This window comes from Lacerta agilis, chromosome 16 (assembly GCF_009819535.1).
Source record: "Lacerta agilis isolate rLacAgi1 chromosome 16, rLacAgi1.pri, whole genome shotgun sequence".
Taxonomy (NCBI): Eukaryota; Metazoa; Chordata; class Lepidosauria; order Squamata; family Lacertidae; genus Lacerta; species Lacerta agilis.
Window position 1 is genome coordinate 22,944,854 of NC_046327.1, and position 537,625 is coordinate 23,482,478.

The 537,625-nt window shown below is 42.5% G+C and overlaps 3 protein-coding genes and 1 long non-coding RNA gene across 12 annotated transcripts; 1 reads left to right on the top strand and 3 right to left on the bottom strand.

The window, feature by feature from the left end:
* Positions 1-10,525: 10,525 nt before the first annotated feature.
* PAX5 (paired box 5) lies at positions 10,526-230,745 on the top strand. 7 transcript variants are annotated; one of them, XM_033173036.1, is made up of 11 exons: positions 10,590-10,672; positions 38,972-39,137; positions 44,428-44,625; positions 51,899-51,981; positions 54,851-54,979; positions 94,332-94,507; positions 117,943-117,999; positions 128,581-128,710; positions 180,717-180,818; positions 217,712-217,798; positions 230,180-230,745. In XM_033173036.1, exons 1-11 carry the CDS (start codon positions 10,627-10,629, stop codon positions 230,254-230,256), a joined length of 1,251 nt encoding a protein of 416 aa, XP_033028927.1. In that variant the 5' UTR covers positions 10,590-10,626; the 3' UTR covers positions 230,257-230,745. The 7 variants fall into 7 exon arrangements, with proteins under 7 accessions (XP_033028933.1, XP_033028927.1, XP_033028929.1 ...); XM_033173038.1 differs by having other exon boundaries at positions 10,591-10,672; positions 51,917-51,981; XM_033173037.1 differs by lacking the exon at positions 10,590-10,672 and adding an exon at positions 31,054-31,206.
* A 3,465-nt stretch (positions 230,746-234,210) lies between these two features.
* Positions 234,211-326,718, bottom strand: LOC117060643. Its single transcript, XR_004428018.1, has 4 exons — positions 326,643-326,718; positions 286,594-286,777; positions 277,174-277,272; positions 234,211-234,333 (listed from the first exon to the last, which is right to left on the bottom strand). It is a non-coding gene; the product is annotated as an uncharacterized LOC117060643 (long non-coding RNA).
* Positions 326,719-350,244: 23,526 nt separating this feature from the next.
* MELK (maternal embryonic leucine zipper kinase) lies at positions 350,245-381,279 on the bottom strand. 3 transcript variants are annotated; one of them, XM_033173263.1, is made up of 18 exons: positions 381,181-381,279; positions 374,668-374,762; positions 374,039-374,124; positions 373,587-373,703; positions 371,505-371,648; positions 370,601-370,669; positions 369,226-369,318; positions 367,794-367,892; positions 363,973-364,041; positions 362,777-362,875; positions 360,996-361,082; positions 358,309-358,440; positions 357,095-357,226; positions 355,616-355,829; positions 354,194-354,290; positions 353,560-353,728; positions 352,158-352,261; positions 350,245-350,577 (listed from the first exon to the last, which is right to left on the bottom strand). In XM_033173263.1, the coding sequence occupies exons 1-18, from the start codon at positions 381,267-381,269 to the stop codon at positions 350,400-350,402; spliced, it is 2,073 nt and encodes a 690-aa protein (XP_033029154.1). In that variant the 5' UTR covers positions 381,270-381,279; the 3' UTR covers positions 350,245-350,399. The 3 variants fall into 3 exon arrangements, with proteins under 3 accessions (XP_033029154.1, XP_033029153.1, XP_033029155.1); XM_033173262.1 differs by lacking the exon at positions 381,181-381,279 and adding an exon at positions 375,681-375,803; XM_033173264.1 differs by lacking the exon at positions 381,181-381,279 and adding an exon at positions 375,098-375,151.
* A 22,851-nt stretch (positions 381,280-404,130) lies between these two features.
* Positions 404,131-431,975, bottom strand: LOC117061250 (cysteine-rich protein 1-like). Its single transcript, XM_033173958.1, has 4 exons — positions 431,791-431,975; positions 416,667-416,761; positions 407,743-407,797; positions 404,131-404,508 (listed from the first exon to the last, which is right to left on the bottom strand). The coding sequence occupies exons 1-4, from the start codon at positions 431,831-431,833 to the stop codon at positions 404,426-404,428; spliced, it is 276 nt and encodes a 91-aa protein (XP_033029849.1). The 5' UTR covers positions 431,834-431,975; the 3' UTR covers positions 404,131-404,425.
* Between the last annotated feature and the right edge of the window lie 105,650 nt (positions 431,976-537,625).

Sequence of the window (537,625 nt, forward strand, 5' to 3'; positions counted from 1 at the left end):
CAAATGATACTACTCGCCTACCTTTAACGGTAGGTCAGGGTAATAATATATGTGTAATGCTTTCAACACTTGAGTTGAGTTATAAAACAAATGTCAAGGGCATGATCCAGCCAAGGTTAAAGGTTATTGGAGTCCCCCTAATTCCAGTCATTAAATAAAACGCATGGTTAACTTGCCCGTTTAAATAAACAGGACCAAAATGCTTCAGGTTAGTAGCAGTAGCAGTGATAGTAGCAGCAGCATGCTTCAGATTATTATTAGTAATAGCAGGAGCATACTTCAGGTTAGTAGTAGTCATGGTCACAGTAACAGCAGCAACATGCTTCAGCTTAGTAGTAGTAGCAGCAGCAGCAAGGTGAAAATGAGTACTCCTTTGATACTCAATGGATCTGTTCAGAGGGGAATTGTCCTATCAGACAGTATTTCTTCCATCTTTTGGGTGCTGGAGGCAGGAGGGAGACTGTGGCGCTTTACACCTGACTTGAAACACTTCTTTTGTGCCTGTTCAAACAGGGTTTTTCCGGGGGAGGGTCTCTAAAGAGCTGACTATTGTCCTTCCCGCTGTGGAGTCCCTTCTCTTCCTCAGAAGATACTGACCTTGACCTCGGATAGACCCTACTGAGGAGGAGGAAGCCCCCGGAAGTTGTTTAGCTGCCCTTGTTTTTTTTCCCAGGAGGGCGACCAGTGGTGCCAGAGAAGAGCATGGGTTCACCCTGGTGATGTTTAGCATATTTGTGTTCACCAAACAAAACAAAACAAACAAAAAAACACAACTTGCTGAAAAGTGGGTCTGCGCCATCATTCTACCTTTTCTGAAGGGGGTGTCTGTGTGTGATGGTGGGAAAGGTTTTTGAACAGTCTTCTCTGCCAGATGGAGATGGGGGAGGGGGTGGCGACGAGGAAATAGCAAGACCCTACAGTCAGCTCCGGGACCTGTTTTTGAAATGCCACTGCGCAAGAAGAAGCAGGAACAATGAAGACATCTCGTGGCACCTTGAAGACGTGGCAAATGAAGCATTGGAATTGCCCTGCTGGATCCGACTAAGGTCCGTCTAGCCCAGCATCCTTCGGTTTCCAGTTCACCAGCCGGGCAGGAAGGTGACTTCGGGCCCCGGGGGTGTTCAGACGTCAACAGGAAGATCTCGTGCGGTTCCAGAGCGTTTCAGAAATTATGCTCCATTCATTGGTTTCATTCGCTGGCTTGTTAAGCCAGCTAACCTAAAGGTCACCTCTACTACACCTTGTCGCGGGTCATTCCGCAAGAGAATCCTGATAAAGGGACCATCTTTGTTCACAAACTTGTCTGGCACGGGCTGAGGTATAAGCCAGAGCCTCAAACCGATGCACAAACGCACAGGAGCCTTCCGGGGCTCAAGGAAACAAAGAAACTGTTTGGCAAACAAGACTGAAGGTATCACACTACGAATCAATCAGTTTAAGTTAACACGATTCCATTAACAACAGAATGCCTCTGAGCATGTGAGGAGTGCTTCCTTCAGCAAGTACTGACAGCTGCGGGCGTTCCAGAGGGAGAGCATTTCCACTCTGCAAAAGGGGCGCCCGTCAGTAATAACAATAAATAATAATAATAATAATAATAATAATAATAATAATAATAATAATAATAATAATTAATAATTAATAATAATAATAATTTGTACCCCGCCCATCTGACTGGGTTGCCCTTGATAGGGGCCTCCCCCACTTTTGGCACCCAAGTGGATGGGAACACCTCTAATTCCTAGAGGAAGGGGGGGAAATAGGGGGTGTTCATACTCTGGTTGTTCTTGTGTGCGTTTGCCGGCCTAATTCTAACAGCGAAAAAAACCCCAAACCTAGTCCTAAATGGGCGATCCTATTGGCTCAGAAAGAAAATCCCCCAGGAGCGTTTGTTCCTTCGGTTGCGAAGGGGTTTTCAGTCAGGCTGGATGTCATGTCTTTTCTGGTGCAACCCTGGGAGTTTTAAGGCCACTCTCGTTCAAAGAGGCGACCAAAGTGCAAGCCATGGGGAGTGGGGGAGCGGAGAAGAGAGAGAGAGAGAGAGAGAGAGAGAGAGAGAGAATGAATGTTAATCGCGAAGGAATTTTCTCCCACCCCCCACCCCCGCGATCTGGTTTCTGAAATCCGGGCGCAAAATGCTTCCCCTTCTTCCCTTCCATCCAGTCAACACGCGAGTTTCCACTGAGCGGAAATGTTCCTCAGCTGAAAGAGGCGCGAATGGCAGGGCTTCCTCCCCCGCAGAGTCGCTTTAATTAAAGTCACAAAGTCGTGGTTTATTCTCGGCTTGGCTTCTGCTCCTTGAATCGGCTTTCCCCGCCTCCTGCCTCTCCCCCCCTCCCCCCTTTCTTTTTCCCCGCTTCCTGGAGTTGACTCGGATGCAGTTGAACAGTTGCAGGGGCAGCTTCGTCCAGATGTTGCAGCAGCTTTTCAGGGGGACAAAGCAGACAATGCATAGGATAAAGCCATCTCCTAGGGGCCGAAGTCCCTTTGCCCCCCCCAGTAAATTATTTGAGGGGCAGCCTCCCAAAGTTGATGGGCATTGCTTACCTGCCCCCCAATATATTATTCAAGTTGGCACTCCTCCTGGACAGATGTGTGTCATCCACCCACCCCCCATACACTATGAACTATACAGCCTTCCCACTCCTCTTTTCTCCGCCCAACTTCCTTCTCTCTCTTCTCCCCTTCTTCAAACTTTGCCTTTGGAAAGGGTTGAACAACAACAAACCCACCTCTGGACCGGCCCTTATTTGACATCGGTCGTCTGAAAGGTCCAGCCGGCAGATCGGCAAGCCCACTTAAGTCGAAGTAACTCGGAGAGTGGTTTTATTTTATTTCATTTCATTTCACAACATCTATTGCTCGTTTTTCCACTTTGGGGGGGAAAAAACCAATTAATACCAACAAAACGGAAAAAAGAAAACTGCGGCGTCGGGGCCGTTTTTGCGGACCGAAGTGGTTTAAAGTCAAGCATTTGCCCTCAAGGGCCTAGTAGATTTGGAACTCAGCTCCGTTTCCCATTCCTAGCCAGCAGTTCTCGCCCACATTTTTTGCACCTCCGACTACATTAACTCCGGCTGGAACAGCCTTGGCGATTATAAGCTCCTCGGGGCAGAGACCTTCCTGTTCGTTCTTCCCACCCATTCCCACCTAAAAGCCCCGACGCACATAGATTAAGGGGAGCTGCGACCTCCTGGTGGTGGAGCACATTCTTTGTTTGTATGAAGCCCAGGATTTGACCCCTGACGCCTCCCCTTAAGAGTCTCCCAGATGGCCACTGCTGGGAAAGATCCCTGCGGAAGGTCGCAGCCAGTGAGTAGACAATACGGAGTCTGATTTGTAGAGACGGAAGGTACCCCAAGGGTCATCTAGTCCAACCCCCGCAATACATGAATTTTATGCCCAATGTGGGGCTCGAGCGCAGGACCCTGAGACTAAGAGTCTCATGCTCTACCGAGTGAGCTATCCCAGATGAACCAACGGGTTCGCTCAATATATGAGCAGTTTCCTATGCAGTACTACTACTATTAATTAATAGCAATACAATTTTCTTCAAAAGTCAGTTCAACGGAACGTAAACTTTTTTTTAAAAAATATGCAGGTGGGTTGTTGTTTTTACTTAATTGTCTGCCCTTCCTCCCCTTAAAAAAAAAGTAACTGTCAGTGAAAGGTGATTTTTGTGAGCTGACACTCCCCTCCTCCTCCCCCCTACCGTAATGTCAAATGTTTCTACCCGGGCAGCTATTTCAGAGTTTGCACCCACCCACCCTCTACCCTGTCTGCCTTTCTTCTTCTTTGTTTGATTTCCTTTTGTTGCTAATCTCCGGATATTTTAAACAATAACAACAACCCAACCCCCTCTCTTTTATCTTTTCTGAGTTAGCTGGCCCGCCTTACCTGTTTGTAGCGTGTGTCCGCTGAGCGGCAAAAAAGCCCTGATGTTTGGTAAATGGCAACGATTGCGCGTGTGCGCCCTGCGCCGCGCCACCTGCGCGGATGTGGCGGTGCTGTTCAAAAGAGGCCGAAGACTATGGTGCCAAGACATTGAGATCGTTACGACGCCGCTTGGAGGGGTTGAAAGGGTCAGAGAGTCTCAACAAACCCCTCGCCGCCGCCCCCCTCCACAGTGCAACTGTCTTCTTTGCTACAACAATGCGCAGGATTTTTTCCTTGTGGCAACTGGTGGTTTTTGTTTCTTTTAACTCGGTCAAGGTATTAGCTTTGGAAAAGGGGAGGGGATTCCTCGGGAAAGCACTTAACAAAGTATGTGCCGCCAAAGGCCATTCAGAAGCCTTTTTCTCCAAAGTGTTAGTTCCACTACTAAACCCAGGAGAGGATTGTTTTGTATGTGTGTGTTCTGAAAAGCCACTGAGAAAAGGAAAGGAAAGGGGAACTAGGCCCGTAGGCTGAGAATCGCTGACATTTATGCGCCGTGCATGGGTGGAATGGACCCCATTTTGGGTTTGTGTGATGCACATAACTGGGAGGCGAGCAAAGGTGGCTTAAAAACTTCTTGGTGATAGTGTCGTTGTTTACTAGCTAGGAGCTTGCCTTGGCCTAGGATGGCACACACCAGCTCAGCTGCAATGCAACCATGCAGTGCACAATGGGTCAGGGCGATCCTGTGCAGGTTTACTAAAAAAATAAGACCCACTGAGTTTAGTGGGGTTTGACCCTTCCTTGGTAAGTAAGTGTGCAGACAAGAGCCGTGTAGAGGGTGTTCTGCTGCGTCGGTAATGGCCTGTTTCTATTGTTATTCCTACGGTTAAATACAATCCTGTCAAGACGCTCTGGTATGTTTAACGTTCTCCTCCACTACAGCAGCCTTAGGACACGCGACTCCTTTATAGTCTTGGGAACTGGTTTGCACAGAGAGAGAACCTGTTCAAGACAGGCCGCGACTCAAACGCCCACTGGTCACAAAGGACTCATAGGTAATCTTGGGACAATCGTCACCTCTTGTCCTGTACAATTGTGAGAAATCCAAACCCATAAATGAGCCCACACCCAAGTCAAAGTAACTCCAGCAGTGGGTCCAGAAAATGTTTAGGTTCTTTGTGCAGAAAAGATATAGGTTCCGAGTTCCTTGATTCATCTACTAGTCCGGATTCAGTTTATCAATACCAATCTTATGCTGAGCTCTGTTTAGATCCTCTGTTTCCAGCTGTTGAGCACTAGCCAACCTTCCTTATGCATCTGGAAGAAAGTTCCACGGAATTCTATGGGACTTTCTCCTAGTTAGTCTATATTCTCCCCCGGCTGCAAGTCTATGTGTAGGCCCTATTTACTTGGGGAAAATACCACCAAATATAAGGGAACTTCTTCTCAAATGCTCAAAGATTGGGCTGCACACTCCCCACCCCTCTTAGCAAACAGGTTACTACCAAACGAGAGGAAGAATCGACCCAAACCAATGACTGTAGTTCAAAAGAGCTACTCCGCTTGCAAGCTTTGGATCTGGAATCCTCAAAAGGGTGTGAGTGGGAATCCGGATAGAAACTGTTCCTTTCTTGATGGGGGTAGGAGCGATTCTCTTGACCTGAGCCTGTGCTGTTGGCACCCAAGCTCTCAAGAGGCAACATCACACGCACGCACGCACTTATGTTTAAAAACAAATATTAGGAAGAAATTGTGGGTGCTATCAATTTATTTGAGGACTACCGACGGGTGGAGATGCAAACTACAGGTTTTTGCCCTTCTAGCTATTCAATGCGCAACGGTTTGCGCACACATTGAGTATCAATAGTTTAGGCAGAAAGGTGTATGTGAGTGCGTATAGGCTCCCACAACCTGACTGATACTGAGTGGGCTGACTCCTATAAATGCAAGTATACAAGGACATCTATGGATAATCAGCAAGCACGTTTCCGAACAGGCTTATACAGTATGGAACTTGTGCCAGCTGATATGCCTGTTACACGTAGGTGTGGGCGCGGGCATTCTATGCGCTGGTATCTTACATGGCTATAGGTCAAAATAGGTACAGAAATGCAACACATGCCTTCATTTGCAAGGGAGCAGTCAGACCATCAACAGTTAAAAGCGTAATTTCATTGGGACTGTCCCCCCACCTGATTCTTCGATAGTTAGTACCTTTTGTTTCAGTGGAATTTTATGCCACCGAAAATTGTATTTCTAGAGAGAAGCCTGCACCAGTTTAAAGCTAAATGCTGCTGCTTAAGTAGAATGCAGATTTATGCATTCACACGCAAATAGGTGTATGTATTGGTATCCCGAAATAGTCACATATGCCTTTATATAAACATCTCTCCCCTCCCCTTTTCAAATCCTAAACAGGTTTACTTTGAATCAGTCACACAGACCTGAATAAAGCATAAACCCAGCTGCCCCGATCCTAGCCATGTTTACTGTGAAGTAAGTGCTTTTGCTCCCGGTGAGGTTCACTTCCTAGTAAAAAGGCGTTAGATCTGATTGCACACGAGTGTTTTAAGGTGGGAATGAAACGTCTCTTTTACTCAGGTGCAATACACATACGTGCGTACACGACACTGCAATGCCAGAGATGCAGTGACGTCCAGCCCCGCTGGTGAGGAGCCACGAGGATGGATGTTGCCAAAGGAACTGTTTGCCTTCGAAAATCCTGCCCCCACCCGCGCCGCCCCGGTTGTTTTCATTCTTCCTTTCTGAATACCTTGTAACGCTCTGCAATTGGGGTGAGGGTTAAGTAAACAAGTGCAAAATCTTTATAGGGTTGGTTTTTCGGGGAGGGATATGAAAAACAAAGCAACTTCCCCCCTTGCAAACTAGGATCAAAGAAGCCAGACACTTTTTAAAATGGTAAAATTCGAATATGTTTTTACTGTGTTTAGAAACAGTTCCTCTTTACACAAGGAGCGTCCTTCATGTGACACCGCATTCTCTTATGTCGAAAGGGATGGTTTTATTTCAGAGTAACCAAAGCGTGTGTGTGTGTTATTTATATAATGAATAAACAAATAAGGCGACTGAGACGTTAGAAAAAGGGGAAGTAATGCAGCTGAAAACATAGGCAAAATATGCAGAAAGTCAATTCGGGCGGTTTTTTTTAAAAAAAACGCAAATCGCTGCGTCTCGAAATATTTTGATATCTGCTACTTTTGGGATACAACTGGCGCAATTCTCGGGACAGTTCTCCTGCGCAAGGCCCATTGTAGCGTGTTGGGGGCTCGTGGCTCTCCTTCGTCTCGCTGGCGGTGGGGTTTGCGCAAGAGCGTTTGGCAGAGGATTGTGTCCTGTGACGTGCAAAAATGTCCATCCGAGGGAAAGTGGGTCTGTGCTCGGAGGCGCGGTGGGGAAGACCTTGAAGCGTGTTGGAGATGTAAACATTAAACACCACGGTCCCAATACATTCGCCTGGAAACAAGGGCGCTTAGTTAGAACAGAGACGCCAATATTTTGATGGGGGGGGACATTTCCCCCTTATTTATCAATCTGGGTCCTGTGCATGTTTACTGGGTCCTAGGTCCTACTCCTACTACTTTCAAAGAGTAAAGGTTTGCACATTTATGTATTATTTTATTTATTATTACAAATGTAGAGGCCCTTCTTTCTCCTCAAAGGGAGCCCGGGGCGGCTCAAAATAATAAAATTGCTTAAAAAGAATAGACTGCAGCAAAGGAATTCTGCTTCAAGTAAACCAGATGATTCTTAGTTTTCAGGGGATACTCCTCCTTCCTCTCTCCTCATCCTCATCAGTTTTAATCGATCTTACCTACACCTAGCTCCATCTGTAACAAAGCAATTGTATTATTTTCATCTAATATAATATTTTCAAACGTGCGCGCTCGCATGTTATCATATGCTTGTGTAAAAATTCATTTTTAGGTCTAAGCTTTCGTAAGTATTGTGTGGGAAAGGCGGTTTACATATTTATGAAGTAAATAATTAATTTGTTTGCAATGGCATATGACCTACAAGCAACGGAGATTTATTGCAAATAAATAAATAAATAAATAGACGAACGATTTTACTGGTATGAGGGTTATTTTCCCGGAGTTTGCATGGATTTGCATCCTGGTTATATGAACAGAGTTCACTTGCAAGGAAGCATTATTGCAGATAAGCGAATCTCCAGCTTTGGGTTACTGAAAACAATACGACCATTGGTATCATTTACTGGGACCCTCGAACTGTTAGTCAATACCTTCCAAGTTCTTTTTCTTTTTCTTTAAAAATGTGATCTGTTGTTTCTCAAAGGCCTTGAAAAGATTTTTTGGGGGGGGCAGGATCTAGACAACCTTTAAGTCATTACAGCCCCATAAATATCAGTGGGAGAATTAAGCAAGTGCTTAAATATATCCTGTTTAAATCAATGGGCCTAATCCTACGTACACAATACATGCGAGTAAGAGCCCTGTTTGAATTACTTCCCAGTAAACTATTCCACTAAACAGTCGCAAGCTATGTAGCACAATGACTTGGAAGTAAATCTAGTTGACCTCAGTGGAAATTACTTTCCAGTAAACATGGGGCAGGACTGGACAGCGTAAGGACTTAAATTTGGCTGTGTTGTGAAACACACGCGCATGCTCAGCAGGCTTGTACACAAGCACACACCATGCACATTTTCCATTGGCAAATGTTTTGAGAGCATGATCCAAACAATTTACTATGCGTTTGCGTGGATAGGACTAAACCCTGGGGAATGTAGGGATCCCTTCATGGGTTTAGTTTTCTTTTTTTTGTTTTGGCAGAATATACTTTATACTAAACTCAGGCTATTTTCTTCCATGTCCCTGTTGACGAACTGTGCCTAAGGTGCCTTAAGGTGATTGAAGAAGGCGGCCTGCTGGTTAATTTAAAAGACCAAAAGACCCACCTTTCAATCTGTAACGGAGACAGGTAGCAGTTTAGCTCCCCAGCAGCAGGAGGAGGAGATGTGGGGGGAAGAATGCTTTTTTGCCTCCCTTTGCATGGTGAAGAGAATTATTTTGCATAAATGGACCGTTTGCCATTCTATCGATATGGGGTCTTTCTCACCACCAATATTGTTCATTCGCTCGGTCTACTTCGCTTTCCTAAAACTGAACTCACTGAAGCATCCATCTCTTCTGCACTCGAAGGGAGAGAGAAGTGTGTGTGTGTGTGTGTGTGTGTGTGTGTTTGTGTATGGTCTAGATTAAGAAACTATTTTGATACCAAGTTCAACTGTAATGGCAGACAGCAAAGAATGAGTGGCTTAGCTGCCTGGTGGAACAAGTAGATTTATTTTAGACAGGCATGAATATTTCAAAATTAATCAGGCCGACTATTACAGTGAAGGAAATTAAAGTGCAAAGCCCATTCCTTCCCAACCCCCACCCCATAGTGTCGTGGCTAATATTTAATTTTCTCTTTTAAAAATACCACCCCTTCTTTATTAGAATTGAAGGCGTGTGTGTAAGAGTCTTACAGCCTGTGTAAGAATCGAGCACCTTCTGTGGAAAAAGGCGGGACAGACGGTCAGAATACGGGCTATTAATACGTTTGGATAATACAGTCTCTCTCTCCCTCTCTCCATTCCTCCCCCCAACTTCCAACACGCGACGAATGAAAGAACTGAACGTTTTCCCATACATCCTTTACGCGGATAGATCTGAAAGTTACTTCCAGAGATTCCGTGCCTTTCTGTACAGCTATGTTAGGAGGCACTACTGTAACTAGTGAGGACGGGACGACCAAACATGAGTTGGCTGTGTTGACATATGAAACAAATAATAAAAAGAATTAAAAAGAGGACATTGTTTCATTGCACACGCCTATTGGAACATGGCAGCACCTAAAACACGCATTGGCTTTGTTGCGTTTTATAAACAGGAAAGCAAATAACACTTCATCCAGGGAAACTGATATTTCGACTTCAAAATAAGAAATATATAATTACTTTGGGTTTGTTTTTTTACGTGTTCTTTCTTCTTCTTGATCTCCATTCCCCACCCCCACCCAGGCGTTGGCTTCAATGGCAAGGGTTCCCCCCTCCCCTTTTCTCTCATTCTCTTATTTTTAAATTTGGTTCGGTTTTATTTTGGAGAGCAACGTGCAATTTTAATAACTCTGGGCGAATACGCTGCCAAGAATTCTCTCTCTCTCTCTCTCTCTCTCTCTCTCTCTCTCTCTCTCTCTCTCTCTGTATCCACCAGTCTCTATTTATTGTCCCATTTAATGGTAGTGAATGGGTTTTTAATGAAAAGTTGACCGGCTACTTTACTTTCTCCAAATCCTGTACATTTCAGTTAAACCAAGGGCGCCTTTTCTGCCTCCGCCTTCCTTCCACAACGTTGTTCTGTAAACAGCTCCAGTAACAGTTTAAGGCTGCAAACAAACTTTGATTCCTGCTACAACAGATGTCAGAGCTTCTTGAGTTTTGGCTGCGTCTGGGGACATCTTGTGATGTTTTTAGAGAACAGGACATGATCTCACATGGCGAGAAGCTCTTTAGTTCCTTAATCATTTCACGGTTCCTTCGGAGGCTTTCTTCCCACCTAAAACGTTTAGTTTCAGCTCACTGATCAGCTGCAAAGGCTCGACGGGGAGCGGAAGAGTTGAATTATTCCAACCTGCAAGCAGCCCCTAAAAAAAAAGGAAAAAAAGTGGAAACTTTTTTTTTTACCCCTCTCTGTCCATTTCACCAAGTCCTGAAAAATCAGAATGGAATTAGAGAAAAACTACACGACTCCCAGGACTGGCAGATCAGGTAAGGACTGAGATTATTCGTTTGAAATGATGCAAATGAAAACATTTTTTTAAAATAAAAAAATCCTAGGGTTTAACATGTGTTTCAAAAGCTATAGACACATATGCAGATAGAAAACCCCTGGTGTTTATAGTTTTATATAGAAAGCTGCCCGTTTAAATAATATTACTCAGGAGTAGTCGCAGGGAAGTTCCATTGGGGTTACTCTCGAGTAAATTGTTGACGGACTGCATTTATTTCTCGCAAAGCAAGTCCTGCCAAAAATCGGATTTAACTGAAGAAAATGTTATTTCGTGTGTCAATAAGAAGTTACGATTGAACGCTACAGTGTGACTGCTATGTGTGTGCCTTTTAGGTGCGTGGATGTACATATTCTGTCTGTCTCTTTCTCTCTCGATGTGCGTCGTAGAATTTTCTTCAAAGAGGTTTATGTGCATAAATGTCCCGGAGACAAAGGCAGTAACCGGATCCTAAACATATTTTAAAACTTGGAAGGAATCTCAACTGCCAAATCGCTAGGATTTCTTTCTCGTTTGGGACCGAGATTTCTTTTCCTTTCCCCCCCAAGGCTGCTGTGAATACAGCTTGAAATGCCCAAGTTGCAACCTGCATGACCGGAAACGCTAGACCCTTTCCATTAATAAAGTCAGTGGAAACCTCCGCTACGTCGGTTTAATTGGGGTGGCGCGGATCCGGCTGCTGGAGACTTCAGAGTCGACCCGGATTATCTGAAGCGGTGGCACGGATGCTACTACCAGATCCAGAATGCTGTCGGGCTGGAAAGAGCGAGCGAGAGAGACAGCAAGCGACCTGCCTGCCTGCCTTTTTGCTTTTCCTGTCCCTGGCTACCCAGTGGTGGCGTGGGCTGCTATGACTGCGGCTACTTTCGAGCTCTACGGCCCCTGCATACTAAATCCACAGCTATTTGGCCTCTGGAGCAGAGAGGGGTGGCGGTGTTTGTAAGGAGAGATTTCAGAGCCAGAGTGATATTGGGTCAGCAGCCGAAACAGAACATTTTTCGACAAGCCCTTTTCGAACATTAGGACGAGCCTGCCATGCGGCCTTTCTTGGGATCTTCCCAGCTCCTCATGGTCTCCTTTCTCTCCTTCCAGCGGGAAAGCCCCAAAGCTTAACTATGGGGGCGAGCGCGCGTCTGGAGAGTGCCCTGACAAGCTGTCTATAAATAATGTGATTTCAAGGCGATCGATGAGCCCTTTTATTAGTTAAATCGTCTGAATAATCGTTTCATCGATAAAGCATTTCATTGCTCTTAGCTCCGGGCCGGGCCAGGGTGGGGTGTTAGGGGGTCTGGGAAAGCCCACAAGGAAGGGAGGTGAAGAACTGGATTTTAAAAATATATATTCTATGCCACCCACCCCCTCCGCCACCTGCTTCTCCGTTCCTTCGGTCAGCAATTCCAAAGGTGACTTGCATGCTGAGCACCAGAGACAGCCCTCCCCTTGTCCTCCTCCTCACCCCCGGTACAATTCGCTAGCCCGTCTCCTGGCCATCCGATCTCCTTCCGCATTGGTTGGGTCGGTGGGGCGGCGAGAGAGGAGGGGCTGTCGGCGCAGCAGCGTCTCCGTGCAGTTCGCCGCGATCGATTACTTAGCAATTATTTTTGCACAGGGATGGAGCTGCGCGGGGGTTGATTCTCTGCGGGTTACGAGGAGGGCTGGTGGCTACTGCAGGCCAACTGGTCTTCTGAGCCTCAAGGCCTCTGTGTATGTGTGTGTAGGACAAGCCTGCGATAGAGATATCCCAACCCCACTGGCAAAGGGGGGGGGGCCGGCGGCGGCGGCGGCGAAAAACCCCACCCCGTCTCTCTCCTTGGATCTGGTGGGGAAGAGATGTTCTCAGTCCTTCTCCTCCCCCTATGTAATGTCGCCACCCGCGCCTGCTGCGCACTGGCTGCTGGCTTGGCTTCCGGGGCCGCTTGCCAAGATCTTTGCCTACCCGCCGTCGTACAAGTCGGGCAGTTGTTCCACCGCTCTCTTTCCCTGTTTGAAATCGCTGCTTGTCACTCAGGCACTCTGATTTGGGGGCGCAAGCCACGTCTCATTCCCTTAAAAGTCGTCTCACGGCAAAAAGTCGGCAAAAACAAACTCCCCTAAGGTTGCGATGGCGCTGAGCAAGCGCGCGTAAAAGAGGCCAATGCGCACATTTTGGACACTTCGGGCCCTCTTTCAGTTCCAAAGATCAGCCCAGGACAAGTGGATTTTAAGCCAAGTCGTGTCCCCCACTCCCGCCTCCAAATAGAGTGTGTCTAGGAAATTCTTCTCTGCTCTGGGAAGATCAGCTTGTTTGTTTGTATAGGGGGAGTAAAACGCCAGACATAACACGCGGCGTAAAGAGGGCGGGGAGGGTTGGCTGAAAGAGAGCAAAGGTCATGGAAAGGTGACCCCCGAGGTGATAATGATTGGGACACGTCGTCGCATAACTACTGTTGTGTTTTTTTTTAAAGCGGACAGGGGGGAGAAAACATGGAGGTGTATGGTAGTAGGACATTCTGCAAGAGGCGGAGAATACCTTTATAGAGTTTATTAAGTTCATGACGCTTAATCGAGCAACATAAGTAGAGAGACCTGCCCGGCAGGGTATGCAAACCGGATGGGGACAATGGGTGGAGAAAGCAAAAGAAGGACTAATTTTGTGTTGCCTACTGTTTGCTAAGAAGGAAGGGCTACTCCTTTTCCATACTGAATGAAGTCTACCCCCCACCCACTCCACTCTCTACTAGAAGCTTCAAAACGATACATACAATAGTCCCCCTCCCCCCTACAGTCTTCAGATTATTTACTTCTGAGTCGACGCTTCGAGCTCCGTTTAAGCCACTGGGACTAGCTTGCAACTATTCTCTCAAGAACGTGGCTCCATTACATCTCAGACGACGGGCTCAACCCACTGGGAAGTTCTGCTCAAAGCCCCACTGAAACTAAGGGAAGCTGCCCATGTGCAAAGCCTGCTCTTTGCCGTGGATTGTGTCTGGCCTCAGCCAATTTTCAAAGACACCTTTCCTTTCCCTTGGAAAGAGAGGGAAAGGCTTCGTGTCAATTTTCCATATTTGCTCAGCCACAGACGTGGTTATTTACTCCGAAGAAAAGTCCGCCGAGTTCGTGCCAGATTACAATAGGTGTTTTCCCCCCTCCCCCAGTAAAATTGAGCTAAATGTAAACATCCTTGGTTTTAAAGATCATGCTTGGGTTCAAATGTTCCTCTTCTGTGTCAATTCTAGACCTAGTACTTGGAAGGAAGACATATTCCTTGATTTCATGGAAGCGTGGCTCCAAGCCAGAGTTGCTGTCCCCTGGCTGTAATTCTAAACATGCAAATGGGATCCTAAGCTTGTGTATTCGGAAATAAAAGCTACTGAGTGCAGATGGGTTTACTCCTTAGTAAGTGTGGCGAGGACAGAACCTAAAGGGACTTATGTTGCAGAAATCACCTTGGATACAGGCCCCATTATGTGCACGCAGCTTTAACAGAGACCGTCCCATCCACCCATGCTCCAAATAAAATAAGTAGGTCTGATTCTTGGTTCAGAAGGCCTATTTCAGACACAGCCCCCGCCATAGAAAACCTCCAGCAGGACTGTGAGCTTGGTTGGGGACGGGGAAGTGATGCAAGCCCATGAGCGTGAAAACATAGGCCAGGGAAGCTCGATTGAGAGCCGCCCCGGATCGACGGCGTGGGGGCTATGGGGAGTTTACTTGTTCTCTGCACCGAAACTTTCTCTCTCTCTCTCTCTCTCTCTCTCTCTCTCTCTCTCTCTCCTTCATTGAGAACAACGCCGTGTTGATGGACAATCCCGGTGCCTCTCGTGCCACTGAATCCAGACAGTCTGTTAAGGGAGGCGCTTTTCCCCTCTGTGACCCGTGAAATAATCTATAGAAATGTTTACTTTCAGCTCTGATCTCACTGTCAAACACACTCCTGGGTGCAACACACGTGGGACCCACGCTTCCACTCTCGGCTTGGGCCATCCTGGGTGGGTAACATCGTTACTCGCCTCGCTTTGTAGGGTATAGTTCCTTTTCTGGTAAAAGAGAGAGAAGGGGGTGGGGGTGGGGATCTGGCTGCCCTTGAGGACGTTGGCAGGAACCAGTCCTACCATTTAGCTATGGGAGAACAGGAGAGGGTGTGTTAAGCGGTATCTGGGGCCTATGGGCAGAAATCAGGGGAGATTTCGCCTGCAAAGAAAATGCGGGCAGTCCAGATTTAAGTGGAAGGGGAAATTTCAACAAGGACGCGTCTTAAATCAATCTGGGAATGAGGGTGATGGAGGGAGATACTCATTTAGTGTGTTTGTTATTACATTACATTAACCAGGGACAGTGTTGATAACGGCAGGCGTTTCTACCACAAAAGGGCAAACTGTCAGCCTTGTTATTTTTTATAAAAGTAAAAGGATTTGCTGCTGTGACGTACACAGTACATTAGGTGAGGATGGTGATAACGGTGATGAAGATGATAGCTGGTAGCTTGCAAGATACAGAATGGTCGTTGCTGCTGCTGCTGCTGCTATAGCTATAGCTCTCTGCGTGCTTGGCACTTTAACAGAAGAAAAATATTCCTTGCACCGAGGACTGTACACTTTGGTTTTGCTCGGGCTGGCGGGGGAAGGGTGTCACTAACTGCGTAGAACCAGGGAGTTGGCCTTAGAGGAAAGTGTTCCTGAAGAATAATCAATGGTTATTATTGGAAACGCTGGTGTCTGTGTGGGCTGCAGCAGTAATGACACTGATGTGTCCCCCTCCCAGCAGTCAGGAAACGGTGAGCGACAATCTGACAATGCACAAACCACTTGCTGTAAAGGAGCTAAGATTAAAGTGATGACAGCAAGCGGGGATAACCTACAGGCCTACATCCCTCGCGTTCAGGTGTAACTGGATTGCGAGTCACGCGGGGAACGTGTGAAAGAAGATTGCCACCCGAGTTCTAAACATATTTACTCGCAAGCGGAGGATTTTAAAATGGAACTTAAAGGCTCGCATACAAATAGGTCGCGACAGACTACAGGAAAGCTCCTTCCCAACTAAGCTTCTTCTCCAAATATTTTTGCGCGTTAGTGCTGAGTTCTGAGCGCCAAAGTTCTCCAAGCGTAAAGATGGCGGCAACACCAGCCTGGCTGAAAATATCTATCCCCCCGCTGTTTCACACTCCCTTGACCTATGCAACCACAATGCTATTAAAGGTAAAAGTAATAGCCTACTAATACATTGGCTTCAGTTTAGTTTAGCATGGAATTTAGAATCTCTCTCTTCCCCTTTCTCTTCCCCTCAAACACACACACAACCGGGGGGGGGGGGGGGCTTGCATGTTCCTTTTTCCTTTCCAAAATAAACCCCGCGGGCTCCACTGCTCAATTGGCTACAAGGAAATACAACAGCAGATGCGCCAAAAAGTGAAAAGCGTGCCCTGCAATGAAAAAATGCGAAGGAGAAGGTGAAATATGAAAACGTTTCTTCCCAGGTTGTTGATTGTCTGAAAATGAGGGTTGATACAGAGTATCTCCTGTCTTCTTCCGTCCTACCTTCCTTTCTTATTTTGCTCAGTAAATCTTGAGGAGGCACGTGCACCCTGCCTTAACTTCAGAGAGATGATCTGCATATAATCCAATTAGTCTTGCTTTCTGTACAAACACAACGCGCCTGCAACCAGATTCCCCCACCCCTCGGCCCGTTGTTCAACCTGCTTCAGTTAATACTGTATAAGAAAAAGAAAGTAAGGAGGTCAAGACGGGCAGCAAATTAGGCGCCATTAACACCGAAGCCAATATTACATCAGAGAGGTTCTCCCATTGAAATGAATGGGAATAGTGCTCCCGCACTGGCCTCGTTTATCTCAGTGGGGCTCGCTGTCCTCGTTTCGAAACGTTTACATTTCTTATGGGCAAGTTTTGCAAGGGAGAGAAAAAAAAGGGAGCGTGTGTGGTGGGACTTCTTCAAAGAGGATTCTTTGAATAATCTGCCAAAGTTGCTTCTTTTCGTTAGGAATGGCTGTGACTCATGAGTGGGATCCCAATCCACAAATTAAGGGGAGGTCTGGCATGAAAAGAGAACGGTTTGAGACCTACCGGTATATTTCCTAATAGATCTCAGTCACCTGTGACTTTCGAATTCTGGAGCCAGGATTCCTTGGGAGAACTCATTTTCTGAATGCCCTCTTTGAACACCAGGACGATCTTGAAGCTAGGCGGTCGCTGGCAAAAAGCACGACTTTTTAAGTGGTGGCTCCAGTCCCCACTAATCCCTTCTCTAGGGTGTTTGCCACTGGTCTTGAGGCTCATGGTCAAGGTTATTATTCTGTTTTAAACGTATTTTCGTCGTTAACTCTGCTGCGATGGCTGCTTGCTCTTTTATCTCACTTGATTGCACGACTGTTGTTTAGTAACTCAATGCATTTTGTGTGTGTGTGTGTGTGTAAAGCCCACACTATTCAATGGAGCTTTCTTCCAGGGTAGTCTACAAAGGCCTGCAAATTTAGCTGTGGTGTTTTATATTCTCCTGCGTCTAGACAAAATGCCTGTACACTAATAGTAGTAAAGCTCATACCAAGAACAAATTTAGTTGGTCTCTAAGGTGCTACTGGAAGGATTTTTTTATTTTTTTATTTTGTTTTGACTATAGCAGACCAACACGGCTACCTACCTGTAAGTGGTAGTAGTAGTAGTAGTAGTAGTGATGGTGGTGGTGGTAGTAATAATACTAATACTTTCGATGGGGATAAGCAACCAAAACCCCTCCATGCATCTCCTCTGACGTTCCCCCCTTAAATCGGAGGGTTGCGTGAATCTCTCTCCAGCTTTATTTCTCTATGTGTAAAACCGAGCAGGATTCGCGAGGTTGAGAAAGAACTGTGCAGAAGGAGAGATGTGCTATGCTCTGGGTGAGGAGGGAGAAATAAGCCGTTTAAAGAACAGTGTAAATTCTGCCTACTAAATCAGTGCCGACCAAACCACATACCCTGGGGCACTTTTAAAAAGTTATTTCATCGGAGCATTCAACAAGAGCTTGGAAGGCAGCAGTCTGGGCACACCCTTAACTTGGGTTGGAAGCAGCAAATGGATTAAATCCATGAGACCTAAGAGATGTGGTGGGTCGTAGTGCACATCTCTCCGGCTGAAATCACTGGGACTTAAAGTTGCTTAATGAATGAATGAAAATCGGTCATTAGAATGAAGACTCCATTGCTTTCAATAGGGCTTGCTTCCAAGTTAAAGTGTCCTAGGCATGTTGGTTGCAGAACGTGATCATTATCATTGCTGCTGTTCAGTTGTTGAAGAGCTTCACCTCTCTAACAGCAGTGCTAGAATGACTGAAGAGACAGAGGGTTTATATACTAACTACAACATCACACACACACACACCATCATCATCAGAGGACACAGCGAGCGCTCTCTCACGCAGTTAAGCCTAAGCACTTGGGCTGAAGCTGTGAATTCCACTAATTTCAACACGATTGAGGATTTGGGTTCAATAAATAGGACACTGCCTTTAAATCAGCAGTCGTCTGATCCTCGTAGATACAAAGACGCGCGGAATTACAGCCCTCTGAGAACGCAAAAGTGTGTGTGTGTAAAAACTGGCCCTGTATTTTGTTATAGCAGCTCACACTGAGCATTATTTTGCAAACAGAGAAAGGGTAGAGGGGAAGGGAAGCCCTCCCCCCCACTCCGCGATCACGCCCCTAACATCTCTGCTTTCTATTTAGTCGAGTATGTACACGCTATGCGAGCAAAAGTGAAGTCGACAGGCGCTTTAGAAGAACTTCGGCATCCTCACCAAATCCCATCTAGCTGTGACAAGCGCATTGGGGAGCTGAGCGGGGGCAGGGCAGGGCAGGGCGGGAGGAATGAAGCCGTGCTACGCCACTTTTACAGCCCCACCACCACTATCATAATCCTAAACAGGTTTGCTCACAAGGGGGTCTAGGGAAGAATTCGAGGCTTAAGCACGAGCACACAAGTGTGCTGTTCACACGACGTGGAGTTCTTTTCTCGAGGACTTCCAAATGCCCAAGGCGTGGATGTAACAACCCCACGAACAAAACTGCTCTAGGAATGAAAAGACCTCTCGGTCTTTTTTTGATCTGGGGTGGCTCATTGACATACGGGTGTCATCCCTTCGTACTGTAGTGATGAATGTGCCACGCATGTATATGTTGCGCTTGGGTGTTTGCATTCAGAACTGTCTCTCTCTGTGTGTTTTTCCTCCAAGGATGTAGGCTATCTTGACTTTCTCCCGAGGAAGCTTGTCTGGAATCGGGCTGCACGGGAGCATAGCCAGGATTTTTTGGGAGGGGGGCAGGCCTTTTTGTTGGGGGGGGGGCAGAACCTCAGTGTGCTCTGTATTTTTTATTTTTATTGTTTTAGGGGGACAGATCCCCCTCCTTGGTTATGCCCATGGGGCTGCATCTTAGAGCTAAGTCTATCAGGGCTTCGCCCTTGTAAATTTTCCAGCACCTGCTTTGAAAATTAAAGGAGATAGTGTATTTGACCCCCCCCCATTCCCCCCACTTACACCCACAACCGATTTCTGATCGCTATTTGTAGGTTGCACTGAGGTCCTTTTAAGACATGGAGCACAAGTGTACCCTCTGGCTGAATCTGAAACATAAGGCCAAACCGGTGCCTGGAACCTGGTGGCTTATAATGTTATAAGGATCCTTGGAATATATTACTCCTTTTACCCCTACAAAGAACCTTGATTGCGAGTCATTTCCGTTAAAGAGGTTTGAACCTGACCAGTTAACATGCATGAACACAGCATGGGAGTGGAGAAGGGAAAGAAATGGAGTTTCGAATTATTTGTATCCAGCTTAGTCATGCTGGCCACATGACCCGGAAAAACTGTCTGCGGACAAACGCTGGCTCCCTTGCCCAATAGAGCGAGATGAGCGCACAACTCCAGAGTCGTTTGCGACTGGACCTAACGGTCAGGGGTACCTTTACCTTTAAACATGATACACATACAGTGCAATCCTACAAGTGTTTACTGAGAAATAAATCTCATTGTGTTCAGATGAAGCTTACTTCTAGAAAATTGTGCATAGCACTGCAGGTCTAGGAAGTTCAGTGGAAATCAATGGGATTTTGTTTCCAAGTAAATGTATTTAGGATTGGAGTGTCACTGTTCCCATTCAAATCAACGAGTGAGGCAAAAACGGAGGACATATCTCTCCCTTCATCCCTCTCTCACAAACACACTCACACACTCTTCTATGACCAAGTCGAAGCAATACCAGGTAAGCACCAAATCCCAGGACCTTGCAGGTAGGAAGTCGCCTAGGTGGAGAGAGGACTCCATCCAAAAACTTTGTTGTGAGGAATATGCAACTAGGGTAAACGAAGGTTTGCCAGACTGGAACTCCCCCTGCTGCTAGTTCCATAAGGCTGCAACAGTAAGTTACCCACCATCAGAAGGAGGATTGGATGGGCTTCTTTTTAGACCAGAGACATTGTTAGAACTGGCACGAGGGACTTGTTCCCCAAATGGATATTTTGGGAGGAAAGGCCTAGAGGACTCCAGGTTTACAACCCTGGGAAATGTGGACAGGCAGAGCTGGAAGGCTCTACAGTATTTGCAAGCCAACTGAGCAAGTGCACTTGGGTGGGAGTGAATTGCTAGCCATTGAAGTCAGATAATGCTGGTTGCTGCAGTGGGAGGCTGGAGTCCAGGGGTGTTGATGGGATTTGATAGGTGATATTTTAACAAGGATTTTGGCGTTCTGAAATGCACCTCTTTATATTTAAGAGCCCACTGAGGTCAGTGGGTCTAATGCCTTGTTCTCACAGTGGCTAGTCAGATGTCTGTGGTAAGCAGGACCTGAACACAAAGCACTTTCCCAATACGTTATTCCCAGCAACTGGTATTGAGAGGTGTGTGAGTGTTTCTGTTTCTGTGTGAATGAGGCATATTCCCTCTGACAGTGGAGGTAGAACATACCCCATCAGGGCTAGTACCTATTGATTGATAACCTTTTCCTCCTGGAATTTATCTAACCATCTTTTGAACCCATCCAAGTTGGTAGCATCACATCTTGTAGAAGCGAATTCCATAGTTTTAAATATGCACTGTATGAATAAGTACTTTCTTACTTTACATACATACACTTAAGTGGCTTTATTACCTAAGTAAAGCATATACTGAAAAGAACTCATACAGGTGTTTGAAAACACTGATACCACACAGGTATTGGCTGTGACTTCCTGCTAATTGTACACTCAGTAGAAAACAGTTACAAGTAGGTAGCCGTGTTGGTCTGCCATAGTCAAAACAAAATAAAAAAAATAAAAAAATCCTTCCAGTAGCACCTTAGAGACCAACTAAGTTTGTTATTGGTATGAGCTTTCGTGTGCATGCACACTTCTTCAGATACACTGAAATAGAAGTCACCAGACCCTTATATATAGTGATAAAGTGAGGAGGGGTATTACTCAGAAGAGTGGTGGGAATGGGTGATTGGCTGATGGGTATGGAAAACCTGTTGATGACTGTTAACGACTGCAGTTAGTCCTAAAGGAAAAAGCAAGGGGTGAGATGGCTAAAGATAGCTTTGTCATGTATAATGAGATAAGAATCCAATGTCTTTGTTCAAACCAGGTCTTTCTGTGGTTTTGAGTTTGGTAATGAGTTGCAATTCAGCAACTTCTCTTTCAGAAAACAGGTATGTCACTCTGTAATGTGTGAAAACAGGCTGCAGAATCCCTTCAGAAGTGATTAAAAACCACTAACAGTTCCATAGGAGCCAACTTCTAGGGGCTGAGGTCCCTTTGACCCCCATAATAAAATATTTGAGGGGGCTGGGGCCCACAAAAGTTGATAGGCAGTGCCTTTCAAATGGTGTGGGTGCCACAATTTGTGATTGATTATGCAGGGCGGGGCTTACTTGAGTCCCCCAATATTTTATTCAAATTGGCACCCCTGAATGATACAATCCTCTGTGTGCCTATTCCAGAGCAAAATTATCAGATGAATGTGCATAGGATTGCAGCCTAAATTAATTTAACAATGGACTTAAATCCAATGTGTTTTTGATCAGCTGTTTTGTGGGTGGTGGCCTAATGTAGCTGAACTCAACTGATTCAAAACAGAACCTTGAATGTAGCCATTCCCTTTCCTTGCTGAATAAACTGTTATTTTTAATTAATGTCCAGGAACATTCTATTATAACAGCAAAGTGAGGATTCAAAATGCCTAAGGCTGTTGTTGGCCTTCCTTATGCAGGTCACGGGCTGTTTCCCCTAACATGGGAGCAAAATTAAACAGTCCATGGTGAGGCTTAGTTTTAGAAATAATTAGACATAAACATACTCTAAAGTGTCACTCTCAGTCTGGACAAAAGTCAACCCAATGTTTTCTACGGGAAAAAGAGCAGATTTGAGAACTGATGCACATACAGCTTGCTGAAAATTTCAGCAAGGTGCTGACATGGAGTGGAGGGTAATATGAAATTATTAGCATTGACTCTGGTGAGAGCATATGGGTGCAGCAAGTTTGTATGGGGAGAGGCGTTCATCAATGACCGGAAGAAAGTGTCCAAGCTTGAATACAAAAGGGAACCATCTTCAAAGGCTGTTGAGCTGGGAAAGGGGGTGGGGAAAGAGGGAAAGAAAGGAAAACCGAGACACTGCTCTCTGTGCCCTGAGAAATCTTTGTTTTGTTTCATTTTCTCTCCCTCTTCATTACCTAAAGTTCCTTGCAAATGAATTACATGTTGAAAATTCACAGCCTGGTCCACATCCCACTCACAACGAAAGCACACTTGAACTTAAGAATACCATTTGACTGTGTTTTGTGGAAAGGGTGATCAGAAGTGATTTTGCTGCAGAAAGAGGCCTAGAGGAACTCACTCTTATAGTGGGTGTCTCCTCTCAAGGTCCTTGACAAATGCGGTTTGGGGTTACTATGGAGCTGAAAGATCACATTCTGAGACGTTTCCTTTCCTTTGTAAAAGTGCCCTTCACCCTCTGTTGTTGTTATTTAAAAACATGCTTCTCTGAGCTTTAGATCTAACTAGGAGTGTCATTTTAGATTTCATTCACACACACTCTCTCTGTGTATGTGTGTGTGTATGTGAGAGAGACAAGGAGCAGATTGAGTGGCAACATTTAAGGAGCACAGGATAGCACCCTGCATTTCAAACAGATGAACTATGTGCTAACATGAGGTATAAAAGTAACGTGCCAATGCTCTGAAGACAATTGTTTCTGGCAGTTAGTTTATCCAAGAGCAGGCCTTTGAGTCGTGCTCCCTCTGATAATCCTGTCAAACATACTCTGCCCTGCAAAAATCAAACACTGCCTATTTGATATTATATTCAATATTGAATATATTAAATACTTCTGCTCAGAAGTAAGTCCCAATGGTTGAAAAGAAAAAAAATATCCAAGTACATTTTAAGACCATTTTTGGGGGTGAATTTTGAAATGCCTCATAATATCAGTATATCACCCACACTCCTTTTGTTTAAGTCAACGGATTTGTGGCTTTGCCATAGGGTATAGGCCCATTTAATGTAACCACAGTAGAAGCCTAGTGAGTCAGTTTACCTGAAATATAAGTGATTTGGAAGGACAGCCAAGTGGCCTTAAATTTGAGGTGGTGTGTGTGCGCCTCTCTAAATTACATCCCTGGACTTGCTCTATTAATGAAACATAAGCTCAAATAAACAAATAATTGGTCAAAGCTACATGTGAGAAAAGCCCACCCCTGATAAAACACACAGTTGGAGGGCTATTTAAACAGTGAGGCAATTGTCTTTCTTGTGACCATATGTGATTATTCCTTAGGTTTACCTTCAGCCACCAGAAAAGCTCTTTAAAAACATGCAGCTTGGTTTGTAAAAGCCTAGGAGTCAGACCTTTTGGATAGGTTCAAAAGCAAATCTTTCCTATGCATCTTATCCATCCCTCCAAAAGATACCCCCTCACACTCCACCAGTACCACAAAAATTAGAAATAGAACTCCCATATATTCCAGGAGAACCCAAGAGCCTCCCTCAAAAGGGAGCAAACTCCTATATACTATCTTTACTCAGAGACAACACCTACCCAGACCAGTGGGGTGTGGAGTTTGCCTAAAAATTGTCTTTGGCTTGTGCTTCTTCTGAAGAGAGGAACACTCTGCAAACATAATGCATAATAATAATAATAATAATAATAATAATAATAATAATAATAATAATAATAATAATAATAATTTATTTATACCCCGTCCATCTGGCCGGGTCTCCCCAGCCACTCTGGGCGGCCTCCAACAAATATCAAAATACAATACAGAGTATTGCATAACAGCAAACACCCAGAGCACCAGCTCCCCCATTTCCTACCCTGCCCATCCAGAACTGTGGTCTTAACCATGGACTGGGCGCTTTGCCTCTCCTGCTGACATCCATCGGAAAACAAATTAGCAAGAATTGGTTTAAGGACTACAAAGCCATCTCTGAACTTTACGCACACACAAACTCCACCACTCTTTTCAAAACACACAGACCGTTCCCAGCACAATGGAGGGGAAACAGGTTTATTGACAGTGGTTAAGGACAGCCGCTGTCCAGTGAATCTGAATGGCTAAGATTTAAACTGTTCTAGCACCATTTTTTGCTGCTAGTATTAATCCGGGCACCACCATCATAATATTAATAGACCTTGTGGCATTTACTGAGAATTTTGTGGACGGATTATGGGCTTCAAACTGCAGGTGAGGGGTGGGTGGGTGATGGTTTTGTTGACCCCTGCCCCCGCGTAAAAATAAACCAGCAACAGCTCCCGAGGACTGGTGAGCTAAACTAAGTCTTTATCCATGATATGCTAGTTTTCTATGTGCAGGCAGGAGTTGGGGCGGGGCGGGATTAAACTTGTGGGAAAGTGTTGAAAATGTAGTAGTCCTCTCACTATCACCATTTTAAGCTGCAGTCCTAAAGAGCAACCTGGGAACTACGTGGGAACGTCTGAATAGAGGCGCTTAGGATCCTCTCTGTCTTCCAGTCGACTCTCTAAATCTGCATACCTTTTCGAGCAGCTCTTGTCGGTCTGATCATTCTTGGGGATGCTTGAGGATGGATGGATGACCATCAGAAAGAGAGATAGGCGTGTGTGCGTGTGCCCTGATTTCCATTGGCAGCAAGGGGCCAAGAAGAAGCCACACTTGTGACGCCTCGCCAGAGGAAGTTCTGTCCTTCAGATAAACCAACTTTGGCTTCTGACACCGCCCTCTTTCGTCTCTCTACCCCTCTCCCTATGGGCTCTCATTTCGTCTGCACTTCAGCATCTCCCCGGGGCGACTCGCCTCTTACGATTTCCGCGGAATTCACTTCCAGATCAGGACGATTAGGATCGCAGCTTCTTGCGCCCTCGATCTCCCTCAGCTACCGATCTCTGCGCGCACCGTGGGGCGATTAATTCTGGGAAGTACTCTGGAAAGAGAGCGGGGAACAGGGCCTACTTTCAAAGGCCTCGCGTTAGGAGTGAATTTCCCCACTGCCTCACAAACAACACCCCTAGATCCTGGGCGTGCTCCTTGCCAGGCGGACTCTTAGTGGTGGGACGCGCAAGGTTCTCGCGCTCATCCTTGCTAACTGGGAAAATGGGGCTGTTTTTTCATCCTTGCGTTGGATGGGCCGGCCGGCGGGGAAGCAACAACATCTTTGCTGGGAATGTCCCTTTCTGCCAAAGCCTCCTGACCTTTGCTGCCGCCGCTTTTCGCTAAGTTTGGAGCTCTCCCCGCACAAAAAGGTCAAAACTCAGGCCTCCTCGCATACAACGCTGCTCAGTCACAGCATCCCGAGATATCAAGAGCGCCATGTTCAATAGGCCAACCTATAGATGGAGGAACACCTCTGCATGGTGGCGAAACGTGCGCACAATTTGGGGGCCTTGCTGTCCACATTTCACACAGGGTTTTTCAGTGATCCTTCATGCTTGCGTCTTTGCTAGGTGTGTGCGTTACGTTTTTGTTTGTGAAGACATACTGTGAATTGTACGCTTTGGTAACAACTCTTTGTTCAGACAGACACAGAAATGTAGCCTGTGTTTCGAAATCGCCACACTATTAACTGCAGCTGTAGAAAGAGAGGCATCCTGGGAGGATGGTGTGGGGTTTTTTTGGATTTTTAAAGGAACTCCCAGACATGACTACAGCTGAGCAAGAGGCATTCAGATCCAGCTCTGCTAGAGTCAAAGGGGGGTGGGGTTCTTCTGATTTCAAAGGATGGGTCGTATTGACGTAAAAACGATACTTAACTGGTTTTTTTGGCGTGCAATCTGGGAGCGACTGTGCCTGCGGCCTCAAATATTCACCTGTGCTCCTTTAACAGATACGAGTGCAACAATGTATTCAACTAAACGCAGTACACTGCTAAGTGTGCATTTACGATGCTTTAATTAGGTGCAAACGCCCATTAATACAAAAACTTATATTACATCTCAGTGATAATGCTATGCTACCTTGAGCGTGTACGTGTGTATACTATGTGAAAACAGGGGAAATATAAAATGGCAGTTATACAAGACATAAGCATATTCACATATAGAAAGCCATGAAGGTTGTATAGGCGCAAGCACGTCATATGACACCTTGAGTCATATGACCAATATTGTTCCGTGTGTTTTCCATCACGTGTAGCACAATGCTTTAGGTGCAGACACTGTTATGCCTACTATATTACCGTAAATACATGACAGCAGAACAAATATGCGTCTGAATGTGTGGTCACACATATCCAGGCATAAAATCAGGCGCTATCCCCATTTGTCTGTAGCTCACTAGGAAACACTTGCACTTGGTTGGAAGCAAGTCTCATTCATTAATTTCTGTGGAACTTCGGCGATGCATTCGGATCCTAACAATGTTCATGCAGAAGAAATTCATTTTATTTCTTTTTTGGGGTTTCAGTAAGTCCTAACCCCTTAACAATATACCTTAACAGGGCTGTGCGTTGTTCCCCGCTTCGGGGGCGCGCGCCTGTATTTCTATGCACATAGGAATATTTTCAAAATATTACCGACAATGCACGGGGATCCAGTCCTCGCGTTTTTATTTTGTTATTTTGTTATTTCCCCCCACAAAGTAGAATGACAAAGAGCATAGTTACTTAGTTCTGCCATGCATATGAAACCATATCCGGTAATAACTGTACATTTCATGAATTCTGAATAAAGCAGGCGAAAAAAGACCGTATCGAGTCACTTTAGGGCGGCGAGTCATGTGCTATTTCTAAAGCCAAAGAGACGAGCGAACGAGCGCTTGCTCCCTATATTTAATGATCCTTATCTCGCTTCTCTCATTTTGAAGCCCGCTTTATAAAAGGGAGCACTCTGATTATATATCTATATCTATCTATATATATAAAATCTGTGTAGCGACAGTTTTAAAAACAATCGCAATAGAGTTTTAAAAATAAAACAGACTTAAAATGCTCACACACCCATCTTAATGGGGTTTTACTAAAATGCAAACCGTGACAAGTGGGACTCATTTGCTACTGGAGAGGGAACAAGTTCAGGACTGGGTGACTAGTGGAGACCTTTCGTTGCGCGCAGGGCACGAGTGGATCGCGTCCTCCGCCTCAACCGCCCGCGTCAGTGGCTAGGGCAGCCCTGAGGCCTCTTGCGAGACGGGTTTCCCCGGCTGTTGATGGGAGTTCAATGGCAAAATCGATGAGGTCGGACTTGGCAGGTGGTGAGACGGAAGGAGACGCGCTTGGAATTACCGGCGGGCAGCGGCGTCTCCAGGCGAACCCAAGACCCTCCCTCAAAAGGGAGCGAACTTTCCTAACCTCTGATGAAAGGAAACAAGTTCCTTTCCCCGAGCACCAGTGTCCCAGCTCCTCCCCACACACCTCGCTCCATTCTCCGCGCCTGAAGAGGACGTTCTCGAGGCTCCCTCTATCTATGGGGACCGAAGGAACACAAGGCTGGAGCTGAGAGAGGCTTGCAGATGCTTGGCTGATGCTCTCCATCTCCCAGCTCAAAGAAAGGGGCGACACAAAACACATTTCATTTTCCAACACACGTGTAAGCGTGCTCTTATTCCAGGGGTACCTACTTGAATAAAACATGGGGGGGGGATCACATTCACGCACACTATTTGAATGGCAATGCCCATCAACTTGGGAGGGACCCGGCTCCGGCCCCCTCAAATATTTTATGGGGGGGCCGCGAAGACCTCTCAGCCCCTAAAAATTGGCGCTCTCTCTCTCTCTCTCTCTCTCTCTCTCTCTCTCTCTCTCTCATACACACACACACACGTGTCAAAACGGATAAGTATATACCGATATTTAGCTCTCTCTCGCGGGTTCAACTACACGCAACGCAATCCTGCAAGTCTCACACCTTGCGCACAGGCAGTTTTTTCAGTCAGAACACATTCTTATACTGTACACAAATGCCAGGGCACGAGGAAGTACAGGGACATTTTCTAAGGCCTGGTTCACACATGCAGCGCGCCTCAGCCTCCTACATGACGACACCTGATGGCTGACGTCTGAACATATAAAGAGACTCCGTAGAGAAGCATCCTGACGAGGATCGGAAAGTGAAGCCCCGTCTGCGGTGATTTATCTGCGATAGCCAATTTTCACCTCCTGAAAATAATGGCTCTACGTGGCAGCTAGCAAGGGGGAAAACAAACCTTTCAGAGGCTTACAAATGTAAGCAAAATTTTTAGATGCACTTCTCTCTCACACACACACACAAAATCACACGTTTCCACCTGAACCAGGAAACGGAAGCTTTCAATGTTGGGGAGCCGGGGCGGAAGGTTTCTTCTCCCGCACAAAAAGGACAAGCCTTGAATAATGGGGACAGGAAGGAAAGGGACAAATGAAATGCACAGGCCCACTGCCTAGCCTTAATGAGCAGACCACCCTCCCTTTCTCTTCCACCTCTCCCATATTGTGTTTTGATCAGGCCCGTCGAGACCCTTCGCAACCCCAAGTTCAACTCCCGCCCAGCTCAAACACATCAAAGCCCGCATTGACCCCACTCTCTGCTTCCGCGCGTGTGACGGCTCCTGCATTTTGCTAGAGATTTCACTTTTGCTGGAGAAAAGAAGAACGAAACAAAAGCTCGTGTGTATGTGTAACTGTGTGTGTGTGTGTGTTTGCGCGTCCGGCCTTGTGACAGCCGAGGGAGCAGCAATCTTATATGCATTGATTTGGGTTTCACGGAATCCCTTGTATTCAGCGGGATTTACTTCTGAGGTTCGGGTTCCACGGACTGCAATCCTAACGCGTTTACTTGAGCGTAAGCCCTCACTGAGGGCAGTACTTCTGCATATAGTCAGGCTATTGATATACGCACCCCTGCACTATCTTTTTATCCCCCCCCCGCAGTTGCCTTCATCATCCCTCTTGTTTCTTACAGACCCACAGTCGCTTGGGGCGCGCAAACACACACACACAGCCCTCCTTCCCCTCCAGTTTGTCAATGAATCCGCCTCCCCCGCGGGGCTCCGCCCGCTGCCCTTGCTGATTGCTCCGCCGCTGACTAATCAGGCGCCTCCTCCCCCACCCCCGCGTTCGCTTCGCCCCCCCTCCCTTCGGAGCTCCCAAGCCCCGCAGCCAATGCGCGCAGGGCCGTAACTTTACTTTTCTGATTGGAGGCCGACGAGCTGAGTGACGGGCCGGCCCGGCGGCAGCGGCCGGCAGCACTTGCCCTCCCTGCCTCTCCCCCCCCCCCATCTCGGGCTCCCAACAGAGGCTGAAGCCCCCCGCAGCCGCTGTCCACATGAAACTGGGTCCTGAAAGCTGCTCTCGCCGAGAAGCGCGCTTCTCTGCTGAGGAGGGGGAGACACGCTGAGGGAGAGAGAGCAAGAGAGCCGCAGGACTGCGACGGCCGGCCGAGGAGGAGCGAGCGAGCCCAGCGCTCCTGAGCGGATGAGGAGAGATTTCCTGTGGCGCCTGGAGCTTGAGCGCCCAGGTGTGTGTGTGTGAAGGAGAGAGAGAGCGAGGGAGGGAGAGCGAGTGCGCGCGCGGGGTGGGTGGGTGAGGGGACCCTCCCGCGAGAGCTGGCCAGGTGGAGACATACGCGCGCACACGCCAGTAGCACACAGGCGCGCAACTAGAGCCGGCTCCCTTCGCGCTTGCCAGACAGAGAGAGAGGGGGAAGCTCCCTCCGCAGCCTGAGGCGGGAGAGCGCACGCGCGCGCTTGGCCATGGGAGAGCCGCGACGCCGGGCGCCCGAGGAGCGCGGCAAACTTTAAGCGCGCGCGGAAGTGGGCGCGTGAGGTGGCGAAGCGCGCCGCGAGCAAAACGCCGCCTCCCTCGCTCCCTCCCTCCTTCTCTCTCTCTCTCTCTCTCTCTCTCTCCTCGTCGCGCGGCGGGGATGCCGCTGGCAGGCTCCAGCCGCCGCTGCCGCCGCCGCCGCTTTCTCCTCACCTCCTCTGGCGCCTCTCCAAGCCCAACTTCCCGCCAACTTCTGGGGCTCTGAGGGCGCCCGGCGGACGGAGGTCGTCGCTCGCGCCTGCCTGGTTGGGGAAACAAGAGGAGAAGGGAAGAACGGACTTATTTTCTCCGCCGCTCGACGCCGCGCGGTTCTCGTCAGGACTTGGGACGCCCGCCGAGCGAGACACAGATACATACACGCCGAGGGAGACACCTGTCCGTAGCCTTCGCGCCCTCTCTGGGAAAGAACCCATCGCCTCAGAGCCGTCGCCGGAGCTGAGACCTCCAGCTTGGCTTGCCGGCTGAGGAGACGGAGGAGGAGGACGAAGGGGGACCCGCTCGCCCCCAACGCACCACCTCGCCTCAGACAAAAGACTGACCCGGGGCACTTCCCGCACCCTGAGGTAGCCCTTGCCTTCGTCGCGGTGGTGAAAAAGAAAGGAGATGCCTGTTGAAAAGTAGCCCTCGTGGATCTTGGCAGCTGACCTGTCCCTGCCCGCTTCTCTTTCTCTACCTTGGACGACCTCAGACTTGAAGAAGCGCTGGACTCAGCTGCCTGTGTGGAGACTCTTCCCCCGAGCTCCTCTTCATCTTCATTTCCCCCCTTTCTTTTCTTCTTCTGAATCACCGGACGGGATTCATGGCTTTTTCCTCCTGGAGGTGGGAGAAATAAGGCTTCCTCCGCTGCCGCGCAAGCCCGAGCCTCGTCGGAGCCCGGAGGCGGCCGAGCCTGGCCAGGGGGACGCGGGGGGCGGGGAGGGGGGAAGGGCGACGGCCGCAGCGGCGGCGCCCGACGAGCCCCCCCAAGCCCCTTCCGCCGCAAAGGAATAACTTCCACGAGGATTGCCGTGGTTCTTGGGCTCTCAGCTCGGAGGGAGATCTTCTTGCCTTTTTGAAGTCGCGCGGTGTTTTGTTTCCAATTTGTATCCAAACAACATTACTGCGAGCAACCCTCTACTTGACCATTACACTCGAAAAAACAAACTAACCACCCTTGCCCCAGACAAAACAAAACAAAAAGTGATCCCAGGGAGTTTAGCTTAAGGTGATCTGAAAGCAAACAAAACAAAACAAAAGCCTCGAGCTCCGTGGATCGGCTGCCCAGATGGAAATACATTGTAAGCACGACCCGTTTGCAGCGATGCATAGTAAGTAGAGGCGGCTGGTTCCATTTTTCTCTGTCTCTCCCTGTCTCTCTTTCTCTGGCGTAGAAGGATTGAGCTGGCCGCCGTGCCTTTGCCCCGCTCCCCGAAGCGGCCGCCCCGTGTTTATTGGTTTAACTGGGAGGTGTGGGAAGGAGGAACGGGCTGCGGGGCCGGGGATGCCTTTGGGCATTGCTAGGGAGGCACGACGACGGTATTTGACCTGCTCTTGGCAGCCAGGAGCGGACGAGGGCAGAGGGGGAGGGAGGGAGCGGGGCGCTTGCCCTGCTCGCAGCCTCCTCTGTCCAGTTTGTTCCCTTTTGTGGTTTCAGAGGAGTTAAAGCAAAACAAAACAAAAGAGCCACACGGACATCCTCCTCTCTATGCACAAACACACGTCTTGGGCCACAGTATGTAGGGAATGAATGGAAAACGTTCTCCCTTTTGCTTTAGGACACGATCCAGCCAGAGCGAAACATTTTCGAAGTCCAAGTGATTTCAGTGGGAGGGTTTGGAGCATGTGCTCTAACTCCTCCTTCTAGCGCTGAGGAACTTAAGAACAGGTTCTCTTCGACTGGGTAGTGTTCTGTTAAAGCATCGTCACCATAATTATAATCATCATCACTTTTTAATAAATAATAATAATAATAATAATAATAATAATAATAGTGATAATCATACATTCAGCAGAGAGTAGCCTTACCTTTGTCTCCAACGCAGATTAAATGCTGTTAGACCAGGAAACGAATGCTAGAGCTTGAGCAAAAGGGCAGCTTCTAATATAACAGGTATCCCTATCTATCCTAAATGCATTTACTCGCAGGTAGATAGCTTTGATTTCAAAATTGCTTACTTTTGCATAACGAATCTACTCAGCAGAGTGTTCCTATGCATGTCTACACAGAAATAAGCCTTACTGAGTTCCATAGGGCTTACTTTCAGGCAAGCGTGCATAGGATTGTATCCTTGCAGTATTTTTTTTAACCTATAGGAACCTTCCACAAGCAGGGTTTTCATTATTATTATTTTTAAACTATGTTTCCCCCCTTTCCTCCATCCACTTCTGTTTTTGTGTGTCTGACTTTTTCTCTGTCTTTGTGTGTCTTTTTCAAAGTTCAGGGTGGCCCTACTTGCCTTCCCCCTTCCCTGTTTATTCTGCAGTTATGCATGGGAGGGAGAAAACGCTTAAGAAGAAAATATAATCACAACGACAGTGACCACCAGGTTATTTTAACGCCTTTCTAAATAAAAACTCATTCCGTATATAAAATACAAACTTGGATTTAAGAGTCACACGCCCCCCCCCCAAATAAAAAAAAGTTTTGTCTGTAGTGTATTGTTGGCAATGTTTTCTTAACACAAGTTTTAGAAATAAAAATGACCAGCAGTTTTAAAATGCAGTATAAGGATTCGTTCTTCCTTGAAAATTAGTTTAAAAAGGCAAATATGTGAGGACTGAATAGGACAGGGTGTTTTAAAGGGCCTTAAATATTGGAAGTTGGCTGTTTAAGTTAGCAGGTCGTGTGTAATGTGTTTGCTTGAGATTTGTTGTGCTTGAGAGGGCTAGAGGAGATTTATCCATTAACACAATGTTATGTGAAATGACATCTTCTCTCATGGTGAGTTAAACGCCGGATTAGATCCAGAGATTTCAAGGAAATATAGGGTAGAACTAATCGCATTTCCCTTATGCACAAGGGCCTTTTAGCCAAGACGGATTTTCTTTTCTAGAAAAAAGGGGAAAAAATCCATGTGATCTATCTATCTATCTATTCATCCATCCGGCGGCGAGATGGATGTGATCTATCTAGCTATTCATCCATTCCCTACCCAATAAAACAATTTCATACTAGATCATTGGATGCATGTAGAAAGCACAATGCAGGGCAGGCAGGCTGCAGATTCGTTTGGAAAGTATACAAGAACCGTCACCTACAGAGAAAAGTGGTAGAGGAACACAACCTCCAGAGCTGAAATTGGAAAGGTTAAGGCTACTGATGCGCTCCCGCTCAGCTCTGCATCGGAGGAGAGAGACTTTAAAATACGAACATCAAAAGGGGTCTTCTCTTTACTCCCCCTCCCCCTCTCTCTCCTGGAGTTGCCTTTGTGCTAATTTGAAGAGAGCGAGAGAGAGAGCGCATATGCGTGGAAGCTACCAGGGGACTAGGGGTTTCCTCCATTAACCTAAATAATGATAAATCGATAACTTCTTCAGGAATTTAAGAAGGAAAACAAACGCGAAAAAGAGAGTGTGGAGGGGGTGGGGGATAGGACCATCACCTAGCGTCTTGTACTTCCCCACCACCCCAGTCCCTTCACGATCATGTTATTAAAGCTGCGCCGTCAAAAAGAAGCCAGTTGTTGCTCTCGTTTCCCAAAGTAGCGGGTGGGAAATGTTACTGATATCTTTACTGGACATTAAGACCAGAGCGCTCCTTTCTGCCAGGAAACGTATTTTGTTCTGCAAGAGGCGCCGAAACTTCGGTTCAAATGCGCAGAAGGGAAAAGAGCCCTCGCAGTTTCCTCCCCTGTCCATCCAGAAGAATCGCCTTCTAAACCAGACACAGCCTTTGATTGTAAAGAAATCCGTAGTGCTAGAATAATCTGTTTCCTAGGAATCTGTTTTAGATCCGCTTCGAACCATGGCAGCACTGGGCACTCTATTAGCATTCTCTTCAATGAGGGAACTCCCTGGAAATACAAACACAGAAACGGCTCGAAAGCCGTGCGCAAAAAGACACCAAAATCCCCTCCGGACAAATCTGATGGCTGCTAGTGGAAGTCTTTATAACAGCCTCGATATATGTTTTGGTCCCGGGAGGGTGGGTGGGAGCAAACACACGTTTTCTCACGTTAACCACCAGCAGGGTCAAAACACACAGGCAGGCAGGAGAAAACCTTCACACCCCGTGGGGGGAAAACCAGACCTTCGTAGGTGGACAGACAACCAGGGAGGAGTGAGCTTGCCTGCCTGCCTGCATACAACCTTGCCGTTTCTCCGACTCCTCCTCTCTTTTCCTTTATGGTAGTTCGCATCCTTACTCATAATTCACTGTGCATATTTTCTACATAGATGAAACTAGTTGATAGTCGGAGTTTTAAATCGCACGTTTCGCATACTCGATGCATTAGCTTGAGTTGACCTGACTTTTCAATTAGCATGATAGAGCTGGGCAGGCTTGGGGGAAGAGACCTTTCAGTTACTTCTGGTTAACGAGGAGATTAAAACCGGACAATCTCTCCGAGCTCACCATCCATCATATATGAAGAAAACTTTTTCTTCTTCTCTTGGCTGCCACTTCCTTCCATATAAAGTTTTTTTCTCTTTTAACTCACTATTCGGTCATTCGCTCCCGACGCCAACAGTTAGTTTACGTCTAAAGGCACATTGAAACACAGTCAGGTTTTGCAGACGGAAGAAAGGGCATCTGGGGTTGTTGATGTTTCAACTGACTTCCTCTGTGATGGCTCGTTCAAATTATGGAGAGCTCCCAAGCCAAAAATCTCAGTTGCATCAATATTTGCCACCCCATCTGCAATATATAATAAGCCTTGCTCTCTATAGTGTGCATAGGAAAGCTGGAGTGCGTTGAGAAAATAAAAATTAATAGAATAAATTATTCGGAATTAAAGCAATTATTGTGTGTGTGTGTGTGTGTGTGTGTGTGTGTGTGTAGCTAATAGTTGATCAACGTAAGGGATACTTTTGAGGATGGACTACAGATCAGGCTATGCATATGATCAAAATGAACCCCCCTTCAATGGACCAGATAACCAACTGGACCAGATAATGCCGGAGAGAGTTAATGCTTGGACGTACCAAAATAAAAACATGTGCAATAGCCAAAGAGAAAAAAAACATGAATTTCAAAACGCCCCACCTAGGCCTGTATGAGTGATCTTACCTTTTTTTAAAACAACAACCAAGTGACAGTGAAACTGAAATAGATAGTGTAGTGTATTAGATGTTTGTTTATTGATTGCTAATGCGTTTGCGCCCATTGGATGCGCATGCATGCACCCCCTCGCCCCACATAACCTTCTGTTATCTGTCATGCCCACACTTTAGTTAGGAACCAGCGTTGGCGATTCACCAGTCTTGTAAAACTTTGTATCCAAACAGGCGGACTGACTCATTGTATGCATATGTATAGATATTTTTTCTACTTTTCTTAGCGGTTTAGGAATCTATCTATCTATCTATCTATCTATCTATCTATCTATCTATCTATCTATCTATCTATCTATCTATCTATCGTCCTTGAAGGAAACATGGAATAAAAATATGATCAGTTAAATAAATAAAAACAGCTGCGTAGGACACAGGCACAGCTATATAGCAATACATTTAGCCATGGGTACACATACTTAATTCAGCCTGTTTTGCATGCAGATATCTAATACCGATCACTGGCAAGCACATGGGCAGAAAATGAGAAAGATTCATGCCGAACTTGCGACACCGGTGCATAGCATTACACACTCTCATATACACGCACACACAGACGCACCTAGCTTCCTTGTGAAAGTTTTTCGAGTAGCTAATTCTATAGCCGACATTTTTTGTTCCAGCTTTACTAAATCCATGCAACCTGATTTCTCCTGGGCAGACCAATTATCCCAAGAATACAAGCAATCTTATACTGGGCAGAACAACGAACAATATCTTACAAGAGCTAAACTAACTTACATTCTGAGAAAGAACTATCTGTTCTTTCTGTATCTCGAGTGTTTTAATGTGCTTGGCTGATCCTTGAAGCAACGAAGAAGGTCTCATCAGTTCGCTTTTCCTTTCTGAATTAATGCTTTTTTATTATTTAAGTAAATTGAAACACCGATAACTTCTATCTGATAATAGAGAATTTCTGCCTGATAATAAGGAAGGCACACACTGCAGTTTCCCCACGGATGGATCGTTTTCTTTTCATTTAAACTAGTTATTCCCTTTCCGTCCCATAAATTTCCCCCAGCTAGTAAGATGACCGACATAAATCCGTAGTCCCCTTTAACTGCCAGCAAGAGACTCAGGAATGACTTGTGCGTCGTTTCCTTAGCCCAGCTTGCACTTTGATGTCACGGGACAACTGCAGATCCAGCCCACCAAGGAAGAGAGTGCAGGTCGGTCAGGATTAACAGCAAACAACCCATCCAGGCCTTGGGTAGGAAAGGATCTTTTTTCTGGCATTCTCCCCAGTCCATATAGCTTTGGAATGGAAACTCTGACTGCCTTCTTACTCCCCTTCATTTTGTACTGGATGAAAACCAAAAGGCTTTAGGTTTGAAATTGGCCATTGTGGGTGGGGAAGAAGGTAATATTTTTGGAAGCAGAATATCATGTGCCCCTGTCTGTGTCTACTGTGTGTGTGTGTGTGTGTGTGTGTGTGTGTGTGTTAGTTTTCCTAAAACATCCACTTGTTTAAACTTTCTAACTCATTTTACTATCCATTAGCATTGAGCTGCTTAGTTTATTTCCTTAACCTGCCCCACCCTCCATAAGGACCAAGCATTATATACACTCAAGGTCCATAATTCAGGAAATGTGATACCTACCTCACCCCTGCAAACATTTTACAAAGGTGGAATATTAATCTTTTGATTTTGCTCCAATCATGTGCACTGTTGGGCTGCTTAAACCTTCAAACATCAATGGCACATCCAGGAGCAATAGCCTTGATTATTAGAATTAAAATGTTCCATAGCCTTAGTGAACCTTTATACACTAGGATGCGAGGAATTCTCCCCTCTGTTATCCCTCCTCTTTTTCTGTCTCTGCCTTCTTTTCCTCTCATAAATCGTCCTTATATTTGGATAATGTATTACAGTAGGCCTAACAGTAATCACCTGGTTGCAACTTTGTTGACTTGGGAGGCTACAGTGCTTCATTTTTTGCCCTTGCCTAACTAGTCCAGGTACTCCCAAGTTTGTTAAGTTCAGCTGGGTTTCATTTTCTTTCAGCATTCTTATCTGTTTCAGCTGGGAAGCTGGAACTACTCTACACTACATAACTTCTAAGAGCAGGGATATACGGCTAAGTTAACTGATAAATCTGACCCCTTTTCTGGTTGTTGCAATATTAACCAGGATTTTAAATAGAGATTGCATCCAAAGGTATAGCTAACCAAGACCTATAAGTACACAGTCCCTTTGCCTAATTTTGACTTTGCAATTTGTAATCTTTGAGGATTCTTATGCAGCCAGCATAGTGAACAATATACGGTATCTATTAAATAATGTTTAATATTGTTAAAGCACATCCACTGGGGAAAAAGTAATGACTGAAAACCATGTTCTTTCAACAGCTGAACCCTTTAAATTTTTTTAAAAAGCTCCTTCCTTCCTTCCTGGTCCAGACAGTATTTTAAAGCTCAAAATGAAGGCACCAATAAAACAAAGAAAGCAAAAAGTGGACTCACCAAACTTCATTTAATGGGCAGAACATATTTAGTCATAACTAGTCAGCTGAAAAATAAAAGATTTGGTTTTTAAAATGATGAGTAGCTACAGTAAGAGTCTGTGCTTGGTTGACACAAATTACTTTAATAATCAAGTAGTTATTGTGGATTTTTCATATGTTCTGACATATACCAAAGTTTGACAGCAGTTTATGAATTGGAGAATTATTGGGTTTAAAATAAAAGTGTTTTATATATGTAACTGGTTTGTTTAATACAGAAACGGTTTGCCTTGTCAACTGATTCTGAACAGTTCAAGTCCTCTGTAAATAGAGACATTAGCTTATTACTTTTGCTCAGTTGTTGCCAATGATGCTGGTTATTGCAATTATTTGTTTTCAACATTGCAATTTCTCTATTATAAGTAGTTTGCATGATTAACAATTTGGGAGTTAATTATATTTTCTCAGTTAGCTACATGCCATTATATTTCGCGCTCATTGATTTTACCCAGTTAGCTGCTATTCATCTAGTTGAGAACCATTTCACAACAGATAGATGTTTCACCTTGCTAAAGGAGAGTAGTGAAAATACACACAGAGAAAGAGTAATCTATTAATTTGTCTGAGCCAGGCTCTGTAGGCTCCTAATATTTAAAGAGGCTCTTCTACATTCTATCAGCTAGAAGTTATTGACCATACATACAGACATACATACATATTGAGGACATACATAATTAAACTGTGATTTTCAAAGTAAAAGTGAATACTTGGCAAATTTCATCTTTGCATAAATTTTGCTCATTTTGCCCATATTTTCCCCTTATGGGAAAATATTTGGGCCTTCTTTTCCAACCAAGTGAGATAGGACCCCTGATCCTAAGCACTTTTACTAGAAAGTAGGTCTCATTGAGCTTAATGGTACTTAAAAGTGAGTGTGCTAAGGATTTTCAGCCTTTATATCCACCCTATCAGTTAGGCATCATGAGTGATTTTACATTGCCTGATGATTTCAGGCATTGGCCTAAAAATAACTTTTGAGAGATGGTTTTGCAAATCAGAGGCCTGATTCTCATGCCACATAATCCTGGGTAATTATTGAAGTAATTAGAGTTACACAAGTGTAAAATTGCTATCAATGTCAAATTAGGTCTCAGTAAATAACATTGTTCCTCCTCCTCTCAGCAAATAAACCATAGCCATCATTTCAGAAATGGAGAACTGAAACTCTTGTTTAAGAATTTGCCCAGTGCTTGATGGTAGATGGGAATCTAAAGCTGAAACAGGCCTTATGTAAGCATCTTCTAAACAGTCACAAAGATGTATTTTTTTCTCTGCTTGTTTTTGTTTTTTGTTTTTGTTTCCCCCCATATGTTTCAGGACATGGAGGAGTGAATCAGTTAGGGGGTGTTTTTGTGAATGGTCGACCACTCCCTGATGTAGTCCGCCAAAGGATTGTGGAACTTGCCCATCAAGGTGTCAGACCCTGCGACATTTCCAGGCAACTACGGGTCAGCCATGGCTGTGTCAGCAAAATTCTTGGCAGGTAAAAGGAGATAAGTGAATCTCATTGATTCTTAAAGAGAAAATACCATGCTGTTTGTTATTGGAATGTGTTTTAAAAAACAGTTCAGTTTGTGACAAGGCAGATTCTTGGGAGTTAACCCAATGATGACAAGAATTTCAGAGAAATCCATATCTATATCTATCTATCTATCTATCTAACAACCAAATATAGGAAATGTTTTAGAAATATATTATTGAGAATATATTTAAGAAGTTATTGATTATGGAACTATTTATTATATGCTTCCTATGAAATATGCTGGCAAATCTGTGAGTCATCTCAGTACCATGGAAAATTATTATTTAGTGAGAGGTACCCTTTTTGTTTCTAAGAAACATTCTGTTTTAGCAATTCAAATAGTAAATACCGGTAGTTGAGGCAGAACTAAGTAAGCCACACTGGAACCCATCTGAAATCAACAAATGCTCGCTTAAAAATCAAGCCATTTTTAGTCATTTAATTATTTAATTTGCATATAATAAATAAAAATCAGTGTAATGATTAATAATCTTAATTACTGAACTTTAAGTGAACCTATCTATTCACAGTGGAGATGCTCTAAATCTGTAGCAACAGCAGAATACTTAAAAAAAAGAAAAAAAGAAAAGGGTAGCTTCTGTTGTTTCAGCATGCAAAGTACTACTTGACCTAGGCAGAGGAACAGTATGTTTGTGGACACAATGATTCTGAACATGCTATGATATAATGCTCCAAATTTTTAAATAAAATAATCAGGTAGATTAAACTGACGTAACTTGGTTAAGATCATAATAATCAAGTATTGGCTCTTGCAAATGAGAGTTTGTTAATGTACCATATTACTCTGCTTCCCATCATATTAATGATACTATTTTCTTTTGTCACACAAAGCATATACCATAATATATTAGTCTTTAAGGTACTGCCGGATTCTGTATTGTGTCTCCGTCCACCCATTCCCCAGTAACTTTGAATAAAATCTGGATAGGTTATTTTGTTATTTATCACTTCTTTTTCACCTGCCCAACCTAGGAAAAAGTTAAAGGTTTTTGGTTGCATTTGAGTAATTTCAGCTGCAATCCAATTCATGCTTTTGTGGAAGTCCCATTTCACATGGTGGGGATTACTTCTGAGTAACCATGCATAGATAGAACTCTTAAATTTTTATCACTGATTTTTCAACAGTATATAAATATCTTAAATTTCATTTTCACTACTATGACTTCTGTACTTCCATTGACTTTTTAATATAAAAAACCTATTCATAAGCAGTCGTAAAGATTTGTAGTTAGTGCTGCACAAATACAGTTTCTTTAGAAAGTTGTGCAATTTCACACTAACTAGAGCCAAATTCTCAAGTAAATTTGGTAAATTATGGTTCCTTATAAGGACATCTTTCCACCTCACTGCATAAAAAGGAACTTTTGACCATGGGTGCAAAACCTGACCCATTTATATTAAAATACAAAAATTCTGCAGTAAAATTAAACATTCTTTGTAGTGTTCTGTGCATATGAATCCTTTCAGTATCTCCATTCTCTGTGTGAAATCCTCAGAGTCAATAGTGGGATATAGCGAAGGTCAGCAGATACAAGTAGACCTGGATCTTTTCTGTCTTATATCTATTTGACAAAATGTCAGTTCACTGGATTAAAGGGAGGGAGTCTTGATTTTATACTGCCATGTGTGAAAAGACAAGAAACAAGCCAGAGATGTTCTGCTAATTTTAATGGAAATACTCTTGAGTAAGTAATCTCAGGACTGGATCCTTAAGCATTCTAATATTGTTGATATTTCTTAAAAGAGGCAAGTTAGGAAACTCAACGAAAAGCCTATCAAAGTGTCAAGATTGCACAACTGGAGATTTTTCAGATTTTTGTTTGTGATCCCGGAGCAGGCCAATATGTATGGTCTCAGGAATGTTATTTAAGTGCAGTTTCTAAGATTACCAGTGTCGATGTCAGCAGTCAGTTTTCTGACATTTTATCTTTGCTACTTCATCCCACCCCGATGGCAGTCACATCCAAGTTTAACTTTTAGCTTACTGTTTCTATTAGCCAATGAATAAAACTAATAAACAAGCAACTCATCACCAATCAGAAAGAACATCTAAAAAGTTTTACTGTTTCTGAATAGATTTGTCACTAGATATATTTGCATTGCTATGGAGCTAAGAATTGAGTTCCAGAGCTTTGTCATTTAAGTTGTCAACAATAAATTGGAATTTCATAGCTCATTATTTTCATAACTAATAATTACAGTTGGTAAAATGTCACTGTAATTGGAGCACTCTGTGTGAATATATATATATATGTGTGTGTGTGTGTGTGTATATGTATGGAACTCGCACAGAAAATATGCTTGATTCTACATTTAGGAATCAATATTTCTTAATTTACAACAGTTAAACACTAGCACAAAATAAATAGCAACAGTGGCAAACCTTTCAAAGATGTCAACACCAGCAAATTGTTTCTATATTTAATAGTTTGTTGCTGAGCCATCTTAACTATGATTGTTTAACTGATACTGCTTGTGAATATGATGGGATCTGTATAACCAATGCATTTTAGCCCAATAACAATGCCAGCATTCTGAATGTGGGTCTAGATTCTTCCCAAGACTGGACATTGCATTCTGGGACGTTTGGTTTCCTCAGACTATAAGTTAAGTTATTAATGGGTGCAGTTTGTCTTATGGTGGTGGTTTACAGCACAAATGAAATTATTAGTCATTACTTGGTTTGATAAAAGTTTGCTAATTTACCTACCCTAGCATTAGATGAAAATAAGAATTATGTTTGAATCACCTAGTAATTCACAATCCGTACAACCAGATCCACTTATTTTGCTGTACTGTTTGAGGCCCAGAAGCCAGTCTGATGCGGAATACTGTATACTATCATGTTTAAAATAGTAGTGACATTTTAAACTAATAATAAAAAAGTGCTCTCAGAGCAGGTCTATTCCAAACCTGATTAGTTTAAATAGTGTAATAGCATTAGGTAACACAGGGTTATGGCTTGAACGCTGACTTTTAATGAGCAAGTCCCTGGTTTAAATCTCACCACTGTCCTTTCACTCGGTGGCTTTCTTTCTGATCCTCAGGCCCTTGCTATACTTTTTATAGCAATTTTGACTTCACTTCACTTCACTTCACATGGTTCAGCTTATTGCAAGCTCCCAGACCATTCTCTGGGTGGGAAAATCAGAATTCAAATCCCTGCTTGGCCATAAAACTGACTGGGTGTCCTTGCGCCAATCACTCTCTCCCTCACCTACCTCATAGAGTTGTTGTGAGGATAAAATAGAAGGGAAAATGGCACCATGTACTGTATGCTGTTTTGAGCTCAATGGAGTAGTGAAAGGTAAGATAAAATAAGTGAGAGGTATATATAATAAATAAAAATGATTTCTAAATCAGCTACTGAGGGACAATGAGTGCAAAAGGATATGTAGTAAATCAACTATTTTCCATTGTAAAAATAAAAAGTACTCCTCATAAGCACGGTGACTGATGAGTGGTGACTTTCTTATTAAGTACTTTATGAGCCCGGTTCTATTGACTTTGATGAGAAGAATTTAAATTAAATTAATGTTATTTTCCTTAAATGGGTTGAGATCAGGTATGGCTGATTAAAACAGGAGAGTCCATGAAGGCATTTCTTATGCATTGTTTTGCCATACAAATGTACACTATTAATTATTTTATGATATTAATTGTATATACAGTGGTACCTCAGGTTACAAATACCTCAGGTTACAAACACTTTGGGTTGCAGACTCCGCTAGCCCGGAAGTAGTACCTCGGGTTAAGAACTTTGCCCCAGGATGAGAACAGAAATTGTGTGCTGCGGCGGTGGCAGTGGGAGACCCCATTAGCTAAAGTGGTACCTCAGGTTAAGAACGGTTTAGGTTAAGAACGGACCTCCAGAACGAATTAAGTTCGTAACCAGAGGTACCACTGTACATGAAAACTTTGCAGCTTCATTAGACTCAGTGCAATATTTCAGAAGGCTCTAATAGCAAGCTCAATCCAGCCTTCCCCATCCTGGTGCCTTCCAAATGTTCAGGACTACAATTTCCATCAGGCCCAGCCAGCACTGTCTTGTTGCATTAGTATTTCTCAGCTAAAGAGTTGTACAACAGACCATTTCTTCAAAAACCCAATGGGAAAAAAATAAACACAGGATGTAAGCGAGCTACATATCTTATTGGAATCAACAGCAAAACCCTCATTGATTTTAATTGTTCTAGAATCTCACTTCAGTGTCTTGCCAGTTGGTGAACAAGGATATTAGGCCCTGACCTAAATTTTCTGTAATGTAACCATGTCCATTTTACTGGTGCCTGTACAGTGGTACCTCTGGTTACATACTTAATTCGTTCCGGAGGTCCATTCTTAACCTGAACCTGTTCTTAACCTGAAGCACCACTTTAGTTAATGGGACCTCCCGCTCCCGCTGCGCCACTAGAGCACGATTTCTGTTCTTATCCTGAAGCATTATTTCTGGGTTAGCGGAGTATGTAACCTGAAGCGTATGTAACCTGAAGTGTATGTAACCTAAGGTACCAGTGTATAGGAAAAGTGCTTGGTAGATTCTACTTTCATTTGCATCAGTAAATTGCAATGGGTTACTGAGGAGAATGGTAGTTTAACGGTAAAGGCAGTAGTTCAAAAATTCTTCCTACCCTGAAGATAGCAGTTAGGAAAAATGTGTTTTAATTTTCGCCCTTCACAATTATGAAGAAAAAGGAATGTAAAAAAAGGAGAGAAATTCGTGCACTGTTTTGACTGCATTTATCTTTCCACGATATTGTTTTACCACTTAGCTGCAAAAAGATGGTAAATGTTAATAGTAATTTACTGCAAATGAGACCAATGCTCCCCACCCCTATTTAAGTAAAAAAATTATGCCAGTGCCGATTTCTTTTTATTATTGTTGCTATTACAGATTAATAACACACATTTTCAGTTAATTTTCAATTTTCACTTGCCCTTTAAAATCACATCATTTTTATTGCCTTCTGGCCATGAAGGAAAACACACATGCACCTATAGTTATATATCAAACAATCTATAACAGCAAATTTAAAAAAAGAATTAGGACACAAATCATGTGATGTTAAACACTTCTAAGTCTTATTGATTTCAGTGGGAGAATTAAATACATGGGTTGCAATTTACTAGGGGTCCATTACATTAGAATATATAATGGTAACGACCACTGAAAATATATTCCTGAATTGATTTTAATTTTTTCTCCCTCTTTCTTGAAATTTTGTTGTAGGTACTATGAGACTGGAAGCATTAAGCCTGGAGTTATTGGGGGGTCAAAACCAAAGGTCGCCACACCCAAAGTAGTAGAAAAGATTGCAGAATATAAACGCCAAAACCCCACCATGTTTGCCTGGGAGATCAGGGACAGGCTTTTAGCAGAGCGAGTATGTGACAACGACACAGTACCCAGCGTTAGCTCAATTAACAGGTAAGGATCTTTTGGATGGTACAATGGAGATGCATGTGGGCAGTGTTTCTTACAACTGTCTGAAAATGGAATGGGTCAATTTCTATTATTTGCAGGGCTCTTCACATGTTAAAAGGCATTCATAGCCATTTTGTGATCTGTTTCTTATGCAATGTTTGGTACATTGAGCAAAGCTGGAAGAAGCAACTTGTAAGAAATTTTCTGAAAGACAAGATAAAAATGAATATACAAAATAAATAAATACGAACATTTCTTTCTCCACAACACCCATTGTCTCTGTCTTGAATTTCCATTTTTCTGCCGTCCAAGACCCTGGTATTTGTTATGTGAAAACTAGGAACATAACTATTCTAATGAAAAAAAGTGTGAGTCTATAACTTTGGAATGTGGACTGGGAAATAAGGAAGAACTAGTCTAGGACAAAGTCCATGTGGTCATATTTTGCTAGATTTACTATCCATCTTTATTATTGATTAATTAAAAGTGAACCTGGGTAGATCAGTAGTGCATCTGCTAATAGAAACAAGTGTGGTAGAATCTAGAGTGTCCTCCAGTTTATTGATCTGTGCAATGTGTCTATTAAATCTTATGCAGAGGGATGATTAATTTTGGAAAATGCTTTTGAGATTCTTGCATACAAAGTGCTATCTTAGATTGTGTATTATGAAGTTTCTGTAATTTGTACTTGTCCGGTGCATGAACAGTCATGCCTATGAACAGTGTGTCAATTACTGCTTTTCTCAAGAAGCAATCACTGTCCCAATGTGCATAATTGTAGTTTATCGCATCAAAAGTTAAGTATATATTTCATAGGATCACATCCTTTGTGAATTATTATGTTAAATCTTGAGAAGCCCAAGCCCCATTAGTGGGAAGTGTCTCGTATTTGAGGTAGCAGCACAGCTTAAATCAGGGTATTTGGATTTTTTTTTTTAAAAAAAAATATACAACTTATTTTAAATTTAGAAAATTCACACAAGTGGAACACTTTTCTGTATTAGAAACAATAACCCCAAAGAAAATTTTCATGGAATTTCATGTAAATGCTCTAACTTTATCTAACAATAACACTCTATTTGTGTTGCTGGACATGTAATATATAGCTGCAAAATTATTTTATTTGTTCTTTTTGAGATCCAAGCATCTTTGGAACCCTCACTAAATACTTAGTAATTTCCTCATAGGAATTTAAAATGTTTTTTAAAGGGTTAGGGTACAAAAAATGCTGCTTTTTGACTGGTTACTAATCTAATTGCATATTTTCACCAGATATTTTGCAGTGAGAATATACAGCTTTGCACCTATTAATAATATGAAGAAAGTTAGTCCTGTTGAAATTAACAGGGTAATTTAAAGCACGTCCAGATTTTCACTATTATTGGATGAGATTCAATCACATACTGTACTGGCAAATTCAGGTTGTACAATTAAAGTTGTTTGGGAGGTCTTGCATGGCAAACCAGCTTCACCCTCCAGACTGAATTTTTTAAAATGAGGAAAGTGATGGGAAAATGTGCTAGAAAGTGTGGGATAAAATTTGCTGGATGCAACATCATTTAACTTCCCCACAAGCAAATAAGAATGAATGCTCAATAAATTGCTGATACCACCTAATATCCTTAAGAACTTTGTGCATATGAATAATGATAAATGTTCAATAAATAGGTCACCTGATATTGCAATTGATTTATGTCCCATTGAATTCAATAGATGTTAAGTGCAAACAGTTTCTTTCACTTTGGCTCCAACTTTTAATTCTAATGCCATTCAGAACATTGGCTTCTGTTTTCTAAACAGAATGAAATCTCAAGCACTTATATAGAGACAATAGAGCATAACCTAATTTATCTGCCTTTCCATATGCTTTGGTTATTTGGTATTTTTGTGCCCTGTTGCTATGATCATTGCAGGGCTGTGGGCAAAATTATGTGTTCAGAATGTGTCTGGCTAAAATGAAGCTGTACTATTTTTGCATATTGCAAAGTCATTTATTTAAAATGTTTGGCTAAAACTGAGAAGTAAAACAACAGCTTGGCCTGCAGGCCAATTAAGGGAAAGTACATGGACTTAAACCAATTTAGTCCCATTGATGTCAGTATGGCAAAGCTGGCAGAAGCCCAAATATTCATGGGTTGGTTTGGGCTGTCTGAACTAGTTTTTGTCTGAAAACAACGTTTATATCTTATGTGCGCTAGAAACCATCGGCCCAGCTCTGTAATCAGCTATATTCATACAGTGGTACCTCGGGTTAAGAACTTAATTCGTTCTAGAGGTCTGTTCTTAACCTGAAACTGTTCTTAACCTGAAGCACCACTTTAGCTAATGGGGCCTCCTGCTGCCGCCGCGCCACCACTGCACAATTTCTGTTCTCATCCTGAGGCAAAGTTTTTAACCCGAGGTACTATTTCTGGGTTAGCGGAGTCTGTAACCTGAAGCGTATGTAACCCGAGGTACCAATGTACTACTGTTATACTGTTACAAGGCATGTATCCTGATTCTGTGCATAACTAGCAAGTTACTTAACATTTTGGCTTCTGCTGCCTGCCACAAATGAAATAATTAATGAAGAATACTGAAAAAGTTATGTATCGTAATACATAACTTTTATATATAATAAAACATACCTGCTGATTCCGTCATTTTATAGCAGAGACTTTGAAGAACTGAGTAGGATTGCCATACGTCCAGAATTGTGTGGACATATTCGGAATACTGCACTTGGAAGCAGTGTCTAAGAGGGAAATCGCTTAATGTCTGGGAAAATCCGGATGTATGGCAACCCATGTCAAGTAGTGTCATTTTTGGCAATTTTCCTTAAAAACTTTTCTGTCCAGATTTTCCCTATTTGAAATATGGCAAACCTAGAACTGAGCATTATTAGCTTTCTTCCTTCTCTTCATCTGGAGGCCACCAGATTGGAAAAGGCTGCTTTGGAGAATATCATACATGAATAGACAGGTCCCTACCCAAAAAGCTTTAAGTCTAAGTTAAGTAGTGAAGGGGAAAACACAGCAGAAATGAGGGAAGGGGGAATGTAAAATAACTAAACAACAAAAGGAGAGAGGAATTTATTTATTGCACTGAAACCCATGTGGTTGCATTAAATACGGATGCTTAAACATAGAATGATGTATGTACACACACACACCCACCCACCCACCCACCCACCCACCCACCCACCCACACATTTCAATATAGAGCTGTGTCATGCGACTTCACATTAGTCTCTGGGCACATCAGAGAGGCTAAGGTAATAAAGGATGGATGAGAGTAAATGCAGGTACATGTATTTACATTTTATTTTTATTTCCCAAAATTCTCCTTTGTAAACTCATGGGTGAAAAATACAGAGTTTGGCTGTAAACCTTAGAACACCAGCTGTTGGTGACTAGCAACAAGGGAAACCCATTAACTTCATGCCCTGCTTGTAAGAACACAATCATACCTGTATGGCCACAGCTAGTAACATTGCTGAACTAGATATATACCTTTGGTCTTCAACTGCAAGGCACATATTATGTTCATAAAAAGAGCAGGCACGGGTAAAATTTTTGCATATTTTAGTTACTCTTGCTGTATTATTTTTGAATATTGCTGCCTAATTACTTAAAACGATTAGCAGCTAAGTTCCGAATAAGTAAGTCACAAAACAGGTTGCTACAGTTTGCATGAGATAACCCCCCTGCTGCAATCTGTTCAATCTCTCCCTTTCTGTTTCTTTTCATACACACATTTATGTACATATATGAGGGGCTTATAGGAAAGTTAATACCTTGTTGATTTTTGCATTTCAGAGAATGGCAATCAAAATTGAAAATCATTAATTTTGATTCCAAAATAGTGTTTGTGTAGCCACACACACACACACACACACACACACACACACACAGAGAGAGAGAGAGAGAAAGAGAGAGAATTAAATCTCAATCTTGAATTATATGTCTGGGACTTGAGATGTTGTTCTAGTTGTTCTTTTCTTTCAATTCATTCCTCTAGGTCTGGTGTTCGCAGCAGAGTCTTGATTCTACACCAATAATTGATAAAACACAGTGCCAGCTCAGCTGGGCCCCTGCTTACGTCATTTGTCTACTGTGGATATATAAAAAAATGTTTGCAAGATGACAAGTAAACTTGAATTCACCCCAGTGAATAAAATGCTTTATAGTTCTGGGAAGATAAGGTATAAGTGGAGAGACAATAGCAAATGGGCAGATATGTGCACATTCTGACACAGAAAAAGTGCATGCTTCTGTCATCTACTGCACAACTTAACAGTTTCTAGGATAGGGCAAATTGGTTGGTGTCCTTTGAAGAAGCGACTATGTCTCTTTCACTAAGTACATATTTCTGTATAGCAGGGAATATATTGATCAGATATTTTAATTTATAAGATGCAGAATAAATTGAAAATGTGTAAATAAATAGAGTTTGCATGGCAAAGAAAGCAGGTCCATCTGAATGTTATTTGAAAACCTAATAAAATCTAGCAATATTTAGGGATGATTCATAATTCAGGTGGCACTCATGTTTTGCATGTAGCGTTTGATGCTTGAATGCATGAAATGAGGATGTGTGCCTGTAAGCATAGGGTGGACACACAACAGGGAGTCACGATCATCAGTTCATTCAAGGCCAGTCTTCTCTAACCAGTTGCCCCCACAGAAGAACCTCCCCACCTGCCTTGACTAGCTTACACTCCACGTAGTATTGCTCTGTAAAATGGAGAAAGCTATGTCCTTTGTGGAAGCACAAAGCAGAAAGGAAACATATGGGACATTCTGTCTTATATATTAAAATAAGAAGTGCCAGGTTGTTCCCTGGCCTGTCTGGAAGACACCACCATTAAAAAAAAATACATATGCTTCTTTCTTATACCTAAAGAGAGAGAGAGAGAGATTACTTTAAATTAAGTGCTGTGTGAAAGATCCAACACCAGCACAGCTCTGAACTCTGTACAGATGGCATCAGAGTGATTGGTGTGTAGGAATTGCACCAGTCACCTGTTTGGTTCCCAAGGCCATTTACTCAATGCAAAACCACTCTACAGCCTTGTGTAAACAGTCAGTTGCATGCTGAGATGCAGGCAATGTGGAATGTAGCAGCTGATTTGCAGCAGTGCAGATACAGCCTTCAGACCTTCATTCTAGCTAGATAGTGTGCAAGGCTTCTAGTGGAGAAGCTACTGTACATTCAGAGAATACTTGCAGAGCAGACCTAAGAAGCAGAGGCTAGTGTTGCCTCATCTTCTCCAGACTGAAATTCTCAACTATGGGTTCCTGTTACTTTTAGGTTTGCCTCAGTTCCTACCCATGTAAGAAGGCTGCTCACTGTGTCTTTGTATTATTTACTGCTCTTACCTTGCTTTCTTCTAATCAAACTCTTCTAGAGGTGGGTTCTTTGCTGTATCTCTGCATTAGGTGTGATCAGATCAGCTTAGTCACCCATGATACAATGACAGAGCAGAATTAACCACCTTCTGCAGGACTCACTGCTCTGTTCCCTGGGCTTGTACAATCTAAAACTATCGGTATGTTAAGAGCAGTGTCTTGTGCTGAAACAGGCCTTGAACTAGAATTGGGGGTCACAAACTCTTAAAATGCAAAGCCTTTAGTGTACAGGAGTTTTCGGTTTTACTTATTTCTTTGAAATGTGCTTCAGCTTTCAAAACATTTGGAAACACAGTATTACTCAAAGAGGGTCCCATCCTGAATTGTTCATTAAGTATTAACACAACACTACAACTACAACCAAATGCTTCAGGTGGAACTTGGAGTAAGCCCATTGAAATTAACCAGCACAACTACCATTATGCCTATTAATTTCAGGGGGTCTACTCTGAGTAAACCTTAGTCGAGTACCACCCATCATAATCATCTACAATTTGGTAAATGGTGCAAAGGAAGAGGCAGGTAACAGTAATTTGGCGCTGTCACTTTATGAGTTGATGTTCTGAAATGCCGAAGAGGAAAATGTTGTGTTTTTTTTTTAAATGACAGGAGAGTGTTCTTCTGTGAACATACTAAACATGAAAAAACAAATCTGGAAGACAACCAGGCAAAAGCTGGGAGTGTGGCCAGGAACTCATCAGGCCACAAGCTGCCAGCTAAAATATTATATTAAAACAGGCATATATACTGTGTGGAGAATTATATCAATTAACTATGTGCTATTTGATAAAGGACCGCTCTATAGTGAGTGCATCAATCTTGTTCTTATTTAAATCAATGGCAAGATCTCCATTTGTGTCACTAGGAAAATATACAGAGAAGACCTCCTGTGTTCAGTGCTCTTAATGCATCTCCACGGTGGATTTTCTATTGTTAACAATTTTATTTATTTTATGCTAACTTCAGTTCTCCAACCCAGCATTAACAAAAGCCTAAACCATCTGTAGTACACACACACACACACACACACACACACACACATTTTGCTGCCTAAAATGTTGTGTTAGCAAATATTTTGAAAGTAGGAATGATTCTAGATATGTATGTGTAAGTAAGTTGGCACAAAACCTTAATTTATGGTGATGTTTAATGTTTAGGGCATTTCTACAAGTCTGTTGTGATCAGCCAACAGGAATGAGCAGAGAGAAAACACCACAGAATTACTTAGTTAATGAGACATTTCCTGTTGCAAGGGTTTAGAATTGTGCAGATTTTGCTCACTGAATATTTGGTGCTATGAGGAAAAGCAGCAATTACCCACAAACCCGCACCAGGGTCCACATTTTGCCCCAATCTGAATAAAGTAGTCATGCTTAACTCCAGTTGAAATTAATGAGACAAGGTATTATTGAGATCAATAATATGCATAATTATTATTATTGTAGTTATTTTATATCCATTGGAAGTCAATGGAATTTAAGTACTTAGATCTTAGATCCTGTGTTTTGGACACGGTGTTGTTTATATTGTATATTTGGCTTTGGTCCATTTGCTCAGCTGCAATTCTTTCAGTCTCTCTTGATGGGGTGATTACATAGATGAATTACAGTGAATGTCCAAGCATTGTGAATGATGGCATTCACACATGAAAGTGGGCAATTCCAGTTTTGTGAATGTATTAAAGTAGACATGCATTTCCCAACTTTTCAGCTATGGCTGATAACGCATTTAGGCAGTTCTCAGCTCAGTGCATCTTTTTAGTTTTCAATTTGGGAAATATAATAGTAATGAAGAGGAATAATTTTATTGGACACTCATCATGCTTAGTTATTGTTTACCTGCATAGCTATTTTTTGCTCTATTGTTGTATACCTAATAGTAAGTAGCCATTTGTCTATATGCAGGATTATACGGACAAAGGTACAGCAACCACCCAACCAGCAAGTCCCAGCCTCCAGTCACAGCATAGGTAACTTTTTTTTTTAATATACTTAAAAATATATAATGCAATTCATTCTAAAGAACTTTTAATCACTCTTATGGGCAGATAATTCTGCACAGAACACTTCAGCACACGTACTAATGCACCTTCTTTGTCATTCTCCAAGGGCTGAACATGGTAAATGAATTTTATAAATACTGCTAAAAGGTTTTGAATTTTACTGATTATTATGATAAATAGCTTTCACCATGAGACAGAAAATTGAAATCTAAACCAAAAAAAAAAAAAAAATATCATCCCACTAATGGGGGTCTATAGAATGTCAGATAATTAAAGTAATAAATCAAGAAAGGGATAGTTATTCATAACATTTTCTGCATCATTAGTCAGTAAGTAGTTTTGAATGTGTTTTTTTCTTCTATCAACCAACCCTTCCATAATTCTTTGTGCACTTGCAATTTTGAGTGAAGAGGTAGCAAAACTTTGAAAACTTTTTACTGCTTTTTCTTCTTTTTCTTTGACTAATTCAGATGCAGACCATCTAACTCTAGTCATTGAAGAGTGATGGACTTTATATTAGGGTTGTTTTTTTATGTGGAGTCTCTGACAGATGAGCACAACCTTGCTTAAAATAAGCCCTGTTAACTCAAACTACTTTTATAATATATTCAAGCTTATGTAGTCCTGTTGAACCAAATGAGTGGAGTCAAAGTACTTCAGCTTAACTGGGTTGCAAGGCATGCTTCCATAGACCACTTTGGTTTAATATTCACTGCCTCTTTTCTCTTCACTGCAGATTTTCAAATTTTTCCTCTGCCTAATCCTTTAGAACTGAATTCACTAAATTTTATCTTGAGAAATCTCCATATTTTCTGAGCTGTCAGCATTTTAGAATACTAACAACCTAATCCACAATCCAGCAAAAATGAAGTTCTTAGATTCAAGACAGTTTAATCTCAGTGATTTCAGTAGGGACTAAATTGGTTTAAATCCTCATACTTCATTAAAAATTATGGACTGGACTACAGGCAAGTAATCCTCTAACCATTTACTCTGGAATAAAAATCCTGAGTCCAATTTTAGAATTTTGAGTGAATCTCATGTATGAAGTGGTAACTCTCTCAACACGTAGGAGACTTCAGACAAATTGCAGCGTATATTTCGGTATTTCTGAATTGCACGAATATATAAGACATATGAGCGATGGTTTAAATAAGCCTCTAAACCACAGTTTCTTAAGTACATAAACTAGATGTCTACGAACCACAAAATTTAATATGAAAGAGACCACTCAAAACATACCCTGCATCGTAAGTCCAATTGATGCAGTTCTACCATATCCAGGATTCCCAGTGAACTCTACAGAGCTTCAAGTATTGGACTGGGCTGTCCTTACTACCGGTATTTGGCAGACTGAGGTGCCCATCTCAGGAGCCATATTTTGGATACTATAAGAGGGCAGCGAATTGTTAGTTATTTAATCAATTATTATACTTTTGGCTCTTGGTCTGGGTACCATTTGCACTGTGTTGAGGCAGTAGTTCAGAGGATCTAGTGCCCCCAATGCTATCTTCATCTTACTCAAGTCCCCAAATGCTGATACAGTTGCAGATTACCAGTCATATCATAGATGTCCTAGTATCAGGGGTCCTAGCAACCCCCAGATGCTTTTGACTATAATTCCCATCAACCTCAGCTGGCAAGACTATGCCTGATGGGAATTGTAATCCAAAACACCCAGCGAGCACCAGGTTGCAAGCAGATGCTTTATTGTGTTGGACATAAATGGTGGGAGATGTAGGGTCAAATCTCTGCTTGTCCAGGGGTTTATTTGTCCAGGCAAAATAATCATAACAAACTTTTAGACTGATGCTTATTGCAGGATGACACCATATATGTTGACCTGAATGCCTTGGAGATGCAACCAGCAATTTTTTGTGAAGTAATATAGCATAATGCTTAAGAACATGAGCTGTAAACTACTTATCTGTAGTTCTTATCTCATTTCAGCCATGACCTCTATGGCATCAATGGATTCCCTTAGGCAGCCACTTCTCATCTTAACATAGGGGTAATATAACACTAGCCTAGGGTACAGAGTTGTTGTATCAGTTACTGATAAAATAAACATGAATCATTTTAAGCAGTTTAGAAAAGTGCTATATCCTATGACAAGGGTAGCTAACATGGTGACCACCAGATGTCTTGGACTACAACTCCCATCATGGCAAATGGTTGAGAATGATGGGAGTTGTAGTTCAAGACATCTGGAGGGCACCACACCCTGTGGTATGGGTTAGTAAATGGCACAGTTCTCTACCACTGTTCTCATAGTATACACAGCTGACTCTCAACTTAGGCAGGGGTTATATTCCAGGGATAGTCAAAATCGCTTATAGACAAAATATATTGGGTGGAATGGTGGGTGGAATTGCCATTCTTTCCCCCCAGAGGCCCACCCCTCCCCCTTTATTTTTGTTTTTAAAAATTACTTGCCAAGACCTTGAAGCTGAATGTGCACAAGTTAAATGCACATATGTTGTGGGTCTACTGTGTGTATACAGTATATGAAAATAGACAGGGCAGAATATTTTTGCAATGCTTGATAGCTACCTGATGCTAATTTAGCTTGCTGCTGTATAAAGCAGGTCTTTCTGTCAGCAACAAAAGCTAATAAGATAGGGCTGGGCTGTAAGACATGGCAGAAAATGAAATTTAAATGTTCAAGAAAGGTATCCAGGCTGCAAATTTCCCTGTTCCCCATCTCCCAGCCTCCTGGTTGTAGGTAGTGGTATTGAAACACAACTATCAAAGATGGCAGTCATGGAAAAGTTGTTTGCATGGCTTCCTCTCTTGTGTGGATATGCGTACTGATTGGTTTGTTTCTAAATTACAGCTTCCACGGGTTCCGTGACACAAGTGTCCTCAGTAAGCACAGACTCAGCAGGCTCCTCCTACTCCATTAGTGGAATTCTGGGAATTACATCTCCCAGTGCTGAAAGCAACAAACGCAAAAGAGATGAAGGTAAGAATAAATACGTATTCCTTTCATATTGTTTTTTATAGTTTATAGAAAGAGTGAAATTTTATCCTCAATCTCTGCTGCAAAATTAATTATCTCCTTCTCTCTACAAACCTGTTTCCCACTTAGAGATACCAATTTTCTTTGTATGTTAATTTGAATTAACACACACATACACACACACACACACACAAGCAGATAGGAGCTAATAAATTTTTATATCAGTAAAAATTATAATTTCAAAATAACCCATTTGGAATTTAGGAGCCAAACTATCAACAAAACAGATTTGAAAAGGCTTGGAGTTTGTCTCCTTTGCTATACCATTTTGGAGGACACAGCTGCGAACTTTTTGTCCAGTGATGTGACTATTTTTATTTTACTTAAGAACTGGGTGGGAGGAAAAAAGCAAGAGATTCTGACATATTTCCTATCAACTAAAATGATAGGGGCTTGTGGCTTTCCAACACCAATTACTGTATGAATTGACAACATGGTAAAACACCTTCTGTTGCATAATCATTTTAATATGAGAACTGGGCAATGCCTCTGACTGTTCTTGCATGATCAGTTTGACTGAGGGTAGATTCACATTATGGTTTTTAATGCTGACTTTTTTATTTTGTAGATTTCTGAATAATTTAATGCTGTCTGGGTACAGAAAGCATTGTGGCAAATAGTGGTGGTACAAGATAAACCCTTTGTTTAAATAGACTTGCTTTTGTTGAATGAGGCTTTTGAATGGTTTAGCACAAGTTCATTAGCATCAGCTTCATTCAGCATTTCCTGGTTCTAGTCTTTCAAAAGACTTTTCAGAATGTGTCACATTTTGGATCTGTCTGTGCTATGACTGAAATCTGTAATTGGTTTGATTTGTAGATTAATCAACTGAAGTTTGGTTGATTAATTTGTATGACCAATTTTTAACAATAGAGGTATGAATTAAAAACATATTTTGGTTTATTATTTTCTTACATTTCCATAGCTTACCCATAACAAAAATTCTCAGCAGCTCATGAAGCAATATGTTTTGGTTGGTATGCTAATAAAACTGGGATTTTTTTTTTAAAAAGGGAAAATATTAATGATTATATTCTGTTCAAAAAAGGAGTGGAAGTTATGTCTATTTAAGTTATGTTTATACATCCTTAAATATCTCCAAAAAAACCTACAGTGAGGTTCTGATAATGTGCAATGTTATTCACATTAAACTGATCAGTTACCAATTAAAAGGCAGTAAGTACTATAATCAGGTAGTTTTTAAAATTCTAGTGTGCACTTAGTGTGCACAAATCTGATGAAAAGTCAACTCATGTTGGCTTTGGAACACAACCCCCCCCCCCATGTGAACAGACAGCGCTTCCTCCAGTTTTGGAGTGCTTTTACGTAAAGTGCACTCATTGGGCCCCCTTCCTAAAAGGGCCCATCTGCTGTCATTGCAATTAATTACCTTGCCCAATCTGTATAAGCTCCCATCCTATGGTGTGATCTTTGAGGATGCCCAGAGATGTCTACCCCTGATGCCAGTGAACTGAATTCTATGATTATAATAATACAAGTAAAACTAGGGTTTGGAAACAAGCTATTCAGCTGCCAGAAATAGTCACTTTGATGATCCAGTAATTCTCAATAAACGTGAAAGCACTGATGCATGTAAATGAAACTCGACCCTTCCACTGAAAGGTGTGGGGAGCCTGCTTGCAATGTGAACAGGGTGCACCCAATGTTGCTCTAGTGCAGTTCCGCTTTCTGCAGAGGAAGTGTTTTAGGTTTAGGGTTGTTTACAACTGTGTGCTCATCAGGAGTTCATAAATGTATAAAGCGGTTTGCTTAAATGTGTGCAGTGAATCACCAGAGAACTAACATGTTCATTGTTCATATCACTGTTCCCCAAAGGGTTTTCAATTGAAGTAAGTCACAAATTCAGCTGTGAGTCACAAGTTGCTGAGCAGTCCAGTTATGGATGTGCATGTGTGAACTAGTATTGAGTGCAAAACTTCTGAATTGGAAATCATTTTAATTATAATCTGTTCTCACCATCTGTTTTGATGGAACTTGGCCTAATCTAACAGTTCCACAGATATAAAACTAATGCTTAGCAAGCATTTGCTGCTCATTGAAGGTTCAAAGCACTTTACACACATCATGACAGCAATTATTGCAATCATTCAATAAGTTAGGTCAGTATTATCTTGCAGGCAGGAATAGAGGAGATATTAAAGGTGTACATAAATATATTTAGTGAATTTATAACTGAGGTGAGAATTGAACCAGGTTTTCCTTGGCCACAGCAGTGCTCTTCACCACAACACAACAATTCTCAACAGCACATAATAATATATAATTCATAAGGAAAAAATGATGCTTTATTGAAATTGTATAGCCTCATTAACGGTTCAGTTTGTTTCACCCATAACAAATAAGTTATAGACAAAACAGGCAGCATAGCTGATAAACAGATAATAGATAAAACCACTTAGTCAATGTACATTTATTATAACATCTACAAACATAACAATTTTCATTAACTGTGACCAAATGTAGGGGGGAAGTCCTCCAGATATACCAGGGGTCAGCAAACTTTTTCAGCCATGGGCTGGTCCACTGTCCCTCAGACCTTGTGGGGGCCCGGAGTATATTTTGAAAAATAATAATGATCGAATTCCTATGCCCCACAAACAACCCAGAGATGCATAAAAGCACACATTCTACTCATGTAAAAACACCAGGCAGGCCCCACAAATAACCCAGAGATGCATTTTAAATAAAAGGACACATTCTACTCATGTAAAAACACGCTGATTCCCTGACTGTCCGCGGGCCGCATTTAGAAGGAGATTGGGCTGGATCCGACCCCCGGGTCTTAGTTTGCCTACCCATAAGATATACTAATCCACTGATGTTTAATATTTCCTTTGTATTGTAGGTTAGGGTACATGTGCATACCTGCTACATCTACTACAAAGTAGCATTTTACTCATTTATTTTTGAGGATCAGTTTTTGGCCAGTGTGTATATGTTTTGTAGGGACAGAGCTGTTTAGGTATTGATGAGTACAGGTGTGCATCTTACTTTATAAAACTGCTTAAGATGCACTGGGTTGTATCCAGTTGGTTTCCTTTTCCTGAGAAGTGGCTCTTTCATCCAGCACAGCCTTCTGGTAGTGGGAGAGGGAAACCTCAAATCTGCTACAGAAGATTGGGAAACCATTTGCAATGGCTTGGGAAGAGGCATAGGGGGCTGCAAGGGGAAGGGAGAATCTCTGAAGATTTCCCGATCCCTATTCAGTTGATAGAGGGCTTAGCAGGATCCCTTAGCCTTATATTAGTGGAGGGGAACCAACTGGTTATAGAAAGATAAACAAATTGACCGCAGCAATCTCTTTCTCGTGTGTGGAATCCTAAAACAACAAAACATTTTCCTTCTGTTAGGTTCCTCTAACAAATTAAAAAAGAGAAACTTGGAAATGCATTCCTATTAATACATTTGGGAGTAAGCCCTGTTGAACTCAGGACATGTGTTGCAAAATGCCCACACTGAAAAATGGCTATAAATTTGGACCAAAGAGTTGCCCCAAAATGAATTTCCCAGTTTGAATGCTATCATAATTTTGGTGGGGGGAAAAGGAGGAGGATATGCTTATTTGATTATAGGGAGCAATATAATGCATAATATACAGAAGGGGGCAAAGTTAACTTTTTTTACTTTTCCAAAGTGCAACATTCGGCCTTAAATATCATTTTTACACATTTGATATATTCACAGCTCTGCTCAAATATGGTGGGAAATACTAGGCAGTAATTATGTTCTGCTTGCAGGTGCTGTGTGAGAAGGGCTAGCTAGTGGTATAGAACGGGCTCTTTCCTTAGAACTCATAAACTGTATCCATGACACACTATGATTCATTACCTTTTTCTGTTCACCTCACCATTGACATTCTTTAGCAGATGTCACCAGTCTTTAACTCAGTGGGTTGCATGCCTGGTAGCAACAGGGGCAAACTATATCAGACAATCTTTATTGGTTTATATAGCTGAAGGTGTCATTTCCCCCTCCTGTTGTAATATGAATTCAGAGCAGATGTGTCTTAGTGGGGGATCGGTTGTTTTCACTTATAACTAAAGGACACACTACTGGAGACTGACAAAAGAAGCAGAACATGGACAGCAACTAGACAATAGATGGTTGCTAAATAGAGATGAATTATTCACCTTCCCCCTTCTTAAAAGGCAGATACTTTTAGCCACAGTGGTGTTCTTGAACATGTTAACTTGCTTAAACTTTGCTAATTTTCCACTGCATCCCCCCTCCCCACAGTTAAGCATGCATATTGGGAAAGAAAAGCTATGAAAGAAAATGTAGTCATTTTATTTTATAGTTTCAAAGTTGCAGGGGAAGTCATATGGTATAACAACTGGTCATGTGAAAAGGAATTGTGGCTTATTATATGCTATAAAATTAGTAGAGAAATAAATGCTTTTAAAATGTTACAAATGGCTATGTTTTCAAGGTATTCAGGGTGGGAACAATGGAAATGAGTCTAATTTTAAGAGGATACCAGGTGAATACCTTCTGTGATTAACTTGTATTAAAACAGTTTGGGCTCTCTCTGGTTTTTATATAATATAATTTCTGCTGTATAATGCTATTTTTCTGTTCTTGTTTTAGAGTTAGTTTATAACTGATGTTTTTAAATTTTTATTCATGGTTTTTACCTCATGTTAGCCACCGTGAGTTCTTCTGAGGAAAGATAGTATATAGATATTTCACACAAGCAAACATATAGTACTCTCAAAGTACTGTTCCTATTAACATGACTAGAAGATACCTTGAATAGTTCACTTGATATTTTTCATGTCACCACCTGCCCACATAGAAGTTGCTAGCTTGATACATGTTTCCTACAAATACCCACTGTAGGGAATAGTTCCCATAGCATCTCAATATTAAATTGGTGGAATGCAGATTTTGATCATGTGAAAAACACACTCAAAAGTACTGTGTCAAACATTGCAAGCAAGTTTTTAGTGTGGAGAAGATTTTTTTTTTTTTACGTTTCAGTACTTCCCAGTAATAGATAGATGATAGATCCACTAATATACAAACATTTTCTGAGATACATGAATCCAGTTATAAGGGGTACACCAGTCTTGGTTGTACTAATACTAACAATATGATGTAAACGCATTTGGCCTTGATGGACCAAATTTTATCTTGTCAATTGTTCTTCTTGCATTAGCAGACCTGCCAAAGGCCTCAGAGAAGCTCACAAGCAAGGCATGATAGTTATAGCCACCTCCTGTTTGTCCTCCACTTCTCATATTCAGCCTTAGTCCTGTGTTACGTGGTTCATTAAGGCTGTGTACACACTGCTATTTACTCTGGGTACATTGTACTCTCATGTAACCCCCCCCCCCAAAAAAAAGGTAAAGGACCCCTGGACGGTTAAGTCCAGTCAAAGGCGACTATGGGGTTGCAGCACTCATCTCGCTTTCAGGCCAAAGGAGCCGATGTTTGTCCACAGACAGCTTTCCGGGTCATCTGGCCAGCATGACTAAACCAGAGCGCACGGAAACTTGCACTGGCATGCTTTTGAACTGCTAGGTTGGCAGGAGCTGGGACAGAGCAACAGGAGCTCACCCCATCATGAGGATTCAAACCACAGACCTTCTGACTGGCAAACCCAAGAGGCTCAGTGGTTTAGACCACAGCGCCACCCGCAGCACCTATGTCTCATGACGCTACCCATGATGTAGCGCTCTCCTGTATTTATATGAGAAAAACTGCTGTTTGATGTGTTTCCCTTCAAATTAGCTTCAATCTGAAAGCACAGATGACAGCTTCATATATAGGTGCTCCAGGGGGTGGGGGTGGTGGTCTGCAGGGGCAGGGAAACAAAAAATGGCAATATGCATCAGCTGAAGACATGCTGGCTCCCTCTCTGGTGTGTACAGCAGTGTGGAGATATGACTTGTAATGCAGTGGTAGGAAACAACCTTGTTGCATTTTAAGCTGCTAGTGTGTACCTAACCCGAGAGGAATAAAGAGGACATGGGAGCAGATATGGATCAGAAGGGATTTATGCATCCAAGAAAACTAGAGCCAATAATCAAACAAAACATTCTGCACAGTGTTTGAGCGTGTAGACATTCAGTCTGAGTTGGAATTAAATGCACGTGTCTAAGGCTGTATTTTTGTGCAATGCATTACATACATATATTTTCTGTTTCATTGTGGCCCAGTCAATGAAGCTGCAGAGATAGCCGCCTGTAGGCAGCAGGGAAGGAAATACTTTCAGTCCCCAAAGAACATGCCGTCCCATAGATTATCCGGTTTATCTGTTTATCTTGTCTGCTTGAGCAGAGTGTGCAGGGTATTCTATGCTTTGAAGGTGTTGACAAAGCCATCCAACTGGTCACATCCATTTTAATTTTGATTTATTTTATTTTGCAACAAGAAATAAAAGGTCCAAAAGGCAGAGAAGGAGGGGGGGTTTCTTTTTTCTTTTATGTTCATAACGTGTAATGTAAGGCAAGGCGGACCCTATGCCACACCTATTGGAAAACGAGGACAAGAGACTTCTTTAATGATAAGTTTTTCATTTGCAATCAAGTGCTGCTGTTGCTCCCTCTGCTGGCAGGAATGTTGGTAGCTCTGGAAATCCATCAGCATGGCTGGACTTTTCCTCTTCTTTAGAGACTTTAGGTCAGGGTTGGGAACCTGCAGGACCTCCATATCATTGGAGTCCAACTTCTGTCAGCCCCAACCACCATGACTAATAGTCAGGGATGAGGGGAGTTGCAATCCCTACATTGGTTTCTCATCCCTGTTTTAGCAGTTGCCCCTGCTTTATGGAATGAATATCCTGATTTTTTTTTAATGATGTCTATGATGTGGTGGACATAAAAGCTTATTCCAAGATAAAATTAGATTATCTTCTGCAATACTTTTTAGTTAGTGCTGCAAGGCTCTTTGTTATTTATTTATTTTTGCTTCAACAGACCAACACTGCCACCCATCTGAAATTTTGTTTTTAAAATGTTCACATTTTAAGCTCTCTGGAAAGTAAATTATATATATTTTTACAAATATATAATTTTCTTTCCAGATAGTTTCAAATGTGAACATCTTAAAAACAAAATTTCAGATGGGTGGCTGTGTAGTATGTTGAAATTTGTACGACAAGTTATATAATCTCTATTCTTACTTGGTTTTGTGAATGTTTGTTCTGTTCAGCAAAGTCCTAGTATGAGAGAGAAATGAGTGTAAGCTATTACAGTATACACAAACAAATGCTTATTTAAATAAAAAGGTGTGCCCCATCACTTGAAATTTCACTTGAATATCACTTGAAATTTGTTTAATAACTTCTTTATAAAGAGAGATGCTAGGGATAAAGTATGGACTTCTTTGTAATTTTCCTTACTTTATTATTTGCCTTCTGATTTCTTTCCTTTTTTCAGGGCAGTTTTTGCTGTGTGTGCACATGCATGTATGGATATGTGATCTTGGGTGTTTATATTTTGTGTTGCCAAGAATTCCATGTGTACACTGAAATTCTATGTATATATTGGAATGTGTATATTGTTGAGCTTGATTTTCTTATTGGATAAACAGCCTATGTCTTTTTTCAAAGAGGCATATGAGCTGCCACCTTGCCATTATTTGAAATTCTTGTTTTGGGTGGCTATATGATTATAGCCTCTGTCCCTGTAGAATTTGCTATGGTCTGTGCTTTTCACACCAGTGCAGACTTGTAGGGTGCCTCAAGTATCTCACTACTCTTGTGGAACTGATTCAAGCACATACCAGAAATTTACAGTGGATTAAAATATTCTGCAACAAAACCACTTAGAAATACACACATACTTTTTGCTGTTAGGAAAGTGATGGGGAAATACTCTGAAAAGTTTAGGGTGAATAAATGATTAAAGCAAGATGTATAAAATCCCTGGTAAGCAAATCAATATGAATACTCATTGATTGTTGAATAACTACCCTGCAAACAACTCAGAAGGAATGCTCAGTAAAGAGTGGGTATAGTCTAACTTTCTGATGTTGTGTGAGCAAATCATGATGAATACTAAACATGTTGTTTGAAGGAGCCTGTAGTATTCCAAACATCCTCCAAGTGTGTCTGGATGTTATATTTGGGGGCTGCCCAGAGAAACAGAGTATAAGATGCAGAATGACAAATATTAAATATCTGGAATATTATAATTTGGAAAGCCTGGATGATATAGTGGTTAGAATGCAGGACTTGGACCTGGCGGATGAGTGGGCCTGGGTTCCAGTTCCCAGTTGTGAGGAAACAATCTGGGTGACCTTAGCCTACCCTACCTCACAAAGGTGTTGTGAGATAAACTTCCACACAATTTAATTTGTATCTCACCCTTTGTCCAAGGAACTCAGAGCAGTGTTGCTGAGGTTCTTACTGTCTTATCCTCCATTTTATCCTCATGATCTTCATCTGGATTTGAAAAGGAAAAATAGGAATGGCACCAACATGAGAGGGGAGGGAGAAGGAAAGCTGGCATCTCAAAGGTACACAGAAACTCAACTGAGGGCACAGCATGCTGCATCTAAGTGTCCCTGAGGAAGAATATACCGGTAGTGTATATGAAAAGTGTCAAGCTATTAAATTTTTGTTCCTGGGCATCTTTGAGATTCCACCTCTCCTTTTTCTCCATCCCCTCCTCTGAATAGGGATTTGAACCTGGGTCTGTCTGTTCCTTGTCCCATGATCTACACTGCCCCATACTGGTTCTAACACTGTCCTCTTCCCCCAAGACTCTAGGATCCTAGAACTGCAGAGTTCTGCGTTCCTCTTACAAGACTTGAACTGCTGGTAATCTTCTGCGTCTTCACACTATTGCTTTAGTTCCTGTACTGGTTTGAGAGACCAGCAAGCAGGCAGGAAATAGTTCTTCAGTTTGGCCATCAGTACACAAACAGCTTCAAAAGACTAAAAGGAAGAAGGAACATTAACACCGGGGATTATCTTGCTACCTGTTAGCTTGCACATAAAACTCTTGCAGCAATCCTCTCCTTGCAAGATAATGTGCCCAATCTAAAAATATTGGCAGCCATGAAGAAAGAAAAATACAAATTCAATTTGTATAGTTAATAACACGACCAAAACAACAACAACATAGTGGGGATGTGGCTGGATTAGCCAGATCAAGCTTTTGAAAAACTGCTGTATTTCCTTTGACTATCTTAAACAGAGGCCCAGTAACTCTAGACAAATGAACAATATAGCAAATAAGAGCATCTATCTCATGCCAGCTTCAGTTTAGGATGCACAAAGACTGTATCCCTCATGTTGCAATGTGATTACTACCATCTGCAGGAGTGCAGTACAGACATGAAGTGTAGATAGATTTGCCAAGTTGCTAGAGCTGCAGTCCCTATAACTCAGGGAAAGGACCCTAGAAGTTAATGGATGGTGCCCAGCTGATTGGTGGCTGGAGCCTGTGACACAGTCAGGTGATTCAGGAATGCAACTTGACAGACACAGAAGTGGAGCCAATAGCAGATATTCTCATCATCCCAATCAAAAATTGCCTGGGCTGGCACCTGACCCTAAGATTTTACCCGGAGACCCTAGCGAAGGAGGCAAAAACATTTGAAACTTCAGATCCAACAACTTTAAGTGCACACACATGTGCAGTAAAAGAGGACACTATTAGAATATATTTCTTGGTGTGTGAGCGGAATGCTGAAATATTGGTAACAGAACTTAAATTTCAGCACAAAACACAATTTTTGACAGGATAAATATAAAATAGTTTTGGTCCTGAGAAGGCTTTATATTGTTTATAGTATTACATACTGATATGTAACTATTTCAGTATAATTTGCAATGTGTTGCAATATCCTAATTTGCCCGTTTGCCATCTGATGAAGAATTGACCAGTCCATAATTTTAGTGGTAGGTTTATTGTAGCTGTGAGAGACAGAATAACAACAGGAAAACCCCCAGAAACCCAGAAGACAAAAGTCAGAGATTGATGTGCATTATATTGAGTGAAATAAGTATTTGATCCCCTATCAACCAGCCAGATGTCAGGCTACCTGGTATCTTCACTGTATGTAACGAGCTGAGATTAGAAGCACCTGCTGTAAGGGAGAGGTCTGTAATCCCAGTTTGTTACAGTACCTGTACAAAAGACACCTGTCTACAGAAGCAATCAATCCAGCAGATTCCAAAGTAGCCACCATGACCAAGACCAAAGAGCAGTCCAAGGATGCCAGGGACAAGATTGTAGACCTGCACAAGGCTGGTCTGGTCTACAAGACTATTGCCAAGCAGCTTGGTGAGAAGGTGACAACAGTTGGTGCAATAATTCTCACATGGAAGAAACACAAAATAACTGCCAACCTCCTTCGGTCTGGGGCTCCATGCAATATCTCATCTTGTGGAGTTGCAATGATCATGAGAACGGTGATGAAGCAGCCCAGAACTACATGGAGGGAACTTGTCAATTATCTCAGGGCAGCTGGGACCATAGTCACCATGAAAACAGTTGGTAACACGCTACGCCGTGAAGGACTGAGATCTTACAGAGCCCACAAGCTCCCCTTGCTCAAGACAGCACATGTCTGCAGTTTGCCAGTGCACATCTGAATGACCTAGAGGAGAACCGGGTGAAAGTGTTGTGGTCAGATGAGACCAAAATCAAGCTCTCTGGCATCAACTCAACTTGGTGTGTTTGGAGGAGGAGGAATGCTGCCTACAACCCCAAGAACACCACCCCCACTGTCAAACATGGATGAGGACATATTATGCTTAGGGAGTGTTTTTCTGCTAAGGGGACAGGACACCTTCACCACATCAAAGGGACGGTGGATGGGACCATGTATCGTCAAATCTTGGGTGAGCACCTCCTTCCCTCAGCCAGGGTATTGAAAATGGGTTGAGGATGGGTATTCCAGCATGACAATGACCCAAAACACATGGCCAAGGCAACAAAGGAGTGCCTCAAGAAGAAGCACATTAAGGTCCTGGAGTGGCCTAGCTAGTCTCCAGACCTTAATCCCATCGAAAATCTGTGGAGGGAGCTGAAAGTTTGAGTAGCTACACAGCCTCAAAATCTTACTGACTTGGAGAGGATCTGCAAACAGGAGTGGGACAAAATACCTCCTGAGATGTGTGCAAGAAACGTCTGACCTCTGTAATTGCCAACAAGGGTTTTGTCACCAAGTACTAAGTCATCTTTCACAAAGGGATCAAATACTTACTTCACTCATTATAATGCACATCAATCTCTGACTTTTGTCTTCTGGGTTTCTGGGGGTTTTCCTGCTGTTATTCTGTCTCTCACAGCTACAATAAACCTACCATTAAAATTATGGACTGGTCACTTCTTCGTCAGAGGGCAAACGGGCAAATTTAGCAGGGGATCAAATACTTTCCCCCCTCGCTGTATGTTTAAAAAAGGTGTGATGGATATTGGCTTCTTCTTCTTTGATGACTCATCCACATGCAGGAGGAATAGTTTTTAATACTCTTTCATACATAGAAGCCAACCACAAAGCCCCAAATAAGTAGTAACAAATGCATGATTCTCCTGCTAACCCCCACCAGCTTTTTCTCATCCTTAATAAGTTCAAACGATCTTACAAACACTGTTTAATTAATCTGATATCCTATTTCTGGCCCTACATAAATAAATCCAGTTCTTTGGGGTGACAATAGTTTCAGCTTATTTGACAGCTATGGGAAGCTAGCTTTGCTGAGTGCATGTGTGTCAGATATAACTCCATCACTGTTGCTTTTCTCTCCTTCACTTCTTTTCTGTTTGTTACCCTTCCATTCACAACTGCTGTGTGTGTATATTTGGGGGCAAACCAGAACAAGATGGTGTGCTATCTGGCTGTGAAATGGCTGCTTTTGTGTCCCCTTTTGGCTAGCCTCTGAGAGGTTTTATGAATGGAACCGTGTTTGCCACGGGGATCAGGTTCTGTGAAGAGCTCATTAATGGATAATGAATTCTACCCCCCTCCTTCTCTTGGGAAGGAATGGTAGTGGTGCTGATGGTGGAGGGTGCAAACAGCAATGACAGGCATGATCTGCCGATGAATAGCTGCCCGCATTGAAAGAGTGACCGGGTGGCAAGCAGCACTGCTGCCGCTCTGTTCTGTGGCTGTGACTTTGATCTTTGGGAGTGTTGGTTTCTGCTAGGCCTCTCAGGGCCACCTATTGAAGCCTTCTTTCGCCTCCCCCAGGCAGAACCCCCCCCCCCATACAGAAACATGCACAGGATGCTCAGCTAAATGCTAATGCCTTCCATCTAATACCCATCCACTCCCCTAATAAAAGAGGAACGGAAAGAAAAAAACATCTTAGTTTATGCCTTATAGGCAAATAGTAGTGAGTGAGGGTTTCTTTACTGGAAACATTAAAACGTACACACACACACACACACACACACACAATTTTATTACATGTGTTCTGCTTTTTTTTGCACAGGCATAGAAAGTGGCGACTTAAAATAGAGCATTAAACACTTTCCTTCCTTAAACATTCAGAAATATTTATATGTTCATTTCCTGCAGTAAGCAATCCAAATCACACCATGTGGACACATTAAATTAGTTAAACTCTTCATGTACTTGACATTTAGTTGCTTAACTCTACAATATGTAAATTATCTGAAAACGACTAAAAAAAAAAGCACGGAAGCTTAAGGGGAGGGAAAATGGGGGTATTTTCTTATCTCTTTCTTATGGTGGAAACCTCTTATCCATTCTGTTGGTTATGATGTCAAAGTACTTCTCTTGGCTTACTTTCTCCACCCCAACCCCCAAACAAATAAGAGGATAATATGAGTGGATGGGGGTGCCACTTTATTAGGATGAAAACTTATTCTAGTAAATTAGTTATGGTTCTGCCTTATATTATATATACTTATTTTTTTTATATGAGAGGGACATGGGTGGCACTGTGGTCTAAACCACTGAGCCTCTTGGGCTCGCCAATCAGAAGGTTGACAGTTCGAATCCGTGCGACGGTGTGACCTCCCATTGCTCTGTCCCAGCTCCTGCCAACCTAGCAGTTCAAAAGCACGCCAGTACAAGTAGATAAAATAGGTACTGCTGTGGCAGGAAGGTAAACAGCATTTTTGTGTGCTCTGGTTTCTGTCACGGTGTCCCGTTGTGCCAGAAGCGGCTTAGTCATGCTGGCCACATGACCCAGAAAGCTGTCTGTGGACAAATGATGGCTCCCTCAGTCTGAAAGCGGAATGAGTGCTGCAACCCTATAGTTGCCTTTGACTGAACTTAACCATCCAGGGGTCCTTTACCTTTACCTTTTTACCTATTTTTATATGGTAGTGTCAAGGTGGCTGAATGGACAAATCTCGATCCCTGCCCCCAAGCAGATTACAGACTAAAATAGAAAGTGGAGTATACAGTATGACGGGGAAATCCTGGATGATAGACTGAACAGACTTTGGTAGTGCTTTTCTTTCTAGTTTTTACACCTCTTTAGAACCATCTCTAAACTTGGCTCTCAGTGGCTTGGTCTAGGATATATTCAAAATTATTATTTAAATCACTGTACTTTAAAATATTTCTTAGACTTATGAAAAGACCAAATTGTTCTTTAATTCCCTCAGACACATTGACTGGGAAGCAATAAAATGGACTGAACCTGCAAACAGGAAGCTTTCACTTTAAATGAGCATTTACCTGAACAGCCTAAATAGCAAATTTGCCTATCCACATTGGAGAGGCTGGTGTTGCAATTTTGTTCATTAGCTGAAGAGAATGAAAAGAGTCACAAATCATAAAAACATAGAAAACACTGGAATGCAATTATTTGAAAACAAGGTTTTATGAATTCCCAATGTGTGAACAGAGGATGGCAATTCAAGAGCACAATCCTGCTCTGATACAGCAAAGTAATTGCCATATTCTTATGTGAACCCTGGAACACATTATAATGAGCTCCTGATGACTCACCACCCATCAAGAAGAACCACATTCTGCATTAGCTATTGTTTTGAAGTATTCCTGAACGACAACCCCTAGAAGAATGTATTAATCACATTCTAGTCATGGGGCTACAAACATATGAATGAAAATCAGTAGGTTGAAACTGGAGAAAAAAATGTTGCTGCTGTCTCAGTGGCCTGAGTTGGAGGAAAGTTAGGGAAGCATAACAAGGCTTGGCTTGAGCAACAGTAAGAGGTCAAACTCTGTGAACAACAAACCTACTTGATTAAACAATGGGTTGACCAATTTACTAGGATGAGCAGATTCAGACACAAGAAAGGGCTTGTGATTTTATGTAGAATTTTAGCAGCTGCAATTTCCCACATTATTTTATCATCAACGCCAAAAAATATATTTTCTGTGCATCTATTAAAAGTTCAAGAATTATGTCAGTAATTATTGTGGTTATAGGATTTTTCTGTTTTATGTCAGAAGTGAATATTACTTTGAGGAAAAAATATTTTATGTTCATTTCCACACCTATTTCTGTTTCTTTGAGACTCAACTGTATAGAATTCCTCTTTGGACCACTTTACAATAACAACTTTTTATTTTTAATTTGTCATATAAAAGCAACAAATTACAGTAGTGGCATTAAGGGGTGAAGGGATGAAAAGCAAGAAAAAGGTAAGATTTATGTGCGCTCTGTTCTGTCCATATAAGTAAATTCCAAAACCTGACAATAGATTTAGTTTGACTTGTAAAATAAATCTAATCATATGTCTACTGCTCAGCTATGCAGTGCTAGTAGGCCTTACATTAAAGGAGAAAGAGATCAGCGTGTTCAGTGGCTGGTGCAGGCCCGTAAAACAGTTCCAGCCAAGCAACTTCAGTTTTGTAATTATGGGTCAGTTGACCTCTTAGTGAAGGTCAATTGGATAAAATCTGCTTTCAATGGGCCAAGTATACGGAGGTGAATTGTGACACCTGCTGCCAGGCTTGAGTGGAGCAGCCCAGAACATTACATTTTGCCGCAGCCTGCTGACATTCTCATTTAAAAAAGAAGCTTACGACATGACCAATTATGCATTTAGAACCCATTAAAAATTCTGCTGCAGGGTAGGTGTAGAATTATTCCTGGCTGTGCTCCTTTACTCTTTCTTCTCTCTCTGTTTAAAAAATAAGAAAGGGAAGCAATCAAACCAGAGGAGTGGTGTCATCTTTTGGACATGGACATCATATATAAAATACCAAAGGCATAAACAAACAAGCAAATATAGGAAGTGGCATGCTGTATATTTAATAATATATAAAATACAGAAAGTGGCAGACCAAATACTTAATATTTACTGCATGGGAACCCCCTGTTCATTGTGAAAAGTCTTGCAAAGTGGGATAATTTCGCATAGCAGATGTGACTTGCTATATAGGCAAGACTACATAGCTCTCATTCAGCTATTGCACATACCAGCCATGTCTCTTAACGGGACAAACCACACATACTACAGGCTGGACAATAAGTTATGGATATTACTAGCTGGGACTTGCCTGCATTTTACATGTGCCACATCCTAGCCCTCATATCCAGGCAGCTTATTATTTAAATCAAGCACATGGCTTTTGGACGTTTTCTACTCATTGCTTTGTGTTTCCTCTAGGCCTGTACCACCAAAAGGTGGGGAAAGAGCAGTATAGACATCTGAGTTGACTGTTGGCTTATGAGAGGAAAAAAAGTCCTTACTGCCATTGTCTTTAGTTAGTTTATAAACTTATTTATTTGGTCCCGAAAAGGGCCTTCATGGTGGCTTCTAACATTAGGGGCATACAATACAAAAACTAAAAAGTTAGAACATTAAAACAGACAGGCAAAAGATAGGCAGTAATTTTAAATGGGTCAAAGGCCTGGTGGGAATTCCAGAATTGAGGCACCACAACTGAGTTGGTTGGAACTGTGCCCCGTCCCAGCCAACTTACATCTGCTTGTTGTGGCACCCGGAGCAAGTGTTCTGATGAAGATTGTAGTGGGTTGGCTGGTTTATGTGGGAGGAGGTAGTCCTTCAAATATCCTGACCTCGAGCCATCTCTCTCTCTCTCTCTCTCTCTGTGTGTGTGTGTGTGTATATATATCTCCAAAGTATATTACCAGGGCCACTGTTCTGCCAGGCATTCCGGCATTCCTTTTTTGAGGCTGAGAGCCAGATACACACACTTCTCTTTCCCAGGCTTAGTACTTGGGAAAGACTTCTGACTATACAGATACTGGAGATTCCACCTGATACATGCAAAGTGTTCACTCAATTAAACAGCTATGGCTTAACTTTAACTTTGGCTGGACCATGCTAATTTTTTTTTTAAACCACAAAACTGTTTCTGCATTTTCATAATTTTCTGTTAGCATTTTTTGTTTTACACTTCTCTCACATAACCCCAATGCTTTCCCAATTAGCTTTCTGCTTCTGGTGCATTTTAAATACCTTTTGTTGTTGTTCACCTATGATATTTCCAGTGATTTGCCATTAAATTCATTCTTTCCCTGTCTTACTACTGACTTACATTTAAATTTCCAAAGTCTCTGCTGCTTTCTATAATCTGCTTACACAAGAGTCCACAATTGTTTCTGTGTTGTTGTTGTTTTTTAAAAAAAAATCTTAATTGAATTTGCTACTTGACTTTGTAGTTGGCAGGAATGCCAGTTTCATGCCTAAATATAGGGTCTGTACTACTTAATGAGGATGAAACTGCTATTTCTATGCTTTACTCCAATCCTTGGGGCAAAGCTAGAGACCTGTCACCCACAGCAGGCAGGGATCCTGGGGGAGAAGAATGGGCTTAAACTGAGGGGCAACTAATTTCTAGTTGTGGCTCTCCAGATGTTGGACTACAAGTCCTATTGTCCATGATCTGGGAGAAAATGGTGGAAAGTAATAGAGTGCCACAAAGTAAGCATGGGGATGGGATGGGTTTATATGCAACTCTACTTGGTGTAAAACACCCTCACTTTAAATGCAGATAGTGCAAAGGTGTTTAAAAATACACACAGTCCCCCTTCATGCGTATTTTGGCCCTATAAAAGCTAATCACAAAGAATTGGGGAGGGGGAAGAGAATGAGATTGGGACCATGAAGTTGAGGAAGAGGGAGTTTAACCTTTTCCCACTTTCCCATTTTCCTTATCTACATCATCCCCCCTTCCCACAAATTATTTTATCTGCTGGGGAAAACCTGAGGTATGCTTTGCCAGGAGACCAATAGCAACTTTTGAGAAAGGAATATTAGATGAAGAAATGGCACAGGTGGATTTAGGGGAGCACAACCGGTTTGCCTCCACTGGATGCCAAGCCAAGAGGGTGGCTCAGGGGGGCACTGCAACAATGAGTTAGAATGGAAGGTGAGATGTGGGACACACACCCACACCCCAAATTTTGGCATTGCAAAGGTGTCATTGAAATTTGAAAGCCCAAAGTCTGCCACTGGAAAAGACATGAGGGAAAGGGTTAAATCACTCCCCCACAAAATTGCAGCCCTGACCCAGTTCATTCCATGCCCCTATGGATGCTTCTTAAATTGTTATTTAAAGAAACATTCAGAGATCTGATCATGAATGTCCCATGTTCCATTTAATTTGGCTTGCTCATTCTGGTTCTTACAGTCAGAACCTATGAATCTTTACTGAGAGGTATGGGCTGAGGTCAGTTGTATGTATTCACTAATAAGTCTGATAGGACTGTTTTATTCAGTTTCTAGGGTTTGTTTCCTTATAAACACACACCAAGTATACACAGTGTTGCCCTTTGCTCGCCCTTTCTTGTGTGCATCTTTCCTCAGACACTTTAATTGATTTAGTTAATTGTCATTTTCTTCCATGGGTGTGTTGTCAGCTCCTATCCTGTCGTTGGTACTTGTCGTCTTAAGAAGGCTCCAAAGGGATTAAAACTATTAAAAAGAATTAGTGGAAATCCTAGTATTATTCCATAGTTGTGTGGTGTGTGCCTTACAGTCTGAACCTATGTTTTGTGTTTGGGGAAGGAAGGGGATAGGATAGCCACCTTACTACTGCAACATCACACATTGCAGTGTTGCACCAATGCAGCAAAATCCGTGCTTGCAACAACGGCTGAAAAAAGAGCAAAGAATAACAATTGACCAAAACCAGTAGTTCTAAACTAATTGCTGTAAGTAGCAAACAAATGGCCAGTGGCATTCAGCGCTACTTATGTTGCAATCCTATGCACACTTCCTTTGAAAGAAGCCTTAGGCTTCTAAGGCAGTGTTTTTCAACCTTTTTTGGGCAAAGGCACACTTGTTTCATGAAAAAAATCACGAGGCACACCACCATTAGAAAATGTTAAAAAAATTACCGGTAACTCTGTGCCTATATTGACTATATATAAAGTAATTTTTCAATTTTTCCCACGGCACACCAGGCAACATCTCGCGGCACACTAGTGTGCCGCGGAACAGTGGTTGAAAAACACTGTTCTAAGGGAACAGACATAGGACAGGCTGCATAAGTTTATTTATTTCCCGTAAGATTCTGAGACTATCCTAACTTTGCATCCAAAGTTTAACTTTCATGGCTCTCATCCAGGAAACTCTGGGCATTGTATTTCCATGAAAGGACAAGAGGTTTTCTTAACATTGTTTGACCTCTTACTGATAAGCTTATGACAGCTGAACTGGTTTTAAACTGGTTTACATCCGTACAGTAAATGTAACTGAAATAGGAGTGTGGAAAATGCGTGTGCGTGCACACACGCCCTTCTCTCCAATAAAGCAAATGACACTGACATAGTAGATTTAAAACTGTCACATTAATGCTGACTTTGTCAAAATAATGGAGTAAACTATTTGGGATTCTATAAACAAACAAATAGAGGTAATTAATTGGTATATAAATACATACTGAAATCACTTATATAGCTTAATGAGGAACTTGTACAGCAATGTGTTACCTCCCCTCTCTTCTTCACCAGTTTCCAGGCTGAGGTGATGAAATTAATTGTTTATATATAACACACTGACATTTTGCTTACAGCTCAGACCTGAATTTCTGCAGGAGCTGTTGAGAGGCAGCAGATACTTATGCTTTAGCAACTTGGTTGACATTCTTATGCTATATAAGTTGGGTGGGACGCAGGTGGCGCTGTGGTCTAAACCACTGAGCCTCTTGGGCTTGCCGATCGGAAGGTTGGTGGTACAAATTTGTGCGATGGGGTGAACTCCCGTTGCTCTGTCCCAGCTTCTGCCAACCTTGTAGTTCGAAAGTATGCCAATGCAAGTAGATAAATAGGTACTGCTGCAGCGGGAAGGTAAATGGCATTACCAGGCGCTCTGGCTTCGATCACGGTGTTCCGTTGCACCAGAAGTGGTTTAGTCATGTTGGCCACATGACCCAGAAAGTTGTCTGTGGACAAATGCCAGCTCCCTCAGCCTGAAGCGAGATGAGCGCCACACCTCATAGTTGCCTTTGACTGGACTTAACTGTCCAGGGGTTCTTTAACTTTTTTTACCTTGCTATATAAGTTATGCAACATGTCCAGATGGCTAATGAAAATTGAACCAATCACTGAGGAAATAGAAAACACACCTTTTGACTTTTCATTATTACACCTTGATGTCATGCCTATTACATATGGCTCAACTCAGACATCACTAGAAATAATGATTTGCACTAACCATACTTTAGAACCCCAATTATAGTTTGAGCCAACAAATCTAATTGTTGATCCATGGGTTAAAACTGCTTTTCTGCGTTCATTTTCTGCCCTCTCAGCAATAAGTCTATTTATTTATTATGTTTATGTTACACACTTACTCTGAGGAGCCCAGGGCAGCCCACATAGTTCTCTCCTACCTCCATTTTATCCCCAGAACAACCCTGTGAGGTATGATCGGTTGATGACTAACTCAAGGTCAGCTGGGGAGGATTTCAAGGTTGTGCTAAGACAAATGTTTCATCAATGCAAGTTTCCCTGACTTTCTATCTCCTCCCTACACATGCTGTTCTAAGGATTTTCCTAACCCCTGAGCTTAGTTGGGATTGGGGGTTGAAGGAGGAAAGGGAAAGCCTATTGTGTTAGTAGTTAAATCCAGCACACAGGGATTTGAACTTGCATCTCACCAGTTGTAGTCCAACACTTTAAGTCTATCATGCTGGTGGAGACGTATGAAGGCCTCATCCTTACCTCCTGCACCCTTTGTGGGGCTGCCCATCTGCCAATCACTGACATAAACATGATGTCAGGTAGCCCATTTTCCTTTGCTCATATGGTTGTGGATGCCTGGAACACCCTGCTTTCCCTTTGCAATCATCCGTGATGGGTTGGTACTTACAGAGGCACAGGGCATTGTAAGCACCAACAATGAGCTGATCAGCCTTGTCCGCAAATTCTGCTTCTGGCAGGGAGCTATGCCTTTACCTGCCCCAACCACATGCCCAAGATGAAGACAGGTGTAGGGCAGATGGATGTGGTTTGGCCAAAATGGACTTGCAGGCAGAGAACCAAAAACTCCAAACAGATTTAAATTGGTTTGTATTTGTGGTGTAGACTGGACTGAGTCAGAAAGAAAATTGTTGCTGATTTTGCCTGTGTTTTTGCTATAACATGATTTGTGATATGATGCTGGCACAATGGCTGTAATGTGCTAGTGCAGAGGAGTCTTTGAAGTAGGGTGCAAGACCTTTTTCCTTTACAGGGGAAAGGTCTTTGCTTCTTTCAAATAGCTTCCTTTGCTCATGCAGCAGGACAGATCATCAGGGTAGTTATGACCTTGAGGCAAATGGTCTATCTGTTACTGTGGCAGCCTGCCAGCTACTTTATGCTCAGAATCTTACAGCCTCTCTTGCTTGCCATGAGGGTAACTGTTCTGCCTTGCCGAAATAAATAACTGTTCTGTCCTGTAATAAAATTTATGCTGCCTTATTTTCCTGAGAGATTCTGTTTTGTAACTCTTCCAGTATTAATTACATTTGGCAAAAGCAGCTTATAAACTGCTGGCATTCAGAGTTTAATACATCCGCTCAGATTTCCATCTGATAATCCTTTAAAGAACATGGATATGTGATTTGTGCTATGTGACCCCAGCAAATGCAGCAATGGTTGGATTCCTGAATTAAGATTATACTTCTATGTGCATATTTTGTGTGAACAAACCGCCCAATCAAGCAGCAAGTTTTATGAAATTCATAATTTGATAACAGCGGCTATGTTGCCAGTTTATTATTTCAATGGTGAATGTGTTAAAAATATGCTCCTTACGTTATATTCTGAGGTTTTTGCTTGATACAGCATCATTTAACCTCCCCACAAACCAATCAGGATGAGTGCTAAATAAATAGCAGACATTGTCTAACTATCCTGCAAACTATGTGCAAACAAATCAGGGGGAATGCTCAGAAAACAGGTTGTCTGGAAGCCACATCATGCAGTATTCCATGAGGGGTGAAGAGAGGACTTGGTTCCCAGGATTGTTTGCTGCAGTTTTTGAAATGAAAAGCTCCAGAATCACCACATGAACCAGCGTAGTTAAGTGTTTAACAGCATATTGATACAAGAAGCTTAAATTGGCACTGAACCTCCCCTGTGCTAATTGATGCACAAGAGGAAACGGAGGGAAAGCATTTGTAATGCAAATGATCCAATCAACACAGTTTTCCAATTCATATTATAAACTTTATAGGTCTTTAAGCTGCATGTGTGAAAATGCCATAGGAGTGTAAACTGGAAAGTCCCTAATTCAGATTTCATTTAGGACCAGATTTACTAAGAGGCAGATTATGCATTTGCCCAAGGTCTGGATTTTTTTTTTTTAAGGCATTGAAATTGCTGAAGGGGGAAAGAAAGAGCAACCCTGTGACTAAAATTATCCCTTGTTTTAATAAAGAATGAGACAGTACAGAAGGCTGCTTTGTTCAACCAGTAATTCTGGAGAAGAGTTATTGACTCAAAACATGGTGGGCTAAAAACACATTTTTTGTGACCTTCTGAAGTTCCCTCTTTCATTTCTGCATCAGTGGCCTCTCTCTAGTCTGAACAAGAAACAATCTTTAAAGAATTATGCAAAGGAAAATGGAAAGGGGCAGTATTGTATGCACCAGGGCCCTCAACATTTTTGGACCAAAGAACACATTTAGAAATCAGAGAAACTGTCATTGGCACCACTACAAAATGCCTCAAGTCAAGGATTCAAATCATTCTTTCCTCCTGCCTTGCTGATTTTAATCACCTTGATTTAAGAAAAGAACAATCTTCAAAATGTATTTAAAAACCCTGATTCATGGAAATAAAACAAAATATAACTGCAAATTAAATTATCATAAAAACAGTTTTCTGTAATGCCCCAATGTGGAGTATCTAAAAGAACAACTAAAAAAAAAATCAACTGTAAGAATTTTAAAGTGAAAAAAAAAGTGGTGATGACGCTGGCACTGAGAAAAATGTAGTAATGGCAGAGAAATAAGAACACTTATCTATGCATAGGCTTCAAAATGAGCTCTGAATCAGGGGTTTCCAAACTGTGGTCCATGCACCACCAGTGGTCCACGAGCTTCATTCAAGTAGTCTGCAGCATGTCTGTAAAAATACAATTAAAATTCATAAAGCATCTAGCACAGCACAAAATACTACAATTGCTAAAACTGTCAGAAAACTCATTAAGTGGTCCACCAAGATCCTCAGCAATTTTAAAGTGGTCCATGGAGAGAAAAGTTGCAGAACCACTGCTCTAACTCGTGTTTGGCAGGATTCATCTTAAGCTTTTCTCCAGTTCTGCTTCAGCTATTGCCTTTGCTGCTTCGTTCTCTTCAGCTTCCGGTTATAGTATCAGTCAATTGCATTCTTTCTAGTGGAAAAGGTCATTTGAGAGCAAGCATGTAACTGTCCAACATGCAGTTCTTGGAATGACCTACTTTGGCTTAACAAAGTTCACTGAATTAGTTCAAAAATTTCAGAACTATACCTGAAAGCAGGGCTGGTGCTAGGGTTCTTTGCACCCTAGGCGAGACCACCTTCTGGCGCCCCCGCCCCCCACCAAAGCCTGCTTTAGCGGGAGGTGGGGGGTGGTGGAGAGGCAAGCAGCACCTTCTCCGCTGTAGTGGAGAAGCTGCTGCTCGCCCATCCTGCCCCCCGCCCCCGCCAAATCCTGCTTTAGCGGGAGCCGGGGGGTGGTGTAGGGGTAAGCAGCACCTCTCTGCTACAGCGGAGAAGCTGCTGCTAGCCCGCCCCGCCCCCGCCCAAGCCTGGCCAGTGCCCCCTCCATTTTGGCGCCCTAGGCAACTGCCTAGTTCGCATTAATGGACGCGCCTGCCCTGCCTGAAAGACGTTCCTATTATTGCCGAGTGAACTGAACGCAAGTTTGTTTAGGGTAGTACTTTGATTTCATATTCAAATTCATTCTCATGTGTGTCCTTTTTTCTTTTTAGGCTCATTGGGCCTTTAAGCATAAATATAATAATTGCTGGGGGAAATAAATTCAGTAATTAACATTCCACTGTTTCTGTGTTTTAATGTTTTCTTAGTTGTTTTAGTATATTTTGTATTTCTGCACAGTAGGTTGTAACATTGTGCATGCAATCTCCCTCCCCCTTCCCCTCCCTCCCCCCTCTCTCTGGATCATTTGTGACCTGAATGTGAATCAAATTACTTTGTTTTGTAAAGGGGTGAATGTGAACTAGAATTAATTCCTTTTTTTTTTACATGTTGAACTAGAACTAGAACTAGTTCCTTTTTAAAACAAACTTTCCAGTCTCTGCCAATCTCTGGATGAACAGGCTGAATTGCTGTATATTAACAAAATTTGGCTAGACAAGACACCATTGCATTCACCCAGTTCCATCCAGTGGCTTTTTTTTAGAAGGCCTGACAGGTTTGTGAAGCAGCTGCAGATAATAGCTTGCATTCTTTCCAATCTGGACTCCACTCTTGTAGTGGTGTCCCCCGCCCCGACCAACCTGGCATATAACAATAGCAACCAATGGAGCGAGGGGCAGCTGACTGCCTCCAGGAATTTGCTTGTTGAAGAATGGCCCAGAACAAGTGTTGGTCATTAATTGCCTTTTAATTTGCTCCAGTCACTTTGATTTCTCTTTTTTTTGTTTTTAGAAAGATTTTTTTTAATTTAAGTTAGATAGGGGAAAAAGATTATATTGGTATAACCCACTTTGATTTCTAAGATCCATCTACTCTGTTTATTCTTCGGAAATGCAAAAAATGAGATACATACATACATACACACTTTCCCACAATGTTAGTAGCTCTTATGGCACTCATCAACCTGGCAGGAAATCCTAAAATAATATTTAGGGCATATTTTTGTGCATTTTTTTGTTACTAGCAACTATACAGAATCTAATTCTATAGTGTTACAGCTGCAAAAACATATAGATATGGGCTGTATCCACTGCTAATCATACACAGAGCAGACTCATTGAATTCAATGAATATGACTACCATAGCTCCATCAATTCCAGTGGATTGCACTGTTACATTTAGTTGGCTTCAGCTCTCTGTCTGTACTTATAATCTGAACATAGCCAGTTGTTCAAACTTTCCTCGGTTCCTTTTTTTTGTTGCACATTGTAATAAATTGCTGGCACAATTAAGACCATTGGCTATTTTGCTGTAAAGTTGGGCATGCAGCCATCCATAATGGTCAGCTGTGGATTCAGAAGGCATTTTTTAATTGATATCTGCATTGTCATAGTAATGATAGGGTGTATGAGTGTTCCAATACTCTAGGTGCAACACTGATGCATTATGAAACCAATCTATAATGTTTATTAACAGGAAACTAGATTAGAAGACCATCAGCTATCTTAGTCCTTACATCTCAAGGGACTCTTAACAGGGCCATCTGCATCTAATTCCACTTTTGTACATGGTTTGTGTCTGAGCCAAGATGTTGCCAGTTAAAAGTTCTTTCTGCAGAGCTTTAAAAACCTGTCGGTGGCTCTGACCTGCAGCTGAAAATACATGGAAAAACCAGACCCACAGGCACTGGTAAATTTGTACACAGTGTTTAAGTCTTAAAAGTTAAGATGATCAGATGCAAAGGGGCTCTTGCCCATTCAACAGTTGTGGATAAGAAGGAGTTTTAGCAGGGGAGAGAAAAGCTGTAGCTACTGAAATTTCCTCTTCTATGTAACCAAGCTACAGCATCTAGAATCTTGTGATTATGTGCATCTTTCCTAGCCATGTATTGGATTGCATTCTGAACAAATGCAGACTACAGATCCGTGGTTGTGTCTATATCTGAATGCCTTTTGCTCTCAAGGTGCGTGGACACAGCCTGTTATATATAGCCTTTAGAGTTCACAGAGGCCACTGATGGTTTACACACAGAGAATTCACTTTCCCCCACCTGCCTTTTTCATTTTCCAAAGGCCTTTCATTCAGTTATCACACAAGAACACACTGCCAGAAGGCACTAGCCTCTCTTGATATCCCCATCTCCTCTTTAGATCCCCATCTTTTAAAGAAAAGAACAGTGTTAAAATAAATGACAGCCAGTTCTTTTCAAGTTTACTAATAAAGCAGATCTCATCAAGCTAGTTGCTTGTATTGGTGGTGTGGGTGGAGGGGAGCTAATGAAGTCGAAAGAAAAACACAGAAGCCTGATAGTGACATAGGTTTCTGTGTGTGTGTGTTGCATGTATTATATATATTATAACAAATTATAAACTGAGCAATCCTGGATACAATTGCATGGAGATGGCAAAGGTCTTTAGAAGCACTGATGGGCTGCCGATAGTCAGCTGAAACAAATGGTCCGATAGTGTGATACCTCAGCTCCCAATAACATAGGGCAAATGGCCTTCCAGGAGGAGATATAGATTTTCTTTTGAGATATGGAAAGGGAAATAAATTAAATTATGTTGGAACATATTTTATAAGAAAAGGAGAGGGAGGGAAAGGAGAAGGGGGGGAATACAGCGAGGTAAAAAGGGGAAAGTGTGTGCTGGGGGGGGAGGAGGGACACAAAGATAGAAAATCAGTTTTTGCAGGCATTTGCAATTTAATTGATATTTGGCGGCAGGAAGCCAATCAGTATAAGTAAATTGACGTTATAAGATAAAAATAATTGCTTAATGGGATACCTTCCCCCATGGCTGAGGCAGGCCAAATAAATGTAGCCAGGCACACAGAACCAGCGTGATGGCCGTTACTGGTTGCAGCCTGCTGCTGCCTTACTGGCAGGGTTCTGCTCGGGCTGCAGTTTATTTTTATGGCGTCTGCCTCCTCTCCCCGAGAGAAGGCAATGAGCGGTTTCACATTGATTGCCGCTCCAGCCAACGGCGGCCAAGAGAGAGGGCCATAATTAATGACTTTATTTGCCGGAGCACTGCTGAGAACAATTGAGTTTGTTATGGTAACAACTGATGCCAGCTTTCCTAGAGGCTCAGGGGAGGTGTTTTAGTGTGGAGTCCAGCCGCCAGAAGCCGGGCAGTGTACCAGATGATCCACATGCAGCGGGAATGCTTTGGCAGATGAAGTGTCAATAAGCCTGAGTGATTCCACCTTGTGCTGATGGAGCCAGGGGCAAAGCATGAGGGGCTGGGATGAAGCACTGCCTTCTCGGGCGCAGACTTCCAAGATTCATTATTATGATTCTTCTTCTTCTTCTTCATATATATATATATATATATATATATATATATATATATATATATATATATATATCCTCTGCTAGTCATTGTGGGAGAGCTAGCTCCTCTTGTTCATTAGTCTCCCTGTATATATATTATATCTGAGACAAAGCTACAGTTAAGAAGCTTGAGGCAAGATGTATCGATACTGCAAGACTTCCAGAGAAACAACACTTTCCCTCCTGCACCCCCACCCCAATACTGTCTAGTTACTCAGCATCTCTGCATCCTTGTAGTAACAAGGATAGTGTTTGAAAGGAAAAGGAAGCAAGCGACCCAAACAGACAAAACCCTTCTGTTGCCCCAAGCAAATTCCTCACTTTGGCTCAAAGCATAGCCCAAAGTGAATGTGCGCATGCCATATGTAAATGTTACATTTGCTATATATGAACTTTTTTTTTAATCTTTCAAAGGCCATTGCACTCTAAAGCAAAATGTATGCTGAATTCAAGCCATGTCTCTCGCCCCAACCATTCTATGCTGTAGTTGGTTCCATAGAGAACTAAATCATGAGAATCACCCAGTTGTTTTCAGATGGCAGGCCAGCTGACATAGACTGGGCAAGCCTCATTTTTCAGTCTTCCTGGTCACCTTCTGTTGGACTATGTGACACAAAATGAACATGTGAATGCACTCCTAGAGTCAGTCTATGCTACGGTCTTCAACTTTGGTTCACCTGCCATTCCCTCTCCTCAACCTCCACTGCCCCCGGCCCCAGGAACTGTAACTCTGTCACTGGGGCCAACAAAACCTTTAACCGAGAATCATCACCACCCCCATCAAACTAACCATTACAATTTGAAGGATATATTGAGGGAAGCAATAACAGTTGATTAATAATTAAAGTCATATATTTGCAGCACAGATAGGTGTTCAGGGTCTAACTGCACATTAGATTGAGATGTGTGTAACCAAACCACAGTGGCCCTTTCTACCTACCCCATTCCAAGTGCTGCTTCGAATGGGGAAGATGTTGTGCAGAAACTCAGTGGGGAGGGCACTTTCCCTTAACCCTTTGCTCACCTACCATTCTTTGTTCCAAATTCCTATCTCCAGCTACTTTACCTGCAAATGATTTTATACAAAGAAGTGTTGTCTTAGAACTGTGCATTTGGCAAAGCAACAAATTGCTCCACTCCTGAAGTGGCTTTTCCAGAACAAGTGGAGTAGGGTGGCTGTTGTTATTCAATCACATGCTTGCAAAGTGAAATGTGTCTTTGCATTAACATGCAAATAGCAGCTACTGCAGGGGGTGGGGGAGTAGGCAGGTCTGATAATTATAGAGATTGCAGCTGGTGTGAGGAAAGGAAGTCTAACTCTTTCCTTCTCTGCTCTGGTCTTCAAAAAAATATTCCTTCAAAGCTGCAATTTGCATCAGGAGGGAAGTTCCCACTGGCACTTTTAGTTTCTGTTCATGTTTGCTGGCAGCTACTAAATTTCACTTTCACAGCTTGCAGTGGCTTACAGTGAAATTTTTCATAGTAGAACAGTTGGGGCCAGATGCACTAGCTTGCGAGGGGGGTCAATGTCATGCATGTGGCCAGAGGCAGAGGAAGGGGGGTGCGGTGGCGGCAGGTTGCTCCGGGTATCACCACTGAGGGGGGTGACAAAAGGCCCGGCGGTACTCACCATGGGGCCTGCAGTGTGCCCAAGCCACGTGTCTCTCCTGGGAGTGACGCGGTGGCTTGGGTGCCTGCAGGCTCTGCGCTGCCCCAAACTGTCCACCCACTGCCTCCCCCTCAGCTGTAGGGCAGCTGAGTGGGAGGACGCAAGCAGACTCCTTGGAGGCCCCGTGGTGTGTCCTGCCCTGGCTGGCCCTGCCCCTGGGTGCAGGGCACGCACGCTGCCCCAGGCACCAAATCAGCTTGCTCTGCCTCTGCATGTGACATTATGATGTCACACACAAGCATTGTGCCTCCCTCCTTAAGCCACGCAGAAGCTTCCAGGGCTCTGACAGGAGGCTGGAGCCCTCCTTCCTCCTTCCTCCTTCCTAAAGCTAGATGGACTTTGGGAAGATGGTAGGATGGATCCTGGACCCATCGGAGCCTTGTGCCCCCCCTCCCGGGCTTTGGAAAGGAGGCACTAGGGGAACATTTAGGTGAGTAGCATAGTCCCCTTAGTCCAATGACCACAAGCCACTGACAGCTTGCACATTTAATCAGAAATGAGGTCAAATTTGTTCAGTTGGGAACTTTGAACTCTCAGGGTGGCCCAGCGGCAGCACGCAGTGTACTGGGACATATTTTTGGAGGGAAGGGCATGTGTCTTTCTGAATGGTGGTGTTTCCTACTGACAGGGGAGTACTGCCAGTGGGAGCCTCTACCTGTCCCCTCCTTTGGTGGGTGGAGCAAGGACCTCCATGGCAGCTGAGCCTGGCGCAGTGGGGTGGAGGGACACCTCTCCTCACTGTGTGCTGGATCAAGGTTTTTAATTGCTGTGCCCCTTGATTAATTAGCCTGGGCAAACAAGGCATGTGTTTATTTTGCAGGCTATTTTGGTAATGGTATGTTAGAGAATGAAAAAGGAAATGCAGGATGGCCTTTCCTTTCAGCAGTAATTGGTAGTACACATCTTTGCTTTCCCTGCTGCCTCTGTGATCTTTGGCCAATTAGATTTTGCATATTTTTGAAGCGCTGCTAAACTTGTGAAATCTGTTGGAACAGAAAAAAATGAATATATCAAATAGGTAAAAGGTAACAATACTGTCTTTAAGTCTCTGAAAAACTACTACCTGTGCCCAGCCTTTATGTGTTCCTATAGTAGCTTCTAAGTACAAAATGTCTTTTTTGTAAACTTTTTAAAAAATTGCTAGATCTATTAAAACTTTTTTTAAAAAAACACACACACACTGCTAGATTTATAATGAATCCAAGCCCAGGCCATAGCCTTTTCAGATGCTTCTGTATACAAATGGTGAGAAATTAAATTCATTGTATTTATTCAGGTAACTACAGTGAATGGAATATTATAGACATGAAAGCAAAAGGAAGGAGTGATGGAAAGAATTTTTATAGTCAGTCTAGTGTGATTTGTGGAGTTTTATTTCCTAGTCATTATGGCTGTGAGACCACAAGTATTCATGAGGGAAAGGGGGGGGGAATTCTGAGTTCTTATAAACTTGGACATAAGACAATAGACTTTGGTAGTGATGCTGATCTCTATGTATCTGAGACCAGCAGTGGTCCAAGTATATCTAACAGGTCAAGCTTTGAAATGAAGAAGCAATAAGCCAGTGAAATGGTACTATCACCGAAACATGATTGATCAATTGAATTCTATCAGAGACAGTGGACAGTGAGATTAACTCAGGCCTGATAGGTTCAATGAGTTAAAGCATGATGTTCATTTCAGCTTCATTTCACCAGTCTTTGCTTGTGAAATTGGTCAATCAATAGAGGTTGAAGATCATATATATATATATTGGTGACCATCTTATAGGGAATATAATCTAGTGTTGTCAGCTCCTGACTCCCGCTGCCTTCAGTGGGTAATGGAGACAGAGCTGAGACTCTATCAGTGCCATCAAAATGGTCTGATATCTTCTCCAAATGAAAAGTATTTTTGGATCTCTGATGATTTATCTTTCTTTCTCTCTCCCCAACCTCCCCCCGCTCCTCACTTTGATCTACAGCGAAAGCCCATACCCATCTTGGAGAAATATAGTGATTTCTTTAGAAAATATTTGTGCAATGATCAGCTGCATACACTGCAAAATATAAGGCTTTTTTGTAATATTATCCTTCAGAACAAAAAACAAAAACAAACAAATAGCACTTAGGAAGCACAAATAGAGCACGTGCAAAGAACTCTCCCAATGTTTATGATTTTTAAATCACAGCTTTGCTACTTAATAGAAAGTGGCTATACTGCTTGCCAGATAAAGGTGGGAGATTTCAGGACTGCAGTGCACTTTAGCTTGTAAACAAAGCTTCCCAAGTGGTAATTAAACCAAGTGTTTCCTAGTCTCAATTAGAAGAAAATGCAGCAGGAAAAATAATCACAGTTTTTGTATCATGGTAATGTCTTGCTTTCACAGTTTAAAAACCTGTAATTAACACTTTTGTTAGCTAATCTGCATCTTCTTATGAGGTGAAATAATTTGGTTATATTATCAGCTAATCAAATTGGACAGTGTAGGCCTGAGATTTGAAAAATGGCATTTTTCATGAACAAGGGCTACTGACATAGCATTATATCCCATTGTTTCTTTATTTCTTAAATTAGCATTATGAAAACCACTTAGGAAAATATAAGAATACTCTCCTAATGTTGTTTTATATCACTTATTTAGTAACATCAGAAGGGAATTTCTTACATCTTATTCTACTTTGTTGTATTTGGCTTTTCCATAATAATTGCAATTTCAAGTGGGGGACAAATATAAAAGATTTAAAAATGCATTTCAGCTACTATCTCTCTCCACTTTGATTTCTCCATGTATTGTAACTGCATTTCCTCTTAAATAATTGCCTTCTGTTACTTTCTAGAATGCTAACTGAGAGCCAATGCATCTCAGCAGCTACACTACAGAGTTAGATTTGACTTTAGCCCCCCCCTTTTTATGTGGAGCATAGTGCAGATGACCTCAAAATGGGTGCAGTCAGCAAGTAGGTTTGGGCAGCGGATTGGGATGATGCCCACTGCCTCTATCCCCAGGGCTTGTCCAAGACATTTTGCTGTCTGAAGTCAAAGACAATATGTACATTCCATATACAAAAGACAACTAGAATGGCAGTTGAATCTTAACTTGCACAGGAAATCTCCAGATTTAGGGAGGAGAAAGTGATTGGAGGAGAATGCCACATAATTGAGAAGGAATTAAAGAAATAGAATAAAAAAAATTGTAGAGTTGGAGGCACAAGGGATTCACAATCCACATTATCTTGAGTTATGGACAGCTCCTTAGCCTCGATTCTCTACCTAAAAAGTGGAGATAATAGCAGTCAAGTGAGGACAAGTTCAATAAATATTGTAAAGTACTTTGCAAATTTAAGAGCAGCATATGAATTATTGGTAACAGTAGTGCACCACAAGTTTTCATGAAGAGATTTCTGTTGCATGAGAAAGTTAAGTAACTGACATATCTTGCAGACATTAAACAATGTACATCAATCACACGAATCACACTCTCCAGGAAGCTGTTGGAAGGTGCTACAATCTGCCACTGCCTCTTTAGCATCCACCAGTAAGGCTGGATTAAACAGTACCGCAAGCTGCAAACCTGATCCTTAGTGGGGAGTGGTGTCCCACCCAGAACAGGGTGAATGGCAACTAAACCGATAGACCAAAAAACCCTTTGTCTTATCTGGTTTGAGCTTCAGTATGTGTGTTATTAGGGACGCGGGTGGTGCTGTGGGTTAAACCACAGAGCCTACAGCTTGCCAATCAGAAGGTCAGCGGTTCAAATCCCCTTGACGGGGTGAGCTCCCGTTGTTCGGTCCCTGCTCCTGCCAACCTAGCAGTTTGAAAGCACGTCAAAGTGCAAGTAGATAAATAGGTACTGCTCCAGCGGGAAGGTAAACGGGGTTTTCGTGCGCTGCTCTGGTTTCGCCAGAAGCAGCTTAGTCATGCTGGCCACATGACCCGGAAGCTGTATGCCGGCTCCCTTGGCCAGTAAACTGAGATGAGCTCCACAACCCCAGAGTCGTCTGCGACTGGACCTAACGGTCACAGGTCCCTTTACCTTTACCTTTACGTGTGTTATTGATTAGATTAATCTGCAGCTATCTGAAAATAGTGATAATTTGTTCAGAAGAGTGGCCAGCCTTACATGGTAAAAGGAGTATCACTCTTACTGCTAGAAACTTTTCAGGAGTTATGAGTGGCTAGGGCTTGAAGCTCTAGCATACAGTTGGGATTTGGTCTGCTCTTTTATATGAATTATTTGTAAAAGCCAACCTGCCTTGAGACTTAAAGATGATGTGGGCTGGACATTGGAACGAATATGACTACAATCCTGCGCATACTGACCTGGGAATAAATCCCATAGAAATCATTGAAATTTTAGGGTTTCCGTGAGGTCAAGGCTGCGTGACTGCACCAGCAGAGCTGATTCATGTCAGTGAGCCTATGCAGCCTCCTCCTCACTGCCACTCAGCCTTGCCTTTTAGCCCCATCCAGATAAACTGCAGTGATACCAGTGTTGGGAGGATGGCTCCACTTCACTACACAGACTGCTGTTGTTATTATGAAGTTGGCCATCTTCCTTATTTTTCTCCATTGTACATCCATATTTGAAGGAAGTTAGTATTAACATAGTTCTAAATAAGCAATGTTACTAAGGGCAAGTTTATGCAACAACCTTGAAGGCTTGTGCTCTGCTAGTGGAATTTTCAACTTTTTGTTTTAGAGTAGGCCTATCTTGTATTCATATCATATAATGAATTGCTTTGGCAACTTCACACCTGTTGCTGCTGCTGCTGTTTTGCAAGTACATTCTGCAGCAAGTCATTGATGCAATAATAGTGCTTTAGGGCTTATCCATACTAACCTTTCCTCTGCTCTTTCCAGGCACAATCTGTACTCCATCTACAGGCTCCACATTGGAGTGCCCCCCTTTTTGTTTTGCTGCAGAGCTTTTACCGCAAAAAACCTGCTCTCTAAAGCTGAATTAGAGCAAACGGCAATCCATGGAAAACTATAACAGCTGTTCACTCTGATTCAGCTTTAAAGAGCAGGTTTTCATGGGGAAGGCTCTGGAGTATAGCTCCTGGTGCTCAGACACAGAGATTTAAAATGTAGACCTTTGTCTGGAAAGAGACAGGAATAAAGTAAATATAGATAAACCCCAAGTTGTGGATTTATACTGGATCATCCACACATTGTTCCACTTTATTATTAGTTCTGCAATGGTTCCCCAGTGTTGCTACATTGTTGCCAGCTGGAGGGGTGCTCATACACTACAGCACAACAAAAGTGGAAGACCCCCCCCCCCCGGGAACATTTGTGTTATAACAAATTACAAGATTTTAGCAGATAACTATGGGTCATGTATCTATTGCAAATGAAGCAGTGTGACTGCCCCCAACTTTTTGTAGGAACCAACAGCATTGAAAGTGTATCTCATATAACATCACCAATAATATAATAAGCCCAAATAATGATGCATGCTCAGTAAAAAGTGGTGGGCCCCTCTCATCAGTTTCAAAAGCAGTTTGCCCTGCAGCTGTAAAGCTCCTTTGCTTTACTGGTTTTTGGATCAAGGCCTGTGTTTACTGAAAAGTAAATCTCCCTGAGTTCAATGGGAGCTTACTCCTAAATAAATCTACCTATGAGTATAGCACAAGTGCTATTGCCATGGAAGCATGCTTTTCCTAAGTGATGGAATGACTGGATGAAGAATTCCTTTACCGCTCCCTGGAGCATATTTATAATTTAAACTGTTAGAAGTCTGCCAACAGTATTTTTAATTATCAGAGATGTTCTGGTGTAGTCAAACAATGTCTGATGGTAATGGTAATTATCTCACATTTATGTGAATGTTGAAATGAATTACCATGGGAATTGAAAATTTGACAAATTCCCAGCATTCGTGATTGTCAAATTCAAATCGGAATTGTCACAAATTGTTCCAAATAACACATAACTTAGATTTTTGTTACAAAATTCGTGTTTTGGTTGCAAAACCCAGTTTTTTAGTTCCTGAAACTTCAGTTTTTGTGAATACAAAAATGTACTATTAATTATTTTAATTATTTATAGTGTTATTTCAAATTTAACACTGAATTAATTTCAGGCTTAAGTCTGTATGCTACTGTTCACTTACAATAGGCCCTAAAACTCATTTGAATGTTCATTTTTCATTATACCTGAAATACTTATAAGAATAGTATCAATAGCTTATTGAAACCTTCCTAAGGAAATGTAACAAGCTTTAAAAGCACATCACAGTAATGCCTAGCAGTTTCATTCATGTCAGATGATAACTTATTAAACTGCTATCCTTTTATACTAATTTAAGTCAAAATTAATATTACTATACCTGACTGAAATCTCAAAACTGCGTGCATGTGCATGACTATACACATGTGTATGGGTATCTATAGCGGTTGGTGTGGAAGGTAAAGTTTGCAAAAATAGGCACAGTTAATTAAAGTCTGAAACTGGTCAGCAATGTGACACTAAGCATGTGATCAGCTCTTGTGTGCTTGGTCTTTGCTCACTATATCCAGGTGACCCTCAACTTACATGGGGGCTATGTTCCAGGTAGCGCATAAAGCCAACATTGTATAAAGTCAAAATATATTGGGTGCAATGGCAGGTGGGATTGCCAAAGTGCCCCCCCACAAACATCTGCTCCTTTCTGCCCCCCTTTTTTTGCAAGGCGCGTAAAGCTGACTGAGTAAAAGTAAAAAAAACATGTAAGTTGTGAGTTAGCTGTAGCAGCTAGCACCTCCAACTGTGAATCTGGACTGCAGCATGGAAAAATAAGAAATTTTAACCCTTTGTTCCTACTTCAGTCATGATCCATATTTGGGCTTCCATGGCTGCTACTTATACAAGGGGGGGGGGGAGAAATGTCATTAGTATCAGTGTCAGCTTTCTTTCTAGGGACATTGGCAGCTGAGGACAAAGGAGGATCAGTATCAAGAGGACTGTAGTTAAATCTAATTCCCCCCCCCCCAATGAAACACCATGATCTGAAACCAGAACTGGTCCTTTCATGATAAAAAAACATGCAAGAGTCAGTCACATATTTAATTGCATGTCTAATTTGGCCATAAGGAAATAGTTCTGTCTGTCTATTTCTTTACCCACTTACCTAGTTAATACATGTGTAAAAAAACAGAACAAAGTGTTGGTAGGATCTATTCAGAGAGATGAAAAGCGGAATTATTCCCAAAATGGCACCTGTCAAATGAAAGTGAATTAAAGAATTAATTAGGAAATATCTCACTCTGAGAAGGTCATGTGTACTCTCAAAGCAATTTGTAAAACTGGATTGAGTTGAAATAAAGCCGGGAACTAGTGAAATACCCCCACAAAAGCAAATCAACGATTTCCCTAGATTTGTGCAACATGTTTGTGACCAATAATAATACCTTTCATTTGTTTTTTTGGAGCTGAGATAAGCATTTTGAAAGGGGTTGGAAACCTGTGTCTCTAGGGCACTAGGGTTGCATAAAACTTTTTTATGGAAGTGGCAAGGAGGGGGAAGGGGAGGTGCGCAAGGGGAGTTGCCAATAGAAGGGCTCCGCCCCCACTCACCTTTGTCTCCAGCCCTGTCCACTTTTTGGTCCCAGTCCTGCCATTGTGTAGTTCCCAACAGCTTACTTCTGAGGGAATGCAGCAGGGGGGGGGAATCCATTGTTCACCTTTGGGTTTGAGAGCAGGAGAGGTTGACTGACTATTTTTGTAAGATATTTCTGATAAATCTACATCTGAGAAATCTGGTGAAATACCTTTATTATGGAGGGTGTGTGGTATGACTGATGGTACACTTGGTGCTACAGCTCAGAGGTTAAACTCATATTGCCTAGATGTGAATTCTGGTTCCCTGTCCCAATTCCAGTTACTTTTTGTTTAGAACAACAACAACATACTCTTTTACACAAAACCCATTCACTAGAAGACTTGGTTCTCTCTGCCTTATTATGGCATTGAGTCCCATTACGCAGACAAAAATAATAATTCGGTAGTGTGACCTTCCCCCCACCCAGTACTGCTCACATGATGCTTTCCATTCCACTATTTTCTATACAATATAACTCCATCTAGTTCAATGAATGCATGGAAAATAATAAAAAGGTGACTGACTACCAGGTGCTGCAGGCTTGCTGTTTGATCATTCCTATGTTGTTCAGTCAGCAATAGAACTGTAAATTCTAGGTAATTAACCAGTTAATGGATTTAGCCCTGCAGAATTATTTTCATCCAGCCTACTCATATTTAGTAGATTTCAGTGGTACATACTTCTAAGAAAACATGTATAAGATTGCAGCCTTTGGGCACCTTTCCTCGTGATTACATATGTGAAAAAATAAGCCTGAACACTATTCTTTCTAAATGGAGATATCTACAAATACATAAATACAAAATCATTGCATCTGATGAAATGCTTTCCTCCCCATGAACATCCTATTGCTGCAGACAAGAGTTTATTTACCTTTCCAAAAAAAGCAGTGATTTACTCCCACATTAATTCAGCAATAAAGTACTTGATTTCTGTGCTGTCTGTACTACTGTTTCAGTGAGAAATAAACTACTGCTGTTCCTCTTTGCTTTGCCCATATAGCTGAGAAGCAAGATGTTGGCTATCTCATAATCCTATTCAGTAAACAAGTGAGCCTTTTAAAAGGATACTCTACCCATCTCTTTCTGCCCAGGAAGACAGGAGTAGTTACACTATTGCTGAAGTGTCCACACCATCTATTAGCATTTCAGGGGATACTGGAATAAATTATCGCTGAATCTTCTAGCAATAATTTAACAACTGCTAGGCAGACACATGCAGTAGTAGCAATCCTACAAATATATTCAACAGTCAATCAGCGGTAAAGTGCCAGGCTGTCAGAATGCCTCCAATGTTTTGGCTTCTTTGTGTTTGATTTCTTTTTCTTTGATTCTTAAAGATAGTGTTTAGAAGCTAAAGCAAACAAATATACTGGGAGCAACGAATTGCAACAGTTTGGATGACAGGACCATGCATGGAAGCAAGCCTATAATCCACTCTCTTGCCAAAACCTGATGACAAGACCAACCTGTGCATACTGGTTCACTAAGAAATTGTGGCTGGGGTTGTGATTTTTTAAAAAATAAACAGACCCCTGACCCGTATCCTGTGCTTTAAAGAACATTTTGAAACACAGACATTTACAGCGTAATTCTAAACTTGTCTACTCAGAAGTAAGTCCTGCTGAATGCAGAGGGGCTTACTCCCAGGTAAAGTGGGGTTAGGAGTGCAGCATTAGGCATGCCAGGAAAAGCTCCTACAAATACAAATATATATGGCAGGTTGCTGTTATAGACACTGGGGCAAGGGCAGAAAGTAGTGGCAAGTGAATTTGTAATATTGCTGCAAATGGCTTGGAAGCAAATGCAGCAGCAATTTGCCATGAGATGATGGCAACTCGTTTAGATCGCTTTAAAAGGGAATTAATACATTTTAATGAAAGGTAATTCTGCCAATGGCTACAAGCCAGGATGGCTATGTGGAACCTCCTGGATCAGAGACAGTACTGTATTATTTTTCCACTTTTACTCTAAAGAACTCAGAGAAGCTCATATGTGGTACACAGGGTATCTTCCATGCAAGCTACTTACTTAATCAGGTAGTCAGACCTGATCGGGTTCAGCAGTAGAACTGCATCATGTACCGGTACCTTCTGGTCATATCCCAGGCCTGAGGCTGTTTCAACTTCACAGAATCATAGAGTTGTAGGGTTGGAAGGGACTGCAAGGGTCATCTAGTCCAACCCCCCTTCAATGCAGGAATAAATGTGTAAAGATAATTTGCTCAAACTTCAACTCACATTAATAATGTATTCTGTATGTGTATAACTTTAGGTAATTGATGAGTATGCTCCATGAAAGTAACTGAAGGTGCAATGGATTTCAGTAAAGTAGAAGCACAATCTTTTTGTTTCCATTTCACCAGAAAAATGTAAATGCATGACTTTTAAAGCCCAATTGCAAATAATATTGGTTTAACCTGAAATTTTAAAACAAGCATTTCCATGCTCTGTTACCTGGTCGTTTGGTAACATGCAGCTTCCTACCAGACTTTTAATTTTATAAGCTATGGTTGATTAAACCCAGCACTCGTTCTGCTAGACATGATATAATTTGGGAATGTGGGAAAAAGATAATCTGCTTTTTATATATTTGCACTTTTCCGCCCTCTGTGTGCCATAATGTAATTCTTACACAAGTTCAAGCTTCCCTCAGTGCAAGTACCTGAACAAATTACCTTTTTGTCTCAAGCTAGCATGGTGAAAACTGAACAAAAGTAAAAACAATAATTATTATTGGTGTGTATCATCAGCATCATGCCCACATGTACAAAACCACCACAGAATCCACAGATTGTTTTGTGCCATTGGAAAAAATTTGACCATTGTGATTATGTTGCATGGATGTTTGAACAAGGTCTATTTATAATAACTTAGATCAGGTGTAGCCAATTTCTATATTTTTAGGGGCTACTCCATTCTTCAAACCAGGGGGAGATGTGACCAGATCAATCAGTTTTGCATTCATACCTTAGATATTTATCTCTTTCTTAAATTGAAGCAACAATGCTTCATTACTTCTCAAATGAAGACCAAGATATGGCAAGAAATAAATATTCACCACCACCTATACCACATTTTAGCATCCTGGGGGAAATTGCAGTAAATGTTTTTTTATTGAAAAGATCCCAGGTTGGGTATATGACTATAATATAACTACCGGTATGTTATATTAACCATGCAGTACTATAGTTTTACTACAAAAGCAGAGCATTGTGCATTTGGGTGATTTTTGATGGATTTAGATTTTCATGCTATTGGCTTCTATTACATATAATTAAGTATCTTCTATGATCAGCTATCCAGCTGCTGTATCATCTTAAAACAATTCCCCATAAACTCTTCAGGGATTAATTTATCTTCTGAATGTAAATACATAGATGTAAGCAAAGGTAACAGGAAAATGAAACAAGATACATTGTTAAATTGAAGCTGCCTATATTTATAATTTGTTATGCTATTAAAAAAAGAGAGAAAAATAAATTGTGATTATCACTGTAATAGCTATATATCTGTTTCTGTATTTTTTCCCTCTTGGAAAGGCATTCAGGAGTCTCCAGTACCAAATGGCCATTCTCTTCCGGGTAGAGACTTCCTTCGGAAACAAATGCGGGGAGATCTTTTCACTCAGCAGCAGCTAGAAGTATTGGATCGAGTCTTTGAAAGACAGCATTATTCTGATATCTTCACAACAACTGAACCCATCAAACCAGAGCAGGTAATATTTGGAGCTGAAACTAATCTGCCTGAGTTTTGTCCCCATATCTACTTCTAGGTCATCAACTCTTGTTTTGTATCTAGTCTTTCAAATTTGTCATTTAATATTTGGAACTGAATTTGATACTCTTCAGTATCTGATAATCTGTATCTGATAGTTGTTGGCACCCATCTGTCTCGAGACAATGGAGTGAGTCTCTGCAGGTGAAGTGAAACCTCTGTGTTAGCAGCACCAAAGTGACTTCCCTGGGGCACAAGATTGGGCAGTGTGTATGGAGGTCCTGCATTGCCCAGATGATGTGGTCCAAAGAAAAGAAAAGCATCATGTTTGACATCAGCTTTGCTGCAGGAGTTGCCAGAAAGAGGCACGCAACACACCATCCAACCTTCTTAGGGATTCCACTCTGGATTTGTGCAGAGTTTACTCCTTAGCCTTTTCTTCCCCATAAGATGTATCACAAGGCAGTGGAGGTTTAAGACCAGAGTTTCCCTTCTCCTAAATTGGCTACCTTCCAAGGTTGGTGAGCCCCATCTGCCCCTTACCTCCCTCTATAGCACGTGCAGAGACTGCCTGCTTGACGGTTGGATTCATTATTAGTCTTGCCCGCTCTATCTGTTGGAATCTATCTTCACTTTTTTTTTGAAAAAAACATTATTAAATTTTTATATTGCCATTCATCCGAAGATCACATGGTGGTCTACAACATAAAAACAAAAAAATACACAGCATAACAACAAACAAAAACAGTACTCCCCCACTTTTTGAAAGGCCATAGATTGTTTAATTAGCCAAAGGTCTGGGAGAAGAGGAATGTTTTTGCCTGGTGGCTGAAAATATACAGTGGTACCTTGGTTTTCTAATGTAATCCATTCCGGAAGACTGTTTGAGTTCTGAAACATTCAGAAGCATTTACTTCTGGGTTTATGGGATTCAAAAACCAAAATGTTCAGCAGTGGAGATGTTCGAAAACCGAGGTACCACTGTATAACAAAGGTGCCAGGGCAACCTCCCTAAGGAGAGCATTCCACAAGCAGTGAGCCACTGCAGAAAAGACCTGTTCTTATGTTGCCATCCTCCATACTTTTTGCCTCAGATGATGATTGCATGGTCTGGTTGGGAAGAGATGCTCCATGAGGTATTGTGGTCCTTGAGGTATTGCGGACCTGAGCATTTTAAGGTTTTATGGGTCAAAACTAGCACTTTGAATTGGAGCCAAAACCAAATTGGCAGCTGGTGCAGTTGGGCCAGGATTGGCGTTATATGTTCAAATATCTTGCCCCAGTAAGCAACCTAGTCACTTAAGTTTCTGAACAGTCTTCAGAGGCAGCTCCATGTATAATACATTGCAGTAATGCAACCTAGAGGTTACCAGAGCTTAGACAACAGAAGTTAGGTTGTCCCTGTCCAGATAGTTGTTCAGCTGGGCCACCAGCTGAAGCTAATGGAAGGCACTCTGTGCCACCATGGCCACCTGAGCCTCAAGTGAAAACAGAAGTACCCCCAAACTGTGTACCTACTCCTTTAGAGGAAGTGTTACCTTATCAAGAGCAGGCAACCTCCCTTCCATCCAGTCTAGGAACCCACCCACTAACGGTGCCTCCATCTTATCTGGACTGGTTCTCGTCCAGTCCCTTACTGAAAGGCAAGACAATGGTCCAACACACCCTACTGCCCCCCTGCTGATGTGAATTACACCACACTCAAAATTTCAATGGAACTTATTTTCAGGTGAGTATAAGATTGCAGCTTTTACATATTTTTACTTATCCTTAGGCAATAACTGATTTAATTCTGCCTGAATTATGCCCTGAGTAATTCCTCCTCATGTGCTGCGATATAGTATGAAAACTGCAGGATGAAGCAGATGTTTGGGCTGATGCTCTAAAAATGGAAAGTATACATTGACATAAAATTCCTAGAATGACAGTTCTGATTATCATTACAGAGAAATGATCATCCTCATATTAAGGAGAAAGGGTTTCTGCTTAATTTATGGGTTTGCACTGAATATAAATCTAATGCATTTGTACAGAAGCTGAAAACATTCACACAATAGTATGCTTCATGGAAATGTTAAGCTAATAAGTGCTCTGGTTTTTGCACATGTGTGAAACAGTAAAGAGTGAAATGCTTTTGTGTACCATTAGGTGGAGTTCACTTTGCCATTGGTGGTGGTGGTGGTACTTTAGCACAGCAGAAGCTCAGATCTCAGGGCGTTTTATTTTTATAAGAAATACACGAAGTTGCCTTTAGCCTGTCAACTTCAGAGTATTGAAACTGAATTTAGAGGAAGCAACATTTTGAGAAAAGGCACTGTAATAATTGTTTTATTACGTATTTCAGACAACTTTTTAAAAGGTTAAGTGGAAGTAGTGTCTGCAAGGCATATTATAATAGACCTAGTGAACACTGCAGCACACATCTGTTGAACAAAATCTGATAACAACAACTCATTTATTTTTCACACAAGAAATGTGTGGTTCTATAGCAGGCTAACCTTTTTATTGGCCCAAGGGCTACATTAACCTTTGGCCAACAGTTCTGGGGAGTAAATTCCAGTGCTGCATGTGACCAAAAGTGTGTGTGGTCATTGCATGCACCATATGTACTTACAGGACATACAGAGTTCCTTTTGCAGATTAGCTGTGGAAGGGAGTTGTTGCGCCTCTGTGCTCATGAAATTATCATTCTGATGTCTAGAGAGAGGGGGCAGTTTGCATCTCCATCTGACCCTTGGGCTGGGTGAAGGGATTTACATAGGAAGTGATCTTACTATGGGGGATATAAGAAGTGGATTCGCCCCAGTACCAACATGCTCTCAATCTTGTACATAAGTGAGCTGGAGTTGGTGTGAGCAGTGAGGTGACCAAAAATTCTTATGACACCAGAACATTCAAGGTGGTCATTTTGTTGTTATTGGTTGAGAAGATGTTTATAATCCTCTTTTAAACAATTGTCTGTGTTTCTGGAGCACATAGCTGTTAGCTTTGACAGTACTGATCACTGGGTGGCGATAGTGGTAGTATGATTTCAGATAGCTGTTCCCCCTTCTGTTGATTAATGCTGCTAAAGCTGATGGAAGCACCATTTTGTTTGGTGGAAGAAATCTCCTATACAGCAGCATGCAAATGTGTATGGCGCCAAAAATGGGAAAGACTGAAAAATCCTAAAGAAACTAGAAATTGTATGAGAGATAGAAATACCAAAAGGCTTCTGCTGTTTTCCACAAGCATTGGATTGGTCTAGGAATTTGCTCCTACCTCCTAGAGCTTACATAACAGTTATACACTCTTATTTACCTGAATGCTTTGGAGTAATAAATGGATTTGAAATAATATTCATAATAGACTTGACATATCTACCTTTGACATGTGATGATATTTGGTTTTAATATTGGGTACCATTATGCTTACCCTAGTGGTAAGAAGTTCCATGGGTGCATTGTTTACCTGGGCCTTGTTTCCTTTGGAAAGCTCACTGGGTGGCTTAAGGCATTTGTAATAGTTGAGTTTATTTACAGATACAAAGGCTGATCATAGGTAAGACCACAGTTTAAACACTGCAACAGACAGCCAAATCCACTAGCCCACACCAGATCTCCACAAAGAGGCAGCTCTTCCCAAAACGCACTTTCCAAAGCTTGCAGCGCCAAAAAAAATCAGCTGTCCCCTCTTAGTAGTCTTTCTTCCTTTCCAACGTAAACTGCATGGTCTATATTATTTCTTTTCATATTCAGACCTAAGTTACACCATCCTTACATAGGAATGGAGGAAAGAAAATCAGAGGAAGGAAAGCACCCCTTTCAGGACTTTTCAGATATATTCTAGAAAGCACCCACTGGCCATTTAGCCAGTAATCTCGCTAACAAGAGTATATATAGATCTCACCAATTGACCGACTTTAATCAATCCTGGCTCAATTAATCTACTCCTGATGAAACCCCCAATCTTAGCAATAATACTTTATTTCATTATGTAATATTTGATTAACAGTGTTTGATATTTAGAACTCACCAAGGAGTTCAGGATGGCATTCAAGATTCCATTCTCTCCTGTTTGATCCTCACAACAATCCTGTAGGTTAGGCTGAGACCTAGTGACTTGGGATTGCTTAGTGAACTTCACAGCTGAGTGAGGACTTGAACCTTGGTCTCTCCAAACCTAGCCAGACACACTAACTGCTAACACCACATTGACACTCTTCACATATTACATTCAAATGGTATTCATAAACTGACAGCTTTTGTCAGTTTACAGCTTGTGAGAACAGATATTTAACACTGGCCAAATAAAACTGGCCAAATAAAAACAACAACAAGAGTTGTTAACAAGTCTAAAGACCCAGAATTTTGAGGTAAAATTTCTGTGTTTTTTTTTTAAAATGTATTTTTATTGGCTTACAAAAGTATGTGCAATGTCTCTTTTTCCAAGTTACATTTTCTACAGATCAGTTTCATTTGCTGAGATGTTAGTTTTGCATTAGGAAGAAAAAGGGGGAAAGAGGTGGAGGGCAGAGTGGTGAGTGGCGGTGGGGTCATAAAATTTATCTTTTGAAACTCAAAATTCAAATTCAGAATTCCACACTCAAAATTTGCATACGTAGTAATACTGGGAAGTTGAGCTTACTGTAAGAAAGAATGCTGTTATAGACGTAGGCAGTGCTTTCTTCTTCTTCTTCAGGGAGTACTCAAGGGTACGCAGTACCAGCACCTCTTTTTTTTGTTGCTGTTAAAAAGTGTGGCACTTACTATAACAACTTCATGGCGAGTACCGGCACCTATTTTTCTAGAAAAAGAATGTTTTTGTTTGTGGGACCAAAAATACAAAAGTAACCTTTGTAATGAAACTTGTAATGTAGGAAGGACAAATAAACTGTCTTACGAGGCAGATGCAAATGACTTTCAGATCTGTAGATCTACCTGTGCTTGGCAGGGGAACAGATATATCTATCATTCCCCTTACAAAAATTTTATTTTTACCCATGACTTATATGTGTGTTCCTGTGAATGAAAATGTAGGATGCATCCCATTTTGTTTTCAAATGATTAACCTTAACTTTGCCTCCAGACTGAAAGCTAACAATAAAGGAAAGTGCAAATAGAGCTAGAGGGTTTTTGTTTTTTTAGACACGTTTGTAACAGTTTAGTCACTAATGTGTGTCTCTTTCAAGTAAAAAATACCTTTGGGTCTGTCAGTAGTTATCTTGGGGGGGGGAGCAACTTCTAAATCCAGCACAAGAAATCACATCAGCAGCAGAGAAAACCTTCCCATATTTACTCTCAGTAGACTATTAAACAGCACAAGGCTATTAATTTGGATCTTGAGTCTTCACTAAAGCCCATAAAAGTGCACAGTTGTCGAATGGAGTTCATTTTAATTTCCTTTCAATCACAGTAAATTATTCAGGTGATAAATCAGCTGGGGCAACCTCCTGGCTGTAATAGAAACCCTAATTCCTGGCTAATTATCCAGCCCATTGCTGCCAACAGATCAATACCGCTACAAAATGGAAAGGGCTAAGGCCCTGCAATGGGCAGGGTGTCAGAAAGACAGCTGGGAACAGTGACATGTGTATGACCCGCCTCAGAGTTCAAAGGTCAGGGGAGGTTAAACTGCTATGGTGTCTCCACCCCCCCTTTAAGGAATGCATCCTCTGCTAGTTGTTAATTTAATTCAGAATTGACAATATTTTCTTTAATTTTCGCACAGTTTTACAAAAATCTACAGCTGGTGAACCCACATTGTTGGATTACTCCTGACTAGCTACACGCATCTAACATGATAATCTACTAGATTGTTCATGTATATTTCAGATAGCACTTGCTGGGCATTGTGTGCAGTGGAATTTGGTTGGCTTCTACAGTGTATGTGTGTGTTTAGAGTGCAATATTTACTATGCTTCATTGTCTAGTATACAGATACCGTAAGTGCACGTAACCTATGCTAAAGAACTCAGGTCTTCTGATGATGTCATTCATTTTATTTATGATATCTAACCAGAAGGACTAATAATAATAATAATAATAATAATAATAATTTTATTAGTGGCAATATAGGAGAGTATCTCCATTTAGCATTGTTCTCCCTACACCACATAAATTCCTAAGATGGTAAAGATAATACCAGAACTAGATAGGATAATCATTTTTCTTGTCCAAGCCAGGAAATTTCAGATCTTTTTTGAAAAAACCCCCAATATATTCCTTCACAGCAGGAGTTAGGACTAGATGATTCTTGTGATCCCTTCCAACTCTAACAATTCTATGATTCTTCCTCCAATTTCCATGTAGCATTTACTTGTTTTACTGATTCAAATAATATAGAACTAACTGTTCCAGTGGCTATCTGCTTCTAGTTATCTGGAGCTATTTGGAATAACCCTTTGAAAGCTGGAGCATCCTAGGTAGCTTAAGACTCCTTTGGTCCATTCTAACCCTATCAGGGACGCGGGTGGCGCTGTGGTCTAAACCACAGAGCCTAGGGCTTGCCTATCAGAAGGTCGGCGGTTCGAATCCCCGTGACAGAATGAGCTCCCATTTCCTGGTCCCTGCTCCTGCCAACCTAGCAGTTTGAAAGCACATCAAATTGCAAGCAGATAAATAGGTACCGCTCTGGTGGGAAGCTAAACGGTGTTTCCATGCATTGCTCTGTTTCGCCAGAAGCGGCTTAGTCATGCTGGCCACATGACCTGGAAGCTGTATGCCGGCTCCCTTGGCCAGTAAAGCGAGATGAGCGCCTTAACCCCAGAGTCGTCCGCAACTGGACCTAATGGTCAGGGGTCCCTTTACCTTTACCTTTAACTCTATCATACTGATATTAAAATAGTTGTGAACAGTATCCAACCAGAGGCGTCAGCTTTTCAGAATGATTGAGGGGGCCTGATGTGACATTGCGAGGAGCCAGGCAGCAGAGCTGAATGCCCTGTGAACATTGAAGGGGCCTGGCCCCCTAAAAAAAGTTGGGGGTCCGAAAGTGCTCGGCCCTTAGGACCTGGCGCCTATGTATCCAGCTAACTTGACCTCTCAGCACAAGGACTTCTGCTTGCACAATGGAATTTCCCTTCCTCCCCCAGCATTCCCTCTAAATCTGTTCTGTACCCAGAGCAAACCCCCAAACCCCCAGAGCAGATTTGTTGGAGGCATGGGGCACAAGCCTTTCAGTACCTGCAACACAAGCCCTAGAGTACAATGTTGCTAACTGGCAATTTGTGCAATGTGCAGCTTGATGGACCACCACAGAAGATCAGGTTGTACCAGCATCAAAGGCCCACTTTGCATAACTAAAGAACATATTTGGTTCACAACAAGCAGGAGGCACTTTTCACATAACAGCAGGAGCAACCATTCTTTTAACTGGCCTTTTGCCTGTGAAAATTGTGATTTACAGCCAATTTAATTGTTTTGGTTGCATTTACTATGCAGAGATTAAAGTTGTATAAATAATCTATGAATGGTCCCTTTTAAACATGAAAGCTGAAGCCTTCAAGGGATCTCATGCCCCCCTCCCCCATTTCTGACAAGCTGCTTTTGTGTGTGTGTGCCGTTTTCTTGGAGGACTGTATAAAAATTTCCTACACATTGTACCATGTTGCAGCATGTCATGTTGGGTGGCATCAGTCATATTGTGTTATGTTATGTGACAGAACATAACACAGCATGATTGATGCAGCCTGGCATGTTGCATGACAATTGGATTATAGTAGCTGAGAAATATTATGAAAAGAATACCTGCTGGACCCATGTATGCAGCTAACAGGTTTTGCTTTTGAAAGGGTCTCTACATTTGTGAAACTGTTTAGGCCTCCTTTGTGAACTTAGAAACAGTCATGTGCTCTCCACATCCTTAACAGCATGATCCCTAAGACATGCCATTTCAGCATACAAGCTCTTCGCATGGGGCGTCCTCTAGTAACAGCTAAGCAAGTCCAACATCACAGGACGTGAAGAGTCATCTGCAGTGTAGTCAGATGTGCTGGATCAGATGTGTGGGTATGCTTCAATATTTCATTCAACACATTCTTATTTGTTTGCCTTCTTAGTAGCTTCTTATTCATGAATTCTTTCAGCAAATTTTCTCAAAATATTGAAATCAGAACAGAATTTTTCTAATTATTGGGTAGAATTAAACATGATAAAGCAATTGTTCTATCAGCTTAAGCATTTGGGCTTGCCAGTTGGAACAATCTCTCTTTCCTCCCCCATGTGTTGCTTCACAGTTTCTCCTGACTTCCCCAGAGCCAATTTTGGGAAGCACATGGGGAGGAGAGGGGGAAGCCCATTTGCTCTAGCAGAAGTCCTTGCTCAGGACTTCAGCTGATGGGATTCATTAGTTGATTGGATTCCTTGGTCGTGCTCATGGAATCTCAGGAGAATAAAGTTTGTTTAATTTTTGTGGTTTCACTAAGAATATGAACTATTAGCACATATATTTATATGCATTATTATATTTATTATATGCATAAAGTGCAAGGTTTCTTAAAGTAACCAGCATAAAACCAGATACATGTAACAATGCATATAACTATATACAATGATTTCATATTATGCTGCAGAAATATGGTACCACATGCAGTATGACTTACACATCTCAGAAATATAACATACAGATTTTCTGCAAATAATTTAGCAAGTACATAGACTTTTGAAAAAAGAACCCAGCAATGCACAATCTGCTCAGACATAAGCGGGCATTTTATGCAGGAGATAGTCCAATGCAGCTGAAACTCTGTCAGGTCAGAACCTCCAAATTCCTAGTGTAAATTCATTTACAATTGATACATCCCTTTCCATCCCTACTTCATGAATGAAGAGGGAATACCCACAGCCCAACATCCCACTCCTTCTGTGTAGTGGCTTGCTTATGAGGCAGATATTATGTGCTCTTTTCATATGTTTCTAGTAATTCTGTTGTCCTGGATTATATGTGTACCTAGCTCCTGACTGGATGAGAGGGTGCTACTCAAAAGGAAGGGAACATGCACACTGTCCCAGCTGCATGGGTTCAAGAGATATGCATATCATAGTCATGGCTGAACTTCATCTATTTAGCCCAGCTAAGTTTTGGAACAGAGCTTTCTCTTTCTTCTCATATGCTTCTATATTGGTATGGTTATTTATAGCAGAGAATACGGACTGTATGATTTCAAATGGGGGGTGAGAAACCTTTCTTTTGTCTGGTTGTAAAGCTGTTGATTTTTAAATTGGTCAATGTTCTGCACCCAAGAACTCACAAGTGGAAATTCAGAAACTCACATTCAGTTTTACACAAGCATGCAATCTCTCACTCATTTGTACATAGATGTGCAAACTTACGCAAATGTATATAAATATGCATTTTTTCCACACATGTACTTTCACTTACAAGCATGAATGCACGCACACACACACACACACACACACAAATCACTCATATATGTGAGCTTTTAGATACACACAAATCCTCTTCATTTCTGCCCACCGGGTTGTTTGAGCTTTCCTTGGAAACATTTAAGTGAGATGACATGACAATGTGTCTTTGGCCAAATCAAATTCAACCCAAATATATTTAGGGGCTCTGAACATGTTGGTAGGAGCTAGTTAGAAAGAAGACATTATTTGAGACGTAGGCCTGGGATTCCCTGCACCAGGTCCGCAGAGGCTATAGCTGTGATGGTCCAAGGGTAATCCAAGAGGTGAGGTCTAGGTCCAGTCCGAAGTCTAGGGAGTCAACAAGGGGTCAGTCCGATGAAGCTGAGGCAGGGTGCAGGGCAGCAAACTGGGCAAGGTCAGGAACATAGGCAGGATCTGACAAGCAGCGATGTTGCTCCCGCAACCTGGGGCGGGATCTGACCACCCTTTTATCTCTGCCGAGGTAATGGCCGGTCCCAATCCCCCGATGACTCACCACCCTGCCTCGCCTGAAGGCGAGCACTCCTGTGGCTACTCAGGTCCCTCCTTCTCTCAGCCCTGAGTCTCTGCAGCTCAGGAGACGCCGGAGTGTTACTAGACTCAGGGGCCGCCTCAGCCTCTGATGGCCCAGCTGACAGCAATGAGGTATCCTCAGCACCTGGAGCCAGGACAGGCTCAGGCCCCTGACTCGGTCCAGCTGGTGCTTGTTGCAGGGGAACCTGAGCAGACTGAGGCTCTTCAGGATCAGGCCCCAGACTAGGTTCAGCTGATGCCTGCGGCAGAGGATCCGACACAGACTGAGCCTCCTCCGGTTATGAGCCTGAGCTCGAGTCCCAGGCCATCACAAAAGCTTTCCTACAAAATTTTGTTAATATACACAAGGTATAAACTGCCATATGATCAGAATTCTCAAAGCAAACACAGATTAAAACAAACAAAATTACAACAACTGAACAATACAACAAATACAAAATCTCACTTTAGAACAGAGGAATTTCCCCCCCCCCCCAGCAGTTAGTAACGTATTCAGGGAGATTGCCATGTAAATGTTATGAAGCACAAAACACTTGCACAAATCAATGAGAAAGATTAGGGAAGTTTTTAATGTTTGATGTTTTATACTGTTTTTAATCTGTTGGGAGCCGCTCAGAGTGGCTGGGGAAACCTAGCTGGATGGGCGGGGTAATAATAATAATAATAATAACAATAATAACAATAATAATAATAATGGTTGTTGTTATTGTTATCATTATTGCTTGTTACATGTAACAGTTTATTAAACACCCCCATTGTGTTTTCCTTCTAAACCAATTACATGATGAAATCCATGCACAAGCATTAAAATAGCCCATTCCCAACCAATCAAAAGAAAACTAGAAAGATGATAGCTGTGAAGAGGACTGTTCTTTTCCTAGCATTCATATCTCTGACAGATAGCAAATGGCAACTCTATAAGTCCCCAATGTCATAGATAGTAGTGAAGGAAACAACGGACTCTGCACATGAACTAAGGCAGAGTAGTGATTTACTGGCCATCCATCAGATTTTCAATATCATGTCAGGACATAATATATGAGTGAGATGAGTACAATATAATTGCTCACATAGTCTTTGTGCCTTTGGAAAATAATAGAGCCAGGGAGATCATCCATGCAGTTTACAGTGTGTATGTGATGTTCACTGCTTGCACTCAGAAAATAGATATAGAACTGTCTGCTACTGGGCATTATAACACAGACAACACAATGCTGCTTTGTATGGATGCTTCACTTTACACAACATTGACCTACTTCCTGCTGTCTACATTAACCCTACAGGAGAGTGAAAGAGAAATCTATAAGCAAATAAACTTGCCTGTTGACTTGTATAATGGGAAGCTGTGATAACCCAGAGCCTACTAATTTAAACGGAAAGTCTTTGTGCTGCATTGCAATTGAGTTTTGAAAATGACAAGAAATATTGCACTCAGTCTCAGCTAACGGGACAATCCTGCTATATTCGTTCAAGGCATAACTCTGCAATTATCTGTCCTTTTGTTTCTGAATAGACCAGAATAGAATTCTCCCATGTTTAGGTCTGTAAATTGCTAATACTCTCCAGCTCATTTTGTAGGCATTTCCTACATTTATGAGGCAATTTACACTCCAAAGGAACAAAATTTTAAAGCAGCATTTCTCATATAGCCTTTAAAACATGGTGTATTGAGGTAGTGCTAAATTATTTTTAAAGACATTTCTACAACTTGGCAATATTATTTCAGACTTTGCTGAATGACTGAGGGGAAAATGTGTCCCAGCATTGAAAGCTGCACAGCAGAAGTGGTCAGACTTCATGCTTGTGAGATCAATTTTGGATTTTTTTTCTACACCCCATGGTCCAACAACTGCAAAAAAAGTGGCCTGGGGTGGCAGGTAGGCATAGAATTAAGAACTGGGTAATAGAGGACATACTCAGCCCAGTAATTTGTTTTCATTACTCAGAGAGCTCATATAGTTGTATTTAGTGTTAGTCAGACTCAGAGTAGACCCACTGAAATTAATAGACATTACTAACTTAATTCCTTTGGAATGTATCCAGCTAAGTCCTACTCAGAATTGATGCGTTGAAATTAATGAACCTAAGTTAGTCATGTCCATTAATTTCAATGGGACTACTCTGACTGTTTGACAGAGCCCTAACATTTCAGTGGATCTATTCTGAGTACAGCTCAGTTGGATGCGACCCATAGTATTTTAACACTTGGTTTCTTCCATACTTCCTTAGTTTTAGCAGCTTAATTTAGGAAGCCTAATTTATGTTGTTGCTATTGTTAAATAACTGAGAGTTAGTAGATCATCCAGGGGTATATTGTCACATTCCAATCTACCTTCTCCTTCCTGTGTTCTAGCACCTGTGGACACTTGAACATGGCATAATTTAGGATCTCCTGAAACCTTCATTAACACGAGGGTCTAATAATATGGCTATGTTGTACAGTGTTAGTACTAGATTTGGCAAAGCAGAAGCCATCACATTGGTTCTGACCATGACATTCTATGGATTTCATTAGGATTTAGAACTCAGAAACTGACATCATTGATGTCAGTTTTTTGTACAACGTGGTCAAGGTTTTGACCAATTTTGAATAACTTTACTGTTTTTGCTTCTCATTGTGTATTGACTTTATTAGTTTTACTCTGGTCTTATTGTTCATTTTTATGACTTTTCTGCCTGCTTTATTGTGTTATTTTACTTTTTATGGTATACTTGTGATGCTGTAGTTTTTGTTTGTAAAGTGAGTTCAGCTATTTGAACATTAGATTTAATTTTATTATCATTTTAAATATACAACCCCTTGAATGAAAGGTGACATATAGATGCCATAAACAAACAATGCTAAAGACTTATGTTTGTTCAGATATAGGATTCTGCTTTCAGAGGTAAAAATTCTACCCAAAATATGTTTCTTAATTATGTGCAAAAACCCATCAAAATGTTATGTAGGGGTTATGTGTGTGTGTGTGTGTGTGTGTGTGTGTGTGTGCGCGCACACACAAATTTTTATTACGCTTTCAAAAGTTTACTTCAATACATAATAAATTTGTCTCCCCCCCTTTTTTTACTTCCTATCCCATTTTCCATGGTGTTTTTGTTTCTCTCCCACTGCTGTTAGTTTTGCCAATTCAGTATAGTCCATCACCTGTAAGGGCATTAAATGAGACATGCAGAAATATGTTTAAGAGAAAGGAGTTAAACTGCAGGAAAAAAATACATCAAAAGACAAACCTGGAGTCTTTACACATAATAAAAAGCCCAGATTCTATTCTTAGTTGTACATCTGTGCTAGTCCTCATTCCATAGCTGTATTGTTCCAACCCTTCATAATGTGTATGTGTTTATGGATGGATTCACACAACCATGGTTTCAGTTACCGATCATTTGGTCATTCATGCAGCATTCTGATCACATGTGTCAGAACCTGTTTTCAAAAAGTTACTTAAGCTGAAAAGCAGGTTATAAATTGCCTAAATAAATAAATAAATAAATAAATAAATATGGGAATGATACTGTTCTTTCTCTCTTTCGCAACACACAGCTAAAGCTCTTGACAGAAAGAAATCTAGCTGTCCTCTATGAAAAGAGAGGGGTACTGCCAGTATGAGCTCAGGTTTAACTGTTTCTTGGAGTGCTTTAATATGTTGTTGTTCCCCCCACCTCTTAACAATTATATCTATCAGAGTTTTAAAAACAGATAAATGCTTCTGAGGACGGGGAAATTTACAAGATGATGCAGGGATGGTGCATCCTGTTTCACTGCTTGAGGTGAAACAGAGACATGGCACACCCCTGCCGCTGCCCTGCTGCTGCCCCTCTCTTGCCTGCATTGGCACCCGTGAAGTGCTGGCGTCCTGTGAGAACTTGTGACATCTCAAGTGCTTCATGAAATCTCATGAGATTTTAGTGAGATCTCATGAAATCTTGCCAGTAACCAGTGCCTCTTCTCCACTGATGGCAGAGGTAGAGAGGTAGGCAGTGGAGGTGAGGTGGGCACTGCACCCTGGGCGTCTGCTGCTTGAGGCGGGCGCCTCACCCAGCCTCCTAGTATTTATAGCATGCAGGCTTGACCAATCCAGGCCTATTTTGTTCATTGTCTGGAGAAACCCCAGCATCCATTGCAGTTAGAAAGTGTTTTTTTTTAACTCTTCCAAATCCAGGCAGGTTCTAATGCTACTTTTAGTCTTGCTCTAGGGCTCCTAGGCTTTACCATAAAGTGCCCCAAATCGTCTTAACTAAACTTTTTTGCTAGATGCAGTAGAGAAAGCCCGTCATTGTCATTTGCTACTTGCTTATGTCTTCCACCATACTCTTCTAGTAGATGCATCTCTCCTTTCTTCAATTTGTGGAATGACGTGTTGGCCTTTGCATCCATACACTTATTACTGCATAGTACTGTAGTTTAATTGCATAAAGACACATAGTATTTCATGTTACTTAGAAACAAGTGGAGATTTGTAGAAAATAAAACAAAGCCCACTGTTGTGTCTATTTTGCTCCTCTTTCTTTTCCTTTTCTCTCTTTCTCTCATATGTGTAGTTATATCAGCATCCTGATATTTTAACATCAACATTCCTTTTATCTTTATCCTCTCTCTCTCTTAGCATGATTTTCTCTCTCTTCCTTATAAACCTTTTCTATCTAACATCACTGCACTATATATTCATTCCCCACTTAGGTTCAGAAATTGTTGCCTCCCCCTGTTTTCTACCATGAAGCCCACAACAATGGCGAACAGCTAGATACAGTTTTTCAAACGTGTATACATTTCAAACCTGCTATTACTATCCTAAAATTCTAATGTTTGTCCAAAACTTTGCTCAAACTTCCCTGCTGTTGGCACCCTTTTGCATGTTGAAAGTGTCTTCTGCTCATAAAAGGGCTGATTTACACACTTTGGTGCATTATGTTGAATGAAAAGAGTGAAAGTATAACCAGAGATGTTCTTCTACTTATGCAAGAGCTTTGTGCAATATCTCCCAGAAATATGGATGCATGAGAACTGCTATAGAACCTACCGTACCTGCTATAACACTGTGTGAACTCTTGTTTAAATATTTGTAGAACAGCACTAGAAGGCACTAGTGCTCTTCTGCTCATGCTTTTTTGGAATCCAATACAAAATGTGTTCTGCACATGTTCAAAATGTATTCAGTATTGTCAGGTTCTTTTATCTTTATGCACATGCTCAGAAATGTGGGCATGTGCACTTGTTGCCTGTTTGCTGTTTCCCCCTTAAAAAAACATTGCCACCTGTTTAGGTAACTTTATTTATTAATAGCCTTTTTGAGCAGAAAGCTTGTTTCACTCATTTTCTGCCCACTCTTCCTAATTCCCCCACTATGTTGTGTTGTTACTCAAATGACCCTTTCCGGGCCTGTGCAGAGGGGGCCGGCAGCTGGGCCCACTTGCCCTGGGTCTCAGCGGACCAGCTGGGAATTGGCTGCTTTTTTGTTCAAGTTTGTAACTTTATTCTAACAAAGCTCCCACCCTGAGCCTCAGACAAGCTCTGCACTGGCTTGACCCTTTCCCTCGTTGTCACATGTGTTTTCTGACAGAGCCATTTCCCCAGTGCTCAGTCTTCTGCATGCACTGTACCCTCAACTGCCTGCCATTGCTTCTTTTATGTGCCCCTGGAGACACACCACCCTTGATGACTCCAGAGACCTACTCCTGCTGTCTCCTCCTACCTGTTTTTGCACCCCAGTACTTTTAAATGGGCCACAGCCCTAGCAAAGCGATAAATGCTTGATATTGCAGTTCATCTTACAGTGTGAAAGAGCTGAGTTTGAGATAAATTCTCTGGCCTTTTATTCAAAAAGTAAACAAATGTCAGTAGCAAACACTGCAGCCACAAGTGCCAATAATTTTTCTGCTTTTTCATGTATTCCAGTGTTCATTTTGGAAATCTTTGGTTTGTGTATGAGAGAGTGAGTGAGAGTGTGCATGTGATTTACGGATCTGTGGCCTGTCACATGTCTTTAAAATTACAGTGCCCATTTTCCGCCGAAATAATTTCTACAAAGAGTGGCTCCTATTACAGCAAGAGGAGCGTGGACGTCATGATTTATTATTATTTATGGTCCCAGGGCCTTGTTTATGCACGATGGGTTAGGTGCGCAGGATAGAAATGCCATTATGCAAATGACATTGAATGTCCTTACCGAGCCTAAATAATTTTTGTGTTGGACGATTAAACCTCATCTGTTATTGATATGGGCTGCAGTCAGGCTATTAAAGAGTCCCAACAGTACTTACTCCCGGTAATGGGAAAATTGAGAGGAAGAGGCTAAACAATTGCCTCAAGTGTGCTGTGATTGTCTGGTAGGAGTGGAACATAACAAACCTCCTGAATGGAAATCGTGTTCACTACTTAGGGATAAATAAAGAAGGGAGAACACGCAATAAATTATACTTTGTGATTTGAATCAGTGCACTAGAGAATTTGTGTACGTTCAATTTGTTTATCTAAATATTTTTTTGGGGGGGAGTTGTTGGTGGGAGGGGGCTGTGTTTGAAACTGCCAGTGATGGTCTGCATACAGTGTTATTGTGTTCTCTCTCTCTCTCTCCCTGCTCTGGAGAAGCGGGCTTGGGGGATGAGGGTGGGTGGGGGGAACTGGGGGATGGACTAGAGAACCAATCTTCTTAGTGAACAAGGGAGCTACGTCGTCATTGCTCCTTTCTTTTTTGACACAGCTGTGCGGTCACATTTTGATCAGTGTTGATAGCTTATGAATTCCAAAATTGACAAAATTTACAGAAAAATGAGGATAATCCATCTTCCTTAGCAGCCTGTCAGGAGCTGGCTATACTTCATAATCCTCAATTACAGATGCTATTTTCAGACATTTACATGCAGATATTAGGAGAAAATGAAAATGAGAAACAAAGAGAGAATGGAAATGCAGCTATTTATATGTATAAAAGAAAAACAACAGGTAAATTCTAGGCATTTAGATTGGATTTGGGGGTCCCTTTACAAAAGGCTCTTAGTGACTGTAATATATTTGCAGATTTTAGTAGGAAATGCAGCCTATATAGCTTCAGCATGCAAATAATAAGGTTTAGGTCAAAAACAGGTCAGTTATTCTGAAGTATCGGAGTAAATGTGTTCATGGCAGGGTGCACTAAATAATTCCCACTCTTTTAAAAAAGATCTCCAGGGAGTGTCGTGATTCTAATTGGATTTGGGTGAAAATGAAATACAGCTGCTAATTTTTTCCTCCAAAAATCTTCTGCAAAGGGGAGATTTAGAAATGTTTTGAGTGACAGAACACAATAATAACAGGATATTATTTCAAGTGTTATATGGAACTCCTGCATTTTTTAAAAAAAAGTCAATTGACAAATGTTATGTAAAACAAAGAAGATTTGGAATACTGCCATAATTGGCTGTGTAAATAGGATTTACCCCAAAGAAAAATTAGTGTCACTGATAGTGCAAGGTGGAATTGAAAATGTGATGTAAATGATAGATAGATGAGGACAGGGGTGAGGGGAGGACTCATTTTTGATAAATGGTCCATCAGATTCTTGCCAGTTCAGATCTGGGGGAGTCAAGGAGGAGGCTTTGGTAATCAAATTTCAATTCCTATAAAATTTAAGACAGAAGAGCACCAATGCTCATACAGCTGTACATGGCACAGGTTTTCTGCAAAACTGGGGAGATTAATTAGAGCTGCTTTGGATTAAAATCTTTGAACCATGTCAAATGTTACACCCCCCCCCCCCCGCTTTGTGGCCTGACAGCAGAGCTTTTGTAGAAAACCTGGTTGCTAATATAATCCTTATATTTCCCCCACTCAGTTTGGGCAACACAACATTGCTCATGGTTGTTGACGCAATGAAAATGTAGACAGTTCCAGTGCAACATACTGATAATTTCTAAATATGTTAATTTCTTGGGTTTAAAATACTTTCACTATATGTGTGTATCAAGAAGCACAAAAGCATAATAATAAATATATTTACCAAAATTTTTATATAGCAAAAAAGGGAGATTCTTTCAACAGAATAATTTTTGTGTTATTTTGGATCCAGTCATATTTGGTAGGGAAATGTGAAGAAATTGATCTTTGTGAATTCTGATATCAATTCTATATGCAGATAGAAACTTCTTTCTTGACTGGCACTCCCCAAGTAATCCAATGTTGTTATTGGCTCAAAAAGGTACCAGTACCTCTTCGTGAGCAGCTGTTGCATGCCGGGGTCCATGGTGCAAGCCCAATGGATATGCTTACCTCTCCTGCTGGCTGTGGGGAGTTAAAATTTGCCTGCCTGTGGAATTGCCCAATCACAGGCGGACAAAGTTGAGCATCATAGGGAGGGTGGGGCCCAAGTGAAGACCCACTGGGGGTTTTCACTTGGGTCTGCTCAATGGCCTTAAATAAGGCTTGCCTCCTTTTTCAGCACCGCAGTCGTGCTTTGTTCTGAGGGGCTGTTCCTACTTGATGTATTTCATAGGACAATCCTATCTCAGAATTGACCCCAGGACTGGCAGTCAGCGGGTGGGCTGACTGATTGTGAATTTACCCAATGCCTAAGCCAAAACACTTGCATCTGTAATCAATAAAGCTGTAGCCTGTTTCAATCCAAGAAAATTGTCCTGTGTCTCTGTGATCATACCAGCAAGACATCCAGGTGGCAGGCAATATGCACATTTTGAGGGGGAAGTACATTTGAGGGGAAATATGTTTAAGATATTATTTAACCCTGCAATCCTAGGGTCCCTTGAAAAGTGTCCCTCTCCAGGGCCGGTCCATCCATAAGGCAGGTGGCAGAATCCAAGGGGCACCTCTGCTGGAGAAGTGGCTGCGGCATCTTCTGGGTTTCAGAGAGATCTTGAGAGGCTCTTGCAAGATCTTGAACCTAGAAGCTGCAGTCGCATAACCCTGGTAAGTGAGGCTTCAGTGGGGTGGCAAAGGGTTGGGCTGGTGTGTGCAGTGCTCCTGCTGGGCAGTTACATTCCCATTTCAGATGGTGAAATTGGGACAGGCCTCCCTGTCCCTCTCCAAGCGTGGAAAGAGTTCTTACTTTGGAGAGAGAAATCCAGTGTTGAATGCCTCCTCCATGCTGCCACGGAAATCTCTACAGTCTTTACCAACATTGGAGCTCTGCCACCAATAGGGCTGAAGATGGGGTGTGGCAGCAGCAGATTAGGGGAAGGCTATAGATCTGAAGGCTGTAGTCCTCCAACCTGCCTTCAAACTAGAGAGGAAAGTACTCCAGTCCTGGAGCTTGAGTAGTGGATTTCCCTCCTATTGGGAATGAGAGGGAAATGGTTAAAGACGCCTATAGAAAGCGCACAAGCAATTGCACTATCCCCACTGACATTCAAAGGATTCTACCCAGCAACTGTCATTCAGAAGATTCTACCTAGGGCTTTCTTTTCAGTTCGAACTTGCCGGAGCTGAGGTTGGTGCCATTGTCATTATAAGAGAACGAGGGAGGCATTGATGGTGAGTTCTGGCACCTCTTTTTCTATAAACAATAGCACTGATTATACCACCTCTGATAACAGTTGAGGGAGGAACCTGTTGGAGCTGGACTTTTGCAGAGCAGGTAGAGAGGCCCTGAAGCCCCATCTATCTCACTCTCCCATAACCAGATGGAATGGCTGCTGCAGATGACAGTTATGGGTGAACATATGTGAAAGTGACATGGACCAGAAACAGAATGAGTTACACATCTCTAAAATACAGTAAAAATAGTACTATGTCCAATTTTGTGGTTCCAAAGTATGAATTATGTATTGATGAAAGACACCAAACATGGCTAACAGAGAGCATTTGGCCTCAAATTTCCAAAGAGATACATATTTGGGAATGAAGACCAAATATGTATGTATATGTATATGTATATATGTATGTATATGTATATGTATATATATAAGCCAAACAAGAGAAAATAAAAACTATTATTTTTAAAGTGACAGTTTCAATTTGAATACTGTTTTCCTTCTTGCTACAATGTTAAAAAGAATAACTTCAGTAGGCAAAGAGAATGGGGAACCATTCAAATGACTCAACGAACAACTACATTTGCAACCAGTAAATATTCCTTCTTCATATAAGTAAAGGGAAAGGTACCACTGACTGCTAGGTCCAGTCGCAAACGATTCTGGGGTTGCGGCACTCATCTCTATAAGCCGAGGGAGCCAGTGTTTCTCTGCAGACAGCTTCCGGGTCATGTGGCCAGCATGACTAAGCCGCTTCTGGTGAAACAGAACAGCGCACGGAAACGGCATTTACCTTCCCGCTGGAGCGGTACCTATTTATCTACTTGCACTTTGACATGCATATAAGTAGTGCATCACAAATTTCATGTATGTTTTTATGTGTCTTTCCAACAAGCTCCAAATTATTGTAGGCAATCATTACCTGATGTTGAATGTGTATAAACAAATTATTTTGCCTATATTTAAAATAGGGCATGGGGATTTGGAATTGAGGATACAGATACATTGGCTATTGAAATAAGAATAATGAATTCTTTGTGGGTATAATCCAGGGATTTCATGAATGATCTGGATAAAAAAGTGTTAAAATCTATGTGAGGAAAAGGGGAAAAAACTTACAATTTACAGTATTTACCTCTACTGTGATGTCACAAGGTCAGATGGGCAACCAGTTTTACACGGCAGGTAGCCTACTTAATATTCTGTCTGTTTGAGCAGGTCACTCACTGTTGGAAGTCTACAGTAATGGTGAAGTGCCGCTAATCTAGCATCTACTTTCACTTGCTGGAGATGAGGGGAGTGAATTTATAAGCCATGGAGAATGCGTTGGTCAGGGATCTAACCTTTTAACTCTCCTCGGCCTCCAGGGTCAGAAGAGTGTTTTAAACGAAAGCTTATATTGTATGTTGTTGACAATATTATTTGACCCATGTCTCCAAAGCCAAAATCAACATCTCTTTTGTGTAGAAATGTTACTGGAAAAAGTGATCTGATAAACAGTAAAGATGCCATTTTCCTTCTAGATCTTTTTATGTTCTGTTCCACATCTAATGCAAGTTTTCTACCATACTTGAGGAAAAGGTTTTGCGCTAAGCACTTAGGAGCCTAATCTCCCAGGAGCTGCACCTGCACATTTCCCATTCTTCTCAATAGGGCTTGTGCAGGAGAATATACCAGAACACTTTGATTTATATTATATTATTACATTATATTACCGGTATATTATATTACATTACCTGCCCTTTCTGCCAAAGTAACCCATGGCAGCAAACAACAAGTGATAAAACAAAACAAATTTTTTTTTAAAAAACACACATACACCTAAACATCTTTAAAACAATTCTAATGTAGATGTAGAGTGCCCCGTTATTTTTTTGGAAATATGGATAAATTTATAGATTCTATCTATCTATCTATCTATCTATCTATCTATCTATCTATATACATAAACACACACACACACACACACACACTCCATATACACTTGCGGAACACCCTGGAGCAACCAGGGCTGTTCATACTTAACCCTATCAGAAAATGTACACAGTTTGTCAAGGAGTGCCTACTTCATCCTCTACAACAGGTGATTGGTGCTGTGATAATTTGGAGAAAACTGCACACACAGCCCTGGGGCCTCATCCAGATAGTGATATGTGATCACAGCTTGCTCCTGCTTATACACTCCAGCCCCCGACCAAGCTGGATTGCATCACATTTCTTTTTATTTTTATTTGAGGGATACCATGAGGATAAAGGTATCCCAAAGGGCTGCTGGAAGCAAAGCTGGTTAAGATGCCCCCTTTCTTCCGTGTTAAAATTAAGTGCTGGTCAATCAACTGAATGTTCTATTCGCACTGAATATTCCATTTGAAGAATAATTTCAGTAAAAAGTTTCTCTAATTGTTCAAAAATCAAAATGATGGCTTTTTATTTAGACATTTCTGACAGTTAATTCAAACGTTTAATTTCAAAGTTGTCAGGCATAACAGCCTGCAAATGACATTTTCTGGGTTAAAAACCTGAGATCTTATCACTCCTGTTTCTGAGGGAATTACGAAGCTTCATTTTAGGAAGAATAAAAGAGGGCAGATTTCCCCAGTTTTCAAATACCTCTATATGGCACATATACACGTTTATTCAATTGAGTCTGGCAGGTTGGAGGAGAAACTAACATGCACATTCAAGAGGAGACTGTAGTTTACTAAAGTCATAGGGATGAATTCAGTGTAGGACTATGGCAATCATTCTGTCAGCACTAGTTTTTTAGCTTCCTGGATGCTCCCCAGTGGCAGAGCGTTTGTTATCACTGCCTGGGGCGTGTGTGCAGGGCGCTGCCCCCCAAGAGGGAAGGCAGGTGAGGGGTGGTAAATTTGCCGCAAGCTCTTCTTTCTCTGCCACCCAAAAGTGCAGCCGAGGGTGGTCCACTTCCCGCCTCCTAGCTATGATAGTGCTTCTCCCCCGTGTGCCATCCTGCAGGTTCTCTTACTTCCCGAAGCCAGTTTCAGGGTGTGTGGTGGGGGTGTGTGGGGAGAGAAGTGGAAGGAAAGCCATTGTGAATTTAAATAGTTTTGCATATATACTGGTAGTGATCCTCCTGCCCAGGTCAAATGCAGCCCACCAGCAATGTCTGATGTCCCTGCAAGATGCCCCTCCTGTTTTTTTCTGCCTGCTCAGGGCTGTGAAAATACAGCAGCTGGCAAGTGCCTTGCAGACCACAAGGCATAACTAGAGGGCTGAGTTTAGCCTTGTAGTTAACATCATGTGTTGGCTTGATGTATATGCTGCCATCCCAGGGCAAATTCTTATGAGCAGATGCAGGAGATTTAACCCTTAGTCAGGCCATGGTCTGCTAGTACATTTGGAGTACTGTCTGTGAATTTTGCAGAAGCTCTTGAAGCTCTCTGCCTGTTCCCTGAATCCTGAATCCCTTACCTCCAGAGACAGAGGTCAGATTTGGGTCCTCTTGCAAGCAAAGCATGTCTGAATGAGCTATAGCTTATCCCTAAGAGTATCACAGATTTCTTCATATATTGCTACCTCCTGTATGTGTATTTGGAGCATTCAGCTTTTTGCTGTGAAACATGTACCTTAGACTGGTGCAAATTGTGACCCACTAAGCTTAACAGAGCCCATCAGCCATGTATGGTGGCCCATCAGGGATTTGACAAACCTCTTGCTTTTGCTGCCTGCTGGGGTTATCAAGCACAATGGCAAACCACAATGCATAGCTAATGGACTGTGCTCAGTTTTATGGGTCACAATTTTTGCAGGCTTACCATCCTTTGAATGATATTCCTGTCACAAGCTTGGGCAGTTTGAGATAGCTAGGCCTGTATACCATAGCTGCAGTTCCTACTTCAGGTCACCATGCAATGCTTAACTATATGTCAGTTTCTTGTTAAGTAGATTGGGGCACAGGAATTATGGAAAAAGAGAGTGCTTTCATAATACAATATTTAATATATATATATATTTATTAAGTTCTCACTGCACTCTTTTTTTAAAAATATATATTCTCCTTACATTTCTGTTTTTTTTCTCCTTCATGCTATGGCAGTGGTGCTCCATGCTGATGAGACAATACTTGGTGCAACCCCAGGCAGTCATTTTTCAGGTAATTTCTTAGGATACCAAACTCCTGTCTCATACTTTTTCATGTATGAAGCAGGTCAGATTCCCCAATTATGGCGGGAGTACCCTGGCTGTACCCAGGTAGACTGGGGATCAGTCTAATTCTGCTCATGCCTACACCAAAGCCCATGCAGGTGGAAAAGGTAACATATACTTTTTTAAAAAAACTTAGGCAATTAGGATATTAGCATGAATAAGGCCCTAAGTGAGACTTGCCCAACTTTTTGACCCACTGAATTGCATGCAGGCTTGCCAGCTATGTAACAACTTCCTTGTTTTTTTACTTCCAGGCAGGTTTAAAAAACAGGAGGCTTATTGAGCCAATAGTGGACTGGTAGCTTGCATTTGGCTTGGTCTCCCTTAGTTAACCAATGCTCTTTCTGCACAGTTTTTTATGTAATGAATGCAGGGTGGGTTGTTGTTGTTGTTCGTAATATTTAACACAAAGGCCACATGGTTTAACATAAGGTTATTCACCTGTTGCAGAAAAATATTGCATTTTCCCAGCTCTCCAGGCATAGTTTGCATTTGGTAAAATGTAGTTCTCGTACCCCAGAGAGAGCATTCATTGCTACTCTACACAACCCTCTACTGAATATAGTTTGTGATGTCAATGGCAATGAATAGTACAGCTCTTAGAGTTGCACGGACACAGAATTGATTTCCTACCTGAGTTACTTTTTATGGTGGTGAATACAAGCGAGCATAGCTTCTCTGTTTCCACATCTCTATATAACAGTGCTCCAATGTGTTAGTTATTTAGTTATTTATTTGGAACCTATTCATTTTCCTTTTCTTGCACTGGATTGTTCTGTGTAGTAAATTTGTTTGAAAAGAGCAAACAGTGGAAGAACTGCCCTGCCAATCTGCAAGCAAGCTTCTGTCCCTTGGAATAAAACTATCCCCCATTTATTATATACAGGATATTGTGCTATTTACCTTGGAAAGGATTTGCAGGAATATTGTCCATAAAGCTAAAAAGTATGAATAATTTGGCTTATTGTACAGAAATACCCCAATTCTGAATGTTTAATGATGAGATAACTCAGGATATTAAAATAAAAGATATTTCAATATCAGCAGGACACAGTGGCTACTTATATATCTACAAAGCTATATGTGAGTGCAGGCAGGTGGATTTTTTAAAAAGAAAAAATCCCATGGCAACATTTCACATTGTTGAAGAGGCCAGTCACCTTTCAACTGGAGATATGGCTTGCCTCTTCGGCAGTACATGTGGATTAACTTTAGTGAAACATCCAATTATGTGCATGGTTCTTCTGCTTAAATTGTGACAGAAAAATGGTTTGGGTTTGTTTCTGAAATATAGGCCAATAACAGGTTACAGTATTTGGATTGACCAGCAGAGCTTTTGATTTGCATTTGATTAAGGTCCATAATTAGAACTATGGCATAGGGAAATGAGTCTTTTCTAGTAGGGTAGATAGATATTTTTGATTCCCACAGAAATATATTGTCTAAAAATTTGAGGGGGAGGGGAATATAATTATGTTCGTGACACTTGGGAGAGAGCCTCCCCAAGGTATTCATTTCCCATAAACTGTATAGGGGAATGACACTGGCTCCCCTTGCCTTTGTGACATTGGGAGCTGTTACAAATATACTTATCCTTAACACAGACTTATTTGTGTGCCTCATAACCAGCACACTTAGGAAAGGGTAAATATATCTGAGAGAGGTAAGAGCAGCAATGGGGCAATGATTGCTGATGTCACAAAAGCCCTACTATTTGCATGCCTGGCAACCAACATGTGTAAGAAAAAAGACAAAAGCTGCCATGGTTGTGTACATCTGTGCTGGGAGGGTTGACATGGCAACCCTCATGGTCTGATCCCAGCATCCTGGTTGCTGGCAGGGCAGTAAACAGTTGCAAGTACTACAGCTGTGTGGATTTCTTCAAGCATAAGGTATAGGAAGGAAGGAGGCAGTGGTACAATTGAGAAAGTGTAGAGAGATATGGATGAAGCAAGAAATAGATATGAAATGGAAGGAATGGTGAGTCAAATCCAATTGGGAATAGATGAGGCAAGCTGTGACCTTATGCTCATAAGTGTTCCACCATTTGGGCTGTGTATTATGTTGAGCACATTCATAATTACTAAGGAAAGGCTGAAATCCTATGCATACTTGGGAATACGTAAGTCCCATCAAATGGTCCTACTTATGTGGCTGCAGCTGTATGGGATATTGTATTAGAGAAGTGGCTGCCAAATGTCTTGGTATGAATGTGAACAGGGGTGCCAACTTAAATAAAATATTGAGGGGGCAGGTAAGCTGCATAATCAATCACAAGACGTGGTGCACACATACCATTTGAATGGCAATGCCCATCAACTTTGGGCTCCCCAGCCCTCTCAAATATTTATTGGGGGGCCAATGGGACCTTAACCCTTAAGAGTTGTCACCTATGAATGTGAAAGTGCCGATAGGTGTATTTAAGAAAGGGAACTGGACACATTCATGGAGGACAGGTTAATGGATAGCTTTAGCTATCATAGCTTCCACATACAGAAGCAGTATACCTCTATGGTAAAACAAGGGAATGGCAACCACTTCCACACTGAATTGTGAGCTCCCCAGTAAATCTGGCAGCCAGATTCTGTTGAAAACAGTATGTTGGACTAGATGGGCTTTGGTCTTATGATTTAGTCCCTCTCTGTGCAGCCTTATTAAACTGCTCAGAACCAGTTTGATGACAGCTGAAAGTGCATGTTCCTTGATAAACACTGAACAGCTACGTAAGCAAGTGACTAGACAAATATGGAACAAGAACAAGAGCTTAGGGCTATATGAAATGCCACTTCATGTTTAGCTGGAACAAAAAGAGCTTTTGGAAATCAAGACATCAGCCCCCAAAGTGATAAACACAGTTGCTAAACTGGATCTATGTATAGCCACAGGCTCCTGGCATGGGATCAGTTTGGCTCTAGCTTGTTTTGCATCCCTTTCTTAAAGCTTATAGCCTGCATAAGTTTCAAAAGTAACCTGTATTACCTTTGGAACATTTATTTGCCTTTTGTGGTAAGATGTGGGATATTGGTCAAGGGAAGCTTCTATTTACACAATCACGTCAGGAAGTCAGGGCATGTAACAATAATTCATTAAAACAGCCAATATAGAATAAAGCCACAAGAATGCACATAAAACCACACCATATTTCATGCATTAGCTTTACTAAGGCCATAACTTATTTTAAAAATTCATTGTGTATGCATGTCAGCAGTTTTGAGGTGAATTCATGAGTAAAATACCAAAATAATCAGCCAGGGCTTAAGACAGGCATCCTCAAACTTTGGCTCTCCAGATGTTTTGGACTACAGTTCCCATCATCCCTGATCACTGGTCCTGTTAGCTAGGGATCATGGGAGTTGTAGGCCAAAACATCTGGAGGGCCGCAGTTTGGGGATGCCTGGCTTGAGGAGCAACTGAAAGTAAAAGTTGTACAAAAATAGTACTGTTCCCCTTTTACACGTGTGTGTGTGTGTGTGTGTGAGAGAGAGAGAGAGAGAGAGAGAGAGAGAGAGAGAGAGAGAATTTGCCACACCCCTTCTCTCCTGGATAATGAGAAGAGGTGGTTTCCTCAATGGGGAGGAATGTACACATTGCTTTTGTCCCATTGTCACCACTGGCCAAACAAGATTTGTAGGTTTTTGAAATTCTATAAAAACATCACAAAACCTGTTCGACTACAGCTAGTAATGGAAAGTGTTGGAGATTGGTATATATATTGTAAGGTAAAGGAAAAGGAACCCCTGACCATTAGGTCCAGTCATGTCCGACTCTGGGGTTGTGGTGCTCATCTCGCGTTACTGGCCGAGGGAGCCGGTGTACAGCTTCTGGGTCATGTGGCCAGCATGACAAAGCTGCTTCTGGCGAATCAGAGCAGCGCACAGAAACGCCGTTTACCGGTACCTTCGCGCCGGAGCAGTACCTATTTATCTACTTGCACATTTGACGTGCTTTCGAACTGCTAGGTGGGCAGGAGCTGGGACCGAGCAACGGGAGCTCACCCTGTCACAGGGATTCGAACCACCGACCTTCTGATCAGCAAGCCTAGGCTCTGTGGTTTAACCCATGGCGCCACCCAGAGTGCAAAAATAAATAGTCTGTTAAGACTTAAGGTTTATTACTCCTGGCAAACAAAGACATTCTGAGTATAAGTTTACACTAACTGACTGGAGGAGAAAGTAAGTAAGTAAAGCCTGAGGGGGAAAATAAATCTTTGGAGAGTTACTTCAGAAGGAATCAGTAAGGGAAGAACAGGTTGCCTTTTTGTCTATTTTGTTCAGGTAACCAATTACAAGTGTTGTTGCTTTAGTCCCAGCAAAAAGATGGTGTGCATTTACAGATAAAATGCAATGATTAGTTCCATCATATAATCTTTGGTTATTTGAAGAGGGGGTGGGGGGAACTGGAAGAAAAGAAGAAGAAAATGTAAGCCTTTTGGCAAAATCAGTTGGATGCTGAATGCAATAATAGCTAGGGATGATCAAGGTATGCATGCAGGGGAGCTGAGGAAGAAATAAGGTTGAATAGAGCTGCAGACTTAAGAAGTGTAGAGAAAGATTTCAGTTCAAGCTTCATTGAGTGTGACTGTGACTAAAGGACTGAGTAGGAAACATTACTCTTCTTGCTGAGAAATATTATTAATAATTCAATTTCTTACCTATCCTTCACTGTAAAGTCCCAGGGCAGGTTACAGCAATTTAAAATGCAATATTTAAATCAGTTTAAAACAAACTACAACCATATCTATCTATCTATCTATCTATCTATCTATCTATCTATCTATCTGGTGTCAAAGGTCAGGATAAAGAGTTGTATCTTCTGAATACGATGCAAACTACATAAAGAAAGTGCAGTGCTCACCTGCCCATGGGGCTCAGTGAGGCAGTTGCCTCAGATGGCAGATTGGGGAACAGTTAGAAGGGGTAGCAGATCCATGCCTCAAGGAGTGTGCCATGCTGTTTATCACTTGTTCCTCCTCCTCTGTTACTATAACTCACTCTTCAGCCTCCTTTTTTCTCCCAAAGATGGAAGGGGAAGGGAGGCTGCTGTGTTGGGTGGGTGTGGTTTTGGCACTGGCAGGGGTGGTGGCTTGAGCAGTGGCGGTGACTTTGAAGGTGGTAGGGGGCAGCATTTTCTGTTTTGCCTTAAGCAGCAAAACATTGCTGACCAGCGCTGTGATGGTTCCACATGACCCTTTGTGGGGAGGGAATACCACAGCTTAGAGGCTGCCACAGAGAATGCCCTCTCCCTGGCAGCTGCTCTGAACTTCTGGGGGTTGTGGAACCTGAGAGTGTCTGAAGGGAAGGAGATTTGGAGCCTCAGTCATTCAGGGCTTTGAATTGGGCCCAGAAATAAACCAACAATAAATCAGAAACCTTGTCAATATTATGCAACTGATATATAGGTCAAACCTAAGAACATTGTGTTCAGTGATTTCTAACTTAGGTTATTTGGTAGTCTTCCCCTTCTGGGTCAATTCATGAAGTTGGGTAGGCTTATGCTTCTTTTTCCTGCACAGATAGTCCCTGAAATGGACTCTGTGTAGCTGGAGAATGGTATTTTTTCAGAGACTTGAAGGCAGTATATATTTTATTTATTTGTTGCATAAAATGTATACACCACTTAATTTGTAAAAAACAACAACAACCCTGAAAGTAGTTGACAAACTATTGCTTGCAGAGTACACATGTTCATTTTTTTTTCTTTTCAGAAAAAAATATCTGTAATGGTTCCACCTGCATTGCTGGAGGTAGTGTGCCTCTGAATATCAGCTTCTGGGACTCACAAGTGCAGAGAGCGCTGTTCTGCTCGCAGGTTTCCCATAGGCACATGGTTGGCCACTATTAGAATAGGAACTTTGGATTAGATGGACCATTTGCCTGGTGCAGCAGAGCTTTTCTTAACTTATTACATTGTTCTTCTGTCAATAGGTTTTACAGAGTTTTTCTCAATGCAATGCAGGAATAACATGGTATCACTGTATAGTTTACCTGAACTTATACATGTGACTGTCCACTGCCACAAGGGGGCTCATTATTTTAAGGACAGAGAGGCAGTTCAATAAAATAGTGTTGAGGACAGAATATGACAAAGTTAATTGATAGTGGAGTGTGCAGAAGAGGCAACATTATTGCAACTCAGGAAAGAATTTGCCGACAAAATGGGGTCTGAGAATCTGGCAGAAGGATTAAGAGGTGAGAGTGGAAGAATGAAACTCAGGGAACAAATAAAATATGTAGCAAGAAGAAGAAAAAAGGGTGATGCACAAGGAAATATATGCACAGTTGTGTGTATGCTGCGAGTTTACAGCAGCACAAATTAGCCACAGAATGTGGTTTTGTCTGTAGATTTCAGCATTCTGAGATTTTCAGTTTTCTTTCAAAAATGATTTAAGTTTCCAGTCCTGGTGTTTGCAAAGACATGGTAAACTGTTAAGTTGTTTTAAACTGTTTTAACATTGTTTTTTAATTGTTGCAACCCACACTTGGATCTTAGGGTGAAGAGTTGGTTATTATCACTATTACTATTGTGTTGGCTGCACCTGGTGAAATATCAGCAATCTAAAGAGTAGCCATTTTGGATTTCCAGCACTAGGGGTGGAGATTCAGTCACCTTTTATCTCCCCCATATTCAGATTGAAACATTAGGAGTGATGGATTATTTACATATAAAATCAAATTTTATTTATTTTTATAGTATGCAACTATTTTTGCAAACTTTTGGTGTTTTAAATTGTACACCCCTATGGGTGCTTTGAGGAAGGAAGTTTAAACTTTTGCTTGTGTATTTGTATTTACATATTCTGAAAATAAATGTGACAGAAATAATAGTGATGATTTCTGCTTCTTCTCCTATTTTCCCCCATTGTGATTTTTTCTATTATTTTAACAATAGTGTATGTTCCTTGAGTGGTACGGCAAGTGATAAACACAGTCCATATTGTGAACGTTGTTTATGCCACAAAGACACAGTTACATTGCTGTGCCTTATGATCTTGAGCAGGAATGACCAGCTTCTTTTGCCCAGGGAGGTCAGAAGCCAGTCAAGTTGTGAGGGGGCTAGATCCTCTGGCCATGAAGTTGCACTTTACACTTGTGCCCACTGGCCAGAAGAGTCCTCTTAGCAATTAATGTGAGGAAGCACAACACAAGAAGCTTCAGGGATTAATGCAGACATTTCTGGAACATTTGGGTTTGACAACTACTGACAACTTTGGAGAGAAGCTTGAGAGTGTCACTGTGTTTTGCCAGGCTAGCAATTCTCTAAGGCTCAACCCTGTCTCACTAGTTTTGCCACACAAAGAGAGGATGCCTCTGAGACCTCTGCCATATCACAGAAACCTGTTGGGTATTATGTCATGGTGCTCAGCACTGCTGCATTACACAGCATCCTGTTTTTGACATGTAGCAATTCAAATGCCCTTGAAATGTGAAGCATTGTTGTGCAGGAGAGTGGGTAATCTTGTAATTTATTTATTTATTTGTTTGTTTTAAAAAAGTTGTATGAGTGCTTTGACAGATCAATAATTGTTGAGAGCATGAGGTGGACTTAAGTTTGTTACTTATTATGGAGCTATGGGCATTCCCCAAAATGTCTATTGCAGAAGAAGCAGTGATTGCATCGCTGATGTGTAGTTCTGGTTTCCCCAGGGTATAATCTCTCTCTCTCTCTCTCTCTCTCTCTCTCTCTCTCTCTCTCTCTCTCTCTCTCTCTCTCCCCTCCCCCATTTGAAAGCATGCAAAACAAGCAAGACTTATCTGTTTAAAGAGACTTTTGTGAATCTGTGAATCATGCCGGGATGTTTCTCAAATCCCTGGATGTGGATGTGTCTGAAAAAACTATAGGCAGGAATTGAACATTGGGCTAAGGTGAATGTTCTGTCCACAAAAGCAATTCAGCTTGCCTGACAGAATGCTATTATTATTTATTTTATTTATTAAATTTCTATACCACCCTTCATCCAAGGATCGCAGGGTGCTTTGCGATATAAAAACAGAAAAAAAAATCCCCCCCCTGCCCCAATTTAAAAGGCCTTAGATTGCTTAATTAGCCAAAGGCCTGGGAGAAGAGGAATGTTTTTGCCTGGTGGCTAAATATGTGTAACAAAGGCACCAGGCGAGCCTACCTGGGGAGAGCATTCCACAAGTGGGGAGCCACCATAGAAATAACCCATTCTCATGTTGCTATTCTCCAGACCTCTTGCAGAGGAGGCTCACAAAAAAGGGCCACAGGTGATCACAAGGTTTGGTTTGGTTCATAGAGCCCAGGCAGTTGAGAATGTTACCCTCACCAGTAGCGTAGGAAGGGCAGGGCGTAGGGGGTGGGCCGCCCCGTGTTCCAGGGGTGGGGGGTGACACTCCCTGGCTCCTCCTGCCACTCCCCCACCACCCGGCACCCTGTCCATGCTTCTTTACAGATGGATGGGGTAGCCCCACAAGGCACCGCTCACTCGCTGGCTAGCCGTGGGAGCAGCAGTGCTGGCCTGTCTGTAAAGCAGCATGGACAGGTCAGCCCCACGACCCGCTGCTCGCTTGCTGGCTCATCATGGGAGCAGCAGTGCCGGCCTGGATGCACTAAAATTCCGAGCATGCGCAGTGCATCCAACGTGCGTTGTGACGCCCTGCCCCCAAGGGGTGCCTCCGCTCTGCCGCCCCGGGCAGAGAAGAGGCTTCCTTCACCACTGACCCTCTCTCCTCCCCCCATGTGTTGCTCTGGGGGTTCTGAGCCAATTTCAAGGTAGGGGGCACAGGAAGAGGAGGGAGGGGGAAAGCCCTACTGTGCTTGCAGAAATCCTTGCACAGGCTTCTGCTAGTGCGACTCATTAGTTGTAAAGGTAAAGGTAAAGGGACCCCTGACTGTTAGGTCCAGTCACAGACAACTCTGGGGTTGTGGCGCTTATCTCACTTTATTGGCTGAGGAAGCTGGCATACAGCTTCTGGGTCATGTGGCCAGCATGACTAAGCCGCTTCTGGCGAACCAGAGCAGCACACGGAAATACCTTCCCGCCGGAGTGTTACCTATTTATCTACTTGCACTTTGACATGCTTTTGAACTGCTAGTATCAAGCCAGTAATCTATATTATGAACACTTGTTGAGACTTGAGGGGAAATCCTAGTTCCTACCTGCTTAATGGCATGTGCCACAGAAATGAGTGAGATTCATTTCCAAGCAACAATGTATAGGAGGAATGGATTGTATGTCCTATTGAATTTAGGGCACTTGCTTTCATGCTAGCACTATAGGATAAGGGTGCAAGTATTTAACTGCAAACTTATGTTATGTTATGTTATGTTATGTTATGTTATGTTATGTTATGTTATTTATTTATTTCAATGTTCCTTTTTGCCACAAAGTTATATTTAAGGCAACTCACATGTCATTTAAAAATTAATGAAGTAAAAATATGATAGCAGTACAAACCCAAGAGCAGGAGACACAAACCATATTTGAAAGGAGCAGTAAAAGCAAATCAAAGCAGTAGAAACAGTCCACAGATAATAACAAACAATATCCATAATGAAAGACAATGACATTAATAATTATCAGCTACTAATTAATTTAACAGATGCCATTAAGCAAAAGGTCAGGCAGACAGGACAGCCTTTTCCGATACTTGTTACAGTCATGCACACTGCTGGCTTGCTACTCTTTGCAGTGATTCTGGTATTAGTTTGGTACTGGACAGGAGGCTTACCATCAGCTCCTTATTTCAAGGAATGGTACCTTATTTATGAACCTTATGAATTGGTGAGATGCACCATAACTGCAATAAGCAATTTTGATTTAACACATTACACAAAGTTTTGTTCATGTCCTGAGGCATGCAATACATCATTTTCTTATGGCCTCACAATCTTCCGTATTATGAAGCTCTTCAGGTGGCAACCTAATAGTAATGAAAGCCATGGCAGAGGAAACCCTAAAAAGCACTGATGAACAACAACATTGCCAGTACTTAACTGTATGTACCAGTAAAGCATGTTATTTTTCACCAATGTTGTTCTGCCAGAGCTAAATCCTTGTTTAGACATGCAACCATTTTTCTACCGCAGCAAGAGGAATTTTATGGAGTCACATCTTCATAGTTTCGCCAAACTAATGTTTTAAACTTGTGTTGGCCAACACAAATTCAGCAGTCCCCCAAGTGCATAAGTTCTCAAAGTGCCAAAGTGTTTTATTATGCTCAAAATGTTTTACAAGTTTTGCCTCTGATGAGGGAATTTCTTAATTCTGTAACACATGCATAACAAATTGTTTATGCGCTCTGAAAACTTGTTTTCTGTCGTCGTCGTCCAGCACATTCTTAGCAAGCTACATACGGTAGTTTAAGCTTACAAAACTCATGTTAGCATATGATCTAATCATAGATAGAAGCTATCCACATGACATGTGAAACAAATAATAATAATACTGTGTAAAATAATAACAATTTTCACAGGAATCCACCTTTATAGCTTGGTTTTATCATGCATTAGGCACTGATTTTTAATACTCAGTAGATGCAATAAGTTATCTCATTTTTTCTGCTCTCAGTCAACAGAATACTCAGCCATGGCATCACTAACTGGTGGATTAGATGATATGAAGGCTAATTTAACAAGCCCTACTTCAGCAGATATAGGAGCCAGTGTTCCAGGTCCACAATCATATCCTATTGTGACAGGTAAGGAAAACTAGATGATCTACCAAGAGCATGTTATTAACGGACATACTGTATGAAATGGCAAGTGGGATGAGCTTGTGGTGATGTAATAGGAGGTTTTGTCATTCCTTGTTGAAACTGTCTTAGTTTTGATGTTTGATATCTGTGATACCTATGATATGTAAGGTCCTAAGCAGCCCGTGTCCAGTATAGGTTTGCCATATAGTTATTATTTCAAGGAGTGATCCATTATTTGTTTGTGAGAGGCACCATAACTGCAACATAAATACATATTGGCCAAACTCCTAGGAAAGTCAGCTCAGTGTTACCGGTACATTAAATATTTTCTCGCAGATCAAATTCTATGGGTAGTGGCTAGATTTTTACCAGTGGCAGTGGAAGGATAATTTTTGGGACTTCAATTGGTACTGTGTACATTGTGTTTGTTTTTACTATTATTACTGGTCTATTGAATGTATTAAAATGATGATGGTGAACATTACAAGAGGGAGTATGGCCTAAAAAGTCTTACAAATTTTCAGACATAAGCTATTTTTTTATGGTGTCCTTATTTTGGAGCTTGGCAACTCTACTCTTTGAACGATTGATGGGAGAGGCCTTGCTCTGTATTCCCTTGATTTGGTGCTTGAAGTGGATTTTGGCGAGGGTGAGATGCCATCTAATTTTCTTTCAGGCAGACCTAAAAGGACTCCACTTCTTTTCAGTGGGTTTAATTGACTCTGGCCTAATTTGAAGCTAAACCATCCCAGTTAATTTGGGTGAGGGCAGGGCCGGATTTAGATGAAGAGAAGCCCTATGCTACTCCACTTGTGAGGCCCCTCCCAATCCCCCACCTTCATGACTAGAAGAAAATGGAAGAGTGTTATAAACAAAATTGAATGAAGCCAAGGATGATGATGGGTATTTAAAACTCTGCAATTCACAATTTGTCCTCTAAAGGATATCAGAAAACTTCATCAAAATTTGTTTGTCTAAGATTGTCACTTTCAATGTACAGAATGCTCAGTGCGGACAACATCTCTTGAGACATCATGGCCCTTAATTCATTTTTAATTCTTTTGGGCCTTGAAAAACTCCTCTCTCTCGATCCGTTAGTGACCATGAAGCTAAGAAATAGCCCCAAAATTGCTTCCACATTAGGAAAGATCATCTGAATTTTTTCCTTGCATATAATTTGATAAAGGTCTGTATGAGACAAAGAGTGCTCTGCTGTAAGCCCATGGCTTTGTCTCACGTACAGGTGAAAGTGCAAAAGTTCATCAATAAGTTTCAGGTCAATATCTTCTGGGTATGCTTCCATCAACAGTTCAACACCTTGCTGAATTTCTTGCTTAGATGCTATCAGAATAGCAAGAATGGGAAAACAATTGTGCAACATCACTGTACACAGTACTTCTTTTTAAATTGGCTTCAAGTGCATCTAATATAGGAATAAAGGATTTTATCCTAAACTTATCTCTTGAAGCAAGTGCATCTAAGGCATCAGGTACACTTCTGTCATTTCTTTGCCATTCCCTCACTCTTTGTCTCCTTGTTTTGTAGTTAACATTTGGCAAGGTGGCTTTTGCTTGTTTCTCAAGCTCGTCAAAATCTTCTCTTTAAAAAACCCAGAAGTGAACTATACAAACTTGCACAAGAACTCAATAACAGGTCTGATTTCTGAAGGGCTTTGCTGACCTTATGAAAATGACCTAGCACACAGATTAATATCTCTAAGATTCTGCAGATTTTGGCTGTGAACTAGGGCCCCACATTTTTTTTCCCAAGTTGGGCCCTAGAGTTTCAAATTGGGCCCCACTGGCTGGTCCTGAGTCTCACAGTTGCTGGGCCCGAATTGCCCTGCCCTCACATGAATGAAGTCTTGGGTTTGCAATTTTGGGGGAGGGGAGACTGTCGCTGGGGGGTGGGCAGGCTGGGGAGGCCCCCTAGATTTAGAGGCCCTAGGCTTCAGCCTACTTAACCTATACATAAATCTGGCACTGGGTGAGGGCTTCTCCTTTGCACTCACAATATCAAATGACCTGTTCAGCTTTTGCCAATAGTTGAAGACTTTCCTGTTCTCAAGAGCATTACATGATTATGTTGATGCTTGGTTTATTGGATTATGCTGATGATTAGCTACTGTTTCATTTCTAGTTCCTACATCTATAGCATGTTTAAACTTACACACACACACACACACACACACCCCAGTATTTGAATACCTGTTGTAGAAAATCAATCAACAAATTATTTTATAAATAAATAAATTACACTAGATATTGAGTTCAAGGGTTTCAGGCCTGCAGTTTGTATAGATGAATGGCTTTTGGAGACTTATATGAGAAATGCCTCTGTCCTTTTCATCCTACATCTCACCTAAATACATACAGTACAAGAAGCAAAGATTTGCTTTGCTTTTATGCTGGAAGTCCAGAATAGATGAAGAAGATGAGGATTTAATTAGCTATGTTTTATGCTGGTTTATTTCAGTGCATGAGCAATGAGGACCATGGGGGTGAGTTGTGGGAGGGGAGCATAGTTGCCTGTCCCAGGCAGATAATGAGCTAGAAACAGCTCTGGGCATGGAAATACACCTTTTCTTTCTTACTTGTGGTCCACATTTAGTGTGATCAGATTGAGTTTATTTTTAAAGGGATGCTTGAAATCCCTTTGGGGTCAAATAGGTTTGTATTTGGATACTATGTAGAATTGGAGACTAGTGATTACTTTATAGAGAAATGGACACAATGTAACTGGCACATTGATTAGCTGAAATGTTAAGAAAGACTTGATTGATTGAGAAGGGGCAAACAATAAGTCTTAAGTAATCACAAGCCTTTATGCTATACAAAGTCCAGAATAAATTATGCATTTCTCCACACCACTGCTTTTCTCTCTCCCCCCCCCCACCCCTTTCTGACTCATGACACCTTAATTCTGTTTGTATTTGGCTTTTTTGTTTGTTTGTTATTATTTTTGTTTGCTATGAGTTTTTTGGGGGGGTAGGCTATATGCCAAGAGCCTTCAAATCTCTGGATCCAGCAAATGTTAAAATCTATTCCTGGAATAGCCAGACTAGCTTCCTAGTGAAGTAATAGGCCATTAAGGAAACAAAGGAAGTGGCTCATTGCCAGATAACAAATGGGTGGGCCCCTCCCCCTCCCCCTCCCTCAACTCGCATGTAGTTAGAAAAACAAAGTTGTTTTAGTGGTTCCAACAGTGACTAACTGACATTTGTAGACTAAATTGTTATCATCGTTATTTATATGATAATGTACATAGGAATGAAAAGATCTTCCCATTTTGGTTATTTTAGTTTCTCATTTTTCTAATTTTAAATTCAGTCCTCCACATTTCTGCAGCAATTTGTGGGGTTTTTGTTTTTTGTTTTTTTAATCCTCATGAAATTTCAGTATTTTAGTGTGAATTTCTCCTTAAAAAACACATTTTTGCAAGCATTTCCCCTGAATATACTGCATTTTTGTATGTTATTTTCACTACAATATAAATTTTTATGCACATTTCCCGCTAATATATGGATTTTGGTAAACAATGTTTGGCTGGAGAACTGCAGTGCAAAATTCAGATAAGTGTGGATTTTGAAGGATGGCTATATTTTAGTTTTCCTATTTATTTTGAAAGAAAGTGTGGATTTGATAGTTTCACCTTTAAATATGAACTGAATTGAATTTCTTCCCCCATCCCTAAATGCATGAAGAGATTCTTTGCTGTTGGTGGTGACAATGATGGCTCTCCGTGTCTGTGACCACCTCTAGCAGTGGTTGGCTCAGCTGTCTGTCTATAATGGAGCAGTTGTATGGTCAGTAGTGCCTCTGGCATTAACTGACTAGCTGCTTGCCAGTCAAAATGAAGTTGGCACAGAAGGGCCTCTGGCAATCATTGGCTGAGCTGCTTTGATCTGGGAAGGGCTGGGCAGGGAGATATTTTAGCAGAGGAAGTGGTAAAGGAAATGGAGTTTAAGGAAAGCTAGACTGGAAGATAGGATGCTACAGGTGAATGACGGCAGAAGATTAAGAGGGAAAAGAAAGCTGGAAGAGGAAAAGGGAGCAGGAACAGTAGAGGAAGGCAAGATTTAGTAAGCCTCTGGGTATGTAGAAATCATTACCCTATTTTTGGGTGGCCCCATTGCACTCCTAAACTGAAAGGTATTCAGCCACCCCAAGCTCTCTATTAACAGCGAAATAAACATTGCAGCAATACTAATACTACTCTGAAAAGTGTTTTTGTCTCAATGTGCCACAGTTCAGTGAGCATCTTTTATGGTTAAGATCAAGAAAAAACATAATTACCTTAGTATTATTATTAAATGAATGTAAATCAATATTCAACATATTATGCTGTTGCTTATGTTAGTGAGCTACTCTTGGTTATAACACTACCTTAAAAATATACTAGAAATAAAAAGAAGCCTCGAAAAGGGCAAATAAATTAGGGTTGCCACCTTTCCTAGAGGGGAATAAAAATCTGTCAGTGCTCATTTGCATATGATTTATTTAAGACCATGCACATTATGAAAAAAAATCAACTGATTAGAATTGTCTGGGTCACAAAAAAGAGTCAGTTAAAAGGGAGACATCTACCCCCAGCCTGGGAAGAAAGAAAGGAAGGAAGGAAGGAAGAAAATTACTCATCCTTTTAAATAATAATAATAATAATAATAATAATAATAATAATAATAATAATAATAGTTAGTGGCATAGAAAGCCTTCAGTTAGATGGAAAATATTTAGCTTGGAAAGCTAATAAGCAAGCAAGCAAGCAAGCAAGCAAGCAAGCAAGCAAGCAAGCACCAATATACAGAAAGTGCTAAATTGCTTTTATTTCCTTTAAGCACATATTGTTGAATGATATGAATATTTACTCAGATGTAATCCTCAGGTAAGTGTGCACCAAATTGCACTGTTAAGAGGAAAAGTTGTACCGTAATTCTCTTCTATGTAGTGGGTTGTGCACAATCATCTAGTGCAATTGTCTTCAACTGGTGAGTTAGAAGAGCACTCACACCAGGTTTGTGGGGACTGCAGTCCACTTCCTCTCTATTACAACCACTCCATTTTCTTCCCCTGCCCCCCACTTCTACTCTGCTGTGCTCTCTTCCCTTCAGTGCTGTCCTGGTTGCTTCATTCTTGCCTTTCCCCTTCTATTATTCCTTTGTCTTCGCTCCCCACCCCACCCCTACTTTCCCCATTCTCTTTCTCCTTCCATAAGCTTGCCAGACAGGAAAGCCCTACCTATCCCCTTTTTTCTTTCTACCTCTTATTTTCGTTGAACTCTAGTGCCTGGTGGTAGGTACCTTTCTTGCAATGAATTATTGGCACTACTGTTTGTTAAGGTTGCTGGGAATTGTAATTCTGTGAGGGGTAAACTACAGTGCCCAGAATTATTGGGTGTATGTGTGCTTTGAATATGCTTTGTAGTATGCACAGAAGCCCTAGTCTGAATGTGCAAGGCATTTTCAGAGTTGTTAAATGACAAGATCCTCAGGGTCACTTAGTACACCTTTAGTTATGCCTTAACTTTTAAGAGAGCTTGAGTTTGCATCCTTATTTGTAAATTTAAAACATATTGTTTGACTATGGAGATTCTAGTAAAAAGAAAAAAGAGTAAAGAAAAAAATAGCACTGAGCACAAGTAAGCCAACTCTGCTTTAGATGTATAACAGAACCAAACTTCGTGAAAATCTGAAATTTCCTATCTTGGGCTATTTGGAGTTAGCAAGGCTAGCAAGAATACTGTATCTTTCAAAAATCACAAACCTGTATGTTATAACATCTTCATTTTGTATGGGAGACCCAAAAGTAGTGTTGTGCTTTAAAAAAGAAAGAATTGTAAATGGCACCAGAAGTCATTGACTGAATAGAGGAAGTAGTTCTGTTTCATGAAAATAAAACCGCTGAATTCCTTAGTGCTCCACGATTCAACACCCAGCAGGATATTAATGTGCAAAATGCTTAAAAGCCCCCATATTCTGGAATGAAGAGAGTTTGAGAAATGGGTTTTATTGTGGCCAAGAAAACTAATCTGGTTCTTTTGATAGGGCTGAGATCTGCAGTTCAAGCTTCAGCAGTTTTTATGAGAATGTCTAGGGACAGAGCTTGGCTTCCATTCACAAACTGACCTACGTCTAGTTTGTATTGTGAGTCCTGAGTTCTTAAGCCAACTCATAAAATAGTTTAATCAATGCAAAATAGGCTGAGAACCATGCAGATAAGAGAATTATGGCCACAGTGTTTCATTGTTCTTGTTTTCAAGCCTTTGGCTGAAGTAGGAAAGCAGCATCGAGAAATAATAATGTAAAAGATCCTCAGTGCAGCTGTGGTGTCAGTCTGAGGTTTGCATTTCCTAGCAGATTTGCAGATCTGATCTGTAGTAATATCATTTGAATGGGGGGTGGGGGGGAGTACTGTTTAGACATTGGCATTCACATCAGCATGTCCATAAAAATGGGCCTAAATTATGGTAAAAGGAAATTTTGATGACACTTTTCTATACTGCTTCATCCACCAACTTGCTTGTGGTTATGGACCACTGGCTGAACATCTGATTAGAGAACTAGTTGATTTCTCTCCATCGTTTTTATGCCACATTAAATATTAAGTTAAAAAAAACCTCGCTCTTACTGCCTGCTGCCACGGTTCATAAGCGTGCTCTCGATTTGCAAGCCAATGACATGTGCCCAGCTCATTACTGCTGTAGTCAGCATTTCCTGAGCAGCCCTTGATTGTTACTAATTACCTGCAGATGCATTTTCTCTGCTCTGCTGTGCTGACTTCAGCTTGGTCGCTATCACTTTGAGAGGACAAAGTGGCACTGAAATTGACACCTTTGCTCGCCTCTCCAATAAGGCACAGAGGGCAGATTGACAAATCCACAGGCAACTCTGACTGCAGCTGGTTGGAGAGTCACTTTGCATTAGCAGTGCCCAGAAATGAGTGGATGAGAGTGCTAAGCGACCTAGCAAAAAGGTACTATATGAGAATATTTCACTTCAGCGGGATCAGATGTGAACTGTACAACACACAATTCCAAATGGCATAACTGCTTTGTGGGTATGCCTTTAGAGACTGTTCAGACTGACAAACCAGGTCACTTAGTTCTTCAAGAAAGAGCATTTGAAGATTTGAAAAATCTCTCTTTCCCTAACACACTATTGCTATCACTTGCTGTGCTACGTTCAGTAGCCTTCTTGGATGAGTGGCTGAGCCAATCCACACAATGATCTAGTCAGTATAGTCTCATGTTTTTTTCCTGCACTGCATCACTTCAGAGTGTAGGTAGGGGAATCATATGTTTGAATACGTGCAGAAGGTTATCATAAATATGTGCAGCTTCCGCCATAGCTGTCAAGTTTCGGATTTGAAAATAAGGGATCAGCACCCTCACCTGTCCCGGGGACAGTCTACGGTTCTCAGGGACAGTCCATGCCGTGGTAATCCCCCCAGGCTACAAATTAATTTACATCAGGCTACACACCATCATCTTTCCCCACATTCATATGTGGGATTTGACTGGAATAACACATGACTGGAAAGGTTTGCAGTTCCACAAACATAGGTGTGCACTGCCTCGAAATAAAAAGTGAACAAAAGAAGGCTCACTAGGGGGGCATTTCTGAAAAAATGTCAACTTTGTAACCAGAGGTTCAACTGAATAGAATCTGAATCACAATCACATGCACCACAAGGCCTATGCAGCCTCAACTTAAGGTGGCTCCCGGCCTGGCTTTTTACAGGCCCCAGCTGACTGCACAACCTGGCCTTTGGAAAGGCCATATAGACAGATACCTTTAGCTTCTGCACCCCTCCTTTGCACACCTGTCAACACAACCACATAGGCATTTTCCACAACAGCTCTGCAGCACAAATCCCTTCTGCAGGCAGGCATCCGCACGCAAGAAATGCGCTCCGCTCCCCACAGCGGACCCATGCTCCCTCGCCCTCTTGAATTTCCCCTCTGCAAGCTGCATCCATGGATAGAACATTGCACCTAAATATTTCCATTCTGCACAACGCACAGCATTTGCACAACCCCCTCCTGACAGCACCACACATGGAGGGATAATTCCCACACACAGCTTGATGGGCACATGTGCAAACCCACCCCACCCCCCAATCTGCACATGCTATATACATTGCACATGTGTCATCAGGAGGAGCTGGAGGCAGGCTTTGGGAAGGTGGCAACAGGGCTCTTGGACTCCGTTGGGGCACCACACCTCCCTAAGCCAGGCAGAAGCTTCCCGGGCTTTGGGAAGGAGGTGCCAGGCTTCTGACAGGATGCTGGAGCCCTCCTGCCTCCTTCCCAAAGCTCCACGCTTTTGGGACATCAGGTGAGCCCGGCCCCTTCCCCAAAAAATATAGAGGGGCCAAAAGGAGCACCTAGAAGCCATGACCCCAGCACCCACCATAATACACATACCTAAATGCACAGAGAAAGAGGAGTTGGCATAAAGCTGGGAGCAAAGTCCCCTTGAAAAATGTCATATCAAACCACAGAGGGGGAGGAATGGCTGGATGTCAGTCATGTTGTATTACCTTCTATGGGCTTTATGAGGAGGACCCAGTCACCTACAATATTTCATTCACAACTTCAGTTTAAACTGAAGTACAGTGAGGGCACTGCACCTGGCTGAAATGCATTTGCCCTCTCATATAGCAACATGTGCTCTGTGGATTAATTATTGTAAGGCATGCTGAGATAATGTGTGTGAATACTACAAAGCAACATAACTGGGGGTAGTTGCTTTTGTTATTAATTTTCTGGACCCCCTTCCCCTTTTTGGGAAATTTTGGTGTTGATTTTTATCATCTTCAATTAAAAAATATTTGAAGGAGGCTGGTTTTAGTGAGAAATTGTGCTATTTGGGTAAAAAGATCAATAATTTCATATTTTAGTACACTCCACTGAATTAAATAGGGATTACTTCTGAGTAGACAGGATCTCTAAGGACTTCTAGGTGAATGCCATCCACCTCTGGTGACCAGATACTGACATAACATTGTATCATGGGCGAAATTTATACTACTTTCTATATGTAAACCTACATGAGTAATACAAATAACATTTATCAGAATAACCATAATATATTTTGCATTATGTTTAGTAATATGATATCTAGGAAGCAAATGTAAACAATTCATGTGTATCCTTGTAACTGGTGACGCAGAAGTCATGTTCAGATGCGGGGGAAAACCCCCTGCAAACTATAGAGTAAAGCAAATCTAGAACTGCTGGAGTTTATCAAGCAGGAAGCTACCTAGACAACCAGCAAAGGCTGTGAAATAACAAACATTTAAAAGGAATGGTAAAGGAAGGCAGGGGAATGAAAGAGAAGCTACATGAATCCATTTTATTATAAAATATGGTGGAGAGGTACCCATGTTTAAACTATTTCTGGAAGTACATCTGAATCTGGTTTCTGGCTCCATATTAGAATGTTACTGCCTTGGTCGTATTGGTGGATTATGTTCACCAGCAATAAGAGCGGGATCTGGCGAAGAGAGAGTACAACCTTGCAATGCTGATTCTTCTTTGATACCATGAACTATAGCGTCCTTCTCTGCGGCTTGGCAGCGTTGGAGATAGCATGTTGCAATGCTTCCATTCCTACCTGTCAAGGATACAGAGAAGTATGCTTGGGGAGAATTATTCCACCCTGTAGGAGCTGTCCTGCAAGGTGCCACAAAAGTTTGATCTTACCCCACATGCTGTTTAATATCTATGTGAAGCTGCTGTGAGAGGTCATTTTGGAGTTCGCTGTCATCAATATGCTGATGAAATCCAATTATCTCTCTCCATTTCTATCTCTGATTTCTAATATTATAAGGCAAAACTTTCTCTGTGCTTATGTACAGTTGAAGAAGTAACATGCTATCCCTCTCCTCTCTTAAAACGCCAAACTGTATAATTTCTTAGTTGGCAGTGCTTGGGGGAGATTGTGTCATTTGATTTTTTAAAGTATGTCTCCCCACCCTTCCCACCTGTTCAAGATGGCTTACAAATATGACAAGTCCATCTTATCCTTTTCTTCCAATTTGATAATCGCTTACATGGAAAACATATGTGAAAGGTTGCTGGCCAGCTCCAGGCACTCTTTCAAGAAACTGATTGAGATCCATTTCACTTGGGTTTCAGGCCAGTGGAATGACCTTTGCTGATTGGGGAGAGTACAGCTCTGTTCATTCTCTTGGACCTCTTGGTGGCTTTCAGTACTATTGACAATGGTGTCTTTCTGCTTAGGTGGTCCAAGCTGAATGTTGGAGGGTACAGTTTTGCAGTCCTTTCACTCCTATCTTGATCACCAATTTTAGAAGACGGTGCTGGGGAATCCATGGCAGTTATGCCTTGGGGTCCCATAGGGTTCTTTTCTATTCCCCATGCTGTCAAACTTCTACATGATGTCATCCGGAGAACTGAACTGAGGTGTCACTAACATGTGGCAGGCACCTAGTCTTTGTCTCTTTTTCCATACAGCCACTCAGTTGGGTGGTCTCGAAATAGGTGAGGTGAATCATGGTCAGATCACTTTTTGGTGAGGTTTGGACTTGCAGTGACAATTCTCCCCTGCAAGGGTGGAGGACCAATTAGGGTGGTCCACCCTTGGAGACTGATGGAATCTGACTGATTCCTGGCTGCTCTGGGAGATTTCCCAGTGGATAAAGCAGATGATCCTGTTGATGCCATAGTTTCACTACGGAATGGTGAGACTTGTAGGGTCATTAATTCTGAGTACCCTTTCCCAGCACTGTCCAGTTTGCTGCTTGGTACACCAAGGAGTTATGGTCAATGAAGCAGGTTTGAAGAGGGTTGGAGTGTAAGTGGCATATATCTTTCTTAGGAGTCAACCAAGCATGTGTTCAGAGTTATAATCAGGCCTACCATGTGGTGGTGGTGAGTGCAGCAAAGAGACCCTGCTCCTCTGCTTCCATTGCATTCTCAGGGAGCTGTTTGATGGAGCTGTTCCATGTGGTTTGGAAGTTGGTTACTCCTGACCAGGTGAGATGTGTGTGTGTGCAAACCTCTGGAGAACACAGCAACTGGCTGCAAGTGGATGGCTAAACACTTCAAGGATAAAGTTGCTTGGCTCCACAGTGACAGTATCAGCTGAAGTGCCTGATTTAACATTGAGCCCAGTGTTCTGAGATCATTTCCAGTTGATGTGGCCTGAGGATGTGGACAGGATACTTACAGTGATGTGCTTGACCACCTGCTCCATAAATTCTTGTTCATCCTGGCTTATTAAAGTTAGTTGGGTGGGGGGAACAACTGAATGGGCCAAGGGTGTGGTAAATGCATCCTTGCATAATGGAGTGGTGCCCACTGCCTTTAAAGAGGCAGTGGTGCATCCACTCCTCAAAAAGCCCACCCTAGACACAATGGAGTGTAACAACTATAGACTGGTCGCCAGCACCCCTTTCTTTGCAGAGTTGGTGAAGAGGGTGGTTGTGGAGCAACTGCAGGTATTCCCAGAAGAGACTGATTATTTAGATCTACTACAATATTGGTCCAGACCTGACTTTGGAACTGAATCAACCTTGGTTGCCCTAATGGATGACATTTATTGTGTGAGGGACAGGGGCAGTGTGATCCTCTTATTTCTGCTTGATATCTCAGCAGCTTTTGAGACCATTGACCATGGTATCCTCCTAGAACGACATAGTGAGTTGGGCATTGGAGGCACTCTATTACAGTGTTTCTGTTTGTATCTTCAAGGTTGGGTCCAGAGAGTAGCACTTTTTCATGATACAGCGCTATATAAATATTTTTATGAATAAGACAAATAAAAAAATTAAAAAAAATAAAGTCCTGCCGTGTGGTAGACTACATCAAAGCAAAACATGATTTTCACAGAATAGGCTTGTATGCGTTGGTAAAACTTGTATGTGTTGGTAAAACAATTTATACCACTTGCCTAGAGTGAATGCTTTTTTATTTCTTTCATGGCTTTCAAAAACAGGTTCATTCCATATCATCACAGCTGTTCTCCCCCCACACCTTATCTCTTCTTCATTCTAGTCATGATGAAAGGAGAAGAAAAAAGTTTAACTAACAGATAGTGCTCTGCTCCCTTCAACCCCTCTGGGATTGATGCCAAAGAAGCGAGGAAAGGGCCATTTATCATTTAGTTAGACCACCTTATTTGACCTGCCTTTTATGACCTATTTTTGGATGATGATCCAAAATAGCTAAATTCCTTTTGTGTCAAATTGAAAGTGTAATGTGAAAGTGAAAGGTGGAGGAGAGGGTAGAAGAAAAACAAAAGAGGGAATGAGAAATAACCAAGTTTATGGGTGTTTTCTTTTACATCAAATCTTTTTTGTTTTCAGTGTTTAAAATATTAAATTCCTTCTATTTCCATTTACTCTCACCACAACAGCAATGACCACCAAACAACTGTCCTATGACCATAGCCTTCAAAGTATATTGGGTTGAAAGAGCCAAGAATAGGAAAAGAAAAGAGAATGTAGGGGATGGAACAGAATGGAGTTTGGGAGCATCTGAGAGGGAGCACTGGGGGTTCGCTTCATTTTAGTGTACAATGGGACTCTTTATTTAGCATAGAGGTTCAAATGTGGAGACCACATTGATCTCACTTTTAAATTGCAGCTTCAGTGGCTGCATTTTATAGCACCGATTGCCATAGCTAAAAAGATTCAAAGAACTAATCACATGTAGTTCTCTACTACCAATGGAATCAAGAAGTTTTGTGTAAATAATGGAGTGTGAGGGAACCATCATAAGCCTTGGGCAGTTGTGTTGATTTACTGGGGAGGCACTTCAGAATAGGTGCAGGCTTGATTCTCTCCTTCTACCTGACTTCTGTGGTAGGCATGCTTTATAAGAGCCTCTCTTACCTTTGCAAGGAGCCAACGCAAGCTCTCGTTAGGGTACCTGAGCAGCTTTATGTGCACTTTTGGGATGGTGGATGCCAGCCAAGCTGATGGACTGGCATGCAATTTTTTTAAAGACCATTGAGCTGGTGGACAGTGATTGATGCAATGGGATATTTCCATAACTTGCTATGTTGTTTATGGTTATTTTAATTATAAAACATATGGTGATAAAATCTTAGGGAGGAATAATGAAGCAAACCTTTTTATTTTAAAGAAAAGTAGCAGCCTAAAAGATAGCCCATGTCTATATTGTAGAGAAACCTTTTACAACCACACTGTTCTTTGAAAGAAAGTTGCTCTATTACAGCCTCCTCCCCCCCCCCACAATCGGAGGCAGTATGCAGTTGCTCAGAATCAAAAGTGGGGAGATTTGTTCTTACATTGGTTTACCATTGTGAGAACAGGACACTGGACCAGGTGGGTCTTTGGCCTGATCCAGCAGGGCTCATCTCACATTCTTAGTTTGGTTGCCAAACTAGATGTGATGTTAAATGTGTGATGCAAAGGATGTGTCTATGTAATAATAATAATGATAATAATAATAATAGTAATAATGATAAAAATTGTTATTATTATTCATTTCATTTCTTTTCTGCTTTATATTTTTAAGAAAAATCTCAAAGTGCATATTAAAACATCAATAAAACAATCCAGAATCAAGCATTTCTGAAGAAAGTCAAATATAGAGTATACAGTCAAAGCAACATAATTAACAGAAAACTAAAATATTATGTTAAAAATTCCAGAATAAAACATTCCAAAGGAGGTCAACTACAGAATACATATTTATCACAAACAAAGTTAACAAAAAACTTAAACATTTCAAAAAAGAAAAATTGCTAAGTAAAGTCAAATATAAAATACACATTTAAAACAGCATAATTAACAAGACAATAAAATATTATCATAAACATGACACGGCTGTTTGGCAGGCACAAAAAGATGGGGCAAAAGAATCCAATAGTTAGGATCTGTTGTCAGGCATAGCGATGTCCCTCCAGTCTCACCAGGCGTCTCTTTAGTAGAGCTGGGTGAGTCTGGGTCCCGCCCCCTAGGCCAGGTGGAAAGGGCCTTGCAGGGAGTGGCCTTCAGCACTCACAGCTGGGCGATAATATTAATAAATTAAACTGAAGCCATAGTTGGGGATGCGGGTGGTGAACCACAATCAAATTCACAGTGTGCAAGGAGGAGGCTAATTATTTTCCCCACACTGACATCCCTATGAAATTTGCTCTGTCCCAAATTACTATTATCCTAGAAAGCAAGCTGCAATGGTGAAAATAGAAACTTTCCTCCTGGGTCATTAGGATCTTTGCACGGAAGGGAAAGGGTTAGACACCCCTCCCCCTCCCCCTGCACCACAATCTCAATCTTAGCCCCTCCCTGTTATTTTTTTTTTAAATAGTCCCATTAATTGCAATCACACAATGTCACATTTAGTTTAGCCCTTAGATGCCTGGTAATTACATACCTTTTTTTAAATGGATAAAAAGTGGGGTGGGGGAAGCCCCTAGCTCCAGACACTGAGCTCAGGAATCCTGGATTGGAGAACACACACTTCAGGTTTGGGCTTGGGTATAGAAGCCATAGCCCCTGGCAGTGAAAGCAAATACCAAGTTTTGTTCTGAAAAATCAAGGTACTGACACCTTCTTTGAACGCTAATGCTAAAATTGTAAAAAGGCTGATCATAGCAGATAAACAAACAAAACAACTATTTCTGTTGGGGCATTTGAATTATACTGAAATATAATCTTGTTGTGATACTGTAGAGTGTTGATCTGCACTATCGTATACAGTTGGATGTTAGTAGATGCCTTCTCCAAGAGCAGCACAATACCAGATTTACAGCTCCCTCTCACTGTACTTAATAGATAAAAGTGCAGATGCATTTTCCAATAATCTATTTGTCACTCCAAATGGGGCCTGTCATGTTAAGGACTTGGCAAAGAGGCACATAAACTCTCTTCAAACAGCAGCCAGTTTCAAAAACCAGAAGTGTCATATTTAAGTGTTCTTGTCTCTCCATTAGACAAGAACTAGGTTTCCAGTGTGGGACCTTTGCTGCCTTATTCATACCATTAGTGGTAAAACTGCAGCATATATTCCAAAAACAACAGAGACAGAGCAGGTTCATGGAACACCTGGGCAGAAACAGAATGGTTTTAGCTGAATGCAGCCCACCAGCAAACTGTGTATGGCAGCCCACCTTCTGGTTTTGTTCCCTGCTCCTGGGATTGCAAAAACATGGGTTTGTCAAGCACTTGGGAGGACACAATACATAGCTGCATTCAGCTTGGTGGGTCATAAATTGTGAACTGTCAACACAGAATTAGATGTGCTTTTGTCTGTCTTTCCTGCCACTGCACTACTGCAACATATAGATGGCTTGATATTTTTTGGAGAACATACTAGAAAGGATTTGTTTTGCGCTGACCCACTCCCCACACTTCCCAAAAGGGCCAACTCTGATCTTGGCTCAGATTTGTAATTTGTGGCCAAAAGCTGATACTGTGGTTGATAAAAAAAAATATAGTCACACATAGCAGACCTTCCAAGTGTCCGTATTTTCTAGGGACAGCTCCAAATTTACAGAACCCATCTCGGTTTCTGATTTGATCCCAGAACGTCCCGCTTTTCCTTAGGATGAGCCTATTTTCACCAGAGAAATGTTGGAGGGGATTGAGTTAGGCAACCTCTGAACCAAGGAGATAAGTAACTATACAACCTTTAGAAGACATCTGATGAGGTGGTCAATCAGGCAGAGTTATCCTGGGTCCCCTCCCCATCTGCAATTAGTGGTTTACTTCCACCAAGGAAATCTCCTGTCAAGGGCAGAGGGGCTAGGTGACTCATGGGCCAGGGGACATTCAGGGTGGCCATAGTATGAAGCAATAGGAGCTGAGCTGAGCAGACGATGGTAGGCCACAGAGCCTTTGGCAACCTTGGCCCTGTGTGACTCAAGGTAAATCTGTCTTGTTCCCTGGGCTGGAAATAAAGATAATATAGAAAGAAATGGTCTAGCTAATGAAGAAATTAGTGGTGAATGATAGTTTCTGAAATAAAAGAGTAGTACAGCACAAAAGGTTAAAGATTCCATTGTTTCCTTGAAATAAAATTTCTGGACAGAATGCTCTGTACATTTTTTAAAAAAACTTAGGCATACAGACGCTGAGTCATTAGAACAATATTTAACAGCTAGTCTAGAGATCAAGAGAACAATAAAAATCTCCTATGATGACAGCAATGAGAGAGGGTTTTTAAAAATAAAATAAAATAAAATAAAAACTACACTGGAAAGTAATAATGGGCAAATTCAATTGCCCAAATAATAACTATGTTCTGCTATGACTTTAATCTGTTAAGAAAGGCAATTTATTGACAACAGAACTAATTACTTTCTGGGGCACACTAAATGAAAGGGCACCTCTGACTAAGTCCTAAGTAACACACTGGGACTGGTTCAAAATTGAGCCACTAAATACTGACCTATCTTATAATTAAAGTTCAACACTTCTATTGGAAGGATCATATCATAAACCAGCACACTGACATTCTACCTTTTAATGATTTTTAAATGAAGAAATCTAGTTGGATGGAGCTAGAAGATGCAACATTAAACAAACCATAGAATAAAAAGGTCTTCCACAGAAACTGGAGCCACCTTTGGATGAGGCAGCTACAGTTCCTTGGCAGGCAGAACTGTTGCTTAGGGTCCCCATCCTGGAGACTTTAAAAATATTTCATATATCATGAGACTTTAAGGAAGGAGTGTAAGGTTTAAATATGTATGATGAGAGATCAAGAAATAAGGCCAGTGTGCTAACAATAACCAGTTTTGCAGAGGGGGTCATGATGCTCTGTACTATTTATAGCTTCCTGAGGACTGACAGTTCCATGCATAAGTAACCATCTTGACTGCAGACCACTTACTAAGTAGCAGAAATGAATATTTCAGAGTCCAGGCCATAATATGATCAATGCCAGTAGGAGGATATTTGACATTATTTGTGTGCATATTTTGTGAATCTGATATCATGTTAGGATACCTGGCAGGGAATTGTGAGAAAAGTGACCTAAGGCATTAAATCTCAGGGTATAAGTAACCCCACAGGGTTTACACTGGGTTAGCTAGAGCCAGTGTGGTGTAGTGGTTAAGAGCGGTAGATTCGTAATCTGGGGAACCGGGTTCGTGTCTCCACTCCTCCACATGCAGCTGCTGGGTGACCTTGGGCTAGTCACATTTCTTTGAAGTCTCTCAGCCCCACTCACCTCACAGAGTGTTTGTTGTGGGGGAGGAAGGGGAAGGAGAATGTTAGCCGCTTTGAGACTCCTTCGGGTAGTGATAAAGCGGGATATCAAATCCAAACTCTTCTTCTTCTTCAAAAGATATTGAAACTCTTATTCCTAATAAAACTGCCCGTAGGAGCCAACTCCTAGGGGCCAAGGGGTTTTTGCCCCCCAATAAAATATTTGAGGGGGCTAGGCCCCTCCAGAGTTGATGAAAATTGCCATTCAAATGGTGTGCATGCACCACATCATATGATTGATTATGTGGGGTGGGTTTTACCTGCCCCCCCTATTTTATTCAAGTTGGCAACTCTGAAACTGCCTGTGATGGCCTGGGACTCGGGCTCGGACTTGGAACCAGAGGAGTCTCAGTCTGCACCAGATCCTCTGCCCCAGACATTGTCTGAATCAAGTCTGGGCCCTGATCCTGAAGAGCCCCAGTCTGCACAGGTTCCCCTGCAACAAGCACCAGCTGGGCCGAGTCAGGGGCCTGAGCCTATCCTGGCTCCAGATGCAGAGAATACCTCGTTGCCATCAGCTGGGCCATCACTGACAGCTGCTCCACTACCGGCTGGGTAAGGAGAGGCTGAGGCGGCCCCTGGGTCTAGTAACCCACTGGCGTCTCCTGAACTGCAGAGACTCAGGTCTGAGAGAAGGAGAGACCTGAGTACTTGCAGGAGGAGTGCTTGCCTTCAGGCGAGACAGGGTGGTGAGTCATCAGGGGATTGGACCGCCATTACCTCGTCAGAAATAAAAGGCTGTCGGACCCCGCCCCAGGTTGTGGGAGCAACATTGCTGTTTGCCAGATCCTGCCTGTGTTCCTGTACCTGACCTTGCCTGGTTTCCTGCCTTGACTCTTTTGGACCGACTCCTCGCCGATTCTTCGAACTCTGGACCGGACCTGGACCTCGCTTCCTGGATACCCTCGGGCCAGCACACTGCCTCTTGCTTGTTTTGCTGTTTTTGTTGGCTGCCTCACACCCTGCACACCAACTTTTGGCCTCATGGGCAACACACCATATCCTTACTGCATACCAGTAATTCTTACTGCCAGGCTTCCAAGGACCTTCAAAGTGTAGTGCAACTGTGGGGATGATATTCATCTCTTTCTACACCTCCAAGAGGAGGAGGAAAGCTAGGAACAGTCCTCAGCTCCCTCCCTAGTTTCAAGCTTGGGGCTAGAGAGGGAAGTAAGTGATTGTTTTTGATCTCAGAGTTTTGAGGGTGGAGTGCAAGGTCTGGAACCAGGTACCATTCCTTGAGGGAGGGAACAACAAATTATTGGCTGTCCACAAAAGTTAGACAAAATGTGTTGATCCCTAGTTATATGGGCAGGGACTTGTTGGTTTTGCCTTGCCTCTCTGAAGTGTTCTGAGTGCCTTGGAGATGCAGTGGCCAAATTAGCCCCTGCCAAATAAGATCCAGAGATTAAAAGAGTGGCAGAGGCTTGTCAGTTCAGCCCTACATTACTTTTCCAGTTTCAAACTGCCTGTGGGGATGTGCAAAGCATAAAGAAGAAAAAGCCACAGCTCACTAGTAAAGGAAGGTCTCAGATTCAGCTTCTGATATATCCAGATACATCTGGGACATGTTCTTCCTTGAAACCCTGGAGAGCCACTGCCAGTCAGTGTAGGCAATACAGAGCTAGATGGACCAATAGTCTGACTCATGATAAAGCAGTTTCCTATGTTTCTGGATTACAACTCCCATCATCCTTGCCCATTGGCCATGCTGCCCCCCATGTTCCCCATCCCTGCTTTTGGGTAAAGTGTGGAAGGAGCTTGCCATGGGGATAATGGCCTGGCTGCTATGCTACATGACCAGGAGCCTGGTGTCGAGACAACCTAGGGGGGAAGGGCTATACTGTCTTTTATGGAGCAGCTCTGTAGTGGAGTAAGCAGAGTTGGACCTTAAGACACAGAACATAGAGACAACACCTTTGCAGGAGATTTCCATAGCCAAGTGAGTTCCTATGGGAGAAGGCAGTCCTTATTTATGGGTCACATACATGCTCAGAGATGAGGTTTGGTGTTCCCCTATCTCTTTACCTGTCTGTCTGTGTGTGCTCTGACACTGGATGCAGCATGGCTTTACAGGAATAGCACTCTTCAAGTGTCAGTGCTGTGGTCTTTCTGTCTGCCAAAATACAAACTTGTTTCCTGGAGGGATTCTTTCTTTTGACCTTTATAATTATTCCTGTTCAATCTTTCTTCGTGTTGTTTTTCCCTTCCCCAACCCCACCCCCCTCAAACTCCTGCACTCCTCTCCAGAGTATTAGGGATGTGAGTGAAATTGATGACTAGAACGTCTCCAGTCTTTATGATGATGAATGACTTTCACTGCCAAAGCTTTTATTGTCTGTGATTTGGGAAGAAGGGGGAACTGATTTATCATGGCTCACTGTCATGGCGTTTAATACAGTTATAAATCCTGACGTCACCCACTCTCCTGCAGAATGAACTGCTCTGGCCAACCACCCCTCCCTTCACCCCCATCTTCATTAAACTTTTATAGATTCTCCCTTTTCGCAGCTCTTTGCTTGACTGTCACTATTATACTCATCAGAGGGTAGCATTCAGATTGTAATTTAAAAGCATGGGAGTCCCCAACAGCCAAAATCTCCACCAGATGCTCAAGAGGGGAGGCAGAGAGTGGTGGGGAGAGGTGGGGCAGGGATCACATCAAATGGGTGATTACACTGGGCTTTCAAATTGCAATGCTAACCTGGGATTTCAGCAATGCCAGACAGATAAGAATGATAGATAAGGGCATTTTACATCACAGGCATCAAGTGAAGCACCTCTTGGTAGATTAAACAATCCATTCCCATGTTACCAGACTCTGATAAGGGAAAATAAGTTTAAAACGGACTTAAAGCCTTTTAAGAAACACCCCTCCATTATGGTTAACTTGTTTTACACATGTTGATAACCTCACCCCCAAATTTGTACCAAACTATGAACATACATTGTATTTCTGAAACCCAAAATATAATTATAAAAAAGTTTCTGAAATCATTATTTGATTAACATACATTTTTTAAAGGATTTATTCCTTGGTGAGTGGATACCAGCAGTTACAAAGAAAATAAAAGGAAACTAGTTATATTCTCAAAAGTGTTTAGCATTGTAAGTCACTTTGATTTACTTTTGTTTAAAAAAGCAACGAATAAGTTTGTTTGTTTGTTTGTTTGTTTGATTAATTAATTAATTAATTAATTATAACAATATTTACAAAACAAACATTTAGAACTGCTTTTCAGGAGCTGTTGATAAATGGCACAGGGTATAATCCATTCTGCTGACGCTGGAAATAGGGTGGTCAATGTTTGATTCTAAAAGAACGTGAAGGATTGGGAGGGAGAGGACAGGAGCAAATGGAGTTAGGATGAATTCTAGTAGATGTTGGTCAGAGCCTGGTGGGTTGTGATTGTGCAGCCTGGGAAAGAAATTGAAAAGGTTTTGCCAGTCCAGATTTCCCAAAAATGGTTGCTATGATATTCTTATACTACAATCCTATGCATGTCTACTCAGAAGTAAGCACCACTGTGTTTGCGATTGTAATGACCGCTCCCCACATCAAATGGGGGCGACTTTTGCGTGGTCGCGCGCAGCCCCCTGGATCCTATTGCAGCTCCTGGTAGTTCGGACTGGCCTCTTCCTCCCCAGGCTTGATACCTGGAGGTCTCTGCCTACCTCCGCCAATTGCCCTATCCCGCCTGGGGAGGCGTTGCCAGGGGACTGGCCAGGTAAAGGGGGAGGGACCACCCTGCCTACACAATAGAAGGTGTAGCTACCTGGGAGGCGGCAGTCAGGTTCCAGAGAATCTAGAGATTCAAGAACCCACTTTTGTCAATTGGGTTCTAAATTGATTACTGCTTTATACCCTCATCCAGATTATCTTCCTGAGCTGTTTTACTGGTTGGTTCAATGAAGTAATGGCAGTGTTCTTTAAAAGCCAAAGTATTTATTCATTCTAATTTTTAACATTTTAAAAGCTCTCGTTTCCACTAATGATTAATTAAAACAAATAAAATGTAATAAAAACAGTTAAAGCATTTAAACTAGAAAAGCCCCAACAACTACCAAGCAAGTCAGAACAAAGCCATTAACAGCAGCAGCCGCCAAATCAACCAAAGTCCTCCCTAAGCAGAAACTTTTTCACATTCTTCCTGATTGGCTAGACAGGCCTCAATAGGAAGAAAATTCCATATGGAAGGTGCTATCAGTGAAAAGGCTCTGTTCCTCCTTCACCAAATTCCTTCAGTGGGAAGAGAAATTCCTCAACAGTTTAACAGGGGCAAGTCTCCCTATTAACAGCAGCAGTAGCATGCCTTCATTCTTTTTCGGATATCACCCTTAAGTTTATAGGAAATGACTAAACCTTTATCAGTCACCTGATAAACCCATAGCTTCACTGGTCACTGTAAATTGAGGGTGGGGAACCTACGGGCCTTTGGATGTTGGACCCCATCAACCATAGACAGTGGTTGCTGAAGGCAGGGAAGTTTTTAATGTTTGATGTTTTATTATGTTTTTAATAGTCTGTTGAGAGCCACCCAGAGTGGCTGGGGCAACCCAGTCAGATGGAAGGCATTAAAATAAAATAAAATAAAATAAAATAAAATTACAGATGATGGGAGTTGTAGTCAATTAAAAAGTAACCTGAAGTCTAAGATGACTGCTTTTCAGTTGTGAGTTTTTCTTTTTCTTTTTCTGCACTCGTTTCCTAACTGCATTTGGCTGGCCCCAAAAACTAAAACTGGTAATCACCATTATTTTCACTGTGCCACCTTCTAAATCCTGCTGACCAAAAAAGCAAACAGGCATTGGTGCTTTTCCTGTATGTGGTGGCCTAGCAATAATTCTTGAGGCAACACCATCATGCATTCAAATCAGATGTTAAGGTTAGGGCTAAGTTTATTTCCCCCCTAAACCCCAATATTAAAACCTCTGTTCATTGCATTTAAAATCATTCTGAATTTTGATGTCTCTCCATTCCAAATTAATTCCAGAGATGCAGATCATAAATATTGATTTTTCTGAAATAGGAAATTTAACATGGGATCAACTCCTCTGTGACATAAACCAATTGAAGTTTTCATTCCCAAGGCTTTTGTTGTTACTTTAATCATTGACTTATAATATATCTTTCTGGTTCATAATTCTGACTCTGTCTGTATTATGGAACATTTCTTTAGTGAATTATTTATGCTAATTTGTAATTTTGAAGATTCTTCCCTGTGATATCCCATCCTTCTCCAAAAATATCCCTGGTGAAGGTAATTATGTTGTAGCAAAGGAAAATTGTGTAAGTACTGATTGTCTTTGGAATAAAAATCTAGGAACCTGCAGCCAAGACCCCCTCTTCCCCCAAATCACCACCCAGAGTGGCAGATAAAGGGCAGTGAGAAACAGGTTCTGAATCAGCACCATTTTATAGTCACATGTCAGCTAGCTGGGCATGTATATGGTTACAGATGCCCCCCCCCAATTTTCAACTAAAAGTATATTGTCACTTTCTATAGCAAAATGGTACTTATTTACCATCAAGGCAGCAGATCTTGGGAACATCCAGACTACAGATCAGAGGCACCAAATTCTGAGGGAGAAGGCGGGGGGGGGCATTGTATGTGTGATGTCAGGATGTTGGGAGGAATCAGGGGTGGAGCCAAATGTGATGGCAGCGTGGCTTCAATGGCTGGCGGCTCCTCCTCCTGCCTTCAACACTGGCCAGGGGCTGCTTTCCCACCCCTTCCCCTACATGACAGCACTGAAGCTGTGATGCACTCAGTTCTGCATTTGGCCTCCTCCACCCCCTTTGAACCTGGGGGGGAGGCATGTTTCCCCCCAAAAATATTGGGGGGGGGGCAAAAGGGCTCAACCCTTAGGAGATGCCCCCCCCCTGCCACAGGCTTAAACCTGTTCAGTGATCAACTCCTTTTCTCAGGGAACTCTGGGAATTGTAGCTCCGTGAGTGGGGAAGGAGTCACCTAACAATTTCCAGCACAGTTGTTGGGGGAAACCATGACAGTTAAAGTGGCATAAAATTAATGTGAATGTATAATGCAGATGAGACCCTAAACTCATTTTATTGTCAGTCATGTTGGTGCAATGATTGAAGTGAGTTTAATATGTGAAACTGCACGTCCAGAGTATTCCTTAAAAAAAACCAGACATGATGCAGCGCGCGCGCGCGCGCGCACACACACACACACACACCATTTAAATGGGAATGCCAATCAACTTTGTGGGGGCCCACCCCCCTCAAATATTTTATTGTGGGGGTTGAAACCACCATGGCCTCTAGGAGTTGGCTCCTTTGAGAGAGGATAAGATTCTTAAGACAGAGTGCTGTGTCATGAATGTTATGTCTTATGCTTCTATTCATTCAGTTTTTACATAAATGCATTCAGATGTCTGTAAATTCCTTTCATTTCACTTTGATATTTTCTTTGAATATTTGTTGAAAGAGGGATAAAAGTAGGTAGCTCCCAACCAAGCAACACCTAAGTCCTAAAAAAACCTCATTTTAATAAAATAAAATTGGAAGGTGTAAAAGTCCTTGTTGGGTACTGGGAGATGTCTGAGGGTGACATGGTTCCCATTTTGGGGACACCAGCACTAAGGTGATCTGGAGGTTGTGCTATTGTTCAGTTTGTTGCAAAACAACAACAACTGGATTGCAGTCTGAGAAAAGTTGGAAACAGCACAGAAAACCGCAGGAGGACAACAATTTGATGACAATATCGTGTAAATAATAGAAAAAGAAATGGAGTCAACAAAGTGTGGTACTTCCCCAGTAAACATTTAGCATGGAAGATTCCCAGCAAAATTATTACTTCTTCAGATACATAAAAGTTGCAAACTGTGTCACAGTTGTCTCTCACCCAACAGCCAGCTTGATTCTCCCTCCACCCTCCCAGTAACCCTGAACGCATTCCCTTTGTTTCCCCTCATATGTTAATGTCTGCCATTCAGTCTGGGGGAAAAAATTAAAGTGTTATACTTGGGGACAAATCCTGCTGATGAGCAAAATGTTTCCTGGTTGACCTAGGGATTAACCATGGAATTTGCTATTACAAGATGTGGTGAAGAATAAGGCCATCCAGTATCAGAGGCACCGTGCCACTGGAAATCATGGGAAACTGAGTGTCTCATTCCTGCTTCTGGTTTCCCCATAGGCATCTACTTGGTCACTGTGAGAGCAGAATGCTGAACTAGACAGGCTTTGCTCTTGATCCAGCAGAGCCCTTCTTTCATTCTTGTCTTGTTCTGCTATGTCCATACTGTATAACACTAGTGAGATGCAATACACAGAGCCTCTACTCCCCCACAGTGATTGCTGCAATATGCAGAGCCTCTGCTCACATTTTGGCAGCTCCTCCCTCCCACAACAGCCCCTCAAACCCCATCCCACCATATTCCAGAGGATCCCCCAACTTTCAGGAACACCTTTTCAGGAGGGCAGGGAGCTAGAGTCAGGAGCTGTCTAGGTTAGGCAGTACTCCATTCACCATGCTCACCAAGACAGTTAATCCTAATGTGCACCAGAGCACTCCTAAGATCCCTCCATGCCTGATCTAGCAGTCTGTGGTGGTCTAACAAACGTATCAGCCGAATTATCCCATCATCCCTGATGACTGAGAGTATGCAAAATGTGGGGAAAGGTGCTCCTGAGGCCAATTGAGAGAATCACCTGATAATTCCTCCTTAGTCCCCTAACAGGTAACTGGTTAATCCTATAATCATTTAAGGGATGGGTGAGTGCCCAAAGCCAAAGAGAAAGGGCTGAGGGGTGGGATTGTTTTAAATAGCAGCTGCTGCCCCCAAACAGAAACCCTACATATGAACATAGCTTGCACACCCATGTGCCTGTCTACCTTTTGAGGATGGGATTAGGATAAAGTCTGAGTGAGAGATTTTCTCCTACCAGACTGAATCAAACCCAAAGCAGTAGGACCAAATGTTGACTTCTAAGTAAGAATGACTGTTTGATTTATTTAATATTTATAACATAAAGGTAAAGGGACCCCAGACCATTAGGTCCAGTCGCGGACAACTCTGGGGTTGCGGCGCTCATCTCGCTTTACTGGCGGAGGGAGCCTGTGTACAGCTTCCGGGTCATGTGGCCAGCATGACTAAGCCACTTCTGGCGAACCAGAACAGCACACGGAAATGCTGTATGTATAACATACCATTCATCTATAGATTCCAGGGTGGGATGCAGAGCATAAAATAAAACCAGACAACCAAAAAACATAAAACAAACAACAGTAGACAATGAGCAAACCATGAATGATCCATCACATGTCACCAAATGCCACAGCCAAAACATACAGATCACTTCACATCATTTTAAACACAATGCTTTTTACAAGCTACAAGTCATGGAATGGTAAATCATCAAGTGAGATAGATATATGCATGTGTAAACAATATTTACTCTACCATAGTCTTCTCTATGTAATTAGAATCCTCTTTAAATTAAGCTGACCTTAAAAAGAGTGCAAAGGTGGATAGAAAATAAGAGTTTCAGGTTTTACTGTGCACTAAGGATGTCTAACAGAAGGACTGACTATGAAGCTTTTAGCAATCTCTCTTCTTCTGTTTAGGCTTTAAGTTTCTTCCTAAAATGTTAGAAATATGGAATATTAATCGATGAATATAAATGCCTTTGCTGCCAGTGCTAAAGAATTTTTACAGAAGCTACAGCTTGAGCTGCTCAAATTATTTTCAATAATTTAATTAATTGCCCCCCAATATCCCTGTAAACATAATCTTATTAATTGCATCAGGATTGCATAAAACTTTGTAAGTTGGTATTTCAAATGGGAGGTTATCTTTAAAATCTTTGCAGTTCCTAATACTGGTGGAGAGATACTAAGGACACGTCCTTTAAGTGCCTGCTGAGCTGCTCTTATTAAAAGTATTGCTGTGCCACTGAAAGGAAACAACAATAGAGGGAATGTGTTGCTCCGGCACGCGTTAAGAGCACTGATCAAACCACATGAGATCCCATTTCGGGCATAATGTGCATCAGAGGGCAAAATTAGATTGAGAAGTAAATGGAGCCTAAAATTTCCATAGCTTTATCCGTCAAAAAGCTGTTTCATTGCGTGGTTTTAATTCTCCTAGTTCTTCCATTCACTGCATATAGCATGCTGGCTGCAGTACATTTCAGAAATAATGGGGTGAAAAAAACCCATCTTTAATTTGGCAGTGGTGGTGAGGTGCATCAGGGCAGTTCGATACTGAAATGGAAGTAGATATGAAATAAACGGTGCACATTGCACAAATGCAGAAAATGGCCCTTCCCCATGAGTTTGCTCCAGTTATTAATATTTTATATCTGTTTGGAAGTTATTCGTTAGATTAAATTTTCATTTCATTCCTGATTGCAAAACTCAGAGATGAACATAGCTCATCTTGTATAAAGAAGATCATTTTGTGGCGTTTAAGCTCACCATTTGTGGTAAAACCAGTTGCTTTTCTTTTGTTAAAAACAGCTTCCTTTTGTTTCAGTTCTCAACATGTCTCTATGACGGGAGTAGGTGAACTGGACTCTCAAGTGAATAGACACATTGTTGTTGGGTTTTGTCTTGCTTTTTTGCCTTTGAAGGTAACTCCTGATGTCAGTTCAAAACTAACACAGATTGCCAAGCAAAACACCAATGTACAGGGGAAGAATTCCCTCCTGAAATTGTGCAAAATTGTAGTTCTGTGTAATTGACACCAAAGGGTTTTTTTATATATAGAGTTAGCATTCTTTACCTTTTCTTCAACATCACTTTGTGAGCTAAATTGTTCACTACATTGAGTAAATTTTTATGAAAGGCAGGGGAAGAAAAAGTTTAAATAGAACTGTCTTGATTCTACAGGGCCTTTGACGCAATTCTTATTTCTATTGTGTATGTGGAGGAAAATATATATGCTCTTTTATACATCTTTAATGAAATTAAAATGGCTTCCACAATCAGGCATAAGGGTCTCAGTGTGTGTGGCTCAAAACAAGCTTTGCATGCAGAAGTTCCCAGGTTCTATTCCCCATGTCTTTAGGTAGCACTGGGAAAGACTCCTGTCTGAAACCCCAGAAGGTCAAAGCCATCTATTGTTTTGTGCCAAATGAACTACTGGCCTTTACTGGGCACAGGTATCTGCTTACATTTTTAATGCAAAGAGATTAGAATCGAGTCCCAGTCAGCATCAGCCCCTGTATTACAAAACAGCCCCTGTTGCATTAAATGCAGTGACTCATAGTTATGGTACAACTCATGCAGCTGAATTCTAGATAAGTGGTTTTCTTTGGTCAGCTTGGGAACTGGACAGCTGTGTCCCCATTGCCAGGTGCAGTATGCTACTTTAGCAGCACTGGTACAAAATGCTTATTTCCAATGCAAGACCTAAAGTAAACATATAATTATGAGCTAACACACAGGATCCTTCCATTGAACAGTATCAAGCAAGAACATGATTTTACATACTTGGGAGGAGCTATCATAAAGTGCTTCAACCTTTTTTAATGTTAGATTTTTTTTACAGTATTTCTTGGTTAAACCACTGGAGGATCTCTTAAGGAAGTTAATGTCTTTTGTTTTGTTTTTAAATTAAAACTTCTTTTGAAATTATTTGGTGACTTAATCTCTAGTTCTGGTGCTTTAGACATCTTTTGGGGCTCAAGGGACTATGAGAGGCAGGAAGAGATGCAGTTCTTTTAGTGACATGGTGTCTAAACCCTCAAAACAGCTTAAGTGGACAAGGACTTTTACTATTCCACTGATGATCTCTCAGGTGAGGATGTGGGACTGAACAGCAGGAACATGCTCAGACCATGATGGAGGAAAGTCTTCACTTACTAGCAGCTGACAGCTGTTTATTTCAGTTGCATGTGCTTAGGTCCAGTATGGGGATCAGGGGGTTGTGCCAAATGTTTCACAGAAAATATGGGATTTGATGAGGGCAAGTTAAGAACCTAATAAAGTTTTATTAGGAATGGTAATGAGACTGTGGGCGACCACTTGGTCATCCCTGGTCATGACAAGCAGCTCTTTCCTACATATGTACCATAGCATTCTAAATGTACTTTGGGGTTGTGATTTGCTCAGAGCTTTGTCAAAATGAAACCTTAGCTTAGTGGAGGCCAGAGAAGTTCTCTGGCATTTGGGTACATTGCCACTGCTATTCCTACATGTGTGGAGGCCATTCAGAATGGCCTATGAGTTGTAAAACACATTCTGTAGTCCACTCTGGAATTTGGAAAGATTGGCATTAGTTAACCTCAGGGTTTGCCAAAATATTCTGAAACAGAATCTAGTGGTTCTACCAATCCTGACTTAAATTTGCTATGATTGACAAATAATACTTTCAAATTGTAAAAAGCTAGGGGCTGGGATGGAGGAAGGTTGTGAATATATTAGAAAGGATGTGGAAGGTATAAGAAGGAATGGGAAGATGTTGTAAAATATTGCAAATCTTGCTTTCTTTTTGCTAAATAGACATTTATGGCTTTTATGATATTTAATGAACCAAGTTAATTATTCCTTCTGGTACATTTAAGTAATATTTAGTCAAATAGTGCTTAGCACTCTTTTATTGTTTCATGTTTTGTGGGATCCCAGTATAAAAACTTTAAGACCTACTCCTTTAGAGCTTGTTTAAATAGTGATGAAAAACCAATTTAGTAAAACCATATTGATGATACATTTCAGCTTAAACCATTCTGCTTCAGAATAATAATTTTAAGTTATATGGAAACATAAAATTTAAGCTAAACAGTTTCACTACATTCCCCACATAGGGCACTGAGCCAGCTAAATAGAAACCAATGTCAATTTGTCTCCACCATCTTTCTTGCAATGACAAATGTATGTTTCATTTCCCTACATTTCTGTGTGGGTACAGCATGGCCAACAACTCTAAAAGGTAAGTTCCACACCTTGATGTTGCTGTTTTATAGCAAGAACAAATAAAGCAGCATCTGTTTGTAATTTGAATTTTACAGCTTTAGATATCAGCTACGAATACTGCTGTCAGAGACAAACAGCAACAGTGTTGGTGGGCACTGTGCATTTCAACACATCCTCTGCTAATCTTTCCCCCACTGCTCCCATTCCCTGGCTGCTAATTTCACGCAGGCACTTAAACATGATGGATAATTGTGTTCTGCTTATCAATGTTTAATTTAAGGGCTGTTCTGTCTGACCTGGATGCCCTCTGCAAAGAGCTATGCCTCATTATTGATTTCACGGTCACACCTGTGACATTACCTGCTTTGTAGAAAGAAGACTTTGACATTCCTGTGAGGCCATGGCAGCCGGACCTAATTGTCAGAAGAATAATCGAGCTAACAAAATCATTACAGCTGATCTGTGTGTTACCACTGTTTTATCTCTCTCCTAATTAGGTGCAAGAGAGGTAGCAGATCATAGTAAGCATGCTACACTAGATTTGATGGCCATACATATTTGCTGGGCAATGTGATAAGGGGAAAAAGGACATTTTGACAAGTTCATTTGGGTATTTTTATTTAATTTAATCTCCTAACATTCCCAGCCCTTTGTATGCCTTTGTTTTTGGATACAGCAGTATACACACAAACCAGTTGCTCTTGACTTGTTTTTGGAAGAAGAAATGTTAGTCTTGGATCCAACACAAGTTTTGCAATAGGAACTGATTTTTGGTGGTAGTGATCATTTACGAGTTTTATTTATAAAGTCAAATATTATATTAAGAGCAACATCAAACAGACTTTAAAACAGGTTGTTTGGAACTGCTAAATGGAACCTAAAAGGTTTTCTTCTTCAAAAATAAGGTTGCTTCAGAATAAATGGGATTCCAGAGTCATTTCTCCATGGCAAGATGCAACTGCTAAAATTCCCCCTTCTTTAGCAAATCTGCCTTAGCAAAGTTTCTGGCTATGGACTTGATGTGTCTGTTTCAAAGGATACATCTCTTTATGCATGTGGGATGTAATGAATCATCTTGAGTCTGGGGGCTAAACTACATGTATTGTTACCTCACATGTGGGGACCCCCCCCCCGATTCCACACACCTACCTCTATGAACTGCAGAGGCTGCAATTTTCAGTGGAAGACTCATTTGAGAGGAGTGGTCTCTTAACCCTTTTCCTTCTGGCATTTCCCCCACTAAAATCAACATTCTAATTGCTTTAACTCATGCTGTGGGAAAGATATGGGTAACACTTGTATTTTCTCCTGCTGGGGGAAGATTTTTTTGCAGAAAAAAATGCTGAAGGGGAAAGGGATTAAAAATTGCCTGCCCCTGTGTCAGAGTTGATCTTATCATTTAGACTGAGTGAGGTGCCTTCCATAGGCAGCTGATTTTAGTACCATTTAAGGGCAACAAATGGTCAGTTACTGAATTTATTATTGTTGTATTTTTACAATACAATAATTGGGATAAACACTTGGGGTTTATATGCTTCAGAAACCAAAATCACTTGGTTAGCTTGCACCTTGACTTGGTGTGGTAGTGTGCCATTTGCTATTCTGTCTCAGGCAGCAAAACATCTTGGACCAGCCCTGACTTATCTGCATCTTCTGCTTTGGATTTTGTTAAAAAATAAATAAATAAAAAAAATATATGTGAGCATCACCAGGATGTGGCATTAAGATAGTAACTGAAGTTTGTCATGGCCTCAATCAATTAGTTATGTACAGACTCAGTTGAACATGCTGCCACATATGTGGTCCAGAATAGTAATCTTTGTGTGGATACTGACCTGGAAATGCAGAACCAGGTCACATGGCATACCCCAGAGGTCCTGAAATCCAATCTAGCAATGAAGATGCATTCTAGTAGGGAAGAGACACTTTTGCCAGGCAGGGACTCAGCCTAGACTACCCAAGACAGTAGCTCAAACTCTCTAATGAGCTGTTTCACTAATACAGTATTCTCCAGTTTTTCTTTATCTGAGATACTAATGAGCCTACCAAGAGGGTACAGAATGCCAAAGGAATGCTATACTCTAGGCCAGAGTGTAGCCTGTTTGGGAAATCTGATCCTCATTGAGTAGTGGTGCTTGAATCAGTTGTAATCTGGTGGTTATCAGGAAAGTTGTGTGCCAGGGAGCTGTCCATGGTTTTGCATACTTGGTCGCATATTCTTTGTTGTTGCACTTTCTGCACATGACATGCTTCACTAGTTCTATTGTGGCCCCCTCTAATCATAGGGCATGGCAATATGCTACCACCCTACATGGCTTCATGCTGTTTCCAATTACTTTGATCAGCAGAAGATGAAGGAGAATATCATTCTGGAACATCTGCTAAACTCTGGGTCTGTAGGAGTGATCACTTTCAAAGAGAACTTCCCACTACTATTTTTCCATTCTGTAAAATAAGATAGCCAAAATTCTCCTAATTGCTTTCAATAGATGTTGGATTAGATTTTGGGTGTAGGGTTGCCATATTTTGAACAGCAAAATAACAGGACATATTTGCTGATTTCTACTTTTAACTATGGATCGTTATGATGACTCTCATTTGACAATATCCATGAAAAAGAGAACATGTCCTGGAAAAAGAGGACACATGGCAACCATAAAATAACTTTAATAATTTCTGCCATAATGTTTCTTGCAGTATTGATATGACTGTATAATGATAACTGCTTTCAAAGTCAGATTTGAATGCTTAAATGCATTCACCTGTATATTTGTCCAATGAACACTCAAAACATTACATAGATTTACAGTCCCACAGAGCTGTTTCAAATAATGGGGTATCTTGTCCATATCTTAGATCAAATGATGGGTTGTACTGAGCATCTAAAACAACAACAATAGCAAACAAACCAAAATGCATTGCCACTGAGCAATGCAAGTGTATTATATTTCCATATATGGGGATATCTATTTTTCAGCAAACTTTGAATCAAAGTTTGATCCTTCCCCTCTTAAAAACCAAGTAATACATCATTTCTGGTTTGAAGCACCATGATATACTGTTGAAGAATTTGAAGATGCATTCTTATCTCAAGTCTAAAGGGTCATGAGCACATCTATCCTGGTATAGCCTCTCACCACCAAACATATTGAAATTGCTGCTAGCTTTCAAATTGATCACCTGGTAAGGGAGAGGGGAAGTCTGATCTAGAGTGGGGTGAATCCATAAGTACACTGGCAGGTATTCAGCTTCCTGCTGCAATCATGGATCTCTAGATTGGAGTGAATACTATGCAAAAAATCCCAGGTGCTGCTTCAAGGTAGGGATGGATAGACGGCCTACGTCTGTTCCATTACATTTTCACTTGTTCCTCAATCATAGGTCCAAATGAGCACATGAAAAATCTGCATGTAAATTGTTCACACTCTTCCTGTAGAATATGCATTCCTCAATGTATTGAAGTGCTTTTCGATGTCTTTTCCCCAAAAACATTTTTTTAAAAGTAAAATGTATATTTTTTTGTGCACTTCTGGGGACTGAAACTGCATTAAAAAATCTGCAGAAACAGGAAATCCAATTGATAGTCATGCTCTGAACTGCAGGTTTGGGAACATCAAATCATGTTGGTCCACTGTGAAAAGCAGATTGAACAAATTATTTCCCCATTACTACTTCAAGAGGATCCCTCCATCCTGTGAAGCCTCTTTAATGTTCATCTTGGGAGGTACATACAGGGAACCCTGTTTCCATATGAAAGTACTCACTAGCTGAATTAGAGCTCTGGTTTTTCTATGAGAAGAAAAATAAATTCCTAGTCACCAGAAACAGATGAATGAAAAAGAGAAATGCAAGTAACAGAACAAGAAACTACACTGAAAGGAAGAAAAAATGAGATTGTTTGGCACATTGTACTAGATTAATATGACGGAAGTATTAAGGGCCAGAAAGAGATACAAATCAGGTTTAATGTTTTCCAAAATTAAGTTGGAAATCCAAAGAAGGAATGCCTAATAGAAAGAGGGAAGTGAGATGATTTGGCCAAAGCTGAAAGTACTTAAAATCCACAGATTTTAATTTAAAGTAAGATTACTATTGCATTTATGTCCTATTTGAAGGTTCTCAAAGGTAACTGGTTGGCCACTGTGGGAAATATGATGCTGGACTAAACTGGTCTTTGGTCTGATCCAACAGAGCTACTATTATGTTTTTTTTAAAAGGCTTAACTTTGACTACATAGGGTCCTATGCTTTAAAACATTGTTTAACTGTCCATATCCCATAAGGTTAAACCACAGAGCCTAGGGCTTGCTGATCGGAAGGTCGGCGGTTCGAATCCCCGCGACGGGGTGAGCTCCCATTGCTCGGTCCCAGCTCCTGCCAACCTAGCAGTTTGAAAGCATGTCAAAGTGCAAGTAGATAAATAGGTACCACTCTGGCGGGAAAGTAAACGGCATTTCCGTGCGCTGCTCTGGTTTGCCAGAAGCAGCTTTGTCATGCTGGCCACATGACCCGGGAGCCAGTAATGCGAGATGAGCGCCGCAACCCCAGAGTCGGACACGACTGGACCTAATGGTCAGGTGTCCCTTTACCTTTACCTATCCCATAAGGAAACCTCAAAAGTCAGGCACCTGAACATATAAAAAGGAAGAGAATTAAGATTAATTCAGGTCTGTACAAGTAGCAAAGCATCAATTTACCCACCATGTATAGTTTTCCACCAGGGACTAAATAAATCCTGTCTTACTGGAGCTACAACAGCACAAAGATTGTAGATCAGTGTTTCCCAACTGGGGGCCATATGGCACCCCGGGCAATCCCAGGATATTCCAAGGGGGCCACAGGTGAAAAATGCATAAATGGGGGAGGCATAGAGGGAAGTGAAAAGTGAAGAGGGGCAGAAATCATTTATTTATTTTGTTTAAAATCCTGATTGGCTGGCTAACAACTTGGCCAATCACAAGCGGGTAAGGGGATGGCACACTAGGGCCTAATGCTCCTTTTTGACATGTGCATTTTCTTGGAGCAGTCCTGGTTTGTTTCCGGTGGGAGAGGGCGATTGCTTATATGCTCCCATTTTGACCAGTAGAGCCCGCGATCCAGAACCCCCATGTCAGGTATGTGTGGTGGTGGGGTGACAGTGGGTAGGGCTAGGGGAGCCAGAGCTGCTTTTTGCTGCCACCAGTTCTGGGCTGGAGGAATACATTATACAAATCCTGTCCCTTGGACTGAACTCTTTTTAAAATACTGAGCATGGTGACTGATATTCATATTATTAAAAGACTTCTCAAAACTTTGATAATCTAGTAAGGCCAAGATGTACAATGCCACCCCCAATCAAAGAAAAAGGAGGGGACGGGACAACAACAACGACAAGGAGGGATGAAGATGGATGAGAGTAAAAGAAGCTGTATCTGCATTTTGGTTTTCAAAAAGCCCTGCCTTCAGCTGGAGGGATATAGGCATGCTGGAATATAGGCCAGTACAGAGTTCCACATGCCCTTTCATCTAGGTTTTCCTGCCGTTGTAGAATGACAGTGGAATTCTAACACTGACACTAAGGAGGAAGAAGCTGAGAATAAGTAATTTAAGAGGGTAGGCAGGTCAGGATTGGCTAAGGACAGACTGGGGTATGTGGGGCAGTGTCCCATTTACCCTAATGGACCAGCCTCCATGGCACACCTCAAACATTATATTCCTCTATATAGTCTCCAATACTAAGGTAGCCATCATTTCTATTTTTATTCATATCCACCACTATGAGATTAATTGTGTCTTGTTTATTGATTCATAACTAAACAAGAATATGAGGCACCTCTGCATAAGCATGCATTCACATACCACGTAAAATACATTAAAAGGCTGAGGCATCAGAATGAAAGCTGGCATTCGTGTTCAGGTCACAATTCTGCATTTCAAGTCTGAACTGCAGCTGAACCCCTGAAGCTTTTGGGGAATGGGGGAAGCAAGATGCAAATTCATTGTACTGTGACATATGAAATGAGGCCTCTTGAACAGGAATCTTTACAGTACTTCTGTAGTTTTGTGTTCACTGTGTAGCTTTAAGTAGTTTTACTGGCTCTGATTAGATAGCAGGAGCATGAAGGTTCATCAAACCAGGTTCTTTCAGAATCTGACAACTTTGTGATGGTTGTGAGTTGCACAAAAACTCGCTAGGGATTAATCTGTGACAATCAAAATCATTTTTACGTGTGACCTATTCTAAATCTGAACTCTGATCCCTAGGGAAGAGAGGTTAGTATAGTAATCCAATACACTGTTATGTAGTGCCTGATCATGGCCCCTATTGTGTAATTTTACCAGTAGCCATGAAAAAGGGAATAAATTCCCACATTAACTGATAAATGCCTATACTAGGGAATGTTTCTTTTTTCAGTATGGCATAATTTAGGAATGAAACAAAAAGCCTGCGTAAATAAATAACTGTAGCATGGGTAGGTAAGTGGGTTTACAACCATCCTACTACCACCTGCACCCCCTCCTCATTTTCTAATGTATCTTTTGCAGTAATTAATTACATCTCTTGTGGATTCCTTTCTTTCATACTGTTGCTGGCAATCAGGTAGATAAAGTGAAAAAAATTGTTGGTGCCCTATGGTATTAAAAGTGAAGGGTTTTCACACTGTCAGGGTAATGAATTCTGCAAGGGTTTGAAGCGCTTGAGTGTGGGGGGACTCTCTCTGTGTCATGTGTCTGGGAGTGACAACCCCCAGTGGTTAATTACTGCCACGGATGAGAGCTGAGCTGGTAGCAAAATGAGATAAGTTCATTATGAGCTAAATTTGAAGTTAATTGGATTCACATTTTCACCCATTAGTATACAAAGATACACCCAGAAAGGCGCTCACGCTCTCTCTCGCTCTTTTTTTTAGTGAGAAGACAGTTGTATGTAAGCAAGGCACAGAAAAAGACCCCATTGTCTTAGCTTTTATGTATTCATACCTATATAGTTCTACACCCCCACCCCCACCCCCACCAATGGATTTTTATAAAACCTTTGCTGCAGCCCTCCACTACTTTATAATGTTCAGCTGGAGGTCTATCTGCTCAGAGGCTAGTCCCACTGAGATCAATGGAACTTACTCCCAGGTAAATGTGCATGGGACTGGAGCCTACTCCTACTGAAGTTAATGCAATTTAAGCAGACAGACTGTGTGAACAGGATTGCGGCACACAGGGGCAGACTGGCTAGATCAGATCAGTGGTCTATGAAGCCTGATATCCAGTTTTGTGATAGTGTTCATTTCAGGATATTTTAGAGGAAATACACACAACAACAGAGTATATAGATTCCTGATATTTAGCTCAGGATACAAGAAATGAGTTAAAAATGGTAACATAAACCAGAACTTTGCATTATTTTCCAAAAATGACAAAACATTTATAGAATCATGTTTTATTCTCTTCTTCACCTAGAGGCACAATACTTGGCACAATGTTCTTTTCTTGCTGCAGTGATTTTTAAGCAGTTATTTAAAACTTCCATCCAGTGCCACAAGCACTTTTTAGAATGCAAATTTCTGCCAGGACAAGTCCATATTGTGTTCACCTTCTTGTTTCACATGCCAGCTAACATATATTAGTTATGACATCACAAACAACACTTAATTTTTATAGCTTGTTTGCTTATTGTAGAATGTGCAAAACTCTTACTCAGAACAGATTTTCATGAACAGAATTCCACTCATTCCACTGCTGTGTGTCTGTTCTTCATTTCCTCTAACCTCCTCTACCTTCTGAATATGTACTATGGTGGATTGGTGGGGGGACCCTCTGGAAGAGTGGGCATGAGGGGCTATAGAAGGAAGGTGGAAATCTCCTTCTCTCACAGTTCTCTAAATAAAATCGAAAATTCTTTCTAGTAGCACCTTAGAGACCAACTGAGTTTGTTCCTGGTATGAGCTTTCGTGTGCATGCACACTTCTTCAGATACACTGAAACAGAAGTCACCAGATCCTTAAATATAGTGGGGGAGTGGGGAGGGGTATTACTCAGAAGGGTGGTGGGAATGGGTGATAGGCTGATAAGTGTGGAAAACCTGTTGACGACTCTAAACGGCTGCAATTAGTCTTGCAGGGAAAGGCAAGGGGTGAGATGGTTAAAGATGGCTTTGTTATGTATAATGAGATAAGAATCCAATGTCTTTGTTCAAACCAGGTTTCTCCATGGTTTTAAGTTTGGTGATTAGTTGCAATTCAGCCACTTCTCTTTCCAGTCTATTTCTGAAATTTCTTTGTGTTAAGACAGCTACTTTGAGATCTTTTATAGAATGTCCTGGGAGATTGAAGTGTTCTCCTACTGGTTTCTCTGTCTTGTGATTCCTGATATCAGATTTATGTCCATTTATCCTTTGGCGTAGGGTTTGGCCTGTTTGTCCAATATAGAGAGCTGAAGGGCACTGTTGGCATTTGATTGCATACACAATGTTGGAAGATGAGCAATTAAATAGTCCTGAGATGGTGTGTTTGATGTTGTTGGGACCAGTAATGGTGTTATCCGGGTTTATGTGGCAGCAAAGTTGGCATCTGGGTTTATTGCAGGCTCTGGTACCAGTGTCCATGTTGAGTCCTGTTTTTGTATTATTGTGGGTGAGGAGCTGTTTGAGATTGGGTGGCTGTTTGTATGCGATGAAGGGTCTTCCTCCCAGAGCTTGAGAAAGAGAACTGTCATTGTCTAGGAGAGGTTGTAGATCTCTGATGATGCGTTGTACTGTTTTAACTTGGGAGCTGTATGTGATGACTAGTGGTGTTCTGTTATTTTCTTTTTTGGGTCTGTCTTGCAGCAAGTTCTCTCTGGGTATCAGTCTGGCTCTGTCGATCTGTTGTTTAACTTCATCAGGTGGATATTTTAGTTCTAAAAAGGTTTGCTGTAGATCTTAGGTGAGAGTCTCTGTCTGTAGAGTTGGAACAGATGCGGCTGTAACGTAGGGCCTGGCTATATACAATGGATTGTTTGGTATGTTTGGGATGGTAGCTAGAAGCATGTAGATATGTTTGTCGGTCAGTTGGTTTACGGTATAAGGTGGTGTCTATGTGTCCATCCTGTATTTTTATAGTAGTGTCCAAAAAGTGTATTTCTTGCATAGATTGGTTCATAGTTAGGTTGATGGTGGGGTGAAAGTCATTGAATGTCTTGTGGAAGGTGTCCAGGGTCTGTTGACCATGTGTCCAGATAATAAAAATATCATCAATGTAACGCAGGTACAAGAGAGGTTTGAGTGGGTAGGAGTTTAGGAAACGTTGTTCTAAATCTGCCATGAAGATGTTGGCATACTGTGGGGCCATGCGGGTGCCCATTGCTGTGCCGTTGATCTGAAGGAACAGGTCCTCACCAAATTTGAAGTTGTTGTGGGTAAGGACAAAATGACAGAGTTTCGTAGCAAAGTCTGCTGTGGTTTTATCTGAAATGGTGTTCCTTATAGCTTGTAAACCATCGTTGTGTGGGATGTTGGTATACAGAGATTCCACATCCATAGTGACTAGAATAGTATTGTTAGGAAGGTTATTCAAAGATTGTATTTTTCTCAGAAAATCTGTGGTGTCACGTACGTAGCTGGGAGCACTGATGGCATATGGTTTCAGAACAGAGTCCATATAACCGGAAACCCCCACTGTAATGGTGCCAATACCTGAGATGATGGGGCGTCCTGGATTTCCTGGTTTGTGTATTTTGGGTAGAAGATAGAAAGTTCCTGGTCGAGGTTCTGCTGGTGTGTTCATGAGGATCTGTTCTTGGATGTGTGGGGGTAGCTCCTTAACAATCTTGTTCAGTTCTTTTTTGTATTCTTCCGTGGGGTCTGAGTCCAATTTTATGTAAAAGGTGGTATTGGAAAGTTGTCTGTGAGCCTCCTGGATGTAATCAGTTTTGTTCATGATGACAACAGCTCCACCCTTGTCCGCCTCTTTAATTATAATGTCTGGGTTGTTCCTGAGATTATCTATGGCTCTCCTTTCAGCATGGTTTAGATTTTGTTGTAAGCGATGGTGTTTTCTGGTCACATCTGTTTGGATTCTGCGGCGGAAGCAATCGATGTACAGATCTAGTGTGGTATTGCGTCCATCAGGAGGGGTCCATGTGGAGTCCCTTTTAGTGTAACATTTTTTCGGTGGTGGTTGGTGGTCAATGTTCTGTTCATTAATGTGTTTGGAGGGTGGTGGATGTTCCCCAGTAGGTTGAGAGATGTTGTGTTGTGAAGATGTTGTTTGTTCTTTGTCTTGTTCTTGTGTGTGTTGGAAGTACTCCTTCAGGCGTAAACGGCGGAAAAATGCTTCCAAGTCCCCATAGAACTGAATCATCTGTGGGGATTTGGCAGGGCAGAATGATAGTCCACGTGAAAGGATCTCTACATTTAGAAGTTCTCTAAATGTTGTTGGACTCCAACCCCCATCAGCCCTAGGTAGCATGACCAATGGTGAGGAATGTCAGGAGTTGTAATCCTGCAAAGTTGTGGTGGTGGTGAGACACTTTTTTTGGCAGATCTGCTGCCAATCTACAACCCTGTCAGCTCACCAGGGGCAGGAGGTGAGGGATGGGAATGACATCCATCCCTCACTGCAGTGTGTACTCTTATGTTTGCTTAAACCAAATGTAGTGGTGCATATGCTCCACATTGTTATTGCTATTGGTCCCCCCTTTGATATGGAAAATCTTAATAAACTATTTTGAATCCCCCTACCTCCACAACTCTGCCTGGCCCAGGGCTGGTATAGTTTTAATCCATGGCCTCTTATAACATGCCCTGGATTTGTGCCCACCTCCAGCAAAGCACTGCTGGTGGGACAGCGACCACAGTACAGTTTTCTACTGCTGAAACAAGGAGGTCTCTGTTCACAAAGGGGGGAGGGAGTTCAGAGCATCCAGTGACTCCTCAGGTATCTTCCCACCGATTTGGTCTGTGACCGTTTAATAAAATTTGATTTGATTTGATTTGATTTGGGATCTTCCCACAGAGTTTAAGATTACTTCCTCAGTCATTTTTCTCCTGAAATTCAGAATCTCACAGAAGAAATTAGCTGTACCAAGTGCATGACTGTCAGAAGACAAATTATTGGTGTACAATCTTAGTTCCTTACTGTCTTGTGGTTTATTTGAACAATACACTGACTGATTTGTATTATAGACCTTCAAAACATAAATGTTTGTTGATAATTTTCAATTTTATTAAGTTTGTAATTTTTTGCAATATACAGGAAAGGGTTCCAGCAGTCTTCCCCCCACCCCTGCATATTTGGTGCAATCCACAGAATTTCTGTACAATCATAGCCATCTCGAAAACATTTTCCTTAATATGCTACTATGTGGCATGCTGTTATTTAAGACTCATTTGTTGGTAAAAGCTACAAGAACATCAAATCCAGGAATGAGAAACCAATGTCTTGTATGCAAACATTGATTTTGTCACTCACCACTCTTTGGTATTATTATAGTATATAGAGAAATGAGTTTTTGTAGTTCTTGCATAAATTGATGGGTTTTATTTTTGGTATTTGGTAGTGTTGCCATATGTCCTGAATTTCCCAGGCATACCTGGAATACTGCAGTCGGATGCAGTGTCTGGGTGGAAATAATCAAAATCCGGATGTATGGCAACAACTTTTGTGTCCAGATTTTCACTTTTTGAAATCTGGCAGCCCTAGTATTTGGTCATTGTGATATTCATTGCTGTTATTTTTAAAGACGTCAGTTAAATGGTATATAAGTATTAATTTGTTTAATATAACTTTTAAGATATCATATAATAGGAAAGTTGTTTTGATGAATAAAATAACAATTTTAAAGGATTTAGTGACTTGCTAATATTGTGTATAGCCCATGGATATATCAAATATTAGTTGTTCATTGTGCTGCTGACTCTGCATATCGTGGATGACATGCTTAGTTTTGAATAAATCCTTGTTGCTATTATTATTGTTGGCATTATAAGGCAGTATGACCCTTGCAGCAAGTTGTTTCATGTAGCCAGTGGCACCAGACAATGGAGACAGTGGATTGCTTTAGCTGCAGTCATATAGTACCTAGGTAGCAGGTTTCATTAGGACTGAAATGGGATGTAATCCACCAAAGTGAATTAGAATGAATAGGAATTGCATAAGAACACAACTGGCACAAAGCACCCAGAAGGGCACAGTGCTGTTTTTTTTTTTTTTTGGAGAACATCTTCTATGGCTCTCATTTAAATGTGCAGAAGTGCTTAGGAACCCCCCTTTTATAGTGTTTAATATTAAAGAGAGTAAAGTAGCAGTTGTAATAACATATTTGCGTTTTCACAGAAGGTCGAAAGCAGTTGATTATCAGCAAAATATAAACTGCCATTTGTCAGCTAATCAATTATCTGGAGGGCTCAGTGCTAACAGTAGACAATACTCCTGTTATGGATAGACAAGAGTGAGCTGTATATGTTCCCTCTGTCACTGACAATGACATACAGTCAGCCCTGTTTGAGCTGACATAAGGTCATCTTTTCCTTCCCAGTGAGACTGGGCAGCTCTAAGAACTGTCGGCTGGCATTTTTAAACTATGATATTACAAACTCCACTGGCTCCTGTGATCTGTTTTACATTCCTTTGTTACCGAGTTCCTTGAGCTTGTGGAGATTGAGTCAATGAATTTCCTGATTCCTAGACCCTGTCCTTTCTTCTCTTTTCTGATTTAATTTTAATGAACAATAAAGGCCAACATTTCTAGCTAACTGTTGGTTCAACTCCCAGTTCTCAGCCAATTAGGGGTTGCTAATAAGTAATAATTCAGCAATTGATTTTTATCCCTCCCACCCAGTTTAATGGGACTTCTCAGGACTGTGCCATGTTCAGTGTATTTGACTTCTGATTGAATCCTATATTTTAAGTGATAAAGTACAAGCTTGCAACTAATTTGACTGCTGCTGCTTCTACTAGTGCACTGTAGTTATTTAGCACCTATAGTGTATAGAGCATAGTTCATAACATAGAAGCTACATGGTTCTTGTCTAGACAGTTAGCATATCACACATAATATCAGGGTTCAGTGGCATTCTTCTTAAGGTGGATTTACATATTTGATTTTAATATGAGACTGGTTGTCTATAGCTTGGATTGCTTTTTAAATATGTGTAGGCATTAACCCATCAGTGACAGAAAAGTCTCCCTGTGAAAAACAAATAATCATACAAGTGGGTGGTTAGTGGGCTACCAATGGGTTTCTTAAGGACAACAGCTTACTAAAATACAACAAAAATATGAACCCTAAAAGAGAACTGAAAGTAAAAACATAAAATAAGGGGGGCAGGCAAAGTAGTGTGTTCACCCCCCATTATTTGTTGGGAGAGGGCCAGGCCCCCACATTGCTGAGGGGACAGAGGAGCCCAATAGTGGAGCAGCTTCAGTGAGAGAGGAGGAGCCACTGACTATTGAAGCCATGCCATGCTGGGCTCCGCACTCAGCCTCCTCCCAATGATGCAGCATCGTGTGCATGATGTCACACATGCACGATGTGCACTGGGCCCCCTCAATCTTGGGCGCAAGTTGGCGTCTCTGCATTGGACTTTTAAATATCTCTTTCCTCTATCCCATTGCTTTTTATGCCTACTTCCTGCGGCTTATCACATACCATATTTTTCCATGTATAAGATGCCCCCATGTATAAGACACCCCCTTTTTGGGGGGGCCCCCTCCAAATTAAGAAAACACCCCTCAGCACTACCCGTGTATAAGACGAGCCCCAATTTTAAACCTAACTTTTCGGTAAAAATAAATAGTTTTATACACGGAAAAAAACGGTATTTATTATGATTCATTGGGGTATATTAGTTGTACATACAATATTTTTGAAAAAAATATTACATTTATAGTTTATGTGTACAGTGTTTTACCCACCCCAAACTCTGAGCATAAGAAGGTATATATAGCAGTAGGTACATTCCTATCAAAATTAAATGTCTTAGGTATCAAACTAAGCATGTGATTTAAGTTAAATGGGTGGCTGCTACCAAGGAAGGGTCTTGTAGGTGGTGGTAGAGAAGTTCTGGAATACCTTCCCCAGGAAAACCTGGAATACCTTTACAAAATGTTACTATATTCTAAACCACTTGCTTTTATTCTTCCCTTTGGACATTTATATGCTGTAGATTGTTATATTAGCATATTGTGTTTTCAGTTGTATTTTATTGCTTAATGCTGAAAGCTGAGCCTTTGTGTCTTCTGCAGCCTTGATTAGGGATGCCTCAGGTGAGCCAGTAGTCTTGGGTGACTGGCAGATTGACTCAGACTCCTCAGTCCTTACTCAAAAGGCCTGAGCTGCCAGGCAGAGGCTCATATTCTTCTCAGAAATATATACTCTGTTTCTGGAGTATTCAGAGAATGTGAGGCATGATTCTTGGGTGAGGTCCCTATTAGAAGATACACTCAAGAGAGTTTTTGGGCCAGGTTGAGATTTTTCTATTGATTTTAATTCTGTCTTTATTTTGTGAGTAGATCTTTTGAGTCACCAGGTACTACTTGGGTCTCGTAGAACTCTGATTCATTTTAGTGTGGCCTGTGGCAGGATAAATATCCTTTTGGACTGTGCGCCCGATATAAGGAGCCGTTATTTATGCCAAAAATGCAGCAGATGCTCTATAGTACTGAAAACCCAATAGGCATACAGCACAAATCTGATACATTGTTGGGACTGACAACTATTGAATGTATGTATGGCTTTCTCTGCATTACAACCTCACAAATTATTTATTTCAAATCAAATCCTGCTGACATCATAAGAAACAATTTGTCGGTGGATAATTCTTGGTAGTGGTCTGACAAGTTGATTAAAGAACAATGACTGTTTGCTATGATCAACAGTGCTCTGAAAAGTAAAGCTTAGGTAGAGATAGAAATGTGGCAGTTTGAAAATGAACAGGGTTAACTTTGCAGAACCAGCCACGCTTTTGCTACCTCCAAGAAAAAAGAGTTCCGTTACAAGGATGGGATTGTTAACTTCTCTGTGTGCCCTTGCTGTTTGGACTTAAGTTTCCAACTAGTTCGCTGAAGAGGCGTTCTTGTTAACCCTAAAGTGAATGAAGCATGAGAGAGAAGGAGTGGGCTCTGGGGTAGGTGTGAGCCACTTGTGTCAGGAAAGCATTGGGAAGATAGGGTGGTTGTTGAAGCATCTGTATGACTTTAGGCTTTCAGTCTCTTGCATGTCTTTCATGAAACTTTTCTGAGCAACCATCATTAAAAAATGCAGGGTGTTTTTTGAGGGGCATGGGGAAATTATGAGTGTTTGGTTGCTAACATTTAATACCTGTCAAGTGTTCAGTTTTAGAAATGTGGAAAAAACTAAGATTACTCTCACCTACTCAGTCCTTCAAAAAAGACATTCAGTCAAGCCATCATCAACATGGCAGGTAGTTACTAACAGTACATGCCATAGAGGAAGGTCATTGCTGATTGGTTGGCTGATTTAAAGCCTACCCTTGCTGATTGCCTCTGAAACTATAGGTATGCCTGTATAGAATAATTTATTGTCATTATTGTTGTAATACACCGGGAGTGTGAGTATTAGAGTGTGTAGTAGCATAAACATTGCAAAGCAAATATCAGTTCATCGGTTCATTAAAAGTCTATTGAATATAAAGCCTCCTTATACCTGCAGCTTATTTTTTTCTGATTTCATTATGCCCAGGTTGTTGCTATACCTTACTCTGATAGCTTTTAAAAAACCCAGCCAGTACTTGACCTTTTCATCCAGTGGAACTGTTTATGGACTATTTTCTCATCTTGCATGTGTGTGTGTGTGTGTGTGTGTGTGTGATGTGTATATATAGCAAAGCCAATAATTATTTAAAGCTTTATTGTCTGCAGATTAATGTCCAGTTCTAAAAACTCAAGAAAAGCATGTGTTACAGCACTGCTGGGGCTGCATTATTTCAGAATCTAGGTGTGTAATACCATATTTGAATTTTCAGTGTGCTCTTTTCAAAACTCCTTGCATGTAAAACCTACTTTTCCAAAAAGAAGGTTGAACTAGAGCTCAATGTCCTGATACTCTTATCTCCCATGCAAGCCTGGCATTACCATTAGGCAAAGTGAGACAATTTCAGGCTGGCAGTGCTGGCACTGAAACAGGCAATGCTCCTTTTGACTTTGGAAGTGGTAAAGTTCCAGAATGTTCATACCATGTGCCCTTGCTGAATGTGTATATTGCTCTCATGGTAAGAAATGTTGCTGAATGTAACTGAGCTGTAATGGTTACGTTCAGGGGCGTTCTTAGCCCCTTGGCTGCCGGGGGCGGGAAGCCAGGAGACACCCCTGGGGGGCGGGGCGTGCGTGCGTCATGACGTCATGACGCATGCGACGCCCCGCCCCCAGGGGTGCCGGGCGGCGGATTCAGGAGTCTTTGCGCGCTGCAAAAACTCCTGAAGAAGCCTCCGCCCGGCGGCAGCACCCCTTTTTGCCGCGACTGCTCGTGCCTGCGGGAGCAGCCGCGGCAAGAAGGGGTGCCGGGCGGCGTATTCAGGAGTCTTTGCGCGCTGCAAAGACTCCTGAAGAAGCCTCCGCCCGGCGGCAGCACCCCTTCTTGCCGCGGCTGCTCTCGCAGGCACGAGCAGCCGCGGCAAGAAGGGGTGCTGCCGCCGGGCGGAGGCTTCTTCAGGAGTTTTTGCAGCGCGCAAAGACTCCTGAATCTGCCGCCCGGGCTCCCTTGGCGCAGCGCAAGTCAGGGCAGGGAGAGGGACGGGCCACCTCGCTGGCCCGCCCCTTGCTTCCATGCCGAGCTGCGCCGCTGCAAGGGGGGGCTATTTTCGGCGCTGCTGGGGCGGAGCCGCAGGTGCGGCCAGCGAGGGGGGGTGACACCCCTCCTCGCTGGCCACCCCTGCGGCTCCCCCCCCGCAGTGCCGAAAATAACCTATTTTTTATTTTATTTTTTAAAAAATAAAAAATCCCAGTGGGCGGGGCTGGCCCCCCATGTGTCACCCCAACAGGGGTGCTGCCCGGGCCCCCCCGCCCCCTCCGCCCCCCCTGCGACGCCCCTGGTTACGTTATACTTTTTTGGCCCCTAAGGATAATAATGTCCAAATATTGCCTTTGTTTGTTTGAACTTTTGACAAAGACAAGTGAAAATATTGTTAACAGTGGAAGATCTCTGATCTTACTTTCGCACAGAGGTAAATCATCTTCAACACTAGAAATAAGCTTTCAAAACTTTACTTGCAGAACTTGTTTCAAATGTTATAAAATAACAAAGATACATTGTTTTCAGTCCCAGTGTAAGCCTCTAAATATATTTTACTAAAAAGTAGCTTTCTAGCTAAAGATCAAAATACTATGTCTCCCTCTTTCTGCTTCATGCATTTTAGCTAACACCCAAAGACCAACAGTACATGGATTTATTTATGTGTTTGTGTGATGTAAGCAGCTTCATTTGGATATATAAACACTAGCAAAGGTAACAGCTTCTCTCACCACTGCCTTGTGATTTAACTCAGTCACAAGGTAGGCTACCACAATCCATATAGAAAAATACTGGCTACGTGCCTAAAGTATTCTTTATAGCAACTTGAATACAATGCAACTAAAATACAGCATGCTATGTAACATTAAACATAATTTCAGGCAAGTCTCTGACAAATTCCTTTCCCTTAGGTTCAATAGGTTTGAAACCTTCCCTTTCACTCCTTTCTTTTTGATAATGTTGCTTGCTCAGGTGTTAATATGAGCCTTGCAAAGCACACAGAGCTGAAGGAGAAAGTAAGAAAGAGTGTTCTTCCAACTTCCACCTTCAGCAATATATACTTTTCACATGGGGGAAGGTAATTACTCTTTCCACCCCATGATGAAGGGACAGTAAGTAGGACCCTTATTTTAGTTGGGGTGCTCAGAGGTTTCATAGACACCCTAAAGGTCCTCAAGGACATCATTGCAGCAGTTAGGAGTGTGTTGATGACTCCATGGTTACAAGTTCATAATATTTGTGACAGATCCATCCCAGAATAAACAAAACCGCTTATTAGAATCAATGAGTTTCAAGCTCCTGGTTTGTTCTTTCACAGATGAGTAATGGATATCCACAGGAGGTGAATGTTGAAATTTCTTTTATTTGACAACATATTTTAGCTGTTCACAATAAATGGTATGTTTTTGGAAATTGGGTATATTTAGGGCATTTCTTTTTCTTTCATCCTTATGTCCTTTAGGATGAATGATGACAGAATTCTGTTCAGATATATTCAGAACATAATGAATTTGCAGGTTGCATTCTACATTTCTTGTGCATATTTAAATAGTCCTTCTTATCATAGAGGTGTTCAGGTTGGATTCTCTTTTGCGTGGCCAGGCGGAGTCTCCCAAACACCATGCAGCCCCTGAGTGGAATAATGACACAAGACAACGTGCTATGGGATTAAAATTGGCCACAACTTTATTAAGATTCAGATGTAGGAAGACCTTGGCTCAGGCATTGGGCATTTATCCTTCCCAGCCCCCCAGCCGGGGGTCTGGGTAACTTCAGGGTTATCCAACATGTGTCGGGATTGGGCTAAGTCTGGAGAACATGTCTTCAAGCAGATAGCCCACCCCCCTGTTTGCCACCGCTGGAGGGGGAGGGGAATGACAATCTCTGGGCGTATGGCCAATTCCTACCCCCAAGCCCCTTTAACGGGAACCCTGTTATCACCGCTGCACTGGGGGCATGGAGTCACCGCCCCACCCCCACCCCCATTTAGGAAGATGACTAAAGGATTCCACACAAGGCCTGCAACTGCCACCCGAGACCGCAAAATCATGGTCTCGCCGCCAAGACTGCAAAATCACGGTCTCACCGCCAAGACTACCTACACCTGAAAAGACGCTTCGCAATCCGCCAACCATTCCAAAAGGCCATGCCTCATATCGCTCAGTCAATAATCGTTACCAGTGGGGTTGGCCTTAATTAATGCATCCAAATCTCAAAATTCGTGTGAATTCTGGGCAACAGTTAATAGAAGATCGAGGCAATACCCTCCAGCCACTATCCCTGCCCCTATTTGGGAACAATTCCTGAGAAACTGCTTTTCACAAGCAGATCTCCCATCTACCTCCTTGGAGCATCTGTTTCTTCATCTCCTGATTTGGCCTCCTATGGACCTGGAGGCAATAAAATATCTGATTTGCCATTTGAAAGTGGGTAAGGCACCTGGGCCTGATCTGGTTCCTGCTGAGGCCCTTAGGTCACCCCCCCAGTGGTGGGCCGAAGTTTTGGCCAAAGTATTTGATGCCATCAACACCACAGGTCTTATCCCCAGGTCTTGGAAGGAGGCTATTATTATTCCTATTCACAAAAAAGGACCTACTTCTAATCCAGGGAATTACTGTAATATTAGTTTATTATCAATCTTAGGGAAAATTTATGCCCGCTTTTTGTTGTCCAAATTAGCTCAATGGACGGTAGAGTCCAATCTAATTGGTCACGAGCAGGCGGGCTTCAGATCAAATCATTCTACAACCAATCATGCTGTAATTCTTTACCACCTTGCACAGAAATATTCTGCTCCTAGACGGGGACACCTATGTGCTGCCTTCATTGATTTGAAGGCAGCTTTTGATAGTATTTCCAGGAATAAGTTATGGGTGAAACTAGTTACTTGGGGTATTGACAGAAGACTGCTATGGCTTATGATCCAATTGCACAAGGGATCAGTTGCCAGAGTGAGACTCACCCCTGCAGGTGAACTCACGGATGCGGTGCCCATAAATAGGGGAGTACAACAAGGCTGTATTCTGGCCCTTCTGCTCTTTAATTTGTATATGAGCGACATGAGGAAGCCCTTAGTGGAGCCACATTCTAATATTCATGCTCCTCGCCTTGCAGACTATCGATGCCCGTTGCTTTTGTATGCAGATGATGCAGTAATTCTTTCCTACTCCCGAGTAGGCTTAAACAGAGCATTGAGGATATTTGCTTCCTATTGCCGAGTTAATCATTTAACCATAAATCATTCCAAATCCAAAATAATGATCTTTTCCAGTATCTGGAAACAGTACACGTGGAAGCTTGATGGTGTGGTGGTGGAACAAGTTTCTAAATTCCAATACTTAGGCATTTTATTTCAACAAAATATGAGATGGAATGCACAGATTAAATATCTCCTCAACAAAGCGAAAGCTGTATCTTATGCACTTCTTCAATTTTATTTTACGGACGGTGCCCTGCATGTGCCCTCGGGGTTGAAGGTGTACAAAGCGAGGGTAATTGCCGCACTTGCTTATGCGGCTCCACTTTGGGCTGTTTTGACAAATCTTTCCCCTCTCGAGATTATTCAAAACCAATTTTTACGTTGTCTTTTGAAAGTCCCATCCTGTGTGAGTAATGCAGCTATCCGTGTTGAATTGAGGATGCCTTCCCTAGAGACACTTCTGTGGAAATGTGTCTTTAGCTATTGGCTAACACTTTGGCTTAGATTACCTAATTACCATCTAGCCCAATGCCTTTGGCGTGATGAGTTTAGCAGCCCTTGGGCCAGTAAGATTCATGCTAAACTTTTATCTATTGGAATTTTGCCTACTGAAGTTTTGAATTATGACTTTGCCATAGGGGAAAAAATTATAAATCAAAGATTGGACGATATAGAATGGCAGCGTAATCTTATGCTTGCCAGGGGGTCATGCTCCCCGCGACAGTTGGGTGTCGTTCTGCCAACTCATGTGCCATCTTACCTATCATCTCTCTCTATTGCCAGTCATCGTTTTGCTTTTATCAAAGCGCGTTTTAATGTTTCCCCTTCAAATTCCCTTTTTCATAGATTCTCTAAATAGAACGATTGAAACACTTCATCATATAGTGTTTATATGCCCTTTATACTGTGCTGTCCGGAAGAATTTATTGTTACCATTAATTCACAAAATGTCTGGGCACCCGGCAGATTTCCAACTTACTTTTTTATTGCAAGATACAGATCAGTTTGTAACTTTACAAATGGCGAAATTTTTAACTTCCGTTTTGACATACAAGAGACGTAATGGGCTGCTGTTTAGGAGCTGAAATCTCCTTATAATATGTATCTAATTTTACATGCTTAATAAGTCTTTTATTGTTACCAATTTTAAATCAAACAGTGCATGTGTATTTCCCTTTGTTTTCTCTATGAGCTTAAAGCTGAAATAAAATCAATTGATTGAATCGTTACCAGTGGCTGAAAGGTGCACGCCATCGGGCCTGAAGAGTCCCTTCCTGTATATTTTGATGCTGGGATGCTTCACAATGTGCGAAGTTGCTGCACATAATGCTCTATTAATTTTTTTAACAGCGTAATTAAGCCTAATAGGTGTGTGGTTGTCACGCCATTGTAAGCGTGGAAGAAGTTCTGACCAGAATATAGTGATGGTGGGGTGTGTGGCATATAAGCTTTCCAAGCCTGCGATTGCCGTCTTTATCAAAACTATGCTCTTCTGAACAACCAGGTCGTTCTTGCCAAGGTGGAACACAACCGCATCTGGCGGGGGACGGAACACAAGTTTGTGATGCAACCAAGGCAGCAGCGCATCCCAGCACATTCCGTGGTGACCGAACCAGGAAATGTTGATCTTTGGCTGAAGGCCCAGATGTTCATCGGATAAGCCCGTGGTGGCATGGACCGCTGCCCAATGCACTATGCTGTGGTCGAAGATCCACACATATTTTTTTGGGGGGGGGGGCGCCTGAAAGAAAGAATTATACGGTGTTTGTTAATGCCTGCTGATTTTGCCTGATATAGCCTTTGAAGGCTGATGAGCGCCACCGCCCCATTGCCTTTATGTGTTGTTAATCACAAGTCTTAACCAAACCAGAATGGTGATGGGGGTGTCAAGAAAAGTGCTTATTTTATTATATGTAGTGGGAATATAAAATTGCAATATACTTCTGTAGTACAGTTTTTTTGCTGAAGTATCAAAAATGATAAAATAAAGTGAGCTTGTCATAATCTTTTTTTAGTCAAATAACTTGACTTGAAATAGCCAAAAGGTGGAAAGACTGACACACCAAACTTTGGTGTCAAAGAGTGTGGCACTTAGCTCTGTCAGGAAAGTTAATACATTAATTCAAACCCTCAGAAGAACAGAGTGTAGCAGATTTGCTTTTATAACATGGTATCCTTCAATTCAATGTGTCAATGATGGCCTCTCTCAGATGCCACACATTTCACCAGTACTTTTTCAATGGGTTATTGAGATAGCTCACACACTAGTTGTGTCCTTCATTCAGGCTATGTTATCTTCAGGAAGTCTTTTTCAGTCAACCTGTTTATTGAGAGCATTCATTCTGAGTTGTCTGCTGGGTGGTTATATGATGTCACATCAAATAATTGTTATCCCATATTTTCTAGTGCATTTCCTCATCCTTACCACTAAGAGAGCTTTTTTCTTTTTGAACTGGTTTTGTGCAAGGGTGCCAAATCCATTTAATTTTGCAACCTGAATTTGCTGGTATGCAGTTGAATTCTACCTGTAGTATAGCAATAGTCTAGAAGTGCTTCTGTTTCTATTTAATAAGATTATCTTTTACCTATACCTTGATTGAAGATTGTTTTGTTTTGGGGGTTTGTTTTGCCTCTTACATTAACTTTTTTAATTCTAGAAAAGGGTCCTCACATCACTCAGAAAAATAAATCTGTTTTCAATCCATTTGACATATCAGATCTGCAAAGAAACTTAAAAATAAGCGGGAACAAGTAGAGTTCAAAGCTGGCTTGCTACTAACCCCGTTTGTAGTACTGTTTGCCATTGCTCTCAGTCTCTTACTTTGTGGCAGCTTATAAAGAAAGGGAAATCTTTCTCATTTCTGCCAAAGCTAAGCTGGGGGGAAAACATCCCACTTTGGTATTCGCAGTACAGTTATGACAAATGCATGGCCTGTGTTCTGAGTGTTAAGGGAAATGTAAAAACATGTCTAGTTGTTGTGAATGCTCACATGGTGATTTGTTGGTTTGATTCTTCAGGTCGTGATTTGGCAAGCACAACCCTCCCTGGATACCCTCCGCACGTCCCCCCTGCTGGACAGGGCAGCTACTCTGCTCCAACGCTGACAGGGATGGTGCCTGGTGAGTTTCCATTTTAAAAAAGAAAGAAAAGAAAGAAACAGTCTTTTAGCAGCAAAGCCAAGTGCTGCCTTTGTGCTCTGCTTTCATACCATTGGCAGGCATAGTAATGGCACTGAATGAAAGAGGAGATGTAAAACAGGCAAACTGAACTACTGCCTTTCTCACAGTCTTTTAATTTCACCTATGCTGCTGTTCTATAGCTCAAGTAAACTGAGTTCAAGCTGGTTTAGGACTACTTGAAGTTAGAGGGAGGCTTAAATCCATATGCTTTGGGTTACCGGTACATAGGACTGTGGACTGGAAAATGAGAGAATTTATTCAGTCAAAACATGTAGGAAAAGAAGTGTCTCGCCTTGCTGCATGGCTGTTGGATACACATGATAAATTGTACATAAGGTTAATCTCAGAGTTGCCTCACTTCTCTGAATTTTTGTCATGTGAATCATTTTAATTAACTTTGCTATAAGCATTTCTTGCAATTGTGCCAGAGGAATCTCATACTTTGAAATTATGCTGCTTAATATGGGTGCCTGCAAATGATCTCTTCCAAGGCTTTTCACACATGAGATCTTAGCCATTAATGTCTCCAGTGAATCACCTAATGTTCCCTTATGTTCACCTTTGGTCTTTCTTATATCTGCTTTAAAAGAAGCCAACCATTTCCTGGGCTGTTATTTGATGTAAGAACATCTCAGGCTTGGGTATAATAATTGAAAGTGCCCTCTGCCAGGAGCAGGGCTTTCAAATTTTTCTGACAGTGGGAAAGAGTTGAAAAAGTTTTACTCAGTACTTTGTATCATCAGACTTTAATAATGCATGCATACTGGGCAGTATTTAGTAACATTAGGAACTGGTGAATTATTGCCCCATATTTAGAACTGTAGTGAAGTGGTAGAAATATTAAATTTAAGAAAACTGTTACTGTTTACAGAGAGGGACTGGTGGAATTTCACAAACATTTAGAAAAGATACTTCTCTTCCCAAACACTGGAAAACCACATTTTCAATTCACTGGGAAGAAGATTCAGGAATGTTCTATCATTGACAACAGCACTCTGCTTCCTCTGGCCATTCAGGCAGTCAAAGTTTATTGGTCCAAACACAAGTAATATAAGCAATATCATCCACTATTCTCCCCATTGCCATCAACTTTTTGTCCAGTGAATCTATGATGGATTCAATAATTGAGTCCCCCCCCCCCCGCCACCAAATTCATTGTTACCAACATAAATCAACCCCTCTGTTCTTCCCTAGCTCAAATTTAAAATGTAATCTGAAAATCCTGAAGATCTTCTCTGCTATAGTGCTACTTCACACAAGCACCTGGCTTTAGGGATGAATGAATCTATCATGTTCAGAATCTCCTAGTTTCTCATTTTTCCAATCTTAAATCCCATTCCCACATTCCTGCATCAGCTTTCATTATTTAAAAAAAGTTTTCAAGAGCATTTGTAAGCATTTTAATGTGCATTCCTCCTAATTTTTGCAAGCAATCCCCCAAAGTTGCATTTTGTATATTATTTGCACAAGTGTATAAAATACATTTTTCTACATGTTATTTCCTTGGTGAACTGCATTGCAAAATTTGGATAAGTGCAGATATTAAAGGATCGCTGCATTTTGGTTTGTGTGTGGTTTGAGAATGAATTAGGGATCCACATTAAAATGTGAATGGAACTGAATCCCACTGCCCAGCCGGTTACCTAGCTTATGCAAACTGAATGTTGTACCGGCTTCCTGAAATCCTCCTTCAGACTCTCAGAATCGGCATATTTTCTTACGGTCATTACACACAACATGGACTAATTGGAGAGTATGGTCATAATTCAGGCTGATGCTTTAGACAAATGTTCTGCATACTGGTCAGTCTCCCCCCTTTTTTTCTTTTACAGGACAAAACAAAACAAAATAAAAAATTCCTTCCAGTAGCACCTTAGAGACCAACTAAGTTGTGCAACACTACTTCCCCCCTCACCTCCACGCACCCCTAAATCTGTTCTGGGTTTTCCCCAACCCTCTAGAGCAGATTTGGGGAGAGGGAAGGGTGCATGTGGAGGGGGGAGCCCTGTTGCACAAGCATAAATCATTGCACTGATGGGACAGTTGCTTAGTCTCATGCTCTACCGACTGAGCTAGCCGGGCGATGCGACAGTTGCTTAGTGCTACATTGGATAGAAAACTATGTTTCTAACAACATACACCTACATAGATAAAGTTCCATGTTTTCTTTTAATAGCAACATTCTGCTCTACAAAAGTTAAAGTTATCTGCTGGTTTTAAAAAGCCTTCTTGCTCATTTAAACTAGGCTTTGCTAACTAGCATCCAAAATAACTTTTTGATCATCTCTTGTCACTTATCGTTTGGAGGGGCAGTTTCAGAAGCCTCTTATGAATGCATGCAGTCTTTTATGATTTGGCTCTGAAACAGCCGACAGATCAGCTTTATTACATACACATCAGTGTTTGTACTCTAATATGACTGAATTATTCTGTCCTGACATTTATACAAGGAGGATTCATTTCATCAGTTCTCAGAAACTCACTTCTAGACATACTGATCTCCTGTAATTTTCAGAGCATATGCAAAAAGTGGATACAATAAATCATTTAATAATTAGCCATGAATTATGCCAATGACTAACTAACATGGGGTACAAGATACAAAGCGAGTAAGGGAGTTTTTGTTTCATGTTTTTTGACATTGCTATATAGCTTGATCCTCTTCTGCAAAGTGCTCTTTTAATTTCTGTAGTACAATGGTATCTCGGGTTACAAACACCTCAGGTTACAAACACATCAGGGTATAGACTCCGCTAACCCGGAAGTAGTACCTCGGGTTAAGGACTTTGCCCCAGGATGTGAACAGAAATCGTGCGGTCGCAGCGGAAGGCCCCATTAGCTAAAGTGGTACCTCAGGTTAAGGACGGTTTCAGGTTAAGAATGGACCTACATTAAGTTGGTAACCATAGGTACCACTGTATTTGCCAAAGGATGAACATTGCATGTGCTAGGTAATTTGGAAGCAGAATTTGTGATAGGCAGGTCAGAACTGGGAGGCCGCTGATATGGATCCAGGTGTCCCTATAGCTCAGGTGTCCCCAAACTAATGCCTGTGGGCCGGATACGGCCCGAGCAAGCCAATTTTCCAGCCCCCGACAACCCCTGCCACCCACCACCACCACCCGCTCTTATCGGTATGGTGCAGCTGCCCATCTCTGCGTCGGCGTGGCACCGCAAATAGCTTGTGCGCATGCGCAAAGCGTAATTTCCAGTGCACTTCCGGGTCTGCGGAGGCCCGTGTGCATGTGCACAAGCTATTTCTGGTGCCGCACCATGCCGGAAAAAAGCGAGTGCACGTGCGTATGGGCGCGCGCTCCCCCGCCCTCCGGCCCGCCGTCCGATCAGCGCCGGAGGAACTGGCCTGAGACCAGGCTAGCTAGCTAGGAAGGGGCTGCCCTCCCAAGTTCCATCGCAGCTGCACACCCCAGGCCCCCTCAAGCATGGGGGCAAGGTGGCACACCTGATCACATTGAGCTGGTGCATAGTATCAATCACTTACGGCATCATCATGGACAATAGGGAGTGAATTTAAGCCAGTTTGGATGGTTTCTTCACCCCATATGACCACCATAGAAAAGTTCCTGCTCATGGCAATAGTACATATGGCAAGGATATTGTATAAAAGTTTATTATTGTATGCACAGTCCCTTTTCTGTAATAACCACATGCCACTACTGCATGCTTCTGGTAGCAGTGGTAAAGGACTCCTGGATGGTTAAGCCCAGTCAAATTCAACTATGGAGTATGGCACTCATCTCCGCTTTCAGGTCAAGGGAGCTGTCGTTTGTCCACAGACAACTTTTCCGGGTCATGCGGCCAGGATGACTAAGCCGCTTCTGGTGCATGGAACACTGTGACAAGTGCCAGAGCTCACAGAAACACTATTTACCTTCCCGTCACAGCAGTACCTATTTATCTACTTGCACTGGTATGCTTTCGAACTGCTAGGTAACAGTAGTGCTGGTATGCAGCTACTACTCATGTGAAGAACTGCACCATATATGGTTCTTTCAGATGTTGCTCTCCTGAGTGTTGGCATGAGTAAGGCAGTTTCCATTCCTGCAGTCTTCCCTTGGGAGAGCAATGTCTAAATTGGCCCTCTGTGGCATATAATTGGGAAATAATATGAAATGTGGAGCATGATCCAATAAGCAGAGAGGTTAGTATGATATACATAAATACTGCATGAACCTGAATTTGTAGATGGCCTCTCAATGGTTACATAGCCCACAGTTCCCAGGCTGGATGTAAATTATCTCATTTAACATGTCATTACATATGTGCTTCTCAATGTGCATGCACTTGTGGATATTGTACTATTATTCTCCCATGTATTAGATTCTCACAAATGATTGATGGTGTAGACCTATGGTAGATGGTTACAAACATGCTTTTTGTTTTGGTCTGCTCATTTACTTAATGGGATTTAGAACCAGTTCTAACATGACAGCATTTCCAGTTGTTGTTTTTGCACTCGAGTAGCTAAGAGGCAATGCATATATTACTGCTTTGTGGTGTGGTTGCTTTTGCAAAAATGTTTCCCAAGGTGAGATCTCGTGGTAAATCACTAGGAGTCCTTTAGGGGAAGGAGCAAGCTTAGTGGTGGAGCAAATATATGTTTTGCATGCAGAAAGTCCCTGATTCCATCCCTGGCATCTCCAGGCAGGGTTGTGAATGTCCTGCCTGAAACCCTGGAGAGGTACTGCTAGTCAGGTTGGATAGTTCTGCGCTAGATGGACCAATGGGTTTGACTCACAGCTTCCTTTATTCCTATGCACTTTGAGAGGCAGCTTCCTTTATTCGTATGCACTTTGAGATTTTTAAGGAAAAGGGAGGTGTTAAGTATAATAAGTGGAGCATTTGGATTCTGGAAAGACAAGCAGAGCTATTGTTTGGTTTATTTCTTTCTCTTTTTTTACCAGACTCTGGCAGTAAGTAACAGGGGGTGGGTGTCATGCTTTGCTTGTGAGCTTTCTGAGGCCATATTGCAGGTGACTGTAGGAGACAGGTGGACTCTTGGTTTGATCCAGCATATTCTTGTTAGTCATTTGTATCACATGTATCACATTTATCACATGTTCTGTACTTCCACTTGAGCCACATTGTGATGCAGGCAGATAATGTGATTAGTGCTTTTATGAGAGTGTGGGGCATGTGCAGGTGAACAGTGTTGCAGCAGCAACCACTTTACAGAAGTAACATGAAAACTGTGTTTAAGGCTGGTTGGCCCTTAATGGCAGTGACACTCACACAGCTTCTTCCTATACCTTTCCCATAACATGATCAAGAAGGAACAAAAAGGGTCGAGATAAATAATGTCATTTGGTTCCAGACAAACATTCATTGGCTATGTAGAAGAAGAAGAATTTGGACTTGATATCCCGCCTTTCACTCCCCTTAAGGAGTCTCAAAGTGGCTCACAGTCTCCTTTCCCTTCCTCCCCCACAACAAACACTCTGTGAGGTGAGTGAGGCTGAGAGACTTCAGAGAAGTGTGATTAGCCCAAGGTCACCCAGCAGCTGCATGTGGAGGAGCGGGGAAGCGAACCTGGTTCACCAGATTACGAATCCACCGCTCTTAACCACATCACGCTAGCATGTAGATATGGCGGGAGGGGATATGACATTTGCATGAATAAAGTATGTATTTGACCCCACCCACATAATTCCTTCACAAACACTTTACTGGCAGCACATCATGGGAAGAAGCTACTGAGTGTGACCTATGTCCTTTTGGCTCCAAATTTGAATTGGTCCTTTCGTTATCTTCATACAGTGATTAGTTTGTGCACTGGACAGACGGTATACAGATCCAACCAGTTGTTTTGTCCATTCTTGCTTTGTTCCCATATCATGGGAGATAAGGGTTTATCTGTGTGATGTTACTGGTTGGATTAATGTGTGGTGTTATGACTTAATTTGTTGAGGATTCTTAAAGCAAGAGGGTAGCTCTAATATTTTGTTTCTTCAGATCATTTCCAGTTTTTGTATTCTATCATCTCTGATTCCTATTTTGACACTGAAACTGTCAAACCATTTCATGGATGGATATGTAAAAGCGTGAGTTCTATTACAGGTTAACAAGGTTTGAGGATGCATTTTTTATGGAATCACTGAATATGTCCCACATAAATGTTCCACATTTTGTATGCTTTTTGTCTTTTACTGTGAACACAGAAGGCAAGAATAGTCAAAGAGATTAATTCAATGAACCATAAAGAACAAAGCAATATATTTGCCTCTGCACATCAGTTATGCTAGTAGTTCAATCAGAATACATAGATGGGATAAGATGCCTTTAAAACAGAAGATACTGTGTAGAAGGAGGATCCAATGTTACAGACTATTACCATACAGTAAAGCAGTTGTGGCTAACCTGTGGCCCTCCAGCTCCCATCATCTCTGACCACTGGCCATGCTGACCGAGGTTGATCTGGAATTGGAATCCAACCAGTGAACTAAACCAAAGATTTTCAGAGGAAATCTAGTGTTTGTTCCCTGAAAGGTTGTCAAGGGTTCAAAAGTGAGAAGACAAGGAAGGGCAGACAGTTTGTCCACCATTGTCAATCTTTCCTTACAATGCACTGTAAAAAGCGGTTGGTGGAAACAAGTCAAGGTAAATGCAGCTAAGAACATTAGAAGAGTGGGCTGGATTAGCCCAATGGCGTATCCAGCCCCAGTGGCCAACCAGATGCATGTGGGAAGGGAGCAAGCTGTACATGAGCACATGTGGTTTCCAGCAACTGTGGCATCCAACTTTGGGGGGGGGGGTAGAGCATAATCAGCATGGCTAGTAGCCATTGATAGCTCTCTCCTCCATGAATTACCGTAGTTTAATCCTTTTTTAAGGCCATCCAAGTTGGTGGCCATCACTGCCTCCTGGGGAAGTGAGTTTGATCATTTAACTATGCGTTGCATATCTAGAAACAGTACCTCTTTGTCATGACTGGAACAAATACATAGTCAGAGTACATGAGGGTAGTTGAAGTTTCACATTACTACAAAATCTCCTTAAGCATTTTGATCAGGGGGACAATAGCATGTCCCCTCCACTAAATTATTCCTGAGCCTGGTATCACCATCCACAATGATTCTGTGGAGGAGCCTGGCTCTTTTTTGTTTTCTCGCTTGCCAGACTCAATGCCATCTTTGACATAAAGAGTAACACCACTGGCAGTATGCCCTTCCTCGTCCTTCCTATAGAGTTTATATCCACAGAGATTTGCTGCTAAATCAACACCTTAAAAATAAACAAATTTACACTAGAGCCCAATTTAAATGATGTATGAAGTGTAAGCCACAATTTGCAAGGAGATACACCCGCTCACACGCACACACACGGATGTAAACAAGGGGAAATGTAAATGTACATGGCAATGACATAAAAATAAGAGTATGGCTATATCCAATGGTGCCATTCTGCTTGCACAACAGAGTCTGCTTGTGCGACAGAACTTCTATACCCTCTCTTCTCTGCTGCAGTTCCCTGTGCACCCTCAGAAATCTCCAGATGGTTGGGATACCCTCTGGAGTGGCTTTTGGGGATGCACAGGGAGAGAAGAGGAAGGTGAAGTCCCATTACATGAGTCGAACGCTGCATAGTCAGTTTTGGATACAATTCATGGTCTGTGACAATACAAGTAGAGCTTAAATGTATGCAAAATAAGCAGAGTGATTCTTCACAATAGACCCAAAATTATAGAATTGAACTTATTGAAAAGAGGTGCTGTTTGAGCAACACATGACTAAAATATATTGAGTGCACAAAACTAGTTAGCAACCCTTTTGATACTGGCTAATCCATGTTGTTGTTTTTTTAAATCCTACCTCCTTAATCTTAGTGTTTAGTACAATTTCCCTCCTAACCTTCAAGTGTGATATGCAAACGGTGAGTTAATTTGAACAAATACCTACCTACACCTGAGGAGAGCTTGCTACGATTTCCTAGCCCACCAAGGGTCAGAAATAAAAATATTTACATACATACATGGGCTGGGCATGTCCAGTATGAGGAGGAAACTGTATATTTTACTGTTGCTTTCCAAAGAAATGTGTAACTTCTAAAATGGCAGGAGCAGCAACACTGGATATTGCTCATAAAAGATTTTTCTTGTTTTGTGATGTTAATGCCTTTCATTCAGCAAAGGCTGAGCAGCACCAGTAATTCTCCTTGTTGTTTTTACATGGAGAATCAGATACCTCTGAGTGACTGGTTCAGATCTGCATAGCAAGTGTGCTCTATGTGTACATGCATGCACTCAATTCACTCCTCTCAGGTTGGAAAACATTGTCCTTTGCAATTTCTATCAAAGTACTCATGCATTCTATGCATCATAATATCACACCATGAAGCCTGCTTTCTTTAGGTGTTACTTTTGATCAAGGAATTTTGTCTGCAGAAGTAACATGTTTTTGACTAGTTGTATTTTCAGCATGGAAACTTTCTAAACATCATGCAAGCTTGTCTTGCCCTGAGGGCTTGTCATGTTTTATAATTGAATTGGAATAAGTTTATGCTTAAATAATCATGCTTGTTCATTTAAATATTTGTTCTGGTTCTTGTATTGGTAAAGCTGAGACAATGGCCCCTGTTACCCTCTGGATAATTTTTTTTTATTTCACTTGTACCTTCTTCCTTTCCCTGGGGACTAAGGTTTTGGCCTCATTCCTCATGCTTTGCCATTCACTCGACTGTCATTCTCATTGTCCTCTTGGGGCTCTAAACGGAGGGTGACAGGAAAGGATAGACCGTCCGGGATAGTGATGCTGAAAATATAGTCATTAATGGGACTCTGGAAACCCAGATGTCCTTTCTGAACATTGGTAATTTGTTTTTAATGAAAAACCATGCAGTGACCCTGAACAAATGAATTTCCTTTATATGAAGTCTATGTGTGCAATTACCCGAATAAAGGGATCTGAAAATGATCAAATTCAAACCTAGGGTTCACTAAAACACACAGTAGCTACAGCCTAATACCCTTTTGTTTGAATTGCTGGGTCAAAAACACACAGGATTCAAAAGACCTCTAGAACCACATGCATAGGAGTCAGGGGTAAGTAAGAAGAAAGGGGGAATCATATTTGAGAAGAGTAATCAAGAAAAAGAGTTGTTTTCATTATTAGATTCATTCAGTTGTGAAACTCCAAGCATTTTCACTTGTGAGGCTTAGAACGGTTCTTGCTTCAATGGACTTTTAATACAAATATAAAAATCTATGTTGGCCAAAACTTAATTCAAATGACAAATGACTCTTTTCTACATTAATAACAAAATATTTATGTAAATCAAATGAGGCAATTTAAGTCTTAAATGTGAAAAAACTCTACAATTCAACCAAACCTATAAAGAAATATATTCTCAAGCTTCCCCAGAAAAGAAAATGCACCACATATTCTCTCTGGGTCCAATGCAGTTGAGTTGGACTTGAGGTCTCAAGAACATAGGATATCCTATAGCATCTGTTTCCTCCATGGACATAAGAACACAGGTGGCTGCCTTATAATGAGTCAGATGAATAGTCAATCTAGCGCAAAGTTTTTTACACTGACTGGTAGCAATTCTCCAGGTTTTCAGATAGGGAATATTCCCAGTCTGACCTGGAGATGCCAGGGATTGAATGCAAAAACAATGCTCTGCCACTAAGCTACTTCTCTTGAGAACATTTACATGAACATAATATCAATTGTGAAATTATAAAGTAGTGCTTAGCATTTAGCCACTTTGAATCTTCCAAGATGCCTAGGAAGTGAAAGCCACCTATGCTTTTCAACTGCAGGAGCCAGTGCTGACTCCTAGTGGCTGAGGCGGCAGTATTGGGCACCAGTGTTTTATTTTCCTTCTGGCTTACATAACTTTTACACGGGTGTGACTTTATTGAATTTAGAATTACACAGATATGAGTGGAAGGAGACACATGCTCTTTTCAATCCAACTGTTCTCTGTCCCAGCTCTGCTTCATAAACCGATAGTGTGACAAATGGTTTTTCAACACTCTTGTGGTGGGAGCTTATATTGTACTCCAGCAAAAGCAACATTTTACAGGCTCTAAGCACTAACTGTGCAAGCTGTATGCCTCTCTTTCTCATTTGCTCCAGATAGATTTTCTATTAAGTATAAAAACAGAAAATTCATGGTCAAGGCGTTTGTGTTGCTGTAAAGTGAGCTGCTAGTAGCTTTTGGAGTGTATTCATGTAGGAACTTAAGTGCTACCTGGCAGGATCAGGCCAAGGTCTGACTAGCATTCTGTCTCCCAACACTGGTCATCCAAATGCCTCTGGAAACTGATGAAGAGGGCATGACAACCATTGTTTCTCCCACCCCCTTGCTTGTAAGTAGTTGGTGATGTACTACCTCAAAGGATGTAAACTGGATTTACCAATCCTTCAGACTCTCTAGGTACATCATTGTGCCCCTGGAACAATTCAGCTGGCTTTTGTGGGAAAGTCATAGGACTGAGGTAGTGTTCCATTTGCTATACTAGATATCAGGCTATGAAACATGATATCCGCCTAATTGTACTCATTTTAAAAAGACAACATATGAAACAGAACAGTAGAATTGGCTTCAAATCTTTGCACAACCATGATACATACTGAGTGGGCTTGGGTCTTAGTCTAACCTACCTCACAGTGTGCTGTGAGTACAATATAGGATCATCATATGTGTTCTGCCTTGTCATGAGTTCCTAAACTGCTATAATAATTTTTCAGAAATCATTGTCCTGTTTGCATCAGGAAGATTAGGCAACAACAGTGTCAGTAAAGACACTTAACATCTTTTTCCAGATTCTATTTAAAGGCTAGTAAAATCAAGTCTCTTGGCACTAGTAGGCTCCAAGTAAGGATCAGCACAGACTTTTTTCACACCAGATTTAACTCATAACCCTTGATCTTTCCCCATATGGTTTACAATTATTTAATTGTGCCCTCTTATTGTTGTGTACAAGGCTAAACTTTGTCCTCCAGAGGAATGCTGCATAGGAAACAAAATTGGGAAATTAAAAAAGAAGCGTATTGGCAAATAATTCAGCTTCTATTGGAAAGTAGAGATTAATTTCCTACACACTTCACTACACTTTGTGGTTTAAGATTAGGGACGTGATCCAATTCTTGGTACTAGTTTGGATTACATTTTGATGGTCTCATCACCCATATCATTTAGCTTGAGTTTTTAGTTTGCTATTTTTATGTTTTCAAAAATAATGTTACTGTTTGTTTTTTAATTACCATTTCAGAACTGGCTGAAAACTCAATGAGCCAGTAACTGCCCACTGAAGTATGCATCTTGCCTCAGGGTTACTGTCTGTCCAAGTGAAGATGAGGAGGTGAGGGACACGCCACCTCTCTTACTGTTCTTTAGCATGAGGTGCAAGTAAAACCCTTTTTGGTGACATTGACTGCAGTTTCTGGCTGTAGTTTGGCTAAGTCACAGGGGGCAAAAAGTGTGGGAAAGTTTAGCAATAAAATAATGAACACATTTCAGCAGTACCCAGTTAGCAAATAGTTAAGATCAAATTTTGATGGTGACTGGTAGCTGACTAAATCTTATTGGGACAAATGTTGTCACAATTGAAAAATTATTTTGTAAAACCCCACCTGATGTCTGGGAAATCCACAGAAAGTCACTTCAATCAAGACCAGACTTGATTGAAGTGGCTTTCTGTGGATTTCCCAGACATCAGGTGGGGTTTTACAAAATAATTTTTCAATTGTGACAACATTTGTCCCAATAAGATTTAGTCAGCTACCAGTCACCATCAAAATTTGATCTTAACCAGTTTGAGGCTTCGTCTGCTTATAACATCCCTACTTAGATTAAAAGCCAAAACATGTAATGTAAATTAGTCTTGAGCCACTTAAGTCTAGTCCAAACCATTTATTTATTTAATTTGTATTTCACCCATCTCACCTTTCCAAAGAGCTCAAGGTGGCATATATGGACCTCCTCCCTCGGCATTTTATACCCACACAATAACCCTGTAAAGGCAAGTTAAGCTGAGAGGCAATGAGCTTTGAGGCTGAGTTGGGATGTTGACCTTGGTCTCCCAGATGCAACTCTTTAACCACTACACTACACTACACTGCTGTATGATGTAGTACCACTCTAATGTGCATAATAGTACACATGCAGTGCCTCTGCAGTTTTCTGGGATTCCCCCCCCCCTTTGCCTTTTAGACTACTTTCTGGGAAACAAGCAACAGTCTGATGTACCCGGGGCATCCAGAAAACCAACCATGCTTTAGGGTTGTGGTTAGAATGCTTAAGGCACCTGTTATCTCTGTTTGCTTTTAATGCAGCACTGCCACAATAATGGAAAAAAAAACTCAAACCCATTCCTGGCAGCAATAGCAATAGTAAAAACAAAACAAAAAAAAACACCCAAGGGAAAATCTTTTCTCTCTCTTTTTTTTTTACACCATCCTGTTTGCCACACAGGGGGTGATGGTGATACTTTTTCAGGACCATGGTGGTTGGGGAAGGGTTAAACCTCTTCTCCTTCTGCATTGCAGTCTTGATCCATATCCACCACCCATGCTTTTAATTTTTTTAATTTAATTTTAAAAAGAACGTATCATCACTTAAAGCAACACATATAAAGTAACACACACGTGGAGCTTCAAAGGGGGGAAATGCAACCATTTCTGAGAATTCACCTCTAGATACTGGCACGCATTATCCAGGCCCAAACAGAGAGGGGGTCATATGGGCCACTTGGCCCGGGCCTCCGATTCCAAAGGGGGCCTCGGTCAGCATATTCACAATCGCTCACCATTATTTAAATGTAAATACTTAAAATAATCCTTTTCCCTATGTACTTTTAAAAAGCACTATTGTATATCTATATTTTCCATTTTGTCTTTATATGCAGATATGGTTCAAACCTTGAAATAAAATTATATGTCAGCATAACTTTTGTGAAAATTATTTATATACTTACTTATTTATAAGACTTCGGAGATCCCCAAAGTAAAAAAAAAAGGGGGCACATTATCTACCTGACCCGGACCTCTGCCTGGCTCTGCAAGGGCCTGGCATTATCCCCGAGGTCAGGATATGTTAGCACAAATATAAAGCATTCATCCTTTCGGCCATGGAACTGTTTACCTGGCGGAAGTATTTTGTAGTTAAGCATTTGGCAAGGGAATGCTTCTCTCTAGGCCACTGGCAATGTGTATTGAGGGTACATGGATCAGAATATAAGCAATAGCAGAATATATGCAATGACAGAGAAAACATTTGTATGATCTCTTTGTGTTGCTGCATGCCATATAATGAGATGCCAGGTATTCAATACCTGACAATTATGTCCCTAGACATCCTCAAAGCTTTTGATTGCTTAGAGTGGAAATACCTATTAACAGTACTAACTAGCATGAAATTTGGCCCCAACTTCCTACAAACCCTGAAACAAATATACTCCCAAGCCTCAGCAAAATGCAGAATTAACAATATGGACTCAAATACCATAGAAATCCAAAGAGGCACAAAACAAGGATGCCCACTGCCTCCCTTCCTATTTATCCTGGCTCTGGAACCCCTAGCAATCCGAATCCGAGCAGCCGCAGACATCAAGGGGGTGGAAATAAAAGGCAGAACCTATAAACTAGGGCTCTTTGCAGATGACCTAATGGTCACAACACCAGACCCCTTAAACACAGCAACCTCCCTAATCAGAGAACTCAACACATTTGCAACGGTGTCGGGCCTACAAGTAAACTTTGCAAAATCAGAAGCCATGTGCTTCAACACCCCTAATCACATCCAAAGAGAACTCACTAATATAACCAAGATAAAACTCTGTCACACCAAGTTCAGATATCTAGGGGTACAAATAACCAAAAACCTCAATAAATTATACCTCCACAACTACAAGCCCCTGTGGCAACAAATAAACAAAGACTTAAAGAGATGGAACAACATGAATTCCACTCTCTGACAAAATAGCCATGATCAATTTGATCACCCTCCCAAAACTAACCTACCTGTTCCAAACTCTCACAATCTGGATTCCCCCAACCCAGCACCACAGATGGCAGAGAAAACTACACTCTTTTATCTTCTCACACAAAAAACCAAGAATAAGCACCAAATACCTGCACCTCCCTACCTCAGAAGGAGGATGGGGAATCCCCAACATAGAAGCATATTACAGTGCCAACCAAATATGCCATATAATCCCATATATACTAGAAGATGAGACAAAACAATGGATACACCTAGAGAGGGACACAATTGAAAATATTTGCACCACAGCATACCCACTCCTCCCAAACAAACTAAGGAAAATCCCCACAACACTTAACAGGTACACACAAACTATGTTCAAAGCATAGAAAACAGAAACAGGCAAACTATCCCCAACCCCATCCCCACTAACTCCCCTGGCCTACCACCCATTATTCCACCATGCAGCTCAAAACCTCCAAACAAAAACCTGGCAAACCAAAGGCCTATATCGCCTAATAGACTTTTATATAATAACAAACCTCTGTCAACACAGGAAATACAGGACAAACTAGAAGACACACAAATGCCCTGGTTAGCACAACACCAACTACATGCCCTCTTAAACAATCCAGCAGTAAAATCGGCAGCAACTAGACCCCTAACAACCTTCAAAAACCTCATCCTAACGACAAAGGGTCACGGCAAAGGGATGGTATCAGCAATATACAAAATACTACTCAAAAATCCCACAAACTCCCTAGACGCAATCAAAAAACAATGGGAGGATGACATAGGATATGAAATCAACCCCACCCAATGGACCAGAATGTGGTCTAACCCCCCCTTTAAATCCATATCAATGAAAAGAAAAGAACTCACCCTGAAACTAACCTACAGGTGGTACCTAACATCAAGAAAATTAGCGCTAATACGCCCAGGAACCTCACCAAAATGTTGGAGAGGGTGCACCTCCACAGGCATATACCTCCACATGTGGTGGGAGTGCCCCAAAATCCAACTATTCTGGACAACAACCATATGAGAAATATGTAAGATAACCAAGCAAGTGCTAGAAATCACCCCATAATTAGTCTTACTAAACATCTTCCAAGACAATAACTCCCACCTACACCACAAAGAACTCATAACCCACCTACTGTTAGCAGCCAGAAACATCATAACCAGACACTGGAGAGACCCATCAGGAGTAAGCATGGACCAATGGTACCAAGTAGTATAGGAAACAGCCTTACTAGAAAAACTAACTGACATGGGGACAAATAGAAGAAAACGCCTTCACCCCAGTATGGCTCCCCTTCATCACACACACAGCCCAACAAAATCATGACAAAAATCTACCGACAGCATACAAATCAATATGGCTAACCTGATCAAAAACACTCACTCACCCCACTCACACAGGAAACCAAAGACCACCACAGCCAACTACAAATGATCAATCCCACCTTACGCCAACCCCGACCTCTCTCACCACCAATGGAGCTTAAGTGAACAACAGAGAACCTGCACAAACAACGCTGACACCAAACCCTACATATATTAAGTAAAATAGAAACATAATCACCCCACCCCACCCATCCCCCATCCCACCCACCTCTTTCCCCCTTTTCATCCAATGTCTCAAAAAACGAAATTGACTTGTAAAAATGTTACATGGAAAAAATATGAGAGAGACATTGCACTGCCTTTGTAAATAAAAAAAAACAAAAACTTTTTTTAAAAAAAGAGGGAGCTGTGGTTGACTTCCTGTGGTCAAGGCATGTGGTTGACTTCCTGTGGTCAAGGCTGCCAGGGTCAATGAGGGGCAGCAGACAGTACAAGAGTACTGGAAGTACCCATCAATGATGCCTGAGAGCAACTAGTTGTCCAGACTGTGAACTGGACCAGCAGCTGAATCTTTCTTCAACAGGAGTGATGCACCTACAGGGGGGTGTACTGTGCACAGCTCTATCCTTAAACAGAGTGGAATGTCCTTGGGGCTAAGGAGGAACAGACAGTGGACAGCTGTTGCTGCCCCTGACATCTGTCGCCTGAAGCAGTTGCCTTACATTGCCTATTGGCAGGGCCACCCCTGACTGAGAGTGCAGCAGAGGCCCTGTTATAATTAAGACATTTGTGTGTGGTGTACATATTTGTGAGCTGTCCCATTTTACTCACAACAACCCTGTAAGGTAGGTGGGGCAGAAAGAGTGAGTGACTGGCCCAAGGTAAATCTAGCATGCTTCATGGCTGAGTGGGAACTGAACTCGGGTTTCTCCTGTCCAAGCCCAAAATTCTGTTCACTGTACCAAACTGTGTATCTTGAAACCTATAGCAGGAATTGGAGCAGAGTTTGGTTTTTCTGGACCATTTTCCCATTAGGACTCTCTTCCCACTAGGAAACAGTGGGTGCCTGGCCTGCAGGGCTCCTACTTCTAGCTCAGAGATGCCAAGCATAGGTGAGCCTTTGTGAAAACTGGAAATAAGTCCCATATTCACTTTTAATGCTACATGTAGCTTTGTCAAAATATGAGGCCGGCTTCCATACAAACTTGTACTTTGTGTGTGGAACACTGTCCCTGGTCTCTTGGTCTTTGATGACATTCTGACAATAGATTCAGACAATATTGTTTTCAGACATTTAAATACATCTTGATTTGACTTTTTAAAATTCGGTTCACTGCTGCTCTTTTAACTGTTTGTGTGTGTTTTATTGCTTGGAGCCAAACTGAAAAGCACATTTCAGATATTTTTAATCTATTCATAAAGATGGGAAGAGTTGTGGGTGACATGGCAAGCATACCATCATAAGCCTCATTAATCAGATTAATTCGCCTGACAACTTCCTTTGCTAATTTGCTATTTGAATTGCAGTGCAATCCTATGCATGCTTACTCAGAAGTAATAAGGGCAATAAGTCCTACTGTGTTCAGTGAGGCTCACTCCCAGTCTGCAGTCCTAACCTCACCTGCAAGGAATCCCTGTTGGATATGATAGGACTTCTAAGGGCTCATCCACACCTCTGCTTGCCCCACTGCTTTCCCCTGGGGCAGGGGTCTGCAACCTTTAAGACCAAAAGAGCCACTTGGACCCGTTTCCGAAGGGGGAAAAAAAACTGGGAGCCGCAAAACCATTGCGACATTTAAAACAAATATAACACTGCATTTTATTTTAAAAAATCCGATTTAAATTTTAAAAAATCCGATTTAAATTTTAAAAAATCCGATTTAAATTTTAAAAAATCCGATTTAAATTTAAAAAAATCCGATTTAAATTAAAAAAAAATCCTTAAAAAAAAAATCATTCATTTTTATCCACCCTGGGGACCACTACCAGGTCACAGCCTGATCCAAGGTGGGTTGCAACAGCATACAAATATTTGATTTGTTGTTTTTTTTAAAAAAATGAGTCCTCAACTGCACACTTGTGTTAAATGTTTGTCCCATGTCTTATTGAAGACTGCTGGCTTTTACAATAATCTTAGTGTCTTTTACCCTTAATATTCCAGACCAGAGGCTATGTTCACCTCTTCCAACCTCCTCTCTTGCTAAATAAAGCACAGAATTGCACCAGAGAAGCCTGTGATGTTTGTGCTGACTTGCATACAGGTGGCTGTAGTAGTTCGTAGTGTTCAAACCTTTTTAGGGGAGTTCCCTGCCCCCTTAATGACAATGGCGATATATTTTGCACATGAACACAGATCCAAGTTAGGACTCCTCTCTTCCACGCCAACAGGTGCTTTGTCAAGGCTCCCCTAACACACACTCAGGACAGAGGAAAAACTGCAAAATGTCCTGGCCTTGCTCCGGGGCGGAGAGAGACGCGCGCCCGCAAGAGCGCGGTCTGAGGCTGCGAGCGGAACCAGGAGCGAAGGAGGCAGCGGCAGGGAAACAGGCGCCGCTTCCTCGACCATTTTTAAAAAGAGGGCTTCCCCCCTCGCCCGCCACCCGCCGCCCCTGGCCCAGCCCGCAGCTGCCTACCTCGTCGTCACCTCGACGCAGCAGCAAGCAGCCTTCCGAGAGGAACCGCGGCCAGCCCTTCCCCGCAGTCCCACTACCCAGCCGAGGAGTCCTGGCCTCCAGTGCCCGTGCGGGGACACGTCTGAAGGCCCCCTTCCTGCCCCCATCCCGTCCCGCCTCCCAGCTGCCTCTGGATGCCGCGGGGTCCCACATACCCGCCGACCCCGGAGCTCCCCTGTCCGCCCCAAGGCCGCCTCCCACGCTAGGAAGAATCCTGGAGCTGGGCAGGGTTGGTCCCGCCAGGCAGGCTCGGGGGGCGGCCTCTCCCATGGGCGCCTGCTTCGGAGGCGGAGGCGGGGTCTTCAAAGTTCCCCCTCCCGCTCGCCCAGCTCCATCTCTTCCCGAAGGAGCGTGCGCGCCTCAGGCGCGCTCCCCACCAGAGCCCTCGGCTGAGCTGCGCCACCTCTACTGCGTCCCCACCGCCTCCGAGCCCCACTGCCCCGCTGTTCAAGGCCAGGTGATCCTGGGTACGCCCCTGAGCAGCGCCCTCAGCCTCCGGAGGGCGGGCCGCCGGCCAGCTGGAGGGCGGTCGCTGCCAGCTGGAGAAGTGGGCGGGCGTATCCGCCCCGGAGCCGCGGCAGCCGTGTAAAAGAGCCGCATGCAGCTCCGGAGCCGCAGGTTGCTGACCCCCGCCCTGGGGAAACCCATGGTTTACCACCAAAGCAAAAGTGTGGGTGAGCCCTTAGTAGACATGGTTAGGATTGTGCTGTCAGTATTTGTCCATAGGTAGTATATACAACTTTAATATGTTACAGTAAGAAACATAATTTTTGTTTTCTTGATGGTGTTACAGAACTGGGAGGGGTCCCCCCCAAACTTTGAAATTAATAAATGCTAGAATTTGGGGGGCAAAAGGAGAAGGGGACGACAGAGGATGAGATGGTTGGACAGTGTTCTTGAAGCGACTAGCATGAGTTTGGCCAAACTGTGGGAGGCAGTGAAAGATAGGCGTGCCTGGCGTGCTCTGGTCCATGGGGTCACGAAGAGTCGGACATGACTGAACGACTGAACAACAACAAGAATTTGGGGTTATTTATGATAAGAGGGGAGAATATAAACTGTAATGGAATTCCTGGGTAGCCTGGTCGACCTAGGGCTGTTAAGGGAGCCATTGTGGGTCGTTAACAAGACAATGGCACTTCTAGCCCCAGGTGTGACCAGCGACTGGAGATTTGGAAGGTTGCCAGGGTAACTGCTCTGGAGAGGGCAAGGGGCTTCTGGGAAGAAGAAGGCAGGAGGAAGGGCGGGATCCATCTTGGCAAAGGAGAAGGAAGGACTGCCTGCAATGCTCTGGGCCATGCTGTAAGATCTGGACTACCTCCATGAAGACTAAAGGTGTAAATATGTGAATAAAACCGTATTTCTTAAAGCACGGCAGTCTTTGCAGTGTCTTTCATTCTCCAAAGGGAAACACACCCTGTGTGTGCGCGCCTGTGGCCCCATGTGCTCTTGCCACTACTTGCCGGAAAGAGGGGGAGGCACTGGGCTTTTGTAACAATATTTTCTGATTTGTATAGAATCAATATAATACTGCATTTAGTATAATGCCCTCATATTTTTTATTATTATTATTATTGTTATTATTATTATTATTATTATTAAGTAACTTTGTTAGAAACAGATAGGGTGACTCCATCTTTCACAAGCAGTATTATTTTTTAATGAGGTAGATTCTCAGTGGGTATAAAGTGGCAGAGTTCTATTTTGACTTATGTAGACCTGTGCTGATTCACACCACTCGAGGACTTGGTAATGTATACAGAAGAGCTAGTCTACTTTTCTTTGCTCTGTATCCTCATTTTTTCCTCCTCCCTTTTAAAAGTGAAACATTATGCATATCTAAACATAAGTAAGCAAGGCAAAGTGTGTATAAACAAAAGCCTCCATATTTAGAAATGGGGAGGAGGAGAGAAAAACATATTGTATTGCTCCACTCTTTGGAAATTTCTATGCATTTGTAATAACAAAATTACCATAATTTGCTCGTTAACGCAGCTAGATCAGTCAAGCATTGTTCCAAACATGCGGAGACTGCTCCTCACTCTAGGTCTGCCAGTGAGTTAAGCACGGTGAAAATTAGCATGCAAATAGCCCTAATTCAGTACTCGAGCTGTCAGATTCACATTCAGTGGCTTGTTTCCATTTGAAATCCCTGACAGGACCGGTTTATGCAATCCCACCCTCAAGTAGTTCCAGCCAGAGGAGGCACCAAGGGGGCACTTACTGAGTGACAGTTTGGCCAGCTTCAGTCAAATAAATCAGTCACGTCAACTGGTAGCAGTGAGCAAGCTACGCTGGAGGGGAAGGGGGAGAAAGGGCCAGAAGGCCAGCCTTTTCCAGCAGACCCAATAACCCAAACTTTCTGTGGCCCATCAAAGGCCTACAGCAGGGAACATAGGTCTCTTGGTGCTCCCTAAACAATTTGTTTGAAACATTGCCTGTGGGGGCAAGGGAGTGCATCAAAAGATTTTTGCACTCAGATATTGATTTACACAATGTGCACCACAAAAAGACTTCCCATTCATAGGTGTTTAGTACTAATAGGAGAAGGCTTGTGTTCATAGTAATTTCTTTTTGCATCAAGTTGAAGACGCTTGCCTTCTTTTGCAGCAGCTAAGTTCATGCAGAGTAACTGAAATGGCTGCCACATATTAGTAAAGAAACAAGGGGATGGTGGTGGAAGATTAGTGGGGGGGGGGAGGCCCAATTCTGGTTTTTTGCGCTAATTAGTTTGAATGCAGTCACGTTTAAAATGTGGCCCATTGTCAAACACTTAGGCTATGCCTCAGCAAAGTTCTGAATTTGGTATAGAGGGAAGAGAAGGGGTTGCTAGCATTGTAGGTCTTTGGACACATAATTCAGATGAGCAACTGCTGTAAGCACCACCCCCTGCAGACACTTTTCTCCCCTTTTCTCCTTATTGGCTCCCACAAGGGGACAGAAAGAGAAAAAGATGTGAACACATAACACTTTGCTTTCCAGGGGACCTGAGTAAAATAGGATCCAGTTGAATTATTCTGAAATTTAGGGAGCTCATAGAACTGAAAGAGAAAGCTCTATGTATTTCTAGAGGGAGAATAGTGTAGCCACCCTCACCACCTCATGGACAAGGAGGCAGTGAGATTGAGAGGGTGGGGTTCAGAGGCTTTGTAGGCACCAGGGTAAGACCTCAAAGGCACCATTGGACCCACAGGCACCATGCTGACAACCCCTACGTTAGGTTCAAATTCTCAGTCTGCCAAGATGTTTACTGGATGGTCTTGGACCAGTGAGTATTTCCCAGTCTAACCTACCCACAGTAGAGTTGTGAGGATAAAAAGAGGGAGAAGAACCATGAATGCTGATATCCTTGGAGGAAGGGTGGAATTCAAGTGTAATGAATAAATAATAGTTTTGCCTAAACGTTGGCCTCTTCCTATCAAAAAAGAGCAAGAAACAGAATTTCCCGTCCCATGGACTTGGGGTAGGCTCCATAGATTTTATGTAAATTATAATACTCCCAATTACTTTAAATCTGACATTGTCTTGGTTTATGCAACCCCTGACAACCAAAAGCCAATTTAAATAAAAATGTATACCCCACTTCCAGAAAACACCAGTAGTTGGGCTTCGGTGAATTAATGCTCATGCCATTATCCTAGGAGGCTTAGTTTGGTCAGAATCGAGGATACACTTCCAGAGTTAATGCTAAATACATTACTTCTGGTAAATGAGCCACTAGAGGGCTGTGAAAATTTGTGTTCGGGGCTTTTTAGACTTGTCTGCCCATGTACTATCTTAAACCAAAGGGGTGCATTGGTTGCCAGATGTGAATCCCCTCCCCTGCAGTTCCCCCACCCTACTAAATAAAGTCCCCACCACAAATTCCTCATATGAAGTTTCCTCTTGCTCATCTGGTCCTGACAATTTAGGAGTGGGAAAGCAAAACTGTTCAGCACTAGCCAATCTGCAATTCCAAATTTCATATTTTGTGTGGATAAAAACAATATTAATCAGCTTGCAGATCACAATCAATACAACCCATAATATTTATCTTGGCTTTACATTTTTCAGACCCTTTGAAAAACCTGACCTCCCTGACTGCTCCCCCCCCCAAAGTGAAGTAGTTGGAGACTAGGAATGATATAATAAGCAGGGGTTATATTATTTGATATTTATTTCACTAAGTATACTAACATATTCTTTCTTTTCTATCCCCTCCCCAGGCAAATAATAATAATTGTGATCAGTAGATTGAAATAACTTAGAAACTTCAGGAACTAGCAACATTTTAATAATTCCTGTTTTTTGCTGCAGAGCTGCAAGGAACAACAATTACCTACCAGTGACTAATTAGTTGTGGATTAAGGTGCACAAACCTTGCTGTGAAGCCACTGTTCCATTCTTGACCTGTGCTGCCTGCCATAAAAATTTAATGTTGCCTTGGACATCTTTGTGAAATATCTCAAGAACGTCTTTCCAGGGAGACAAGTTAATACTACATCTGCAGTTGCTATAAGCCTACTGCGTGTGTGTTTTAAACATATCATTTAATTTTAATATAACAAAAAGTAGGTTGTGGGAGAGAACAATAAAGTTGGCTATGCCTAAACTAACATTAGTTTTCTAAATTGGAAGATAACTAACATGTCTGCTTATATGATTGCAGCTGCTATTTTTCCTTCTGCGGTTGTGTTTTTAGCACTGTTCAGCTCAGAAAGGTCTTAAGATTAGTGGACTGGATGGTAAGCCATAAAAGATAACTTGAAGCACCAGTAGCCTTGAACTATATGCAGTTGGCTTCTTGGCTTGGGTTCTCTTCATTCCACCAGGTTTCTGTTATGCCTTCTATATCCCTATGCTCTCCTTTAAGAGAAAGTGCCTCAGCTCACCCTGCTTGGCTTAGAGGCTTCTAGCATTTAGCATATAAGCATCTATATATGGTGTATCTCTCCAGATGTCTTAGAAACATGTGAGTGTTTTACTTTAATTCTCAGAAGATTTGGAGTACCTTACTTAGGGTTGCAATACGTCCATAATTTCCCAGACATATCTGGAATACTGCTGTCTAGCAGTGTCCATGAAGAAATCGATGAAATGTCAGGGAAAATCCAGACATATGCCAGTGTCGTTTTTGCTGATTTTCCTTAAAAATAGCTCAAAAACAGCTTTTTTGCGATTTTGACAAAATAGCTAAACAACTTTTCTGTCCGGATTTTTGCTGCTTGAAATATGGCGACCCTAACCTTACTCATGTACACTCAAATCCAATTTTCATGGGGATTAAATTAAATGAAATTAAAGGCTGCAGTTTGACACACACTCTCTATGAGTACATCTTGCTAAACATCGTGAGACTTCTGAATAAACATGCACAGGTTTGAACTGTTTGTGATAGTGGGGGAGTTGCTGATGGATGGATAGGATCACTTGTTATATCTGATTGGCCACTTCACCTTCCTGAAGCATATGGACTTTGCCAGTTTGCTGCTATGCTTTGCCAAACCTTCAGGATTGGTTACTACTATAATACATAGTGTATGGTCTTTCCTTTGGAGATTGTCCAGAAACTCCAGATGCTGCAGAATGCTGCTGCCCAATTCCTGACTGGGGAGGGTTGCCAGGAATACGTAACTCCCATTCTTAAACAGCCCCATGCTCTTCCTCTTCATTTTTTTTTTAAAATATGTTTATTAAAGATTTTCTTGATTTACAAAGGTATGTGCAATGCCTCTCTCATATTTTCCCCCCATGTAACATTTTTACAAATCATTTTCGTTTGTTGAGACATTAGGAAGAAAAGCGGGAAAGAGGTGGGCGGGGTGAGAAAATGGGTGGGGTGGGGTGACGATGTTTCTATTTTACTTAATATATGTGGGGTTTGGTGTCAGAGTTGTTTGTGCAAGTTCTCTGTTGTTCGCTTGTGCTCCTTTGGTGGTGAGAGAGGTCGGGGTTGGCGTAGGGTGTGACTGTTCATTTGTGGTTGGCTGTGGTGGTCTTTTCACTCTCTCAGACAAAATAACCATGATCAAAATTATCACCCTCCCGAAACTAACGTACCTATTCCAAACCCTCCCAATCTGGAATCCCCAAACCCAACTCCGAAGATGGCAGAGAAAACTACACTCCTTTACCTGTTGATGAAATGCCAATAACACTGATGCATGACACATTTTAGAGAGGAAGTTCCAAAATGCAGAGAAGTCTCCTTGAATACAAGAGGCTTCCTCACTAAGCAGACATACCAAGGATCTAGAGAATCAGTTTTATCAAGGAATACCTGGAGCTGGCCAGCAACTACACATTTGAGCACACACTGCCCAGGAAAGGAACATTAGCCACTTGTTGTTCATATCTTCTGGGTACAATAAAGATCCCCCCCAGTGGATGTATTGCCATTTCCTTTAATGAAGGAATTGGGAACCTCTTATTCTCCAGCTGTTATTGGATTACAGCTTCCATCATCTCTGACCATTAGGCATGATGGCTGGGGATGATGTAGGTGGGAATCCAACAATCTCTCAAATGTTGTTGTCCACCAGTGCTTTAAAGTCCCTGCAAACTTCCACCCATTTAACTACTTAGTAATTTGGTCATCTAAAGTCACTCTAACATGTTACGATATTGTTTGATGCTGCAGGTGAAGAACATCTTGTGTGAACCAGCCCTAATATATTGGTAAAGTTATTTTATAGTTGGGATTCATATTGAAAGTGGCATCTGATAGCACAGAAAGACAGATATAAAAGAGGTAAATAAATAAATGTATCTTAACAAAGTGGTAAATGTGAGACGATTGTGGTATTTCTGTAACTAAACAAATTCTGTTAAGGAATTAGAATGGCACATGGGTAGGATTCTTTAGAGAAAATGATAACAGGACTGTGCTGCATGTGAAAAATACGTAAACTGAAAGCCCAACGGCAGTTCTAATCACTGGCTTTGGATTTGGGTCACAGTTTGCTTCAAACAGTGTTTCATAATGTTGGACATAATTACTTTGCTTTATGATAGTATAGACTGGCATTGCAGCAGCTAAAAAATGTGGCATTGTCCTGGCATTTCCTATGGCACAAATGGCTAGATTTAAAATACCAGTAGTTCAGATTAACAATTGCAGGGAAGTACTCTTCTTAATAGAGGAACTTTGCAGCTTTTTAGTTTATCCACTGAAACTTTCCCTCATTGTATTTAAGTCCAATTGCAAACAGCCCTCTTTTGTTGTTGTTCAGTCGTTCAGTCGTGTCCAACTCTTCGTGACCCCATGGACCAGAGCACGCCAGGCACGCCTATCCTTCACTGCCTCTCGCAGTTTGGCCAAACTCATGTTAGTCGCTTCGAGAACACTGTCCAACCATCTCATCCTCTGTCGTCCCCTTCTCCTTGTGCCCTCCATCTTTCCCAACATCAGGGTCTTTTCCAGGGAGTCTTCTCTTCTCATGAGGTGGCCAAAGTACTGGAGCCTCAACTTCAGGATCTGTCCTTCTAGTGAGCACTCAGGGCTGATTTCTTTGAGAATGGATAGGTTTGATCTTCTTGCAGTCCATGGGACTCTCAAGAGTCTCCTCCAGCACCATAATTCAAAAGCATCAATTCTTCGGCGATCAGCCTTCTTGATGGTCCAGCTCTCACTTCCGTACATTACTACTGGGGAAACCATAGCTTTAACTATACGGACCTTTGTTGGCAAGGTGATGTCTTTGCTTTTTAAGATGCTGTCTAGGTTTGTCATTGCTTTTCTCCCAAGAAGCAGGCGTCTTCTAATTTCGTGGCTGCTGTCACCATCTGCAGTGATCATGGAACCCAAGAAAGTGAAATCTCTCACTGCCTCCATTTCTTCCCCTTCTATTTGCCAGGAGGTGATGGGACCAGTGGCCATGATCTTAGTTTTTTTTTATGTTGAGCTTCAGACCATATTTTGCGCTCTCCTCTTTCACCCTCATTAAAAGGTTCTTTAATTCCTCCTCACTTTCTGCCATCAAGGTAGTATCATCAGCATATCTGAGGTTGTTGATATTTTTTCCGGCAATCTTAATTCCAGTTTGGGATTCATCCAGTCCAGCCTTTCGCATGATGAATTCTGCATATAAGTTAAATAAGCTGGGAGACAATATACAGCCTTGTCGTACTCCTTTCCCAATTTTGAACCAATCAGTTCCATATCCAGTTCTAACTGTAGCTTCTTGTCCCACATACAGATTTCTCAGGAGACAAATGAGGTGATCCGGCACTCCCATTTCTTTAAGAACTTGCCATAGTTTGCTGTGGTCGACACAGTCAAATGCCTTTGTGTAGTCAATGAAGCAGAAGTAGATGTTTTTCTGGAACTCTCTAGCTTTCTCCATAATCCAGCGCATGTTTGCAATTTGGTCTCTGGTTCCTCTGCCCCTTCGAAATCCAGCTTGCACTTCTGGGAGTTCTCGGTCCACATACTGCTTAAGCCTGCCCTGTAGAATTTTAAGCATAACCTTGCTAGCGTGTGAAATGAGTGCAATTGTGCGGTAGTTGGAGCATTCTTTGGCACTGCTCTTCTTTGGGATTGGGATGTAGACTGATCTTCTCCAATCCTCTGGCCACTGCTGAGTTTTCCAAACTTGCTGGCATATTGAGTGTAGCACCTTAACAGCATCATCTTTTAAAATTTTAAATAGTTCAGCTGGAATATCATCACTTCCACTGGCCTTGTTGTTAGCGAGGCTTTCTAAGGCCCATTTGACTTCACTCTCCAGGATGTCTGGCTCAAGGTCAGCAACCACATTACCTGGGGTGTATGAGACCTCCATATCTTTCTGGTATAATTCCTCTGTGTATTCTTGCCACCTCTTCTTGATGTCTTCTGCTTCTGTTAGATCCTTTCCACTTTTGTCCTTAATTGTGGTAATCTTTGTACGAAATGTTCCTTTCGTATCTCCAATTTTCTTGAACAAATCTCTGGTTTTTCCCATTCTGTTATTTTCCTCTATTTCTTTGCATTGCTCGTTTAGAAAGGCCCTCTTGTCTCTCCTTGCTATTCTTTGGAAATCTGCATTCAATTTCCTGTATCTTTCACAATCTCCCTCGCATTTTGCTTGCCTTCTTTCCCCCACTATTTGTAAGGCCTCATTGGACAGCCACTTTGCTTTCTTGCATTTCTTTTTCATTGGGATGGTTTTCGTTGCTGTCTCCTGTATAATGTTACGAGCCTCCATCCACAGTTCTTCAGGCACTCTATCCACCAAATCTAAATCCTTAAACCTGTTCTTCACTTCAACTGTGTATTCATAAGGAATTTGATTTAGATTGTATCTTACTGGCCTAGTGGTTTTTCCTACTTTCTTCAGTTTAAGCTGGAATTTTGCTATAAGAAGCTGATGATCTGAGCCACAGTCAGCTCCAGGTCTTGTTTTTGCTGAGTGTATAGAGCTTCTCCATCTTTGGCTGCAGAGAATATAATCAATCTGATTTCGATGTTGCCCATCTGGTGATGTCCATGTGTAGAGTCATCTCTTGTGTTGTTGGAAAAGAGTGTTTGTGATGACCAGCTTGTTCTCTTGACAGAACTCTATTAGCCTTTGCCCTGCTTCATTTTGAACTCCAAGGCCAAACTTGCCAGTTGTTCCTTTTATCTCTTGACTCCCTACTTTAGCATTCCAATCCCCTATAATGAGAAGAACATCCTTCTTTGGTGTCATTTCTATAAGGTGTTGTAAGTCTTCATAGAATTGATCAATTTCAGTTTCTTCAGCACTGGTAGTTGGTGCATAAACTTGGATTACTGTGATGTTAAAAGGTCTGCCTTGGATTCGTATTGAGATCATTCTATCATTTTTGAAATTGCATCCCAGTACAGCTTTCACCACTCTTTTGTTGACTATGAGGGCCACTCCATTTCTTTTACGGGATTCCTGCCCACAGTAGTAGATACGATAGTCATCCGAACTGAATTCGCCCATTCCTGTCCATTTTAGTTCACTGATGCCTAGGATGTCAATGTTTATTCTTGCCATCTCATTTTTTACCACATCCAGCTTTCCAAGGTTCATGGTTCTTACATTCCAGGTTCCTATGCAATACTTTTCTTTACAGCATTGGACTTTCCTTTCGCTTCCAGGCATATCCGCAACTGTGCGTCCTTTCGGCTTTGGCCCAGCCGCTTCATCAGCTCTGGATCTACTTGTACTTGTCCTCCGCTCTTCCCCAGTAGCATGTTGGACGCCTTCCGACCTGAGGGGCTCATCTTCCAGCGTCATATCTTTTATATGCCTGTTGTCTTTGTCCATGGAGTTTTCTTGGCAGGGATACTGGAGTGGCTTGCCAGTTCCTACTCCAGGTGGATCACGTTTGGTCCAAACTCTCCACTATGACCTGTCCATCTTGACCTGTCCATAGCTTCCCTGAGTAATTCAAGCCCCTTCGCCACGACAAGGCAGTGATCCATGAAGGGGGCCCTCTTTTAGTAATAGATTTTAAAGCTATGTGTGTTTTAACTGCTATTTCATAATGAGAATACATAAAAAGCAAACTGTTTTAGTATACTTAGTTTGCTAAATGTAGTATTTAGCTCTGTTCTCCATGCAGCCATGCATATCTCAACGCCCTGGTTAATGACTACTATGGGGGGGGGGATTATGAGCCATGTTCCTCCCAAAAGAGAGAGAGGAATGTTAAAGACAGAATACAAAAAAATCTGTTCACTTATGGAACTTAGTTATATATACCGGTACTTTGGCAAGTTAATATTTAATATCATTATCTCAAAATTGGCAAAGCTTAGGATTTATTTTTAAAGAATAGCAGAAAAACAAGTTAGCCAAATGGCAATTCCACCCCCCCCCCCCAACATTTGAATCTGGGAATTTTGTTTCAGATATAAGCACCATCAATTTTATTAATATTATACTAGGGTTGTGGATACAATTATACTTTACAAGTGGTTAAATGGCTGCCTCCATCCCTCTGTCTTAGAAATACAAGGTATCTTATGAGAAATAGAGACAATTTTTGTCATATTTTTACATCTTTTAATTATTATATGTACACTTCTATACATATAATTGAAAAAAGGAAGTGGAAGCATACTGTTACAATTTCTACAAGTATATACTAAAAGACAGAAAAGTGGGTGGGAATCCATTCTTTCAACATGTTTTAAGAAAGAACAATTAGTACAAGATAGTGGAAGAGTTATAGGGAATAACTAGAATTAGAGTTTCACAACTGTCTTTTTTAACCTGGCGATGTTATTAAATGCCAAGTTAGTATCTACTAGGTGTGTGCATCAGCTCTATGCGCAACCTGAATTATGAGGCAAGTGGGGGAGATTTAGGTGAGGTTTTCACTTGTCTGAGTCAGATTGCACCATTAACAAGGTCTGTGAAGTCAGATCTTGGGCTGTTTTTAGATTCCCCACTGCTGGTTGTGGCGAAGAGCTTTGGATTAATTTATCTAATGTTTAATGTTTGGCCCATTATATTTTGTTGGAAGCTGCTCAAAATGGCTGGGGCAACCCTGTCAGATGGGTGGGGTACAGTAGTAATAATAACGACGACGACGACAACAACAACAACAACAACAACAATAACAACTATTATTATTGTTATCACCACCACCACCATCAAATGATTCAGACCAGATTCATAAGTTAAACTGGCAAGACACAAAGTGAATGCAAAACAGATTGAGTTTTTAGTTTTGTGACCAGTAACGATGTCTCAGGATTAGTCAAGCCAAACACAGGGTCATCCTCACTTGCCTCCATTCTAATGTGGTCTCCACTTTGAGAGTATCAGTATTTGAGATGTATAAAATTTTGGTTCTTGAATCTAAAATGCAGGTTCTTTATTTCTTAAGTTTGGGGCTGAAACTAGTTTGGTCAAGAGCGCTGAGGGGGCAGGGGGTTTGATAGTGTTGCATTTTTAAAATCTGGCTAGATGAAGAAAATGTGGATGGGGCAGGGGATGGCTGCAAGAAGCAGCCTTGAGGAGCTGCAAGGGTCTATGTTGCTTTGGGGTGGGTGAGTAATGCTGCTTTAAAACTAGAACTGCCTGTCTGTGTTTCTGTTTGCATTCCTCTTTTTCTGTAAATTTGTAAATATGCAGGTACTTCACTAGTCGCCTCATAACAAAACTTACCCTGCAACATTGTCCTGAAACTTCCAACCACTCCAGAAAGTGGTGAGTGTAGAACATTATAAGTCTTAAATACTGCCAGCCAACCAGACATGTATTTTTGTTGACCAAATTTGGATCTGACAAGCCCTGTTGTCCTGTACTGCCACAATTTAAATGAATGATACTTAATACTAAGTCCAGCAGGTTGTCAGCTAGGTCAATGGTCCTGAATCACAGTTATAATAAATCTTGACCTTTCTGTAGAAAACATTAGAAGCATTTTTTAGAGTCATGGGACATAGGCAATGGAAATCATTGTCCCGTTTCTTTGTGTATTATTGGCTGAAAAACATTTCTGCATTGTAGGTGTGTGACATGATAATCTTTAAAAAGGTGCTGTCTTAATGAAGGGCATAGCTGCATAATCATTAAGAAAAAACCCTCCACAATGTATTGAACCATCGTTTTGCAAAATATTTCATCTTCCTAATCGTCTACCTCTCTCACCACCACCCCTCCCTACAGACAAGCACACACAACTCCCCTGGGTAGCTGATGCATAGTATTGCTTTTGACTGGGCTGATCATTAAACAGTGCTGTCAAGAAGTATATCTGATGGGTGCAGGAGTATCTGCTGGAAATCACGAGGCACTCATGCAGTGTTCATTCATCTCGTTTAGTTTCACTGTACTCCTGCTCCATTTGTCTGTCCAAGGCCTGTGATGCTAATAGGAGGGCTGGTGGCTTTCCTTTTAGTCTCTTCCTACCCATTCTGTTTTGTGCTTGCTTCCCCCCCCCCCCCCCGCCCCACACCGCTTTTTTCCCCTTTGCATGGCTGATGGATATGCAGAGTATGTGGGATGAAGCGAGCAATACTGTCACCGAACTGATGGTATTCAGTGACTCCTCTAGCTCTTGGCTGGTCTGTACTGCAGGAGCCTGACACCCTGACCACTGAGGCATAAAAAACAGAGAATTGGAAGCCTCAGCCTGTCAGGCACTAGAGCGTCCCCCAGAGAGGCCTAGAGATGTGTGTGTGTGTGTGTGTGTGTGTGTGTGTGTGTGTGGAGAGAGAGAGAAAGAGAGAGAGAGGATAGCAGCGGAAGGAGTAGAGGTGGAAGTAGTGGTGGGAACAAAATCAGAGAATGAAATGTCAGCTTACTTCAACTGATACTTGTGCAGGAGTGTTGATTATTGTTAGAAAAGTGAAGTTTCCTGCTGTACAACACACAGGCAGGAGAATGGCAGTCTGGCTATTCCTGATTAGCTAGCTGCAGGAGTATGGAGGAGATTTACCTGAGCCAGAGGCGGGGAGAGTTCATGAGACCTGCCGTGGGCCTCCCCCCCCCATACCATATGGTGATGATGGAATAACTCCTCTTAAAAAGCTCCCCATTATGTGAAGAGGTGGCGCAAGAAACATGCAAGGTCCTTTAGGAATGGAGTTGCATTTCAGATATTGAGAATAATAAACCTGTTTGTTATTGTAGCTCCCTTTTAGGGAAATTGAGGCAAGTTCTGAACTTGCGTTCTTTGTTAGGGTGTGCTGGGATATACTAATATCCCACTTGCTTCCTTTATGTACTAGGTTCACCAAGGAGTCAGGAATGAGCAAACTGGCTCACATATTGCCACAGCTAACTCTATGGGCTGTACCGATCCAGTTTGTGCTGTATGGTGTGTGTCTGTGTGTAATGCTTATGTATGTTAAAGATATAGAGGTAACGTTTGTATAATGACTATTTAATTTGTAGAACATGGTTAATCAAACCTTGCATGGAATAGAAGCAGATACCTGGGAAAGTGCTGTATGCCAATAGTGCAGCAATGAATCTCTTCGCAGTGTCATAGCATACGCCTCCTCTTTAAGTGTGTGCTGATGTGTTTTGCTTGTTTCTCAGTTAATAAATTTAGATGCTGTGATTATAATGGTAGCCATAGCCTAACTGGCAATAGCCCTTGGGATTGGTGCAAGAACATGAAAAAAAAGTTATCTTGTCCCTGAAAGTCCTTACAGATTTTGCTCAAAATCATATAAAAAATTTAGTTTACACTTTCACACACAAGGGAAAGCAAAATGTTTTCAAGTTTTAAGGCCTAGGTAGATGTTCCCATGTGTTATCACCCTAGTAACATCTAGCAAAAGAAATGTGTAATGTAGTGTCATTGCCTTTTGCATTTCCTTGCTCTCCCCAAGTTATAGTTAATGACTCGAAATGGACTTAGGAGATGCAGAAAGTAAGGAAGGCCAGCATGTGATATGTGGGGAAGCCAATGGGTAGGTGGGATCCATGCATTCCTTGATACATCTAGTTACACCATGATTAACACATCTGTCTTTCGGGTTTTGTATGTGATGCCCTGGCAGTGTCAGAACTGGGGGGGGGGGTATGATTTAAAGCCAAATGTATCAAATTCACACTTTCTGTAACAAAAGGAGAACTGAAATACAGATGTCCTTCAAAATCTGATATCCAAATTTTGCAATGTTGGTTCTCCAATCAAATAATATTTGCAAAAATGCATACATTAGGGGAAATGTGCATAAAATGAATACATTTGCGAAGATAACATATGCAAATGCATTATATTAAAAGAAATTACTTGCAAAAATGTGTGCTAGTCAAAACTGCATAGAAAATATTATTGGGAGAAATGCTGAAGAATTTCCAGTATATATGTGTGTGTGTGTGTGTGTGTATGCATGCAAATTGGTGCAAAAATGCAGAGAACTGAATTTAAGAGAACCAAAATTGATCCCTAGTCAGAACATATGTTCTTTAACTGTGAGATGATGTCAACTTTATTGGGCAGCCTGACCACTCATGAAGAAGGCCAGTTTGTAGGACAAAACACTTTTCTGGACCCCCCACCCATCCCCCAATATGGAGGACAGAGTGGCCTCCAGGATTAAAAATATATAGAAAATGGTCACCTCACCACTGATATATGAAGTTACATCTTAATAGTATTTGTTATATATCAATGTCAATGTGATTTTTTAAAAAAAGTAATTAAGACAATACCAAATTAGAATATGTTGTGTTAAGGGGACTTCTGCTTCTTGTTAATGGAGAACGGAGTGCAAGTCCATTTGCTTGAGCCCCATGGAGAGAGGGGGAAGCAACAAGACAAATTGCACTCCCTAAAAAGCCCCAGGAGGCTTTCTTGAGGTCCCAAAGGGTCCAGCGGCTTGCAAAAGGCTCTCAAGTGACTTCCTAAACTCCTGTCCGAAAGGAGCGGGGGGGGGGGGGAGCGGTGAATGAGCCAGCAAACTTTGCAGTATCGAGTCTCTGTGGGAGCAAAGTCTCGAGCTCCAACCTGCAGCAAGAATCCTTTCAAAATAAAAGATTCCAGCTGAGCGAAGGTAAAGGAACTAATTTGGATTTGGATTTAATTGGTGGACATTTCAGCTAAAGACAGTGGATGTAACAAAGAGGTCCATCCCTGTTGCCTGAGTAACTTCAAACTGCATGAAACAACTTGCAAGTGAAGAAGTTACAAACCTTTTTTGGATACATTGAGACATTTTCTTCCCAATGGGCATATAGCAATATAGGCGATTGTGGTCAAGGCAGAAAGCTTACAAAATGTATCTCCATGTTCAGATAACTTTTACATAATAAATAAAACGAGAAGGCACTGTTCCCCAAACACTTTAGGTAAGGAGATAAGCATGTTACTCATCCAGACACTTAAAAAACATCTTGTTATCCCATAGGCTTTGCTGCTAAAGCCAACTGCCAATGGGACAACATTTGAGGGAGCCACTAGTAGTCTCAGAGGAAGAGGGGGTCAGTTGCATGTTGAAAACTCAAAGGAAAGAAGACAGGGTTTGAGCTGAGCAAGCAGGGAAGGGAAAGGAGTCAGATGTACAGTTTTGCTAACAGAACCATTTGTAAGATTGGAATATTGTTTAAATTTGGTTCTTATGCGGGGGCACATTGCAGGTTTATTTAGGTATTCAATCTAGTTCTTGCCTTCCAGTTAAAAAAGAAACGTAAACACCTTTCCCCTACATGGTGCTGGCAGTGTGGCTGAAGCAGAAAAGATCACGTGAAAGGGCCCTTTTCTCTTTGTGAAGTGGCTCCTAGGGAGTTTGGGCTGATTTATCCAGTCCAGCTATGCTCCCCCCACCCATGAAAGAGCTTGTTTTGATGGCACAGCTAAAATCAACCTATTTTACTTCATACAAAAACAATTCCTACATTATTTTCATGCTCAGTTTAAGTCGTGGTCCATTCTGGGACTTTACCATCTCAAGTTTCTTTTGGAGATGGGGAGTCATTGTTTGCACATCACACCTTACGTCAGTTCCTTCTACCTCACAAAGAGATATATGGGGCAGCTTCTAAAAGCAATGCTCCCCATTAAACTGAGGTCAAATAGTCTTGTAGATGGACCATAGCAGCTTAGCCAGTTAATATTTGAAGTATATATTTTTATTGGTGGGGAAGCAGTGTTGATTCACCTTCAGACACATCCTGAACTATCTTGATGAGGTTTGAATGTGAAGTCTGGTAAATTTCCTGACTCCCTCAGCCAGAGTTAAAAGTACATGTGTACACAAAACTATGTGTACCTTAACCACATATTGATATTAAGTATCAATAAATGACCTGTTCCATCCCTGTCATGTCAAATTTCCTCCCAATCACCCTTGATTAGAATAATTTGTGGAGAAGATGTGAAGCACACCTCTTACTACACAACCCCAGGTGTGTGGAGAAAAAACTGTGAAAAATTACTATGTGAACTAGTCCTTTAAAGCACTTTCTGTTTTATCATGCACCTATGATGGAGGCCATAAAAATGCAGGATACAGATCAGGCAAGCAGAGCCTAGGCAAAAACACTGTTTTGAAGCTATGATGAAAGCATGATTGTTGTGGGAGGAGCCAGTGGATAGGTTCCCTCCCCACCCACATAGATTCATTCCACACAGATAAGTTGACTAAGCAGAGTTTGGGTCATTTGCCAGTTTCTCTTTCTTGTAAGTAAGTAAGTAAGTAAGTAAGTAAGTAAAGGAGTGTCATGTTTTCCCTTGCTGTCTTGCTGGTGTTACTCTAACACAAACTTCTACAAGACAACTGATTTTGTACCAACACATTTTTAACCATAGTCTGAGTGAAACATGGTTGAATACCAACCATAGTTCTAAAGAAAAATAATAGTACACAACCCAAGAGGAAAGTGGCATAGTACACACACAGGAAAAGAAGCTAAAGCAGCGACCCTGGATAGAACACACATCAAAAGATGTATCTAGCCAGTTCAGGGGACCTTTGCAGGCGTCACAGTGTGAACGGGGATGCACATACAGATGCTCATTTGTATTCTCAGCTGCTACCATGCACAGTGAAGTCTACTTTCATTGGTGGAAGGATGTGTCTCAGGTTCAATCCCCAGCAACTCCAGGCAGGGTTGGGAAAGTCTCCTGTATGAAACCCTCCACTGCCAGTCAGTGTAGACAATATTGAGCTTGATGGATCAATGGTCTGACTTGGTATGTTTCTATACACAAATCTCCCTTACTGGATTAGTTAGGCAGTCTTTTTGCTATGCCAAATAGTGAACCTGAAAACTTGAGAAAGAAAATACACAGTAAATATGAAAGTTCATGCTGTTGAATTTTATTCAGAAACTGCCATTCAGATATTCAAATGCTGTCAAATCAATTTTGGGATTTGTAGACATGGAAATTAAAGTTATTTTCAACTCCATTTATTTGCTGCTTGCTTGTGAAAAGCAATCTAAGACAAAAACTTTATTTGAAATTCAGGTGTGAAAATAATGCCTAGAGAAAGCTTGTCTCCAACCTTGTGGTCAACAGGTATTTCCCCCATATATGCCTATATGTGCAGTTAACTTTTATAGATTTTCATCCTGTTTCTTCAATACAAGTATTTCTAAAGTGGCTAGCAATACTAAAGCAATCATGGGCGTACCCAGGGGGGGCAGGGGGCAGGGGGCAACTGCCCCCCCCCCGAAGTAAAAAAATAAAATAAAATCAAATGGTTATCGGCAGCCTAAAAGGGAAAAAAAGCTCAAGACTGGTCTTTCTCCCCCTCCCAAAATCTCAATAACAATTGAGCTCTTCCGCTCTTGCCGAGGCAGTTGGGCACTCCGTGTGTGTGTGTGTGTGTGTGTGTGTGTGTTGTGCCGGCTGTTTCCCTCTCCCTCATGCCGACAAAGAGCTGGCGTGCCTATCAGAGACCAGATCCTAGCCTGCACCCTGCTTGGTCAAATGGGGATGCAGGCTGAGACTTGGGCAGTGTCAGGGGGCAAATTCATCGTTGCCGGGATTCATCGTTGCAAGGGAGCTTGGCAAACTGAGTTCCCTTGCATGGTGAGTAGTTCCTTTGCGAGGACTGAGGATCCTGGGAAACTGAGTTTTTCAGCCATTTGGGGCTTTCTGTTTGGGGGGGAAAGTTTTTCTGTTTTTTGAAGCTGTTTTTGTTTTTAAACCTGAACGACTATGGCTTGCGCCCCACCCCCAGATAAAATACTACTAGAATAAGAACAGCAGGTGCAACTGCAGTATAATATCAGCATCACTAGCAGTTTAAAAAGTCTTGGAAAATGAAAAAGGTATTTGCCTTGCACCAAAGAATTGTGGGCAGCAGGCAATCCTCTCTGGGGAAAGCATACCACACATTAGGCTCTACTACCAAGAAAACTGTCTCTTACTATCAAGTCATCTGCTAGAATTCAATATGTTTCCATCAGTCAATTACTTTAATCTTGACCTTGATTATTAAATTTTATATAATATTCCCTTTCTTTTTGAATGCAGGGAGTGAGTTTTCCGGAAGTCCTTATAGCCATCCACAGTATTCCACGTACAATGATTCCTGGAGATTTCCTAATCCTGGATTGCTAGGTAAGTTTCCTCCATTACAACTGGACCATCAGCAACATAGTTCAAAAGGCAAGTGGGGGGCAAGCAGGGGACTGCCATACTGGCTATAACTGGGAAAGATGAGTAGTGATGGGGATGGATGAATCAACCATTTTCACTTTCTCTTAGCTTTTCATTTCTCTATTCTAAAGTGCAGTCACCCACATTTCTCCATCAGTTTGTGTGTTGTTGGTTTGTTTGTTTTTTAAACAAAGTTATGGGAATTTGTCAGCATTTAGTGTATATGTCTCCCAATGTGGAAATTTTTGCATGCAGTTTTCCCTAATATATTTTGTATGTTAGTTTCATTAATGCATATTTGTTTTGCACACTTCAGTATATGGACTTTTGTATGTACATTATTTGGTTGTAGGGCTGTTTCACAAAATTTGGAGAAGTGTGACTTCTGAAAGATAGATATGTTTCAGTTTGTGTATTGTTTCAGGAAGTGCAAATCAGGAAGTGCACAAAATGTGAATGGAACCAGATTTCTCCCCCATCTCTAGGGAAGTTGAAATCTATACACTTTCTATGCACCAAAAGAGGGTAACCAGTGGAGTTACCAACCCAAAAGACAGTGCAGCCCTCTCTAGCCTAAAGAATGTAAAGCTTACTTTGAACTGTATCATATAAATTATCGCCACCAAGAAAAGAAAGAGCATTCAAATCCGCCAGATTTTAGCTTGACAATGAACAATTTATTACTTATGCTTCCAAAGGCACTGGTGCAAATGCAGTATAGCACATGCAGTACAGCACACATTATATGCCATTATCTTTGAAGCATATAAGGCCACTTTCTGGAATGACTTTTCTATAGCTTCACATCCTTTCATTATCCGTGCTGAGCAGCAATCTGTAAACTCACAGCACATTCCTAAATAAATTTAAACTTTACTCAGAAGCCTTTCTGATTTCCATGGGATTTACTTTTAAGGAATTCTGTTTAAAATGGAAAGGTGTATATTTACTATAACTCTGTAGAAGATGGAGACTGGAAAAAGTTTTGTTTGCACATAATGGTGAACCAGTTTAGCATTATGAGGATGAACTCCAACAAGCCTTGAATTTTCTGGCTCCCCTCTACTCCCTCAGCACAGCCATTGGAAGCTTCTGCTTTCATTTAGACTAATAGGAGTTTAGTATTACATATAAGCCCTCAATGGTGGCTTATCTTAGTTATGGTTTGCTGTAGTAAGCTTGCTTCACAACCCATGGTTAATTAAGATTAACTACAATATGTTTACCTTTGAACTTAACAACAAGCTGTAGTTAATTTAAAATGAAAGAGCAAAAGTTATTTAACCCCTCCCTGCAGCCAAAATGGAGAAGGGTAGAGCATGAGAGCCCAAGGCTTCCTGCAGGTTGTCTTTGTAACACTGGTTATGTACAAATTCAGCCATATTTATTTTGGAGTTGAAGGCAATTTCAGAGTGCCACACTGGTCATGGTGTGTAAGTTAAGGGGAATGTAAATTGAGCAATTAAAGTGCATAACAACTGGCCATTGTGCACACTCACTAGGCCTCATGGAAAATTTGAACATAATTATTCTATGAAGAGGGAATTATGCACATTTCCCTGTCAAAAGAAATAATTTCTAAGAGAACTTTGGAAATGTGCATGTGACTGAAATTTGTATAATCTCTGAATTTTGTACATTTCCTGGACAATATGCACAATCTCCAGTCTGAATACAGAGTTTCCAAGAAACATGCATTTTTTTCTATTTCATGTGCAGAAGTGTACAATCTCTGTTTCCAGGATGCCTGTAGCCCAATGCCTATTCTTACATGGCCCACAATACACCCTCCCGCTGAGCAGCAAAGAGGTTTAAGGGGGGGGGGCTCCAGCTAAATATTAACTTTTTCTGCAGGCCAGCCCCCTTTTCATGACTTTGAGCTGTTCCCCAGCTTGCTGAGCACACAGATGGACATTATCCCCATGTTGCTATTAAGGAAGGGAAAATGCTTAATAGCACCATGGAGTCAATCACCATGAGAATCACAGGGGAGGGAAGATTTAAACATTTAGGAAGGGCTTAAGGGAAACCTGGCTGGGAGAGAAAGAGTATAAAGTACAAAATTCAGTTGTTATATGCACAGTTTCCAAGGGCTGTTGGAGATTATGTATATTTACTGGGAAATGTGTATGGAAGGATTATGTGCACTTCCTAACTCTTATATACCAGCTTGATCACTGAGATCATCTGCAGGAACATCATTGGTTGTCCCCCAAGTTGGTAAAGCTCATTTGATAACAAGAAACCAAACCTTTCATGTCATTGGTCCAGTATTGTAGAACACTTTGCCAATGGAAATTGAGCCAGTGTGTTCTGTTTCAACTTTCAAAATACTCGCTGAAAACTATTCTGTACCATCAGGCTTATGCAGGCAATGATGAATGCATATTGCGTATTTTTAGAATAGCTAGATGGTTTCTGATTTTAACCTTTTTATGTGGTTTTTATTGTGTGGTGTTATAACTGTTGTAAACCACTCTAATACTTTTTATGAATAAACCACTCTGATACTTTTTATGAATAGTGGTAAAAAATAATATATACAGTCGTACCTTGGATCCCGAATACCCTGGAACTCGGATGTTTTGGCTCCCAAACGCTGCAAATCCGGAAGTGATTGTTCCAGTTTGTGAAGGTTCTTTTGGAATCTGAACATCCAACGGGGCTTCCGCGGCTTCCGACCGGCTGCAGGAGCTTCCTGCAGCCAATCAGAAGCCATGCTTTGGTTTCCAAACATTTTGGAAGTCGAACGGACTTCCGGAATGGATTCTGTTTGACTTCCAAGGTAGGACTATATATAGAGAGAGAGGGGGGGGGGGAATTCTCATATTCATTAGCTGGTTATTATGCACATTAACCACTCAACTTACATTCCCTTAACATATATATTTGCTCCACTTTCATCTCTGCTAAATAATGTGAAACTCTGGAAAACCTGTTTAACAGCATAAGAAATGTGTCCAGCAGGAAGCCAAAACTTTTCATAAGCCCATTTGAACTCCCTTAAGAACTATTGGCAGTAATCAGTTTTTGTTGTGTGCTATGCTTTATAGTGTTTGTTTTCAGTTTTTAAATTGCAAAATGCTGAAAGGAGAATAATAGGGTATATGAATCCATGCACATACTGATTTTGACCGGAAAAAAGTTATTTCTCCATATTGAGATCCAACTATATTTGTGCCATATGGTATTCAGTATTTATGACACTATAAAAGAAAGAAGTTTAGTTTCTTAAAAAACAACAACACCTTTCTTCCAGGGTCTCCCCCACCTCCCGCATTCTCTTGCCTGTTCATTTTGATTTCCGTTACAAATGTGCAGTCCTGTGTATGCACGGCATGTTTCAACAACATACTTTTGCAGTTAGGCAGGATCTCATTGGTTCTGGAAAATCTCCTGGCAGGCCCTTGGCTTCTGCTATAGCAGATCCCTGAGTAGCACACCCACTCCTTCACTTTAATAAGGAGGATAAGCAACATCCATTTTATACTACTGTCAAAGTCTGGCCCACCCTGACCTTACATGTGTGTAGCACATGGTGATTAGAATTCTCCTGCATAATCTATGCGGATGAGGTAAGTAAAATACCAATTAATTGTCACCCCTCTAGCAGAGAGATATTGTGCCTTAGAGACTTCCAGATTTATGGATGTCAAGGTTGTTATGTGCGACCTCTAGCAGAGAAATAATTTTGAATTTTTGTCATTTTTTAAAATTCAGTTTCTTTGTTTTAAGTAATTGAGTCCCTAAGTAATTGAGCCACCTAAGCTCTACCCATCGCATTCCTTGCCCTTAAATCCTTTGGGAGTAATTGATGGCTATAGCATTCTGCACTGCTTTTTACATTACAAAATTGCCATTTACTATGCTATAGCTAAGGGTCTTTTTGTTGCTTACGGCCCAAATGGGAAGCTGTTTCCTATTACCGTTTTGTTACTCTACTCAATGCTAGTTTCAAACCTCTGTATGAAAGCCATAATCCCATGTAGAGTGGATTGAAGTGTCAACTGTGAGGTTCAAAAAGGCATGGGGGGCAGCTCTTAGGGCTGGTTCTCACACACATGTACATAATTTGACTTCTCGTTACTTGGCTATGTAGCACCTGGGGACCAATGGCAAACCCCTGGTCTACATGTATAGCACAGTGAAGTGGTATGGTCCTGAGAATGGGTTGTGCCACTTTAGACTACAGTTTGAGAGGATGCTTTGAAAAACAACAATCTCCCACATGTATAACTCCCTGCAAGTAAAAAGCTAGCATATCACAGAGACAGGCCATAGTTCCCTGCAATACCAAACCATCCAACCAACCAGAAATCACTGTCAGGGCTCCTCAACATTCCTTACATATTGCTGAAGACTTTCTCCCCACTGCTGTATATTTTATTCATATGTTTAGCAATAGTCTGCCCTGCACTGCCCGCTGAAGGTTTGTAACTAAACTGATCATAACAAGATTATTTTTTAAAAAGAAACCTAATAATGTTTAACACAATGCTTAATCACAAAATTAATCTGGTTATACCTATAGATAGCTTAAAGTTCAAGCTAACTCAAACACATTCAGCAATATTTATTATCTGCTGGACAGTTATGGGGAGGGGCATTTTGCATCTGAGTGCATTCCTTTCTGTACATTACCTTCTAGAGGCCTCTGGGAGGACTGAAACTTGAAGATCTCTAGTGGATGCTTGTTTACTGCCCACAAACAAAATGTTGCCCCCTGTGTCTCCCCAAAAGGCAATTGGGGGGGGAATGATAATAGTTATTTGCTGGGGGGAGAAACAGAACAAATTAGCACTGCTGGAGGGTAAATATGCAGGCTAGAGATGCTGAGAAGGTAAAAGGCTGGCCATGTGTGGCTGTAGCAGTTGTTAAAACTAATAACTGCTACAGCAACTTGGTGACTTGTTACCACGTGGAAGCCTTATTTATTTAGGGCTCTTGCATAAACTAAGTCAAGGTTGCATTGATAGCGTGTTCATGGCTGGCTGGTACAGCCAGCGCAATGCCACAGGACTTGGTGTTCTATCAGCTGCCCCACATGGCAAATGCTTGTCAGCACATCAGCACATAGCACTGTGTTATAAGATTGTTAGTAAGGCCTTTGTCATGACCTCCATAAAATATTACCCCTTTCTGATTTGTACTATTTAAATTATACAAAAATCACTGGTTCTTGATACAATTTGAGGTTGATACCATTATTTTAATATCATGGATTAGAATGCTGAAGTTGGACTGCAAGGCTTGTTTACTGTGTGTTTGCAGCTCTTTGTGTCCATTTAATTTGCCTAGTCCACATGACTTCACCCTCAAACAACACAAATCCCAAACCTTGCTCTGCTACTCTCCTTTCTACATCTGCTGCTTCCTCAGTGTTTTTTTCTGGCTGTTCTTGTAATACTTTCTGGCTCACTCTTGAATGGAGGAGCATAGCCTTGTTGTTCTTTTCATTCTCATCCCACACATTTGCACAAAACCAGAACCCTGCACAAGTAAACCACATTAAAAAAATATCCACCAGATATTGGGAAGCAAACTGAAAATGGTGCTTTTCATTTCTTTTTTCATTATGCTAGAAAAGATTTATGGCATGCTCCTGAAAGGATTGTTGTCCCATTTATACATACGGTATTTCTTTTGATCCTTCAGTTTTGCACAACACCAGAAAAGTACAAAGGCAAACTACATTAGCTTTATATATATATTTATTTTGATCTGTTAAGTTTGCACAAAACCAAAAAACTGTGGATGTGTGTGCTGAGAATTTACAATTGTCTGAATGTATGCTTTTGCTCAGTTCCCAAAACAAAACAAAACGAAGGTGCACACATAGCTATTTGTGCACATGCCCTATTGGTACTGAATTGGCATAACAGAATTAACAATTTAGAAGGAGGAACCTTGACCAAAGGGAAGACCCTACTGGTATGAACAGGAAAGAGTGAAGTTGCTCCTCATAAACTAATTCCAATAAAACTGAGTGTGGACTAATCCAGTATAATTCTAATGGGGGGAAAGTGGATTAACAGCTAAATAATGCTCAAATGTGGATAAGGCCTTAGATGCCTGCCTTCAAATCCCTACACTTAGTGCAAGCTCCTTGATAGCACAGTCCCAATTATGTCTACCCACAAATAAGTCCCACTGAGGGTTACTCATGGGCAAATACAGGTAAATATAGAACTCCAGACTGAATAGACTTTGGCAGGTCACTATTTTTCAGACATATTATAGGGTTGAGAAAATAGAATAGATAACCTACATTGGTGATCATGATCTTGTTGGGGAAATAGTGTTGTACAAATGGGACAGACCAATATTGTTCACTTTCTCAAGGCACCTTAATTTCTATTCTGAACAGTGGGTCCCAAAATATTGCTCTTTGTGCTTTGCGTGGATAATTTTCATTTCTACTTCCCCCACAATAGGAGGTTGTAAAATGAACAAGATATAACTTAAGTTGAATTTAAATATTACACACACACACACACACACAATGCCCAGCCAAAAAATTCATTTTCCCCCACAACCTGAACATTGTATCAATTATCTTTCAGTTATAGGACATTTTGTGAAAAGGATTTACCTAACAACAAATAATTTTTTTAGGACAAATGCTACCCTTAATTTAGAATTTTATATTTTATATAGCCTTCCCACTTATCCGTGATAAAGCTTAACTCAACCAGTGTGGAACATCCCTCCCCCCACCAATTATTTTAATGCATAGACTAGAAATGCTTTAATATGTTTTTGTCTTCGAGTAACTTTTCTAATGAGTGTGATAGATTCCCATAGCATTGTTTACTCCCCAGCCTGTTCTTCTGAATGCCATACTTGAGGGCTACAGCAAGCAGAAAGATAGATCAAACTGAAGCAATCTAATCAGACTTCTGATATGTATTTCCTTACTTCACTGTTTGGAATGTCATCTGATAAGCACATCAGTTATAAGAACATCTAAAGATGACATAAATCATGTTGCTGATGTCAGTAATCTCAGCATAATACTATTTGTACTATGCAGGGCCTGACTGCAACCCATCACTGTGGTATATGAGCGCCTTCCTGTGGCTCCTTAAATGACCTGACTGGCACCTGCCATGTGTCATAACTCACGGGCTCATTCATTTCAGATTCTAGTAAGAAAATGCTCAGTTGTGTTACTGAAGCCTAAGGGGTTTTCACAACTAACTTTGCTTGAAGCAATCAGGCCTACTAATTCAAGCCTAGAAATTTGAATTTAGCCTTGAACTATGCATCTGCATTTACTACAATCGTACTTTTATTTTAACCACTTTCCCCCCTCTGTATTTTGCTTCCACTGCACTCTCCTCTTTGTGTAGTCTGTTATTTTCAAGCAACTTCTTGAATTAATTTCTACATTTGTACAGCACCAGACGCACATAGTACTGCAGAAGCAATAATTAGATCTTATTGCCTGACTTTATTAGTTTTTAATGTCCAGCTTTTCTTACTTGACACAGCTATGAATTTAGAAATATTTGAGAAAGCTGTGTACGGCATACAAGCACTGAAGTAATAATGGCTGCCTTGGTTTTTATGAACTCTCTCTCTCTCTCTCTCTCTCTCTCTCTCTCTCTCACACACACACACACACACATACCCCAAGAGGTTTCAGTCACTGAAGCCTAGCGAGCTTGCGTGTTTAAAGTCTACTTAATACAAACATGCTAAAAGTGGATAATAGCAACACAGTCTAATGAAGAAAAATGATTCAATTTCATGCTGGTTTGTTGTAATAACTTCTTTACCATTTTCACTCATTACTTTCGACTTGATGTTGATCATGGCGGATCTTGTTTGATGCACTGTTCTCTCTTCTGAACTGATGTGATTTGTGCACATTGTGAAATGTAAGTGAGCCTGACAGGGCTCCCTTTTGGCTACACCTGAGCTATATATATAGCTGTTGTTACAGAGGACGGGGTCACAAGATTGACAATATTGGCATGGCTTCATATGAGGTGAAAAGGTTTGAAACCAGTCAATTAGGATTAGAATCAGTACTTCTATGGGTTTCTATAAAAGGATTAGAGAACAAGTATGAGCCAGAAATGACTGTGTCAAGAAATAAATTGATGATAATATGAATTAAAGGGAAAAATGACAGAAGAATGGACAAGTTTATTCTAGAGGAGAGTGTAATGACAGGGTGAAAGAGTGAATGTTTTGCAATGTGAAGTTTTCATTTTTCAGTTTAAATGCAGGCCTTTTTGATTTCACTACAGAAATGTGAATAGGAGGGAAAAGTCAAACCCTAGAGATATATAAAACGCTGTCAGGGAGCTGCAGAGAAAAATTGTATTTTAATAGTCAGATTATGTTAAAAATATCACATGTAAGAAATGAGACAGAAGGTCAAATTTGGAAGATAAGGAAAAATAGTGGCCTATAGAACCATTTTCATCCAAAGGAAGTTTTTCTTATACTGTTTTCCTAGTCTTTACTCATTTTATTTTTTTCAAATGTCAGTTGCTAAAAAACCTTTGATCCTGACTGAGACCAACTGCTGTGTCAAAGTAAAGTTCAAACAAATATTTCTGGGTGTGGAAGCTGATAGAGGCAAGCACTGAGGCAAACAGTGGATAGCTCTGTTCAACAGAATATTACTATGGCTATATGCTTCATTTTACACATGTGCACTTAATCTCTCATCAGTTGATGCCTCCCAGCTGAAAGCGTCAACCGTGTCTCATTGAAATATATTGTGTATACAAAACTGGGAGATCTGAAAATTATATTTGTGGTAGTTAATACAGAATAGTTCATTCACACATATTGTTAACTTGAGTGTCAAACAAGCTATAGTGCATGAACCCTGATACTAGATATAGATAACCACATGCCTAAAATGTTACATTCTCTCCTTCCCGTCCCACCTGGATCTATTTTCCAGTGGATGCTGGTCCATTAGAGTGAATGGAGCATTGTCCCACCAACCCCAGTCTGCAGCCAGCAAGTCCCCACCTGCCATCTGCATTTCCAGTCCCAATGAGCACTAACCACCACTGCTTTTGTCCACTGACATACCTGCAGAGGTGGGCAAGCAGTTGTGGTCCTTGGAGTCTGATGAATTTGTTTTACATTTTAAAGATAAAAATTACTCACATTTCTTCTGACCCCAGATAATGCTGTTTTACCAGCCAGAGAGGGATATAGCTAGGGTCCCATTTAACCATGTTGCCTTGGATAGATTTCAGCAGCAGATAAATCTGCAGTCAGATGACATGCAAAACAATTCTTGGAGGTTTGAGAACTACAACCTGTCCTAGAGAACCCTGCCCTTCTTTGGCTATTTTAAAAATTAATCTGTCAGGTTAGGACTCACCACATGAACCTCAGAAGTAATTAATGCTTTCTGAGTGTAGTGCCCACTACCCTCAAAGAGGAAGCAGTTAGACTCAGTGGTGGTCTGCTGGGCAGTGGAGCTCACCTGACTTCCTGCTGCTTGTGTTGCTACTCCAGGAGGTAGAGGGGAAGAGGCAAAGTGGCAGTGTAGTCAATGCAGTGCAAACAGACCAGTAGAAGCACTGAATTGGTTCCACCAAAGTACTTGCACACCACCTCCCCACTCCATTCAATTTCCCAATAAGAAGCAGTGACACAGGCTACAGGTGAGGTGAGCCATATCCTGCTGACTGCTAGTGGTTAGACCCATGTTTAAAAAGCAAACAAATTTGGGACAACTATTGGCCAGTGTCTGGTTTCTGATCCGGTAGAGAAACAACCTTGTTGACCTGGTGGATACGTTACCTTGGGAATGGGTGTGGGCTGTGTGGCTCTGTTAGTTCTCCTCTAAAGATCTGGCTGTTTGCATCCACTTTGAAACTTAGCTGCTGCTATTCTTTATTTTTTTAAAAAGATTGAATTTTTATTGTTAAATTTGTATTTTATACTTTTATTTTATGATGTGAAGCACCTTGAGAGTGCTGTATGACCTGAAAGGCCATGTAAAAATACTTCAAACAAACAAAAAAATTAAGGTGGGGTCAGAACCATAAAGGTTCAAAATATGGTAAACATTGCAACATAGTGTGGTGGCTGCTTTAAAAACTATGAAATACAATGTTGCATAAGCTTCTGCAACAGGAACCTTATTGCTTTTGTAGTAGCACATTCTGCAGCAAGTGTATTCTGAGCTTGCAGTTCATCCAGGGAAACCTCAGAACATTCTCAGTGAGCACAGATCAGTTTATTACAGATATTTTCAAGGAATGCTTGGAAAGATGTTACTTATTTACTCTTGCCCCTACTGTGGCAAGCATGGCATCTGATGAAAGGTCTTTCCTGTTTTGAAATATGTGCCAATTGCCTCCCCTTAAGTATTATATAGAAAGTCTTTTTCATCAGTGCCGTGCAACGGTGCCTCTAGTCTCCTTTCACAAGCTCATCTGTTTGAAATATTGGTCCCTTACACATGTCTTGAACTTTGTGACTTCTCCATGATGTCTGTCACTATAGTATTGATTTCTCCCTGTTTCTCCTCCTTTAAAACTGTCAGTAGGGTAGGTTTGCTGGTTAGCAATTTCATTGCTTTTACAGTATGGAGAAGATGTATATGTTTTGATTTGAAAACAGGCTTCTGAGAAAGTTTGAGTCATTTTTAAAAAAGAATTTGGAACACACATTCAAACACTATTATCATGCTCTCTAGAACATCTTTCACTTCTGTTGTAGAGATTTATTAAGCTGCCATATCTAACTCCCATGTTTATTGTCTGCTTCTAATGGACAATTTATTGTTCAGAAAAAAGCATGTGATATAGGCCTCAAAGGATGGTGTATTTTGAATTCACTTTCATGCAAAAATCTCATTGCATTTGGAAAGCTAGTGCATCAGGGCAGGCATTCTATCAAGTACTTTCTAAGCAAAGGTACCCTCTTTTAGTTTGCATTCTTGTGCTGTTTACTTGTTTTTGTTCTTCAGGGTATTTCTGTATGATTCACCATTACCTTTATCTTATGAATCTGTACCAGGCTATTGGAACTTGTTTGTTTGCTGTTTGACCATGGCCTAGTTCAGATATCATGCAAGGCAAAACCAGGGTTTAAAAGGAATGTGTGAGCATGTGGGCTCCTGGTGAGGCAATCACATATGCTTTTCTCATTTTGCTGCTGCACCATGGTGAACAATGCCATTGCTTAACACAACCCAAAACTGAAACTCTGTAAGGGGTGGACTCTTACTCAAAAACAATAAATAACCAAGGCCTGCTGATGTATACCTTCATCACAAAAAGCAGTCACAAACTAGGGATGGGGCAGCTGTTAAGTTGAATCTGCTGTTCCCTAAGCCCAATGATCTACCTTAGAGCTTCTCAGTGTAACATGAAATGGAAAAGGTAGTGCAAGTAGCTCAGACAATGACAGAGCCAGAAGCAGGCAGAAGAAAAAGACTGGGATGGATCTGCAGCAGGCAGAGGCTGAAGATCCATTCCAGCATCCCCCCCAACCGCCTGCTCTCTTATCTGCTTCCGTCTTCTTCCCTTTTTAAAAAAAACCATTGGGTGTGCCCAGACACGGCTTTGGTAACAGGGATAGTTGGCCTATCACTAGTTTAAATCAATCCACCCACTCTTAGTAGGTATGCATGCTGCTCTAGGGACAAGTGTGGATTACTGATGTGCAATTTGAGTCACCTGGGTATATGCTACAGTTGTCTGTATTATTTATCCTGTAGGTTTTCCTGGCACCTTGTGTTTACATTCTGATCTGAGAAACATGAACTAAGTAATATGTTAGGTGCTGGACAGGACACTGAGGAGGGTGGTTTTGTTACTCTTTCTCTAACTCCTTCATTTGCTTGGTGATGAGTAATACCTTTTTTGATACATTTGACAAAATGGTCAAAGGCCTGGAAACGATGCCTTATGAGGAGCGGCTTAGGGAGCTGGGTATGTTTAGCCTGGAGAAGAGAAGGTTAAGGGGTGATATGATAGCCATGTTCAAATCTATAAAAGGATGTCATATAGAGGAGGGAGAAAGGTTGTTTTCTGCTGCTCCAGAGAAGTGGACACGGGGCAAGGGTTCAAACTACTAGAAAAAAGATTCCACCTAAACATTAGGAAGAACTTCCTGACAGTAAGAGCTGTTCGACAGTGGAATTTGCTGCCAAGGAGTGTGGTGGAGTCTCCTTCTTTGGAGGTCTTTAAGCAGAGGCTTGACAGCCATCTGTCAGGAATACTGTGATGGTGTTTCCTGCTTGGCAGGGGGTTGGACTGGATGGCCCTTGTGGTCTCTTCCAACTCTATGATTCTATGATTCTACCTCTGAAGATTTGTGATTTACACAATGGCATCTCTTCTCTTCTAGGCTCTCCTTACTATTACAGTGCTGCAGCCCGAGGAGCAGCACCTCCAGCAGCTGCTGCTGCTTATGATCGCCACTGACACATGGAACCAAGAAGCACTTATTAAACACATTATGCCGGATGACACAACTGGTACCACCTAGCATGTAACTGCAGAAATCAGACTACAAGGATGGATAACAGAAAATACCCCACATGAACCAATGCAACGATTGGAATGCTATTCTTTCAGCTAGGTGAACTGCTTATTACTGTTTTTAATCACTGAAATTCTAGTGACCTTAACTGAATCTCCCATAAAAAACAGAGCAAACAAAGAATCAGTTTTGCTGACACTCCCTGTGGTTTGCAAGATGCAGTAGCCATGTGATACGCACAGTCTTCTTGCTTCTGGACTAACTAGCTGGTTCTCTGGTTCTCCTGACCATGTCAGGGGAACCGAAGCAGTTCTAAATATTGAGCAGTCCTCCACTGAATGTCTCTCTTTAATGTGCATTGTAACAGGATGCGTGATTCAACATGGACTGTATGGGTTGAAGTTTATTTTAGGGAGGGGGCATTAAGGGGGGGGAATGGTCTGCTCAAATGACAAAGCACCAATGTAAATAACTTGCTTCTTTGTGTTACTATGGAGTGGTATAGCATAAACAGCAACAAGGGACAAATGAGGAGTTTAAAATACAGTGGGAAAATGTGTTTTGATACTAGTGCACTGACTCCAAGAATTCAGTAAGCTTTAAACCAACTTTGAACCAGGTTAACATTCATTGTGGCTATTTCTGGGGCTGTTGTTCTTTCTTGATACATAATTCAAATCTGATGGTCATGTGGGCATATATGCACCATATGTTGGCATTGAACATGTGAGCAAATGACAGACATGGGCAATTAGTGACATTTTAACTGCTGAATATTAATTTATGCTTATTTGCAGTCACTATTAGCAAAGTTACACACACACTGGCTGTAGCTTTAACTAAATGTTACAGAGGAGATTCCATATAACGAAAGCCTTATGTATATTGCAATTGCAGAAATTTAAGGTGGTGCTTTTTCCAAACTGCTTAAACAGTGGTAACTGGGGGCCACTATGAAAGCCACACTAAAGTTCCCCTCACATTAATAAAGGGGCTGCAGTCCAAGGTTGCTCAGCTCCCTGACCCAAATGTCTATGTGTTGAGTTAGGGTGGAAGGATCTGTCAGTATGGGTTTCCTCAATTTCTCCAAAATTAAATTTAGTCCTCCACATTTTGCAGCAAAATTTTTTTCTCTTTTTTTCAGTTTGCAAGCAATTTTCTGTAATATAATGTCACTAATATTCATTTTTATTCACACTTCCCTCTAAAATGCACTTTTGTAAATGTTGATTGAAGAACCACAACACAAAATTCAGCTTTGACGGAAGTCATGTCATTAGGGGATACCTAAATTGCTCACATTTCTCAAGGCACCTCGGAAACAACACAACATACAGTGAAAAAAATAAATTCATCTGAAGCTGCCATAATTTCACTAGGAATGCATTTACCTGTACACCATGAAGTGTGCAGATTCTCATCTTCAACACTGCCCCCAAAAGGAACTAATAGTTCTATGACATTTTATTTAATGTTCCATGCATCCCAATCCATACAGAATGAAGTTTACAAATGGTGGAAAAGATGGGCATCAATCAATTGTGGTGCCATAAAATTCCCTTAACTCAAAAAAACAGTCATTTTATTCCTCTTAAAAAAATAAAAAAATAATGACCCAGTGATGGCCTGTCTAAAGAAAGGAAAATTACAGGGAAAGAAACAGCTCTTTTCACAGAAACCAATGGAATAAAAGTTAAATGGTGTTAGTGAATGTTTCATGTGGCTGCCTGACATGTGTGTCATTTCTGTACAAATATTTCAATTTCTTTCTTTTGTTTTTGCATTAGTTAGGCAATCTTATATCCACTTTCCTGGGAGAAAGCCCTATTTAATACAATGGGATCTCCTTCTGTTTGAGTAGACCTGTGAGCAATGCTCAGCACCACATGCTTTTGCACTGCTTCTCAGGCAATCCATCACTTTCAAGAACAGTAGCTCCGAGTCCTGTTTTAAGATGAAATGTGATGTCTGACTGGGGTCCTGGAGCCTTGCTGACTATCTAAAACGTGTCAGGAGGAGAACTTCACAGAGAGTTAAGTTCTTAGCCCTTCTCACATCCACCAGGTCTTTCCTGATTTGCCCTCCTTCTGCCACCATTCCCCAGTCAAAGTTCCTGGGTGTGTGTTAGCTGTGGCTGTGAGAAAGATTACTGTTGGAGAGAAGTGCAGTAGAGAGATAATGGATGAACGATTAAACACCCCCCTCACCCACCTGCTGTTCTCTTCTTCAAATCAGACCCTCCCACTACTGCTCTTTACATGTTTGCCAGACCTGTTTCTCCACCAAAACTTTGATTTGTCCCTTAGCCTGTAAAATTGCAACTCCTTTTTGCATCTTTTGCTTCAAATAAGCTATTGAAGAAAAACTGCATTTTCTGTTGATCATATCAGAATTTCTTATTTCAACATTTTGATGTAAAAAATGTTACTTGGTAATACAAACTAAATATACAGTACACAGATAGCCAGCAGATTAACTTCAAGCCCTCCAGGAGTTCACAAGAACAGTGCAGAACTGTGAGATGGATGAGATTTTCTGTAATGCCTTTTAGTCCCAAAGAGGACCTCTGGGATATGTTCCAGAGGTAGGCATGCCAACAAAAGCCATATCTCATGCATTTCCCATATTCTATTTGCTGTCTAATAAGATGCATGCATAAAACTTTCATTGTCCAATTCCTCATTTCCATAATAGATTGCTATTGGTCCCTATTTTAGAACTATAATATATGAAAGGGATTCAAGAATATTTACAGCAACAAAATTAAAGAGGCCTTAGTATAAAAAGCACACACATTTTAATAAAAGTCTAACTGCATAATACTAGTGACATTTTCAGTATCAAAAGCCTGCATGGCAATTACTGGATGTTTGTCTGATTCAGTATGTTCATTGCTAGCTGGAATGAAAATTGATTTACAAACCTATGTGTGCCCATTCAGTTTCATAGCTCAAGAGAAACACATTTTGGCCTAACTTTCAATGTGTTTGTATGAAAGCAAGGAGAGGGTTGAAAACAAGAGTTTCATCTGTAACTGAAGGGGAAATTATTTTTCCTGATATTTAAGAATATTTCAAAAGATTAAGAAGCTTTTACTACCAGAAACAACTGGGTGCTATTTTAAAAGTCTATGTTTCTCCATACTTCATCTTTGCTGGCACTATTGTAAGCCTTTATTTGTGAAAAACTGTAGTATTTTTTACCTGGGGGTAAAATCAGGAACAAAACACAGTTCAGTTGAATTGGGCATTCAGTATATAAGCTTTAAAAGTTCTATTAGCCTGTGCTTTAAAAAAAGATAAAATGGAGGGGAGGGGGAGTGTGAACAGGTAATCTGGAATTTTAGCACATGAAGAACTTTAGCCAACTACTCTTTATTTCTAGTTAAATCGAACAATTCAAACTGTATGGCCAGAGGAGTTACACAAAATTTGGTTTATCTTTATACCAAGTATGCTGCATGAAACTTTAAGAAACTGCTTTTCTAGACACAGTTCATTGGGACCTTTTGTATGAATGAAATTGCAATCCTAGACCCACTTCCCATAGAGCAAGGGCCATTGAACCTAATGAGACCTACTTCTGAGCATCAGTGCCAGGGCTTGTTCCATACTGTGGGTGCCCAGGGCCATGGGTGCCATGCAGCATGCTTGGCCCTGGTGCTGAAATTTGTGGGTGCCCACTCCCTTCATGGGGAATTTTGTGGGTGCTCAGGCACCCAGGGCCCCAGTGTGCCGGCACCTATGCTTCTGAGTAGGCATGTAGAGGATTGTATTGTGAGACTTACACAAATTCTAGGTAGGCTGTGGCCACAATTTTGGAGGATTGTGGGTGCCCTTCCACTATGTACAGAGGGGTCAAAGCAAGGCTCAGATTGCTGCAAACTCTTGCTTCCCACCTGCACCTTTGGTCTTATTGAAATAAAAAACTGACCAAGCGGTCCTCTTTGTGCCAGTCTTCTGTGTGTAGGTAGATTTGATTTTGCATGGCATTCTCAGCAGACACACACAATGTACAGTCTGCAAGTGTAAAAAACAACACTATGATATTTACAGGAGTGGCAGGAATTTTAACATGGGGTGGAATGGTCTAGATCTGCTGGCTTCACACTAAAAACAACACCTATCCATTAGATCTTTTCCACACTTTCCATTTGCCTTGCTCTTAGTCTGCGCTTTAATGCTGTGTGACCGAGTTGCCTCGCCCCCCCCCCATGAGCTTTCCCTGCAGAAAAACCTGCTCTTTAAGGAGGAATCTGAGTAAATGGCAATTTAAACCTCTGATTCAACTTTGAAGAGCAGGTGTTCCCAGGGAAAGTGCCAGAACAAAAAAGGGGGGTGCTTCAACCAATTTCTAGCCCAAATTGGTTACTTTGAAACTATGGATTAACAGTGAAGGCAATGTTCTTACAACAGGCTCTCACGTCCGCTTTTTAGTGCCATACCAAATGGTTAAGGTGCCCATAACTCACAAAGGCAGCCACTCCTCAAGATAGCAAACCAAGAACCTTTTCTTCCTCTACCACAAATGTGTGGCTTCTAAGGGTCAGCTAAGGTAAGCTTTTATTCTTCATAGGTCCAGACAGCCAAAAACACCCTCACTTATTCTGTGTGGTAATGTTAAAATGCTTTTTACTTGCTGAGTATTTGGTGTTGCCATACATATTTTGCACGTTGATGGGGCAAAGCATGATAAGGCGCATTCAAGCATTATCTGATTTGGCATGCTGCCCCAACACAACTAGGAGCTTTTCAACAGCTTGTGGTAGATCAGGAAGACCTTTATGTATGCAGCCTTTGAAAAATCCACACTACTGGTTCTGCTATCACCTATTGACTAGGTTCTAGTCCCTCACATGTACAGTTGAAGTACGGGAGCAGAGCTTATGAGAAAAGCAGGGTGAACATGCTGGAGAGAATATTCAGCAAGAGCAGCCTGCAGCTCTGTTCCCATTCAGAGATGTATTGTACACTCCAATTTCTAAGGTTACCATTGATAAAGAATATACACCTCCACCCTTAATTCTAAGTCTACAATGTCCACTGGGCTTTATCAACATCTGAAAAAACAATTATTCATCACACCCCCACAACACATATTTCAGTGATACTGTTGTTGTTTCAAAAAAAAACTTGTCATCATGCCCATGCAACATTCATTTTATAATGTTTCCTCACAGCCAGTTGAGACAATCATATTTATTAATATATGATAAAATCAGCAATGTAAGATAACACAATGAGGACAGATGAACCACCACATTTACAGCTCGTTCAGCCCTTTGCCTCTCTTGCAACCCCATAAACATAGCAGGACAACAAATAAGCATTCATTTGCTAACACAACATGTGCTGAGGTCAAGCAAGTGCACATTTGCATATATCTTTGACAGATTCCTAGGATCTAAACTTTTTCGGATATTGAAAGACTTGCAGGGAGCAGATGTACATGCATGCACAGGAGCCAACTCCTAGGGGCCATGGGGACTTCAGCCCACAAATAAAATATTTGAGGGGGCTGCCCCCCCATGTTGATGAGCATTCCTATTCAAATGATGTGTGTGCCCTGTATCATGTGATCAATTATATGGGGCAGGGTTTACCTGGCCCCCCACAATACTTTATTTAAGTTGGCACATCTACATGCATGTATGCCCACATCATAATATGATAATTTGTTTTTGAGGCATACATTCATTGCCCCAACCATGTACACAAAATTCCCAAGTAAACAAGTGTGTGGACCAGCCCACAACAGTATTATTCTGTCAATAGAAGCAAGTTTATTGAGGGAAAAATATTATCAGTTGCTAACTATCAGGTCAACAGATACTCTTGAGATCCAATTCAAGCTTTACCTTTCCAGTTTGAATGCTGCCTCAGCATGGTCTGCTCTCCCACAGTTCTATTATGTATGAAACACTGTGGGACAGCAGGGGCTAAAATGGTTGCACCCAGTGCTACTGATACTGATATCAGGGCGGCCAATTCACAACTCAGAATGCCCTGAAGGTTACTTTTTGCTGGGTGTGAAGGAAGAAGGGCACTCTCCTCTCTAACATAAATGCCATCATGAAAAGGTGGTCCTATCACTGTCCTCACTTCTGGCACTGGGCACTGAAAGGGGAAAAAAGGAGGGGTGACTTTTAGCTGTGTTAGCTGTTAGCAAAAACAACAGTCTTGTGGTACTTTACAAACTAACTAATTTATTAAAGCACAAGCTTTCATGGACTAGAATCAACAAAAGCTTATGCCCACAATATATTTATTTGCTCCTGAGGTGCCACAAGGGTGTATTGTTGTTTTATCTAGCAATTCTACACTCACATTAGTGAAGATAGGTCAATATATATCAACTAAAGATCCAGAAAACGTTTGGGGTTTTAGTAGAAGTCCTGTAACCACTGCCTTAACGGTGCAAAAGAGAACACATTTCTCTTCTAGAGATACTTTGCAGATGGCTTAGCACTCAGTGCCCTTCTGTGTTTACAGTAGTATCCCAAGCTTAACCAGAATATTATTAAAGGAGTCCTATTGTTTATGGAAGGAAGGTTGGTGGCAAATATCTCCAGTCCTGAAACTGCTTACTCTGAGAGAGTCCCTCCAGCTTTAACTGGGAAGTACATGGTTTGATAGTGAAAGCAATCATTTACATCTGTTGAATATTAATCGGCCACTCTCAAAAGATCTGGAGGTGTGACTCTCTTTTGATAAGCCCTAAAAAGAGTGGATGCTTATCTGAAGCATCTCCAGTTCTTTTGAGGTTTAACTTTTCTATACCCTTTCCCGACCTCAAAGCTTTTTCCAGTGGAGCTACATTAAATATATTATTTCTCAGAGAGAAAAATGTATACTTTATATAATGTATCTTTATATGATCATATTTTTACAGCTTCTCTAGAAGATTTTAACCAGGATAGGACTCCTTTATTAAAAAATATTGGCAGATTTGTAGTTCAATAAACTTCGTATGTAGAAAACTGAATTTGATAAACTTTATGAAGTTTTAGAATTTGAATCTTCAATTCCTTCTGGAGTGTTCTGTTGTCAGTATTATATATATATACATATAATTAATTTTCAATTATTAAATTGGTTTAAATTTTTTAAACTATGTTCTGAACAAAAGTTGGCTTTTGGGGCATGGGGGCATTAGACAAAGGAAATAAATTAATTTTCTAGTTTTTCAATAGTAAAGTGACTTGTGTCACTTTATCTGTTTCTAAGGTCTCTGAATGTATGGGGCTTCCCTGATTTTAGCCTACCCCAAACCAGCAGGAAGTATTTAAAATCTCTCCACTAAAATTAACTATGCTGAATAAAGGGGTCCACAGACCATATCTGTGGACCCGCCTGACAATGTATTTTCTCATTTATGGTCTGATATTTACTCCATCATATTTTCAATTTCCTTGGAACTGAAACAGGGAGGAAGCTCATATATGAAACCACACATTTTTTTCCAGCTCAGGCTGCAACTATTGTAATTATGAACGTGGTAAGCTAAACTTTCTGAGTAATCAATAGTCACCTTTTAATTGTTACACTGTATATACCAGAAGACACCTGAATTTGTGTGTGTGTGTGTGTGTGTGTGTGTGTGTGTGTGAAATCTGGTTCCATCCTACATGCTTTCATTTTATGACTGGTGTCAACATGACAATGCCAAACAAAATACAGCATGCAAGGCACAGTACCAGAAATATCATTAATGTCAGATAGCTTAGTTAATCTATATTACAGTCAAAGACCAGACAACAGAAATAACAATAATAACAGCACCAAGGGACAGAAGCAGTAGATGCAATCAAAAGTTTCATATATACTTCTATAGCACTCCATAAGTCTATGATGCAGAGTCTAAAATCAGTATTCATCAGCTAGCTTGGCTGTCAGATCATGTGACCATCTTTACATACTGGACAGCATCCAGACTTGGTTTCTGATGAAGAGAAAAGCTGCTTCCATCCATGGGAGGCTTCTAATTCAGCAGAGGAATCCCACCAATGGAAAAGCAATTCCAGAATATGATTTTGTTGGTTCTCCCTTCCCCTGCAGTCCCCTATGCCCCCTCAGATCTACTCTGGAAGGTTGGAGGTCTCTCTGGAACAGCATGAGAGATGACACTGAAATGGCAGGGGGAAGGGAAAATTGGCCAAAAACAAATGCTTCTCCTCTCTTTCGCTGGCAAGAACATCCTGAGTGAAACCTGGTTCAGTGGATGCCATGAGAAAACTCTGGATCCAACCCATTGTTCCTCTTTCAATATCATTGTGTGCTCTATGTTTCAATATAACAGCCAAGACAGTACAAAGAGCATTTGTTGGCCACTGTTTGCATCTTTGTGTGGATGCGTACACATCCCTATTGGAATTGGTCCAAAGTCCATTACAATCCTGGATTTTCTGGCTTGTTTGTGAGGTCTGCAATTACACTGCCAGTCTTTGAGATTTTTTCACCCTGCCTTGCAAGGCAAACTTAAGTCAGGTGGGCACTTGCATGCACATCACCTTTTTTACTCCTTGTTTTTGTATTAGGAGGTAATTATTGTCCTGCTGCAAAGTAGCTTTAAGTCTATCTCCAAACAATTCATAGAGGTAATTCAACTCTGAAGGAGACTCACGGAAAGCCTAAGTGTAATGTGGGGGTCTGAAGAGGTACATAAGGGGTCCCTGAATGCTCGGTTGTGTCCAATGTGATGCTAAAACCATTTCCGTTTTCAACAGCAGATGCCTATGCCATATCACAATTAGCTTTTGAAAGCTCCCTTCATTTCAAAAGTGACTTGCCATAAAACACTGGAGGCTGCTACCTGAGAAACACAAGCCCAAAGCCTTCTTGGGGGCATGGAACTAGTTGCACTGTGCTTTGGATCCTGGCCAATGTAAACAGCTGGCAACTAATAAAGGATAAATCTAATTCTCCCCTGGAACGAATCCTGCAAAAAACATAATGCATGAACAAACCTCTTCTTTCTTTTGTTTTGCTCAGACCTGTATTGGAAAAGACACTGTCCTGGTCTGTCACTTTCTAGTGGCCTTTAAAAACGCAGAAACATGTTACATTGCAAATGGATTCCTTTCTGAGTGAATGCTAATTTTTTTTCAAAGACAAACTCCCTTTATTAAGGGTACCCAGCATCAAAGAAATAAATGTTGATTGTATTCACCAAAGTCTCTGATGGCTGTTTAGAAGCTTACTTTTGAAAACCAACAAAATAGACAAAACAAATAAAAATACATAAAAATACAATTGAATTGCCTTTGAACGTAGGAGATGACTCTGTCTCCACACAGATAAAATTGCTTCTTAAAATGTGTATGTTTTGTATTCTTTTTTTTCTAGTAGGAAAAGAACTTGACTTGAAATCTTGGTGTTTTTTTCTTAGTGTTGTGTGTTGCTTTTGTGTGTAATAATATTTGAATGTAATGACAGCAGTGCCAATTTGCCAAAGATGTCGAACACTTTGTTTTGTTTAATTTTGTTTTGGGTTTTGGGATGTTTTTGTTTGATTTTTTTAAGCTGGGTGGGTGTTTAAGGTGTGGGTCAAAGGGAGGGGTGTTTGGGGAATAAGTTGATTTCTTTTTGCTTTGGTTCTCAATTTTCTTGTCAATACTGGACTGTGACTTTTATTCTAAGTTAAATGGTTGACTGCAAACATTTTATTTTAGATTAGTTGAAGAAACATGCAATAAGATTGGCGTAGTTTCAATATCTGTGTGTCTTTTCATGAGAGTGACTGTTACTTGTGGACATTTTGATTTTATGTAACCTTTATGTGAGATAATTATTTGTAAATATTTACCATAATTTTATTGGTTCCAAAAATAAAAATAATTTTTTTAAGTTCAAATGATATAATGCTGCTTTTCTTCCATAGAAGAGTGAAATGGGTTGACAGCAAAGAAATAAAAAAACTCTTGATATTAGCTGAACCACTGGATTCTAAATAATCTCTCAGGGCAAATTTACCCTTCAAGTAAATATATATGTATTTAAGTCCCCCTCCCTGGAGAAGAGTCTCCGGTGAAGTCAGCAGTGATTGGAACACTGGTGTCTTGTTGTGTTTCCATTAAGGTAAGATTGCCAGTCACTGCCACCACCACTCATTTGCTATATACTTTCAACAGCAACTTGCACTTTGGTTTGGTGGCTGAATTCCACTTCCTAACAATGATGGCTGGTCCATCAGGGCTAATGGGGCACTGTCCCACCAACCGCAGTCTGTTCTCAATGGCGGACCTATATTTTTGGAGCTTGAACTGTCACGGGGCCCCTTTGCAACAGCATCAAGGTCTGTGTAACCACTGTTATCTTCTTCAGTGGGGTTGTTCCATGACAGATCACCACACCTTTACAACATCTGTGCTATTGACTCTCAAACTTTGGGTTTGTTGAAATATATACAATAACAAATGAACCAGTTTGAGTTTCTGCCACTCAAATTGGGTCTGCTAGGCAATGTGGGCTAAAGTTGCTTCTGGGGTCCCTGCATGATTTGGATCCCTTATCTTCCAGACCAAATCCCAAAGAAGGAAAGCAGACTGTATAGTCCAGGAGGCCCCTAAGAGACTCTAATATCCAGTCTGCTAGATGGTGCATGTCACCTTGGAGCAATTTCTTCAGCTCCACTACCTGAACCTGTAATTAATATTAAATTGACTTTAAAATAAAACATATGTTATTACACAAAAGCTTTAGTTAATGAAAAATTAATTATTTATTCTCAGTGAATTATGAATAATCAGATTATTTAAAGTTGACTGCCTTCAAAATAAGGGAGGGGGAGCAATATTACACATTACTAGTCTTTCCCCCAAAAGCCAGCAGTTTCGTCACACTTTCCCAGTGTAAAGGAAAATTTAGCAACCTGTGCTTCTCTTATAAATTAACTGTACATATAATGTGCCAGAAGGGTACCTTTACATTTATTTATTTATTTATTTATTTATGAATGAATGAATGAATGAATGAATGGAAAGGGTCCCCTTATACCACTTTGCTTCCAGTTTATCCATCCACACTGATTTTAGTTAAAAAAGGATGATGCTCCATAAATCACACTGGTAGGAAGGGAGTTATGCAAGAGCAGCACCTTTTCTTTCTGCAGTACTGTTTCCATTTACACAGGGTTTTCAACACAGCAGGCCCAGGTGGGCTGTGTCCAAAAATGTTTGATGAAAATATATGTTTAGAAATTTACATATAAGGCAACATTACATATACTGGTAATTTCAACCTTTGGATGTGTTTCTCAGATAGGCAACAAATCCTCCTCCACTTTACTTAAGATTCTCACTACTGCACTCCTCGCACTTCCAGAATCCCACCATCCAGTTGTGGAGCTGGATCACTAAATGGCTGCTCAACCATGGGTGGTACTACAGAGTATAAAATTGTTTACTGGTTAAAGTTGAAAGTGCACAAAGCGGGGGAGATGGAGGTTAGAGAAGAGGCAGAAGTGAAGTAAAGCTGCAGGACCACCCCTAGCCAAAGGGAACACTTTTGCAAAGTTGTTTACAACGTGACTAATTAGAAACATCTTAAACACTCCAATTGGTGTCAAGCTAGTTTGATAATCAACATAGTAAACAGTAACAACAGGGGTCAGCAAACTTTTTCAGCAGGGGGCCAGTCCACACATTCTACTCATGTAAAAACATGCTGATTCCCGGACTGTCCGCAGGCTGGATTTAGAAGGCGATTGGGCCGCATCCGGCCCCCGGGCCTTAGTTTGGGGACCCCTGAGTAACAACAACAACAACAACAACAACAACAACAACATGATGCATATGCATTTTGGATACTGTTGTGTAACCACAGATCAAAAACCTATCACTAGAAACACAGTGAGTGCATAATAATTGCCAGTGTGACTACAGCTTGAACTGGACATTATGCCCACTAGTTGTATATTAAAGGTAAAGGTGAAAAACTGTCCACTTGCTATCAAAGTAGGCTCACATTGTGTCCAAATCATCTCAGAGTGCTTTCACAACACATTCTCCACTGTGCTGATCCTGACCAGTTCGCAAATTAATAGGAAGCTAATGGGAAAGATTACAAAAACTTCATTACACAGCACTTCATGCAAGCCAGGGTTCATTCATTTGATCAAATGCACCGGAAAATACCCTCCTGTATACATGCCATCGCTTTGCCACATTATGGAGCCTTGGCTGAAATGGGACATGGAGGGTGATTTAAATAGTGCTACTAGATCTGAAATATCAAAACTTTCAATAATTCAACAACTGGAAAGCTTAAAAAAATAATAATCTCCATAGGCAACTACTGAAGTAACAGAGCTGTGAAATCAATCAGATAAATTATGTATTATTTACCAAAGTCAATAATTCATTGTCACATCCTCACAGAGTAGTAACCAGTTAAGTATAACTACACTGATGCACTCCTATTTTGGGAAACAAGCAAGGCAGAGAAAACTGCCTACATGAAATCCCTTCTTTCTCATGGCTGAACTGGTCAACCCCTAAAATGAGATTTATCATACCCTAACAAACTGAGACACAGAGAGATAATTTTCAGGTCCTGGTATGAAGAGCTGCATCATACTGAAAGCTCTGCAGGTAATTGAGATTCCCATTTCTGACTATAATTTTTATACTTCAGATATATTTCTGTCAAGCAAATGTATGAGTGGAGATGTCTATTGGTTCTGCTTTGTTCAGTCTGCTTCCTCTCCTAATAATAAAAACCCCTCCCTAGAACTTGATTTGAATTGCCTTTTTAGAGCAGTTGGAGGTATCACATCTGATTAAAATACCCTGTAATGTTTCTGCCTGAGGTATAGAGGACATTTCCCTCCCTTTAGGTGTCCAATCCCATGCCGCTCCATTCCTCAATGGATGCCCTTCTAACATGCAAATAGAGAAGTTTTCTTACAAATGGGTTTTGGGCATTGTCGTTCAAAGTGTACATGAATACGAAACTGTAAAGAAGAAAAGAATATTTGTACTTCAAACTCCATAATCAAAGGAAATACAAACCAATGAAAACTAAAAGGCAAGTAAGAACACTGCTGTTAACTGGATTGGACACTTTTTAAAAATAATCACATTTTCAAACTGCAGACCAAACACTGGAAGGCTGGACCAAAAAAATAAATGAAATGAAAATCAATGTTCTACTCCCCATCTCATATGTTAAACATCGTATGGGTTTGGAGATAGCTTCTTCAGTGGCAGAGCTTCATGCTCCGGCACCAGAGGCAGAGAGCAGGCGGGGGTGGGGCTGGCGTGCGCCCCAGGGGCAGGACTCACCACCCAAAGGGGTGTGGTACGCGTTCTGGGGGTGTGGTGCGCCGCCTGCAGGGGCATGGCGTGCATTCTGGGGGCATGGCATGCCGTCTGCGGGGGCGTGGCACCCAGCGTGGGCAGGGGGGGGCAGCCATGATAGAACCACACTGAGATTGCACTGCCGGGGGCGGTACGCTCCCACCGCCCCCCTCTTCCTCTGCCAATGAGCTTCTTATAAAACTGTCCAGAGCTTGTTTTAAACCAGGCTTAGTTGAGATCACCATATTTTTCACTCCATAGGGCGCACCGGACCATAGGGCGTGTGGCGGAATAAGGCCTGGTTCATCATGGGTTAACCTATCACTCCCATGTTAGGTAGGTGTTCCCTGGGAGGCGGAGCTACTGGGCATTCTAAAAGGAGGGGGAACAACCTAGAAAGGCAGTTGGGGGTTTGGCAGTTGGGTGTGGAGGTTTAGAAAGAGAAACTGCGAGGTTAGGCTTTGGGGAATGGGAGGAAAGGTCATTTACCATTGCTAACGGGATGCAGGAAAGATTGTAACTGAGCTGAATTATATAAGAAGATTTGTACCAGTACTGACTCAAGATATCCATGTTTTCAAGTTACCTTAATAAAGTTAAAAGTGTTTAAACGTTCGCTGACTGTGGCAGTGCGTCAGTACCTCTAGAGGTGTGGTTGAGGGGAAAAGCACGAGAGGTTTCCTTGAGGTAAAAGGGACGGGTGGCTTATTTACCTAACACACAGAGGACTGGGCAGGGAAGCCAAAGGTGCCACGCAGTTGCCAGAACGAAAGGGCAAGCTGCAGCAGTTTGGGAACCCAGGGCGGGAGATCCCAAGGTGGCAGGAGTTTCACTTTAAGAACGTAAAGCACTGAGGTACCCCAGAGACACTCCCATATAACCAATGAAGGATTCATCCTAGTGGACAGTGAAAGCTAGGGAGAGTCACGGTTGGGGAAGAATCGAAAAGGGTGAGGGAGTGGGATCCCTCACATTTATTTGGTGGCAGCGGTGGGATTCGAATACAAAGCCCACACGCCAAGTTTTGTGTGATTTTGATAAGATTTTCCAGTCAGGAAAATGGCACATTTGAGGAAAGCTAAAGAGGCAAAGGGAGATGAGAGAACAGAAGGATCTGAGGCAAGGGAAGATCCGAGTTCCGAACTGGAGTTAATGAAACTTAAATTAGAATTAGCCAAAGTTGAGGCAGAAAAGGAAAAGGATAAGATAGCTGCTGAGGAGAGAATGCAGTCTGAAAGAATACAATTAGCCAAGGTTGAGGCAGAACGAGAGAGATTCGCTATGGAGAAAGAATTGCAGTTGGGAAGACTGAGGCTGGAGGAGTTACGGCTAAGAGTGAAAGCTAAATGCCCTCTAGTGGTCAAAGCACAAACTGCAGCTGCTGTTGCGAAGCCAGTAAAACTGTTACTTCAAACGGATATTAAAAACCTTCCGCAGACGCCAGTCCAGGAGCCAACATATAGTCAAACAGAGGCTTCTGCAAAAGTTATGCAGGTCTGGAGATCTGAGGAAGAGGTTAATAAGGAATTTTTGGAGACTGTCAGAGTAAATGGACAAGAGTTAGTGGGACTACAGGACTCTGAATCGGAAGTTACTCTGATGAGATCTAGTTGTATTCCTAAGGAACAATATCTCCCAAACCAATCTTACAGCCTAAAAGGTATATGGGGACCGGAGTTTGAGGTGCAGGTAGCAGAAGTGAATATTCAGTATCAAGATTTTAATGGCAAGTGGACAGTGGGTATTTGGGATGATCTGGAGGTTCCTGTCCTGATAGGCAACGACCTAGCTAAACAGAGACCTCAAATACATGCTATCACAAGAGCGGAATCAAAAGCCCTTGTGGGTTCAAATCCTGCCATTAATGCATCAACCACAGAGCCTGTGGGAGAGGAAGTACTGATTACGCTACCGAATGCACAGGAATCTAACACCCAGTTTTTAGTGGAACAGAGGGAAGATGAATCTCTGAGAGACTTGTGGGATGAGGTGCAGGGTCCTGACTCTGAAGTGACTTTAGAGAATCCCTGCCTGTTTACTGCAATAGAAGGGAGGCGTCATAGAATAGCCAAAAGGAGAAAAGGTGCAGCCAAGTGGAAAATGAAAATAGCCAAAAGGAGAAAAGGTGCAGCCAAGTGGAAAATGAAAATAGCCAAAAGGAGAAAAGGTGCAGCCAAATGGAAAATGAAAAAAAAAAGTTGGTTTTGCCCCGGAAATACCGACTACAAGTTTTACAGTTGGCACTGGAGTCACCCATGGCTGCTTATCTAGGCATTAATAAAACCAGAGACAGAATAAAAGCGTGGTTTTATTGGCCCGGAATGGGACTGGAAAGGAACCCATTGGGAATGCGGACGTCTTAACCTATCTTCAGGATCTACAAAGTGATTTACAGGAACTCAAGGAACTATCATCCTGTAATTTATAAAGAGCACAACTACGTCAGAAAAGATGGTACGACGCACACGCCAGAGATCGGAATTTCCAACCTGGTGACCAAGTCCTGGTGTTGAGGCCCAGACGACAGCGGAAGCTCGAGGTTTCCTGGGACGGACACTTTAGAGTGATAGCAAATGTTATTCCAAATTAGAAATGTGTATAAGTGCCAAATTAGTTGTTATGGTGGAAATAAGATACAGGAAAAGGTAAATTATTTGTTAAGTTATGTTGCAACATAGAAGTTGTGTACAAAAGGGAAATACTATGTTGTTGGTTTTGATTAAGCTCCAACACATTGCTTCGGCATTGTTTAAAATGTATAACTATGCCTATGCAATGACTTTGGGGGTGGGACGAATGTGGCGGAATAAGGCCTGGTTCATCATGGGTTAACCTATCACTCCCATGTTAGGTAGGTGTTCCCTGGGAGGCGGAGCTACTGGGCATTCTAAAAGGAGGGGGAACAACCTAGAAAGGCAGTTGGGGGTTTGGCAGTTGGGTGTGGAGGTTTAGAAAGAGAAACTGCGAGGTTAGGCTTTGGGGAATGGGAGGAAAGGTCATTTACCATTGCTAACGGGATGCAGGAAAGATTGTAACTGAGCTGAATTATATAAGAAGATTTGTACCAGTACTGACTCAAGATATCCATGTTTTCAAGTTACCTTAATAAAGTTAAAAGTGTTTAAACGTTCGCTGACTGTGGCAGTGCGTCAGTACCTCTAGAGGTGTGGTTGAGGGGAAAAGCACGAGAGGTTTCCTTGAGGTAAAAGGGACGGGTGGCTTATTTACCTAACACACAGAGGACTGGGCAGGGAAGCCAAAGGTGCCACGCAGTTGCCAGAACGAAAGGGCAAGCTGCAGCAGTTTGGGAACCCAGGGCGGGAGATCCCAAGGTGGCAGGAGTTTCACTTTAAGAACGTAAAGCACTGAGGTACCCCAGAGACACTCCCATATAACCAATGAAGGATTCATCCTAGTGGACAGTGAAAGCTAGGGAGAGTCACGGTTGGGGAAGAATCGAAAAGGGTGAGGGAGTGGGATCCCTCACAGGGCGCACCTCATTTTTAGAAGAGGAAACAAGGGAAAATTTTTTTTCTGGTTTTCTTCCTCTAAAAGCCCTGGTTTTTTGAGGATCAGCTAAAAGTTTTGCAGCTTTTTTGCAAAGGGAAAAACCCTGGTTTTTTTTTAGGATCAGCTAAATGTTTTGCAGCTCCTTTTCCAAAGGGGGAAAAGCAAAGAGGAAAAGCCCCATTTTTATGGGGTTGAACTCACATTTCTGCAGCACAAAGGAAAGGGAGCCTTTTCTACAGTTTCCAGACAGATAATCTAATCAGCCAGTCACATGTCGCTGGGGAAACAAACAACCTCCCTCTGCAGCACATTCAACAAAGGAGGGCGGGGCTGAAAGGCAGCCGGGGACTCTTATCTCTCTCCCAAACTCTTGCTGATCCTTTCAACACTCCCTTTTCTCTTTGTAAAATAAAAACCATGATCCTCTTTGGGCCCCTGGGCAATTCAGCTCCAGGGACCACCATTCGCTCCATAAGACGCACAGATATTTCCCCTTACTTTTTAAGAGGAAAAAAGTGTGTCTTATGGAGCGAAAAATACGGTATTTCAAAGTGAAACTAAATTTATCAGAAATTCTCCTCCTAGCTACGTCCTAGCCCAACAATTCACTCAGGCTTGTTGAGTTCATCCAGATGATGCAACTGGCATGCAACATGTCAATGAGGTACTCAGCTACACAACTGCAAATAAAACATTTGAAATGTGTTATAATGTGCAATATACAAATGTGACACTATACAAAATTCAATGTATTTTTCAAAACTTTTTAAAAGCATTTTATATGTGTGTAGATTCATCCTATGACCTGCTGATAGTTCTGAATTGTCATATTCATTAGACAGAGGGAATTAAGGCCTCATAAACAACATTAACTGATGAAAATTCAACAGACACCTGAATCATTAATTATTTTTTAGGGGAATTTCCCACAAAAAAGGGAAGGTTGACGGCTATGGTTGTAGTCCAACAACATCTGGGGACCCAAGGTTGAGAAAGGCTGCTCTAGGGTCTTGCTCCTGAACCTTCCTCTTGGAAACAAAGTACAGGATCTGATGGATATTAAGCCAGTTGACTTGGACATTGGCTAATTTTACTCTCAGTTGTTCATCCGTAGGGGGGATTAATCAGGATTGCCATACTTTCCATGTGATAGATATACACCTGGTGAATGCATTAAGGAGTTATGCTGGAAGGAAAGTTAGTGGAAAGTTTGTGTCCACACAGGAACGTCCACTGATTGTGGCAGTTCCATCTTTACTCAGGGCTTGTCTATTGCCTGCTATGGGATAAATTGAAACAACTGAAAAGCTTCATAACTCAGAATATTTAAACTGTTTTAGAATGTTTTTCATTTATTTATTCATAAAATTTCTACACCCCTTGATTGTAAAAAAAGCACACCTCAAAGTAGTTTACAAAAAAAGAAGCCTTTGCTTGGTTTTTGCTTTTAAATTGTGCATCCGTTTGCTGTATGGGCTCCTTTGGAAGGAAGTGTGGGCTATAAATTCAATAAACAAAAATTCAATAACTAATAATAGGTTTTTTCCCCAGATGTGAAATTCACCAACATCATGAATTGTCCTTTTGTATAATAAATCACAGTGAAGTCTGGTCTGTTTATTCTGAAAAATAACGTTGCTAATAGAAGTCTGCCATTTTCCAAATACATTTTAAGCACACGCACACACACACACACACACACACACACACACACACACGTTGAACATTACCCTGATCATGTTTTAAACCCACTTTTTGAATCCCACCCCCTAGGAACTGCTTCACATCTGCTTTATCAAGACCATCCAAACTGCCAACAGTCATCAGAAAAGGTCAACTATATGATTTCGGCATTTAAAAAAAATACTTGCACAAATTGGCTTGGATCACAGTAGACAGCAGGCTTCATCAGCCATTATTTCTGATCAATGCAAATAAGATGGATGTCACTCAAGAGAGAGGGATTGAAAACAAGCCGTATAATCCTCTGAAAGGAGTGTGTGGAGGGGAGAGGGAAATGAACATGGTACTGATTCGCATCTAATCCAGTGTTTCCCAAACTTCTGAAAACTGGAGGTATACTTCACTTTCATATCCTAAAAGGTTTACATTAAGCATGTGAAAAAATAAAAATTACCTTTCTACAGAGGAACCCACCCCCTGGTGTCTCTGCATGAGTCCCTGCCCTGATAGGAAAAAAGGCGAGCTCAGTGGTAACTAATGCAGAGATACAACAAACAGCTCTGAGGCATGGAAAGAAATTGTGCTGCATCTCTGCTTCAGGTGTGATTGGTTCATTCAGCTGCCCTAAATGCAAAGACACAACAGAATTAGCCACATACACACAGAGAGAAGAGACAAGCTGTAAGGAGACACTGCCAGAACATACTCTGGGCCCCATCTTCCTTCATGCGTGGGTGCTATGGTCCTCCCAGCTTGTATGCCCAAGGACATGGTGTAGCCAGCATAGTGTAATGGTTAGGGTGTTGGACTAAGACAAGGAAGACTCAAGCTCAAATCTCCACTTGGCCTCTGGCCAACCATACTCTCCCAGCCGGGACAACTTCAAACGGCTAATTAATGATTATGATTATTTTATCAAATTTACATAACATTCTCTAAGAGTCTTACAAAGAGAAATACAAAACAACATTTAAAAGTAAAAAATAAAGTAATTAAAACAATAAAAATTGATAAATCAAAATTTTATTTCTGATGAAAGAAAATGGAAGGGACATCATATAGGTTGTCTTGAGCTCCTTGAAAAAAAGGTCGAACAGGATATGTATACATAACTAACCATTCAAAAGTGTGTTTGACATATTTATTCTGAAACACACACCTCCCCACCACAGTCTATTTGCATGTTACCCTTCTTCAGAGGAGCAACGTCTTCTCTCAAGATATGGGTTGGTTTAGCCAGTCTTCCCCATTTTGCAATTTGGATAGCAATGAAAGCAGCATTAGATTGACTTCTCCATGTGTGGTCTTTCCATTTGTTCTGTTGATACTAACAATGCCTCTTGCTTATTCACCGGTAGTACAGTAGAGTATATAAAGCAATAATGCATATTGATCAGACTGTACTGAACACCAATTATTCATTTTAAGGAGAGCCCAGTACCTTCTGGGAAATGCATTCTTGCCAAAGGCACATTAGGAGAAGGAATTGTGTGACAATCCAGTGAGCTGCTATAAACACTGTGTGCAAGAAAACAGTTACTGACCCAATTCCATGATCCTGCTCATAAAAAGTTGGGTAGAAAGATGGTTCGAAATCCAGAAACACCAGCTGAACATAAAGCTTGAAATGCCACAAAGAGCTGAAAAATGTCTATAAATCCTTCATTTAAATGTGATATGTCTGCTAGGAGAGAGTGATCCAGGGAGCTACTGAAAGCCATCACCATGCATTTGAAATGAATTTTGGCCAATATTTCAGTGTAGAGTGGATGGTTTTCATCATAAAACATATTCCAATCAGTCTTATTCAATTCTGAAATTAAGCCTTCTACACTTCTGTTAAGCCTTCTACTGATGCTTTCATCATCAGTTTTTTTTGTCTTTAAAAATGTTTAGGGGTTCTCTCATTTTGACTCAAGAAAATCACCATTTTATAGTTCAAATTGGGAAAAATGAATGCAGTAAATGGCCAAAAGTACAAAGATTCACAAAATGTTTAGGGGTACCCCCAGAAAAAAGCACTGTCCATTCACAAAATGTTCAGGCGTACCCCCAGAAAAAAGCACTGTCCATCATCACAAACATTCTGAATGCGTGCCGTTTTCTGAACCTTCCTCTTACCTCACCCAGTCACATTTTTTGTGATCTTTTACTTTTCAAATAATTTCTATACGACTGGACACAGTGACCCAGGAATACAAATGTATTAAAATTGTCTGCAAAGCTCTTAGGACTCCTCAAACCATGCACCTTATTCTATCCAGACTCAGAGTCTAAACAAAATGGAACCATTGAGAAAAGCAGCAAAAAATAAGGTGGTCAAAATTGTCAAAAGATTCAGTTCAAATGTGGCCCCTCTCTTCTTTATGGCTGGGAAAACAAAATCATTATCTTAATATTATCTTTATCAGGTGACTGGTATGACCCCTACCTTAGACAATTTTCTATTTCTATTTCTATCCAATGCTAGTCATACTCAAGAGTAGACTCATTGAAATTAATAAACATTACTAACTTAGGTCCATTAATTTCAATGGATTTACTCTGAGTAGTTTGTTGGATTCAACCCCATGTGCGCAATGCAGTCCCTGCTGCAATAATGCTGGCAAACAGAGGAGATACATTTACCGTACACTGCATCATTAATGCTCAGTGTGTTAAGTGGCCTTTAAATTAAACTAAGTTAAATAAACCCTTCTTTAATTTCCTAGTGAATCTTTTTCATTAACAGACACATTAAGGCTAAGCTCATTTACATATAGCTTATGCAAGCACATGATTCTGGAATGTCCAATTAATGAGACATAATCTGACTTGGAATGGGCAATTGGCACAAGGGGTTGTGTTGAGTTGTGTAGACACCATGTCTGTCTCCAAAGGAGCACTGTGGCTCCAAGTCCTGTGCAAATTGGGTGAAAAGAAATAATGTGATAACTGAGCAGTCCAAGACTAATGACCCAGCTATAGAAACAAGTAATCCATTTCAGCAGTTGAAGAAAAAGCAAGCAGATCAACAGCACACATTGGTTTGTACAAAGTAGGGACAAAGGAACTAGCTAGGTGGGTGTATCAAATTTTGCATAAATTCACATATTGAAAGTAAACATGTAAGTAATGCGTTGGGTTTAGAAACTCAATCAAAATGTGAGATATCCCCCTGATTTGGTTTGGGGTCCAATGTGGTGATCCTGATAGGGCCCAGATCAGAACCAAACCAATTTTGTCCATGAACCAAATCAGGGGCCTTGTCTAGTCCTAATGTTTAATTAGAAAGGGGGAGGGAGACATACAGACAGAGACTCTTGCCCGCATCATCTCAGGGTCATGGGTTCAACCTGGGAGGAAGCATCCTCACTGAGACTCCCTCAAAGGCTCAAAACCAATGGCTGAGTTTAATGGGGAGCCAATGTGTATTCCACTGGGGCAACATGCCCATTAGAGAACATGGCCACAGATGCAAGCACAGTAGTTATAACAGATTTATGAAATAGATTTTACATTACCAATACCTGTGTGGAGAAACAACACCTGTGAATGAGAAACCAAGGCTCAACAGACAATGTAGCCAGGATTGTGATGTCACAATACTTCAACATGATGGTGCATTTCATTAGAACTTTCCCATGTCATCTCCTGTCGAAAGAGTTTCTCTGTCTCACATCTGCAAGGGCAATCTAAAGCACTTCACTGGCTATTAACATGAGGTGAGTCAAAAGAGGGTTAATTTCAAAACTTTCTTCATTTCAGCAGCCTAATTTAAAAGGGAAGAAGCCTGTTGGTTGTTGCTGCCGCCACTGTTGATGTTTAGCAGTTAAACAATTAGGAATTGGAACACTTTTGATCTACTGTAAATCACCGAGAAATTTACCAGTAGATCCCAATGTCTACCTTCTCCCCACCAGTATAATTGGCTTCCAAAGTATACAATGAAAGCTAACAGTTTCCACACATGCACGGCCTAAATTAGAGTTTGGACAGAGTACTGAAGATGGAATTATCAAATGAGTTAAACAAGCTTAACCCCTCTGGAATCAATGGTCAAGAACATTCAATGTTGAATTGTACCCAATGAAGTCATGATGGAGTCAGATGCTTCTCTTTACTTCATATATTTGTCAATTCTGATCAATGACTTGAGTCTTCCCAAATTTTACATGCATAAGTGGCTATTTTAAGCCTCACCAAGCCAGCATATCCCTGTTTACCATATGACAGATTAATACTTTTATTTCTATTATGCAAAATCATTCCCCCACCCCACCCCCAATCCCTGGAAGTCTCTCTTCTTTCTTGTCTCTACGTGCCCAGCATGCCCTAATGACAAAGGTTGATAAATAAAACCAGAAGGCAGGGGACTGTTTGGCTCAGTGACTTGCCCACTTCTGGGAGGAGGGTTTTCAAATCATTGACTAAAAATAATTCTGATTAGATGACTATAAAAGGTGAAAAGTGTAATAAGTTTAGCGTCCCTGCCTGGGAACATCAGAGGCACACAATCTCTTGAATATTGATCAGGTCTGAAAGAAAAGCCAAGGAGAAGAGAGAGGAGGAAAACCAATACTTCTTTGGACAGTGATAACTGCATAGCATATCCAGGCTTCATCCATAGGGAACAATGCAACACAAACCCATTAAAATCAATGGTAAGGCTGACTACAATGCAACATGCATTTCTCCCTTGACTTACAACTTAATGTCTCTGACATACCTCCACTTTCAAAGACAAAATTCTTTGGCATGAGGAACATTGCATTTTATTATAATACCAAAAGGCAACTTTTGCACTTACAACTAGGTGGCTATTGTCAACACCAGATCATTATTCCAGTGGGCGTTGAACTAAGTGCTCATTCATAGTGATTCCTGGTCAATTAGCACTTGAAACAATAGTGTGCTGTTGTAGGTTCCTTAATTTATAGACAATTGGCTATGTAAAAAGAGGTTGCACAACTTCATTGAGATCTGGTAGAGTGTCCTGGTTAAGAGACTAACTAAGAGCTTATCCACACTTCCCTTCACTCTTTCCAGGCCTGGTCTGTGCTTTAAAGCTCTGTGCCAGCTTTAAATCCACGGAAAACACAAATTGACGTTTGCTCTGCTTGAGTGCTACAGAGTAGGTTTCCACGGGGAAAGCTCGGGGGCAAAAAACAAAACACACACTTTTAAGCATGGACCTGTGCCTGGAAAGAGAAGGGCAAAAGGTAAGTGTGGTTCAAATCTTGCTTCTGCTACGAACTCACTAGGTGACATTTGAGAAACTACTTTCTCTGGGCCTGAGCTTCCCATCTGCAATAATTGGTGTGTGTGTGTGTGTGTGTGTGTGCTTCAACATTGACTTACCTTACAAGACTGGTTGTACAGATTACAAGTAGGTAATATATGTGAAGTGCTTTGAACACTCGAAAGTGTTATTCAAATACTATCACTGCTGTTGCTGTTGCTACTACTACTACTACTACTACCAGTGGCGTAGCATGGGAAACTAGGGGGCAGTTGCCCAGGGTGGAAAATTGTTAGGGGTGTAGAATTTCAACACCTGGTGCTGCCTCAATACAGTTGTGTACTTCTGTCACTGGGTTCTGTCGAAAACGGCTTCTCCATGTGAATCAGGAAATGACATCTCCAGACAACGGAACGACTCTTATCTCTGCGGCTGCAATGTCCTCGGTGATGCAGACGCCATTAGGTAATTGAATGTGCATATGTACTCTATCCATTTCCCTCTTTCCCACCCACCCTTCCGCACAGCCCGAGGTGCCAGTAACCCATGCTATGCCACTGACTACTACTACTATTGACAGCTACTCACAGAGGCAGTACAGATGACAGTGGATGGCCCTTACCTTAATTCCTTCCCTGAACTCCCAGAATGATCAAGCTAACTACTTTTCAAAATGCACTCTTGGACTACATGAACCTTAGAACAATCTCATCCAGCAAAGCAATTCTCATGCTGAAGAAGCAAGCACTTCTTTCTCAAATCAGATGTATTTATTTTTTAATCACTAAAGCTTACTGAGCCCTTCGTCAAACAAGATGGCTTTTTTTTTTGGCTATAAATAAAATCCACATAGACACACAGCAGCTTTTTTGGTATCCTTGATACCAAACAGCTGAACAGCTGAACCTTGGGTATGCTGAGAGTTATCACATTTATGTGATGCAAACATTCCTTAAATTTTCGTCCATACAAAAGATGTGAGATCTGTATCCCTATATATATATGGAACATGCCATTAAATCATGACTAGAATTCAAGTCTAAATACTGTGTTTCTTCAAGCGAGTCTGCATTTGTTAATACAAAAAGGGGAAAAAAATGTATTCTGGTATAAAACCCTTGAGATGGCACATTTCATTTCCAGCGGGTCATAGGAGACAGCAGGCACTGTTAAATTTGTTCTATTATTCACGCATGTACACAATAAAAAAAAATGGCAATACAATTACCTATGCAAAGTCCACGATACTGTGAACTGTCAAAGGAGGCTGGGAGGCAAACTACCAGAATTTAAAACAAAATATTACCATGAAACACACTCGATCTGACACTGCAAAGCCTTTTGATAGTCCTAAACATATTGAATGCCCAGTGGAAATTTAGCTTTTCATTCCGGCCCAAATTTGATTAAGCATGGCAGGAATGGAGAAATCCCTTTTCAGCAGCAGTCTGAGGTCACCGTTGCTTTCAGACAGGTGCAGAAATGCAGCTCAGGATGCAATATCTAAGGCATAATTTCCAACAATTTCTAATCCAACGCACAACAAACAGCAGGGCTCGTCCAAGTTAGGCTGCTATTAACAACCCAGTCGAAGAGTTGATGGTCTTAAATATATCCATCTGTTCAGGCAAAAGCTCTGTTTGAAACAGTGGAATTTAATTCCAAGTCATTTAAGATCTAAGTGGCAGGCACTCCCATCATCATCATTTCATTTGTATGGCGCCTTTCCATAGTCAAAACAATGCTCAAAGCGGCTTACAACATGACAAGATTTACATAATTATCAACATAACAAAAGTCATAAACAATAAATAAAACACATCAAAAGGTACACACCCAAATGGAAAACAATTTCCACATAAATCATAAAATCCAAAACAGAAAATTACAACGTTAATATTAATAACATAGATATAAAAAAATAGACACAGTGTTAAAAAAGGAGCCCTCTCTGTCGAGCAGCAGCAGCAGCAGTCCTTAGCGGAGCCTGTCAGGCCCCACCCTAACTTCAAAAAAATTAAGATCATGGCCACTGGTCCCATCACCTCCTGGCAAATAGAAGGGGAAGAAATGGAGGCAGTGAGAGATTTTACTTTCTTGGGCTCCATGATCACTGCAGATGGTGAGAGCAGTCACGAAATTAGAATACGCCTGCTTCTTGGGAGAAAAGCAATGACAAACCTAGACAGCATCTTAAAAAGCAGAGACATCACCTTGCCGACAAAGGTCCGTATAGTTAAAGCTATGGTTTTCCCAGTAGTAATGTATGGAAGTGAGAGCTGGACCATAAAGAAGGCTGATCGCCGAAGAATTGATGCTTTTGAATTATGGTGCTGGAGGAGACTCTTGAGAGTCCCATGGACTGCAAAAAGATCAAACATATCCATCCTTAAAGAAATCAGCCCTGAGTGCTCACTGGAAGGGCAGATCCTGAAGTTGAGGCTCCAGTACTTTGGCCACCTCGTGAGAAGAGAAGACTCCCTAGAAAAGACCCTGATGTTGGGAAAGATGGAGGGCACAAGGAGAAGGGGACGACAGAGGATGAGATGGTTGGACAGTGTTCTTGAAGCGACTGGCATGAGTTTGGCCAAACTGCGAGAGGCAGTGGAGGATAGGCGTGCCTGGCGTGCTCTGGTCCATGGGGTCACGAAGAGTCGGACACGACTGAACGACTGAACAACAACAAAACTCATACTCACTTAGGTGGTTAGAGCAGTTTACAAAGGATCTATTCTTATGCAGCTCTAAGAAAACCAGGTGCTTGCTTGCTACTAACCAGCATGGATTCTTAAGAATATGCACACTAGATCATTTTGCCCTAAACTGATGCTCTACAGCTCTTTTAGATGGCAACCATCAGCCCTTAGACTAGCATGATCAATGGTGATAGGAGCCGAGTCCAAAACATCCAGAGGGCACCAAGTTGAGGAAGGCTGTGCTAGACCAGTCCTTATCAAATTGCCTTTTCTGGCTTCCTCAAGGTTCAACCTTAGAGAAAACCCTTCCTTTATTGAGCTCCCTGTATTTCAGCCAGCTGCCCTTGAACATGCACTGCCAAAATGAATGAAACTTTTGAAAACTTCAAAAGGTTGAGGCTACTGTGGTGGATTTCCTAGACTGGCAGGGGGTTGGACTGAATGACCATTGAGACCCCTCCCATCTCTGATTTAATGACTTCCTGTTGCAGAAGCCAAGCTGAAGAGCCTGCAGTCCCTGGGAGCCTGTTCAAACATTGGTGGACACTTTCTTGTAATCTTTTAGTTATCTTTAGAATAAATGTTAAAATTAATTGAAGTTAAATACAATGACGGTTGCTATGTTGAGAACATATTATTGGGCTAAGGTTGCAATCTCTCAAACACTTGAGAGAAAATGCCACCAAAGTAAATACAGCTCAAACTTCAAGTTTTTTAGGATTAACATATACTGTACCCATATTTTTTCAGCCACAGAAAGGACTAAGAGCAGCTTTGAAAGAGCAATTTGGATGGAGAAAAGATTTCCAGCATGCACACAAATCCCTCCCACAAAATAGTAGCAAGTTTGGATGCACCCACTGTCCTTATTCCAAAATATGTCAGGTTCTACAAGAGACTGACACATACCCAAATGCAGAAACCCAATCTGTCCCCCCTATCAAGGGGACCTAGATTTCCCATTTCAGGACCTCTCAGTCCAGTTGCTTGGAAGGAGGAGTGTAAATCCCAGCCACATTCCTGCCTGGGGAAGGATTAATTCTTGCCTCTTGCACAGAGGCACACCTATTATGCTGAAAAGTCCTGCTAGAGGACACCGTCAAGACAGCAAAGGACAGAATCCTGGTCTTCTGATTGAACCCCAAGACCAATTCACTTGCCAATTAACACCCTGTTGATAGGAGCAACTGCCTTTCCTGCCACAGGTTTATTTAGCAGGAAGCACATGCTGATGCTGAGATGATTTTCAGTGTGTTATATCACCTTTGCAAGATAATCAATAAAAATTTAAATGAGAAGAAGTTGGTTGGTTCTTTAAATCCCATTAAACTTGAGCACCAATTTATAACCCTCTGCAGAATTAAGTGTTTTTAGAACACCAGTACTGTGTAATAGCATTTGCAAAACACTCGCTGTCCTTTTGTTGATGTGATTAATCATTCCTATGGTATGTTTTGAATATTCCAGTTGCAGGTTTGCAAAACTGTGTAACTCATTTCATAAATTTTGTTCTTGCTGGATTGGTTCCACAGGCATCCTCATTCTGCCAGGCGAACAATGACGGCTGCTTCTTATTTGCCCTGTTAATTCTGCAGTTGTGAAGACTAAAGACAGTCATTCTATGTGGTACTAAATTTATGTATTGCACGAATTTAATCTATTCTTTAATACATCACACACATGATGCTTGCTAATCCAAAATGAATGTAATAAATCTGAAATTTCTAATGTTACTGTGAAATAACGCCATTGATAAAACAGCACTTTGTACGCAACAAAGATTTTCATGTTTTATTGGGGAGGGGGAGAAATATGTAAATACAACAATCAACTCCAACATAACAACTAAAATAACTTTTAATTGTTTTCCCTTCCCTTATATTTTCTGCATGGCTGACTTTGCTTACGGCTTTGTGAAAGGCCAACTCATCAGTTTTAGTTGTTAATCAAGAACAGTAATTGTGTAAGTTATAAACATACAGAACGATACTTTGCCTAATAGGATAACACATCCCAGAAAATGCAAAGTGGTGGAGTTTTTTCGTGCTAATAATTTGTAAGGCTTTTATTTGAATAAACAAACTCCCAAAGAGGCATTTGAAATCGAGACATTACGAGTTTTTTCCATGTACATTTATGAAACAGAGGGTGCCCATTCAGAAAAAAAGAAGCTTGTCTTGCAGATCTGAAAAACGGATTCCTTGCTGTGCTCCTTCAGCTTGAAATCTGTCTGGTGCCAAGGAAAATCAGGGAATACCCCTAGCATGAAACTAAAGTAACAACTATGTTATCAGTTTCGGTGCTAAAAGCATGAGATGCCTCATGTGGGCGACTTGCTGAAGCAAAAGAGATGCTGAATTCTTCTTATACTTCATGACTATGAATGGCAATTCAGCCAAGATACAGGTACATTTAGGATGGGTTGCATCTCTCTGCTGTTGTGCTTAGGTCATGAATGTGATCCTGCTTAAGTCAAACCGAAGTGAAGCAAGGAAGTGCTTAAGACACATTTATCTCAGCTAAAGTCAAATCTGTCTCATTCATACTCCTTTTTCTGTAATTGAGAAATCAAGGAGGATCATTGATGTTGCTGAGCTTTGACTAGCTCCTTTTGTTTAAGCTCATGATTATTCTAGCTTCCTGAGTTGAATGGATAGCTGGCCATAACCTTAGCCACGTTCACACATAATGCAAAGCAAAAGCCATGACTGACACAAGCCAAGGTTTATAAACTAACAACCATGGCTTATTTTTTTGATATATTATGTTAAATTTTATTAAATTCAAAAATTTTATTAAAACTTTTTTACAAAAACAACAACAAAGTAACCAAGGCTCATCACCATCATATTAGTATACTGCCCTATACCCACAAAATAAATGGAATTCCTGCTCCTCCCAAATAAATGGATTTCCAAAGAGAAAAGACCTGGCTTAACTCCTTTTTCCTAATCCACTTCAAATGGGAAAAAAGTAAAGCTACTGCCTTGGTATGTTTTGGGAGGCCGAATCCACCATTTTGGATGCTGGCTGGCCCAGCCTCTCTCAGTATGCTTATATTGGTGGATTCCCAGCAAAATACAGAGCTTCTTTTCACTCTAACACCCATCATAATGGCAAGCTTATACGCCACCTCCTGGGTTCTGTCTCTTTGTTACAGTCTAGAATTCTCAGTCTAGAGTACAAAGGCAAGGCTCCCAGGCAACATCTGGAAGGTGAGTGTAGTTCTTAACAGGTCACATTGCTCCATGGGACAAATTAAGTGGGCTGAGGGGGCCAAACCCAGCTCAGACCCTTCTGGGAAGGATTATACACAGAGACACATCCTCCCTTCTTCCTAGTACCCCACCCTTTAATTTAAAGGATGTTCCTCTACTGCTGTTCCTATCTATCATGAAGGTGAACCAGTATTCCTCCAGGTGTTGTCAGACATCAACTCCTGTCAGCCCCAATCATGCATGGCCAATTGAAACAACAACAATGTTAACAAATACAGGTTTGGAAACTTTTGTATTGGTCTAATGGTGACCCCAATTACAATTTCATTATTAACAGTAATGTTCAAATGCAATGCAAGGTTTGGATGCGGTACTTGAGCACTTAAGTAAAGCCATATACTGGCATCAACTCATAGCCTGACAGAGAATCTACTGAGTTATTAAATGGATTTAAGTGGATGAATTCTGGTGCAGTCTGCTCAGCAATGCATGAAGAAAAGAGTTTGAGGTGTAAAAAATGTCAAATAGCTTTCTCATATGCATTAAACTGTTAATAAAGATAAAATGATCTTTATGTTTTGGGTTTCTAATGTCTCTTTTATGAAAGTAACCAGGAGCTTTGATTCACGATTCGTTGGTTTCCGAACGGTGTGTCATTACTTAGAACATATCAAGAATAACTTGTAGACAAGACACGGAGCCTGGGGGAAAAGCTGGCAAAGTGAGCTGGAATACCTGCAGCTTTTGATACTGTGGCTCACATGTTTGTTTCTCAGTGGCACCATGGACTGGTGGTCATTTGTGGCGGTAGCAGGAGTGAGGGACAAAGTTACAGTGCCCCCAAACTGGACAAAGTTACAGTACCCCCAAACTGGAGCAGAAAGAAATCACTAGTCACAAAACTGATCTCTGTCCATTGGACTGAAGTGGGACTGAGCTAAGTTTCAAGGCAAAGGACTGTTCTGTTCTTCCCAACAAAGGAGGACCAAAAATACTCAATGGCATAGTGGTAAATTTTGAGGAAGAGGAGCTCATTGTGACAGCCCTCATAGCCATGTCTCCAAGGAGAGGACAAAAATACAGCCAAGGGAAACCTGAGTTCACATCCCAATTAGCCATGAAGCTCACTGGGTGATCCTGGGCCAATGACTATCTGAATCTACCCTACCTAACAAAGAGATCATGGGATGTATTTAACTAAATTTTAGTGAGGGTAGACCCACTGAAATTAATGGACCTAACTTAGTCTTGTTCATTTATTTCAATGGACCTACTCTGATTTCATTGCATGCACCATTTTGAGAAGAGTTCCATTCTTCTTGATTTAGCGGTACCGAAATATTTATTTATTAAGTAAATGGTCAGATAACATGCCAATTATGATGGTGCACACTCCTCAGCGCATTCTGTTTGTTTGTTTGTTTAAGGAGTGTCCAGATTGCCCTTCAGTAATCTGGGAAAAAATGGTCAGGGAAAGCAAGCGTACAAGCAAAATGCTAAAGCAATGTATAAAATCTGAACTAAAAGTGACACAGAGCAATAAAAGACAACACTAAAAAAAAAATCCAACTCACACTTTACATGATGAAATGTCTAGGAGAATGAACACTGTATAGTTTGTGCCACAAGGTAAGCCTTTCTTAGGAGGGCCATGACTGAAAAGCCACCCCCTCAGTCAGCACCCACATTATTTCAGATTGTAAATTAGCCTTTGCAAGTTTAGTTGAAACATTTGATAGCAAGGAATAAAGAGTTAGTTAGTTAGTCAGTTAATTCTAACATTCATGGAGCTCCCTTACTCAATGAAAAATGTCTTCAGGTTTTCCCAGCAATGCTTTAAGGACTTCTGAAATATCTCACTGCCAGATAGTGCTATAGATGCGAGACCTATGCAAAATCCCAGGTCATATTTTGAATTCAAGTCAGCCTGTCAAAGTAGAAAAAGACCCAACTTCATTCATTAAGGTTCAATTAGAGCTTAAAATTAAATTAATAACTGACAGACCACCTTTGAATGACACTGGAAGCATAATATGCAGGGGCACCATTTCAGATTTTAGAAGCGAGGACCAGGCTCTCATCAAATCAGCTCTTGGATTTACTTAAGGTTAAACTATGAACAAGCACAACACCTCATTTGTTTATGCTGTAAATTCTGTAAATTATCAATCACATTTTTTTATTAAAAAGGTGTCCATAAGCAAAGCTCTGCTGGATTAGACGCAAGGACCATCTACTCTAGCTTTCTGCACTACCATTAGCCAATCAGGTGCCTCTGGGAAGCTCAGAAGCAAGACATGTGCACCAATCACATCCCCAGAAACTGGTATTCAGAGGCACGCAGCTTCTGATACTGAAAACAAATTGCTATCAATAAGATTAATAATAATGATCATATTGCTCATATGCAGCTTTATCCAATCATTTTAAAGTGACTTATAAATAACAAACCATGCAATATAACCTATGAAAAACAAAATAATTTAAAGCAAAGTATAATTAAACAATTAACACAATCCTTCCATTCCCTAATATAGTTCCACTCATCACAGGCAGCTCCCAAAGGAGGAAAATATATCCCCAGCTATGGCAAAGCAAAAGCAAAATAAAGCACTTGAACGCTTGCAAGATATAGTCCGGGAGATATATAGCCATTGTGTGGCTATTGACAGCCCCCGAGAATTTCTGTAATCCCCTTTTAAAGATGTCAAAGTTGGTGGCCATAGGTGCTGTGTGAAGAAGAGCGTCCTTTTTGTCCAACATTACTCAAGGGGATGATAAATAGGAGGAAGCAGAGTGTAGGCACAAACTGAAAGGGGGGGTAAGTAGTGAGATTCTCCAAGGACATGTATGTGCTGAGACCGGTGCTATTTAACTTCCTCATATTTTGGAGTGAGCAATGAAATGGCACACCAGTACCACCCCTCTTGTTATCACATACCATCCGAGTTTGCCATCAGAAGGAGAGATGGCGTGATCAGTCACATAGTGTGGCAACATCTGCATGTTGGAACTCCCTGTGTATCGAGATCAGGCAGGCCCATTGGCTGCACAGTCGTACCTTGATTCCTGAACGTATTCCGTTCCGGAAATCTGTTTGACTTCCGAAAACGTTCGAAAACCAAGGCACTTCCTACACTCAATCAGAAGTCACAGAAGCAGTGTCGGACGTTCGGCTTCCAAAGAACATTCGCAAACCAGAACACCCACTTATGGATTCGCGGCATTTGGGAGCCAAAATGTATGAGTACCAAGGTGTTCAACAACCAAAGTACAACTGTATTGTTTTCAGCGCCTGCTTAAAACATTTTGTTTAGGCAAGCCTACCCAGACATCTTGAAGTTACATGTGTGTTAACTTTTTAGCTACTGTTTTAATATTTTAATAATCTATTCCTTGTTTCTAAATACCCATTTTTGACTGTTTCTTAACTGAGAATTTAAACATTTTATATATATTTTTGTAAAGTGCTTAGAAGCTTGTTTTTTCCCTTTCAAACAAGTACAGAAATACAATCAAGCAGTGCTGGATTTACATATAAGCTAAACAAGCCATAGCTTAGGGCCCCACTCCCTTGGGGCCCCCCAAAATATTAAATAATAATAATAATAATAATAATAATAATAATAATAATAATAATAATAATAATAATAATATACTTCTTCTTAATTGCATTTCAGTTCAACAATTACATTGATAAAATATATATGTTTTGTTATGTGCAAATGGCTTTAGATACCTATTAGGTCCATAAATTATCATATAGCATATATTTTATACAAAAAACAGCGACATTTTGTTGTTGACAAAGGACAGCTGGACATATAAATGGGCCCCATTACCTTCAGTAGCTTGGGCCTCATCAAACCTAAATGCGGCCCTGCAACCAAGTAAATTAATTTTGTTAAATAAATGTATGTGAACTACAGTGTGAACTTCCAGTAGCCTCATCTTTAAAAAAATAGGCTATTGCAGAGCTTGGAAAGGTGCAGAAAAGGAGAAGGAATTGGAGTACCTTCTCAATGGAGAAAGGCTGAATGGCATGCCACTTTTCAGTTTAGAAAAAGCCAACTAAGGGAAGGAAACATGATAGAAGTTTATAAAAATTAAGCATGGTATGGGAAAAGTGGACCAATATTTTCTTCCTCTTTCATAACACTAGGGCTTAGGTACCTTCAGCGAAAGTGACAGCAGCAGATCAAGAACAGACAAAATAAATTACTGCTATATATGATGCATACTTAATTTATGGAATTTACGCCTGATATTTCCCCCTACGGTTGAGAGGCAATGCTCCTGCACTGATCCCATCTCCTATCCCAGGGCAATTTTGTCTGCAACAAGCAACACTTAATGAGCCTTGGCAAATCTACATAATCCGTTCTTAAAAATAAAGTAAACTAGTGGGCCATTGCAACAAAACATCTAGAGGAGCCAGTAGAAAAACCTAAGAATTGAAATATGAACCTCCATTTAGTCCCTCAATCACTATCCAAAAAGGATATGCACAACATTTTTAAGAATTTCAACTGGAATTGCAACATGTGGAATCAAAACACTACCTAGCTAAATCCAGAGTAAGATTAATATACTGGATTCACAGTTTATTGCAGCATCCTGCAACTTGTTTCTGGTGAATGGAGAATGAAATAACATTATTTCTTTATGGAAGAAGTCCTGAACGGCTTGGGACCCAAAGAAGCATTGACTCAAAACACCATTGAAGCAGCATTGACTTAAACACCAAAGCGCTCCAGAAGGTCCCCTGTGCCCCACTTTGAGCACCAAAACACATGGCTCAAATGCTATGCCTTGCTTGCTTCTTGTCAGAAATCTCCAATCATTCCAGTGAAATATTATGGACCATACTTCTGTGCAGGAAGAGGGCAATGTAAGAATTTATTGTTTGAAGTGACCCCTACAGAGTGGGGATAAGTTCGATTCAGTTTGCATTTAAAGCTGAATCTATTGACTTCATGCATTCAGAAACAATATAAAACTCAAAACATAGGCAGCCTTTAAATTCACACTTATCTGAATTTTGCACTGCAATTCTCCAATCCATGTTTGCAACAATGCACACATGTGAAAGCGAACATAAAAATGAATATATTATTTAAAATAAGACACAAAATGCACAATATTAGGAGAAGTGCCTTGCAGAAATGTGTCCATTAGTCAAAACTACATACAAAAATGTGTTTATTGGGTGAAATTCACACTAAAGTTTCATGAGGATTATTTTTAATTAATTGCAAATGGCTGCAGAATGGAATTTAAGATAGGAAAAATGATAAACAGAGAGGACTGAAATGGACAGATCATTGCCTCTCTACTGATGACTCTATTTGTGACTTCACTCAGAGTTCAGCTAAGAATTGTTTTTATGTTTTACCAAACAAAAAGCTGATAACAATTAGATGCAATACCTATTGGTACTTGGTTTTTGTTTTTATTTTTCTGGGAGGGCTCCTGAAATGGACTTCAGTCTCCAAGCCAGACATGGCAATGCAGTTGAAGAACATCACCCACCCAATAAACAGCTTGTAAAGGTCTAAGTGTGCTACCAGAGGTGGATGAGGGAAAGGTAGGCAGCTCTATGGTGGAAATTATCCATCTCTTTTGGAGCTTTAAGGGGAGGATTTTCACCTGCTCCAAAGCCTTTTGATGAAGAGAATGAGCTCAGCATGGTGAAGCTACACCTAAAAATGTTGACTCATGTTATTGAGTGGAGGGAGCGTGATGCTCACACAAGCATTGCCCATAAATGGGTAATTTTCACACTGGAAAAGCTATTTAACAGACAGCTGAATTATGCAATTAGCACACTGAAACCAGCTCCAATTAACGATACATCTTAATTATCTATGTAATGTTATTTATGTTCCACTTGTAAAGTCCAGTCTGGTAATTAGAATTTGAATGTTAAGAGAGAGAGGATTTGGGGGAGGACGGGGGAGGAGGAGAATGCTTTGAAGCAGAAACGAAGGAAATACATACTTTGAAAATGATCAGAGATCTAAAGATGAATTCTTGGGACTCTCAGCACAAGGCTCATTGGGCTTTCTGAATTCCCTTATCCTAAAAAGAAACTTTCCTTAAAATAAAAGATTGAAGAGTGCAATCCTAGTCAGCATATCCTAGTGAGTTCAATGGGACTTACTCTTAGATCAGTGCAGCTAAAGAAGGGGGGGGGAAATAAAATTTTAATTCACTGTGAATATTTCTTCCAGAAATTGGCAGCAGAGGACTTCCGTCTGTCACCTCCTTCCTGCTTCTTACTAGGATAGATATTTCAGGTTCAAGAGATTCCTTTTTCTTTCTTTCTAACAAATGTTACCAAGTTCTTTATTTTCTGTACAGCATGCTATATTACAAAGTTTAGGCTACAGAGTTATCCATTTGTACTTCTGTTTGGGATCACATTCTCCTCTGGAAACACATTGAACAGACACATTTTTCTTGACTCTGAGGGGAGGGATTCCTGAATAGTAAGAAGGCCCCCATCACATCCTGGAATGAAAATTCATGCTTGTTACAAGTCCATGTTAGTTATGACGCCCACCATCTTCCTCTGGTAGGTTAACCTCGGTCATATGTCTGGAGTTCTACTATGACACATTTTGGAGAGTTTGATCCTGTACTGGAGTACCTGTCACACACAGGAGTAAATAACCACCCCACTTTCTGATCTAAAGCATCCAGATCTGGATAACCTATCACTGCACAATTCAAATTTAGAGAACTCAGATCTGTTCCCAACTCTTGATGTCCAGGTAGAGTAACTATGAGAGATATAGGCCCTCCTAACCTATGGTAAGTTGAAACTGGAGTGCATTTCCCTGGATTTGACACTTGCTGGGTCTGACTCTATGGTAGGAGTCATGGAACCAAGATCAAGAGCTGGAGCTCAGGTGTGAAATTAAGGCTTCTAGTGTTGCCACTTGAAGACCAGTGCCCTAAAATTGGTTTCTGCATTCAGGTAAACACTTGAAAAAAAAAATTCCATCAAGGTCTTACACCAATGAAACTATCTACTGCCTCAATATAATTATGTTCTGACAATTCATTTTACAGTATTCTCACTGTTGCTGTTTTACTGCTTGTTATTCGGCTGTTGTATTTTTTTATTGTTGCATCTTATCCTGCGTACCACTCCGGGTGTTATTTATACAAAAAACTGGGATGATGATGTTAAACAAACAACAACAAACAATGGTTTTGCTCATCTTGCCATCACCTTCCCCCCCTTCTGTTTCTCCTAGGCTGCTGCCCCCCATTTTCTGGCTCTCAGCAGGAGATCAAAGGACAAAGAGGCCCTATGCACATAGCCTGATACATGCCACGGTGGCCTCTAGTGGCCACACAGCACAAGCTCATGTCACTCCAGGAGCGCAAGAACATTCAGCTGTCAGCAGGAGATTTCTAAGGATTGTAGGATAGCACTGGAGGGGGAAAGGCGTGAGAGATGGACTCAGGATTATTTCATGCAAATAAGCATGCTTCAACTTTAACATGCTTCCAACATCTTGTCATTCTTATAACCTTAAGGGGTAAAGTAAGGTGCATCTCTGCACAGCAGCCTTTTCAATGTGTGCTTATGGGCAATTCTAAGCACAGCGTAACAAAGGTTCTGCTCTAAAGGCAAGAGAGTGGGTTCCTTCTTCATGCAGAGGTGCAAGCCTTACAATAATCCACAGGTGGCAATAGGGACATTTTTGTTCAAGTGTAATGCCCCTTCTCACACCAAAGATTACTACTGGTGCCATCACCACACACCTCAGCCCTAATGCACACCTGAAGGCGTTCCTCCTTCTGCTCCTCCTTCATGCATGTTAAGCTTATCTGCACATTATGGTATACGTGGGTGGCACTGTGGCCTAAACTACCGAGCCTCTTGGGCTTGCGGATCAGTGGTCAGTGGTTCAAATCCCCGTGACAGGGTGAGCTCCCATTGCTCTGTCCCAGCTCCTGCCAACCTTGCAGTTTGAAAGCACACCAGTGCAAGTAGATAAATAGGTATCACTGCGGTGGGAAGGTAAACAGTGTTTTCATGCGCTCTGGCTTCTGTCATGGTGTTATGTTGCACCAAAAGCAGTTTAGTCATGCTGGCCACATGACCTGGAAAGCTGTGGACAAACGCCGGCACCCTCGGCCTGAAAGCGAGATGCACACTGCAACCCCATTGTCGCCTTTGACTAGACTTAACCGTCCAGGTGTCCTTTACCTTTACCTGCTTTATGGTGAACACAAGCAGAGATGGGAGGGTAGCATGTGTTGTCCCTGCTTATGATCTCTGCACATTTGAGGAAATGTCTGCATAGGACACACAAGTCCACAGTGGCATGTATATCAGCCTCTTTCCAAGTTTTCAGCTGCACAGAAAGAGACCCTTACACATGCAACTGTACACATGTAAGAAGACCAAGGTGCCATCTTCTCCTGAGGATGGAGGGGGCTCTGCGTAATGTCCTGACATTGTGCACATGATGTTGCGTGCTGTCAGGACATTGTGCATGGGGCCCTCTGAACACTGAGGAAGGACGGGCTTCTACTAATAATAATAATGGGGGAGCCCCCAGTGCCTTGGCCCCCAGGAGTGGGCCCCCTTGTAAGGAGGTGTTAATCTGAAGACAAGTGTGTTCTTGCTCCTCCACCCAACGCGGTATCAATCATCATGTATGAATTAGGGCTTCTGCAACAGCCTGTACCGCAGATGCTAAAAATTGTTTAAAAAAAAAATTATAGCTTTATTATTTTAAACAACACTCATGCTAAAAATTGAAGTAGCTCAGGTGTCAAAGCTCAAAGCCAGGGGAAATAGGTCCATGGAGCATACAATGGAAACTACAGAACGAAGGTTCCAAATGCACCTTCGTGGGGAGGGAATTCCAAAACTTTGGGTCTGCCACTGATAATGCCATTCCCCAGTGATGTCCCCCCCCCCTTCTGAGGGTGGTCGAACTACTACAAAGAGCCCCTGTGCTGATCTTAATGCAGACTAGATTTTGAAAAAACAGAGAGAAATTATGCAGATTTCCAGTAAGTTGCAGAACTCAGTTTTTTCTAGGCAGCAGCTGTAGTTTTCAGATTATGCGTGACTAGCTAACAATGCTGATTCCAGTATTTGAGGGTTTAAATTTTTCTTTCTTTCCCTTTGGCACATTTGCTGTTTCACTTTGCTGCCATTGGAAGTCTCCCCCTTCCCCTTACAGACTATATATTTGAAACAGAAGGCAAGCCTGACAAAAGCTTTACGAGACGATACAATTCTGCTTTCACAAACGGTGTGGACAAATAAGGACAATCCCTAAAAAAGGTATGACCTCTATTCCACAGGATGCTTCACACATATAGACAAAGAAACAAGCCAAGAAAACAAAGGTTTTCGTTTTTATATCATGATGTGACGCCTCTCCTAAGAAGAAGAAATAATATCCATCTCAGTTTATGACAGAGAGTGCATTTCACTAGGGAAATGAAGTAAGGTTTGCAAAGTTATGTGCCTGCAAAACACAGACCCGACATGACCAGTGGTCACAAAGATAAAGGCTGTGACTCACCGATTCACCCCAACAGCCGCAAAAGTTGGGAACCGTGACTGACATTTCAGTGAGTGACTAGAATAAACTGCAAAAGTACAGCAGAAGGTTGCTGAGTAGTGCAAATAAATGCAGATCTGTTGGAAGTCAACCACATGCACCAACCAAAGACCTGGCTCTAGATGTCTGGCTTTATATTTTCTACACTCAAACAAATATTGGCCACCGATTGTATTAACTTCCTTCCCTACAGAAATCAAAAGGTCACCACTGACATGTATGGAAGAAAGTAGAGGGTCTGCAGTAAAAGGTGGGGACAAAAGTTCTCATCTGTGGCTGAAGGGCAGTTCAGCAATCCTTGATCTGCCCCCTTGCAAAAGCTTTGTCATGCCACTGAACTGTTTGTGCCTCTGTTGGGGAGTGCACATAGGGCAAGACAGACCTAAGCCCTAAACACTGTCATATAGAACAGCATACCCTCCAACACTTCTATGAAGTGCTATTTTTCCAGAAAAAGAGGTGCTGGAACTCACCATGAACATCTCTTGGAATGGCAATGGCACCCACCTGAGAAGTGCTAGAACTGAGTTTCGTTGGGTTCCAGCTGAAAAAAAGCCTTGGGGATGTCCTATTCCACACCCTCCAACATTTATCCAATGAAAATAGGGACATCCTAAGGAAAAGCAGCACATTATGGGATCAGATCAGAAACTGGGACTGCTTCTGTAAATCCGGGACTGTCCCTGGAAAATAGGGACACTTGGAGGGTCTGGGACAAGGGCTTCCCAAATTCTGGTCCAAAGACCAGCAATTGCCTGAGAGCTTCATTCAGGTGGCATGCGTCTGTGAACAACAAAGGGGAGAAGGAGCTGGTCACAGTGACTGCGACTGCGAATAGTGGGTGCAGCACATCAAGCATTCATATTGACTTTTAATTGTATTTTTCTCTATTATTATGTTTTAGATTGTGATCTGTGGAACTCAAAATGTAATGCAATAAAATACAATGTAAGAAAGAAGCAATAGAAATACAATTCAACATCATATGGCATCCACCTCAGCATATAAGAATTGCTACATCAGGCTGAAAGGTCATTTATGGAGTCTACCAGGACCCTCGGCAATTTTCTAGTGGTCCATAGAGGGGAAATGTTTAGGAACCACTGATACAGAATGTCAGCTAAAGCCAGATCCCGACAATCCATCTTGCTCCGTGGTGTGAAAGAAACAGAACCAAGCACATGGCCCAGTGGATAGGAGCAGATTTGATTCTGAACAGCTGCAGCAACTTGAACCCCCATCCCAGTGGTGTCATTGGAGTGCATCAGTTTTATCTCTCCTATACAAGTTAATGGTTGATATGCTGCACTAGGTGAGGCCCACCAGAAGGTCCCAGTTGGATAGTTAATTATGGTTATTCAAAGGGACTGAAGGAAGCTGGATCTACTCATTTTTTGTAGGCCCAAATCATAAGCTGGTTATTGAAATACAAGCAAACAAGGGCATGAATAGGAAAATGAAAGAATAACATAGCAACAGTCTAAGGGTGGAGTCCTTAGCACCAACCCAGTATTTATTCTTTATTTATTTATTTATTTATTTGTTGTATGTGTACCATGTTCTTCTGCATGTGTGTGTGTCTATATCTTTATCTATCTCCTCCACTCATCCATCTAGAGTGGCTTTTGTTGTTTAGTTTTCCAAGTTGTGTTCAACTCTCTGTGACCCCATTAACCAGAGTGGCTTACATACAATCAAAATAAGACAGTCCCTGCTTGCAGGTTTATCATTAAATACACAAAACACAAAAGGAAAAGTGGCAGGGAAGAAAGAAGGGTGGGGGGAGAGAAAGCAAATTTAGGTGCCATTTTTAAAAAGTTAAATAGCAGCTCTTACAAATGACCAGCTTGTATTGGCATAATTCAGGGGCTGGAGGCTCCTGCTGGGAGACTTCCGGCGCAGGCGCCATTGTCAGAGGCTGGGAGCTGTCTCGGCTCCGAGACAGCTCTGGTTTCCCCGGGGGCTAGGAGTCCTGCAACCGAGCTGCGGGCTTCGGGAAGCCACGGGAGGAGCGTCCCGTGGTCAAGGCTCTCCGGCGGGCCCCTTTGTGCCGTCCCGTTCTCGGGCTTCCCTTGTAAAAGGGAGGCTCGAGTGAACGGGCTCCGGCGCGGGGCTGTGGAAGCTGTCCCCAACCGGGGGAACTAAGCGGCAACCGGCCGCTGGCCTCTGAGCGCTCCGTTCTTGCTCAATTTGGATTGAAAGAAGAAGGAACCCATAAGTACGGATTATAATTTGGACTAAAATTGTTCTAATTGGCTTGCGGAGAGAAATGTAAAAAGAGGAAGTCTGTTTCTCTCCTCTGCGGCAAGATCAAAGTAACACCGGATCTGGCTGTTGCTACTTTTGACTGTTTTAAAGTTATATGTTGATTCTGATTCTGACTTTCTAAGAAACCCCTGTTAGGGGCAGACTGAGAATTTTGAATTATTTCTTCCGACTGACTGTGGAATATAATAAGAAAAAGTTTACCCTCTGATCAAGGGGAAATGGCGGCTGAAATTTGAGATGTGAAGATGGAAAAGTACTGAACTTTGTTATTTCCTGCCTACTTCTGCCTATTTTGTTTTGGTTCCCACGGTGCTTCCAGACCCAGCAATGACTCCAGGACAAAGAATTTTTTTACTGCAACTACAACTTTTGCAACAGAATGTCATTGATAAATTTGCTGAGATTGGAACTGCTTATAAGAACTTTGCTAAGGAACTCAAAGAAACAATTAGAGAAAGTTATTCTCCAGGGATTTCATCTGAAGTAGAGAAGACACAAGTGCAACAAGAAGAAGGGTCTCATGGACGTGAGAGGTACGAGACTGGATATCGAGACGGTATAACGGCTTTCTGGGGTGGGAGCCCAGAAAAGCAGGAACAACAACCCTGGGAATTACAATTTGATTTGGAGATTGGAGCGGAGATACCTGGTGGCAATGTACAACTTCTTTTGAAGAGTTCAGCAAAGATACTTGGTGACAATGGTTTGGTCTTTAGGTATCAAGGAAAAGAGGACATTCTGGACTATGGAAAATGTGATATCTTGAAAGAAGGAATGGTTGCAGGACAAGGAAGATTTGGACTGGGAAAAGGCTGGGGGGAAGACTGGTGGGAGATTGAGATGGGAAGAGGGAAAATGGTAAGAAGGGGGGTGGGGTGAAAGAATTTATGAGATTTATCAGGAAGGCTATCCACGGTACTCCGACGTCAGAGGGTAAAAACCAATTTGGAGAAGGGAAGAAATATTTAGATCTTTTATGATAATGTGTTGATTTAATATTTTATAAGGTAGGAATTAGAAGTAATAAGAGCAATAGTTCTTTTGAGTTAAGAGAGAAAAAGGGATATAAGAAGTTAAGATTTGCAATATGATGTTTATTTGATATTTAGAAGTAGAATGATATAAGATGTTGATTTGAAGATTAAGAATAATGGTGAATGATTTGTTAAATTAGTTACAAAGTTACTAAAGTAAATTAGAATTGAACGCAGGAGAGAGAACGGGGGAAGTCCCCCCCAAATAAGATTTGAAATAAGACCACAATTAATAGATTGGTGTGTTCCTGTGTGTGAGGTATGTATTAGTTTTTTTATTTGATTATGTTGTTTGTTGTGTTTGTCTTTATTTAGAATGATTGTTATTATTTGTTGTTTCTTTTGTTGTATTTCTTTTGTGTGGAAAAACCAATAAATTTCTGTGGAGGCTCCTGCTGGAATTGGTGCTTCAACAGAGCTGACGGAGTGAGCCCTGCTTCCCATCTCTCCCAATCTCACAGTTTGCTGGAATGGCTGGTTCCAGGCGACACTTCAGCAACAGCAGGCCTGATGGACCCAGCCTTCATTATACTGCAGACTTAAAATAATCTGACCCCACCATTTCTCATAACTATACTCCCAATGGCTTTTTCTTTGCTCCAAAACAGCTGCTGAAAGTGGATTGGAGCTGTATCTGTCTTTCTGAGTGATTTGTGGAGGCAAACCTGACTGGAGCCCTGTGAAAGGTTTTGCCACAATTGTTAACTTTTCACGTACTATCTATATTGTAACACATCGAGACTACAGTAGTGGCATTTAAAAGCAAATTCGGGAAAACATTATTTGATCGTTTTCTTTCATTTCCTTATCTGGTTTGGCAGTCAGTGAACAGACATCAGTTGTGTATATGAGAAAAGATTCTTTTTAAAAAGGACTCTCTGCGATTCCCACACAAACTGAAGAAGCGGGGAGGCAATAAACCTATTTTTCATGTCCCTTTCCTGTTTGTGAAAATGTGTTCCTAGCTCTTGCAAAATTGCAATCTGGGAAAAACATGAACCTACTGTAGGCAAGCAATGCTACCTGCCACAATGTATTTATTTTTCCCTATTTAGGGTGCTAACAGCACCACCCTGATGCCTTGGAATGGCCAAAATATAACAAGGGCCCATTCAAACAAATAAAAATCAATAAACCATAACAAATATTAAAATCCAACTCACTTATAGCCTGAATCTCAGCTACCCAAAGGCAACTGGGAACAACATACACAATCACAACTGAGGCCTAAGCACATTTATTTGGAAGCAAGTTAATTTACTACTGCAGGAGAGCTTTATTCCAGTAAATATGCTGAAGACTGAGAAGGCTTCCAAAAATGCTCAGGCTTTGGTATGCCTCAAGGGAAGAGGCTGAACTCCAGGGCAGGAGTGGCCACACAGACTGGATCCCTATGGGTCTTTCAGTGCTCTAACATCACACACAGACTGTCAGCTCCAGAGAGCATCCAACCTCATCCTTGGGGTACTTCTAGATGAAAGATTTCAGAGAACAGAATCCTAAAACACACCAAAACACCCACAACCCACATGGAGACAGTTGCCAGTCCCTTTGTTGAGTGCCCCAGTATGTTTATTCTGAATTGCCAAGGAGGTTTTGGTTGTTTTCCAACAACCTGTTTCTTGAGCATTCATCCCAATTTGTTTGCACAAAGTTGATGGGGAAGTTGGACAGCATCAGCTGTTTACTAGGCATTCTCTCTCATTTATTTGTGGCAAGGTTAGATGATATATTGCATCAAGTGTTATCCCACACTTTCCAATGTATTACCCCATCACTTTCCTTAGTGTAAACAGATTTTCCTTTGGGGGTAGGAGCAGGCAATAACCAAGAGCTCCAGGTTATTGCACAACCTGCATTTGCCAGTATGGCATCAGATCTGGGAGCATCCTTCCTTCCCTAAAAGCCTCACCTCTTTCCCAGCCAGCTTGGAAACAAAGGACCTCAGACAGGGAGTTCAGTTACCTTACTGGCCTCTCCCGTCTTATATTGGAAGATGTTACCTAACTGCTGCAGATAACATTGTGCAGTTTGAAGCAATTGGATGCATGAAAACCCGACTCCTTTTGGAAACTGAGCATTGGCAGATGTGGGGAGGTATAATGAGCAGGCTCATTAAAAGATTTCCTCCAAGCCAGGGGAAGGTAAGCAGGTAGGGAGTGTCGTGGAAATTCTACTCAATATTGATCCAGAGCAGATTCCAATGTATAGTTAGCAGAGTAAAAACTTAAACACATTGCAGGATTCCCCAAAAATAGACCAGAGGCAATTGTATTTTATCCAGCAGAGCTTTACTGCTACTGAAGGCAAACGAGCATAATGGTCACAAATCCAGTATATTCAGGATTGGCACTGTCCATAAGAAATCCAGTTGCAGCAGACTTAACTTAAACTTACAATAACTTATAATAAGTTTAAACCTTAACACTATATACAGAACACCACACCAGACGGAAAAGAAAAAGAGAAAAGGTGAAGCCCAGGCCTCCTCTTATAGTCAGCATGACCTTGAAGAAGAGATAACAGAACCAGTTTAAGCCAGCTGTACTCAGCTTCTCTGAAGGTATAACCCAAACATCATGAACCTTCTGCTTGTTTCTTTCACACAGAGAAGCTTCCAGAACCCTCCTGAATTAAGTAGAATAGGAAAGATCTCTATGCATCAGATCAATACTTTCTGTGCTAAGAAATGCAAACTGACAGGGAGCAAGGTTCCAAGGCCCAGAAAGACATCCAAATTACAGATTGAGAAGGTTAAAAGTTTTAAAAGCTTTTAAAAAGGCTTTAAGAATAGCTGATAAAACCTTTTTTTGGGGGGGGGGAGGAACAACGCCGAGCCTCTTTATGCAATTCCCTGCCGAGCTGCCATCTTCCTCTAGTTAATTCAAGGTCAAAATGGAGCGTTGTCCAGACCCATGAAAATATTATTCAAATTTTACTTGCCAAACTCTTCAAAATACATCAAATGATAAATCAAAAATATAAATACAACATCTTGTGCTGTCCAGCACAGGCTCAGCATCTTACAAAAAATGAAGTAATTCCAACAGACTTAAGAAGCAGAGGTCTGTCTCTTCCCACAACATCCATTTTTGGCCTGGAGCTTGTTATAATAATAAAAAAACTGCTCCTTTTCTCTTATAGGGTACCCACAAGCCCATATAGAGTCCTTTTGTAGGTTCTCTATCGGTAGGAAAAAATAACAGAGGCCAACCAGAGAAGGAAAGCAGTTAGTAAGCATGATCTTTATTAAACTGTTGCAACAGGGTGCTCTCACACACCCCGCCACACGCAGGAGGAACCCAGAACAATGGTGTGCAAGCCCTTATATAGACTTTTGAAATTGCCACCCTTTAGCACAGGACCATCCCCCAATGTATCATACATACATCACAGAAGGGGCGGTCTACAGCAGAATCCTGTCTGGCAGGAAACCTGTTAATGGCCATTGATTGCTTTTACCTGGGCATCCTAGCCATTATTTTGTGATGGTAAGTACTCAGTTTCTGAATCCAGATCACAGGCTCACCCTTATTCATACACAAATATGCCCTTAAGAAAGGATTTGTGAGCAAAGAGACAATGGGAAGGCTTTCCCATTTCCTTCCTCCTTGCAGAGAAACATTTGAGGTCAATTTGGGAGAGTCAAAATGGTTTCAGGATTGCTCTCCTGTACTATTTCATACACGTAGTTTATATACTTATGTATGTGTTTGCCTTGTAGATTTATGAACATATGATTTATATATATGAATTAGAATTGCTATAATAAGCTGTTTTCTCTCTCTCTCAATCAGAGAGGCTCTTTTAAATAGCCTTACTTCACAGAGCCTTGAGACAAACAGGAAGCCAACTCCCTTCAAAATGGAGATTTGCAACCCAACACCTTCATCACATGATCTAAGGTTACAGCACTCACATGTTGGCTACCAGAGAACAACAATAAATTATCAACTCAGCAAGAGCTCAATGTGCTCTTCTTGGCTTTTCCCATAGAAAATTCCCATATTAAACATTTTCACCAATGCACATTTCGGCATTCTCATTTCATTGGCAATTAAACCATTATACTTAACTATAACTGAGGGCTCACAGGTGGTTGGGAGAACTTGGCTATGACCCAAGCCCAATGTTGTCTCATTGTCAGCTTGGAATCCTCAGAAACTGAACACTCTTATTTTAATTCAGAATGCTCACATGCGTGGAAAGAACCAGTAACCTTTTCCCAAGTTTTAGGCTTATTCATCTCAGCCAGAACTCTCCTGTGCTATGGGGTGGGGTGGGAACCCTGGTTGGGGCAACAATATTAGCAAAGCAAAGCAAACATTACCTTATTTCTTAGTTCTCTCCATTCTCTTGCTGTTGCATATGGCAAACTGCTGCTGTGGAGTTCTTACGCACAGGTGATAGGTTCTTTCATTCAATGAATCTAGGGGGGGGGGGGAAGAGGGTTGCAGGTGAATATAGTTAGTTCCTTGGCCAAGGGGAAGTATACTTGAAGAGGAAACTTCCTATGGAGCAGAGTGGGAGGAGGAAGCCAATGTGGACCTGGAGGCCCAGGAATAAGCAGAACTCCTTGCCTGCTGTACTTAAATAAAGCTGTTCATGTCTGAGTTTACCTCAAGTGCTGGGAGTTTGTTTCTAAGAAAAGCAGCCCTCCTGGGCAACAACACAGCAGGTAAAAAACAAAAACAAAACAGACTCCTGCTCCAGCTGGGGTGTCTCCAGAGTGATTGAAGACCGAATGCTTTGTGGGAAACAGCCCAGAAGCAAGTGAACAAGTGAGAGAGAGAGAGAGAGGGAGCATCAGGTGCCTGTTCCTGCTCTAACTGGGCTTGTTTCGCTGTCTTGTGTGGAGCGTCTGTTTTTTTTAATGTTCCCACTGCACTTGATTGATCTTGTAAATTGCTTTAAGGTAAAAAAGCAGGGTGTAAATTTGATAAACAAATGAAATCATACCTAGTCACATCTCCTAATACAGTTTGCAAGGCAAACTTTTCGTTTTACAGTAAGTCCGGAACTCATGCAGGGGTTACATTCTGGAGATCGCACCTAAAGCCAAAATTGCATATACTGTAGTCAAAACTCATTGGGGTCAGTGGCAAACGAGATTGCCAAAGACATTTCCCCCAGAAGTCTGTCCCCTTTTTAATTTTTTAATATTTTTTGGCCATGCTCGTAAAGCTGAATGTGCACAAGTTAAATATGTGTAAGTGCAGGCTCTCTCTCTCTCTCTCTCTCTCTCTCTCTCTCTCTCTCTCTCTCCCCCTCTCTCCCCCCCCCTCTGTGTGTGTGTTACACATACCAAGTCTGCCATTGCAACCACACACTCAAGGCCTTTTCACATGATGCTTCTGGAGCCGAGCTGATACAAGAAGATCCCTGGTGCAGCGGACCCAAGACCCATCAAGTTCAGCATCACAGTGGCCAACCAGATGCCTGAGTGAAGAAATACTTCCTTCTGTCTGCCCTGAGCCACATAGATGATCCTTAGATAGGTTAACTACCCACATTATATGTATATAAACTGCTATAAACAGTTTTTAAACTGCAGGAGTGAGGCTTCTTTCTATTCATCGGTGCTGTTACTACCGGTAGCAGTACCCAATGGATATTCAGAAAAATCACACAATGAATGTGCATATATCCATGGCTTTTATACCAGCCGCAACTCCCCAGAACTCAGTTCTGGCACCTCTCAGGTGAGCGCCATTGCCATTATAAGAGAACAAGGGAGGCATTCATGGTGAGTTCCAGCGCCTCTTTTTCTAGAAAAAAAGCACTGAATATATCTCTACCACAGGAAAAAAAACTGGTTACGCTTTGGAACAAGAAGGGAGAAATTTTGGATTTTAGCTTTTAGCTCCTTATTGGGATGGAGGAGAAGTTTGATTCAGTTCACATGTAAAGGTGAACGTACCTCATCCTCACCTTCCAGAACTTGCAAACTAAAACTCGGGCATCCTCCAAAACTTACACTTCCCCAAATTTTGCTATGCAGCCAGATAACGCGTACAAAAATGCATATGCAAGGTTAAAGTGTGTATAAAAACACATATATTCTTGAAAGTAAAATACACAAATGTATTGTATTTGGGGAAATTGCTTTGCAAAAATGTGTATCTTGGGCAAATTTGCATATAAAAATGTGCATATAGAAGCAATTCACACTAAAATGGTGCATTTTCATGAGGACGTTTTTTAAATGCAAACTGATATGGAAATAGATTCAGGTAGGTAGCCATGGTCAAAAGAAATAAAAAAAATTAAAAAATATCCGGTAGCACCTTAGAGACCAGAACAGACTTAGTTGGTCTCTAAGGTCCTACTGGACAATTTTTTAAATTTATTTTGATATGGAAATGTAAGAACTGAATTTAAGGCTGGAGAAATCAGAGCCTGGGTTAAACCAAAATGGGCAGAATAATCTATCCCCAGCTCTTGAGCTATAATGAATTCCTGGTTAGTCAGGGATAGAAGTCCAAAAGAAAAACACATCAACATATGCCCTGTGTGCAACAGGAGAATGACAAGAACATTTCTATGTCTCTGAAAATATAGCTCCTGTGTAAGCCTTAGCATAATCTGTCTTGAGCAATAACAACATTTGGAGGAGGAATTACAAGGAACGATTTTGGCAATCTGGCACAGATGCAACTCACTCCTGATACACATGACGGATTGCATTTGTTGGCTAGGCTGTTGTGGCACCACTAGCTTCCTCCTGCAAATTCAAGGGTGGTTTTTTTTTTGGTTTTTTTTTACTAGCTAGAGATGAGAAGGGGAGGGGGGCAGAATCTGGGTATGCAAGCCTTCTGCCTTCCCTGGACAAAGGTCTAGGCGCTTAAAGTACATTTCAGGTCAAGACAACCAATTTCAAGGCAGGGGCTGTACACAGGTGGCGAAGCCCTTACCATAGAAATAATGTGAATATTAAGTTAATCAAAGAGCTTGCATTGGAAGGGAATTAAGAGGAGTGGATTTTTTTAAGGGGAGGGGAAAAAACAGCTCGTAACAAGCAATCCATGTCACTTTTTTCCCTCCTGCATACTCTTGCTCTGTCCCATTTGTCTAGCAGTAATCTACATTTCAAATGATTACATGGGAAGCTGAAGTGGTAGTGACAAGGATAAACGAAGCTTGTTAAACTAATAGCTGCACTAATGCCCAAATATGTGAACTTCCCAGAGTCAGGCAGCATCCGAGGCTGCCGGAGCTGTCAGCCTCGCTCCCCCTGGGCTCGTCCGCCAGCGGCTGCCACATGATGAATGGCCCTGTCGAGTAAATTCATCCGGGGCCCAATTAAACAGGCAGAAATGAACTAGAGCCGTCAACCAGGGAGAGAGAGAGAGAGAGAGAAAGCGAGAGAGAAAGAGAAAGAATAAGCCAAAGACAGAGAGAGAGAGAAAGAGGAGGCAATAAAAGAGAGAGGGAGGGAGGGAGGGAGAAGAAAAAGGGAAACATATTCTCCACAAAGTCAAGGAAGCGCCAAGGCAGTGAAGTCATTCTGTCAGAAAATGGCCATTTAATGCTTTGCCGAGCTCACGACAGATATGTCATCTAAAGAAGCTTTAGTGGAGTCCCAGGGCATTTCATTTATTAATTATCAGCTTCAAGAGGGGGATTGGAGGTAGCCATGCTCTCCTCCTCCCCTCCTTTCCTCTCTCTTAAGCACTGTCAGCTCCCAGCCTTCCTCCTGTCAGAGCCTGCACAGGGCAGCTGCAGAGAGCACAGAAGTTTGGCCTACATGGAAAAAGCATGGTGATGGGGAGAAGAAAACAGGAAAGTTTCCCCCCTTTCCCATTTTTTTCTTATTACACTGATAGGTGGGAACCCCTCTGCAGGTTTACTAAAAATTCCACAGATCCCCCCCCCCCCGCATGAGTAGGAATTTTGCTGTAGCTGTAATACTGTGGCATTGTAATGATGGGGAAGAGACTGAGGAATTTTGCCAATGCTATTCATTTATATACCAATCCCCAACCCCTCATGTAACTGAATTCAAGGTGTACATGTTATTTCTAGGCACCAGTTCAGACACTGACCTGATCCAGACCAGCTTTTAAGTTACCTGTAAGTAAGGTAACATTCTCATGTGCCTTCCAACCATATCCTAGGATAGATTTTCACTTTTATCAACTCAGCCTTACATATACTGATCTGTGCTTGTTAGAGTCTGAGCTTGTATTCTGTTCCTTTTCTGAAAAGACTGAAGGGGAATACAGAAAATGGTTTACCGCTTACTTATTATAGTGTGGATGTATATACAAGTTAAGCTAGACGTCTATAAAATCCTGTCCGGTGTTGGTGGTGATAGTTTTACCATGTTTCTGCACCCAGTGAGAGATTTTGGGGAGCAGAGGAAAAGTGTGTATATATGTATATCCCAATAGTTAGCAAGATGTTGCAGGCAACCATTTCACCAAGTGGATTGATGCAATCTGTAGTAAATTATCAAATAGTTCATCTATGTATGCTCTGAGAGTAAGTGAAGAATTTTTAGAGTGAAGAGCAGAAGGTAAGTGTATGTGAAGATAAGATTATGGGAGTTTCCCCATGATCTCACTTCAAATTTATTTGCAAATTTGGTTGCTTAAAATTCTTCAGTCTCTGAAAATGCATTGAATATATACTTCTATTTACCAGCAGCCTCCTACCTAATGTTGCTTGGGAATTCTAAGAAACCGAAACAACAGTAAAGTTTTGAAAGGTTCAGTCCACCATCTTGATTCATTTTTTAAAATAATTTTTATTTGGTTTTACAAAATCAATCACACATTTAACATTCTTGAAAACATTATAAATCAAGATTTTTTCGAATCTTAGGACTTCCCTCCTTCCCTCCGTGGATTCTTTAAATACCTAAGTCAACTGCATATTATAATTAGTCCACCATCTTGATTCAAAATGGTGTCCAACTGTATTCAAACATAGACAAAAATCTGCTCCTTGATCCCAGGAAACACCATGCAAAATTTGATTACAGTATCTTAAGAGATGTCCAAATGCATAGAGAAGAGACAAGCAATTGTCTAAAATACATAGTAGAAGACATCTTATGAGATGTAGTATTTGATATTTGTAATATCTTCTATACAGGTGGCAACCATTTCATCACATTCCACTGATATGTGCATTGGTGGTACATATTTCTGAGCAAGGGTGTCAGGGGAGACAGCCTAGCTGGAATGCACTCAGGGCTCTTTTTTGTCTGCCTCCTAGGCTTTCCTCTGAGATCCAGGAAGTCCAGTTCCTGACTCATGCATTTTCCTCAGAGCAAATGGGGTGTTAGAATAATAGAATTGTAGAGTTGGAAGGGACCACAAGGGTCATTGTCCAACCCCCTCAAACACAGGACTCTTTTGCTCAACATGGGGCTCAAACCCATGACCCTGAAATTAAGAGTCTCATGCTCTACCAACTGAGCTATCCACAGTGTTGTGGGTAGAGTATATCAGACTGGGACCAAGGAGACTCAGGTCCAAATCTCCACTAGGTTATAACACTTGCTGGGTGCCCCAAAATGTTATTTTTATTTCAGTCGATTGCAATTGTTGACAAACCAAGTTGCCTCAAGGAATGGAAAAAGCTGCGAATTAAACATAAAATTTTGATTGATACAAAAGAGTGGGCTTTGCCCTGCCAGATCTACAATTGTACTATGAGTTGGCTTGCTTGTGTTGACTAAGGGAATGGATTGTATTGGAGGATACACATATTTTAGACCTGGAAAGCCACAATATGAAATTTGGCTGGCATGCATGTCTTTGGTATGGGAAAGCTAAAATATATAGGAGTTTTATGAACCATGTTATCAGGAGAAATTTGTACAGAGTCTGGGGAAAAACACAAAAATTTGTTGGAAAGAAAAGCATCCCTACGGTTGTCGCCGATTGAAAAAAATTACAATTGAAAGAATAAACATGGATAGATGGTGAGCAACCTATAGAAATCTATTCAACTTTTCAGGAAGTGAACCCAGATTGAAACCACTGGAAAAGTAAGGAGCCAAGGTACTGATTGGCTAGAATATCACCAATTACATGATATGTTTAAATTAGATGAGAAAAATGGCTTTTTGGACCAAAGCTCACAATCTGAAAAAGAGTTATTGATGAACAAGGAATAATTATTGTCCAAAATGTATAAACTATTATTGGAATGGGAAACAAAAGATGAGATGGATAAAGCATCAATGACCCATTGGGTAATGGATATAGGATATAATATAAACTTAAACCTCTGGGAGAAACTTTGGAAGAATGATTGAAATTTACTGCATGCTACACACTGAAAGAGAATTATATGAAAATGATCCATAAATGGTATTTAACTCTGAGTAGATTGGCTAGGATGTACAATGTGGAATCAGACTTATGTTGGAAATGCATAGAAGTAGAAGAAACTTTTTTCCATATGTGGTAGACATGCAAAAAAGTTAAAGTATATTGGGAAATGATATATAATGAGATGGAAAATGATTAAAACAACACCCCCCCCCAAACCAGAGGCATTTCTGTTAGGTATTGTTCAGACAGAGGTTCCCAGGAATCAGAAGAGCTTATTCATGTATGCAACAACAGCATCTCGGATTTTGTTAGCCCAAAAATGGAAAGTGAGAGAGGTCCCTAGTAAGGAAGATCGGCAACTTAAGATAATAGAATATGCAGGTCTAACATGTAGAATAAGAGAACAAGAGGAGTGGATTTTTTTTGTCGAGTATATTGAAAATAATTGTGCACAGTTAAAAATGCTGGCAGTTTTAAAGTAATTCAACAGTTTAACATATTTTGAACTGATGTAAGATAGGAAAACTAAATTAGATGGATACAATAATTAGATGGGAAATTAGATGGAAAACCCAGCCAGATGGGCAGGGTATAAATAATATATTAACAACAACAAGAACAAAAATAAAAATATACAGGAATGGTGGATAAGTTAAATGAACCTTGGTAGGGGAGGGAGGGAAGTCAATGAACACATGGTTTAATAAAATATTTTAATTTGAAATGTAAAATTTGAAAATTTAATAAAATTATTATAACACTTGCTGACTAAGCTTGAAGTAGTCATTCTCTCTCTCAGGCTAATCCACCTCACAGGATTGGTGGTGCGGGGCTTATTGGAGGAAGGGAGGATTGTAATACACAAATAAATAAGGTGACATTTGGTTATGCAAGAAACTGAAATTAGCAGAAACTTCAAAGTGTTTTAAATGAAAACAAGCTATTTTTATACACCCAGTTCCTAGGAGTCTGATTCTGCAAGGCCAAGGAAAAGTAGCACCATGACTGTACGTTTGTGAGCTGAAAGCTGGCATAATCACACTATATGCTGTCTCTGGACACACATCAAACACATTCAGATATGAAATGGGAGGGGTTTTTTATCCTTTGTGGAATCTATTTGTGATTGGTGGGTGTGCAGGGGGTGGGGCAGGAGAGAAATCAGGGCAGGGAATATAATAAACATCGGTGGAGGAACCTCATGGTGGCATACATGGTTCTCTCCTCCCTCGTTTTATCCTTACATCAACTCTGATAAGTTAGGCTGTGAGATAGCGACAGACCCAATATCATTCAATGAACCTTATGCCTCAGAGGGACTCCACAGCTCCAGCACTCTAACCATATTGGTGGTGCTACTCTATGTAGGCTGTGATGCTTGGAAGCACAGGAAACTTGAAGAATCTGATGTTGGAGCAGTTCTTAGCTTCATGAGGAACTGGCTTCCCTTTGTATGTGTGAGTGTGCATGATGGGGAGGACAAGTTTCTAGTCCTCATGGCTGTGGAGAAATGCTTGACGGTATGCAGGCAATCCCTGAATTAAGATTTTCAGCGGTTGAGGTTGTAGCTTCATTTGTCTACAGGGCTCCTTTGCCCTCCCATTACGACAGACCCAGAACAAATAGGGCAAAACAGGAGAGAAATTGTACAGATTGGCCAAATTTGCATAACTGATGCACTGAGTGCAGCTTTTCTTGGCTTGGGATTTGAATTGTTTTTGCATAATATTGTACTTTCCTTTAGTACAGAAGACACAAAGCCCCAGTTACAAGGCATCCTGTGAGCCAACCCTTCACTTCTATTACAGAGCTCTTCCTTTGTGGAACAAACAAAAGGTGGCAGTTCAGTCAATAATTTGTCTTTGCTGCTCTGATCCCCTGGAGTCTCTTCCTTATTCTGGCAAGAGGTGTTCCTCTTTTCTCGGCCTCAACTCCCCTTGCTTTCACAGCAATGTTCTTTGGTCCCAGAGGGGCAGCCATCCCATACCTCTGGAACTGAAACCTACAGACGCTCTCTCCATGGATCAGCCAGCAGGAGGTGTGTGGCAGTCAGCAGAGCTTTTTACTGCCTGCCCCAGAGGGACCAGAATCCCCAAACTCCATCTCTCAGCTCCGATTTCCTGGTTGGCCACCCATCCCTAAGCTTATGCTGACCCCCAGAGCTGGCTAGCACACTGCATGTCATGTTGTCAGGCTCACCCTGTCAGTAGTAGCCTATCAGTGGGCAACAATGCAAGTGACACTCCACATCACTCGCTCTCATCAGACCGCCTTGCGTTCCTGATAAATAAACAACCCTTTGGATGCTTTGGTGTTCTCTCTCTCTCTCTCTCCCTCTCCTTGTTGGGGGTGGGGTGGGGGAGATCAGCTTACATATTCGTAAATGTATTTTGGAGCTGTTTGCTTCGTTTGGAGCACGCTCTGAAAAACGGCCCCTGTTTCATTTTCCTTCCAAAATAACTTTTCTTTCTAAGCAAGACTGATAAGAATGCTGGGTATATGAGAACAGGCTGGGAAGAGATAAAAAGACTCCCCCCTTTTGCCTTTAAAAAGGTGAAAAATTAAAAATATACTTGCTTGAAAACACATCCCAGCCAGCTCAGGCAGCCAGACGGCAAGTTAGCGGTGCGTGCATTACCCATGTTTACACTCTCATGTTTCAAAAGGATTTCCTGTTATAGGACTGGAAGCCCTTGTATGAGAAGAGAGGGACTGTTTCTTCTGTCTGTTTTTGACCAGAAACATTGTCAAAATGCAACAGGGAGACGATGAAAGAGCATTTTTGTGCTCATGCTATTTATGTGATCTTTCTTGATGCAGAAGAAAACAGGGAGGAGAGGCATTTGTAATGTAAATGAGCATTCTGTGCCAGGCATGAGGCAAACCTAAGGAGATGAGTAATTATATAACATTTAGGAAACATCTGAAGGCAGCCCTGTATAGGGAAGCTTTTTAAGGTTTAATGTTTTACTATGCTTTTATATGTATATGCTGGAAGCCACTCAGTCAACCCAGTCAGATGGGTGGGGTAATCATCATCATAATCATTTATTAACTAATACTACTACTACTACTACTACTACTAGTTAGATACACCACTTGAAGTCTCATTTGAAAATCCCACAAAGCAAGGAAAACCCATACATATGGGAATGTTAGCTAATTTATAGATGTTCACATTCCTTCCTTCACACGCCCGCCAAAAGAAACTTTGCTAAACCTTTCAAGGCGGTTCTAGCACCTGTATAAAAAACTTGCCCAGAACTCTTGCCTGAAGTTTGGCTTGAGCTGAAATGCATTGGCATCTCCTGCTTGTGGACTCTATAAGGGCACCTGATTGGCCACCATTGGAGGATACTGGACTAGAAGTATACATTTATTTGGTCTGATCTCCTTGTGTTCTTCTTATGTTCTTCTACTACCTACCTTGATGTATACACAATGCATTGGACAATACTTACTTTTGATTTCTTGGGTGTAACAGGTAACAAATCCCACACTCTGGCATCTTCACAGAGTGGACAGTTCTGGTGCAGGGTTTCAGATCACGACCAGAGGCATTTGGGGAGGAGAATATGGAAGAACGTGCACCTGCAGGCACCCAGGTTCCAAGCCTTATTGCTTAGTTTTGTGTGCTGATTCAACCTAGTATGAAAAGAAATGAAAATATCAAGTTGTATTTCACATGTGCACATCAGGAAGCTCAACCCTGGATCGGCAGCTGGCTTCCCATTCCAAGGAGGTGAGTCAGCAGACAGATACTTCCCCTTTTTTAATGCTTGCTTTTTTAATGTGTTGATTTTTCATATTGTAATTTTATTGTATTTTATGTTAATCTTACAATTCTTGGGTGCTACATAGGAACTGTCCTCTACACCAGCCTTCCCCAGCCTGGTGCCCTCCAGACAGTGCCTTCCAACTCCTATCAGTCTCAGGTTAGGGAAGAAGGTTACTACACAATTTGGCATATAAAGCTGCTAACCCAAAAGTATAATTAAAGGCAAACAAGCATGTAGATCCAGGACCAGCCAATACTGAGCTACTTATCCAGGACACTTTTAGAAGAGAACTTCCATCTCCTGTAAGTCAGCACAGCCTAGATTGAAAACGATGTTGTGCTGTTGTTTATCCCTTGCACACCATCATTTTCAATCTAGGCTGTGCTGACTTACAGGAACATATATACAGGTTTGTCTATCCACAAATTTATTTTTCTATGGGGGAGCGGGGTGTATTCACCAACTGCTGTGGAGATGCTGGGAAAGCAGTGTGTTGGCAAGACACAGATATTGGCCAATAGGGACCTACCACTATTTTGCTGCTTCAAAATGAACCATGTTGTGTAGAATCTACCTGCCCCTAATATCTCCCCAGGACAGTAAAATGTATGTGTAGTTGGGAGTTTGGCAACAGGGCTATCAAATCAAACCACCTCCATTACTCTACAAATGTTGCATCTTCATCTTTAAATGTACAGGATTATTTGCTTTAACAAATGCCATCTTTCTTCACAGTCAAGATTTTTCATTTCTTTTCTTTTAAAAAAAATCTATTCACTAAAATGCTAATGATAGGCAGTGATTAGAAACTGCTGGCTGCTTGAGTTTTGAAAGTTCCCTGCGGGCTTCACAGACATGGCTTGTAACTTGTCAGTTCTAGAAATGTTCCCAACAAATCACACAGTACTGTATGTATTTAAATATATATTTCATTTCCTTAATGCTTCACTGTCTTAAATCCAATAGGGACGCTCACGTTAAAGTGATGAAGACCACAATATTGGTTGCGAAGTCAGATTTGATCGAAGTTTCTCGTAGCAAGATGCTCTTAAGATACACAGAGGAAAAGCAGCTGGCAGCCACAATTAGGAATGCTTATCTTAAATAAAGCCTAGGATTGTTTCAAAGCAAACCTGTCAACAGTGACTGGATTTTGAATGTGTTTTTAACATATAGCAATGGAAGGAAGGTAGCATCAAAACCGGTGTTCATATAAAGCATGTTGTCATGGGTCATTTTGTTATGCTGTTCATTTTTTTCACTTTACTTTTGGCTTGGGTCTGTTTGGGGCCACAGATGGGATATTTTGCCTACCTGTGTTGGTGGCAGCTGAAACTGGCTGGTACTCATTTAAATAGAAAGAAATAAAATAGGTAATTATTTTGTTTGGCAAAAAAAATCAAGGCTGCAATGTCCTTTTGCTTTGGTCAGCTGATTGTCGCAGTACCTACTTGCTTGCCACCTGCTTTTTTGTATATTTGTTAATAAACAGATGTTATAAAACACTACAAGTCTTCAGAATGCTCTCCTCATGAGGAAATTGATCCTGTAAAGCTACCCTGAGACGTCTTACCATTTGGTAAAGGTAAAGGTAAAGGGACCCCTGACCATTAGGTCCAGTCGTGTCTGACTCTGGGGTTGCGGCTCTCATCTCGCGTTACTGGCTGAGGGAGCCGGCGTACAGCTTCCAGGTCATGTGGCCAGCATGACTAAGCTGCTTCTGGCAAACCAGAGCAGTGCATGGAAACGCCATTTACCAGCAGAAATTAGTATTCTCTCAAAGATGTTATGTTTCATAACCAAAAGAGCATTCTATTTATTATTACAAGTCATCCATAGTAGCTACTGTTCCCATTATCTAGAAAGGATTAATGGAACAAAAATCAAAGGATAATACTCTGCAACTCACTATCACATCAATATAGTATCACATCAATATACAGTAATGCTTGTCCCCCAAAAAGGTTTATCCAAATGCATCTGGGAAGCTATATACTAAGCATGGTGATGCACAACCATCTTCTATACATTGTTCAATAGTATACTTTCTTTGAATACGGGGATTTCTTTTTTAAAAATTACCATTGTGACTACTAATTATATAGTCACTCCTCACCAAATTCAATTATCATGAATACTAGTCATGGTTATATTTACCTTCCATGATTTTAACTTCTTGCTCAAAGCTATCCAAGATATTGGATTTATTTTGCTTAGTCTGAGCCTTAAAAAGCACATAGAGCCTGAAAGAGGAAATAAGAGTGTCACTCTTCCAAATTCCTTCTTCATCTCTATGGAACTTGAGGATAAAAGGAATCCACCTTCATCACCTCTGACCAAGGACCTGTGAGTGGGTGGAGGCTCAGAGGTCTCATGGACACCAGGGGAAGACCATTTTGGTGACCCCTGAGCCAGGGGCACAATCTATGCTGACTGATCTATGATTCAAGAGGGATCCTCCTGAATCCCTCTCCTTGTCTCTCAAAATGGAGAAATTGCAAAAAAAACAAAAACAACAAAACCAGGGCTTCCTAAGAACTGGGTATTAGCATGGACACCCACAGGTCATGTTAATCCACATATGTGCCTACATAAATGGAACTGTGATTTGCACAATGTTTTTTTAGAACTACACACTCAGGGGCATAGCAAGGGGGGCGTAGGGGGCGCTCCGACCCAGGTTCCATAATGGAGGGGGTGACAAATTATCAAGGAACAATTACTGCCCTACTAGGGCGGTTCATTAAAAAAAACTTTTTTAAAAAAAATGCCTGCTCCAAAGGTCTTATCTTACTATACTAGGGATTATGTAGCTATATATGAAATTTCATGCATGTCGGTTAATATCTTGACCCTCCTCCACCAAAATAGCTGTTCACTTGGCTGTTTTCCTATGGAGTGAAGGCTGAAATTTCATTTCAGTGGAGCACTTACTGTTCCCAACCCTAACCCTGTGGAAAGCCATCTATTTAGACTTTAATTTGATTTTGAGATGTTTTTAGGAGGTAATTTAATTATTGTTTGATTTTCTACCAATGTTATGTATCTGATGTTAGCCACCCTGAGCCCGACTTTGGCCAGGGAGGACGGGATATAAATAAAGGTTTTTTTATTATTATTACTTGTTATTATTCCTTTGTAAGAAAATATGAAATAACGTAAAACCAATTTTGCAGGGGGGGATCAGGGGGGTGACAAGAATTTTCCACACCAGGTACCACCTAACCTTCCTACGCCTCTGGGGGGGTGACAAATTTTTTTTTGCCCCTAGGTACCAATTTACCTTGCTACGCCCCTGTACACACTACAGAAGAACAGCAACCTAGAATTGTGTCCATTACTAATATAATCATTTCATATATCACAGCCAATTTTCATTTGTAATAACAACACATGCTCACAAGCAAAAGTGTTTTAAGAAAAATAGCAGCTGGGAGAAAAAAAATGCCCCAGATGAATTCAGAAAGGAGTGGCCTGCTTTTCTGTCAAAGTTGCAAAGCGTTTCAACACCAAGATTCAACTTCTTCTTCTTCCCCATTTTATTTCCATTTCTTTCCTTTTAGGATTAGGATATGCTGCTATATTTGTGGCTGAAATGCTTAAGGAAAAATATATAAGAATGAATGAATGAATGAATGAATGGTGTTGGTGCATTTTTAGATACTCAGCCCTGTTCCTCTTTCTTCTGCAAATGAAACAAAGGGAATGAATTACAATCATTGGTGGGATGGGTGGGGGGGGGGAGAGAAAGGGCAAGCAGTCACATTGCTGATTAAAGAGGAACAAAAGCAGCATGTTTTATGAAAAAAAGATTATATTGCTCATTAACTGTTTCGGATTTTGTTAAAGTACAGACCATTGTAGAAATAAGACAATTAGTGAGAACACATGAATAGATGATCCTCTTCCCAATTGTGCAACAGTAATGAGAAGGAACAGAGGCTTCATAATGAGGAGAGGGTGTGTGTGTGTGTGTGTGTGTGTGTGTGTGTGTGTGCGTGTGCGTGTGTGCGCGTGCGCATAGGTATAGGGATAGATAGATAAATAGAACTTCTAATCATCCTTCTTCCCTAGAACTGAAAGTGCTTTAAAATTCTCCATGTAGTTTTCTTCATTATGTAGAAGTGCCACTGCAGACCCTTGGCAAGTGTCTGGATCTTCTTCATTCATCTCTCCACCCACCAAGCTTCCTTGTTCTCCATTTGTCAGCACATACAATCTTATCTATATTTTAAAAGTGTATTAGAGGGTTTGAAAAGTTACAGAAAAGGGCAATTACTGCTGAAACCCTTTAGCATACTTACTTGGGAATGAATTCCATTGTTGTGTAAGATTTGTTAGAGGAAAAGCAAATGCATTTCCTTCTCTTGAGTTTGTAGTTAATGCATGTGGTACTTTAAACCACATGAATGCACTGTTTGTCTAGCAATCTAATCAGCATTGGTTTGTAGTCTTTGCTTTATCTATGACTATGTTAACACCATCCCTAAATGCTGAACCATTTTGTTTGTCAACTTGTTGAGACAAGATGTCTGCTATTTCTCACCTATAGTTCCCACCGAGATAAATCTGCTCCTGCATGAATAAAGCCTTTGAGCTCCAGAACTTGTAAGCGATTATTCCAATTTAATTCACTCAACCTGCAAGGTCTGCTAACAAGATACATATCTGAGCAAACATGTACAGGAGAATAAAGCTAGCCAATGATCAAAGAGATGGGACCTTTTTTTTTTTTGGCCTAAAATGAAATACTGTATTTGGGTGGAGTGAGGGAGTGAGACCACGAAATCTTCCTAGGGTCCCCATCATCCTAAATCCCCCTTCACCAACTCACTGCTCCTTGGACATAGGGGTGGGTGGGTGTCCTTTCTCTGCATGTGGGGAGGGAAGAAGTGACCAAAAGGGGGGGTACCCATAGCCTTGCTCAAATAGCCAATGTGCCCACCAGCCTTAAAATTACTCCAACAATCATCTATTTCTTATAAATAATCCTCAACAGCTGTAATCTAGTGCTTTAGATGCACTTTTTTCCTTCCATTTGTGACCCTTGGGCTTGAGGTCACATCTAAAGATGTTTGGTAAACTCAGTGGCAAAGCAGATGCACAAGTCCCAACCCCAGTCTCTGTTATGCCCAGTGAATAGTAAGGATGGGAGGTTCTGTCATTTTGGGTTCTCTCAGCTTCTCATTTTCCCCACCTTAAATTCAGTTCTCTTATTTACTTATTTAAAAAAACAAAAACATGAAGAATTTTCAGCGTGTAAGTGTGAATTTCTGTCAATAAACATGTTTTTGTTTGGACTAATGTACACAGTTTTGCAAACAATTTATCATAATATAATGCATTTTTGTATGTGATTTTTGCTAATATCTTCATTTTCCAGTCAAAGTTGACGCTACTGGGCTTCTTGATCTGACAATGACTCCTTAAATGAGGACTATTCCATATTTTGAGTACAATAAACAGTATTAGTGGTAACAAATAGAGTTGTTGAACTCTAGATTTATTCTAGTAGATAACTATTTAACAGAGAAATGCCTAGTAGGCAGTTCTTTCCAAAAATAAAAAATAAAAATAAAATAAAATCTGGCACTGTTTGCTTGTCCAGAAGGAACAATAAAGAAGTTGTCATTGTTGATAATTTTTACCCAGCTCTTACACTGCAGCAGCAGGCGTAAGCCCAGGCTAATGGGGAGGAACAACAACAAACAACAACCCACCTAACATTTAGGGAAGACTTGAAAGACTTCCTTTGGACATGGTCCTCTGTCGCCAAGCTCTGCAGCCAAGAGGCCGGCTGGACTTTTCAAGCTAATTTTTGGCCACCTGCCACTTACAGGCTGATGAGTCCAATGCTATAGGTTCCCGGCAGGCAGAAATAAATTGTAGGGCAATCTGTATTTGGCTAGCCTTTCGTTACCTGTCACCCTCTGCCTGACTGCATCCTTTGAATTGTATTTTCCCTGGCAAGTTTTCCGGCACACATCCCCTGTCCCTGATGCAGCTGAAATTGGCAAATTTAAGCAAATGCCAATAATTCTACCCCATCCCTAAATCTCTTTTGTCGTTGTCAATGGACCTGGCTCACTAATGATTTCTTAGTGTTTCAGCCTGAATGGCTTCCCATAGATTTTCCTTCTTTTTGGGTTAGGCCTGGAATTACCATTGGGTATGTTTCTGTCATACTGTTCTTTCCCCTTGCTTGGGTCCCAGCTGCTATCTATATACATTCAAGGCTGCAGAGGGGAATTTGGTATTAAAAGGGCGAAGAAGGTTTTATACTCAGGCCACATCTTTATATGCGCTATGCTGCTCTAACACGGCACTTCATCAACTTCTAATTATGTCTGGTTGACAAATTTCTAGCTCTTTCAACTGGAAATGGAGTGTCTTTTGACTGAGCCCATTAGGGCTCGTAATTTTTGATGGTGGGGCGGCGGGGGGAGGAGTTGCTTAAGTGACTACTTATCCTCATCGTCCACCCCCCCCCCCGGCCCGCCACCCCAAACACTTCCACTAAAACTAAGTTTATGTAACTGTGAGCCCAGGTTCATTTGCTTTCTGCATAGAGGTCCCTAAGAGAGAGGGAAGGAAATTATATTCTACGTTTTAAGTTGTGTGCGGTTGCTAAATTACATTTGGAGTGCATTATGTTAACCGTTAAATGGAGGTGGGATTGGGAGAATAAGGTTAATAAAGTGACTAAATCTGACAGGGGATGTCACTGAGGAATAGCATTTCTTAAGCCCTTGCTTCTCAACTGAGAAGACGGGAGGGGGGAGGAAAAAAAGAAAGAAAAAACCACATCCACACACATTTGAATAAATAGTAAGGGGCAAAACTGGTCAGAATTTCTCAGAGCCTAGTAAGCTTAGGCTTTGTGTTCTGCACTCAAAAAACCATCCTCCTTATTGGGGCTGCGAACCAAACTAAATAAATTTTAATAATGTCATTCTATTAGCTTGAATCAATCTGTGAATTGCATTTGCTTAAGGGTAGGAATATTTCTGCAGAAAGAACCATTCTTTACTTATTGTTTGATGATGCACATGGGGTGTCATAGCAGGCATAATATTAGTAGAAGCACTCCTCTTGCAAGAAAGAGGAAGAGAAATGCCTCCTTTAAAGATGGTATTAAAAATAATGTCTTTAATTTTTTTTTAAAAAAATATATCTGCTGCCCTAGTTAATTGGGGCATGCCTTTTTAGTCCATTTCTGGTGGTGTTTTTGTGTGTGAACGAGAGACACTGTGAAGCAACTGCCACATCTACTGCCCTGCCATTCCTGCTGTGAGGAGAAATCCTTTTCTTTTTCCCTCTCTCTGACTGCAATGCAGGGAATTAACTATGATGGTGAGAGTTGTCCAATCGTGGGACAAATTATCTTGGAAGGTGGCCGACTCTTCTTCATTGGAGGTTTTTAAACAGAGGTCAGGGATTCTTCAGCTGGGATTCCTGCATCGCAGGGGGTTAGACTAGGTACCCTTGGGTGTCGGGGTATGGGTGCTGGAGCTCCTCGTGCACGGCCTTGGACTGGTTATGCACGAGGTACCAGTTGCGGGGAAAGCGGCCAGCGTTCCGCGTGCTTTGAGCACGGTCGCCGGCCAAGCCTCACAGTCTGAAGGATGATGAGTAAGCCAATTGAAGACTCTGGTGGTGTGTGAGTTCCTAGTTGCCTTCTTTAGAGAAAAGTTGCCTCGTGAAATAAAATATATACCCTGACTCTGAATAGACGGACCAGTTTAAAGAAATAAAAATTTTACTTTACTCCCCCTTTTAACCCCAAAGGAAGACAGACACCGGTTGTATCTTTAGTGGCTTCGGCAGAACCCGCGTAGGCTCGTCCCCTAAGCTAAGTTCTCCTAAGCTTAAAGACCCTGCGCGCCCAATCTTCCGCGAGGCTAACTAAATAAACTAAAACCGAAATATCTTCCGCGGGCCTATCCCTAGGCTAACCTAAAAGAACCTAACTAAAACTAAAACCGAATGATCTTCCGCGATCTAACTCTAACTAAAGAAAAACCCATCCAACCCGTCCAGCCCGCTCCTAGCCCCTTAAACTAAACTTGACTTCAACTAAAACCCAACTAAAAGAACATAAGAAGAACGTGCGGTCTCGTGCTACTCCTCCTGCCTAAGCGGGGTGCCTCTGCCTTTTATTAGGGAACAAACGTGACATCATCATTAGTACTTTAACCAATAAAATCACTGTTGCTGCCCTCCAAAAGGGCGGGAAGCAAGTTTAACGCTCATTAACAACTTTGAACATGACCGGATCTACAAAATAAAGGCGGATTAATCTTGTAAGTGAACCACACTATTCATTAATGCTTTCACTTTCACTTTCACGCGCAATTATACCAAAAGTAGACCTTGAAAAACCCATAAAATAACCAATTAATTATGAATCCATGGCGGATCCGTGAAACGTATTCCGACACTTGGGATCTGATCCAACCCTACAATTCTGTTATTCTGGGAGGGAATACACTGGGACAGACAAATCTCTCAATTTCAGTTCCCCGAGTTTCTTACTTTTCCAATTATAAATTCAGTTATCCACGTTTCCACAACAATCTGCAATTTTTAAAATCAACTATAAAAAATATACCCTCATGAAAATATGACAGGGTTTGATTGGGAATTTCTCTTAATAAACATACTTTTGAATGCAGCATTGACCAATATACACATTTTGCAAGATAGTTCCATCAAGCAAGCTGAAATGGTAGATCAATACCTCAAGAATTTCCTCTCCCTCCATGAACCAACCCAGACCTTGCATTGACCCCCCTGAGGCCCTTTCCCATGTGCCCATGTGGAGGGTGTCAACACAAGAACGGGCCTTCTCAGTGGCAGCTCCCCAAGTCAGTGGCGGAGTAAGGCTCCGCGGTACCCGGGGCGGCAAAGGAAACGCCCCGGGGGCGGGGCGTCGTGACATCACATTGTGACGTCATGACGCTCCGCCCCCAGGGCGTTTCCGGGGGTGCCGGCGCCGCTTCTGCAGCCCTCTTTTAAGCCGAAGAGCTCGCTTTTAAGCTCTCCGGCTCAAAAGGAGGCTGTGGAAGCGGCGATCCGATGACAGAGTGTGCCTGCGCGCGCAGGCGCACTCCGTCGTCGGGCCGTGCGCTGCCGCTCCCAGGGTGACGGAGGGAGCGGCAGCGCGTGGGAATGGTGGGAGGGGCTGCCTCTTGTCACCCCCACGTGCCACCGTTCGCTCCGTTGTCCCAGGAGCAGCAGCACCGCACACACCGTGCGCTGCTGCTCCCGGGGGGACGGAGCCAGCGGCAGCGCGTGGGGCTGACAAGCGCCGGCCCCTCCTGCCACTCCCCACGCTGCCGGTCACCCCGGGAGCAGCAGCGCTGCACGGACGGGGTGCTCCCTCGGCCGTGCGCTGTTGCTCCTGGGGTGACGGAGGGAGCGGCAGCGCTTGGGAATGGCGGGAGGGGCTGCCGCTTGTCACCCCCATGCGCCGCCGCTCGCTCCTGTCGCCCCGGGAGCAACAGCGCACGGCCGAGGGAGCACCCCATCCGTGCAGCGCTGCTGCTCCCGGGGTGACCGGCGTTGCCTGGGGAGTGGCGGGAGGGGCGCCGCTTGTCGCCCCCACCCGCCGCTTGTCGCCCCCACCCGCCGCTTGTGGCCCCTGTCGCCCGGGGGCGTACCGCCCCCAGCGCCCCCCCCTAGCGACGCCCCTGCCCCAAGTATGGAACACTCCCGCAAGGGAGTCACACAAGGTACCATCACTATGGTGCCAGGCAAAAATGTTTATTTTCTGCCAGGACTTTGGTCTTTAATTATCTGTGGTCTCCTTTATCTGGTGGGATGCTTTGGTCCTGCATGAATGTGCTTTTAGCTATTATTCTGTTTTAGTTCTATGCTGTTTTTCATGTTTGCTATTTTTTGTAAGTTGCTTTCAATTACTTTTTTTGGTATGAACTAATAGGTTCATGAATCTTCTTCCTCCTCCTCTTCTTCTTTCTTCTTCTTCCTCCTCCTCCATGTTAGCAAACTAAGAAGTCACTTTGAGCCTACCCTGGTGGACAGAGAGGTTTTCTAAAGTTGGTTTCAGTCTTTCTGATGGTACATCACCAGAAAGTACTCCAGATTTTGAGTAACTGACCTTTTCCCTACAATAATTACCAATGAGTGTCTGGCCAATTGTAACAATTCACAGAAAAGCCCTGCTTTGGCAATGTCCTTCCCATCCTCTGTACACCACCTTCCCTACCTGTCCTGCTATGATAGAACAGTTTCAACTCTGAGATTTGACTCAAATAAAAACTGACAATGTCGAGACATTTTAAGTACTTGACTACAAAGGGTTCATGCAATTATCTTTTGTCAGAATTCATTTTGTCAGCTCTGTACAGTGCTAATATCTTTAGGTAGTCTGGAAAGAGAGAGAGAGAGAGAGAGAGAGAGAGTATGGGGAGTGAAATGCCAAGAGAAACAACTTCAAGTTCAGGGTGATCTGTGATTAAAGTGAAACTACTTGGGTATGCTAAATTACTATCAGAGATTGAGAGAACTTCAAAGATAGGTGGGTCTGCTAATGATGTCAACCTATTAAGAAGATGGAGATGGAATGTGTTGCACCAGCACTGAAGCCAGAAGCAAGCATTGTGTGGATATACCCTTGTGAATCAGGCCTCAGGTGGGGTCTGTTATTTTAATATACTTATTCATTGAAATGCTTTCTGAAGAAAGGAAACCAGGTGTTTTATGAAAGATCCTGGTTCCACAGCTGTTAGAAAGGCTGCAGCGCTCCCTAAACCTTGGAACAATGTTTTTAAACCTCACTGCAAGAAGTGAGGTTACAGGGAACCAGGCAGAGGGCCTTTTCAGTAGTTGTGCCCACCCTGTGGAATGCCCTCCAATCAGATGTCAAGGAAATTAACTATACAACTTTTAGAAGTCATCTGAAGGCAGCATTGTACAGGGAGGTTTTAGTATGTTTTATATATATGTTGGAAGCTGCCCAGAGTGGCTGGGGCAACCCAGTAAGATAGGTGTGGTACAAATAAAATCATCATCATCAAACTGTGTTGTGGCACCCTTATGTGTTGTAAGGGATAATGGACCTTGAACAATGAAGACAAAATGTTGAACACATCTACTGCTCCATGCCACTCAAAGTGGAGTTGCCATGTGCAGGAATTATTCCCCCCCCCCCCCGCCGCCACCTTTCTGCTTACATATGGGGAGTGATGTCTTTCTGGAGTAATGAGGCACCCGAATTCTCTTCTGCAACTGTGCCATAGCTAACATGATCAGGGCAGGAGAAGCCACAAACATCACCATTGTTTTTTTTTTCCCTTCAGAAAAGTTCAGGGCAGCTTATAATGGACTCCCAGACAGTCCATGATCCAATCACCAAACAGGGCAAAACCTATCCAGCTCTCTCTTACAATGAACAGCAACCTGTACCATCAGACCATTTTGTGAGTTGGCCTCTTCTGTACTATTTGAATGTTGTCCTGTGGTGGGTGGCATGTGTTTGGGGCCACTGGGTGTCAGTGGCTGCTGCTGGGATAGCTGGAAGATTAGTGTAATGTCTAGAAGCCACTCTTAAGTGCTTAAGATTTCACAAAGCTATATAAATGTAGGAGTGAAGTGCCATGAAGCATACATTGCTCTATGCTAGGAAACCTCAGAAGAAACACTGGTGACAGGGCTCTCCCTTCCTAGGATTAATGAGGAGATGATTTTCAGATGTGTGCTTAATGACAGTCAGAGGAGACCTTGGATCTGCTGGGGTGCTGCACTAAGATTGACTGCTGACATCTGAGTCTGGCAATGGATGCTTGTATCTATAAGCTGCCCATAGGGTCAAGCATTGTCTAAGGATATTGTAGTGGTTGGCCTAGCCCTGATTCAAGGAAAAACCAGATTACACCTTTTTAAAAGAAGGACATTGAGGAAATAAATGGCCATAGCTCAGTCATAGGGCATCTACTTTGCATGCAGAAGGTCGTGGGTTCAAGTCCTAGAATCACTTGGTAGGGCTGGGAGAGATTCTTTGACTTAAATCCTGAAAAGCCCTTGCTAGGGTACACAATACTGAGCTAGAGGGACCTGTGATCTGACACAGCGTAAGGTAGTTTTCTATGTCCCCAAAGAAAAACCCCCAATACATTCACATTGTGCATGCAGTTAACTTTCAGTGCTTCCCATTATTTTACTTTTACACACACACACACACACACACACACACACACACACACACACACACCCCTCATAAAAGTGCCGGGATGTGCATCGATCGCTTTTAAAAATTACTTACTGGTAATTTTCAGCCATTCTTCAGTTAACAGATAATAGGGCTCCTCAGGATACCAAGCCCCATATTAAACTATCACTTTCTGATGACTTTTTTCACAAGCCAAAGGTCAGCATTGAAAAGCGGGGGGAGGCTAAAAATTCATCTTACTTAGCATGACCTCCTCAGGTTAGGTTTGAATTACATTTCCAGATGGCCTGTGAAAATCTTTCATGTCTCTCGCTCCATTAGTTGGTACGTTTAGCAAAGGTTGGGTAATGATCAGACATACTCTTTTAGTCATGAACAAGAATCTGCTAGCAATTGTTCATATATAGAGAAAGAGACACACACACTTCTGTTGTCACTATCAGGCGTTCAGGTGCTGAATGCTGGGAGGGTCAGATGCCAGCGGTCAAAAATGCTGGAGGGGGGTGGAGACAGGAGACAAGCAAGGAGAAAGGTTGTAGATCAGCAAGGGAGTATATTTAGGGTCTTAGTCCTTAGTGTCATTGGGTTTTGCCATGTACAATGGGGCTATAAAGGCCAATGAGCTGACCACAAAGCAAAGGAAACGACTGGAAGGAACCCAGAAGTAGTATGCTCTGGAAGCATGCAGGGCAACTCTTGTTTGTCTCACTGACAAATAGTTTCAGATCTTATATAGTCAGCAGTGAAAATGGATTGGCAGTCCTGATTCACCTGCCTCTGAAGGATTCTGGAATTTGCCTTTCCACCAGACAAAATGTCAAAACTGATAGAGCTAACTCCAACCACATGCTCAGTAGTGCTGAAGTGAGCTGCAGGAGCAATACAGTTTCTGCTCAAGTGCTGGTCCACGGGACTGTTCATTTCGCCCTTTTGAATGCAAGAGGATTGATTCAGACAAGCTACTTGTGCTCACAAAACTGTCTCAATACTCAGCCTGTGCAACTGGGGTGATTTAGGTACACTTCACATAGGATCATGAAAGCAGAAGTGGCTGGCATGGTGGGCTGATGTCAGGGAGCCAACACTCTGCCAACACTGACATTACTGCAGCTTACCAGGACCGGGGGTGGGTGGAAGCAGTAAGGACTGGGCTGTGCAAGTGCCCTGGTGGCACCAATCTGGTGCTCCCCTTGGTAGAGCTCTGATATTGCCACTGTCTTGCTATTGCCCTGCATCAGCAACATGAGAGCCAACTCCTACGGGGCAAGGTCCCTTCACCCCCCAGTAAAATATTTGAGGGAGCAACCTCCCAAGTTTATGGGCATTGCCATTCAAATGGTGCACTCCATAATGCCATTGATTATGGAGGGTGGAGCTTACTTGGTCACCCAATATTTTATTCAAGTGATGCTGGTGTCGGGAAGGTGACTCTGTGGCACAACTTTGCCACACAAGTGACTCCGGAATGGGAGTCAAATGGTAAAGCTCTTCCTGGGCTGTATACAATGGGTTTTCAAGTGTCTCAGAAGCCAAATGTTTCAGTTTTCAAACGCCGAAAACCTTGAAGTAATTGCTTCTGTTTTCGAACGCGCCTCAGAAGTCAAACAGTTTCCAAGGCGTGTTTCTCCATTTTCTCAGTTGTGTTTGCTGACTGCCCATTGCACTTCAGCTGTCGAACGTTTTGGAGGTCAAATGGTCTTCTGGAACAGAATACATTCTACAACAGAGGTACCACTGTACTACTTCAGACAATATGTTGGGGACTGGATGCTTCCTCCCCAAAAGCCTCTCTCCATATTGAAGCTAGTATGTCAAGGAGAAGGGTTCAGCCTGCACTTTTCCCTGACTTGCTAGTTTTTGATATGCAATTCTTAAGTGAAGGAACATTGAACCATGTAGAACATTTAAACATGCAGAAAAGGGAAAAAACTGCCCACGGCAACGGGATAGCTCAATTGATAGAGCATGAGACTTTTAATCTCAGGGTCATGGGTTTGAGCCCCACATTGGGCAAAAAAATTCCTGCATTGTAGAGGGTTGGACTAGATGTCCCTTGTGGTCCATTCCAACTACAATTCAATGATTTTATTTTTTTATGACCCATGTTGGCCAGTGCTAAGCAGATGAAGCAGCAGGTCGGCCACTTCTCTCTATTGTTCTTCATTGGGGGTTAGGATTACAATTCCCACAAATAAGGAAGCAAATAGATACTGGTTTAATAGAAAATGAATGATGGGACACTCTAACGTTGTAAAATGGGGGTGTAATTAAAAAAATAAAATGAAGCAAGTTTTAAATATGTAAACAAATTAAAATAAGGAATATGCTCCGAGAAGGAGGGAGAGAAACAGTTATGATGTTAATAAATGGCATCAGATAATATTTAGTCTCTTATGTTGCATTCTCCTTACAGCCTAAAGTGCAAATGGTTCCCCCCCTCCTAACTTCTTGCCACCAGTGCTGCAGAATTTCTTCCCATCACTCAGAGTGAAACAAGAGCCTACCAGCAGCAGTGAGGGTCATTTTCAGTTTCCCACCCGGCATGAGAATGTATTATTCTGGGAATGATGCAAGGGCACAGTCCTGTAGGGGCAAAAATGTAATGTTGGTATATATCACAGTATTGCTACTTTAAGAGAATCCATCTTGCTAATAGGGTGACCAGGTTGCATGGAATTTTAGCAGGGGCAGCTTATCATGCAGGGAGGAGGTGGGATGGGGAAGCTGCACCCTGCTGGAATTCCCTCTTTGACGCATTCTGCACAACTGCTCGTTTTACTTGCACTCTGTAAACGGACTGGCCATATGATGACGAATGACAATTTCTAGAGGTCAAACAGCACTGAAGAAAACTTTAAAGTGTATTAAATAATTTGCCACCAAAAGATTTAAATGACAAAAATCTTCCCTATTTTTAGAAAGCTCAAGTGGACTTCATTTTTCAGAGGTACATTAAAAAGTGGAAAGCTTGGAATTCAGAAGCTGAGGGTTTTTCTAGGCAACAGATACAGATAAAACAAATAAGTTTTAGCTACACTTGCATTTTCATAGTTATAAAGACAGTTGTTGCCTGTATTGGGGTGTGTGTATTCTCACTATATTTGGAATGTTCACAAATGCATTAATTTTCTAATCCCTTCTCTAGCAACTAGTTTCTTCTAGGAATGAGAAAACTTGCTAAAATTGGTTTCTTCTGTATCTGCAGATCATGGCAACAGTCTAGCACAGAGTTAATAGTGTTCCATTCTTTCTGTAAGTGTGAGTAACCACACTGGAACCTTCATCCAAAGATCTAACTAGTATATTATTGAATTAGGCACTTGTGGTGGACATGCCCAGGTGGCAAATTTTGGGAAATAAGTATTTAATGAGATAAGGAAAATCACACACCCGCATGTCACAAAGTCTTCAGAACTTGGGTTACTGAATCTTTATTCAAATGAGAATCAGGACTTGGTGAATAAACTAACTGGATTTCTCTTTGTGGCTGCATGTATGGTTGTAGCCACATTCTGGAAGGACTTAAAATATGCAGACCGGAATGCCTGATACAAGAGAGTATGGCAAATCTGCCCTAACAGGGAAAAAAATGATTCACAGCTTAAGACTGGCAAGAGGAATAAAGTACAAAGATACCTTTGCAGGAGAACAGTAGAGCTTCATTTAGTTTACAAACTCTCCAGAAAACCAAGGGCCATTTCCAAAGATTTCTACTAACTTGTAGCTCACTTTATAATAACATGCTTTACAGGGGCATGCTGTTATTACCGGTAGTTCAGGTGTATGCATGTCATAATGTAGTTTGGGGGGTCACTAGGGAAATAACAGAAAAATAGAAATAAAATATTACTGAATTAATGAAAAAGCACAAATATTGCAGTTTCTCCAATTTGTCTGGGTCTTCCACATTCTTCTTGCATGGCTTCATATTTTTTTAAAAAAGAAATTTTGCCTTTCCAGCAAGTCACAGACTCCTCAAAACCCTGACGGGCCATTCCGTGAAAAATGAGCCTGATAAGACTGCTAGATGAGCGCTGGACTTTGGTGAGGAAGATTCCAAACGTGCAGTCTAACATTTTTTTAAAAGCTAAAGACAAAAGAAGTTTATTTTATGGACCTTCTTTTCAAAAGTCCACCCACGTAGTCTTCACAGAAGTGTTAAAGTTAAAAGTTTTCTGATGATTGTCCCACCCATGACAGCATTTTTTCCTTAATTTTGTATGGTTAAATTCATTAAACTTAATTCCTGATTGCATAGTTGTAACCAATAAACATTGATTTAAACAGATATGCTGAGTTTATCATTGATTCACCTCCCAACTCACAGAGTTTTTCCATAAATCAAACTTCTCTCAAGCTCCATGTCCTTTTTTTGTCCCACCCGTGACAACACTTTTAACATTTAATAAAATTGTCAAAAATATCCATAAAAATAATAAAAAATTATTAAAATGTTCAGTATCTTATTAAGAACATAGTTTAAATTTTGGTTGTTAATTTTTATGTATATTTACATTGTTACACATGTGTGAATACCAAAAAACATGGTCAAAGTGTCCCACCCGTGACAATGGAATGGCCCTGACCTGACCTGGCTGTAGTTGTATATAGCAAGTTCCATGGTGGATTTATGGTCCATGGGGCCCGTGCTCAGCTCTTTGGGGGCCTCTATTCATTCAGCTAAATTAGTGTCTCCCAAACTTGGGCTTCCAGCTGTTTTCGGACTACATCCCTGACCACTGGCATTGCCAGCTGAGCAAAAACAGTTGGTGACCCAAAATTGGGAAACACTGAGCTAAATAAACATGACTATGGGTTTATCAACACTTACGTTTCCTTGCACATTTCTGGCATAGGTAAATGTAAAGGTACCCCTGACCGTTAGGTCCAGTCACAGATGACTCTGGGGTTGCGGCGCTCATCTCACTTTATTGGCCAAGGGAGCCGGCATTTGTCCGCAGACAGCTTCTGGGTCATGTGGCCAGCATGACAAAGCCACTTCTGGCGAAGCAGAGCAGTGCACAGAAACACTGTTTACCTTCCCGCCAGAGCGGTACCTATTTATCTACTTACACTTTGACGTGCTTGCAAACTGCTAGGTGGGCAGGAGCTGGGACCGAGCAACGGGAGCTCACCCCGTTGCAGGGATTCGAACTGCCGACCTTCCGCTTGGCAAGCCCTAGGGCTCTGTGGTTTAGACCACAGCACCACCTGCGTTGTGCTTTAAAGCTCTGTGTTCAAGCACCATTTCCTCCCCCCTCCAGAGCTTTCTGGCAATCTGCTGAAAACCCAAATAACCATTTGCTCTGATTCAGCTGCAAAGAGCAGAGTTTTGTAGTCAAAGCACCAGAGTAAAAATAGTTGAGGCACTTAGACATGGAGCTTTAAAGCACAGCCCTAGAATCACAGCAAACCTCTGAGATGGATTAGGCTAAATCCTAGAATCATAGAGTTGGAAGGGATCCCAAGGGTCATCTAGTCCAACCCCCTGCACTGTAGGAATCTCTACCAAAGCATCCATGAGAGATGGCCAACCAACCTCTGCTTAAAAACCTCCAAGGAAGGAGAGTCCATCTCCCAATGGAGACCGTTCCACTGTTGAAATGCTCTTGTAGTCAGAAAGTTCTTTCTGATGTTTCTGGTAACTTGAATCCATTGGTTCTGGTCCTAGCTTCCAGGCCTCTGCCTGTAAAGAGCCGAACAAAAGCTAAGTGTGGATAAACTCTATGTATGCAAACATAATGCAGTTAAACACACAACTTAACAACATGGGCTATCTTCTTTAGAATACTTCTTTAGAAGAAGAGGAGTTTGGATTTGATATCCCGCTTTATCACTACCTGAAGGAGTCTCAAAGCGGCTAACATTCTCCTTTCCCTTCCTCCTCCACAACAAACACTCTGAGGTGAGTGGGGCTGAGAGACTTCAAAGAAGTGTGACTAGCCCAAGGTCACCCAGCAGCTGCATGTGGAGGAGTGGAGACGCGAACCCGGTTCCCCAGATTAAGAGTCTACTGCTCTTAACCACTACACCACACTGGCTCTCTTGAAGGTAATGGTTCGCAGGAAGGAATGATCCTGAGCTAATAAATGGAGATTTGCGAGGGCTCCCCTGCATGGCTAACTCTCTTTCCTGCACAGCAGCAGAATCTTATGCAGTTGGGAGAAACAAAATCCTGCAGAAAATGGGCCGGGAATAGAGTTTGAAACCAGAGCTTTCAAAGCCACAGCTGGAAGCCTTGCCACTACATCAAGGCGATAATAAACCGTAGTGTAAAACGCACACCGGCTCTGACACAGCCATGTTCACAAACTGTCTGAAACAACCCCCTCTGCTCTGCTCGAGAGTTCTATCACATTAACTCCTCTCATGTAACCACAGCAACACATGTTAAGAACACACTGCATGGCTTTAAAAATGCATCTTTTCTAGGCAGTACAGCACCTGCGGGCCCCCTTACTTGAGGAAAGCCTTAGGGGGTCTTCCTTGGGTACCAAATATCTCTGCATCCTATTTACTCCACCTGCTTAATGTTGTTTATAATGAGCAGGTACCCTGAGTTTGCCTCTGAATTGATATTGCCATGGCATCACCTATTGGCATTGGTTTTATTGTTCAGCATCCAGAATTGTATTTTATTTTTAAATGGCCAAAATTCAATTTTAATAACTCCCTCTACAGACATGTTTTTTATTTTATTTTTTTGTAAACCTGTTTGAGGTTTTTGTTTGTTTCTGTTAACAGTCAAGCAGTGCATAAATTTTATGAAATAAATGAATGAATGTTGATTGGGCAATAGGGAAGAGTAGATAAACTGAGGACATGGTTGTGCCATGTAGCATAAATCAGATGGATGGATGAACATTAAAAGGTAGCATGTTACTCCTTGAGTAATTCATATTGTGTTCAGTTTGTGACCCTAGCTGTCTAGCCCTTTGCACATATACTTTGAGCAAGGTAGGACTTACCAAGTAAAAATGCATACCATTGGGCACCTGTGTTGTTGTTTTTGGGGTGTGTATGTTGTTGTTGTTGTTGTTGTTGTTTGTTGTTGTTTGCACCTGCTTAAAACATTTGGGTTTTTTTTTTTATAGACAATCCTATTTGGAGATACAGTGGTACCCCGTGTTACGCATGCGATCCATTCCGGATCGCGCTATGTAACACAGGCGTGTGTAACACGAACGCCCCCCAAAAGAGAAAAAACCAGTAGTGCGATTTGAGCATGCGGAAAGTGTGCAGAAGTGTTCTGCGCATCTGGGGGTCGCCCGCGCGCTCTGGAAACGCTTCCAGGTTGCGGGCATTCTTAACTCGAACGTCCGCAACCCAGGGTGTGTGTAACCCGGGGTTCCACTGTACATAGATGCTGACAGGTTTTCATATTTTTTAATGCTCATTTTAATTATCTGTATATGTTTTTCATTGTTTAACTGCATTAATCATTTTTTATATTTCTTGAAAACTGCTACAGTCAAGTGGTACATAAACTGTGTTAAAAACTAGATAGCTAGCTAAATGGAAGTGACAATTGCTGCCCCATGTCAGATCATGCTGTCACAGGTACAGTATATCTGTTACCCAGAGAGTTTTCCTTCTTAGCTCGTAGCCCCCATAATGCTTACTGAAATGAATGTGACTCAAGCTGTAATCTTAACTAGGGAATAATATCCACCCACCCCTGTCGAAACCAGTGGGACTTTGGATTGGATTGCATGCATCCTTAATCTGATCCAAACCAACAAAGACAGCAGATGATTCCTCCTGATGACAGGTGTGTTTGGGTCAGGGCCTATCTTCTGCAGCCGTACCAGAGGACCAAGATGTCTCTGGAGAAGTGCAGAAGAAAGAATGGGAGAAGGAAAGACACTGCGAGCCCTTGGAAAGGGGGAGGGGAGGGAAGAGAAACCCTGAGATCCATCAAACACGTATTTGTCTCATTAAAAGTGTTTTTAATTTATAATGCCCTGGAATGTAGTTGTCACCCAGCTGTGCATCCATGACAATGTTGCCTCTCTCTCTTCCCCTTGCCTACCACCCTCCTGCTCTGTCTCTCCCCCTTCCCCCCCCCCTTCACTCAGCCATTCCCCTCTCCCACCTCACTGGGACTGCCATCAATTTCTTCTCATCAGCTGCAGTTACAGTAAATGGATTCATTTGTGGGCAATAGAAGCCGAGAGACAAAGGTGACAATATAATTAAGGTTTTTAATTCTATGCCTGAACAGTTAAGTCCAAAACTCATGATAATTAGCTGGCTGTAATGAAAGATCTTTAGTCGTTATTTTCCCTTTGTTTCCTGTAATGGTTCATTTTGGCCAGCCACATTTGTCCTTTTAATCTGAATTCTGCTTAGGCTGTGCTCTTGTCACTCTATTTATACCCACGAAGTGCAAAAAAGAAAATAAAGAAGTGTTCACAGCGCAGCAGAGCACAGCTATTTGCACATACATGGGGTGCAAGCCTATTCCCAGAAATGCTACACAATAAAACTGCTAGTCAACGATTTCCATAAGCGGTTTAGTCCAAATTTTGCTAAAGTTGGTACCTGGATACATGTTACACTCACCTGTGAGAAGTTGTTTGGGGTGGGGGGATGAATTATCAGCATGAGATTACAAGAAGCAAAGCCCACCAGCCAGAAGAACATCTATGTTCTCTTGATAAGACTCAGAAAGGTACAGATACATACAAGGTTGCCTGCACTATCCAATGGGTACCCTCAGAATCCCCAAAAGTTAGGGTGTGGCTACTTTTCACATGGTAAGGGTAGCATGCCGTCAAGCTCTGAGTCACAGCCTGAAATAAAGGAGGGTAAATTTGAGTTGTGGCTGCTTTGTCCTACCAATTTCCCATTGGGGGTTAAGTGCAACTAATTTTAGGTGGATCAAGACCATATGCCATTAGCACATCTCTGCCGGATCAATGCCCTGTTTCCAACAGTGGCCAAAAACAAGCAGGATATAAACACAATAGCCCTCTCGTGTTGTTGTTCCTCAAAGACTGGTATTCAGACATGTTAGGAATAAAGCAGTAAGGCATGCAATAAGCTACCTGAACCACTTGGGGGCGAAGGACAGGAAGACAACCTGTACTTCCCGGTTCCTTCTCTGTTAGTAACTACTGCTTGTTGGTAAAGCAGATCACATCCTTCTTGCTTTTTCTCTGAGTTAAGTCCGCCTAGGAATGAGTCAGCATGTGGCTGTATTAACTTCTTGGCTCCATCTTGGCCGTTCCATTGAGCTATGGGAAAGGCTGTAGCTCATTGGTAGAACATCTGCTTTGCATGCAAAGGGATCCTGGTTCAATCCATGTAAGGCTGGGGAGAGACTCCTGCCTGAAATTCTGGTGAGCTGCTTCCAGTCAGAATAGACAGTACTGAGCTACATGGATGAATGGTCTGACTCAGTACTGTATAAGGCATCTGCCTATGCATAACAAAACTATGTAGGCAGCAACCAATTCAGGCGCATCCAATTGATGTGTGATCACTGATGTCCTTTTGGACCCGGAAGAAGGTGGTATGGGGGCGTAATGAGGCAGGGCAAACTTACAGAGCTGTCAACCTTCCTTATTTTTTGCATTGGGAAACGGCCATAGCTGTCAACTTTCCCCTTTTTTGCAATGGGAAACGGTGCTGGAATAAGGGAATTTCCCACAAAAAAGGGAAAGTTGACAGCTATGAACTTACACACATTCTGCTGATGCGTTTGGGGGCCAGGAATGGAACCCCCACCTGAAATGGTCACCGCCTGTACTTAGAATGGCTTTGTTTGCCATGAGTGATAAACCTTAAGTTTCCTTTATCCAATAGTCTGACCAGACTATTTCTTTCTGACACTGCTGCAATATCTTTACCAAACTCCGAGAGATATATCACCTCTGATACCGGAGGTAATATACAGACATCATGGCTTGTGGCCGTTGATAGTCTTATCTTCCATTAATTTGTCTAATCCCCTTCAAGGCCATCCAGTTTGGTAGCCATCAACACATCTTGTGGAAGCCTTGTTACTATAGATTAAACTTCCCATAGGGGATTTCTTATAAAGTCCCTTCCCTGAAGACCATCACAAATCAAATGCCACAAAGCTTTCATATTCCCTTCAGTCAACCACAATGTTGTTACAATTTATTTATATACAACCGACTTTCCAAAATGGCTTCCAAGTGGTTGTGGTTTCCGAGTTTTTTCACTGCAGTCCATTCACACAGTCAACTACAAGTCATTGCATATGATATGATGAGAAATCAATGTTGTGCATCTGTCCAGTGAGTTCAGCACTAGTATGGACACTCAGTAGAATCAAGTAGTAAAGCTTTTCGTGGATGCAAACAAGAGACATCTACAAAGAACAAAGTCCCTGCACATAGAAAAATAGTATGGCAGTGGGAGGGCTAGTTTGAACCTTCTTGACACACTAGTTTTCTACATGTAGGGGATTGCTGCTTCTGACTTTTTGTTTTGTTGTTTTGCTTTGTTTTGCTTTGTTTTGTTTCGTTTCCTGGGACACATATGGTTTTCTGCCTTCAGTGTGAAGTGCTATAGTCCAAGATAAAGCTTTAGCACATTGTTTTGCTGGATGTATATAAACTGCTGAGTTGGGAACTACCGGTACTGTCACCCTTTTTCATTTCTCCACCACACATTTCCATTATAGGACATGGTGGGATGTGACCTTGAGCTATTTAGCTCACTCAATCATTCTAGAGCACGTACGCTAGATTTTTCAAGACTACTAATTGCCCCTTTAACATCTGCTTAGGCCATATTCTGTAAGGTTTAGAGCAAATGATAAACCTGGAAGTATTCTTCTCTGGCACGCCAGGAGAGGGGAAAATGGCACAGTTTCATATCAGGATTAGCCACCTGGACCTCCTCACCGAGGGAGCGAATCAGGCCCCTTTTAATTTTTTTTTTATCTGACACTAAGCAGGTGGGTCAAGAAGCTTTATTCTATTGCACCTAAGGCAAAAGAACTGTGGGCATTTGGCAAATCTGTATTGAATAGGAGTGAGCATGAATGAATGCAAATTTATTTATTTTATTAGGCCATTTATATCCCATCCTTCTAGTGCAAATAAAACAGTGCAGATTGAAACATATAAAATTACCATTTCTTAACAACAATCTAAAACACAATCACGAAAAAAAGACACAGGGTCAGCAGTCTTAAAAACCATAAAGACATCCTCTGGCTGCCAGAATATGAAGGTCTCTAGTAACCAGTGTAAAATAGTGAGGGAAGGGGGTGAACTGCATTTCCTGGAGCAAGGAATTCCATAACTTGGGTGCAACCACTGAGAAGAGGAAACAGACTGAAATTAAGAAAAGTGTTGCATAACCTTTGTATGTTAATAAATCCAAAGTTGTCCAGAGAGGCATCTCACTTTCATTTCTGTGTAGTCTCTCCTTTCATAGCTTAATACTTTTGTAAACCAAGAAATCTTTAATAAAAATATATTTTAAAAAAGAAAAAAAATTGTGGCTCCTTCCCCATCCCTGCCGAGCATCCCCAGGATAGTAAATGACAAATCCCCAGGCTGTAAATTACAAATTTTGTACCCATGTTTGAAAACTGCCAACTAGAGATCTGGAGGGAAAGGTGTGCCTAATGTTCTGTCAAACTCTCCAAGAGTTTAGTGCAAAGGTTTTTATGGTCCAGGGCAGGGATCAGCAACCTTTATCAGCCGTGGGCTGTTCCACCGTCCCTCAGACCATGTGGTGGGCCGGACTATATTTTGAAAAAAAAAATGAAAAAAATCCTATGCCCCACAAATAGCCCAGAGATGCACTTTAAATAAAAGGACACATTCTACTCATGTCAAAACATGCTGATTCCCTGACCGTCTGCGGGCCGGATTGAGAAGGCGATTGGGCCGCATCCGGCACATGGGCCTTAGGTTGCCTACCCCTGGTCCAGAGGAACATCAGAAGCTGCCTTCTACTGAGTCACAACATTGGTCCATGTAGCTCAATAGAGTCTGCAAGGTCTGGTGGTAGCAAGGTTTCAGACAGGGTACCCTGGCCATTCATGGAGATGCTGGCGGTTGAGCCTAGGACCTTCTGTATGTGTTAGGGAATGTGTTAGTGGCTAGTCTAAGATTTCTAAGGGTGTGGCTCCTCATAAAGCAGTAGTTGATCCCAATGGCTGATATTTTGTATTCCACAACAAGTATATAGGAACGTTCTGTCTAATACAGATAGATGTTGAGGCATATGGGTGTGGGCTTCTCCAGTGATATGTCCTTTTTGGTTTGAAGTTGTCCATAAAATTTTGCCTTTGACCAAATTCTTGATATTTGCAGTTGGTCATGTGTACTTTAAAATTATGTTCACGTAGTATGGGGATTAACAGCAGGACAAGATATGTGGATTTTGCAAGCCCTTAATGGTCTCTAAGAGGCTTCTACTTTGAACTTGGAAAGATAAATAAATACACACCGTCTATCATGAAGTGGTCTGAGGACCTTACTACCACGGCTACATTTGAATGTATTTCATTTAGACATTAATTTCATGTTTTATTTGGACATCTGGGGGGCTTAAATTATTTTTTACGTTTAACCTGAGATGGATGTACAGGTGGTTAATGCATCTTTAGTGCAAGCTGATGGTTGCTGCTGCTGCTATTCAGATATTCTTTCTTTTCCTTCATTATATTTCATTTTTAATAATCTTATTTTATTTCACTTTCTTCAATTTGCTAATAAAAATTAATTTAAAATAATAATAAATATCAGTTTGGGAAACACACTGGGCCATTGGAATAAAAAAGTTCACAGATGCAGTGTCTGAATTAGGAGGAAGGTGGTTTTTTTTAAAAAGAAGAAGAAGTAGAAAGAGCAGGAATCCACTGGAAACTGTGTCACTCCTTTTCCCACAAAAACCCTTCACATGAAACATTGGGAGAATTTTATGCAACAGTAACTTTGACTTAACACATAACACCAATAACATTCCATAGTAAGGCCATTTTGGCACATAATTTGCCCTTCATGACCCTGCCTGTAATCATTGATAACACTTTCCCGTTGCCTTAAAACCGGTAGTCTGTGGAGAGGAAAACTGTGCCCCCTAAAGCAAATACTGACAAATCTTGACACAAATAAGAAGAAAGCTTCCTCTTTATCGTGTAATTTCTTAACTCGAGCTGACTCCCCCCCCCCCTTTTTCTGCTTGGCTGAGAATAACATTTCAGCCAAAAGGTCCCCCTTTCAGTATTTCCTCCTCTCTGTCATTATTACCAAATTCCAAGAATATTCTGAGGTTTTTCAGATCAAAATTGGGTAGCTCTGTTGGCCTATTATAACAATCTGTAGAGAGGTCAGTAAAATATTAACTTCAGTAAAACCAATTAATGTTCACACTGTCAAATGTGAGATTTCAGGTTACACCGCCTTAGGTTGGATGTTCAATGTTTTTTTAAAAAACTGGAGAATTACTATTACTGTTATTACTATTACTACTGCTACTTATGTACCACTTACCGGTAATTGACAAAGTGGTTTCTAAGTGTTTTCCAAGTTAAAAGTGATAATCAAGAAATATATAAGCACACATAATTAAAATGCACAATCCATGAAAGCATGCACACATGCAATTAAAGTGCGCAATAAAACAAGCCCACTAAAATAGTTTAAAAAGTAATTGAAACAGGAGATTTAGGTCGGGAGATCAGGGGAGTTATTTTTGAGCATTACAGCCTTTTGGCAGAACTAGAGTTGGGATTCCCAGTTCTTCATCCTGCAGTGAGGGGCTGGACACACACAAAGACAATGGGGCCAGTGCAACAGGTCTTTCCCCACACTTCCCACCCCTCCCCACCACTCAGTTTGCTCTAGGGGAGTCAGGGGAGTCCCCAGAACAGCTCTTGGTGGGAGGGGGCATATCACTTCATCAGGCATGCAGAAATCCTTGAACAGACAGAGTGATCTGCTTAGCACTATGTAAAATTCCTCTCCTTATATAAAGGAACAACCTGCTTGTTGCCAGCTTACACTGTGCTCCTCAGAAATAGACAGAGCTGTAAACTTTTCCCTTTTCTTGCGAGGAATCCTATTTGGAATAAGGGAATTTCCCTTTAAAAAAGGGAAAAGTTGACAGCTATGGAAATAGAGTAACTGGGACGTCTAGGTTACAAACAGTATTCCTAGCTTTCCCATTCTAATTTAATACATCTGGTGAGAGAGATACCCTTGGTCTCCACTGAGCTCTAAACAAAATGCTGATAAATCCAAGCCTAGCAATTTCACACTGGAGGCAGTTCCCTTTGGAAGGAGGTAAAGACTCAGTAGAGAGCGAAGTTTTGTTACACATGATCATCCTAGCTTGTGGATACCATTGAAGTGTCACCCTACTACTACTACTACTACTACTACATATCATTTAAATAATAAATATACAATTAAAAATCAAGAAAAGCCATTACCAATAGACCTTACCTGATGCAACAGACTTTGATTTCTAATAGCTTGCAAGCAACCTTATTTTTTTAAAAAAATCTATAATCCCAATGGGATTTTCTTCTAAGTAGACATGTATAGGATTGCAATATAGACTGGCAAAAACTGGCCTTGAGGTTTTGCAAAGGTGTGCTGTTGTTTCTGCAGGTAGTGGCTCTGCTTTTAGTCTAGTGTTGCCTTTCCATATATCTGCCTGCTCTTCCCTGCCCAATTTACACATTTTTAAAGAAGTACATGTGCATCTACAATATTTTCTTTTAAGGAAATTGTAAAAGGTTTGGCTGAAACTTCCTAGCACTTGGGCAAGTAGAGAGCATGAAACAGTATTTTAAAATTGTAAAATGATCTAAATCAGCAAGCTATATTTTTTCTGTGTCCTTTGGATATATATATATATATATATATATATATATATATATATATATATATATATATATGTTAGTACAGCATGTTCCCTTGCCCTTGATCCTCTAATGGAGGCTGAGTGATTAATTATTTTGGCTTTTTATGGCATCCGTGTTAACTTGCTGCTGCACATTCATACTTGCAATTATATAAGTGAGAGTTAAAATAAGAGAGACTTGAATTATTGAAATATTTATAATCAGAGATGTTCAGAGCAGAGGGAGAACCAAAGTAGGCAGGCAAAAGTTAATGATTCAAAGATAAAATACTGTGTTTCAATAATCTAAAGGGAGTGTGGCAAATATGAGGATATTAAAAATTAAGTGTTCGCTGATGAGATGAAAAGGCATGGACTACTAGACCCTTTGGTGATCTAAATCAGCTTCATTCATTACCTCAGCACTGTTAAAAATATGTTTGTCCCCTTCTTTGAGTTGCTAATAAACCCGTACCTGAAAATTGCAGGTTCTGCACTTAATGAAAGTCTTGCAAGCTTTGCAATTATGAACATGGCCAGAATTCTGATGCACCTTTTCTATTGTTTCTGGTTGTTTCCCCTTTTTTGCATTTATATAACCTGTCCTGGACAGTAAACATAATCACACTGATCCAGTAAGGGAGATCTGTGTGTGCAGATAATGAGCATATACATCTGCATTGTGTGCAATACCTACCAGGCTACCCTTTAGACTTGATGGGTGAACCTGCTTATATGTGGGGGTACACCTTATCTAGGGTCACACTTGTGACTGGAGCTGGACTGAGGTCCATGGGTACAATGTAGTAGTATGCACAAATACTATATTTCCTACATATGTTTCAAGTCCCTGTGAAATGAACAGAGCAATATATTGCCATTTGGCACAGTGAAGGTGGGTTCTGCCCTGCAAAACCAATCATTTCCTGGGATACAATCTGATATATGGGCACAGGGCACTCTGAATTAGGGCAAATGTGGTTAGTATTTTATTTCCATCTCAAACAATCTCCCTTTATTTTAGGTATCCTGTACTTTAAAAATATTTAAGAACAGAAGCATACCCTCCCAAGATTTCTCTGATGAAAATAGGGATGTCCTAAGGGAAAGTGGGACATTCTGGGATCAAATCAGAATCCGGGACAGCTTCTGTAAATCCGGGACTGTCCCTGGAAAACAGACACTTGGAGGATCTGCAGAAGCACATAAAAACAGCCTGCTTGATCAGGCCAAGGGTCCACCTAGTTCTGTTCTCACAATGGCCAACCAGATGCCTGTGAGAAACCCACAAGAAGGGCTTGAGCACAACAGCTCTCTCCTCGCCTGCATTCTGTATGTGTGTTTTAAAAGAAGAACACTGTGTGCCCAGGCAGTCTTGGGGCCAATCACCATGTCTCTGCTTAAGCTATCTCACAGGGCTGTTGTGAAGCGGGGAAATGTTCCCACCCTTTGGAACATTTGTGGGACACCCATGTCATAATTAAGCAATGAAAATGAAGGGGGTGGGGCCTAAGAATGTTGGCCTGTCAGAGGTCAATGGCTAAATGGCTGAGGTGAAATTTGAACCAGGGGCCCTCACAGTTTATATTCTAGTTACTACATTTGTCAACTTCCTTGTATTGATTTCCATGTTTAGTGCAAGATATTTCTAAGGAGGAAATCCATACATGGAGATTATCCCTTGATTGCTCATTATTTTAATTAACCAGATTACCTGTCACATTTCTATTCTGTCCTCCTCAGGATGGCTTGTGTGCATGTTAAAAAATCATTTTTCACCCTCACAGCAAACCTCTGAGATGGATTAGGCTAAATCCTAGAATCGTAGAGTTGGAAGGGACCCTAAGGGTCATCTATTTCAACCCGCTGCACTGCAGGAATCACAACTAAAGCATCCAATATAGATGGCCATCCAACCTCTGCTTAAAAACCTCTAAGGAGAGTGCACAACCTCCCGAGGGAGTCTGTTCGACTGTCAAACAGCTCCTACTGTCATAAAGTTCTTCCTGATGCTTAGTCAGAATCTCCTTTCTTGTAACTTGAAGTCATTAGTTCAAGTCCTACCCTCCAGACCAGGAGAAAACTAGCTTGCTCCATCTTCCATGTTGACAGCACTTACGATATATGAAGACTGATATCATATCTCTTCTCAGTCTCCTCTTTTCCAGGCTAAACATACCCAGCTAGGGCAATCTAGGTTTAGGTTAAATACATGGCAGTTGCCCAAATTTGCCACTACATATCTTGCTCCTTCCATCTTCCCCTCCATTATGTCAAATAGACCTTTCCTCACAGCGTGCTGCGTATCTCCACCCCTGCTCTGCAGCATAGCCTGCTAATGACAGGTAATTGAGTGGGAGAACATGGGGTATCATGATTTCACCACAAGTAGTAAGTTCCACTGGGTGGTACAGAGGAGGAATAAGATACATGGCTTCTTTTTTCAGTGGTCACTGCACATTTACCACAATGGTTTGGCCCAGAAAGAATGGTCCAATATCAAATAGTGAGCTTTATGGATAAGCAAGGATTTGAATGCAGCTGTGCTTGTTCAATACTTGATACTTTCAAACTTGCTAGGTGAGTCCACTATTTTTCTTCATACCCACCTGCGTTATTCCCCTCAGTTCTAATTACACCACCTTCTGTGTAAAAATTTAAAGAGTGTCAGGATTGTCCATGTTTTTCTGTTTTTCTAGGTTCTTCCCCCCCCCCCCAAAAAAAAACTGAAGGTAGGCAAGAAAGAGCAATAAAATCATATTTGGATCACCTTGGCCCAATAAGTCCCCCTCCGTTCTTGTGAAAGAGTTCTATTTTCACCGACTAGTTTATGCAGTCGGTTATAAAGCAAATTAAAGACCACCGAAACTTAAGCTCTGTAGTTTCATAAAAATGCTCTGTTCTTGTCAGATCTCTACCAGCAACGTCATAGCTCACTGAGCAATTGCCAGCTTCCCACTACATCTCCTGAGAGCTGTCACACTCCTCATCCATCATAATTGAGGCAGTCCACCTGCTATGGGGTGGGGGGGGGGTCAACCTTTCAATTGTAATGATTGCTGAGATGCGATAGATACCTCTTGTCATCCCCTTCATTTTTATGTTAGTCTTGGATTTGGAAAGGTCAAAATGGAGGCTTCTGTTCTGATACTTTTGGTGGGTTGGCTTTTCCTGATGGCATCGCGGGGTTGAGTCTATCTACTATCATCCTCTCCTTGTACAAATTCCTTTCCGCAGAGGATCAAATGCAAACTAACTGAATTATTTTAGAAGATTAGGAGAGGATTTCCATGTGCAGCACTTGCTTACTCAAAAGTAAAACCCATTATGTTCAACTGGGCTCACTCCTTAGTTCATTGTGTTTAGGATTGGTGCCTAAGAAACGTCTAGGATGGCGTTGCACATGCCATTTGGTGTGTAAGGTTCTAGACAGTCTATCCATGGACAGTTCTTTTCATCTAAGATGTAAAATGACATTTCCATTGGTGGAGCTATTCTTACCAGCATAGTGAGTGGTTTGTGAATTCTTTCATGGACTTAAGAACTCTGAAAATGCTTTCCCCATTTGAGTAACTTCGCAATCGCTTTGTTGAAGTCAAGAGCAGTTTTTTTAAAAAAAAGAAAAAGAAACACTTGTATACATACATAAATTCAAATGGTAACTGTTGACATATGTCCTGATCCTTTTCCATAGCTTGACCTTGATGTGAATGTGACATAAGGAAGCCAGAAACTGCACATATATTATATAGGCTAGTGCCTAGCAACCCAAATTTTGATTCTACTTAGAAGTATCTGAATACTCCACTGACCTTGGACTTAAATATCCAGTAATTTAATTTGATGCAACAAACTTGTCTTCATCTTTTGGGAATAGTCGAAGGCCATTGGGATTTCTTGTTGACAGAAGTTATCCATTGCACAAACACAATACTATTCTTCTCACAGAGACATTTTTACAGGAGGGCAACCCAGGGCAGGTGCCCAGGGTGGCAAATTTGAGTGGCAGCAGTAGGAGTAGCACTGCGTCCTACCCCCCCCCCCTCCATCACCACCTTCCAGAGCTTGCTTGTCCCATTTATTGTTCCCGACAGGGTCTTACACCAGCTGCTAACCAAAGGATTCTGGAAAAGGAAAGAGAGCAGCAGCAGCCAGCCAGCCAGCCTTTCTGTTTGTACAAGATGCTTAGAGAAAGAGAGAGGGCAGGAGGATTGCTTTCCCATCTCTTCCCCCCCCCTCTTCCAAACTAAATTTAGTCCAAGTGAGGTGGTTTGTTATTGCCGCCACCACTTGACATGCTACTCCTTGTTTTCCAAGCAAGCTTGGGAAAATAATTCAACTCTGCTGGTGCACAAGGGGAGGCTTAACAGAGGTGGCTTGCTGGTTGCACACTAGCATGGTGAATCTTCCTCAACAGCAACGTGGTCCAGCCAAGACCCCCTTCTTTGGAGGTCTTTAAGTGGAGGCTTGACAGCCATCTGTCAGGAATGCTTTGATGGTGTTTCCTGCTTGGCAGGGGGTTGGACTGGATGGCCCTTGTGGTCTCTTCCAACTCTATGATTCTATGATTCTTCTTGGTGGAGACGAGGATGCTGAGTTGGCCCATGCAAAGGAGGCAGTAGCCTTGAGGGACAGGGTGGATCGCCAGTACTGCCTAATTAATATTACCGTATACATTGCTGACTGGGAAGAGAAAAAGACTTAGGTACAGACTATGTGAAGGACTGCACAATATGAACCTGCCCAGGTTATTCTGCTGGCAGCTAAAGACTATTTTATCCCAACAGGCTTTTGGGAACTGACTGCTTTTAAGGAAGGGATCTTATTGTGCTGTACTGTAGTTCTCTCTCCCCACCTATCTGCATTTAAATAGATGTGGGTGTTTTTGTTTTTGCATTGTTTTAATTCTATAGATAGAAGGTTATGGTTAAAAAGTATTAAACTATGTGCTTTAAACTGTGCATGTTTTATTGGTATTTGTTTTAATTTTTGTGAGCTGCCTTGAGGCAGAATGAAATAAAATAAAATAAAATAAAATAAAATAAAATAAAATAAAAATTTAAAATAAAAAGGCACTGCTGAGCAAAGGACACATGCCCCCCCAACCCCAGCATGGCATGCATGGCACATTCTGCATGGCAGGGGCTCCCTGAAAATGATCTCACACAGAGCATCCCTTCCTTATTGCCTGAATGAGAGTTAGTTCTTCAGCCAAGGCTAAATAGTTTCTCCTTGCAGCAGAGGCAGCACATCCCTTCTGCTCGGTGGCAGCATTGGCATCACTATATCACAGCCTGTTCATAAACAAAAAGTGGGAAGCCTCTGTGTGCATGGAGCTCCACATGCACATCACAGCCTCTGAATTAAATAACTATTTGCTTGTTCATCTGCTCACTGGATTGACCTATATGCTAACAATGGATAACCAAAAAAGCAGCATTAGCTTGGCAAACTGTCCAGGGGATGTTTTTTGTATATTGGAAAGGTCTAACTATGACTTCTTCCCCCCCACCCCACCCCACCCCATTTTTCGCCCTTTCCCTTTTTGCCTTTTGTCTGTAATTTATGGTAGATGCTTCCTTGAGGGTCTGCTTCCTTCCTCATGGTCTGTAAATGTTATGACATTCTGATCTTCAGAGCCTTTGCATCTTATTAGATTTATCTTTGCATATATTAAGCCTAACTGCGGTGAAATTTATGATAATGGTGAATTTTACAAACTGCATGGAACAGGAAATATGTAAGTCACAATTTACACACTTCTTGCTAATGCTGCAGTATTTGCAGGCTGATACATATAGTGCTTTTCGAGCAGTGTTTAAAATCACATTTAAATCCAGGAATAAACCTGCTTAAACCCTGAGTTTTGAGTAATTATCTAAGGCCCAATTCTTCCTCATATGAAAGCACAGCACCCACATATGGAGCAATAGGTGCACTGGCAGGCAGGCAGGCAACATATAGTATCCCAGCCCAGGACATTGGAATGTGCCATCTATAGCAGCCATTGAGTCCTTCCCTCTCCTAGTGTGAACATTACTCAAGTGGTGGTGCCTACTGTCTCACTTATAATTAATCCAGGGGTGGCTGTGCCTGTCGTTGGCTCTTGCTTTATCGGCTGCTGGTCTCTCTGCTTTCCACCCTCCCATTCCCAGTGGGCTTCAGCCACCCCTGTATCTCATGTATTCCTTGGAAATGCTTCCCATGCATTTAAAAGTGCAGTAGCAGCATTCTCTCCTGCAGCACCTACACTGTTAAAAGGTAGCGCCTCCACTCCCATCGTCCAGCCCAGATCATCCAGCCCCAGAGGCCTTCTGGTGGTTCTCTCATTGCAAGAGGAACCAGGCACAGAACCTTTATGGTAGTCACGTGCCCCCTGTGGAACGGCCTCCTGGCAGATGTCAAACAGATAAACACCTATGTGGTTTTTAAAAGAAACCTGAAGGCAGCCCTGTTCAGGGAAGTTGTTAGTGTTTAATGTATTGTGTTTTTGCTATTTTTTTGTTGGGAGCAGCCCAGAGTAGCTGGGGCAACCTAGTCAGATGAGCATCATATTATTATTATTATTATTATTATTATTATTATTATTATTATTATTATTATTAATGTAAGGGAGTGAAGCTTTTCCTGCATGCAATCCACTATTCTCACAGTAGATCTATGTTTAAAAAGGGATGAGGGAATTGTGTGTTATCACATAGAACCATAGAATTGTAAAGTTTGGAGGGATCCTGAGTATCATCTAGTCCAACCCCCCTTCAATGCAGAAATATGTAGCTGTCCCATATGGGGATCGAACCCTGCAACCTTGGCGTTATCAGCACCATTGTCTAACCAACTGAACTATCCCATGGCTGGTAAAAAGAACTGGGAAATGTGATCTTAAGAACCCCTTGTTGCTCTTTCGCAGGCAACTTTGCTCATGATTCAGGACGTGAGTGGGAGGCTGGGGAGAGATTTCACAGTGGGGGTAAAAGATTCTCAGTAAGGTTCAGAGACCCCTGTTGGATATCTTCAAGACTGAATAAAAACAGTTTGACGGCATTTATTATGGTTACTTCTTAATTCTCCTTAACTATTAACTCAAGTCAGTTGCCCTCTTTCAAGCAAACACGTTTGTGCCTTTGGCATGCATATACCTAATGCAGCCTTCCTTAACCTGGTGACCTCCAGGTGTTTTGGTCTAAAACTCCAAACAACCGGGCGTGCTGGCAGCGGCTGATGGGAGTTGGAGTCTAAAACATCGGGAAGGCACCAGGTTGTGGTAGGCAGACCTAGCATACATCTATTTCGTGATTTATAACAATAAATTATATGAATCATGAGTTGCTGGTGGGATATGAGATTGCCTCCTAACCTCCCTAGAGGGGACTCCTTTTGGTCTGGATCTGGCTGAAGGTGGCTTGTGTAATACCCTACTGATCATTTCTATAGAGAGAAAAGTGCAGCGATCCTGACCCAGGCTACTGTGACCACACAACTAAGGCATATAACACAGTGCAACAATTTGATTGTCAGCTGTGAGTTGGCAACACTGCAAGGCAAATTGCAGCCGAACCTATCCATTTACACTAATGATGGGGATATTCATATACTGTAGACTTGATATTTTTTGCAAATAGGAACAGGTAAACAAAAAGCACAGGTAATCCATTGCAAAAGAGTCTTTTGTTTATTTTGACATCTTACCATTTAACTTTAATTAGGTCCAAGTAAACAGTTTACAGTGGTTAATTTATTGTGTGCAAGATGCCTCACAATATAACTGTATGTCATTTCCAGTTCTCGGAAAACTATTTGCCAAGTGAAGCTATTCTGCAAAGTGATCTTGTAAAATCTTTTGTGTTGTGAACCATTATCTATGTATGGCCGCTCACCAATCAGGTTGGGTTGGTTAGGCAGACTGCATGTTGCAGTGCGTTTCCTCAGTGCAAGCAAAGCACACCACAGAGCAGACTCTCCAAGTAAGAAGTGGCACAAATCTTCAAAAAGACATTTGTATACATTGACTCATTGGTAAACCCAATGCCTTTCTGAGAATCAGCTGTGTATATATAAAAGTTTCTCAGATGGCTGTTATTTCTTGGGTTGGGAAATTGACGTGCTAAATGCAGTCACACATTTATCATCATATCTACTTTAGCCCACATTCCCCACTGGGGGTGCAGTTCAAGATTCCCTTTGCTGGCTTCAGCTTACTACCCTACTAGTCTGCCTTTGAAGCTGAGATGCTTTGGAGTCCTTAGCCTAACCACACCCCAAGCCACCTCAGGGTTACAAAAGTCTTGAACAGATGCGCCAAGCAGAGAGGGGGAAGGGCCCCAATACTTTAATGAATGGGCTGGGCCTCCTCAAAGTTCTGCAGCAGCTGGGATAGATTAATTGAATTTTTATTTGTAAGAACGACCATTGCCTAAAGCAGAATCGATGCTAAAGTTTAAAGCAGCAAACATGTGACCAGTAAAGCAGTGAAACAATTAGCAAGATCCGGTGGGATTTCAAACTCACAGTAGGTAGCTATGGGATTGAATACAAGGCTTGTGACCTAGGTTTAGTTCCCTTTCCACTCAAAATTCTTGTCAACTCCTCCTATTTGGCCTCTTTGGCCAAATGTGAACCTTTGGTACTAACTGGTTAGGACCTACAAATGGATGCCATCCCTCCTGGGAGGGGAGTTGTTAAAAATGTATTAAGGAGAACCTCAAAACTGACTGTTCCTCATTCCTGTCCTCCTGACTCGTCTCCAGAAGCAGGGTCACCCCTTCTGAGCAGTTAGTAAAGGTAAAGGGTAAAGGGACCCCTGACCATTAGGTCCAGTAGCAGACGACTTTGGGGTTGCGGCACTCATCTCGCTCTATAGGCCGAGGGAGTCGGCGTTTGTCTGTAGACAGCTTCCGGGTCATGTGGCCAGCATGACTAAGCCACTTCTGGTGAACCAGAGCAGCACACGGAGACGCCGTTTACCTTCCCGCCAGAGTGGTACCTATTTATCTACTTGCATTTGACATGCTTTCGAACTGCTAGGTTGGCAGGAGCTGGGACCAAGCAATGGGAGCTCACCCCATCGCGGGGATTTGAACCGCCAACCTTCTGATCGGCAAGCCCTAGGCTCAGCGGTTTAGACCACAGTGCCACCCGTGTCCCAGGTCTTCTGAGCAGTTAAGACACCATAAATGTTAGGCTCTGCCTCTCTTTGAAGTGTTTTCACTCCAGCTAGTCATTAAAAGAGCTTGTAACTAAGAACTGCAGTCTTGAGTTTGCATATAAAACTTTTAGAAGACATCTGAAAGCAGCCTGGTATAGGGAAGGGTTTTTTTTTTTTTAAGTTTAATGTTTTATTATGTTGGGAAGCAGCCCAGAGTGGCTGGGGCAACTCAGTCAGAAGGACAAAAATAAAGACATCCCTATTTTCATCGGAGAAATGCGGGAAGGTATGTAGATATATATCATCTCAATGATCTGCTAGTTTCCAAACGCTTCTCACAGGCATAGAATACACAGCAATCTATTCCTATAACCTGTGAACAACTGTTCTGTTAGAAACTGCCTCTGCTTTTTTGCTTTTTTTATTTTCTCTTGCTGAAAACTGCTTTCCTGTTTTCAGGTGAACTACAGACCCCTTAAAATCCTGCAGATGATAGAAAAGATCACCTCATGCCAGACTGCTTCTGTCTGATAACCTTTTGTTTCTTCCTCCTTAATCAAATCTTACCTTGCTCTACACTGCCATCTACTGGGTGAAGTAATTAGCACCAATGTTACAGGTACTTTTGCCTTGCAGTACTGTAATAATAAACAGCCACACAGCAAACACCTGCAAGCCTACCTTATTTCATGGGTATTTAAAAAGGCATAAGGAAAGTGGGCAGCTTTAACAATTCCACAAGCTACTGGTAACTGTCCAGTAGTCGTGGCTAAAGATCAGGAAATAGCAAAGGCCTGCCTCAGCGAAAGATAAGCACTTTTTAAGTCACATTGATTTCAATCAGAGAGTTAACTACGTGCTCAGGCTCTCTCACTCAAATCAATGGGATTTAAAACTGCCAAACTTTGCCTGGATTGTGCCCTATATTTTGGCCATGCTCTGTGAAGAATTCCTATATGTGTGTGCAGCTGTAAATGAAAACATTGCAAGCAATAGTAAATGGACATTTCATTTGAAAAGAGGACAGATAAAAAGAGAAATTGTGTGCACAGAAAAGAATCAGGTTGGTGCAAGGGACAGCTAACCTTTCCTGCTAATAGCAAATCCAGGTGATGAGAGCCAACAGGATTGAAGCCCAAATGGGACCACAATGAGAATTAAGAGGGAGGAAGGGAGAAATATGGTGTTTGCAAAGAAGTAATTAAAGGGGGGGGGGAGTTCAGTGAGGATTAAGCATGCTCAGTAGCCAGATAATGTTTTGCATTAGCCAGGGGAAATGGAAACAGGAGAAATAAAATGCCCTGCTCATAGCTTATAGGCTAATATGTACACATTAGCGGCTTTAAATGCAGTGAGGTCACTTCCCCCACCCACTGCATTTCAAGTTGCTTTTTTTGTTTGCTGTTCACACCAGAAAGGGAACACGGATTAATTTAGGACTGCTATATGTCTGTTATTTCAAATTCGGAATTGACGTCTGGGCGGCACTTTGTCCTGGATTTTAGGCAAGTCAAAAAATTTGCGACTTTCCTTAAAAAGGCTCAACAATTTTAGTGGTTTCCTAAATATATATATATATAAGTTCTATCCATGGATAGATGGCCATCCAACCTTCAATGGATGAGAGTTCACAAGCTCCCGAGGGAGTCCGTTCCACTGAATGACCGTAAGAGAATTGTGGAGTTGGAAGGGACCACAAGGGTCATCTAGCCCTTTTTGTTCAATTTGGGGCTCAAACCCATGACCAGGGGATTAAGAGTCTCACGGTCTACTGACTTAGCAAGCTCTAAGTTTGTAGCCTCTCTTGCCCCTTGGTATAGAATTAAAGACTGAACTGGGCCTCTGAGTATGTACAGTACAAAAAGAAGGGCTTTTTCAACATCCCTGTCCATCCTGGAATGGAGGGAGGTTTAAAGAGCTCTTTGGTCTCTTAGCTCTCAGGAGAGTGAGTCAGTGGGCTGAGATAATATTGTTGGTTCTTCAGCCCTGGCTCAGTTTGAAATATTGCTCTGTAGATAGATAGATAGCGCTCTCTCTCTCTCTCTCTCTCTCTCTCTGTGTGTGTCTGTGTGTGTGTGTTCACACATACACACATTGTTTGCTGCACAGGGGGGGAAATATATTCAGTGCCTTCAATACACAGATTGGAAGAACAAGACCTTCCAATTCTCCCCAACTTCCCACTTTTTCACAACATGAAAGAAAATGCTTTTGAGTTTTTCAGAAGCCCCTAGGATGAGCAGGCAACTGCAGGTATATTTTTCTGCTAGTGGAGAAGACACATGGAATAACATTTATCTCCAGAAATCCCCTGTAGGTTTCCTCCCACAAATGCCCTGCACACCTTTGGAGTTTCATCTGTGGCTCTGCTCAGTTGAAGTATATGAAAGCTAGCAAAGAATACATCAGAGAAGAAAGCACTGCCACTAATTGCCTTGTTTACTTATTTTCCAGGCGGCTGCCAGCTATACTTAAGGCTGTAACTGCACTGTAGGATAACTTAGGTTGCAAATGGGGTTGCTTGCCATTCATTCTCTAAAATTAGCTTTGTGGGTTCCCCCCCACTTTAAATACTGCATGTGCAGCTTTAAAAAAGAAAAGAAAGGCAAAGGCTACTAATATCAGCTGCACTGATGGAAGGAACAGAGGAGTGAGGAGGCAGATGAATATAATATCAGCCTGCTCCAGCTGAATTATCCCTCTGCTACAGAACCATCTACCATCGCATATCCTGTGGGATGGTTTCCAGAAGAACAAGACAGAGAGACAAGCAAGACCTCAGACCCTGCTGCATGCACCTGGACTATCTCTTCCTCCCCACCAAGGGTCATTTTTACTTACTTACTTACTTACTTACTTACTAACTACTTACTTAAGCTATTTGCATACTACTCAATCACTGGAATTTCTAAGTGCTGTACATTAAAAAAAAAAAAAATCAAAAAGCTTGCCACGTGACGTATCAAATAAAATGAATCCCCAAAACTCACAATGGTGAAAATCAATTAAAATTAATAATGAAAGCAAACAATTCCTTAAAATGCCTGCTGGGTTAGAAAAATCTTTGTCTAGCGCCTGAAGTTCAACAGATTAAGGCCACAACCTTATCTGGTTACTTTAAAATAGTACCGCATGTCTCTTTAAACGAGTGTACATTTTATTAACTTGTTGCTGTCACTTTAAAGCCAACAGTTTATAGCCAAGTATTCATGTTATATTTTAAGGAAGTAGTTAACTACCCTGTTAAAACACTTCAACCAAATTGCCCTTTTATTCTCTCTAGCCAGTTAAGCCTCACCAACATGATAACTGCAGATTCAGCTGGAAGTCTCTTTTCTAACCCTTTATTGACCTACTGAAGTACAAGTGTGTCTTCATGCACGAACCAGGAAATCTTCCTTCTAGTACTTCTTCCAGTTCCCAGAAACCAACATCCCAAACTGCCTCTCACTTTGTTCCTCAGCTGAGCAGACAGGTTCTTCCCTTGTCTCTTCAGTCTGAGTCAGGTTTTTGGGCTATTCCCCAAAGACTTTGGACACCAAGCTGCCCTACCTTGCTTCTCAGGTCTCCCTTCTTCTTCACCTGTCCTGGTCATCTGCTGCCTCCTTCTTCTAGCTGATTCTGTAACACCAACAGCTGCTCTTCTGGCCAGCACCTGGCTATATATACACTTCTTGTGGCCCTTCTGCAGTAGCCCCAGCCAATCACACTGCCTAACTGAAAATTCTAACCCTGCATCCACCAATCAAAATATGCAGGCTTTCAATCCCTCTTTTGCATACTGAGAATTCTAATTCCAACCTTCCTCACAGGTGTCAGTTGATGCCTCAAGCAACAGTTAAACAAACTTTCACTGGACCAGAGTGAAAACTTCCTGCATCAGATACATTACAATACAAATGTCAGAACACATGAAACAATACCTGTTAAAACCTAATTCACTTACACAGGATTTCTTCAACCAGGCCTTTGTGGCTGATTAATATTCCACAGCCTTTTAAATGGGTTTGTGGGAGGGAGGGGTTATTGTTTCTATTTTAACTGTTAATTTGTGCTTTTATCTTGTATTTTTATGTTGTGAACTGCCCTGAGATCTTTTGCTGAAGGGTGCTATACAAATAATAGTAATAAAATTAATAATAATAATAATAAATCCACCAAATCAAGAAAAATACGCCTAAGCAAAGAAGGTATATAGCAGTTTCAAGTTTCCCCCCAAAATACTGAATCCTAGTCCAATTGAGTTTGTAATTATCCATTGGTGTCTCTTACTTAGGGCTGGTGTTTGTGGGTGACCAGTAGCTGTGAGGAATCTTTGGCCCATCCTGATACCCCCAAATACATTAGCCACAATCCAACAGAGTATTAAGCATGCAGAAAGCCATTGAAACCAAAATACCATTATACTGAAAGCCATCAGTAGCATTTATCTTCAAAAAATAGTACTACATACTTACCACAAACAAAATACAGAAAAAATACGCTTCTGGTCTTCTGTGTCTCACATTTCCAAGCAGCTCTTTTTTAATGACTTCAGGGTAGCCCATCCTTTTGTTACACTCACAACAACCCTGTGAGGTGGGCTGGGACTGAGGGATAGTTATTAACTGGGTGAGAATTTGAATCCACAGTCCAAGTCTGGCGCCGTAACACACAGACACCCATTTTGACTGTTGCAGTACTGCTTGGAAATGTCACTGCGTCTGCAGCCTCAACCAAAAGACCAGGTCCAAGAAATGCAAGTCCATATTTTGCGAGCCGATATGCAAATTACATCAGTGACTTTCTTTAATAAGGGAATTTGCCAACTTAAGCCCTGTTTATATCTAGCTTTCCATGGTTGTCTGTGTTGTATTTCACTACTTCACATAATGAATTCAAATTGTCCCATGTTGGAGCAAATGCTTGTAAGTTGCTACTATAACATTATGGTCTTTCTCTTTGAATCTGTTTTCCAGTTTCATGTACTCAACAGTCAGTAATTCTGTTATAAAACCTTCTGAAGTACAGGTATACCGGTAGTTCTTTCTTTCTTCAAAATTAACATCATCACACATCAACAATAATGAGGAATTTTTTTGTGGAAGTTTACAATGACCGTTCCCCACATTAAATGGGGAGTGACTTTTGTGTGGTTGCGCGCAGCCCCCTTGGACCATAGAGCGGCTCCTGCCAGTTCGGGCTGGGGTGGCCTTCCCCAGGCTGGATACCTGTGGTCCCCGCCTACAACATCTATTTTTAAATGACCAAATTTATCACAAAGGGAAGATGCACTGATTAATTTGAGTTGCGGTCTACCAGTAGTAGCTGAAGGGTTAGCTTCAGTGTTTTCTTCATCCCCACATTGCCTCTGACAGGAGTTGCTATTCTTGATTTATTTCCAGCAAATAAACTTACAAGGGATGCTTGCTTTGAAATCATGATCTGCATATAACCCAGCTGGGGAAAAATAAAACTTAACTTAGTCTCTCCCCTCCCCTCCCCACCCCACCCACAACTGACAAGGCATAGAAACACTCATTCCCCTTTTTAAGCCTTGCTTCCAGGCCCGGCAGGGCATCAGCCAATGACTGGCCAGGCAGTGAGGCACCACCCTCCAAGTGGGGCCTCTGATTGGCCCATTCAAATTTGCCCTCTTTGGCGGTAAGATCGCCTCTTGCTACTGCCGGCAGAGGGGAATTCGCCAGCAGCAGCTGGCAAACAAGCATACTCTAGCTGCTGAGGAGAAAGGTGGAACATGAGGGGGCTGCAACCGTCGCCCCCCATAAACATGGTAGGCACCCATATACTGCTGCTAGGGTGCTGATGACCCACTAGGTGAAGCCTGGAGTAAGGAACCATTCTGGGCCACTGAGGCCACCATGGCTGGAGTTATTTGGAACAGGGACTCAGACACATTGGCATAGCCCCATCGAAGCATGTGCTGGATTCATTTGAGTTTGTGCCTGGGGAGCACAATAGAAAAAAATCTCAGCCTGTGTTAATAAAATTCCCATTAAACCTGGGAACAAATAAACAGTTGAACAATCAGGATAACACAAACTGAGTTCCCAAACTACCCAATAGTTCATCATTTTACCAATCCCACCACCAAATTATGCTATGGATGGCAACAGGAAAAGCAGAAAACTCTAGGTTCTTTCTGCCATGATTTTTCCAGGCTCCACAAATATAATCCACCATTTTATTCCAAATCACTCGGTTCCATCCTGGCACCACTTCTGACCTCACTAGATCCCTCCAGGCTCAACCAGCCACCAATCAGTTTCTATCCTTCTTTCACCTGTGTTGGCTTTACCCTCCTGGCTTGACCTACTGGAGCTTCAGCCACAACTACATGTCCTAGCATCCCTAGCAGTGTCACAGAAAGATGCTTGGCTGGATATGCCCAAAGCTACTGTCTATGCCTACCCCTTGCTCCAAGACATGCTTGATGCAAGCAGAAACTGCAAACTGGGCTGTGTTGTCTCCAATCCCACTCACATGCATGGCCAGCCCCACCATTTTTTTTGAGGGGGACAATGACGATGGCACACAATTATTATTGATTGATTTATGTGTTTAAAATCCACACTTTTATATAAGTATATCAAGGCATTATACAACATATAAGAACAAAATCAGCAAAAAGCATCCATAAAAACTTCCTTAATACACCAGCAAATAGTGATTGCATAAAAGGAGAATATACGTATTACAAAGTCCTATCTATAGTTTTCAAAAGTTGTTTGAAAGAGGGGAGGGGGGTGGTTCTTGTTTAATCTCTGCTGGTAGAAAGAGTGAGAGGACCATCTCAAAGAGCAGGTGCTGAAGGCAACAGACTCCTGGCCACCCATCCTTAGCCTTCTGGCCATTCCCCTCTGTTGGAAGGCAAACCTGTGGCTGTTGCACAGTTTGTCTTGGTCCTCCAAAACTAGCTGGCTTCCTCAGGTGCAGTGAAGGATTCTCTCCCTCTACCAGTGTTGAAGGAAGATGGAAGGGAGGGAGGGAGGGAGGGAGGAAGGGAGGAAGGAAGGAAGGAAGGAAGGAAGTTGATTTCTGCATGTGGAGTGAGGGGAGGGCGCAATCCTTTCGCTCAGGCAGCAAAATGTCTTGGGCTGGCTCTGCTCCCAAGCATTAGCTCAGGGGTTCTCACCTTTGAAAGGACCCCTCAAATGCTTTCAAGCATCCCTATTTACCATACAATAAAAATACCTTTGGCAACCCCAAAAGACAACCGAGCCTCATTGATTCAAACTTCTGAAAAGCCCCCGGAATAGCAAGTGCATTGCAAAAAGTACTTTAATCTTCCCTTGACTTCAATTAAGTTAAACTTATGGACTTGCAAGCCTGAAGAGGTTTATATTGGAATCAAATATCTCAACAGGCAGTTTCCCCCGATGTTGTCTATCTCAACCTTTCCTATACACTTGCTATTTTAAAACAAGCTGCAATATCAGTCCTGGCAGAAGCGCAGACACAGTTAACACAGAACTCCTGCTGAAGTTAAATGACCCATCCCTCTCTTCAATGCTGTGTTTTTTAAAAGCTGACATTGAACACTTGCATTGCAGCAGCTTTCTAGCAAATTCTCTCTCTGGGATCTAGAAAAGGGGCCAGTCTTTTGAAATTATATATGCAACACTTTCAGGCTTCCCACTCCCCACAAGCAATCTTGATTTGGCTACCACTCTCATTTTTAGCTGCTGCTAGTTTGGTGCCCTGTCCACTGGCAGTTTCTCCTGAAAAGTCCCATTGTGTCAGCAAGGTTCTAGAAGAAGGCAAGGACATGGGAAGGTGGGTGTGGGAGAGTCCCAGCAGAATTGAGACCAGAGCTTCCAAATATCATCTTCCCTCTCACCACAGTGCTGCTTGCACACCCTTCACCACAGGGATGAGAGTGTGGGGATTTGAACCGAGGCATCACATCCTCTGAACGGCCAGAATAATTTTAATGTCAAAGTTCTGGAAATGGTTGAGATAGTAGAAAGTGTCTGCCCTAGACATGGGGTAGATTTTGGCCAAATGGAGATGTGGGGATAAAGCTATTTTAGGTATAGTGGGTAGCTCCTGATTCAAAAGGGTTGTGTGTGGCTAAAAGTGGGGATGGATGAAATAGGTTACTGGTCTCCAGGTTTATTAATTTAATATACTTTGCTGACTCTGTTTCACCAAAGAGAGACAGTCCCCCAAACATAAACAGATTTCATACCATTATTCCAAGATTTATTTTGCATAGTTTAGTGAGGAATCCTACATATGTCTACCGAGAAGTAAATGTAATTGAAATCTATCATTTAGTCTATTCTATCATTTCCCCTCTTTTGATTGGCATTCTGGATCTGATGTTCATATGGAGGGACATGTTTTACAGCATATCTTCTGCTAAATTCAATACCACGCCCAAGGAATACAGAGAGATAAAAATGAACTAAACAACTCTGTATGTAGCACCTTAGAGACCAACTAAGTTTCTTCTTGGGATGTGCATGTAGTTTACAAAAACTCATTAACAATAATGTACAGCATTCCAACACCTTTTATTACATGAAATCTTAAATAATAACGTTGTTGTTATTGTTTAGTCATTTAGTCATTCCGACTCTTCGTGACCCATGGACCAGAGCACACCAGGCACTCCTGTCTTCCCCTGCCTCCTGCAGTTTGGTCAGACTCATGTCTTTGTCCATGGAGTTTTCTTGGCAGGGATACTGGAGCGGCTTGCCGGTTCCTCCTCCAGGTGGATCACGTTTGGTCAAAACTCTCCACTATGACCTGTCCATCTTGACTTGTCCATAGCTTCCCTGAGTTATTCAAGCCCCTTCGCCACGACAAGGCAGTGATCCATGATCACATAATAATATACACAATGCCAAAATAATGACTTGCGCAACTCAGTATCTCAAAGCCAAGCAGTCCAAATATTTCTGAAATAAGTCCATGAGAGAAACTCTCTATGTGTATACTTGTGCTGGTGCAGTCCCAATGGAACTCTGATGAGATACCCAGATTTCAGTCTCTGTTTCTTGAATCTTCTTCTGGTCGGCCCCAAAAGGAACTATACCATGACAATTCAATGCTCCATCAAATAGATCAGCTCCAACCTTGGAATGGCACTTTGCAAATATATGCCTTTTCAAAAAAAAAAAAAAAGAGCAAACACATGAATAAGAAAGAAAGATTCTCAGGAATCTGTATTCTGTGCCCGATATATTCTGGATCTCTGCTCTGCTCCTGCAGTATCATAGTATACATGGAGCCCTGAAAATAAACATGCATTCTGGGGTTACCAGCATGGTAGAAGCTCCTGATAAGTGAAAACTCTTCCCATCCATTTCCCCTAATCTTGCACCCAACTTCCTTTGGGCAGCAGGGACAGTGCAGCATTCCTTGTTGGTGGCAGGTTCAGAGGCGAGGGGCACAGTGTACAGGGGATGTGCTGCTCTTGGGAACTCGAGACAGTTCCCCCTCTGACAGGTAACTGATTGGATTAAGAGGCCTGCCTGACAGCATGTCTGTTCAGCCACGCCGGCTAATCAACTTCCCTATCCTGCCTGCTAATAAATCCTGCACTGGGGACCATTCCGCTTGATGATCTCTCCTTGGGGAGTTTTTAAGGCTTCTTTCCGAGAAAACTACTCTCAGTCTATTAAAAATTGGAGCTGTGCAGTTGTCAGGTAGTCCCAGGGAGTCACGGGAGGTGCCCATCACCCAGGTGGAGGTACCTATTACATATTCAAGCAACAACAGTGGGGGGAGAAGAATGGGGCTATCTTGGAAGAAGCAGAAATTACAATCAAGTTGATAGAACATGCACCCACTTCCCCCCCCCAGCACTGATGCTGTCACATCAGAAAGAATGACACATAAATATATAACAGTACACTCGTAACACAATAGATCCCAAGGCAGAACATGTGCCTGGCCTGTTTACGGAAGGATTAAGCAAAATGTAATTGTTCCTTGGCACAAAGATGCAAAGACTGCTGCTGGTGTTTTCAAAGCCAGCCAGTTTTAAAGAGCTAAGAGCAAGCTGTCTCTTGACCCTCCAGATATAGTCTGTTGGCCTAATAATCCAGCGATATGAGTATTTGACTTGATTTGCTTTGCTTTGCTGTTGGGGGGGGGGTGAGAGGGCAGGAGAGAGACTTCTCCCTGTAATACATTTTGCTGCGGTAGGCTCCTGAAGGATGCACCGTATGAATAAATTAGAAGGCAGTAATTGTCAGATCTATAATATCTGTATGAAAGATGTATAAATAAATTAAAGTTTTAATTATTTTACTGTATTGGCCATTGGAGAACAAGATGGGAGGGTGCCTAAAGACAAGCCAAATGTAACTAGGCAATAGGAGAGAGGGGCTTCCATCTCTGTTTAACTGCTATGGATTTATTCTCCTCCATTGGCACAAAGGAACATTAAAAACCAATTTCCCTTGTTGCTTAAGATTAAAAAAAAAGTTAATGAATTTTAGTTCATTGACAGCTGCCTCTCAAATAGTGTGCTGGGGCCTGTGGTTCTTATCTCCAGTAACCTAAAGTCAGGAATGTTGGGGTGTCCCCCCCTTTTCTTGTCATGTTCTTTTTTTAAAAAAAAGCCAAAAACCTTTCACAGTATGTTTTAGGCCAGGCTTCCTCAACCTCGGCCCTCCAGATGTTTTTGGCCTACAACTCCCATGATCCCTAGCTATCAGGACCAGTGGTTAGGGATTATGGGAATTGTAGTCTCAAAACATCTGGAAGGCCAAGGTTGAGGAAGCCTGTTTTAGGTAGACAGGCATGTGTTCCAAAATAAGATGTCTATTTGACAGCCATTTGGTAAATTGCAAATACTTAAAGCATAGGTTGGATCTACATTGATCTGTAAAAACATTATTAAATAAAATGTGTTGTATAACTCTCAATGCAATTGAAGGCCCGCTGCTCTACAGCGCCCTCTGGTGTCGCATTTTAAGAATGCATTTAAACATCCAGTGTAGATCCATCCATAGAGAGGGATTCCATATGTTCTTTGAATCCAGCTCCCATCAGCCCCAGTAAAGGCTGCCAATGGTTAGGGATCATAAGCGCTGTAGTCCAACATCTGGAAGGCACGGCAGAAGGCCTATCTCCCCACTTAAAGAGCTATCCAGAGGATATGAAAAGAGCAAACCCCTTCTTTAAAGAACAAAAGGGAGGGGAAGAAATGACCAAATTCATGAACCTCCACTGCTTCTTCTAAGAGCAACCTACAACTTCATACAGTTACTTTTGCACAATGGTTGACATAGTTACTATTGTTGGGCTGAATAATATATTTGCTGGACTTGATGACACTTACTTAGTTTCCTCTGTATAATTAGTATAAGCAGGGGTGCTGATAAGTGCTTATCAGATTTGGGGATAGGCCTCCAGACACACCCTTTGCAAATGCTAATTTATGTGTACTGAATGCAGATTTAGACTTAAAATGCTACAGAAGGCAAGGCATGTAATTTCCTATCCAAATCACACCAAATAGGTTCTTCGATTAATTGGCACCCCACTCCAGATCAACCCAAATCAGTACATCCTCAATTCATGTACCCCAGTTGATTTCTCAACAGATTCAGGTCCAAATCTGAAGAAGTGTGCATGCACACGAAAGCTCATACCAAGAACAAACTCAGTTGGTCTCTAAGGTGCTACTGGAAAGAATTTCCTATTTAGGTCCAAATCAGTTCAATTCCTCTTCCGTTACATCCATTAATTACCCACCAATAAGATCTAGATGAAGTCACATTCAGTTAATTTATTCCTCCAGATTAATATCCAACTCTGTAACCAAGATCACCCCTTAATTCATATACTCCCTGAAATTCATTACCTGCCTAGAAACACTTAGGAGAAAGATTTGAGGTTCATGTGCCATAGACTCACCCCTAGCTGCACCTTTTAGTGTAACTAGGGGCGGCGGGAGACTGGATTTGCTCAATTATGACAGATCCTTAGTTGACATATTTTTTTACATATTCCTAGTTTATAATAGTCTACTTATTGCTGCCTGCTGTAGTGCACTTTATTGTTATATTGGTTTTAGTTACTCTTTTATCTTGATTTTATGTGTATGGTTGTTGTTAGCCACGATGGAGAGATGTAATAATAATATCTACTAAGTTATCTGTTTTGCTATTCATTTGGCTTGTTATGTGCTAAGATATTGCAACCAAACCATGTATTTGTTTCTTTATTTATTTAAACCTACTGGAATAGCTGTATAGCCTAGTTTTGTTTACACACACACACACACACAGACACGCTTGATTACTAAATGTTTGGTGCCTGGCAGTTGAATACATGAACAGACTATGTACAGTGACATTGAGGGATATGTCTGTGATATTAGACTTGTCACACACTCGTGGAAAAAAGAAGAAGAAGACTGTCTCCTGCAACAGCGGGGAGTCCAACGAAAAGAATGAGAAAGAAGCTGGTGAATAAATAGATAATTACAGAATAAGGTGGCAATCCTACACTCACTTACTTGGAAGAACGCCCAATGGAACTCAATAAGACCAACATCTGAACAGACATGCACAATATTGCATTGCAAACATTTTAAAGCAACTGGTAGTGTCTTTGCCCTTTAAATTTACACACAGAGGGTTTGAGACCCATTGGCTACCCTCACCTGGTTTAGCTGGCCAGTCAAAGCCATTCCTGGGGTGTGGCTCTGTCACATGCTGACAGCTTCTAGGAGCCACAGGTGAGAGCTGAGTGCAGGGTGGGGGCCAAAGAGAAACAAACCTGTACCTGCTAGATATAGATGTACTAATGCCCACTGGCTTAAAAGGGGATTAGAGAACTTCATGGCAAGCTGTTGGTCATGATATCTAAACAAAATACCTACATTCACGGGCAGTGTACAGCTGTATACCAATTTCTACCAGGTTAACAGCAGCGGCTGTTTTCATGCCTTGCTTGAGGGTTTTCTGGAAGCACCTATCTGGCTTCTTGGAAATGGGATGGACTCTTCATTTGATCCAGTGGTCTCTTACATTTTTGGTCAAATTCTGAGAAGAGCTTTTGATGTCGCCTGTGCAAGTAAGAGTTACTGACCAAGTGTGTCTTATCTTGTCTGAGAACCAATGTCCTTTCTTCGCAAACACACAGAGTACAGTGACTTGGTTGAAGTAAGCATTGAGGGTTGATGAGAGTTGGAATCTGGAGAGCACCAACTTCAGCATAAATGATGGCTGAGATACATACATAATGGCTCATAAAGACACACTTGCTGAATTCTTCAGTCAGCCCCTATGCAGAATCAATGGATACCTTTGAGAAGACTAGAGAATGGTTGTTCCAGTAGGTGTGTCCTTTAAAACAAAGCACCCCTCTCCTCTCTCTTTGGCTCTCCTTTTCTTCCTATTCTGAGAAAAGAAAATTCACAAGACAGTAGAGTAAAATCTGAAAGACAAACACTAAACCATCTTTTGGATGAATGATGGCCTCTTAACCCACTTTGCATATTTATTGGCATTTTTCATGGTCTCCAGCCTTTTAAAATATCAGAATGTTCCACTTTAAAAATCTTATTTGCACTTTTTAGTCATGGAAGGATATTGTAAAATGCCTTATTCGCGTCCATTGATTTTGTGCTTTTAAGGGTGTCATATAAAACTCTTTAATAGGTAAAAACCAACCTACCTGAAAATGGATTCTATATATCCTGTAACAGATTAATATTAGTATACTTGTGTCACATTAAGTGAAAAAGCAGATCATAGGCAGGGCTGGTTGTTTGCCATGCATCTGTGCACACAGCATTTAGGATGTAATTTGTCATCGCTGGAGCTTTCATTTTCTTTTTTAAAAGCATGTTTCTAGCCCTCATGGTGGTGAAGTTAGCAAAAGGCAGCATATATAAAAGACTCCTTCACTACTATATGGGTGATAAAGCTTCAGGGTCTAGGGTGGCAATGTCCATTCCTCCTCACTTGAGCTCCTTGAGTTACTTCTGCTTTCACTATGTCTGTGAGGCATCATTTTATGTTATGAGTCGTCAACAGGTTTTCCACACCTATCAGCTGATCACCCATTCCCGCCACCCTTCTGAGTAATACCCCTCCCCACTCCCTCACTATATTTAAGGGTCTGGTGAGTTCCGTTTCAGTGTATCTGAAGAAGTGTGCATGCACACGAAAGCTCATACCAAGAACAAACTTAGTTGGTCTCTAAGGTGCTACTGGAAGGAATTTTTTATTTTATTTTGTTTTCATTTTATGTTAATCATTGTATTCCCTCTTTACATTGCCCCCGTCCATTTACCATGATTGCATGTGTTAGGAAAGAAAGCACAGTTAGCCCTCACTGAAAACCCTCCAGGTAAACACACCTTAATGGTGATGGGCTCCAGTTTTAACTGGAAGGGCAAAAATAGGCTTACTGAGCCTAAATGCTAATTGATCCCCCAAAATAAATTGGTGCATGCAAGAGACGGAACTAATTTTTCTTCATGTAAAGATCCACTGATGTGTACTTTCTGCATATATCTTTAGTATGCTGCCCTTTTAAAGGATTTCAGCTGTTGGTTTCTGGCTTTAACTATTAACCAATGCTTCCTTCTTTGATATGCGAAGGCCTTCCCTGACTACACTGAACAATTTAGAAAGCTGTTAATAACTCTTCTTCAGTTGTTGTTTTTTTCCTATGAAAGCCCCCCCCCCCCACTTTTGCATCGTTTACCATAGAAAACGGCATACAAATGATGAAGATGATGACTGAAAATGTGCATCAGTGTTAACTCTTTATTCATGACACACCTGGTTTAACTTGTTTATTGAACCATATGCCTGTCTCCCCAGTGGTCGATTGAATTTGTTGTATAGTGTAAAAGTGGTATAATCTTCAATGTGAGTAAATAAGGACTGATATTCCTTAATTCTATTCCATAATTTTAGGAAAGCAGAGATTTTCTGATAGAGTCTCTCTCTCTCTCTCACACACACACACACACACCCTGGTTTATGTCTGGTATATTTTGAAAACTTAGGCTGGCCATTTCTTTAAAAATCATACACACTTTTCTGCAGAGAACAAAATCATGAATATTTTGTCACCATGCACATTATAAACAGAGGCCATGCAAGTTAAATATGCTTTCATTGCCTACCATATATAAGTAAATTGGGTATAGTGTGTGCTTGCGCACTCACATATACACATGCATGCATGCATGCGTAAAGACAAAATAGGATGAACAGGGAAGGTATGGATCTCTACTGATTGTAATGCCACCTATATTTACAGGAAAATATTGGGGCATCAGAATGAAACTTCTGCTATTCTCAAAACTCTGTTTGCATGTTGATCTCCTCATATCAGTGGAGACCAGAGCATGGTGGTGCCAAACCTTCAGCCAGTGGTTAGGAGTGCCTTTTAGCAGCTTCCTCTGGTCCACAAGCTACAGCCATAACTGGATCAGAATAACTTAGCCACTGCAGTCCATGCATGGGAACCTTGACACTGGTTTACTCTACGTGGGGCTGCCACTGGGCCTGGTTCAGAAGTTCCAGCAAGTTTGGAATACAACAGGCTGACGGGAGCAGATTGCAGACAGAATGGAACATACTCCTCCACTGTCTCGATAAAATCGGGACATCCTGCTTATTTGCATGACAGCATGGTGCCCCAAGATGTGCATTTTTTTTTAGTGCTGTGATTTCACTCTGAAGAGGTGCTTTTTGGGAGGCGGCCGTGATCTCAAATGGGTCACATGACTCACACGGGAACATGACCCCAGAAGAGGCATGTCCCAGTATTTTGCCTCAACATGTTGGAGGGTATGTACCTTAAGGACTGCCTGAGCCCTTATATCCCAGCTCAATCACCGAGATAATCCGGAGGAGCGCTTAGTTGTCCCCCATGTTACAGAGGCCTAAGTGGCCACAACTGGAAGCTGGACTGTTGGTATCACTGCGGCAGAGATTTGGCAGGGATCATCACTTCTGACTTGAAGATTTCTTTATGCTGAGAGGCATATGCATTTCACTTTTTTTTCTTCAGTAGCCAGTCATTTAATTATTGCTTTGTACTGTTTTTAATGGATTAAAAATAAATAAATCTTTTAACATTGTTGTACATTTCTCCCCCGTTGGTGTGTGGCGCAGGTGGCTTTTGAGCCTTTGAATCCAATCTGCTGCTCAGAATCCAACCCTCTGTTTTAGGCCTTACTGATTTCAGAGTTCCAGTGTTGGTTGGGCCAGGACTTCAGAGGATCTGGTGGTGGTGGTTGGGGATAAGGGAGCTTGTGACATCAGTTCTGACCCTCCAACACTGAAGCAGTAGATTCAATCTATCATATGATGCCTGGAGTGCCCTCCCGGGCACCAGGTTGCCACCTCTTAAATGAAGTCAAATATACAGGTATTCACACATTACACTCGGTGAGTGTACAATCTGTGTGCACAACAGCTGAGCTGTACAAATGAATGCATACACTTTTACACGTGAAGAGAAGAGACAACTTGTAACTGTGTTCAGTACAACGTGCACAGGTGCATATTTCAGATAGCTGGGGAGGAAGAAGCTCTCAGTCCTACCTTGGTATGAGAGGGTGATATATTGCAATGGAAAAGGTGAACTGCCACCTGAACAGCAGCATGCTGGTCTTTGAGAAATATCTGAGCATGATCAATTCATTGGCAATCAACAGACAGGTGTCTCAACTTGCCAATTGTCAGCATTCCATCTTTCTGACAAATGAAAACATTGCAGTATCCCGCCAAGGTACCTGAGATCAGCCTGCAGCCGATTCTGCTTTACATACAGGCAGATTCAGAGAATGAAAATTAAAAGAATGTCGCTGCAGGAAATTGCCTGTGAATACCTCAACTCGAATATAAAATGGCAAAGAAACAGAGTCCTCTCTCACATTGGACAGCGGCACTTTATTGTGATGAGATGCCATCATGATGGCACTCTCATCAATAAAGTCATTTCAACCTTAAAATTAACATCTGTTCTCAAACATTGTATCATTTCCTCAGATCCATTATCCATAGTAATAGTTATCAGGGCATAGGCTGGAAGGAAAAAATACTAATTCTTTCAAAATAATTCCCAGGTGCCATTGTATGTCCTAGATGGTAGAAATGGAAAACATGATCACCCACTGGGAGAAGCCACAATTTAATTTAAAACCTTTTACAGGGTTTGAATAAACTAGCCGTAACTTTGTTGCTCAGTGATTTTCCTCCCCTTCCTCCATTTACTGTATGTTTAATTTACACACATTTAAAATGAATCTTTTGATCCAAGTTATATTATAGACCTGTAGTATTTGTGACCCAGCTAAACCAGCCTACCAACCACCTGATTTTGCCTCCTGCCTGGGACTGCAAAAAAAAAAAAAGGTTTCCAAGGACCTGGCAGACTACAATACATGTCCAGAAGGCTGTGTTTAACTTGGTGGGTCCTAAAGTAGTGCAGGACTCTTGTCTTGCTTTGGAAATCTGTTGAATTTTAGTATCTCATCGTGGCAATAGCTGAAAAGTTTGCAAAGCTGGAATTCAGTTCTGAAACCACTAGGATCACTTCATTCATTACTTTTAGATGATATAAAATTTAGTGGCCCTCTTCTAGGAGACACTTTACCAGGTCCTAGTAGTGTGGATTTGTGCCAAGAGTCTTGCTGAAGTCAAGATATATTAAATCTCTGGAATTCCCATTATCCACCAAACCAATTATTCTATCCAACAAAGAAATAAGGATGGACTGATACGATTTGTTCCTAACAAATCCTGGTTGGCTGGTTGTAATCACTCTCTTTTTCTTGTAGACACATACAAATCTATTGTTTTGCCATTCCTTTTCTAATAAGATCCTAGCGATAGACGTTAAGCTGATGTAGCTATAACTTCCAACTTGAAGGCAGACCTTGCTCCTGATCCATGTACTGTCATGCGCTGCTGCATGTGAAAATCTCCCCTGCTAAATAGATGGTTGGCATTGTCAAATGACACAGCATTGGCCAGCTGTTGGAGGTAGAAGAGCCTAGAATCTGTTCTCCCATGCCTGAAAAGAATTATCTGTGCATAATTTAAAAGTGCATCTTTCAAGTTTCAGCTATAAACAGATTGTAGGGGTGGGGTACTGTGCAACAAAAGAGCTTTCCTACAACGATATATTATATAGTGCCTGTTTCGTTTTGCTATTAGCAGTTAGAAAATACTCCAGCTCTACTAAGCAATTTGGATCAGGCAACTGTAGGTTATTGATTGGATGTCTGTCATGTGCTGTCACAGCACATTGGCCACACATCCCACATCATGTGGTCTGTTAGGATGAAGAATTATAATGTGCAACAAACCAATGGACAAGGCTTTGGCTTTTGTTCATGGCAGCCTTGCTAGAGATGTACAGCATCCAGCTTAGCTGCAAACAGTTTAGAGCAAGCATAAATTCCCACCTCAGCCAACTGGTGTCAAGTTGTTTCCTAGACAGAACTGGAACCGGGAATCTAAGAAGCATAGCAAAAACAACTCCAGTTTAAAGGGGGTGACTCTTAAATAAATTGACTTTTGAAATATTATACCGACTTTTGGCGGTACAGTATAATATAAATTATATTATGCATATTTCCTGCTGGTGCAGGAGAAACTATATAATATAGAAAGGAAAATCTATGGATGCCAAGATCCAAGTTTGGGGCAAGTACTCTTTGGTGAGGGAACCCCAGCAGAGATTTAAAATCCCAAAATATACAGCAAAGTACAGCACGTAAATATAGGCTGTTAGATCTTTAAAATATGTCCTTCCAAGTTCCTTCCAAAGTTCCCCTCTTTCCCTAGCATAGAAAAAGACCACACATTTGGTAAGTTAAAATTGGTTTGCTTACAAACTCTCCTTATTTGGAGCGAATTGTATTGAAGTAAACAAGACTGCCTTCTAAGCAAATGAGTTCAGGATCACCCACTGACTATTAGAGCCAAGATAAATTATTAACAGACCATATGACATAGCAGGTTCTCCACTGCACCAATTCAGGATACAGGTAGGGGATAAAACGATTGAATATTCACAAATATGAAAATAACCCATTAAGCCAGGCTTCCTCAACCTCGGCCCTCCAAATGTTTTTGGCCTACAACTCCCATGATCCCTAGCTAGCAGGACAAGTGGTCAGGGATGATGGGAATTGTAGTCTCAAAACATCTGGAGGGCCGAGGTTGAGGAAGCCTGCATTAAGTGATACAATGGGCGAAATATGTGGGACATAATATACTAATGACAGATTGGGAGAGGCTATGGAAAATAGATCTGAAATTTATGGCATGTTCCTCATTGAAAGAAAATTATATGAAAATGATGTACCGGTGGTATTTGACCCTGATAAAACTAGCAAAAATGTACTATAGGGCAAGTACTGATGCTGGAAATGTAAAGGAAAAGAAGGTACCTTTTATTATATGTGATGGACCTGTAATATAACTAAAATATTCTGGGAAATGATATATAATGAAATGAAAAAAAATGATTAAAATAACTTTTGCTAAAAAAAAAAAAAAACACCAGAAGCTTTTCTATGAGGAATTATAGGTACAGAGATTCCAGAGGACTGGAGGGAACTGTTTATGTATGCTACAATGGCTACCCGGATGTTACTAGCCCAGAGATGGAAGGAAGAGACAGCCCCGACCAGAGAAGAATGGCAAATCAAGTTAATGGACTATGCTGAAATGGCAAAACTAACTGGGAAGCTCAGGAATCAAGATGACAAGAAATTTTAAGAAAGAATGGAAAATGTTTTTAATGTACATACAAAATCACTGTAAACAGGTCAAAACATTAGCAGGATTTTAAATACACTTGTAACAGAACGCATAGATAACTTAGGAAGATGGAAAAATGGAGAAGTATTGATATGCAGTTGAAAACAGAATCAAAAGGACCCATGGAAGGGATGGGGGGAAGTGAGGAGATTCAGAGCAATCTTGATATTTGGCTCTTGGTATTTTATGTTGTATGTTTATATTTTTGAAAATCAATAAAAAATTATATAAAAAAGAAAATAACCCATTCAGCTAGCATATCATGAAAAGGCCCAGAAGCCTTCTTCCTAGTGAATCTGCTGATCAAGTGGCTTGGATCTGTAACACTGCAGGTAAATTCACACACAGCCTGGGGAAGCAGCTCGTGCCCAGTCTCCAATGGTGTAACCATTGAACTTCTCGTACTTTTGCCGTTTGCATTTACACAGCACCATAAATGCACAGAACCGGGGTCCTTTGCCTATAGGAAAGACTGCTTCCTTCCCCGTAGAAGAATGCAACCTACGTACTATCCTCAACATAAATGCTTTGTTGACTCAGGAGGCTGAAGACATCTATTACCATTCTTGTTTGTCTTGTGATTTGGATATTGGAGAGTGTTCAGGGAACGCGAGTGCTGTCATCTGGGGTGCTTTTGTTTTAAAAGGGCATTTGTATCTGGAATAGGGTTTCTGGTAGGATGAACGACTGGAGCAGAACCATATGCTTACAATGAGCAACAACAAAACATCCCTTGCAGAATTCTCCCTCCCGTTTATTCTCCCATCCCCTCCTCTCAGCATGGCCTGCCTCTGATTATCTCATTTCCAAGTGGGGTGATAGCGCCTGCCGCAGCTGGTTTCACACCTTATTTCCACCGAAGAAGCAAATCCAGCCCTTCCTTCCCTTCTATTATATAGCCAAGGAGGAAGGGGTGTGTGTTTGTGCAAAAACCAACACCGCACCAAACAATGAGCCCCTTTTGCGACTGACACAGCTCCATGGTTTTGTGTGAGTGTGCCTTGAGAGATTCAGCTGCCATACTTCGAGGCCTATTTGGTAGATCTTGTGCTAATTCCCCATGATGAAAAGCTACCCGCCTCATGGGAACTACCTACAGCCTTCAACGCCGGCCAGGTCTGGCCGTTTTATCATGCACACCAACCGAAGACATAATCAATTCCCCAGTTGGCACTTTGCACTGAATACCCACTTTTTCAGCTTGATAGCAGGACTAAATTAGTTATTTAGCAACTAGACCCCTAATTTAAAGTGAGCAAGTGGCTTGACAAGCCTCATTGTTCAAGGCCTCTCCCTCCCCCACTCCTCCACCCCTTTGCTTCCCAAGAAGAGGCCCCGCAAATCCTGGGGAAGTGATAAATAGACAATTAGAAAATAGATATATTTTGTTAGATCTACAAAGCTCCCCAGTGCTGTCAGATGTACAATAAAAAGGACTCTGCTAAATTGGTGGGCAATGAACACCATCTGTACCACCATCACTCCTACAGACACAAAGCCATATGCGGCCATTTACGGGACATCCCTGAGAATAGATTGGACCAATAAGACCAGAGGGAACGGAAAATACTTGACAAAGTTGGCTGCTCTTCATTTAACAAGAATAAAATATCTAATGGAGTGTAATGGAGAGCATCAATCACCTCTGGGTAAACCTCCGTTTTAATACTTTGCTTTTAGCTGTTTGTTTGTTTGTTTGTTTGTTTGTTTGTTTTAAAAAAAGGTTTTCTCTGGAATAAGCCAGGAATTAATATCTTCAGTGGGTGGTAAGATGGTCTTCTTGAGTGCTAATAAATGATGTGCAGCACCCAACAGAAGTGATCCAAAACAAAATTTGATTTGTAAGAGCAAGAAAACGAAAAAGCAGGAAGACCCCAAAGCATTTGAAAAAAATGTGGTTAACATTTGTAAGTTGCTCTTCCCTGCTAAGTCAAAGTTGTTTTAATTGTTACTGGGGAGAGCAAACAGAATGGGCCCTCACAAACATAGTAGGCTACAGTGGTACATCGGGTTACAGACGCTTCAGGTTACAGACTCCGCTAACCCAAAATAGTACCTCGAGTTAAGAACTTTGCTTAAGGATGAGAACAGAAATTGTGCTCCAGTGGCGTGGCGGCAGTGGGAGGCCCCTTTAGCTAAAGTGGTACCTCAGGCTAAGAACAGTTTCAGATTAAGAATGGACCTCCAGAATGAATTAAGTTCTTAACCCAAGGTACAACTGTATTGATATTATTCCAGCTTAATTTCCACGGCTTCGGTCAGAGAATTCTGGGATTTGTAGTTATGGAGAATTCTCTATTAAGAGACTCCAACCCTCCTTGCATAAATAAAGTTCCCAGAAATCTCTGGAGAGAAAAAATTAGTACAGAATTGCTGTCTGGCATTGGCAGGCCAAGATCTGAGGGGCAGGAGCACTGGCTGAGGGGAAAATGTAATGACTATATACCACCAGAGCTTCCCTATTTTAATAACAGCCATTAAAGGTAAAGGTAAAGGTACCCCTGACCGTTAGGTCCAGCCACGGACGATTCTGGGGTTGCGGTGCTCATCTCGCTCTATAGGCCGAGGGAGCCGGCGTTTGTCCGCAGACAGCTTCCAGGTCATGTGGCCATCATGACTAAGCCGCTTCTGGTGAACCAGAGCAGCGCATGGAAACACCGTTTACCTTCCCGCCGGAGTGGAACCTATTTATCTACTTGCACTTTGACATGCTTTCGAACTGCTAGGTGGGCAGAAGCAGGGACCGAACAACAGGAGCTCACCCCGCCGCAGGGATTCAAACTGCTGCCATATTTACGAGGTCTTATTTGTATGTTTTGATAAGATCACCTTTTAATACATAATACTAAGCCATGGTTTGTTCAAAAAAACCTGTGTGTTAACCACTAATTGCCCCACAGATGCTCGTTTCTCCAAAGTTTGGTTTGTTTTCCAGCTGGTCTTGCCTTCTGAGTTTTTATTTTGGTGTCAGATGGAAAGGGTATGCCAAACCGCAAACCAAACAAAGGTTTATAAGTCAGCAACAAACTATGGTTTCAGACGGATTTGTTGTCTGTGAACGAACCAGTTATATGTAAACATAGCCCAGCAGCTCAACACTAAACCATAGTTTAGTGTTACACGTGAACCAGCTTAGTAGAGGGCCAGAAAAGCATGTTATGACTGATGCCAAAAGGACCTACCAGCTAAGGCAAAGGTGTTATTTAAAAAGAATTAGATGCCCTCTCTTGAGTTTAGTCACCCTCTAGCAACAGCAGCCAATGTGGCAATTCCTTATAGTTGTACTTATTTCTAGAAGTCAGATACAAAACCAGTTCTCTAAAAACCCTTGTTTTATTTCTTTATATATGTCCAGCAATGGCTAATTTTTTTAAGCCTAGGATAATTCAATTTCCCAAAAGTTAGCAGATAAAACAATATTTGGTGTTTTTTGTAAGAGCAACTTTGTAAGTTTTTTTCAAAAATACATTTCTAAGATGGTTTATTATCATTCAGCTTTTTAAAAAATTGATGTGGAATGAAACAGACTCCTGACCTTGCTCCTTGAGTTAAATGTGATGACTTTCCTTTAATTAAAGGATATGGCACAATCTATTTTCATGTTTTGTTTATTATATTATGGTGTTTAAGTGTTTGCCTCCTTAATTCCTGCTCCAGTATAGTTATTTATATGACTTAGACCAGCTTTACTGCATTCCCTGGGGTAGATTGTTTACTACGTGGAAGTAAATCCCATTGAACTTGGCAACACTTATGTCTGAGTAAACAGGTATTTTTTAGTTTTACTAGACTATAGTTACAGTTTTAATTTAAATTGAAATGGCTGTGTAATAGCTAGACAAATCATTCAGAAATCCCTAGAGCTCTTAATTGTAATTCTCTACTGTCTTGATGCATAAATTTTCTTTCCAAGTGCTCATTTTGATAAAAAGAAAATTGCTCACATATTCTTAAAACATCTGACCATTCTTTAAAATTTTTTTCAACAGTTCAGAATTAAAGTTTACCTTTAAATATAAATGTTGGAAATAGCAGCTTGTAATAATTGAGGGTTGGTGGTGTAGAATGGATGCACTGGGTGTGAGACAATGGTGTTTGATATTTATTTATTTATAAGATATAAAAGAAAATAGGAAAAATGCTTTCAGTGTTTGCTGTAGAACTGTTACTGGTAAGAACTAGTCATCTCTTTCCATTTCAATGGATGTCGCTGCTCTTAAAATAAACTGTCAGCAAAAATCACCCGATGTAGACTGCAGCACTTTAGGCTGCAGGTGGTGGAAATTATATGTTTGAATCGGCTACATATAAAAATCTCCTCACACTTAATTAACTAGCAGGTCAGGGAGAGTGTTATAGCCTACCCTTTCTTTCCAACATGGGTATTTTTTTCATTCAGCAGAAAGTCTAATAGATAGAAAGCGTTAAGGTATAGTTAAGCTTCTTCTAGCACCAGCCGAAAAAGCTTTGGTCACAGAACAAGCAGTTACACACCTTTTGCTAGAGCTGGCTTCAGTTCTGCTACCTTTTAAAGGGATCAACAGGTTAAAGCTCTGGGCAGGAGCATCTACTGCCAAAAGTATTAATGGGAAAGGAAGCAAACCGCAGCCTTGTTATCTTTTTTGGGGTCCCTGCAATAAGGGCTGTTGGCTTTCAGACACACGATTTGAACATCCCATACGGCATCCTGACTTGTTTGTTTCAGAAAACAACGCACAGCCTTTTCATAAATTATACATGTCAGCTCAATAATTCCCTCAGGTTAATATATTGACTTAATTAGGTAAAACAAAAGGTGGATAATTAGACTAACACCCTCAGCTTCCCCTTGATTTTGGGAAAGAAATCTGTTTCGCAGTAGTTTTATTTATACTCCAAATGTTAGTTTTTAAAAATATAGTCTCTTCTGATGGTTAACATGAGCCTTCTCTCCCCCCCCCCCCACCAGCCTCTCAAAATGTCACTTTGCTTTGTTTGGCAGAAACTTTTAGAAGTCTAAGGGGCAGTTTACGAAACTTTAACATGACACATTTAAAGTGGTACCTCGGTTTTCAAAAGTAATCCATTCCGGAAGACCGTTCGAGTTCCGAAATGTTTGAAAACTCTGCACGGAAGCCTCAATACAAAAAACTCAATACGGGAGCCGCGTGGCATGTTCGACTTCTGAGGCAAGTTCGAAAACCAAAGCATTTACTTCCAGGTTTACAGTGTTCAAAAAACGAAATGTTCGTCAACGGAGATGTTCAAAGACTGAGGTACCACTGTACCTCAAAACGGCTGTTAGCAGCTCCCAGCAGGAACAGGCAAGCCAACTGCAGAAAGGAATGTTGTACTTCCATTCCTCCTTCTCCCCTTTGAACAAGACTGTGAAGGGAAGAAAATTTGGTACCAGTGTCCTGTCAGCAGACTTCTGCTTCCATGAACTCTGAATCCAACCTCACAACAATAAACTGTCAAAAGTAAAGGTACCCCTGATTGTTAGGTCGTCGCAGACGACTCTGGGATTGCGGCGCTCATCTCGCTTCACTGGCCGTGGGAGCCGGCGTATAGCCATGTGGCCAGCATGACTAAGCCGCTTCTGGCGAACCAGAGCAGTACACGGAAATGCCTTTCCACCGGAGCGGTACCTATTTGTCTACTTGCACTTTGTGCTTTTGAACTGCTAGGTTGGCAGGAGGAGGGACTGAGCAACGGGAGCTCACCCTGTTGCGGGGATTCGAACCGCTGACCTTCTGATCAGCAAGCCCTAGGCTCTGTGGTTTAACCCACAGCGCCACCCGCGTCCCATCAAAAGTAAAGCATGCTTTTAAAACATTGTACTGCTCAAAAGGGTTAAGAGAGGAAGGCCTTCTCCCTTTGGGAGAAACACACACACCCCTGATCAAATTAACCTCCCGGAGGAAGAAATTCCACAGCTAGAGAACCAGAACAGGGAAAAGCCCAGGAAGTCGCCAATCCAGCTTCTGAAGATGACAGCCCAATGAATGGGACTGCTCTCTCTCCCCCCCCCACTCTAAGAAAAAGAGTACATTCAAACAGAAGCAGATGTACAAAAGAAGCATCTTGATCACCTTCTCGATTATCCTTTTGTTGCAGTAATTCGTTCTCTACCAGGAATATTAGGCACAAGAAATCGGCACCATAACGGAAAAAGAGGAACCTATTTCACACATCAGAGCGTGTAAGATAACTTGAATCAATTATCCCCTGCTTGTTTTTAGTTTAAAAGAGGAAGAACAGAATATACTGTTTCCTAACACCATCAGGGGTTCAGAGAGGTTGCCTTCATTTGTTTCAGTTAAACTGAACAGTTTTGTGATGATCAGGTCCATCACATTGGGAATACCACAATTCTTCACAGTGCAAGATCGTGTGTGGCTAAGTGGGGGGGGGGGGAGAGAACCCTAATTGTGTAAATTATACAGACAAAAACAGCAACAAAAAAAATCAATCTATACGATTGCAAGCTAACAGTATATTGATGCAAGATTCAACCAAGTTTTTCTGCATCGGTCCAAGAAATTGAATCCAGGATCCTGCTTCCAAAAGTGGCTAGGCAGAAGTGTGCAAAGGGCTTACAATTAAATGAATGCAGTAACCCTCTCCAGCTGCTTTGCCCAAATATCCTATAATCCAGAGGTAGCTACACTGTGGACCTCCAGATGTTGTTGAATACAACTCCCATCAGGCTCAGTCAACATAGTCAATGGCCAGGGATGATGGGAGATGTGATTCAGTATCTTGAGGGCCACAGACCAATCCCCCTTGCAAAGCCTCAGAATATGGGGGTCTGTTTAGCTACCATAGCCATTGATAGACCAGTTCTCCATGCCTTTATCTAATTCTATTATTGAAGTTAGCAAAGGCCATAGAAAAGCTTCTTTGCCTAGCCTAATGGAGGAGTGTATTGTATCTTACTTGATCATAGGAAACTGCTCCATCTAAACAGCATTTCCTGCCCAAGGCTCCTCCATGAACCAGGTGATATTGCTTTAAGACTATGAGAAAGACATTCTGAAATGCAGGGAAGAGGGCAACTCGGCTGTAGTGCTCATTGTATAGCAACAAGGTTCATGAATAAATGACAGTAATGTTATAAATTTATTAGAGATGTTGAACACAAAGCAAATTGGAACTCTGAAACATAGCAGTGGCCCTGTTTAGCCATTTCAGTAAATGCAGCTTGAATTTCTAATTCATTTTCTGTTAAGTGATAAAACAGAATTGGAACACTTTACCTCTTTCCAAATGAGAGACAGCACGCTGGTCACAAAACTGTTTGAGAAGTTTGCATTTGCCAAGTCACAGTTCAATGTTCACAATCATTCGAAGAAACAATTAATGTACAAAAAGCACATTAAAGAAAAAGAAACAAAGGCAGATAATGACATGGGAGGTCAATGTTTATTCACAAAGGAGGTCCTATTTAAAAACAAAAAAATACTAGTCCTTGGGTTAGATTAGGCAAGCTTACTAACAACTAAAACGAACATGGCTTAGGTTGGTTAAAACTGTCCATGTTCTCACAGTGAACCAAGAGTTATAGCTTGCAGCTACATAGGATATCTTCCACTAGTCTTTTGTAGACCCATGCGTCTCCTTTTAGCCGCTGCCTCCGAATGCCCACTCCTTCAGGTTTACTTAGCTGGCAAACTTCCAGCTCAAACTGCATTGTCACTTTGCCAAAGTCTGACTGGGTCTGGCACTTCAGTTTATAGCTGTGTAAGACAAAGGAAAGGGGGAATTAGTTCAGGTACTTACAAGTCAGGGATTGCAGGGGAAATAATTCTAGTGACAAGAGCCAACTTTTCTGCACACGATATACTGGGCAGCCAGTACATTCAGTCGGTAGAATAAAGCGGGAAAGGTTTTTTCTAAGATGTGGAGATTAGAGCTTGGCAATATTACAAGTAATTGCTGGAAACCGGTCTGATGGTCAAACCGCGTTACCAGTTTCAGACTTTTTGAGCAGGTGATAGTTAAACTGTGGCTCCCCGGCCACCACCAGCACAGCCCTCTTCATTCTAGTATGCCTGCACTGTGCTGGCAGCAGCCAAGAAGCCGCAATGTATCGCCAGCTAAAATTGCCTTGATCAGCTGAGAAGCGGGCAGTTTAAGGAAGCCTGCTTCTCATCTGATCAAGCCCCCCCCCCCCCAGCTCCCGTGAGCAGGAGGGCAGGATGGTGGTGTCACAGCTTGTTTTAACTGCTCTGCTGAGGGGCGGGCAGGTGCGCAGCTAACTGCACCTCAGCGGAACAATTTAAAGAAGCCCCCCCCCCCTCTGGGGACTTGATCAGCTGAGGGGTGGGTGGGAGGCTGCCCAGCCCTCAGTTGATCAAACCCCCATTTAGCTCCTGCTTGCGGGAGCCAGAGTGGTATGGGGGCTTGCAACTTCAGACATCGTGATATATCAGTACATCGCAATATTTAGATGCTGATATATCACAATGTTGAAAAGCAGATATTGCCCAGCCCTAGTGGAGATACAGGTAGGGAGCTCTATGTACAGAATGCATCCACCCACCCTTTGAAAAGAAACTGTCCCTGAATTTCTAGCTCTTTGTGCAGGAAAGCCACCCCCCCACAAGGGGGCACTAACATGCCACCCGCCTGAAGGGGTTCTGTGGGGCAGGGGGATAGCATTTTGACTTAGTTCTGCTGATTCTGTCGTCTGACCTGATGCTCAGTGTTTTATCAGGCAGCTCATAAGACAATCCAGAAGAGGAAGGTATTGATTTACAAGATACGACATTGATTGTGGCCCTTTGAGTGTGACACTTCTCCACTTGAGGTTATTAAAGGCTGCTTACATTCATTTGATCAGTAACTGACTCAGTTAATGATCAATCAAGATGGGGACCAGGCCTTTAAAAAAGAAAGAAAAATAGTGCTACGAGACAAAGGCATACATATTTTAAAAATTGACTGTGATGTGTCCTTTAGAAAGATATCAAGAAAATGTTCTTTCTGCCAAGTGGTTGTTTGCACTCATTAAATTGCAACTTGGTTTGGGGAGAAATAAACCATGAGTGCAGGTCTGGGTGACAAGCCAAACCATGGCTCGCTTCACAGCAGCAGAAGCAGGAAAGAGCTAAGTACATGTAATTTCAGCAGGGTGCCAACTAACTGCTCGTTCACATTGAAGCATAGTTAAAATAAAACTATGGTTTAGTGCAACATGCAAACCAGGCCACAATTCTAATGTAGAATGAGCAAGATAGCAGCTTGTTAGAGGACAGAGGAGAAATTATCTGATAAAGATACCAGACTGAAATAAGGAAGGAATATTTACGCTTACCCCTTCTGTACAAATTCAACTTGTTTTTTGGGAAGGATTGCAATGATTTCCTTCAACAGCTCATCTGGATTTAATAAGTTTGTTGTGGTCACATTGTAATGAGCCTAGAGAACAAACACATTTGGTGTACGTTTAGGACACATTTTCTGCATTTCACGTTCAAACACCAGCTACATTATTTCAGAAAGAAATGGGAAGGAGAGGATGAGAAAGATGTTATGAGTCTTAACGGTCCATAGCTTTGACTTAATGGCAGAGCATCTGCTTTGTACACAGAAGATCCGAGATACAATCCATGTCCAGGTAGGGCTGGGAGAGATCACCATCTGAAATACTGGAGAGTTGCTGCCAGTCAAAGCAGCCTATACTGAGCTGCATAGATGGACCAATGGTCTGGCTTGGTATAAGGCCATTTCCTCTGCTTCAAAATGTTGTTCTTTGCTACATTAAGTGCCATTCAAAGTACTGGAAGAACCATTCTTCCCAGCATGTTTAGTAGGCTTTAACTAGGCATAAGGCCTTAAGGTTCTCTTTTGTTTAAATTCAATGTTTCATGCCAGACTTTTATGCACAAAAGTCCATAGACGTTTGACATTCCCAACACCTGCAAGGAAGCCCTACCCAAATGATTTCTATGAACCTCAGGCCTCACTTTACTGAAATAAAGTTTCTTACTGTTCTAACCATAATCATATTTGCTGCCGTTTGCACCTTGAACTTTAAAAGTGAAAGAACCCAGAAGTTTTAATCCATGGCATGAAATCCCCTGCAAGCACCACAGAACTGGCACCCACTTGCCTACCACTTGTTAAGCATGACATTTGGGCCTTTGTCAGCTTTTTGTGTGGCGCGGATCAGACAGGCTACATGGCAAGAGCCATTTAGTAAAACAAGGGTATTCAGCTGTAGCTGAATCTCTGCAACCAAATTCCAAAAGTTGATAGTTGCTAAAGCTGACAATCATTTGGACTTAAATCTGCAAGTAACCTTCCAAATTTAGCCTTTTCAGCAACGAGAAAGCTTACTGGACTGTGAATTTAAGTGTAGCACAAAAACAAAGTTTTTCGTTAGTGCAGGGGGCACACTTGAAAAGCTTGGAAGACAAGGCAACTCAGTCCAGGATGTCATGTGCAGATGGCGTTTAAGCATTACACAGTGGCTGCTCCAAGTATGCACACTGCAGAGTTGGATACCACTAGTTTTTTTTTCAGTTAGCTATTCCAGGATGAGAAACCACTTTATTAGACTTTAAAAAACAACAGCAACAATGTCTCCAGTACAGTGAGGGCTTGCTGCTTGGGGAATCATAACCATAGACCTGCATAGCCCAAACAGGCATGTATGCTTACTGATACATCACTGATAAAAGAAATCCCAGGTACTGGTAATTCAGCAAACTTACCTTTAATTTCCTTGGACCATCTTTGGTTGAGCCTCTCTTTTTGTTTGGTGTAAGCATTGTAATAACTTTATCCAAGCCTCTTTCAAGGCTCCCAAACACCTTGGTTCCTTTTCTCTTTTGACCACTTTCAAAATGAGCTTGGTTCAAGTCCACTTCCACTGAGCGACACCTGTCATGTTCAGAGAGAGCAAGTGCACAGTTGTTTTCAGTGGCTGGGAATTGACAGTTTTTAGATACATCAGTAAAAAGGTCTTTCAACTTCTGCTCTTTTGTGGGGGCGGAGGGAAGGAAGAGGAGAGAAAGGGGAAACTGACAAAACACATGGCTAAAAGGACCTGCTGCACAACAGTAATTTGGGATTTTGAGAGCGAGTTGTATATATGCTCCAATTCTCTGGGGGCACAAGAGTGAATTTTAATTATGGAAAACAGGAATGCATCCAAGACTACTGAAGTGTGTAATGTAAGATTTTTTTCTGCAGCTTTTTAATATTTGTTGGTAAATGTAGGAACGGATTTAAATAGGTTATAACAGAGCAAACAGATGCCATTGCAAAAAGCTTTCCACCATCAATACAAGGATTAAGATTGTACAATAGACTACCTGAATATGCTCAAGTTAACCGGACATTTACCTTCTCTCAGGGCTAATGACTCCGGCTTCTAATTCACCTGGTTTTGTAGAAGATGGTAGCTTAACTGGGGTCTCACTGGTGGCTGCTTGACTTCTCTCTGCAAGAAGCACAACCCAGTTTTGAGTCTATTTAGAAAGATGCATTATCAGCCCTTCTTAGTCCCATGCTTAATCCCATATTTTCATAGTTTGGTAGAAAAGCATAGCCATTCTTGAGTATCTCCCCCGCTCCCCCGCAAAATCAATTTGTAAATGCAAGGCTCCTCCCCTAACCAAACAGCCTGGAAAGGACCAAGCATCCTCAGTGGGCCCCCTAGAAGGAAATACCCCACTCCCCCCAAAAAAGAAATATTGAATGGGATATAAGCCACAGATCAGAGCAGAGGGTGGATTTTAGAAGAGATTTGAAGGAAGAGATTCTAAACAGAAACAAGAAGCTGAATTGATGGTAGTGGAGTTGGGCCTGGGGAGCATGCAGTTTCAACTGGCCAATACAAAAAGATGTGATAGAAAGTCAGAAGTGTTTGGCTTCAGGGGTCAGCAAACTTACTGCGCCTTGGGCTGGTGTCTCCACTGCCGATTGCGCGGCGGGCCGGAAGGTGGGGGAGTGCGCGCCCATACACGTGCTCACACGCTATTTCCGGCACACTTCCAGGTCGGAGGAGCACCGGAAATAGTTTGTGTGCATGTGCACGGGCCTCCTCCGACCTGGATGTACACCGGAAATAACGCTTGCGCATGCGCAAAAGCTATTTCTGGTGCTCTCCGACCCAGAAGTGGGCAGCCGCACCGTGCCGGTAAGAGCGGGTGGTGGGGGTCGCCATGGGCCGGATAAATGAGTCCCTCGGGCCTTAGTTTGGAGACCTCTGGGCTAACTGCACAGTAGTTTTCAACAGCCTAATAATTATGAATACAGTGAAATACTTTTTAAAAAAGTGGTTGTGGAAATACCGTGAGCAAACTGTTACAGGTTTATTAAAATACGTAGGTACTATCCTACCCACCCACCCACTTCTGCACAGTAGGCCTCGTTAAAAAGTACCGTCATTAAGATAATTGATTAATTAGGGCTTCCTGCTCATGCCCCCTTGAAATACCCCTCCCAGGAAGGATAGGTACAGAAGTGCTATTTTGTTATTTGGCCTAGAGGCAAGATAACCTACAGCAACAACTGGACACAGGACAAGTGCTCCAATACACCATGAAGCAGGAAGTCTCGAACACAACAATTCCACACACCCCAGTGTCAGATGTTAACCTGTAGTTACTGCCTCGAGCCCCACCCTCCAATCTAGTATTTGTTTCATGTAAACTGCTTGGAGTTTTGGAAATTAAGTGGTAAATCCTGTCCAATAAAAATAAATCGTATTTGTTAACAGTTTTCTGTTTCCAACAGCAACCCCTTCTCATTTCCAAGCCATACCTTCAGGTAGAAATGCACGATTTGGCGTTGTAAGCACTCTCTTCTCATTCATGACCCAAGTTGGTGTCTTTGGAGGAGGAAGAACAAATGGCTCTGGCTTTGCTGTAGAACAAGCACCAGAGTTTTCTTTGTTGGCATGCTTCTTTGAGGCTCTTCTCCTTGGCACAGGAAGCAGAGGCGGTGTGAACTCTCCACCATCCAGGAACAACTGAGGCTTTTCAAAAGATAATATTTTGAGGAAGGGAACCTATTTTTCCCATCCCAGACAAGTCACACGTGCAGATCAGTACACTATTCACAGCAGGCCACGACCCAAGCCATCACAGGTATGTTGGCAACTTATTGTCTTCATTAGACACAGCTTGGCCTAACAAGGCAGGATTAGCTGTACCTGCTGCATGTTAAAGGATACAATTTCTCCCATCCCTTACATCACACCATTTGACTTTACAAAGAGGCACACATGTGTTCTCTCACTGACTTTTTGCAAGAAGAGACAGAAATGTTCAACTATTGCTACAAGGGGTGTATCTGATCACACCTTGTAATTGATTAGTGGAGAATGAGCAGGATCGTTGCCCATATTTTCCATCAATCCATCACTATCCCAGACCTTTGCCAATGCCAAAGTTGTTCACAGCCAATTCAAGCACTGGTTAAGGTTTTTATTTGACTCATCTTGTCGCTATTTGCACTCCTGCCATAAGAGCCCCGTAACGCATCACTCAAGTTCTGTAACTTCCAGTTGCATCATGTTTATGTTAGCCTAACAATGCCCAGTCCCACTTACTCTGCACTGGAACCATCCCATTCTTCTTTGGGAAAGCTCAAAGGTTTGGTCTCCACCTAGACACTGACTAGGCCACACCTGCTTAAGTTCAAGAATGCTAAGGCATCAGATGCTCCCCAACAAACTATGGAAGCTGCCTTATACAGAGTCAGTCCATTAAGCCATCTAGCTCAGTATGGTATACACCAGAGACAGGGCCAACATTGTGCTCTCCAGATGTTGCAGGCTACACCGCCCTTCATCTCCAAGCACTGGCTGTAGTGATTCAGGCTGATGGGACATATCCACAACATCTGGAGGGTGCTACATTGGCTACCCCTAGCCTAGACTCACTGGCAGCAAGTCTCTAGGGTTTCAGGCAGGACTCTTTCTCAGCTCCACCTGGAGATGCCAGCAATTGCATTTGGGACTCTGTAGACACAGCATATGCTCTACTATTGAACTATCTCCTTCCTTATTGGAACCAGATACCACCAGTCTGTTCCACCCATGCTAAATATGCTTTTTCTTCTCTCATGGTCTACAGAAGTAGGACATACCTAACTGATAGCAATGCCCACCTCTCACAGAATCTCGGACACAAGCTGTTTTAGGTAAACCACAACCTCTAAGCCAATACCAACGTTTTAAACATCAGAGGCAAGCATAATTTTAAAAAATCTATAATTTAGTTAATAAGTACAAGATACCTGCTTTGTTTTGGGTGTATTGCAAACAGGCTGAGATTCCTCACAACAGGCTAGGAATTCCATGGATCCAAACCCACATGCTATTTCATTTCCATCTAGATTCCCATCATAAGACAGGGCCTTTTTGAAAACCTGTTCAAAGAGGTATAGTTCATTTCATTAAATAACTGCACTTTCAGAACCCTTCTCAGTTCATTTTAAATGTCTCAAAGACATTACAAAAATAATAACCCAGGCTTTTGGGTACGCACGCTTATTTGTTTCAGTGAGGTTAAAGGAAAAGCTTAGTGAACGACGAGCATGCCATGATGAATTGAGTGGTTCAACTTGATTAACAAGTTCCCATGGTTCAACGTTAAGCTGTCTTCCTACCACTTGGTCATTCTGGAGAGAGGGATGACTCCTCCCCTTGGAGAGGAGGCAAAAGGCTTCAGAGGACCTTGTCTGATCTTCTGACAAGGCATCATCCATATTAGGAATGTCCTTCAGCAGCATTTGGCAAATCATAACATTCAAGCCTGCCTTGGTCCCACTGTAATGAAGGCTTGGGCAATACAGCCTGCTTCAAAGAGGAAACTGCACTTTGCGTTTGGAGGGTTCTGTGGCTAAAACCCATTTTATTCTTGATACTTCTGTCACACCCTTCCTTTCAAAAGGTCATAACCACTCAGATACCACTGCCAAGCAATCTCCCATCCATACAGGCAGAGATTTGCTTAGATTTAAACATAGGTATTCCTGGGCCTTTAGTCACTTCTCTGGGTTCCAGCTCTAGAGAAGTGCTGTGAGCTATCTCCAATGTAACAGTGACCCAACTGACCTCAACTGGAAGTTAGTGTTGTCAGCCCCATGCTGTGGAACACCCTTTTAGGAGAGATTCATCAAGCACCCCCACTTTTGACTTTCATCTATTGAAGACACTTCATTCTAAACTTTTGTTTTGACTACCTGGTCACTTTAATAATTATTTGTATTGTTTTTAATTTTGTTTTATGTTTTAATATTGCATACCCTCCTGGTATGTTATGATATGGTTTGTAAAAATATTTTCATAAATAAATAGTTCACTCTCTAGCTGAAACTTCATTATACTACTTGCTGCCAAGTCAAAACACCCAGCAAAGGCTTGTTTAGCTGCACCATTCATTGGGGGGGGGGGATGAAAACCCAGTAAGCTTTAGGAGCAAGACAGTGACAAAATAGGCATCACACACCTTCTGTTCTCTGGATGGAGTGATGCTAGCACCTTCTGTCGTTACATTTGGAATCCTTAGACGAACAGGTTTACCATGTGCTTTCTTTGATTGAAGCAAAAGGTACGTTGCAGTCACATGATCATATTTCCACTAAGAATACAAATAGATCTGGGTTACTTTCTCAGCCATCTTCTTGAAAATGAGGGGACAGTGGAGGGTGGACACACCTAAAACCACTGCCACATTCCAGAAAAGCTTAAATTGCATATAGTCTAAGTATTATTTACACCACCTTTTAAAAAAACACATTACTGTAACTTCATTGTGTTCAGCGCAGAATTTTTGTAAACTTTTCGTTCCACATATAGTCAATAGGTTTTTCCACAAGAGAACATAAAAGACATGTTGTCACTGGTACCATCATATCAAAAAGTTTATCTGAGCAGAACTCCAGGACAGATATTTTTAAAAAGGAAAATTGGAGAAAAGGCAAGGGAGTCCTATGCTAAGTGAAGGGAATCTTGCAGTGCCAGATGATGGAATAAGGAAGCAACTAGAAAGATTTCGGAACATAAATACTTTCCTCAAAAAGCACCAGAAAAGGCTGCTCAGCTAATGCCTTGTCCTTCCCCCACTTCAAAATCCCCCTCCTCTTTTTTTCTTGAAGTCAAAGTTCTGAATATATAGGCTAGTTCTAAAACAATTTTTGTCTTATTATAGAACCGAACATAATTATCTGAAAAATTAGGTTTATACATCTCTTGCTTTTGCCTTTTCAACAACTTTGGAAAAAACCCTTTAAAAAACCCTAGCCATGTTTATGCCCATCTGAAATAAGTTTAGCAATTTAGATTCAAAACTCCATTAATTCTGTCTCCCCCCCCCCACACACACATTATGATCACAGATTTCTGTGAAATTCACCTTCTGCTTCAAACCTCTACTGCATTAATTTTATAATTGTAGAACAGTCCGTACTTTCGAGTCAATGTGCCATGAAATATGCAAATTCTTACCATGAAATAAGCAGTTGATTGCCATGAAGATGCTGCCTGAGCAGCAACAATTTAGGTTTGCAAGTTCTTCTTAAGAGACGCAAAACACAAGAATTTCTACTTACAACTGGTGAAGTCTATTGACGAGGATATTTGCAAGAGACCAATTGCTTATGTCAGTGGCTTTGAACTGTGTTAAGGGAAATCCTGTGGTTCCCTCAGAAGCCTATTAGGTTTCTCAGCGGGATCAGTGATGAAAACAATTCCCTGAAGAGTCAGATTATTGCTCACCAACATATATTTCAAGCAATGTAGATGTTGGAAATTGCTGGAGTATGTTCTGAGAGATGCCAAAGAGCACACCCATCACCCTTTGTGAACCAACTGGCCTGGCCAGATTCCTGGCATGCTCTGCAATATGGATTTCATGGCTGATATGGAAAACATTCTTTTAATAGTAAATAACTTGAAGACAACCAACTTAAGCCAGTGGTTCAAAGATCAGATCTAATCAGATTAAATTCTAAAACAAAGATATAGTTTGGTGTATAGTACACAGAATGTGAATATCGGCAGTTTATCATTAATTTTTGTGTATGCTCCATTGCAGAAGCATATAAAAGGCACCTCTTCAGAAAGGTTTGCTGCTTCTGGGTAGCAGAACTGCAAATTTTTTGATCTGACCAGCAAAAAAGTACCAGCAAGAAACTTATTCCATGTATTTGTATGTTAGTGTCATAAGCAAAACTCAACAATGAGGTTAAAGATACACATTTTCCAAGCATCCCAATGCATCTAAATCTTGAATGAGTTCTCCAGATGGAAACATGAGATAAGGAATGTTACTTCTGTTCATAGCCAACATATCAAGTTATGTCCTTCTGTAGAGTTCCAGTTGTTTCCAGTTTTTATCTTCATGGAACTCTGTCGCTCCAAAGAAGCTTGTTCAGAAAAGTATGTGTCTGACAAATGATTCTGGTCATGTTTAAGGTATAAACTTGGGTTCCTGCAGCAAGTCTCTCATAGGCTGGAGCCTAATTTTGTGACAGGCTGAAACTAGGGGTTGATTCTGGCAAAGGTAGACAAAGGTAGAACAGGCTAGAGGCAGATGACATGTTCAGAAGATAGCCTTGAGTCAAAGGCAGGTTAGATATGAAGTTCCAGATGAGATGGGTGGTCTGTGCTATTAACACCCGCAGATGAATAACATTTTGGGGAACTTTGGTTATAACTGGAAGTAAAACAACAGAGAGAACTAACCAAATTACATGGCCTTAGCAGGCTGAAAAGCTGCAGTTCAAGCACATGCCACCATACAGGAGGCACTACAGCACAGCAGAGACCGGGCAAATAATTAGTATGGGAGCTGTCCTGGTGGCTTAAGGTGTAAGGTGCCTAGACTCAGCTGCTCATGTCTCCCAGCACTTTACTGTCTCAATATCCCCGCACAAGAACCAAGAGTAAAGTCTTGAAAAACCCTAACCCTCTCCCAGTCCTACACTGCAGTGGATGACTGGTAGCAGTAGGCCTATTCAGTAACAGTTCTAAATTTAGAGTTTGAGGCAGCTACAGTCACAGATGTATTAAGAGGGTTTAAACTATGTAGTTATAAAATAGAGATGTTAGTTTTGAGACACACTCTACAGGATTGAATATTAGATGTGTGAACAACTAAATCTCTCAGGAATTATTATTAAAGTCAAACATTACCTCTGAAATCATCTCTGCCATACTTTCTCTGCTACATTTGTGATACACCGAGAGTTCTGTTATGCAGTCTTCATCAAGATGCCCAAGCTGGGAGGGAAAAATATGTTTAAATATTGGTGTTAAAGCTGCCGATACGTCCACCCTCATTTTTTAAAGACCTGCACACTGTTGGCTCTTTTCCATCACACACTTTTCCATTGGATCATTACGTCTACTCTTAACTTTCAGATCTCCAGAACATTTTGCTTTTAAGTATACCTGCCCCCGTACTTATTTACACAATTTTGTTTGAAAAAATACCCAAGTGGTCTGTAATCCTTGATTGCAAAATACCCATGGGGAATCCAATGCATGGCATTATGTTGATATCTATTAACATTAGTCATCTGCACACTTTAGAGCTGGAGGTGGGGAGACGACCCTCCACTTAAAATGGGGAGAAAATATAAATATTTGGAACAGGGCAAGCATTTCTGAAGTCAAGAGTTCAATTTCCTATTAGTTTTTGCAGCCCTATTTTGTGTATTTTTCATAGTTCACAGCAGAATCGATATAGTGTCAGGTGTTTAGATGTCGAGAGCTAGTATGTCACAGATTGTTCTTACTAGCAGTTATTTCTGGATTGAAACCAATTCTGAATGATCTCCTATTGTGCCTGGTGCTACAGCATACTGTTATTTTGCAGTCCGAGAGAGAAGAATTGAAACAAAATATGTTTAAGTACATGTAGCCAAGCATAAATAAAGGTAGAATGTTCTAGTATAGAGAAACAGTGACACTCAATGGGCAGTGGCCGGTGTGAATAATTTCGTCGGGCTCATCGCCTATATGCACAGCATCCACTAGATTTCAAATGGACCTGCTGCTTATTTGGCTGCATAGAAAGGTCTCTACCCAACACCGTGGAGAGCCTCTGCTGGTCAGAACAAACAATGCCAGGCTAGATGGACTAAGTCAATCAGCTGCTTCCTATGTATGTATGTATCTATGTCTGAATCCAATGAACAGCTCTCCCCTATTGCAGGCCACTTTGCCAGGCTTTCGTTGGCTCAAGTCACATCTGCAAAGGAAGATCCATTTCACTCCTGGCTTAGAGTCAGGAATACAAAGGAAGAATTGCGAGAGCACTTATGCTTCTTCATTATTAGTTGTGGCTTGAAATTTCCTGCACCTGACATCAGGCACGGCATCAGAAGCAGAAGGTCGGTGTGGTTTGCGGCGAACAGACTGGTGGTTCTAGCTAGGCCTATGGGCCAGAAGGTCCCCACCACTGAGCTATATGATCATGTGTTCAATGCTGACTTAATGAGGAAAAATGCAACGGCAATTTAGTTATATAATATGTATGAAATAATAATATGTCCTATCTCTCTTATCACTGCTGTTGGACTCCAGTCAAATCAGATTGTTTTGATACATATATATGGCTCATTGTTAAGTGTGTTGCATATGCTCTTTAAAACTTCATAAGGGTAGGCATGTACAGAATAAAGGTGCAGCTTGCTCTTGAGCTCAGTCTAGAAACCCACAGGAGACTTGTATTAACCACTGGTGCAGACAGTACACACAAAGCTTAGCAGCTGGCTGCATCATGCAAGAACACTGATTTCTTTCACTATAAGAATTCTGAACTCTTTTAAACACACAGCGCTCTGTGAAAGGCCTAGAAGATTCAGTTTAGTGTTCCATTTAGGAGAGACACTTCACCTTGTTACCATTCCACATTAGCCTAGGTTCAGCTTTGTTATATTGCTCTTGTTCAGATGAATTCGTTTACTCACAGGGTATTTACTTTGCCACTGGACAGCAAATGAGTAGCCGTGCATGAGCCATGGGTGACTTAAGAGATGCTTAACCATAATCCGTTTCTTTGGGTCCACCTAGTGGGTAAGAGTAGAGGTGCATTTCAAGAAACAGTTACTTTAATCACAATAAATAACTGTACCATATATTTTAGCAATCCTCTGCTATAAGGATGGAGCTGTGCAGTTAAGCAAAAGGCTAAATATAGTTTTTCCAGGACATTTCTGAAGGGTTGTCCTGATAACTATCATATCATGAAGTTCTTGTTCCAGATAACAGGAACAAACCGTTCCATCAGCCCTGATTTCAGGGGTGTAATGTTCCATTCATTTGCTTTACTACTATTTAGAGAGTGTTAAGAAACTGCAAAATACTGTTAGTACCAATGTGATGTCTGGGTGAGGCACAAGGATCAGTAACTTGCATCCCTGCAATGGGCAAGAGAGTCTGGTCACATCCATCTTAATTTCCCACATTTGTTAAGCAGCATGGGATTTCTCCCCCTTTTTAAAGACAAGGTGGGGTAAAAGGAAGAACAATAGTTGCTTTTTACTAAAGCGACCCAAGCTGAAGCCTTCATGTATTTCCCTCCTCTCCATATAATAAAGGTGCAACGCTATAAGAAGTGATGAGACAAATTCATGGTGGATAGGGCTGCTGACAGCTATTAGCTATGACGGATGCAACCTCCAGAGGCAGCATGCCCCAAGGCCAGCAGCTTGCATATGCCCTAATGGTGGGCTTCTCAGAAGCATCTACCTGGCCACTGTGGAAAACGGGATGGACCTCTTTCAGGGCTCTGTGGACTTAAAACACCAACGTTCCTTAAATCACTGCTCCTATTAGAAGACCATTCCAGAGAAAAGATGACATTTACTAGAAGTAGGGCAGAAAGAGAATTTTCTTCCACAAGATGTGGAGATGGCCACCAACTTGGATGAATTAAATCTATGAAGGATAAGGCTATAGGTCACTGACAATGGCTATGTTCTCCCACCACGGCCAGACTCAGGAAGCCTCTGAATACCTGTCACTGGGAATCAGGGGTTGGAAGAGTGCTGTTGCACTCAAGTCCTGCTTGTGGACTTTCCATAGACATCTGGGTTGGTCACTGTAAGAGCAGAATACTGAACCATTGGTCCATTGCTCTGGATTTTTCTTATGCTCTTATTACCTGCAACATCTGGTGCAGCAGTAGTTCACTGGCAGGCGAGAGCCATTTTGGTGTCTCATATTTCCCCCTCTGTAGAGAAAGTATTTTAGCATTAGTTCTAGTTGAATTAATGGAACAACCATCATTTGAACCAATCAGAGTTTTCTACCACCCCCACAACCAAAATATAGGGTCCGTTTTAGGTTTCAGGGTTGATCCTGAAAAGTAACAGCAACCCAGCCCAGCCTGACCTCCAGTGGGCAAGTTGGTAGGAACATTAAATGGACTAATGTAGGTATCTACGCAGCGCAAGATTTTACTCCAAAAGCAGACCAAAAAAATAAAGTATGGAACCTCTCATCTTTAGGAGAGTGAGCTCAAAGAGCGTGAATGAAATTCAGTGTTAATAGTCAGTGTAATACCCAACTCTCCATATGATTGAAGCTTTCCACAGTCTACATCATTGCACTCAATCATTGCAGACACCACCTCACTGCACTGGATGAGTCAAGGATATTATGTTCTGCACATTTAGTGCCCAAATATAAATGTAGCCTAAAGCTATAGTTTTTGATCAGCTGCTTTACTTCTCTTGCTTCTGATAAGTCAAATTTAAGAGGGCTGGATGTGAAAAACTAGAAGTGATTTTAATCTGTGAGCAGCACCCATCCATCTACTGAAGAGCAGATGGGAAACTACTGAAAGCTGTTCCTGAGAACATAATATTTTGCTTGATGACCAGGTAAGCGACAGAAGGACAATCCAAAGGCTCAAGACCCACAATATATCTTGTAGTTTCGAGTCACAGACCTGGACACCTTAAAAAGATCTTCATCACTCCTTGTTTACAGGCATTAGGGGGCCTTTCCCCTTCCTTCTCCCATCTAGTCATTTCGTGTGCATAATACATTCTTAGTATAACCATTTATTTTTAAGAAACTTTTTACAATAGCCTCTGGTGCCTTAAGCTTACTGGAACCAAGCTCTATGAGAATTTTAAGACCCTGTTTCCCAGCAGGGATGGTGGCCCCCCAGAAGTTGCTGGACTACAACTCCCATTATTCCTTGCTACTGGCCATGCTGGTTGGTGCTGATGGGAGCTGGAGTTCAGCAGTATCATGTGAGCCTCAAGTTTCGCTTCCTTGCTTTTGGAGAAGCAGTAAAGATGCCTTTAGTGGGAGGAACAGGAGGGTTGTGTCTTCCTGCCTCTTCAGAGCTTCTGAACAACAATGCAGAGCTCATTTACCAGGGGCTCCCCCTATACTTCCAGATTTGATTATACTGAGCACCATGTGAAGAGGACTCGGAAACTTCAATTGGTCCAAAATGTAGCGGTTAGATTACTGGCTGGGTTTCCATATAGATTTTTCAGCTAATGCTGAAGACACACCTATTTACTCCAGCCTTTGACAGCTGATGTGTATATTTTCAGGACCCTGTCCTACTTTTTGTGACTGTATTCTTTCTAATTCTATTTAAAACTGTTTTTATCATTGTCTTTAAAATTGTTGCACCCCACCCTGGGACTTTAGGTGAAGGGCAATTATTATTAAGGTTAGTTCCCTCCCTGCACCCAATTTATATTCAATGCCCACCACGAAGTCACCAGGCAAGTCAGGCTCCCCAGGTGCAAACTTCCTTCCTCCATACCTTCTCCTGTATTGTGGACCCTGATTCTGAGCTATGCAACCAATTGATTCCCCAAAGCTCTTATCAATTCTATCGAAGCCTGCATCTTTACATTTTGTTGTTAAATATACTATATTACCATGTAATTGTACATTGTCTTAAAGCAATGTCTCCATGTGTTTATTCATTTGAAAGGTCTGGGTCTTCATTACTAAAGATCAGAGAATCTTCTCTTAGGAAAAACATCCATATTCCAAGGGCAGACACAATAATCACCAACAAACGTAAGGGATGCAAAGGACGGGGCACACCTTTTTAATAAGCTAACATGTAGCCATATCATTGACACTGAGCAGAGCAGGAGAGTTGTCTTTTCTCCAAAGCTAGAGAAGACTAGAAATGAGGTCAGGACATAGAATACATAGCTGTCAACTTTCCCTTATTCCAGCGCTGTTTCCCACTGCAAAAAAGGGAAGGTTGACAGCTATGAAATGCATTTTGCATTTTGGGAAAAGCTAAATTAGGACCCTTCAGTTTAGAAGAGACAAACGTAGTAAGATTCAAACACATGGATGGGAAATCTGTGAAATGTTTAATCTCATGCAACTAGAAGATGTTGACTGCAGATCATCCCTAAAAGCCAGTTACATAGGAGTTTGTTTCAGAAGAAATCTAGAAGTGCCTACACAACTATAGTATGAGCCAGCGGTACATTGCATAATCTAACTTTATCTAGTATTAGCTCACATATTAGCTGCAAGTCAAGTTACAAGAGGCAGCTGGCTACCTAACCCAGGCCTTAGAATAGCCTACTTTCATTATAGGGCCAAATCAGGAAGCCCTCAAGTCCAGCACAGCAGAAACACTCAGACTGCCTTCTACAGAATCAAACCTGTGGATCATCAAGTCCAATGCTGCCTACTTTAACCGGCAGCAACTCTCCAGGGTCTCAAAGTAGACGACCTTCACCTGCTACCAGAGATTCTGGGACAGCACCTAGGACCTTCTGCATGCAGAGCGTGTAGCCATTGAGGCTGAAGGTGTTGAGCAGAGTAAGAGATTACCCCCTGCCTAGTGGCAGCACTGAGAGTTGTGATCAAGTTAAGCACATGCTATTGGCCAAACCTTAGGGCCATTTTGCAGGCACACTGCTGGATTTACAGCCGAATATGATTAGGCCCAATTGATCGGCACTGTGTGTCAAGCTATAGTTGCACAGGTTTCTTAGGTGCTGACCTGAACATTTATCACAACTGAGATTTAATGCACTACCCTATCTAGAGCCAGATAATACAGAGTGTCTTGTCACCCATATGCTCCCCCCGCCCCCCGAGAAACTGCTTCCTAGCAAGCAAGGGGCAGGCCGGGGGGAGTGGGATGCTACAGAAGGCCTGTACCTTCTGTACTTCACAACATGGGGAGAAAAATCACACCTCCAAGACTAATGTATGCAGCATAAAAATAATTACGGTGGTGCCTCAGGTTACAGATGCTTCAGGTTACAGACTCTGCTAACCCAGAAATAGTACCTCGGGTTAAGAACTTTGCTTCAGGATGAGAAGAGAAATTGGGCTGCGGCGGTGGCACAGCGGCAGCAGGAGGTCCCATTAGCTAAAGTGGTGCTTCATGTTAAGAACAGTTTCAGGTTAAGAACGGACCTCCGGAAAGAATTAAGTTCTTAACCTGAGGTACCACTGTATACACCTGGCTAAGGTGCAAGAGAAGAAATCATCCTGGGCAGATTAAATCATGTGGGTGCTTACAACTGAATGAGTCTTTCTGCATGCCAAAGCTGCTGCCCTGGCCTCTTGCCATGATGAGAACTTTTAGGAGATTTCCCAAAAGGCTGACTGAAACACAATACAAGAACCTGGGTGCCTTTCTGCTAAGATAGTGGATAGTGTACAACAGACTACAAGAATGTTTGGGGTGGGGGAATCGAAGCAAGAACATACCAGCATTTAAATGCCAAGATTATCCCAAGGTGGGCCTTTTGAAAAAAGCCACTGGAATATCTCAAAGGAGCATCCTTAGGCTTCCATGAGAATCAGCAAAATCAAGAGAACAAATTTTAAGAGCTATGAAAGGGCTTCTTGCTATAAATCCCCCAAACCCTGTTGGAAACAGGTCTCTCCCACGGTAGCTGCTCAAGCATCCTCCCATGAGCATGAAGACCCAAATCCTGGAAATAGCACATATGCCAGAATACATACCACTATTTTCTTGTAGAGCACCATAACATTATCATCGTCGAATGGTAGAAATCCACAGAGCAGAGCAAACAAAAGCACTCCCATGCTCCAAATGTCAGCCTGGGATGACAAGTAGGTAAGTTATAAAAATATAAAGTTCACTTTGTGCACAAACATCTCACACAGCCCTAATACACAATTATAAACAAAGTCATGTTCACCTCTGAACAGTATGGTAGGTACTGGCTATCAACTTTTGATGTTAACTGCCCAACCCTTGGGGTCCAGAGTTTTGCTGGCCACATTCACCTTAAAGGTTGTACTGCTGCACTCTGGTGAGCACAAGCCCCAGTCTCTCGCCCAACCATGAAGCTAGAGCAGTGATCACCCCTGCAGTTGTGTGGCACTTCTTGCAAGCAAGCCCTACCTTACAGTAACAAACCCCAGCTTCCTTGCAGCTCCAAGAGGTTTTCTTTGTGGGTGTGTGAGGAAGAGACAAAGGCTTTCATTCTGTGGTCCTGTGCCTTCAAAGCATTTCAGCAACAAGCCCCAGCCTTTGTCGCCAGCTTTCAATGTGTCCCCCCCCCCCAAGGATAGTGTAATTGCAGGGACAATGCTCATCCTGGCTGCAAGATGGGGAGAGGAGGTTAGTTAGGAGCAAAGTAGGGGATTGACTGCCTCACAATTTAAAACAGGGTGAGGTCAAGAAGAAGCCTCTGCCCCATGGGCCCTGTTGTTGTTGTTTTTGTTGTTCAGTCGTTCAGTCGTGTCCGACTCTTCGTGACTCTTCTTGGCAGGGATACTGGAGTGGCTTGCCAGTTCCTACTCCAGGTGGATCACGTTTGGTCCAAACTCTCCACTATGACCTGTCCATCTTGACCTGTCCATAGCTTCCCTGAGTAATTCAAGCCCCTTCGCCACGACAAGGCAGTGATCCATGAAGGGGCCATGGGCCCTAGCACCCATAAATTTGTCAGAACCCACTGAGTCATTGACGACAAAGGCCAGACAACATTGTGGACACTGCCACTCCTCTTATACTGCAAAAAATAGATTTAGCCTATCAGCGATGTATGCCATTAGAGGAGAGGTAGAGCACACAGAGTGTTAAGACAAAAGGTTCAAGACTGGCAGGAGGAAGGCTTTCCTGTTCCATTTGGAGGGTGCCCACATTGCCAACTCCATAAGGTAACGGTAACAGAGGAAGATAGTGCAGAAGAGGAATAAAAGATGCAACAGCACTGAAGGGATGACCAGACACCACGACCGCATCTTTGCAGAAGATGCTGAATACATTATTATCCACATACACAGTTGTCATGTATGCCCCTTTAAAACTGCTCCAGCTTCAGAAAGTTAACAGACTTTGTTACATTTTACGCAGCAGCCATTCTGTAAAGAAAATGTGTACGCAAGAGTCAATCGAGAAATGTTAAAGAATCTACTACAATACCTCTGAGCCAATGTAAGCTTTGCCCTGAATCAACTCTGGTGCTGCGTAGGCTGGACTTCCACAGCAAGTGCTTAGATGGTAATCCAGACCACCCTACAGCAAGAACAACATACCTGTAGTAAGCTACATCTGCAACAGGATACATTTTGTATTTCACCTAGAGATGCATGCAATTGACAGTGGGCATTGTCAGCCCAAAATATCTAAGATGTTAAAAGCAAAGTCGGATTGCTTCCCCAGTTCATAATGGGTTAAACCAACCTTTTTGAGTCCATGGCTCCCTTGACCAACTACATTCTTTCTGTGGCACCCCTGATATGTCACGCCTTGCCTGGAGAGCTGGCAGCCTCTCACCCTTTTTCGAACACCTTCCCTTGTGGTGTGTTCCTTCAGCCTCCTCTCGTCTCTTTAGGAATCCCCTAGGCAGCAGCAGCTGCCGCCTCTTGTCTATGAGCTGCTCCCCCTGCCCCAAAGAGAGGTGCCTCCTCACACTCCCCCACAGGGACCTGGGAAACACCCCCCGGCCAGCCCCAGAGGCTCCATTCACCTGGGGAGCTTGTAGCCATGTCTGCTGCTGTGCAGACCTTTGGGAGGCAGAGACATGAGAGGACATCAAAGGAGGAAGGGAAGGAAAGAGGGACAGAGGCCAATGCTGCCCGTGGCACCCCTGACTATCATTCAAGGGACCCCAGGGTGCCATGGCACACTGGTTGAAAACCACTGGGTTAAGCTATTGCATTCTTCTTTCACCTTTCAGCCACTCTACAACATTATATATCTTAAGTTTGTTTGCCAACTGCAACTCTGACACCCTAACCACCTTCTAACACTGTTCCGTTTTAACCTGCCAAAGTACTCAAACCCACTTAAATACAATTTAGCACACATAGGGCCGGATAAAGAAAGGAAAGAGCTGTCTAATAACAAGCTTGTGTTCAGGACCCTGGGTTTCCAATCCTTTATCAACAGAAATTCAACAATCTGCTGAAGCCAGCAGCCCAAAATTCTGCAATATTTACATGTTTTGAATTGCTTCAGTATTGTACTGGGAAGAGCCACAATATAGGAAAGAAGATAAACCAGGATATATTATGGAGGAACATGTCATCTGAATGCAAACCAAACCACATCACACCTTTCAGTATGAACCAAGTGAATGGCTGGGCTTCAGCATGCCCATGGCTGAGCAGAGCTATTTAAATTCAGCTTTAATCAGAATGCATCTATGGAGCAGGAAGGAAAGACAGGAAACCTCTGACATGGTTTGGTTTGGAGATGAAACAGCAATCATCTCACCTTGATGGCAGCAATAGTATCCCGTGTTTTCTAGTGTCATTGGCAAAATGGCGGAGTTCATTACTTTGCACAAACTCACCAATGGTTTTGCACAGAGACCAAAGTCGATCAGCTTCAGGTTATGCTCGGCATCAATCAGCAAGTTTTCCTGACAAGAGAGATTGCACGTTAGAAGCAAGTAAATTTACACTGCAACCTTGTGCTGTAAATTGTTGACAAGGAGAAAACAAACTTCAGTCAAATTCCCAACCCTAAAAACATACATCGATAACAAAACCAAGGAATACCAGCTGGTCTCTTAGCTAGACTGAGCTAGAGAAAGAACTGGAAGAAAAACAAAAGGAATCTTTATGAAGCTTGCACTAAAATATCTATGACACTAATTAAGATGAGTGGGATTAGAGGCACAGAATGCTCAGATGCTCTGGGAACTAAGCTGTTCACAATGCAGCTTCTATAAGGGATGAGAAAGATGTCAGTTTGGCTGGAAGCCGATACAAGTCTTGAGGAAACCAAGGCAAGTAATAGCTAATCAAAGGAAGGGAAGGGCTGTATGTTCTGTGGAAAGCGAGAAGCCTAGTTCCTAAGTTTTAGTTAAGGGATGGTGGTTGAAGGAAGTGAAACAAAGTAGACAGTGCACCATTTGCCAGAAGCAGTTGGGCAGGCAAAGCTTGGAGGACCATAGATTGTGGGCAAGGGAGCATCATCTTGCTAGGTGCAAAGCCTAGACTGCAGCATGGAAGTTCTGCCAGCTGTGGCTTCAATGTCACAACAGCACTGTGACATGTCAACCACAAAGGTGTGACAAGAACAAAAGAGCAGTGGATAGAATGGCAGTGAGGCCGAATGTCAGATACTGGCTTTTTTGGCTGCGGGCTTCTTTCATGCAAAACAGAAGGAGCAGTCAATCCAGCAAACTATTTCGAGTCTTGCATACAGCTAGTTTATTCCTAAAGAAATCAGCTTCAACCTTCCACACTTACCGGCTTAAGATCCCTGTGAGCATACCCCTGACTGTGTACGTATGCAATGGCAGCTACAATCTGGCGGAAAAAGATGCGCGCTTCCTCTTCTGCTAAGCGATCCTTAGCAATGATGTAATCAAACAGCTCACCGCCAGGGCAGTACTGTAGTGAAAGCAGAAGGCAACAGTGTTTGAGAGGCACTGGCTAATCTTGAAGCCAACAAAACAAGCTGATAAAAACTGTCAGGATCTAGAAACCGGGAAGCTGTCAAAGATACCAAATCAAGTTTTCATTTATGAAAAGGGCAAGTTTCTATCCTTCTGTTGATCCCTTGGGTTGGACATTTAATACGCAAAAGGCCAATGTCTATACAGTCATACCTCATGTTACGGCCGCTTCAGGTTACGTGTTTTCAGGTTGCGGACCGCGGGAAACCCGGAAGTACCGGAATGGATTACCTCCGGGTTTCACCGCTCGCACCTGCGCAGAAACGCCAAATCGCACTGGTGCCTGTGCAGACGCAGCGCTTCAGGATGCGAATGCTGCAGGTTGCAGATGTGCCTCCGTCACTGATTACGTCCACAACCTGAGGTTCCACTGTATTTCCAGGCAGTTCCTGTGTTCTCCCGTCCTAGCACAATGCAACCCACCAGAATAGCAGGTTCCGGAAAAGAAGTCAGCAAGGGCTCCACAGGTAAGGAACACATTTCTGGGAGAATCCTATCAGTGGCATGCACTTCCTGGATATACCACAAGAAGCAGATTATTAAAGGGCAAGAGACCAGCGTGAGTGTGCATACCAAAGCATCTATATGAAGAATATATACAATGAAGAAGTATGCTTCTTACGAAAAGGACACAGCATCCTTAATTAGTATTTGGGAAGGTCTTCTAGAGGCTCATAAAGCTGCTTTTAGGGCAGGATGCAGCCTGTGGGGATCCTAGTTGCACCCCCCACACCACCCCACAGCTGAGACCCAGTGAGGAATGTGTCTTCTGTACTTAATTTTAGTCACTCAAGAGCCTTACTGCTCCTCTTTCCCCTGTACATTTAACTCCTTCCTAATGTCAACTGCCTCCCTTTTCTCCACACAGGAAAAGAATTTTTGTTTGTGTTTTTAAAATGCTATGTTGTGCAGTCAAGCAGGTTAACAAATCCATGTTTCTGTATTTGGTAGAGCGCTATCATTTTGCATTGCCTTTATGGCATTTTATGTTTTCTTGTGTTTATATCTATTGTTGTACGCCATCTTGATATTATATATATGAGATGTGACAATATAAATAAAGCAGCATGAATTATTACTATATCCACTTTGCAGAATGCAGGTTTAGAGAGGAAATTTTCTATTGTGCCTAATTCTAGAACTCCATGACTGAAGTTTTCATATTATTTATTTATTGAATTTATATACCATCCTATACCCAGAGGTCTCAGGGTGGTTCACAGAACAAAATCAAAATATAAAACCACAAAATATATAATCAAAATAAAAACAACCCAATAACACCCCCCCACAGACACAAAAACTACATTTTAAAAGGGCATATGAACATAGGCAAGGAGAAAAGGCTGATTGTGTTGTATTAACATGCTGGAAGACCTTACATGCTTGGAGCTTACATGCATGCAGGTTTGCTACCAAAACACAAGGCGGCATGAGACACTTTTGTCCCCATCCTGCTATGTCCCCAAGACTATAGACACTTGATCCCCTCCCTAGATAAGTTACAGAGAAGAGGGGGCTTCCAAGAACCTGACACAAAACTCTGGGCCAGCATTCTTGTTGGTTTGAACAGTGCCAAAAGACCAGTTGCAAACTAACCCTGTTAGGTTGTATAGCTGCCACCACTCCTTAGTCCAACAGCTTGGGACAGGAGACCCTCAAAGCCTTAATCAGACAACATTAAGATTTCAAGGAGCAAGAGTTAAAAGTTCTGCCCCAATGACAACATACCAAATGCCTCCCACTGTGAAGGACCAAGAGAAAGATCCTAAAAAGATGCCAATAGTTACTGACAGGGACTATTTCACGCTCCTGACATTTTAGCCTTAAGCAGCGAATATTTTAAAAAGCAGAATGAGTTTTCAAATCTTACCTCTAGAATCATGAATATCTTCTTTGATGTCTCAATCACCTGGTATAACCGACAAATGTTCTGGTGGCTTAAGCTCTTCATGGCTTCAATTTCTGTTTTGACGCGAGGCAAATCATCCTAAGAGATGAAAGGTTTGTGGGATTTCCATATAATGGCATGCCACAATAGATAAACTTCCTCTAGACTTCCCCCGTCCCATCCTGTTAGATCATGCTTATGAGATTGTATTTTAAAAGCAACAATTAAATGCCACTTTAAGGTCTCAGTTACGGAAACGCACTGTCCAGGTAGTACTAACAATGCTCAACATAGATCCAGAAGCTTTGATGCAGAGCTTGAAGTATGAATTCCCTTATGACCACAAATGTACAGTTTCACATTAACAAGTTGTACAATTAGAACCTTATTTGTACAAAGAAAACCCATCCTTTTCCAGCAAGAAAGTCACTCACCCCCAGAGACAGCTTGTCCATTATTTTTATTGCAACCTGTTCTCCAGTAAGTAGGTGACGAGCCAGTTTAACCTTTGCAAAACCACCTACAGTAAAGAAAAAAGGCAAGGCTACAGATTTAACATTGGTGATCAACTCCCTACATGGTACCATCTCTGTTCTTTGTACTTCTGCCTCAAAACCCTCTGTGAAACCTTGGCTTAACCCCTTATCTACAACTAACATCCAGCCTAGATGTTTCTGAGTTAACATATATTATATCTTGTACACTTAACAGTCCCACAATCCCCTCTGTTGCTTCACACTGTCCACATTGAGGCTGGAAGCTCCTCATACAGCTCTTAACCAAGAGTACAGCCAAATTCATTTATTGGGTTGCTCAGCACATCAAACTAGTGGGACTGACTTCTGCAAAAGCGTGCTTAGAATTTGCAGTAAATCTGAAAGGAAAAGCAATATTAAATACTACCTCCCTTTAACAATCATCTAAATTGTTTTCATTTTACTGTATTCATGTTGTGAACTACTTTGGAGGACTCCCCTGCTTTCTGACCAAACAAATCTAATAAGCAAGCTAGATTTTCTCTTTATTTAGAATAGCTTCCATTTGAAATCATCAAGGAGCATACCTGTACCAACAGTTTCGTGTAGTTCATAATACTTGAGTAGCTCCTCATAGTCATCCATAGCCATGCTGAGAGGCAAGACTTTCTCCTTTAGGCACCTGAGAGAACAGAAAAGCGACCATTGATGCCAAAAAGGTCATAGCAGCAAAACACAAAATACTCACTATAAGTACAATATAAACAACATTTATATTTTTAATTTAAAAAAAGAAATATGAACTATACCTTTCATCTAAACTGACTTTAGGGCAAATTCTACAAGCACTTTCAAATACTTGAATATATTACTAACACATTATGTTTTTTTTAAAAAAAAAAAACATGCAAGATATACCTCATAAATACATTAGTCAATCTTTGTGAAAACCTATCACTAAAAAAAAGAAGTGACAGGGTGGGGGCGGGGAAGAAGAAGGGAAAACCAGATGATTACCGGAGGGGATGGAAACAAGGCCTCTGGATCTTATTGGCTGGACCAGACCTCCCTGTCAAATCAAAGTCAGCACAGCAGGCAATATTGCCTGCTTGAAATGGGCAAAACTAGCTCATTAGGTGGGGTGATTAACGTAGTGCCCTCCAACTGTGGACGAACTATAACTCCCACCATCCCCAGCCATTGACTATGCTGGCTGGGGTTGATGGGAGTTGTAGTCCACACATCTGGAGAGCCCTACTCCTTGTTGGACCACCCCTGTCATAAGGGATAGTCCTGCTCATGCCCCAATGACATCACAATATACCCTTGGCTACCATCACCAAGCCTCCCTCCCCAGCATACCACAGCCTGATGCAATGCAGGAGTCCTTCTGGTTAGCAGTCAGAGGCAATGACTCGCTGAGTGTTTTGGGTTAAAACGCGCGTCAATTAAAATACAGTACGATGTTTTTCCCCTTGCTAGCAGGTAAAGGCAGGTCTGTCTGTCGGCTCGCCTTTTATCGAAGCCGCGGAGCCCGCCCAACGCTCGCCCGAGGGAAAAGGCCCATCGAACTCCATAGCGCTTAGCTCGCATTACTTACCAGGTTAAAATCACAGCAGCCACAAAACCCCACAGCCAACTATCGCATCCGAGCCGAGAGCAACGGCGTCCCGGAGGCAGCCAAGGATTTAAAAATTCCCGGACGGCGCCAGCACTTCCGCCCTCCATCCAAACAAACGCGGCGTTCTGGCCGGAAAAGGCGGACCTGGCCGAAAGGGCCCATGGGAGGAAGGTCAGGAGAACGCAAAAAGATGGGGGGAATATCGGCCGTTGGTCCGCCATGATGGGTGTTCCGTGTGGTGCTTTTTTAAAAGACTTTTTATAGTTTATTTACAGATGTAGTTTTGGGCATCACTTGAGTTTCTTGTAAAACAGAAGCTTCCTTAGCGAACCGAATTTAGTAACGGGGAGAAAACGCCTTGCCAAAGTTAATGGCCGTTGAAAGGTTGCTTATTTCAGTGTGAGAAATTCAGTAAAATATGTTAAAGCGCTTAATTCTACGTGGATCGTATTTCTAACTGATTGCTTACTAAACAAGCATGGGTTAATTTAGCGGGATTTACGAGCAGCAGAGACGCACACAGCTGCTTTGATTCGTTGTCAAGTGGCTTAATATTTATGAAGACTTATCCTTAGGATGTTTTTAAGCACTCAAATATAATTGGCAACTTGTGATCAAATCTAGTGTTGCATTTTTATTTTTGTTTTGGTCTGACTCCTCCCTCTAAGGAAGTTTGGTGACGAAAACTAGTTTTCAACACTGCAAATTTCCCTCATCACCCCTTTGCCCTGTTACGTTGCAATTGTCAAATTCAGGGGAAGTTGTTGTCAGTTTCTCTAATGCCTTTGGCTGTTGCTCTTACACGCCCCTGCTCGTTGCTCTGGTAAAACTGAATGCTTTCCATAAATCTCAATCTCTCTCTCTCTCTCTCAAACTGAATGCTTTCCATAAATATCTCTCTCTCTCTCTCTCTCATCTTCTCATCTCTCTCTCTCTCTGTGTGTGTTGTGTAAAATGGAAAAACAGTACTGAGCAGCCTTGAAAATGAGCAATTTTTCCCAAAGGGAGAAAACTAGGATTTGCATAATTTCGATAACTATTTAAAAAGCACAGGTAGTTGGATTTAGCTTCCTTGGATCACCAAAAATTTCACGAGGGAAATGTGCTTGTGGTCTTCCACAACAACAAGGTATTATTTTATACATCCTAGCCTAATGGGAAAACAAGTTTTAGTGGTGTGGATCGTTTTTCTCTTAACGTTGCTGTGCTTTTTTTAAATTCCTCAAAGGGAGTGTTTTACCAGCATTTTTACATATAGACCAGCTGGTGGCCAGTACACTACTGTTCATTTGCTCAACCAAACTTCCCCAGATGTACAGGTCTGCAAGCCTTTACATTACTGTGCTCTATCTGCACAACCATGATTAACAAATTTGCAGCTCTATATTTTAACTGCCTTTATAACAGTTTCGTTGTGCACATTCCAAATACCTTTGGCAGCAAAACTAAGAGTTCTCAAGCATCTTAATAGCATATTTTACTGTGTTGTGAACTTTCATAGACAGGAGACAAGACAAACAAAAATACCTGCTTAGCCCTCTGTCGTTCCATGGAATCAAAACTTTCTCTCCAGTCAAATATCTATGCTGCAGGGAAATGTAATCTTTTCCAACATTGCAATGTCCAAGCCACTGGTACAAGGGTCGTTTCCACCCCATCATGTATTTTACAGCTTGGTGTAATACATGTCAATGACATCATTTCCTTGTACCGTATATAAATTACATATTATTACTGGACTTCTTCAGAAACTGAACGCTTCTAGAGTGATGTAGCACAATCTGAGAGCTTTACAAAAAATTTGAGTCACTGATTAAAAAATTAATACAAATCTGTAGTTTTATATACTTGGCTGTGATAATTAATTGTTTGCAGAGGCATCAAACAATGTAGCTTGCAACTGGCTTTGCTTTTTCTTCTTCATCACAACCTAAAGGATACTTTACCCCTTTAAAAGATGTGGTAAAAGGCATAATCCAAGCAGTGGCATGGTACAAACTTTGGCTGGTCTGTTCTATCCTTCCCCTCATCGCTCAATTAATTTGCTAATTCCTTCCAGGGATATTTAATTACAGTTAGATCTGTTCAGTTACTGGGCAATATTTGAATCTCCTAGAATTCTCGTACATGTGCAAGTGTCTTTCTGACCATTGGACTTCATGCCTGTCCAAACTCTCTTTTATTGTTTTGATACTCTAATTGTGTGAGCTCTCCTGGAACCAGTACCTCTGAAGGGTGGTATATAAATATTTCAAATAAAGTAAGCGTGCATGCTTACCATAAGCCCTCCTGCCTGCAATTCTATGCTTGATTACCTGACACGCATAAGAGGTAACAGCCCGAGATGTGTATGAACAAAGGCTTTATATTGATTATTTTTGAGGGCTGTATTAAATCATACTTAGTGAAACGCTACCGTTGCTTTGCAGTAAAAATACATTACAGGATAAAGAACCTTTCTGTGATCTAAATCAGGCTCAGCTCTTTAATGGTATATAGTTAAAGGAATATACTAATGCATTTCATTGCCTGACCCCATTTCTTTTACAGCAGGTGAGGCCAGCATACTTTAAGGCCATTGTTGTATTCATTTTCTCTTTTACAATACCATTATGAAATATCATTCTCTAATTTGAAGTTTTAATTATAGCCTGGGGTGCTGCTCCCTTATTTCTGTTTGGTGAGAGGGAGCTGTCTTCTTGGCTCAATCACTTGCTCTCTGTAGAGAATATAAATTTTAAAATGTATCATTGGAAGGATTTGCAGTCTTGTTTTAACTGTCATTGCCTTCTCTGGTCCTTTTTCGTTAGCACGGTATTTGCACTTCTCAATCACTCTCTTTACATCAATAGTCACTTAATAAGTTACCCGAAATACTTGTTGGGAATGATTTTATGGTGTAGGCACTGACTATATGCAGTTCAAACTACTGGAGTAGCTGTGGGGAGGGGAGGCGAATTCATATTGGGGGTCATTAGGAAACAGATTGAACATAAAGCTTCCAATATCACGATGCTTTTTATAGAAATGTGACTGCACTTGGAGTGTTGTGTCCAGTTCTGGCTGCCTGGGTTGATAAAAGAGATTGTCGAGCTTGAAAAAAAGGCAGCTAAAATATTAAGGGGCTGGAGAAGCTCCCCTGTAAAGAAACATTAGAATGTTGGGGGCTTTTTAGTTTAGGAAAAAGGGAAATACATTGTGGCATGAGAGATGTGAATGAATTGGAATGTGCTTGGTATGAAGGAAGTGGATAGGGAGATGTTTCTTTCTCAATACTAGGACCTAGGATCATCCACTGAAACTGAATGCTGGGAGAATCAGGAAATGCTTCATCCCATAGTGCATTCAGGGCCAGCCCACTCATGGGGCAAGGTGAGGAGACCACCTCTGGTGGCAGAATCCACAGGGGGTAACCAATTCAGATGTAGCTCTTTATTTCCCCATGTTACTGATGTAGATCTTCACTCACTCTTCCTTGTCGGTCAGGGAGGATGGGAGCCATTTTGGGGTTCACTTTCAGTTGCCACAGTGTCTTGGAGTGGTGTTTGCCAAGTTGGGTGGTTTAAAAGGGGAGTAAACATATGTGGCAGCTAAGGCTATCCATAGGAACTGTTCTTAATTTTGTTATTTTTATAGTTTATGCTCATCTTGTGTGAGCCACTTTGGAAAGTTATGCCCTAAAAGGCACCATTAAATTATTTCTACAGATGAAAATGAATAAAATATAGATTTTTCCATCAATGCCAAAATGCGGAAGAATGGACATTCCTTTCAACATACGGCAAAGGAGATGGAAGAGCAGAAATCCATGTAAGGTCACGGGGAGAGAGGGACCAAGGGAGTTAGTGGTCCTCACCTGGGCCACACCAAAGGAGCCAGGATGAACTAAGAGCCTAGAAGCAGGGGTGTAGCAAGCCGCTTGGCTGCCGGGGGGGGGGGGAGCCAAGCGGCACCCCCGGGGGCAGGGCGTCACTCCGTGCGAATGACATCATGACGCATGTGCACGGAGTGACACCTCCGCCCGGGCCAGCAAGGAGGGGTGTCACGCTAGTGGCTGGTGTGATGCCCCTCCTCGCTGGCCCGCCCAGCTACGCCCAGGGACCCCAGCGGCGAAAAAAAGCCGCTGAAAAGGTGTCCCCCCGGAGGATTGGGAGAAGTTATGGAGGGAAGGTATCAAGTTTACGGCATCTAATGCATTAAGAGAGAATGTAATGAAAATGTTATACAGATGGTATTTGACACCAGTTAAACTTGCTAAGATGTATCATAGATTGAGTAATAAATGCTGGAAATGTAATAAAGTGGAAGGTACCTTCTATCACATGTGGTGGACGTGCCCAAAGGTTAAGGACTTCTGGGAGAAAATTTATAATGAGCTTAAAAGAGTGTTGAAATACACTTTTTCTAAGAAACCAGAGGCCTTCCTATTGGGCATAACCAACCATGAGATATCCAGGAAAGATGTATGCCACAACAGCTGCTAGAATTCTGATTGCTAAAATTGGAAAGGTGAAGAGCTCCTGACCGTAGAAGATTGGCAGATGAAGCTAATTGATTTTTTGGGAACTCGCAGAGCTGACCGCGAAACTCCGAGACCAGAGGGAGGAGAAGGTGGAGGAAGACTGGAAGAAATTTAAGGACTATTTGAAATATCATGAAAAATTGATTTTTTTGAAGTGAAATCAGAGATAGATAATAGGCACAGCTAGTCACTGTTAGAGAAAATAGTAAATAAGAAAGTAAGATAAGTTTGTTTGTAATTAAAGTAATGATGTTTGAAATATATAATTAAGTTTAAAGAGATAGAGATAGAATAAAATTTGAATAGTTAAGGTGAATGATTTATAAATGGATATAAGTTACTAAAGTAAATTAGAATTGAACGCAGGAGAAAGGACGGGGAAGTCCCCCTTAAAGAAGATTTAGAATAAGATTAAGATATAAGAAGATGTTGTTGCTTTTATTTCTCTTAATGTTTTGTTTTTCTGTTTTTCTGTATTTGTATTTGTTTGTTATTATATGTTTTTGTTATTTTTTGTTTTCATTATTTTGTAAAACCAAATAAATTTTCTTTAAAAAAAAAAAGAAAAAGAAAAGGTGTCCCCCCTCTCAGTGGCTTTTTCACCGCTGGGCTCCCTGAACGGAGCCGGGGAATGGAGAGGGACAGGCTAGCGAGGAGAGGTGACACCCCTCGTCGCTGGCCCGCCCCTCTCCATTCCCCAGCTCCGCTCAGGGAGCCCAGTGGCGAAAGCCCCCTTTCAGCGGCTTTTTTTCGCCGCTGGCTGGAGGCGCCAATCGCAGGGGCCAGGGCCCCGCCCCAAGTGTCACCCCCCCAGGGCGCTACCCAGGGCGGCATCCCCCCCGCCCCACCTTGCTTCCGCCCCTGCCTAGAAGCCTAACCAAGAATATTAAACTCCACTGGTTTATTCCTCCCCCCTCAAACAAACACCCTGTGTGTAGCTTGGTGATCAACACTTACTCTGAACTCTTTCTTAGCTGCTGTGACAGTAGTGTTGATTCAGTCACAGCCAAACAAGGCCGAAAGTTGGCACCAGCAGGATCCACCATCAGGAGTGACCCCAAGATGCTCCTGCCAGCAGCCAAATACAAGACAGTAAAAGAGCAACATTAGAATGTTGCAGCCTCCATCACAAAGAGTTGGTTCAATTTGAAACCTGCATTGTCATGACGACCATGTCAACACTCAACAGCATTGCAATTCCGAGCAGCAACTTTCCATTTTATTGTTAAAAATAAGAAACCAAGCAGATGCAACATAGGAACAAATTTCTCTCCAGCCTTGTAGGGTTGTAATGGACCTTCCAGTAAATAATGAAGGTTCATTAATTAATAAAGTCAGATCCATATCTTCTATAGATGGCATCAGCATGTCCATTTCTGCCCGTTTCAGAGATTTCATAACTACACCCAGATCATTGGCAAAGTTGGGTTTTCCCAATAGCAAGTTCCAAAGCATTCTGCAGGTATTAATTGCATGTCGAGACCCCGCAACCACCTCGAAGATGAATAAAGACACCAGGACACAGAATATATGGTTAATGTTATTGGGCAAATTTTGGCCACAACTTTGTTGGTTACAGAATGTGAGCAGTGATTGGCTTAGGCATTGGATAGACACCTGACTCCTGCCCACTGTGCAGGAAGTCTGGTAAGGTAAACCACCGGTAAGGGGAGCCCCATCGATGCGAACCAACTCGAGCTCCCATTGGGTTCCTGAAGGGGTCGTGGGCATGGCCCTAGCCCCGCCCCAGGCTTTGGACGAGATCCACACCCCCGGATTCCTTAACGGAATACCCTTAAGCTTGGGAGGGGCAGCAATGGCCGGGCCTCCCCTCCCCCAACATGAGGTCATCCAATGCCTAACCGTAAACCTTCAAAGTTGTGACAATTGCTATGAGGTAAGCGAAAACCAAAAGGCTAAGTCAATCTGCCAAGTGGAAAAAAATCCTACCAGGCCCTGACACAAGATAGGCGACCAACCGAAGTCCAAAGCAAGGCCAGTGAAGAAACCTGAAAGTAGGGAGGGCGGGCAGAAGACTGAAGAAGTGAGCCAAGAGGAAGTCCCCTTGCCTGCGCCCTTGTTTAAATGGGTCCCGGCCACGCACCACAGCCAGCCGATTGTCGGTTGCTGACGATGTGGCTGGCTGGCCCAAGACATTTGCTGCTTGACGCAAAGGACAAAATGGCACCCTTCCATGACGGACAGAAATGAACTTGATTGGTAGTTGGCTTTACTTCCACACTGATCATTGGACAGGACCCTCCATTGGAACTAAGGGCAGACTGTGTGGAGCACACAGATTGGTCCTCCAACATCTTACCACCACTCCACCTTGCTCCCCACCCACTGCTTGAAGTGGCTGCCTCACTCTGTCTAATGGTAGAGCCATAGAGTTTTCTATCCTCAATTAGCATTTAGATGATTAATCCTGAGAGGCTGAGTTTCTCTCATCACTTTTCCATCTGAATCTTTACGGGCACATTATCTGTAGACATCCAAATGAAAGGGATCAGAATTATCATTGGTTGCCAATGTTTTAGAAGAGACATTCGTATCTAACATAATGGATACTGATCTCTGCAGGGTCTTGCTATTTAGCAACCCTCGTCAGTAACAAAATGCATTTTATTTTGAAGATGCATAAGAACCTAGCCATTATCATCATCAATGTCTTTCTTTAGAAAGCAGGGGGCAGGAAGATGTGTCTGTGGGAGTGGTGGTGGCGAGAGACGTCTGATTGCACTATCATTGCAGATTGCAATGGGCATATTTATTCTCACTCCTGAAGGGAAAATGTTCGGTGGTTCACTTTCACCTTTATTACAGCTTTCATTAGCCATGATTCACGATAAAGTCAATGCAACAGGCAGGGTGTGCTTTTGTTTAATGCAGGATGCCATGACCCACACTGCATTTGGATAACTGTTAACCATAACTACCCACTTGTTGGTGGGTACAAATGAGAACATCTTCAGCCTGTTCCAAACCAATTGCATGGGCTGTGACAAGCCTTTGGACCCATTTCAAAATACTAGGTTTTACCTTTTGAAGCCTTTCATCCTGTAGAGCAAGCATACCATAGACCTCTCCCTTTACTAGTATGCTCACCTCACCCGCTCCAAGTGTTGGAGATTCATTCCCCGTGTCTGCAGTCATGGGATTCTTATCTATCACATGACGGTATGTGTTTTCATTCCCCAGAGTGGGAAGTGACAAAGACAGGATGTTTGTGTTACTGTGTTCCCTGAAGTGGGACTATTGTCCTTTGTCCTTTCTCTTTGCGTCTGATGCTAGAGAGAGAGGAGCCATGTTGCAGTGCTCCATGTGTGTTTATATGTAAATAAAGGTAGATTAGCCAAAATGCTGAGTTGCTGAGTTCTGTTACGCACTGTGCAATCTTGTGGATCTGTAAGCGTGCTGATAATTCTTGGCATCAGTCGCTGTGATGTTCAGGCTGAAGAAAGCTTTTGAAGCTCCAACAATCACCCAGGAGGGAGGGAACATGCCAGTCGGGCATGTGTCTCTGCCAGGGTCGTACTCTTGTGTAGGGAATCCTAACACCAAGACCCTTCCATTCGGGAAGTATGGCTGTCGCCTGTATTGCACAAAGCAAGGCTTTCTGCGTGGTTGAACTGATTCCCTAGGACAACCTCCTCCAAGATGCCAATTGTTGCTTCCACCAATGGATAGCTCAGTTGGTAGAGCATGAGACTCAAAGAGTCATGAATTCGAGGACCATGTTGGGCAAAAGATTCCTGCATTGCAGGATTGGACTAGTTGACTCTCTTGGTACCTTCCAACTGTACAGTTCTAAGATTCTAATATTCTTAGCTTCCCTAGCTTTAGCCTTCAGGTTTTTATACAAACCTCAGTTGTTTAGAAAGGACTTTGGCTGGAAAAAGGAATGCATTGTTGCTTTGGTAAGGGAGCCACGTTTCTGCTTTGAAGAACTGTCAGAGGATAGTCCTCTGTTTTGAAATAGTCCTCTCTTTGAAGGACTTTTGAGTCCAGACCTGGTATAAAGATAAAGCATCATAAGAAAGGGAGAACAAAGGCACTTTAAATTGCTCTTCTACAGTAGCACATGGACAGCAAACTGAGCAGGTATAGATGTTGCCAGGCCAGTCTTTCCCCTTACGGGGAGAAGGGTTACATTTCTGTTTAAATTATAGGGATTATTTCCAGATTTGCATCTATACATTTGAACTAGCCAATTTAATGCAAAAAATGTGGTTTATTTATCTATTTATTTAAACTGGACAACATTTAAACTTGCAATATTAAGAAAGTTAGACACATGGGAACCATAAGGACAGGTGGACCTACAAGACCATTTTGTTGTTGTTGTTCAGTCGTTCAGTCGTGTCTGACTCTTCGTGACCCCATGGACCAGAGCACACCAGGCACCTATCCTCCACTGCCTCCGCATTTGGCCAAACTCATGCCAGTCGCTTCGAGAACACTGTCCAACCATCTCATCCTCTGTCGTCCCTTTCTCCTTGTGCCCTCCATCTTTCCCAACATCAGGGTCTTTTACAGGGAGTCTTCTCTTCTCATGAGGTGGCCAAAGTACTGGAGCCTCAACTTCAGGTTCTGCCCTTCCAGTGAGCACTCAGGGCTGATTTATTTAAGGGTGGATAAGTTTGATCTTTTTGCAGTCCATGGGACTCTCAAGAGTCTCCTCCAGCACCATAATTCAAAAGCATCAATTCTTCGGCAATCAGTCTTCTTTATGGTCCAGCTCTCACTTCCATACATTACTACTGGGAAAACCATAGCTTTAACATAGTCAGTTATATATGCATGATATTTTTTAATAGCACAAAGTGAAGAATGCAATGATACAACACTGTTTTTGGGTTGCCACCAAAATTTTCCTCAATGTAAGTTTGAGGAAATGTTGAAGTTCTGCTCATGCAAAAATCCATAGGAATTTTACAGTTCAATCGAAAAAGGACTGCTGGAGAAAATTAGTGTAGTTTCTCTAGGAGTGCTGCTGCTAAAGTGAAATCCGAGGCCAAAATACAGAGAATTGGGAAGATGAAACAAACCAGTTGTTGGATGCTCAAATGAAGGTTGACACAAAGTGTTTCTCAAAGTGGGGTAGAGGGTGACACAACTCTAACTCATTTCAAATAACCAATGGGTGAAAATATTTGTTTTCTCAGGTATGGTTTCTTCTATTTTATACCAAAGTGGTTCATTTCTTAGTCCATAATCTGTGATGTAAGCTACCTTTCTAATTGTAGTTTTAAGGCAGACCAACCAACCACAGCCTATAAGATAAACAGCAGGTAGATTCCCTTGCACCTTTATTTCCTGCATCTCACCCCCCTGCATTGTTTTTGCCTTGAAAAATGACTCTGGTGCACACTGGCCTGGCCTACAGGGAATCTCTTGGTTGTATTACATTACCAAACGCTGACTGGTGTAAGTCGCGCAATCCATCAATGATCAAAGAAAGCAAAGGCAAATCCAAGAAATTTCTTGGCAGAGGGTGTTTCAACAAGCATGCTTGCTCCAGAGTCAAAAGAAGATGTTTTAAGATAGTTCCTTAAGAAGTCTTGCCACCTTTCCTGCCTTAAATTTCCCACATGCTTTTCACACCCATGTGTACAAAGCATGTTAATCAAAAAGCAACACCATGGCACGGTAAAAGAGAAATTCTATGGTTTTCATTTGTATAGTTCCTTTTAGATGAAGGCAGCTGCAGTTGCACAAATATGAATGTTTGACTGCTTCTAAAGTGTTAGCCAATCCCACAATAGCCTTCCCCTCTATATCCCTGCCTGGCAACAGTGCTCCTCAGATGGGGCACATATGCCCTAGAGGTGTGCAGCCTGTACTAGAAAATGGGCTTTTAGTGTTGCAGCTCCAGCTCTCTGGAATCAAATACCAGCCGAAATCACAGGCACTCAGTGTGATGAAGTTAGGTGCCTACGGAGCACTTTTTTTTGGTAATGCAATTCCCAGCCACTGCAACAGAGTTTACCCTTGACAGGATAGCTCAGCTGGTTAGAGTGGTGCTGGTGATGCCATGGTTGCAGGTTCGATCCCCATAAGGAGACATCTGCATTTTTACATTGCAGGGGGTTGGACTAGATAACCTCAAGGTCCCTTCCAACTCTACAATTCTATGATCTATGGAAGATCAGTTTTGTATCTGATGAAATTGTACAGAGGTCAAATTTACATGTATCGCTCTGTCTGCTTTTTCCCTCTGACCCTGGCCACAATTGGCTTGTGCCCCTATTCTGAAGGTTGCCCAGAAAGGAGTATGGCCCACAAACTAATTCCCACCTCCCACCCTGAGAACAGAGGGCTGTCCTTTGACATCACTTCAAACAAAGGACTGTTCTCTGTACAGTAGAACACGTGGCCAGCTTAATGACCTTTGGCCAGTTTTGCAATCTAAACATTTTTCTGATTCATCTGTTAATTGTAACTGCATGTTAATTGCGACCTCCTTTTTCTCTACAAGGTAATCCTACTGATGAGTAGCAACAACAACTTAATGACTTCAGTTCAATCCCTTGCCTGTCCTGTTAAATAATTTCAGGTAACCAGTCAAATAACTGCCTCTGCCTGAGACCACAGAGAGCCAATACCAGTCAGACCAATGGGCTGCCTCAGCACGAGGCAAGCTTATCCATTCAGTAAACAGTTAATTTTTTAATTTTTAATCTGAGCAGCTACCCTGGGAGGTTTCTCTGTGAAATGTGAGTTCTGTTATCTTTGTGGGATTGCCTCAGAGCCTTCACATGGCTCAGCTTTGTTCTAGGAATTACACGATCAGCACGATAGCATTGCACTCAAAAGAAAATACTGCCCCACCTTTAAAAAATAAAATAATCCTTAATTAAAAACACGATGGATTTCTAAAGTATGCTTCCTGTTAGGAACAGCACGCTGAAAAATAGCAGGGTTCAGATGGTGCTTTATTTTCACTGACACACAGACACCGCCAAACTCTATTTTGTTCATGGAGAGTACAGCTTAAAATACATTTTGGTTATGCATCCAGAGGGAACTTTCACAGAATTGTCCTGTGAAACTGTTCCCCTCTAGGGAACTTTCCGCAACCCAGGTATCAGAATGCTTCTTCACACAAGGCAAACAATTTGCTCCTTTTGATGACGACAGCCACCCTAATAATTTTGTTAAAAAAAAATGAGACTGTATGAAAATGTGTTGCATAAAACCTGGTTGTCCAATTCATCAGACCTAGGCTGCTCTTTGAATCAGAGCAATCTTGCTAGATCCATGCTGGTAGAACATTGTAGAAAGACAAGTCGTGCAGTTGGAATCCATATCTACATGCAAATGAGATAGATTTGGCCACACCATGAGGTGAGACTAGCTGCAGGTATTGCTAATGTTGTGTCTTGGGTTCGTGGAGCAATAAGTCCAGAGACACTTCTTCGTGAACAGCTCTTTATTGTAAGGATAGGACAAGACTGGGAATAGGGGGTAGGGGAAGCTCTATTTATAGACACACTGGTACAGAGGGGAAAGATACATTTAAGCGGGAACCAATAATATTCAAACGTTCCGGCGGGACCCAATCAGGCTGTGGATTGTGCTGTACTCTTTAAATTGACCAATGACATTACTCCACCCAGCTGACAGACTATCTTACTTAATACACAACAGCTATGATGCAATGAAGGGAGAGAGAGAGAGAGAGAGAGAGAGACCACATCTATACCATACAGCTAAAGCATTCTTATACTACTTTAACAGTCTTTCCCCAAGACTGTAGTCTGAATTTCTCAGAGGTTACTTACAGCCTGTTGTGCCACATAGTAAGGCTTTGTAGAGTGGAACAAGAGAAAGAAGGCTGCGCAGATTTCTCTTTCTTGATGGTGGCAGCAGCAGTCATGAAGGGGAGAGAGATGTTTCGGGTGGCGGCGGCAGAGGTAGGGGACATCATCAGGGCAGGGTAGTTTTTGCCACCCGCTTAACCTGCTACCTGGGACACATGCCCCCCACTTGCTCCTCACCCTCTTGATCTGGGCCTGCCACCCCCCCCAAAAAAACTTCTGCAGTTCACCCTGGTCTTATTTCAGCCTTTCATTTGTCAATACCCGCTTCTTCTCTTTGTGCTGTAACACTTTAATGAGGAAAGGAAGAGTCTCTAATAAAGGGAAATTAGTTTCCTAATCTCTGGCTAGTGCCCATGGATAATTGTTTTTAAAATTATAGTGCAAAGCGTGTTCCCACCCTTCATTGCCCTCTTTATTATCAGCTGCAGGGGGAGAGAGGGAGAAAGGAGAAAGGAGGGAGCGCTAAAGCTTTTTAAATGGTTCATTAATTTCCCATAATCTGTATTTTTTTTTTTTGCGGGCCCATAATACATTGGCAAAATTGTCATTTTGAGTGATTTTCAGGGAAGCGTTGTATCTGCTTTGCACTTTCACTCATAATATTTTGCTCTTGCGCTGAATAAATAAGGGGGCAATCCTAAATATGGGAAGACAGTGTAGATTAACCACTTTAAGAGTAATCTGGTATAAATTATGTCAGATCCAAACTGTGTGCAGGAGCCCCTGGGAATGTGACACACCGGCTGACCTAGCCTCAGCTCGGCAAAGAGAAAAGAAACCAAGAAAAAACAGAAATGGGGCCCACCTGTTCACATGCAGGGGCCCGTAAAGGCCCTTATTGGGTATCTACAAACTGTGAAGTTGCTCTGAGAGAGCTTATGGGAAGGGCCTCAAAGTCTCTAACACATGAATTCAAATAAACAGGGGACAGAGAGTGAAAAGAATGTGGGCTCCTACAACGAGTCACCATGATAACAACAAAAACCTTTATTGAACTAACAGAACTGAACAACAGGGGCAAAGCAACTGCTTATATACATTTCTGAAGGCCTGGGCCACGCCCACTCTCAACATGATTGGTTTTCTAAACTCCCAAGCTGCGAATCATAATTCAGAGTTTAAGGGCCAATGGCAGTAGCCCAAATCCTGAAGTGTTCTGTGACTGGATATCATGTATTGATTTAGAACACAAGGGCTCAGGATCCTTACTCCAGACTCAAGCTCAGGCAAACACAGACCGTTGAATATGTAACACAGAGCACTTGTGGTGTCCGTTGCCATGCTCACTGCAGCAGCTAACCGGCCCATGCCACAAGCATCCATGCCGCACACACTCTGGAAGTTACACAGCCTCACACAACAATAGCATGACACAGCAAGTGGGTAAACATGTGCACGTGGGGCACACTAGCACGCCCACATCACACAACTTGCAAGCTCCCCAAACACAGGCTGGCTGGGCTCAGCTGAGCCAAGATGGGGGAGCTATGCTGGCATGTCTCCTACTATGCTCAGGTGGGGCCCAAGTTCCACCCAACATTGGGGGGGGGGATAATGCGTGTGTGATGTCATGCACATTACGAATCACCCTTAAGGCCTGCCACTGCTGTGGAGAACCCAGTGACGCCTGCTGCTGCAAGGGCCCAGCCCCTCAAGGTGGGGGCTCAGTCCCATCCCAACAGAGTTTTGGTGGGACTGAAGACACCTCAGTCTTGTACAGTTGGTGCCTATGGGTGGGATTCAATCACATACGAGCCAATTCAGGTTGCACAGTTAGAGTTGATTTGACACTCTTGCTCAACAATCCTGCTTCTCTCCCCATCAGATTTTTTTGCAAGAAGGAAAGTGATGGGAAAATGTATCGAAAAGTGTGAGATCGCTGCATAGCACAATGTCATCTCACTTCCCCACAACCAAATCAGAATCAATGCTCAATAAACAGCAACTGTTGCCTAACGCTCCCACAAACTTTGTGCAAACAAATCAGGATGAATACTCATAAAACAGGTTGTCTGGAGGTGACCAAGGTTATCCTTCCCTTGTTATGATTCACATTGTGGAAATTATTTGCAAGAGCCTTCCTATAAATAAAGCTAGAACCCTCAGGTGACCTAGTTAATTCCTATCGCTTACAGAATTGATATGCAACCTGAGATGAGCTAAATTTAGTAGTGTTTATGTGGCAGGTTTTCAAAAGAACATCTGGCATGTGATAAATGTCTGTTTCCTCCACCTTTTTATGGTGAGCTTGCTTGAAAATAAAATAAAATAAAATCTCTGATGACGCAAGTAGAAGGGCGGAAGTAGTGCTGATGTGATGTGGAGGTGATGATGAGTTCTCTTTTCTAAAAGGCAACCATCTTACCTGAAAGCTACATATTGTCATTAGCTAACAGTGCTTAGGTAACAGAGAACAGCCAATGAGACACGGTCAGTTTGGACAGACAGCACAAATGAATGAGTTTGATTGAACATTTTTATGGCCTTCAAGCAAGGCAACACTTTTCTCTACTTCAAGGATGAAGAACATGGCACCCTTCAGATGCTGTTGGACTTCGACAACTTCCATCAGCCCCAACTGGCATGGCCGATGGCTGGAAATGATAGCAGTTGTAACTCAGCGACACCTGGAGGACCACAGATTCCACATCCCTGCACCAATCCAAAAATGCATAGCTGGGGCAATGTGTCCTGTTTTGTCGCCTGAGAAACAGAGAGGGAAGGGGCAGTTGCGGGAAATGTGGGGGGTGGTACTGAAGATGGCGTCGGTAGTGGAAGCACGGCTGGAGCTCCCATGTAGCATTTTCATCAGTGAAGTGCCACCCTGCTCTGCCCTACTGCCCACCCTGCTTCTGTTGGCATTGCCTTCCTGCCATCCACAGCCACTAGTGGAGAAGGAGAAGCGGCTCGGGCATCGGCCACTGATTTCTAGTGAGATCTCACATGAAATCAGCCCCGATGCTGGTGCTGCTTTGCAGCGGGTGGGGAACCTCGGAAGCTTTTGCTGCCTGAGGCAGCTGCTTCACTCTGTCTCATGGGTAGGCCGGCCCTGTGAATAGCTACTATACAAAGCTCATTGATGTGTTCTAATAGCTTGGAGGTGTTTCCTCAATGACTTTTGAGGACTGGCACACTCAGCTGCTCTAGTGGGGAGCTTGAGCAGGAAGAGTTTAACAAGCGTGCTGCGTGGCACTCCACATGGCATGCCCAAACTTGCCAGCATTCCCATCTTAATGATGGTACATGAATGATGGGTGAGCTTGGCTCCTGGCTTGGAATTCTGCTAGTTTTTGTCACCTCCACCACAGGTAGTAGGGCAGTGGAGAGCCTTTTTATTATTAAGTGTGTGGGTGAGGCAGGCTCTTGCCAAGCAATGGGGAGGCCCATTGTGGGCAGTTTCCCACAGTCAGAGCCAGACCTCCCTGCACATATCTCTGTGGCTGGGTTTGGTAGAGATCATGTTAGGGTATTTGAATGTGTGTGAGATGTTTGTAAGATCCCTAGGTCAGGCTATAATATTACAGAAATAAGATTTATTGCTGGAAATAGATGTGAAGCAGTAGCCTACTTGCCACGAACTTATGGATTTCAGAATGAGTCTTGCAGTATCTAAGATTTTGCTGACCAGTAAATTTATGTTCTGTCAGTTAAATTGGGACTGAAATACCAGTAAACACCAGATTCCTCCAGACTGCATTCAGCAGCCCCCCAAAACCCCTCAGGCTCAGCCCCATACATGCTAGGATCTTCCTGGGCTCTGCTTTCTCTGACCCCTTGGCCCCATCCAATGGCCTCACATTTATGAAATCACAAGCTGGCAACCCCAGTATTATTTGTGAGTTGAATCAGTTTGATTGAACCCTGGCGCTTTCTCTACAAGACCAATTCTCAGATGGAAAATAGGTGTCATTTTATTGAATGCAAGGAAGCAGGAGCTGTTAAAATACTGCTTTTGGTCTGACCTTGTGAGTCGAACAGATTGAGAGCAGGGCATCTGCCAGCATCACACAAAATGTATACACAGATTCACTGTCAGCTGATTGAACCATCAAAGCAAAAGGCAGCTGTTTTTATAGCTTAGCTATAAAATGCTAGACTGTTAACATCTACAGTAGTGTCTTTTATTATGTTGGAGCATAGAGCAAGCCTAGTACTCTCTCTGCCTGCAGGACATATGTCCAGTGAGAGACCAGTAAGTTTGGCTTTGTTTATCTGGCTAGATGGCACCAATGCAGCTGGTAAGTTCCCTCCGGAGTAGGGATGAGGGATCAGTTTGATTTTGCTTGTGCTCCAATGAGGAACTACCAAGTTCATACTTCTTGAACCAATATGCAAAGCTGAAACACAGCTGCCCTTTGAAATTTGCACCTCGCTGAATTTTACAACGCACTTGTCCGACCAAACAATGCATATAGAAATGCTTACATGAACATGTCCAAAAATGCATATATTAGTTTTTGTATGCTTTATATGAAGGGAAATTGCTTGTAGAATGTGCATATTAGTCCAAACTGCCTGCAAAAATATTTTTATTACAAGAAATTCACACTCAATTAGTGACAAATTTCCATGAGGATTTCTTTAAACAAAAATGAGGTAACTGCTGCAGAAGGTGAACAGAATTAAGATTGGGAAAATGAAAAACTGAGAGAAACCAAAATCAACAGGTCCAACCATACACCTGAGTCCCAATATTTAAAGATACATGTACAAATTATCAAAACTGAAAAATAGGCACCTGAGCTCTTTATAACATGGAAGGAGACTCCCTAGGTGGCCTCGACAGACTTATTTTATCCTACCCATATTTTGGAAGGATAATTACACCAACACATATTTTTATGTTTATCTTTTATATATTTTTCAAGAAATAATATAAAATAGTAGTCAAAGTATATTTTTAATGCACTTGATTACCTGTGGTCACAATAATTTTTATTTTTTTTTGTCTGCCCAACTGCTATGGAGAGCAGCTGCACCACTCATAATTTGCCAGGTTAAAAGGATACAACCCTGCTTGGTGTGATCAAGAACATCCTGCATTTGGGGATAATGCTTAGAGAAGCATTGGGAATGTAATTATGAGGAATCACACTCACACAATGCGCTTCCTTTACAAGGCATATTCCATTTCTCAAGCTGTAGCAACAGAAATAAAAGATTAAAGCCAGCTCTTTATTTGTGTTTAGCAGATACCCACAATGTTGTACTTAGGCCATGTTTCAGATCTCAGCAAGGAGGACAGAATTTTCGCCAATTTTCTCCTCTGAAGAGCTGGAAGAAATATGCACATTTCTATTTTGTGCTGCCTCATGTTCAGCGTGCTCAAATTACACATGCAATAAACTAGAGCTACAACCAATGTTCTCATAAAAATGAGCCCCGGAATTCTCCTGTGTTAATCTTGATAGTCACTGAATACACACACACACACGTACAAATGATATGTGATTTTGATTTCAGTCTAAAACATTTGACAGTATTTGATAAGTAGCATGCAATGACAGTATATTTCACTGTTGATAGCTACGCGGTGAACTCCTATGCCTGTTTACGCAGATGTAAGTCTTGCTGAATGCAATAGGCTTTATTGTTCTGTTACATTACTTATTTTATTTATTTAGCAAAACATATATACCCAAGTTGTAAAAAACCACAAGAAAGGAACACCCCCTGGGGGAGGGGACAAAGAGCACACCAGCATGCCATTGTAAGGCATGAATTACAGCAGAACCCTAAAGAGATGACGTCCAGTGCTTAGAGTTATTTATTTTATTAAATAAGAAGACCTGGGAGACCAGGGTTCAAATCTCTCAACCATGTAGTTGAGAGCCAGTATTGTGTGGTGGTTAAGAGTGGTGGACTTGTAATCTGGGGAACTGGGTTCGCGTCTCCGCTCCTCCACATGCAGCTGCTGGTTGACCTTGGGCTAGTCACACTTCTTTGAAGTCTCCCAGCTCCACTCACCTCACAGAGTGTTTGTTGTGGAGAGGAAGGGAAATGAGAATGTTAGCCACTTTGAGACTCCTTTGGGTAGTGATAAAGCGGGATATCAAATCCAAACTCTTTTTTTTTCTTCTTCATTGAGCTTGGGTCCGTCACAGTCTTGGTCCAGTGGCTGACTTTGGGCTTTCAAATTTCAGCGGTGCCATGTGAGACTCCCTCCAGCCTCTCACCTTACATTCTTAGTCATTGTTGTGGTACCCCCTGCAGTGTCCTCTGGATTTGGCACCCAATGCAAGCAAACCGGTCGCGTTCCCCTAAATCTGCCTCTGCTCAGACTTAACTTGCAGGGTTGTTGTGAGCATAAAACGAGGAGGGGGAGAACCATGTGTACCTCCTTGAGCTCCTTGGAGAAAAGGTGGGATATAGAATCATAGAGTTGGAAGGGACCCCTTAGGGTCATCCAGTCCAACCCCCTGCAATGCAGGAATCTCAACTAAAGCATCCATGACGGATTGCCACCCAAACTTCTGCTTAAAAACATCCAAGGAAGGAGAGTCCACAATCTCTGGAGGGTTGTGATGATAGACAGGTAGATAAAATAAATTGTAACCATATGAAATAAAAAGTTAATAAAATTCAAACATCCCTACCAGGAATCCAGCTGTTTGCCTGTTATCTCAGTGCATTGAGCAGAACACTGGAAGGCAGAAGCAGGCTTAGTTTATGCTGATAACTGGGTAAAATACTGCCTGCTCTGCCTGCACATTTCCCCTTCTACATCCATTAGGCTGGAATAAGTGCACGTGGAAGGTTGGAGGTGCAGGGGGAGAGGACTGGTTCTTGCAGACCCCTGCCAGGGCTATTTTCCAATTAGCATGTTCCGATTAGCACCTGAGGCAGATCCAAATTGCTGCTGGCATTTATATTTTCAGCTGACATTTCTCTTCTCTTCCAGTAGCCTTTTGTGCAACATGAAATCTGTTTTGCATCTAGCAGGATGTAATCTAATTAACTCTGCACAACACACCCCGTACTCCATCTTAACCCACAGGCTTTGAAGTTTCCCCGTCACCGTCTTGCTCTGAAACGTCTTTCCCTCCCTCCGCTTTTGTTTTGCTGTTTTCTTATACATCGAGCCCGAGGAAAAGTTTCGGGAATGCTTTTGCTCATTGGCTTGTGGTTTTAATAATCCTGATATGTCACACTGGGGAGCTTGCTTGCTTTTATAGCCCAGGCCCTTTCCGTAAGGCATTGGGAGATGAGAGAGCTGGCTAGCCCAGGCCAAAAAGAAGGAAGCATCACTGCTTCTGGGGCACCAGCTCAGGAAGGTTGGAATAGCTGTGGAGCCAAGCATCTGCTGCCTCGAATGATTGCCTCACCCTGGCTAATGGTAGGGCTGGCTTGGCACAGGATAACGTACTATTCAGTGTGCACAAGATAACCTGGAACTCCATGTTGAAGACAAGACATGGTACCAGGAATGAAATGTATTGTAGGAAGGTAATATGGAATAGTGGAGGGCTCTTCACGCTTTATCTCTCTCCCGAAGCATCTGAGAAATGGAAGAGGGAGAAGTTTAAAACTGCCATTTCCCCTCTTTCAGGCTTTTATTCTAGATAGGATAAGACTGGATTAAATGTTTTGGCTAGCGTTTTGATGCTGACAGTGTTGTATAGACCCTGCAAAAAATAAAAAAAAATATGTGCATGCTCAAGGAGAGAGGCTGGGGCAACCAGGCCAGATGGGCAGGGAATAATAATAAATAATAATAATAAATAATAATAATAATCAATAAATAATAATAGCACCAATCCCACAATAAAGACCCACATGGAAGCACTCTGTATGCACCTTTAATACCAGCATAATTACTGGTAGTTTCTGTTTGTTTCCTAAAACAACTGCTCTGGAGAACTCCCACTTAAGTATAGCAGGGTCCTTAGGTGGGTTATTCATAAACACAGCTAGTTTTACTAACTACAGTGGTTCCCAAATCGCCCTTAGTAAATTCTGTCTGTGCGGCCTTTGATTGCTTTCCCATGTTTTAGTAAATAAATCTCTAGCTACATGCAAGACTTACCCTTGTTTCTCATATGGAACACATTCCTTTATACAGTCCAGTAAACATCTCACTGGATCCAACAGTATGTTAATCTGGACCATGCCTGTGATTACAGCTGTTACCGTCCTCCAGATTTAGTTGATTCTTTCTTTGCTCCTGATACTTCCACCCCATGTGCCAAAAAACAAATTACCTTTTGTTTGACTACATAGCCAACAATTCCCTTCCCCTTCTTTTCTACATTGCAAATGCCACTGAGTGGCAATTTGAACCATGTTTTATTTTACTGCCACCTTCACCACCAGATGTTTTGGACCACTGCTTGCATCACCCCAGATAGTACATGCATACCCCTCAACTGTCCCGGAACATCCCATTTTTTTTCTTGCAAGAGCACGGTGGACATTTTGGGTGCTGTGATCTTGCATGATTTCAAGCCGTGAAACCCCCTCCCCGCGAAAAGCACCTTTTCTGGGGCCATGTTTTTTTCAGGGGGAAATCGCAGTGTGAAATCACTCGAGATCGCAACGCCAAAAATAGCCGCCATGCTCTCACAAGAAAAAACAGGCAGATGGCATCCCAGAAGATCCCAGTTTTTCTCCTTGATATGTTGAAGGTTATACACATGTTGCCAGGAACTCATGGGAGTTGTAGTCAAAACCACCTGGAGGGCGTTAGGTTGGAAAAGACAGATTTACTGCCATCACAAATTTAGACTTCTTAACAAATATATATTCCACATTTCCCGAGAGGTTTCACATTACAAAGTCTTTCCCCATATCTTGATGTTACTTTCCTATCTTGTTTTGGCTGCCTAATCATGATTTAATTGTGCATCCTGAATTTCCCAGTGTGTGATTAAATCCCACCCAAACATAGTGACTTTCTGGGAGTGCCCCTGGAGACTGCAGTCTTCACTTTAACTCCCCTGCTGCTGGTGGAGATCTTGCAACAGCCTTGCATTCAGCCCGGTTTCTTGCTTATGCTCATCTGCTCCTTTGCCTGTTGAAGTGGGAGATGGGACAAAATTGCAGGAATTGATCAATGGCAGCACCTCTCAGTTCAGTAGGAGAGTTAAAGATATGCAGAATCCTTGGGGCTGCAACCTGACAAGCCCACTACCCTCTTGGGCTCAGCTGGGAGTGGACTGGAAAGAGGAGGACAGAAGCTGTTTTGTGAACACTGCAGGTGCATTTTGATCACTGTAGAACAGTGTTTTTCAACCACTGTTCCGCGGCACACTAGTGTGCCGCGAGATGTTGCCTGGTGTGCCGTGGGAAAAATTGAAAAATTCAAGAGAATTACTTTATATATAGTCAATATAGGCACAGAGTTAAATTTTTTAACATTTTCTAATGGTGGGTGCCTCGTGATTTTTTTCATGAAACAAGTGTGCCTTTGCCCAAAAAAGGTTGAAAAACACTGCTGTAGAATGCCAGATTCTGCAAAGAAGAGCTATGAGCACATTAGAATGTTCGTGTTCCATTGTATTTCATGTTACTGGTTACCTGCATTGTATGTTTCTTGCATACAGTATTGTGTTTCACAGTACTTGAAGTGTCACTATTTATTTATCTGGTCTGGTGCCCCTGAGAGCCCAGCGCCCGGGTGCCCCGCACCCCTAGCGCCTATGGGTAAGCCAGCCCTGATTCAGGTAGCATTTCATCAGATTTCTTTGTTGAAAATAGCGATATGCCCAGTGCTTTTTTCTGGTGGGACGCAGGGGTACGCATACCCCTCAACATTTCGTGAATCTAAGTTTGGCTTCATTGAGGGGCAGAATTTCAAAATGAGTAGAAAAATGAGAGTACCCCTAAACATTTTTTTAAGAATAAAAAGCACTGGATGTGTCTATGAATGTGCTATGTGTTGCAGCCTACCATTCGGAATGCAAACATGCCATAAGCATTGTTAGAATCTTAGCCAATTAGACACTGGGTATCGAACTACAAGCCTGAACCTGTGATTCTGTGCAAAACAAGTTGAACTCTACTTCCCGGTTTAAATGAAGCACCTACCAAACCTCCATGTTGCCTCAATTGAGCTCTCGTTTGTTGACTCTCCCTCTGCCTTTTACTGAATCCAGACACCAGCTCTAACCAGCTGAATCTACACAGAAAGTTGCCTCTTGCCTCCACTGTTGTTCACCCTCGCTATAGAGCACTACTTGTTGGCTCCCAGTATCTTTCTGAGCACAATTCAAAGTGTTGGTGCTGACCTTTAAAGCCCTAAAGGGCTGTGGGTAGGAGCATCTCTACCCTCGTCATTCAGTCTGGACACTGAGGTCCAGCACTGAGGGCTTTCTGGTGGGTCCCTCACTGCGGGAAGTGAGGTTACAGGGAACCAGGCAGAGGGCCTTCTCAGTAGTAGCACCCACCCTGTGAAACGCCCTCCCATCAGATGTCAAGGAAATAAACAACTATCTGACTTTTAGAAGACATCTGAAGGCAGCCCTGTTTAGGGAAGTTTTTAATGTTTGATGTTTTACTGTGGTTGTAATTTGTTGGCAGCTTCCCAGAGTGGCTAGAGCAACCCACTCAGATGGGTGGCATAGTAGTAGTAGTAGTAGTAGTAGTAATAATAATATAATAATATAATAATAATAATAATAATAATAATACATTTTTCAGAATAGGATTTCTATGGTTGTAGGCGATGTCGTGCTTTTGCTGGTACAACCTTCTTTATATATTTTTTGACAACATAGAGGATATTGTCCCATCTTTGGTTACAGGTGAGGTTACAACAACATGGGTCGTGTTTAACAGCTTGACTAAGAAGCAGCTGTTTTTGGAATTTGAATGGAGAGAGGGAGCGGTGAGAGCTTCAAGCAGCTGAAATAAGGGACATCAATTCATGTCACCTGTCTGACACCCACTTGGATCTGGAGGTCTCTTGCATGCTGACCAAGGAACAGAGCATGGGGTATTTGCTGTGACTGTTCCTTCCTGGTTGGGGGAGGGAAGAGGTGCAGGAGGCTTCCAGGTCCCACTCAGTTCAGGTGGTAACTTTGCAAGATGCATACTTTTTTCATGCCTTTTTGGAGGGAGTGTTTTCATTTCCTTGCCCTCCGCCCTGCCCATTCTGATTCAATTCTGTAATTTTGCCACTTCATTGGTTTGGCTATTGTTGGAACTAAGGTAGGAGCTGACCATGTGTGACTCTTGCTAGCTCATATGTCCTGCCTGTCCTGGGGAACAGAAGGGATTAACTCATTACTGTCCTGGATGTCTCCTGCATGAAGGGAAATTCACGGTAAGCAACCAGTCCTGATCTGCTGTCAGTGCTTAGGATTCTTTCCTCACCACCAGCCCTAAGCTTTTCTTGTAATTTTATAAATAAACCAAGTATCAATAGACACCACAAGACTCTGGTGTTCTTCCTCATCCATAGGAAATTGAACCCTGCAGCACCACCCCTGGAACTTATCATCGCTCAGAGATATGAGGCGTGTGCAACGTACAATATAAGCAAGACATAGAAAGGAGCTGCCTTTGATTGAAACCAGATAAGGAATAGCTTGAGGAGCAGATGTTCCCGAGCATCTATTCTATGGGTTTAGAAATCAAGGAAGGGCAAGTGTCATTTTAGCACTCCTTTCCCATAATTTTGTTAACACGGCATAACATTCCTTGTTAAAACAAATTGCTTGGCTACTGAGTCTTAAGGGAGACAGGTTTAAGCAGTGTTCAAAGGTGATGGTGGAAGAAATGGGACAATTTGATTTCAAATTTGTCCAGACTCCATTTAGCCCGTGGTCCGTTGACGGTTTTATATCCCTCTGAACTGCTTGTTAAGAAAGTAGAATTAGTACATTCGTATTTTGAATTTAGTCAGTTATTCTTACCATGAATAGAACAGCATTACTGTAGGGGGCCTATTTCCATCTCTAGCCCTGACCAGTGTCTGCCTCTTCCACTTCAACAAGAGGTCCTGATTGAGTGACTTTAAAACAAAAAACAACTGCATAACTCTGCTCTGTACAGCATCTTGGGATTTTTTTTTTACATCCATTGAAAAGTGGAATGGCTCAAGAACCATGCTGAAGAAGTGTGCATGCACACGAAAGCTCATACCAAGAACAAACTTAGTTGGTCTTTAAGGTGCTACTGGAAGGATTTTTTTATTTTTTATTTTGTTTCGTCTGAAAAAAAGAGTGAGATTGCATCCCACCTTTTCGTACAACCCACTTTGAGCCATGAGTATAAGCCATTCTTCCTTTTAGCAAGTGACATAAGAAGTGGAGCTCACATCCTCTGTAACTTGTAGTGCTGTAGAAAGAGTGAGGTGGAAAGGAGAAGTTAAGTGTTTGCTGTTAAACGTAGCGCTGTACTGAAAACATCTTACATTTTCTCACCAATCATTATCAACGAGCAAAGAAAATGCTTTAAAAATGATCATACAGGAGAGAATTTTTCTGATGAAATTCTCAAGGTATTTCAAAACAAAAAGTGGAACACCTTCTGTTGCACTTACATTACATATAAATCAGCATGTGCAATAGTTGTGCAAATCTCTCTCCTTTTGTAATGCAATAAATGTTGCAGTATATCCTCCTTCCATCCTTACAGGAGTACTCCTGTTCCAGCCAGGGCATTTTACCCCCTCTGTTTTATGTTTGTTTTTAACAGGCTCACAACATTCTAGTCCTCACTGAGTAGGGTTTGGGGAGGGTCTTTTTTGCCACCTTGGTTCTTTTTTAATTCAATGAAAAGTTGGGTTGGGGTTTTGTTTTGGTACTTCTGCAAACCTTGGGGTTCTTCTGAGCATTCTGATACATTCTTCTTCATTCTCAGGGGGCCTGTTTTGTTTACCTTCCTGTGTTCATTATTACAAGGAGTTAGCCCACTTTTGAGATGATGCTTCCAGGTCTGCTGCAGGTGAGCTTGCCATTTCAGCTGAAACTGAAGACCAGTCCTGTTCACTTCCATGCAACTTCTAGGTGTGGCAGTGAAAACCTTATTACCTATTTTGTAAAAATGTGCTGCTCATACTCATGTTCCTTGCTGGCAGGTTTTGTGGCTTGGCTCAACCCCAGGTATACTCCACAATAAAATAAATTACCGTTGTTTAATCACCGAAGTAAATTACCCACAGAAAATTATTGTGTCACCATAATAGATTCTCTCCTTGAAGAATAGCACCTTAGAAGAATGCTTTCAATAATTCCCCCCACAAGTTATGGTGTGTCATAATTTAGCTATTATGGTTACAGAAGCGATAACAACAGCTTTAATATTTCACGGTGTTTTTACAGTGTCTTGAAGGATCCATTTAAAAACCTATTAGGAATATTTTGTAAGCAGTTGTGGTATTTACTTTCCTCTGTCCCTAGACCAGCAGGTACTTGTCTCTAATATGAGCCACAAAACATCCAAAGCCATGCATCTTACAGGTCCGAAAACTGAGCATCATACATTTTCAGAAGGCCATATGGTTGAAGGAAGGTCCAGATGTGTACTTTTGGATAACTAGGAAGGCTGATTAGGGAAAGTGGAAACAACAACAACAACAACAACAATTTTATTTATACCCCACCCTTCCCGATTTAAAAACCAGGCTCAGGGCGGCTAACAGCAAATATAAAACAATGATTAAAAGCGACTTAAAAGACAGCTTAAAAACAGCATAAAATACAACATAAATGTAGCCTCCATGTCAATAAAATTCAAAAAGAATAACAAAAGGATATAGGCAGACACCAAGAAAATTAGCACAAATACGCCCAGGAACCTCACCAAAATGCTGGAGAGGATGCGCATCCACGGGCACATACTTCCACATGTGGTGGGAGTGCCCCAAAATCCAAACATTCTGGACAACAACCATACGAGAAATATGCAAAATAACCAAACAAGTGCTAGAAACCACCCCAGAACTGGCTTTACTAAACATCTTCCAAGACAATAATGCCCACTTACAACACAAGGAACTCATAATCCATCTACTCTCAGCAGCCAGAAACATCATAACCAGACACTGGAAAGACCTGTCAGGAGCAAGCATGGACCAATGATACCAAGTAGTATGGGAAACAGCCCTACTAGAAAAATTAACCAGCAACCTAAAACTAGCACGGGGACAAACAGAAGAAGATACCTTCACCCCCATATGGTCCCCCTTCATCACACACACAGCTCAACAAGATAATGACAAAAACCTACCGACAGCATACAAATCAATATGGCTAACCTGATCCAAAACACCCACCCCCCACTCACACAGAAAACCAAAGATCAACACAGCCAACCACAAAGGAACAAGCACGCCCTACACCAATTGCGACCTCTCACCGCCAATGAAACACAGGCGAGCAACAGAGAACCAACACAACCGATGCTGACACCAAATCCTACATACACTAAGGAAAACAGAAACATCGCCTCCCCACCCCACCCTCCCCCATCCCACCCACCTCCTTCCCCCCTCTCTGCCTAATGTCTCAATAACCAATATTGATCTGTAAAAATGTTACATGGAAAAATGCGAGACATTTTGTAAACCAAGAAAATCTTTAATAAAATATTTTTTTAAAAAAGGATATAGGCAGGAAGACCAGCTGCACAAATATAGGGTGGGGGATCGCTGGTTTGCCAGTAGTACGTGTGGAAAGGATCTAGGGGTTGTAGTAGACCACAAGCTTAGCATGTCAACAGTGTGATGCAGCAGCAAAAAAAGCTAATGCTATTCTAGGCTGTATCAACAGAAGTATAGTGTCCAGATCAAGAGATGTAATAGTACCACTCTATTCTGCTTTGATCAGGCCACACTTGGAGTACTGTGTCCATTTCTGGCTGCCACAAGTTAAGAAAGATATTGAAAAGCTGGAATGTGTGCAGAGGAGGGCAACCAAGATGATCAAGCGTCAGGAGACTAAACCTTATGAGGAATGGTTGAAGGAGCTGGGTATGTTTGGCCTAGAAAAGTGGGGATAGCCATCTTCAAGTATTTAAAGGGCTATCACATGGAAGATGGAGCAAGCTTGTTTTCTCCTGCTCTGGAGGGTAGGACTCAAACCAATCACTTCAAATTTACAAGAGAAGAGATGCTGAAAAACATCAGAAGAACTTTCTGATGGTAAGAGCTGTTTGACAGTGGAACAGTAGGCTCTTCTTCCTTGGAGGTTTTTAAGCAGAGGTTAGATGGCCACCTGTCATGGGTGCTTTAGTTGAGATTCTTGTATTGCAGGGGGTTGGACTAGATGACTCTTGGTGTACCTTCCAGCTCAAGAATTCTGTGATTTTGGAAAGAGTACTATTTACCTTGCTCACAGTAGGCAGGGCAGTTGCTGATCTTGTGTTTCTGTTATCTGTTTCTCAGTTCAGCTTGTGGTTGTCTCACTGACAACATTGGGGGGCAGGCTTGCGTTTACAATTCTCACTAACTCTCAGTCTTGCAGGTGATTTCTCAAGATGAAGATGGGCAGAATACTCTCACAGGAGTTGCGAAGGCTGCTATGTGTGTCTCGGTTGAGCTATTTTGAGCTATTTTGTCCTGCGTATCTGTCCCACACAAGGTAGGCATGGCTGTGCAGATAACATTGCCCATATTACCTGCAGCAATCAAAATGTTCCTTTGGCCACATGTACTTTTCCACCAGCTGTTCTGTACTTCTTCTCCCTGTTCCATATCTCTGTTGAAGTCACCCCATAAACACACCACTGGCCCACATCTGTGTCGAATACACACAAAAGTCCAAACCGCATTCACTCGACCCATATTCTTAGCATCAAGAAGTGGTCAAGGTGTGACAGAGCTTCCAGTTTTGCAAAATGAAATGCTGGAGCATATGATTATTTTGATAGTCATTGTTTGTGAGCCTCTAGCATACATTTTATTACATCCATGAATGAAAGACTCATTTGCAAATCTGAAGCGGCTGTTTGTGTGAGATACTTCTAATTTGCACAGGGTTTCACTGCTGTCCCTCTGAATATTTCTCAGTGACTGTTTGTGTTGCTTATGATGTTGAGCCAGTTCAATTATATCTTTGGTTTTGGGTCTGTTAATTCAACTTTTGGTTTCCCTGGCTTACATGATGCTTTGCTGAATGAAGGACACAAAACTGCAAAATGCAGGTGTTCACAAGTGCTTTATTATTCAGTACCAACATATACAAAATAGGCACATATCTTAGTCTAAATAAAGTTACAGATGCTTTGCAAGCATTTATACATTTCAACAATGTTCACTATTAACCTGTTACAATATATTATCACAGCTGCTATGTTAACCAAAGGTAGGGTGAACTCTATTACGGAAGCTGTCTGACCTTGTTTAGATTATTAGTTATGTTCAAGCAACACCCTTTTCCAGCTGACATTGCTTTATAAATTGCTACTTCTACAGCATAAGCAAGGAAAGACATCTATGAGCCCTTTCGGATTTCTGCTGGAACCTTAGGAGAAGGAGATGCCCCAAAGGATGAGCGGGTAGTTGATGGTCTTGTTCCTTTGCAAATTAAAAAAATAAAACATTTTAGAAAACGTTGTTTGGGGGGGATCGTATTTTATTTCACCTCTCTCTCTCTCTCCATAAAGCAAAACTCACATTCAAAAGTCGGATAATTAAAAACACAAATGCATGCTGTAGAACATGGTGCGCAAGCCTAATCTGCAGCACTTCCTTTGAAATCCTTATCAAAGATTTCTCCTGCCAGGAAATTAAACCTGCTCAGAGTTCTGCAGAAGCATTGCCAAAGTGTTCAATTAAAACCTGGACTCGGCTGAACTTCCAGGTCTCACGAGAAACCAAAATGAACATAAGCTCCAGTATTATTTATATCGTTTGACATAGGAAGCCACAATCTGATCCCAGTTTATACACCTATGGGAGACTGCAAAGGATTATGCTCACGTTGCGTAACGTTGCACATTGTGCCAATATAAGTAGCCTAAGACTGAGGCAAGATGTTTCGGTCAACGAGAGTAATCCAAGCACACAGTGATGGTCCCCATGAAAGAGCACAAACAACACCAAGACCCAGCAAATGAAAATTGGCTCACTGTCTTGATTCATTGGGGGGGGGGATTAGTAAATAGGTCTAGTTATTGTACGTCTATTTGGCACATTGGAATCTGAGGAATTTACGTATAATATATACTGGTATTTAATGTTTGTATGCTGCACTGTGAGAAAATTAGACAAATTAACAGAGAACAGGTAGTACAGGTCTATCAACAGGCATTAGCCATGATAGCTAAAGAGAACATCCTATATACAGGTATGGTGGAACACTGAATCCCACCACATGGACCACACTCAGTGATCCTGAAAACCATTACTTCAGCCTGCAGGTGTAGGTTTTCAAGTCAAGGAGGAAGATGGGCAAGAATACTTATTACTAAGCTTTCTATGTGCAGGGAGTTTTTAGATAAAATAGTGCAGTAATGCAGTCCCCACTTGCAGCCAGAAATAACACAGTCCTGGAACAGTTCTACCACGTGATGTTCAGCAGAAGTTGGGCTGCAGCTCAGTGGTGGAGCATCTGCTTTGCATGAGAAGGCCCCAAATTCAGTTTACTTGTCTCCAGGTAGGATGGGAGAAACCTCTTTAGAAACCTTAGAGAGCTGCTGTCAGTCAGTGTAGACAGCTAGATGAACCAATGGTATGATTTAATGTAATGCAACTTCCTATATTGGTCTGATATGCTGGGTGGAGTTCAGAACTTAGTGCAGGAAAACAACGATTCAAATTGGAAGGAATGGACCTCAGCAACAACCCAAAGGAGCTTCTTTTCTTGTTTAAACAAGGGTTGTTAACTCAGGATAATGGCCCTGAACAGACATCTATGATCTCTGAAGTAAAGGCAACCAACCTCACATAGCTGACTCAAAAAGCAATTGAGAGAAGGGATATAAATATTTCAGCCATGAAACAAGCCTCGACCTTGAACACAAGATCAAAACCCAGACCTAGGCATTGCAAATGTGCATGCTAATCCATGTACTTGAAAATTTAATTTGCTGCTTTAGAAACCTGGATGCAAACCCAGCCACGGGTCACGGACAGCATAAAGTGGAAGGACCTAATTCTGAAACAATGATGACAAAGACATAAAGGGCCTGAGATAATTTAGGTTTATCATATGATTAAATGAAACTCACTCCAGGCCCTTCCGTGTTTATTCTCATTATTCCACCACATTCTGAATGATCAGATTCCAAACTTGACTCTTTACAAGAAGTCAGAAACAGGTTCTTAAAACGATTTTTTTAAAGAAAAAATGTGTTTACATACAAAGCAGTTTACCTATCGGGTCATCAGAGTGTCTTTCCTGCCCCTGCATCCTGCTCCTGATGGATACCAAGCAGAAGAACAGAACTGTTCTAGACCTCTTTCCCTCTTCCCTCCTGGGGAGAGCTGGGCTCTCCCGCCGCCACAATTGGAGAGCAACATATGGTATTACGTTCCACTTGGCTGCAGCGAGGAAAAGGCTTGCTGACTAAGTGGCAGGCCCACCGTGTATGGAGGGAGAGGGAATTAGCAGCTCGTTCCTTTTCACCTTTCTCACCCCTTTATGCCAGATGCCAGCACAGAGCGAAGGCTGGCTTCTGGCCAAGCTGATGCAAGTGAAACCAAGCGCCTTTTCTTTCTACACACCCCAAAACTTTCCCTGAAGCAAGAGGCTGAACTTTCACGGAGGCAACTAGGAACAGATTAAAACGATGAGTGGTTTATAGGCTGTGTACACACCATACCTTAAAGCACATTTCATCCTGGGAACTGTAGTTCACCCCCCTCACAGAGCTACGACTCCCAGCAACCTTAACAAAACCGTTCCCAGGATTCTTTAGGGGTAGTTGTGCACTTTAAATGTATGGTAGTATCTTTCAAGAAAAGTGCTATATAGTCCATTTGGGAGGGGAGTTGATGATGCAAGGATAAATGGGGGGTTTGCTTCAATCTGTGCAGGCCAATCTTCCCATCTGGTGTGGGCATGTGATGGCCCAGTCACCTGAATCATCCTACAAGCACAAATTGCTAACAGGACTCTCTGATGGTCGTTCTGAGAAGATCCCAAATGACTCGTTGCAGGATGATTGTGGATTTAATTTGGTGGTGTTTTCTTTTTTGCCCCGACCCTTTTTTGCACAACAGCGAGTTGCCCCAGCTGGGAACTGCACATCATCCTCAAGAGTTGCATGGAGCCAGTTCAATGGAAGACAGAGCAGCATTGCATGATGGGTCTTCGCACAACCTCCCTGCTCTCTCTCTCTCTCTCTCTCTCTGAATACAGTATATGAGAGGTGAACAGGTTTGCACCAGCTGGCCGTCTCTCTCTGCCTCACACCGCCACAAAAATTAGTGGCATTCCTGAAAAAGGAACCTATGCGCATAAATCAGTTTATGAGCAAGGCATTTCCTTGCAATCAGGAACCCTGGGCTACTTCCAGGCAGGCAAAATGAATTTTCATTGTAGGATAAGAGGGACGTGTGGATGGCCCTTCTTTCCTAAAAGTTGTTAAGTGGAAGAGCACAAATACATCTCTTAATAATGGTGCATTGGCCAGCGGCTTCCCTCCAAGAGTCCTGGCATTGTAGGGTGCTGAGAGTTGTTAGGAGACCCTAATTCCCACCCCAAAGATACAATTGTCGGAGTTCTCTGTGAAAAGGAATTGACTCTGAGAATTGCAGCTCTTCTCTGTGAGTGCAGGACAACTGGTTAATGGGACAGGGGTTTACCTCTGGGTCCAAAGCGCTGAAGGTAGCAGTGGGTGCAGTAAGGTTTGTCATCATGCTGTGAAAGTAGAACAGAAGAAGGATTAGTTCTCCCAGATTTGCTAAGGACGCTTACATGTCTCTAATGCCATGCAGGCTACTGTACAAGACACAGCCTGATGCAGAAGTTGCTGCCCCCCCCCTCACTTGATGGGAACTTGCTGTAAGGTGATAGGATCCTGCTCCCTTGGTTGTTGATGGCCACTGGCTGCTCAAACCCACCTGGGCTGGAAGAATGCTTTTAGTATTTGATTGCCAGCAACAGAGGGTCAAAGCGGCTCAAGCCTGGGAATTGTTCCAGCAATATTGCTAAACCGCAGGAAATTGTGGGATATTGGGGAGGTAGACTGATATGGTTGGGACTAATTATACCAGGGCACGTGCTTGATTTGCATCAGCTTAGCCTGTACGTTTGTGAATAAACAGCTAGTTATAAAAGGCACCATAACTCTCCACTATGCAAACAATCACTGCAACAGGCTGCCCTTGCAACTTCCTATCTTATGGGTGGAAAACAATATGCAAAGTTGGCTAGGAATGGGCATACCAGCCTATTTTTAGCTTATGTCATTTTCCTATGTGTTGATTCATAAGTCTGTTCCATCCCGTTTCTGCATTAATCTGCACTTTTTTTAAAAAAAAATCCACACTTAAATCCATATTTCATCTCAGTGTATGCATTTCTAAATGCATTTTATAGTAAAATATGCAATTTAATACCTTTTTTTATAACCGCGAACAGCGTCACAAGATTTGGAGAGGTGCAAAATCTGAAAGATAATTACATTCTGATCTGCACACTAGTCAGTGTGGTGCGGATCAGGTCAGTTCACACTGGAATTCACAGAAATTTAATTCCTCAAGCATCCCTAGATGTATCAAATGTGAAGGCAGGAGCGAAATTAACACAGAACAGTGAATCCCTGGTGATTTAAGAAAGGCTTTATGAAAGATGTTGATTTAGAGCTGAGATTTAAAAGCAGAGAGAGAAAGATGTCAAGCTGAATGTTATCCAAAGTTCAGCTGTTTTCTGCATGCGAGCTTCTGACAGTGACAGGGATAATATAAAATGGAACTCTGTGTGTGCTTCCGCTGCCTTGAAGGATATCTTGGGAGAAGGGAAAGGTAAGGAGTAAACCCTACACAGATGGTGTCCCTAAGATGGTTGGGTGGTGCCGTGTACACCTCCTTCATGCAATCCTGCAGCCAAGCTGGTGCCAATGTATTGCTCTGCTTTCCTTTGGACCACATCAGTGAGGCCGACAGGGAAGTCTTGCTGTCTTTGCAGCCCAGAACCTCCATACACATTGCCTAGGCTTGCACACCATGGAAGGTCACTTTGGTGCTGCTAACACCCCCGGAGGTGCACCCCATTGTCTCTTGAGACAGAAGATGCCAACAGTAAGCCTTTTACACCTGTCTCTATAGCCCATCCCTGCTATAGACAAAATGGGCTGTTGCTCTGGTTCTGTTTTAGGCAACTCCCTATGTTCTTATAAATCAATTTAATTGAAATGTTACATATAGATTTTAACATTTTAACAAGGAGAAATGTAAAGTACTACACTTGGGGCAAAAAAATGAAGGCACAAATACAGGATGGGTGACACCTGGCTTGAGAGCAGTACATGTGAAAAGGATCTAGGAGTCTTGGTAGACCACAAACTTGACATGAGTCAACAGTGTGATGCAAGCAGCTAAAAAAGCCAATGCAATGCTGGGCTGCATCAATAAGAGTATAGCGTCTAGATTAAGAGAGGTAATAGTACCACTATATTCTGCTCTGGTCAGACCCTCACCTGGAATACTGTGTCCAGTTCTGGACACCACAGTTCAAGAAGGATACTGACAAGCTAGAACGTGTCCAGAGGAAGGCAACCAAAATGGTCAAAGGCCTGGAAACAATGCCTTATGAGGAACAGCTTAGGGAGCTGGTATGTTTAGCCTGGAGAAACGAAGGTTAAGGGGTGATATGATAGCCATGTTCAAATATATAAAAGGATGTCATATAGAGGAGGGTGAAAGGTTGTTTTCTGCTGCTCCAGAGTAGCGGCCACGGGGCAATGGATTCAAACTACAGAAAGAAGATTCCACCTAAACATTAGGAAGAACTTCCTGACAGTGAGAGCTGTCGGGAGTGGAATTTGCTACCAAGGAGTGTGGTGGAGTCTCCTTCTTTGGAGGTCTTTAGCAGAGGCTTTCTTGGGAGAAAAGCAATGACAAAACTAGACAGCATCTTAAAAAGCAAAGACATCACCTGCCGACAAAGGTCTGTATAGTTAAAGCTGTGGTTTTCCCAGTAGTATGTACGGAAGTGAGAGCTGGACCATAAAGAAGGCTGATCGCCGAAGAATTGATGCTTTGAATTATGGTGCTGGAGGAGACTCTTGAGAGTCCCATGGACTGCAAGAAGATCAAACCTATCCATTCTCAAAGAAATCAGCCCTGAGTGCTCACTAGAAGGACAGATCCTGAAGTTGAGGCTCCAGTACTTTGGCCACCTCATGAGAAGAGTAGACTCCCTAGAAAAGACCCTGATGTTGGGAAAGATGGAGGGCACAAGGAGAAGGGGACGACAGAGGATGAGATGGTTGGACAGTGTTCTCGAAGCTACTAACATGAGTTTGGCCAAACTGCGAGAGGCAGTGAAGGATAGGAGTGCTTGGCGTGCTCTGGTCCATGGGGTCACGAAGAGTCGGACACGACTGAACGACTGAACAACAACAAGAAGCAGAGGCTTGACAGCCATCTGTCAGGAATGCTTTGATGGTGTTTCCTGCTTGGCAGGGGTTGGACTGGATGGCCCTTGTGGTCTCTTCCAACTCTATGATGCTATGATTCTATGATTCTAAGATATACACTGCATATAGGAATTATTTTCTCTCCCTTTCAATAACTCAATACCCGCTGAAAATTGCTTTGCAAGTTTGGATTGCCTGTTGCTTCCCCACAAATGTTTAAATCCAGCCAGGTCATTTTCTCCTTGAAGCCTAACTATTACCTTAAGCCAGGTGCTAATAGAAAATTATTTATAGTGTCTGCACGAGGTATATGCAGTGGGACCCTTCTAACAGTCAATGAGTAGAAGAGACAGCCCCCTACCCTTTCATATTATAATGTCCCACCCCCAATCATTCAAAACATACCTTGACTCTAAAGCTATTACAATGCATGTCCATTATGCCTCCCCCAAATGTTCCTGTTAATGGGATTTAAACTCTGGCGAAGATGTGGGTGTGATCATGCAGAGTAAAACACATGGCTGTTACACAGGAGGGCAGGATGAGGGTTTAATGGCAGAATGGAGTGTGGGAAGCTCTCACAGCCTTCACTGAGAGATCATAGTTAATAGCTTGCCATTATTCCATACTTCGCTTTGCTTTTTATTCAAAGAAGAGCTTGTTCTGCACTAGGGACAGGGAAGAAATATGACAGAGGTCACATTTAAAGGTTAACCTACAGACCCTCCAAGTGTTCTTATTTCCAGGGTCATCCCTAATTTAGAGAAGCCATCCCAGTTTCTGATTTTATCCTGGAATGCCCCCGCTTTTCCTTAGGATGTCCCTATTTTCATTGAAGAAATGTTGGAGGGTATGGAGTTATCCAACCCCCGAGCCATCTGAAGGCAATCCTGTATAGGAAAGTTTTTTTTTTTAATATTTAATGTTTTATTATGTTTTTATATTTGTTGGAAGCTGCCCAAAGTGTCTGGGGCAAACCCAGAAAGATGTGTGGGGTATAAATATCATTATGGAATGGACGTCCCTAATTTCATCGGAGAAATGTTGGAGGCATGAACCTATCAAGTTTGTACTTGATAGGCAGGCATCCTTCGGAATTTGCACTTATCCAGATTTTGTGGTGCCATTCTCCAGCCAGCGAAGGTTGCATATATTAGGGAATGCGGACATGAAAATGAATAAATTAGGGGAGAGTCGCATTAGGTTGAATTATATTTGGGGGAGTCGCTTGCAAAATTGCATTTATCAAAACTGCATACAAAAATGTTTATTAGGAGAATATTGAAATGAAAGTGCTGGTGAACTTCCATGATTTTTTTTTAAATAGCAAATGCTATGGAAGTATGGGAAAACTACAGTTAAGATAGGAAAAAAATGAGAACCGAGAGAACCAAGACTGACAGATCCTTTCATCCCTAGTCTGCACTTAACAGGGCCAATGATGACATCAGAAATGCTCTTTGGGTACCTGCAGAGCAACCCCACCCATAGGTCAGCCTGTTCTCAAAAGCTGGAATGCCTTGGGGCAGCCTGACCTGGATGCTCATTGACAGGTTACGCTCTGTTCACTAGAATGGTACCTGCACCGACAGCATGTAGCAGTTAATTTATAAATGGAGAATAGCCAGGACTGAAGCCTGACTTGAGCAATAAGATCTGAGCAATCTGCAAGCTTTGCCTCTTCATCCCAGATTATGTCTCAGATTCCCCACAATGGTGAGGAAGAGGCACTCTTCACATGCTCAACGGCACTATATAATTATGTAATATTCTACAAGGCTGAATCAATTAAGACAGTCTGAAAGCCAGGTAAGCGAGGTGCTGGTTTTTGGGAAGGAGGTGTGAGGGCTCTGACAGGGTCCTGGAGTCCTCACACCTCCTTCCCAAAGCCTAGTTAGAGCTTGCCCAGCTTTGGGAAGAGGTGTGAGGGCTCTAGGATCGTGCAAGAGCCTCATGCCTCCTTCCCAAAAACCGGTGCCTCACTTAACTGGCTTTGGGAAGTCAGCATGAGGGTGGTGTGTGTGTGTGGTGTGTGTGTGTGTGTGTGTGTGTAATTTTGGCCTTGCTCCCCTCATCCTGTGAGACAAGGCATATGAAGATATGTTACATCAGACATCTACTGTGACTAGCTCTCCAGGGCCTCAACGGGGCTCTTTCCAGCACTGACCTAAACCAGCCATGGTGTTAACCTTTGCAGTTTCCAGAACAATATGAAAAACTGAAACACAGCTCATTTAACATTTGCACTCATCCAAATTTTGCACTGCAATTCTGAAAGAACATTGTCAACTGCAGCACAGCCCATCCTTTGAAATTGCACTTATCCAGATTTTGGGAGGCAATTCTCCAACCAGAGAAGGTTCACAAAAATGCATATGCTGAGGGGAAAGGTGCATAAAAGTGAATATATTGGTGAAAAATAACATACAAAAATGTGTTATATTGAGGGGGGTGTTGCTTGCAAAAAAATGAGCACATTCATCATAACAGCATATAAAATATATTTGTTAGGAGAAATTCACACAGATTTTCATGAGGATTTTCAAATGAAAAATTTGCAAATTGCTGCAAAATGTGGAGAATTGAATTTAAGATTGTAAAAAAATGAGAAACTGAGAGAACCAAAATGACAGAACCTTCTATCCCTAATTGACACAAATGGTTTTTTTATGGGTGCTGATCATTAGTGGGATGTCAGCTGGTGGGCAGGGAAGCTCACCCTCCCTTCCCTCCCCTTCTCTGAAAGTGCTTTTTGTTTTGGGAAGAAATCCTCCACCAGGTGCCAACAGGGGATTTCCTCTGAATGCAAATACCGGTAGTAGGTTAAAAGGAAGAATTTATCCCAAACAATTCACAAAGCTCAGCAACCCAGACAACGCAAGAGGCTTTACTGGCCGAAGGAGCCGATGTTTGTCCGCAGACAGTTTTTCCAGGTCATGTGGCCAGCATGACTAAACCGCTTCTGTTGAAACCAGAGCAGTGCACGGAAACACCGTTTACCTTCCCGCCAGAGCAGTACCTATTTATCTACTTGCACTTTGACGTGCTTTTGAACTGCTAGGTTGGCAGGAGCTGGGATAGAGCAACGGGAGCTCACCCCGACACGGGGATTCAAACCGCTAACCTTCTGATCGGCAAGCCCAAGAGGCTCAGTGGTTTAGATCACAGTGCCACCTTCATCCCTCTTGGTCATTCCTTACCAAACCCCATACTGCCAATACCAGCATATGAAAATGTCTAGTGTAATAAACAATTGTAGTGAAGAGAACCATCTAGTGCACTTTGTGCACCCGCAGACCTCTCTAAACAAACTGATGCTTGTTAGATCACATATATAGCAGGCCTGTATTTTTTTAAATCTAGAGCTCAATGGTGCAGAAAAAAAATCCAGGGGGGAGGGTGTAACAATCTCAGGAAATGATCCTGCAAATGTAAGTTTTTATGCTGCATGACTTGATTCCCCCAAGGATTTCAAATGTGGCTGAAAAGATGCTCAGTATTTTCCCCCTTATCCTGTGGCACATGCTGTGCAAATATTAGTGCTGTTCCATATACAATGAATTTTTCATACATCCCCATGAAGATAACTTGATTTAATGCAACAAAACTGGATCAGACATTCTTCGGGAAACCACTTTGCAGCGATGGTAAGCTGAAATCTCTGCTTGGGCTTGCCCTGGAAGAACCATATTAGAATCGATTCTCTTTTCCATTACCGAGCACAAGAAAGCCATTGCTTCGCAGGTCCCTTTCCCGAATCAGAATGAGAATGTTTCTTGGTTGTTATCTACCCTCCTGACTTCAAGTGATTTAGAGTCGAGATAATACTTTACTGCTCAACTAAAATTTCTGCACAGATGTCTCCAAGTCAGCTGCATCTGAACTACATAATGTTATCACTGACCTGTGTCTGCTGCAATGACTGCAGGAAGAGGTCCCAGGTTCAATCTGTAGCATCCCCTGGTGAGCTGGGTAAGACCCCTGTCTGAAACCCTGGAGAGCCACTGCCAGTCAGGGCTGACAATATTGAGCTAGGTAGACCCATGGTCCAACTTGATGTAAGGTGGCTTCCCATGTTCCTCTGTCTATGCCTCCAACCCAACAGGGTAATTTAGAAAAAAGATGCTAAGGGCAGCCATTGCCAACCTGGTGCCCTCTATATATTTTGCACTACACTTCCAATCACCCCTGACCATTGGCCATGCTGACCAGGACTGTAAAGTGTTGTAGACCAAAATATCTAGAATGCATCAGGTTGACGAACACTGGTTTAGGGTTGTCTTGCAGGCAGTTTGCACTCATTGGAACTCAGTCTGTGCACCTTTTCTCTTTTCATTGCTGCCATGGCCAATATTACATTTTTTCAACTTGTCATGGTGCTCAGAGATTCATCTTGGAATTGCTGAGACCAAGGGTGGTTCCCTGTACCATACACCACCCGTCAGACTTGGCAAGACTTTTAGCTAGTCTCTGTGCAAAAAAAGGGGCTTCCTGACGGACATGATAAGATGGGGCTAAGCAGATGGGGGCACCCTCCAAACTCAACAGCTTCTTTTGTCTATGAGACAAAAGAAATAGGACACAATCTGGTGCATACTTAAGAGAGAGCAACATTTTGGCCCCCATCAAAGTACTGATGTCAGGATCCCACCCAACCATAATAAACCCTAGGGAGACCTATTCTGAACGTGTCATAGATCCCACTGAAAACTCAGTACCACTGCTGTAGTCCTGAGGCACCTCATCTCATGAACTTTTCAAATGGCCCTCTTTCTCAATAACTTCTCTGATGACAACCCAAGTCCTGCCTTGGATCTCAAGTTCTCCTCTTTCACTCCCTGGACCTCAAGAATAAAGCCTTCAATGGTCCAGGTAGGAAGTCCAGAGTTGGTATAGAAGTTCTTGTTTGGCTGCCAGAAAGCTTCCTTACCAGGGGTTCCCTTGAGGGAAGGGAGAGCAGGAAGGGAAGAAGTCAGAGAAGATCGAGCTGTGAGCAATGATAAAGCAGAAGGGCTGGTATAAGCATCTTAATCTCTGTTTGCCTCTTGCTGGGATTACAGATCCCTGTTTGAGCTCCATGCCCATTTCCCTTTGAAACTTCCTTGCTTCCAATACTAGGCACTGGTCATGGCCAACTAGTGATGGGGGGTCAAAGGGCATACTTAGGTTCCACCCTGATAGGATCCCAGAGTGATCCTTTTCCTTTCTCCTATAAACTACATTAGGAGGCAAAACCCACCTGCCATCCTATGTATGGCCTGGGCCAAACCTGACAAGAAACTCTGGGGCTGCCTACATCATCACTGTATGCAGAAGGCCCCAGAATCATTTACAGGTAGGGCTGGGAGAGACCCCAATCTGAGATGGACTACAAGTCAGGCTCATTTTAAGGCAGCTTCTTGTGTCCCTATGTACAGAGGTAAAGATGGGGGGGGGAGAAGTTCTGTTTGGTCCTTATATTAATGCAAACCTACCTAATTCACAGTACCCAAAACATACTGCAAAATGAAGCGCAGCTGTCCTTCAAAATCCTCACCAATCCGGATTTTGCGATGGAGTTCGTCAAACTTCCAAAAATGTGTTCAAGAATGCATGCATTTATTATGGGTAAGTCTACATAAAAATTCACATCCTGGTGAGCATAGCATGCAATATTAAGGGAAATTGCTTGCCAAAGCATGTGTATTAGGCAGAAATGTGTGTCCATTAGAAGAGATGTGGCACACAAATCTGATTTGAGGACCTTTGAAAAAACAAATGTTTGTGGAAATGTGCCAAACTCAATTTGAGATTGGAGAAAGGAGAGACTGAAATTAACTGGTTTGCCCACCTCTGTAGGGAGATCCATTGCATGCCCATACACACTGGGAGCCTTGCAATATCTCCCCTCTGCACACACGTATACCCTCTGCACACACATGTACTCTTGACAGGCATTTTCCCAGTTTCCAAGTAACCATAGCCTGTGCATCCTCCTTCCCGTCTCCCCAGCCATCACATTAAAGCACTTCTAAGCAGCCTTTAGTGGCAGCAACTCAATCCCAGGCAGGCCTTTGGAAGCGGAGCCCTCCACCGGGAGAGACAGATTGCTGTCAGGGTGTAGCAAGTCACTGAAGCAGACAGATGGGGCGATGGTTTGTTCCCTACCTCGGCGTGCTGGCCAGGGCTGAGCTGCCGTTTGCAATGGTAGCACTTCAGACAAAGGGGATGGTAGTCTTTGCCTAGAGAACGCTTCCGCTCAGCTGTTAAGAGAAGGAAAAGGTATGAGTAATTATACTCCAAGCACCTCATTAATGGAGGAGCATATGTGGAATGCAGCTTTGATCCACGGAATTACTTGCCAAAGTAATTTCAGAATGAAAGGAGTTGTAGAATCTTTTCATGCAGGAACAATTTGCCATTTCCCCTCCTGTTTTAACACCTTAGTTTTTGCAACATGAATCTTTTTTGAAGTTTGTTCAAACTTTACATATTGGATATTTCATACCTTGCCAAGACAATAAAGGAGCTTTCATCTTCACTTCAATCGCGTGTTGTTTTTCTTTTATATTTTGCCATCTTTTGCACACACAAAAACAATAATATAGTTTACTCCAGGTCACAAACTGTTTAGTATATATGATTTGTGTTTTCCAATTAGGGGGCACATAAAGCCTTGGAGATGTTCAAGGAAGTTCTTCTGAGTGCTCAACCAAAGGAACCATTTTCTTTGCAGGCCTAAAGCTTTGGTCTTTATGGTATGGAAGGAAAGCAAAACTGAAGAAAGCATTGGCAGTTTTTTACAGTTTTTTTTTTGCAGCGACACAAGTATGTTTTATTTTTCTAGTTAGTTAAATTATTACATATACAGGGTGAGTCCTTTAAAAGAGGCCCCATGGATACAGAGTACATATGTTCCATGGGGCCTCTTGTCATATCATAGAATCATAGAGTTGGAAGAGACCACAAGGGCCATCCAGTCCAACCCCCTGCCAAGCAGGAAACACCATCAAAGCATTTCTGACAGATGGCTGTCAAGCCTCCGCTTAAAGACCTCCAAAGAAGGAGACTCCACCACACTCCTTGGCAGCAAATTCCACTGTCGGACAGCAGAAGACTTTTTAAAAGACTCACCCTGTATAACCTGCCTTTCCTCCGAAGTAGGCATGATTTCCCCCCTTTTTTATTCTCACGACAACCCTGTGAGGTAGGTCGTGCTGAGAGAGAATGACCTGGTTGTGATTCAGCTGAGATATGCACAAACCTTTTGTTCATGCATGGATCCCATTCACTGCTCCACTTTCACACCCCACAGTTAGACCAGGGAGTTTCTAATTAACCATTGTTTCCCACTGTGTTCAGACTAGAATATTATGGCTATCTGCTTCAGAACAAGCCATGCTCTTAATCCAACTTCATATCATACTTTAAGCTCCTGGCTTGTACCAAAGCAGAGTCCAGAAGGCTCCATTGACCAAAAGTCAATGCCATCGCCTTGTCTCCCACTTGGTGTAGCAGGATCCAGCCAGGTTGGACACAAAGCACACTACAGTGGTACCTCGGTTTACGAACTTAATCCATTCCGGAAATGTGTTCTTAAACCGAAACTGTTCTTAAACCGAGGTGTGCTTTCCCTAATGAGGCCTCCCGCCGCCGGTACCCTTCCACCATTCGGCTTCCAGTTTTGCAGAGTTCGTAAACTGAATAGTTCATAAACAGGGCTGTTCTTAAACCGAGGTACCACTGTATTAAGATCAGAAGCAGAACATGTGTGGGGATGCTGAGCCATACTTCCACTCTGCATGTCCTGATCATGCCACTGCTTATTCTTAGGCTAAGGTTGCAATCCTCGTCCTACTTACCTGGTTACAGGTAGGTAGCTGTGTTGGTCTGCTGTAGTCGAAACAAAATTTTAAAAATCCTTCCAGTAGCACCTTAGATATCAATTAAGTTTCTTATTGGTATGAGCTATCATGTGCAAGCACACTTCTTCAGATACTTCTTCAGATACACTTTTGTTTCAGTGTATATGAAGAAGTGTGCATGCACACGAAATTTCATACCAGTAACAAACTTAGTTGGTCTCTAAGGTGCTACTGGAAGGATTTTTTTTTTTGTTTCGCCTACTTACCTGGGAGTAACTTCTGAGTAGGCACAGTCTGCTTACCTACTTCCAAGGGGCGGTAGCATTGCCTCCCACCAGCCGACGGAAGCTGCCTGGCTGGTGGAATCCTGACTGGCAATGGGACAACTTCCTTTCCAGCAGCCAGGAAGATTAAATTCTGCCTTCCTGCCTAACTGGCCAATCACAGGAGGTTCTCAGTAGTGGTGCCCACCCTGTGGAACACCCTCCCATCAGATGTCATGGAAATAAACAGCTATCTGACTTTCAGAAGACACCTGAAGGCAGCCCTGTATAGGGAAGTTTTTAATGTTTGATGTCTTATTGTATTTTTGTTGGAAGCCACCCAGAATGGCTGGGGCAGTCCAGTCAGATGGGTGGCATATTATTATTATTATTATTATTATTATTAGTCACAGGTTCCCCATCACACAGCATAAGTCCATAACAAGCAACAAATCTTTACTAATGGAGACGTTCCATCCTGACCCCTTCTGCTCACATGCTATCACTCTAAAAAAAAAGTGGAAGGAGATTTGTACTAACATGAACTCATCTAATTTCCTCTGACACAATATTTAAAAATTCATGTATGTAGCTGCAGGATGTGATGCTGCCGCGACAGAAATGTAGGTTAGGCATGGGGGTTGCAAAGGTTCACAATGAAAATCCCCACCTCTTTAAGCCAGGCAGGATCAGGTCTGAACTTCTGCTCCTAGAGCACCCCCCAACTCTCCTTTCAACTTTCATAGGTCTGTACCCCAAGGCAGAGGAAACCAGTGCAAGTTCACGTTTTGCTTTTTGCTTGCTTGTAGTTATGAGCCAAACTAAGCACACTGCTTACATACAAAGGAGCCTCATATCGAAAACAGAAAGATCAGTGCTATTTCAGGTTTAGGAAGGGAATTGAGGGTAGGCAGGTTTAAAAGGAAAAAATGATTATTCATTTAACCTTGCTATACATTTAACAGGCAGACATTCAGGCTAAAACCTTAACTTACCTGGGAGTCTGTGCGAGAGCAGACCAGATCATGGCAGGGAAGGGACAATTTTGTACTAAAGGCAGTTAAGGTGTGGAGATAGAAATGTAATAATGACCGTTCCCCGCATCAAACGGGGTGTGCATTTTGTGTGGTCGTGAGTAGCCTCCTGTGATCACGGTGCAGCTCCTAGCAGTTGGGTCTGGCACCACCTTCCCAGGTTGGATACCTGTAGTCTCCACCCACTCAAGCAGCTGCCCAATCCCAGCTGGAGAGGTGTTGCCGGGGGGGGGGGATTGGCCAGGTATTAGGAGGGATTAGACAGTACACACAATAGGAGCTGAGTCATACCTGGGAAGCGGCCGTTGGATTCAGAGCTTCCCCACCCACCACTCCCTCATTTAACGTTTACTCTGCAGGTTAACCATTTTATTCCCACAGGCACGCAGGCGCTGCTATGTCAAGGTCGCTGTTGAAGGGCCGGAAAGGACTTTCCCTGCATTGGCAGGTTTCGCCTTTCCCGTAGCAATTCGTCACAACTTTGGCGGTTGCAGGCCTTGGACGGAATCCTTTAGTCATCTACAAAATGGGAGGGGCATGGGGCGGTGACCCCGCCCCCATTGCGGCAGCAATAACAGGGTTCCCGTTAAAGGGGTCTCAGGGGGAGGCATTGGCCCATACACCCAGAGGTTGTCATTGCCCTTCCCCTCCAGTGGCGAACAGGGGGTGGGCTATCTGCTTGAACATATGTTCTCCAGAGTTAGCCCACTCCCCACTCATGCTGGATAACCCTGATATTACCCAGAACCCCGGCTGGGGGGCTGGGAAGGATAAACGCCCAATGCCTGAGCCAAGGTCTCCCTACAACTGAATATTAATAAAGTTGTGGCCAATTTAATCCCATAGAACGTTGTCACGTGTCGTTATTTCCCTCAGGGACTGCCTGGGGTTCGGGGGACTCCACCTGGCCACGCAAATGAATACCAGCTAAGTAAAGGAATATGGGAAAACTTCTAAATAATCCAATATTCATTGTGGTAGGACCTACACTTTAAAATTCCATTCCCATTGATATGCTATATTGTTTTCAGCGCCAGCTAAAACGTATTTTGTTTAAGCAAGCCTAGCCATACATGTAAATTTGACGTGTTTTAATATGTAATTTCATTATATAATGCATGTTTTTAAAACTGCTGTTTTCATTTAGAATTTTTTTTTACAGGTGAGCTTGTTTTTAGCACCTGATTCTCTCAGTAAAGTTAATGTATATTTTATGGCTCATGCAAATCGCTTAGAAATTTTGATGATTAAGCCATATGTAAAACCTTTTCAGTAAATAAAATAGCTAAAGATAAAATGCTGCTAATACTTGAGGTTCACCAGTGTAAGGGGGGAAGACGGATGCACAATGCACTTGTGGGCTTTGCCTCTGCTATCAACGGGTTCTGCACATACTCTGCACCATAGCCGATATATTAAAATATATATTGAAAACCTGCTGCAAAATATAGGCAAGCTCTTATCCAAAATTACTTTTCATTGAACAGTTGAAAGCTGGAAAAAAAGAGAAAAGTAAAAGAAGCTCTATCGGTTCCCAATCCAGATTATTTTTATCTTTCATCTCATTCCTTCCCTTGGTATGTACCTTCTGTGATTAATAATGGAGCCATCTGATCCTGGAAAATAAATCTGTCAGCGGTTTTGTCCCATCACCTTCCAACAGGATGTGCTGGGACTTATTAAATGCGCAACACATCAGTCACACTCTAAAAACACCACACTCCCCTTCGTTAAGCTCAATTGCCGGGGATGCTACTGAAGGCCTCCACACTCAGCACAGTACGTCCTCGCCGCCTTAGGGAAAAGGCTGTTCTGGAACAAACTGACTGTTTCACTGCCCTTGCTGAGGTGAAGCATTAGTAAGCAGGTGAGCACATCCCTCAACAGAAGCCCATACGCATCCAGAGTCTGTAGAGGGCTCCACTTCCTATCAAATACAAATCCGACGCCGAAAACAGTGCATTGTCTCTATTCAGCTGTGCCCACAAACTCCACCGTCTGCCTCGCTTCTCCTAAACCACCCTCAGGTCCAGTTCAAGGACATTTTGCAGCCCGGTGCGAGGAAAAACAAATGGAAACCCCCGCCCTCTCCTTGCCAACAAGTCAAGTTGCCATAGTACCCAAGGCCAGCTGAGTTATTTTGGCACCTGAGGCAGGAAAATCCCCCAACTGCCTCTCTTCCCAAGAGTACAAATACAAGCAGAACAAATGACATAGGTAACAATTTGCTGCCATTTTCTGAACACCTAAAATCAGCCACCTGAGCATCCTCACTTCACTCTGGCGAATGGTAGGGCCAGCCCTTCTCCCAGCAAAAAAAGCAGGAAGTTGACCTGGGATCCTAACTGAATTTTCCAGTTTGCTTCTAACCACAGGTGCTGGGTTGCCCACAAGATGGGGGCAGGACAGCGCACGTCGTGTGTGTGTCACGTTGCGTGATGTCACACACGTCTTCCAATGTCCTGCAGGCTGGACTGGCACGGCCTAGCAGAAATCTGTACTGGCCTGGCCTTCACATTGTCAAGAGATGCTGTGGAGGCCAGTGACAGTGTAACCTCATGGCAGGCCACGCCAGTCCCTGCAGCATCTCCCAACCCCTCACAGGCCAGGCCAGCCTTCTGCCGATGCCGTGACACACTTCACTTAGCAGTTCAGCCTCTTCCACTCCCTCACAAATTCTTAGCAAGGGGCTCAGCCCCCTGAATATTGAGGGGGCTGTTGACACCTCTGCCCCCTAGAGTTGGTGCACCTGCTTCTGACCTGTTGAAGAAGAAGTGTAACATTGCAATTGAAGCAATTTTTGAAGCAGAGTTGGGGGTTGGTTGGGGGACAGAATCAGGACTCAGTTTCCCTTTCTGTACCACTGATTGGTGGGATTCCACATTGTTTTGCCCAGCATATTTGTGCAGTCACAGGGTTCACAGTTATCTGGACTGGGGTTGATATTGCATGACTTAGAGGCAAGCACATCAAACTGGTACTTTTTCACATGCTCCTAAACTGATGACATCTGTATTCATTGACTTCTATTCAACATCAGAATTTACAAATCTACTCAGGGCCTAAGAATTGTGCCTGCTAGCAGTAACTCCCTAAGGTAGACAAGAGAATCACATTAGATTGTATGGCTGGATCTCTCAACACCTTTTTCTTTTGCCAGAAAAATCTGCGTGGAACTGCTCATTAAAGCAATGCACCATGTTTTATTGCCCCCCAACAACTGCAACATGGGATCTGAGAAATGCACCTCAGAATCCCTTCTGACATTGCAAGGGATCTTGGGGTACAGTGTGGATCACTTGCTGCTTCATCCTCTTGCTGCATTGAAAGGTATGGCCACCGAAAGCACAGTGTATGGGTTACACAGTCAGGTTGGCCCCATAGCTGATTTCAATGTTAGCAGGTCAGATTTCCTGGGTAAATGTGCATAGGATTGCTCTGTTAAGTAATCTTGCCAGTGTTCTCCACCCCTTCCCATGACACCCTGGGTATAATATAGGGTGACTTACTTCAGGGGTCACCACTATGGCACACAGAAGAATAATACCTGCAGGCACTGAGATGGTAAACGCTAAGCAGATTATGCAAGTGAAATGACAGAGCAGTTACTGACGCTAGAAGGGCCCACTCTCTTACACTCTAATTTGGAAGAATGTTTAGGGAATGAGAATTGGCAGGGACTACTGCCCCATTGGCGTCACTCCTGCTTGCTTGTTTGTATCCTGCCAGCCATGTAGAGCTGGCATCAGGCACGAGCTTCATGCTGTGAAGGGACTTCCCTCACCCGCTATGTCTGGATGGGGCAGAAAAGAGCAAAAAGGAGCACCCCATTAATTCAACTGGTTGTTGCCTGCCAGCCTTGTGGAGCTGAAGGCGGGTCTTTACTTTGCCCATGGAACAGCTTTTCTGAAGGTGAGTCACTTTCTCTACGTGTGTGTGATTGGCAAAGAGGCAGATATGTGTGTGGAGTGGGGGGGCAGAGGTGTGAATATGTGATCTATGTGTATGTTTGGTCTGTGTGAGAGGGAGAGATGTATGTTGTGGGGCTGATACTGCATGGGTGTTTGTGTGGTCTGCAAAAGAGAGAAACAGATGCACTTCAGCAGAGAGGGAGATATGTGCATGTGGTTTGTGTGTGAAAAAGAGGGGAAGGTTTGTGTGGTCTTTGTGGTTTCTGTGTGTGAGAGAGAGATACACTTGGGTAGAGCGGGGGCAGATAAATGTATGGCTGTATATATGCGAAGTGTGTTTGTATGAGTGTGAAAGAAATGTATGTGTGCCTGATCTGTTTGTGTAAGAGAGAGAAAGCAGCATAGCTGACATGTATTTTCCCCTAGCACTGGCGAAATATCCTTATCATTATTAGACAACAACAGCATCATTCTATGTGGGCAGCAGGGAATCCATATTGTGAGATCTTCACAATCGGGACAGGTGACTTCCCAAGGTAGAGCAACAACAACAGCAGTACTTTCTCTAATGTTATGTTATGTTATGTTATGTTATGTTATGTTATGTTATGTTATGTTATGTTATGTTATGTTATGTTATGTTATGTTATGTTATGTTGTTATGTTATGTTGTTATGTTATGCCATGCCTCGCCTCCACGGCAACCATTTTGTGACCAGAACCCACACAGTACTTTCTCCAAATTTGAAATGTGCCCTCTGGTCCGAAAAGTTTGGTAACTCTTGGTCTACCTTATAAAGATTATTGAGTGATAATTTGCACAAAGTGCTGTGACCACTTGAAATGTGCCACATACCGGTAAATGTTTGTCATCATTATCAAGTAAATTGACAAAATCACAGAAACACCCCACATATGGATAATTGTATAAATTTATTGTTTAACAAAAGAAGACAACGTGTAAAATAAGTATATAATGTCCCCCTTTTCACCCCACCGAAGTACCATCATTGCCTGTCCTCATAACCATTCAGGCAAAAGATTTGCTCATGTTCTCAATTTTGAATCATGTAAATTTTGAATCAGCGGCTTGTATCTTTAAATTTTAAATCTCGAAGTGGTCTTTGCAGTATATGTTGAGGCATGCTTTGCTGAAATTTTCAATAATGTAATATATTCCATTGTTCTGTTTTTCACTCACTGATCACTATTTTTAATATTGCAAGTTGAGTGCCCTGTAAGGAAAGAAAGCACCCAAGGACATACATAGAAAAGGCAAAGTAACAGAAAAAACCAATTTGATTGTTACAAATGGGGTGTGGGAGAGAGAGAACAGATTATCCTAAATGCATATATACCTGGGTTTAAATTGCTAGTATCAATGGTCAGTTTAGTTCCTTTCTTCCTCTTTGTGCTTCTCTTGTCACCCTAAATATTCTCCTGTCACATTCCTCCTTGCAAAGTCAAAATACTGGCAAGCAAACAAGCTTGTAAGGTCATGTTGTGCCCATAAGCATTCATTAATGGAAGGGATTTCACAGCCAGGACTCAGATACACAGTCATTTCTGACAGCATTTAGAGTACCATTAGCATGCCGCCAGTATTAATTACTCCTGATAGGAGTATTTACTTGACCAAACACCGCAGCAGTGGTAATAACTACTGTGGTAGTGGGGAACCTATGGCGATATGAAAATACTACCAGCGGTAACCATTTCCATAGCCATCAAGACTTAATTACACCCTTGATTTAGCAGGAGTGTAATTAATATGGGTGAAATTTGCAAATGAGTTAGTTCTATCAGATATTATTCATCCCACCTGTAACAGTTTCAGGGTATCGTTTTACTTTCGCAGCTCTGTGAGTTTGGCCTCATGACTCAGGTTGTAAACAAGGATGGAAAACTTTTGGCCCTCCAGATATTGTTGAACTCTTACTCCCATCAGCTCCAACCAGCATCGCCAATGCTCAGAGATGATAGGAGTTGTAGTCCAACAGCATATGGAGGCTTACAGGTGTGTTGTATCAACAGTGCTATTTTTCTAGAAAAAGAGGTGCTGGAACTCACCATGAATGCCTCCCTTGTTCTCTCATAATGGTAATGGTGCCCACCTGAGAGATGCCGGAATGGCGTTCCGGAGAGTTCCGGCTGAAAAAATAGCCCTGTGTCTCGGCCCTATGAGGAACTGCCGAGTCTTCTCTCAGGAAGTGTGCCGTTTAGTTTCAGTTCAGCATTAAAAGCAGCAAGGTTCCCCATCCCTGTTCTAAAACAATTAATGGACACTGGGAATAATGGAAACAGGCAGAAGAGTGGATCACAATATCTGAGGGCTCACCTATATTTCCACTTGCCCCATGCCTAGAAAGCATGGGTCTGAGTGGTTTTTTTCTTGTCCTGTGCCTTCTAGAGACAAGTAAGAGCCATTTTGCCTTTGCCTTTGCCCTCAGAAAACAAGCTCTTTGGCACTAAATCGGAACAAACGGCAATGCACAGAAAACCTGAATGGTGATCGTTCTGATTCAGTGCTAAACCACAGTTTTAACCAGGGGAAAGCAGCAGGGGAAATGGAAGAGCAGATGAGCCCTAAAGTGGCCATCACAGTATCCACCTTTCTATCTATTCAGCTACATTCTGTGTTTACAGCATGTGTGATTCTGAAGGCTGTGTTCAACCACAGAGAGACAGTGTGTGTGATTCTACTAAATCAACCCAACACAGCTGTTACCTGTGAGAATTCCAGTTTGTGAAATCATTGCACTAATATTTATTTTATCACTTTTGAGGAGAGTTTTGAGAGAGTGGGGAGGAGAGAGAGAGAAATAGTAAGTCTTGAGAAGCCAAGAGCTGGCACCAGAAAGCCAATTGGACAGTTTATTTTTACTGGAAATCTACAACCTGGAAAGTTTCTGAAGTAGAATGAGAGCACACAAAAGCTAGCTACAAAAAGTATCCTGCCAAGTGCCTTGTGACAGTGCCAGCCTTGAGTCAGCCGTTTTCCCAGTCTGGCATAAACAAGAGCATTGAAACAGTGCTATCTTAAGTGCTCAAAGCACCACACATAACTTATCTCAATGATCTTTACAAGAACCCTGAAGGTTAGCTCTGTGGCCCCCATATGACAAATGCAAATTGAGAAGAAAGGGTGGGGGAGATGTTGGGTGAGATTCATGAAGTTTGAACCAGGCATTCCTAGGTGCTAACTCATTCTTACAAACCAAGACTGTGCAATTGTTACAAAGTTTACTTGAGTAATATAATGCCCAAGAAGGTGAGCTGTTGATCCAGGAAGATTCCTGTTCAAATCTTGGCTCTGCCATGAACTTATTCATTGTCCACATAGACTCTTCCCCATCTTCAATATGGAGATTATAACATTGACCTACCTTACAGAGTTTTTGTAAGGACCACTGAGCTACCAATTTGAAACACTTTGAGCACACTCAAAAGCACCCTACGAAGGGATGGTGATGACAGAAGAAGAACTTTGAACACCACAGAAGTTCAGAATAAAATAAATGCCTTTCAGACCAGAGAGGGAGTAAGACATTTCAAAGGATGGAGAATGGGAGGACACATAACCAATCCCATTCTCAGGCATCCCTAAATCGATGGTCAGACCAGATGGTCAAGTCACATAACATAAGAAGAGCCTTCTGGATCAGGCCAATGGCCCATCTACTCCTGCACCCTGTTTTCACAGTGGTTGACCAGATACTTATAGGAAACCAGCAAGCAAGACTTGGGCGCAACAACATTCTGCCCACCTGTGATTTCCAGCAACTGGTATTCGGAGGAATGGTGTCTCTGAAAGTGGAGGTAGAATATAGCCATCATGGCTACCAGCAGACAGAAACCGGTGCATGTACTCATCACCCCAGGTTTTCTGGAGCAATGCAACATGTCACCTGTTTACTCAACCATCTTGCATGCCCAAATTGGAAAGAGAAGGGCAAGGAGATGACAATTGGTTTTCTCATATTATTTATTAAGCGCATCAGTGGGAGTCTGATGGTGCACTGCAGAGGTGGGGAACCTTTTTTTAACCTAAGGCTGGGCAACCTTCTGCAGGCCATATGGTGCTAATGGGTTTAGCCAGATCCAAAAACTTGTCAGAACAACTGGATGTGGCTCATTTTCCCTGGACCATGAGCTTCATCCCAGTCATGCAGATGCCAGATATTCCTAGACCTCTGTCCACACACAGCTCCCCCCATGTAAACAAGAAGCACTATTGCAGTTCAAGGACATATCCCAATGAGGATACAGCTGGTAGGGGAGGAAGTCCAGAAAGGAGCAGCCTGGGGCCCCCAGTAGAGTGTCCTGGAGGGTGACATTTGGCTCTGAGGGTCTGCATACCTCCTGCAGTGAAAGGAGCAACCACACACTGGTCAAAAGGTCTTTTGCTGCACAGCTATTGAGCTCCCAGGAACATCCATTGGCAACTCACTTGGTGAACTGTGGGCCGTGACTGCATGTGTCTCAAAGGAAATCTACATCAGGTTGCACTCATTTTAGAGCTCTCCTTTTGCTTGTGCTCTGTGGTTTGTAAATGTTTGCCTCTCATTTCAATGCTGCTGCTTGACATCTTCAGTGCTTCCTGTTTGTGACCTGCTCTTCCTGTTTCTGCTACACTTGCTACCTTCTGACTGTTGTGGCTTCCTGAATGCCCAGCCTTGCATTACTTCCATGCAACCAACACCTTGCCTGGTTTTCCCTCTGAGCAAAACAGGCTAGTCCAGGGGCTCCCAAACTGTGGCTTGTGGACCACCCGTGGTCCACAAGCTTCATTCCGATGGTCCACAGCATGTTCTCATTAACATTCATATAGTTTTTATTGCTCCTTTTATTTCTGATATTGTATTTAATTGTATTACAATGCTAATTCTGTGGAATTCAAACTGCAATGCAGTAAATTGCAATATAAGAACTGAAAGAAGCAATTAAAAATGCAATTAAAAATCACACATCATCTAGCACATATCACAATTTGCTATGACAGGGAGAAAAATCGTTAAGTGGTCCACCAAGATCCTCAGCAATTTTCAAGTGGCCTGTGGTGGTGAGGGGGTGTGACATGGGAACCACTGGGCTAGTATACAGAGGCCAGGAGTGTGTTTTGAGAAGGAGCTGAGATGTTCTGGGTTCAAATGTATGTTCATCAGTGAACACACTAGATGGTTTTAGGCAAACGATACAGCTTCCATCTTCTCACCTCCATCTTTAAGACATAGGTCATAATACCAGCCTAGCTTACACAGTTGTAATAATGATTGAGACAGCTGTGGTGACTTTGGGTAGTTGGGAAGAGTGCAATACTAATATCATGTATTATTAAATAGTGGGGGGGGGGAGTTGACCATGGGGTACTTGTAAAAAAGAAGATTAAAAAAATAATAGACTGAAGAACAGAACAAAATACAGTGGTACCTCGACTTACGAATTACTCGACATACAAATTTTTCGACTTACGAATGGACATCCATTGGCGGTTTTAGATGGGGTTTACTTGACTTGCGAATTTTTCGTTTCCAATGCATTCCTATGGGGAAATCGCTTTTTCCGACTTACGAATTTTTCGACCTACGAATGTGTATTCGGAATGGATTAAATTCGTAAGTCGAGGTACCACTGTAATCTTCTAGGACTGATAGTGTAAGGTGACTCAGGGAGCTTCTTCTTTGTCTGGGGATTTGTATCCCTTGTCCAAGCCCAACCCTAGTCCACAACCACTCCAAATTCAGGAGTAGTGCTGCTGAATTCCACTATAACTGGATGCCAGGCCAGATTCCTGGGATTTAGTAGAGGCAATCCAATTTCTGGGGCAGCCATTTCTGAGAGGCCTTCCCTGAAAAGCCCTCCTAGCATGTTTCGGGGGTTGTGGTGCTTCATGGGTTGTAGGCTAGAAGCAGTTTGTCTCCAGGGTCTGCCAAAGCAAGCACTTCGAAGATTTCCTACCACCTGAATCCTATAATTAATTCCCAGCAAAAGTTCCCAGCAAAAGTTTGGCTTCACTATCTGTGCTGTTGCTGAGAAGAGCCATAAAATGGGAAGAAGCAACTCCAGACAGGTGTTTTAGTGTTTTAGTGCAGGTACGTTCTTCAATATGCTGTTGACACAGCAATAGTGCATTAGTTGTGTGTTCATTCTTCTTTAGTTTGTTCTGGGATGCTTCCCCTGTGCTACCACATTGTTGCTGTCTAGAGGGGCTACAGCATAACCAAAGCAGGGCAAAAACTAAACCAGAACAGTTACACTCTAAAAAGTTGTTGGGTTTCAGGAGGAAGTTGTAGGATATGCACTGCTTGGAAATGAAGTGTTGTGACCACTCCACAACTTTTGCAGGCCCAAACAGAATTGAAAGTAGGATTGTGTGTGACCACTCTGACAGCGTCTTGAGCACAAATGATCATAAATGAGCAAATAAAATGGATTTCTGTAGGCACCCTACAAGTGACCCACAGATTTGTTTTTCTGCTTGCTCCATGCCCTCTTCCCATCCTATATGGTAGGTCCCTGTTGAAGCAACTACAGAATTTTGCAGAGTAAGAGAATGTGACTTAGCCAATTTTGCTATTTTAGCTATTGGAGGCTTCCTGACTTTGCCTGTACGGAATTACAGAAGGAGCCCAGTTCTTTATCTTGCTCATGACTTCAAACCATATGCAGCTTTCTTCTGATATATTTCACGAGAAAGGTAATAACCTTCTGAAATGGGCGTATTGTGCAACTATTTGTTTTTGTTTCTTTCCTTAGTGAAAAAACAGAAAGACAACCACAGAATGTAATAACCAAGGAAAAAAGTATAAAATACTCAGCCGTGACTAATCCCTAAAACGAGGTAAAGGTATAATAAAGATATAACCCAAACTTGACTGAACACAACTCCAAAAAATGGGGTGAGGGCCCCTAAACAACTAAGTGGAATTAGACAAATATATATATATACTACTCAAATGAAAACCCTCATAACTGAAACCCTAGTTTGGGTTATATCTTTATTATACCTTTACCTCGTTTTAGGGATTAGTCATGGCTGAGTATTTTATACTTTTTTCCTTGGTTTGTTTTTTTCCTTGGCATGGGTGGAATAATTCTGCATAGCACCCAAATTAGCTTCAGGACGGGAATTGCAATTTTTACAGAAACGAATAGTTCTCAGTGCCTTTGTGGGGTGGAGTTGAAGGAAGACTGATGTTCGCACAACAGAAGCCATACAGAGCACTTCAAATCTAGGATCAGATGTACACTCTTTAGGGAAAAACAAAAGTGGAACAATTCGGCAGTTCTGTTGAAAAAGTCCAGAGCTCAAACAATGAGGCAGCCGTGTAGGGTTTGTTCTTCTTTTCAGAACCTCCCCCCCCCCACTTCTTTTGTACGCTGTGTTAAGCTTCAAGGACCGGAAAGAGAATTGGCAAAGAGGTTGTGGCCACATAGCAGGCAGAGAGTCCAGAAGCAAAAGGACAAGGTTTTCCTAATGTGAAAGAAGACATCCCAAATTTCTCCATATCCAACTCTTTCATGACAGAAAAATTGCACCAAAGTTATTAAAGGAGTATTGAAAGCTGCCTTATACTAAGTCAGACCGTTAATCCATCTAACTCAGGATTGCCTACACCAGTGTTTTTTTCAGACTTGGATCTCCAGCTGTTTTTGGACTGCAATTCTAATTCCCATCATCCCTGACCACTGGTTCTGCTAGCTAGGGATGATGGGTGTTGTAGTCCAAAAACAGCTGGATGCCTAAGTTTGGGAAACATTGGTCTACACTAACTGGCAGTGGGTCTCCAGAATGTCAACCAATCCTCCCTGGAGATTCTGGGGAATGAACCTGGGACATTCTGCATGTAAAACAGATGCTCTGCCACTGAGCTATAGACACTTTGTAGATCCTTTTTCTTTTCTTTTCTTTTCTTTTCTTTTCTTTTCTTTTCTTTTCTTTTCTTTTCTTTTCTTTTCTTTTCTTGTTGGGGTAACCCAACAAAAAAAATCTGGATCTGGAAGCAAGTTAATATGAAACCTAATCTCAACACTTACCCATACAAATACACTTTCCCCCCTCCCCCCAGCCATCAGTCTTTTAACCATGAATCATGAATTGAGCCTTTCAGACTTACCATCCTCACCAGAGCCTCAAAGTACTGCCCTTAATTTCTAGCCTTATGAACTCACGAGAGAGCTGCAGTTTAAATACAGTGAGGAGAGAGAAATAAACTTACCAAAGTAGACTGGTTTTCCACACACGGGGCAATATGAAATCATCGTTCGTCTTCCTTCAGGCCCCTCTCGATGCTCATCAGCACCGTTTGAATCAACAGGAGTCTGTTCGCTTGGACTGACAGGAAAACCATGGCTGGGCCAGGGTGGTGAGCAACATGCTCTGCACTTTCAGTCAGGATGTTGTGGTTATAAGTAAATGAGTGAGCACATTGTTGTGTTAGTGACAGGGCTGAGGAGAGGGAACCAAGCAAGTAACTTCTCATTTAAACAAAGGTATTGCCACACCTTCATATTCTTTTATTTATTTATTTATTTATTTGCTTTATTACATCTATACAAAAGAAAAAAGAACATTGAATAAAAAACAAACTAACGATAACCAAAGAATAGCAATGTTAAAAGATTCCATGTTAAATTCTTCCTAAAAAAACCCACAAAATGCATTCAATTAATGCCTTCTTATATTCCCAATAATTCAGTTGTAAATAATACAAAGCAAAACATAACATCCAATTCCATATTCCATATTCCAGCTTCATATTCTTGCCTTCTTTGTGAAGCCCTTAGAAATTTGATTTACACTTAAGCGGTATACAAATCTTGTTAAATAAAAATAAATAAATAGATGATCTTATGGTTCCTACCCCAGTTTCCCAACCCAACCATGTTAAGGATAGTAATTTAATTCACTGATATTGTAAATGCTTGCATGCAGGGGCGGAAGAAGGTGGGGGCGATGGGAGCGCACCGCCCCCATCGGCGTGATCCCGGTGGGGTTCCATTGCAGCTGCCCCCCTGCCCACGCTGGGCACCCCGCCCCCGCAGGCTACGTTCCCCGCCCCAGAACGCGTGCCCCGCTACAGCAGGCAGTGCACTCCACCCCCAGAACGCATGCCACGCCCCACCCCCGGGATGCTGCCAGCCCCGGCCCCGCCTGCCCCCTTCCCCCAGTGCCGGAGAATGAAGCTCCACCACTCTGCTTGCATGCATTACTATGTGTTTAAATTTGATTGGTTGGTAACTGAATTCTAGAGAGTTCTCCAGTAGTTCTCCATGGGCGGTATCCAGTGAAGGGGAGACTCCATTGTATGTGAAGAAAGACAACTGTCTGATGGGAGGGCGTTCCACGGGGCGGGCGCCACTACCGAGAAGGCCCTCTGTCTGGTTCCCTGTAGCTTTGTTTCTTGCAGTGAGGGAACTGCCATTGGGCACTGGGACTACTATGTTTGCCTTGGATTACCTAAACTGACAAGTGGATGAGGGGAAAGTGGTCCTGTTAGTTCCCCTGGAGGCTTTCGATACCATCCAGACAAGAGGACAGAGGTGCTGTTGGTAAATAGAAAGTGTGGCTCAGGGTCCAGGATTCAACCTCTTCTGGAAAGAATTGCACTCCCATTAAAAGACCAGGTCCCTGGATTCTCAGGTGGTCACAGTGACAAGAAGTGTGTTTGGTGCGATTGCTTTTAGTGTGTCACTTGTGCCCTTTACTGAGCCAGTCTGATTTTGCAACAGTAATCCATGCTTTAAGTCACATCACGTTTAGATTACTGTGATGCGCTCTTCATGGGGCTACCCTTGAAGAACATTCAGAAGATTCAGTTAGTGCACATAAACTAGATTGCTAATCAGTGCACGGCATTATTACAATATTCAAAGATCTGTACTTCCCTTGGAAGAGGCATTGACTGTTAAACCGATCTGCGAATTGTAGTTCTCCACGGGGAATATGGTCTCCTAACAATGCTCAGCACCATGCAGTTCCCAGCGTTCTTTTGGGGGGTGCCATGACTGTTTAAAGTGGTATGATAGTGCTTTAAATGTCTAGCACAGAAGTGGCCTGATTCAGGGGTGAATAACCTGTGGCCCCATAGATGCTGTTGAGCTACATCTCTAATCAACCTTGACTCTACTGGCTGGGGCTGATCAAAGTTGGGGTCCAGCATTTGGAAAGCCATAGGTTTTCCCACCCCGTTCATAAATTCCTTCCCTTTTTTAATTAAAAATTTTTTTATTCAAAAGTTACAATACATTTTTGATCAATATATCCCTTCCACTTCAGTGATGATGGCAGCATTAAAATATACTGTTCTTCTTCAACAAAAGAGAAAAAGGGAGACCAGATCATGTCAAAGGTATCATTTTATGGAAATTCCTTTGATTAATCGCCAATAGTATGTGAGGCATTCTGATGCTATTAAACCCAAGCCTCTATTGGTGTTTTAGAAGTTTCCTTTCATTGTTGGGCAATAACTAGTCTAGCTGCTGTGAACAGGAAGGAAATTAATTCTTTAGATTTAAGGGTAGAATGTGGGGTCAAATCTAATGTAATTAAGGCAAGTGCCAAATTAGGAGGGATAGATTGTTTAGTGATTTTGGAGGTCAGGTTAAAAACTTTTCCCCGAAAGGCATGGGCCACGGTACACTCCCATCAAACATGAAAACAGGAACCTCGTTCTCCACAGCCTTTCCAACATAATGGTGAGCTTAAAGGATTTATATCTGCAAGGGGGTCCAATGCCACCGAAAGATATTTTTAAGGGAAATTTCCTGGAGGTGAGCCGAAATTCTTTTTAAAGATGGATTTTGCCATATTGATTCCCATACTTTTTCACTTGTTGAAATTCCTATATCCGTTTCCTATCCCAGAGAGGAGAGTTTCATAACACAACAGAATCAACACCCAGCTGGTTAACAATAGTATAATCCTCCCCGCTGTGTAACAGGACTTTACAGATAACCAGCTTTCCGAGTGTTGTTTACGTGTGTGCTCCGCTTGATAGATGGTAGAGTGTATTCACCCTACATTGGAAGATTGGGCTGAGCAAAGGGTAAAACTGACAAATGGGGAGTTGGTGAGGGCAGCAGGAGGCCGAGACAATAGTGAAACTGAGTCCATCAGTGTCTATTTGTGATTTGCATATGCTGCAGTGAAAGGAACGTAGCAGCTGGTGACAAAGCTAATGAGCCATGGTTATATAATGAAAATTAGTTTGCTATCGCAGAGAGTATAGCTGAAGTCAGGCTAAACCTGCAACGTCTTAAAGGTCTGTGTGTTTTCTCCAATACATGGCAATGCAGCTATTTCCCCCTGGTATCAAGGCTGCCTGGAGGGGCAAATGAGATGAGGCATTAGAGTGATCTATATTGGATCACCTTTTTTCTTTTAAATAGCTGTCATAGGTGCAAGGGGATGGGATTAGGACTATGGCATTGAGGGAGAGGGGAATAATGTTTACCTTCTGGACTATGTAAATATCCTATGTGCAAGCATGCATGCGTAGACACACTTGCCACATTCGGGAAAATATACAGTGGCTGTACATCTTCCTTAACAGGAAAAACGGCACTTTGTGAGGGGAATGAGATTATAGCTGTGCACACACTGGTGGCTTGAAACACAGCAAAGCCATTTCCCCCTGCTGTGTTACAAGTTGCATTTTTGCATTTTTACAATTGTTGTACACACCAGAGAGGGGCTTGCATACCCTCAAACATTTTTCTGGTGAAGACAGAGGTGTCTTATTCAATACTGCTGCTGCTGCTGCTGCTGCAGCTGCTAATGTTATTATTTATACCCCACCCATCTGGGTTGCCCCAGCCACTCTTGGCAGCTTCCATCATATATCAAAACATAATAAAACATGAAACATGGGGGGGGGGGGACTTTTCCCTATACAGGGCTGCTTCCCATTCCCGATGTCTTCTAAAGGTTGTATAATTACTTATATCCTTGGCTTGGGGGTCACATAACTCCACACCCTTCAACATTTCTTCGATGAAAATGTGGGAATGCTTAGGAGTGTGGATGATGATATCTTACTTTATATATCTCCTCCCAGCTTGTGTTAACAAGCTCCAAACTTAGCAGAGTTTCATTCCCTTTTAAAACACACACAGAGAGATGTGCTTGCACAGGCTTGCTAAAGCCTAAAATAATATATATATATTCCTGGTATAATTCCCCTATATCCCTCTTAACTAAAAATCACAATCCATTGCAATCCTTCAAAAATACACAAAAATATGTAATACTGGGCCCATAACCCTTTGTGGGTATGATTAGGAACGTGGATGAGGATATATTGTCAGGTATATCCTGTCCCAGCTTGTGTTAGCAAGCTCCAAACTTAGCAGAGTTTCATTCCCTTTTAAAACACACACAGTAGATGTGCTTGCACATGTGGGATGTAAACACAGAGCAGCCAAACACAACACTCCTAGAGAGGACATGAAGGTAACTCAGTCCTCCAGGCTTAACTTCCTGTTTACCTGGACTGAGTTACAGGAACCAGAAGTGGGTGTGGTCTTACCTGGGAGGAAGATCCCAAAGAAGACTCTCCATTTTGCCTCATCCTTTGAAGAAGCAGGATGCTCTCTCAGCCTGCAGCTGAGAGAAGCAGAAGTGAAGCCTGTTCCCTTATGGAATCAGCTTCACTGCATGTAAATACATTTATCTAAGTTTGTCTGCCTCTTTTTGCCTGTACTGTGACTCATGGATGTCTGTAAGTAAACTCCTTTTATATCTTATAATCAGTATTGTGTCTTTCTACTTTTAAGAGGGAACAAGGGGAATATACCAGGAATATAGCTGGCTTAAGCAAGCCTATGCAAACGTTTTTCTGCTGTGTTTTAAAAGGGAATGTAAACTCTGCTAAGTTTGGAGCTTGCTCACACAAGCTGGGATTGAGATATATAAATAATATATACTCATCCACACTCCTAAACATTCCCACAAAGGGTTATTGGCCCCAGTATTGCATATTTTTGTGTATTTTTGAAGGATTGCATTGGATTGTGTTTTTGAGTTGAGTTGGATTTTTTTTTGAAAGTACTTCCTGGTGAGCACATGTTTTCTTTGTCTTTGTTCTTTTGTTACTGTGCTGAAAAGGGATTAATCCCCCTCCCCTCCCTCAGAGTTTACAGTACTCAGAGGCAGTGAAGATTTATTTGAGTTTTTTGTATTTTTGAGCATTTTTGAGTTTTTGTTTTTGGAATTTTTGACAAATTTTTGGATTTTTGAAATTTTTTCAACTTTTTGAATTTTAAGATGGCTAGTCTAGCTTTTGATAGTGAAGCAAGGCCAAACTATATGCTGCTGAACGACCATAATTTTGTGCACTGGAAGCAACGCTTAATGGTATATCTGAGTGCAAGGAACGTTCTGCAGGCTATAAAAGATGAAAAGCCTACAGGAGATAAAGAAGAAGATTTAGCCAAAATTGAAGCCTGGGAAAGGAAGAATAGCGAAGCCAAGCACATAATTTTAAGTGCACTTCGCGATGAGCATCTATCCTTAATAAACATTGAGGATGATGCATCCCAGATTTTAAAAGACATTGAGCGGATTTATGGAGCATCTACACAGAACTCCTACAGGCATTTGCTAGATAAATTGCTCAAGTTAAAGATGAACTCCAGAGAGCAGTTCACAGAGCATGTTAAGAGTTTTTCAGAGATTGTGCAAAGAATTGCTCTCACTCCTGAAGCTCTTAATGAAGTGACTAAGGTGACTTTCTTGCTAGCATCGCTAGGACCAGCATTTTCTTCATTTAGAAGCCTAATGGATCACACAAAAGATCTGACTTTTAATGAATTAATCAGCCACTTAAGAGAGGAATGCAGAGAAAGCTTGGATTCTCAAGAACGCAACTCTAGGAGAGGTGACTGTAATTATGCTTCTAAAGCAAAGAATTCCCAGACCTTTCAGCAAAAGGCAGAAAGGAAGGAAAGATTTAAGTGCTCCATGCTGTTACAAGAGAGGAGTTTAGCTGTCCAGAATTATGAAAATGTGCATAATACGTGGATTTTAGATTCTGGAGCGAGCTCCCATTACTGTTTTGTAAAAGGATATTTTAATGAATTAAATGATCAAGAATCTGAGATCGAAATAGCTGATGGCCGCATTTTGAAGTCGGAAGGTGCAGGTTCTGTGCATTTGGAATTCAATGTAGATAATGAGTCTTTTAGAACCAGAGTGTCTGATGTTCAGTATGTGCCAGAATTGAACTGCAATTTACTCAGTGTGTCCGCTTTGGACAAGAAAGGCTTCAAGATCACATTTGAGAATGGACAATGTAGTGTGACCAAAGATGGTGAAGTGTATGCTGAAGCCAGACTAACAAATGGGGTTTATGAGCTTAATGTTTCAGAAAAGCAGTCTGCAAAAGTCGCCCATTCCAGCCAGAAGGATGAAGCAGATTTAACGCTGTGGCACCGAAGATTGGGACACAGAGACAGAAACGTCATTCTGGATCTACAAAAGAAGGATCTTGTAAGAGGTTTGCAGGTAAAAGGGAGCAACAACCAGGCTCCAACAAAATGCATAAGTTGTATAACTGAAAAGGCTGTAAAACCTTCTTTTCCACGTTGTGCAGAGCAAAGAAGTACTAAAGTTTTGGACATTGTGCATTCAGATCTATGTGGACCAATCAATGTTCCATCACTTGGAAACAACAAATATATATTGATATTTCTTGATGATTTTTCGAGATATTGTGTTGCATACTTCATCAGAGAGAAATGTGAGACAGTAGAAATGTTCAGAGACTACATTGCCATGGTCAAGAACAAGTTCCAGAGAGCTCCAGGTGTGTTGATGAGTGACAATGGAGGTGAGTACTGCTCACGTGAAATGCAAGATCTCATGTCCAAGGAAGGTATCATACATGTAACCACAGTCGCATATACCCCACAACAGAATTCGATAGCCGAAAGGAAATTCAGATCCATTATGGAAATGACAAGATGCATGCTAAAGGAAGCATCCTTGCCCCAAAGGCTATGGGGAAATGCAGCCCATACAGCCGTTTATCTCCAGAATAGATTGCCCACCAAGGGGGCAGAGCGCACACCATTTGAACTTTGGCATGGAAGAACGCCTAATTTGTCACACATACGTGTGTTTGGTAGTCTGTGTTACTATCACGTGCCCAAGGAACACAGACACAAGCTAGACTCCAGAGCACAGGCAGGTATCCTGGTTGGGTACGCCTCTGGAGGAAAAGGATACAGAGTGATGGACTTACGAACTGGTAAGGTCAGCGCACAACATGCAATCTATTTTGATGAGCATGCAAAGGTTGACACAAGGAAGACTGTCATTGACTGTTCCAAGGAGTCAGAATGGACTCAAGAACTTATACACTTTCTTTCTGTAACCCCACAAAGTACTAATCTGCCTTCTAGTGTCATAGCGCCCCCTACAGGTGATGCACCAGAAGACGCAGAGGACCAGAATCCTGGCGGCTCCAGAGACGAAGAGGATCCAGAAGGGGACATGCCAGCGTTGGAGGATGATGAAGAAGCTGATGCGGTTCAGGAACCAGAACCAGAGGTCAGACGCTCATCCAGAACCAACAGAGGTGTTCCACCGGTAAGGTTGTCCTACCTTGCAGGGTCGGCGTCACCACAGGAACCTTCCACATGGGAAGAGATTCAGCGGATGCCAACTGCAGAAGCTAGTCTCTGGAAGAAGGCCGCGCAGGAGGAGATGGATGCACTGCATCAAAACAAGACTTGGACCCTCACAGAACTACCTCCGGGTAAGAAAGCCATTGGTTGCAAGTGGGTTTTCAAGGTTAAGAAGGGGTCAGAAGGGGAAGTGCAACGCTACAAAGCAAGACTAGTAGCACAAGGCTTTTCACAGAAATATGGTGAAGATTATGATGAAACGTTTGCACCAACTGTAAGATACAGTAGCGTGAGAATGCTTTTGAGCATAGCAGCCTCTAAGCAAATGGACGTGCATCACATCGATGTTTCGACTGCGTTTTTGCATGGGGAGATTACAGAACAGATTTATATGAAACAGCCTAAGGGTTTTATAAAACCGAATGAGGCTCATCTAGTCTGCAAATTAGAAAAAGGACTTTATGGATTAAGGCAGGCTGCTAGAGCTTGGAATCAGAAATTGCACAGTATGCTGGTGCAACTTGGATACAAGCAAGGAAACGCTGACAAGTGCTTGTACAGTAAGTCAAATAATGGACAATTTTCTTATATATTGGCTTTCGTTGATGACTTGATTATCGCAACATCTAATAACAGAGACTATGTGCAAATTGTGAAACACCTCAACAAAGAGGTGGGAGTCAAAGAACTAGGAGATGTCAAGTACTACCTAGGAATCCAAGTGGAAAGAGAAGAAGACGGATCGTTTCTTCTCAGCCAGCGACAGAAAATAAATGAACTGATTGAATGCATGCAGTTGCAAGATGCAAACACAGTTGCAACGCCCATGGCCACAGACTTCCTGAAGAATCAGCAGGATTCGAAGCTGTTGCCAGATAACAGTGAATATAGGTCGGTAATTGGTAAACTTTTGTATTTAGTTACCACATGTAGACCTGACATAGCCAATGCAGTGGGGATTCTTAGCAGGAAAGTGAGTTCTCCCACTGAGCATGATTGGGCTGGTGTGAAGAGGGTGGTGCGTTATCTGAAGGGTACAGTGAACTGTAAATTAAGGTTGCCAGCTGTCAGTGACCCTAAGTTGGTGGGGTACACTGATGCAGATTGGGCTGGGGATAATGCTGATTATAAATCCACAAGTGGTCATGTTTTTATGTTTGGGGATGGACCTGTTGTGTGGGGCAGTTATAAACAGAACTGTGTAGCATTATCTTCCACAGAAGCTGAATATATTTCTGCATCGGAATCGTGCCGAGAGATTGCCTGGCTGGATGAACTCATCAAGGACTTTGGTTTGGTGAGAAAGGAACCTGTCAGTTTGCTGGAGGACAATCAGAGTTGCATAAAACTGACACAGAGTGAAAAGTTCCTTGCCAGGACAAAACACATAGGTGTGAGGTACCATTATATACGTCAGGCAGTCCAGGATGGACTTGTGGAACTGTCGTACTGCTGCACCAATGAGATGGCTGCGGACATCCTGACGAAGCCCCTCCCAAGAGAGAGTTTCCAGAATCTACGTGTCAAGCTGGGACTCTGGGTGGTTGAATAAAGTTGTATATTTTTGTATGTTGTGTTCGTCTGAGAAGGGGTTTGTGGGATGTAAACACAGAGCAGCCAAACACAACACTCCTAGAGAGGACATGAAGGTAACTCAGTCCTCCAGGCTTAACTTCCTGTTTACCTGGACTGAGTTACAGGAACCAGAAGTGGGTGTGGTCTTACCTGGGAGGAAGATCCCAAAGAAGACTCTCCATTTTGCCTCATCCTTTGAAGAAGCAGGATGCTCTCTCAGCCTGCAGCTGAGAGAAGCAGAAGTGAAGCCTGTTCCCTTATGGAATCAGCTTCACTGCATGTAAATACATTTATCTAAGTTTGTCTGCCTCTTTTTGCCTGTACTGTGACTCATGGATGTCTGTAAGTAAACTCCTTTTATATCTTATAATCAGTATTGTGTCTTTCTACTTTTAAGAGGGAACAAGGGGAATATACCAGGAATATAGCTGGCTTAAGCAAGCCTATGCAAACGTTTTTCTGCTGTGTTTTAAAAGGGAATGTAAACTCTGCTAAGTTTGGAGCTTGCTCACACAAGCTGGGATTGAGATATATAAATAATATATACTCATCCACACTCCTAAACATTCCCACAGCACAGGCTTGCTAAAGCCTAAAATAATATATATATATTCCTGGTAAAATTCCCCTATATCCCTCTTAAAAGACTGCACACGACACAATGTATCTTAAATGAATAAAAAGAGTTTACTCACATTCTTCCTGAGTTACACAGCGTTCTCAGAAGGCAAGCTTGCTCAGTAAAAAGTATTTACATGTGGTTGCTACTTCCATAGGGAAAAGTAGCTCCCTTTGTTCTCTTGGCTGAGAGCCAGGAGAACATGCTTGTAGCTTCTTGGAGAGACAAGGAGAAAATGGTGACTGGTCTTGGGATCTTGTTCCCAGGTGAGACCACACCTACTTCTGGTTACAGAGGAAGTTAACTCAGTCCAGGTAGCAGGAAGTTATGCCTAGAGGACTGAGTTACCTTCATGTCCACTCTAGCAATGTTGTGTTTTGACTGCTCTGTGTTTACATCCCACAGAAAATAGGGACATCCTAAGGAAAAGCGGGACATTCCAGGATCAAAACAGAAACGGGGATGGCTTCTGTAAATACAGGACTGTCCCTGGAAAATAGGGGCACTTGGAGGGTCTGGATTTGGCATGTCTTCACCTGATGAGCATTACCTGATATGTCTGCTATCCCCTTCAGCCCTCCAGTCCACAATTAAGCTGTTAGCTGTGGATGTGCTGTCATCAGCACATGTGCAATGACTGTTTCAAAGGTACACACCTCCGCTTAGCTGTGGCTTACATTTTTGCACTGGAGGAAAGATGATTTGAGGGGGGCAGAGCCAGTCTGCTGATGAGGCAGGGTGAAGCACCCACCTCATGTAGTGGAAGTGCAAGAGGTGGTGCCCACACTGCTTCCACCACTGCTGGAATGCACCCCCTCTCTTGCTGGTGAGAGGGAGGTGGTCCTGTGCATAGTGCTGCATAAAAATGAATATGGTAATGAAAACATTAATATTAATACAAAATGCATTCTGTTAGGGGAAATGGCTTGCAAAAATGTGTACGCTATTGAAACTGCATGCAGAATGTGTTTATTCGGTGAAATTGACCCTAAAATTCAGGTGAATTTTTATGATGGTTTTAAAAAATTGCTGCAAAAATTTGGAAAACTGAATTTAAGATAGGGAAAATGAGAAACTGAGAGAACTGACATTGACAGAGCCTTCCAGTCCTAGTTGTAACATATATTTGTGGTATTTTACAAAGCTCTGGTGGCTTTTTTGCCAATAGACAGAACATCTAATAGATGGAAAAAACGTCTGATTAATTCTTTCTCGTATATTTCTCTTCCCTGTCTTAACAGTCTACACATGCCTTTGCCTGCTTCTGGTCTATGTTTCCTTTTGGTCTATGTTTTAAAGAAATGAGTTCTTCCCTGTCTCCCCCCCCCCCAAATCCATTATTTTATAGCAAGGGTAGATGATCAAGTTCCTTCCAGGCTCCAACAGCCCTAGTCAGCATGGCCAATGACCACGGATGATGAGAATTGTAGTCCAGCAATATCTAGAAGGCCACGGGATCCCTAGATCTTTTAAGGTCCTCAGTGTCACCCTCAGCTCATACCACACGAAAGCTCATACCAAGAATAAACTCAGTTGGTCTCTAAGGTGCTACTGGAAAATTTTTTTGCTTTTGTTTTAAATAAGAATAATTACTTAGTGTCCCTGATATTTCTATGGAAAAGGCTCATCCTCTGCCCTTGCTTTTCTTCTGCTTCAAATATGCCAGGCTATGTGAATGGGCATAACTGGCCCAGTCCAGCCCGTCTCTTGCTCACCAGAGCAGGCAGAAGCCCCTACCTCTACCGCACGTCCGGCTTTGAGTACAGAGACACCGACTCAGACCCTCTGAGGGCTACAGATCAAAGGGGAAGGTGACATTTGAGCAGGTAAATATTTTGCCAGAGAGAAACATTGAATATACATGGGCTGCCCCTAGCTCCTACCCTCCTGGGATGCTGGCTTGATTGATGTATGCAGCTGAGCAGAAAAGGCTAATAGCCTATTGCTTCAGAATTTACGGTTGCCTAGAAACCTTCCCTTTGTTGTTTCTCCTTCCTGGCAGTGCTTAGCTCTAGGACTCTTGAGCAGCTTACCTGATACATGGCTCAGGCAAGAGCCTGCCAGCCTCTTAAGTGTCCCTCTTTATTTTCACAGCCCACCATTTCTGTAGCTCTAGTCTCCTGAGCTGGTGCATGGTTACCGTGGGAAGAAAATGCTAAGTAGATCCTTCCTCCTCCAAGCAGCAAACAGCACCAATGACCAAAATTTGCCCTCCAAAATATGTTTCCTCAGTTTTGGGTGGCTAATTGTCTCTTGGATACATGCAGAATATTTTCTATTCCACAAGTCAGGCCCAAGACTGAGCATGAGAGGGATGCCGTTTCCAGGAAGCTCCATCTGGAGACAAGGATGGAGGAGAAATTTGGTTTGCTTTGCATTTAAATGCATTTTACCTCATTTGCACTTCCTGGAATAGTACACCAACCGAAATGCAACTCTGAAATGCGTACTTCTCCGAATTTTGCCATGCTGTTCTCCAATAATAAGAAAAAGCATGTCAATGCATATGTTAGGGGGAAGTCTGCAGCAGAATGCATATATTATTGGAATATAACATCTAAGAATGTATTACATTGGGGGAAACAGCTTGCAAAAAAATGTGTATAGAAAGAAGCGTGCACCAAAAATCCGACGGATTTTCATGAGGTTCTTTTTCCTCAAAAATTTGCAAAGTGCTAAAGAAATGAGGCAAACTGAATGTAAGACTGGAACTACAACACACTGGGAAAAAGCGAAATTGAAATATTCATCCATTCCCAGGGGTAGGTGATTTTCATCAGTTCCTTCTTCCCCCTGCAGCCCACTGTGTCTCATGAAAAGTTCCTCTGGAGGGCTTGGGACATGCCAAGCAATGTAGGACGTAGCATGTGGAGCTGAAGGAGTATTGGCAAAAAAATGCCTCTCTATTTCTGCCAGAGGTAGCCTCCACTTGAATTAGAGTCCCTTCCATGAACAGAAAGAGCCCTTCCGTTTGTTGAAGGGCACATCTAGATCTAATTGTATTTGAGAGTTGGCAAGCAGTGGTACTTAGTTCTGACTGAATCAGATTGTTGACACGCAATGGTATTTGGAGCCAGACAGTTGCTCTCAAAGCCACCAAGACTGGGTATCCATTAAAACACTGGATATCACATTTTGGCATCACAATTTTGCATTCAAAATACAAATTCAAGTTAGGAATTCAGAATTTTCAGAATCAAAACCTGAGTGGTATGGTTTCAAATTTTGAATAGTTTTGAATATTTGTTTCAGCTTAAATATATCTGATGTTGCCGATATAGTGCATCAATGTAGAAAGAGGGAAGTGCCATGCAGATTCTACTGGGCTTGGACTTGTAGCTGTAGCTTTCTCGTTTAACAGTGTCCCCAGTAAAGGCGTGACCCACTCCCACCTTTGCCCATGTCCTTGACTAATATGTAATAAAAATATACCTCTGCACATGTCCAGACTGCCTTTCCATCACTATAGAGCAGCCACAGCATACCCAACCCACAGATTCACATACTTAGAATCAAATGTAAACTAAAGCATTCCATATTAATTTTAGATGAGAGGTTTTCTGCTGTATGTTACGCTCGCTTCCTTTTCTACAATAACTCACTACATTATTCAATTGGGCTCAATGCTGAGGCCTCCCAGGAGACAGCAAAATCTTTATTGACTTTGGGAGGCTTGCCAGTTACTTCAAAGGCAGGGTGTGGATCTTTATTTTGCTATATTCTCAAGGGTCCTCTGGTTTTGCATGCTAACAATACAGAGACAATGTCTGTATATCCATCTTCCCTGGATTCACACCATGCAAACTGTCTTGCTCCTTCCTTGCCTTGGTGAATTTCTAATTCATTCCAAAGCTGTGGGTGGGGGACTCCCCGGTCCTGAATGGGGTAACTGTGCCCCTAAAAGACCAGGTGTCCTGGCTGGCTGGTGTGCTGGCTGAGACCCGGCCTTCCTGCCCACTGTCTCGCCAGAGTGATACATGCTCTGATTATATCTTGCTTGGACTACTGCAATGTACTCTACAATGTGCTCTAGCTTTGAAGGTGACTCAGAAACTACAATTAATCCAGAATGCAGTAGCTAGATTGGTGACTGGTAGCGGCCACCGGGACCATATAACACCAGTCCTGAAAGATCTACATTGGCTCCCTGTGCATTTCTGAGCACAATTCAAAGTGTTGGTGCTGACCTTTAAAGCCTAAAGGAGTGTCTCCATCTACATCATTCAGGCCAAACAATGAGGTCCAGCTCTGAGGGCCTTCTGGCGGTTCCCTCACTGCCAGAAGTAAAGTTACGGGGAACCAGACAGAGGACCTTCTCAGCAACAGCACCTGCCCTGTGGAATGCCCTCCCATCAGATGTCAAAGAGATAAACGAACCTATGACTTTTCGCAGGCATCTGAAGGCAGCCCTGTTTCAAGAAGATTTTAATGTTTGATGATTGTGTTCCTTTATATTCTGTTGGAAGCTACCCAGATTGGCTGGGGCATCTCAGTCAGATGGGCAAGGTACAATATTATTGTTGTTGTTGTTGTTGTTCCTACACCCAATATGAACACAATGTCACGCACACATGAAAGAAAATACTACATTAAGCTTTGCAAGACATTGCTTCAGAATGTTGTGATTAGGACAGTGGGGTCTCTTGGCTGTCAAATGGAATCAGCCATGACTAGGAATGGAGCAGAAATTCAATTCAGTATGAATTTAAAACTGAATTAATCCAAATTGCAGTTTTCAAAACAATATGTGAACTGGAACACAGCTATTCTTTGAAATTTGCACTTTATCCAAATTTTGTGATGCACCAACCAATGTTTACCAAAAATGCATATATTAGATGAAATTGCTTGCAAAAATGTGTACATTAGTCAAAACTGCATATAAAAATGCATTTATCAGGACAAATTCACACTAAGATGCTGATGAACTTCCATGAGGAATTTTTTTTTTTAAGGTTGCAGACTACTGTGAAATGTGGAGTACTAAATTTAAGACTGGAAAAGTAAGAAACAGAGAACTGAAATTGACAGACCCTTCAATTTCTAGTCACAAGAGGAGTGTCTTCACATTTAGAGGCAATGCCTAAGAATGAGAGTTGAGGATGTGCAAAACCTTCATTATCATTTCTGCAGAAATTGGCCCTTCACTGTAAATAAATGGCATCACAAAGTTGGGACATTTATCTGCCGAAAGGGGTGTGATTTTTTATAGTGCACCCTACTCTTGAAATGTTTCGTACCCAAACTGCCAAGTGTCTATCTCATGTGGTTCTGAACAGGATTTTTGATCTTTTTAACCTTCCCTGTTTAATACAATAATGGACTTAATTACACTGCTTTCTTCCTGTCTTCCTTCAGAGCTATAATTGTGCAAAAACTTTATTTATTTATTTATTTAGGACACTCATCTCTATTAGAAATCATGGATTGTCACTGCATCTACAGTGTATCTTGGATCAGCCAGTTGACTTTGGTCTGCCACTATCTTTTACTCCACTTAAATTTTTTTATCTTGCTTTGTAACCATCTCATCTGAGGCTTTTGCCTGGCCATGTTAGAGACAGAATACTGGTCTATATAGACCTGCCATGACAATTCTCATGATCACCCTGGAGTCTTCTCTTTGCCTCTTCCATATTATAATTGTGTGGTTGTAATAATAATAATAATAATAATAATAATAATAATAATAATAATAATAATAATATTCTACCCATCTGGTTGGGTTTCCCCAACCACTCTGGGCATCATCAAACATCATCAAACATCAAACATGAAAAGCTTCCCAATACAGGGTTGCCTCTTCGGTCTGTGCCAACCTCATAAGGACTAATGTCCTGCCAAGGTAATACACAAAAATGTCCCAATATGTGGTACATGATGGTGCTAATGCTCAGTTGTTGCTGTCCAGCCGTGGACTTTGGGGAACGTAGGAAGCTTGATCTTCTGGTTTACCTTCCATTATTTTGGATACTTGTTAGAAAATGTCCAGGACTATTGAAGGTGAAGAATCAGACCAAAGCAGTGTGACTTGACATTAAAGCTCAGGTGAGATGCATCTGTGGAGAACTCTGCCCAAACTGCATTGTTGGGACTCAAGCAATGTACACATTAGCGGCTTGAAGTGCAGAGAGGTCTCCCCCACCCGTTGCACTTTATAAAATCGTAGAGTTGGAAGCAGAGGCGCCATCTTCTGAAGAACATTGAGGAGGCCTGGCGTGACGTCCTGAAGTCGCACACATAAAATATTTTGGACCTTAAGCTGCCTCTGTGCGGTGGCTGGAACTGGGGATATCTCACCTGAGATTTCCAATGATTTACACCAGTTTAATTTAGGATTATACTTATGCTATACTTGCTCTGCAACCATTTGCTGCCCTTTTATGACACCCATAATTGGTTGCCTGAGGCAGCTTCCTCGCTCTGCCAGGTGACAGGGCCGGCCCTTGCCAGAGAACAGATGTCACTAATGAAGATTCATGGCTGGGATTCCATCACCCACCACTTCCTGAATGTTTGTATGTATGCAATGTTGTACCTTGCTATGTTGCCCTGAAGGCTCAGGAAGAAATCTTGCTTGTCTAGCATGCATTAAGCAAACAGCAGCGAGCGTTTGCAAGCAGAGAGGGAGGGAACTGAAGTGTGCCTTTTGTTTATTTTAAGGATGTATAGTTTGCAGCTAATGCCACCATAAATAGAAGTAACAGCACAACACAATTTGCCAGGTTCCGTGAAAACGGTTCCCTCGCAGCATGTAGTCAGCAAAATATGCTTGTTATCAAAGAGAAGGTTGGGTGTGTCAAACCTGTGTACCTTTAGGGAGGTTCTTCGCTTTTTCTGTTTCTTAGGGGCTGAGTATCCATAGGTTCCGTCTCCTATGTTACCAGGAAAGGTGGGGGGGTTGAATTTTGTGAAGGATGACTTATAAATGAACTCTTTTCTCAAACCATTTAAATTAAGTAGCAAACATTAAAGTACATACCTCTCTTTCCATGATTTATTTAGTTACTCTGAATCTACACTGGCAAGCATTTTCTATATACTGTACTGTAATAGGTTGCTTAAAACTGTGGGATTGTTTTGTGTTAATTTTCACCGGTACTACCATCTAGGACAGTGTTTCTCAAACCTGGGTCTCTGGCTGTTATTGGACTACAACTCCCATCATCCCTGACCACTGGTCCTGCTAGCTAGGGATGATGGGAGTTGTAGTCCAGCCACAGCTGGAGACCCAAGTTTGAGAAACACTGGTCTAAGGGGTTGTTCACTTACCATTTTTTCTGTGACATCAGGGCAGAGGTGGTACTAGACCCTCAATTACCTAGGAAGGAACATAGGAAGCTTCCTGATCCCAAGTCAGACCATTGGTCTACACCGCTGGTCTTCAACAAGTGGGTCAGGATACAGGAGTGAGCCATGGCATGATCCAAGGTGGCACACAACAGGAACACTGCCACCATGCAAATATATGGCAGCAGGTTACAAAATGGGTCCCCAAATGCATATTTGGGTTAAAAGGGGTTCCTGGGTATGAAAAGGTTGGAGGTACCTGGTCTACACCATAGAGAGGGTGTGACAGGGGAGGGCTGTGTCCTGGGCGAGGGCCACGATTTGCTCCCAGTCCTGAAGTTTCCCATCCCGTTCTTTAAAACATGGCTCCTGCCGGCTATGTTATTTTGCCCTTGCTTTTTCTTATTTACTTTCTCTGTGTTCATGATGCTATTAACATAACAAGCTGTGAAACAGTGTCTTTAAAAGTTAATATTTGAGGCCGGCCCTACTATTGGACAGATGCAGCTTGAAATGTTCTAATTTGAAATGCCACACCCTAGCTAGGTCAAACAAACTGCAGTCAGACTGATCAGCTCTTTCGGAGGGAGGGAGCGCATGGAGGGATGAGATTTAAGCCACCCCCTGCTCCCTCTTCTGCCAAGCAGCTGATGGGCTTGATTTACAGCTTATTGGACCTGGCCATCCAACTATTATTTAATTGAGTTGAAAGCACCAAGCATAGCATTTGCTTGTCCCTGTTAATTTACTTTACAATCCCAATTATAATTTTCATTGCCAGATAAATCAAAGATGGTTTATCCTGTATCTAAAATTATTTCAGTTCTTATAATGCTCTGTTTTGGAGGGTGGCAGTGGGCGTGTAATGAGTTGTTCTCCAGGAACGTGAACTTTACATGGTAGTGGAAAGCAGTGCAATTTCAAGCAGGCTAATCAGCATGGTGAAAGAGAGAATTTAGACACAAAGCAAATATTTATATGATTTGAAGCCTTTATCCAAAGCTTAATAATTATCCTATATGGTGCCTTGGTCTTCATGCTTATGCACTATAGACAAGATGCCTTTGTCCACAATTCAAAGATTTCTTGGGTCTGGGGTGGGGTTAGGTCCAGACAGTGGTGTTTAGAACAGACCCATTGAAATCAATGGGACTTAAGTTGTCTAGCTTAAGTCCCATTGGTTTTAACAGGTCTGTTCTAAGCACTGCTACATCTGGATCCAACTCTTGGAGGAGGGACACCAGAAGAGCAACTTTATTTGGACAAGAGAAGCAAGAACAGCTTTCCTCAGACCTCCTTGTCTCAGCTGCCTGATATATCCCCCAAAGTAGGGGGATATTTTGACCAGCTCAGAAGCTGGCGTTAGAAGAAGGGTTGTAGCTCAGCAGCAGGACATCTGCTCTGCATGCAGAAGGTTCCAGGTTCATTCCCATGTAGGAGCAAACCATGTAGGTTGGAAGCATCTCCATGAAGGGCTGGAAACTGAAATACTGGAGATTTGCTGTCAGTCTATGTAAACAGTTCCAGTGGTCTGGCTCAGTGCAAGTCAGCTTCCTATGTAAAATATCTTCCAGGAACCCCTCCTTCATTTCCCCCTATTGAGATGAAAACTGTTTTCAAAAAGTGGAGAGAGAAACCTCCACCTCACTTCCACATGCTGTTAGTGAGAACCCAGCAAGGCATGGGATATGTGGTTAATCGGCTGTTGGGTTTCTCGTGCACCCAGCCTTACGGCTGCATTCAGACAGCACTTTGCTCTGCCTGAACCCCAGAACAAAAATAGGGATAATACGCTGAACTACAACTCCCATCCAGTGATGTAGTGTGGGAGGGTCAGGAGGGCTGTGGCCCAAGGCACAAATTTCTGAGGAGGCCCAACCGGGTGCCCCCATGACAGGCTCACTCATTGAGACCAGAGGCAAGCCGTGGCCAGTCTGGGCTTTGGGGCTGGGGCAGCAGCATCTCCTCCTTCTCCTCATGGCCAACGGAGGGATGCCCGCATGCACCTTGACCCTGGGCCGCCCCCTGAGGAGAGAGGGGGGAAGAGGAAGGTGGGAAAGCACTGCCAGAGCCACATGCTTTGCCCAAAATGCCTTGCTGCAAGGAGGGTGGGGCGGGGTGACTCAACAGTGCTCTTGGCTTTGTGTTTATCTGCCTTATCTCTGCTCCCAGGTTGGGGCTAGTTTGCAAGTTGAGACTCCCTTGATTAGATGTTGGTCCGTGAAGACACTGACCACTGTGAGTCCACCAAGGAGGGCACAACACTTGCCCCGCCCCGGGCACCAGCAACCCATGCTATGCCCTTGCTCCCATCATCTCTCCTCACTGGCCATGCCAACTGAGGCTAATGGAAATTAGAGTGAATCCAGCAACATGTGGGGGGGGGGAGAGCACATGTTATGCATCCCCTTCCCTGCCATAGTCATTATCTTCCCAGAGCAATTTGCCCTACTCAAAGGTATATTATGAGTATATTCCGGCTGAAGTGAGCCCTGAATGAAATGAGCCCTTATCACTGTTCCCTGAATGACTTTCTCACAAAGTTTCACAAGTCATCTCCTACTGCTGACCTTGTGACTCTCTGACTTCACTCTGCAGACACAAAACGCTTTGCATGGGCAGGATTGAGCAGCCCAGAGGGGTAGAAATCCAACCCGGCTTCATTCTCAAGTACTTCAGGTGAGGCAACCCTGTCAGGTTGAGTTGGAACACGTAGCAAATATGCTTAAAACAAACTGGCGCCCCACACTCATGAATAAAATGTGCCTTATCCATGCAAATAGTCATTTCAGTATTTATTCACATGGCTGAGCCTAACATTGACATTCACAGCTGTTGAGAATTTTGGAATCTGAATTAACAGGAGCATGGATTGAATGTGAAATGGACTGATTCAGTGTCCAGTGATTCCTTTACTGCAGTGGGGACGAAACCTGTCCTCCAGGGCCAGCTTACCCATAGGTGCTAGGGGTACGGGGCACCCAGGTGCAGGGCTCTCAGGGGCACCAGACCAAGAGTCCAGGGCTGAGATTTGGAGTCCAGGGATTGAAGAGCCAGGCCAGACGACAGCTGCTGCCAAGTGGAGCAGAGTCCATTGGAGCGCCGCAGGCTTTTCTCCTGCAGGTGCTGAGGCAGCCAGCCGGCTCTGCCCTCCTGTGCAACTGGGATTGGTGAGCCGTTGAGAGATCTGCCCAGCGCGCACACACTGCTCACACGAGTTGTGCAGCTTCCCTCCCAAGCCTCTGCAGGGATTGCTCACCTCCCTCCACCCGCAGTGGCATGGGAGAGAGCTCAACAACTTTAGCCTGCTGGGCAGTTTTTTGCACCCCGGCACCACATATGCTAAATATGGCCCTGCTGCCCTCCCACCTGATTTGGATCCCTTGAAATAAGTGGGGGGGGGTGTCAGCCAATCAGTGCCTCAAAAACAATAAGCCCATAAGGAGCAGATTTGCTACTTTAAGGCTGAGAAAGAGCGGGTCAGCTGAGGAAGACAGAGCCAAGCCATCTCTCTCCCCCCAAACCATCCTACCCTACCCTCTCCTTTTTCCCAGCCCGGATTTTCCTCCCAAGCAAACAAACAAAACAAAAAAACCAAGAGGTGCAGAGGAGTAGCAAGCCCAAGTGGTACCCAGTATGGATTTTTTTTTGTCACCCCCCACATCCACCCATACCCCTTCAAGTCACAGTGAGCATTTTGCATTCCCCCACAATGCTTTGCAGCACCTACATGCAAATGAGGTGCCGCAAAGCATTGTGGGGGAATGCAAAACGCTCACTGTGATTTGAAGGGGTGTGGGTAGATGTTACCCCAGGTCCAGGTGGACTGAGTAAAGCAAGCACAGCTAATGCTTTTGCAGTGCTGTGGTGAGTCCTAAGCCCAAAGCCACTGGATTTGCTCTGGCTTGTGCTTGAGGGTCTAGGTGGAGGTGCCAAATGTCACCCCTTGAAGATGGCACCTTTGTGCCCCCCTGAGAGGGCAGTGCCCTGGTGAAATGTGCCAGGCTGCTGGGTGGAGCCCTGGCTGGGCAGAGCTGTGCTTCTGTGGCTCTTCCCAGCAGGAAGGAAAAAGCAAAGTGTGTGCTGTGTAAGCCAGCTGCTGCAGTGAGCAACTTATGAGTTGTGGGGTGGGCATGCTGAGAGTCACCCCCCTCCCCTGGAACCTGGGGAAGCCTGCCCCCCCTAGCGATGCCCCTGGGTATCTGTCAGGATTCCCTGCCCACTACCCTACCAGATGGGGGCTGGAAGCTCTGATGCCTCTCAAGGTGAGGCTGGACCCTCTCCAATCAGCCCAGAAGTCATTGTGCAGGGTGAGGGAGGGCTCACCCTGCCTCCCTCACTCCTTGCAATCTACTATTGCAAAGAAAGGGGACATTCCGAGGGAGGATCCAGTCGGTGCACTGTGCAGGAGAACCCAGGGGCAAGCAGGAGGGCTGATTGCTCACTGCTCCCCTCTCCTCCCCTCAGCGGTGCTCCCTTTGGCTTGGCACCCTATGCGGCTGCATTCGTCACAGTGCCTTGGATCTGCTGCTGAGGCGGCAGCTGTACACAACCAGGTGGAACCCAGTGCCACCTTAGTTCTACTGAACTGATGGTGGTGAGAGTAAACCAGCAGCACCCTCTGTTAGCAGAATCCACATTAGGAATATAGGAAACTGCCTTATGCTGCCACCAGGCTTGACTATTTGTCCTTGCCTGTTCTGACCAGGGCCAGTGTGTTGTAGTGGTTAAGAGCGGTAGACTCGTAATCTGGTGAACCTCCACATGCAGCTGCTGGGTGACCTTGGGCTAGTCACACTTCTCTGAAGTTTCTCAGCCCCACTCACCTCACAGAATGTTTGTTGTGGGGGAGGAAGAGGAAGGAGAATGTTAGCGGCTTTGAGACTCCTTTGGGTAGTGATAAAGTGGGATATCAAATCCAAACTCTTCTTCTTCTTCTTCTTCTTCTTCTGCTCAGACAGGGGCCTTTCACAATGCCTTCTACTTGGCCCTTGTAACCAGAGAAGCCTGAGGTTGAACCCCGGGACTTTTTGCTTGCAAGGCATGTACCCTGCTGCCGGTCTATTTCTACCAAGCTAGGGCCCCTGATTCAATACCCCGGCACCTTGCAGGTCCCTCACTCCCAATATATTAATGACGAGGGTTTTTAGCTAGTACAAAACCATGCTGTGCTATGTACAGATAACTGTGCCACAGATGCAGCAAATAGGTGGAATGTTACAGAGGGCTATTTGCACATCGTAATGTGTTGTGGCATCCTCTCCCCATACCCCATTAGCTGTGGCATTGTTCTGTGCTGATAATAAATCCCCCAGTAATTGGTGTCATATTTTTTTGTACGGGTATTTCTTCTTACATTCATTAAATATGGATGTGCTGCATCTGAGCCAGCCCAGTTTCATTCGTGTCAACAGCACAAACTCCATCCACTCTTTAAAAACCAATCAGGATCTTTTGGAACACGACAGCTTTCCTGGCTTGCTGGTGGACAATTGGGCAGCTCAATAGTTGTTTCTTTTAAATCACAGGTAGCTCACTGGATAAAATGTCAGACAAAGTAGCAAATTCATTCCCCCCCTCCCCATCTTTCGCTTCGCAAATATTAAATGCCAATATTGATTTTGCATACGTGCAAAAGCCCACAAGGAATAATAGAATTATAGATTTGGATCTTGTAGATCATCTTGTTCAATCCCCTACTCCCTCAGTGCAGCATTTTTTACTAGCTAAGTATTGTCTTGCTGGTCGGATCAAGTTCCATCTAGTTCATTTTCTGTTCTCATTTTCTGATCCTGATTGGTTTTTAAAGAGTGGATGGAGTTTGTGCTGTTGACACGAACAGATAGCTCTGATGAGCAAAATAGTGGTGATGATTACCCCACTTCTTCTCCATAGTTCTCCCTCTCCACATTTTATCCTTACAACAACCCTGTGAGGTAGGGTGTGTTTTTTTTTTTAAAGGGGGAGGTAGTATTGTTTAGTGATTGCATGAAGAGTCACTATTACTGGTATGTTTTTGGGTTTTTTTTAAAAAAAGATTTGGACCCACCACCCCCCAACCTCTAGAAATTAGTAAACAGTAGGATTTTGATTATTTGGAAAATTGAAGGGAAGATTGCAGGCCAGTGGGGAAATACAGGCTAAACTTCCTTTCCAAGCCAGGGCCTTACCTTGCATATACATGACAAAAAGTGTTGAGAGGAATTCTTGGGCCTTAGCAGACAGGTTACCATGGTGATGGGGTGTGTGAGGTGTCGGGAATAGAGAATCCTTAGAGCAAGGTATGCTGGGAAGAAAGGAGAAAACAGGGAGGGATCCATCTTGGGCAGACTGGCTTCAGTCTAGCTGGGAGAGATGCCTTTGACTCCAGGGCTGCACTGCTATGGGGAACAAGCCCCTCTTGAAATGACCATGCTGTAAGATCTGGACTCCCTCCATGCAGACTGAAGGTGTAAATAGGTGAATAAACCACCTTTCTCAAAGCTACAACAGTCTCCACCACATCATCAAAGGAGCACAAACCCTGGGTGAGTGCCTGGAACCCCCTGGAATCTTCCTATCACTCGGCAGAGAGTGCCCAACTTCTGTAACACCATCACCAAATGTACGTGATGGCAGGCTGCTTTCATTTTGGACCACAGAATTCTCATGTCACTGCCTCCCCTCACTCCGCTCTCTGTGCCAGCAAGCACTGAAGGCTTCTGTCTGTGATCATTTTCCACACAGAGAAGCACAATACACTGAATTCAGGGAGTCTGCTCCCGACGGGTCTATCCTATTCCGTTCCTCTCTCAAAATATAACCTGTGTTTGCTAACTGTTTAGCCAGTCAGTTCATTTCTTAAACAAGGAACAGAATGGAAACCATTGTGGCGAAGGCTAGCAGCCACACAAAGGAGTTCTGCTCAAATGTCTTGGGCTTGTCAGAAATCCACTGGAAGCGTTGCCTTTTTTTGTTCCTTTGCTTCTGGGGAAGAAGTTGGGGGGGGGGAGAGACCAGTAGCTCGCTATCGTGAATTGAGAAAATATACTTGATACCATATTGTATTAAGAAACCAAATCACCTTCTGCTGAAATGAAACTTAAGTGCTCAGAAACTTCAACCAGCTCAAAGAGCTGCAGCTAGATTGTTGACTGGGGCTGGTTCTAGGGCGAATGTGTCTCTTTTGCTAAAACAGCTCCACTGGCTACCAACCTCTTTTGTGGGATGGGGTTTAATAGGTAGTGGAAGATATACGGTATTAATTGCAATTTGTCTCTCCAGGCACCCAAATGGATGAACATTCAAAGAGATCTGCTTACTGCTTCGTTTAAAATGAGGGGCTGAGCAGAGTTTAAAGTCCCATCCTTAGCAGAAAAATTGGAAGCATGCGAGTTAGGCTGTGAATCCTTCTTTTAATGAAGTCCAGATGTGAAGCAAGCTGGCTCCCCCTTTTTCACCCCACTTAACAAAGAATCAGACAACAGACTGAGAAGTAAGTTTAAAATATAATTTACTTACTCATAGTCTTGCATCAGTTCTCAGCAGCAACAGCAGTAAAATAAATGCAGGCAAAATTTCAAAGGATGGCTATTTTTCATACATGCATACCTACATAATTTTATTTTTATTGTGTCCTTCCATGATTAAAGCCATGCTGAAGGTGACTTATAACATGCAAAAAAATGCATAATTGCAAACATAACCAAAGTAAAGGTAAAGGGACCCCTGACCATAAGGTCCAGTCACGGATGACTCTGGGATTGCGGCGCTCATCTCACTTTACTGGCCAAGAGAGCTGACATACAGCTTCCAGGTCATGTGGCCTGCATGACTAAGCCGCTTCTGGTGAACCAGAGCAGCGCACGAAAATGCTGTTTACCTTCCCACCAGAGCGGTACCTATTTATCTACTTGCACTTTGATGTGTTTCCGAACTGCTAGGTTGGCTGGAGCAGGGACCAAGCAACAGGAGCTCACCCCATCGCGGGGATTCAAACCACCGACCTTCTGATCAGCAAGCCCTAGGCTCTGTGGTTTAACCCACGGCGCCACCCACGTTCCCATAACCAAAGTAATCATCAACAATAAAGAAAACATCAGAAAGTAAACAACCAAATGAAACAATTTCCACAAAAACCATAATAAGATCTAAAATAAAGATACAAATATATATATATCAAAAACAGCAACAAACCTCCCTAAGAAGTCTCCCAACTCAAGAGTTTGGTTTACATATTGTTCCAAAAAGTGTGAATCTGCTAGGTTCAAATGCAAACTGAGTTGAATTTTTCTTCCATGCCTAGCTGGACTGCCCTTCAAATAGAGGACACTGTAAAGTAGGACACATGGCCACCCTGCTCTCAAGCACTCTGTTTCCCTCCTAATAGCAACATTAAAAGAAGCAGCAGCAAAGTCAAGATAAGGACAATAGCAGCATTAAGAGCAGAGTGACTGCAAGACTTAGGAGGGTTGACTATAGTACAATACAGTGATGAGGTCTCACCAGGGGACTCACACATTCATTTGAACTTTGTGAACAGGAAGATAAGCACACTTAGCTCCAGACCTGCTTTGCAGGTTCCCTGAGGCTTCGGGGCCCATTTCCCAGTGCAGACGCTCACACTGGTCTGCATTTGTTTTGACTCGAGCTGCAACACAACTGATCTCAGCAAAGCTTTGCTGAATCAGGCCTGTGGACGCAAGTCTGGGAAGCCAGCTGGGAGAGCTTGGCTGGAAGACCATCTGTGACAGCAGAAAGCAGTGCAGGGAGATGTGCAAGGTAATATATTTGCATCTGGAGGGAAGCTAAGTGGCAGGCCCAGTCATCATGGCTCAGGACTGAGATGAAAAAAAGATAAGAGCAGGAATGAATGATGGCGGCAAGCCGTCATGAACCTGCAGGGCAGGATGATTAAAGCAAATTGGGCAATGGCAATGCAGATAAATGAGGACTCCATAAAAGGTTAGAGAATGCTTCTCCTTAGGGGTTCGTCTCCTCTGACTCAGATGAAATGTGAAGATCAAGGAGCATGGATTGCCAGGTTGAAGGGAAGGAAGGGTTGACTTCCAGAAGGGTTGACTTCAGCAACTCAGTAAATGAAGAGAGAGAGAGAGAGAGAGAGAGAGAGAGAGAGAGGGAACTGAATATTTTTATTTGGTATGATAAATAGCTAAGTGCATGGCATGTTTCGCCATTTGCCCATTGAGCTGTACAGACAAAGATGAATTGGACTGGATGACCTCATATACTGGAGCAAGAGAGACGGAATGGTAATCAGTAATCCCATGTGTAACATCGTGCACTTAGAGATTAAAGAAGTAGTAATTTTATTTGGAGATCCGTTTGTAGGAAACCCCCTGAAAAGGAAACGGATCACAGACTTTTGTTGATCACAAGGTGACTAAGGATGGACACTGCAAAGAATTAAAATGTAATTTATGGGTTATTAGGCAAGGAGCTGGAACACACTGAGAATCCACGTGTAGAGCTTTATATGCAAAGGCTTTGTCACTACAGACATTTACACTCATGGTGCGGCGGCCAGGGAATAAGGCCACTTGACACACCACTGTTTCAAGCTTCTGCATAGAGGTGGGGAACTGTGGGGACTGCCTTCCCTTCCAGAGGGAGGAGGAGGAAACATATTGATGGTGGGTGGAGCAAGAGGCAAATGTGGACAGAGGATGGGGTGTCTAAGTTGGATACATTGAAGCTGTGCTAAGTCTGTTGTTTCTACACAAACATCTCTTCCATACAGGAGAAATAACTTGAGGATGCCATGGAGTAGGTGAGGGATGTATTGCCAGATGGAGATGGAGTTGGTAAGGGATAGAGTTGGTGAGGGATGAGTTGCCAGGGCTGGTGAGGGATGTGTCCTAGTGAAGATGGTGTAGCATGGGGACAGTCTCAAGGGCCAGACAGAGACATGCAGGGCCATATTTGGCTCCCAGATCTGAGGTTCCTCACTTTGGTGTAGAGCACACCCATCACACAATGATCCTGCCTGGAGAGGACTCTGGAGTCCCTGACAAGTAACTTGCATGGAAAGTGAGCTGAGCAAACTTTATTCACAATTCAGGTGCAGCTCAGACTTGTCACAGCTCTCCCAAGGTCTGAATTGGATAATGTGTAGCTCTAATCTAGGGGTAGGCAACCTAAGGCTCATGGCCCAGACGCAGCCCAATCTCCTTCTAAATCCGGCCCGCAGATGGTCCAGAAATCAGCGTGTTTTTACATGAGTAGAATGTGTCCTTTTATTTAAAATGCATCTCTGGGTTATTTGTGGGGCATAGGAATTTGTTCTTTCTTTTTCCCCAAAAATATAGTCCAGCCCCCCACATGGTCTGAGGGACGGTGGACCAGCCCATGGCTGAAAAAGGTTGCTGGCCCCTGCTCTAATCAAAAGAATCAATGGTGTTACTCATTACAATGAATGGAAAGCTAAAGTCATAGTAAAAGAAGTGCAAGTTAGAAGTGGGGCAGGTTGAAGGGCCAGTTCATGAAAGACCAGACAGCTCAGGCGAGATCTTCACAAGCAGAAAGCATTTAGGCCAACAGAGGGCTCAGCTCCACCACCCTCAGTCTGCCCCACCTGTCCTTCCCACTTACATAGGACCACTCCAGGAGGAGGAAGTCAATTAAGTTCACATTTAAAGCCAAATCTATCAAATTCACAGTTCCTGAAACAATCATTCGAAATTCATGCTTGCCCGAATGTTGTGAAGCAGTTCTCCAACCAACCAATGTTTACAAAAACACATTGATCAGATGAAAGCATTGTATAAATGAAGATACTGGCAAAAATGCATTGTTTTATGGGAAATTGCTTTGCAAAAATGTGCACATTAGTCAAACCTGCATACAAAAATGTGTTAATTAGGAGAAATACACACTAAAGTGCTGGTGAATTTTCATGAGGCTTTAGAGGCAGGTGGGGGGGGGATCCACAAATTGCTGCAACATGTGGAGAACTGAATTTAAGGTTGAGAAAATGGTAAACTAAGAGAACCCAAACCAACAAAACCTTCTAGCTCAACCACAGGGGGGACCTGCTTGTCAGATCCCTCCATGTCAGAGTTGCCCCTTGCAGAGGGGGAGATGGACAAAACAAGAATTAGTTGCCTCTTTGTCTCTAGCTCCACCTACTGTTGGTCCCTCTGCCTTCTGACCTGCCTAATGGGCACCAGCCGCCACTGCATTCACTAGAGCATTATTTAATATAATGATCTGGGTTATATTAGGAAAACCGTCATCCAATTAGACAGCAATGATGTCAGGAGTGCATTGAAAGGGCAACAAGGAGATCATTAATGTTGGGATTCCAACATTTAATTAAGAATAAACTGTGATTTCTATAAAAGTAGGTTGCACCCTACTAATAGTTTTCAAATTCTGTATTGCCAATAGAGGAACCATGACACCTTTTCAGTTCTTCAGAAATCTCTGTCCTTTGTACGGGAAGTTTAATGGGAAAGGTTGGAAGGGTTAAGGGACAGAAAGTTTGCAAATGATAGCAAAGAAAGAAAAAAATCTGGATTGAGGGCAAGAAAATTCAGGGAAACTGAATGAACAATTTCTCTTATATTTGTCTAGGGATGTCATGGTTCACCCTCCAAATTACAGAAAACCTCTTCTCTATCAGTTGTGTTTCAATAAAAAAAAAGTCTTGTGAGACAGTCAGCTACTTGGTTGTATTCACACACACACACACAAACACTGTTTAGAACAATAATGTGAAAAGGCAAATTTTGGGAAGAAACCAGAAAACCAGGATTATTGTTATTTTCTGAGTCTGAAAGGAACACACACAAAAAAGATGGCTCTTACATCACTGAGGAGATTTCTTAGTGGGTCAGTGGCCTCCTCTTTTCCAGCCTCTGGTTCAGTGGCACCCTGATCAATAATATCAGGCTCATAGCAAGGAACCTGGTCTGACTCCTTAAATGGTAGCCCTGTAGCCTCCGATTTAGTGTCTTGGTCTCTGCCAGACTTTGGGGTCATGACAGATAACAACCGAAGCTGCCATGGGAAGCTTAGAGAACACACCACTCAGAAAGCTAAAGAACATGGTTGATCTTCGCTTCACCCTATTTCCACATTCATTTTTTCTTTCTTTTTAAAGTCCCCGTGAAAATTCTTCAGCATTTTAGTGTGAATTTTCCCCAATATACACACTTGTATGCAATTTTGTCCAATATACAGGGTTTTTTTAAAAGCAATTTTCCCACGTATAATGCATTTTTCTACATTATTATTTTTTGCTAATATATACATTGTTATGCTCACTGTAAAAATGTAAAGAAAAGGTAAAGGACTCGCTTTCAGGCCAAGGGTGCTGGCATTTGTCCACAGACAGCTTTCCGGGTCATGTGGCCAGCATGACTAAATCGCTTCTGGTACAACGGAACACTGTGACAGAAGCCAGAGCACACGGAAATGCCATTTACCTTCCCGCCACAGCAGTACTTATTTATCTACTTGCACTGGTGTGCTTTCAAACTGCTAGGTTAGCAGGAGCTGGGATAGAGCAACGGGAGCTCACTCCGTCATGTGGATTCGAACCACCGACCTTCTGATCAGCAAGCCCAAGAGGTTCAGTGGTTTAGACCACAGTGCCACCCATGTCCCTTGTCACTGTACCACCTTTTACCTGGCTGAAGAACTACATTGCAAGAGTCAAAACAAAATAAAAAAATAAAAAAAATCCTTCCAGTAGCACCTTAGAGACCAGCTAAGTTTGTTCTTGGTATGAGCTTTCGTGTGCATGCACACTTCTTCAGATACATTGCAATATTCAGACATCTCTAAGGATGGCTCTGTTGGAATTTATATATTGTTTCGGGAAGCATGAATTAGGTAGGCTCGCCTTTCAATGTGAACTGAATTTCATTTCCCTCCTATCCCTTGCAACCAGTGATGGATCCTTTGTTTTATAACGTTTTCTAGGGAGGGTGGCCACACTGCGGAACCAAACTGCAGTCCCACCCACAATCACCATTTCCTAAGAGTTTCTCTGAGCCCAGGTGTGTAACTTTAGCGTTAGCTTGGGACAGAGACCGCTCCTTCGTGCTTATGCTTTATAAAGCACTTCAATAATACCAGTAATTACTCCATTTCAGCAAAGGTTGTGGTAAGTAGCAAGGGGGGGGGGCATAACCAAAGCTGAAAGGTAGCATACTTTTCAAATTCACGCCTACATTTTAGTGTTAGCTGAAAAGCTATTTTTGACTTGCTGTGTACATTTGCTGCAAAACCCAGTGCGTGCAATTTCTCCCAAATAATTCCTTCCTTAACTCCTCCACTCAGTTCCATGAGGCTGTAGGGGGTGGACTAACACATAACTATTGATGGGTGCCCCCAGATTTGTAATTAAGCTCAACTAATCGGTAATTTTTTACTGTGAGCTCATTTTTAAACCCACCACACTACAGAATATAACAATGGCGGCAATGTGGGACCTGAATTCTTTCCCCCGGCACTATATGAGCCTCTATCCTTCCTCAAAACTTTCAATCAAGCATTGGCAGTAGCAGATTGGCCATCTCGTCCCTCAAATGTCCTCTTACCTGGCTACTGCTGCTGCAAAGATGGTAGTGGCGGCGAGTCTCTCCTCCCTAATACTTGGAACTCTATAATAGCAGCATCTCAGGTGTTGGGAACCCTGGGGAAAACAATTCTGCGCTGACAGATGGAGTCCCCCAACCCCCAGGCGACCCCCGAGCGGAATAATGACACAAGACAACGTGCTATGGGATTAAAATTGGCCACAACTTTATTAAGATTCAGATGTAGTGAGATCTTGGCTCAGGCACTGGGCATTTATCCTTTTCAGCCCCCAGCCAGGGATCTGGGAAACTTCAGGGTTATCCAGAATGTGTGGGGATTGGGCTAGCTTTGGAGAACATATGTTCAAGCAGATAGCCCACCCACACCCACCCCCCGTTTGCAGCCACTGATAGGGGAGAGCAATGACAACCTCTCGGCATATGGTCAATGCCTCCCCCCAATACCCCTTTAACGGGATACCCTGGTATCACCGCTGCACTGGGGGCGTGGAGTCACTGCCCCACACCCCCCCATTTAGGAAGATGACTAAAGGATTCCGCCCAAGGCCTGAAACTGCCAAAGTTGTGACGAATTGCTACGGGAAAGGTGAAACCTGCCAATGCAGGGAAATTCATTTCCAGTCCTTCAACAGCAGCCTTGACATAGCAGCGCCTGCATACCTGTGGAGAAGAGGTTAAACTGCAAAAATAAGCGTTATTTGAGGGAGTGGAGGGTGGGAGAAGCTCTGGAGCCCGACTGCTGCTTCCTGGTAAGCTACACCTTCTATTGTGTTGGCTAGGTAGTCCCTCCCCTTGCCTGGCCAATCACCTGGCAACGCCTCCCTCAGGCAGGATTGGGCGCTTAGCTGGGGTAGGCGGAGACCCCAGGTATTTCTCCTGGGGGGAGGCGCAGCTAGTCCAAACTACCAGGTGTCGCCTAGGAGCGCATGACCACGCAAACCCCCCCCCCCATTTGATGTGGGGAGCGATCATTTCCATGGCACCTGATGGATCTCCCTTCCTGTGACAGTCAAGCATCAACAGGGATGGGAGAGGTTCTTCCTCTGACACAGATTAGGATGTCGTCTGCAAAGGATTATAAAACGCTTGCCTCATATTTTAGACCAGTATTGCAAGTCACTGAGATTTGTATTCCAGCCCAAGGATTGCAAACCTTACTGACTTGCAGCATCACTGAACATAACTTGAAGTTTTGTTTTTTTAAAATTGCAGAGTGGCATATAAATGAAAGAATAACTGATGTACCATTTCCCTTTCCTCTCCAATCCATGTTGAATTCTCCAGCCACCTGCATTTGCTCCTGTGAGCTGATCACATCGACGACTTCTCAAAACCAGGATTAACAGAGCCATTTTACAGCATCTGGGAAATATAGGCTACGACCCCATTTTGCATTTTGTGTTCTGTCACCATTGCGGTGAGAAGTGTCTTTTGATAATGAATCTATTGCAGGGTTACACTTTCCCAGCCCTACAGATTCATCATTACACACCATATTTTCACCTTCGTTTTTAATACCAGCACAGCCTTGAAGAGAAGCAGCCATGGCACACTCTGCCGTTTGAGCAGATGCTTCATCACTTACGGCTCACAACATTTCAAACAAGGAACATGTGTTTTATGGTGCCATTTAGACGCACTGTATCCTTAAACATAATCGGAGTGATTAACTGTTGTTTCTAGTGCGAGCCTTATTCTTAAATTCTTTTTAACTCTGGCATTAGAATAAATATGCAATGTTATACAATAAACTGAGGCATAATGAATGCAGCAGAGAGCTCCTCTAATTGGATTTTATGTTGCCTATAAAGAAACATTGGGTCATCATGAATTCTTTAAAACAATCATGAAAATAGATCCTCTGAGCATAAAAAGAACACATTTATGGTTGTGTACCAATTACTCTGTATAGAACCTGCAGGGTGTTGGCACATATGGAGCAAGAAAAAACCTCCATGTATTGGCAGAAGATACCATTCTCTCTTGGTCAGACCATGCATCAGCCATTGAGGGTATCACAATCGTATCACAAGTAATCATGGTGACTTGCATGTGTGCAAATGGGCCAACAGAGAGGTTGTACATCACCTGAGACTGGTCTTCCCCAGGCTGGTGTCCTTCAAGTGTTATTAGACTACATCTCCTGACATCCCCAATTATTGACCAGACTGGCTGTGGCTGCCGTGAGATCTAGCCAAAAGCATCTGGAAGACACTAACACAACTGTTAAGGTGGGTACATCACCCTGTGTAGAGGTTAGAGTGTTGGACTAGGACATGGGAGACCAGGACTTGAATCTCCACTCAGCCATGAAGCTCACTGGGTGACCTTGGGCAAGTCACTGTCTCTTAGCCTAATCTACCTCACAGGGTTGTTGTGAGAATCCAGTGGGGAGGAGGAAAACTATGTGTGCCACTTTGAGCTCCTTGGAGAAAAAGTGAGATAGACATATTTATAAGGTGTCTAACATGTTCTATGCTATTTATATCTAGTGTTGTTATCATTGTCAATATAGGACCCTGTCTATGTGGGAAGTAACATAAGCAATCAAGTACAACACTTCCTGTTTGCCTAGAGTGGACACAGACAAGGGGATGTTGATCCAGCCAGTTGAACTTCCTGTTACACCTGGTCTGGAGCATCCTCCCTCTGCATGTGAGTAGGTAGGTGGGTGTGCCCCTTGCAGACCTAAGAAAAGGTTCAGTCATGCAGCCACCTTCCTCTTTTGATGCCTTTTCTTCTCTTGGATTGCACTGCTGGCTCTCTGCCAGCAGCACACGGCCCCATCATTACAAGGATGTAAGCCATACTGTATCTGTAACTACAAGCTAAAACCTGCCTTCAGGAATCCAACTGTGAACTGAATGTGAGTAAACTTCTTATTACTTTTTAAATGAGCTTCTTGTGTCTTTATTCTTTTTAAGAGGGATAAAAAAGCTCTTACCAGGAATATACTCCAATCTGAAAAAAGCCAGATTGGATTGCTTAAGTAAAGAGATTCAAATGAATCTACCAACTAGCTTCCTGCTATATACTGGGGAATGAACTCTGCTGTATGACTCACTAGCGTGGGTTAGGAAGGATAATATTTAATCAATATATCCTCTCCTAGTATCTACAACATTCCCACAGTCTAGGTTTCAGCTCAGTACAGTGGTACCTCGTGTTACAGATGCTTCAGGTTACAGACTCCGCTAACCCAGAAATAGTACCTCAAGTTAAGAACTGTGCTTCAGGATGAGAACAGAAATCGTGCAGTGGTGGCAGCAGGAGGCCCCATTAGCTAAAGTGGTACCTCAGGTTAAGAACAGTTTCAGGTTAAGAACAGACCTCCAGAAGGAATTAAGTTCTTAACCTGAGGTACAACTGTAAGTACTTCTATAGTTCCACTTGGCACTACTACCTCCACCAGCAATGTTACCACAGAATTTCTCAGGAAGTGAAATGTGTGGCATCTGGCACATTTCAAAGCAAAATGAAAGCAACCAAGGCTGGCCCTCCCAATGAGGCAGTTGTCTCCAGAAGGGGCAGTGAGGTGTCGGAGGGCAGTCTGCCATGTTGCCCCCTAGCTAGCCTGCTGCCCCATCCTCAGGGGTGCCAACTTGAATATAATATGCCAGGTAAGTGCTGCCCTGGAGAACCAGTCATGACATGGTGCACACACACCTTTTGAATGGCAATGCCCACCAACTTGGGGGTGTGTGTGCTAAGCCCCCTCAACTATTTTATTGGGGGGAGTCAAAGGGACCTTGGCCCCTAGGAGTTGGCTCCTATGCCCATCATCCATATCAAAATAAGATTCCACTGCCCATCCAGTCAGTATGTGAAATGAGGGTGACATCTTGTCCTTCGCCGTGGGCAGCAAACTGTCTTGGGCCAGCCGTGACAACAACTTTTGTAAGAGTAGCAAATTTCTCAGATCTCTGCCGTGGCATCCCACTACCTGATCCCTAGAAATTAAGCACTGCTGAAAGTTTGAAAGCGAAGCCCAAGCTGGGTTTTTCAGCCATCTCTTCCATTTGACACCTAAGTCTGGCATGTGCTTCTGTGGCCGGCCATCTTACCTGGTTAGCCCTTAATAAACTATTCATAAGTTGCATGGCATCTATTTTTTCATGCAAACTCCAGGTCCCCACGCAGGAGCTGCAGGTAACTTGCTGTCCAGGAGTGTAATGAGTCAGCTCAGTAAATGAATAAACACAAGAGAGGAAATGAGATCCACATTCCAAACCAATAGAGCAGATATAAAAACAAAAGCCGAGGCTGTAATAGTCATCTGGGAAGTGAACATGAAGAGTGACAAACAGGGGAGAGGAAGGCTAGGCTTAAATTATTCATTTGCCATGGGTCTTAATGGCCCTCATTGGAGCAGGACTTCCCATTCCTCTTGAAGATTTCAAGAGGCAACAGTGCCAAATGGGCAGGCTCAGAGATCTCATTCCCCTTTTCTTTTTTTAAAACTGAAGGGTGAAAGCCGAGCCATTACAACTGAGTTAAGGTCCCATTAGCATTTTCAAAACAGCAGCTAGTTAGTTGTGTTTATTAAATTTTATTTATCGCTTCTCGCCACTGAAAGGAGCCCCAAAGTGATTTACAGGAGAAGCGAAATATAAAATGACAATGTAAAAGCAGTGGTTCTCAAACCTTTTTCTCTGTGCCAGACTTTCAGAATAAAAATTTGCTTGCACCACACCGAATTTTTAATTGGTAAGAAATACAGTACATTGGAAAACAAAAAGAACTCCTAGCAGTGCTTGATTTATAACATAGAACACAACTACTTTATAATATGACCACGCGGCATCCCAAAAGTATAAAACAAAGCAGCTATGTAAGAACATGTATCATCCCCCAAATATAATTCTGAACTGAGTCTTCTCCAACGCTCTGTTCAAATGGCAATTCCAGGTCAGAACTAGGATTGTCTTCAGTATCACTCAGTGCTCTTGCTCTCATTTTGAAAAGATATCTATCGATATCCACAAAAAAGAAAATATTTTGATACTACACTGAAGTGTTTAAATGTTTCTTTGACTGTCCTTGAATCTGCCTGCCACACTTTCCATGCTCTCCTGCCACATCAGTGTGCCACAGTGCACCCTTTGAAGACCACTGCCATTACTATCAATGAAAACATGGAATAGCCAGCTCCATTTGACAAAGCAGAAACGGCCACTAAAAAGCTGAACCGCTAATACCATCTAGATGCCTAGAAAGAAAAAAGAAAAAAGAAAAACACTTTTTGCCTGAAATGATGGCAGAAGACTTGCTTACATGTTACACTGAACACAGGTGCAACTCGGCTGTTTTGTACAGAAGTATGCAAACTTGTTGAATGTCACATGTGGATATCTGTACAACTGTCCTTCACAACTGCTTATATACACAGGTACCCAGATTGTGCACTCATTGAAGTTAATACGTGAACACCTCTACAGACAGCATCAGGTGACAATCATCACTGGCTACAGACTCAGCTTCCTGCAAAGTGACACCCTCTTGATTTGTCTCTGCATGGTATGTGAAATCGCTCTCACTCATCCCTCACAATAGCTCTATAAGTTAAAGTAAAGGTAAAGGGCTCCTTCATGGATCACTGCCTTGTCGTGGTGAAGGGGCTTGAATAACTCAGGGAAGCTATGAGCTATGCCATGCAGGGCTACCCAAGATGGACAGGTCATAGCGGAGAGTTTAGACTAAATGTGATCCACCTGGAGAAGGAACTGGCAAGCCACTCCAGTATCCCTGCCAAGAAAACTCCATGGACAAAGACAACAGGCAGTGAGAGATTTTACTTTCTTGGGGTCCATGATCACTGCAGATGGTGACAGCAGTCACGAAATTAAAAGACGCATGCTTCTTGGGAGGAAAGCAATGACAAACCTAGACAGCATCTTAAAAAGCAGAGACATCACCTTGCCGACAAAGGTCCGTATAGTTAAAGCTATGGTTTTCCCAGTAGTAATGTATGGAAGTGAGAGCTGGACCATAAAGAAGACTGATCACTGAAGAATTGATGCTTTTGAATTATGCTGCTGGAGGAGACTCTTGAGAGTCCCATGGACTGCAAAAAGATCAAACTTATCCATCCTTAAAGAAATCAGCCCTGAGTGCTCACTGGAAGGGCAGATCCTGAAGTTGAGGCTCCAGTACTTTGGCCACCTCATGAGAAGAGAAGACTCCCTGGAAAAGACCCTGATGTTGGGAAAGATGGAGGGCACAAGGAGAAGGGGACGACAGACGATGAGATGGTTGGACAGTGTTCTTGAAGTGACTGGCATGAGTTTGGCGAAACTGCAGGAGGCAGTGGAGGATAGGGGTGCCTGGCGTGCTCTGGTCCATGGGGTCACGAAAAGTCGGACACGACTGAATGACTGAACAACAACAACACAAAGGTAAAGGGACCCCTGACCATTAGGCCCAGTTGCAGATGACTCTGGGGTTGCGACGCTCATCTCGCTTTACTGGCCAAGGGAACCGGTGTACAGCTTCCGGGTCATGAGGCCACCATGACTAAGCTGCTTCTGGTGAACCAGAGCAGCGCACGGAAACTCCGTTTACCTTCCCGCCGGAGCGGTACCTATTTATCTACTTGCACTGCGTGCTTTTGAACTGCTAGGTTGGCAGGAGCAGGGACCAAGCAACGGGAGCTCACCCCGTCATGCGGTTTCGAACCACCGACCTTCTGATTGGCAAGCCCTAGGCTCTGTTGTTTAACCCACAGCGCCACCCGTGTCCCTTATCTCTATAAGGTAGGCCATCATTATTATCCAGATTTTTGCAGGTGGTGACAGCAGTGCTGGTGGTGGGCAGCTGAGAATAGTAGCCACCTAGCGACTCTGTGGCTGAGAATCACACCAGTGGTGGACCTCAAACCAGAAACGTCTGCACACACTCTTAGACTCTATTCTATTCCATATGTAGCTACAAATAAATAAATAAATGCCACCTATTTTAAAACCTCTTCTTCCTAGACACAATTCTTTGTTTGCATTCAGCTGATCCTGTAAGATGTGGTAGTGATTACATATTTATTCAAGTTTTGCCATCTCAAAGCAAAAGTTTGCTTCTGCTGATTTTGCTGTAGATGTGCAGGAAAGAAAGAGAGGCGCCTATCTACTTGCTTGGTAACCTTATCAAATAACTGAAATTCAGTTTTATAGGGGAAAGGGGATTCCATTAAATAAATAAACCAAGAGCAAAGTACATTCAATATAAACCATGCTGTTCAATTTGAAAACTCAAGATTTAAAATACACATACGGTTTAAGTTCCCATTGGCCTGGAAGTCTCGGGGCTTAATGTTCAACAACCAGTTTATAAGGCAATACAAAGGAGTTTGTTTAAAATCCATGTTATGCTGGCATTGCTGCAGCTGAAAGGTTGCTCTGCATAATATTTGATGAGCGAGTGAACAGAACAAGCATTTTCTGCATTTGCAATTTATTTGCTGGCATTCTTCGAAGGAGGATTCTCAAAGCAAATATATTGTTAGGAGTTTGGGGTAGGGGGTTAGGCTGAATGCCTGGATCCCCTTCTGATTCCTGTATCCAGCAAGGATTCAATTGCTGGAATGGGCAGGCCAGTCTGAGTGATGGGTTCTTAAGAAAACAAAGCAAAGGTGATGAGCTATTAAGAGAACAAAGTAAAGGGGGCTCTGTGCCAGATGACAAGTGGGTGGAGCCCCTCCTCCACCTCTCAGATGGTTAGAAAGACAAAAGTGTTTGCTGCTATGTGAAGTAGAAGATGGATTCAAAGGGTGCAGGCTGGAAAGAAAGAGAGAGTTGTGGCTGATTTCTGCTTGCATCCAGGGTTGTGGCTATGGGAGAAGCAGTATCCTTTTGGGGTGCTGATACAATGAAACCCTCCATTGCAGACTCAGGTTGTATGTATGTGTAAATAAACCATATATCTTAAAGACACCACAGTCTCCGCTGTGCTTCATTTCCAAAAGGAAACACGAACCTTGGGTAAGTGCCTGGAACCCCTGGATTTCTGCACCGCTCAGAGATTGGGGTGGCATCATCTCCCAAACCAAGTAAGGAAGTCCTAAAGCAGCTGAGTTTGCTCAGCATAATCCCTGCCATATTTTTCAGCATGCCTTTTTCCTTTAATCTAATTTAAACTTGCATTCAGGGTGTGCAAGGGGGGGGGGAAGTTTCATTATTCCAATCATTTTCATTATTAAGGAGAGCTTTGCAAGTCTTTCAATTTTCATTTGTAACAACCACATCTGGTTTGTTATGCACTTGTTAAATGCACATTTGTCTCATTACCACTCACATTTGCTTTCATTTGCTTTTTTGGGTGGCATTCCCTGCTGCGGAGGCAGCAGAGCTACTTTCAGAAGCTGCCATTTTCTTTTCCCCAAACGTCCCAAACATTACATTGCTTTGGGGATCATTCAGCTGAAAATAATTCAGCCCTCTCTTGTTTCCTAGTATTGAAATATTACAGTAAGGGCATTGTGGAAGAAGCCCCCAAATGACTGTTGAACGGGTACAAACAGGAACAAATCATATTCCTATCCATTTGTTATTCATGGCACTCATTTGGTTCAATTGAGGACATTTGGTTCAGGATGTGCATTCATTTCAGCTAAGAAATTAATGCACATCCCCTAGGGGGAGAGGGGAGCTCCATTCATGCAAGGCACTTCTCCCCAGTTTGTGGAAATTTCCCTTTCTCATTGCAGCTCCTTGTACCCCATCCCACACTGTTTCAGGAGTGCCCCACAGCCCTTCGGGGTGGTTTTTCAAGGTGGACGGGGAACTGTTGAAGGAGGGGGTTGAAAATTCATTTTCTGTTATCTTTCTTCAATTAACATTTCTCAGTACAGCCGTACCTTGGAAGTCGAACGGAATCCGTTCTGGAAGTCTGTTTGACTTCCAAAACATTCTGAAACCAAAGTGTGGTTTCTGATTGGCTGCAGGAAACTCACTTCCAGGTTTTGATCATTCGGGAGCCGAAACATACGATTACCAAGGCGTTCGACAACCAAAGTACGACTGTATCCAATAACCTTAATTTGCAGAAAAGGAAACAATTAGTAAGGGTGAAGGGACCCACTGAAGGAGGCCACAGATAATTAAAGACCAAAGTTCTGGTAGAAAAGAAACATTTTGCCCAAAGATAGGTAATGATCATGGCAGGCATAGCTCCTTGAGGAGCAGGGAGCCACCAGTGAGAAGGCCTATTTTCGTGTTGACAAATTTCAACATCAAGCTATTGCTGTCTTCAAGCAACTGTTATTGTGTTATTTTATGGATATTATGTATTCATATTGTACAGTATTTAATTTCATTGTAAGCCTTGTGGATGATGCAAGGAGCATTATATGAATCCTATTTAAAAGTGATTACAGTGTCCCTGGCTTCTGGAGAAGGTCCAGGGATGTACTGAGCACCCAAAACTCCACTTGTCCTCTGAAATAAGAGGTAGGTATGGGACTCTGAGGATTTTTAACTTTCTGATGCATCCTTCTCTTATCTCCCCAGTTGTTACATTATTCATTTCCCAGCATGGACTAGTTACATATGTTTTGAGAGATATTAAATTTCACATTTGACATATTTCAGAATTCTTTGGTGAACCAAGCAATTTACTTTTTAAAAAATAATGTTGTTAGAGAGGCGTGAGCAAATGACCATGAGTTCAAGGCTGTAATCTTAAAGACACCTCCTTCAAGACTCGTTCTGTTGTAATAAATGAGATGGGGCTGCCAAATTGCACAACAGAGCCCTTCCTTGAACTACATTTCTACAGGCACTAGGTAGGGAGTTGAATTCTGAATAGTCCCTCACAGTTCATTTGTTATTTTTAAAGTACTCAAATGTAGAAAGGAAATATCTTTAGGATAGTGGCCTTCCCCCCAGGGGGTAGGTTTTCTACATACAGAGAAAGCGTGTGTTTAAAAAACGCAATTTCCTAGCAGTAAAATGAAGTTGGACAGTCACTAACCTGATTCTGTTGAACACACACCATTGGCATTATTTATAAATAGGTGTGTTTAGAATTGAGGAGCAACAGCTGTTTCAGAACAATGATGTTCAGTTTGTGCATTCAACATGGCTGCCTGAAGAAGAACCTCTTGCAAATGAGTATTTCATACATTTGGACATGGATGTCAGGGGTGGGCCTGGCCTGGCTGTGCAATGTGAGGGTGGTGGGTGACCAGCAGTGCTGCCCCACTCATTTTACTTTGCATGGGTACCATTCATGCATGTAGCACATGAACAAAGCTTTTGTGTTTATTTGAACTGAGGGAGAAAGTGGGAAAGGTATCTATTTAATGATGCCCAGTTTCATATGATAAAGGCAGTGGGGAAAGGGACATATGTTTCTACTTCAGCCTATCAAATACCTTCTGTTTCTGGCATTAAGAGATGAAGCCAGTGAAGGCTGAGAACAGGTTTATTAAACTTCAAAGCAAACCTGTTGCTGTTTTTGAGAAGATAACAATTTTGTCTGAGGACCATTTGACTGGAATGAATGAGCTTAGTTAGAGCTTTGTCAAGTCTTTCAGACCCAATCTTCATGAAAATATTCTAATCAACTTGGAGCTCTAAAATAAAGCAATAGGAAATGTATTCTTCAACATTTCTGTCGTCTTAAAGAATTAGATTAGTAGGGTGACATGGATGAATTACAACTGGATTGAATATAAAAAAACTTTCTTAGTTTTTTTGTTGCAAGGCATTGTTTACTGATTGTATATGAAGAGTTGCAGCTGATTTTTAAAATTATGTGTTTTCACACATTTTGACAGAGTTTTGGGACTGTTCACAGCACCCTTGAGAACGTATTGGTATTGGATATCTGTAGGTCCCTTCCAACCCCGTGAACCTGTATATGTGAGGTTTAGAATCTAGTAGAAGAAGCCACTGAACTGGTCAGTCCAATTTCTTTGTGAGATAATGGCCTTAGTTGGTCACTTAAGTGCCACCATTTACATATCCAAAGAATGAGCTCTGTTGCCATAGAGACAAAGGGGTGAGACAAAGAAAATGCAAGAAAAAACAACAAAAATTTCTGTGAATGAAGATCTAGTCAGCAGCAAAAATTTAGCAGCAGGGAACCACATTACATCTACCACATCAAGCACAAAAGAGTTGGCCAAACAAGATGGCTTTGACAGATTCCTACAAAGCCCACTTGGCAGACTTCTCTGGAAGGAAATGATATAAGACAGGCAACTTATACATCACCAAAGAAAAGGACAAGAGAGGACACAGATCTGTCTGAAATTAGCATATGCTAATTTAAATGTATAGATGCCTCCAGGTGCTGGCACACAGGACATGAAAATAAAGACTTTCTCCTGTTGTTCTCTTCAGCCTCTGGTGCTTGGATATATAGCCTCTGAACATGGAGATTCCGTTTAGCTATGATAGCTGATAGTGGTTGCTAGGCATAGGTCTACCCTCCATGAATTTGTCCAACAAATTACTTGGGATACTAATCAGAAAATGGCAATTTGTATATATTGATAGATTTTTTAAATTGAATCTTCCCAAAAGGAAAAACAACAACAACAGATGCAGTGAAACAATACAAATTTAAATCATAATAGATCAAGCCAACATGTTCTGTGCATATGAGTAAAATATTGTTGCATGCCACCCAGATCTCTGAGCGGTGGGTGATTGCAGGGGTTCCAGGCACTTATGCAACTTTGGGGTATAGGGCGGTATACAAATTTAAGAAATAATAATAATATTTTATATTTATGTAATGCATTTTTGTGTGTATCATTTGCTATTGTTTCAGCGAAATTCAGAGAAATGCTATTTCCCACTAAATATTGTGCTCTGTTCCACACAGTGGCTGATCATTTGGGAACATCCTATGGCATCCCTAGGCTAGAGCCAGCTGCCCAGTACTATTTGGATGGCCGCTACTCAACTCTCTAATTGCATGTGTCAGGACCCAGAAGTGAAGAAGAGGGTCCCATTAAAGGGCACTTTCACCAGGACCCTGTCACACCTGGAGCTGATCCTCAAAGTGAGTTTTGATCCACAGAATCCATTCTCCTAGGTGCAGTTAACTGATCTGCATATGAATTTCTCATTTCCTCTCCCCCTCTACTCAGCATCATCATAAGGTGTGTTAGCAGCGACAGCCTTGCTAATTAAAATCTTGGCACAGCATATCAAACAGGGAGCTTTCCAATAATGTTAGGAAAATGTTAAGGTTGAAAATTAAACTGGGCAATATTGAAAAACAGATAAAAGATACATTTCGGCGGGTGGGGGAGTATGTTTGCTGGTTGTCCAGGTTAGAACGTACTAGCTGTTATCTGATCTATTTATAATAAAAGAGCCCTTGCAGAAACGATGTCAATCCAATTAAAAGGGACGTGACTGGCTCATCCATCTCCCAAGCAATTTCGCATGTTCATCTGAAGCTACACAGCCCTCCCAGAGAATAAACATGTGTGTCTTTATATCACTCTTCTGTTATGCCTCTTTGGTAGCGTGATTAATCCATCTGATATATCAGCTCAAGAAACCAATTTAAATATAGTTGGCGCATTAATACTGTTTCAGCAATAGCCTTGGCATTCAGCATGGCTCACCAGCCTGTTTATTCTAAAGGTGTGCTCTAGCTGCAAGGCCGGGGTAAAATTGCTTTTGCGTAACTGGTAGAAAACTAGACAGGAACCAGCCCAGAGATGGAAAGAAGACAAGGTCCCTACCAGAGAGGAATGGCAAACCAAGCTGATGGACTATGCCGCAATGGCAAAACTGACTGGAAAACTCAGAAACCAAGAGGATGAAAACTTTATAAAAGAATGGAAAAAAATTATAAGTTATTTAGGAGACCACTGTAAGCTGATGGAAACATTGGCAGGATTTTGATTTCACTTGTAGTGTAATAAATACCATGGACAATATGGATTGATATAAAAGTTAACGAGTATGGAAAGATATGCAGTTGTAAATGTTCAAAAAGGGACCCCATGGAGGGGGTGGGGGAAGTCCCGAGATTCAGAGGAATCTCTGTATGTTTGGATTTTTATAACTTTGAATTTGTACTGTAAAACCAAATAAATGATTTTATTTTTCTGTGAAATCATTTTTAATATCATTTTTTTTTAAGAAAGAAAACTAGACGGGAACCTTCCTGTGAATTTTTTTAAAAAAACAACTTTTTGTTTGACTAAAATACCAAATTTAGCTGTTCAGCAGTGGGATCCTAAAATCGAGGAAGGGGGTCTTATACCTTCCAACTGCTGGGTAAAGCTAGAGTTTGGCACACCTCCTAATTTCCATCCCTGTTGATATAAAACCACGCTAGCATCTCTTGTGCCTGTTTCCCACCTATCAAGGGATGTGTGTGTGTGTTTGCCAAGGATGGAGACCGACTCAGGTTACAGCTGATGTTGGTCATTTGGGGGGTGGGAATCAACCATTGTTATGCTCCTTCTTCCCAGTAGGCCTTGGGGCAACCTTAAACCTGCATGGCACCTAAAAGGGTCCTCATCTGAATATTTGTTACCTCCTCCCACATTTGGCTCTATGGTTGGGTACACAACAGTGCTATTTTTCTAGAAACTGTAGTTTACCCCTCTGAGCTACAGTTCCCAGCACACTTAGAAACTACACTTCCCAAGATTCTTTGGAAGAAGCCCTGTGCTTTAAATGTGCATTGATAGGTTTAAATTTATGGTGTGGTTTTGCCCTGAGTAATAAGGGACTAGTGCGGATGGAAAGCAGTGTACTGGCATTTTGCATACATGCACATGTATTTCATTCCATGCACACTAGAATAAAGGGGTATCACACACAGTATATGACTTCTTAAAAGCTGCAGGTGGGGAGTAGGCTGAAGTATGTGCACTAGTGATTTTTTTTTTAAAGGCTTCCTAAAACTTTCCCTAAATGCAAAATGGAGAGAAAATAGGAACGGTAATTCATCTAGGAAAGATACCAGGGGAGTGAGGTGGATCAGAACTGCCCCCATGTAAATTTATGTTGCCCTGTAAATTAAACTAGCTTCCATCAAAGGAAGGTAATCAAAAAGTGAGGCTAATCCAATTTTGCTATTTCTCTTTGAAGCAAAAGTACTGCATTTTTTAGTTGTTGGGTTACAAATCTGTAGCCAAATAAAAAGCAGCTAAACAAAACTGAGGGAAGTAAACTAAGCTCAAAACTCTGGAAGCAAGTAATTTGCAATCAAATCAGCCCACTGAAATTTTCTAATGATGCAAATGTTTTTGTAGATTGTGAAAAAAGGAATTATTTTACTAAAAGAATCCGCAGAGTAAATTATTTAAATTGTACCAGCTGCAATTTTTCACAGCGCTGTGCTGTCAGATGCCCCCATAGGTTACCCATTTGCAGAAATATTCTTGTTGGACCATGACAGCCATTTTCATAGAAAAATAAGGTGTTAATTATTAAAACACTGTTATGGAATAGATTTAAATGTCAGTGGTGTGAATTTTCTTTTGTACTTTAGAAGTGTTGTTGCCAGGCATAGATAAGTAGCTCAAAGTTTGAAGAATTCCATCCAGGGGTTTTTTATATGCAGAAAAACATCTCTTGCAGATGTTTCCTAGCCTGATCTTTGCTGTTGCCCTACCCTATCTTCCCTCAGCAGACCTATTCAGAAAGAAAAGAACCCATTGAATCTGTGGCCATTGTCTTAAATAAGCTGATATGAAATTATATTAATTATGCCTATTTTTACACCCCTATTTTTATCGAAAAAATGTTGGAAGGTATGGAGTTATGTGACACCCTGAGCCAAGGAGACAAGTAACTATACAACGTTTAGAAGACACCTGAAGGCAGCCCTGTATAGGAAAATCTTCTCTTTTAATGTTTTATTATGTTTCTATATACAGTATGTTGGAAGCCACCCAGAGTGGCTGGGGCAACCCAGTCAGGTGGGAGGGGTATAAACAATGACAACAGCAATATGGAATAGGACATTAATCGGATAAATGTTGGAGGCTATGGAGATGTACCGTATTTTTTCGCTCCATAAGACGCACCTGAACATAAGACACACCAAGTTTTTAGAGGAGGGAAGGGGGAAAGCCCCATTTTTTTAGGATCAGCTCATAGTTGTGCAGCTTCTTTTGCGAAGAGGAAAAGGCCCATTTTTATGGGGTTCAACTCACAGTTCTGTAGCTTCTTTAGGAAAGGAAAGGGAGCCATTTCTACAGTTTTCAGACAAATAATCTAATCAGCAGTCACATGTCGCTGGGGAAACAAACAGCCTCCTCTGCAGAACATTCAACAATGGAGGCCTGGGCAAGGGGGTGGGGGAGAAAGGGAGCCTTATCTTTCTCCCAATCGCTTGATGATCAGCTATTCAGCAGCTTCCTTTCAATACCCCCTTCTCTCTTTGTTTAAAAAAAAAACGCACAATCTGCTTTTGGCCCCATGGCAATTCGGCTCCAGGGACCACCATTCACTCCATAAGACACACAGACATTTCCCTTTACTTTTTAGGAAGAAAAAAGTGTGTCTTATGGAGCGAAAAATATGGTAAGTGTTGTCAAATCACTTGGAAACAGTGGCTGCAATGCTGTTGAAATTCAACACAGTTGTAAAGATCATGTGCTCCTGATTGTTCCTTGGCAGCCATGGCTTTTCCTGTCTCACACGTGACATCATATGATGCCAGGTGTGTGACGTGTGTGGCCAGCCAAATGCAGTGACAGGGACCAAAGTGGCTGGCCTTAGTGAGACTAATTTGGTCTGCAGACCAGACATTCCTCTCCCCTGTTCCAAATGGATAGTTGCGCAGAAACACCAGCGGCGTCACGTTTAAATTTTGAAACAGGAGGCTTCTAAAGCAAATGCGTAGATTAATCCAAAGGAAATTGAAAAGGAGTCAGGGGGTTCAGATTCCCCAAAGCCCTTGGAGTTCTTTAAAACCACTAAAATGGAAGCTCAGGTGAAATGTATGCCTGTCCAAGGATATGCCAGCAAGGTTAACTAGCAGAATCAAGGAAATCAAAATGGGTAAGGTGAAAAATTAATTTAGAAGCGGAATAACACGGAACTTGTCTGAAACAGAATTAAAGGGTTTCCAGGAGATGCACCCTGCTTCCCTTTCGCCATGGAGATCCCTTTACTTGAGAAACAGGTGAAGGGGACTTGGGTTGGTGAAAGATGAATAAAAATCTCCTGAGGGACACACAACATTTTCTTTGGTGTGTGTGTGTGTGTGTGTGTGTGTGTGTGTGTGATTTGTAACAACTCTCAGCACCCGTAATAAGCTACAGCTCCCAGGATTCTTTGAGGGAAGCAATGACTGTTATAGTGCTATAATAGTGTGTTAAATGTATAGTGCAGATGGGACCCCAGTGTTGGAGTCAATTGTCCACCTGCAGGGCCGTCTTAAGGAGATCGGCCGCCGTGGTGCAGCGATCCCTCCGGCTCCCCCAACGTGCCGCCTCTCCGCTGCCTCTCTCCCGCGCTTGCCGCCCCTCAGGAGGGGGGTGGGTGAGCGGGGGGTGAGGGGCGTGGCGCTGGAGTGGCGCGGGGCTCTGCGCGCCCTTCCAGTGCTTCTGGGATGGGAGGCGAGGGCGGGCGGCTCGTGCTCCCGCGCTCCACCGGGTAACCGGAGGGTGCGGCGCAGCCGGGCAGCTCGGGCAGCCGGCGGGCGCTGCTGGCGGGCGCTACCAGCGGGGCTGGAGGGCGGAGGCGCCCTCCAGGCCATTGCGCCCTGGTGCACCGCGCCACCAGAGTAAATGGATGAGACGGCCCTGTCCACCTGGTCAGCTTTTGTTCATGGAACAAGGCAGCAAAATGCTTTGGCCTGGCCCTGCCTCCAGCTAGTCACCTCAACACTATGCAAATGCTTCCCCTTTTTGCCTGACAGAGACAAACAGGATTGGCAATTTCTGCTGTCTGGCATGTAGTTCTGGCCTAAAAGAAATGAACGGTCAGGGACCTAATAGGATAGTTAAGCAGCAGAGAGGAAAAGCATCTGCTAGATCAGGAGACTTTTGCATCCCTGCTGATTAAATTCCACATTGAAATGGTTATAATGTGGCTTTCAGTGTAAACTTGCAAATTAATATGTCAGTGGCCTGCCTACACCAGACTGAGATGGAAGTGTCAGTAAGGTGTTAAAAGTCCCGAGGCACTAGAATGGACTGTACCATTTCAGGCTGCATGCCAGGAAACAATGTTCTCAAATGCTCCCCAACATAGTTCTTGTTGTTAAAATAAAAAATAAAATAAAAAGCACAGCAAGGAGTAGGATGGACTCATACCTACACCACCTTATCTGCACCTAGTAGCATGTTGGCAGCCATTGCAGCTCCCTCAGTTCTGAGGGTGAGAAGTGCTTGGGATGTTCTCTTGACACACGCACCAGGTTGCACCCAACTTAGGGGGAGTGTCATGTGGTGGGACAAGGCCAGACAGAGCCCGTCGCGCCCCTGGGAGGGTCCAACGGGGCCCGCTGCAGCTGCCCCTCCATTGCAGCCCCAGGAAGGCCTGACAGACATTGCCACAGCTGCGGGTAGGCCCCATGAGGCCTGCCACAGCCACAAGTAGACCTGGCAGGGCCCATCGTAGCCGTGGGAACAGGGCCCAATAGGGCCCGGCACAAGCCACAGAATATTGAGGGTGCCCCCCAGATAAGAAACAATGCTGCATGCCATGAATACAGAATGGAAATGGAAGTGATGCTTTCTTGGCGGCATTGCATTAAAGGACTAATGTGTGCAAATGAAGAAGTGGAGGGAGAGGCCAGGTGTTCTCTATGAAAAGATGGTAACTGTTTTTGTAGTGACTGCTGTCTTCGCTCTTAGCCGTTCTTCTCCAATACAGTATGCTTAAAAGCACATTCCAAGCGTACCTGTACAGCTAAGCTACCCGTTCCAGATATCCTCACCACAAGATGCAGTGCATCTTTTGTCACACGGCACATAACCAATTCCACTGGGTCTTTCTTATTATTAAGTGCTATAGACTTTGTAATAGAAATATAGACTTTGATGCACAAATTCTGTTCTACTAACAAGAGACTCAAAATCTATAGCATGCTAGACACATCGGATCTCTGCTACAAGGAAAATATGAGTATTGACATTTCATTTAGTGACTATCACAATTTTAAAAAATCAATACTCTAACTGGCTGATTGCTACTCATCATTGACTGGAACCAAATTCAGCCCAGGTATAAACAGCTGCAGCTCCATTTGAATTGAAATCAATGACATTTCTCTAGTTTATATATCAGTGCATTCCACTGTATTGCTTAATTTGGCTGTTTTCCCTAGTAAATTACCCACAGTCACTTGCATGTCAGAAGCTGCAAAACTGGGACAAATTTTGCAAGCGTCTGAGTTAGCCAGCTGCCTGTGTGATACCTATGTCCTTTTTTGGTTAATTCATAGTTTATATAGATGCATTCATTTTTTGTTTGCTTTTTTGTTTTTTGTTTAAATTTATTTTGCGTACAACTTTGGCGATCACCCAAACTTAGGAATGGCATAGAAGGAGTTAAAAGGAATAACCAGTAAGAACCTTTAGGGGGCGGAGTTATGTGGGCTATATAAACCCCTCCCGGGGAAGGAAGGGGGGTCTTGGGGCTTGTATTTTGTCAGGGTCTTGGTCTTTGTGTTTGTCTAGGGGGCTTGTTGTGGGGATTGAGAGGGTGGCAGGAGGGTGGCAAGGGAAGGAGTAGGAACAGGGGTGGGAGAAATCGTTGGGCACTGTTGTTAACAAGAACACAACCAAGAAAGAACTGTTTATTCAGAAACCACGTGCTTACTGTATATACTTGAGTATAAGCCTAGTTTTTCAGCACATTTTTTGTGCTGAAAAAGCTGCCCTCGGTTTATACTTGAGCGATGCGGGCGGTGGGGGCAGCGAGAAAGAAGCCCTTTCTCTCCGCTCGTGCCGCCACGCACTCTCCCCAGTCAACCATTCCTTAAGAAGCGTACAAGAATGGCGGTTCTTTACTCTCCCCAGGCAGCTTGTTCCATTCCTGAACTGCTTGCATAAATGCAAACTTGGCAAAGGAGGAAGAGGAAGGAGCAGCCCAAAGGGCTGCTTTCGGGCTGCTCGTTTCTCCTCCTCCTCCACAGCGGCAAAGGTGAATCGGCTTATACTTGAGTCAATAAGCTTTCCCAGGTTTTTGTAGGAAAATTAGGTGCCTCGGTTTATATTCGGGTCGGCTTATACTCGGGTATATACGGTATGTACTAAACTTCAAATAAAACAGTTTTGTTCCAATATTCTCCTTGACTGAACTGAGTGAAGTAAATACCAGACAGACTGGTTGGAGGCAGCGGTTAATTAACAAAGTGGTGAGCGCAGGTATCAACGGACCGTTAAACGTCTGGGGGACCTGTGCAGGTTGGGCGAACCGCCACAACAACAAATTCCTGTACATTTTCCTCTTCTTTCCTTCTTGACTCTAACCTCTCACAACCAAAGTATGTGATGCTCATCTGCAGGAATGCTGCCCCTGAAGTGCCAGGCTAACTGGAAAAATGAAAGAGAGAGTGAGAGAGAGCATGCACAATATCTGATCTCCACTCTAAACCTTAGAGCAACACGGTCAAAGGCAAGGGGCACTTGCACCCAACTCCCCAAGTCCATTTTTGTGTTTGCAGCCTCTACCCATCATTCCATTTGCTGGTACAGAGGAAGGGAGCTGATGCCCATATCCAGCACGGAGTTCCTGATATGGTTAAGCCCATTTAAATCAATGGGATCTATTGCCCTCTTGTGCTGCCTGCAGTCTTCCCACACACATCTGGTCTGGCCTCTGTAGGAAACAGGATGATAGATCAGATAGGCCTTTGGTCTGATCCAGCAGGGCTTTTCTATGCTGTTATGTGTAGCTTTGCATGACGAGGTGCAGCATTTGCTGAAAGTCCTGTCCTCTGTTCTGTCTATGAGTCATCATGTTGTGCTTGACGCATTGTTCAACTGAGTCCTGTAGGCAGCTCTGTCTTTATTCTGCACTAAAATAATGCAATAAAATTCTGTACCCAGGCCACCCAAATTCTGTGCCAAATCCTGCAACCTGTACAAAATATGCAAATGAAGTAGGATTGCCTCGCTTCTCTTACTGGTATTTTGCACATCATGTGCTGTGATTGTACTCCCTTGCATAATTTATTCCTGCTTTGCTTGTCGGGGGAAGGGACAAGGATAAAACCTTTTGATCACTAAAAAGGTTAATTGGGCAGCAGATTTATTAAAAAGGTATTTTCTTTTAACTCTGTTACTTATTAAAAAGTAAAAGTGGCCGTATGCATTCACTTTCTCTCTCGCAGAGGAGGGACTGTCTCAGAAGATCATCTGGAACCCATTCAGGCTTAATCTAAAAACAATGTACCGTATGTTTTTCCTTCAGCATGATTATTTTTAACCAATTAAATTAAAATCCATACAATTTATCTATTATTTCTCTATTGTTGCAGTCCCTTAACCTCCAACATTTCTTCCAATGAATAGGAAGTATAATAATAATAATAATAATAATAATAATAATAATAATAATAATAATAATAATAATAGTGTTATTATTTATATCCTGCCCATCTAACTGGGTTGCCCCAGCCACTCTGGGCACCTTACAACATATATAAAACACAATTTAAAAAACTCTTTAAAAAATCCCTATACAGGGCTTCCTTCAGATGTCTCCTAAAGATTGTATGGTTACTTTTCTCCTTAGCTCGGCAGTCACATAACTCCATACTCTCCAACATTTCTCTGATAAAATAGGGACATCCTAAGGAAAAGCAGGACATTCTGGAATCAAATCAGAAACCAAGACAGCTTTTATAAATTGGGGGCTGTACCTGAAAAATAGGGACAATTGTAGGGTCTGTTATCTATCAATCAATATGAGACCCAGCGTGGTGTAGTAGTTAGAGTGTTGGTCTACAGCCTGGGAGACCAGGGTTCAAATCCCCACTTGAGATTAAATGAGGAGGGGGTAGAAAGAGCCCATGCCCTTCATGTGTGCCATGGTCCTGATCCCAACTAGGACACCCAGTGGATGGGATTTAAAGGAAAACAATAGATAGATACAAGAAACTCCAAGTGATGTGTTTAGCATCCCATGTAGTTTGGCCCATGATCTTCAGCAGAACCGGTGCTAGGGCTTCTTGCGCCCTAGGCAAACCACCTTCTGGCGCCCCCGCCCCCCCTGCCGCCGCCGCCAAAGCCTGCTTTAGCGGGAGGTGGGGGGTGGAGAGGCAAGCAGCAGTTTCTCTGCTGTAGCGGAGAGCTGCTGCTCGCCCGCCCCACTGCCCGCCCCCCGCCAAAGCCTGCTTTAGTGGGAGCCGGGGGGTGGTGTAGATGGCAAGCAGCACCTCTCCGCTAAAGTGGAGAAGCTGCTGCTAGCCCAAGCCTGGTCAGCGCCGCCTCCATTTTGGCACCCTAGGCAATTGACTAGTTCGCCTAAATGGACGCACCGACCCTGATCTTCAGCAAGGATGGAGAGCCTGTGGAGAGCCTGAGCGCTAGGGAAAGCATGTGTCCTAGCTTACCAGAGGATGGCCCTCCATTTGAAAGTTTCCTCTCTTTGAGGACTCTCCAGTTGAAGTAGGAACCATACAAAGGGAGAGGAGGTTGCCCATCAGTGGTTAGCAGCACCTGGTAACCACTAACAGGCGAACAAGTCCAGCAGCATCTTTCTCGCTGCAGTGAGATGTATCATCTTTCTAACAGTTGCTTCTTAATTTATTCTATGCATATAAACAGCCATATCCTCTTTTGGTGGGGGCAATGCGTTCACCCTAACCCTGTGGCCAGATGCTGGTGAACTCCAGCTCTCACCAGCCCAAGCCACCTTCGGTCAGGGATGATGGAGGTTGTAGCCCTCCAACAGCCAGGGGGCAGCAGGTTCTCCATCCTTCCCATGGAAGAAAGAAGGGGCTCTGCAGGCTGTGGTTTGGAGCTCTGAGCTGACTAGGAAGGACTCACCTGTTCCCCTTCATAAGCTATTTCTCATTGCTTTCATGCAGGAGACTCGGCAAGAGCGCAGCCCTGCTCCCAGAGCTGTTGAGGAGTCCTGTACAGTTGACCCCAGCCCAAGATTAGTCTGGCTCAGATCTTTTTATCCTGGAATTCTTTTTCTTTCTTTAAGTCTCTCCTTACCCATCACAACGATTCGTACACTTAAATTTGTGCTATTTCTGAAAGGAAGAAAAAATGCCACCAGCCTCCTCTTACCTCTGGGGAGCTGAGGAGGCAGAGAGACAGCTGCAGACTCTCATGTGCACATGGAGAGAGGAGCAGGAGCTGAGAGGCTCCACGACAGATGGCCAATCCATTTGGTTCCTGCTTTGTTACCCTCCCTGCCACCCATTCCTCATGCAACAAACAAATAGACTGTTCCTTCTACAGCCCTCTGGAAAAAAACCAACAACACCCACTCATCTCTTTCCTAGACCTGAATTATGTGCCCCCAAACCAGGTTCTCGGTTGGTGTTCTCACACTTGAGAACTGTATGTCTTCTAGGCTTGGTGTCAGATGAGCTATTTTATCATGGTTTTAAAGGAGCAGGTTTGTTCCATATTGTAGACCCTGGCAGCTGTTTACATGGCACAGAATTATTTAAATATTCATTCCATGGGTGCGTGCGAAAAGTGGATTTGACAAGGGACAGATGTGCAGCCAGTGGACATCTGTCTGCTGCAGTCTGCAAGCCCCAAGAACACCAAAGAAGAACTAGAATGGCCCCTTTGAAATGAACAAGAAGCAAGACAGCCAGTGTGGAGTAGTGGTTAGAGTGTTGGACTAAGACCTGGGAGATCAGGGTTCAAATCCCCACTCAGTTATGAAGCTCACTAAGTGATCTCAGGCCAATCACTGTCTCTTAGCCTAACCCGCCTCACAGGGTGGTTGCAAGAATAAAATGGATGTGGGAGAGAACCATGTACCCCACACTGAGGTCCTTGGAAGAAAGGTGGAAGGAAGGAGAGAAGTAAGGGAGAGGGGAAAGGAGGTGACAGAGAGAATGAGGCTGATATTTGAATATATGACTACATGTGCACCGTACATTTAAAGTACATTCCACCTCTGCAAAGAATCCTGGGAACTGTAGTGCGTTAAGGGTCTAGGAATTATAGCTCTATGGTAAGTATACTACAGTTCCCAAGATTCTTTGGGGGGGTTGTTTTAAATGTGGTCCATAAGAGAACGGAGTGGTCTGCTAGTGTTTGATGGTGTTTTGTTTTAAGTTAAAGGGAAGTTGTCCAGGGATGAAAGAAGAAGAAGCGTATGAAGATCTAGGAGGGAAAGCAAGATGACGTCAACCGAGATTTTATTTTTAAAATAATTAGTTCTTAGCTGATAAAAATCAAGGGCTAGTCAGCAGCTGCAGCATTCCTGTATTTAAATGTTACATTCAGAAAAAGTATCTTACCATTTTTATCACACCTCGGGAATACATTTGCATAGACGTTTGGAACAAGATCCTTGATTGTCTGCATTGTAGCGGAGGACTTTCTTCCTTGGAGAACTGACCAAATGGAATACAATTTACCTGAATTGTCTTCACCCCATGGCCCAGCTATGGGAGACACTTAAGAACCATTCTTAGCGCTACTGATTTATGCACCATCAAGCCAGTGCAAAATACTCCTGTTTCCCAGATTCCTGATCCTCTACTCATAAAAGTGCCATTGATAAACCAAGACAGTTCCACAATATTACCATGTTTTGACAGTTCCATTTAATGCATGCAAAATACAATTTTTTAGATGTAAAAATGACAGTGCTCTAGACCACTCAGCTGCAATTTGGGACTCCTTCTATAATTGTTACTTAATGTAGTGGCTCTTTCTGTAAATGAGATGATGTTAGGAAATCCAAATATTGCTCTCCCCCATCTTCCCATTTTTATATGAAATCAAATGAGAGAACCACACAAACAGGCCAGCAAGGTAGCATATTCTCCAAGGGCTTATTCACACACTCAGAAATCATTTGTTCCTCTCTGTGATGTTGTCTTTGCATACCTGAAAAATGTAATGAATGGGCTGATTCCTGAAAAGGCAAATAAGAATGTAGGAAGAACAGGCTGCTGGATCAGACCAAAGGACATCAAGTGGCCAACCAAATGTCTCCAGGAAGCTCAGACCCTCCACGGGTCCCAATTTTCCAAGGACAGTCCCGGATTTACAGAAGCCGTCCTGGTTTCTGATTTCATCCCAGAAGTTCCCCGTTTCCTTAGGACATCCCTATTTTCATTGGAGAAATGTTGGAGGGTATGGAGTTATGCGACCCCTGAGCCAAGGAGTTGTGGGGTATAAATAATAAAATTCTTATTCTTGTTGTTGTTGTGGAATAGAACGTCCCTACTTTCATCAGAGAGATAGATGATAGATAGATAGATGATAGATAGAGAGATAGATAGATAGATAGAGATAGACAGACATCCGGAGAGCTAAAGTTCTGTCAAATTTGACATGTGAGGGAAGTGGAAGGACTCATTCTTCTCCCCTGCTCTTTCCTTCTTCACCTCTACTGAATGGGTCTATGAGAACTGAACCTGACCCTATTTGTACCACCCCTTTGTCTGTGTAGCCCTCCCCTATTACTCACTGGAGTACAATGGGTGGAATGTTGGGGGAAAGTGATAGAATTTTGGGAGAGCATTTGTTCACGTTGTTACAAAAGAAAGAAAATGTTGGGTACTGGGTTGTGTGTGTGTGTGTGTGTGTGTGTGAGAGAGAGAGAGAGAGAGAGAGAGAGAGAGAGAGAGAGAGAGAGAGAGAGAGAGAGAGAGAGAGATTTGCCATAGCCATCCCCATTCAGCTGAGGTCAGGATAGAAACAGCTGAAGGTCCCCAGGTCCTAGCATCATCTTTCTCTGCCAGCTGCCTGCGTGCCTATCTCTGCAATCTTACACTGGTGCAGTTTAAAGTTTCAGTTAAAAATCTACAGAAGAGGATTGGACAACTTCACACTTCTGCAGAATGTGTTGTAAAGAGGGGGGGAACCCCAGCTATGCTACTGTGAATGCTGCTCTGCAAACAACTTCTATTTATTGATGTATAAACAGACGCCAGATACAGAGAAAATGACAGCCAGCTGCACACTGGCAGCCCCTGCATGCTAAAGGATTTCCTCCGAGATCTTCCATCCACTCAGCTCCAAGGCCTGCCATTTACTTGTGTGGGGGGGGGGCACTCTTCCTGTCAGATTGTGCTGGTGCATCTTAGTAATGTGGGGTTGTTTGTTATTTACAAAAAAACAACAACACCTTAATAGATTAAGCGGGATGCTCATTTGCTTCCTTCCGCTGTTCTTGCTCCTGAAAAAAAGGGAGATGGAAACAGTTGTGAGAGCTCAGCCTCTGCTGACTGGAGACTTGTGTGGAGGTCCTGTTTTATACTAAACATTAATGCCGTTGCAGGAGGAGGGGGGGGAGTCAAGTCACACCACCGTGCAAAGAAGCAGTCGTGCCTCTAGCTGAAGATTCAGCTATAGCTGCATACAGAATATAGGGAAGCCACTGACCGAATCCGGATAGGACAGGAGTTGTGGTGCAGGACCATTATTTTAGACGTGACATTGGTGAATCCGTGCAGAGTTACCTCACCACCAGCACACTAAAAAACTAAAAACCCCAACCCCCCAGTGTCATGGACTGATGGAACACAGAGGAGTGGAGGGAGCAACCAGCTGGGGAACCTCCAAGGAAAGAAGGCTCAGATCCCAGGGAGTAGTGGTGGGAGAAGGATGAGTGGTCAGAGGGAGAAGCCTAGGAGGAGGAAGTGTCGGAATCTGAAGAGGTAATATTGCTTAGTGAGCTGGGACAGCCAGTGGCAGAGAGAAGTCCCGAATCAAACAGAAGCTGAAGAGGTTGGGGGGAGGGGAGGCCAAGAGGCAGAGATGAGTCAGGCTGGTGAAGAATCATGGGTACCTCCCCCTCCTGCTGCACCAAGCTCCTCTCCCGCCTCATCTCCCAGAACCAGAAGAGAGCTGAAACAGACAGAGCAGCAGCAGGCTGCATGCAGGCGCAGTCTCTAATTGCTTGGAAAGAAACACTGGAGAGGAGGGGTCTCAGCAACTGATTCATGGGGCCAGACTTACCGGCGATGAGGTGCTCATTAGGTGCTCATTAGGCCTGACACGCCACCAAGTCTGTGAAGACCGTGTTTTTGCTAATGACCACTCCACACATCAAATGGGGGGGGCGCCTTTTGCGTGGTCACGCACAGCCCCCCAGATCCCAGTGCGACTCCCGGTAGTTCGGGCTGGCTTCACCCTCCCCAGGCTGGGTACCTGGAGGTCTCTGTCTACCTCAGCCAATCGCCCAATCCCAAATGGGGAGGCGTTGCCAGGGGATCGGCCAGGTAAGGGGAGCGTCTGCCCTGCCCACACAACAGAAGGTGAATCTTACCTGCGAAGCGTCAGTTGGCTCCAGAGCTTCTCCCACCCTGCCCTCCCTCAGTTAAGTCTTCTTTTGCAGGTTAACCTCTTCTCCACAGGTACGTGGGCGCTGCTACGTCATGGTTGCTGTTGAAGGGCTGGAAAGGAATTTTCTTGCATTGGCAGGTTTTGCCTTTCCCGTAGCAAAATGTCACAATTTTGGCAGTTTTAGGCCTTGGGCAGAATCCTTTAGTCAATCTTCCTAAATGGGGGTGGCGTGAAGTGGTGACTCACGCCCTCCTTGCGGCGTTGATCCCAGGGTTCCCTGTTAAAGGGATCTTGAGGGGAGGCATTGGCCATACGCCGAGAGGTTGTCATTGCTCTCCCCTCCAACGGCAGTGAAACGGGGGGCAGGCTGTCTGCTTCAACATATGTTCTCCAGAGCCAGCCCAATCCCCACACATTCTGGATAACCCTGAATGTCTCCCAGATCCTTGGCTGGGGACTGGGAAGGATAAACGCCCAATGCCTGAGCTAACATCTGAAACTTAATAAAGTTGTGGCCAATTTTAATCCCATAGCATGTTGTCTTGAGTCATTATTTCACTCGGGGGTCACCTGGGGTTGGGGGAACTCCGCCTGTCCATGCAATAAAGAGTTAACTCCAGCTTTGACAGTGTGCTTTACTGCCAGCTCACTCTTTGACACTCAGGCTTGTAGCCTAAGCTACTCCTGAGATGAATGTTGTTGTTCCCCAAGTAATGCCCATTGCAAGGTACATCTCCCACCAATGGTGTGCATGTGCTGCTGTGACCATTTTTCCCCAGACAGGAACTCCAAACTGCCACATGTTGCTTCACAAACGAGAGGCATGGCTCCACAGTGCATTCTGCACAAGGCTGCTTTTGAAAACTATTTGGTGGCCATAGGTTTGCATTGCAGAGCATTACAGTTGCCTCCTAGTGATGGTGTGTTGCTGGGATCACATCTTCTCTCATGACCCCACTCAGCCAAGCAGTTGAGCAAACAGCTCTCTGAAGCCTCTCAGCCAGCAGACGATCCATTGTAGCACTTTTTTGTTCATATGTTGGATCTCTGAGATGGAAATGTACCTTCTTTAAGCCAGCAGAGGCTGTACTCCATGGGGGCAGGAGAGAAATCAATGGCATTGGTAGCAAATGGCATGAGGATGGTGTGGCAATGGCACTCACCTGACCTCCTGGCCACTGACTTGCTTCTGCTTAAGAGGAGGGAGAGATGAGGTGGCAGGGAGCTTGGTGTGGTGTAGACACAGTGACAGATCCAATATGGCATTCCTGCCAGTGAGTGTGCACAGCACAGAAGTCCACCCCCACCCCCATTTTGCCACTTGCTGTCTCCCTCCCCGTAAGCAACAGCGACACAGCTGTTGGGAGGTCATGTGAGTGTTGCTGCCCCACTGCACCGTCCACTACCCAACACGTGCAAAGTGGGATTTCCAAAGTTTCAAGACCCACACAAAGTTTGTCTTCCAGCCCTCGCCACTTACCTGGGAATAGGCTTTACCTGGGAGTAAACCAGTAGGCATGGTTCGGATTGTGCTGTAAGTCACAAAACCCATGATAATGCTGCAAAAGCATTAACTGGGTTGATAAAGTGCTTCGGTCTTGTTTGAACACACAGGTCCATTTGCTGAATTTACCATGTGCTCAGATAAACACAGGCTGGGAGTAAACTTGTCAAGAGAGCAATTTACACACCTCATAACCGCCAGCGTTAGATTCAATTTTAGTCCTCCTTCAAGTGCCAAACCTCTTTCCATCCTTCATTCTTTCCCTTCCTCACATGGTGGCTCATGGTGTTGCATTCATGATGTGTCAGTTCTCACCCCTGGGGTTCCCCTCAATCGCTGGAACCAGAATCAAGTAATGACACAAGGCAGGGAGGAGAGCTCTCAATCTTTTCATATATATTTTCATGTTGGTGTAGAGATATTTATTTGAAAAACAAGGAGGCAAAGGGAGTGATCAGAAGCCACCAGGCAAAAAGGGGAACAACAACACCATGAGGAAAGGAATAAGCGGAAAAATAAACACAAAACAACCTCTGCAAATGTTACCTTCTTTTCTTCTACCTGTAGACAAGCGTTCCTACAGGCTTAGATCACTTTTAGCTGTTGATGTATCTACAATAAAAACTTACACAGTCATACCTTGGGTTACGTACTTAATTGGTTCCAGGTTGCTGCACGTAATCCGAAACGTAGGTAACCCGAAAAATGCATTTTGCGCATGTGCAGATCGCGCGCGGCGGGTTACACTTTCCGGGTTACGGAAGTACGTAACCCAAAGCGTATGTAACCCAAGGTACGACTGTATCAGTTTGCAAGAATGTAACTTCCTAGGTTGCCCCCCAAAGAATCTTGGGAACTGTAGTCTACTAATACCTTTAGACACTCTGCTCTGCCTTCTCCACCATATGTTTTGGAAAGTGGTTTGTTTCTCCGTCTGTCCTGCATGTGCTCAGCCACTCCTTGAGATATTTTTGCCCAATTTGGAGTGACGGTTCCTGAGATAAAGGAGCCATTTTTAGTCTGTGTTTGGGTGCTGGGTAGTGTTGAATCAAGATGTTAGACTGAAATGTTCCAAATTGCACTGATTCAGAAGCCTCTGGAGATATGCTTGCCCAGTTTGGCATGACTGGAGTGCGGAGCTGCTTTGGGTCTCTATTTGGACCCAGTCAGATGCCATTTTGAATCCAGATGGCAGACCAAACCACAAAAAACTACCAATTGAGACACCTCTGGAGATTTCATTGCCCAATTAGGCATGAAAGTTCCATACTGTCACCCAGTTGTGATGGTTCCTGAGAGCGAGGAGTGGGTTTGGGTTTATGCCTGGATACCAACCAATGCCATTTTGAATATGGATGGAAGAGTGGACTGTTCCAAATTACACTGATTTTGACATCTCTGAAGATAACTTTGCCCAGTTTTGCACGATGTTTCCTGAAATAGAAGAGTGGACTTCTATTGGGATACCAACAGAATAAAGGTGTTGGGCAGAACACTTCAAAACTGGATTTTTTATTTTTTTTATTTAAACGGAACATACAATAAAACACGTAGCTTCAAGAGGAACTTTATATGGATAGTATTTATGATTCTGTAATAAACTGTTGGAATCAGGTGTCAGCAATCAAACTGCATTTTATTCCATTTGCATCCTGAAATACTGTTGATAAGGATACAGTAAATGTTGTTATAGTAGTCAATTTATATATGTAATACTTTATATTATGCCCATGTTAATTAGTGTTATTAATGTTTTCTCTTAATGTCCATTAAAACAAATTTTATGCAGCACACAAGCATTTAATGCTATTTATGTTGCTGCAGATTGGACCACGGAGACAGCAGGGAGAAAAAAGATTTCAACATTAATAGTTTTAATTTATTAATTTTAAAAGCAACAAGTCTCACTCATTTGGGGGAGGGTGCAACTTCTGCATCTTGTTTAAGGTTATTTGAAGGATGTAGAAAACAGGAGCAGAAAACTCTGTTTTCCAATAGTTTTATATACTGTATAACCACAAAACCATAGCCTGGGTGGGTTGTTTTTTTATTATTTGAAAGATAAGAATGGAGCTTTGAAATGGAGTTACGGACTGGTTGCAAGATTCAGGGGAAATGTACTATTTCCTATCCACTCACTTTTCCATTTGGATCATGCCCATTATTTTATAAGCCTGCAACCCAGGCAGTGGCTGTTTTGTCTTTCAATATTTGCACAATTTTAGGTGCTTTATACGTGTTAATAATAATTTGTGAATCAGATGAAAGTCAATCTAATATAGGGTTCTGTTTCCAATAGTGGTTACAATTTGCGGCAGACACCTTGTTAATACAGGCAGAGGTGCAATTAAATAATACTGTATTAGACTTTGCAGCTGCGGGGTGAGTTTGTGCTATTTGTAGCTGCTATTTGTGCTATTTGTAGCTGTGCTATTTGTACCTGTTCCACACGTGACAACATGCAGCATCAGGTGATGGGCAGCTGGGCATGGCTTGGCCAAAATGCCATGGTGGGCCAAACGGGGAGACCTGGTGGGCCAGAGGTTCCCCACTGATGTGCTAATTGTTGTCTAAGGATCCCCAGATTTTCTACAATTCTGGCTGCAAGAGACAACGGATTTCTAGTAGCCAAACCCAAACACTTTCCTCCCTGCACCACTGTGCCAGCTCACCTAAAGAGGGAGCCATTGCCGTGCTGTTTGGTGTCACCAATATCGTTGGCCAGAAAAGGTAAAGTAGCTTATTTAATTGCTTGATAAATTTATATGCTGCCTTTCTTCCATCATGGAACTCAAGGCAGCTTGCATGGCGTTTCCCAGATGTTCTTGTCTCCTGGCACTGAGCAGGTCTCAGAAGGTGCTTAGCATCAGCAGTGTGGTGGCATCCTGGCTCCTCAGACCATGATCTGGGACCAAATGTTACATGGCACAAGCAGTCAATAGGGCAGAGGCAGCCAATGTGGTGCATTCTTGATATTTTGGACTACAACTCACAGAAACCTCAGCCAATATCGTTGATGGTCGGGGTGATGGGAGCTGTAGTTCACAACTTCTAGTGAGCACCATGTTTGCTCCCCCTGCAACAGGGTTTCACATAGTCCACCGATCTCCTGCCTCTCCATACAGTACTTGTTGATTGTGAGACATTTTCCTCTGGATACAGAAGAGCTGTTGAGGTGGGGGAGAGGGAAGTTTCTCAGGAATTTCTCATTGCCAGCAGGCAATGACTTTGTTTTATCAGTTCCAGCATTGTTGTACTACTTGTTCCCGTACCCGCAGAATCACTCCAAAACGTATTTGGAACGAAGGTGGTTGTGCAGTCACAATACATTACACTCCCCATCTCTCCCATAAATCTGTGGGACTTAAAATGTGCTCAACTCTGGCAGAACCCAGGCTCTGTAGAAGATTAAAAGGAAGTCTTTGCCTGCAGGCTTACAATCTAACAAACAGGCACTCCTACTACAAAGGTGACACAGATAGAAAAGGAAATAAGTGAACCTGTCAAACATTTTTACACACGAGCATATTGGCTGCAGAAGTGGCCCTGGATCCCCATCAACACATTTAGGGCCCTACCAAGCATCCCTTTCATTGTCCATTCATGAAGATAGGGGCTCGGGGCTCACCGTGGTATTCTTCTTCTTCTTTGGTGATCACTCGTAGTCAAGTAAGATTGTCTTCCATAAACACGGTTTTAACAATGAGTCCGTAAGTGACCGTGGAGGCCAATTCTGGATCCACATGTCCTTCCACAGTGGGGACATTGGTTTCCGGGTGGGAGTGGATCACGGTGTGGATTTGCCAAGCATGCCTTCCTCTTAGCACATTTCTCCCTTGCATCCTGAGTTCGAGTGTCTTCAAAGCCCATGACACCTTTGGTAAAGGCTGTTCTCCAATTGGAACGCTCGCAGGCAAGTGTTTCCTAATTGTTGGTGTTTATACTACATTTTAATTTTTTTTTTTGCCTTGAGACAGTCTTTAAACCTCTTTTGTTCACCACCAGCATTATGCTTTCCAGTTTTAAGTTTGGGATAGAGTAGTTGCTTTGGAAGACGATAATCAGGCATCCGCACAACAAGATCAGTCCAATGAAGTTGATGTTGAAGAATCATTGCTTCAGACAGTCCAGGATTTACAGAAGCTGTCACAGCTTCTGATTTTATCCCAGAATGTCTCACATTTCCTTAGGACATCTCTATTTTCATTGGAGAACCCCTGAGCCAATGAGTTAAGTAACAATGCAACCTTTAGAAGACATCTGAAGGCAGCCCTGTACAGTTGTACCTTGGTTGTCGAACGCCTTGTTACTCAGACGTTTTGGATCCTGAACGCCACAAACCTGGAAGTGAGTGTTTCGATTTGCGAACGTTTTTCGGAAGCCAAACGTCTGACGTGGCTTCCGTGGCTTCCAATTGTGTGCAGGAAGCTCCTGAAACCAATCGGAAGCAGCGCCTTGATTTTCAAACTGTTTCGGGAGTCAAACCGACTCCCGGGACGGATTAAGTTCGACAACCAAGCTACGACTGTATAGGGAAGTTTTTGTTTTTCCACATTGTTGTTTTGTTTATTTGTTATTGTGTATGTGTTTTCTCCTGCTTGTGTTGTGCTATAGCGCAAATGTACCCCTCCAGCTAGCATGAATGTGCTGGTAATCTTGGCAAAGCATTGTAGAACAACAAATAAAGCAGAACGTTGTATGGGCAGTCCAATATAAATCCACCACTATAGCACTATCCATGACATCTTGCAGAATATGCCTGCAACCCTCCACCCCCACTTCAACCTGCCCCAGTCTAAAGGGAGCCATAATCATCTCTGAAAACCTCGCACAGAAAAGGAGGGGTGGAGGGCAGCAGTTGGCTTGGGGACATAAAGCTGAAATAATTATTCTTAGCGTGAAATATCTGCATTAGACAAGCAAAGAAGAGGTTGGCCGTAATTTGATGTTGGCATTACCTAATATCACCCCTAGTTAAAGAGAAGTTAAGAGGCGAGAAATAGGGAAAAGCAAAGATCAGAGAAAAGGAGGAAAGAGTGAAATTACGGAGGAGTCATAAATAACAGTGAATTCATCTCTAGTTAATAGCCATTTCAGAAATGACCCATTATCCTCTGGAGTATCTGTGGTGCAGTAAATTTGCACAGCCAAAGTGGCCTCTATATATGAAGGATTATATTCTATTATTTAATTTAAATTTACACATCATTAAATCCCGCTGAATAAAGCCATAATTTTCATAATAACGGAAGTTATGAAGAGAAAAGAATGATTAGCTCCTGCATGTCTTTAAAGAAAGAATTTCATAAAAGAGGTATGACTGATAACACATCACACTTTGATTTTCAGGAATTGTATCCACTGAGGGGCTTTGGGGGTACAGCTTCCTCAGAGGTATTACAGAACCTTTCCCCTCATATTTCTTTTTTAAAGCATAAAAAAAATTTAAAAGGGAAATCTGCTTTCCCGTGTGCTGGCCAGTTGTTAACAACAAACAAACAAACAAACAAATAAAAACACTGCAGCAAAATCCTTTACTTAGATTTCAACAACTGTTTGGGATGTGTGTGTGTGTGAACGGACACTGTTAATAACATAAAAAAAATTACCATCTGTTCTTTTCTGCATTTCATTTCCTTCTGACCCTACTATTTACAATGCTACTCTATTCCACCCCCCTCCACAAACACAGACACTCATAGCCGAGTAAGATTGTCTTCCATGAACACGGTCTTATTGTTGTGTCCACAAGTGGCTGTGTGAAGGCCCATTCTGGATCCACACGTCCTTCCACAGTGGGGATGGAGGTTTCCAGGCAGGAGTCGATCACATGCAACTCGAGGGAACACATGCATCTGTTGAAGGAAAACTGTAGTCCATGAAAGACTGTGACACAGACAGCAAGTATGGTGTAGTGAAGGCATAGGCAAACTCAGCCCTCCAGATGTTTTGGGACTACAATTCCCATCATCCCTGGCCACTGGTCCTGTTAGCTAGGGATCATGAGAGTTGTAGTCCCAAAACATCTGGAGGGCCGAGTTTGCCTATGCCTGGTGTAGTAGTTAGCATATCGGACTAAGACCTGGAAAATCAGAGTTCAAATCCCCACTCGGCCATGAAGCTCACTGGGTGCCCTTGGGCCAGTCACTGCCTCTCAGCCTAACCTACCTCGCAGGGTCATGAGGATTAAAGGAGGAGTTGGGAGTCACCACCTTGAGCTCCCAGGAGGAAAAGGTGGGATATAAATGCACCAAACACATGGGATGCGGGTGGCACTGTGGGTTAAACCACAGAGCTTAGGGCTTGCTGACCAGAAGGTCGGCGGTTCGAATCCCCGCGATGGAGTGAGCTCCGGTTGCTCGGTCCCTGCTCCTGCCCACCTAGCAGTTCGAAAGCACATCAAGTGCAAGTAGATAAATAGGTACTGCTTTGGCGGGAAGGTAAACGGTGTTTCCGTGCACTGCTCTGGTTCGCCAGAAGCGGCTTTGTCATGCTGGCCACATGACCCGGAAGCTGCATGCCAGCTCCCTTGGCCAGTAACGCGAAATGAGCGCTGCAACCCCAGAGTCGGACACAACTGGACCTAATGGTCAGGGGTCCTTTTACCTTTAAATGCACTAAACAAGCAAATAAATAAATAATTTGTTAGACTCTTCAGACTCATACAGCTACAGTACTTGGAGTTGGCCCTAGTTTTAGATCTTTAGGAGGACTGAGGAGAAATGGTTGCTGCTTACCTACGATCATCACCTAGTGAGTTTGTGGCAAGAGCGACATTTGAACGCAAGACTTCACAACTTGAAGCTCTGAGTTGAAGCAGTTTGGCACAAAGGTCTTCAATGTGACATCATCACATGAATCAACATTTATAGGCCACATTTTGAGTCTTCGGAGCATTTTACCTCCATAACCTCAGTAATACCTGAGCATGGTATTATTGCCCCGTTGCTGGAGATGTGGAGGCAAGGCTGGTGCAAGGAAGATAACTGAGGGAAGGGGTGGTATAGGCCGCATTTGAACATGCAATGGACATGCAGTAAATGCTTTCTCCCATCACATTACACTAACTCTCAGTGGTTTTAATGCTGACCTTTGATGAATCCTGACCTTTGTAATGCATCTGCTCCATCTAAATACTAGCAATTTACTGAAGTAATTGCTTTGATGAGTTTTTTAATTGTTTTTAATATAATTTTTTACTAATTATATTGTGTGTGTGTTTCCTTAGCAGGCTGGAATTGGCATTTCAGCTGAGGGCTCAAAATGCTCTTCAGATTGCTAGTGAATGGAAAGAATTTGTGGGAATTAAATATCCATCTAAAATTGTGAAGATGGGGCATTATTCACAAGCTCTCATTATTGCCTATGACAATTTGTCCTAGAATTAGAGCAGAAAAGAAGCAGAACTGGAGCAAAAGACATTGTATTGATATTTTGAATCTTCTGTTTTCCCATCTACTTCTCACTCAGAGGTTTAATTGCTCCCTGAACTCTAAATCCAATCCTCATGGTGATTAAAGATTTATGCAAGATAATTCAATATATAGAGTAACAAAATATGTTTTATTTTCACATCCAGTTGTTAATAATTTAGTACCAGATCCTCGGCTGGTGTGAATTATTGATGTCAATAGAGCTACACTGATTCACACCAGCAGATTAACTAGTTGTTAATGCTGTAATATCAGTACACACACACACACACACACACACACCCCTACTCAAACAGAGGTGCTATATAAATCCATATTGATGTGAGATCTAGCCCTACAATTATTTCCAATATGGAGTGTTTGTGGTAAGGATTTCAAGGTCACAGACTGAGACATCAGGTTTAGGATGGATTGGACATTTGGCAAAAGGAGGCACTTCCAAGATATAAAGCCTAATTAATCTATCCCACTGGTCTTAATCCACAGAGTCTGCCATTCTCAGGATCTGATCTTTCAAGGGTTCAGCCTCCTTCTCAGATTCTCCAGGAGAGGAAGTAAAATCTCAAGGCATGGGTCCAGAATCAAGTAAGCAGGCTACATTCTAGATGCCTTGAGAGCATTTCCTATTGCCTATTAAGTTCCCCTCCAACAGTCACAGTCAGGTCCCCCCCTTCCCCCCAGTCTACTGGGTGCTGTCACTACTGGGCTCCACCAATGCCCTACAAACCTACCCATTGATCTCCTGTCTGAGCCTCAGGAGACCTAGCACTCCTAGATAATGATCCCAAAATTTGTTCTTGCCATTCTTTATCTAGAAAAGATACATTGTACAATGTACTGTACAGCACTGGAGGAAAACGGGAAGAGGAAATGGCAGTGAAGACCAGGAGCTACAGAGATGGAAAAAGTCTGACATTTGCATCGGGGCCTGAAATGCCCAGCCATATTTTGGATGGTTAATCTTTTTTATTAGCTGATGAGTGCTATTCTAACATATTTAAAATACTCCCCCCCCCCCCCGCTGCTGCCTGCTAAGTAAAGGTTATATTTTGCAATGTGGGTCAAATTTAACTTCCCTTCCACTGACACCAAATGCTAGTTGTAGAACAGTTCAGATAAATAGAACCCCATTCACACAGTGCAACTTCCTCTTCCTCTCATCTCCCTGTCTGCCCCAGGATTTGTTCTGGAGGATCCCCTAACACCCTTGAGCAGATTTTGAGGGTGCATGGAGGGGGCACGGGGGAAGAGGAGAGGGAAAGCCCTGTTGCACAAGTAGACATTTGTTGTGTGAGCAGAACAACAGCATTGAATACAACCAGTGTTTTTTTCTGGGGGGGGGGAATGGTGGGGAAACTCACCTCGAAGTTTGCTTGCTTGCTTGCTTGTAGCGGCCTACACTGGGCAGTGGCTAAATGTAAGATGAAGAGTTTAGATTTGATATCCCGCTTTATCACTACCCAAAGGAGTCTCAAAGCGGCTAACATTCTCCTTTCCCTTCCTCCCCAACAACAAACACTCTGCGAGGTGAGTGGGGCTGAGAGACTTCAAAGAAGTGTGACTAGCCCAAGGTCACCCAGCAGCTGCATGTGGAGGAGCGGAGACGCGAACCCAGTTCACCAGATTATGAGTCTACCGCTCTTAACCACTACACCACACTGGCTCTCGTGATTATTAAACTCAAGCAGACAATGATCTCGATTAGAAATGGCCACAACTTTATTAATTACAGATATGGTTGAATTTTTGGCTCAGGCATTGGATGTATATCTGTTCCAGCCCCCCAGACAACAACAACAACAAAATAAAAATGGTAAGGGAACTCAGTTTCTCCCGAGTTCTTGCTCAAAAAATCTCCTGGATACCACAGTAATGATATATTTTAGCCATGCCAGTGTAAACCCTAGTTTTCCTATGTAGTAGAACATTCTAGAACTCCATAGGGAGCTGTTCATACCAATGCTTGCCACATAGAAGAGTTGTGTGAGCCAGCTCACAGTCTCCAGAGGTCTTTGGACTGTGCTATGGAGGGGGGGGGGAGTTGTGCTGACAAGCTTTGGGAAATCCTCTCCAGTATGTGGAATTCAGTAGAGACAGATGATAATGGTTGTCTTAATGCAGATGTTCTCACTTTAGGGAATTCCAGGAGAACTTGCCACTAATCACGGACCCCGTTTTCATTCAGAAGTAAAGGCTGCCCGGGGAGTTACGAATTGGGGGGGGGGGTTAAAGCCACTGAGCTGCCAATAAACAGATGTGTTATCGTACATGGATAATGATCCACCCCTGGAGGGCACACTCACAAAATGTGCAAGTGATATGATCAGATTGGATAAGCTGCAAATGTTTCAAACGTTTTTTATAATGTTCTGCAAGTACAGCAGCTAGATTGTTACCCAGAGACACAGTATCTATAGTTTTCAGTACCGCATCTGGTGTGCATTCCTGCCCCACTCCTTCACTGGCCCCCCTCCATTCTCACCCATTGCTGTGGTGTGGGGCTGGGATGAGAGCTCTGCTAGCTGTCGCCAGAGGGCTGGTGCAGGGCAGGGAGGAAAGGGGTTAGTGGAGAGACAGAGTGGGAAGCCCTCCAATGAATGAGGTAGAGAAGAGCTTTCCAAAATGTGTGCCACTGCATGTTAGTGTGTCCAGGGGTGTAGCAAGGGGGGACGTAGGGGGCGGACCGCCCCATGTTCCATAATGGAGGGAGTGACAAATTATCAAGGAACAATTACTGCCCTACTAGGGTGGTTCATAAATTAAAATGCCTGCTCCAAAGGTCTTATCTTACTATACTAGGGATTATATAGCTATATATGAAATTTCATGCATATCGGTTAATATCTTGACCCTCCACCAAAATAGCTGTTTACTTGGCTGTTTTCCTATGTCGTGAAGGCTGAAATTTCAGTTCAGTGGAGCACTTACTGTTCCCAACCCTAACCCTGTGGAAAGCCATCTAATTGGACTTTAATTTGATTTTGAGATGTTTTTAGGAGGTAATTTAATTATTGTTTGAGTTTATACCAATGTTATATATCTGGTGTTAGCCACCCTGAGCCCGACTTCAGCCGGGGGGAGGGTGGGATATAAATAAAAGTTTTTGATTATTATTACTTGTTATTATTCCTTTGTAAGAAAATATGAAATAAAATAAAACCATTTTTGCAGGGGGGGGAATCAATGGGGGGGTTGACAAGAAATTTTCCGCACAGGGTACCACCTGACCTTCCTGTGCCTCTGAGTGTGTCAGCCGCAATGTGTAGGTGTATCACGCGATATGCGTGCGTATCTTTTATAAGTGGGTAGTTCAACCTCCAGTTTGCTAGTAAAACTGAATTACAGTGGTACCTTGGTTCTTAAACTTAATCCGTTCTGGAAGTCCATTCCAAAACCAAAGTGTTCCCATAGAAAGTAATGCAAAATGGATTAATCCATTCCAGACTTTTAAAAACAACCCCTAAAACAGCAATTTAACATGAATTTTACTATCTAACGAGACCATTAATCCATAAAATGAAAGCAATAATCAATGTACTGTACTATAAAATAAATAAGACAGTATTGTAGATGATAAAAAATAAATAAATTCTTACCTGCACTGATGATAGTCATTGTTTGGATGGGGGGGGGGCTTTATCCATTTCCGCAGTCACACAATCAGTCAATCAGTAGCTGAACTGGGTTCCACACAGTCACAAAAACAAATTAACCGAAAAAGCCTCAAAAACAAAACAAAAAAACGCAAAATAAATAGCAATAACAAAAGCACCAAACTTAATCTGTTCCAGAAGCCCGTTTGACTTCTGAAATGTTTGAAAACCAAGGCACAGCTTCTGATTGGTGCAGGTGCCCCAGAAACAGTAGCCGACAGCCGCATCAGATGTTCGGCTTCTGAAAATCATTTGAAAACTGGAACACTTACTTCTGGGTTTTCGGAATTTGAGAACCAAGGCACCACTGTACTGTGTTGCGAAATTATGTATGTCTAAAAAGTGTGTCTCCAACAGGAACAGTTTGGAAAGCTCTGAGGTAGAGGAAACTCAGTTATGCAAGCGATTAAAAAGGGGGAATCTTTCTCTCTGTGTGTGTCAAATTGCAGGCCATCAGCCTAACAATAGCTTTCTACATCTTTATTTTTTTATTTGCAATGGCCATATCCTTAATGAAAATTATGCGGTTAAAACGATTGTGAAGACGCCTTCCCCACGTTCAAAGTGAATTAAGGCACAGCATTGCAGAGTGCAGATTTTGTCAAAGCATTCATTTTAAAAGCTGATCTGCTTATTTTGTTTTCTGCTCCTTTTAGAATATTGTGTCTTCTAAAAATTCCTTCTCCAAAAGGGCAAAGTGAACAACACAAAGAGGTGCTCCATTTTGCCTGAATGCATACAAAGGTGTTACCCGCCTTTGTTATCAGGAATCCAGGGGAGACCCTTGCCAATTTGCACCTCTCTATCACTGATGCCCACCAATGACAAGTGCTAACTACCCATCTCCAAGGGATACAGTCAGCGTGTTGGAATTCCCCACCTCCAACATCCCTTTTAATTGGATGGCTGCCCTTCGTAAATATAGTGCCATTGGAATATGGCAGTTGTTCCCATTTTAAGCAAAGGAAACCTATATGTTCTCTGTTCCACCTTGGTTTGTCTGTTTGAGAGACTATAAGAAGGTGCTCTGGTTGCAAGTTTCTAAACTTAGGAACTTCATTAGCATAAGAACTACGTAGGAAACAGTGTTGCTTGCTTTTTTAAAATGCACTTCTTTGGATGAGTTGACAAAAGATGGTATTCAACTAAGTTTTGTTGTTGTTGTTTAGTCGTTTAGTCGTGTCCGACTCTTTGTGACCCCATGGACCAGAGCACGCCAGGCACTCCTATCTTCCACTGCCTCCCGCGGTTTGGTCAGACTCATGTTGGTAGCTGCGAGAACACTGTCCAACGAAGTTTTACTCAGTGTTAACTCACTGGAATTAATGGATTTGATTTAGGCCTGTTCATTAATTTCAATAGGCAGGATTCGCCTAGGAGACCCATCAGCAGAAACCCTGTGCAAGGCCATCTGCTTGCTCAATGGGGTTGCTCCGTCCGCTCTGCACCCCCCAAAATTAGTTGTGTGGGGGTCAGGAGAACCCCAAGGACAGAACATGGGGGGAGGAGGAGATAGGAGATTGCCCTACAGGTGCCTCGTCTGATTGCTGAATATGATCAGAATATTTAAAAAATAAAAAATAAAAATAATAAGGTGCAAAGGCTTCCGCATGTGCACTTTATTATGCATGCAGAATCCCAAAATCAATAGCTGGCAAAGGTAAATTGTCAGCTTGGAAAGGCATCTGAAGGCACAGGGTGGGGGCTGGTTTAATAAGTTTTGTGTACGCAGTGTTTCTCCTCTGAAATTTCAAGCCTCAAACAGGAGTACACAGGAACAAGTGCAACCAGTAATGAGGGGGGGAATATAGCATTCCCTTCTATGATTCTTGAAGGAGACCTTGGGATGAATAGGAAAGTTACCATTAACTTGTGTTAATGGTACCTGCTCTGGTAATCTCCCACTTGGACTACTGCAATGCACTCTACATGGGGCTACCTTTGAAGGTGACTCAGAAACTACAACTAATACAGAATGTGGCAGCTAGACTGGTGACTGGGAGCGGCCGCCGGGACCATATCACACTGGTCCTAAAGGATCTTTACTAGCTCCCTGTATGTTTCCAAGCACAATTCAAAGTTTTGGTGCTGACCTTGAAAGCCCTAAACGGCCCCGGCCCAGTATACCTGAAGGAGCATCTCCACCCCATCGTTCAGCCCAGACATTGAGGTCCACTTCCGAGGGTCTTCTGGCAGTTCCCTCACTGCAAGAAGTGACGCTATAGGGAACCAGGCAGAGGGCCTTCTAGGCAGTGGCTGTGGAACGCCCTCCCGTCAGATGTCAAGGAAATGATTAACTATTCAACTTTTAGAAGACATCTGTAGGCAGCCCTGTATTGAGAAGTTTTTTTAATGTTTGACGTTTTATTAAGTTTTTATATATGCTGGAAGCCACCCAAAGTGGCTGGGGAAACCCAGCCAGATGGAGGGGGTATAATAAAATAAAATAAAATAAGTTTAGTGCTACTTCAGTGTTATTCACAAGTGACACAATCATAGCTCAGAAAGCTCACAGTCTCTAACAGTAAAACAAAGCAGGTCTTGTGGTGGGTGGTTTGCAGGCAGGCAGGGTTGTTGTTGTTGAATGATAGCTTTTCTACAAGGGATTCTCAGAGCCAACATTACATAGTTCACAGCGTCCTTTGGAGCAATCAGTGGTTTTCAAACTATTGTTTCGGGAATACTGGGATTCCTTGGAAACTTAACCTGGCCCTTGACGAGATCAGTGAGCAAGATTCCCTGAAAGGCAGCTGGTTCTCCATTGCTGAACTCCCCTGTATTGTGCAACCCCACTAGAGTATTAGCTCATGATGCCGTGGAAACTCATTTCTTGCTTGGAAATCATTCTTGCTTGGAAGCCTTGCTTGGATTCAGACTCTTAGTTGCTCAGTAAAAACGTAGCCCTGGATCCAAGTGGGTGGCATGGATCCAGACCCTACTAGCCATCCTCACTTCTGGGTGACTTCACAGGAACTGAAAATACAAACAAGGGAGAAAGGCATGGGCGTAGGCAGGGGGTGGTGGGGAGGGGGATCTGCCTCCCCAATCAAGTAAATAAATTAAAATACGGTACTTAAGAAATTGATCAATTTTGTCACAGATAACTTGCTTCTTCCTCCCCCTAACATAAGGCCTGCCCCCCCCCCCCAAATTGTGGCTACACCCAAGGAGAAAATGTCAGTTCACACTGCATTCACAGAGGTTGTGTACATACTATACCTTTAAAGCATGTTTAAAGAACAATCTTTCCCTCGAAGAATTCTGGGCACTGTAGTTTACCTTTCACAGAGCTACCATTCCCAGCATCCCTGAACAAACTACAGTGCCCAGAATTCTTTGAGACGGGAAATGTGTTTGGACTGTGCTATAAAGCTGTAGTGTGCAAGCAGCTAGAGCCGAGCTGGCTTCATTCACTGTTCGGGGCTACCTTAACATGACAATGCAGGACTTGATATGTTTAATATACTGAAATATACTCGGAGTTGAGTGTGAATTTCATGCTCTTTATTCAGCTCTGCCTGTATCAATGAATGAAACTTCCCCCAAAAGTCTGCTATGTATACATTATTTACACAATGGGCCCCGCGTGATTGGCTAATCCTGGGCTGCTCCTGTAGCCCAATCAGGTTGCAGATTCACTTCCTCCAGAAGCCTTATTGGCTGCTCCTGCAGGCCAATCAGGTTGCTGATTCACTTCATCCAGGAGCCTGATTGGCTGCTCCTGCAGGCCAATCAGGTCGCTGATTCACTTCCATCTGGAGCTGGATTGGGTGGCTCCTGCGGACCAATCTGCTGCATTCTGGATCCTATTGTTCCTAGGATTCAGCTCAGTACATAACATACCGGTATACAATATTTAAAAACTGAAGCCCCTTTTTTAAATGAGAGGGCTGCTCTTTTCAGCTGTGTGGAGTCTGCCCCTCCAGCTGCAGAGAATGTGGGAAACTGTGACATTAATGTACAGTCTTGGAACAGCATCACTCTTGAAGCAAGTCAGGCAATGCACTTTGAAGTCCACACTGAGTATACAACTGGGGAGTCACCTGGCGAGGGATTTATTCGGGAATTCGGTATCTATATTATCGCAGGATGATATTATTCTGTGGTGAATAAACTTTTGTTTGGGCAGGAGAGGACTGACAGGGTCAGAAGGACTAACTGGAATCATTCAGTCATGGCCAAACTGCAAGCCACATCTCTTGCAGAAGAGAAACTGCAGCTAAATAGCCTCAAATGGCTAAGAAAGAGCAGGAGACACCTTTGAGGGACATGATTTAGCCACCCTGGACTCATGGGCCAAATGGAGAGGTCTGGTGAGCCTAATATAGCTCACAGGTCACACATCCCACAGTACCGTTCTAAAAATATGACACTGTGCAACTGCCTTCAATTTGCAGTGAGGGAGCAACGAATCAACTAAAAACTGTGGATGGTTATGATGCTGTGGTCATTACCTGAGCAGAAGTGTCATTAAACGATATCGCCTTCGGAGAGGGAAGATACATACAGTGGTACCTGGGTTCTCAAACTTAATCCTTTCCAGAAGTCCGTTCCAAAACCACGGCGCGTTTTCCCATAGAAAGTAATGCAAAATGGATTAATCCATTTCAGACTTTTTAAAAAACCAACCCATAAAACAGCAATGTAACATGAATTTTACTATCTAACGAGACCATTGATCCATAAAGTGAAAGCAATAAACAATGTACTGCGGTCAAACAATCAATTAATCAGTAGCTGAACTGGGTTCCACACAGTCACAAAAAGAAAACAAAAAAGAGCCGCAAAAACAAAAAAGCAAAATAAATAGCAAAAACAGACAGACCGCAGCATAACACTCAAAAAAGAAGCGTGGCACTCAAATCAGAAGTGTAACACTCAAATCGGAAGCGTAATACTCAAATTGGAAGTGTAACACTCAAATCATCAGCGTAACACTCAATTCAGAAGTGTGGCATTCAAAACGGAGCATGTTCAGCTTCCAAAAAAAAGTTCACAAACCGGAACACTTACTTCCAGGTTTGCAGTGTTTGGGTTCCAAGTTGTTTGAGTACCAAGGCGTTTGAGAACCAAGGTATCACTGTATATTTTATCTTCAGGGGTTTTTACGTAGGTATGGGGATAACCATGTCTCTTTGTGGGCCCTCTGTACTGGATGAAATGCACATTGAATTATGACACAGAGTTCAATACAACATTCTGTATTCCCACAGCACACACACACACACACACACATTGATTTTTTTTCCAAAGGGGGAGATGACAGGCCTTTTCCACATTCCTCCTAGCAAATCCCAGAGAACTATTTCAGTGTTAGTTTCTTTTAGGATTGTGGGGAGAGGCAAATGTTTGATGCATATTAGCATTTGTTTGTTTGTTTGTTGATATACCGCCCTATACCCACAGGCAATAGCGGAGGAAGCCTCTTCGCTGCCTGGGGTGGCGGCGCGGAGGCACCCCCCTGGGGGCGGGGCACGACACGTGCTTCGTGGCGTCACGACGCTCGTTGGATGCACTGCACATGCCCGGAATTTCCAGGCATGCGTAGTACATCCGGGCCGAGAAAAGCCTCTGAAAGGGGGAAAAAAGAGAAGCAAAGCAGGCGCTTGAAAGCCCCTGTTTTGCTTCCCTTTTCCCCCCTTTCAGGGCTTTTTTCGGTGCTGGGCTCCCTGGGTGGAGCCGTGGCATGGAGGCGAGGGGCGGACCATTGAGGAGGGGCGCCCCTCCTCGTTGGCCTGCCCCTCGCCTCCATGCCGCGGCTCCGCAGGCCAGCCAGCGCCAAAAAAAGGCCGAGCAAGGTCTTGGAGGCGCAGGCCGCGGGGGCAGGGCCCCGCCCCAAGTGTCACCCCCCGACGGTACCCAGGGCGGACCGCCTCCTATGCCCCCCCTCGCTCCGCCCCTGCCCACAGGTCTCAGGGTGGTTCACAGTATAAAATCAGAATATAAAACCATGAAATACATAACCGAAAACAACAATATTTAGGATTAACAAGTGAATACAGCCTTGTAGCATTGCATAGTAGCATTTTGTTGGAAAAGTCACGTGCAGACGATCCCCACCACTTACTAAATTGTTTATTGGGACTGTTGATCAATTCAGGAATATTGAGTTGATCAAGCAGATCTGTCTTTTAACCTGGAAATAAATCTGCCTCTTCCTGAAAACTTCAAAACAAGTGCCTTTTGAAGTTACTGAAGATAGCTTGCATTTTAATAAACACTGACATTCATTTGTGGAGGAATAGCCACCTCATTTCTCACTCTTCCTCCTCTCATTTTAAAAAAAATCCTAATCACAGTTAATCAGCCTCAAAAAATAGACAAACAATCCACTAAGTTAAACTGTTGTGTAGTCAAAAATTGCCCTCACCTGCTAAAATTAGTTTTAGATTATTAATATACTGAATGCATGAAGTTCTATTTATTTACCACATTTCATAGAATCAAAGCGTTGGAAGGGACCTTGGAGGTCATGACCTCAATTAAGATATTGTAGAGCTGGAAAAGGTTCAGAAAAGGGCAACCAGAAATGATCAAGGGAATGGAGCAACTCTGCTTTGAGGAAAGGTTGCAGCAGTTGGGACTTTCTAGTTTAGAGAAAAGGTAAGTAATAGGTGACGAAATAGAAGGGTATAAAACTATGAATACTGCATACAACACTAATATCTCACAAAAAATGTAACTGAACTGTAGAAAACACAACCTGGAAAAGGAGAAAATGCATGTACAGTGGTACTTTGGGTTACAAACGCTTCGGGTTATAAACTCCGCTAACCCAGAAGTACAGGTGAAACTCGAAAAATTAGAATATCATGGAAAATTCCATTTATGTAAGCAATTGTTTTCATTAGCTACTGGAGTTTAATATATGAGATAGACTCATGACAAGCAAAGCGAGATATGTCAAGCCTTTGTTTGTTATAATTGTGATGATTATGGAGTACAGCTGATGAGAACCCCAAAGTTGAAATTGTTAATTTGGGGTTCTCATCAGCTGTACGTCATAATCATCACAATTATAACAAATAAAGGCTTGACATATCTTGCTTTGCATGTCATGAGACTATCTCATATATAAGTTTCACCTTTTAAGTTGAATTACTGAAAGAAATGAACCTTTCCACAATATTCTAATTTTTTTGAGTTTCACCTGTAGTTGCTCCAGGTTGCGAACTCTGCCCCAGGATGAGAACGGAAATCATGCGCCGGCAGCATGAACAGTTTCAGGTTAAGAATGGACCTCCAGAACAAATTAAGTTCATAACCCAAAGTACCACTGTACTTTTGCATATAAAAAAGTGAATAGAGAAAAGGCTTCCTCCCTCCCTTCAGCAGGACTCCTCTTAGTCTTATCTAATCCAACCCCTTGCTAAATGTCAAACCTGGCAAATTTACACGTAAGTTAGAATATTTACTATTCCCAGCAACGAATCCCCAAAATAGCCACGTAATTAACAAACAAACAAAAAACCAACCATCCAGTTGCTTCCATAATAGAAATACCCCCCCAATCATACTAATTTGTTGAGAGTCCATTGAAGTAAATAAAGATGGCAACACTCACTGAAGCTTCATGCATAAAAAGTACACATGATGCTCTGGACTGGAGCATTTCTGTTAAATATCTCAGAAGAACAATGCAGGGGGTTGAGGTCCCTTGGGGTCCCTTCCAACTCTGCAATTCTATGATTCTTTGCAATCAGCTGGTTTATCTCATCCTGTGTTGTGCCATTGCTTTGCCCTTCTATACTTGTTTTCCTCGTCACATGAGTCGTCTCAGACATCCCAGAACATGTGCTTGCAGTAATCTCACGTTGCCAGGGTCAGGGTAATGACTCACCAGTCTGGCCTCGGCACTCTAAGCTACAGAAAAGCAGGCCCTTGAGGATTTTGATTATTTGGGATGTGAAGGGAGAAATACAAGCTGCTGAGGAATTCCTGAGCTAGAACATGCAAAACGACTTGTCCAAGCTAGGGCCATTAAGAAACAACATAGGGTCGTTGAGGGCCATAGACAAAGCAAGAGAACTGCCCTTCCCCCCCCCTGCCCTGAGGTGTGAACAGAGACTGGGGGTTTGGAAGGTTGCCAAGGTAACTAGGTGCGGGGTGACAGGAAAAGAGAATTTTAAGCAAAGTGTTCTGGGAAGGAGAAGGAAGAAGAAGCAGTGAGATCCATCTTGGGCAGGCTGGCTGAAGGTAGGCTGAGAGAGATGCCTTGGACTCCATGGCTGCACTGCTGTGGGGGACAAGCCTCTCTTGAAATGACCATGCTGTAAGATCTGGACCCCCTTCATGCAGACTGAAGGTGTAAATAGGTGGACAGACCATATTTCTTAAAGCTATGACAGTCAATATGTCTCAACTCTCCAAAGGAACACAGACCCTGAGTGAGTGCCTGGAACCCCCAGGAATCTTGCAGAGAGTGAGGGGTGGCACACGACTTTTGTAACAGTATTTTATTGCTTTTTCACAAAGTTGAAGTCAAATTTGAGTTCAAACTTGTCCCTTGATGAACCACAGACTTGGTTTCTCCCTGGATTTTAAAAGAAGAAACCCCAATAATCAGGAGTCTGCGGCCTCATGGTAAGATGGTTGATCATATTTCTTAAGTGCTTTATTAGCAGATTGATTTGTCTCCCTCTGTTATGAGTTACTGGCCACAGCCTTATCTGGATGTGATCAACAGCCCCCAGTTCTGTAACAAAACTGAGTACCACCGAGACTCCTTCAGCTTGGGGTCCCCGTACACAGTCCACTGGCCTTTGCTAAACCTCCAACCTATGCATCTCTTTTTCTTATTTTCAATAAACACTTTCACCTTCTGGTACCTCACGAAGGGAGGAAAGCTGCCTTTAAAAACCAACAGCAATTTGTCCATTTCCCTTGCTTGGTATTCCCTGAATGGAGCATTAAAGGACTGGTGATGGATTCCTCCGTAGAGGCCAAAGACCATGACAGCAGCAATCCATTCCCTTCATAGTCCCGGCCCTAGTTACGGCAAATGACTTGGCAACCAGTCGAAAGGATGATGACTACAAAGCCAGACAGTTACCACAGCCCAAACAGTATCCAGTTACACAGCTACAAAGGGGCAATGAGAGAGGAGCCTCTGTGAGAGATTATAGGAGGACTTCAGATGGGAGAACTCCAAGGACCCAGATGAGATCAAAGGCAACCAGCCAGGGAAAAAGAAGAGGCTTGAAAAAGCAACAGTTTTTTTTTTAACGGAAAAAAAAACCTTGAGAGAATGACTGATCCTGCTTCCCAAGGGAAAGCCATTTCCTAGCAAAAATCCACCAATGCATTTCCTACTCATTATTTTAACATTCTTCCACTGTTTGTTATTTAAAATACGAAATAAAATAAAGAGGCCTGCAACAACAGCAAAAAGTGTAATGTGGAGTACTGCTGCTGTCTAGTTGTCCAGCGATTCCATAACACACAAACTCACACATATTTTCTGACACCCCTTCACACTCTGTGATCACCAAGCATGCTCAGTCCTCACTGGTCTATTTGGTGTGGGTGTGGGTGTGGGTGGCCCACTTCAGTTTCCCCCCTCAATAATATGTGTTCTTCTGCAAATTTTGGGTTACCCTCACCCAAGCCCCAGAATGTGAGGGTTAGCCTATATTTCAGTTCTCAGATATCAGTCTTCATCCATGTTCTCAGAGCCTTCAAGTGTCCCTCTTTTCCAGGGACAGTCCCGGATTTACAGAAGCCATCCTGGTTTCTGATTTGAATGTCCCACTTTTCCTCAGGACATCCCAATTCCCATCAGAGAAATGTTGGAGGGCATAGGTGCCAACTCTTTTGGGCCATGGGTGGTTTCCAGGCACCCACAAAATTCCCCATGAAGGGGCTGGGCACCCACAAATTTCAGTGCCAGGGCCATGCATGCTGCATGGCACCCATGGCCCCAGGCACCCATGGTCGTGGGGCCATGCTGGCACTTCTGTTGGAGGGAATGGAATAGGATGTCCCTAGGTATTTCCCCCCCCACCCGGAACTCGCCAGAACTCAGGTGGGCACCATTGCCATCCTAAGGGAACAGGAAAGGCATTCATAGTGAGTTCTGGCACCTCTTTTTCTATAAAAATAGCACTGGACATCCCTATTTTCATCAGAGAAATGTTAAAGGGTATGTGTTCTCCTCACTCACTACATGTGGCTAACCTTTATATACAGTGGTACCTTGGTTCTCAAGCGCCTTGGTACTATAACAACTTGGAACGCAAACACTGCAAACCTGGAGGTAAGTGTTCTGGTTTGCGAACTTTTTTCGGAAGCTGAACATGCTCTGGTTTGAGTAAAATAGGAAACAAAATAGGAAATTCTTTCCAATAGTACCTTAGAGACCAACTGAGTTTGTTCTTGGTATGAGCTTTCGTGTGCATGCACACTTCTTCAGATGGTTTGAGTGTTATGCTTCCAATTTGAGTGCCACACTTCTGTTTTGAGTGTTATCCTGTGGTCTGTCTGTTTTTGCTATTTATTTTGCGTTTTTGTTTTTCCAGCTCTTTCTGTTTTGTTTTTGTGACTGTGCAGAACCCAGTTCAGCTACTGATTGGTTGATTTTGTGACCGCAGTACATTGTTTATAGCTTTCATTTTATGGATCAATGGTCTCGTTAGATAGTAAAATTCATGTTAAATTGCTGTTTTAGGGGTTGTTTTTAAAAGTCTGGAACGAATCAATCCATTTTGCATGACTTTCTATGGGAAAGCGTGCCTTGGTTTTGGAACGCTTTGGTTTTGGAACGGACTTCCGGAACGAATTAAGTTCAGGACCCAAGGTACCACTGTCATTTGCACTGGAAGAGGCTGCTGCTCCACTTTCAGGCATGATTTGAAGTGATGTATCAACCACAAAACCCAAAATGGAGCACCAAGATACGTTAAGGACAGTATTCTCCCACATAATGCAGCCTATCTGTTAAATCAGGGATCCCCATGCTTTGCGGGCTTATGGGCACATTTGGCGCCAACATGCTGTGAACACCACCACAAACACTGCCATAGGGGCATGCCCAATCACAAAATGAATACATAGCAGAGAGATGGGCAGCTGGATGCAAGGCATGAAGTTGCAAGAAGGTTAAAGTCAACTCTAGCAACAAAACAAAACAAAACCCAAAAAAGGATTATTATGAATTGGAAGTCTTTTTGCATGGGAATCCCCCCTCCCATGGTTAAATTAAAGCTTGCACTGGTGTCTATAAGATGGCAGTAAGAACACAGAACTTGTGCTTATCGGCATTGCCATGGCACAAAAACATGGAATCCAGGCAGAGTTTGTAGCTTTTACACTGGGCCACCAGCAAAACCAGAGGTGACCTACGATACAATTAATGGGGATTTTTTTAAAAATCAAATCAAATCGCAAATTGCTGTCAAAATGTTGCGAAGTGCATTGAGGACAGCAGCGGGATTAAGAAACTGAGAGAAAAGAAATCAACATATTCTTCCTATTCCTACCATTTCTTTGTTTATTTAAGAATCACCTTTTGCATGTAGCTCAAGGTGATTTACAGACAAACCATGAAAGCACCTAAAAATAGTGTTACAAACAAGCCTGCACTGGAGCAAAAGCTGGTTGAAAAACCTGCAGTCTTATGCAAACTCCATCTCATTTATCAGGCTGCCACTCCCACCCCGAGCTTCTGAGGGCGGAGGAACTACCAAGAGAGCCCCCTCTGCAAATCTCAGCACCCGATAGGGTCAGCAGAGGAGGAGATGATCTTTCATATATTTAGGGATTTAGCCTCTAAAACATGAGCACTTTGAACTGGGCCTGAAAATGAACCAGCAGCTGGGTTATTTGAGATCTGAAGGGAACCCCATCCAGTAACCTGGCCACTGCATTTTGGACCAAGTTTCCAAATCGGAATGTACCCTACCCAAGAATGTGTGTGTGTGTGCGCACACACACACACACACACACACACACACGAAACCATCAACAGGAGAGCTCTCAGCCACAGCTATGGCAATCTTTCTTTAAAGAAAAACCTTTGTAATTAATTGTGTGCATGGGATTTTTTTAAATCTCATGTGGATTTTCATTTAAGCTATGAACCAAGTCTGTGTGATCCCAGTTAAGTGGGTCTTACCACAAACCGGCAAGGTGCTATTAGTATACAATGCATGCTCTTCACTCTTTTGCTCGAACTGGTAGGCAGTCTTGAAAGGAAAATGGACCTTACCTAAAAGAGTACACACTCAGTTGCTTTACTGTGTTTAAAGGCATTCATTTTTCCTGTGTCATTTTCTTACTACAATGTGTGTCAGCAGCCCCTCCTGTCCCTCCCATCCCATGGTGGGCTTCTGAATTCCTCGGGTAATGCACATATTAGATTCTCCTCCGCTAACAAATGACAGAAGAGTTCAATCTTTTAATCACACTATTGGCATATTTTAAAGGACAAGAGCTAATGCATGCAAGATTGGGTCTAAACTTTTCACTGGGAAAGAAATGTGGCAATGATTTCCCTTTTTGAGAACAGAAGAAAGAGTGAGTGCCAAAAACGAGACGAAAGGGAACGGACATCTTTTAAAACCCAGGCCCTGCTTTTAATTTCAAATAATCAATGAAACTTCCCTGTGTTATCTGGGCTGCTCTAGCTTCTCAGACGTTCCAGCAGTCCCACTGCTGACAATACTTGGGAATCTCATTAATAAGTCATACAACGAATGCTGCTCAATAACTTCCAATTTCTCATTAGTAAATCAGAATCTGCTGTTATTCGGGCCCAAATGGGAGGGGAGAGAGAAAGATCCAGCAGCATTTAGTGCATAATTCAGGCAATGCACTCAGAATGAAACCTGTAGCAGCTGCCACTCACACGATTAACATTCTGCAGTGTGCCGAAACGGGACTGACTGGATGCCAAGGAGTGGTGGAAGGCACCAGCTTGGGGAACCCCGAAGTGAAGAAAGCTCAGAGCCAGGGGATTGGTGGTAGGACAACTAATGAGTGGTCAAAGGGAGAAGAGGGAACAGACTAGGAGGAGGTGGTGTCGGAAGCTGAAGAGGCAACAGGGTTTAGTGAGCAGGAAGAGGCCATGGCAGAGAGCAGTCCAGAATCAGAGGCAGAAGTGGAGGCTGGAGAGGAGGGGGCTGAGAGGCAGAGACTGGGCAGGCTGCTGAAGAAGCCAGGGAGTCTCTCCCTTCTGCTGTGACCAGCTCCCCTCCCCCCTGGTCTTGGGTTGCAATGAGAAGTTTGAAGCAGGACTGTCATTGAGATGAAGGAGGAATTTGGCGAAGGAAATATTCTCGTCAGCCTTACATATAACACAAAACCCCATAATACATCAGAAAACATCAAGATGAACATTTTTAAAATGGCAAGTTGCTTTTTTGGCTCCTGCGAGTACAAGGTTCTGGATTAGTTGGGCATTTGGCCAGATCCAGTAAGACTCTTCTTCTGTACTTGTATGCAGACCATGCCTCACATTCAAGGAAATGAGACGTGCTATTTCAGTGCATCCTCTTGTCACAGAAAATACAAGGAAGGAACTTTGCCATATGCTATCCTCCTACCAGCTTGGGGTGAACTGGCCCACTTCGCTTTGAGCTCAATAGTCATGAGGACTAGCATGCAAAGAAGAATGCGTGTTACGCAGGCTGCGGAAGTGCAAAGCCTGAGAACAAGGGTAACAGTGGGGGCTCAGTGAATTTCGCAGCGCTGAGCTCTACTCTTAAAAGCTTTCTTGGCCTTTTCCTTTACTGATGCCATCATCTTTTACTGTAACGTTGCTGTAACTTACGAGGCATGAGAAAAACATAAAAGTTACTGTGCAAAATAATAACGGTGAACTAGACAGGCATATCTATAACATTAGGCTTTTGCGTGCTCATAACTTTCTGCAGACACTGATGTTACTGTGCTGTTTGTTTCTAAAGTCTGTCTTGCTTATATATTGCCGTTCTGTGCCAACATTCTGTCTCCCTGTTGTGCTCCAAGTGTGACAAAGAAATGGAATACTTGGGATTGGTTGTAGGAGAGAAGTGATGCATTTTATAGCCTCCCATCCCATGAGCTGGGTGAGAGGGAGGGGGGAAAGAATGGGGGAGGGATTCAGACTACAGGAGTTTTTTTAGTAGCTAATTTTTGAAGAATGAGTCCTGGAGCTGTGTAATCTTAAATTCTTTTTTTTTTAAGTGCTTTCTTCTTTTCATTGTCCCTCCCTCCCTCCCTCCGCACCCATCCCCATTTTATTTTTTTGTGTTTTATCTTCTAGATTGTGGGCCTGGGGGCAGGGACTGCCTTGGTTTTTTAATCCCTATGCATGTAGCAAGTTGCAGGCAGTTTATTAATAATAACAGCAAGTTTGGGCTTGTCCACATTTGAGCATTATTTAGCTGTTAATCTGCTCCCCATCCCTATTCGAATTAGACCAGAACAGTCCACACATGCACATTTTTAATTTGTATGAGAGGAGCAACTTTGGTTTTTTTCCCATTCATACCAGTCGGCGTTCTCTATTGTGCATGCCCCTGCCTTCTGATTGGTGAAGTCTGTTATGCAAATTCAGTATAGTCAGGGCATGTGCGCAGATAGCTACAGGCACACCTAGTTTCAAACAAAACAAAACAAAACAAAATCCTGCCCAAGAGGTGGGCAATTGTAAAATTGCTTGTGTGTGTGCAAATCTGGGGGATCAAACTGTGTGTGGGGTGTCTGAGAGTGGCTGTGGGTGGGTGTCCCCTGCCCTTACCAGCACACTGGAAAATAAATCAAAGCAATTGTAAATTCTCAGAACACACTTTTCAGACTTTTGCCCAAAACATCTGGTGTAGAAACTTTCAACTATGCTTTGCTTATGCAGTTTTGGGGTTCCGTGAAAATCTGAGTGATAGAAATGGGGGGGGGAGAGAGAACCATTTAGAAGCGCACTAGAAATAGTTATGAGCACTGCCAGAAAAGAAATGAGAGCACTGAGAAAGTATGGGCATGGAAAGGGGACTCCCTCCATGCAGACTGAAGGTGTAAATAGGTTGATAAACCATATTTCTTAAAGCTATGACAGTCTCTGCCATGTCTCCATTCTCCAAAGGAACACATACCTTGAGTGAGTGCCTGGAACCCCCTGAAATCTTGCTGCAGCTTGGCAGAGAGTGGAGGTGATGCCTGACTTTCGTAACACTATTATATCTGCTCTTTCTAAATTCCCCTTGGTGAAAGCATTCACTTTGGCTAGGATTCAGCAGCTGCCACCAGCAGTTTTCAAAGGACAATATGATAATACTCCATTCCATTGCCTTCATTGTATCTATGGAGATGGTGGTGCTCAGAACATTCCACATTACAGGTTCTGCCGCTTCATTACTGAGGATATATGGATTGTTCTGTCTTCATTATTGGCAGGATTTGAGGATATAGAACGAACAGAGTAGGGAGGGAAGGAAGGGTCATTCTGAGCATGGCCAGTTTCACTGTGGTGGCTGCAGAATGCCTCCAGAATTACTCTGATGACTATGTTGTGGTCTGCAAATCAGATGATGGATGCTTTCTAGGGTAATCTGCACTATTGTATACTCTTGTTGTTTTTGGTATACCTGTTCTAATTTTAAAGATAATTTGTTGTAGCTCATGGGTAGCCAGTGTGGTACCTCCAGATGTTGTTGGACCATATCTCCCATCAGTCCCAGCCAGGATGGCTGATAGTCAGGGATGATGGGAATTTTACTCCAATAATAACTGGAGGGCACCATATCTGCTACCTGTTACGTAGCTCATATTGATGATGGAGGAGGATGTTAGTAGTGAGGAGGAGAAAAGGGAAAGAAGTAAAAATGAAAGAAGGCAAGGGCAGGAGAAGGATAACGGACAAGGGAATAGCAGGAGACCTTTCTTCCACCTCACCACTGAAATTTCATGAGTCTGTAACTACTGTGTACAAGTACGTATATTATAAAACCAACATTTAGATTTGTGGTCTATTAAAATGGTGATTTCAGCCTGCATTTCAACATCACTTGTAAAAAAAAAAAACATGAATTGCCAGTAAATTTACAGATAGCTTCCAAGAATGGCAGGAAGTCAAAGCAAGGAAAAAGAGCTTATTCAAACCCCATAGGGCTTTGTAAACATTAGAGGTGCCATCCCCCTCCTATTGCCTTATCGGGATTCAGCTTCAGTTCATTGGCCATCGTGCAGCCCACCACGGCATCTGAGCACTGACTCAGGACTTGCACAGTGACACCTGATTCAGATGATACCGAGAAAAGGAGTTGGGCATTATTGGTGTACTGATGCTGTTGCCCTTCAAATTTCCTAATGGCCAACAGCTTCATATAGACGTTAAGTAGCAACAGGGACAAAATTGTGTCTTGTAGCACTGCACAGCATAGCTGCCGGGGGGTGGGCAGCAAGGCAACTCTCGAGAATAAATTCCGGCAGATAGCAGTGGGACCACTGCGAAACAGTGCCCCCCACCCCATGGACTTGGACCTGAAGTATACCATGGCTGGTGGTATCAAAAAATGATGAGAGATCCAGCAAGAGGGTCTCGTGAAAGGGTGGAGCCCAATGAACACTGAAGTGGGGAGGGGGAGGGGTGCTAAAAGGAAAAACACCGTATAACGCCAGGTGAAAAGCAGCCTGCTCTGCATTTTGGTACACTTCTCATGGAGACCCCAAAATGGAAGCTAAAATCCAGAACCTCCAAGTGTCCCTATTTTCCTCCAGGTTTCTGATTTGATCCTAGAATGTCCCGCTTTTCCTTAGGACACCCCTCTTTTCACTGGAGAAATGTTGGAGGATATGGAGTTCTGCGCCCCAAGCCGAGGAGATAAGTATGCAACCTTTAGAAGACAGCCCTGTATAGGGAAAGAGTTTTTTTTAAATGTTTTATTATGTTTTTTTATATATGTTGGAAGCCACCCAGAGTGGCTGGGGCAACCCAGTCAGATGGACTAGGTATAAATAATAAAATTATTATTATTATTATTATTATTATTATTATTATTACAGTGGTACCTTGACTTACGAATTACTCGACATACGAATTTTTCGACTTACGAATGGACATCCATTAGCGGTTTTACATGGGGTTTACTTGACTTACGAATTTTAGATGTGGTTTACTCGACTTACAAATTTTTCATTTCCAATGCATTCCTATGGGGAAATCGCTTTTTTTCGACTTACGAATTTTTCGACCTACGAATGTGCATTCGGAACGGATTAAATTCGTAAGTCGAGGTACCACTGTATTATTAAACAGAACGTCCCTGTTTTCATTGGAGAAATGTTGGAGGACTAGATGATCCTCAGGATCCCTTCCAGCTCTACAATTCTATGAATCCTGACCTCCCTATCACCTCCCCCGGCCTCCCCACTGAACTCTGAAACGACGTTGTTTGCGTGCATATAGATACAGACCAGGCGGCATTACTTTCAGGGCACATTCTCATGCTGTGAGTACAGCCTTTTTGCCTTAAACATCATCTACAGACATTTAACTGGTGTCAAAGCACATAAAAAGCAAAAGAACATTGCCTCCATCGCCAGTGTGCTGCCAGTCTCTCGTTGTCTGAATGACAGAATTCACTCTCTGTGACTGCTCTCACCAAACTGACTCCATGTGCCACAGGAAAGGGGGGCGGGAGAGAGAGAGAGCATCTACACTTCCATGAAATTTCATGAGCAGTCAAGCAAGGAGACAAGTGTCACCACTGGAATGATGCCTCAGTGGGTGCCTTCATTTTTTTGTTTTTGTCTCTCTTCCTCACCCCCACCACTGAATGGATGATACCATTGCTATTTACAAAATATTTTGACTGAGGCAGCCAAGCTCCATGTAGAAATACTAGGAATTGCTTTGGGTGCCTTTCAGGTGGAAAGAGGATTGATACATTTTATTAATAAAATATAGGGAAGTTGAGTAAGCATCATTTATTGATGTTTTATAAATTCCACTTCAGTACAAATCGCTCTGTTCCATTTTAGAAACGGTTTTACGTGTTTTAAAATTGTAGCAATTTTTATCTGTTTCAAGACCATATTTTCCATTTTTTCTAACCCATCGTGGGACCTCATGGGGATCGGAGGGTAATACACACTGTTAGAAACTGAGATATGAAAGCTAGGAGCTAAATGGCACCTTAAACCTAGGTTATGGGTGCAACAACGGAATGTCTAGGCGCACTTTTTAATAACAAGAATAAAGGTAAAGGTACCCGTGACCATTAGGTCCAGTTGCAGATGACTCTGGGGTTGCAGCGTTCATCTCACTGTATTGGCCGACGGAGCTGGCATACAGCTTTCCGGGTCATGTGGCCAGCATGACTAAGCAGCTTCTGGCAAACCAGAGCAGCATGCGGAAACGCCGTTTACCTTTCCGCCAGAGCCGGAAAGCACTTTGATGTGCTTTCGAACTGCTAGGTTGGCAGGAGCAGGGGCCCATCTCAGAGATTCGAACCACCGACCTTCTGATCAGCAAGCCCTAGGCTCTGTGGTTTAACCCACAACGCCACCCGCGTGTAACAAGAATACAAAGCTGCAAATGAATGAACGGCAGCTAATATCTTATATTCGTTTTTTACATGGTCTAGTCCTCATCTGAGGACTGCAAAAAAACAAAGCCATACCTCCCCCGCCCACCCCCCTAATATTCCTAAGAGGGTCTCTTCTCCAGTCTTCAAAGAGTAGCTGTAAATGGTGAAGCAGAAAAAGGACCTCCTTTCCTTCCGCTCAGCAGTTTTAATCTGAAATCTTAGGTGCAGTACTGTGTCCTGTGTCCAGAGCTCAGAAACTGCTCACATTAATGAAATTTCCTGTTGCAAAATGCGCCTAGAACAATGGGAGTTTCGAATGCTGGCAATACATCTTATAAATAAATAAATAAAATAAAATAAAATAAAATAAAATTTGATGGAGGCTTTTGTTGAACAAAATCCCAGGGATAGCAAGAAGTTTATTTAAGCAACCCTTAAGAATGCAGGATATAAAATCTTGATGTAAATCCTCATCTGATGAGTTGGGACAAATGTGGTTGGTTGGTTGGTTGGTTGATTGACTGATTATTTAATTTCTATACTACTTAATATTTTATAAATACCTCTGTATGGTGTGTGGTGCACAAAAAAACTAAAGCAACAACAGACAGACAATGTCAACAAGATATTACAAGAATAAAAAGGTCAAGGTAAAGGACCCCTGACAGTTAAGTCCAGTCGACTCTGGGGTTGCGGCGCTCATCTCACTTTACTGGCCGAGGGAGCCGACGTTTGTCCGCAGACAGTTTTTCCAGGTCATGTGGCCAGCATGACTAAGCCGCTTCTGGTGAAACCAGAGCAGCGCATGGAAATGCCGTTTACCTTCCCGCCGGAGCGGTACCTATTTATCTACTTGCACTTTGACGTGCTTTCAAACGGCTAGGTTGGCAGGAGCTGGGACCGAGCAATGGGAGCTCACCCCATTGCGGGGATTCGAACCGCCGACCTTCCGATCAGCTAGCCCAGTGGTTTAGACCACAGCACCATCCGTGTCCCGATTACAAGAATAGTTACATATAAAAATGTTACATTAATACAAAGAGAGGTGTGTGTGTGTGTGTGTGTGTGTGTGTGTGTGTTCGTTTTCCAAAACAAAAAACAAAAAAAACCCCTCTCATCTTACCCACTTACTCCTGTGATACGTTCACAGTATGAGTCACCTGGATTGGGCAAGCTTGAGATAAATGATGGCCCATTGCCTGGTCAATCTCCTGTTGTATCGCCTGCCCTCTTAGGTTCCATCTCTGCATCAGCACTAGACCTCCATGGACATTAAGCTGGAGAAACTTTGCCAAATTAGACTTTGGTAGAGCAGCCAGTGGCAGGCAAACACAGCATGGTGTTGTTTTCTTCCTGGGACAAATCCATAAATATTTTCCAAACAGTGGCATAAATTTTAGGAAAGAGGTGTGTGCCTCACCCTGTAGTAAATCCCCAGTCGCTATTCAATATAATTTTATGTAGTGATAATAATGTTGAGATAAGAGAGAAGTTCAACTCCGTAAGATATAGTGTTCCCGAATGCTGAGAAATCTTATGGCTTTATGGGTAAGCACATGCTGCTCTTAAAATAAATTGGTTTTATGACTGGCAATACACTGTTTCAATATTTGGGTCATCATTTGTAGTAATGAGAAAGGACAAGCGCTAATAAAATGTGGTGTACATCATAAATACTGATTAGCTTTTCGACACATTAATAATAATGACATTGCAATGTTAACTCTAGTACCATCACAAGCTTGCTCATGGTTTTTTCCTTCTCCATCATCATACTGTAGCAGATCAGGGGTGGGATCTCCCAAATTCATTGGTGGCTGGTGCCTACTGGAATCGATGGGGTGCAAGTCAGGGAGCTCGATGGTCGGAGGAGCCAGAATCAATCATACAGCAAATGAGAGGTGCAGCCAACCAATTCTAGTTTGGCTCCACCCTCCGCCCTTGTCCTTCCATGCTGTTACCATGAAGCTGTTATAACATTTTAGGGTGGACACACATAGCAGACACACACTCGACAGAAAACCAATCCTTCACCCTTTTTTGTTGTAGACCATCTCCATATGTATGATGCTTTTAGGTGGTCTTTGGCTAGGGGTGGGGCATTGCCTAAAGTTTTTAAAGGGGCTTGCACACCTATGTTCTGGGTTTCTCTTACCTCCTTTGGGGGGGGGCAGAACTCTGTTGTGACAGAAAAATAAAGATCTGCCTAGCTTTTACTGGATTCGGCCTCCATCCATTCTTCTCTGACCAATCATGGACTTATGGGACTCAGAGTCCCTTGGGGAATTGTGCATCAAAAGCCAACCCCCAATTTTTCTACAACAAAGTCGGCACCTAGCCAAATCAGTTTGGTGGTGTTGACTCACATACTTTTATTTACTGGTGTCCAGTGATGACAACTTATCAGATAAGGTGTTCTGGCACCATTCTTTTCACTATGGGTCCTTTCAGACTGGTGCTTATTGTGAGATTGATGCTCCTCATTCATGCATTCATTTTTGCAGCCCCCCACCCCCAATGTTGTTGTTATCAAAATGACAGCTGATATTTCCCTCCCATTTAATTCAGAATTACTGTTTCTGGGGGGAAAATATAAGGTTTTTTAAAATAAAAAATAAAAAAATAGACTTGTTGCCTACAGCCCAAGCTTTCCGACCCAAACAGGGTGGGATCACCTATGTTCCTTATTCAGGCAGGAGGAACATTGAGGGGACACAATGGCTTAGAGGAAGAAGAAACAGCAGCCACGGGAAATCACTTACAAAAATGAATATTCACACCACTTTAAGTGTTGCCCAGAGGGGGCGGGGAGAAGCTGCTCTGTGGAAATTGCTAACTTCTGTCTGAGAACTGAGGTTTATGAAACCCAGTACAGCCCTGCAACACTCATCATTCAGCCTCTCCCCCTCCCCCCCTCTCTCACACATATTTTGCCCCATGTTTTCTGAAATCGAAACAAATGTTTGTCTAATATTAAGATAATCTTATCCTAACAAACATGCTGTATTTGATCTTATCTATCCTGAATGTGATTTGGTTTATTTCTGGCCATTTTACCAAGACAGGATTTTCTAGCTTTGTTAACTGCTTGCTTGCATCTAATTCCGTGTGTGTGTGTGTGTGTGTGTGTGTGTGTGTGTGTGTGTGTGTTAGTGGCTATAAATGGAAGATGGCTCTGTTATCTCCCCCCCCCCCCATATGACGGCTTTCCCCCCTTTCTTTCACATCCCTCTCCGTTGGTTCCCTTCCTACCTGTTTGACAAATCATTCAGTGTATCCTGCTATAGAATGATTTCCCCCCCCCATCACCTCACCTGCTCTTTCCCATTGGGTAACCCACTTGGTGGGACTGTCACTCATGCACAACAATACTGCATCATTTATAAACTGATGAAACACATTTGTTTTTCTCTTTCACTTTCTCTGCACCTTTCTATCTGCATGCCTCATCTCCATTTGAATTGTTAATTTTGGTACCTTAACAACAAGGGAAATGTTGGGGTTATCACAATCACCTTTTTCTCATTGTATGTGAGTTCTTTTTCACATCATGGGGGATGTTTTGATCACTGCCATTGTCATGAGACACCTGATGCTATTTTAGATCAGAAGCATTGTCTCTTGCCACTGCAACAGCCCATAACAGAGGTCAGCAACCTTGTTCAGCAGGGGGCCGGTCCACTGTCCCTCAGACCTGGTGGGGGGCTGGACTATATTTTGGAGGGGGGGAAGGGAACGAATTCCTATTCCCCACAAATAACCCAGAGATGCATTTAAAATAAAAGCACACATTCTACTCATGTAAAAACACGCTGATTCCCGGACTGTCCGCAGGCCGGATTGAGAAGTCAATTGGGCCGCATCCGGCCCCCAGGTCTTAGGTTGCCTACCTCTGGCAAACCCTGTATCTAGTTGCCCAAAGGCAGGTAAAAGTGAGGCTGCATTTGATCAGTGAGCCACTGGTCCATGGCTGGTGGAATTCCGCAGGGGTCACTAATCTCAGGGACACTTGGAGGGTCTGCTAAGGGCCCCCTTAAAAAACCAATATAACCTATAAAAACTCTTTAGAATAGACTTTTACACATATCCATAAATGTGAGCTTATCTGGACAGTGCTACATAAAGAGTAATTATTGTGGCTTTGTTAAATAGACTTGGTTTTACTACCGATTAATAATTTCGCTAAGCTTTCATGGTACATCAGCTTTCCCCAGCCTGGTGTTATCTGATTGTTTTGGACTACAGCTCTCAGCTCCTGATGTAAATGATGCTTTATAGAGCAACTTAAGCAAAAGGGAACTGATCCAGATCCAAGGAGCTTCCAGCCTAAATTTTAGCATTGAGGTCTAGATTCAAATCTAGATCCACTTGGCCATGAAGCTCACTGGGTCACTTTGGGCCAATCACTGATATCTCTCAGTCTATATTACCCCCAGGATTGTTGTGTGGATTACCGGTAAATGGTGGGGGAAGAATTTTGCACACCAAGGAATGGGAAACTTTTGGCCTTCCAGATGCTTTTGGACTACAAATCCCATCATCCCTGGCCACTGGTCATGCTGGCCAACCACACTTGGAGGGCCACAGTTTCCCCATTTCAATGTATGCCATCCATAGCTCCAAGGGTGAAAGGTGAGATAGCTTATCGTGCGGAGGTCCAAAGTTGTCTCCAGGTACAGCTGCCTGAAATCCAGAAAACCAATGCCAGTCAAAGTAGACAACACTGAACTAGAGTCAGACCAATGCTCAGATCCGGTATAAGGCAGTTTCTTAGGTTCCTAAATATCTCTGTGTCAGGGATTGGACTGAGGAGGAATGGTGGGGACTGCCCCGCCCCCCGCACTTCTCAGAGAAGAAGAAGACAGCATAGATTTACAACAGTGGTTTGCAGACTAGGTCACAATTCAGAGGCTGTAGAGGGGAGAAGCTGGGAAATATTGGAAGAGGAGCAGGAAGAAGAAGAAGCACCAGGGGAGAGACAGCTGACAGACACAGTGTCTTTAGAAAGCATTCCAGATCCCCCCCCCCCGAACTCAGTGGGCATTGAAAGTAGGAGAACAGAAAGCTCAGAGGCAGAAAGCATAGATCAGCCAACATAGGGATGACGTATAATAGCGCGGGGGGGGGGACTTTACTCGGAGCAATGCCATTATCCGAGAGACGGCATTTCTACGTCTCTATCTGTGAATACTGAATAAAATAACCTTGGTAAGAGCTTCTTGTCTTTCTATTACTAGCAGCCATTACTGCCATGAGGGAGGAGGGTTGGATTCCCTGAAGCCTGACACTCTGGTTTGTTGCTGTGCAGAGGTGCCAGGTTGCCGCCAAGACTGGGGGCCCTGGTGCATGTCATGCACTGTGTGCATGTGACAACGCACACGTGATGGAGGAGGCCGAGCGCTCTGAAGGAGCTGGCTACTGGACTTGCGACATGCATTGAGCATCGTGCACATGTGTCATGCACGTGTGATGCACGCAGGGCCACCTCAAGATTGAGGGGGGCCCTGCCTGCTTAAAACAAATATTGAGGGGGCCAAGGTACCTTTGGCCCCCCCTAGAGTTGGCATGCCTATTGCTGCGTAATGTGTGGAACGGCCTGCAGGTATCACAGCACGTAATCCAGATGTGGAGAAGCAGAAACTCTGTCTCATTGATGAAATACATAGGCACATATAAAGTGACTTGCTAATGGGCAATCCAGCAAGTAATCAAATTTGATGAGGAATTTCAAGAACACACACATAAACACCACCTTGGGGATAAACGAGACCCTATTTATGTGAACAGCAATAGGTTACTAAAGACAATGGAAAGTACAAAAACACAAAAGAGGTTTTAAATATTGCAAGAGCAGCTGGTGAATGCCACGGGGAGAGGATTACAAGGAGCAAGAGAAGAGGAGGATTCAAGAACAAGAGGGGAAAGGTTGGGGTCACTGTGCTGATATTTAAATCACAGAAACTAGAAACGAAAGGCGAAAAAGAAATGGGGTTATTTGTTCTGGAGAAGGGATGGAAGGGTCTATCAGTTTTGGTTCTCTCAGTTTCTTCTTTTCCCCATCTTAATTTGGTTCTCTGTGTTGCTGCAGCAATTTGCTCTTTTAAAAAATTCGGGGGGGGGGAATCACTTCAGCATTAAATTTCTTCTAATACACATTTTTCTCATGCAGTTTTGACTAATACACACATTTTTGCAAGCAATTTCTCTCAGTATGATGCAATTTGTTACATTGTGTCCACTAATATATTCATTCTTATGCACACTTTCCCCTAACACACACATTTTTGTAAAAAAAAAAAAAAGTTTGGAGAACTGCCTTGCAAAAATTGGCTAAGCACAAATTTAAAAAGATAGCTGTGTTTTAGTTCCCACATTGTTTCAGAAAGTGCAAAGTTGATAGAGTCAGCTTTAAATGATAACTGAATTGAATTTATCCTCCATCCCTCATAATGAGTGAATACTATTAATTGCTCTTGAAAACACCATTAAGAGGCATCACTGATCACATAACAAAATTAACTAGCAGTTACGAATTACGAAAACATACTTAGAGAACTTTATCAGGGCATTGGGAGGGCAGCTGTGGAAAAAGAAGGATTGCAAAAGCTGTTTTACGGTGAGGATCACTGCAGAGCTGCTGTAATAAAGTGGCAAAACCAGGAAGTTGCGGGTTCAAATCTTCTCTTAACCATGTGTTTAGTAGCTTTAGATAAGCTGCTATTCTCTCATCCCTCCATCAGCAATGTGGAAGAAACAACGCTGACATCTTTTACATAGTGGCTGTAAAGATGTTTGATATAAAGTATAGTTATAGATTTTTGGGGATGAGACCCCACTAAACCCTAGAAATTGATAAATGGTATAGTTTTGATTGTTTGTAGTACTGAAGGGGAGATTTCAGGCCAGTGGGAAAAATACAAGCTAAGCTTCCTTTCCAAACGAGGACTTCACCTAGGATAGCGCCATTTACATGACCAAAGGTGTTGATGGCACATCTGAGAGGAATTCTTGGGCCTGGGCAGATAGAAGGTTGCCAGGGTGACTGGATGTGAAGTGACAGGAAAAGAGAGACTTGCGCAAGGTATGCTGGGAAGAAGGGGAGAAGAAAAGGGAGAGATCCATCTTGGGCAGGCTGGCTGAAGTCTGGCAGGGAGAAACATCTTTAACTCCATGGCTACACTGCTGTCGGGAACAAGCCCTGTTTGAGATGACCATGCTGTGAGAGCTCGACTCCCTCCATGCAGACTGAGGGTGTAAATATGTGGATAAATCATACTTCTTAAAGCTATGACAGTCTCCGCCGCATCTCAATTCTCCAAAGGAACATAGACCCTGGGCGAGTGCCTGGAACACCCTGGAATCTTGCTAACGTTTGGCAGAGAGTGGAGATGGACGGCAACCAACTTTTGTAACACTAGGTGGAGGGTTTTGTGTGCTCAGAGTGCTATATAAATGTTAAGTACAGTGATACCTCGGGTTACAGATGCTTCAGGTTACAGACACTTCAGGTTACAGACTCCGCTAACCTAGAAATAGTACCTCGGGTAAAGAACTTTGCTTCAGGATGAGAACAGAAATCGTGTGGCGGCGGCACAGCAGCATTGGGAGGCCCCATTAGCTAAAGTGGTACCTCAGGTTAAGAACAGTTTCAGGTTAAGAACGAACCTCCAGAATGAATTAAGTTCTTAACCCGAGGTACCACTGTAGTGTTAAGTAATGCGTAGGCTGCCTTTTATTTGCGAAAGCTGGGTTTCATAGAATCACAGAATTGTAGAACTGAGAGGGACTCTGAGGGTCATCTGGTCCAACCCCCTGCAATGCAGGAATCTCAACTAGATCCTACTTAACAGGTGGCCATTCAACCTCTGCTTAAAAACCTCCAAGGAAGGAGAGTCCACCACATTCCCAAGGAGCACTGACACCTTCCCACCCACCCCCAGATGTTAAAAGTGCGGCACTTACTGTAGCAACTTCATCATAAGAGCCAACTCCTAGAAGCTGAGGTCCCTTTGCCCCCCCCCCCTCAATAAAATATTTGAGTGGGCCAGCCCCCCGTTGATGGGCATTGCCATTCAAATGGTGTATGGGTGCCATGTCTTGTGTGTGGGGTGGGGTTCACCTGGGGCCCCCCTTTTTTATTCAGGTTGGCACTCCTGGAATGCATGGTGAGTACTGAAACCTTTTCTTCTTAAAAAAAAAAGCACTGCAGTTATTCCAGCCACTATAAAAGGGAAGCAGGCATCTCCAACACCAAGAAAATAGGGAGAAATGGGTTACTCATTCAGTATATGATTCGGTGTGTGGGTGGGGGGAATAGAGGGAAGACTAGAAGCTGGAAGAACATGCCTGCAAACAAAGCAAGGGTTTGTTCACATGTTAATTACAAGAAGGAAAATGTAGTTACGGAGAGAGAAATTGTGGCAGCAAGGAGGAATGCATAAAATAGTTCAAACAAATGGCCTGGGAGGGGGGGTCACTTAGGAAGTTGATAATGAGATAAGAAGCCTTTCACCTCTGGGTCTCTGCCTTGAGCACAACCCTGATTGGTAGAATTGCTCCTGAGCAGATGCTCGGCGACCTGTACATCATTAACTTCTGGCCTTAAGGCCATGACCTTGCATTGCTGAAGTCGATAGATCTGCTGTTGACCTCTGTGACCAAAATAAGATACCCCAGTGGAGCCGACCCCCACCTCATGAACCTGACCATCCTCCTTTGCACCAATGCAGATGCCTGCTTTAGATCAGGCCAGCCTGCCTGCATTGTGTTAAGTCATTGCCATCTCTCTCAAAAGTTGGCTCTGTAGTCTGCAAACCGACAAGGAAGCCATGTAGAGGTGAATTTGAGTCTTGGAAAATCTCATCTGTTCAGTGCTCAGAATCGTGTGCTTTTACATCCTCTGTATTAATAATTAAGTTGCAGTAATGTTCAACCATAAAAAATATTGTATTAATTCATCCACAGATGATTTCTGGTATTAAATATATTTCTTTTTCCAGCTAAAAGGTAAGAGGGGCGAAAGTGTCTCTGTGTATATATGAGCACATGAAGCTGCGTTTCACCAAGTCAGACCATTGCTTAATTTAGCCTAGTACTGTCTCCTCTGGGATGCGGGTGGCGCTGTGGGTTAAACCACAGAGCCTAGGGCTTGCCGATCAAAAGGTTGGCGGTTCAAATCCCCGTGATGGGGTGAGCTCCTGTTGCTTGGTCCCAGCTCCTGCCAACCTAGCAGTTCAAAAGCACGTCAAGGTGCAAATAGATAAATAGGTACCGCTCCGGCGAGAAGGTAAACGGCGTTTCCATGCGCTGCTCTAGTTCGTCAGAAGCGGCTTAGTCATGCTGGCCACATGACCCGGAAGCTGTACACCGGCTCCCTCGGCCAATAAAGCGAGATGAGCGCCGCAACCCCAGAGTCGTCCGCGACTGAACTTAATGGTCAGGGGTCCCTTTACCTTTACCGTCTCCTCTGGTTAGCAGCAGCTGCTGCTATCCAAGATCTCAGGCAGAGAGGCCTTTCTCAGCTCTGTTCCCTAAGATCCTTTGTTCCACTGGGATGCCAAGGATTCAGCTGAACTGTGGAACTTTTGCATACAAACCCTGATTGACCTCAGTTCTCCCTTGCTCTCTCTCTCTTACACACACACAAAGTGCTTTTACTAGCCTTGCACTCCTGTGTCTTTCAGCAGCAGAACCACATGCAAAATCTGAGGCAGGCAGTAATTATTAGCAGAGCTAAAAGTAACCGTAGCTCAGAGGCAAAGCACCAGCCTTGCTTGCAGAAGGTTTCCTGGTGCAATCCTTGGTGTGTGAAGATAGGGCTGGGCAATGTCCTTGTCGGAAACCCTGGAGAGCCATTGCCAGTCAGTGCAGTGATGACTGGGCTAGATGGGCCAGTGATGTGATTCAGTATCAGGCAGCCTCCTATGCTGGGTTGATAAGAGGCCGAGCTCCCCATCTATTTATTACGCCTTAAGCAAAAGTTCACGTTATCTGTGGTGCAGAGAGTTGCCCTGACACTGCATAACAAGTACCCTTAAAAGTACAAGTGTCAATCCCTATTTCAAAGATTATCTCCTTTGTTTAGCCTGAGCTAGTGAAGCTTTTTCTTGACGCAGAGATAAAGAAACGGGAAGAAATGCAAGGCCGGTCGCTGATGTGCACAAAGACCTCCATCTCCTGTGATATCTTAAATACCTACTTCAGCGGAGGTGCAAATTCATGAATGCATCCCCATTGCAGAGGCTTAAGAGATAACTCTCTAAATCAGGAGTTCCCAAACTTTGGCCTGTGAGCTTCATTCAGGGGTCCATGGTGTTTCTGTGGATTTGTGACTGAAGACAGGAGATGACCACATTCAAGCTGTTAAATATTCAAAATGATTTTTTAACTGCATTTTTTTTACTTTATATAATACAGTCGTACCTTGGATCCTGAACGCCTTGGTACTCGGACGTTTTGGCTCCCAAACACCACAAACCCGGAAGTGAGTGTTCCGGTTAGCAAACATTCTTTGGAAGCTGCAGCCAATCAGAAGCCACACTTTGGTTTCCGAACGTTTTGGAAGTCGAACGGACTTCCGGAACAGATTCCGTTCGACTTCCAAGGTACAACTGCATGGCATTCAAATTGTAAGGCAATAAAATACAAGAGGTGGGGTGAGGATTGTTAAGTGGTCCACGAAGACTCTCAGCAATTTCTTCTTCTTCTTCTTCTTCTTCTTCTTCTTCTTCTTCTTCTTCTTCTTCTTCTTCTTCTTCTTCATTTCAACATTTTTAACATATACAATCAAAACACCATTTTGTCTTTTCTCTTATTTTTGTTGACTCCCTACCCCGTTTTTCATATTTCTCCCTTTCTGCTGCACCCCATCTTCCATTAAATCATAACCTCAACAGCACTGCTATCTAACTCTAGGATCAGGGAGTTGGGAACCTCAGCTCTGAAGACTGAATGTGGTCCTCAGGGCTCTTCCCAGGACACACACCTTCCCAGTCCGGAAAGGTAAGAACCACATCTGTTGCTTCACCCACCTTTGCCTCTGTCCCCATCCAGCACTGCCATGAGAAGGTGTGACCCCCCCCCCAGGCTGAAAAAGCTTCCCCATCCTGCTCAAGACTGTGGGGTTTGGGTCGTCTGCCAAGTGATAACCCTCCATGCTCAGTCATAGTAACCAAAATACGATATATTGGAACGAGAGAGACAGATGGATTCCTGAAGCACCTCATTATATCACTGTAATAGACACTTTTTTTTTCTTTTGGCAGAATGCGTAGGAACCTGCATTTTGACATAATTCACTGAACTGTGTTCACTACCTCTTGTCATTACAACGAGGCTTCTTGCGTAAAGTTTCTGTTTAAAAAGAAGCGCTAAATATGAAAAGTCATTTCGCGATCTGACTGGCAATGGTGACTTTGGCCTGTAGCTGCTGAAGCTGTATCTGCACAATTCAGAGCTCATTAACCATGGCACTAAAACACCAAGGCATTAAAATAACATTAATGAGTGCAATAACAGACTCTTGGATTTTTCTCACTGACTGACCATTCTATTAACGTATGCCTATATTACTTAACATGAACAGAAACACTGTGTTGAATGCTGTTACTTAGAGCTAGAAATGAACTGGCATCCCATAACAAACTTTATGCAGGTAATGGTTCATTCGTTCGTTCATTATATTTCTATGCCACTTTTCACTCATACGAGCCACAAAGTGGCTTACAAACCATTGTTGGTTTAGTGCTACGGACAGGGCCAGCCCAATACATTTTGGTACCTGAGGCAAATCACAAAATGGCGGTCCCCTCCCTGCCAGGGAAGAAGGGGTGAGTGAAGATCTACATCAGAAACAAGGCGGGAATAAAGATCTGTATTGGGATCTGCTGCTCCTATAAATCTTCCCACCTAAGGCGGTTGCCTCAACTTGCCTCATGTGTGGGCCAGCCTTGGCTAACTGTAGGACTCATTGTGGAGTTAGAATGCTCCATTGCGCCTTCCCAGGATTGATGGACTTACCTAAAATAGACATATGCATGTAGGCAATGTTTTATATAGCTAGATAGTAGCAAGAAATCAGTGAAACTTTGGCCTCACCCACTTACCCACAAAACTGAGTGAAACTGGGCACAAATGGAGATCCACTTTCCTGATATTTAGTCCAGTAGCTGTTGGTGAGACTATTATTGTACTCAACCTCCTAGCTATTCACAGCCTGAGACAAGGCTGCAACCCTTTTATACTGTCTTTTTTTAAAAAATAAAATAAAATGATATTGTCTTTTGAGAGCCACCATGCACAATTCATTGTACAAGTATGAAATAAATATTAAAAATGCCCATTATGTATGACATCTGTAAGAATTTAAAGAATTGCCCTGTTAGATGAAAGATATTCAGGGTTGGTTCCTACCATTACCCAACCATTTTTATCTTTTAAGTGCTGGAGAAACTAATGCATACCTGACGGCCTCTCTCATACGTTGGCATGTGTCCCTATGAACTCCCCCCCGAGAAAAATAGGAAAAAGAGTTGTGCAAACTGACCCTATTTGCATACAGTGGTGATTATGATGCCACATGCTACCTTACAAGCATGATGGAAGAAGGTATACACCTGCGCCTCCACCAGGTAAAGATAATGGATGGATAGGTAAATGCATATACCACTCCACAGAGGGAGAAAGAACAACAAGAAGAGTGTGTGCAAGAGAGTAAAAAATGGCATTTGTGTCAGTAAGAAATGGCACCCGCCTTATAAGGTGTTTGTAAACCACTGAGCCTCTTGGACTTGCCAATCAGAAGGTCAGCGGTTTGAATCCCCGCAATGGGGTGAGCTCCCGTTGCTCTGTCCCAGCTTCTGCCAACCTAGCAGTTTGAAAGCACACCAGTGCAAGTAGATAAATAGATTCTGCTGTAGCAGGAAGGTAAACGGCATTTCCGTGTGCTCTGGCTTCCGTCATGGTGTCCTGTTGCGCCAGAAGCGGTTTATTCATGCTGGCCACATGTCAACGCAAAATAAGAATGGATAAATATGAAGAAATCTGGAACGAATATTTAAGCAATAAGGCGGATAGTGGTGGGAAGTAGAGGGAGGAGAGAGAGGTGGGGAAATGTTGTTAAAAAAGGTGTAGTCATAGGTATATCAGTATATCCAAATCTGCATTGTCAAATTGTGTTATTACTGTTATTATGGTTTTTGTTGTATGTGTCTTTTGCGGTAAATGTTTGTATTGAAAAATTGATTAAATAATTTTTTTTTAAAAAAGAAGAATGCTGGCCACATGACCCGGAAAGCTGTCTGTGGACAAACGCTGGCTCCCTCAGCCTGAAAGCGAGACGAGCGCCGCAACCCCATAGTCACCTTTGACTGGACTTTAAACGTCCAGGGTTCCTTTACCTTCATACACAGTTCCAGTGTATTCATTTATTAAAGTTTATACCCTCCAGTGTTTTTCAAGAAACTACAGGACTGTAGCTAATCTCATGTGTACATAGCTTGAAGCACCAGCAGTGGGAGCACGCTGGTGCCAGAGTAAGTGGTAATGTGCACACAGTTTGTGTAACTGCTACTTCCCACTAGCAATAAGAGCCAAATGATATATGATGTGAAACCACATCCCATATTCTACCACCATATTTCTCTTGTAAGACGAATGTGGAGGCTGGGAGGCATCTGCAGGGCGGAAGGAGTGGAGTGCATAACACTTCAACAATTGATCCCCCCCCCCAACATTTTAAATTTGGGGGGTTGGGTCAGGATTCACAGAGGGACATTTACAGGTACAGAGTTAAGTGCCCCTCGCATATGCTGATCATTGCTCCCTGTGCTCGCATTCATTCCTATTATATTAGCAAACCAGGGGTTGAATCCACACATCTGTGGCTGCTAGCTGTGTACACAGTAGACCAGGGGTCGGCAAGGTTTACCTCGCCTGGGCCGGTTCACTCCAGTGGAGATCCCTCCCTGGGTTGGATTGCGCGCATAGGAGTGCGTGTGCCTGTGATTTCCAGCATCTGCGTCTGTGCAGACGTGATTTCCAGCGTCTGCATAGAAGCAATTTTTGGCGGCTGTGCATGCACAGATGCGACTTCCAGCGCCGCAGAAGTGAGTCCTCGCTCGTGCCGCGCTGTGCCGGTTTAGCGCAGCATGCAGGGACTCGCCAAGCAGGCGGCTCGGTTCAGGGGCAGCTCGTGGGCTGGTTAAACGACCCCCATGGGCCACTTGTGGCCCATGGGCCTTAGGTTGCCTACCCCTGCAGTAGACTTTTAAAGCACATTCTGAGGCCATTTCTACCTTGAAAGAATTCTGGGCACCAGCGGTGGCCCAAGACATTTTGGCACCTGGGGGAACCAGAAACTGGTATCCCCTATCATTCCCACCAGGGAAGAAGGGGTAAGTGACGATTTACAACAGGAACAAGGGGTATAAAGATCTGCTGCCCCTGTGGATATTGCTGTCTGAGGCAATTGCCTCACCTTGCCTCCGGGTGGGCTGGCCCTGCTGGGCATTGTAGTTGCTGGAAATCCTAACCATGTGGGTGGGTGGGGGGAGGGTTTAACCACTGTGCCCAGAAGTCTATGAGGGAAACAATGTGCTTCAAATGTACTTTAAGGCAATGGTTCCTGATCTTTTCGGTATGGCATCCCACAAGTCCAAATTTACTTGGTATGGTGACCCGTTGATTTATTGTCAACTGAATTTTGGACCTCAGGGCTCCTCTGTTGCCAGTTGCAAGAGAGCAGTTCCCTAGTGTTAAAATAAAATGCACGAGCCTTTCTAACATTCATTTACAAGTGTCAACAAAGCATTATAGTATGCCAAGAAAACAAGAAGCTGTAAGAGACATTCATCCCATCAGTTAAGGATTATAAGCAATAATTTTTCTGGGTCTACTTATAGAGCCTGCAACCCACTTGCACAGACTTTGTGACCTACTCACAAGTAGGTTCAAAAATGTTGCTTTAAGGTATAGTGTGTGCACAGCCATTTTGTCTAGTTCAGGCCTAAGACACTTGACGGGGAGATTGTTGAGTTGAGATCAATATCAAGATGTATCTTAAATCTGGGTCTTTCACAGCACTAGCGCCCCTCGTGCACTCAATGTTGTGTGTCTTGCCACAAAATGGGGTTGTTGTGGAGGCCACACCCCTCGAATCAGGCTTTGGTGTGGATGCATCAAGTGACAAAGCCCATGTACAATCACACAAAGGCTTGCACACAGATGGGGCACCCACACAATTAGGCAGAGGCTTTGTCAGTTCATATGGCTTCCAATGTGCTCAATGGACAGGGATGGGACCAACAGGGCAGCCCGCTCTGTAATAATTGTGCAATTTCCCCTCTTGATGTGATTCACAAGGGGAGGGCAATACTGAAAGCCTTGATCTTGTTAAGTTCAAAGTTATTTTGGCATTGGGGAGTTCTACTATAACTGGAAATATTTCATATTATCAAATTTGACAGGAAAGTAAGAAAGGTTGTCTATCTTACAGAGGATGACAATTCTTACTTATTGCCTTTTAAAGCTATATCATGCTTAATAGACACGCTGTATTCTTCCTTCAAAATCCTGCAGAAGACTTCTTTATGGAGACTGATTAAACTGATATTCTGGGTAAAAGCTTGAAAGTTATTTGATTCCTGTCTAGGTAGATCTCATTAAAAATTCATTCAGTTAATGAATTCGTAAGTTTCACTAAATATCCACCACCGAATAAAAGCAAGCTGTAATGTTAGGGTATGCTACTAACTCTAGTATTAAGGCAATATTTTGGCAACAGATCAGGGTAATTTAGTACACTGTCACAGCCTAGCCAAACATTTCAGTTTTGTGTTCTTAAGCAAAATTAACTGTTTATTTTTCAAGACACCTTTTCTGATTGATTTTGACAGCGGAACAGGGCATTGCTGAACTAATTAAACATCTGGGATTATCAACTGAAAATTAATCTTCATGTTCAGACTCTGCATTGGTTGTGCAACCTCCGGAGACACCACAGAAATCCCAATGGACATTCCAAGACTTAGAAATTCCAGACTCTGAAGGCAACTAATTTGCCTGACAATCGCAACAGTGTCTGAAAACTAGTATTAACTAACCAATTAAACAAGCCTAATTTATATGGAAAATAAAAACAGATCAATTTTCTAGCTCTCCCCCAATGCACACCTCCAATTCTATGAAGCAACCAATCTATTTCTAATCCCTTTTATAAAATTGTATTTATTAATCATTTTGCTTTGTGTTAATCTCAGTTTTCATGACAGTTCTGCAATATAGGGGAAGACTGAGAGGAACTTCCAAGTGAATGTGTTTGGGATTCAGGCATAAAGTTCAATGATTTCAATGAGTTGTATAGCTGCAGAGGAATTTGAGTGTGACATAGGATATTCCTAAAACACATGTATTTACAGCTGAATCCTGTCCATGTTTATCCAGAAACAACTCCCACCAAGTTCAGTAGGACTTACTGCCAGGTGCACATGTCTGCAGCCTTCCTTAGCAGGAAGTCCCATAATTTCAGTCCTATGCACTCCCAGTTATGTGCCTGGATCCCCCAGATTCATGCTTCCGGACGGCAGCATTTGATCAATTAAGGCCACATAATTAGCACTAGTTTTTAATCAAGGCTTTCTGGGGGCGACGGGGCTACTCAGGAAGTATTCACGCTCCTTTCCAGCGTTTGTTGTCGGCGGCAGGTTCTTTCGAGTCTGCAGCATGGTTGCCAGATGTTCCTCCCATGAAAGGGCTGTCCAAAAACCGTGACAGCCTCACGCAACGCACTTGATTCGTCCTCTTAGCGAGGCGCAACCCTCCCCCTTCTCTCCCTTATAGAACAACCAGGCCTCGGAGCGTCCCTTCCTTTATTTTTACGTTAAACCTGCCGCCCCGGTTGAATTTAGCAGCGCTGGACTGAAAACACACTGCGCACTAAGGTTTCCTTTAAAACACACACACACACACAGAGCTGGGTCGTGCGCAAGCAAGCGGACCATCCAACGAGCAAGCAGTTGGGATCGTAAGAGCTGCTTGTTCGCGTTAGGCAGAGTAGTTGCTCTCTTATTATTATTATTGCTATTATTGTTTGCCTGCGAAGTTGTGGGGAGCCCAGATCAAGAAAGATCATGATTGACAACCGCAGAGTTGTGGCCACGAAGCCTGCAGTCCCTGGAGCTGCTCTGTGCTAGTAAATAATAGATCCCTCGATTTCTCTCCTCTTCCAACGTCCCCCCCCCATTCCTCCTCCTCCTCCTCCTCCATCAGTCAGATCCCCAGCTTTGTCCGGGCAGCTCTTTTATCCCCTGCTTCCCACACTGCCTCCCCTCCTCCCTCCCTCGCTGTCCTCAATGCATGATGGATGGAGAGCCAGCCCGGGAGCTTGAGCGATCAGCCTCGTGCAATCGCCCGGCCGTCCAATCGATTGCAGCACCAGCACCACACACACACACACACACACACAAATGCTATTTGTTTCACTTCCTAGCACCGGGGAAGACGGCTTCCCGAAAGAAAGCGTGTCTTAAATTTAAAAGGAGGCGGTGGGGGAGGGCGAGAAACAGGATATATTTCCTCGCCAAGTGCGCACCAGGAAGGAAATTCGTTGCTATTAATTAAGGGACTGCAACGAAACGAAACACCCCCAGCCCTGTCTCTCCTGCTTGGAATGACACTTTGCGCTTCCTTCCATGAAAGGAGAGCCCTTTCCTTGCTGAAGAAGTGCAAGAAGGCTAGCAATGGGGCAGATAAAGATTTTTTTTTTAAGGGCCCCTGGTTGCTTGCGTTCCCCTTCCCACCCACTCCTCCCCCTATATCGCGAGGAACAAAGAAGGGGGAAAGCGTCTGGGGGCGTGAGGGTGTTTGAGGATGATTCCGGGTTTGGCTCGTCGGGTCTGCCTGAGGCAGAGCTCTCCAGCGCTATTGATCTCTG

Coding starts and splice junctions, on each gene's coding strand:
- PAX5 (XM_033173036.1), top strand. CDS start 10,627: ATGGAATTAGAGAAAAACTACACGACTCCCAGGACTGGCAGATCAG. Junction 10,673..38,971: donor TCCCAGGACTGGCAGATCAG/GTAAGGACTGAG, acceptor CATATGTTTCAG/GACATGGAGGAGTGAATCAG. Junction 217,799..230,179: donor TCCTAATCCTGGATTGCTAG/GTAAGTTTCCTC, acceptor CTTCTCTTCTAG/GCTCTCCTTACTATTACAGT.
- MELK (XM_033173263.1), bottom strand. CDS start 381,269: ATGGTGGATCCTGCTGGTGCCAACTTTCGGCCTTGTTTGGCTGTGACT. Junction 369,319..370,600: donor GTCTCTGTGCAAAACCATTG/GTGAGTTTGTGC, acceptor TTCTTGCTGTAG/GGTGGTCTGGATTACCATCT. Junction 352,262..353,559: donor ATGGTCCAAGGAAATTAAAG/GTAAGTTTGCTG, acceptor TTTGTTCTCTAG/GCTCATTACAATGTGACCAC.
- LOC117061250 (XM_033173958.1), bottom strand. CDS start 431,833: ATGATTTCATATTGCCCCGTGTGTGGAAAACCAGTCTACTTTG. Junction 416,762..431,790: donor TGGAAAACCAGTCTACTTTG/GTAAGTTTATTT, acceptor TTCTCTTAACAG/CTGAGCGGAAGCGTTCTCTA. Junction 404,509..407,742: donor TCAGCGCTTTGGACCCAGAG/GTAAACCCCTGT, acceptor TAATTTGCAAAG/GAACAAGACCATCAACTACC.